This window comes from Diabrotica virgifera, chromosome 4, assembly GCF_917563875.1.
Source record: "Diabrotica virgifera virgifera chromosome 4, PGI_DIABVI_V3a".
Lineage (NCBI taxonomy): Eukaryota > Metazoa > Arthropoda > Insecta > Coleoptera > Chrysomelidae > Diabrotica > Diabrotica virgifera.
In genome coordinates, this window is record NC_065446.1 from 62,494,953 (window position 1) to 62,982,539 (window position 487,587).

At 32.8% G+C, this 487,587-nt stretch overlaps 1 protein-coding gene across 1 annotated transcript; it reads left to right on the plus strand.

Annotated features, from left to right (window-relative positions):
* Window positions 1-8,202: 8,202 nt before the first annotated feature.
* On the plus strand, window positions 8,203-480,933 carry LOC114338059 (neuroligin-1-like). The gene is made up of 9 exons (XM_050649228.1): window positions 8,203-8,233; window positions 10,584-10,805; window positions 68,646-68,820; window positions 137,251-137,737; window positions 149,399-149,684; window positions 377,206-377,352; window positions 451,439-451,585; window positions 477,613-477,796; window positions 480,067-480,933. The coding sequence occupies exons 1-9, from the start codon at window positions 8,203-8,205 to the stop codon at window positions 480,344-480,346; spliced, it is 1,959 nt and encodes a 652-aa protein (XP_050505185.1). The 3' UTR covers window positions 480,347-480,933.
* Window positions 480,934-487,587: the final 6,654 nt, after the last annotated feature.

The window sequence follows — 487,587 nt, forward strand, 5'->3', positions numbered from 1 at the left end:
GAGAACTGCCCTTCTCTGTGGATAGTAAATTACATAAGACGACAAAATAAAATAGCTTCAGAATAATATTAGGTTTCTTTGGGCTATTTTTATTACGATTTCTGGAGTGGAAGTCGAAACGTCAAATAAACTTGAGTTCAAGCTAAAATTGTCGCTTATTCCTCAATAAAATAGTAAGTTGGATGAGATCCATCCATCCAATGACACTACAGCCCAAATCGAGCCTTCAATAAGCTTCTCCAATCATTTCGATTTACCGCTGTTCTTTTCCATGAACGGGTTCCCAGGAAGTTCCTGGCATCCTCATCGACTTCGCCTTCCCATCTCTTTTTAGGTCTTCCAACAGGTCTTCTTCCCTGCATTCTTGCATTCAGAAATTTTCTGGGGATTCTATTCTCATGCATGCGGACGACGTGCCCTGCCCAAAAGGGATGAATTGGATGAGACGCCAAAAGAAAATAGCTTCAGAGCAGGATTAGGTTTCTTTGGGCAATTTTTTATAACTATTTCTGAAGGGGAATTCTAAATGTCAAATAAACTTTAGTTCAAGCTAAAATTATCGCTTATTCCTCAATAAAATAGTAAATTGCATAAGACGTCAAACAAACTTAATTTCAAGCTAAAATTGTCGCTTATTCCTGAATAAAATAGTAAATTACATAAGATGCCAAAAGAAAATAGCTTCAGAACAATATTAGGTTTCTTTGGGCTGTGACCTTTAATTCCCCTTTTGCTTGTCTTAATTAGGTCTTTTCGTTTGGGAATAATTTAGGAAATTAACGTATTAATTAGCTAATTAATTTTCGCTGGTCCGGCTTATAAAATATTTTGTTCGCCAAGTGTTTTATAACAATCCCAATTAAGCCAGGTGGCCAAAAACCGTAAAATATTGGAACAGTAGAAAAAACAAATAATGGTTCTAACTGTAAGCTTAATGAAATTAAGTTATATTATTTCTTATTTTAATGTTAAGATGAATTTAATTATCATACCGATTAATTATTTCTTCTTTGATTTAATACTATTATTTAAACATTTTTTATTGGGTTTGAATTGCTTGATCAATTTAGCCACAATAAAGAATACTGCTTGCTATAATGTTAAATATAATATAATATTATACAGCGACGAGTGCGCTAATAACCAGAAAAAGCACGCAAAAGACCGAAAACAACCGAAAATATAATACGTTGTGAAATAAAAAGAGATGAAACTAGTAGACATATGAAATTATCAGTAGTAGTTACACGAGAGCTCTAAAATTATCGATTTGTATCCCCAGTGACACTTTGACGACGGGAAATTATCAAAAATTATCAGTAGTAATTGCACAAGAGCTCTAAAATTCTATATTAATTTTAGAGATCGAGTGCAATTTGTTGCGATTATTTCATGAATAAAACTGTTCAAAACCAAAATTTTATTGTAATTTATTTATGTAAGTACAAAATTAGTACAATTAAACACACAGTTGTTATAAATATTTCACGGTTGAATGTCATCAGTAGTCATCACTTTTATAATTTTTAAAACATTAATTGTCATTAATGTCACTGAATGTATTTTTTCGTAGCAACGAAGGGCATCTGACGTTATAATACTTGACGACGGGAAATTATCAAAAATTATCAATTTAATTTAGATTTCTGTAGCTTTCTATTGGTCAGAAACTCCTATGAATGAAATAATCGCTGTAATTTTTATTTCTGTATCGTTTCTATTGGTCAGAATCTCTATGAATGAAATAATCAATAGGAAGCTATAAATTTACATTACAGTGGAACTTGCTTATAGCGTCATTGAAGGGTCCAGTAAAAAACTGACGCTATATCAGAGTGACGTTATACAAGAGGTAGAAAAAAATAAGATTTTAACGAGGCAAAATTAATAAGAAATAAAACCTATTATGTATATAAAACTTACATTTTATGAAAAAGTTCTCTAATGCTGAAAAAAGTCAATTATTTTCTTCTGCACAACCCTTTCCGAAAAAAAATGTTTGCAAACCGGAAACCCATTGCACTTTATCCTTCATAAAATAAAAAAAAATGACAACCGTCTTTAAATTTTTATGACGCTATAGATGAGTTTTACCTAATTTTTAGCCGATAAAACCGGGTTTTTAATAATGTTATTGAATAGGTTTTGGCCGGCCCTATTAAAAATTGACGTTACAACCGAGATGACGTAACTACCGAGGCCGTAATATCCAAGTTCCACTGTATATTGATAGTTTCTCACCTTTAGACGTATCGGAGTGAAACTGTCACAGGAGAATTTTATAAAATTCTTCTGTCACAGTGGCGGTTGCCAAACTCCTATGATACGTCTAAATGTGGGAAATTATCAATAGTAATTACACAAGAGCCCTAAAATTAGATACCAATTTGTACTCCAATGACAATTTTACAGTTTTACTTTCTCGAGGAGCAAAATTATGTCAAATTGTTACGAGGGCAAAACAAATCGGAAATTTTTAAGAGCTCCAGTGTAATACGGTAAGATTATTCCATTAATAAAACTGTCTTTTTAAATCATTTTAATTATTATTTTATTGATAACTTCGCCTGAATATTTGCTAAACCTGTTCATGGTGTTCTCCTTGACAAGTATTAAAACATTAATTGTCATTAATGCCACTGAATCATTATTTTTGCGTAGAGCATCTGACGTAATACTTGACAACGGGAAATTTAAAAAAAATTATCAGTAGTAATTGCACAAGAGCTCTAAAATTATTGAATTTTTCCCGAGTGACGCTTTGACAGTTTTAATTTCACGAACCGAAGGCGAGTGAAATTATATCAAAGTGTCACGAGGGCAAAAATTCTATATTAATTTTAGAGATCGAGTGCAATTTGTTGCGATTATTTCATGAATAAAACTGTTCAAAACCAAAATTTTATTGTAATTTATTTATTTAAGTATAAATGAGTACAATTAAACACACAGTTATTGTAAATATTTGACGGTTGAAAGTCATCACTTCTATAATTTTTGAACATTAATTGTCATTAATGTCACTGAATGTATTTTTTCACAGCAACGAAGGGCATCTGACGTAATATACGTGACGACGAGAAATTATCAAAAATTATCAGTTTAATTTGTATGTATGTAGCTTTCTATTGGTCAGAATCTCCTATGAATGAAATAATCAACATTAATATCACAAGAAAGTGAGAATACATTGAAAATAATGCGACAATTTTTTGAAAACTTGTTGCCTGTCAATACACACAAGAGCTCGCAGCGCTCGAGTGACTATTGTCGAATGGAGACAAGTTTGAGAAACAAATTTGAGCATTATTTTCGTATTTATTCTTACTATCGTGTGATATTCGAAAGAATATTTTTTATTACTAACATACAAAATTCAAGTCTTTGTAAATAAACATTCAGTGACATTCATCACAATTAATGTTTTTCAGCTTGCCAAAGTAAACAGCACAATTTAGAAAATATTCAGACGAAGATCTCAATAAAATATTATTTAAAATTATTTTTAAATACCAGTATAAGTGATAATAATGTGATTGAACAGAATTAAACACGTGATGAAAAATCTTACTACACATTTGGAAATTAGAGACATTACAAAATAATCGCTGAATTTTTTATTTTTGTAGGTTTCTATTTCATAATCTTTGTGAATGAAATAATTAATATATATAGCGACTGTTTTACAGCATCATAGGCCGTTTATCGCAATTCGAACGCCATTGGTTTCTGTTTTGCCATGAATCTATTTCTATATTTCTTCTGTTCATGGCTATATTGATCCCTTTTTCCCAAGACTTTTTTGGTCTTCCTTTTTTCCTTCTTCTTTTTGGGATCCACCTCCAGGTTTTAATTGGTAATCTCTTATCATTCATTCTTCTCATGTGTCCGTACCAGAATAGTTGTTTTCTCTCTATCGTATCCGTTAATGTTGTTTCCACCTTCATCATTTCTTTTATTCTATCGGTTCTAACATGATCGTGTAATGTTAATCTACAGCATCTTGGCCAAAAATTGTTCTCTACTGCGTTTATTCGGTTCTGCATTTTCTTATTTATTGTCCAGATTTCTGAGCCATATGTAACTGTACTTTCAATAAGTCTAGGTCTTCGCCTGTGCAGCCTATTGTCATATATTCTGTTTTGTTTGTATTTATTTCCAGACCCCAATCTTCATACTCCTCTATCAGTTTTCGAACCATATAAACAGCGTCCTCTGTATCCTCCGCTAGAACCACCTGATCGTCAGCAAATAACAAAGTAGTCAGATTACCCTCTTCTATTTGTACTCCCATTTCTTAAATTTTCTGAACCATTTCTTCAGAGCCGTGTTTATATAGATTTTGAAGAGGGTAGGGCACAGGCAGCATCCCTGTCTTAGACCCTTGTTAACCTGAAAGTATTCTGAGTGTCCATCTCTCGTTTTTATATAACTACTGTTTCCTTGGTAAAAACTTTTTACCGCATTAATGTACTGTGGGTGTACATTGTTCTCTATAAGAGATTTCCAAATTCTATTTACCAGTACACTGTCATAGGCTTTCCTTAAATCTATAAATACTAGATGTAGCTGACTTCCATATGCTAGTGATTTTTCAATTAATTGTTTTATACAAAACAGGTTATCAATACACGATCTTTCTGCTCGAAAACCACTCTGCTCCTCCCAGTCCTCATATTGACTTTCTATTCTATCTCGTAGTATTCTGCCGTACAGTCTACCTGCGGAAGCTATAACACTGAGTCCTCTGTAGTTTGTGCAGTCATGTTTATTCCCTTTCTTGTGTATGGAGCTTATGCTTGCAGTTTTCCATTCGGATGGTATCTTATCTCCATTCAGGCATTTATTAAATATTTTCGTCAAGTTTTCCAATACTACATCCGGGGAAAATTTAAAGAGTTCCACAGGTATACCTCCGGGCCCAGGAGCTTTATTGTTTTTCATTTTCGATAATGCTTGTTTGATTTCCTTTAGTGTAAATGGATCACAGTTATTCTGAGTCATTTGGAAGTCGTAATTAACATTCTTAAATTTCTCTCTTTTCTCAGTTAGTAAGTCTGCATAATAGTTTTTCCACGTTTCTTGTCCAATTGGGTCTATCGTTACTTTTTCGTTTCTATTAGTTTTGAGGGTTCTTACAGTTTTCCAGGCTTCTCTAGATTTTGAGCTCCCTAATAATCTGTCAATCTCATGGCATTTTCTGTCCCAGAATTCGTTTTTAGTTTTCGCTACTTGCTTCTTGACCATATAGCAGTACCTTTTGTAAATTTGTCGGTCTTCTAGATCTTGTGAGGTTAGCCATTTAATATAAAGTTCTTTCTTTTGTTTTATAAGATCCTCTAGTTCCTCGTTCCACCAGTAGTTTTTCCGTGTTTCTACTAATGATTTTTCTCCTACAGCCTCATTTGCCGCTTCGTGTAGATACGTTTTAAGAGTGTTATACATTTCTTCAGGCGATCCTGTAGGTTCGTTTTTCATTTTTTCGGCTAGTCTTATTCTATACAAGAAGACTGTGGAGTCATTGTAAAAACTATCTAGGTTATATGAAATAATTAAACTTTTGTAAAAAAATAACTTTTTATTACACCATGTTTTTATTATTTATAGGACACAATATAAAAATTGTAATAAAACAATTATTTTTCAAATCAAAATGTCAATTTTAAAAACAAAAATTTTTTCCGATACCGGGATTCGAATCCGAGCCTTTTTGGTGAAAGCCAGGTATCCTAGTCACTAGACCAATATTTGATTTCATATATTGAGAAATATTTGACGTATAAGTTAGATCTAAATGTCATTATATTATTTATATTTAAAATGGATTAAAATAAAAAATGAAACTCAATGCATCTATACAAAAGCTATTAAATATTGCATTTAATTAAGTTCTGGGCTCTTCTAAAAATTTTAAGTGTCTACGTAATCCGGAAGTATATTTAGAATGGATTACAAAATTCCCCGGACGCGTATTTACGTTTCCGTGTTCATTTCAAGACCGGGTAGTTTTGAAATCGGCACGTAAACGGCGGAGCATATCTGCTTTCAAACACGTGTGCATTTCAAGACGTTTAATTTTGAAATGCGCACTGGTTTCTAAAAGAATTTCGTGCCTAAAATTATTACAAATACGTGTCAAGTTGTAACATTATTTTATTTTATTTGAACTGTTTATCACAAATAGCTCCTATCTGCAGAATAACAAATTATCATTCATTGGATCTGTGGAAATAAAACAATTTTGTTACCAAAGTTACCTTCTTTTTTTCTTTATAATTTTTCAAAAAACGCAAAGTAGTGCCAAAATATCTTGTCAAAATAAACTATTACGATACGTATACATTTTGTAGTAATGCACAACAATATAGGTACTAAAAGTGTCATGTATATTAACCCTTAACTGGTCCGGTACTGTAGCAGTAGCGTAACTGGTCCGGCGTCGTCTGCGAAACTACTGTCTTTAAGAAAGCCAAACAACATTCAAAAATAATTTTTTTATATAAATAAATGTTACAAACATACCTTGATATGTTTATATAAAAGTGAACGTATTAAATTTGGGCGTTATTTGGGTTAAGAAAAAATATTAAAATAAAACTGAAATCCGCACAAATATTTGTGAAAAAGTACATAGTTTTGTAAAGTAAATAAAAAAAATATAAAAAACAACATGAAAAACAAAATGTATTGCTGGGATAGATGCTAAAACTGCACACTAAACAAAAAACTAGGTAAAATAAAAATCGATCAAAAATGTTTGTTTCCAGCATCAGTCAAACTTTACCTATTTTATATGCAATTTTTACATAGGTAGTGGTTTTGTACATCCCAAACAAACAGGCTTTTTGCAACGCAAGCACAGGTATTTTGTCATCCTGCGCTTTCTACAAGGACATAAACTGCAAATCTTGCGTTTTTCTAAAATAAGAACATCCTCTTGTTCTTCTTGAACTCCAAGTATGAACACAAAAAAGTGACACCAACGGTCCGGCGTCGTCTGAGAAACTACTCTCAACCTAACTGTTGCGATAACTTTTTAGGAACTGAGAGAAACTTGTCTCAAATACACCCACTTGTCAAGCTCCAATAGTTTTAGGATTAGATAGAACGACTTGCCTGTGGGCGGTGCCAATTTCCAATAAAAAATAATCAAAATTATTGAATCGTCTGTCAGACGACGCCGGACCAGTTAAGGGTTAAAAACATATTTTAGTTACAGCTAAACAATTATTGTTCAGCAAACATATTTTTAGCTATTTTTAAAGCTATTTTTAAAGAAGCAATATCAGAGGAAGAGCGGGGTATATAAATAAACGGAAAATTCTTGAAAAACATAAGATTCGCAGACTACACCGCTATTTTTGCAGACAGTTTAGAAGCACTGCAACGAGTAGTACCCAAAATGGATTACATGAAGTCAGTATAAAATATGGACTACGAATGAACGTTAAGAAAACCAAGTTCATGATTAATTCTAAGCAACATACAATAGGAAGGCTAGATATCGAGGGAAAACAAGTAGAAATAGTGAATAACTACAAATATCTGGGAACCTGGGTAACAGAAAACAACGACCAAGGAAGAAAAATCAGGACTCGAATCGAAATTGCAAGAAAAGCATTTATAAAGATGAAAAAAATGTTTTTTAATCGAGACCTTTCTCTGGAGCTGAAAATAAGAGCCGTAACATGCTACCTGTTCTCGACTTTTTTGTATGGAATGGAAAGATGGATACTGAAAGTAGACAACATAAAGAAGTTGGAAGCATTTGAGATATGGTGCAATAGAAGGATTTTGAAAATACCATGGATCGAACGAGTTACGAATGCACCTTAAATAATTTACTTAAACTTAAATACACAACACGACCCTCAAAGCTAAGTTGATAAACAACACGTGCAACGAATAATAGACCTATTAGTTCTATGCAATTGTTTGTAGAATTCCAACGCCACATGTTTCGGTACAAACCCGTGCACATTTCGGGGGTTGGCGCTTTCAAATCAACACCTTTTTGGAACTAGATATTATGTATCACCGTTTTGGTGTCCGTTTCAAAACCGCAATGTCTTGAAATGGACACGCAAACGGAAATACGCTCCCCGGACATAGTGACAAAGACCAAGCCAAAGTAGGTACATAGTCTCATGGAATCCATTATCTTTAAACGCAAATAACTTGAAAACTACTTAGTTTTTCGCAATGAGACAAAAGGATGATATTAAGGTAAAAAGTAACAAGTAATCAAAAAACATGCTAAAATGATTATCACGACAGTGGCGTAGATTGTGAGGGGAAAAGGGGGCGAAAATGAAGTATATATCCCTACAGCACGCCTCTGGTAACAGCGCAAAACTATCTGTTAAGACTAGTTAAAGTACACTAAAATGTGTAAACTCTGTGTCAAGTTTGAACAAAAAATATTAAAAGGTGCTTGAACCATGCGCGAAAATAATTTTAGAATATTTGTAATAAAACACTATGTATCTCGGTAATGAGAAATATTTTATTTGAGTGTTTTGGGCTAAATCCTCGTATTTTGTGCTGGGGTTTCTCCAGTTACGATATGAACAATTTTTAATGAAACACCCTGTTTATTAATAATATAGGTGTGCAAAGTCCGCAGATAGTGTGCTACTTTTTCTATAAACAAAATGGTGCCCCCACATCTTGTTTTTTTCAATTATTGCTCTATAACTCCAAAGATTTTAATTTACACCAAAAACACTCAAATTCACCGTAATTAAATTCTGCATAGAGACAGGTTTTTCCCGATTTACTTCGACGAAAATTTTCTTCAGAAAACGTGGGTTTTTCCAAATAAATCTTTAATTTTCAACTAAAATTTTCTGTAATCAATAATTAAATAACTTGGTGACATAAAGCCATTTTGGTATAGATTATATTTCCAGAAGCCGATGGAAATGAAAGGAACAGTTTAGCAACAATTAAATTGTTATTTAACAATTCACGGTCGCTATAATCACTGTAATGCTTATCATAGAAAAGAATAACTATGATTTTTGTATACAAAGTCATTATGCCTATCTAATGTACTTTACAGACTTGAAATTGGACCAATTTAGCGGCCTCAGGAATATTTTAAAATTATAAACAATTTGTTGGCTTATAAACAAATACAATATCTCGACAACTGTTAAATTAAGTTAAATTATGAAAACGCTATTGAAAGTAAGGCGACAGGACGGTTCTTTTAAAAGAAAAGACGTTTAGTTGCGATGAGTGGTTCCTGAGATACAACCCGTCAAAGTTCACGAACATGTACGGATGTACGGAGAAGATATAAACAATAGGATGGTAATTTTCGAACCGTCGGTTTTGCATACCTACATTAGAAATATATAGAATTTATAATATTCGATTACAGCAATAAAATTGCTGCTAAATAACTTTTTCCAAAAATGGCCTATTCTCCGATAATCTGCCCAGACTATTACACCAGATTATACAGTGCGTCCATAAAGTAACGCATGAATTCTATTTCGTAAACCGACGACTTTAAGGAAAAATCCCGAAACAGGTCGATTTTTATTTTTAAATTACGATTTTTTGGAATATATGTCATACTAGTGACGTCATCCGTCTACGCGTGATGACGTAATCGATGATTTTTTTAAATGAGAATAGGGGTCATGTGATAGCTTATTTGAAAGGGTATTGAATTATCTATTCACGTATGTAAATATTAACATAATTATTTATGCAGGGAGTTAAAAAAATATTTTTAATTAAAAAAATTGAGACAAAAAGAAGAATGTATGTAATTTATTTAATTCGAAATGCATTTTACTACTGTCAGAAAACAGAAAAAAATTTTATTTGACAAATAAACATTGATTTTCGCTTAAACGAAATGTTCAAACTGGCAAGAGACAGGTGGGTGGAAGCTTTAACATTGAATTTAAGCGAAAAACAATATTTATTTGTCAAACAAACATTTTTTTCCTGTTTTCTGACAACATTAAAACGTATTTTGAATTAGATAAATTACATACATTCTTCTTTTTTTCTCAATTATTTTAATTAAAAATTTTTTTTTAACTCTTTGTACAAATAATTATGTTAATGTTTATATTATGGAATATAGAATTGAATACTCTTTCAAATGAGCTATCACATGACCCATATTCTCGTTTAAACAAATCATCGATTACGTCACCACGTCCAGATGGATGGCGTCAGTAGTATGATATAAATGCCAAAAAATAGGAAATTAAAAATAAAAATCGACCTGTGTCGGGATTTTTCCTTAAAGTCGTCGGTTTACGAAATAATGAATTTATGCGTTACTTTATGGACGCACTGTACTAACACTTAATTATTCAAAATGTATTTTAATAAGTTATTGAAATATTTAAAATATTTATGTATATCGTCTTTTACACTTAGTTTTAATTTATGAAAAAATGAATAAAAGTTAAATCTGAAGGATTTATTTAGAATTTTAAAGAGAGAAGGTTCATCATATACCCCTGTTTCTCAATAAAATTACACGACCTTACAAAAAATAAACGCATGTGTATGCCAATAATAAAATATTTAACCTTCCATCTCTATTCCAGGATTTCTTCGTACACGTCCTTTTACGAATCCCGCTCAGCCAGCGGACAAAAGTTGGGACGCTTCCGGGGACAACTTGGGGATCAAGGACATCGCAGCAGCTCTGCACTGGATTAAGTTGAACATAGGGGCATTCGGGGGTGACCCCAGCAGGATAACTCTCGTGGGCCACGATACCGGTGCAGCTCTCGTTAATTTGCTCTTCGTCTCACCCTCCTCAAAAGGTACGTGCTATATGAATATTGTCTAACACCATATTAGTCCAGGACGCATCTGTTTTGAGATGGACGTTGAGAGGTGACTCATATGTTTTGCAGAAATTGCTTGGAATTAACTCATAAAATAAAAAAGAATGTGTGTGTACTTTGTACGCACGTAAGAAGCTATACTTCTATTATAATATAATTTCAGCGAAATAAATATACCTACTTAACAGTTACAATAAAAAAATTAACAATAATTACCAAAAATGAACCAAAGCTTAACAATGCCAAATATTAAAAAAATATATGAATCGTCCGGGATTTGAACCCGCAATCTCGCGATTTTTTTATCTCTGGTTCAATGCTCTACCAACAAGGCCATCAAGCCGCATGCTAGTTACCTTTCAGATATACGTAATTATACATCACGGTGCCAAGTGAAATATAAAAATAGATATTTTATTATTTTACGCCCAAGGAAGACAAATCCAAAGACACAAAATTATAATAAAAAACCTTTTAAACCACCTTTTTCAAATGGCGCAAGTTGTATTATTAATACTAATGTTAATAAATGAAATATAAATATTTGGACGTTTCACAATTTGACAATTCACTTTTAACTACAGTGCCTTAAAAATTTTAAAGCACTAGTGCCTTAAAGTAGCATTTTTAGCGCTCCTATGGAGTCCTAAAAATTGCATTTTTAACACGTTTGTAGAAAAATATATTTAAAAATACTAATATATTCTTTCCACACCTTTTCTGGACTGATACATATATAAATTAAAACATTTTGAAGTATAACTTCAAAAATATAATATGAAAACTATTTAAAAAGGCAGTATAACTATTAACCCGCCGTTACACGCGTCTTCTATTGTGACGTGGTTGCACGCGTAGGAGCGTCGCCCTCACCTACATAAATTCGACTTATTTCGAGAAAGAATGAATGTCAACATGTATAAATATAAAATGGATTGTACTCACATATTATAGAAAGTCTCGTAAACCATTTTTTTTATTAATTCAACAAAACAAAAGTAAAAATAATATAGATCAAAAGCAAGTTTTCTTAATTTTCAATTTCAGCAAGCCACTGAAAAAATTAACGTTCTTTACGCGAATTCATTTTACTAAAAATACAAATTAAAATTAACAACTGTTCTGAAGCTATTTCTTTGTGGCATTTATGTAATTAACTATTAATATTTTGTATTTTGATAACGACGTCCGAGGTGGAATTCGAAACGTCAATAAAATCAATTTTTCAAGTTAAATTGTGGCTTATTTCCCAATTAGAATAGGTAATTTAAAAATGGGTTCTTAACCAGTGGCGCACGTAGAATTTTCCTCTGGGGGGAGGGGGTTTGCTTGGGCACCGAAAGTTTTTTGTATTATTTGTGAAAGACAAGTTACACTTTCCTACCTTCTTTTATATATATTTCTATATGCTCTGGGTGGGATTTTAACCCCCAAACCCCCCTCGGTGTGCCACTGTTCCTAACCTAATCCAAACAATAATATTTTAATTAAACCTACCTAAATTTTAAATAAAAACCTAAAAGTTTCTTTGAGATAACAGAAACGTGATTTCACCGTGACTGCACGCGCAGTGAGGAATTCCCTCACTTGAAGAGGGATGTCTCTTCTTTCAACTATCACACAGCACACTGACCGCCTGAAATATTCTATAACTTTTTCATACCCTCTCATGAACCATGCTAAAGGCATTCCTGGGTGCTTAAGGTTATCGTATTAGTTTACACAATTTCATTGCTTATAAACAAATATGGTGAGGGATTCCTTCATAGCGCGTGTAATGGCGGGTTAACTAACCTTTGTTGTTTCTCTTCCCACAAATTTTAAAACGCAACAACCATACATAACCAAACCGTCAACCGTCCAAACCACAGCTGCGCTACAGCTGCCATATTGGATAATTTTTGACATGTCATTGGAACGTCCAATCAGAACAAAGTTATAATGCGCATGCGCCGGGATCGTAGGTTTTAACATATAAAAATTCACCCTCATATCGCGCGTAAAGAAGTATAACTTCAATAATTTAGTTATTCTCCCACTTAGAAAGATCCGGAACATTGTTTAAATAATCAATATATCAAAAAATAAAGGAAAAATCGATTTTTTTATTGGTTTTTCGATTATAACTTTCAAAGTATTCACTTCCGAGAAAAGTTGAACTAACATAAAAGTTTCGTAATTAAATTTCCTACAACATAGAATTGGATAGAATTGTCACCCTTGTTGCAAAATAGCAATAGTTGCGAAAAATAAACATAAAAAAAAAACAAGTAGTCGCAATTTACGTTTTTCGCCCATTTATTCTACACTTAGGACCTTCATATTTTACACAAAAAAAGCTTTATGATATAGATAGTCAAACAATACTGTAAATTTGATTAAGATATGTTCAAAATATTTTTTGCAATCCATCTTTCGCAAAAAAAATTCAATTTTTCAAAATGTTGCAGGAATGAAAATAAAGTAAATAGCAAGTAGACATTTTTTACATATAGAAGAATATTGTACCGTTCATTTGCAATTTGCAAAATTAAAATCGGTTAACTGCCATGGCGCCAGGAATTTTTTTAAACAAAACATTAATTTTTGGTGCTACGCGCAGGACAGCAGTATTCGATTCACACAAGTTGATTTCCACCAAAATTTCTTCCAATCTTTATCTAATACATTATTTTCTTACTCGATGTTTTGTTGTATTTTAATATTTTATTTCCACAAAAATCAAATTAATTTGATTATTGTTTGTGAAATATTGTTTAAACAATTGCATATGTTTAAAAATAATAAACTTTTATTCCATAAGTTAAAATATATGAACAAAGAAAGTTTTTGCCAAAAAAAGTGTTATTTCAAAAAACACAGTATGTGTTTTTATTTTGCAATAAACAAATTTATTTATATCGAAATGTACTAAAAATTAAAATCTATTAATCATTATCAAAGGTCATTGGAATGTCCAATCAGAGCAAACTATCCGCTGTCCTGCACGTAGCACCAAAAATTAATTATTATTTAAAAAAATTCCTGACGCCGTAGTGGCTAACCGATTTTGATTTTGCAAATTGCAAATGAAAGGTACATTATGGTTCTATATGTAAGAAAAAATTCAACTTGCTGTTTGCTTTATTGTCAGTCCTGCAACATTTTGAAAAAATTAGTTTTTTTGCGAAAGCTGGATTGCAAAATTTATTTTGCAAAATCTTTTTAACCGATCTTAATGAAATTCACAGTATTGTTTTATTATGTCATAATTATGTTCTGGGTAAAACATGAAGGTCCTAAGTGTAGCATAAATGGTTGAAAAATGTAAAACGCGAATACTTGTTTTTTATGTTTTTCGCAATTATTGCTATTTAGCAACAAGGGTGACAATTTTTAAAATATTTAACTAATCCTATATTGTAGAACATTTAATTTCGTAACTTTTATGTCAGTGCATTTCTCGGAAATTAATACTTTTAAAGTTATAATCAAAAACGAAGAAAAAAATTGAATTTTTCCTTCATTTTCTGACATTTTGATTAGTTAAACAATGTTCCGGACTTTTTTGAATGGAAGGATAACTCAAATAATATTATATGAGTCATTTTCAAGCAACTTCTGCAAACAAATATGAGTCACCTCTTAATGTCCAAATGTACTAATATTTTTACAGATGCGCCCTGGTCTACCCTATTCCACGAACATACGTCTGTTGTGGATTATCTCGACAACGAATATTTTACTGTGCAAATTATGAAGAACGAAAGTAAATTGCAAAATACATTGTTGTTTATTGGAACAATTATTAGAGCCATTTACTTTCGCACTTCTTATGTTGCACACTAAAATATGCGTTGTCGCGATAATCCAAGACAGTCGTATATTCGAGGAATAGCCCATATCTTAAATATTTTGAAACGAGATATGTTACATCGAAACAAAAAGAGTATAGTTCCTATGTTCAATAATACTATTGACTTTGTCCTGACTACAGTTATTAGAGGATCCGATGTAAGGTCTGTTTAATGGATAAAAATTATTAGATATATAATTTAGTATGTTAAAAATTATAAACAAGGAGTATCTGATATAATTTTATCTTGCCTATAATTAATTAATAATTAAAAAATAACTTTTTTTATAAATTAAAAAACATTCGGCCCGTGCATAGTCTTATCCCATTGCCTGCTTCAATTGGGTCAGTTAGTTATTCATTTACTTTTACTTTTATTCTGTTGTTCTGGTAGATATTTTCGATGGTTTTAAGTATTCGTAGAGGAACCTCTCTTTAATTTGATAACGTCCTTTAATTTGATCCTGTTAAATGCCTTCTTAAAGTCCACGAAACATAAGTATGCCAGTTTGTTGTATTCTAAGGATTTTTCTTGAACCTGCCTCATTATAAATATAGCGTCGGTGCATGATATTCCCGACCTAAAACCTTGTTCATCTGCTAATTTTATAATTTTATTCAGTTTGTTTGTTATCACTTTGGTCATTAATTTTACTATTGTGTTTAATAAATTCCTATGTAATTCTCCGGGTCCAATTTTTCTCCTTTTTTTGAAGGGAGGTATTAGGATTGAGAGATTAATTGTTTCTGGAAATCTTCCGGGGAGAAGATCAAGAGGACGATCACCAACTAGATGGTCCGACAAATAGAGAACTCAACTGGAAACTCATTCTTTAAAGCTCTTAGAGCAGCTGAAGATAGCGACCAATGGAGAAACATTGTTAGGAATATTGGAAGGACTCACGATCCTCAGTAATGGGGAAACGACAAGAGAGAGAGAGAGAGAGAGAGAGAGAGAGAGAGAGAGAGAGAGAGAGAGAGAGAGAGAGAGAGAGAGAGAGATTAGGCTGCTTGATATCTATTCTTGTGGTATTCTGTTTTCTTCTATTATTTTTTGGATTAATTTTAATAGTTTTTGGAGAAGAAATGAAAGGGAAAATTTACAAAACAGTTATCAGACCAATAATGACATATGTGACAGAAACACGACCTGACACAGAGAGTACAAAAAGAATGCTAGAAAGATCAGAGATGAAAACCTTTCGATAAATCGATGGTATGACACAATGGGACAGAGCTAGAAGCACGACGGAAATATACGAAGATGCAAGGTGAAGATAACTAATAACTGAATAAGAAACAGAAGAGTAAAATGGAACGACCACATAAGCCGAATGACAACAAATTTATTAGTAAAGACGGCAGGAGACGGTTCTCCAATAGAAAAAAAATTTGCACATTTTTAAATTAATTTCCTCTATTTAGTGTCAGTTTTGTCTTATTGATTCATTATCGTAGCTAAATCAACCAAACATCGAAGGTATTATATTAATACCCCAGTTCAGTTACTAACAGGTTTTAGGACAAGAGTAGTACACTTCAGTCGAAATCAAAGTCTGTTAATATGGGTTAAATTGAGTAATCTCCTTTTTTACCTCCAATAGTTATTCTTCATTACAGCTACTCCATAAGAGATTTTCCCCTGAAATAATTCCTTAACCAAAGATACTTTGTATACGTATTTTACGGTTCGTTGTGTGTCTGCTTAGGCGAAAATTTATGATATTGTCTGTTTTTGATTGCCCTGAAAAGAAATAGTGCACCAAAGACTATCTTTTCGAGGACACAATTTTATGGGGCGATATATTCGAAACTTGGAGCGTATCGCAATAAATATTTTATTCGTGTGATGATATAAAATTACAGATACGGACTAACAATACCTCTTTTCGAAAAATAATTAAATCAAAATTATTGAACACAGTGTTTTTAAATAGCATGTATAAATTTCTGTGGTAAGAGAAGGGGGACGGTGGAATATTTCATGAATTAAACATCAGATCGAAAAACTGAAAGACACGTGTTTAATATTTTTTTAAAATCTACCGAATGACACTAAATATCACCTCCTGGTTCTACGAATAAATAAATAGCTGTATTCAGTACCATGAAAATTAATTTGCAGACTTCTAATATTTATATACTTTTCCGGGATTAACTCGACCTGTGTGTAATTTGGTATAAAAACAAACAATAAAAAACCAAAGTGATGTAAATCCAAAAATACTAAAACGTACCTCAACCTAGCACAATAAACGGGCACATTTTAGAACAGGTCAAGAGATTTAAGTACTTGGGATGTTAAATCGATAACACCCAAGATACGATTTCATCTAGAAATAAGATCTAGAATAAAACAGACCAGACAATCTTTAAAATCAAGAAATTGCTTTGTGATCCTCGCATAAAACTCCAAATTTGACTACGCTTATCAAGCTGCTAGGTCTGCTTGACTTTTCTCTATGTAGTTGAGACATGGACCCTTAAAACATCAACAACTGTAAGTAAATTTAAGGCCTTTAAAATGAGAAATCTACCGAAGAATCCTCAAAATTTCATGAACATAGCATACCTCAAACGAGGAAGTGCTGCACATAAAAGGCAAGGAAAGAGAAGTTTTCAATACAGTGAAAATTAGAAAAACATCATACCTAGCCCACATACTGAGAAATAATAAGTACCAATATGCTCAACTAATAGTGAAAGGATAGATCGAGAGAAAGAGGACTAGGAAGAAAAAGACTATCGTGGCTACACTTAAAAAAATTTAGTTCGTAATAATGATTAACAGTGATTATTGAATAGTATTTCGTTGTAACAACAATTAAATTTTTTAAAATATGAAGTTTTCGAGCCTAATAGCATTATTAATAATATTTAGAAAATATTAAAATATTACTAAAAGATTTTTAAACCGAAAACTTATTGGTCACAAAAAACTTACAATTCACGACCCCGTCTGTTCAGCTGGTAAATTCCAACAGAAAATGGACCTAGTTACTCGAAGGAGTAAAGACCAATATAAAAATAAAATAAAAATTTTATTTTTAATTCAGTTGCAATGCGAAGGCAAAACAATCTTACTTTTCAATTATTAGAATACGGAGCGCAGTCTAGTCCCTTGAATCGCGATTTTCGGCTCTTATTGGAGCCTCATCGGAAAGAACGTGGGCTTGTTCTCCATACTGGAAATTGAAAAGTAAGATTGTTTTGCCTTCGCATTGCAACTGAATTAAAAATAAAAATTTTATTTTATTTAATTTTTTGTTTCAACGAACTGTTAGACTTTGACGAATGTATTTGGTTATTGTCACAATGATTGAATAATAATTGTGAAAATAACTGGGGTACATTAATCAATAACACTCAATTTATTCAGCCAATAACTTAGTTTCGTATAATTAATAAATAATGTTAATTCTGGCAGCAACTCATTTTCTTGATTTACTTGATGACAAGCAATTACCTTGGTTTATCGTGACAACGTACAGATTTCATTAAAACAATGTACAAATGTTGTTAATATAGAGTAATATATGATTATTGTGTAGATGTAAACTGATTGTTGTGACAACGAATGCATTAATCAATCTACTACTGCGTTTAATAACCACAATCAATGCGTTGGTGGTGACAATAAACGTAGTTGTTGAGACAATAAATGTTTTGCTTGACCATTTGAAACGTTTCCAAGTGTAGTCCGTAGTAGAGGAAGTTTTCGTGTGTCTATTATCGTGAAATTTCGGTCGAATTATTTTTAAATTTTTTTCGAATCCTGAGAAAACTAATTAATATTTTTGAAAATCTAAACACACAATAAAATATTACAGTATTATCGAGGATCTGAAGTCCCTGAGAACTTCTATAATGATTATTTTAATAAGTCACAGGGGTGAAAAAGAGAAAATTTAGTATGATTTTTAATTTCAAATATACCATCCAAAGAAACCTTTTGTTTATTCTAAGGGACTTTCAGCCCCCGGTAATAATATAATATTTTATTCTGCGTATAAATTTTTCAAAAATACTTATTAGTTTTCTCAGGATTCCAAAAAAATGAATGCGTTTAAAAAAAATTCGATCGAAATTTTGCACCTGCGCTCTCAAAAAGGATTAAAGTGATATACATTTTTGGAATCACCATTACAAACGCTTTTAAATGAGCTATCACATGATGTACTTTCCCTTTTAAAAAAATCAAAGTTATGCCTGTCACCTGAAGAGGGATCGTGTAAAGTTCGAAACATTGATGTTATAATATACTTTGATTATTTTAAAAATCGACCTTTCCGAGCGTTTTGCTAATGTGCTAAAAATAAATAAGTTAATAAGGGGGGGGGGAGTGTAACACTTATTCCAGCGCACTGTATAAGTGAAATCATAATATGATTTCTCATATTATGAGAAATCACACAGTGTAAAGTCCATTAGGTTTAGGACAAAAAAGGGGGATTTAAAAAATTATTATTAATCAATTTTGTACATTGGGCTAATGCATTCAGTAATTATTAATATAAAATACGTTCATAGTAGGAATGAACGAGACTGATTGTAAGCATGAATTGAATTGCTTGTAAGAATAAACGGAAATAATTGTAGAAATAAACGAAATACGTTATGAGAAATAACACTGTTATTGACACAACGAATAGTCTTCGTCGGTCAATTAACGACGTTGTTGTTTCAATGAATAGTGTTCGTTGACTCAATGAACAGAGTTCGTAATGAAAATAAAGTGATATTATGGTATACATAATGAATGTTCATCCATTCAATAAACGTAATACATTGGCTCAACTAACGAAAATAATGAATTGATGAACATCGCGTTGTTGTTCCAATAAATCCAAGAATTGGACAAATTTTAAGTATTGCGTTTGTTGTCTGAATTAACATTTTTATTGATATTACGTAACTTTTTCGTTGAGTGTAAGAAACATCCGACAATGAACAGGGCTAAATTTTAAATAGCTAATAAGAACTGCTCAATTATAAAGAAGAGCTTGTACTTATTGTAGTAGCCAACCTCCATTAAGGAGAGGGCACTTTAAGAAGAAGAGAAATAAAAACAAGCGTTTTTATATTTAGCGTTTAGCGTGATCGGAATTAGAATCGGAAGTCGATCTTCTTCTTTAAGTGTTATCTCCGCGGCGGAGGTCGGCAATCATCATAGCTATTCGTGTTTTAGAGACGGCTGCTCTGAAAAGTTCATTTGATGTACATCCGTACCACTCTCTCAGGTTGCGCAGCCACGATATTCTGCGTCTCCCTATGCTTTTTTTTTCCTTAAATCGTTCCCTGCATAATCAATTGGGACAAGTTGTATCTCTCTCCACGTGTAATATGTCCGAGATATTCCAATTTTCTTGTTTTGATGGTATTTAGGATTTCCATTTCTTTATTCATCTTTCTCAGTACCTCTTTGTTTGTGGCGTGTTCTGTCCACGATATTTTCAGAATTCTTCTGTACACCCACAGCTCGAATGATTCTAGTTTTTTCATTGATGCAGCATTCAAGGTCCAAGCTTCCATTCTACAAAACAAATTCGAGAAAACGTAGCACCTAGCCATCCTAACTCTTATCTTCAACTTCAAATCTCTTGTGCGTGCAGAGCACTTTTCTCATTTTGTTAAAATTGGCTCTACCCTTGTCTATTCTGATTTTGATTTCCTGTAAGTAATCTCCTGTGGAGTTGATGATTGTTCCAAGGTATGCATATTGGTCGACTCGTTCGATATTGGATCCGTTTATGAAGAGATTTTCGATATTTCTTTGAGTTTTCGATATTCTAATAAACTTTGTCTTCTTGACGTTCATTGTTAGCCCGTATTCTTGTCCAAACTCTGCTATTCTGGTTACCAGCCTCTGAAGTTCCCCAATATTTTCAACTAAGATGACTGTGTCATCCGCATATTTAATGTTGTTAGTGGGAACTCCATTTACCTTTATTCCAGCTGTTTGACCCTCAAGAGCTTTTTTCAAGATCTCTTCCGAGTAGGCATTAAAACGAATTGGCGACAACACGCATCACTGTCTTACTCCCCGTCTAATTTCAATTTGCTCTGACAGCTGGTCGTTAACACGTACTTTAGCTCATTTGCTTATAGTATAAATTCGATATAATCCTGAGGTCATTGTAGTCCAGCTTCTTTGATTCCAGGACATGCATTAATTGTTCATGTCGTATTTTGTCGAATGCTTTATGATAGTCAATAAAACACGCATATATATCTTGATTGACATCCAGGCACCTTTGTATAAGCGTGCTAAGTGAAAAAAGGGCTTCACGAGTTCCCATGCCATTGCGAAACCCAAATTGCATATCATTAATGTCTATGTCCAGATTATGATATATTCGGTTATGGATGACTTTCAGTAGCAACTTTAGCACATGGGACATCAAATGGGAAGTCTATACTTGAACTCTTTTTGTAACTTTGAGTCGATTAAGATACGATTTCACACAGTTTGAGTCACTTTGCCAAACTTCCGGTCATAAATTCTTAACGGGAAATTATATCAAAACCGGAAATAAAATTTCCAGCTCGACTTTTCAACAAAAGATGATTGATATATCACATGTTCTATTTCTGTGATCATAATGTGGCACTTACGGTTACACCTTTTTAGTACTAGTACTTCCTATTGCAACTGTGGAACCGGAAGTCCCAGGTTACATTTCTCACCTTTAGTACCATCCTTGAATTATAATATCTCACTGGATGCCTCATATTTGTCATGCTATCATTTCTAATAACGTAGGAGTTATATACGCATACAGACAGGTGGATGCATAGAGAAGCATGAAACCTAATAGACCAGGGTAATAAGCTAGAAATAGACCATGTTCGGGACACTCAAAGATCCAGGTAGCTGACTACTGTTTTAGTTATTGTATACCTATAGGAGGAAAACCTACCTGTTTTCTGCCTAGAGTTCACGTCCGTTTTTTAATTATTAACAATTTAGTGCAAAAATCGCAATTTTTTCGATTGTTTGCACCCCATTCAAAAGATAAATATTTGAGATAAAATTACAAAATTTAATTTTTTAGAACATTAACAAACCTTCGAAATGCCGATTTTTGAAAGTTAAAAAGTTGATTTGTTGCTACCCAAACTGCAAAATAAGTGAAAATGGTTATTTGTTAATAACTTTTACCAAAACTACCTTAGAACTTTAGTGTTTCACCCAAAGTTGGGTACTGAGGTACTTAAGAAACCCTCAAAATTTGAGACCGATCCATTAATTAGTTTAAGAGTTATTCTAATTGTTTATCCTAGAGGCCTTTATTTTGCAATAACATAAGACAGAAAATAATGAAGATAGGGCAATTCTGAGTATGCCAAATGAAAGTAGAAAACTGATACTATCAAAATGTACTAAAACACTATAAAAAGATTATCTAATATAGTCAAAAATCTTAATGTCAAATTTGTGAAATTTTGTAGTTTAAAAATATTTAGCATAACTTTAAAAATATTGTCTGTAGAAAAAGTCATTTTACATATTAGAAAAGCTGGTATTTTACACGAATTTTTAAAAATGCAGTTTAATTGGTGACTAGTCGTGGTAAGTGAAGGGGGAGCTGGGAGCCGACAAATGCACGAGTTTAAAAACTATAAAAAGCAACTTAAAACTACTATTATTTTCTATATCTCGGGATCTACTTAACATATTTTGATCGTTCTTTTTTTAATATGTATGTAATTTTTCTGTACATTACAAATATGCAATTTGTCTAGACATTTATTAAGTAATAAAGAGTCGAATTTGTTTAAACAATTTTTGAAAAAATAATATTTCCCAAGAACCCATGATTTTAATCATGCTATCCCTATTAATCATAGAAAAAGTTAAGGTATACTTTAATAAATAAATTATGTTCAACAAATAATTATCTAATGAAAATCATTTATTTATTAAAGTGTATTTTAACTTTTTCTGTGATCATTAATGATACTATGATTAAAAAAATAGATTTTTGTAAGAAATATATTTTTTCAAGAATTGTTTAAACAAATTAGACTATTTATTAATTAATAAATTTATCAACAAATTGTATATTTGTAATGTACGTAAAAATTGCATACCAATTAAAAAAGAAAGATCAAAATCCATTGAGTTGATCCGGAGATACAGCAAATTATATTCGATTGAAATTGCTTTTTCGGTATTTTAACTCGCTGGATTTGTAGATTCCCCCTAGTAATCGTTTGCACTACATTTTCGAAAAATCGTAGAGGGTGCTGTGATGATATAATGTTTGTGCAAATTTTTTAAGTAATAATACAAATCCCATTCTTTAAAATGGCATTAATGAGATTCCTTATGTCCAGGAACCGAAGCTTTTCACCCCTCAATTTTTACAGAATGGATCGATTTGCTTGAAAATTTGAGAGTAAGTAGTGGATGTTCCAAGGATCAAAATCTATATGATGCCGAAAGGCGCTTTTATTATGGGGGTGATTGCCACCCCATCTCGGGAGTGGAAATTTTTTATTATATTTTGACAGCAAAAGTTGATAAAAACATTAATTCTAAGCAAAAAATGTTGTATACATTTTTTTCATAAAACTAATAGTTTTCGATTTACTCGCTATCAAAAATGTTAGTTTTATATGGAAAAAATCAATGTTCTTCTATAGTATACTCATTTACTATTCACTCAATTTTTGTCGCAGAAAATAATTTTTCACACCAAGTTCTTAAGAATTAAATAACCTACAATTTCATATTTAAACATTTTTTCTTATCTTTGATGCTAATCTTTCTATTCTGAAGAAAATGGCATTTTTTACAAAACTACAAAAATTCTTTATTCGATTTTAACTTCAGCTTTTTAAAAACTAATCATTTTAAGCCAGTCAAACTTCTAGTATCTATTAATAATACACAAATAAAGAAGAATGAATAAGGCCAACGACTAAAAACACCGCTAACTTACATTATTATGCTTACAATTAAATTTCTCCTTTTGTTTTTCTCAAAAAAATATGTTGATTTTTAACCGAAACTTTTTTATTTTGTATCTTAGAAAGTTTGGTATAAAATGATTTTGTAGGTTTTTACCAGATCTACAAGCCTATTAATATTAAATCGTACTTAAATTTTTAGTCACAAAAAGAGGTGACTTTGAAAGGGTTGGTAAAGGTGGATTTTGCATGCTATTACAAGTTTTAATTGTCAATAGCTCACTTAATTTTTATCGTAGAAAAATTTTTTTCATACCAAATTCTTGGGAATTAAATTAGCTACAATTTAATATTTAAACATTTTTTCACATCTCTGATGCTAATCTTTCTATTCAGAAGAAAATGCCATTTTTTCCAAACTACAAAAATTCGTTAATCGCTGTTAACTTCATTTTTTTAAAAACGAATCATTCTAAGTCGGTCAAACTTCTCGACCCTATTAATAATACATAAATAAATAAGACCAAATAAGGTCAATGACTTGTTTTAATTAGGGTGGTAATTAGAGGGTTGCTTCCGACCACTTTTGCGCTGAAAAAATAGGGACTGACATTCTTTTCATTATAAGTCACTTAATTTTTGAGCTAGAGAATTCTTTTTATTTCTAGAGATAGATATTTTTAAATTCTTTAAATTAGTTTTAACAGGTTATTCTCGAAAAATGCATATTTTCCCGTCTTTTGACTTTTAAACTACAATATTTAACATTTGACAAAGGAGAGCTAACATATAATAAAGTATATCTTGATTACTGTTGGTCTTAAAGAAAATTAAAAAACACGATTTTGTTTATTTTTTCAAATGGTACATTTTTGTTAAGTAAGGTTGTTTTGATAAAACGAAAACTTTTGGAGTTATTAGCAGAAAAATGATTAAAAACATTGATTTTTCGATATAATACTAACACTTTCGATAGCGCATAAATCGAAAACTATTAATTTTATCAAAAAAATGTATAGAACATTTTTTGCTTAGAATGAACTTTTTACCAACTTTTGCGGTCAAAATATAATAAAAAATTTCCACCCCCAACAGGGGGTGCCAACCACCCCCATGGTAAAAGCGCCTTTTGGCATCATATAGATTTTGATCCTTGGACTATCCACTACTTATTTTCAAATGTTCAAGCAAATCGATCCATTCTGTAAAAATTGCGAGGTTTTGTCCTATTTCAAGCTTCATTACTTATTAATTATTAATTATTAATTATTATAAACAAATTAGCTGTGCATTAAAAAAACATATGGCTAACTTTGTCCCAAATGAGCCCAGGCTAATTTTTTTTATTCGGAAATTCGTGTTAAAATACTATCTTTTCGAATATATAAAAATATTGTTTCTACGGACAACATTTTTAAAGTTATTCTAAATGTTTATAAACTACAAAATTTCACAAATTTGGTATTAGGATTTTTGACTATATTAGATAATCTTTTTATCGTTTTTTAGTACATTTTGATGCTATCACTCTTCTACTTTTATTTGGCATACTCAGAATTGCACTATCTTCATTATTTTCTGTCTTATCTTATTACAAAATAAAAGTCTCTGGGATAAACAAAATAGAATTACTCTTAAACTAATTAATGGATCGGTCTCAAATTTTGCTGGTTTATTAAATACCACAATGTCCAACTTTGGATGAAATATTAAAGTTCTAAGGTTGTTTTAGTAAAAGTTATTAACAAATAACGATTTTCATTTATTTTGCAGTTTGTGTAGCAACAAATTAACTTTCTAACTTTCAAAAATTGGCATTTTGAAGGTTTTTCAATGTTCTAAAAAACTGAATTTTCTAATTTTATGTCAACTGTTTAGTTTTTGAATGAAGTGCAAAAAATCAAAAAAATCGCGATTTTTGCACTTAATTGTTAATAATTAAAAAACGGACGCGAACTCTAAGCAGGAAACAGGTAGGTTTTCTTCCTATAGGTCTACAATAACTAAAAAAAATATTCAGCTACCTGGATCTTTGAGTGTCCCGAGAAAATCCTTATTACCCTGGACTATAAGGTATATATCTAGGGTTACCATACGTCCGGATTTCGTCCGAAGAGTCCGGATTAGAAAGACATGTCCGGTTTGGCGTCCGGATATGAGAAATGTCCGGATTTTTTTCTTTACTTAAAAAATGGAAAATACTAGGCCCAATGGTGGGAAATTTCATTCTGCGCAGCACCTTAGGTCTAAAGTATGTTAAAACATAGGTGGATATGTATTTTAAACTGGCAGAGATTTTCGATATTAGTTGCATAACAACAAAGTCAAATTCACATTTTACATTTTCTACAACCCCTTGGACTACCCTGTCCGGATTTGGCCCTAATAAATTATGGTAATACTATATAAATTGGTTTTCGTCTTGCTAAGAAGTGTCGAATAATGTTTTGCTTGTACTATTTCGGCGACTTCAAAACAGTACCTCTAATTGTAATTCTAAAACCGGAAATTTGAGGTTAAATTCCTTACTTGTAATGCCATCTGTGGGTTATAAGCCCTCACTCGACGCCCCATTTTCAATATATCCTATTAGTCCATTCATTAACGGTAAAATATTGCAAAACCTTTAAATTTTAAAGAACTGCTTGGATTGACATGAAATTTGGCATACACACAACTAACAAGTCAAAGAAAAAAAGTGATATTGTGCCGATACGTGCTTTTGCCCTGGGGGTGGTTTTCACCCCCTCTTGGGGGTTAAAAAATATTCGTCCAAACAAAGTCAGGAAATGGGTAAACTGGCTAATTTAAAGTAACTTTTGTTCTATAGAGTTTTTTCACTAAGTCAATACTTTTCGAGTTATTTCGCAGTGAATATGTTCATTTTTTCAACAAAATAACCACGCTTTTAGACGGTTTTTCGCAAATAACTCAAATTGTAAGTATTTTGTCGATAAAGCATTCTTAGCAAAAATATAGCCTATAAAAAATTTAAAAAAATAGTGAATATATTACGTTTTTTTATTTAGTAGAAGCAGAGTTATAGCTAATGAAATAAAGGTTCATATTCGTCAAATTCCAAGTGGAATATTTTAACGTGAAATAACCACAAATGAAGCACATTTCGGGGAAAACTCATTTAAACTTATTTAAAGTGTGTAAAAAAAGCTTCATTTTTGTTTTATAAAAAAAATTTCTAGCATCAAAATTAAACAAGTTACGCTCAAAATAAATTTAGTCCCTTTTGGTTTTGGTAAAAAAATCGAGAAAATCACCCCCTAATTAGTATCTTAAATGAACTTAATCGTAACGACTTCACAAGTTTCTTGACTCGTGTATATATTGTTTATATGATCTGTAAGTTTCATCGGTTCAAAGTCCTTATTATTGAAACAGCTGTAGTTAAAAGAGGTTGAACGAGTCACTGATCACGAATGTATGCAAATTTAGAAACACCAAATCTTGATCAATTTTTGTCTAACAGAAAAACAAAAAAATACATGATATTCAGAAAAGCAAATCTAACTTTTTTTGTATTTCGAGACTTTTGGTATCTCTAACAATTTTTAAGTTATTTTGAAAAAAAACATATTTTTCAAAATTTAAATTTTTAAAAATTTTATTTTGAAACCAAATTTTTTCAAAAATAAACACTTTGAATCGATGAAACTTACAGATCAACACAACATAAGTAAAATAATTTATGGAGCGGCAACGATTAATTTCATTTAAGTTGCTAATTAGGGGGTGGTCTTCCCGATTTTTTTTTGCAAAAACAAAAGGGACCAACTTTATTTTGAGCGTAACTTGCTTAAATTTAATGCTAGGAACTTTTCGTAAAAACAGAAATAAAGCTTTTTTTAAACACTTTAAAAAAGTTAAAATGAGTTTTCCCCAAAAAGTGCTTAATTTTTTGGATATTTCACGTCGAATTATTCTATTTGAAATTTGGTGAATATGAATCTATATTTCATTGGCTATAACTCTGCTTCTACGAGATCCAGAGACCTAACGCGTACACCATTTTTTTTTTACTTTTTTATAGGCTATATTTTTGCTAAGAACGGTTTTTTCGACAAAATACTTACTTTTTGAGTTATTTGCGAAAAACCATCTAAAAATGTGGTTATTTTGTTGAAAAATGAACATATTCACTCGCAAATAACTCGAAAAGTATTGACTTGGCGAAAAAGCTCTATAGAACAAAAGTTACTTAAAATTAGTCAGTTTACCCATTTCCGGAGTTGTTTTGGACATATATTTTTTCACCCCCAAGAGGGGGTGAAAGTCACCCCCAGGGCAAAAGCACACGTCGGCACAATATCACTTTTTTTCTTTGACATATAAGCTATGCGTATGCCAAATTTCATGTCAATCCAAGCGGTTCTTTAAAATTTAGAGCAAAAACTGTGAAAGAATGGACTATATTTGTTCTCGCCTTGTTAAAGCGCATCGAATATTATATTATAATATAATATCTATTATAATAAACTTACGTGCGTAGAAATCGGCCAACCTAAAAATTTGGTCATTTTGAAGTCTCGTATTTCCTAAACTTGTTGGCCGATTTAAGTGATTTTTTTAATATGTTATAGCCATATTCTTCAGCAATATCGCTGTAATAATATTATTGCTATACAGGTAAGTGTTATTTTATACCGGGTGTAACAATGATAGTGTGTTTTTTTCTCAAAGTTCGGAACACCCTGTGGAATATTCTAGCGTATATAAAATATTGAAATTAAAACTCAACTGTAGCATTAGACTTTCTTAACATTTTACTTTTTGATTCATTCGCTTAAGTTGGACAATAAAAAAGTTAGGTAGTTTAACAACTAGCAACGTTCTTCATCAATACAGGGTGTTTCAAAATAAGTGCGACAAACTTTAAGGGGAAATTCTGCATGAGAAATAATGACCGTTTCATTTATAAACAAACATATGTCCGCAAATGCTTCGTTTTCGATATACGGGATGTTGATTTTTTTTTACAAACTGACGATTTATTTATTGCTCTAAAACTGGTTGAGATATGCAAATGAAATTTGGTGGGTTTTAAGAGGTAGTTATTGCCCATATTTGACATACAATTGAGAATTTTATATTCACCATTGGCGTGCATACGGGTCATATTACCCGTATTCACGCCAATGGTGAAGATAAAATTCTTAACTGTATGCCAAAAATGCGCAATAATTACCTCTTAAAACCTACCCAATTTCATTTGTATATCTCATGCGGTTTTAGAACAATACATAAATCGTCAGATTGTACTAAAAAATTGAACATCCCGTATTTCTGAAACGAAGCATATGCGAACATATGATTATAAACCTAACGGTCATTATTTTTTCATGCAGAATTACCCCTTAAAGTTTGTCGCACTTATTTAGAAACACCCTGTATTGATGAAGAATGTTGCTAGTTGTTAAAATACCTAACTTTTTTATTATCAAACATAAGCGAATGAATCAAAAAGCAGAATGTTAAGAAAGCCTAATGCTACAGTCGAGTTTTAATTTCAGTATTTTATATATGCTAGAATATTCCACAGGGTGTTCAGAACTTTGAGGAAAAAACACACTATCATTGTTACACCCGGTATAAAATAACACTTACCTTTTTAAAAAAAATATTATTACAGCGATATTGCTGAAGAATAAGGCTATACCATATTAAAAAAATCACTTAAATCGGCCAACAGGTTTAGGAAATACCAGACTTCAAAATTGACCAAATTTTTAGGTGGGCCGATTTCTATGCACGTAAGTTTATATCGTCTAAGATACGATATAAGGTCGATTTGCACCGATCTATTTAATGGATAAAAATTATTGGATATATAATTTTAGTCCTGTCGCCAGGGGGTACAACGGCTTCCTTAATTCAGATGGACTTACCCGAGTTTTTTTTATATATTTTGACCCGTAGAATACGAATTTTTTGGGTAACAATTGATCCGGATGTCGATAAGATTGTTATAGACAAAGAACTTGAGGAATTACATAACAGCGATTTCCAGCAAAACAAAACATCTTTTTGTATTTTTTGGGTCATTTTAAGCAAAAAATATTCCTACAAGTTTTTTCGTAGAATGCATAGTTTTCGAGATAACCGCGGTTAAACTTTCAAAAAATCGAAAAATTGCAATTTTTGAACCCGAAAAACTTGATTAAAAAATAAAGTAGCAATTTTACTTACCGCATTTGAAAGTTTAAGTCAAATTATATCGGTTTTGATTATTTGCATTGCTAAAATTTCATTTTTTTATTGTTAAACAAAGCTATAAACACATAGCGTTTCCCGTGTCTAATACATGCGTTTTGACGCATGCTACGTAGAAATTGCCTCGCTTGCACTTGTAGCTACTCTACCTACTCGTTCCATTTTAAATGAGAAATCATTGAAAACATCACTCACGCACTAGGTGTGTATAGCTTTGTTTAACAATAAAATAATAAATTTTTAGCAATGCAAATAATCAAAACCGATATAATTTGACTTAAACTTTCAAATGCGGTAAGCAGAATGGCTACTTTATTTTTTAATCAAAAGTTGTTCGGGTTCAAAAATTGCAATTTTTCGATTTTTTGAAAGTTCAACCGCGGTTATCTCGAAAACTATGCATCCTACGAAAAAACTTGTCAGAACATTTTTTGCCTAGAATGACCCAAAAAATACAAAAAGATGTTTTGTTTTGCGAGAAATCACTGTTACGTAATTCCTCAAGTTCTTTGTCTATAACAATCTTATCGACATCCGGACCAACTGTTACCCAAAAAATTCGTATTCTGCGAGTCAAAATATATAAAAAAGACTTGGGTAAGTCCATCTGAATTAAGGAGGCCGTTGTACCCCCCCCCCCCCTGGCGACATTACTATTTAGCATGTTAACAATTAAAACAAACAAGGGTTGCCCGATCTAATCTTGTTCTAACTATACCCGGGCAGATATTATTTCAGATTTTTTAGGACATTCTAACCAAAAAAGTTCTTTTGTAATTTTTCTCTAAAGTTGTTCATTTTCTAGTTATAAACAACTTAAAACTGAAAAAAGAACGAAAGATAATTTTCAAGGCTCAAAAACATACGTATAAGATATCATTTTTGAAATTACGAAGTACCTAAATTCAAGTTCAAACCTTGTTCTATCAGTTTTTGATAAGTCTTTTAGACTTATTTCGTTCTGAATTATTGCTTTTTAGTTGTTAATGCCCGTCTCCTCATGAAACCTCCTTAAGAAACCTTTCTCATTAACAATTAAAAAAATATATTTTAGAATAAAACATGGCTAAATTACTTATCGAGGCCTGATAGAAAAAGGTTTGAGTTTGAATTTGTGTACTTGATGATTATAAAAATGATATTTTTTACTTCTGTTTTTAGGCCTTGAAAATTGTCACCTTTCGTTGTTTTTTCAGTTCTAAATTGTTTTTATCTCGAAAAGGATCAACTTTAGAGAAAAATTAGAAAAGACTTTTTTGCTTAGAATGATCCAAATAATCAAGTATAATATCTGCCCGAGTCGGTTACATATATCCAATAATTATTGTTATCCATTAAACAGATCGGTGCAAATCTACCTTATATTGGATCCTCTAGTATCATACCGCTTGTACTATTTAGCAGACTTTAAAACAGTACTTCCGGTTGAAACTCTAAAACCGGAAGTCGGGTCAAATTTTTCATATTTAATACCTTTCTTGGGTTATAAGTTTCATTCGACACCTCATTTGTCATTCTATCTGGTCCAATGACGGAGGAGGTGTGTTTAACACATTAACCGCTACATTAAAATCTTTTGTTTTTGCCTTCAGGTTCCACGTTCAGAATCTCAATGTTAATGTGAATTATTTTAGCTCACAGCTCCTGGGCCAACAAGGCGTGAGTTAAATACAACTCACGCGGCGTTCAATGTGTTAAAGATGGACAGACAGATATGGATAATTCAACGTTTTCACATTTTTCCAAAAGGGGTGAAAATAAAATTAAAAAATTACGTATTTTTTTATTCGTCCCGATATTTAATATTTTCCAAATAAAATTATTTTTTCTTCCTCCTTAAAACACACTTTTTGTAGATAGGACATATTGCCTGCTCCCCGTCGATACGCTAATTGGGAAATGAAATTTGTCAATAAAAAAAGTCGGCACCACTGCAAAGTCAGTGCTGAAAGTAAAAAGAAATTTCCGCTTGCATCTTAGGATTTAACCAACCACCGTTTTCGTTTGAACTATATCCAAGCTATACGCAAAGTTTCGTCATAAATTTTTTCACATCATCAACTTTTTAACGATTAGCTCTTGAAATCTTTTCTGTTCGGTGTCGGCTGAAGAGGGGATATTAGAATTGCGGGACCGGGAGAGGTCGTAAACATAGGGGATTTAAGGAAATCGACCCTAAACTTTCTTTTGAAAATTTTATGGAGTTTGAAGTGCTTGGTTGTGAGTTATTGATGTCGACTTGTACCTTAATGTCGGTGTGATAATTTATTTTGTATCTACTACGACTTTCCAAAGTTTTCCTTAATGGCTTTGCCGAATCACATCGGATAAGAGGATTAGTTTTGACTTTTTGCTTTATCTCCCTCTTATTTAGCTATTTTCCTAGGTCTTACTTAGCTAATTTAAAAACACCATATTATTGCAAAAAATTATTAATTTTAAAGTTTATGTATTTAATGAAACATACAGTATGATGCAAATCTATAGAGTAAACCCCTTATTTCAGAAGCAGACGACTTTAGAAAATTTTAAAACACGTCAATTTTAATTTTTGAGTGACCAATTTTTGGCCATTCAAATGGATTTTGAATATCGATTGCTATACATGTATGTGTTGGACATTACGTCAAGATAATAATAGTAATGTCGTATGGCATTTTGCCGGGGAGATCCTTTCGGATTTTTCCGGCGCAATTTACATATTTAACCCTGTTTCAGATAACTAGTGTCGATGTACACTAGCCCAGGGGGACCGACGGCTTAACGTGTTCTCCGAGGCACGGTGAAACGGCTCGTATCATTTTTAGAGATGAAAAATTGATTGTCGTTGGCAGGGCTCGAACCCGCGTGCTCTGGCGTTTGAGGCCAGTAATTAGGCCGTTGAGCTACGGCTGTTCACTAGACATAATTTACAACGTCATAGTTGAGGAACCGAAGCTTTTCACCTCGCAATTTTTACAGAATGAGTCGATTTGCTTGCAAATTTGAGAATAAATAGTGGATAGTCGAAGGATCAAAATCTATATGATGCCGAAAGGGACTTTGGGAGTGGTTGCCACCCCATCTCGGGGGTAGAAACTTTTTATTATATTTTGACCGCAAAAGTTGATAAACACATCTGTCTAAGCAAAAACATTCTATAAATTTTTGTAATAAAATTAATAGTTTTAGATTTATTCGCAATCGAAAGTGTTAGTTTTATATCTAAAAAATCAATGTTTTTCGATAGTATACTCATTTACGATTCACTCAATTTTTGCCGTAGAAAAAATTTCTTTAAACCATGTTCTTGGGAATTAAATAGCCTAGAATTTCATATTTAAACATTTTTTCGTATCTCTGATGCCAACCTTTCTATTCTGAAGAGAATGGCATTTTTTGCCAAATTACAAAAATTCGTTATTCGCTTAATACTCCAGTTATTTAAAAACTAATCATTCTAAGCCAGTCAAGCTTCTAGAATCTATTAATAGTACATAAATAAAGAAGAATGAATAAGGTCAATGAATCAAAACACCGCTAACTTACATTATTATGCTTCTAATTGGATTTCTCCTTTTTTTTAATATATATTGATTTTTTAACCGTAACTTTTTTATTTTTAATCTTAGAAAGTTTGGTAAAAAAGAAATTTGTAGGTTTTACCAGATCTATAAGGCTGTTAGTATTAAATCCTTTTAAAGTCCTTAGTCACAAAAAGAGGGACTTTAACGGGGTTGGTAAAGGTGGTTTTTGCATGTTATTACAAGCTTTAATTGCCAATAGCTCACTCAATTTTTGCCGTAGAAAAAGATTTTGTAAACCAAATTCTTAGAAATTAAATAAGCTATAATTTCGTGTTAAATATTTTTTCGTATCTTTGATGCTAATCTTTCTATTCTGAACAAAATTCCATTTTTTACCAAACTACAAAAACTCCTTATTTGCTTTTAACTCCATTTTTTTTAAACTAATCATTGAAAGTCGATCAAACTTCTAGAACCTATTAATAATACATAAATAAAGAAGACTAAATCAGGTCAATCACTAATTTTAATGAGTGTGGTGATTAGGAGGTTATTTCCAATCACTTTTGCTTAAAAAAAATAGCGACGGGCATTCTTTTCATTATAAGTCACTTAATTTTTGAGCTAGAGATTTTTCTTTTTATTTCTTGAAATAGATATTTTTAAATGCTTTAAATTAGTTTGAACAAGTTATCCTCGAAAAATGCTTAGTTTTCCAGTCTTTTGACTTTGAAACTACAATATTTAGCATTTCACGAAGAAGAACTAACATTTAATAAAATATAACTCAATTATTATTGGTCCCAAAGAAAATTAAAAAAACGATTTTATTTATTTTTTCAAAAGGTACATTTTTTTTAAGTAAAGGTGTTTTGATAAAACGAAAACTTTGTGAGTTATTCGCAAAAAACTGATTGAAAACATTGATTTTTTTCGATATAAAACTAGCACTTTCGATAGTGAATAAATCGAAAACTATTAATTTTATCAAAAAAATGTATAGAACATTTTTTGCTTAGAATGAATATTTTATCAACTTTTGCGGTCAAAATATAATTTTCACCCCCGGGATGGGGTGGCAACCACCTCCATGGTAAGTAAAAGCGCCTTTCGGCATTATATAGATTTTGATGCTTGGACTATACACTACTTATTCTCAAATTTTCAATCAAATCGATCCATTCTGTAAAAATTGCGAGGTTTTGTCCTATTTTAAGCTTCATTACTTGTACTATCAAGAGGGTTGGCGTAATGACGTCACCTTATTTGAATGGTCTCGTTACCACCTTTGGAACGATGCACTTATTTGAACATTTATTTTTACAAGGTGAACCAAAACTGTTTATGATAGTTACTGGTCATGAAATAACCATTTTATGGTTTATGAGATTTGAAAGGTCGAGAAGAAACGCGAAAAAAGTGTGTAGGGGGAAGAAAATGGAGCATATGCATAAAAAACCTACACGAGATTAAAGAGCATTATATTAATAAAACTGTAAGAAACTTCCATCAGAAGGCGAAAAGGAACAGTGACTATTGTACAAGAAAGCAGAATTACTACACGAGTAAGGAAGGGCACCTAATATAAGATAACCAGGGGCAGCTAGGTAGATGGCAGGAGCAACTCTAGAGAGCTGCTTAATGAAGAACTGGATGGAAGTGGTGAGGGGCAAGAGAAAAATATGTTCAAATTTCTGAAAATATGATCAGACCAGTAAAAATGACCTTAATGAAGACCGACAATAGAGTAAGAAGTTAAAAGGGGATTAAAGCAGATAGATCCGCAGTCCACAGTTCTCTTCAATTTCTTGTTGGAGGAAATTTTTATAGAGGGTGTAATACGAACGAAAGGCTACATACAGGCATACTCTATGACAACAGGAGCCAGAAAGGTAAAAACTGAAATGGAACTGCTGAGGATTTTCAAACTCTTTAAAGCGAACGCTAATCACTATGGGAAATGAGTATAATGAGGAAAAAACAAAGTACATATATGGAAATGGGGCATACCAAAAACAAAGGCACACAACTAAAGGCTGCCACAAACAACGAGAGCAAAAAGTCTTGCTTTAAAAAGGTGACGGAGTTTGAGTATCTAGGAGTAACTCTACCAAGTAAAGAGGAAGAAAGGAGGCTGTCGGAGCTCTACACAAAATCCTAAGAGCAAAAAGCGTCTCTAGAGAGGCAAAATTGAGACTATACCGAACAATGATCTAACACACAGACTTTTACGGAAGTGCACATTTACTCATCTTTTCTTTATCGGAACGGAAAGGTTATTATATTTGTAATAAATAGTAAGATGTTCGATATCGGTAATTTGAGGAAAGTTGCAAAAACTTTTTGACATGCCTCTTATATGATTGATAAAGTTTGATATCTGATGGTTGTATCTTAGGTTTTAGACCATGCAGAACTTTTTATGAGAATTGCTTTTTTGTAAATTTAATAATAAATAAAGTTTCCTAGTTTAGAGTCCCATGCGATATTTTAAGGACCTTATTAAGTTTCTGAACAAAATCCTCAAAAGAGATAACATTAACAAACCCAAGTCAATGAAATTGCCCAATAGGAAGTATACGGACACAGAGAAGGAGGCTGTAGAGCATCTTTTAAGTGTTCACTTTTCAGGGTCGACGCAATTGACTGCTAATAACAATCATCAAGCAAACAATAGCCCAACCAAAAGGGACTGGCTGATCTCTGACGAGATCTTTGGTTCTCACAAGGTCAGATGGGCTATTGAAACTTTTGAACCTTATAAAACTGCGGGACCGGATGGTATATTTCCTAAGCTTCTCCAGGAGGATCTGGAAATAATCATGGGTCCCCTGATCACAATATTTAGAGCTAGCCATGCTCTGGGATACATTCCCAAAGCTTGGAGAAGGGCAAGGGTGGCGTTTATTCTCAAACCAGGAAAAACAGATTACACCTTAGCAAAATCCTACAGGTCTATAAGTCTGACCTCATTCATGTTAAAAACCGTGGAAAAAATCTTGAATGAACACATCAAGAAAAACAATTTAAATGAAAATCCACTGCACCAACGGCAATGGGCGTATTAGGCAGGGAAATCAGGTGAAGCCGCCCTGCACAATCTAGTGTCGGAACTCGAAAGGCAGTCTGCATCAGAAAGAAGTCGCCCTTGCTGCATTTTTAGATATAGAAGGTTCATTTGATAATACCTCAATCGAGTCTATACAAAGCGCACTGGTGAGGAAGAAAATCAACAACATAACATGCAAGTGGATTATTCAGATGCTTCAGAGCAGAATAATATCCACAGATACGCATGAAGATACCATAAATCTGAGGGCAACTAAGGGATGCCCTCATGGCGGTGTATTGTCACCGTCATTATGGAACATAGTTGTCGATGATCTGATTCATGGGCTAAGCGCCCAAGGAATCTGGGTCCAGGGTTTCGCAGATGATATCGTAATAGTAACTAGGGGAAAATTTCCCAGAACTGTTGCGTATCAGATGCGATATGCCCTTCACTACATAGAGAACTGGTGTCTGAAAGAGAACCTCTCCGTGAACCCTTCTAAAACTAAACTGGTAGCCTTTACAAATAAGAGGAAGCTTACTGGACTGAGTGAGCTAAAATTATTTGGAGAGGTACTGGAAAGAACCAATGAGGTGAAATATCTAGGGGTAACCCTGGATTCGAAACTCAATTGGAATACTCATATTACCAATATAACCAATAGGGCTAAGCGACTCTTCTGGAACTGCAGACGAGTTGTAGGTAAAACCTGGGGATTGAAACCAAAGGTGATATATTGGTTGTATACATCAGTGATACGACCGACAGTTACTTATGGGTCAGTACTCTGGTGGAGAAAGACGGCTTTGCAATCTTGTGTGACCACTCTCACCACCCTACAAAGACAAGCGCTTATAAATATAACAGGAGCCTTGAATAGTACAGGAACGGCTTCATTAGAGGCTATTACAGGTCTCCCTCCGCTGGAATTGTATATTTCGGCGGTAGCCTTTATGACCATCCTGAGGCTCAAAGCAAACAATACTTGGAGGCCAAATTATGTATTGAATAGCCACACAAACATTACTGGGACTATACGTGAGGAATACATCTTTATGATGAACTTAGGTATGATGACACCAGAACTAATCTTCACTGAGAAGATTAACACAATTATACCATCTAGAGAACAAAAAGTCCCAAACATTAATGGAGACTTAATATGGTTCACTTATGGATCTAAAACTGCCCATGGTACTGGATCAGGAGTCTTTGGGCAAACATGTAACTATAATAAATATTACAGCCTAGGTCAACATACAACGGTGTTCCAGGCTGAAGTTTTTGCTTTGGTGGCCTGCATTGATGAAATCATTGATGAGGACCCTAAAGCTAAGAGAATCAACATTTACACAGATAGCCAATCGGCTATTCTGGCTGTAAAGAACCCTCTCACCAAATCAAAACTGGTGAGAAACTGCAAAGATCTCCTCAATAACCGGGCAAAAGACAATAAAGTGTCTTTAATATGGGTGCCGGGTCATGAAGCGGTGCATGGGAACGAACGAGCAGATATGTTCGCGAAACAAGTCTCGAGAAAAACTTTTGAAGGCCCAGAACCTTTCTGTGGCATCACTAAAGATGCTATGAAAACCGAGGTTCAGAAATGGCTGATAAAGAATTATCAAAATAAATGGAGAACCACTCAAGGGCAAATCCAGACTAAAAAAATAATCAAGAACATTGATAAAAAACTCTCGAACAGTTTGATGAACCTCAATAAACGAGAGATCAAAACGTTCACTGAAATGGTGACTGGACATTGTCGTTTAAGGAATCACCTATACAAACTAGGTAAGGTGAATGAACCATGGTGCAGAAAGTGCGAAATGGAAGAAGAAACTGCCATACACATACTATGCTATTGCAGTGTGCTAGGTGATGTAAGGCAGAACTTCACTGGTCAAATGAGGTTTGAACCAGAAGAGATCCTAAAACTACCAATAAGAAAACTGTTGGCCTTCGTTGAGGCCACAGGACTTATTAAAGTTTAAGGAGAAGAACAGGGTTTGGTACAAAGGTCTTATGACCAAGTGCCAGAGACTAACGAGTCTCGCCTGAGTTAAGAAGAAGAAGAAGAAGGAGTTTCTGACTGATTGCTGAATAATAATTTCCCATCTTTATCTAATGCAGTTTTCAGCTCCGCCACTGTCGCTGGTACTGGATTACGGACCCGAACCTTGCGTTTGAGCTCATCCCATATGTGTTCAATGGGATTCATGTCCGGACCCAGTGGAGGCCAATACATTTTTGTTACATTGGTGTTGGCCAGGTAATCGTTCGTAACGCGCGCTGTGTGACATCGAGCGTTATCATGCATTAGCATGAATAGTCCAAGGAATGAATCTTAAAATAGGACAAAACCTCGCAATTTTTACAGAATGGATCGATTTGCTTGAAAATTTGAGAATAAATAGTGGATAGCCCAAGGATCAAAATCTATATCATGCCAAAAAGCGCTTTTACCATGGGGGTGGTTGCCACCCCATCTTGAGGGTGGAAATTTTTATTATATTTTGACGGCAAAAGTTGGTAAAACATTCATTATAAGCAAAAAACGTTCTATAAATTTTTTTGATAAAATTAATAGTTTTCGATTTATTGTCTATCGAAAGTGTTAGTTTTATATCGGACAAATCAATGTTTTTAATCAGTTTTCTGCTAATAACTCAAAAAGTTTTTGTTTTATCAAAACAACTTTACTTAATAAAAATGTACCTTTTGAAAAAATAAACAAAACCGTTTTTTTTTTATTTTCTTTAAGACTAATAGTAATCGAGCTATATTTTATTATATTTTGGCTCTTCTTCGTCAAATGCTAAATATTGTAGTTTCAAAGTCAAATGACGGGAAAACTATGCATTCTTTTGAAGATAACTTGTGTAAACTATTTTAAAGTATTTAAAAATATGTATCTCCAGAAATGAATAAAAATCTCTAGCTAAAACAATTAAGTGACTTATAATGAAAAGAATGTCAGTCTCTATATTTTTTCAGCAAAAAACTGATCGTAAGCAACCACCTAATTAAAATTTGTCATTGGCCTGATTAGGTTTTCTTGTTTTATGTATTGTTAATAGGTTCTAGAAGTTTGATCGGCTCGGATTGAATGATTAGTTTAAAAAAATGGAGTTAAAAGCCAATAACGAGTTTTTGTAGTTTGGTAAAAAATGCCCTTTCTTTCAGAATAGAAACATTAGCATCAGAGATACGAAAACATATTTATTAATGAAATTTTAGCTTATTTAATTTCCAAGAACTGGTTTTGCCAAAATTTTTTGGCAAAAATTGAGTGAGCTATTGTCAATTAAAACTTGTAATATCATGCAAAAACCACCTTTACCATCCCTTTCAATGCCACCTCTTTTTGTGACTAAGAATTTTAAAAGGATTTAATATTATTAGCATTATAGATCTTATAAAAACCAACAAAATTCTTTTTAACAAATTTTCTAGGATAAAAAATAAAAAAGTTACGGTTAAAAAATCAAAATATTTTTTTGAAAAAAAAGTAAAAATCAAATTGGAAGCATAATGATATAAGTTAGCGGTGTTTTTAGTCATTGGACCTATTTATTCTTCTTTATTTATCTATTATTAATAGATTCTAGAAGTTTGACTGGCTTAGAATGATTAGTTTTTACAACACTGAAGTTTATATCGAACAACGAATGTTTGCAATTTGGCAAAAAATGCCATTTTCTTCAGAGTAGAAAGATTAGCGTCAGAGATACGAAAAAATGTTTAAAATAAAATTGTAGCTAATTTAATTCCCAACAACTTGGTTTGATTAAATTTTTTCTACAGCAAACATTGAGTTAATCGTAAATGAGTATACCATCGAAAAACATTGATTTTTTTAGATATAAACTAACACTTTCGATAGCGAATAAATCAAAAACTATTAATTTTATCAAAAAATGTATAGAACACTTTTGCTTAGAATGAAAGTTTTTATTAACTTTTGCGGTCAAAATATAATAAAAAATTTCCACCCCCGAGATGGGGTGGCAACCACCCCCATGGTAAAAGCGCCTGTCGGCATCATGTAGATTTTGATCCATGGATTATCCACTACTTATTCTTAAATTTTCAAGCAAATTGATCCATTCTGTAAAAATTGCGAGGTGAAAAGCTTTGGTTCCTGGACTAGAAGCCGTCGCCTATGTAACCGTCGCGCGGCGTAAGTAACAACATGGTCTTGGAAAATACCCGAAATATAACGATCTTCTGTCAAACCCCGTCCGCGTCCACCACCGGGCACGACCACAAGCTCTATTTTTTCTTATAAAGATATACAGCGTGTCTACTTGAGTTGGAAACATATGGGAAACTTTTTTATTATTAATTTTACGAAAAAAAGTTATTTTTTATAAAAAGTTCTGCATGCCCCAAAACCTAAGATTCAATTATCAGATATCAAATTTTCTCAATATTATACGAGGTATGTCAAAAAATATGAATTTCGGCTAAGGGTAAAGTCCCTTTATTTCTCTCAATATCGAAAATTCTTATGATAAAAAGTTTTTTGGAATTAAAAACTAAGATGAAATATGCAATTACATGCTTCTTATTGAAAAAAAAAATATTTTTCTCAAATTTATGGATACCCAACATCGTTTTTAATTATTACAAATATCATAACTCGTTATTATTCATTTTACGAAAAAAGTTATTCTTCATAAAAAACTTTGCATGGTCTAAAATCTAAGACACAACCATGATATATCAACTTTTATTAATTTTATACGAGGTGTGTCAAAAAATATGAAATTCGTCAATATTATAGCACCTTTCTATTTCACAGTATTTCAATTAGAAGGATGTAATTGCATATTGACACATAGTTTTTAATTGTAAACAACTTTTTTAATAACCGTTTTCAATATTGTGAAAAATAAAGGTACTTACTCTTGAGTGAAATTCATATTTTTTGACATAACTCGTATAAAATTAATAAAATGTCACATCTGTTGGTTGAATCTTCGGTCTTAGGACATACAGAGATTTTTATAAAGAATACCTTTTTTTCGTAAAAGTAATAATAAAAGAGTTATCGTATGTGTAATGAATAAAAACGAAGTTAGTATCAATAAATTTGAGAAAAATTTGGAAAATATTTTTTTCCAATTAGAAGCATGTAATTACATATTTGAGCTTGGTTTTTATTTCCAAACAACTTTTCATAATCAGAATTTTCGATATTGAGAGAAATAAAGGTACTTTACCCTTAGCCGAAATTCATATTTTTTGACATAACTCGTATAATTTGAGAAAATTTGATATCTGATAATTGAATCTTAGGTTTTGGGGCATGCAGAACTTTTTATAAAGAATAACTTTTTTCGTAAAATTAATAATAAAAAAGTTTCCCATATGTTTCCAACTCAAGTAGACACGCTGTAGGTGAAATTTCTTAATTATTTTAGGCACGCTGGGACCCTATAACTTAAATAGTAGAACCTAAAAGAAAACGTTTGAACACTGTGCCGTCACTTTTCAGTGGCACATGCGTCGACAGTGGCGCATCAAACTTTCCACTTATGGACGGGAAAAATAAATTAAAAGTTAACAGAACTTACTAACAGAATTAAATTTTTTATATTTTTTTAAGTTCTATGTGATTAACACATAGGATTCATCGTGATTTTAACCCACCACCCCCTTCCCCCTCCATCAAAAACTTCATTTTTCGTTTTTATTTTTTTTTTTGGTGGGATGCAATCAATTTTAAAATTTCAAAAAATTCACACGCATAGTTGAGGCTTTTATAAAACATGCCTATTTTTTATAGACGCATAGGTAGAGTGTACATAACCTCAAAAAATTAAAAGAATTTTTTTTTTTTTTTTCGAAAAAGCGTATAACTTTTTTTGAGGAATAGCTGCCGATCTAATTTTTTCTTAATCTTGTGTGTTTTATCAAACACTATATTTTAAATTTTTTTCAGATTTTTCCGTAAGTCTCCCCACCTTCAAAAATCCGAAAAACGGTTTTTTGGGGGATTTTCCCTATTTTATAGACTTCATAATATATCAAATCAATTTTGTTTTTATAGGTTATATGTAACTTGAAGTAACTGAGTTCTTTAGAATATTTAAAAATCAGAAAAACACGTTCAAACCCCCCAAAACCCCCTTAAAAAACAGTTTTTGGGATTTTTGAAGGTGACCAACGTTACAGAAAAATCTGAAAAAAATTAGAAATATAGTGTTTGATAAAATACACAAGACTAAGAAAAAATTAGATCTGCAGCTATCCCCAAAAAAAAGTTATATACTTTTTTTCAAAAAAAAATTTTTTTAATTTTTTTGAGCTTATGTACACTCAACCTACAGGTCTATAAAAAATAGACGTGTTTTATAAAACCCTTAACTATGCGTGTAAATTTTTTGAAATTTTAAAATTGATTGCATCCCACCAAAAAAAAATAAAATCGAAAAATAAAGTTTTTGATGGTGGGGGCAGGGAGAAGGGGGTGGTGGGTTAAAATTACGATGATTCTTATGTCTTAATCACATAAAACTTAAAAAAATGAAAAAAATTAAATTCTGGTAATTAGGGAGGGAATTTTTTAATTTATGTATCCCGTCCATAAGTGGAAAGTTTGATGCGCCACTGTAGACGCATGTGCCACTGAAAAGTGACGGCACAGTGTTCAAACGTTTTTTTTTTAGGTTCTACTATTTAAGTTATAGGGTCCCGTAGTGCCTAAAATGATTAAGAATTTTCACCTATAGCGGCTCTTAGTCTAATACCACCCCAAACCATAAACGAAACACCCCCATAGCTTACTGTTTTGACACTCCAGCACTGGGTAAATGGCTCTCCGGGCCTTCGATAGACGCGTCGTCTTCTTTCATTCCTCTACAAGCACATTCCACTTTCATCGGAGAATAAAACTCTGCTCCACTGGTCAAGGTCCCAAATTACGTGTTCTCGCGCAAACTAAAGCCGAGCTTGTTTTTGACGTGCGTTAAATTTGGGCCATGTGTTACCTTATCTGACAGTAAAAGTGGCAGCCATAAGTCTTCACTTAACTATCCACTGAGCTACGGTGATACCTCGACATTCCTCAATAGTTGTTGAAGCTGAACTTCTATCGCGTGCCGATTCCGCAAGGCAAAATTAATCGACTATCCCCCTCTGTCATCACACGTCGCTGACCCGAACCTGGTCGTCGACTGTAGCTACCGGTCTCTTGGTATCGACAGTATGCTCTTGAGCCTGCAGATTGCGTCATAAGGAGGCGACGGGCGACAGTCCTCTGTCTATAACCCTCTCGTAATTATTCAATTACGTGAGCCGTCTTCACTAGTGAAGTATCCATTTGTAAAATATTCACTTGCTCCACTTCGAAGTACACATACAGATTAACGTTTGAAAAGTGACTGAGACGACCACCGGAAAATGCATTAAGATCGACATTGCGTAGAGCATTCCTGTTAAAATGTTTGATGCATTCTTTAAGTCATACAGAAATAGGCAACTTTTAAAACACGTTGCCAATTTGCACAAAACAATCATTTTTTGGAAGCTCTATAATAGACAATGTTTTTTTTGCATTAGTTGTTTTAATTCAAAGAACGAAACATGAAATAATTACTAATAGTCTAAGAGCTGGGAGCGGATTTTGTGCGTGATAAGTAATATGGAAAAACTATACGGGGATATGTTGAATTAGTTGTGTACATGACTTTCACCAACGGCCGGAAACCAGAGTTGGAGCCGAGGGTAGTTATAAGGGGTCAAAGTCGCGGATTTTATTATTTTTTTTATGACGCTCATGATGGAGATAGTGCACCAAAATTTGGAAATAAGTAGGCTATGACGTACCTAAATAAAATCTATAGGGGCTCAACGCTGCGTGGCCGACAAAGGGGCGAGGGTAGGGGTGAATATAAAAAATATAACGGGTTTTTTGCGACGTTCGTGATTGAGATAGTGCACCAAAATTTGGGTATAAGTAGACCATGACATAAATAATTAAAATCCCCAGAGCCGGAAACCAGAGTGGGGAAGGATGGTTCAAGGAAGGGGTCAAACTTCCGTTTTTTATTATTTTTTTTGTGACGCCCATGATCGAGATAGCGCGCCAAAATTTGGGAATAAGTAGGTCATGACGTAACTAAGTAAAATCTCCAGGAGTGGAACGCTGCGTGGTCGGCAAATGGGTGGGGCAGGGGTGAATATAAAAAAATGTAAGGGGTTTTTTGCGACGTTCGTGATTGAGATAGTACACCAAAATTTGGAAATAAGTAGACCATGACATAACTAAGTAATATCACCAGAGGCGGAAACCAGAGTGGCGGACGAGGGTAGTTATAAGGGGTAAATTTGCGGTTTTTATTATTTTTATTTGTTGCGCCCATGATGGAGATAGTGCACCAAAATTTAGGAGTAAGTAGGTTACGACGTAACTAAGTAAAATCTTCAGGGCGGAATGCTGCTTGGGGTACAACGGGGTGGTTGGCAGGGGTGAGTATAAAAATATATGGGGGTTTTTTGCCGTTCGTGATCGAGATAGTGCACCAAAATTTGGGAATAAGTAGATTATGACATTACTAAGTAAAATCTCCAGGGGCGGAACGCTGCGTGGGGGACAAATATTGTGCCGGGTCACAAAAAAAATTATACACACTGCGACTTTGACCCCTTAAAACTACCCTCATCCCCAACTCTGGTTTCCGGCTCTGTGGATTTTACTTAGCTAAGTGATGGTCTACTTATTCCCAAATTTTGGTGCACTATCTCAATCTAGCACGTTGCAAAAAACCCCTTATATTTTTTATATTCACACCTACCCCCACCCTTTTATCGGCCACGCAGCGTTCCACCCCTGGAGGTTGTACTTAGTTACCTCACGATCTACTTATTCCCAAATTTTGGTGCACTATCTCGATCATAAGCATCACAAAAAAAATAATAAAAACGGCGATTTTGACCCCATATAACTACCCTCATGCCCAACTCTGGTTTCCGGCTCTGAGGATTTTACTTAGTTATGTCATGGTCTACTTATTCCCAAATTTTGGTGCACTCTGTCAATCACGAACGTCGAAAAAGACCCCTTATATTTTTTGTATTCACCCCTGCCCCACCCCTTTGTCGGCCACGCAGAGTGCCACCCCTGGAGATTTTACTTAGTTACGTCATGAAATACTTATTCCCAAATTTTGGTGCACTCTCTCGATCATGAGCGTCAGAAAAAAAATAATAAAAACGGCGAATTTGACCCCTTATAACTACCCTCATCCCCAAGTCTGGTTTCCGGCTCTGGGGATTTTACATAGTAATGTCATGATCTACTTATTCCCAAATTTTGGTCTTCTATCTCAATCACGAACGTCGCAAAAACCCTTTATATTTTTTAAATTCACCCCTACTCCTACCCCTTTGTCGGCCACGCAGCCTTCCGCCCCTAGAGATTTTACTTAATTACGTCATGACCTACTTATTCCCAAATTTTGGTGCACTATTTCGATCATAAGCGTCATAAAAAAAATAATAAAATCCGCGACTTTGACCCCTTATAACTACCCTTGGCCCCAACTCTGGTTTCCGGCCGTTGGTGAAAGTCATGTACCCAACTAATTCAACATATCCCCGTATAGTTTTTCCATATTACTTATCACGCACAAAATCCGCTTCTATCTCTCCGACTATAAGCATAAAGATTTATTCTTTCCAGCTGTGTTTAAAAAAAATTACTAACAAAATGGTAATAAATATGTGGGTTTTCAAATGACTGATCTACTTTTTGTGGTTTCAATATTTCCAATATATTTTGGAAATATTACAAATAATAATTTTCGCGATCAATTGGAGACCAATAATATCATGAAAAGTAAATAGAAAATAAAATTAGTTTTGTATAAATTATGATTCCAATATTTATTTAAATTTAACAAATTAACATACAGAGAATAGAATATTGTTAATATAAAATGCTGTAATTTGTTCATTGCTTTGTAAACCATTGTATTTTAATTCATAATGTATGTGGTATATGAAATTAATAATTTGATAACAGTTCGTTTAAAGCATATGAAATATTAACAGAATAAAACTTTATAATTATTTATAGCGCAAAACACGGAGTGATTAAATTTGGTACTACTTTATTATTTAAAGAGAAAACCTATGTAACAAATATTTAGATTTTATTATAAAAGTAACTAGCAGTGTCTCTTGGGCTTTAGATGCAACACATGAATAATAAAATTATAAAATGAAATAAAAATGTATACCATTTTTATTCAGTTGCAATGCTAGGCAAAACTGTCATATTTTTCACTTAGAACAGAGAGCGCAAACCAGCACTTTAAATCGACGATTTTCGAATCTATTTGGAGTTATCATCAGAGAGGCGTAGGTTTGCTGCTCTCTGCCCCAAGCCAAGCCAAGCCAAGACAGGATATGAAACAATACATGGGGGATTAGGCTTTGGACCTAGAAATGAAGCTGGAGATGACATGCTAGAATTAGCAACAGCATTGGATATGGCGATTGTTAACACATTCTTTAAAAAGAGAGAAACTCAACTTATTACCTACAAAAGTGGACAACATCAATCCCAAATAGACTACTTCATGATAAGGAGAGAAGACATACGTGAATGCAAGGACTGCAAGGTAATAGTTAGTGAGACAGTAAGCCAACAACATAAGCTGCTTGTTCTGGACATCGAAGTAAAAAGCGAAACTAAACAAAAATATCGGAGAGGACCACAAAAAATCAAGTGGTGGATGCTAAAAGATGAGAAGGAAGGTCTATTCAGGGAAAGAATAGTAGAAAAAATATGTTGGAACATGAAAGGAAGCCCTAACACAATTTGGAGAAAAATGGCCAATATTATTAGAGAGACGGCTATTTAAACACTTGGGAAAACGTCAGGAAAGAAGTTTGAGGATAAAGAGACTTGTTGGTGGTCAAATTAAGTACAAGGAAAAATAAAAGAGAAGAGAAAATTATATAAAAAGTGGCAAGAAACCAGATCGGACATAGATCTTCAAAACTATATGGTCGCCAAAAAGGAAGCGAAAGTAGCAGTAGCAAAAGCTAAAGCAGAAGCGTATTCAAACCAATACGATCAACTTGATACCAGGGAAGGCGAAACGAAGATATATAAAATAGCCAAACAGAGAGCAAAGAAAGCAAAAGATTTTAATCAGATTAGATGTATCCGAGATGAAAATAATAAAATACTAGTTCACGAAAGGGATGTCAAAAAGAGATGGAGAAAGTACTTAGACAGCTTATTAAATGAAGAATTTGACAGACAGCCTGTAGAGTCAACGGAGAGAGTAGCAGCAATGGTCACCAAAATAACCAACGAGGAAGTGGCTCAAGCCCTTCAAAAAATAAAGAAAGGAAAAGCGGTAGGACCAGATGATATTCCTGGGGAAGTATGGAGAGCATTGGGAGAGACAGGAACAAGGTGGCTAGCAGGTCTATTTAATAGAATTATGGTAGTTGAACAAATGCCAGACGAATGGAGAAGCAGTATACTGGTACCTGTTTATAAAAACAAGGGAGATATACAACAATGTACAAACTACAGGGCTATAAAACTGCTTAGCCACACCATGAAAATATGGGAAAGAGTAATTGATAGACGGATACGTGAAGAGACCGAAATATCCGAGAATCAATTTGGCTTTATGCAGGGTAGATCAACAACAGATGCAATTTTCATTATAAGGCAGTTGATGGAAAAATACAGGAGTAAAGAAACAAACGCTCATATGGTATTCATTGATCTTGAGAAAGCATATGATAGAGTACCTCGAGAGATTCTGTGGTGGGCACTCAATAAGAAAGGAGTCCCTGGTGAATATGTAAAGATTGTGAGGGATATGTATGAGGGAGTAACGACTAGTGTTAGGACAGGTATGGGAGAGACTGATAAATTTCATGTGAAAGTAGGATTGCACCAAGGCTCTGTGCTTAGTCCGTCTTTATTCTCATTAATATTGGACCAGATAACAGCGAAATTATAGGGAAACATTCCATGGTGCTTAATGTATGCTGATGATGTCGTGTTAGTAGGAAATAGCGAAAGAGACTTAGAACAAAAACTGGAACAGTGGAGACAAGCTCTGGAGGAAAAAGGTTTCAAACTTAGTAGGACAAAAACAGAGTATTTGGAATGTTCATTTAAAGATGGAGCTACTACAAATAAAACGGTATCTTTGGATGGTGAAATGATTGTAAAAAGCAGTAGTTTTAAGTACTTAGGATCGCTATTACAGAGTAATGGAGAAATATATGGAGATGCATGCAGTAGAATTAGGGCAGGATGGATGAAGTGGAAAGAAGCGAGTGGTGTGTTGTGTGACAAAAAAATTCCAATGAAGCTGAAGGGAAAATTCTATAAAACAGCCATAAGACCAGCTATGATGTACGGAACTGAATGTTGGGCAGTGAAAAAGAAAGAGGAACAGCGAATGCATGTGGCGGAAATGAGAATGCTTAGATGGATGAGTGGAGTGACAAAGAAGGATAAAATTAGAAATGAGTATATTAGGGGAAGTCTAGGTGTGGCACCAATTGATGCCAAAATGAGAGAGCATAGGTTAAGATGGTTTGGTCATGTTCAACGTCGAGAAGTTAACCACCCAATACGAAGAATAGCTGAAGTGCAGATTCCTGGAAGGAGTAGGAGAGGAAGACCAAAGGAGACCTGGGGGAGACGATAAGGCAGGACATGTTGGTAAAGGGGATTAACATTGATATGGCCCAAGATAGAATTGTGTGGAGAAATGCAATTAGGTAAGCCGACCCCGCATAGGGATAAGGCAAAGAGAATGATGATGATGATCAGATTTCAAGAATGTCGCGAATAGGGCTTTTCATTCACAGTCATTTGTTTCGAGCTTCTGTCATGTGTCACATAATATTAATATATCTATGTCATACGTTATTGGTATATGATACAAAATACCAAATACAAACCAGAGACGTACGACGTAGATATATTAATATTATGTGACACATGACAGAAGCTCGAAACAAATGACAATCGATGAAAAGCCCTATCACTGCATGACATTTTAGTTCAATCTGACAGTTGTCAGAACATATTTATATTTATCTTTATATAAATATTTGTACAAATATTTGCCAAAATATTACTATTTAAAATATTTTTATGAAATAATAAATAAATATAGAATACAATTTTCACTATACCATGTGCAAATATACCAATGACATAAAATATTTATGTTTACGTCGTTGACAAATTTCTAACCTAGAATTACAGTAATTGGAATTTTATCCGTTAACATGATATTTAACATGAAAGTACTGTCACGATAGATTACTTTTGTTTTAAATTATTTTGTTCTAAAATTTTTTACAATTACGGGTAGTTTTCACCCTTAAAAAACCAAAAGCGTAAAACGGATTCATATAGAAAATGAACTAGAGGGTGTAATAAGCCCAATCTCAAATTTTTGTACAAATCGATGCTGGACGAAAAAATTGCGACGTTTTGCCATTTTTTCAGTTTCGTTTCCTCGACTAACTATGTTCATGCACAGTAAGGATTAATTAATTATCAGATTTAGATATCTTCCAAGACTATCAACAGGATTGAGCTATATAAGAAAAACAATACTAATTATAATAATAATTAAAGACTGTAGTTATATTTGGTTGTAAATTTGACGTTTTTATTAGGGTCATTACTTTTGTTGTAGACGCAATATTTTAAGCAAAGTTAATGTTTTGCTTTTACAATTCTATTAAGTAGACGTTGAATTATATCTGGACCAAAAGCAATAACTAGCCAATAATTAGCTAAGAAAGCAGCAATAAATGGAGAAGAAATGTATAACAATTATATTCCGTATACAGATATAATCAGTGTAATAAAAAAGAATGTTATGACTCCATGGCAACATTACTACAGTTTGTCTACAACCGGTTTAAACTATAAAAAATGTAGATCTATATTACCCGCTAAGATATGGTTCTGTAGTCAGTCCAAAAGGCACTTCATTAAGACCATAAATAGAATAAGAGCCATCCATGCTCTTACACCTTCCTACCTGCATAGAATGGGTTTAATAGAGTTGCCAAATTGCATATGTAGAGAGCTTGGCAGTCTAGATCACATCATCTTAGAATGTAACCAGAAAGAGGATAGTACATCACATTATGTAGATTTATGTAAAAATAAATGTTTACTTCCAATAAATATAATAATATTTCATAAGAATATAGAAACTTTATAATGTTTATGTGAACACACGAAGAGATGTAAATTTAAATTATAACCTGTCAACAAATATTAGGCTTTAGTATTCTGCCAAAAACCTTTGTTTTTTACCTAATATTTTCTTACCCCCTAACCGTAGCTTAATTTTGTTACGTCTACTATAAAAATGTCCTGACGGGCCCCTGGTCGAGAAGTTATGTTAGTTTTCTTCCATGTTTCCCTAAAATTTTCCTGCTTTAGTTTTAGTATAAAAATATTTATATATATATATATATATATATATATATATATATATATATATATATATATATATATATATATATATATATATATATATATATATATATATATAAAATGAATAATTTTGGGGAATGCAGTCAATGTGTTTTGGGCTGATTAGAAGTGAAACACTTTGAACTTTTATCGAGCTTTCGGACAATTTATTTCCTTTATCAAGACAATCTAAAAATACAAATGTTTAAATTTAGATGAAAACTAGAAAAATAAAAACTTACTGCTCGTGGTTTACAAAATAACTACAACTTCTAAGCTCATTCAATCCGCAGTAGATACCCTCATTAAGAAAACAAGCTCTATAGGCTTATCATTATCATATACAAAATCAAAAATAATAAAATTTAGTAGACGACCACCATCTCCATCTCCTAGTATTACGATTGACAAAGCTTATCTTCCCTCTGTCAGAGAATGTAAAATACTCGGTTTAACGTTTGACTCACGACTTACCTGGAAGCAACATATATTAGAAATAAAAGGTGAAGCTCACAAAAGACTAAATATTATCAAAACTCTTTCACACTATCAATGGGGTGCAGATGAAAATTCTCTTCTGAAGATATATAGATCTGTTATTCGTTCCAAACTGGATTATGGTTCTTACATATACATCTCTGCTCCTAAAACATATCTTAACCTCCTAAATTCAATACATAACACAGCTCTCCAAGAAAAATTGGAAGTAAATCCTGCTTGATTGAGCTCGAAAATGCAACGGACAAAGAAGAAATTATGAAAAATAAAGGCAAATTGAGAGACATAAAGGGAAAAGAAATATATATTAATGACGACATGGACAAAAATGAACGGATGATACAGGGTAAAATCAGAACGAAGGCAAAAGAGGCTAAATTGGAAGGAAAACACGTCAAGGTAGGATTTCAAAAAATAAAAATAAATGAGGAGGTATGGACATGGAATAAACATCAGCAACAACTCTTAAAAATAGAAAACCAAAACAGAAACCAAAAAAACTAAACGACGTAAATGAAACGGTAGCAACAACGGCAATGGACAAGGAGACGATTGGGATTAAAAACAAGAAAATGAAAACTAATTTGGGAACATGGAACGTAAGAGGCACTTATGAAACGGGAAAACTTAAAGAATTAATTAGAGAAATAAAAAGATATGAAATAGATATATTAGCTTTACAAGAAACAAAACAATTAGACACAGAAATAGTAGAAATAGATGATATAGTATTTTTTAAAAGTGGGGGGAATAACAGATTGCTAGGAACAGGCTTTATCATACAGAAAAGATGGAAAACCAGAGTGATGAATTTCAAGCCGATATCAGATAGAATGTGCACAATCAGGTTAAAAGGGAATCAACGAAACATAAGCATAATAAATGTACATGCACCAATAGAAGACGCCACCGAAGAAGACAAAGATGCATACTATGAGCAACTAGAGAGAGAATATGACAGATTACCAGCATTTGATATCAAAATAGTAATGGGAGACTGCAATGCTAAAGTGGGAAAAGAGGATATATATGAAAATATAACAGGAAAATACAGTAAACACGATGTATCAAATGATAATGGTCAACAAATTATAGGTTTTGCCACAGAAAGACAAATGGTAATAAAAAGCACATACCAACGCAGAAAAGATATACATAAAGGAACGTGGATTTCCCCTGACAAAATAATATAATATAATAAATATAAAAAGTATGAGATGAGCGGAATGTGACTCAGATCACTTTTTGGTAAGAGCAGCCTATAGAATAAATGCTAATATAAAGAAAGACAATCAAAGGGACAAAGAAATCAAAAAACAATTCAACACAGCAATACTAAAAGATAATATGACACAGAAGAAGTACGAACAACAAATAACCAGCAGACTAAACGAAGAACCAGAAACACTAGACCCGGAAGAAAAGTGGGAAAGCATAAAAGAAGCAGTTTTAAACACCAGTAAAGAAATATTAATTAAAGGTAATAGAAAACAAAAAGCAAAAGAATGGTATGATGAGGAATGTCAAAAAATAGCAGAAGAAATTAGAAAAATAAGAATAAAAAACTTAAGAAATAATAGTGACATTAGCACACAAGAATATAGAGAATTGAAGAGAATTATGAAGAGAACATGCAGAAATAAAAAAAGAAAATACAACGAAGAAAAACTCAAAGTGATAGAGGAAAAATTCCAAAAAAAGGAAATAAGATCCTTTTACCAGGAAACAAGAAAAATGGAAAGGGGATATCAGAAACATAACCCATATATGAAAAATGAGGAAGGAATATTAATAAATGAACCCGGGGAAATAATGAGAAATTGGCAAACTTATTTTACACAACTTTTAAACAAAAACGAAGAAGAAAGGGGAACAATCCAGGAAATTGAAGATGACCATATAGTAATAGAAACACCTACGAGGGAAGAAATAGAAAATGAAATAAGAGGGCTAAAAAACAATAAAAGCCCAGGAATAACGGAAATATCGGCGGAAATGATAAAGGCAGGAGGAAAAAGACTACACAAGGAGATACATAGCCTGATAAAAAGTATATGGGAAACAGAAAGAATGCCAGGAGAATGGACCAGGGCAAGGATATGCCCCATACATAAAAAAGGTGATAAAATGAGATGTGAAAATTATAGAGGTATCGCGTTGCTAGAAGTCGTGTACAAAATATTGACAAACATCTTAAGAAAAAAGCTGAATCAATACACGGAAAAGATATTGGGCGAATATCAGGCAGGATTCAGAAGTAATAGGTCGACGACAGACCAAATATTTGCGTTAAAAGAAATCCAAACTACGTGCTACGAACATAAAATAGCAGTATACGTCCTGTTCGTCGACTTTAAACAGGCCTATGATACGGTAAAGCGGCAACAGATGTACGCACTAATGAAAGAAATGGGCATACCAAGTAAAATCGTCAGGATGGTAAAGATGACTATGGATAACTCCACAAACGAAATAGCATGGAAGGGACATAAATCAAATAATTTTGAAACAAAGGAAGGATTAAGACAAGGAGACCCACTATCAACGACTCTTTTTAATGTAATACTGGAAGGAATAATCAGGAAAAGTAAAATAAGCACACAGGAAACGATTTTTAAAAATGGCTACCAATGTATTGCATTCGCAGATGATCTAACATTATTATCGACAAGTAAGAAAGAGCTAACAAAATTAATGAGCAATATAATAAAACAAGCCAAACCTTTTGGTCTTCTCATAAATAAGGAAAAGACAAAATACATGATAATGGGAGAAACAGATAAAGAAAATGAAGACAATTTCACATTGGAGATAGAAGGAGAAAATGTATGCGCATTTAAAAGAGTTTCAGAATTTACATACCTGGGTGTAAAAGTAGATGAAAAGGGACATGGGGAAGGGGAAATAAAAGCAAGAATAGCAAAAGCAAACAAAAAGTATGGAGCATTGCGTCCATTAATGAAATCCAAAGATGTGTCAAGAAAAACAAAAATAAGAATCTACAAAACAGTTATCAGACCTACAGCTACATATGCATGTGAAACATGGGTGCTTAAAAAATCTGAAATAGACCTTTTAGAAAGATGAGAGAGGAAAATACAACGAGCAATATATGGAGGCGTGAAAATAGACGGTCAATGGAGAAGAAGAAATAATAAAGAACTTGAAGAACTATATAATGAACCAAAAATAACGACGGCAATCAAAGCACAGAGAATCAGATACTTAGGACACATAGAAAGAATGGGAAAGGCGAGAATGCCAAAAATGGTTCTATTACGTAAGCCAATACAAAAAAGAAGAATAGGAAGACCAAGAAGGAGATGGAAGGACAGCGTATATGAAGACTTAAAACAAAGTAATATTGTAAACTAGAAAGAAAAAGCTTTGGACAGAAAACAATGGAAGGAAGTGGTGAAGAAATGTATGGAAAGACTATAATGTTAAGTGTAGTATTAAGTGTTTTATACAAACAAATGTAATATTGTATATATTATAGTAGTATAGGATATAGCATTATATATAAATATGTAATAGTAATTGTAAGGAAAAATTAAATCTTTCAGCCCTAGGCCTTCACGGCCTGTTGAGCTTAATAAATAAATAAATATATCTTCCCTCTGTCAGAGAATGTAAAATACTCGGTTTAACGTTTGACTCACGACTTACCTGGAAGCAACATATATTAGAAATAAAAGGTGAAGCTCACAAAAGACTAAATATTATCAAAACTCTTTCACACTATCAATGGGGTGCAGATGAAAATTCTCTTCTGAAGATATATAGATCTGTTATTCATTCCAAACTGGATTATGGTTCTTACATATACATCTCTGCTCCTAAAACATATCTTAACCTCCTAAATTCAATACATAACACAGCTCTCCGCATTTGTATAGGAGCTTTCCGATCTAGTCCCGTAGAGAACTTATATTGTGAAGCAAATGAAAGCCCTCTTTGGATTAGACGGGAGCAGCTGCTGCTATCTTACGCAGTATCTGTTTCTTCTAATCCCTCTAACCCAGTATATCCTCTTTTTGTATCATCCGCGAATAAACTGCATGACCACTCTAAATTACCTTCGATAAAACCCGTCCCACTAATTTTGGCGCAGTTACTTGATGACATTTCTCTATCACAAATAATTCCACTTCTCCCAACCCCTTATCCTCCTTGGTCTATAGTCATTCCTCATATTAACACATCACTCTCAAGATACGATAAATTTACAACTCCGAGGGAACTCATTAGGAACAGTTTTAAAGAAATAATCTCTACAAAGAAATACGACTTAGTTCTGTATACTGACGCTTCAAAAAATGATACAGGGGTAGGCTGTTCTGTTACAACGTCACATAATCTTATCGCGGCATCCCTTATCCCCCCTTTTTGTAGCGTTCATACTGGCGAATTATTCAGCATACTTCAAGCTATCAAAAACATTTCTCTATCAAATAAGCAAGTTGCTATATGCACAGACTCTCTAGCCTCAATCCAGTCTATCCAAAACATATTCACTGATCATCCTATCGTCCAAAAGATCCATGACCATTACCAACGTATCCTTTCCCAAAATATAACAGTTACTCTGATCTGGCTACCATCTCATATTGGGATAGAAGGTAATGAGCTTGCAGACCACCATGCCAAGATTGCCTCAACATCATCTGTTATCGCCGATAACATCCACATTAGCAAGGATTTAAAAGCTTACATTAAAAGAAGAACAAGAGTCCGATGGCAACAACACTGGGACACCAACTGCTCAGCTTTACATCAAATTCAACCGCTAATCGATAGTCCTCCTATTTTTGGACCTACAAGTTTGTCTAGAAGAGATCTTGTCGTGGCAAGACGACTCCGTATCGGGCATACAAAATTAACACATGGTTACCTAATGTCATCCAGCAACCGACCTAATTGTGAAAGCTGTCAATTACAACTGACAGTGAATCATATTCTCACCGAATGCATCCAATATTCTGCCAGAAGACTATTTTTTCACCTCAAAGACAATATACGAGTCATACTAAATAATGCGGATCAAATCAAGTGCGCCATAAAATTTCTAAAAGACATTCAGTTGTATTATAAAATATAATTTTCATTGTACCATATTTTTTTGCATTGTGTAACATATTATTTATTGTAATATTGTTGTAACCGTTCTTGTGCAAGTGGCCTTAGTAGCCGAGCACATTAATTAAAAAAAAAAAAAAAAAAAAAAAAAAAAAAAAAAAATAACTAACATACTTATAAAAAACATAAAAATTCTTTCTAAAAAATATAAATTGTAAACGTAAATTAATTTTGAAATATGTCAAAAGGACATTAATCAAATGTAGTTAGACTACTTTAATAACTCGATAGATTGGGAAAGAAGTAAGTTAACAGTGTATAAAATAATGATATAAAGATGTAAGATAATATAATAGATATAAGATAATATATATATATATATATATATATAAAAACATGAGATGTAGATCCTTGAAACACACTCAGTGATCAAAAGATCCAAGGTTAATGGTTTGACGACCACTCGTATATATATATATATATATATATATATATATATATATATATATATATATATATATATATATATATATATATATATATATATATATATATATATATTTATGCACAGATATCAAAGTGAGGTCCTGACATTACGCGCACTTAGTGAGGACCGGTAGAAAACGTAGACATAATCGTTTCAACTCTTCATAGTGACCTTGACAAGTAAATAGCAATTAAAAAATGACGAGTATACACAAAAAAAATTACGTATGTGTGCCCCGTATGGTTCAAGTATATTGCCACCCAAGTGAGGCCATTATACGCAGCTATTAAAGTGAGACTGTATATACTTTTTCGTTATGCGCACAAAATGAGGACAACTTTACGTGTATATTTCCTTACAGCTCATCAAGTGAGGACCATACAGTGTTGTCGATAAATATGAGATTAATCGTTTCTACTGCCTTTTTCTGTATAACACAGTAAGAATTATTATTGTTTCGATGTTTCAGTCACTTGTAGTTATAAGAAGGATGTGGACTCTTTGTTCTTGCTCGTACTGTTTGTTAATTTTATAACATTTTAGTACCTCAGCATTAAATCACGGTAGCCTTATCGGAGACTAGCGTTAATAAAGAAATAGTTTTATATTTTTTAATAATTTACGTTAAAGATGGATAGGAAAGCAAGAATTTTGAAAATAGCGTTAGTTGAGAACAATAATAATCAAAATGGAGGATACAGTGATAGTTCAGTTATGTGAAATTTATATTGAACTTAATATATAAATATAAAAGCCCGACTTTTGATCTAAGGGGAACACAGTTTTTACGGTACATACATATCTGTCATTTGTCAACCCCCTCCCTTCCATTTCCCACACCCCTTATTTTTAAATAGGGAAGAGGGGCGTGTGCTAGCTCATTTGAAAGGATATTCAATTCTCTATCCAGTATTATTAACATTGACATAATTATCTATACATAGTGTATTTTAGTATAGGTACTGTTGCCCCTGTCGATTTTCATTTTGAAATGACAATTTTCCAACCTTAATTTTAGTATACAAGATGATTTACTTAATTTAATTAAACTTAATGTACCTTTTTTACTGACTTAATTTTACAGTTATTCCACTAGATGGCAAATACAGTGAATATGTGCATATGTTTTATTTCGAATAATCATTTTAAAATAGTTTTAGTTTTCTATTTTCTCTGAAAATTGTTGCAAGCTTCTTGTTCTTATACTTAAAATCATGTCACTACAAATTTATACGAGACTGCATATTAAGAGTATAGAAAGTATTATAATATATGACATACATGCTTTTTTCCATTTATTGAAGATATTTCACCTTATCCTGAAACAATGCAATGTGACCAAGTGTCCTCAACTAAAAAAATATATCCCATTATTTTGATATTAAATGTATAGTTTGTACTATAAACCGTATTGAAATAGATTGCAACATGTGTGTGTGGTTGGGATATTGACTGCGAAACCTAAGGCTTCATTCGCCTAATCATATTTACCTTTGATTCTTATAACAATAAATAAAATTGATTAACATTTTATATCAATATTATTAGTGTTTTTAAACAATATCAGTATGATCTATCAGTATGATAAAGTCAAGATAAACAATACTATAACAGAAAGCTTTGAGGTCAAACAAGGACTGCGACAGGGTGATCCATTATCGTCTATAATGTTTAGCATATTACTAGAAAAGGTTATACAGGAAGCAAACATTAATAGAACAGGTCTGATCTACAACAAAAAACATCAGTGCTTGGCATTCGCAGACGATTTGGTAATCTTGGCTAGGAGCAAAATAGAACTTATAGAAACACTCATGAAACTCGAGGAGAGGGCAGCAACCAAAGGATTGTATATAAATGAAGCAAAAACAAAGTATATGGAATGGACAAATAAGCAATTCGTTCGGGGGCAATACATAACAATGACAACAGCGAAGGGAACACAGTATAAATTCGAAGAAGTTGAGAGATTTGAGTACTTAGGAACTGTCTTCACAAGATATCCTAACTGTGAAGAAAAAATACAAAAGAGAATTATGTCGGGCAACCGCGCTATATTTGCTTTTAATGGGTTGTTAAGAAGTAAACATATATCACGAAGAGCAAAACTAAGAACTTACAAGGCCGTAATAAGGCCGATAGTAACGTATGCTTCTGAAACATGGGTCACAACAAAAAAACATCAAGAGTTGTTATTAGTTTGGGAGAGGAAAATACTGCGCAAAATCTTCGGTGGGAAAAACTTAAATGGACAATGGGTAAGAAGAACAAATAAGGAACTAACTGAGCTCTATCAAGATCCTAACATACTAGCAGTAATTAAGGCGCAAAGACTTAGATGGTTGGGCCATGTGCAGAGGATGATTCCATCTAGAATTCCCAGAATGGTACTATCTAGTGCATTGGCAGGGAAAAGACGAAGAGGAAGACCGAGATCACGATGGAGTAATGGAGTTAGAGAAGATATGAGAAGAATTAACTTAAGGAACTGGGAAACAAAAGCGACTGACAAAAGGGAGTGGAAAAGAATAGTACATCAAGCCATGGGCCTACTAGGCTCGTAGTGCTTACATATTATAATATCAGTTTTCTAATATTATCCAGTTCCATATCCAGTTCCGAATCCAGTGGTTATATTTCTTCCGTATTGTTTAGTTTCGCTTCCAGTGATTGTATTTTTTTTCTTGTTTTTTTTTGTAAATATTTATTTATTATTTTATTACTATATTTTTTTATTGTGCTCATAATAGATTGCAACATTGTCTACAGACATGAATGCAGTAACAATAAATAAAAAAATCGGAGATCCACACCCCGGATTTGAAATCGAAACCTCTGCTTTACGAATCCGAGATCCGAGGTCTACCCACTAGGTCACTAGGCTATCGCTCTTAGACAATATTTTTTCCTGAAACGGGGAACTTTTAAAGCCGGGTCTAGACTATGTAACAAAACATGCTAATAACAAAGTTGTACAACAAATTTGTTGTACAACTTTGTTATGTAACTTGTTATAATATAGCATGAGTATCCAGACTATATAACAAAAAACAAAACAACAACATGCGCATAAATTTTGCAGCATTTTAGATGGATAGCTGGTAGGTTAGGTAGTATATAAAATTGCGTCATATAAGTATGGAGGATCTCTTCATAGCAACAGCAGCTTGTGTAATATTGTGGAGGCGACACCGGCGTGTTAAATTAATATTTTGGATGTGTCCTTCATTAGCAGCTCGAGCAAAATATAGGTAGTGGTACAGCTCTTTTAGCTGATCTGGAAAGAGATAACATAGACCCATCGACAGGAGACATTAAATGTGATGGCAGTTTTAAAAACTTCTTAAGAATAGAAAGTTCTGATTTTGAATTTCTTATAAATGAAATCGGCCATAAAATAGGCAGGAAAGACATTTCGAGATGCAATTCCAGTAAGAGAAAGATTAACAGTTATATTATTAGCAAAGTATATTTTTTAACCTTTTTACTCATTGTTTCAGAGAGGAAGTATAACATTTCTGTAAAATTTAATTCCTCAGTATTATCGTCTTCACCTGTTCATGATTGAGTGTCACTGTCTGTTTGAATTGGTGTAGCTGGAGAAGTAGCGGATGTAGGTGTAGTAGACGGAATAGAAAGGCTCAGATATATTGTATGATTGAGTGCCTGTTTGAGTAGCTGATGAAGCAGTCTGCATCTGTGTAGCGAATGAAGTGAATGTTACAGGTTTTATGTCTGAACACTCTGCTCTGTAGAGAATAGTATTTATGTCAAATTTAGAGTTGATTTGCATCGATTTGCTGTTAAGGTTCCGCGTACTGCTTTTCTTTTGTTGGCTTGAGTTATAGGCGTACGTGCATTAGTTTTAACTACAGTTTCTATATCTATTTTCACTTCTATTTCAGTCTATTCATCGTGTTTTTTATTTGTTTTTTAAATCAATAAATGTAGCTCATCCCATAGCAGTCCCATAATACTCGTTACTTACGAAATAGCTCAATTAAATGAGTAGTCAGTTCTTTCGACAATTTCATCGCGTAAATAACCCTACGTGAACAGAGCAAAGAAAAATCTAGCACAATCACTCCAGAATGAACAAGCCGATATGACTCCAACGGTTGCTGCTCGCGTAGGTACTATGCCAGAGAAATGTTTCAATAACATGTTTTTAGGTGTAGATCAGTCGCGGTGCGGTTTTATAACTTTCTTTGATGTTTACCGACATCTGTTGGATAACATAAAACATGCTATATAACCAGAAAAATGTTATACAACACTGTGTTTTAAAACTTGTTTATTTAAAATTTTGTAACAAGTTACAAAACTTTGTTATTTAACATGTTTTGTTACATAGTCTGGACCCGGCTTAACGGTAACTTCTTATAGGTAATACACTACAATTTCTGAATATTTTTTCTGAAATCTATCGAATGGTACCAAACACGACCCCCACGGAGGTGGGGGGGGGGGGGTTACTTTAAATTCTTAAATAGGAACCCCTATTTTTTTATTACAGATTTGGATTCTTTGCGTAAAAATAAGCAATTTTATTCGAAACATTTTTTCTAATTATGGATAGGTGGCGCTATAATCGGAGAAAACGGGTGTTGGAAATGGAAAATTAAATTAAAATATGGAAAGTCCCCACTAAAATGGAAAATTTTACTTAACTTTTTTGGTTTTAGAACCTAATAATCACAACCCAATAGGTCCCCTAAGCGCTCGAGTGACTGCACATTTAGCATACTTTGCTCCCCTACTATATGTATTATAAATAATATGCGAAGTAATTATTAACCCAAACAACCATAATTCAACTTTTATTTACTAATAAAGAACTGGACGAAAGTGTCACATCAGCTTTTATGAAACACATGGATATTTACATAAAAAGGTAAGTGATCTGCTTGAAATCGATATTCCCAAAATCATCTAAAAATTGTTTATACTTGAGTACTTTGAGACTCTTGTATGAAATGTGAATACCGAAATACGATTAGGAATCTCCATTATGTAATTTTTAAATAATACATAATTCTTAGGAAATGAAAGGTATTATACAAACGTGTTAAAAAATACTACCTACTGAAATTTTTTGATGGCAATAAATGATGAATTGGTTTATCGAATTTATTTTTAAGGTGATACAGTAGCGATCAACAGGTAGCCAAAACGCGTTCCAAGATTGAGGCTGTAATTTTGAATATTTTTTCGAGATATTTGGCACACGTATTTGTAATATAATAAAGAATGGCGGTACAGAGCCCAATTTGAAAAATATATTAATATGTGGAAATTACTCTGTAAATAAATACAATATTAAAAAAACGAGTCTGTACCGCCATTAAGAAGAACAAAAAAATACACTTTCTTCAAATAAACTTTTTTATCAGATGCCTAGATTTTGTGTCATTTTGGAACTACTAATGAAATAAAAAATTTTAGTAGTTCCAAAATGACACAAAATCTAGGCATCGGATAAAAAAGTTTATTTGAAGAAAATGTATTTTTTTGTTCTTCTTAGTGGCGGTACAGGCTCGTTTTTTTAATATTGTATTTAATTACAGAGTAATTTCCACATATTAATATATTTTTTAAATTGGGCTCTGTACCGCCATTCTTTATTATATTACGAATACGTGTCCCACATATCTCGAAAAAATATTCAAAATTACAGCCGCAATCTTGGAACGCGTTTTCGCTACCTGTTGATCGCTACTGTTTCCTCTTAAGTAAAATATGTCATTTGGATATTTTTTTAAACTCGATAGATCCTAGGGACATGTCGGTAGATCGGTAGGATCATCACTTTTGGGAGTTTTGGGAATATCCCAATTGACAACGCAATATACACCGACGCCGTCTACAACGAGCGACGAATCAGAGATGCCAGATTGGGGTACTTTCGCCCATTTTTAGGGTAATTTGAAAGCACATGGGAAAATTTTTATAGGTTGAATTGGTTGGGGAATTTTTCGGGAGGAAAATTGAGCAAACTGAATTGCAATATAAATGTATGTAACATATAACATTATATTAACATTATAACCTATCGAGTATTTGCTTCTGATTAAAAAAACCGAAAAATGGTTTTTGGAACAACTGCTTTTTTTGACCAGTTATAACCGTCAGGTTAAACCGTAAGTAAAAAACCGGTATAACCGAAAACCGGTTTTTTGTTCAACAACCGCCATCCCTACCTTGGTTGTTACAAATACAGTTCGCTGGAATAAGTTTTACCCCCCTTATTAACTTATTTATTTTTAGCACATAAGAAAAACGCTCGGATAGGTCGATTTTTAAAATAATCATAGTATATTATAGCGTCAATGTTTCGAACTTTACGCGATCCCTCTTCTTCAGGTGACAGGCACAACTTTGATTTTTTTAAATAGGAAAGTAAGTACATCATGTGACACCTCATTTAAAGGCTTTTTTCTACAACCGTGTTAAAAATGCAATTTTTAGAACTCCATACGTGCGTTAAAAATGCTACTTTAAGGCAGGGCCGGATTTAGGGTTCTGTGCGCCCCTGGCAAAATAAAATTTGGCGCCCCTTCATATAAGAATATACAAATTTACTGCAAATATAAAAAAATGGGAAAAAATCAAAATTTTACCATAAAGAACTATGTAAAAATATATTTATTTAAAAAATAGTGGTTTTAGGGTTCTGAGCGCCCCTGGCAAAATAAAATTTGGCGCCCCTTCATATAAGAATATACAAATTTACTGCAAATATAAAAAATAGGAAAAAATCAAAATTTTACCATAAAGAACTATGTAAAAATATATTTATTTAAAAAATAGTAGGATAGTTATTACTTATAACTTATCCAACATAGGGCATAGCATAGCGAGCACATTTTAAGTTCAAGCGACGAAGAAGCGAGGTAAAAGATAAATGCACATTATCAACAACCAGTAAAAAATGTGTATAAATAACTATTTAGATGGAAAATAAGCCACAATTAAATTGAAAAAAATAATTTTATTATCGTTTCGACGCCCAAATCGGGTGTCGTTGTCAAAATACAAAATACTACTAAATTAAACAAAAATGTTGTTGCTTAGCAAAAAATTCGTCTAATAATTTATTTAATCTGACTCATTTATATCAGTTAATGTGTATAAATCTTCTACAAGACCAAAAAACATGTTGATTGTGCGCAAGATATAGCTGCATCCCCAATAACTAAATTGAGGGAGTGGCATCCACTTAGCATAAAATAGCATGCGGATATTCTTTGCAAACGCGAGCTTGTACATCTTTATTTTTTCTCTTCCTTTTAGAGCCGTTGTGATATCCTTGGCCTTACAATCATCTATGCAAATTCAAATAAAATCATTCATTATTTTTTTTTATTATCTCATGAGCTTTTTATTATCTCTATGACTCGATACCTATAGAACCAAGCTATGGTTTTAGGTATCGAGTTACTAGGACAAACAATATGCTGCATACTAAAATTAAACCCGGTACTGTGGGATAAGAACATCAGTATAAAAACAAAAAGAAGAATATAATATAACACCATGACAAAAAGTATTCTGAATAATGGGTGTGAAAATTGAATAAAAAATACGAAAACCAAATGCAAAATAAGAGCAACAGAGATCGAATACCTAAGTAGAAGCTGTAGAAGGGATAGAATAAATAACATAGAGATTAAGAAAATAATGGTAATGAATTCAAGGGATAATAGACAACATAGGACAAAAGAGATTAACCTGGTACGGATATGGCAGAAGAGCAGACCAAAATCGTTGATAAACAGAATAACAGATTGGAGCCCGATAGGAAGAAGGAAGAGAGACAGACCCCGAAAATCTTTTAGAGATAAAATGGACGAAGCAATATTAGAAAAGAAACCTGCAGGACTGGAAAAACAGAAAGAACTGAAAATAACGGTCAAGTGAAATAATACAGGAAAAACTATGGAAATCCAGGGTGGTCAAGAAAAAACAGGATGTTTCTAAATAAATGCGACAAACTTTAACAGTTAATTCTATATGAAAAAATAATGACAGTTTGCTCTATAAGCGTATGTCAGCAAATACTTCGTTTCCGAGATATGGGGTGTTGACATTTTTCTTACAAACTGACGATTTCTTTATTGTTCTAAAACCGGTTCAGATATGCAAATGAAATTTTATGTGTTTTAAGAGGTAATTATTGCGCATTTTTTGACATAAAATTAATAATTTTATATCTACTGTTGAAATGGTGTGAATTTTTTTAAACAAAAACATAGTATGCCACTGAGATATTTCAAATAACAAATCATTTTGGAATTACTCGTTCAATTTATGATATATACAAAAATATATTATTCCTTTTTTTCATACGTCGTTCGTGCCGTTTTTATGCAAAAAGTGAAACAACTTAACGCGTACAAAGTATTCGAAATAAATTTCTATATATTCATATTATGAAAAAGAACTTGTCAATTCTAATTCATATAGATATACCTGGTTTGTTTTTTTTATTTCAAATTACACACCCACGGACACACGACAATGTTGATAAAGCAAAGTTTACAGAACAGGAAGACAAAACTATTTAACCATTGAGGCTATAATGACAAGCAGCAGTATAATAATATCACTGACTATTCATAAATTTGTTGATACTTCGTAAATCTGATCTTCGTGTATTTTAAGTATGTATGTATAACATTGTAATACCATAAAAGTGATAGGTATTACCTGACAAATGACCTTTAAAAGCCATAACAATTTTTAGGTTGCATTATTTTTATTAGATAATTTTTGTGAGCTAGAAATAATTTTCTTATTGTTACAATTATTTAATATTAATTGTCTTAGGAGTAATATTAGCCCAAAGATAATCTATAAAGTCCAAAAAAATAGTGAATGTAAAAAATATTATATTTTTTTTGTTTAGCTAATGCCTCGACAACTAATGGCCATTGGCATGGTAGGTACGGTAATTTTGAACAGTTAGGTACCTAGTGTCATGTGTAAGTAGTGTGTGTGTTGAGTAAGTGGCTTGTCACTTTGCAATGTCGTCGTCATTGTCTTTGCAAAGAGACGCTAATTGTATCCGAACGTCTGCGGTCCCTCCGGTAAGAACCGATCCCACGAGGACAGAAACTATATTCATTTATTAATTTATAATAAATGAAAAATTTCCGACCCCGGTGAGATTCGAACCCACAACCTTTCGGATTTTTTCGATCCAAAGGCAGGCGCTCTTACCACTGAGCCACGGAGGGGGGTAAATATTATATTTATATATCAGCGTCTCTCAAAATTTGGCGCCCCCAAATTCTGGCGCCCCGGGCGGTCGCCCGGCTCGCCCGCCCCTTTATCCGGGCTGCTTTAAAGCACTAGTGCTTTAAAAATTTTATGGCACTGCAATTCGTATTGATCATATAGGCAATTTTGATGTAATGTCAAAAAAATATAAAAATGGAATGTCAGTCAAGTTCAAGTAAAAGTTTTTGTAGATATTGTCCTGTAATTACGTTTGTAGAAAAAATATTGCATGATATGCGCGTTAAAAAGTGCATTTTTAAGGCACTCATGTGAATTGCAGAACTCGCTGTCGCTCATTCTGCAAACTTTCACATGCGTGCCTTAAACGTGTACTTTTAACACTTATATCATAAATAACTATTGAAATACTGATTACAAAAATGTATAGTATTTTAAGCCTTTCTGAGAGCATATGCGCAAAAATTTCGCTCGAATTATTTTTAAATGCGTTCATTTTTTGACGTCATTGTCTTTGCAAAGAGACGCTAATTGTATCCGAACGTCTGCGGTCCCTCCGGTAAGAACCGATCCCACGAGGACAGAAACTATATTCATTTATTAATTTATAATAAATGAAAAATTTCCGACCCTGGTGAGATTCGAACCCACAACCTTTCGGATTTTTTCGATCCAAAGGCAGGCGCTCTTACCACTGAGCCACGGAGGGGGGTAAATATTATATTTATATATCAGCGTCTGTCAAAATTTGGCGCCCCCAAATTCTGGCGCCCCGGGCGGTCGCCCGGCTCGCCCGCCCCTTTATCCGGGCTGCTTTAAGGCACTAGTGCTTTAAAATTTTTATGGCACTGCAATTCGTATTGATCGTATAGGCAATTTTGATGTAATGTCAAAAAAATATAAAAATGGAATGTCAGTCAAGTTCAAGTAAAAGTTTTTGTAGATATTGTCCTGTAATTACGTTTGTAGAAAAAATATTGCATGATATGCGCGTTAAAAAGTGCATTTTTAAGGCACTCATGTGAATTGCAGAACTCGCTGTCGCTCATTCTGCAAACTTTCACATGCGTGCCTTAAACCTGTACTTTTAACACTTATATCATAAATAACTATTGAAATACTGATTACAAAAATGTATAGTATTTTAAGCCTTTCTGAGAGCATATGCGCAAAAATTTCGCTCGAATTATTTTTAAATGCGTTCATTTTTTCGAATACTGAGAAAACCTTAAGTATTTTTAAAAAATTTAAACGCAGAAAGAAATATTATTGTATTATCCATGGTCGAAAGTCCTTGAGAACTTCTATAATATTTATTTTAATAAGTCACACGGGTGAAAAAAAATAGTCTTATTTTTAATTTTAAATATATATTACAAAAGAAACTTTTTGTTCATTATAAGGGACTTTCTGCCCTCGGGAATAATGTAGTCTTCTATTTTGCGTTTAAATTTTTTAAAAATACCTATTAGTTATCTCAGGAATCGAAAAAAATAAATGCGTTTAAAAAGAACTCGACCGAAATTTTGCGCCTACGCTCTCAAAAAGGATTAAAGTATTAAACATTTTTGTACTGTTTGAATTTATGCGACGATTGACGATCCACTGTTTTAAAGATTGGTTGAACAGATGTTGCCAGTTGTATGGTCCTCACTATGTGTATCGTAAGTTATTCAACAGGGTATAGAATATACATGGTTAGAAAATATACGCCAAAGTCAGCGCCTCTATGCGGAAAATCTCTGAACTAAAAATTGATGTGGACCATACAAAGTGAGGTCCCACTTTTTTTTGGAAAAAAACAGTGTTTGCTATCAGTACATGTCTACGAAAAAGTCTTACATTGATTGACTAAGTGAGGTCCGTATACTGGACCTCACTTTGTACAGGACCTCACTTCAACCGCAGTTTCTTTTGATATGTGCCTCACTTCATACGCTGGGAGTAAATATATATATATATATATATATATATATATATATATATATATATATATATATATATATATATATATATATATATATATAAAACAAGGTTGAAATATTGGGGTAGCAGCAATCTCAAAGAAAACTCTTTATAATAATTCCAAGCTTTCGATAATGTTTATTATCATCTTCAGGAAACTACAAATATAAATATACAGTATTTAACAATTAGTCTAACTAAAATCAATAAATTGCTGCTACCCCAATATTTCAACCTTGTTTCCTAACTGTTCAGCAAAGATTATATACCTGTTATATATATATATATATATATATATATATATATATATATATATATATATATATATATATATATATAAATAAATAATAAAAAAATATAATTAATTTAACTTGTGAAGTTGCGTTAAAACATTAACTGCACAGCACCGACCAAAATCAAACGGTGTAAATCCGGACCAGTAAGATAAAAGGCGGCCAATATGCATCCCATACATCACATCAGTCAGACATTAATCTTAATTTCTGTTTTCAGGACTTTTCAGAAGAGTGGTGCTTTTAAGCGGAACTGCGCTTAGTCCGTGGGCAACCGTCCGAAACGCCGAAAGTTTGAGAACCAGTGTCGGAAAACAGACTGGCTGCCTGCCCATGGAGTCTGGATCGCAGCATCCAGAAGATAATCAGGATATCGCGGGATGTCTTAGATCGAGGTGAGGCAATTCCTAAAGTTATCTAATAATGATTTCGGAAGTTCACTTAAATATTTTATTAAATTAAGTAAACAATTTAAATATAATATATAAGATGTACACAGGGTTTATATATCAATAATACAGGGTGGGTCAAAACGCAAGTTACATTATTTTCTCAGTAATTTTAAATGGAACACCCTGTATTTTATATCACTATCGAAAAGTACCATTACCGTACTTTAATCTGTATACAACATTCCCTATGTCTAAATTTATTAGTTTTCGTGATATTTTCATTTTTCCATTGACCAGTAGCGTGGCCACCCAGATTACCAGAATTTAATAAACTGGGCCGATTTAATTTAATTTTTTTAAAAATGTTGTATTTTGTGTTCATATTTTTATTTGTAAAATTTTTTACTGATAAATTATTTTTCGTTCTTTATTTGTTACATTGTTACATTTACATACAAAAGTAGTTTTTAGTTGTTTTCACAAAATGTTGTATTTTGTGTTTGTGTTTTTTGTTTTGGAAAATTTATAACTAATAAATTATATTTCTTTCTTTGTTTGCTACAATGTTATATTTATTACCATATTGATAATCAGTAATCGTAATTTGTCAGTTTTAGACAATTCAGTCATGGCTTATTTAAAGTTTGGAAAGATTTAGACCCGTAATTAATAATTTGCTCTGAAAAATGAAAGTATTTCAAAAACTAATAAATTTAGACACAGGGAATGATATATAAAAATTAAAGTACGGTAATGGTAATTTTTGGATAGTGATACAAACAGAAAAAAGCCACTCGACGGATACGGACGTCGCGCGTCGTTTGAACACACAAAATATTCCTAGCCAACCGAGATAAAACGGGGAAAACAACTACTATATGATTTCCACCATAATAAAATATTTGTGTCTGGTTCAGGTCTTGGAGATTGCAAGTAGTTTTCAATTTTCTTTTCAAAAACGTCGATATTATCTGATGATTTTAAAAATAAAATATTAAAATTATTTATTGACTTATTGGGTTCATCCTCCTTATCTCTCCCACTAATGGAGAGCTACGCGCTTGTGCGTGTTATAACTTTTATAATATTTTAACTGTATAATAGGCCTTATGCAGCACTCACGTTGAGATTTCTTTTTTTTTTTTTCTCGATATCGATACTCTCAATAATATCAAAGCAAGCGTATCGACAATACAAAAGTATTGTATTGCTTTGATATAATGAGTATGGTATCGACATTAATATTGCTAAGGTATGTATTGTATCGGTATCGTATTGATTTTCGATACGATATCGATACAATATTGATATTTTTATCGAATATCGTGAAGCTCTAATCCGAATTTCAACGAACAACATCGATCTAGTACCGAACTGAGAGTGAAAGAAATACTCCAGACCCCTTTTGAGCATATGGAAGCCTACCCTCATCCTGTGGTAGAGGCAGTTGTGTAATATTGCAAAAAACACATCTCCTGGCCCAGACGGCATTCACAGAATATGTCTCAAAAAACTTCCAGAGGGTATCATCCCGATAATTACAAAAATAAATTTTTTTCTCGATATCGATACTCTCAATAATATCAAAGCAAGCGTATCGACAATACAAAAGTATTGTATTGCTTTGCTATAATGAGTATGGTATCGACATTAATATTGCTAAGGTATGTATTGTATCGGTATCGTATTGTTTTTCGATACGATATCGATACAATATTGATATTTTTATCGAATATCGTGAAGCTCTAATCCGAATTTCAACGAACAACATCGATCTAGTACCGAACTGAGAGTGAAAGAAATACTCCAGACCTCTTTTCAGCATATGGAAGCCTACCCTCATCCTGTGGTAGAGGCAGTTGTGTAATATTGCAAAAAACACATCTCCTGGCCCAGATGGCATTCACAGAAAAGGTCTCAAAAAACTTCCAGAGGGTATCATCCCGATAATTACCAAAATAATCAATGCTTGTCTCGAGTTGAACTAATTTCCATCTTCATGGAAGATAGCCAACATAATCTCGATCCCTAAACCAGGGAAACCCCTCACCAGCACGGATTCCTATAGACAAATATCTCTACCAAATATAGGTAAAGTCTACGAGAAGATCCTCAAGGAGAGACTCGTAGAATTGCTATAAACAAATCACATCATCCCAACCTCTCAATTTGGATTCAGAGCTGAACATTCCATACACAATGCATTAGTGGAAGCAACCACGTTTATCTGCCAATCTATTATTGAGCGTCAGAGATACGTAATAGGCATCTTTCTAGACGTCCAGAAGGCCTTCGAGCAGGTCTGACATTCAGGCCTGATTGAAAGACTTTACTTTGTTTAAATGCCAACTACCCTCATAAAAATCATACATTGCTATCTCTTTAATCTGACAATTCGCGTCAAGGTTCTAACCAAGTATCCACACCATTCACTCCATAAGCTGGAGTTCCATAAGGTTCCATCTTAGTTCAAATATTATATACAGTCTACAATAGTGACATTCCCCACCTTATAAATAGGTCGTATGATTTGTCGATACCCATAAAAGTCAGATTACTACGATGTTATAACTTTCCTATACTGTTGTTCGGAGTTAAGTCGTGGACTCTCACAGACGCCACCTGCAAGGAGATTGAGGCTTTTGAGATGTGGCTTTATCGTCGAATCCTGAAGATATCTTATACCGACCACATTACTAATGAGGGTGTTTTGCTGAGAATGCAAAAAGAAAAAGAGCTGTTAATCAAAATAAAAACAGCCAAAATCGAATACCTCGGTCACATCATAAGGAACAGTGAAAGATATGGACTGCTGCAACTGGTCTTACAGGGAAAAGTAGAGGGAAAGCGAGGACCAAGAAGGCGAAGAATTTCGTGGCTGAAAAATCTACGTACGTGGTTCAACACAACCACTACAAATCTTTTCAGAGCAGCAGTGTGCAAAGTACAGATTGCCATGATGGTCGCCAACATCCGAAACGGATAGGCACTACAAGAAGAAGAAGAAGAATAAATAGGGTTGAGTCTATCGTACTATATGGCAATGATGCCGCGCTCCTTTCCGCAGACAATGGGTATGGAACGCTGAAACATTCGTCTATATTCGGTAAAGCCGAAAATCAATTAAAATTGTAAAATGGTGTAACAAGTTGAGGGTTACACTTAGCCCTTTAAAAATACAAACGATTTTCGTCAGATATTCTAATAACACTCGAAGAAAGGATTTGAAGCTAACTCTCCTCGGAGAGAGATTCGAATACATCATCATCAACCCGTACTCGTCCACTGCTGGACATAGGTCTCCCTCAGCTCTTTCCATCTTTCTCTGTTTTGTGCGGCTTGCATCCAGTTGCTGACAATACGCTTCAGATCGTCAGCCCATCTGGTTGGTGGTCGTCCTCTGCTCCGTAGTGCTTCTTCTCGTGGCCTCCACTCGACAATACGTTTTGTCCATCGGTTGTCTGACAATCTGGCGACGTGTCCTGCCCAATTCCACTTAAGCGACGCGATTTTTTCGACTGCGTCCGTTGTTTTTGTTCTACGACGTACTTCTTCGTTTGGGATTCAGTCCCTCAAGCAGACACCCAGCATCTGGCGCTCTATAGCCCTCTATGCCAATCTTGTTCACTACCTTTTTTGTGAGTGTTAATGTTTCCGCTCCATAAGTGAGTACAGGCAATACACACTGGAAAGATTTTCCTTTTCAGTCATATAGGTAAGTCCGATTTAGAGATTCTAATTAGATCGAATTAAATCAAATTATTAATAGACCACCTACTCGTTGGACTGACCATCTCAAGAAAATGTCTAGAAATTGGATGCAAAGTGCTCAAAATAGAGCACAATGGACAAAAATGAGGGAGGCCTATATCCAGCAGTGGACGCAAAGGGCTGGAAGATGATGATGATGATGATGATTAATAGAAAAATAGATTACTTTGGCCATCGGTGTTGGTTCACCCACTCGCTAATCTTTCCACCGTAGAGGAGAGAATTCATTATCTCAGAAAAATATATGTACTACGTATGATACGCAGCTTTAACACCAGAGGTGAAGAGACCCTAAAAACCCTTTCTCATCGCCTAGGTCACATATTCACCAGGCGTCCTAGAAATAAAGTTCCCTTCCCTCCAGCCAATCTTCTTCATTTGGTCGGTAAGGAGCTTTCCGATTCCTACCTAAGATATCACAGCTGATACTCTAAGCTGAATGCCAAAAGCGCTGATTAAGAGCCGGTCACATGATTACTGGTAACATCAGAGATACCTGTCCCTTGCGGTTGGTTGTACAAGATTCTTTTACCTAACACCCTTCTCTTAGCTTCTTACCTAATCCACCGTCAAGCCCTAACTCCACTGACAGTTTTGCTACTTCATCTAGCAACTACTCTTGCTCCTCCCCATTTAACGCTCCCGCAAAAAAGGGAACACGCCTACCCTGAAGAGGTGAAAGCCTAAACGAGGTTTCATGACATGTAATTAATTCATTCCCCTATTCACCACGACTTGTACCGCAATCTAAGCCACGATGATATGGTAATAGAGATATTAAAGGTAGAAATTAAATCGGCACTAAAAATACAGCAAAAATGGTAAAGCAGTAGGTCCAGACCAAAACCTAGTAGAAATGCATAAATGATGAAACCTTAGACATTATCGTAGACTTGTTTAACACAGTGTACAAAACAGGAAACATACCAAAACAATGGTTACTCTCCACCTTTTGTGCTATCCCTAAAAATACAAACGCGAAAGATTGCAGTGAATAAAGAACAAAATAATTAACAAGTCACATTCTTAAATTATTATTTATAGAAAATAATACATGGTCGTATAAAGAAAAAACTGGAAGAAGGAATAGATGATAGTTAGATTAGGTTTAGAAACGGACTAGGAACCAGAGAGCCGTTATTTGCTTTTAATGTGTTAGCCTAAAGATACATGGACATGAATGTGGATGTGCATGTTTTTACGTTGATTTTGAGAAAGAATTTAATAAAGTAAAACATGAAAAATTAGTCCAAACTCTAAAGACAAGAAATAAAGAAAAAAGAGACTTACGAATATATAACAAACATCTACTGTAATCAAAGAGCCAAATTGTAATAGATAACGAACCCAGTCCAGAAATTGAAATCAGGATAGGAGTTAGGCAGGGAGGTATTACGTCTTCATTACTCTTTAATGCATATAGTGAAGACATTTTTAAAGAAGCATTACTGTCTCAAAGTGAAGGAATAATAATTAACGGAAGATCTATTAACAACATAAGATTTTCAGATGACACCGTGATTATGGCAAGCTCTACTGAACAACTCAAATTACTCTTAAACAAAACAAACAGTTTCTTTGAAGAACATGGACTAAAAATGAATATAAAAAAGAATAAATACATGATAATAACTAAAAAAACAAACATACAAACAAGCATACATTTGGGAAATGTACCGATAGAAAGGGTTATAAATACAAATACCGGGGAACCTGGATTTCAGAGAAAAATGATCAAACAACAGAAATAAAGGCCAGGATAGAAGTAGCAAGAAATGCGTTTGTAAAAATGAAAGCAATTCTCTGCAATTAAGACCTTAGATTAGAACTGAGAGTAAGATCTTTGCGATGCTATGTGTTTTCGATACTGCAATATGGACTTAAAAGCTGAACATTGAAGCAAGAACACATAAATAAGCTACAGTCATTTGAAATGTGGTGTTATAGAAGAATGCTTAGAATAGCATGGACACAGAAGAAAATGGACACGGAAGTATTGCGAGAAATGGGCACAAAATGCGAAATAATAAACACAATAAAAATAAGAAATGAATGAAATAAATTTCGACACGATTCAAGTTCTCTGTTTACCCAGGTAAAACCATACCAACAGGCACCGCTAGGAAAACATTCCGCTTTGCAGTTCAGAGAGTTCAGAGAGTATGGCGTTAGTAAATTAAATAAGAAAATTTACGGTTTCATTTTGATTAAAATCTGTCTTCCTCCATCCCCCGATAGTACTATTTCTAGGTCTACCTGTTGTCAAGGAGGCTCTGAGGAAGACAGATTTTTACCATTACGACCGTAGTTTCTCGATATAAAATAAAACAATTTATACAAGTTATTATTTACACAAAGTTACAATATCTGGGACACTTAATGAGGGGACAGCGATATGAAATTCAAAGACTGATAGTACAGGAAAAGATAAGAGGTGGAAGGAGTATAGGAAGGAGAGTGTCATAGTTGAAAATTTTAAGGGACTGGTTTAAATGCAGTTCTATAGAGCAGCGGTAGATAGAGTTAAGATAGTGATGATGATATCCAACCTCCGATTAGCATACGGCACTTAAAGAAGAAGAAGAAGAAGCCACGAAGAACCTCGAAATCATGAAACGTTTAATAAACCACAACATGAAAGAGACCCTCAAGAATTGGAAATGAATATTCCGCAGGAAGATTGAGGAAACACTAAACTAGAGCTGGTATCAGATTATGATGAATACATATGTTTTTTTTTGTTGAAGAATAAAAGTGATTGATGTAATTTTTTTATTGTAGTTTAAAAAATTCGCTTATAGTCTGGGCTGATTACCGGAGAATAGGCCATTTTTGGGAAAAGTTATTTACCAGCAATTTTATTGCTGAAATCGAATTATAAGATCCTATATATTAATAATATAGGTATGCAAAGTCCTCAGATAGTGTGCTACTTTTTTTGTAAACAAAATGGCGCCCGAGAATCGTGTTTTTTTCAATTATTGCTCTAGAACTCCGAAGATTTTAACTTTACAACAAAAACACTCAAATAAAAATTCACCGTAATTAAATTCTGCACAGAGACGTGTTTTTCCCGATCTGTTCCGACGAAAATTTTCCTCGAAAAATGCGGGTTTTCCCAACAAAATCTTTAATATTCAAATAAAGTTTTAGGTAAGTAATTATTTACCAATAATTAAATAATTTAGTGACTTAAAAGCCTTGTTGGTTTAGATTATAGTTCCAGAAGCTGGTGAAAATTAAACGAATATTTTAGCAACAATTCAATTGTTAATTAATAATTTACGGTCGCAATAATAACCAAAATAATTATGATACACTGATCAAACTTTAAAATCTTATAAAGATGAGATGCCTATTTAAGATTTTGTTGACAAAATATAATTTTTTTATTTTTTTGCATAATCTTTAAATGTTTAACAAAAATAGTTATAAACAAATTAACGTTTCTCCGAAAGTTTTTATTATATTATAATTTTAAAAAATAGCTAAAATGCGCATTTCAAATATCTTGAAATTGAATGCTTTAAAACTTTTTTGCAACCATTTGCAAAAAAGTTATGAAACAGCAAAGTTAACATGCGATTACTACGGTGTTAATAATTTTTTTAAATTCTTTCAAAGCGTAGAAGTGAGTTTAAAGTACAAGCTAATTATTTATAAAACAATATCGATTATCAGCTTAATGGTTATATTTTAATTAAAGATTATAAATATATTTTTTTGTAATTTACACCCGCGAAAGTAGAATAATACAGTACCGTAGCTACCCGCCCACATACACAACTCGCGCGAGTTTAAGCGTGTCAGTCGCTTCGAGTGAACATTTTATCTCCGGCTCTGTATCAATCCTACTTTCGCGCTAAAAATTACAAGAAATTTTTTTTTTAATCTTTGATTAAAATATAACCATTGCACTAATTTTTGACATTCTTTGTGAGTAATTAAATTGTACCATAGACTCACTTTTAAGCTTTGAAACAATTAAAACAAATTATAAACAATGGAGATATCGTATATTTATTTTGCTGTTTCCTAACTTCTTTGCAAATGGTTGGAAAATTTTTTTAAAGCATTCATTTTCAAGACCTATGAAATACGCATTTCAAGTATTTTTTAAAATTAGAATAAAACAATTTCTAAGAAATGTTAATTTGTTTATAACAATTTTTTTAAACATTTAAAGATTATGCAAAAAAATGAAAAATTTATATTTTGTCGACAAAATATTAAATAGGCATCACACCTTTATAATCTTTCTAAGTTTGATCAATGTCTCATGATTATTTTGGTTGTTATTGCGACTGTAAATTGTTAATTACCAATTGAATTGTTGCTAAAATATTCGTTTCATTTTAACCGGCTCCTGAATTTATAATCTATACCAAGAAAGCTTTTATTTCACCAAGCTATATAATTATTGATAAATAATTAGTGGCCCAAAAAATTTATTTGAAAATTCTAGATTTTGTTGGGAAAACCCACATTTTCCGAGGAAAATTTTCGTCGGAGCAAATCGGGAAAAACATGCCTCTATGTAGAATTAAATTGGGGTGAATTTTTATTTGAGTATTTTTGGTGTAAAGTTAAAATCTTCGGAGTTATAGAGCAATAATTGAAAAAAATACGATTTGTCGGCGCCATTTTGTTTATAAAAAAAGTAGCACACTATCTGCGGACTTTGCATACCTATATTCTTAATATATAGGATCTTATAATTCGATTCCAGCAATAAAATTGCTGGTAAATAACTTTTCCATGAATTTTGCTAATTAACTTAGAGTATTAAGTTTAAAAAGTACTTCAGTGGAAAAGAGAAACAAGTGCAAAATTTAAAAAATTAATGAAAAATAAGTCCGTAAGTGATTAACTCGCTGTATAATTTATTATGAAAAAGCACCTTTTATTTCATTTTTCTCAACTAAACCATTTTATTACTTATACCCCTTAGCTTCTAATCCCCCCATTTGATATAAATTGATTAATTATACACCTTTACAAGTTAACTTCGATGTACATTATTGCAGATGGGATCCTAATCCGGAAGACCGCGGGGAAGGGTTTTAACAGATGTTATAGATTTTTGGAACTAATTACTTTAAATGATTGATTGTCTTTTAAACTGAATCCAAATAGTAACCACTCTGCAGTTTATTTAAATATTATCTCTACTTTTTTTTGCAAATTTGGAAAATCCGGGAACTAAATAAAACGACTTCTTCTTCATGCACCATGTCTTTTCAGAACGTTGGTTACCATCATAGCTATCTTAATTTTATTCACTGCCACCTTAAATAGCATTCTTATATCAATAACATACCCATCTCGCAAGTTCTTCGACCATGAGGTTCTTCCTCGTCCTGGACTGCGTTTACCTGCTATTTCCCATGCATAATATTGTGTATCCCTGTCAACCACATTATTCAACATAGCACTAGAAGGAACAGTCAAGGCCAGCAAAATTAAAGAAACTATAGCCCACTCCTCAACACAAATAGTTGCATATGCAGATGATTTAGTTCTTATGGGAAGAGACAAGGAAAGATTAAAAGAAGCAGTAACAATCCTGGCAAAAGAAGCACGGAAAAGAGGTCTAGAAATTAACGAAAGAAAAACAAATTATCTACTCTGCTCTAGAAGAGAAGATAAGAGGATGAGAGAAATCAAAATAGAAAACTACACATTTGAAAGAGTCCAACAATTTAAATATTTGGGAGTAATAGTGAATGGCCAAAACAAGAGAAGTGAAGAAGTAACGGAACGAATACTAACAGGCAACAAAACATACTGGAGATATCATAGGCTTATGAAAGACAAAAACTTATCCAGAAATAAAAAACTGAAAATATACAGAGTTGTAATCAGACCAGTAGTTACGTACGCAGCTGAGACAATGTACCTCACGGAAAAAGATGAAGAAAAATTGAGAATATTCGAAAGGAAAATCCTCAGACGCATCATGGGCCCGATAAGAATGGACAACGGAGAAATGAGAAGAAGAATGAACCATGAACTAAGAGACATAATAAAGGGAGAAGATATAGTTAGATTTATTAAATCACAGAGGCTGAGATGGCTGGGACACATAGAAAGAAGGAAAAACGACCGACTGATTAAGAAGATCACCAGATGGAAACCGGCAACTGAAAGACCAAGAGGAAGACCCAGAGAGAGATGGGAGGACTAGGTCATGAGAGATATCAAAATTCTGGAAGTGAGAAACTGGAGGGAACTATGCACATATCGAAATGAGTGGAAGAAAATAGTAACGAAAGCCAAGTCATACAACAAACTTTGACAACATACAAGTGGAATGCGGAGTGATTCACTGCAATAAGCGAATCTGAGAGCTCTAAGTAAGAGCGACAAACATTCCACCTGGAATGAAAAGTCCTGATAATGATGATGAATATTGTGTAGCACTCTATTTATATATTATAAATTTATAAAACGACACTCCTACCGATTGGTTAATTTTTCAGTCATTTATTGAAAATAAAATCAGTATCGATTTGTCTCTAAATGATTCAGATAATTATCAACTAGAACTAACACAACATTATTTGAAAGTTATATATTCAAGAACATATATGTATCAAAATTACAAAATTAAATTAGTTATAAGAGAAAAAATAATACCCATTATTTGTATTATCAAAATATTGTAAAAAAGACTAAACGCATCTTCAAATTTAAACAAAAAATAGTTGGATAACGATGTTGCTAATGTCTTGTCTTACCAAGACTTTTGAATAAATAAATTAAGTGTCGACTATTATATTTTATTGAAAGCAATTCTCTCCTACTAACTAGACAGTATGGATTTCATAGAGGTCATAATGCCGTAGATGCATTAACCCATATGGTTATAATTTCCAATGGAATAGTCATCAACTAAAGAAAACTTAATGGATGGTAATCAGCAAAAAAAAATATAGATAATATTTTGGCAGATATTAGAACAAACTGAAGACATGGTGCACAGAGTACAAGCTTACAAGTAGGCTGCTGGGTAAATGAAAAATGGGACTTATCACAGGAAATATAATGCAGAATAGAGCGATCGAAAACATCATTTAGGAAAATGCAAAAGGCACTAACCAATAGTGAGCTAAAAATTACGCTAAGAATATGTTTATTACGCTGCTATGTGTTCAGCATTTTGTTGTATGGGACGGAAGCTTGGACCTTCACGGAAACAATGTGCAAGAGGATTGAGGCTTTTGGAATGTGGACTGACCGCAGAATATTGAGGATATCGTGGATGAACAGAGTAACAAATTAAGCGGTAATGCAGCTGCTCAACAAAGAAAGAGAAATACTGAATACCATAAAAAGAAGGAAACTAGAGTACTTTGCCCACGTGATGAGAAATCGGAAATATGAAATACTCAGTGGCGTAGCTGACACGCCCGCAGGGCCCGCAAGGCGGGGGGCCCCGACGTTAGGAGGGGCCCCTTAAAGCCTTTAAGCTTAATACTTCTACTATCTTTAAATTGGGGACCAAAACATATTTTCCTAATAAGCATCAAAATAGGGAATTTGGAAGGAAATAATGAAGCGGGTAATTGACGTAACTCTTACTAATACTTTCGTGGACATGTTGGTAGTTTAGATGAAAGTGAATCCCAAAAAGGTAATTTTTGTCGGTGGTTCTTTTACTAAATATGATCCTGTTTTAGCTAAATTAATCGATAAAAACAATAACTTAAAAAAACAAATTACTTGGGCCCCCAAATACAAAACGAAGTTATAAATTTGCTGGCTCAAGAAACTGAAAACAAATTGATTATTAAAAAAAAACTGTTTTTATTCAATAATTCTTGATACCACTCAAGATATTTCGAAACACGATCAGCTTAATTTTATTTTCTGCTTCTAACGCAGAAGTTGTTGAAAGTTATTTTGGATTTATTTGCATGTTAGACTAAAGTGCAGAAGGTCTTGTAAATGAAATTTTAAAGTTTATACAATCAAAGTACCTTTCCGAACACAACCTGAACCTAGTGTTGAATGATGCCGTTGCTGGTGTACAGGAGTTGGTTTTTTAGGATATAATTAAAAGATTATGTTTTTTTAATGCAAGTATGAAAAGATAGGATGTACTATTATGACTTTGGATCCATCGCGTTTGCCAACACTTAAAAAGTTATGTGAAACCCTGTGATCATCCAGATATGATGCTGTTATGGCTTTGCGTCGAGCTTTCCGACAAGTAATGAAATCTTTAACGAAAATTTCATTGCTATCTAAAAAGCGATGAAAAATTATAAGTTAATGCATATGAGCATTTGAGCATATGAATAATTTTGAATTTGTCGTTAACATTACTATTTAATCTAAAATTCTTAACTTTATTAATCTAACATCAATACTTTTGCAATCTAAAACGGCAGAGTTACCGGTCGCCCTACAACTTTTTGAAAAACTCTTGATAATCTTCTAGAAATAAGAAATTCGTTTTCCGAAACTTTAGCAAAAGCAGCAGGAATGGCAGAATAGTGGGGTATTATACCGGAATTTAAAAATAAACGGATAAAAGGTATAAAACAATTTTACGATGATCTCAGCTGCGACGAAAAAATAACATTTTGCAAAAAAAGTTTTGTAGTTAATGTTTTCAATGTAAATTAAATATAATGTTGCAACAACTTACTAATAGGTTTGTCGGATTAAGATACATGTATAATAGGTTTTTATGCCGATTCCAAAAAAATCTATTAGCACTAACTTATGAAGACTTATTAAAGAAATGCCAAACATTGTCATTTACACATATTTTAGTAATTATACTCTTATTAGTTGTCGTTATATTTATAATACGGGGGCCCACAAAAATTGTTGCGGGAGGGCCCCGCAATCTTCAGCTACGCCACTGGAAATACTACATTTAATTATCCAAGGAAAGATATAGGGAAAGCACGGCCCAGTACGCAGAAAAACTTCCTGGCTTAGGAACTTCTGCCAGTGGTATGAAGTGAGCAGCACGGCTTATTCTGCCTTTTGATTCCATTACAGCTGTTGGATCATCCTCATATCTGTTTCATCGACAGCAATCTCTATTAACACTTCTAGATATTATCACATCATGTCTTACTTTGTCAAAAACTTTGTGATATTATCGATTAAGTAAATAAAGACATCCCTCCTCTGCTCATAGCATTTTTGCACCAATAACTGTATGCAATAAAGTGCCTCTTGTGTTCCTAGACCCTTTTTGAAACCAAACTGAGTGTATCCCGTTCTCTCTTCGGGCGTAATGCAATTAATCCGACTTGCAATAAAATTCTTCCGGTTGAGTTAAACCTTCGGATTAGGTAAATAATGCTTCAATTTATGACCATGAAATTCGTCCGCCTTCGATTGTAACGAAATTCGTCTGAAATAGAGTCGAACCCGCTAATTGGAATAGCCTTCGTGCCAGGCAAAAATATTCTTATAACCGGGATATTCTAATAACCGATCATTGGTGGCTAGTCGAAATAAGTGTACCGAATATACGTAATAATGGTATTTACATAATATGCCAATTTATATATGATAATAATACATGGATTTAGGTCTTTTGATGTCAATTATACAGTAGTGTAACTACTACTTATCTATGTATTAAATACCAAATTACATTATATATCATGTACGTGAATGAATACAGTAATTAATATGAAAAGTAATTAAAATATTTGCAATATGTAGATATGTAAATTTTTTCGTATTAAAATGCAAATAATAAAATTACTTATTTTTTTGAGAAATCATCGGTAATTACAGCTTTATTGTTGTTAATCCTTGTGGTCATCCTTAATCCATTGGTTGAATCGAAGTTGTATTGAGAAGAAATGAATTGTTCAACCTCACACTGGGTTAATAAAATCTTTTCTTTTCGAATTTAACAAAGTCATGATTCACTTCTTGCAAACAAGTAGGTACTATTTGGGTGAATTCTAAATAAACTGCTTCTAACAATTTATAACAGTGTTGTAACAGTAAAAAGTGTTTGGTAATATGTCTGTATAATAGAACTTTGTAGACAAATAAAAATTACTTTATGACCCATGACTTTGTCGGCTAAAGATTGAATTGGTACTCGTACCAAAGTAATAAATATTTATTACCTACTTATTAAGAAACCCTAATAATATAAACCAGCACTACAGGTGTTATACAGGCCCTTGACGACAGACCATAATACGGAACATAATTTAAATTTTTAGTAAATTGTACAAAAGTTTATTGGATGACGTAAAAAATATTCTATTAAGAGGTATTGTGTAATTAGAATATATTCCAATAAACGAATAAATTTATTAAGGAGTAAATGAAAACGTTTCGGGACCTGGAATTTATATTCCATAAACCGGGATATTCCTATATCAGGGATTCTAATAAGCGGGTTCGATTGTAATATAAAGTAATAAAAATTCGGAGAAATTTCATGAAATATATAGTACAGACATTATAAAAAATAGTAACATTTTATTATACACACATAAATATATTATACAGATGTCGAATGGGTTGCATATGTGAGTTCATTTTAAATGAACTAAAAGAAAGACGTACTCACAAACATTTATTTCACTTAGACGACCACTTTCAATCTCTACAATATACAGATCATCTTCAGGTCAGCGTTACTAGTGATTAAATGCTACAATTAAAGAAAACTAGTGTTAGAACAGGGTCTGATTATACTAAAAGATGATAATAAGAAAGCCGAAATTTTGAAAAGTATGTAAATATGACATTTTAGAACAACAAACAAATACAAACCCATGCACACCCATGAGCAAACAAGTACTCATAAGCCCGCATACGCATGTAAATGTATGAGATTTATAACTATTTGTTGAAATTTGATCTACTTGCATGATGTTACAAGGGATGATTTGTAAGAAGAACATATTTGTATAGGTTTGGTTCTATCCAAACGATGTCTTTGTCACAACTAATATACATAACATTAAAACTAAATTAATAGTTTCTCCGTTAAAAATTAAAAATAAATTAAAACTTAATTCCGTTACACTTTACAATTTTAAAATTCTAATTTTAATTTAACAACTTCTCTGATTATAAATCACAAACAAAATACCCTACAAATAACTGTTGGTTTTATTTCTTTTTTTTTCTTTTCTTTTCTTTTCTTTTCTTTTCTTTTCTTTTCTTTTCTTTTCTTTTCTTTTCTTTTCTTTTCTTTTCTTTTCTTTTCTTTTCTGTTCTTTTCTTTTCTTTTCTTTTCTTTTCTTTTCTTTTCTTTTCTTTTCTTTTCTTTTCTTTTCTTTTCTTTTCTTTTCTTTTCTTTTCTTTTCTTTTCTTTTCTTTTCTTTTCTTTTCTTTTCTTTTCTTTTTTTTTCTTTTCTTTTCTTTTGTTCTTTTACTTCATTTAAATATATTATAATTATAAACATAGAAATACATAAATTATATACATCTACACTTTATATGTATCTATGTGCTAATGTAACAAATTCTTGTCTGGTTTTTCTACCGGCATTATATTTTAAATATACTTGTTTCTGTATATCTTCTTCTTCATGTACCATGTCCTTTCAGAGCGTTGGTTACCATCATAGATATCTTAATGTTAACGCAACACCAATCTCGCAAGTTCGTCAAACATGAGCAGGGGCGGTTTCTCCATTTGTTCACTTGTGCAGTGAACACCCAATCTTTCATTAAAATACATATTTTTAAAAATCTCATAAATATCATTAAAATATTTTTCTTAAATCTCATAAATATCATAGTATCGTTAAAATATAACTGTATTTATTAATCACATAATTTGTTTGCACAAAACCGCTACGCTAGATGCACGTGGTAAGTGCAGAATTCAAATTGAGCCCAGCCACTATACAGTAAGCCTATAGAAGAACGAGAGCTCTTAAATCCGTGAACCAGGGATTCTCATATCTTAAAACATTGACCATTTGTGCACTGCACACAGAGACCGGGGCGAAGCGTTTTGATTCACAATTTGGCATTTTCTGTTGTGGGATTTTATTAAATACAATATTGTGTGTGTGTGTTCACAAAGAGAGGATGGCATTAAATAAACTTTTTGCCACAGATATTTGAAAGTTGAAGATTGAAATACAATATTGGTAGGTAGTTTTTTTAGGATGGTGGAGCCTTATTCAGTGAAGTTTATAAAAGAAAATGCAAATATTTTTAAAAATCGACTTCTTATAAAAAAAAAGAATGGACTAACTTGGCCGGAGATAAACTTGGTACAAGAATGTGGAATAAGAAACAAAAAGTTTAAACATTGTTTTAAAGTTGAACAATATAGAAAAACTTAGTGATTATGTGGGTGTGATAAACTACATTCTTTATTTTGTTTTCCATGTTTAGTATTTTCAAAGAATAAAACTATAATTTCAATCTCGGTCTTTGGATGCCGTTAAAATAAACGGATTTTTAAACAGTTTTGACAAAGCCATTTCATTATTCGTAACTTCTGCCTCCACCTTCACCACCGAAGAAGCGCCATCATTCAGTAGGTATCATATTCTGCACAAAACAAAAAAAGTGTGTGACATCCTGACTAATCGGGTCAAAGATAGGTTTCATTTTACAGAACATCTTTTCGCATGCGGCGCGTATTCTCCGTTCGTATAATTACATTCTTTAATTGAACACCCTCCTTAAATTACCACGAGCCGCCACTGAACATGAGGTTCTTCTTCGTCCTGGACTGCGTTTGCCTGCTATTTTTCCTTGCATAATATTTTGCAGCAACCTACAGGGTGATTGATTAGTGGGGTAAAGCTCCGTATATCCGCTATAGCAATAGATAGCGATGAAAGTTAATAAAAAAATTGTAGCCAATTTTGAGCTTCACATTACAAAATTAGTTAAAATATTACAGGGTGTTCGATAACATAGTGGCAGACCAAACTTATGTTTTTTTTTTAATGGAGCACCCTCTATTTTATTTTATTTTCGAAATCCTGTTAAACTTTTCATCACAAAAATGTAAAGGTTTGGTATGTTATACAGGGTATTTTCAAAGTTATAACCAATTTTATATGAAAATCGTAGTAAGTTTAACTCCCTGTATACGTATACATAAAAATGAGCACAACGGCAATGGTTTATTGATGTATTTTTTTATTTATTTTCAATAATTTTGTCGCTGAGAACTCACGGGCAGGAAGGTGTTTTGTCAGTAGGAAACGTGGCATTGCTATGACGTTTTATCAGTTAAAAATAATCTAGTGAAAAAGTCATTACAATAAATTGTGGTATATATCTCTCTCGTTCCATCCCTCCTTGTGGAGTATTGGGCGCTTATGCGTTTCTTGGCCAAAAGTGTAAGATTGCTGTCTGGCCGGGACAGCGCATCTTCTTTTGTTTTTATTCTCTGGATAAATTGTGAACTAATTCCCTCCACTCTCTTCTATCTTTTGCTCTCTTTTTGACTTCGCCTTATCTTAGTCCAATTTTTTCGTGTTCTCTTGTTGTTGTTCTTTTCCAGCTGTTGTCTGGTCTGCCCCTCTTTCTTTTCCCCTCTGATTGGTATTCAAGTGCTTGTCTTGCTATGCTGCTTTGGTCTTTCCTTAAAGTTTGGCCGATCCATTTCCATTTTTTTCCTTGACTGTAGTAGATACGTTAGTTTACTTTGTCCTTTCCCATAGTTCTGTGTTAGTTATTTTGTTTGGCCAGTATATTTTCAGGATTTTTCTTAGAGATTTGTTTACAAATGTTTGTAGTTTTTTAGTTGTATTTTCGACCTGTTTCCATGTTTCTGCTCCATAGAGCAGTATACTTTTAATGCAACTGTTAAAGATTTTAATTTTTCTGGTCTCCGATATTTCGTTTGTTTGCCAAATTCTATTTAAAGCGTTGAATGCGTGTTGCGCCTTTGTTATTCTCGTCTGTATATCCTTTTTACACCCCCCGCTCCTTTCCATGACAGATCCCAGATTATTATTAAGACAGTAGAACCTCTTCTACTTCTTTACCGTTTATCATTATTTTATTATTTGGATGGTTATTATTTTTTAGAAGTTTAGTTTTGTCTGTGTTTATTCGAAGTCCGATCGTGTCGGAGTACTGTGCCAAAATTGTGGTATAATACTACATAAAATATATTTAAGTTAAACATGCCACCAGCAAAATTTCAAGTCTCAAGAGCCACCAACTAACATGATTGGTAAAAACAGTTTATTTTTAAACTGTTGTACCTAATTTAAAATAATACACTTGATAAACTAAGGAGCCCGTTCGTGCACGGGCTGAAAACCCATATTTACGTATGATAATCCTATTAAGCTAAGTTTCATGGTTTTGCTATTGTTTCATTCTCTTGCTATTAGTTAAGGAATTATCCCTATGTTAAGTCGGATGTTCTATGAGACCCTTTTGTTAGATAATACCTGAATTCACGAAAACGATTGAGGTCATGACAGCCGTAAGCCGAATTTTCCATCATTATCCAAACCCGACTATTTTTGTAAAAGATTTATTAGGGTTACTATTAATGAAATTGATTGGGGTCTCCTGTACAAAAAGGAAATAATCCATTGGAATTAATAATAAGTTTTGCTTATTATCGTAAAGATGATAAGTCGTTTTACAGAGTTGAACAGTTTCAATTAATTTTTCACTTATATGTGATTCAATAAATTCACATTTATTGAATTTAATATGATTAATGGATTTAATACTTAGTTACAATATAATTGCTTAAACCTCTAAAAATGTATAAGAACATACATAGTTGAATTTATAAAAGGTAGTTTTACCAGACTTGTTTGGCCGGTTTCACCAACGACAAATAGTAGTTTATTCGATGAATAAAGTTGTTTAACCAATAAACTGAGACATCTACGTTTGACTAACGTCAAATAACATTTTATTTATTTATTTATCAAATAAGTATTTACTCTTCGAATAAATTGACAAGGTAATCTCGCTTTAGATATCTATAACCAAGAAAATTTGTCAGTTTAACTTTAAATTATCAAAATTGTATTGAAATACAATAAAAATATAATCGAATAATAAATTTTATTCGACGAACAACTATTCATTGATTTATTTCTAATTGGTGAAACCGGCCCATACGGATTATCTATGAACATATAAACTTAATGTAGCTCTTGGTGATTGATTATTTTACTGGCTATCACAAGATGTAGCTTAATTATCTGGATATGTGCAAATATTCATTGCGTTCTCATCATTCATCTTTTACTTTCGTTAGTATTTGAATCACATATTTCAGAAACCCCACAAGTACGCCGAACATAATTTTTCGTGGTGAACAAAAAACTGATTTTCAATCAACTACTGTTATTTATTACAATAGTAATGAGATGTTTGTGTACACATGAGTGTTTAATAATAATTTTCTTCATTTTGAATATTAATTTTTTCTTTTTTGACAATTTTACAAAGAGATTTTGTCGCTGTACTTACGGGGTTTCTGAATTACAGGCTAAACTTAAAAGTATTACTTGCAAAAAAAGTAAGACGTTAATTGAGTTACGTACGTTAAATATGTCGTAAATACAAAATTAGTCAAGAACGTCATGTGGGTCATCTTTGTCTACTACTGGCCATTCAAAAATCTCCTCGTAGAAGCTCTGAATATTAATGTCGTCTGTTAAGTAGGATTTTAACTTCTGTAGATCTCTCATTTTTTTTTTCACATTAATTGCTATACACCCATATGGATATGCTGCAGTCTTTGGGAGAATAGATTTTGAGTTGGTCTTACTTAACTGATATTCAAACTGAACAGCTGAGTCAATAAAATCACGTGCTGCAACATAACCAGGTTTTCTTGAATCATGCGTAAAGTGTATGAAGGATGTAAGAGCAAAAGTTTTTTTTTCATTTCTCTAGTAACTCCACGACCATACGAGTCAACTGACAGACAATTTTGCTTATAGTACTTGGGCCACCATGACTTATAGTCTATTATCGTATAAGAATGCACTACATACATTAATAGAAAATTTTTGTCTGTGACTGGCATTCTCTATTAACTCCACGTAGTCAATTACAGTGTAAATCCTATCTGTTTTCTTCATTTTTCGTTTGACTACAGCAAAATATCTATCACCTGGAAGAAAAGTTTTACCTCAAATGAGGAAATATTGATTAATTGTCTCAAAACGTCCTGTAGATATCAGGGTGGCACATATTGTATGGATTTTATTCTGTCCTGCACATCCGTCCGAAAATATGTGCAAGTGTCGTATAGGGGAAAGGAGGGTAAGATGGAAGGATAGGGCAAGATGGAAATTACCTATAAAACCCGAACTGCGCAATGAAGCGCCCGGATCCACACTCACACAGATGCAGGCGAACCTCTTCCATTTACAAACGACGGCTCAATCAGTTCAGGTCAGCTAATGAGTGTACAGGCGTCCTTCTTATTTTCGCAGTTAAATATTACGCAATTATTGAATTTTTGTGATACGATTATTTAAACAAGGTGTACAATATTATTATTATGCATTTATACAAAGTATCTATTAGGTACAGGTTATCTGAATTGATATTTAAATAAGAAAAATAATAAAGCATTTTTTAAATATTGATATTATTATTGGAAAGGGGCATATGGGCAAGATGGAAAATTGCAACTTAGGGCAAGTTGGAAGATAATAGTTGGGCAAAAATAAAAGCAAGGAAATAGGATCCTGCGAGAATAAAAGAAAAGGTAAAGGAAAAGGGACAAAAACAGAAAATGTTAAAAATATTGTACAACATTTAGAACAGTCTTCACAAAATGATGTGTTCGTGTATGTGGTGAACGTTATGTGGAACCGCCCACAGAGGACTGGGTACAATGTCCTGTATGTCATGGTTGGGCACATGAATTGTGTACCGACACAGAAGATGGCAGTTTTATGTGTGTAAACTGTAAAATGTAGTGCTTTCCTCTACATTCCATCTTGCCCGAACAAGCTTTCCATCCTGCCCTGAGGGTAAGGGCAAGATGGAATTTTTGACATTATTTTTTAATTACTCATAAAAAAAATTCTACTTACTATTAATAATATTTAATGGCTGACTTTTGTAACTGTATAAGGTCTCTTTCAAGAATGATTAAAATGAAAGTTTTGTGTTACGTTATTTTATTTTTTTACACATCATAAAGTTAAGCCTTCCATCTTGCCCTCCCTTCCCCTAGTCTCAGGCAGAACAGAATCTATATTCTGCATTATAAATGAACATACATCATTACAACATTTTTTGCATAGCCTTCATGATTTACGTAAAACATTGCAATGTCCGTGTGAAGATCATGTTAATAGTCAGTTGATGGAGATTAAAAACCTCTTGAACTGGAATATTGGAAAGCAATAAATTTTGGAAAACACTAATAAGAAATTTAGTATTTCCAAGGAGTCTTGCCACTGCGCACAATTCACGTTTTACACCGCGTAGTACAGAAACCCCTTAAATACGGTGCTTACGGGATTTCTGCATTACACGGTTAAATACAGTATTGTCTAAATAGGCTAAATTAATAGTCGAACAACGGCGGGGTTTCTGAAATATGTGATTCATTTAACATTTACATGAATTTATTTTTTATTGCATTTTTACGGTATGTTTGTGGTGTAATGAGAGAAATTATTAGGAGTTTCATACGTGTTACAAACATTAAAAAGCAATAAATAATATCAAATATAATTAATACTTAACTGGGTCCATATTATCTATTGCGTATTGTTTAATATCCAGTATTTTTGCATAATCATTTTATAAATGTTAAGTGTGCTTATCCATGGCACGAGTGCAGAGTAAGTAAACTTATGTGTGACACTTCTACATTTAATTACAGAACTGAATTTTAAGACTTGAAAAAACTGGTTTGTCCGTTCATTAAAGATGTTATATTCTCCCTTGGCTGCTGAATATTGAAAAGGACCTCACTTTCCACACAGATTTTGGTACTCCTTACAGCCAGGATGTGATTTCTTTTTAATCTGTACACTTAAGTAATCACAATATCTACTTAACAAAGACCGCATCAAAGCCATGTGAAGTAATAGCGGTGGTAAGTAAGTTTATTTTCAATGTTCAGCAGCTAAGACAGAATAAAACATCTCTATCGAACGAAAACCCAGTTTATTCTGATTCTTAAAACTCAGTATTTGAATTAAATGTAGAAGTGTCACGTATGACATGAGTTTGCTTACTCTGCACTCGTGTATTGAATTAGGTCACTTTACATTTACAAAATAATAGACAACTACTTGATATTTTAAACAATCTAATCTTATAAAAGCCTAATGCAACAAGACACGCAGTCTGTCGGGGACATTTGTCGATATAATATACAGGCTGTCCAGAAACTCTACCGACAAACGAATACAGGAGATTCCACAGATAATTTTAAGACAATTTAACCCAATTCACTTAGTCCGAAAATGCTTCCTAAGGGAGCTAGAGCTATTTGAAGATGGCGTCTGGTAATTAGTTTTTCTTAAATACTTCCGGAACGCTTCTATTTAGAAAACCAAAAATTGGTATGCGTATTTATCTTCCAGAGATAAATCGATTTCATCCATTGCAAATTTCTAGTACCGGTCATAGGCGTCCGTTTTGGGTAGGGCAACGATTACTTTATCGCATAACTTTGTTGTCTTTAACTTTTAACTACACGCGCTGGCGTACTTTGTACGCCAGATATAAGAATTCTACTGGAAATATATTTAAAAATTTAATTTTTGACCTTGCTTATTTTTCTAACCTATCACTGAAATGTGCTTTACAATTTGGTTTTAGTTTCGTTATAATCGGCGTTCTAGAAAGATCGTAATTTACATTTTATTATTTGTTGTTTCCGGTGGTGGACAATATACCCCAGGATTATATTACTATAAGTCGTAATATAAGTACATATTTTAATTGTTTTTTAGTCATTATGGCAAAAAATATATTTTTCTTTGTAAACAATACTTTTTCTCCTGTAAAAAATCACATTTAAAAAAATTTTTTATTAGTAATTTTATTTATCATGGAATCCAGTTATTCCATGATTCCAGTTATAAATCCCAATTGGCTTACTGAAAAGGAACTCCAAGTATTCACTGATGCCGAATAAGGTTTATAACAAACAACTAAGTGTATTTTTTCAAAAAAAAATTAAACAAATCCGCTGTTTTTAAGTGTATTTCCTTGTGGCGTACAAAGTACGCCACGCGTGTAGTTATGTTATAACTTGATATGCGGGTAGTTAAAGGTTAACTTTTAAGCATTTTTGACTCTGGATTATTAAATTGTGAGGTATTCTTGTACTAAAAGGTACTCTTGTTTTAAGTCGATGGGATACACCCTTTTCTAGAAAAATTGATTTGAAAATTTTTCGTTTTTTTAATTTGAGAAAAAAATTTTCAAAAAAAACTATTTAGAAAAACGAAAACTTGTACGTTTAATTATATTACATAGATAAATCGATTTCATTAATTGCGAATTTCTACTATCGGCCATATGCGTCGGTTTTGGGTAGGTCAACGGTTATTTGATCGCATAACTTTTTGCCTTTAATTTTTAAGCATTTTTGACACTAGATTATTAAATTATGATGTATTCTAGTAGTAAAAGTTCCTCTTGCTTCAAGTTGGTAAAATACACCGTTTTTTTTCAAAATTTTTTAAATTTTGTTTTAAATTCAAGAAACGAAAAATTTTAAAAATCGATTTTTCTAGAAAACGGTGTGTCCTACCGACTTAAATCAAGAGTACCTTTTAGTACTAGCATTGTTTATATAGGGAGATAGTTGGTCAACCCAATAGGTAAATATGTTTGATTCAAATTGAGACAGTCACCAGATGTCCCCACAATTTCTGTCAGGGTCGCAACGTCAAAATACATGGACACCAAGTTGGATACGATCCTATTCTTAATACCCCAACTCGCATACATATTAAGAAAAATAAATATAAAGAAGAGTATATTTAGAAATTGAATTAATGATGTCGTGCTACTATACATTATATTATATATAATAGCATAACATCATTAATTCAATTTCAAAATATATTCATCCATATAACATATTTATTTTTTTAATCTATATGCGAGTTGGGGTGTTATGAATAGGATCGTATCCAACTTGGTGTCTATTCATTTTGACGTTGCGACCCTGACAGAAATTGTGGGGACATCCGGTAAGTGTCTCAATTTGAATCAAACAAATTTTCCTATTGGGCTGACAAACTATCCCTATATACACAATGGTACTAGAATACCTCACAATTTAATAATCCAAAGTGAAAGATGCTTAAAATGTAAAGAAAAAAAAGTTATGCGATAAAATAACCGTTACCCTACCCAAGACGGACGCCTATGACGGGTACTATAAATTCGCAATGGATTAAATCGATTTATCTCTGGAAGATAAATATGCGTACAAATTTTTGTTTTTCTAACTAGAAGCGTTCTGGAGGTATTTTAGAAAAACTAGTTACAAGACGCCATTTTCAAAGAGCTCTAGCTCCCTTAGGAAGCATTTTCGGACTGGGTGAATTTGGTTAAATTGTCTTAAAATTACCTGAGCAATCTCCTGTCTTCGTTTGTCGGTAGAGTTTCTGGACACCCTGTATAAACATTAAATGACGTTTAAAAAAAATTACGTTTAGTAAACGTCATTTAATGACGTTTAGTAAACGTCATTTAATGACGTTTACTAAACGTCATTTTTTATATTTCTTATAACAGCGTCAGCATAAGCGATTTAGCTAATTTCGATTTTGAAATCACAATCTGTTTCTGGACTTTAGATACGCATATGATATATAATTGAAAAAAATTTACCTTGTGAGATAGGCTGCACTTTAATATAAAAAGCAGTCTTTCTAAGTGGTGTAAGGTTAAGATGTAAAAGAAAAAATATGAAAAAGAAATTTTTAAGAAACGCTTTTCTTTAGTTACAAGTGACAAATTAAGAATATTATAAAAAATTAACTGAAAAGCATAAAATAAAAAAAAAATCAAATCCAAAGAATTATTCGAAAAAAACTGTTAGACAGATTAAATATACAAAAATCTCACACATTCGTTAAAAAATTACAAAAATCTAACACTCTCGTCGCGTCTTCATCGAATAAACGGTTTTCGCCCCACGCTATCTTTAACGAATGTGTTAGATTTTTTCAATTTTTTAACGAATGTGTGATTTCTATATGTGATTAAAGTTTTATAGAGTATCATTTTTTCTTATAATTATCGCAATAGCTCTTAAGGAAATTAAACGAGAACTCCAAAAGTCAAAAAATGGTAAAAAAAAAATAAAAACCTAATTTGTTGCCCCTCAACTCCCAACAAAGTAGTCTTTAGGTCAAGTTGTTATAGTGTATGATCTCCACGGTAGTTGATTCCTCTCCTACATCTGTTAGGCAAACTCACGATCAGATGGTCAATGTCTTGCTGCAGCATTCTGTTCTACTCCATTGAAAGGCTCTCAAACAATTACTATCTTGTATTGAACGCAATATATGCGTCTGCCCAATATGACACATACATGCTCAATTGGGTTTAAATCTGGCGATTGTGCAGTCTATGGTAAAATCTCAATTTCATTATCTTCGAGGAATGTTTCTCACGAAAGTGACAGTATGTGAACGCACGTTGTCGTACATCAATTGAAATTGTGGACCAGTTTGTTACGCAAGAGGTACAACAATAAGTTCGAGAATAATATCATGGTAGTCTGTTGCATTTAGAAAACGTTCCAAACAAACGAGGTTGATTCTCCCACCAAGAGTGATGCCACTCCATAATATTATACTGTCACCTTTATGTCTAGGAACCATCTGCACGGTTCCCCAATCTTTAACCCTTTAACACTCTCTGGTAGCTTTATATACCATAAGCTATTACGGCTTAATTTGTCATCAGGGTTGCGGTGAAAACAATTTTTATAGTCGAAGTCGATACACTGAATGCTTGCTGGCAGGTGTGAATATCGAAAACCTGTATGCGGCGTGGCCACCACGTGCTTTTCACAAAACTGGTATGATAAGCTACCAGTGCCCCTTTCTGCAACAGCCTATGTAAAAAATCGTTCAATTTTATTTTTGTTATTTGCACAAGTGTCATTTTTGGAATAAACTACTTGGACAAAAATTGAAGGTAAGTGTCAAGTGTTCCTTTTTCATTATTTTTAACTAGCAGATAATTCTTTAAAAGCACTGGCATAGTCATTGCAATAATAAATATGTTTTATGAGAATTGTAACCCCAAAATTCATTGTTTTTACTTATCCCGGCATACAAATAATTTTTATTTTCTCATTTTGAAACTTATGCCTGTTATTAAACAATATTGTGGCAACAAATTTCTGTAAAAATCTGATTGTTTGACATTAGCGATAGGAAAATATAAATAGGAAAATATAAATAAGAGGTTATTTTTTCACATACTAAACCAAAAAATCTCGAGATCGTAGTTTACGCCCAATATTAAAATTTTTACGGATATATTAAAGAAAAGTTTAGTATTTATTTGCTAGACAAGGTTCTATAAGACTTTAAATTATTTATTAGACCTATTTGTCATTGCAATTTTTCCAGTACATGATTTAGATTTGGTTAGATTTTTCCAGTACATTACTCCTACGTTTTTTAGATGTCTAGAAACCGACCGCTTACAGAAGCTGAACACTCCAGCATATAGTAGACCATCTAAGTGATGAAGAGTATTGTCTTTCCGAATTTGATGGCGATGAGGATGCGGACGACAATTTCCCTAAGACAAGCTCAATTTCCAGAACTCTCCAGACTACTAGTATCGACAGCCATCCGACATGCTCCAGTACTTCAGTACAGCACTTGAAAAGGGTGCGCCAATGTACTCTTACAAGAAAGACAAATAATTCTAGCGGAAACGAAGATTTTGGTAATTCGGATCAAGATCCTCACTTTGATCCAGATGACGGATTTGGTTTCAAGCACAACAAGCTGGCTAGGTTATTTCCTAAAAACATTTTTTCTGATGAAGACGACGAGGATGAACAACTGTTAACATTATCTCAAGCAACAAATTCTACCTTTTAGACGCAGCATAGTAAACAGCTATATTTTATATAAGGAGACTCTGAAAAAAGAAACTCAAGTGCTAAGCCTATGACTGCATTACAGTTCCGCAGTGAACTAGCTGATAATTTGATTAGCACTTTTACTTTCAGAAAAAGTCTGCACCACCATCAAACACAACTTTGAATGCTGGTTCACACTTACCCACCAAAGGAACTTATAGGCGGTGTGCCCTTTGTGCTTCATCTAAAAAGAAACAAACGAGCAGCAATTTGATTTGTCATGTTTGTAACGTTGCTCTATGAAAAGACTGTTTTGCACCCTACCATAGTAGATAGAAAGTTATTAGATAATAAATTTAAAATATTACTGTATTTAAGTTTTTTACATTTTCAAAATAAAGTATTTTTTTATAAATTTTTGTATTGTTTTTACTGGTCGTTGTATATACCATTGTCCACTAAGTATAAGTTGTTTGTCAAAATGCACACTGGTAGCTATATCTACCACCCTTTCCAGCCATTCTGGCACAGGAAAAAAATTTTTAAACATTTTTTGTCTTACTAACGATGCATAATGAACTACTTTTACTATTCAAAAATATAGTTTTACAAAAACAATAGTTCTGCCCGTTAAAGGGCATTGCCAGATCGTCTTCAAATTCTTGTCCGACTTATGTCTGATGGAAATCCGAATCCGGACTCATCTGTGAACAAATTAGAGACCCACTCAAGTCTAACTCAAGTGTTCTTGTGCTCACTGAAGTCGATGAGCGCGATTTCCTCTGGATAACACAGGCACTCTGACAGGTCTTCGAGCATTTAACCCTACCCCATGCAGTCTATTTCTAATGCTTTTGCCACATACAAACACCTGATGTGTCTCTTGCAGTCTCATTTGTAATTGTGATGCTGTTACAGTGAGATCTCGCAAAGCCTGCAACCTTATAAAATGGTCTTCCATCTTGTTGGTTATCCTTGTGTATGGCGTTCAGCAACATCACCAGTTTCTTGAATCCTTAAGTAAAAATGATTAATGACACTTCTGTTCGTGTGCAGGACCTCAGCAACGTCTCTTTGACTTCTGCCAGCTTGAGGCATCCAGATAACACACCACTGCGTTTCGCGATTTAAATGATATCTCTCCATTATTGGCAATTTCAAGACGAAATAAAAATCCAATGGACATTGGAAATCAAGTACCAATAAAGAAATATTAGTTTTTATCTTATAGACAAAAAACGCATGTTATAGAATTTTTGTTACATTTTTTATAGCCATTCTTATCAGCATTACCGTTCAAGTTGGTACAATAATCTACAAAACAATAAAAAAGACTAAAGACATAAATTAATTTTTTTAATTGCAGCTAACATTAATTTAAAACTATTAATATACGCACTATTAATATACCAAACTTATATGGAATCATCTGATATTTCTTATTATTTCGTGCGAATTAAAAAAAGGGACACACTAACTCAAACAATATTTATTTTAAAGCAATTTACTAATAACAATTACATAACAATTAAATAGAACAATAAGGTATTTAAAAACGAATTAAAACTAGTTGTTTTAAAGTCAATGGCATAAAAAATTTCAATGCAAAACGAATAATGTTTAAATTGTTTTTATTTATTTATTTTTTTTTCATAGTCTGTGTTATTACCTCTAGTTCTTATGCAAGCTTAAGTTTGCGTGAGCACGCTCCTAATCAAATTGTCAACATTTTTTTGTGGTAGGCTGCTCCATTCTTCAAGAGCAGCTTGTACTAGCCGTGCGGTGTTTTGTGGATTATCCCGTCGAGCTGTAATTTTTCCTTTAAGCATGTCCCACAAATACTCTATAGGGTTAAGTTCGGGTGAGCAAACAGACCACTCCAAACAAGAGATACCTTCTGCTTCAATGATGTCTCTAGTCAATCTAATGGTATGTGGAGGACCGTTATCAGGCATGAAAATTAAATTTTCCCCTGTTTCGCCTTTCCAGAGCCTAACTACAGGTTATCAACATATCTGTGAGCAGTTAAAGTTCTTTTACGGATCAGAATTCCTCTCCAGAACTTACACTTCCCCTTTTATATTTGCGAATGGATCTGAGAGTTTTGTTCTCGCTTGTCTTCCTTGACCTCTAAGTACACGATTTCGTGGGTCATCTGATTTTACACAAATCCTGACTTTTTCTGAAAATAGCACATTTTGTCAATTCCCAATGTTCCAGTTTTCATGGTGAAGACACCAATTTAGGCGATCAATCTTGTGCTTCCTGGATAACTTGGGAACCCATAACTGTCTCCTGCTGTATACTTCTTGGCACGAGCTATTATTCTTATCGTTTCAACTGAAACAGTTACACCTGTATCTTCCAAAATCTGTTTATGGAGCTGCAGGTGCGACATGGTTCGGCGTCTTTCAGCTGAGTGGGCAATTAAATGATCGTGGCGAGCCGTTATTACTTTTTGGTGACTTTTCCTTGCTTTATTTTTGAGCTTTCCTAGTTTCTGTTACCTAGCATAGGTTTTGGACAGAACGCCCTGTGTTATGCTTATCTCTGCAGCTATGTCCCTTTGAGAACATTACTTGCTCCACAAGACCAATAATCTTTCCCCGTTGTAAGTTATACATTGAGCACGTAAAGGTTGGAATAAATTCATTTTCTCGAGAATCGATAATTTTGGAAAAAAATCCCGAAACAGGTCGATTTTTATTTTTAAATTACGACTTTTTAACATGTCGTCACCCGTTCGGGTGTGATGACGTCATCGATGATTTTTTAAATGAGAAAAGAGATCGTGTCATAGCTCATTTGAAATGTAATTCAATTCTCTATTTAATAATATAAACATTAACATAATTATTTGTACAGGGTGTCCAAAAAAATTTTTTTAATTAAATTTATTGACATAAAAAGAAGAATCTGTGCAATTTATTTAATTCAAAATACATTTTACTGCTATCATAAAATAGGAAAAAATTATTATTTGACAAATAAATATTGTTTTTTGTAAATTCAGTATTAAAGCAGCCACCCACCTGCCTCTTGACAATTTGAGCATTTAATTTAAGCGAAAAGCAATATTTTTTTTAAATAAACATTTTTTTCTGTTTTCTGAGAGCAACGAAATGTATATTGAATTAAATAAATTACACAGATTCTTCTTTTTTGTCAATAAATTAATTAAAAAAAAAATTTAGGCACCCTGTATCAGTAATTATGTTAATGTTTATATTACTGAATCAAGAACTGAATTACCTTTCAAATGAGCTATTACACGACCCCTATTCTCATTTAAAGAAAATCATCGATGACGTCATTACGCCCAAATGGGCGACGTCATTAGTATGATATATATGCCAAAAAGTCGTAATTTAAAAATAAAAATTGACCTGTTTCGGGATTTTTTTCCAAAATCGTCCATTCTCGAGAAAATGAATTTATTCCAACCTTTACGTGCTCAATGTATATATCCCCGCATGAGGCATATTTTCGTTTTTTGATGCAAAAGTTAGTTTATTTATTTTCTTTCAATTTACCACTCAAACAAATAACCAATACCGTATCGAGCTGTCCTATCTGATTGTCTTATCGATTTGTTTATTTTCAATAATAGTTCAGAGAAATAAGGAAAAAAATAGCCTGTTGGTGACACAACCCCCTCCAGGCCGAAACCGAATTTTTTGAGTAGTATGGACATCTATAATAATAACCATGTTTCCTGCAGCCGATTTTGATGATATACATAGTTATAAACAATTGAAGATCAAAAAACGCTAAATTTTCGCTTTTTTCGTTTATTACCAAATGGCTAAGCATTTTAAACAAATTTGGAAGTAAGAAACTCATAAACCATATAAAAAACTTCAATATGGCTTCCTCTGAATATGTCTATCCTTATTGGTTGCTTAGAAAATTGCAAAATAATTCATAAATTTTGAGTTTTTATAAATATTCATAACTTATGTAAAAATGAACTTAGAATCTTCTTGTTACACAGAATGCTGGGACTTCTGGTGTTTAAATTATACACTAAATTTTATAACAATTGGTCAAACAGTTTAAAAGTTATTTAATTGATTTATCCCAAATTAATTTTTTTTTGTAACACTATAAGTCAGAAAATGATGAAGTAACAGTAATACTTTGAATAGATTATGAAAGAAGAAGATTTATACTAATAACTTAATTAAAAAAGAATGACAAAATATAATTCTAAGTATCGCAAAATTATTTTGCAAGAACATGTCGATTTTTTGCTTACAAACAATTAGAATAACTTTTTAACCATTACCCGTAGAAAAATTATTTTTTCACATTTAGAAAGACTGAATTTTTATACAAATTTAAAAAAGAAAAAAATGTCCTAGGACAATTAGGAACGAAGTTGCCGCCCCCCATTTTTTAATTCACAGCAGCTTTTTTTATAACAATTACGAAATTAAATCAGTCACATTTGAAAGATCATACTTCAGAGTTTTAATGTACCAAATATAAAAAATATATACTTTCAAACAAATCGTCCACAAAGCTTCAAAATGTGACCCTTAAAATCGGCCGGCCTCGAAACTTGGGAGATCGATGAGAAGGGGGAAGGAAATGTTAGCTGTATACTGTATCTCTTGTTCTCGCCTATGAATTTCGACGTTTCTTTTTTTAATTTGTATTTACTTTTTGGGTACAGTACGAGTATGCATTATTTAAATAAATTTATTGTTATATACACCATCAAATTTGTTTAAAAAATTTTTTTTCAATTTTTTTTAATAATATTTGAAGTAATTTTAATCACAAAATATACATATTTATGAATAATATAATAATACATAGTTTTTTATTAAACTTAGTAATAATTTAAAGTATGAAAAAACAAATTATCCCATTCGATTGTTTCTAAAAATAGTATTGGTCTATGGAAATCAGAAAATCTCAAATAAACTAGGTTTTATTTTTTTAGTAAACATGCTATTAGATGAATGAAAAACTGAAGTTACAGAACCACCAAAAAGGAGATAAACGTAATTGATTGGGGTTGGAAATTAAGCTAAGAACCGTTAGTGCCGATCCGATCAACAGATCTTCTTTATATCAGATATTTTATTAAAATAAACTATCTGCTCTTGCAAAACTGGTTGCACCGAGTACTTGTTAGTACAGAGATATAAATATTTTATAGACTTCGATTATCAAAACCTCAATCTTTCTCTATTATCTATTTTGGAGTTTCTTTTTTAATCTGTATGTACTCTTTGCGTACGTTACGGATAGGTTTTTTGTTAATAAAGTGGTTATTTAATTAACTATGTAAATTGTGTAAACAATTTTTGGAAATTCTTTTACGATATTTTTAGGATGATTTCGTTGGCAATTTATAGGAGTGGATCATATGCACTTGACTTTACAAAAACTTATAATAAATGGGTAACTGATAATTGTTACGTTTTTCATAAAAATACAAGTATTCCTAGATAAACCTCCCGTAATTTTATTTTAATAGTCTTGCTATCATACCAAAATGTATGAAATATCTTAATTTTTGTTTTTTTGCAATCTTAAAATTATAACTTTCAATGGTGTAAGATATAGTCCTGACGCCAGGGGGGGTACAACGGCCTCGTTAATTCAGATGGACTTACTCAAGTTTTTTTTATGTATTTTGACCCGTAGAACACGAATTTTTTGGGTAACAGTTGATCCGGATGTCGATAAGATTGTTATAGACCAAGAACTTGAGGAATCAAATAACAGCGATTTTTGGCAAAACAAAACACTATTTTGTATTTTTTGGGCCATTTTAAGTAAAAAATATTTCTACAAGTTTTTTCGTAGGATGCACAGTTTTCGAGATAAACGCGGTTGAACTTTAAAAAAATCGAAAAATTGCAATTTTTGAACCCGAATAACTTTTGATTAAAAAATAAAATAGCAAGTCTGCTTACCGCATTTAAAAGTTTAAGTCAAATTATATCGGTTTTGATTATTTCCATTGGTAAAAATTTATTTTTTTATTGTTTAACAAAGCTATAAACACGTAGGGTTTCCCGTGCTTTTACATGTGTTTTAACGCATGTAACGTAGAAATAGTCTTGATTGCACTAGTACCTATTCTACCTACTCGTTCGATTTTAAATGAGAAATCATAGAAACATCACTCACGCACTAGTTGTTTGTAGCTTTGTTTAACAATAACACAATAAATCTTTAGCAATGCAAATAATCAAAACCGACATAATTTGACTTGAACTTTCAAAGGCGCTAAGCAGAATTGCTATTTTATTTTTTAATCAAAAGTTATTCGGGTTTAAAAATTGCAGTTTTTCGATTTTTTGAAAGTTCAACCGCGTTTATCTCGAAAACTGTGCATCCTACTAAAAAACTTGTAGAAATATTTTTTGCTTAAAATGACCCAAAAAATACAAAATATTGTTTTGTTTTGCCAAAAATCGCTGTTATTTGATTCCTCAAGTTCTTGGTCTATAACAATCTTATCGACATCCGGATCAACTGTTACCCAAAAAATTCGTGTTCTACGGGTCAAAATACATAAAAAAAACTTGGGTAAGTCCATCTGAATTAACGAGGCCGTTGTACCCCCCCTGGCGACAGGACTAATACAGTTATTACAATATTGTAGAAAATTTTTGAAAACAATTTTGTTCTTTTTATCCTCTCTCTAATTTTGTTACATTTCATGTTTCGTTTATCTAGTAGCATGTTTATCAAGAAATAAAACCTAGTTTATTTGAGATTTTTTATTTTCAATTTAATATTATAAGCCAATTTTAGATTTAGGAATAATTGAATAGGATTAGTAATATAAAAATTACAGGGTGTAACAAAAATACAGGTCATAAATTTAATCGCATATTTTGGGACCAAAAATAGTTCGACTGAACCTAACTTACCTTAGTATAAATATGCACATATAAAAAGTTACAGCCCTTTGAATTTACAAAATGAAAATCGATTTTGTCCAATATACAAGAAGAGATTTTTTATTGAAAATAGACATGTGGTATTTTTATGGCAGGAGCATCTTACAAAAAAATTATAGGTAAAATTTTGACACCCCATAAAAATTTTACGAGGGTTTTGTTCCTTTAAACCCCCCCAAACTTTTGTGTTCGTTTCAATTAAATTATTAATGTGGTACTATTAGTTAAACACAATGTTTTAAAACTTTTTTGCCTCTCAGTACTTTTTCGAAAAGTCAGTTTTTATTGAGATATTTTAAATATTCGTCAAATCCACCACATATTTGTATAATATGGTTAAGTACGATTATGAAGACTTGGTAATCGTATGAAAATTTATTATTTATAATTAAAATTTTAAGGCATATTTTGAACCATATTAAAAAAGAAGCCACATCTTGATGAAAGGTGCCTTATCGAAAAAATACTAAGAGACAAATAAGTTTTAGAAACATTGGGTTTAACTAATGGTACCGCAGTAATAGTTCAATTGGAACGTACACAAACATTTGGGGGGTGTAAAGGAACAAACCCCCATTAAATTTTTATGTAAACATATTAAAAAAGAAGCCGCAACTCGATAAAAACTGCCTTATCGAAAAAATACTAAGTGGCAAAAAAGTTTTAAAAACAGTGAGTTTAACTAATGGTACCACAATAATAATTTAATTGGGTTGTACACAAAATTTTGGGGGATTTAAGGGAACAAAACCCCCATAAAATTTTTATGGGATGCAAAAATTTCACTATAATTTTTCTTTAAGATATTCCTGTCATAAGAATGATACATGTCCATTTTCAATAAAAAATCTCTAATAGTTTTCGATATATTGGAAAAAATCGATTTTCATTTTGTAACTTCAAAGGGCTATAACTTTTTTTATGTGCACATTTGTATTAAGGTAAGTTAGGACCAATCGATCTATTTTTGGTCCCGGAATATGTGATTTAATTTATGACCTGTATTTTTGTTACGCCCTGTATAACTAATATGTACGTTGTACAATAAAAGTTACATCAAATATTATTAAAAAAATTAAAAAAAAAATTGTTTAAACAAATTTGATCGTGTATATAACAACTAGTTTATTTAAATAACGCATATTCGTAATGTACGTAAAAAGTACATAAAAATTAAAAAAAGAAACAACGAAATAAATAATCGAAAACCAGAGATACAGTTAACAGCTCCTTCCCCCCTCTCATCGCTATCCCAAGTTTCAACGCCGGCCGATTTTAAGGGCCATATTTTTAAGCTTTGTGGACGATTTCCTTGAAAGGAAATCTTTTGTATACTTGGTACGTTAATACTTTGAGGTATGTTCTTTCAAATGCGGCTTATTTTATTTCTTAATTGTTATAAACAAAGCTGCCGTGAATTAAAAAAAGAAGGGGGCTAACTTTGTCCCTAATTGTCGTAGGACAATTGTTTTTCTTTCTAAATGTGTATAAAAATTTAGTCTTTCTAAATATGGAAAAATAATTTTTCTACGGGTAACGGTTAAAAAGTTATTCTTATTGTTTATAAGCAAAAAATCGACATGTTTTGCAAAATAATTTTACACTATTTAAAATTATTTTTTGTCATTTTTTTTAATTAAGTTAATAGCATAAATCTTCTTCTTTCATAAACTGTCCGAAGTGTTACTATAACCTCATCGTTTTCTGACTTATAGTGTTGCAAAAAAAATTAATTTGGGATAAACAAATTAAATAAATTTTAAACTATTTGACCAATTGCTTTGAAATTTAGAATATAATTTAAGCACCAGAAGTCTCAGCATTCCGTGTAATAAGACAGTTCCAGCTTAATTTTTACATGTTATGAACATTTATAAAATCTCAAAATGTATGACTTATCTTGCAATTTTCTAAGCAACAAATAAGGATAGACATATACAGCCAACGCCAATTTGAAGTTTTTTATATGGTTTATCAGTTTCTTACTCTCAAATTTGTTTAAAATGCTTCACTTTTTAGTAATACACGAAAAAAGCGAAAATTTAGCGTTTTTTGATCTTCATTTGTTTATAGCTATGTATATCATCAAAATCGGCTGCAGATAGGTTATTAATATAGATGTCTATACTACTCAAAAAATTTGGTTTAGGCCTGGAGGGGGATGTGTCACGAGAAAATCTTATTTCTCTGGACTATAAAATCGTTTATTCTTCGCAACAATAAAAAGTTTTTTCAAAAAAATTAATATTTCTTTGAAATACATGGTGATTCAATATAAGTTTGGTTGTGTAAGTCTCCCTTAGATTATTTTGATGTTTGTATTTAAACGAAGTTGCTCATATCAAACTTTTATATACCATAGTATAAAGCAAAATTCCGACTATTCAACTTTATTTACACATTTCCATTCTAATCGGCATGGTCGTTAGCGTTTGTAACGAAACTCACGAATATTATTTACTAATTAAATCAAAAACTTTTAGCGAATATGGTTAAACAAAGGCAAACATATCCGAACAAGATATTAGAAACACAGAATGTACGTATCGGTTGTCTGGATTGCATCGCATATTCATGATGGATCAAAATATATGCCATAAATCTACAATATCTGGGTCCATTTACTGCTACACAGGGATGTAGTCAAATCACTGAATAATTTGTAAGGTCTAGAAATAAATTAGAGCCTAATACACGACCAGAATTTAATTAATTGGTCCATGCAATAAATAAAATGATTCGAGTAATAAATGAAATGAAAAAGTAATAGGTAGGCGGCAGCAACCCCTAATGATGACCGACCACAAAATCAACTTTAACGCGAGTGACCAATTTTGGTCATTATTTATGTTTTCGAGGTCGCTGAATCCGAATATGGAGCTTATTTTTTTCTAGAGTTGGTAGAACATGTTCAAAAATCAAATTTTATGCAAAAAATCAATTTTGATGATTTTTCAAATTTACCTCTCTGTATCTTTGGTCACTGTAAATATTTCCTTTTGAAAATTTTACTGTTTCATCTTTAAAGTATTAAGATAACAATGGGATGTGTCCAGAATATTTAGACAAATTAAAAGAGGAGGTGTTAATTTTTAAACAATTGGTCGTCAGATTTCGTTAGTTTCATGTTTACTTAAAAAAGTTGAGTTTGGAAAATTTTAAGGATCTACCTTTCTGAAGACAATAGGATATGTTTCAATATGTCTGTCTTATTATAATAAAAATTATGAATTTGTTTAAAGTAAAAGGTGCAGATTCCTGAATTTCAAAGTTTAATCGCAAAAGTTAAGTGACAAAATTTGAAATATAACTTTTTAATCAAGTTTATGTTAAAATATAGAGTACAGAGAACAAAATGTTTTATAGAAACAAAATGGTGCAACTTTTAATTTTAAGAAAAACGTAATTTCATCTTTTTTTATTTTTAGTGTAAAATTTGCCATTTTGACAATGTTACCCCATCTAAAATTCAAAATAAACCTCATTTTAGTTTTCGGAACCATAAAATCATAAAGTGTTATCAAAATTAGCCATCCACCACACCTCGGTCAGTATCTGGAGAAATAAGCGAAATAAGCACATAGCTTCCATTTCTACGTCTAATGTGACCAAACCATTGCAGCTTGTATTTTTTATATCTTTTTGATTGGATTTTTCCCATATAAAGTCGGTCCTGATCCTGTTCCTTCCAGTTTTACCCAGAATCCATCTTCTTATCCTGACTCTTTTTTATAGACCACACATAACTGCAGTACAGCAATGCAGGTCTCACCACAGACTTATTATTATTATTATTATTATTATTATACATAAGCAAGGGCAGAGGGACAAGTCCCTATTATGCCCAAAAACAAAGAAATTACATAACTAACCTACTAGTAGATACAATATAAAACAAAAGAAAAAGATATAATTTTTGTTTACATAAAAAAAAAATAAAATAGTTCAGCTATAATAAGAAACGGTCAAGTCTGTTTTTAAACGTGTTAGTAGAGGGGGCCGTGACAATGTTATCACTAAGGTTATTCCAACTCTCGAACACTCTATTTGGTAGGAAGTTCTGCCTTGATCTCGTAGAAAAGTTCTCTTTTTTAAGTTTGAACTGGTGACCTCTGAGGCGTTCATCTTGGTTTATAGTAAACATTTCGTCGAGATTTCCGAAACTGAATTTTAATATTTTAAAAGTGGTTATTAAGTCTCCACGTTGTCGACGAAGTTCGAAGGAAGTTAGATTGGCCATACTAAGTCTCTCTGCATAGGAGGGTCTTCTCAGTCCCAATGGAATTCGAGTTGCTTTTCTTTGGACGTTTTCCAACAATGTTTTGTCTCGAACCAAATCAGGATGCCACGTTGGACCAGCGTATTCAAGAATCGGTCTTACGTAAATAGTGTAAAGTTTACAGAATGACTGCATTGAAACTCTCGAAAAACACCTCCGAATAAGATATAGTCTGGAGTTCGCACGTTTACAAATAGAAGTAATGTGGTCGGACCACGTTAGACTGCTGTTTACGATAACACCAAGGTCGTTATACGAGAACACTGAATCTAATGGTCGCCCGTTAACAAAATACGGCACAAGTGGGTTATTTTTACCAATTCTAAGCACTACACATTTTTCCGCGTTTAAGGGTAGTAACCATTGGGAACACCAAGTAAAGATAGAGTCCAAGTCCCTTTGGAGGGTTAACTGGTTTGTCATAGGATTGGCATATATTTTTGTGTCATCAGCATAGAACGATATTTTACTGGAAACATAATAAGGAACATCGCTGGTATAAACCGTAAAAAGCAGAGGTCCGAGGACAGAACCCTGAGGCACTCCACTTTCCACTAACCTGTCCTGTGAGAAAGATTCGCCAACTCTAACTTTGTAATGTCGATCTGTCAGGAAATCATCTATCCAACTAAGTAAAGTACCGCGAACTCCGAAATGTTCTAGCTTATGTAGAAGTCTGCGCTTTGGGACACGGTCAAAGGCTTTAGAGAAGTCTAGATAAACAACGTCGACCGGCTGCGAACTGTTAAGGGATAGCGTCCAGTCGTTAACACAATGTAGGAGATTGGTTAGAGTAGAGCGGCCAGACACAAATCCATGTTGTTGTGTTGGAATGACATGTTCCTGGAGAAGGAATTTAGTCATCTCCTCAGAAATAATGGCTTCCATGACCTTACCAACTACTGACAGCAAGCTAATCGGACGATAATTGTTGGGATCGAGTTTGTTGCCTTTTTTAAAAATAGGGGTGACGGATGCTAATTTCCAACTAGGGGGTAAGGAATTCTGGATAAAAGAAGTCTGCATAATTAACGTTAAAGGTATTGCAAGCGTGTCTGCGCATATTTTTAACATTTTTGGTGTTAAACCATCTAAACCAGGTGAAGCGACTGTGCGAAGTTTCATTAAATGTTGTTTGACATGATCCACTGTAAATTCGACTTGCTCTAAGGATGCGCCGACACGGTTACACCTAATAGGAGGTAGATTGCCATCATTCGATTCTTTAGTAAAAACCTGTGAAAATGCTAAGGAGAGAGTTTCGGAAGAATCTGTGTCAGAAGAGCATAAAGTCTGATTAGGTTTTTGTAGTAAAGGTATGGACACTTTAGATGTCAATGAGGATCTTATGTATTTGTAAACTTTTTTAATGTTACCGCTTTCAATAACACTTGTTTCAAAATTACGTCTTAAAGTTTTTAGAAATGTTTGTAAATTATTTGAAAATCTGCGGTGGTTTTGAAAATCGCTGTAAAGCCCGGTCTGTTTAAATTTCCGCCAGAGATGTCGTTTGTGATTAATTTTTTCTGTTGCCGTTTGATTAATCCACGGTTTAAGATTGTTTTTATAAGTCTTACGGATGGTAGTATTTTTAGAAATTATATTGTGGACGGTATCGAGAAATGCAGTCCACATTGATGAAGGGTCGTTTAAGTCAGCAAAAAACAAATTCCAGTTGATTTGAGAGAATTCAGCATCGACTTCAGAAAAATCTGTTGTGGTGTATGTTACAATATTATTTTTGCGGGGTAGAATTTGATTGAATTGGATGTGAGCCGTTATAACTGCATGATCTGACTTTCCTATAGGAGAGCTGATTTCGAGAGATGAAATCAGCTGTTCGTCGTTAATAAGCACCAGATCTAAAGTAGATGGTTGGTTATTAGTTCTAAATCTGGTAGGTTCTGTAATGAGCTGTATTAAGTTCGAATTAACTACAAAACTTTTAAATAAATTATGAGAGTTTTCGGTGTCAGATAACGAAGTTATTGGCCAGGTGATCTCCGGAAAATTAAAATCTCCAGTAATAATGAGATTATCGAGAGATGATAGTTCTTCAAGTTTAGTAAACATAATATTATCGTGTGCAAGTACTGTAAGAGGTGGACGGTATATACAGACTAAATTAAGGCAAAATGGATTTTTAGTAATAGACACGTGAATAGCATCTATTCCAGGAATATCTAATGGGTTAATGTTAATTTTGAAAGTTGTGGTAATAATATTAGATAAATAAATGCATACACCACCACCGACACGATTTTCTCTGTCTTTACGATAAATTGTATATCCATTGATGTTAACAGAAGAATCAGGAATTGAGGGTTTAAGCCAGGATTCAGCAATACAAATAATGTGTGGCTGAAGAAGTTGCACTGTGCATACAAATTCATCAAATTTTGCAGAAAGTGAATCTAAATTCGTATATAGAAATAGCCAATCATTAAATCTATCGGTAGAAAAATTATGAACGAAATTTCGTGATTCTGGGAGTGCCATTAATGTATTTAATTGTTAAGTCATGTTCACCGTTATTTTTGCGAATTTCTAGTTCATTTCGGAGTTCTTTTAAGCGTGTTTGTTGGATGGGCGTCTTATCGTCAATTATTGAGAATTTTTCCGTGGCTTTGTTTTCCAAAAGTTTTGCTTTATTTCTCAAAATGTCTTTAACGTGGTATTCCGAACTCATTACCACCTTTATCATTCGGGGAAAACGTTGGTTCGCTTTGCCGACTCTGTAGAAAGTGATTTGCTTTTCCTGACAGCCAACAGTTTCCAAGACAAGGTGAATCTTATTTGCGTCGTCATCTTTTCTGCGTTGTGCATCCCCAGAGGAAGATTCTGGAACGCCTCTGATTAGAATATTCTTCGCACGTGTCATGCGATCTACAGCTTCGTTTGCAATATTATCCGTGAATTCGGTAGACTTAAACAAGTCAATTTGGCTGAGCTTATTATTTAACTCAGTTATTTTACTTTCAAAATCATTAATTTTCGTACGAATTTCCATTTTAAAGTCCAGCAAAAGATCTTTTATTTCCGAAAAATTAGAGATATTTGAGCTGCAAGAATTACATAGGATACTTATCCCACGAATTTTCTGTCGAGTAACGCGATCGTCGGAAGAAAGATCCGTGCATGTGATATGTATTTGTCGCTTACAACCATCGCACTGAAGTTTACGGTCAGCTGTTGCTATGTTTTTGGAGCAGTTAGAACAAACTGAGGTAGAAGGCATGATCGGGTTTTTTACTGGTATGTAATTAGTATAGTTTGTTTTATTATTAATAAATTGTGAAATGGTACTCACAGTTGTTTATGTTCACTGTAATTGCACTTTTTTTACACAAAATTTTTTACAACCACTAATGACTATTGGTATATGGAAACTGGTATGCAAAATTTCTTTGCGAAATTATTGTTATTTACAGCGTAATCTTGAAAATTACTAGGAGCACAAAAATGTACGTGTGTCGTTAATCTACTAGCGATAGACTGTGAAATATTGTTTGTATACTTGTATATTGTTTCTTCGTAGTTTTTCTCCAAGAAATTTTATGTCCCCAACTATTAGTTCTGTATAGTTAGACCCAAACCCAGACATCCAAAGTGAAAGTTATACCTGCAAATTCGTAGTTTGTTAGGTTTTTCGTCAATATTTCTAAAACTAAGCGGTTTAGCATGAACAACATTCTGCACAAAATTGTTCTACATTAAATTTGAAATAAAAAAGGCCCTATGCATAACCCTTCTAAAATGAACGGTTCCAAAGTTACGGAGGTAGTATAGTATAATTGGTCCAAAAAAAAGCCTAACCCAGACATCCAAAGTAAAAGTTTTCCTTCAACACCAAATTGTTCTATATTGTCCACATATTGTTCAGTAAAAAGTTACACCATTTTGAGCGTCCAGTTCGGGGGGGAGAAGGGGGAGAATTCGGTAAATTAGTCTCTTCCAATATGTCTTTGCTCTCCTCTACTAACACGATATCATCAGCAAAGAGCATTGACCAAGGTGTATCCTCCCTTACTTCATCTGTCAGTACATCCATAACAAGAACAAACAGGTAAGCAGATAGAAACTCAGTGAAGAACCGTGACTGGAGAACTTTCGGTCAATCCTGGCTCATTCCCTGGTAGTGGTCATTTCCTGGCTCCCTCATACATATTCATACAGACATATCCTTCATGAGCCTTACATACTTCTCAGGAACCCATTTCTCTCTCATCCATCTCCATAGCTCTTATCTAAGAATTGTGTCTTTTGCATTCTCAAGCTATATAAATACCAACTGTAGCTCTCTCTTATTCTCGCCGTATTTCTCTATCAACTGCCTTAATGCAAAAAGGCATCTGTTGTCCTCCTTCCTGGAATAAACCCAAACTGGTCTTCACCTATAGATATATCTCTCCTTAACCTTCGCTATACAGTTATCTCCCAAATTTTTCATTGTGTGAGACTTTATCCACATCCATTGGGCATCCTTCCTTTCTCATATATCCCACTCATCATTTACCCCAAAATATCAACCCCCTCCTCTCCAAGAGCCTTCAAAACCTCCACAGTTACTCCATAAAGTCTTATTATTCATTCTCTCTCCCCTCTCTCCTCTGGTGTTCTTAGTTTAGCATATTTCTAATTTATTCATACCATATTTGCTTTATTTCAACAGGTTCTTAACACTCTTCCATCCACAATCTAAAATCTGCCCTACATGAGTTAAGTCCTTTGACGAGATAGTAATCGGATATGGTGTACAAATAGTAACATGTTTCGATTGTGTCTGATATCCTACAACAGCATCTTACGTTATATTTAATTTTGTCTCATATTTTTAAGTAGCTTCAACGGTAATGAACTGTACAAAATACACTGACAGTAGCATCCTTCATAAGTGTCTTCTTTTTTAAGTGCCATCTCCGCTACGGAGGTCGGCAATCATCATAGATATTCGAACTTTGGAGACGGCTGCTCTGAAAAGTTCGTTTGATGTACATCCGTATCATTCTCTTAGGTTGCTCAGCCACGATATATTCTGCGTCTCCCTATGCTTCTTTTTCCTTTAATATTTCCCTGAATAATGAGTTGGAGCAAGTTTTACCTCTCTCCACGTGTAATATGTCCGAGATATTCCAATATTCTGGTCTTGATTGTATTTAAGACTTCCATCTCTTTATTCATCTTTCTAAGAACCTCTTTGTTTGTGACGTGTTCTATCCATGATATTTTTAGAATTCTTCTATATACCCACATCTCGAATGATTCCAGTTTTTTCATTGACGCCGTATTCAAGATCCAAGCTTTCATTCCATAAAAGAGAGTCGAGAAAACGTATCACCTAGCCAACCTTACTCTTAGCTCTAACTTTAGATCTCTTTTGCAGAGCACTTTTCTCATTTTTTAAAAATTCGCTCTAGCCTTTTATATTCTAATTTTAATCTCCTGGAAGTAATCATTTGTGGAGTTGATCATTGTTCCAAGATATGCATATTGGTCTACTCGTTCGACGTTGGTTCCGTTTATGAGGAGATTCTCGTTATTTCTTTGCGTTTTAGATATTCTCATAAATTTTGTCTTCTTGATGTTCATTGTTAGACCGTATTCTTGGCTATATGTCGCTATTCTGCTAACTAGTCTCTGAAGATCTTTAATATTTTTGGCTAAGACGACAGTGTCATCTGCATATCTAATGCTGTTAATGGGAACTCCGTTCACCTTTATTTTAGCTGTTTTACCCTCAAGAGCTTGTTTTAGGATCTCTTCCAAGTAGGCATTAAAGAGAGCTGGCGACAATACGCATCCCTCTCTCACCCCACGTCTAATTTCAATTTCCTCTGACAACTGTTCGTTAACACGTACTTTTGCTCGCTGCTTATAGTATAAATTAGATATGATCCTGAGGTCATTGTAGTCTATCTTCTTTAATTTCAGAACATTCATTAATTGTTAATGTCGTACTTTATCGAAAGCTTTATTATAGTCAATAAAACAGACATACATTGATTGACGTCTAGGCACCTGTGTATTAGGATATTAAGTGAGAAAACAGATTCACGCGTTCCTAGGCCTTTGCGAAACCCAAATTGGTTATCGTTAATATCTCTATGTCCAATTTATGATATATTCGGTTATGAATGACTTTCAGTAGCAACGTCAGCACATGGGACATCAAGCTGATGTTGCGGTAATCGGCGCATTCCCTTGCGTTTTTCTTTTTGGAGATACAAACAAAGATCGACGTTAACCATTCTTTGGGTAATACGCCTGAGCTTTAAATTTGGTTCAAAAGTATAACTAGAACATCAATGTGCTGTTCATCCATAATTTGTATTAATTTGGTAGGAAGCATGTCAGGCCCAGGGCTTTTCCGTTCTTCATTGTTTTTAAGACGTGTGCTATTCCTTCTTTTGTGATATCTGGACCTATTTCTTCTGAAGTAAGTTCTATGTTTTCCAGGTCTCCTCTTTCATCATCGAACAGTTCATCTATGTATTCTGCCCAGCGTTGTACTTACTCATTGGTCTGTGTTATAGTAATCTCGTGTCTATCCAGAAGTGCACCAGTGAGATTTTGTTTTCTTAGCCCTGCTATTTCGAAGTATAATTAAGTTTATTATCGTACTGCCAATACTAGAATAGGTATATTTCATTATCGTTTAATAGGATATATGTGTATACCACCACTGATTTATTCAAATACATGTTGAAATTAGAAACATAGTACGTATATAAAACATGGTTCGAATTTCAGCGGGATGTAGGAATACGGAACGTGCAGTTGATATTATATTTGTTGGACCCTACAGACATACACAGCGCCGTACTATTACGTGATGTTTTAGTCGCTAGTTGATAATCCATCAGCTATCAATATTCATGAGAAGATTGAGATAAAGAGAGCTTGAGAGATTATAAACTTGCCGGCATATTAGAGATTATACTATTATAATCAGCAATCAAAAGTACGTGTTACCGAACAGCTGTCAGAGGAAATTGAAATCGGACGTGGGGTGAGACTGGATGCGTATTGTCGCCAATTCTTTTAATGCCTACTCAAAATAAATCCTAAAAACAGCTGGAATATCGGTAAATGGAGACCCCATTAACAAAAATAGATCTGCGGATGATGCTGTCACCTTAGCCGAAAATATTGAAGATCTTCTGTGGCTGGTGACCAGAAGTGACCAAAAGCGAAGTATGGAGAAGGATACGGTCTAACAATGAACGTTAAGAAGACAAAATTTATGAGAATTTCGAAAACTCCAAGAAACAACGAGAATATTTTTTATAAACAACACTAATGTCGAACGAGTAGACCAATATGCATATCCTGGAACAATGATCAATTCCACAAAGAATTACTTCCAGGAAATCAAAATCAGAATACAGAAGGCTAGAGCAAATTTTAACAAAATGAGATGAGTACTCTACACAAAAGATTTGAGCTTTGAGCTAAGAGTTACTTTGACTAGGTGCTACATTTTGTCGACTTTGTATTATGGAAGGGAGACTTGGACCTTGAGTTCGACATCAAACTGGAAGTGGAATTAAAAACTGGAATCGTTCGAGCTGTGGGTGTATAGACCTATTCGGAAAATATCATGGATAAAACACGTCACAAACAAAGTGGTTCTAAGAAAGACAAATTACGAAATTAGAATCTTAAATTAGAATAATAAATAAAACTTAAATTGGAATATCTCGGACATATTACACGGAGAAATAGATACAAATTGCTCCAGTAATTGATTATTTAGGGTAATATTCACGGAAAAAGAAGCAAAGGGGGACGTAAAATATCGGGCTGCCCATCAAGTCAAGTCAAGTCAAATTTATTGATCACATGCGACATTATACAAAGTACATGTATGAGACAAGTCAAAGTTACAGACATACATCATAAAAGTATATAAATTAATAAATACGATAAAACATACTTAAAAGTTATTTTTAGAATATGGCTCTAGCTCACAAATGTATTGATGTACACAGCTCCTAAAGTTTGGCTGATGTAAATTCATTCATACATCTATTGGTAATTTGTTAAAGAAACTTATGTCTGCATAATGTGTGCTACCTTCCAACAAAACAGAACGATGTTGTGGATGCATAAAATGTTTGTCTCTGAGTCTTGTTGAATAAACATGGTTAAATTGAAATTTATTAAATTCATAATATTTTGCAATGTAAATACATTATACACGAAAATATATACAGACCAGGAATTGTAAGAATATTGTTTTGTCTAAAGTTGCCTCTACAAAAATCTCTAAATTTCATTTTATACATTATCCTAATAGCTCTTTTTTGAAGTACGAATATCTGCTATAATTCAGAGGTACCACCCCAGACTTCAATGCCATATTTGGCTATTGAGTAAAAATGGGCAAAGTATACTGTTTTTAATATTGATGTATTAAAGAGACGTGAAAGAATTCTCAATGCATAACATGCGCTACTTAATCTGGATTTCAAATTAGGAATGTGGTTTGACCATTTACAATTACTGTCTAAAAGGACCCCCAGCAACTTCGTGCAGTCTGTTTTATCTATTGCTGCTTGTATAGTAACTTGATGGTTTAATACATTATTTGACGTGAAAATTATATACTTTGATTTCTCTTCATTCAAAACTAGTTTGTTGGATAAGAACTAACTGTTGATGGTGGATAGTATCTGTGTAGTTTTATTTTGCAAATTTTGATCAGATGTTCCTATGACTAGAATGTTGGTATCATCCGCATTACTGATGATGTTAACCCCAGTCAGTGAATTAGTTACCAAAACTATATCCTTAATAAATACTACAAAAAGTAGAGGACCCAATACACTACCCTGAGGGACACCATAACAGATATTCAATGTGTTTGATTCGTTTCGCATCCTGAGCATATTGAGAGAAGGGTAAAGATGTTCATCAAAATGACCGTTTCAGGACAGTTGCCTTTAACGTCCGAATAGCTACAATGATTGCCGACCTCCGTCGCGGAGATGGCACTTGAAGAATAAGATACTAATAATATCATTCAATGCAGAATTCTTTATTAAACAGAATCCTTTACAAAAATCGATTTTGCACAAAATGTCGTTTGGAACACTATACGGGCCTCAACTCTTTTAATAACTAACAATAAAACACTGAAAACCTTTTTTTAATACTTCCACAAAATTTATTACAAATTCATGCCATGACAGCTGTTTCCGTAGAGGGCCTTTCTCAAGTGATTTGTTTTTACTGTGTATTTACATTTTATACTTTTTAACTGAATAGGTTGAGGAAGGTGAGGTGTTTGTCTCGAGTTGGTCATTGAGAATTATATCCTTATTTTTTAATTTAATAATTTCCATGGATTTTAATAAGGATAGCTTAAGATATTTATTTTAAATATGGCTAATTTAAAATTAGTCATTAAGGGAATGATTATGATCTAAAAGGTGAAGTACATAGGCGTAACCAGGGGGGGTTTTGGGGGTTGTAACCCCCCCCATTGGGATGTACTTTGAGCTCTATACGCTTAAGACCATAGCCCTCAGAGACCTTCCAGTAGTTGTAACCCCCCCCTTTCAGCTAGTTGTAACCCCCCCCCTTTAGGATCATCCTGGTTACGCCTATGGTGAAGTACGTACGTAGCATCTGTTTTTCTATTATTAAAAGCCTTTATGTGGTCTGCTATATCTTTGTTAAACGTTCTACCAATTTGACCAATGTTTTTTGACTGATCACCACATGTCTTGTAAGTTTATATACACCACTGTATAAGTGCTTTTTCTGCTGGCTTTTGTTGTTCTTAAGATATTTGCTTCAGTTGTTTGTTCTGAAAGCTGGTGTTATTCCTTTTATTTATGTGTGTTTAAGCAAACACATAAAAAGTTTTGATTCGACTGTGTCATCCTTTACTCACTTTACTTGACATTCTTTCTAAGTATGATTAAGTTTATTGTCGTACTGGCAATACTAGAATATATTTGATTATCGTATAATAGGATATGTGTGTATACCACCACTGATGTATTCAAATACATGTTGAAATTAGAAACATAGTACGTACATAAATTTCGAATTTCAGCGGGATGTATATGGAACGTGCAGTTGATATATTTATTGGACCCCACAGGCATACACAGCGCCGTACTATTACGTGATGTTTTTAGTCGCTAGTTGATAATCCCTCAGATATCAATATTCGTGAGAAGATTGAGATGAAGAGAGCTTGGGAGATTAGAAACTTGCGGTGTATTATGGATTAATATTACTTTGATACAAATTTACCAGGTAGACATAGTTAAATGCGAAACACTCAGAATTTTGGAAGTAATACTGTAACTTTATTAATACATGACATATTATCGGGACAAAGAGAAATTTGAATCGATTTTAATTAGTATATATGTACGTTAAATGAGTTTGGGTTCCATTTTAATTTATAATAATTCTTATATAAGTTCTTCCAATCTAAGTTTTCCCATGCATGAAATTATTCATAAATTACTTTATCTACTGTAAGTCATTTAATCATTTATTATGAATAATCTAACAATAAAACACTGAAAAGGTTTGTTTTCTATACTTCCACAAAATTTATTACAACTAAGTGACTACAGCTGTTTCGGCAGAGTGCCTTTCTCAAGTGATACAGTTTACAATGTGTTTGCCTTTTTAAGTCTTTAACTGAAGAGGTTGAGGAGTGGGGAGCTGTTTGTCTCGAGTTGGTCATTCAGAATCATATCTGTATTTTTCAGTTTATTAATTTCCATAGATTCTAAAAAAGATAGCTTAAGGCCTTTATTTTGAATATGCAGACTTTGAAACTCTGAGAAAGGCACTCTGCCGAAACAGCTGTAGTCACTTAGTTGTAATAAATTTTGTGGAAGTATAGAAAACAAACGTTTTCAGTGTTTTATTGTTAGATAAAATGAACTTCCATCAAGTAACGGTCGAATCCATCAATTATTATACTTATATAAGTTTTTAGTTTGTGAAAACTGTCATTATAGATAGCAGTGCGTGAAAGGTTTAAAGTGTGTGTAAAGTAACAATATATTTTAAATGGGATTTACTTTTTCTTACTGCTTTTGACACACTTTCACCTAATCAAATATCCTTAATTTTCGCGTTGTCATTTAGATGACATAATGAGCAATATATTACATCAAAAATTTTGACAGTTTTGTGGTTTGAAAGAAATTAGAATTTTTAAATGTCAAAGTTCTAAAAATCGTATAATAGAAATGAATTGCAGTAACAAAGAGTTGCAGTTTTTTATTTGTTTATCGTAGATAATAGTTATTTATGAAACAGTTCGTGAAATATGCTTTTTGCGAACGCACGCGATGTTTAGAGCACGAGCGACAATGGAGATAGTGCTATACGTCGCGTAAGCTTGCAAAAAGTACTTCACGCACAGTTTCATACAATATTTTATCTACGATGAACAAATAAAACCTGTAGCTCTTCGTCACTGGAATTTATTTCTATTGTACAATTTTTAGAACTTTGACATTTAAAAATTCTAACTTCTTTCAAACCACAAAACTGTCAAAACTTTTGTTGTGATTATTGCTCATTATGTCATCACCATGACAACACGAAAGTTAAGGATATTTGATTATATGAAAGTGTGTCAAAAACAGTGCGAAAAATAAGTCCCATTCAAAATACATTTTTACTTTACGCACACTTTAAACATTTCACGCATTGCTATCTATGCATAATGACAGTTTTCACAAACTAAAAACTTATACATAATATGACATATTGTAGAAAAAATATTGTATGAAACTGTGCGTGAAGTACTTTTTGCGAACTTACGCGATGTATAGCACTCGCTCCGCTGTCGCTCATGCTCTGAACATCGAATGCGTTCGCAAAAAGCATACTTCACGAACTGTTTCGTAAATAACTATTTTATAATAGGTCTCTTAATTAATCTGCTTTTCCATAGAAATCACAATAAGCTAAACAAGGATAAACAATATAGAATGTCGCTGATATCAGAGAACAACGACCACAGTTTGGTTACAGTTAAAGGTAAAAAAAAGAAAAGATTTTATACCTAGTGTTGGTTTTATACCTAATTTATTATTTGAGTTAAATTTAGATTCTAGAATTTTAAATACACCAGTGTTTTTTGTGGATAATAAGGTTTTTGTTTATTATTTTGTTGTTGTGATACTTTATAATATGGGCGTCACAGTGACATACATTTTTCTTTCTCAAATTGAATATAAAGTACCGTCTGTAAGATGTTTATTTTTACAATATCTCTTGGCAAAATATTAAATTTTCATACATTGAGCAAAAAGTTGTACTAAATCTTTTAATTTAGCATCTAGGTACAAAAATGTAAAAAATGCCTCAACCAGCCCCGGTCTCCCCTAAGGTTTCATTTCTCTGTGGTCGTTGTTCTCTCACTGCTGATATCTTGATTACCTTAAATGTTAACGTTTCTGATTTTAAGTGACAGTGACATTAGCACATTTTGTCGTGCTTGGTTTATTTGCATTTTTTTTGGTTGCTTTTATACATCAATAAAGTTTTATATATTTATTAATAAAGTTTACTTGTTTTCATATTTATAAAAAAAAATGTGAAAAAAAATTTTAGGAAACGCTTTTCTTTAGTTACGAGTTACTAAAATTAATAATATAAAAAAATCAACTAAACAGCAAAAAAAGCCAAATTATTGGGCAATAGCCACTCGAGCCCTGCGGGCTCTCGTGTCTATTGCCAGACAACAAATTTTCGAAAACGTGTCGCATTATTTTCAATTTCTTCTCACTCTCTTGGAATATTATACCCGATAATTTTTGATAATATCCCGTCGTCAAGTATATTACGTCAGAAGCCCTTCGTTGCTACGAAAAATACATTCAGTGACATTAATGACAATATTATTGTTTTAAAAGTTATAAAAGTTATGACTTTCAACCGTCAAATATTTATAACAACTGTGTGTTTAATTATTTTACTAATTTGTACTTACATAAATGAATTGCAATATAATTTGGGTTTTAAACAGTTTTATTCATGAAATAATCGCAGCAAATTGCACTCGATTTCTAAAATTATTATCGAATTTTTGTCCTCGTGACACTTTGACATAATTTCACTCTCCTTCGGGTCGTGAAATTAAAACTGTCAAAATGTTACTCGGGAAAAATTCGATAATTTTAGAGCTCTTGTACAATTACTACTGATAATATTTCAGTTGAATAAAGGAAAAGTTGCAATTCTGACTGTTGGCTCCCCAGACAAAGATGAGTATTACTAATAGCACTTTTCAACGCTTCTCAGTTTGTTTCAAGCTTCTGTCATATGTCGTATAATCCGTGTATATTAATATTATACAAATGAGAATCGTTGAAGAGAAGTCATATAGGACCAAATCTGGAGAATACGTTTGAATGAACAGCAGTTTGTAGCCCAATTCGACCAATTTGGCTATGTCGATGGTGAAGGAGTGAGTCGGAGCGTTGTCATGGTGGAAAAATATTGTTTTCTTCCCCAATTGGGGCTGTTTTCCTGGAATTTGGAGTTGAATTGGGCCAATAATGTGGCATAGTTAAGCCCCGTGATCGTTTTGACCTTTTCCATAAAGTGTGAGATCATAGATCACACCTTGTGGATTCAACAAAATGGTAGCCATCACCTTTCCGACCGATTGGACAGTTTTCGCCCTCTTTGGAGACCGTTCGCGGGATGACGTCCACTGTATCGACTATGTTTTGGTCTCTTGACGTAGAAACGAACGTAGAAACTCATTTGGATTACGCATCGTTTATTATTCGGAGTTAAAAAATGCGGCAGCCATCGCGTCGACAACTTTTTTAGGTTCAAAAAATTTCATTAATGATATAACCAACGAGATCTTTTGAAATGCCTACTGTCTTAGCTATCCCACACACCTTCAGTCGGCAGTCTGCCAATACGGTATCGTGGATTTCTTTCACGTTATCCTTAGGTGTAGCCGTTTTTAGGGCGCCTGGGAGTGACTTATAAAAAACCAACTTGCCACCACGTTGAAACTCGTTAAACCAACTTTGACAGCTTCCATCGAAGGAGAAGAGTCATCGTTTATAGCATTCAAGCGCTTTTTGATTTCCCTTCCAAAAACCAGAGTCGGATCACCGACTGATATTGCTCTTTTTTCATTTTTCTAAAATCCCCAAATACTCCCGCTTACACATGCGGTCAAAACAAAACAACGAGTCCGATTTGGATGATGTTTTGAAATAGACCGTCTTCAAGAATGTATTACACGATGCTAGATTTCTCTTGCGATAGCGGCGCCATCGGGAGGAGAGGTTAAGTACTTATCGGATCACCGATGTTTTTATACATTATATTTATTCATATCTTCCTGTAAATAAAATGTGAAAGTCGTTAATTATAAATCTTCTAATTCCCAATCTGCTATGTTTTCATTCTTCCATTATATATGTTTTTACATAATATATAATAAAATAGTTTGTTTAAAATCAAAATGTTTTTATAAACTATTTTTGATATTAAAGAATTTAAACAACTAAATTTATCCATCTTCGATCAGACATATTTGGAAACTAGTAAAAGCACAGAATTTATACAACGTTCGTTAGATTTTTTAATAAGATGGATATTTGGTTGGTTTCTGCAAATGAAATGAACTCTATATAACATATGATGCCATCAGAAGGGGAATATGAATACCTACGTTTAATCTAGAACCCGCTAGTTCCTCCCCTTCGCCTTAAGTATGTATCTTACTACATACATGTGTCACGATAAAAAGCAAGAAGACTGTATTAAGCTAAAGTAGTAAAAGTATAAAACAGAGTAAAAGTCTGTAAGTAAAAGTAAAATAAAACAGAGAACAGCATGTATACATTTAATTCTAAATAATAAATATCTACAAATTTAAATATGACCAAACGAGACAAAAACCTTTATCTAAGGTTGAGAATAACATACAAAGTGACAAAATCTTTAAACAATAAAAAAACAAATGTATTCGCAGAATGACTTTTTTCAAGTTGTGAATTTTTTTTTAATGTTGTAATATTTACAATATGTCCTTAACTAAGAACAATAGGTAAATTCTTTGACAAAAATTGAAACTTTGACCTGTAGATGGAGATCCAGTGATCACTCTCTTTACCTACATTAAATAAAACAAGTTAAAAAGTTAAGTTATCACAGATTATTCGAATCTTCTTGCTAGGTCCACTACTTTGAATCTCTTCAGGCGTCGTACATCATTGTGGTCATCAGTGAAGTTGCTGGCTAACTCGTTTGGATGAGATTTTAGTCTCTTGGAATATTTTTTGTAATATTCTGTTATTACTATTTTTATGGATGGCACATTGAGGTCTTGCTCTATCACATAGTTTGGCACGTACCAAGGGGCATTCAGCATTGATCAAAGGACTTTGTTCTGGAATCTCTGCAGTATTTCTAGGTTAGTTTGACTGGCTGTCCCCCAAATTTGGATAACATAGGTCCACACTGGTTTTAATATAGATTTATATTACGACCGATGATCCAGTACATTTCTCGGAATTTTATTCCTAGTTGTTTTCTTTTTGTAAAAATGTGCTTTTGCCAACTTCATCTCCTATCAAGATCGATTCCTAGGTACTTGACAGTATCGGTTTGTGGGAGTTGCGTTTCATTGAGAGTTACATATGGACATGTTTGTCTTTTCATGGTGAAGGTTACATGGATGGGTTTACTCTCATTCGCCTTTATCTTCCATGATTTAAGCCATCTTTGTATATTATTAAGGTCTTTCGGAAGGATTCTGGATGCTGTATTTGGATCATGGTGAGAGGCTAGTACAGCAGTGTCATCAACAAAAGTTGCACACGTTGTTCTGTTACTTGTAATTAGGTCAGCAGTGTAGAGCAAGTACAATATCGGTCTTAAGACACTTCCTTGTGGTACTCCGACTTTTATTGGTCTTAGGCTTGTGTATTCATTATCCTGCTTGACTAGGAAATGTCGGTTGGAAATATAGCTTTTTAGGATTTGATAAAAAGGATGGGGAAGGTTTTTCTTTAGTTTAAAGAGCATACCAGCATGCCATACCTTGTCGAAGGCCTGACCAATGTCCAAGAATGCAGCAGAACAATACCTTTTATTTTCTAGATCACTTCTGATATGTTTTACCAGTCTATGTAGCTGTTCTATCGTTCCGTGTTGTGTTCTGAACTCAAATTGGTGTTGGGGAATTAGTTTCTTTTCTTCTGAAGTTGTGAATAAAGTAACCATAAACCACACTTACGAACCCCAATTAATACGAAATACATATTAGAGATATTTTTATCGAAAGAACCCTTAACGACGAGTGTACTTTACGAGATTTGGCACGTACAAAGAATTCGTCAAAGTTTACATCTTATTATAAGAATAGCGGTACACAACATGCAGTAAAATACAAAAGAATGAATTTATATTATAAATTTTCTTCTTTAGGTACCGTCTCCTCTAAGGAGGTTGGAAATCATCACAGCTATTTTCACTTTTGAGTCATTTGAGTCAGTTTTATTATAAATACGTACTAATAAATGCAATTCAAACGTAAAATCCGAAATAAACTATTAGTCCAGAAAGCCACTGCGCATCCGCTAGGAAAAATATTCTAATTCGTATTTTATGCACAATCTTACTCAAAAAGGACCCCTTTTAACAAATTTGCATGTTGCCAGGACCAAAAGTTGGTCAAAAATTTTTTAAACGTTTTTTTTTTTTGTTTTTTTCCTAAAATTATTTTTTTTGCATGGAACAAATTTTTTTTAGATTTTTTGGATCATTCCAAACAGAAAAGCTTTTTAGTGACTTTTCTATAAAGTTGATAGTTTTTGACATATGAGCGATTAAAAATTGAAAAATTGCGAAATCGGCCATTTTTAACCCTCAAAAACTATGTGAAAAACTGAAAATTTGAATGGCTTTTTGGACTATATATACATTCCTATACATTTAATTAATGTTGAAACTAACACAATTCACTTAAATCTTCACCAAATGCGCTCAATAATAATTGTAGTTATATTAATACAATCACTAATATACCCAATTAAATATAAGCACTGTAAAGTTTATAATAATTGTGAAACTAATCTAAAATGTTTTATAGGTCTGGATCCCGCGTATGAAAAAAAAGTTGATTAATAGCAAGCTGAAAATTTGTTTATAGCTTAAGAGTGTCTAATCTGATAAACTTTGATATATGGGAACACTGGAACAGGGGCAGTTTTAATTGTGGAACAAGTTAAAAATTTGGAACGGTCACACCACGAAAACGGCACATTTATTTTTTCCGACAGAACAGACTTAAACTATGCGAACAAAGATTAAACTCTCATGCAAAAATCAGACTGCTATTTATCACCTGTCATAATTCCTGTCATTTGACATATTCTACATGTTCCACTCATTAAAACGCCCATTTGGTGATAAATAGCAGTCTGATTTTTGCATGAGGGTTTAATCTCTGTTCGAAGAGTTTAAGTCTGTTCTGTCGGACAAAATAAATGTGCCGTTTTCGTGGTGTGACCGTTCCAAAATTTTAACCTGTTCCACAATTAAAACTGCCCCTGTTCCAGTGTTCCCATATATCAAAGATTATCCGACTAGACACCCTTAAGCTATTAACAAATTTTCAGCTTGCTATTATTCAACTTTTTTTCATACGCGGGATCCAGACCTGTTACCGATTGAAAAGTTCCAAACGCGACACAAGATTAAATAGTTCAAAACGAAAGATATAAATTCACAAAAAATATATGTATCAATTTCATACAGGTGAAGGGTACGTGATACATAACAGCAACAATGTGATTTGGCAACAAATAATTCTTCTTCTTGTAGTTCCTTCTCCTATCGGAGGTTGGCTATTATCACAGCTATCCGTACCTTATTGGCGGCTGCTCTGAAAAGATCTACTGAGCTGCAACTATACCACTCTCTTAAGTTTCTCAGCCAGGAAATTCTTCCTCTACCTATAGATCTTTTACCCTTTATTTTGCCTTGCATTATGAGCCTTAATATCTCATATTTCGCACCTCTGGTAATGTGGCCTAAATATTCTAGCTTTCTTGTTTTGATGTTCTTTATCACCTCGCAATCTTTTTGCAGCCTTCTTAACATATCTGCATTTGTAACTCGTTGGATCCATGGTATTTTCAAAATACTTCTATAGCACCACATCTCAAAGGCTGCTAACTTCCAATTTCCAAATTCAACAAATAATTAAGTGTACTCAAACCTTAAATCCCCTCGTGGGTTGTGGACGGTAGACTTGGCTACCACAAAAAAAGAAACGTCCGTTTTGCAACAGACCAGGAACAAGAGTGTTTTTGTCTATTGTCTAAAAGGCAGTTGGTAAAAGGTTAAATAATTGTTTTTCGAGTATGACGCGATGCGTGGGTGTATAACTATCCAAAGTTCTCCAATTTCAACTAAAGACATTTGTTGCATTATTGTTCATTGTTCGACAACATTCTATCAACTATCAGTCTATTGTTCGATATCGGTTAGGTTTTGGGAAGCGAAATACTGGTTATAGCCCGATCAAGGAACACAAAACTTTACAAAAACCTCAAAAAAATTAAAGGAAGGATGAAAATTTGGGAATAGGTATTTGAAATTGTCTATTATTATATAAGAAAAAGTTTACAATTCTAAACCGTCTCCATTTTACAAAAATAGGGAAATAAGGGTTGGTTTTTGATTAAAAGTGCTGTATTTTAAAAATAATGAAATAATAAAGGGATTCTAGTTTCAACCTTCGTACCGTTAACACGTATCGAATACGAGCTAGATAGTTATTAAAAAGTAATTAGCAGAAAATTTATCGCTCATTAAGTATATATAAATAAAAGTTTATTTATATACAAGTTAAGTTTTTGTGAAAGTGGTAAATACAAGTAAGTGATATACGGAATATTGACTACTTTTCACGTAATTATTTGAAACAATAAAAAATATTTTTATTGTATTTTAATATACAATTGTATATACTAGGAACATTTTAAACACATTTTCAATTTTATTTGCGGTCTATACTTACAAGAACTGGAGTCGGTTACCAATAGGGGGACAGGGCCGCACTCACTTTTGCGGGTGATACCTGTTCTTCTAAAATGATCTCCACCGAAACAAGCATGGATCAACAATCTCAACACAACATAAATTCACCGAAAAGCTACTCACAGGTGACAAATCAATTCAAATTCCCTTCAAGAGACCAGGCACTAGTCTTCAGTGCAATCGAAAATACTCCACTTCATGACTACCTAATCCCTCTTGGTAACATTATTCAACCTAAAAACATCATTTTCGCCTCCCGCCTTTCCAACAACCGGGTTTGCATGTACCTCGCGAATAAAAATATCCTAGATCAGTTTTTAGATAACTATGGCCAAATCACTATCCGAGGAGAACTTTTAAAGGCTAGACGACTCATAACACCAGCCGAACGAATTGTCATGTCAAATGTATCCCCGACCATCCCACACCATGTTCTTGAAAAAGAACTGCTAAAAATCGGTTTACATCTTGTATCTCCCATAACATTTTTAAAAATCGGCGCAAATCTTCCCGAGTATAGCCATATTCTAAGCTTTCGACGGCAAGTATATGTTAGCCCTCATAATTTAACCATCCCAAGCGCCATAACAATAACATTCGAAAACACAAACCAAACAATATTCTTTTCTCAAGATGGAAACGTCTGTTTCAAATGCAAAAATCCGGGACATAGGGCAGCAGCCTGTACCGAACCTACAAATATATCTACGACGCAACAAACTTCACTAAGCTCTACAGCTTCAAATACTACAACTGCAGCTGACTCGGCTGCACAAACAACAACAGCATCGACTCCTACGCCCACCCTCACCAGTACGACTAACCAACCTGAAACGTCCCAATCTAAACAAGCTCCAACTACATCATCACATCAAAGTACCTTTTCAGAACATACTGAGCCCAAATTACCAAACGTAAATACAGAAGTAACTGAAAACAAAGACACTCATTTAAAACGCTCTATCAGTGAAGTCGCTTCTCCAGAATCCGACAATACACTTCAAGAAAACCCATTTACAGTACCAAAATCTACAGCATCTCGAAAGAAGACAAAGACATCTAAACTTGAAGAAACGCATTCGAATGTATCCATTTGCTCCATGATACATCCTGCCAAAACCTTCATTGATAATCACGAACCACCATTTCCGCTGAACAGTGATCAATTAGTCTGCCTCCTAGAAAACATAGCTGGCTTATCGAACCCCATAATCCCAATCAATGACTTCACTTCTGATTTTAGAGGTCTAAGTGACATGTTAAAGGAAATCCGTCCCTACTTAAAAGAAAGGTCGATAAAAACAAGGCTGACTAACTTGAATAAAAAAATACTTGCTCACCTTGGAGAGGTGGGCTCCGGTATAGAAAGTGATGCATCACAGTCATCATAGATCAGCAGCTGGTTTCTATCCATTGTTATATTCCATATTTTATATTCTTTTTTTACATTCAACTCAATAATACACTGGAATATTGATGGATTCTTCCATCGTCTAGCTATGCTACAGATTATCATTGCCGAAAACTGTCCAGATATAATCTGTCTGCAAGAGACCAATTTAAAACCCCAACAAAAATACAGTCCCAAACACTACACATGTTTCCGTAAGGACAGGATGCTTTTTAACCATGCTAGTGGCGGTGTTATTACATTAGTAAAAAAATCCCTCGACGCAGATTTATTTCCCGTAGTAAGCAATTTAGAAGCGATAGTCATGAAAATTGAATCTTCCATGTCCTTCTACATATGTAATATCTACATTCCTCCCAATTCACAGGTAAATTACACAGATTTGCTACACCTTATAGACCAAATTCCAAAACCACGTATAGTCGTAGGTGACTTTAATGGACATAATATAATATGGGGATCTTCTAACACAAGTTCGATGGGAAGAACAATAGAAAACTTATTATATAACTTGGATTTAAATTGTCTTAATGATGGAACGCCTACTAGGTTCAACTCAGCATCGGGAGAATCCTCAGCAATTGACTTAAGTCTCTGTGATCCAATTTTAACTCCATCCTTATCTTGGGAAGTGCTGTCGTTCACCTATGGCAGCGACCACCACCCCATAAAAATCTGCAATACTAATACTCTACCGGAAATACAAGACACATTTGTTCCAAAATGGAAAACCGAGAAGGCTGATTGGGTGAGTTTCTCAACATATATTGATAATTCCATAGAAAGCTGTGAAATTAACTACTGCGATATCGATAAAACAATCACCAATTTTAATGACTTAATACTAAAAAGTGCCGAACTTTATATTCCAAAAACAAAAAAATATATACAATCATCATCCAGTACCATGGTGGAATAAAGATTGCGAAGAAGCAATGCGACAAAGTAAAAAAGCTCTAAATAGGTTTAAACGACACAAAACCCAAGAAAACAAAATTGAATTCAAGCGCCTAAAAGCCAGAGCCCAAATGGTTATAAAATAATCAAAAAAAGCCTCATGGTCAAAATACGTCTCTGAAATAAACAGTTCTACTCCAATGAGTGAAGTTTGGAAAAGAGTAAAGAAAATCTCCGGTTTGAAGTATTCCTCATCAATTAACACTCTTAAAATTAATAATACTATAGTCTCTACCTCACAAGGCATTGCTGAAACCCTTGCTTCCACCTTTGAACAACATTCCTCTAGCGAAAACTACAACAGTAACTTTAGAGACTACAAACAAGACAAAGAACGCACTATCTTGTCTCTAGAAGAATCCTACGAAAACCCCCTATCTAAACCTCTTACTATCATGGAACTGAATAGCTCCTTACAGGACATGAAAAACTCAAGTCCAGGACCCGACAATATCCCTGTTCTCTTTCTTAAGCAACTGTCAATATTGGCAAAACAACATCTTTTGCTAATTTTCAATCAAATCTGGCAACGTCGGCAATTTCCGTCTACATGGTCAAAGGCTACAATTCTACCGTTTTTAAAATCCAGAAAACCTCGACTTGACCCAGAAGCATACAGGCCCATCTCTCTAACATGTGGCATGGCTAAATTAATGGAAAAAATAGTCAACGCCCGGCTTATGTGGACACTGGAAAACACTCATTTTTTCTTACCAGAGCAAAACGGCTTCAGACGTAACCGGTCAGCAGTCGACAATATTGTAGACCTACAAAGTGATGTCCAAGAAGCATTAGCAATGAATCAAATGTGCATAGCTATTTTCTTCGATCTAAAGAAAGCCTTCAATACGTGTTGGAGATACAGCATCATCGAAAAACTGCACGCATCCAATATTCGAGGACACTGCTTAGCCTATATCGAAAATTTCTTAAAAAACTTCTCCTTCCAAGTAAGAGTCAACAACGTTTATTCAGATTTTCATACTGCAGAAAATGGTACTCCACAAGGCTCAGTACTCAGTCCTACCCTATTCCTAGTTGCCATAAACAACATATTAAATAAATTACCTAAACCTCTCAAAGCTCGCCTCTATGCAGACGATTTAGTGGTGTACATTAAAGGAGCACAAAAAGACTCTTTGTGCCGAATAATACAGTCATTTTTAACTCGGCTAGAAGAATGGACAGCAAGTACAGGATTCGAATTCTCCGTTACAAAGACAACTGGGATGCTGTTTTCGAAAAAATCACCCGTTGCTCCAGTCCTTTATCTTCACAACAGCGTCATTCCCTTCGAAAACTCTGTGAAATTCCTCGGTATGTGGTTAGATCAAAAACTTTCCTGGAAAAAGCACATACAACACTTGGCGCTAACATGCAACAAAAGACTCAACTTGCTTAAAACCGTATCAAATCGTTTCTGGGGGTCCGACTTTTCTACGCTGCTGCTTCTGTACAAAACACTAATTAGATCCAAAATCGATTACGGTTCAATTGTTTATGCCTCCGCAACTAAGACTACCTTAAAACCACTAGATACAATCCACAATGCCGCACTTCGGATCGTTCTCGGAGCTTTTCACACTTCACCAATAGAAAGCATATATTCCGAAACTGGAGAACCATCATTGCAGTATAGGCGGACAATTTTAACACTTTCACATGCTTCTTCCGTAGCTGCCAATAAGGATCATCCACTATTTGAAAATACCTTTTCCAAAAATAATCACGACTTTTTCTCCAATAGACCTCGTACCGGAAAACCTTATTACATGCGAATAAGATCAATTTTAAATGAACTCGATGCAACAATTCCAGACGTGTTTCACTGTAACATCCAATATCCCACTCCATGGTTAATAGACATCCCAAATTGCAACACCTCTTTACTAGAGTTCTCCAAAAAATACACTAACACCTTACTTATAAAAAACAAACTGAACGAGATTCTTGAACGAGACTACCTAAACTGCACAAACATCTTCACCGATGCCTCTAAGTCCGTTGAAGGTATTGGTTGTGCATTTGTAACTCCAACGTCTACTTTTCAATTTAAACTACCGCCTAGTTCAAGCGTTTTCACCGCTGAACTATTTGCTTTAAAACATGCAAACCTTTCAAATATTTCAAAGCCTCTGTTTCTCACCGACTCGCTCAGCTCTCTTCTCGCAATCCAGCATCTGTATCCTGAAAGTCCTTTAGAGAAACTAATAAAAATTGAGCTACAAATTGCCCAAGAGAACAACACAACTCCGAAATTTATATGGATCCCATCACATATAGGGATTATGGGCAATGAAGAGGCAGACAGAAGTTCTCGTAATGCAGCAACAAGTGCGATGTCCGAATTAGTGCGCGAGTGTGTATCTAAAGATCTCAAAACGTTTTTTAAACAAAAAGTGATCGGTCAGTGGCAACGCGAATGGTTTCTATCGCAATCTAAACTAAAATCGGTAAAACCAGATACACGACAGTGGAAAACAAGTATTAGTTCGAGGTTTATTCAAACGGTTCTAACGCGCCTACGTATAGGGCACACCAAGATTACACACTCATATTTACTCTCGGCCAGTGAACGTCCCATGTGTGACCTATGTGCTACGCCTCTTACCGTCACCCATCTGTTAATCGAGTGTCCAAAATATCAACGTGAACGTTCAATGAACAATCTACCAAACACTCTACTAGCTTTATTAGGAGAAAACTGTCCAGTAAAAGACTTACTCAACTATCTAATATCTATCAATATCTTGTATCAAATCTAGTTATTTTTTTTTACTTGTTAAAATAATTGTTAACCTTTGTTTATCAAGTAATGCCGCTAATAACCTGTTGGTGGATGCGGTAATTTTCTTTAATAAAAAAAAATGAAATAATAAAAAAATGTAACAGTGAAAAATAAAATAGTCATCAGAGTGATTTAACCTTAAAGATTGATCTTAAAATTTTTTTTTAGATCTCGATTATTTTATGAGATATAGCCTATTTTTAATAAGGGTTGAAAATCAAAAATTTTTAAAACGGTCTTATTCGGTTTCCAAAAATTTTCAAAAAAAATTTACGGCTTGTGGAAAAATTTTGGAATTTTTTTTTGAATTTTTGGAAAAAGATCTGAAAACTTTGGGTTTTCTTGTAAGTATGTACTTACCTGAACGAATTACATGCCAGTGCACGTATCCTATATTATTTTCTTTTTGAATTAAGTTAATAATTTGAAAAACTATAATTTTAAAGTACATACTTGTATTTTTAAGTTAATTATTTCAATATACACCTATAAAATGAAAATATATCAAAATTTGTCAAAAAAAATTTCTTTTACTAAATATTTATTAGGTTTTCTAAAGTTCATTTAAAAATTAATTTAACTTAATTAAAAATAAATGTACTCTATTAAGAGGCTACATCAGCGCGTCGATATTTTTTTTTCGATAGTTCTCCGAACTTTCAACAGTGCGGCAACAGTGTGTCGGCAGTACTACAGTGTCAGTGACACTATACACTATACTATCAGAAAAAAGGCACAGTAATGTGATAACAATAATTATTATACTCATAGGCGCGCTAAATGTTGCCATGTCAGTCAAGTTCGATTTCTTGTTATAGATAATCGTTTTTTAGTAATTCCATTGTGACACAAAATCTAGACATGGGATAAAAAAGTTTATTTGAAGAAACTGTATTTTTTTGTTCTTCTTAATGCGGCACAGACTCGTTTTTTATATTTAATTTAATTTTAGAGTAATTTCTACATACTAACATGTTTCTTATATTGGGCTCTGTGCCACAATTCTTTACTATATTGCGAATATGTGTGCCAGATATCTCGACAGAATATTCAAAATTAAAGTTGCAATCTTGGAACGCGTTTTTCGCGCGCTGATGTTGCCTCCTAAGTTATAAAGGATCAAATGAGTATGAAGTACTAAAATGATAAAAGGTGCAATGAAAAATCGTTTATTGTATATCGAACTGGATCGTCACTGTTTACATTTAATTAATTAATCTAAATTATTCAAAGTTTATTTTCATCTTCGTCTGATGTAAAATTTGTGTCGGAATCAACTTCATTTATAATAGAATCAACTGTAAAATCATAATTTTGGGTCTCTTGGCAGCTACCATCTAAACTATTATCATCTTAATCATCAGAAACTATAATGTCTTCCTTTTTATGATTTGTACAATTACCAGTTTGACAACTTCCGCATGCAGCATGAAAACGTTTTTCCTTTTTTTTAATACATATTTTTGTCTACATTCTAATTTCATCACAGTCCAAAAGCATTTTGGTCTATCATATTTTCTTTCTAAACTTACACTTTTTAATGTTTCAATTCCACGTTTGACAATTACAGTTTTTTCGTTCACATTCTAAATGTTTTTCACAAATAAAACAAGAATTATTATTTGTTTAACTGTTCGCACTCATTGTAAATATTTACACAATTATTTTATAACAAACAGATCACTTTTATTGATAATAAGTTCAATTCAAAATACTTTGACAGCCGAAAACGATAACAAAACATTGCAGCGTGAACATTGCTCCAATTTTTTAGGTTATGTTCGTCTACTGTGTTTAGGAAGAGCGCCGTTTTCTCTTTTAAGCAACTTTTTCACCTGTGTTTACGTGCCCCATATATTTTTATCTTTGCAATAGGCCTGTTGTATATATATGTAATATTTTACTCAAGCCTTTTTTAATATGTTCCCATATTTTCATTTAAAAAAAGGCTTTCAGACAAGAATGGCAACGATTTTATTAAAACATGACATTTTTTTGTAGTTGTTTATAATAAGTGAGCCTTATTTAAAAAGTATTCTATACATAAGAAAAATAGATACCGCTTTCGAAAGAGTACATTTTCAAGTACCTACAAGCATATTTTTAAAGTTTTTTATGAATTTGAAGATATTATTGACTGAAATCTTGAAAATTGACTTAAAATAAAAATCAAAAAAATATCCATTTTTTATCGCCATACAAATTTTTATCCTTTAAAGTAACATTGTGCAATTTTAAATCCAAATGTTAATTAGCCATCTTAAAACGTAAATCTAAAAGGAATTTTAATTTAAATGATTATGTAAATTTTTGTGACAAAAAATATGTGTTGCTCTCAAAACTTTTATTAGTATATTTTAAAACATATTTTTCCAAATTAAGTAATTAGTAATTCACAATGAAAATATATTAACGTTAAAATTGATATTTTTCTAAAGGTATTGTGTTTTTTTTCGTACATTTTATTGTTTGATAAATGCCCCAAATTATCGATTTAAAAGTTGGTTAATTTTAAAATGTGTCATTTTTGTTGCGCGCGCAATTCAAATAAGCGCCCCTGTTAAGTACTATAAAAAGGGCTATAGGTTAGAAACGAATCAAGATGCAAACAAAGTTTTTAGTCAAAATGTTAGGATAAAAGTACCTTGATGATTTCTAAATAAAATGTTTTGTTATTATTGCCTTATTTTCCGAAATACAGCACTTTTAATGAAAAACCAACCCTTATTTCCCTATTTTTGTAAAATGGAGGGGGTGTATAATTGTAAACTTTTTTTTATAAAATAATAGACAATTTCAACTACCTGTTCCCAAATTTTCATCCTTCCTTTATTTTTTTTGAGCTCAGATTGTTCTTTGATCGGGCTATTAACTAGAGTCGGAAAAATGAAAGAATACCCATGAACGATCATATCAAGCACTTATTTTGGATTTGCTGCCTTTTTCTATAAATAACAAACGAGAGAGATAGATTATTAAGTGTTGTCTACAAAGCAAAAACTTTATCCAAGACATACGCAGTTACATATTTATAATTGACAGAGTGAGACGGCGATAAAATTGTTCAACGTAGTTATATTAATTTAGTAGAAAATTTAAACTCACATTTGACTATTTCTGTACTTCTAACGTCATTCTTAGTAAAACATTCAACATGAGTAGAGATAATGATTGTATAAACTACTATTCGAGTAATAGTGCTGGTAAACTTTAATCTGACTGATTCGATTTCTGTCACTTTGACAGTGAAACTGGGTTAGGTTCGGTAGAGTTTATAAATTTTAATAATCAGTCGTATTTACTTGAATAAGTTCAGTTCTTTTAAGAGCTATTTTGATATATTGTATTTTTGGTTTGGTAAGTATTTATTTAATTAAAATACGTCAATAAAATTTGTAAGTATTCATCTGTCAATATGGTTGACTTCTGTCTATGAGTTAGCCTAACGTGTACATATTACTCTGACTTTTCAATCATAGTGTAAGAAATTACAAATTAGTATATTTTTACGAATGTACATTTATTTGCAGATAATGTCTGGAAAATGATCTGGCACATAATGATCTGAATTCATTAAGTTTATTTTTATTTTAGTCACTTAATTCAGCTGAGATAAACGACATTTTTTAAATTCCTGTTACTATTTATAGGTCTGGATCCCGCGTATGAAAAAAAAGTTGATTAATAGCAAGCTGAAAATTTGTTAATAGCTTAAGGGTGTCTAGTCGAATAAACTTTGATATATGGGAACACTGAAACAGGGGTAGTTTTAATTGTGGAACAGGTTAAAAATTTGGAACGGCCACAGCACGAAAACGGCACATTTATTTTGTCCGACAGAACAGACTTAAACTCTCCGAACAGAGATTAAACTCTTATGAAAAACTCAGACTGCTATTTAATACCTGTCATAATTCCTGTCATTTGACATATTCTACATGTTCCACTCATTAAAACGCCCATTTGGTGATAAATAGCAGTCTGATTTTTGCATGAGAGTTTAATCTCTGTTCGAAGAGTTTAAGTCTGTTCTGTCGGACAAAATAAATGTGCCGTTTTCGTGCTGTGACCGTTCCAAATTTTTAACCTGTTCCACAATTAAAACTACCCCTGTTCCAGTGTTCACACATATCAAAGTTTATTCGACTAGACACCCTTAAGCTATTAACAAATTTTCAGCTTGCTATTAATCAACTTTTTTTTCATACGCGGGATCCAGACCTATTACGTCTACTGACAACTTTAGCATGGAGAAATTCATAGGTACTATAGTTGCTTACTCATTATCTTTGTATTATTACTCTATATAAACTAATTAATTACGGTAGTAATAGTAACATTTATCACCAATAAATATATATTATCAGAAAAATAATAACATTACAAAAATTTTTTGACATATTCTTACGTAGCGAAAAACCGTGCGGTGGGGTAGTAGTCACGTAGTTTAGACTTTGTTTTGACTAGAAATTTTTGATTGGATTCGTATGCATATCATCGATGACGCATGGGTATTCTTTCATTTTCCGACTGTATAAGAGGGAAAACAAAACTAATAATAAGTATGTTGACATTTCAACAATATTACATTTACTATTAGTCCAGAAAGCTACTGCGCATCCGCTAGGAAAAATATTCTAATTCGGATTTTTTGCACAATCTTACTCAAAAAGGACCCCTTTTAACATATTTGCATGTTGCCAGGACCAAAAGTTGGTCAAAAATTTTTTAAACGTTTTTTTTTGTTTTTTTCCTAAAATTATTTTTTTTGCATGGATCAAAATTTTTTTAGGTTTTTTGGATCATTCCAAATAGAAAAGGTCTTTAGTGACTTTTCTCTAAAGTTGTTAGTTTTTGACATATAAGCGATTAAAAATTGCAAAATTGCGAAATCGGCCATTTTAACCCTCAAAAACTATGTGAAAAACTGAAAATTTGAATATTGCCAAGGTAAGTAGACATTCTTTAAACATGTATTGATGAAATCCCAAAGAGTTTTTTGCAATATAGTATCAAAAACCCCTTTGTTTTTTAATTTCCAATCAAGCGTGCGCGACACTATTTCCACCTTTGCGTGTGTATACAGTATGGTGCAAATGAAAGGAATAAATTCGTTATTTCGTAAACCGGTAACTTTAAGGAAAAATCCCAAAATAGGTCGGTTTTTATTTTTAAGTTTTGATATTGTGGTATATATAGTATACTAGTGACGTCATCCATCTGGACGCGATGACGTAATCGATGATATTTTTAAATGAGAATACGGGTCGTGTGCTGGCTCATTTGAAAGGTTCGTCAATTCTCTATTCAGTGATATTAACATGTACATAATTGTTTATACAGGGTGTCCAAAATTTTTTTATTAAATTAAATCATTTGGCGAATAGACAAAAAAATTAAATTATTGGACACCCTGCATAAATAATTATGTAAATGTTTACATTACTGAATAGAGAATTGAATAATCTTTCAAATGAGCTAGCACACGACCCCTATTCTCATTTAAAAAAATAATCGATTACGTCATCACGCCGAGATGGATGACGTCACTAGTATACCATATATGTCACAATATCATAACTTAAAAATAAAAATCGACCTCTTTCGGGATTTTTCCATATAGTAGCCGGTTTACGAAATAACGAATTTATTCCTTTCATTTGCACCATACTGCATACACATGCAATGGTGGAAAATAGTGTCGCGCACGCTTGATTGGCAATTAAAAACAAAGGGGTTTCTGATATTGTATTGCAAAAAACTCTTCGGGATTTCATCAATCGATGTTTAAAGAATATCTACCTACCTTGGCAACATTCAAATTTTCAGTTTTTCACATAGTTTTTGTGGGTTAAAAATGGCCGATTTCGCAATTTTTCAATTTTTAATTGCTTATATATGTCAAAAACTATCAACTTTAGAGAAAAGTCACTAAAGACCTTTTCTGTTTGGAATGATCCAAAAAACCTAAAAAAAATTTGATCCATGAAAAAGAAATAATTTTAGGAAAAAAACAAAAAAAAACGTTTAAAAAATTTTTGACCAACTTTTGGTCCTGGCAACATGCAAATTTGTTAAAAGGGGTCCTTTTTGAGTAAGATTGTACAAAAAATCCGAGTTAGAATACTTTTCCTAGCGGATGCGCAGTGGCTTTCTGGACTATATCAATTTTTGATATTATTATCTGTTCTCTTATACTATACATTTTTATTGCAGACCTTTGCAAGTTCTCCTCGACGTAGAACTCGAAAAGGTGCGTTTCATGCCCCGCATAGCTCCTTCATTACCTGTAGATGCCGAAGCTAGTGATCCAGCATACGCTATGGAACACGCCAGTGAAAACTTTATTACGTGTGAGGTGATGCTAGGTACAACGACAACCGAGAGTTATAGTGATTTTAGTGCTAGCGACATTCAATATGGTTTCGAAGAGGATCAACGAAATAGAGTGTTACGGACTTATATTCGAAACGCGTACGTTTACCATTTAAACGAGATATTCTCGGCTGTGAAAAACGAATACACGGATTGGGACAAACCTATCCAACACCCGATAAATATTCGGGATTCCACGATGGAAGCACTGAGTGACGGACATACTGTGTCTCCGTTAGTGCGTGTCGCGTATCTCCATGCGAGAAGAGGTGCTAAGACTTATTTTTTTCATTTCGGTTATCAGACCAAGGACAGCGACTATCCTCAAGTAAGTTCTTAAAAATTACATTTTTATAAAAAAGAACTTTTTATTATAAAACGTTTTCATTATTTGTAGGACCCAATATAAAATTATAAACTTATATAAATCAAAGAAAATATTTAAAATGGTATGTATAAAATTTATACAGAGTGGGCCAAATAAAAGGAGCCACCCCGATATTTGGCAGTATTTATTAGATTTTAAGAAAATAAAAAAACAGGTCAATTTTTGATCTAAGGGGGACACATTTTTACGATACAAACATCTGTCATTTGTCAACTCCCTCCCTTCCACTTCCCCCACCCCTTATTTTTAAATAGGGAATAGGGGTCGTGTGCTAGCTCATTTGAAAGGTTATTTAATTCTCTATTCAGTAATATCAACATCGACTTAAAAATGTATACAGGGTGTCCAAGAAAAATTATTTTCAATTAAATTAATTGACACAAAAAGAAGAATGTATGTAATTTATTTTACTCAGAACACATTCTACTGCTGACATAAAATAGAAAAAAATGTTTTTTGATAAATAGACACTGCTTTTTGCTTAATTTTAATGTTCAAGCTTCCACCCATCTGCCTCTTGGTAGGTTGAATATTAAATTTAAGCAACAAACAGTGTTTATTTATTAAATAAACATTGTTTTCTGTTTTTTATCAGCAGTAGAATGTATTCTGAGTTAAATAAATTACATACATTCTTCTTTTTGTGTCAATTAATTTAATTTAAAATAATTTTTCTTGGACACCCTGTATAAATTTTTATGTCAATGTTAATATTACTGAATAGAGAATTGAATAACCTTTCAAATGAGCTAGCACCCGACCCCTATTCCCTATTTAAAAATAAGAGGTGGGGGAAGTGGAAGGGAGGGAGTTGACAAATGACAGATGTTTGTACCGTAAAAATGTGTCCCCCTTAGATCAAAAATTGACCTGTTTTTTTATTTTCTTAAAATCTAATAAATACTGCCAAATATCGGGGTGGCTCCTTTTATTTGGCCCACTCTGTATAATAATTAACTTATAAAATATGAATTCTTAGTAGGTATATTAAATTTAATTAAAAGACTAAGCTTTCACTCTAATGGCATATAAATAGGGTTACCATACGTCCGGATTTCGTCCGGAGAGTCCGGATTTGAAAGACATGTCCGGATTGGCGTCCGGATATGAGAAATGTCTGGATTTTTTCTTTACTAAAAAAAAATGGAAAATACTAGGCCCAACGGTGGGAAATTTCATTCTGAGCAGCACCTTACGTCTAAAGTATGTTAAAACATAGGTGTATATGTATTTTAAACTGGCAGAGATTTTCGATGTTAGTTGCATATTATTGTAGTGAAACAGCTGTACTTTTAATTGTGCCATATGCATTTCGCATATATGTACAATGTAGAGGTAGCAACACAGTCAAATTCACATTTTACATTTTCTACAACCCCTTGGACTACCCCTGTGCGGATTTGGCCTTAATAAATTATGGTAACCCTACATATAAAACAATGTAATCTTACTCTACATCCCACCAGACTGAAAACAATGGAAACCTTCTCTGGTTATACCTCCGAGCCTTCTACAATTTGCAAGCCATACGGATGCTGAGGCTAAGGAAGATGAGGGAATTTTACAATTTATAATTCGCGTCCCATCTGCTCAGCGCGGTAAAGTTCCAACGAGAATGGTTCCCTTCGTACTCCAATCAGAGTAAACATGTAAATCAAAGATGAATAACCATTTTCAATTTTGTTGCAAAACGAAAATACAGCCGCATCATATTCTAGTTCAATCAGAGAGTGCAGCAAGCACCTCTACCGGTTTCGAAACTTATTAGTTTCTCATCAGGAGGCACATATGCTGTTCTCTCTGAGTCAACCAAAAACAAACACCGGCGTGCAGTCACGGATTGCAAAGAACGAAATGACATAGATGCCCTAGTGGCAACTGCTAGCAAAATACTAATTTTTCACTCTAATGGCATATAAAACAACGTAGTGTTACTCTACATCCCACCAGACTGAAAACAATGGGAACCTTCTCTGGTTACACCTCCGAGGCTTCTACTGTCATTTACTGAGAAAGTCATTTCATTAGTCACATTTTTTTAAAAAATTTGAAATTAAAAAAATCGATTTATCCATTTAAAAACAGGCAAATATTGCATTGTTAGCTAGTTCTGAGCTATTCTGAAAATTTCAGGTACTTACTGTACCTGAATTACAAAAAATTAAAATTTCCCTGTATTACAAAATTTGCGAATATAGTGACATAGTTACAAAGACCAAGCCAAGTATATAAAAACGTTTTAAAATCATTTTAGTTAATACAACGTTAAAGAATTTTATGTTGTTTTAGCAGGTACAGATAATCAAAATGTTTTTGGAAAGTAAATGCCAAACAGAAAGCAGTCGTACAATATTCAAACAGGCTTTTTAAGATAAAGACTGTTGAAGTGAAAATCAATGGTGAACTGATCAATATTCTTAAATATTCTGAGGACACTGTTCTTTTTTGTAATAGTATCCAGGGCCCTTACCAATATAACCAATAGGGCTAAGCGACTCTTCTGGAACTGCAGACGAGTTGTAGGTAAAACCTGGGGATTGAAACCAAAGGTGATATGTTGGTTGTACACATCAGTGATACGACCGACAGTTACTTATGGGTCAGTACTCTGGTGGAGAAAGACGGCTTTGCAATCTTGTGTGACCACTCTCACCACCCTACAAAGACAAGTGCTTCTAGATATAACAGGAGCCTTGAATAGTACAGGAACGGCTTCATTAGAGACTATCACAGGTCTCCCTCCGCTGGAATTGTATATTTCGGCGGTAGCCTTTATGACCATCCTGAGGCTCAAAGCAAACAATACTTGGAGGTCAAATTATGTATTGAATAGACACACAAACATTACTGGGACTATACTTGAGAAATCCATCTTTATGATGAACTTAGATATGATGACACCAGAACTAATCTTCACTGAGAAGATTAACACAATTATACCATCTAGAGAACAAAAAGTCCCAAACATTAATGGAGGCTTAATATGGTTCACTGATGGATCTAAAACTGCCCATGGTACTGGATCAGGAGTCTTTGGGCAAACATGTAACTATAATAAATCTTACAACCTAGTTCAATATACAACGGTTTTCCAGGCTGAAGTTTTTGCTTTGGTGGCCTGCATTGATGAAATCATTGATGAGGACCCTAAAGCTAAGAGAATCAACATTTACACAGATAGACAATCGGCTATTCTGGCTGTAAGGAACCCTCTCACCAAATCAAAACCTGTGAGAAACTGCAAAGATCTCCTCAATAACCTGGCAAAAGACAATAAAGTGTCTTTAATATGGGTGCCGGGTCATGAGAGGGGTGCATGGGAACGAACGAGCAGATATGTTAGCGAAACAAGGCTCGAGAAAAACTTTTGAAGGCCCAGAACCTTTCTGTGGCATCACTAAAGATGCTATGAAAAACGAGGTTCAGAAATGGCTGATAAATAATCATCAAAATAAATTTAGAACCACTCAAGGGAAAATCCAGACTAAAAAAATAATCAAGAATATTGATAAAAAACTCTCGAACAGTTTGATGAACCTCAATAAACGAGAGATCAAAACGGTCACTGAAATGGTGACTGGACATTGCCGTTTAAGAAATCACCTATACAAACTAGGTAAGGTGAATGAACCATGGTGCAGAAAGTGCGAAATGGAAGAAGAAACTGCCATACACATACTACGCCATTGCAGTGCGCTAGGTGATGTAAGGCAGAACTACACTGGTCAAATGAGGTGTGAGCCAGAAGAGATCCTAAAACAACCAATAAGAAAACTGTTGGCCTTCGTTGAGGTCACAGGACTTATTAAAGTTTAAGGAGAAGAACATGGTTTGGTACAAAGGTCTTATGACCAAGTGCCAGAGACTAACGAGTCTCGCCTGAGTTAAGAAGAATAAAAAGGGCCCTTAAGAGTTATTGGATGTCGTAAACACGACAGGAAGAGGATTTACTCTAAAAATTAATGCTTCTAAGACAAACTTTATAAAAATTGGTGGCCAACCTCATGACAATGCTTCCCTGTAGATATGTTAATAACACATTGAGAGAGTAACTCACTTTAAATAACTGGGATGCTACATGACAGACCAACTAGAACTAGACCCAATTAAAGAGATTAAATGCTGAATTGAAGCAGCTCAGAATACCTCTTCGTTACTCGGTCCATCCACGATATGTTAAGTCGTTATCATCAACAGTCGCATCACAGCTTTTCATGAGTCAAAGCGCTCTTCAGAACAATCCTCCATTCACCTTTGTCTCTGACAACTTTTCTCCATGCTCTAAGTCCAATAGATTTTAAGTCGTCCTCTAAGTTGTCTTGATACCTAAGTCTCGATCTTCCTGTGGTTCTTTCCATTAGAGACGGCACGTGCAGAAGAAGAAATCCATTACATAATTATAGAACACACTATTCACCTAGTCACCTAGAACCCCTATTGCTCATTTTAAAACCTGTCGATTTAAAACTTTTTTAATGTATAGGTACATATCTATATCTATAACTTCTTCTAGATCTTTAATGTCTAATTCTTTAATGTCTAGTCGAACAAACTTTGATGTATGGGAACACTGTATATATAAAAATATTTATAAAATACGTTATATATATATATAGATAATATATAATATATCTGGTATATATTTAATATCTGGTTTTGGTAACACTTTAGAAAAAGTCACGCGTCGCCACTGATCTTAGGTATTTGTTTTTCCAAATTGTGTCGTTTAGGCATCCCACCGTTCTATTGGCTTTAATTATTTGGTCTTTTACCTCTTCTTCGATATTGTTGTCGGCTGATAGATTAATTCCCAGGTATTTGAAAGTCATTACTTGTTGTATAATTTGATTGTCTAACTCCAATTTGCATCTTATAGGTTCTTTGGCTATTACTAAGCTTTTTGTTTTTTGGGCTGATATTTTCATATTCATGTCTTTTGCGTTAATGTTGAATTCGTGCAGTAATCTTTGTAGGTCGTCTTCGCACTCTGCTGCTAACACGGTGTTATCGGCGTAGAGTATTTTGATCTCTTTATCGCCCATTTTGTGCCCTCTTTTTTTCTTCACTTGTTTTATTATTGCATCCAACATTATGTTAAACAGTAGAGGGCTTAGTGAATCTCCTTGCCTGATTCCTGTGTTTGTTTCTATGGGTTTTGTTATTATTCCATTGATTGAAATTAAATATCAAGAAGACAAAAACACGATTAATAGGTAGAATTAATTCCCCAAACGCAAAGATGTATGTCGCTGGAGAAGAAATCGAACAAGTTAGGCAGTTTAAATACTTGGGTTTGGACCATGAGATTGAAATAAAGAGCAGAGTAGAACAAGCCAGATATACTTTTTTTGAGGCTTCGTAAATTTCTGACTGATGGCAAGTTGGATTTCAACGTGAGATACAAGATGCTAAAGTTTAGCCGGTTCTCTTGTACGGTATGGAAGTTAAAGCACAATCCATTAGCAAACTTGAAGTCTTTGAAATGTGGTGCCTGCGCTGAATGCTTAGAATATCATGGACGGAGAGTCCGAAATGAGGAAGTATTAAGAATAGCGGCCTTCCAGAATAGGGAACTCTTCAATTATGTAAAAAAATAGACTGCGTACTTAGGGCAACTATTACGAGGAGAACGATACTTTTCAGCAACTAACTAGTTTTGATGGGGAATAAGCCACAATTTTACTAAAAAAATTATTTTATTAACGTTTCGAAGCCCAAATCGGGTGTCGTTGTCAAAATACAAAAAATATTAATGAATTAAACAAAAATGTTGCTTAGTAAAAAAATTCTTCTAATAATTTATTTAATCTGACTCATTTATATCGGCAATTCAGACATATAGGTATTATATAGTCCGTCCTCTATAACTTTTCCCATGCGGTACGATTAATTTTCAATCAAATTAAGTCAAAACATAAATTGAAACGAACGTCGATGTGTATATACATTTTGTATACTGTATACTATATATACTGCCCTCCTAAGCCGAAAGGGCGTATCTCAAAACACTCCCAAAAACAACAAAGTTTCTGATAGACTACAAATTACTAATAAACAAACTAATGTTAACAAGTCTAAACAAAAAACGAGATTACGATATAACAAATAAATACTATAGTACCTAAAATAAAATATTTCTACTATAATAAAAGGTAAAAATCGTTTATCTTGCTTTTTGTGTTCACAAAATCTGTTAATATTTGTATGTCAAATATTTATATTATTTATACTAACATTTTTTAACATTTTAATAGCTTTTAACTTTTTTTATTATTTTTATTTAACTATTGAAATCAAATTCAATTTACTAAAAAAATATGGATGCATTTATTCAAGAATATGAAGTAGTTGATAAAAAATCATGCATACTAGAATCAATGACAAACTTTAATACTTTAATTAATAATTTATTACAACCTCTTAATATTATGCATCTGAATATAAGAAGTTGTCAAAAAAATTTTGATGCTTTTGTAATTTTTCTATGTGAATGTAAAACAGATTTCGATTTTATAATTTTAACGGAAACTTTTAAACTAAATGATTTGGATTTATTTCAAATTGAAGGTTATACATTAATATACAATTCAGGTACATTTAACAAAAACGATGGAGTAATAATTTATATAAAAAAGTATATTAACCATAAATACAAAATAGTAGATATAACAGTAACAAAACTAATTGAATTAGAAATTTTACTTAACAACAAGAAGATAATTTTATCAGCTCTATACAGGTCACCAAATACTTGTCCAATAACATTTAATAATAATTTAATGAATTACTTAAATAATATCAATAAATCCGATATTCATATTTTTGTAGGTGATATAAACATTAATCTTTTAGAGTATAATGAAGAATTCGTAGAAGTCTATAAAAGTATCATGAGTGAGTATGGATTTATATAATATATAAACGAATATACACGTCCCGCAAGTAAAACTTGTCTGGATCATTTATTTGTCAAATATTCTTTAAATTTGGAGAATAATATTAAATCTTATATTTTTAGATACCATGATATTACTGATCATTCACCTATAGCACTCAGTATTAATAATTTTAACAACACAAATTTAAATGTCATGCAATCAAAAATGTTTAAATAATTTATCAATTACGAAAAACTAAAATTAGATTTAGAACAAGAAAATTGGTTTTTAGTTTACTCTGAAAGAGATGTCAATAAGAGCATGGAATGTTTCATTACAAAACTACAAAATTATATAAACTTAAATACCAAGAAAATAAAAATTAAACACAAAGAAAGATACAAAAAAACCATGGATAACACCATCGTTACTTAAATTAATAAATGATAAAAATAATTTATACAAATCATTAAAAACTCATCCCGATGATAAAAATTTACAGAACAGGTACAAAGTAAGTAAAAATAATTTATCAAAACGTATTCAACAAGCAGAAAAAACTTATGCAGAAGGGTTAATAAATACTAACAAAAATATGTTTAAAAATTTATGGAGATGCGTAAATAAACTATGTGGAAAAACCGTTTCAAAAACAAACATAAAACTAATAAAAACACAAAATAATGAAGTACTAACTAACAAAACAGACATATCAAATGAATTTGTTGACTACTATACCGATTTAGGAAAACGATATGCAGAAATGATCTCTGAACCAACTGAATTTCAAGCAAACATATTGGAAATAGATAATAGTATTATGTACTTGTCTCCAACAACTGAAAATGAAGTTGAAGAAGTTATAAAATCTTTAAAAAATAAAAAGTCACCAGGGCACGATAATATTAGATCTGAAACTTTAAAAGAAATAACAAAACAGATTTCAAATCCCTTAACATACATAATAAATTCATGTCTTAATTTAGGCATTTTTCCAGATATATTAAAAATTGGAACTATTAACATATTAAAAATATAAACATATTGTCAAAATTATAGACCTATAACTCTAATCTCAAATATAGGCAAAATATTCGAAAAAATAATTAAAATAAGACTAACACATTTTTTAAAAAAAATTAATATACTATCTGAATGTCAATATGGGTTTCAAGAGGGTAAATCAACCGAAGATGCAATCTGTGCTCTAACAGCTAACATCTACAAAGCTCTTGATAATGCAAAACCATCTCTTTGTATATTTATATATTTAGCAAAAGCATTTGATACAGTTTCACATAAAATACTGCTAAATAAACTTCAAAATTATGGTATAAGAGGACTTGCATATAACATCCTAGAAAGTTATCTGCTAAATAGACAACAACATGTTTCTATAGATGGAGAAATCAGTAAAGGAAGAATTATATCTTACGGAGTACCACAGGGAACAGTCTTGGGACCAATTCTCTTCAATATTTATATCAATGATCTATTCAGACTGAATGTAACAGGTAAAATAATAAGTTTTGCAGATGACACAGCTATTTTCTATGATGCAAATACATGGAATAATTTAAAACAAAAATCTGAAACAGATTTTTCTACAATTCAGAAATGGTTTCAGTTTAATAAACTTACCTTAAATATAGAAAAAAAAATATATACCATTTACATCATATGTTAATAACCTCCCAAACCTTGGCTCATTAAAAATTGATGCAAAAAATGAAATTCCACATACATACGAGATTAAATATCTAGGTATAATATTATTGATAAACATTTACGATGGAACATCCAAGCAAATAATATAGTAAATAAATTAAGAGGACTCTTATCAAGATTTAAAGTTTTAAAACAATTTTTAGGAATAACTCATTTGCGAATTCTTTATTATGCACTTATACAATCTCAACTCACATATGGTCTTTTAGGATGGGGTGGAATACGCAATAATTACTTACATTCTATAAATATTATTCAGAAATGGCTAATTAGAATTATATACGGGAAAAATTTAAGATATTCTAGTGAGCTGTTATATAACGAAAGTAAATTTTTAAATGTACGTAAATTATTGTGTTATAAAGCCCTTATACACATACATGAAAAAAAGATAATATTAAATTTTAACAGTCATGCCCACCAAACTAGATATAGAAAACATAATACAATTCTACCAAAATGTAATAAATCCATCCTTCAAAGATATGTTGGTTACATAGGGCCCAAATTATACAATTTGCTACCGGATAATTTAAAACAATTTAAAAATTATAAAAAACATAGATATAAATATGAAATTAAACAATGGATTGGGAACAAATCAACAAAATTCTGCGAAGAAATTATCAATGGACAATAATTGTAATAAATAAACTTAAATAAGACATAAAAAATTGTATCGAAAATAAAAATTGTATCTAAATAGATTTTTATTATCAACTGCGACGTTTCTTGAATTATTGATGGCCACATTTATATCACAAATTATATTAAAATTATTATATTTTTATTTTTTCTTGATTAATATTAGAGTTTTTAGTATTTTTATAAATTTTCATATAACTCTATACATTTATACATTTGTTAAATATTTTTTGTGTTTGTTTATATTTGTAAATTAGTACCTATATTATATTTTTAAGTCTCACGCACAAGGGGTGCTACTTTTGTATGTATATTAGTAATATATATATACAGGGTAGCTCAACTTCAGTGAGTTATTTATGTTTATTTAGGTAGTACTCATTATGCTTTTTATTTTTTTTGTAAATCTTTATTGTTATTCCTAAATAAACATTATTATTATTATATTATATATTATTATAAAAACATTAGGGCAGTAAATGAGGGTATTTGGCTCCGAATTCCATCCTACTACATCGACGTATTTGATATTTTCACAGTTAGTAGGGAATATCCCAAGAAACAAAGTCTACCCTATGCCGATGTGCGCTTTTATCTTGGGGGTGGTTCCCACCCCTTCTCGTGAGTGAAAAATGTTTTGGTTAAAATAGCCGCGGAAGAGTCTAGAGAACCTAATTTTAAGCAAAAACTGTTCTATAATTATTTTTTGAAAACTCAATATTTTTGAGTTATTCGTGGTTGAAAATTGGCCCTTTTTATGGAAAAATTACACCTTTTCGGACGGTTTTTTCGAATACCTTAAAAACTATGCATCTAACAAAAAAAACTATATAAAATATTTCTGTAGGTTATAAAAAACAAGGGATTTGTTCCTTCATAAATCTTCTAGTTAAAATACAAAGAGGGGTATGGTAGGTAAGAAGAGTTTGTTTTTTTTTGCTGCATGCTCAAATATGTTTATTCAACTTAGAATAACACAGAAACTGTCGATTTTAGGTGTATAATGATACTACTTATAGGTGAACTTTTGTAGGGTTTGAAAAGGCCATTAAAATGAGCAATACTAAATGTCGATCACATCCAATCTAAGCGAGATATTCTGCAAAAAAGTTGATGACTACTGTATTTTAAGAAGAAATGAGAAGTATATTTAACCCCTCATCCATCAGAACTTAAATACATCGTTTTACTTTTACAATACTTTTTATTATAGTGTTATTTCTATGTTCAAAAGGTTGGACTGGATTAAAATGAACGGTTTTTGAAAAAAATAAGATTAAATTATAGAGCGCATTTTTAAATTTTCTTAAAAATCTTCCTTTTCCTCCATGTAACTCGAAAAAGATAAGAGATACGAAATAAAAATACCACACAAAAATGTAGGGCTTTTTCAGATATAAATTTCCTTTTTATTTTTCATTATTCTATCTCTTATCATTTGCAAGTTACATGGAGAAAAAGAAAGATTTTTAAGAAAATTTAAAAATGCGCTCTATAACTTAATCTTATTTTTTCAAAAAACATTCATTTTAAACCCGTCCAACTTTTTAAACATAGAAATAACAGTATAATAAAAGGTATTGTGGAAGGAAAACGATGCATTTACATTTTTATGGATGGGGGTTAAAATTACTTCCCATTTTTTCTTAAAATACATTAGTTAGCAATTTTGTTTGCTAAGTTCGCTTAGTTTTAACGTAATGGACCTCTAGTATATATCATTTTAAAGGTCTTTTCAAACACTACAAAAGTTATTGGTAGCATTATACACCTTAAGTTGATCGTTTCTCTGTTATTTCAAGTTGAATACACCAATTTGAGAATGTTCCAAAAAACAAACTATTTTCACCTACCATATCTCTTTTTGTGTTATAGCTAGAAGATTTATGAAGTCAAGTGTTTCTTTGTTCTTTTATAACGTACAAAAATGTTTAATCTAGTTTTTTTAGTTAGATGCACAGTTTTTAAGGTATTCGCAAAAAACCGTTCGAAAAGGTATTATGTTTCAATGAAAATGGACAATAACTTTCAACCACGAATATCTCAAAAAAATGTAGAACAGTTTTTGCTTAGAATTAGGTTCTCTAGCGAATTCCTTTGTAATTTTAAACAAAAATTGGAACCACCCCCAAGATAAAAGCACAAATCGGCATAGGTTAGACTTTGAATTAGGACATAAGTAGAGGCTAGGCCCAAAATTTCATTAAAATCCATGCAGTAGGATAGAATTCGGAGGTAATATCCTATTCTTGCTCCCATTGACTGGCGTACATATTTACACCATATTAAACTTAAATTGTAAGTAATGACAGTATTTTTAAGTTCTGCCTCATTTTCTTTTATTTTGCAGCGTCTGGGTAGCATACGAGGTGAAGACCTCGTCTATATATTGGGCTTACCAATGGTCGGTGGTATGCCCCACTTCCCTCAGAACTTTAGTAGACAGGACTTTGGTGTTGCGGAAGCTATGCTTAACTTCATAAGCAATTTCGTTAAAAGTGGTGATCCTAATTCTCCGTCGCAAGGTAGTAAAGACACTGTTCCACCGGATTATGGAACTACACGGGAGAAAACGCGATATAAAGGACTTGTGTGGGATCCTTACGAAATAGGGACGCAATTTTATCTTAGTGTCAGTAAGTATATTCTTTACTTTTTAAAATGTTTTTAAGAAATTTATTATTAGTGCTCAATGAAATACAGTGATGAGTACACTAATAACCGGCAAAATAACGGAAAAGACGGAAAACACAATACGTTGTGCAATAAAAAGAGATTAAACTAGTAGAGGTAGGAAAGTATCAATAGAAACCTATAAATTTTCCACCATCATATGAGGCAAGCAACATTACTCTTTTATTTTAATTTTATATTTATATGTTTTTCTTCAGCTAGACATTTCTTTTCTTTCCGTTTACAAACTATGATGTTGACAGTAAAATATATTTCTCTTATTTCGTTTTAAACTAAATTTAACTTTTTCATACCATCTATGATGTTATAGATTCAACCATGAGTTATACTTCCATCAACCTAATGATTTATAAATTCTTTCTGTAATAGAGAGTTGCATATTTAGAATTTTATACTATATTCTAATAGTAAAATAATTTAAATTGCATTTTAAGACACTTATTAACAACCATCACAGTATAACTGAAATCTAAATTCAAAACCAAACTCATTTTAAGGTCACAACCAAAAATTGACTACTTTGACATATCATGTCATGTCACTTTTGACAAAGACATTTTTATTTCCTACATCTCAGTTGGTCTGTGTCCACTGAAGTTTTTGTTTTCATCACTAGGTGTGGAATCTGCAAACAGACGTCGAAGGTAAACATTTATGAGAGTGCTGGGTTCCTGAGCTAAAACCTCATCAGTGTCACGTCAACCAGTTTGGCCTTAAGTCGGACATCCCTGCCCTCCGTAACTCCGATGTGGCTGGGACCAGCTAAACCCCGCCCCTCTCATACTAGGGCATCAGGGTGGAATCGCCTGTTTGTTAGAGCATAACTTCTCCGGGTGGAATCGCCCGTTAGAACATAACTTCTCCCCGATATCCTTCTTTTGCCTGATTCTCAGTCGCTCGGCGTCACGTATCAGCGTCCGTCTCTCGCACTCATCCGACCACCACTTTCTTTAATCCTATTCTGTCAACCTCTTATTCTTCCTATTTCTGCGGGCCCAGTTGTGCGTCGGCGATAACTGCTAGAACTGCGTCTAGCTCCCGCTCTTCCTTCTTTTTTATCGACAGAACCTTTCTCACATAGTTGTGGATGTTGTCCCACCATCGCTCATCCATCACCATCTTCTCTACCATCTCTCTCACAGACTCAAACACGCTTTCTAGCTCATTCCTTTCCCTTGCTTATCTGACACATTCCAAAAGGGTATGTGACACACTGTCCGACGCCCCACAATACAGGCAATTGTCCGATTCCGTCTTTTTGAATCAGTGTAAGTAGCTATACTACGGTAGCTATACTACGGAAGCTACCATGTCCTGTGAGCACTTGCGTCAGATAATAGTCTAGGCGCCTGTGTCCGCAGATTCGGTATCAGTGACTTCGTCCACTGTGCCACATGCTCCGCCACATTCCACTCGGCCTGCCACATCTCAATATATGTGGCCCTCTCCTCGCTTCTAACGTTCTCCCCTTGTAGTTCCCTATTTCTCTGCTGGAACATTCTATCTCTCTCACTCACCAACACAAGTAAGGGGACACAGCCGGTAAACACCCACAGGGCAGCAGCAGACACAGTCCTGTAAGCACTTGCCACCCGAGCAGACTGTTCTGTCTGCGCGTATCAAAAGCCTCTTTTATGCCTGTATTTCCATAGCTGCACTCCAGACTGGTGCCGCGTAGAGGATGACAGATTGAACAACACCATGTAGAACCCTCCTCCTTTCGGATTTAGTTCCCCCATATCAGTCAGTATCCTCCCCAGCGCAGCCGTTCTTTCCGCTGCCTTACGAGTCACCTCCCGGACGTGCTCTCCCCAACTACCGTTCGTATGTAAGATTACTCCCAAGTACTTGTCGTACCTCTTAGGAGTGATCCGCACGCCCGCACAATCAAACACCATTCCATCTCTCTTTCTCGGGCCTTTAAAGATTACCGCCTCCGTCTTCTCCTACCACGAGACTCAAACCATGGTCATTCATCCAGTCCTTAATCAGCCCACTTCCGTGCTGTACCCGAAACAGAAGTTTCTCCCTATCCCGTGCTGCTACTAGCACCGCGAGATCATCCGTGAACGCGAAGGGGGTTACCCCCTCTCCAAATATGTTCATTGAACTGGAAAAACCACGCGATCTATTCGAGCAGGGAACCATATTGCACTTTAAGAACTAATAGTATAAAATCCAATAACATTGACTTGGAGTCGCCATACTTTATAAAATTATATTATGTAAACCATATATTTCCATATTACCACTTTCATAGTGTGCTAGTTTCATTTACTCATCAGAATGTAACTATTTGCCACATGCTTTTTTTTTACTAACAGTCACAATGTTAGCCTTTTGCTTTCAATATAACGCAGAAATACTTCATTCTAGGCACTGAAGATGATCTGAATCAATCGAAAACGATTTGTAATTCATTTGGACGCTATTTTAAAAAGTTTTAATAATAATTTTATACCAAGATACAAATCGAACTTTTTTACTTCTGAATTAGTTTTTAACTATGGTATACGGCCAGCTACTGGGATTTTCTCATTTATTTTGTATAAATTTACATTATTGTGATAGCTTCACACCTTTACGGTCGGTTTCACAAAGTAAAGTTAACTTGTGGTTAAGAGATAACCAAAGATTACCCCAAAATATGCATTTTAGTCTCAGGTCAACGATGAAGTATGGTTAACTCACAGAATTTTTAACCAGAGGTTGGAGTGGGTTACCCTTCTGGGTATACCCAGAAGGGTAACAATTATTATGAAACTGAAACGCATATTTTGGGGTAATATCTGGTTATCTCTTAACCACAAGTTAACTTTACTTTGTGAAACCGGCCTTTAGACGTATCGGAGTCAAACTGTCACAGTAAGTGGCAGTTGCCAAACTCCTCCCGTACGTCTAAAGGTGGGAAACTATCAAAATAATGTAGATATATCATCAATTTCCCACCATCAATATCTATCAATTTCCCACCTCTACTAGTTTCATCTCTTTTTATTTCACAACGTATTAGGTGTTTAATTTTTGCGTAATTTTGCCGGTTATTAGCTCGCTTATCACTGTATATAAAACTAATTTCAGTTATATAGAACAAGTACAAAATAACATTTCGACTGAAGTAAAGATAATAAAGGATAATATTGCATATACATATACTCATATACATATATACAATGCACTAATATTTTGTTGTTTCATGCAAACAAACCGTAGAACCCATTAAAACAGTAAAGATGTGCATGACCAATTTTAGTTTTAATATTGTCTAGTTTTGTTGGATATATAGCAAATAAAAAGTAAATTTAAATGTACAATACGAATGTAAATACAAGAACAGGAAGGTATTGCTATTTCAGCAATAATTGTTAAGCGTTTATTGTTTTTTTAATTGTAGGTTTATATAATATTTTTCTATCATCTAAAAATATTACTAAACATGTTTCTATTAGTTGGTTATAAGCAGCTCTTAAATATGTTCTCATAAAAAGCAATTCCATATTATTACGGCGTTTCGACCTCTTTTGGTCTCATCAGGTACGGGTTGTTGTGTGCATGCTCAAGCTCGAATACCAACAAAACGTATTTAAAAATTTTCTCACCTAAGTGGCAATAACGTCTGAAATAGATCTAAACCACAAAAAAGTTTTCTGTAACACGTAAATTTTCCTATATTTCGTGTAGTGCAAAGGACACAAAACGATAATTAATAAATTGTTTTCGTTCATGACCACCAGAGTAGATGGCAACTCTGCACGCTTGTCTCTTGGATGAAAACATATCTGGAGACGTGCTAACACAAAAAAAAGTTATTCTTCGTAAAAAGTTCAGCACGTTCTAAATCCCAAATATGCAATAATCAGATATCATATTTTATTACTCTTATACGAGGTATGTCAAAAAATGTTAACTTCGCTCTAGATTAAAGTAGCTTTATATTTTCGCAATATCGAAAATTGTTATTATGAAAATTGTATAAATATGAAAATTCTTCTGTTCCGGTAAAAAATTATAAGAAAATTTTCACAAAACACAATTCATTAAAAATCTAATGAACATTGAAGAGTTCATAACCTTTCACTTAATTAATATGTTCTAACATGTAGCAATGCATTTAAGTTTCAAGGGTGTAACAATAGATTAGAGGTAGGGAAATACCTTGAAAATCGTTTTAATGGAGGAGTTATACATCGCGTTTCTGAAATTTTTTTGGCCTCCTTGGTCTCCGGATTTGACGCCATTTCTTCGATTTTTTCTTGTGGAATTACCTCCACATGATGTATCTTCAAAGGCCATTTACAGCTGTTACTCATTTTGAAAGAGTCGTTAGAGAATGTGTTAGATCTGATCAGCTCTGATTAGAAGGGTATTGAAAAATTTTCGTGACAGAACAATTATTAGAATGATCCTTAAAATTACCAATAATTGTTGAGCTATCAAAATACCTACGTAGTAAAGATTGTTGGTGCGATTAAAAATTAAGCCCAAATTAAAGCAGTTAGGTATAGGGAATTAGGGAATGCTTTAGAAATAAAAAATTATTATAAAATATCGTTTCAATACAAAATTAAAATACAGGGTGTTCGATGTAAGAAAACTCAGAAAATACTCATTCCTAGTTTTGACCTACCCTTTATACTAAAATTCAAAATTTAGCTATACTAATAATTTTTAACAATATTAGACTTTATTAAAAATCATTTGAACATAAATACAGTTTCTGATCTCAAACTACTACAATTCTACAGGGTGTGAAATTTGCTACGAAATAAATTAAAAAACGTAATTATCTTTTAAACCACCCTGTATAACATTACTAAACCTTATATTTTAAGAAAGGATATATCGAAGCGGATCCAAAAATGTAAAAATATACAGGCGTCCTATTTAAAAAACCGAAGTTATAAGCAACTTCCGGTATAACCGGAAGTAGGAAATAGATGAAAATATTTTCATTAAATACATCACTCTTCAAAACCCTTTTATTCCGATTTTCATGATTCTGTTGCCTTTAATTCTCGAGATATTTCTAGTAGGCCGTTTATCTGCCTCACCCTATATACATATATATACACCTCACCCTATACACCCTATATACCATTTTAGTGTACAATAATACATTGATATATGTTATTGTACTTGTTATCAAATTAGCTAATAGAATATGTAATTCTGATTGTTAATAAATGCTTACAAAAAAAAAAAAACCCTATATACATTAATGGTTCATTTATTTCTCTGATTTAATACGAAAATATTTACTAACAACGTCGAAACAAGTGATAATTACTGTCAAAATAATTTTTACAAATTAGAAAACTCATGCATAATATGGTATTTTGTAGTTTCGTGCTGGATAAAGTTCTGATAAGCGGTAACACAATGAAAATGTCACGAAGTTTGCTACTAAATATGGAGCGTCAACATATTTTCCAGAAACAAGAATTACGTGACATAACTTCTGAATTAAATAAAAGCTCATACAGTGTCTGACATTCGCACCAGAGAAAAGTTTAAATGGGAAGATTAAAAACGTCGGTTTTACTAAGCAAATAAATCACAGATAATAAAAAAGCAGACAAATGATTTTTTTTATTTAGTTTATTGTCTCTCCACTACAAGGTTGTTGATACTGGGCCAATTTTATAAATATTATACTACAAATTGAGGCCATGAGAGCTAGAGTGGTCTAACTGATTTTAACATTACTTTACATAATCAAAGAAAATGATCAGAAGCTAACAATGTCCGATTGTTTTAGTAGTTTTATGCTGACCATTTACTAAAACAATCGGACATTCGTAAGACCTCGTATATAGTATTTGATTTGTTTTTGTTCTTACTCGATACACTATGTAGGAATATGTTGAATGGTTAATGATTTACTACAATTTTCACAAACAGGTGGTTTCTTCGACGCAAAGAAATGTCCATGTACTCCAGGGAAATAAGGCAAAAATATACCATGTTCGGGACACTTGAGCAGCCAGGTTGCAAATGGGTTTTTTGGGTACTACATACCTAATACATTATACATACAAAAATGCCCGTCACAGTTCGGACGAGAAATTTAGTTATTAACAAATAAGTGTCAAAAATGGCAGTTTTCTTGTTTAAATAGCTACGGGTAAAAATAGGGTAATTAAATATCTTATTTATACTGTTATCCTTTTAGTAGATGAGCCAAGCTTTAAAATGGCAGTTTTTGGATTTCCGTTCGATCATTTATTGCTTCAAAAATTGCAAAATAAATCTAAAATTTCGAAAATAAAAAAATTTCTTTAACTTTTGTGAAAATGACCTTAAGACTTTCATATTGCACAAAAAGTTGAGACAAGCAGTCTATATAATGCACAAAAAATTTTATGCGATTCGTCAATTATTTTAAATTTTATTCAATTTTTTTATCCCAATGAGCTTTTTCTTCGCAATATTGTTGTTAAGAAAATAGTAATGTAATAGCAATTCTGTGAAAACCATATGAAAGAAGAAAGTCATGTTTTCAAAGTATTTTAAAAAAATCATTAAAAAGTCATTTTTATCATTCCAAAAACATTTTAGTAAGTGGGGTCATTTTTAGTTCATAAACAATTTGAATAACTTTGTTAATATTGACAGTGGATTAAAACTACTTTGGAATTTAAAAAGCTGGTATTTTTATACGAATTTTCGAAAAAACACTATTTGCCTAAGTTAATTACAGTCAAAGTTAGCCACTTTTTTTATTTAATTGACAGCTACTTTGTTTAAAAAAATTAAGCAACCAAATTAGCGCCATTTCGAAGCTGAAGGTATATAGTTTATGTGTAAAAGTTTGAGTAAACTTTAAACTTCAACAGAGTTGTTAATAAAGCTTTAAAGATAACGTTCTAATGAAATCTATTTGTGGTCGGTGGAAATGAATATTAAAAACCGTTCAAAAAATGAAACTGATTCTTCAAACATATGCTGCGATTAATATCTCCAGAGCTTGTTGTTGGTTTTTGATCATAATTTTTTTAAATTATATGTACTCGTAGTCTTGTAGAGTACGTTATTTACGTAAATCCCCACCTAACATTTCAAAATGTTAGGGGGAGTTCCCCTTATCACTCAGGGATATGAAAAATAGATTACGACCGATTCTTAGACCTACCGAATATACATATATAATTTCATAAAAATCGGTCAAGCGGTCTCGGAGAAGTATGAAAACTAACACTGTTACAGGAGAATTTTATAGATGTAAATATATAGATGGGTATTAACAAATAGAAGTTGGTGATGGAAAAGTGTAAATTAAGGGTTTTATGTATTTTTTAAGCCTACATCGTATAAAATTAAGATAGGCAATTTTGTCCAAAAAAATTAAAAAAAATGTCAGGGGGTCAACCCCCCTTATAACTTATGGATATGAAAAATAGATTAAAACCTATTCTCAGTCCCATAGGATATACTTGTAAAATTTCATAAAAATCGGCCAAGCCGTTTCGTAGTAGTATGGTAACTAACACTGTTACAGGAGAATTTAATGTATCTTGAAGTAACTGTGAATTAAATAATAAAAGTGGCTAACTTTGACCGTAACTAACATAGGCGAAAAGTTTTTTTTGAAAATTTGTGTAAAAATACCAGCTCTTGAAATTCCAAGGTAAATTTACTCTACAGTCAATATTAACAAAGCTATTCAAATTGTTTTCAAGTCAAAAATGACTCTACTTTAGTCAAATGTTTTCGTAGTGACAAAAATTACTTTTTAATGATTTTCTTCAATAATTTGAAAACAAGATTATTGTTCTTTCATGTGGTTTTCACAAAATTTCTATATAATTATTATTTTCTGAACAATAACGTTACAAAAAAAAAGCTCTTTGGGATAAACAAATTGAATAAAATTTAAACTAATTGACAAATCGTCTTAAAATTTTTTTGTGCAGTATATGGACTCTTTGACTCAACTTTTTGTGAAATATAAAAGTCGTAAGGTCACTTTCGCGAAAGTTATATCAAATTTTTTATTTTCGAAATTTTAGTTTTATTTTGCAATTTTCGAAGCAAAAAATGATCGGAACAAAATTAAAAACTGCCGTTTTAAACATTGGCTCATCTACTAAATGAAGAATACTTACTATAAATAAGATATTTAATTATCCTATTTTTACCTGTAGCGATTTAAACGGAAAAACTGCCATTTTTGACCCTTATTTGTTAATAACTAAAATTCTCGTCCGAACTGTGACGGGCATTTTTGTATGTATAATGTATTAGGTATATAGTACCCAAAAAACCCATTTGCAACCTGGCTGCTCAAGTGTCCCGACAAAAACCTTATTTCCCTGGAGTTATGTGTCAACCGCTTGTGACCAATTCTTAGCTTGCGAATGATTAATTTGTCTCATCTACTAAGTTAGGTAGGTAGTAGAAAGGTTTCGACAGTAGGTTGTATTTGGTGTAGTTTCAAGGTTGATTTCTTCATTAGTTTTGCCAAAACTTTTTGATTTGGGATCTGAAAAGTGGTTTTAGATCTGATGCTGGTTGAACCGATTTGATGTCTGATTTGGTTGTAATTGCTTCCTTTGTAGCAGTACCAACAGTCTCAAGGAGTCCACATTAATGTTATCTTTGTTCCAGAAAAACTGACACGATATGTTGCTTCATGTGTGACGTGGTCTAATGGATGTTCAGAATATATATGTTCAGAATATATTTATGTTTCAATATTATTTATTTTGTTTCGTTTTTCATAATATTACACATATATTTTATTTGTATATATTTTACTGTGTACATTATTCCCATTTTTTGTTAAGTACTGGAGGTTTTGGAGTACCGTAGTATTTCGTCTATCCATGATATTTTAGCATAGAAGTTCACAAGTCAAACGTTTTTTATTTCTTTGCTATTTTCTCAAGGGGGCAATATATTATAAGGTTCTATATTCTATACTCTACTCTATATAACAGGGGTGGCCAAACTGTGGCTCTCGAGCCACATGTGGCTCTTTGAAGGATTATTTGTGGCTCTCAAATAATGTCCCTGAATTACTTTTAATTTTTGTGTTTCAAAATATGGCAACAAATATAAAAGACTAAGCGTAACATCAGGTCTTGGACAAGGAGACAAATTATCACTGTTTCTATTCAGTTTGGCCTTAGAATATCTAATAAGTAAAATGTCATCTGAGCTGACAGGAGGATTTGCGAATCGAGGATCAAAACTATTGTTGGCCTTTGCTGATGATATAGGTGCAGTCGATCATTCTACAAGAGACGTGAGAGAGGTGTTTTCACAACTCGAGGAAGAAACAGGTAGTCTGGGCCTTCGAATAAATGAAGAGAGCACGAAAGACATGCTAGTAACCCAAAATCTAAGACCAAGAGATAGGCAGAACAAAACTATTAATGACCAGAACTTCGAAGTAGTAAAAGAGTTTAAATATCTAGGAACGGTAATCACAGATGACAGTCACATTGTAAAAAGAGGTCTTAGCAAGGATAGCTGCGTGGAATAGATCATTATACTCCCTATCATCATTACTAAGATTTAAGCTTAGAATGCGACCATTGATAACGCTTAACGCCATAGTTTCAAAAGTTATGCATTACCCCTCGTATTCACGATGTTTACGCTTTTATAAAGCCATATCTTTATCACATATTTAATGGGCCTTTTTTATAAAAAATATACCATTTTTGGTTTTTTATTTTATTGGATTACCCATTTAATTGACCTGGTTTTGCCAAGGTGTAAACATTTGAAAAGTTTATTGTGGTGAAATTTTTGAAAACGTGATTAAAAATGAATCGTACTTTAATACCTGAGTTGGACCGTATAAGAATTATCGATTTAGTTAAAGAAGGCCATTCACAGTGGTTCGTGGAGGAAAGAGTGGTGTTTCTCAGAGTGTCTCACGGATATGTCTCACGGATATGCAATAGGTTCCTGGAGACAAACTCGATACGGAATAGAGCTCGGTCTGGTAGACCCCGAGTTACCAATGATCGACAGAATAGATATATCAGAATTTCCATCCGTAGAAATTCTTCGATGTCTGTACCTACCCTCCAAAGAGAATTCAGGCATGCTACAGGTGTCAGAGTATCGTTGTCTACAATAACAAGAAGAATTTTAGACTCAGGTTTGAGGAGTCGTCGACCAATAAGACCAATAAGGGTTCCTCAGCTACAACCTAGCCATGTTTTGGACCGCCTCCAGTGGGCTCAAGAACACATAGAGCTCCCCCAACTGTTTTGGAATTTTGTCCTTTTTTCAGGCGAGACCAGAATCTGTTTAAATAGTGATAACCCGCGAATTTGTGTGTGGCGAGAGCCAACAAGAGCTGCACAACTAGCCACACACGAATCCGCCGGTTATCACTATTTAAGCAGATTCTGGTCTCGTCTAAAAAAAGCGCAAATTTCCAAAATTGTTGGGGGAGCTGTATGTGTTCTTGAGCCCACTGGAGGCGGTCCAAAACATGTCTAGGTTGTAGCTGAGGAATTCTTATTGGTCGACGAGTCCTCAAACCTGAGTCTAAAATTTTTCTTCTTATTGTAGCCAACGATACTTTGACTAATGTAGCTTGCCTGAATTCTCTTTGGAGGGCTGGTACAGACACAGAAGAATTTCTACAGATGGAAATTCTGATATATCTGTTCTGTCGATCATTGGTAACTCGGAGTCTGCCAGACCGAGCTCTATTCCTTATCGAGTTTGTCTCCAGGAACCTATTCCATATCCGTGAGACATCACTCTGAGAAACACCCACTTTTTCCGCCACGAACCGCTGTGAATAGCCTTCTTCAACTAAATCGATAATAATTCCTATACGGTCCAACTCAGAAATTAAACTACGATTCATTTTTAATCACGTTTTCGAAAATTTCACCAGAATAAACTTTTCAAATGTTTACACCTTGGCAAAACCAGGTCAATTAAATTGGTAATCAAATAAAATAAAAAACCAAAGATGGTCTATTTTTTATAAAAAAAGGTCCATTAAACATGTGATAAAGATGCGGATTTATAAAAGCGTAAACATCGTGAATTCGAGGGGTGATGCATAACTTTTGAAACTATGTGTACATACAAGTTCATACATTTAATTTTTAAAAAACTTTGAGAAAACTCCTGATACAAGAATAAAAAACCGCTAAACGTGGTAAAATTGAATGGCGTATACAATATTCCAGCTACAAAAGATCTGATATGAATATTGCGTGGCGCAAAAATGTATTTTCATTTTGATGGAAAATAAAATTATTATAAAATAAAAATGTATACCATTTTTATTCAGTTGCAATGAGAAGGCAAAACAATCTTACTTTTCAACTAGAATACGGAGCGCAGTCCAGTCCTCTGAATCGCAATTTTCGGCTCTTATTGGAGCCTCATCGGAGAGAACGTAGGCACTGTTCTCCATACCCTAATTAACCACCACCGAGAGCTTTTCCCACCCATTGCAACCGAAGTGAAGGTATTAGGTGACTAGCGTCATCTGGCAATTGAAAGATGAAGTAGTTTTCAATCCTAATAGCAAAATTAATAATATTGAAAATATTAAAAACATTACTAAAAGATTTTTAAATTGAAAGTATTTTAGTTTTGAAAAATTAAAATTATTATAGTTTTGAAAGATTTTTCGATAGTATATAAATATTTGCTAAATGTGCAGTAAAACGCGCCACAAAAGAGTACCTTTGATAATGTTTGCAGTTTGAGACTCTTACGTAATATTTATCATTATATCAGATCTTTTGTAGCTGGAATATTGTATGCGCCACTCATTTTTACCGCACTTAGCGGTTTTTTATTCCTGCATTTTATACACAGGGACTGCTATCACTAGATTTTTGTTATAACATAGAAGTTTGTTGAGAAGTTGAGGTGTTTTTGAAACTAAATTAACAATTATATGATACTGCAATCTCCAGTTAACTTGGCGACAGCGAATACGCACAACGTCACAGAGACTGATGATCATCCCCTAAGCCACTCTGCAATTTTGGGTTTGTGCGTATCGCCAAGTTAACTGGCGATGACTATACATAGTATAGTAAATGCAAAAATTCTAATTCTACTTCATATATCTGCCGCGTGTTAAAATAGTAATCCAAACTATTAGTGTGTCACTTGCATTTTATTCGACAAATGTATAGTCGATGAAGAAAACCTTTTATTTTCTCTTGTCGCAGAATTGTTGTCCTTGCACAATTTCCTGAATCCAATCCTGTTTTCTCTACGCAAAGATTTTGTAGAACTACGCTATTTGGGCACTAAACACAAAACGATTTTAATATCAGGAGACAGTAGTTACGGCAGAGTGAAAGAGAGTGGATTCAGGCTTAATGTAACGAAAATATATGGGTGTCCTCAGTTACAAAAACAACCGCAATCCGATTTACGATAAATGGAAAATTGTTGGGATGTGAGCACATTACTCATTCTGAAAAATGTTTCAAGTATATTTTGAGAACATTGAGAACATGAAAACAGATATATTAAGTGCTTTCAAATCAGCAATTTCGTCGGAAATATGGAAGCTTTGAAGCCAGTAAGATTTAACATTATTTGCTAAAACAAGGAATAACAATAATTTTACATGGAAAGAAATAAATATCAATTGTATGGAATAATGTTTAAATTTTGAGACTTACTAGAGACTAAATATTTGATGAGAATTAGTTCTTTTAGACACAGCTGATTCTGTAATATCGACTTTTGTAATTACTATGTAATAATGTTATAATTATAATGTAATAATTTCTTTTTTTGCATTTTTCGATGTCATACGTATAATTATGACTGAAGTCAACTAGCCACCTATAAGAACTAGCTTTATCTCGACTACCTCACAACGTAATTTTATTTCCATCTCTTTCGTTATTTTGCTGATTCTTAGCGCATTCATCACTGTATACACTGTATCCACGAGGAAAATTTTTTTCTGTAGTTGGCTTTATACTATATATTACAGAAAATAAGTAAAATCCTTTAATAAAGGTATATTTATTAAAATTCCCTAAAAAGGGCTACATCACAGAACTAGCTTTCGATCGGATGACCGATCATCATCAGTGATGACACGATGCTGTCTGCTGTCATGCTAACCACCAAAATACAGAAATATACGGGTAAAAACCCTTTAAAATTGATTCGTCATGGAAACAAAGATTATATTTGTGAACTTGAACATGGATGCAAAAAATATCCCATGTATTCTGCTCGAGGTACCATTTGAGCCCAAATTGAGATGTTGAATAGATGATGGCAACTGCCAGTTTAGTTAGATAGATCAGACTAGTTGCGCTCTATAGAAACCGAAAATCTAGAGCAATTTAAATTTTATTCAACTATGGATGCTTTAGTAAATAAGTTTGCCGAACAAAAGACCAGAAAATTCAATTTTTAAATTATTTGGGTAACATATTATTGGCTTGCAGGAGCATTTGTGTTTGTTATATTTGTATACTTTATAATTATATTTAATACATATTTTGTTCAACATATTGTTTTTGCTTCTTTTTTAGCATTATTCCATCAGTCATTATCAGTCGTAAAAAAGGGCTCCGCGACAAACTTTGATACGGGGCCCCTGTGGGGCTAGCTACGCCACTGGTAAATCTGTATTCAATTGCATTATTTTGCCTTTGATACCAATCTCCATCGTTAATTTTAATCGTTGTTTAAAATTGTCGTTCTTTAAACTTTTCGACTGTTCCCGTATTATGACTGTTGTGGCTATTTAAATACAACTATGGCAAAAAATTAACACGGCTTTGCAGAAATCTTTAAAAAAGAGAAATATCGTTGTTTCTCCTTATTTCTATCAGCTTTTTATTGAAAGCTTTAATTAAAGTCTGTAATATCAAATGTATTAAAATCGTTAAGAAACGCTCAAATATTTGATTCAGCAAAACTATTTCAAAGTAAAATGAGAATAATTATTAGACAAAGGGTTATAAAGTGTACTTTTGTAACTCAGGAATGAGTAGTTAATTTCAAACCAAAATTAAATTAGAAGGACATTTTATAGACTTTTAAACAGGATTAATAAAATTAAAACAAAACGAACCAAATTATTGATGCTGCTCCTAAAGTCCTTCTCCTGAGCATTTTTCAGTGCATCACAAATGATAGAAAAAAGGTAAGTCCGTGATAATACACATTTATAACATTTATTCTAACATATTTTAGTTAAATCTGACAGTTGTCACATTTTATTTGCAATTTGGCATAAATCAATTGTGTTTATTGCATTTATGAAATGGTATTTTCTTTGATTTGTATAGTCTTATAAATTTTACAGATTATATTCGTAGATATATTATATAATTCGTAAATAATTTTTTTCGATTATAGCGCTATCTATCGACAACTAGAATAAATGTTATAAATGTCTCTAATAACACAACTTGCCTTTTTTCTGTCACATACAATTTAATGCGTTAGAAAGAAACCGAAAAACTGTGATTCACTGAAAGATGCTCATTAGAAAAAGTTTACTAAAAAATATACTTTAAATTTAGTGTTACAAATTAAACGGTTCAAAAGAGCAAACTCAAAGAAGCAGCCCTCATCCTACTGAATGAAGAAAAATGTTTAGCGAATACATCAGCAGAATGCATCAGACTTAAGTTGCCAATACTTAGGCGGCACACATAGTGGAAGCGGGTTCCTGCTTACGGGCAAACCGCGCGGTTCTCGCGCGCGTGTATGGTAACACAGTGAAGACGGATAAAAGCGAGAGAGATCGTTCAAATTTGGCAGTTGCGTCTACTACTTGTAGCAAAATGTCGTCTTCCGATGACGATATAATTGCTTTAGATTCTGTTTTGACTAACTGAAAAGAAAGAGAGTTGATGTACATCCTATTAATCGAGAAAGATTAATTTATGGAGAATATCATCATCTATTTCAAAAATTAAAAGATAATAAACGATTCTTCTAGTATATGAGAATGACTCAAGAGACTTTTAAATATATTTTGGAGAAAGTGGAGTATAGTGAAAAACAATATTAAACGCTCAACTTACAGTCAACCAACAGAATATCGAAAGAGTTGAGCAATATACATATCTGGGTACGAATTTAAATAGCCTATGGGACTACTCAAGAGAAATTAAACAGCGAATAATAAAAGCGAAAGCAGCATATGTTAGAATGAGACCCATTTTCAACAGTCGAGACATATCATTAAAAACAAAATACCGTCTGTTGAAATGCTACATATTCACAGTTCTGCTCTACGCAATGGAAGCGTGGACACTAACGGTTGCATCTATGAATCGGCTCGAAGCTTTCGAAATGTGGTGTTATAGGCGCATCTTACGTATATCCTGGGTTGACCGAATTACTAATGTGGAATTCCTGAGTAGAATGGGGAAAGAGTGTGAAATTCTCATAACCATTTAAACAAAAAGATTAGAATATCTAGGACATGTAATGAGAAATCAAGAACGTTACGGCCATCTCCAACTGATTCTCCAAGGGAAGGTTAATGGTAAAAGAGGACCGGGAAGAAGACGCATTTCCTGGCTTCAAAATTTACGACAGTGGTATAACACCACTACCACTGAACTGTTCCGCGCTGCAGTAAACAAAGTCAAGATAGCCATGATGATCGCCAACATCCGGAACGGATAGGCACTTTAAGAAGGAGAAGAAGTATCGTTTAATTAAAAACTGGTGTAATTTACATAAGCAGGCTATCCTTCCGGAAGAAAGGCTTGTTATAACATTGAGGTAAGTAGTTTTGTTGTAAATTTAATTTTCAAGTACTTATTTAGTTAATAGTTAATACTGGAATGATTTTAGAAATACCTAAGTCACACAAAATTGCGGTTTCAATAAGATTGACTTTATTACTTTTGTTTATTATAATGTACAATTTATAAAATTAATCCATGGAGAACTATTAATTCTTATTATAAAAGAGGGAAAAAACTAAATTCTCATTCTAGTAAAAGCGGTCAGGCGGGTTCAAGCGGTTGGCCCGCGCGGACCTGCTTTTACTATGTTCGTATACATTTAAAGACGTGCATTCATTTTGAAAACGTTTAAAAGCGGGTCCGCGCGGTTTAACCGTAAGTGGAAACCGCCTTCACTGTGTGCGCCGACTTAAATAAGAAATCAACAACAAAATCACACCAGTAATCTCTCTCTTCAATCCTGACCCCCCGAAGGGAGTGTAGTGGTCGACGTGATGTCGTATATTGCCCGTCTCCAAAGATCTCTGTCTCTGGTCATTTCTTTTAACTCATGCATAGGTCTTTTGCATATTCCTGTAATTTGATCGATCCATCTTGTTGGGGATCTTCCTCGCGATCTTCGGCCTTCCACCTTTCCTTGTATAATGAGTCTTTCCATGTTTTCTGTATTTGCAGCAGAATGCATCAGACTTAGGTTGCCAATACTTAAAGAAGAAGTCAACAACAAAATCACACCAATATAGAACACAGGGAAATGTAAAGTACATATCACCATCATACACAAGACATATGCAACACACAATACATAAAACTAACTTATCCCAAAAAACTCATTATTACGATCACATAATAAATATATACAGAGAGGGGCTAAATTATGGAATAAATTAATTTTCTCTAAAATGGACGATGTTTGAGATAAATCCCGAAACAGGTCGATGTTTTTTTAAAGTTATAATTTTTTGACATATATATCATATTAGTGACGTCATCCATCTGGGCGTGATGACGTCGATGATTTTTTTTAATGGAAATAGGGGTCGTGTGGTATTTCATTTGAAAGGTTGTTCAATTTAATATTTAGTAATACATACATACATACATAATCTATTGCCTCTTTTACCATTAGGTGTCGAGGATTCCTCCTTTATATAATACTCTCTGCAAATTTACGCCACTTCTTCCTATCTGCTGCTAAAGCTTTTGCTTCTTGCCACGATGTTCCTCTTTTCTTAAGTATTTCGTTTACACTAGTGTTCCAGCTTTTCCTTGGTCTGCCCCTCGTGCTTTTACCCACTGTTTTGGCCTCCCATGGCCATATTTAGTAATATAAACATTAATATCATTATTTATACAGGGTGGTCAAAAAAATGACTTTTGAATTGAATTAATTGACGCAAAAAGAAGAATGTATATAATTTATTTAACTCAAAATACCTTTTACTGCTGTCAGAAAATAGAAAAAAAATATTTATTGCACAAATAAACATTGATTTTCGCTTAAATTAAATTTCAAACAGACTCCCACCTTCAGTTCGTTTTCAGTCGTCGATGTGACCAGTTGTGTTTTGTTTGGTTGTCATCACGACCGACTTACTCAAATTTGTTTAAGTGTTTTTGTTATTGATTTGGAGTATTGTGTAACTAAACTCGTTGTAAGTGTTACCAGATTTGTTTGACCATTCGACATTTTGTTTACTTTTTTTAATTTCAACGACCCAATTAAATATTGCTTAACCTTGACCACCATGATCTACAATTGTGATATTTGCTTGATTGAATTTTCCGAAAACGACAAATATAAGATACGTTGCCATGGGGACTGTAGACGATATTTTTGTCTCAAGTGTTCTCGTCTCAATAAAACCACCTCAAAAACTCTACTAGATCCAAAAAATACCCATTTAAAATATTTCTGTACATTATGTGATTCACCTAGCCTCAGATGTTTAAATGAAAAAGTAACAAATTTAACAAAAAATCAAATACCACAAGAGAACTTTGACGCCTTACTTCAAGTTACTAAAAAACTCACAGATAATTTGCCTGTATTTATAGAGACATATGATTTATTAGCAAAAAATGACGGCAAATTAGACTATCTTACAAAAAAATTGACGAGATTCATAAATGAAATAACTTGTTAAATCCTGAATATTTTTAAAATCCATAAGGCAGATGGAACAAGATATTTTCAATATATCGTCAGTTTTTTTCGGCTGTTCAAATGACACGATTAAGGTACAAGTCCAAGATACAAATTCATCTGAGATAAAGTTGGGATTAGAGAGGCTCTCTTCACACATCAGTGAAATATCTAATCAAATGTGTAATATTTCCAACAAACTACCTACTATACCAACGAAGAAAGAGGTATCGAAGAAAAACATAGTATATGCCACTTCAAGTACCCAAACTGAAGACACCCAGCATTTCGAAACCAGTACAGTCAAAAAAACAAAAATTGCAGAAGATAAATGTCACTTTGTCGTCATTAGCAACTTAACCCCAATATACACACCTATACAAGTAGTTCATTACATTAAAGAGAAGCTAGGTATCAAGGAATTTATAAGATGTTACACCCTCCTTAAAGATGTCAACTCAGATACTGGCTCCTCATTCAAAATAGGTATTAAATCTAAAACATCTATTGACTTATTATTTAATAAAGAAATTTGGCCACCGGGTGTAAACGTTAAGTGGTCTACAGAATCCTTATACTCCGAACCAACGACTTCATCTGAGACAAATATAAATCGGAAGAACATCAGAAGCACGGTTAACTTGGAAAATCCAATTACCATTCCAAGTAACAACAAGAATGAAGTTGATACCACAAATATACTGACAGACAAGCAGGCCATTGCAATTTGCAAATCTAAACATCCTTTCCGTTCTCATATTAATTTCATTAAGAAGGATACTTTAGAACCATCGATAAATCTGGATCCTTTGACCCCACCAAGAGTTAGATTGACCAATAACTCGAATAGTCGATATCTTTTAGCCAGATTAAGGGAACCAGATATCTTGAAGGCCATTAAACTTCATCTTGCTTTTCTACACCACCAACCTGCATCAGTATTTTATGATGGGTATACCAACACAAGTGTTAAACTGTTTCTGGCTTCCGAAGGACTTCCGACTAAGAGCGAAGATCTAAGAAAAATTCTTCTAGAATTCAACGATGCTTATGGAATTGGTGCAGATGAGGTAGACGCTGATCTTGCTGTTTTTAGGTCTTTTCTCACTTCGGAAAGAAGCTCACCTGCAAAAATCAAAGGAATGTCACCGAAATTATTATTCCACTAGCTCTCCAAGACGAAATTTTTAAATAATACGACGTGTTCTGAGGAACTAGAAACCTCAAATAATTTTAGTGATGACAACTTTAGTATGGTTCCGATTAATATTCGTCCTATAAGAAATAAAATTGACGAATTATTTTTGTTTCTAGAGGAATTAGGATTTCCCCAAATAGTTGCTGTTACAGAACACTGGCTTGAAGTCAACGAGCCTTTTTTTGTAGAGAAATATACCACAATTGCTAGGTATGATCGTCCAAACTCAGCTCATGGAGGCACCCTAATTCTTTCTGCAAACAATGATTTTTTTCTGATAACAAAATATGACTTTTTGTTGAATGAAGCCTTTTTTGAATTGTCCTTAGTTTTTAATAAAAATCTTAATCTTTACATTATTTGCATCTATAGATCACCTGACTTTTCCGTGGAACTATTTTTTCAGAACCTGCTAAATTTGTTAGATGACTTGCCTCACAAAAGTAGAAAAATTCTATGCCGAGACTTCAACATCAATTATGCTGCTGCTTGTGCTACCCAAATGTTCTTGGTCAACATATTTGAATCATATGCTCTCTCAATTCACGGTAATTCTCCTACAAGGATTACAAAAACTACATCTACCATAATTGATTATATTGTCTCCGATTTCTCACCCATTGATGTCTGCTCTACAGTTATTAATACGGAACTATATATACGAAATTTAACATCTTCAGCAAACCCTCCTCGAAAACCCGACGTTTAGGTAGGATTTTTTCCGCTCGGAATTTTCATAAATTCCAAAATTTATGTTTAACTTTTGACTGGCATTTTCCTTCTACGGACGTAGACTAAAATTTCAGTGATTTTTTGGAGAAGCTTGTCTGTATCTTCAATAAGGCATTTCCTTTAATTACGATTAAGCCAAAACGTCGCAAACCCTGGACTACCAAAGGTATCCGCATATCAGCCAAAAATATGCGTTCACTACTATGTATCAAGAAATTTACTACCAATGTATGTGTCACTCAATATATCACCAATTACAGAGTCACATACCTAAAACTCATTAAATCAGCTAAAAAAGCCTACTATCAAAATCGTCTGGGAAGCTCCAAAAGTGTTGCAAAAGAAACTTGGTCCATAATAAACGATCTTCGAAATAAAACCCACGCAGCTCAAACATTTGCCCTTCCAAACCCTGAAAATCTAAACGAATACTTCATTAACGTGAGTAAAAATATAACATCAACTATTCAGTCTCAACAAGATCTCATCTCTTATCTCCCTGATTCAGAAATGGTCTCGAATTCATTCTTTATAAGACCAATCTATAAATCTGAATTGATCCAAACGATCAATAGTATCAAAAACAAATCATCTTGTAGTACTATCCATAAAAATCTTCTCAAATCTCACAGATAATGTGTTAGAACTCCTCGTGTCACTAATTAATGATTCCTTTGAAAACGGTAAATTTCCAGAGTGCCTAAAAACAGCTATTATTATTCCTCTTCATAAAGGTGGCGAAAAATCGAATGCCTGCAACTATAGACCTATTGCCCTACTACCGGTACTCTCCAAAATTATTGAGAGGCTCGTAAAAACCCGACTTATGTCCTTTCTCTTTGATAACAATATTTTATCACAAAATCAGTTCGGCTTCTTGACTAATAAATGTACAACTGATGCCATGTTTTCTGTACTTCACGAGGTTTACCAAGCACTAAACAATAATCTTTATACTGCCACTGTTTTCTGTGACTATTCCAAAGCGTTTGATTGTGTAGATCACAACATTTTGATTAAAAAACTTAATTTCTATGGAATTCGAGGTATTTCTTTGAATTGGTTCAAATCTTACTTAGATAATAGGAAACAACTGGTTAGAGCAAATGATACAGACTCTAGTCTCAAAAACATTGTATGTGGAGTACCACAAGGTTCAGTATTGGGTCCCCTACTTTTCCTTATCTTTATAAATGACATCACTAATTTAAAAATCGATGGAAAAATTTTTCTTTTTGCTGATGATACCAGTATCACTTGGAGCAACTCAACTATTGCAACTCTTCATGCATCTATAACTTCTGATCTTCTTACGATAAAAACCTGGTCTGACTCTAATTTACTCTCCTTTAACGTGGATAAAACGGTAGCATTATCATATAGGTGCTCTTCAACCCCTGCTTGTGAATAGCAGCCAGATCTCTACCGTTGATTCTGTAAAATTTCTTGGTATTCTTTTAGACAGCAACCTCAAATGGTCCCTTCATATCGATTTGTTAAGTAAGAAACTCGCCTCAGCCTGCTATGCCATAAGATCTATTTCGAAGGGACTCAATTTAGCATCTTCTAAAATAACATATTTTTCTTTATTCGAGTCTCATCTTCGATATGGTCTTCCTTTTTGGGGGTCTAGTACAGCTGCCCAATTTGATGTTATTTTCAAATTACAATAAAGAGCAATAAGATATCTGTTTGGCCTCAGAAGAACAACCCATTGCAGAAGTTACTTTAAAGATCACGAAATTTTAACCCTTCCATCTTTGTATATTTTAGAAACTGTTTGCTTAATTCGTAAACACATGCATGTCTTTCCAGCAAGGCCTCATCATGACTACTCCACCAGAAATTCAACTTTTGATGTCTATTTACCGATCCCGTCTTCTAAGTTAGTAAAGAAATCTATACTATATTCCGCAAAAAAAACTAGACAACCATCTCCCTTTACAACTCAAATCTGCAACATCCTTTCTCAAGTTCCGTAAAATGACAAAAGCTCATTTATCTAAAAGACCATATTATTCAGTAGAAGAGTTTCTTAATGACTAACTAAGAAATCACAGTAATGTACAAGTAACTAAAGTGTATTTATCTATATTTGGGTGTCACATACAGCAGCTTAAACTTATTAGTTCCTTTTTTGTGTTTTATTATATTATGTTGTATGTTAAATTTTGCAATTTATAGTAATTTTGCAATATATTGGTTTTTCTTTTACTTCACTTTTTTAACTTGTTTATATTTTTTTTATTGACGATTTATCTAATTTTATAAAATTGTATTTGTTATTGTTATGTATATCTTTTCCGTGACTCTATGTTAAGCTTTGTCCATAAAATTGTATAATTTTCAGTGACAATAAAGCATATTTCTATTCTATTCTATTCTATACCTGCCTACCTACCTCTTGGTAGTTTGAACAATTAATTTAAACGAAAGGCAACGTTAATTTTGCAAATAAACATTTTTTCTATTGTCTGACAGCAGTAAAATGTATTTTGAGTTAAATAAATTACATAAATTCTTCTTTTTGCGTCAATTAAATTAATTCAAAAAAAAATTTTTTGGTCACCCTGTATAAATAATGATGTTAATGATTATATTACTGAATAGAGAATTGGAACCTCAACAATAGCAACAATATGGTGGTCGTGGTTGCACACACCTTACTAACGAATTATTGTTTTTAATATCTTTTGACAACGGTTTCTAAAGTGGAAATTGAAACGTTAAGTATTTTAGGTGTGAAAATATGTAATTGTCAGTAGTAATTGCACGAGAGCTCTAAAATTACCGATTTGTTTCCCGAGTGACACTTTGACAGTTTAAATTTCACGGCCCGAAGGGGAGTGAAATATTGAGGGTGGACAACTGGAGGAAAGCAGCCAGAGACAGAGATACTTGGAGGCAGATGCTGTGGGAGGCCAGTGGCTGTACCGCCATAGAGAGAGAGAGAGAGAGAGAGAGAGAGAGAGAGAGAGAGAGAGAGAAAGAGAGAGAGAGAGAGAGAGACATAGCTGTACCGCCATAGAGAGAGAGAGAGCGAGAGAGAGAGAGAGCGAGAGAGAGAGAGAGAGAGCGAGAGAGAGCGAGAGAGAGCGAGAGAGATCGAGAGAGAGAGAGAGAGAGAGAGAGAGAGAGATGAAGAAACCGGTACGTATTTGGGAAAACATACTAATTTTCACTTACAATCGGCCAGTAGGATTATGAAACGAAATTATAATTAGGGTAGTTGGTAAATGTGCTAAATTTTGATTATAAAATAAGAAGGAAATCTAGAGAATCATCTTGAAATAAAAATCTCTATTCCAAACTTAAAAGCATTAGAATCGAAAAATTCAATCTACTTGTAGAAATAAAATACCTCATGTTCTCCTGGTTTCGAAGTTCATTTTACCAGTATTGGCGGATTTAATAGAAGATGTAAATTGAGAAAATATTATTTTTACAAAACTCCATACGCTTAAACGCCTTCTTTTGTAAACGTTATATGTTTCAGCATAAATTTTTAGTATTAAACCTGATGGTAAGGTAAATATTCAGCTGCTATGTTTTACTTTGTACCTTTATATTTTGTGAACGTTAATAAATATTTTTCTGTAACACTGGTGAACTTCGCTAACTCTAACGTTTATAATGAATTTGAGTAATATTTGCGATAAAATCTAGTTTATCGTGTCATTATTATATCCTAGACACTTAATCGATAGTTTTAATTAAATAATGGATCGCTTAAACAAAAAACCTGGAATGTTTGCTCGAAGTAAAAGCAAAAGCAAATCCTTCGAATTAAAGGATAGAAGAAAAAGTATTTGCCTCGTTTCTAATGAATAATGATTTGCTATTGCTTGATAATAAATTCTACGTTTTTTGGACCGTTTGCTACCTTTTTTAACAAGACCAGATAAAAATAACTATGATTTTTTTTTTATATGACGGACCTATGGAGTAGCTTCGAGCTTAAAGTAGAGACGCATCAAGTCAAACTAGTTTGATTTTACTCAACAAACTTGACTTGACCTGAAAACCAAACTTTTTTTGTAAAAGATTTTGGCTTGACTTCAATTTCTTTAGGTTTGTCTTGAAATCAAACTGCTTCAAACAGTTTGAAGTTAGAATATCATATTGCACAACGTGTTTATTTCCAATTCTAAATTAAAGCCTTTTGTTTGGACTTATTTGGATAGGTCTGAACCTGTACACTGTTACTCAGCAAATTAGTTATAGTTCATATTTAGAAGTATAAGCTTGGCTTGTCTGTTACGTTCGTTTTGAAGTGTGTCCTTTCTGCGATAATGTCTGAACCTAAACCTTTTTCGGCTTAGAATACGTACCACGACAAATTGAGTCTGATTTTGAAGGTATTCCCACTGCAAAAATTAAGAGAAAAAAATCTGTAGACGAAACAGAATTAATTAAGAAAAAGAAATATACTGACTTACTTGATGTTGGGGCAGGCGATTGCAAAAAAATTAAAATTGCAAAGTGTGTATTATGCAAAAATAAAGAACAGCGTTATAAAATTACTAGTAGTAGTATAGTATAGTTGATCCAAAAGATGGCATAACCCAGACATCCAAAGTGAAAGTTATCCTTTAACACCAACTTGTTCTATATGGTCCACATAATGTCCAGAAAAAAGTCACACCATTTTGAGCGTCGGGTTTGGGGGGGAGAGGGGGCAGAAATCGGTAAATTCGTAGTTTTTTATGTTTTTCGCCAATATTTCTAAAACTATGCGGTTTAGCATGAACAACCCTCTATACAAAATTGTTCTACATTAAATTTGAAATAAAAAAGGTTCGATGCATAATTTTTCTAAAATGAATGGTTCCAAAGTTACGGAGGTAGTATAATATAACTGGTCCAAAAAAAGGCCTAACCCAAAAATCCAAAGTAAAAGTTTTCCTCCAACACCAAAATGTTCTATATGGTCCACATATTGTTCAGTAAAAAGTTACACCATTTTGAGCGTCCGGTTTGGGAGGGAGATGGGAGAGAAGCCGGTAAATTAGTAGTTTTTTTAAGTTTTTGGTCAATATTTCTAAAACTATGCTTTAGTGTAAATAATGTTATATACAAAAATGTTCTACATGGAATTAAAAACAAAAAATGTTCTATACATAATTGTTATAAAATCAACGGTTCCAGAGTTACGGTGGGTGAAAAGTCGAGGTTTTCGATACTTTTTATATTTTTTGGGCAATATTTATGATATAACTATACCAAAAACCCAGACATCCAAAGTGAAAGTTCTCCTCCAACACCAAATTGTTCTATATGGTCCTCATAATGTTCAGAAAAAAGTCACACCATTTTGAGCGTCGGGTTTGGGTAGGAGAGGGGGGGGAGAAATCGGTAAATATAAAAAGTATCGAAAACCTCCACTTTTCACCCTCCGTAACTCTGGAACCGTTGATTTTATAACAATTATGTATAGAACCTTTTTGTTTTAAATTTTACGTAGAACATTTTTCTATAGAACATTCCTTACGCTAAAGCATAGTTTTAGAAATATTGACGAAAAACTTAAAAAAACTACTAATTTACCGATTTCTCCCCCATCTCCCCCCCAAACCGGACGCTCAAAATGGTGTCACTTTTTACTGAACAATATGTGGACCATATAGAACAATTTGGTGTTGAAGGAAAACTTTTACTTTGGATGTCTGGGTTAGGCCTTTTTTTTGACCAATTATACTATACTACCTCCGTAACCTTGGAACCGTTCATTTTAGAAGGATTATGCATGGGCCTTTTTTATTTCAAATTTAATGTAGAACAATTTTGTGTAGAAGGTTGTTCATGCTAAACCGCTTAGTTTTAGAAATATTGACGAAAAACGTAAAAAACTACGAATTTGCAGATTTCTCCCCCCTCTCCCCCCAAAGCCGACGCTTAAAATGGTGTGACTTTTTTCTGAACATTATGTGGACCATATAGAACAATTTGGTGTTGGAGGATAACTTTCACTTTGGATGTCTGGGTTTGGGTCTAACTATACCATACTATAGTGGAACTAGTTCTTGAAAATGACATCTGATGTAAAGTCACAAAAAATTCGCTGAACCTATTCTGTCAAAATATTTATATTTTGTTAAGTATATAGATAGTTTTGCTTGTTTTTGATTGAGAGGGTTGCACAATCGGTGGACAGCTATTTCCACCATTTCAGGCTTTATCAACAGCGCTAGCATGCACTCCTCTGAATCTAAAAACAGCTCAACCATCAATTTAAGGGGAACTTAAAAATCATTAAATTTCCCATTGGGACGCGATACAGCGACATCTCTTAACAAATTGAAGAGTCTCAAATGCAGAATTCACCACTTAATAAAATTAAAATGGCAAATAGTTATTTAAATCTGAGACTCTTCGTGTTGAAAGTTCTTTCTGGTACATCCTTAATCTGCGACTTTTACAATTTATAAGACCGCAGACGACGAATATAGAAAACAAAAAGAACTCCTTGCAATCACATTCTGTTTTCATTCGTCTAGGAAAAGGACAGAAGAGGAACTTTCTAGTACTTAAATCTGGGTAAAGATAGAAAAGTAAATAGATGGTTTTGCTTGTTTTTGATTTAGAAGGTTGCACAATCGCTGGACAGCTGTTTCCACCATGATATTTGAAGTTCCCCTTAAATTGATCGTTGAGCTGTTTTTCGATTCAGAGGAGTGCATGCTAGCGCTGTTGAGGAAGTGTGACGTTCCATCACTTATCTAAGCAATTATTAATGGGAACACCTTATTTAATTATGGTTAAAATTATTTTTCTTGTAATTAAAACAAGCCGCTCGCACAAAATCCTCTGGATGACGTCATACCTAGGTGCTGTGGCATCACTGATAGATTTTTGAAGTTGGTATTGACGCCGGTCGCCAGCTGTCATCAAGTCGATCGGAGCAACGAAGGTCATTGTTCTCTGCGAAGTGCCAAGTAGGGCGGTGTAAGCTCTTACAATAAGTGATTGAGAAAATTATATTTTAGCCGCATGGTTCAATTATTACTGTATTGCCAGTTATTTTATTAAGTTTGTGTATGAATCAAAGTGACGAAATATGATGAAACTGTAAGAAGAAGGATTTTGCACCGGTATGTTTTTTATGTGTACTAGTTTTTCATTATGGCGTCCTAGTTTTGGCCATTGTAATATTATTTTCATTATGGATTGAATTTAAATCAAGTCATCGATTGGCTTTTATGTAGAATATTGCAGTGTCTATAATGTATCCAGAAAATATCTCTAAGAATATACTTAATATGTGGTTATGTTCATCAAAATTTTCCAGTTCTGAAAACCTATTGAAAATTATGTCATTACTTCCTGAAACTTATTAAATTTTACTTTATAGGCTTCATAATTCTTTTCCCATATCTAGTATGTTCATATATTTTCACAGTACCGATTTCTTTATACAATACATATACAACTTCTGTTGAAAAAAAAAACATATTATTTGTTAAAATAACAAAAATATCGCATTCTACATTTAAATTGTAAGTTTTCTTGTCTATTCTAATCAAGGCCATATGTGTTAAAACTCTTATCACAACCTATGGTTAAAATGTCAAGGTAGATAGGTTTTTTGGGGTCAATGAAAGGTCGAGTTTTTGTAGTCTTCTCTTCTAAAAACCTTTCCTCGTCAACTTCTCTCTTTCACTTCTTTTTATAACAGGTTTTATTGGAAATAAACTGGGAATGTTTTTGGTTTTAGCCCTTCGGGAGAAATCTCAAACGACGTATGAACTTATAAAGACCCAACAACATCACGGGTAGGCACTTCCAGGGTTCAATCGACAAGGGAGAGGTCTGGAGGATATACAGCCTCCCATTTGATCTTCTTTATTTTGGTTCTTCTTCCTGCAACCCTCATAGGGGCAGTTTCAGTAACGGTTGGACCGTTACACCACATTGGTGTTAGCTGCGTACCCCGGACTTGGGTATTAGACATCAAGGAACATTGGAACTTGTGAAAAGGGGTTTGTTTTGGGGACATTTATTCGTAACGGTTAAAGACATACTGTTTTTTTTTTTAATTTTTCAGGACATTTAGCATACTTATACTTTCATAATTTAATTATACATATATTTTTTCTTTCCTCCAAAAACATAAGTATATTGTAATTTATCATAGCCATACCTAAAGTTGATAGTGTTCCCCAAATTTACATAATTCCTTGGTAGAAGTTCGAGCTCGAATATTCTTCCCACATATATGTTCTTTACCCTTGGTTTGTATTAATTTTAGATTTGTTCCCATGTAAATTAAATATATAATTGTCTCAATTCTCTAACTTTAAAATCATTTAACTTGCTTTCATAATTTTTCAATTTTTATTAGTTTTTTTGCAAATATTATTTAACTTTAACGTATCAATCATTTCCTTTTTATATTAACTTTGAATTAATCCCTAGTACCTAGCCCCTCAGGAAGGTACTAGTTTTACTTGTTATTATTATTCAGAACCACTAGTCATAAAAGGGTTTTTGTATCCAGTACTACGTTGGTTCATTTAGGGACTTGTTACCCGTCAACTCATTGAGAGTTGTATAAAAATATTATTTATATTAGGTATTTTTATTATTATTATTATCAGGTAGTATTCAATTAGGCTGTACGTATTTTATTCATACTATTATTTGGTGAAGGGTTGTCATTTAACCTAGATGTAAGGTGAGGGTATGCTTCCTAGGAAAGCTACTCTAATAATAATTTAATAGGTAATTATATTTATATCACTATAGGTAATTATTTCTCATTGTCATTTTAGAGTTACATAGTTTCACTTGTCATAACTTAGAGGTTGTCAATAATCTAGATAGTTATATATAATAAATATTTATTTGTTTTGTATACCAATAATTTTTTTCCCATTTTTGAATTTAATAATTTAATATATAGAATATTTTACAGCAGTGTAAGATACCTGGAAGTTTGGTCCATCCCAACTTCTGGCGCCCATAATTCAGTCTATTTTATTTATCTTCTATATTCTTCTATTTTTATTATATTTATTTAATTTATTTTCTGAACATATATTTTTATCTTAAGATTTCCCTTTTCTAGTCATCATCTCTCTTTAAGTTGAGCTACTGTTCTTCGACAGGCATGCAAACGAGCCGTATCCATCCTTGAGTGTCAAGTTATTCTCCTGCATCTCTTGCTAGCCAACTCTATTCAGTTTGCCTCTGTCTCTCCATACTTCCATTATCAGTTCATCACCCTTCCTTCATTCATTTCATCTTATCATTTTAGTTCAACAAATACTACTGCAAAGTAGTAATTTTGTTACAGAAGCCTGAAATGGTACTTTTTGGTAAGGATTTGTTGGGAGATCGTGCATGAATGGTGTCACGTAAAGTTGTTTTCTTATTCAGTATTTTTGACATTTCATCCTAGAAAGACTTAACTCGGCAGAACATCTAGAATTTATTTTAACTGTATTACGAAAATAGGCGTTCAATGGGGAATGTGTTTCGTGCGCTTAGAGCAAAAAAAATGTTTTCCGATGAGACCCGTTTTTGCCTTATTGAGGATATGAATAAACAAAATGCCCATATTTGGGTTGACGAGCAACACAAAGAGGTTCAAGAGTTGCCAATACATTAAGAAAACACTGTTTGGTGTGGTTTATGGGCCGGTGTCATCGTCGGTCCATGTCTTGGATCGGTCAGAATGTTACTGTGAATGGAGACCATTATCGCACCATGGTAGGAGACTATTTGGTACCAGAAATTAAAGTTCGTAGTTTAAGTACCATTTGGTTCCAAAAATATAGCGCCAACTGCCATACATCCCGTGAAAGCATGGCTTTACTGAGAAAACGGTTCGGTGAGCAATTTATTTCACGCTTCGGACCAGTGACTTGGCCGCCTACATCCTGTGACATCACACGTCTAGTCGTTTTCCTCTGGGGCTACCTCAAGTCCGAAGTCTACATGAATAAACTGGCTACGATTGAGGCATTGGAGGCCAGTATTACTCAAGTAACTTGTCAAATACCAATCGAAAAGCTCGAACGCGTCATCGAGAATTAGACCTTCAGAATGGACCGTTTTAACCGCAGTCATGGTCAACATTTGAAAGAAATTATGTTTAAGAATTAAGTGTAAAGAATGGTTCCTTTCTATGACAATGCAAATTTTCAAATAAAATTCATTTTTTTCATTGTTTTTTCTTTTTTAAAAAGTACCACTAAATGAATCACCCTTTACTAAAATTAGACATGCCACAAAAAAAATTGTCAGAACCTCGTTATACAACATTCTTTTCTTTAAATTAGGACTACTGAATGCAAGTGTGGTTTTTTTTTAATATCTTTCACCAAAAATCAATTCTCGAAGACAGGTATCTAAACTCTTCTTCACATATTTATCACAAACACGAAAAGTGGAAAAACATTATTAGTATAGTATAGTTGATCCAAAAGATGGCATAACCCAGAGATTCAAAGTGAAAGTTATCCTTCAACACCAAATTGTTCCATATGGTCCACACAATGTCCAGAAAAAAGTAACACCATTTTGAGCGTCTTGTTGGGGGGGGGAGAGGGGGAGAAATCGGTAAATTCGTAGTTTTTTAAGTTTTTCGCCAATATTTCTAAAACTATGCGGTTTAGCATGAACAACCTTCTATACAAAATTGTTCTACATTAAATTTTAAATAAAAAAGGCCCTATACATAATCTTTCTAAAATGATTGGTTCCAAAGTTACGGAGGTAGTATATTATAACTGGTCCAAAAAAAGGCCTAACCCAAACATTTAAAGTAAAAGTTTTCCTCCAACACCAAAATGTTCTATATGGTCCACATATTGTTCAGTAAAAACTTACACCATTTTGAGCGTCCGGTTTGGGAGAGAGATGGGAGAGAAGCCGGTAAATTAGTAGTTTTTTAAGTTTTTCGTCAATATTTCTAAAATTATGCTTTAGCGTAAACAATGTTATATACAAAAATGTTCTACATGTAATATAAAACAAAAAATGTTTTATACATAATTGTTATAAAATCAACGGTTCCAGAGTTACGGAGGGTGAAAAGTCGAGGTTTTCGATACTTTTTATAATTTTTGGGCAATATTTATGATATAACTATACCAAAATCCCAGACATCCAAAGTGAAAGTTCCCCTCCAACACCAAATTGTTCTATATGGTCCTCATAATGTTCAGAAAAAAGTCACACCATTTTGAGCGTCGGGTTTGGGGTGGAGAGGGGGGGGAGAAATCGGTAAATATAAAAAGTATCGTTAACCTCCACTTTTCACCCTCCGTAACTCTGGAACCGTTGATTTTATAACAATTATGTATAGAACCTTTTTTGTTTTAAATTTTATGTAGAACATTTTTCAATAGAACATTTTTTACGATAAAGCATTGTTTTAGAAATATTGACGAAAAACTTAAAAAAACTACTAATTTACCGACTTCTCCCCCATCTCTCCCCCCCCCCCCCAAACCGGACGCTCAAAATGGTGTAACTTTTTGCTGAACAATATGTGGACCATATAGAACAATTTGGTGTTGAAGGAAAACTTTTACTTTTAATGTCTGGGTTAGGCCTTTTTTTGGACCAATTATACTATACTACCTCCGTAACTTTGGAACCGTTCATTTTAGAAGGGTTATGCATAGGACCTTTTTTATTTAAAATTTAATGTAGAACAATTTTGTATAGAAGGTTGTTCATGCTAAACCGCTTAGTTTTAGAAATATTGACGAAAAACTTAAAAAACTACGAATTTACCGATTTCTCCCCCCTCTCCCCCCCAAACCCGACGCTCAAAATGGTGTGACTTTTTTTTGAACATTATGTGGACTATATAGAACAATTTGGTGTTGGAGGATAACTTTCACTTTGGATGTCTGTGTTTGGGTCTAACTATACCATACTATATCCTTACAAGCTTTTATACAAAACATATTTTAGATATTGTTCCAGATATTGTAGAGTCGATCCCACCAAATTAAACTGTTTGTTTCAAATTCAAAATGGAAGCCCCACTTTGCCTTAATTGTAAGGAACTAATATTGTAAAAAACTATTTTCTTTCGTATTTTATGAAAACCTTTGTTGAATGTCTGTTTAAAAATTAATAAGTAAAAAATATAAATTGAGAAAATATTTTCTCTACGCTTAAACGCCTTCCTTTGTAATCGGTATACGGAGTCTGCTTAAGGCTAAACTTTTACCAGGAAATTTGCAAACCATCTAAAGAACGGTGAACGTTTTAGTATTAAACCTGATGTTAGAGTAAATGTTCTATCTGAGACGTTTAAATATTACGTATAGAATTGTCACTACTAAACTAATAGCAAAAAAAGCAAAACGAAGAGTAATAATGTGTGCATGTGTCCATCGAATGTCCACTAGATTTTTTTTCTATTCGAAATAGATTGAAAAAAAATATTGGGATGGCCGGTAAATGAACTCGGATTGCCCGTTGCCAGATCAAATTAGCGTCGTAACCACTACAACTACATAAACCATTTAGGAAATAATCGTTAATTGGATTATACTTTTTGTAGATTAATAACTTCTAAACGGCTTGACCGATTTTGTTCACTAAGCATGAGTTTGAAACGTATTGACAAGTAGTATCTTATGCTTTTAAGGTCAAGTATGAAAACTGAAGCTATTACAGGAATTATTGAGCTTGAAAAACCGTTTTTCCCATAAGAAATAGATTTGATCATATTTATGAAGCCTACATATAACTTAAAAATTAAAATTTTCCCGGATATAAGGTATACACCGTTAGATTCGTCTAGAGTCCTTCTATAAACTCTCAGTTATTGGCGTAATTCGTAGGATGAAATTTTGAGTAATTGTCGAAAAACCAAAATTTTCAAAGTTTAGTTTTTCAGTTTTTCGGCTATACTGAGCCGTGTGTATGTCTGATCCTGACAGCTTAGACACCATTTGAAAGCATAACTCAACGCTATTGATTTGGTGTATTTACTGTTCTTCTGTCTCTTCTTGAACCGTGCTGGTCCTATAGCTGGCTTATGGGTAGTCAAAACTCACAAACTACACTGGTTCTGAATCGACCCTCACCCTCTCTTCAAACACAGAAAAAAAAATTCCGATCGGTTTAACTTTTCTACACACATACATACATACATACATACATACATACATACATACATACATACATACATACATACATACATACATACATACATACATACATACATACATACATATTCACAAACATTTTCCCTTTTTTAAATAAAAATTGACTCATAATTCTGAGCTCGGTAACTTTTGAACGGTATAACCGATTTTCAAAATTAGACATGCGTTAAAAGATAATGATCGCTTCTATTAGAAGCCGTAAAGGTCGGAGTTAAATTTTCGAGGTTTTTGGGAGTTTTGGGGACGAGAACGAAAAACAGACCCTAAATAGGAAGGGCCGTAAAATCCACACCCTTGGACCAAAATGAATGGTTGACATACGAATGGGTGAGTCTTTTCCTGAACTTTAAGATGGGAGCTTGACCAAGTTTCAATTCAGTCAGATTTAGAAAATCGAAAATTTCGTGTATATATAGTGTCGCGTGTAGGGGGTGTAGGTGTGTGCCACTGGCGAGAACTGCCGTTCTCTGGTAATGCGACGATAGCTAACAATAATAATCCACGTATTAAATTAAATACACTGAAAAGATCTCCCAGTACAGCAATCTAAAAAAATTCCCTCAGTTACCTCTGTAAAATATCTGGGCATGCACTTGGACAGGGGATTAACCTGGAGAACCCATATATGGAAAAAACGGAAACAACTGGGCATAAAATTTAGTAAGCATTATTGGCTTCTAGGGCGTAAGTCTAAGCTCACGACAAGAAATAAACTGCAAATCAGTCTGGGCATAATATGGTCTGCAGCTATGGGGAACAGCATCCAAGTCGAATGTATCCATAAATGAGAGATTCCAGCCCAAGTTCAGTAACCGATGCTCCGTGGTTTGTTACTAACAGGGATATTTACAATGATCTGGAAACGAAAATCGTCAGTGAAGTGATAGTGGAGTTAAGTGCAAAATACATCGTACGTCTTGAAAGTACCACGTACCATCGTACCACGCAAATGTGCTTGCAATTAATTTGTTAGACAACAGTCAGGAAACAAAACGGGTAAAGAGACAGACACCATTAAATTTACCGCACAGACATTAATATTGTTACAGTAGCTAAGTTAATATATGTAATATAGTAATTTAATATTATCTCTATAGAGATGTGTGGCGCTGGTCACAATCTCTTCATGTCATTATTTCTCAGATAAAATGTGCCTATTGTTATATGTTATAACAGATTGCCTAATAAACATAAAAAAATCAATCTAAAGGTACGTATAGATTTGCACGCCGCGCACTTTGCGCCGTGTATACGCCGTGCGTTCTTGGCGCCGACAGAAGTTGTATCGTGTGCGCACCGTTTGTGTGCCACTTGAAAACACGTACTAACGCGTACTAATCTTACGAACCCGCTACGAACGCGTACCGCACGCGTACCTTAGGAATTCAAATACGAAGACAATGGAGAATGCAAAGTACCCAAACAATACTTACTACACTTTCTGCTACTGGAGAGTCATTCAGAAGAACCACCTATAGCCGAGGAAACGAAACTGAAAAATGGCCAAACCTTGCAATTTTTTCGTCCAGCATCGATTTGTACAAAAATTTGGGATTAGGCTCATTTCACCCTCTAGTTCATTTTCTATATTGAGCCGTTGTACGCTTATGGTTTTTTAAGGGTGAAAACTACCCCTAAAAAAACTACTTGTAAAAAATTATAAAATAACATTTTAAACTTTAATATTGTCAATATTTGGTTCTTATTAGTTACATAATGATTGTTTTATGCTTTAAGATATACTATTATAATATTTCAACCCTTAAAACCACCCTTTTTGGAGCTATATAGAAAAAATTACTTATCCTAAAAGAATAATGTCGGCTTGCATCGATTTACATAAAAATTTGGGATTAGGATCATCTCACCCTGTACTTCATATTCTATAACATGCTTAAGGGCGTCGATTATTTTTAGGGGTGTACACTACCCCTTATTTTCAAATATTATATAAAAACATTGTAAACTTTAATATGGGTAAAGTTTTGTTGTGATTTTCTAAAAATAATGATTGTTTTATGCTTTAGGATATAATATTATAATATTTCAACCCTTAAAAACAACCCTTAAGAACATTACAATTTTTATAAGTATTGTAGATAATTTAATAGTTCTATATAGAAAAAAAGTAGAATTAAAAAATTACAAAAACATTTATTTATACAAAAATACGAATTTACGAATATATAGAAGTACAAATACAAATGGTTTTTAAGTCATCTTCCAGTATACGAACCAGTTCTGTAGTAATATAAATGCATTAATAAATGCTCCATAAGCGGACTATTCGAATATTTCGAAAAAAAAATTGATTTATAAAAATAGCTCTTTCATTTCTGGCGATAGAAAGTTTTTTCAAAAATGATCTTGTAGGATTTGTGAAGACCTATAAGACTGTGTAAATTAAATTCCGTTAGATCCCTTAGTTTTTAATTGGAGTGGGTTTAAAGGGCTCGAATAATGGGGTGTTTGCTCGTAAATAGAGGTTTTAAACAGCTATATCTCGCTAACTCTTCACTGTAATGAAAAAATATGTGCAATAGAATTTTAATTATTAAAAAAGCTACAATTCAGTAATCCATCATTTTTTCCTATCTCCAGTATTTTCGGAGATATTTTGAAGTAAATGGTGAAAAATGCGAAATTGCAAAAAATCTCTTTTCCTTTAAACTCCAATTTTTCCAAAAGTAAGCCTTTTAAATAAATCAATCTTCTTGGGTGTATTGACAATACAAATATACAAGGAATTGCAGAAATGTGAAGACTAATTTTTAATTAGGAGGGTAGTAAGGGGGTTATTTTCACTGATTTTTTCGTAGAGAAAAGCAGGTACCGACGTTTTTTGATCATAAGTCCCTCTATTTTCATGTTAAAAATTTTTTATTATTATTCTTTGAAAGGTTTAATTTTATACTTGAAAATAAAAATACTTTAAGTTTTCCTCGAAAAATGCAAAGTTTTCCTCTCATTTGGCTTTGAATATTTCAAATTATGCATTTGACGAGAAAAGCTAACTTTAACATGCCGTATCTCGGTTTGTATTGGTACCAAAGATATTATAGAAAAAGAATTAATTTGTGTTACTAAAAGTTACAATTTTGTTATCTACAGGTTTTTTGATTAAATGCATATTTTTCGAGGTATTCTCAAATAACCCTCTAAAAAAGTCGATTTTTTCGACGAAAAACTGTTACTTTCAAACGCGAATAACTCGAAAAATATTAGTTTTTCGAAGAAAATGTAAAAAACATTTTTTTTTAGAATTATTTATTACATCGATTTAGATGGTTAAAATGTAATAAAAAATTCCCACCCCCCGAGATGGGGTGGCAACCACCCCCAAGGTTTTAGCGTACAGCGGCATGATACAGAAAATGATCCTTGGACTATTCCCTACCTTCTGTGAAAATTTTAAGTCAATCCATGCTGGACGAAAAAATTGAGAGCCAAAATGCTTCATTTCCCCGAGTACTAGAAAACATCAAAAAGCTGAGTCTGAATGAACATATCTATGACCATTCAGAAAGCTGTACTACTGTCGACGGCCAGATGTGTACGAAAGTTTTTGGGAGATGCTTCAGCATACCAAGTCACCTATGGCTTAATAACATGGAAAGAGTTCCACCAGAGCTCAATCCTTTTTATACTGTAGGTACCTGGGGAGACTGAATTTTCCGCTTAGAGAGAATTAGACCGTATGGTCACATTTGGATGTTTATTTGAATGTGAATTTAGCCATAAGGCTCACACTTCATCTAACCGGAAAATTCATTTACCCCGGATACAAACGGTATCAAAAGGATTGTGTTAGTAGAGAGAATAACACAGGTCAACAAAGAAAAATTTGGAGTCTGATATTTGGTAAATATTTTCTGTTTGTACACAACGAAAATCAAACTTTATAAATAATAAATAAAGTTTGCTTTTGTACCTTCAGTTAATGAAAAATAAATATAGGGTGTCTTGCCAGATTTTTTTAAGAACCGTTGCGTTTAAGATGCCAGAGAATGGTGAGAGGGGACTGTGAGTGTGAAGCAGGAAGTTGCAGACTGATATGGTAGTGTACGCGTGAATATTGCAAAGGAATAACGTACTTTATGTGTAGCCATGCCTAAAAATGTCCTCCAAAATGTGTAAAAATTATACTATTTTGCTGTGGTATTTGTGGCAAATTCACTAAAGCGGGGGCCAAAAAGTTTTGTTTGGTAACTCTACAAGAAAGGCTATAGCGGGATAAGATGGTAAAATCTGCACTCGGCTGGATTCTTAGTTGGGGTTGGGCAATCGAAAGTACATAATCCAAAAACCCCCTAACCAAATTTTTAGCTCTATATGTGACCCCAGGTGTCCCCTATCGAAAAAAATGTGTTTTTCCGAAAAACATTTTTTTGGAGCGATCTTTTGCTTTAAAAAATGTGAAAAAAAATTTGAATGTACATTATTATACCCTAAATCCCACTGATTTTTTTCAGATTTTTTGGATCAAAATTGACGCCAGAAAAAAATTTTGAAGTTTTCAAAAAATTTTTAGGTTATGTAGGTAATTTTTGGCTAGCTCCGACAAAATTTTTTTTAGTTTTTTTTTTTCCGTTCTTTTGAATGGCAGGGATAGTTTTGCCATTTTCTCGCCGGAAATTACTCAAAATTCAAAAAAACCCATTTTTTTGGTTACCCCCCTCATATTTTTAGTGTTTACTGAGCGATCTTATCTTTAAAAAATCTGAAAAAAATTATGAACATACGTTGATGCCCAAAAATATACTATTTTTTTTTCAAATTTTTTGGATCAAAATTGAAAAATTTTGAATTTTTCAAAAAATTTTTAGGTTATGTAGGTAATTTTTGGCGAGCGCCGACATAATTTTTTTTAGTGTATTTTTTTCCGTTCCTTTGAATGGCTGGGATAGTTTTGCCATTTTCTCGCCTGAAATTGCTCAAAATTCGAAAAAACTCATTTTTTAGTTCCCCCCTCATATTTTTAGTGTTTACTGACCGATCTTTCCTTTAAAAAATCTGAAAAAAATTATGAACATACATTGATGCCCAAAAATATACTGTTTTTTTTTCAGATTTTTTGGATCAAAATTGAAAAAATTTGAATTTTTCAAAAAATTTTTAGGTTATGTAGGTAATTTTTGGCTAGGTCCGACATAATTTTTTTTAGTGTATATTTTTCCGTTCTTTTGAATGGCTGGGATAGTTTTGCCATTTTCTCGCCGGAAATTGCTCAAAATTCGAAAAAAACCCATTTTTTTGGTTCCCCCCTCATATTTTTAGTGTTTACTGAGCGATCTGTTCTTTAAAAAATCTGAAAAAAAATTATGAACATACATTGATGGCCAAAAAGATACTGTTTTTTTTATCAGATTTTTTGGATCAAAATTGAGGCTAGAAAAAATGATTGAATTTCTCAAAAAAATTTTAGGTTATGTAGGTAATTTTTGGCTACCTCCGACATAATTTTTTTTAGTGTATTTGTTTCCGTTCTTTTGAATGGCAGGGATAGTTTGGCCATTTTCTCGCCGGAAATTGCTCAAAATTCGAAAAAACCCATTTTTTGGTTCCCCCCTCATATTTTTAGTGTTTACTGACCGATCTTTCCTTTAAAAAATCTGAAAAAAAATTATGAACATACATTGATGCCCAAAAACATACTTTTTTTCAGATTTTTTGGATCAAAATTGAGGCCAGAAAAAATTATTGAATTTTTCCAAAAAATTTTTAGGGTATGTAGGTAATTTTTGGCTAGCTCCGATATAATTTTTTTTAGTGTATTTTTTTTCCTTCTTTTGAATGGCTTGGATAGTTTTGCCATTTTCTCGCTGGAAATTGCTCAAAATTCGAAAAAACCCATTTTTTGGTTTTCCCCCCTCATATGTTTATTGTTTACTGAGCGATATTTTCTTAAAATAATCTGAAAAAAATTATGAACATACATTGTTATGCCCAAAAATATACTGATTTTTTTTAGATTTTTTGGATTAAAATTTTACTCAGGGAAATTTTTTGAATTTAAAAAAAAAAATCGTTTATGTAAGCCATTTTTGACAGACTTCGAAATAATTTGTGTATTTTTTTTTTCGTTTTTTTGAATCACTGGGTTAGATTTGCCATTTTCTCTCCGGGACTTCCTCACAATTCGAAAAGAGCCATTTCTTTGTGTCCCCCTATGTGTACACATAAACTCAATTGCATGTCAATAAATAACGATTTTCCGTTATTTTGAATAGCGTGATCAGGTTTTTTGAGAAGAGAAGGTAGCCATTTTGAGAAGAGAATATGCATAAAATACGACAACTCCCTTTGTTGATATTTTTCCTATGTTTTTAGTAGACAACCTTAACCCTTAACTATAGGTACATGGCTACCTTAATTACATTATGTATAGATCAATTCATAGATATTTCTTCGTCTTAGTTGTGTTTTCCGATTTCTCAATTGAAATTACCATATTAATATTACCTTTTGCGTATTTATTAATTAAGTTAAGGTAATTGAAAGTTAATTTTTTGATACGCTAGAGTACCTACTTTAAAAAATATATCAATATTAAAAATATTTAAATATATATAGACATTATTAATGTTATTAATAAGTAATTATAAGTAATTAATAAGTAATAAGTAATTATTAAAAACGTTTTCACAGCATGAAATATGCCATACAGTTATAGGCAAACGTTTATTTTCAACTTTATTTGATTTATTAATTTTAATTTTCAAAGGTGTAAAGTAAATAAAATTATTCGTTAAAAGTTACATTTTTAATAAGCAATCACGTTTGCACCATAATCAAGTTATTTCCATAAATGTAGCTTACTAAATAAGTATGTGAATATCTACATATTTATATTTTCAATCCATGATATACATAGATAGAATAATAATACAATAATACTATAGGTAAGCATAAGCCTATTCGTGCTCGATTTTCAACGTGCTGCGCACTGTGCCGGCGAGAAAATGGCAAAACTATCCCAGCCATTCAAAAGAACGGAAAAATATACACTAAAAAAATTATGTCGGCGCTCGCCAAAAATTACCTACATAACCTAAAAATTTTTTGAAAAATTCAAAATTTTTCAATTTTGATCCAAAAAATCTGAAAAAAAAATAGTATATTTTTGGGCATCAATGTATGTTCATAATTTTTTTAAGATTTTTTAAAGAAAAGATCGCTCAGTAAACACTAAAAATATGAGGGGGGTAACCAAAAAAATGGGTTTTTTCGAATTTTGAGTAATTTCCGGCGAGAAAATGGTATCTCTGCCATTCAAAAGAACGGAAAAAATACACTAAAAAAATTATGTCGGAGGTAGCCAAAAATTACCTACATAACCTAAAAATTTTTTGAGAAATTCAATAATTTTTTCTAGCCTCAATTTTGATCCAAAAAGTCTGATAAAAAAAAACAGTATGTTTTTGGCCATCAATGTATGTTCAAAATTTTTTTTCAGATTTTTTAAAGAACAGATCGCTCAGTAAACACTAAAAATATGAGGGGGGGAACCAAAAAAATGGGTTTTTTCGAATTTAGAGCAATTTCCGGCGAGAAAATGGCAAAACTATCCCAGCCATTCAAAAGAACGGAAAAATATACACTAAAAAAAATTATGTCGGACCTAGCCAAAAATTACCTACATAACCTAAAAAATTTTTGAAAAATTCAAAATTTTTCAATTTTGATCCAAAAAATCTGAAAAAAAAACCAGTATATTTTTGGGCATCAATGTATGTTCATAATTTTTTCAGATTTTTTAAAGGAAAGATCGGTCAGTAAACACTAAAAATATGCGGGGGTAACCAAAAAATGGGTTTTTTCGAATTTTGAGCAATTTCCGGCGAGAAAATGGCAAAACTATCCCAGCCATTCAAAAGAACGGAAAAAAATACACTAAAAAAAATTATGTCGGCGCTCGCCAAAAATTACCTACATAACCTAAAATTTTTTTGAAAAATTCAAAATTTTTCAATTTTGATACAAAAAATCTAAAAAAAAATAGTATATTTTTGGGCCTCAATGTATGTTCATAATTTTTTTCAGATTTTTTAAAGAAAAGATCGCTCAGTAAACACTGAAAATATGAGGGGCGTAACCAAAAAAATGGGTTTTTTCGAATTTTGAGTAATTTCCGGCGAGAAAATGGCAAAACTATCCCTGCCATTCAAAAGAACGGATAAAAATACACTAAAAAAAATTTTGTCGGAGCTAGCCAAAAATTACCTACATAACCTAAAAATTTTTTGAAAATTCCAAAAATTTTTCTGGCGTCAATTTTGATCCAAAAAATCTGAAAAAAATCAGTGGGATTTAGGGTATAATAATGTATATTCACAATTTTTTTCACATTTGTTAAGGCAAAAGATCGCTCCAAAAAAATGTTTTTCGAAAAAACACATTTTTTCGATAGGGGACACCTGGGGTCACATAGGGAGCTAAAAATTTGGTTAGGGGGTTTTTGAATTATGTACTTTCGATTGCCCAACCCCAACTAAGAATCCAGCCGAGTGCAGATTTTACCATCTTATCCCGCTATAGCCTTTAAAACAGTTCTTCTTCACAATGGAAATATATTTCCCTCTCTTCCTCTGACTCATTCTGTAATCCTCAAAGAAAATTTACGAGAGCGTTAAAATGGTGGTTTAAGTATTAACATATGAAGAGTAGGGAGCAGGGGGCTAGTTGTAGCAATTTTCATAAAATCAAATGTATCTTGACAGCTGTTTTCCCAGTTATCACTAATTAAATACTAAACGCTAGTTTAACTCTTTCTGAATAAAATTGAACTGAAGAAAAGTTAAAGAGACTGTTATATTTTAACCAACTAGCATTTTACCAAAAAAATTGCATTGTTACAACTTACCCCGCGCTTGGGGCTAGTTGTGACATCTATTGGGGCAGGTTGTAACATTACGAAAATTCGAATTTTTTAGAATATTTCGAAGAAAATAATACCGTTGGTCCTGTTGAAAGATGTTGCTCGACTTAATAAGGTGGCTTCTGGTGTTCTTAAATATAAATGTAGATTTCTACGCATAAAATTTTGGACTCAATCTGGACCAACTTTATAATTTTGATACCAATGAGAAGGAAGTTGTTTAGCACTGAGTTTCAGAGCATATTGGTAAGGCAGTTTTCGCATCTTCATGGGAATTAGTCCAAAATATACTTCGGTGCACTTCAGAATATACGAAGCCATTTTACTTTCTTCTTCGGCTGTAAAAACTATTCCTGGTTTAGTACAGCCCACTTGTAGACTCTTAATGTTTTTCTTTTTTTCCATATCGTTATAAAGATATATGACGCAGCCCGTGCTGTTTTACTTGCATGCTTTATGCTACATTGATTATCTAAAATTTCCGCTCGTAGACTTCACTTCCTGGTTTTGAGTTGCCCTTTCTGATTTTCTTTTATGTTGTCTCGTTCTGGACTATTAATAAACTAAATAATACGATTTTATATTGTAGATCATAAATTTAGTAAGATTCAGCGCAATTTGTAACATGTTACAACAAGCCCCAACGTTTTGTTACAACATACCCCGTAGCACACTGTTGTATATTTATTAAAATAACTGTAAAAATAGCTTGCTAATCGTAAAATCGCTAAGCAACATCAAAGTATAACTAAATTTAGAAAAGAAATGAACACCGAAAGATTCATTTCCGTTTAAAACAATAGCGATAACCAAAATTTTATGAGAGTCAAATTTTAAATTACCTCATCCAAATGAAGCACGTGCACAAAACTACTGTTTGCAACTATCGCAGGACGGCTAGCTAGACGGTGTCATTTGCAGGGCGATAAGAAAATAAGATTGAGTCAGCTGAATTAGTTAAAAACGGTCAAATAACCTATGAAAAGCCTTGTTACTTCTTACCCCTGTTACAACAAGCCCCTTGTTCCCCTACATCTGGTTAGTGATTTCAAAACTTCAGGCGATTTCAAAATGGTTGGTTTTATGGTACGAATGCATGGCAGATACACTAAATATCCATATACCCTGTGCTTATGGGATGGTAGAGCCGATGTACTTCAGTACCATCAGCACGCATGGACTCATCGGAGCGAGTTTCAAATGTGAAGCCCCATCATGCTTTCATGTCTACATTGCACATAAAATTAAGTCTCATGAAGCAGTTCGTATGGGCTCTTCGTCAAGATTCTGAGGACTTTCAATTTTTAAAACAATTTTTTCGAAACTGACAGAGGCTGACAATTACAAAGAGCTTATTTATAATATGCTTGACAGCTTCAAAGTCATGGGATGCGGGATATCTCTTAAAGTACAAATGCCACATGCTCACTTGGATCAATTTAAAGACAATTTCAGTGCATATTATGTGCAGCAAGTGGAACGCTTTTACCAAGATGTAATAAACTTCATTGATTTGGAGAATAACTGTATAACAAGAATAATGCTAGTCCAGGCGGGATATGTTGGAAAGCAGACCATAACGGCCATTTTTGAATGTCTGAAATGGGTCGAAATCTACGTAATTAAAAACCAGAATACCGCCACTTTTGCAGATGTGTTGATCAAAGAGTACATCAGTCGATTTACAGTGCCTCTGGAGTTTCATATTGGCCAAGATCTATGTCATGATCTATTTCATGGAATCTGTCATAGACTAGGCATGGAAAAGACAATAACTCCAACCTATTGCCCGCAATAACATGGAATGGTAGAGCGGATTATTCGTAGGCAAGTATTTGCTGAAGATGGTGTTCAATCACCAGCGAGACTGGGATCAGTACCTTCCGTTCTTCGTAATGACCTGTGGATCCGCTGTTGATGAATTAACGGGCCAAATACCAGCAAAAGTTCTGTTTGGATGCGATTGGGTAACTGATCGGCTGCATTTTGCAAAAGTCGACCTCTTTGACTATTCTAGCATAAAAATAACAATTATAAATTAGGAAGTTTCAATATTGGTATTTCTGCTCCAGTGGATGCAGAAAGAATAAAATTAAACTTAAAAGCAAATTTAAATTAACTTGAGATTGTTTCCCATTCTCTAGAATAAAAAACAAGAACTATATTTCCGCACGATGAAAGCAAACTGAAAGAGTTATTGCTTCGCAATGGACAAGTTCGGACTTGTTTCGATTTAACTCATTAAAAATTGATGGTTCACTTTGCCAAACAGTAAATATTTATATCTGTGTTTTTGTGTTTTTAAGTCTGCCAACTTTCGCACTTTGGACTCCAACGTGTGCTCTCTCAATTAAATGAATGCATCCCATAAATCTTGGTAGGTAAGTTGGTCATGATAAGGGCCAGTGAGTAGTCACCGGAACGTGCGAACAGATCTTTCTTCTCTTTAGTGGTAACACGATGTGTCCATGAATTCCTCAAACGTGATTTCAGGTAATTATCGAACTGTGTTTACTTTCATTTCTTCATCTACGTCGTGGCCTTGTCGAACGGTGCCAGCGCTTATGGTGTACCTACTATCATTGAATTTCCTCTAGGTATCTTGATTATTCGGTAGATAACGTTGTTAATTTTCTCCGTCACAAGGTACAGATCTCCCTAGAACTGTTGGAACTTGGGAGAATAACCCTTTCGCTTCTTTGTATTACAGAGCCAAACTTTGTCATTCTTAAAATATCTCATTTCGGCTTGGGTATAGTACCGTTTATTCATTCGGTAGCTACTAATCTGAAGATGGGAATAGACCAACTCGTGTATGTCGTACATTCTTCTTTGCAATTGATTCACATAATCTTCACAGGCTACATCTTCTCCAGATCGACATCCAAACTCTAGATCACAGGGTAATCGCATCTCGCATACAATTAGAACTTTTGCTGGTGTTTGGCTCGTTAATTCATCAACAGCGGATCCATAGGCCATTACGAAGAACGGAAGGTACTGATCCGAGTCTCCTGGTGATTGAACACCATCTTCAGCAAATACTTGCCGACGAATAATCCGCTCTACCATTCCATCTTATTTCGGGTAATAGGCTGGAGTTATTGTCTTTTCCATGCCTAGTCTATGACAGATTCCATGAAATAGATCACTCTCAAAGTTCCTTCCTTGGCCACTATGGATCTCCAGAGACACTCCAAATCTCTTTGTACTCTTTGATAAACACATCTGCAAAGTGGCGGCATTCTGGTTTGGAATTACGTAGATTTCAACCGATTTTGGCCATTCATCAATGGCCGTTATGGTCTGCTCTTCGACATATTCCGCCGGGACTAGCATTATTCTTGTTACCTACATTCTTAAATAAGGTTATTTATTTTATTAAATGCCACGTTACCACTTATTTTTATATTACTTGTTTAATGAAGCATAAAAATTAATTGTGCAACTGATCGGCTGCATTTTGCAAAAATCGACCTCTTTGACTATTCTAGCATAATAAAAACAATTATAAATTTGAAAGTTTCAATATTGGGATTTCTGCTCCAGTGGATGCAGAAAGAATAAAATAGAACTTAAAAGCAAATTTAAATTAACTTGAGATTGTTTCCCATTCTCTAGAGTAAAAAACAAGAACTATATTTCCGCACGAGGAAAGCTAAATGAAAGAGTTATTGCTTCTCAATGGACAAGTTCGGACTTGTTTCGACTTAACTCGTTGAAAATTGATGGTGCACTTTGCCAAACACTAATATTTATGTCTGTGTTGTTGTATTTTAAAGTATGCCAGTAGCTAAAAGCGTTTATAAAGAAGTTTGGATACGATTTTGCTCCGGAAGATGGAGCGGCTTTAAAAGTTTAAATTTTTAAAATAAAAAAGGGGTATAGTATGGTATTTTTTTATTTGGATATTTGTTTTAAGGGGGTAGGCACAAAATCTTGGTCGAATGCTATTTAAATGCATTCATTTTTTTCGAAACCTGAGAAAACTAATAGTTTTGAAAAATTTAAACGCAAAATAAAAGACTACGATATTACCGAGGGCCGAAAGACTCTTGGAATAAAAAAAAAGTTTCTTTTAAATTAAGTATTTCAAATTAAAAATCGCACTAAAATTTCTCTTTTTTTTTCACCCCTTTAACTTATTAAAACTAACATTATAGAAGTTTTCAGGGGCTTTCATCCCTCGGTAATAATGCAATATTTCGTTTTGCGTTTAAATTTTTCAAAAATACTTATTAGTTTTCTCAGGATTCGAACAAATTGAATGCATTTAAATAGTATTGAAACAAGATTTTGCGCCTGTCCCCTTAATACAATAAGTGTTTACTTTTACGCGTAACATAACGATACATTTTTATTAAAGTAACTAAGTGACATTTTTGGCAATCATGTTTTTCCATTAAACTAACGCAATTATTGTTTAGAAAGTACTGCCAAAGTGTAGTAAGCCTATACATAATATTATGTTTAAAAAGTAATTCTAGGCTTACTACACTTTGGCAGCACCTTCTAAACAATAATTGCGTTAGTTTAATGAAAAAACCTTATTTTTGCCAAAAATGTCACTTACGTTACTTTGACCAAAATGTATCGATAATATGAAAGTTTTTGATCTGTTTTTTCCACTTTCTTATTCTGTTAATGCGTCACTTTGTACAGTATTACGTAATAATAGATGAGTAACATGATGAGACATAAGATCTCATAGTTCGGCAATGCTTATTACAACTCAAAGTTTTATTTCCGAAGAAATAAACTTTTACGCCTTCGTGGTCTCTATTACCTACTTCCAAACCATACGAATGTTGGATGAAAGGGGAGATGTAAAATGTGCATCTCACAAGTCTATTCAACGTGGAAAAATTCCAACGAAAAGTAGGTCTCGATACTCAGATACTGGTAAAACTAATATAAAATAGTATCAGTCTCTAATCAATAGCATTAGTCTATATGAAAGGTATTTGAACTATTGGTAATAATTTATAGTCTAAATAACTAAAAAAAGTTGTTGTATCATTTGCTCTAATTTTCTTTATCGATCGTTATAAGGACGGTATCGTTTGCATATCTTAGGTGGTTTAGCTCAGTTTATGTTGAAGCATTTTTACATGTCTGCTCTGATGGTAACAGGGATAGAACTAAATACTTAGATACTGGGGGGTCGAAATGGGCTAAGGTAGAAGGAGCAGGCACATAAAGCCTCATTGCGAACGGCAGCTTGGGTTTTGTTCGGTGGCGGGTCGTGGAATCGTTAGGGGGATGAGAGGGTTTAAAGAAGACTAACACCAAATAAACAAAGGATACTTACAAAGACTGGAGGACTTTCCTACTATTTAAAGAAATTTGGACGCCATTTGAAAAATCCTCCGATACACATATTTGGTACTTACTGGATACGTTACAGTACTTATGGATACCAAATGGGGAGACATTCATCTTAGATTCCTCTGTTGGGTTTAATCAGGCTACTTTATCATCAATATTGGCTTCTATGCCATTTCTTTTTCTCTACTCTAAAATTTATTTCACTTGTATTAGACATCTGGTTAATAATTTTCCAAAAAAGAGTTACACAAAATAAAATAGGTACTTTTTCAAAAACATTTATTTCAAACCTTTAGACCTTATTTTTACTTTGAGAATAAACATGTTCTCAAACAGGAAATGAATAATAAAAATAATTATATGATTTTACAAATACAAAAATTCTTAACCTTATTTTTAGCAGTGTATCTCTAAACAAAAATATGCTGTCAAATGTCACTGCCATTTTATTTACTTTACATAAAACTTTCCATATTGAAAACAAACTATTAAAATATTTAAAATCGTTACCAACTTTAATATCCACTTGGAATTTAATCAAAAACAATAATATTTCATACCTTTTTAAATGTCACACTTCGCACTTAACCAAAAATTTTCCATCCTAGACGGAGGAGGCATTCAATTCATAACGAAACAGGAAACAGGGCCAGGTTGAGACCAAATGACATCTCATCGGGGAATCAGGACTTCATACGGGAACAATACCATAACATCATAAAAACAGGGACAGCTACACAAAAGACAGGAACCCTCACTTCTCTACCGGCGTAACTGCGTCATAAAACTCAATACTGTATACTCGATTTTCACCGTAAATATCCAACATAATGGATTGAAAATTTCTACCAGTATTCATAATATTTACAGGACAAGCTGCAAATCCTTTACTTTAGTTTAACTTAACGACAACAGCCAATTTTAAGCCGGTAGGTGCGTTTCTTTGTGAGATCTACGGGAACCGGTGTTTACCTTTCAAACATGCTTTTAGAACTACCTGTTTCTTCGTCACCTCTCACGCGCGTCAAGCCGATCACTCTCTCGGCTGAATACATTAACCAATCGGCGGAGACAAACTAAAGGATCTTCAAATTCTAGGCCAATAGTAACAAAAGATACTTCGCGCTCAAAAGAAGGGAAATATGCGTAGAATTTTTCAAGGACTTTTTAAGGAATCTTTCTAGAATAACAAATGTTTACACAAATAAAGAGGAAATTTCCTAAGTTTTTCAATGTTGCTAAATATTTTGAAATATTTCCAACAGGAGCGGCTTAGGAAATTTTAATGATATATAAACTCACAAAATAAATTAGAAAAATAGATATTTTTCTGGGGATAGGATATAAAATTAATGAATTCTATTAACGAAACATTGTAGCGGAAATTTGTAATGCTACAATGTTGATTCCATATTCCTCACACTGCAGTTTCTTGAAAATGAGTTCCAGTGCTTGATCGAAGAGTTTTTGCAAAATCGGATCTTCTATCTTGAGTTTTGGCAAAATCATAACACCTCTTCGTATAGATATGGGTACTTCTTCTTTTCGGCTGCCTTCACAACTCAGGATGAATCTTCGCCGCATCTACTGTGGCCTTCCATCTGCTACGCCCTTGCGCTTCCATTTCACATTGTTGTATTCCAATTTTGGACAATAGTACATTGAATCATGGTTTTTCCTCTAAATTTTAAAGAACCCCTTGGATTGACATGAAATTTGGGCTAGATATAAGTAACATGTCAAAGAAGACAAGTGATATTGTGCTGATGTGTGTTTGTACCCTGGGGGTGAAAAAATATACGTTCAAATTAAGTCCGGAAATGGATAAACTGACCATTTCTGAGTAACTTTTGTTCTATAGTATTTTTAGTGAAAGTTAATACTTTTCAAGTTATTTGCGAGTAAATTCGATATTTATCGATATTTATTCGGTATTTGTGAGTTCATTTTTCAACAAAAAAATACGTTTTTAGGCGGTTTTTTTATAAATAACTCAAAAAGTAAGTATTTTATCGAAAAAGAAACGTTCTTATCAAAAATATAGCTTCTAAAAAAGTGAAAAAATGTTAAATGTATATGTAAGCTTTCTATACACAGCAGAAGCAAAGTTTTAGCTAACGAAAAATGGGTTCATATCCGTCAAATGTCAAAGCGAATATTTCGACGTGAAGTAACAAAGAAATGATGCACTTTTTGGGGAAAACTCATTTTAACTTTATTAAAGTGTTTAAAATAATATTTTCTTATTTTTCAAAAAAGTTTCTAGCAACAAAAGAAAGCAAGGTACGCTCAAAATAAAGTTGGTCCCTTTTTATTTGGTCAAAATAAGTCGGGAAAATCACCCCCTAATTAGCATCTTAGATCATATTAATCGTTACCGTTTCACAGGTTACTTTCGTATATATTATTTATGATGTGTAAGTTTAATCGGTTCAGAGGACTTACAGTTCACAGTAACCTGTAGCTCTAGCGCGGTTAGGTTTTGTTAATGCAAAACTATAAAAATTTTAATTTTAATCAAAAATTATACCTTAAAATAAAATAAATCGTTGCCTTGATACAACAACTGGATAACTCGAAATTAGTAGTTTTGAGATAAACGGGTTTAAAGATTTTAAAGATATTTGTGCTGCTACCATGATGTTGGTAAATACGGAATTCACTCTGCAGCTCTAAAATGCTGTTCCTTAACTTTTTGGCTACTGACCTATTTAGGAATACGGAAATTTGTTTTCCAGTATGGAAAATACCATAAAAAATTAAAGTTATCAACTTTTAGCACTACCATAATGTTAACATTTGGTAATGTCGCATATCGTGCCAAGTTGCATCTAAGTGAACTTTTTAACAAAACTAATATTTTAAGCATTATTTTGGTCAAAATTAGCCCTCTGCCATGGGGGTTTCCAGATCTGCTAACAATTCTCGAATTTTTGCATTAACATGAACTGAATAAGCAGATAGAAATTACGTGGTAAGCTCAATAGTTTCAGAAAAACACGTGCTACAACTAGATAATTAGAGTTAGCTAGTTGTAGCATTCAGTGTATGTCGTATTCACGATTATTTCGATTAAACAATAGCTTGATACATATCTTGTCAAGTTTTAGCACTACATATTAGGGGCATTTGAGTTTTATCCACCGTCGTCAATCATAAATAAATACTTAACTCATTTGGAGCGAGTTATTAAGTTTTTACACAATATGGAGGCAAATAAAATCCATCTTGTTAATTGGGTATCTCAAAAACGTCAATTTTGGAGTTATCAAGTTATAGTACTAAGGCGACGAAATTATTTTTGTCGGACAAAAAAGAGGGCGCGATCGTAGAGTCCGATATCCTCAAGGTGTCACTCTTTGATTGTTATTACAAATGAGTTTTGTTATTACAAAACTCTAATTTTTTAATTGAAAGTACTTATACTTAATTAATAAAGATTGTCGATCTCTTGTCCGACAAATTTACAGCCTCGTTTCGTTAGTCCGACAACGTAAATATGTTAACGACGCGGGACGCGGAAACGAATTCAAATTTTTTAAAAATGGGTAAACTCGCTCAAACGAAGCAGTTAAAATCATGTTTAAGAATTGTGTAATAATTTTCCAAAAAGGATGATGTTCTACTATTATTTTTTTAATTTGGTTTTGAAGCAATTTTTTTTTTAATTTTCAATTTTGAAAAAAATGCTTTTTTTTCAAAATAAATTAAAATTTTTTGGTGGTACCGAAAATCTCAGAGAGTAAAAAACTGTAGGTTTTGCTTTTCTGAATATTTTGGATTTTTTGTTTTTCTGTAAGGCAAAAATTGGTTAAGATATGACTGTTTAAAATTTGCATACACTCATGATTATTGACTAGTTCAAGCCCTTTCAACTGCAGCCCTTTTAAAAATAAGCACTTTGAACCGATGAAACTTACAGATCATATAAATAATACATACACGAGTAAAGCAACTTGTGAAGTGGTAACGGTTAATTTCATTTTGGATGCTAATTAGAGAGTGATTTTTACGATTTTTTTACCAAAAAAAATAGGCACCAACTTTATTTTGACCGTAACTTCCTTATTTTCAATGCTAGGAACTTTTTTGAAAAACAAAAATAAAGATTTTTTAAACACTTTAAAACAGGTGAAATGAGTTTTCTCTAATAAGCGCTTCATTTTTTTGGTCATATCACGTTGAAATATTCGATTTGGAATTTGACGAGTATGAACCTATTTTTCATTAGTTACAACTCTTCTTTTACTGGGTCTAGGGATCTCATACATACAAATTTTTTCACTTTTTTATAGGCTACATTTTTGCTAACAATGCTAACAATGTTTTTCGATTAAATACTTATTTTTTGAGTTATTTGCAAAAAACCGTCTAAAACGTGTTTTTTTTGTTGAAAAATGAACATATTTACTCGCAAATAACTCAAGTATTAACTTAGTGAAAAATGCTATAGAGCAAAAGTTGCTTAGAATTAGTCAGTTTATCCATTTCCGTACTTATTTTGAATGCATATTTTATCACCACAGAGAAGGGGTGAAACTCACCCCCATGGCAAAATCACACATCGTCACACTATCACTTTTCTTCTTTTATGTTACCTATGTGTATGCCAAACATGTCAATCTAAGCGGTTCTTTAAAATTTATAGGTTTTGAAATATTTTACCGTCAGCGAACAGACTACAAATCGACTTCAACATCATCCTTCCATCTTTTTGTTGGACGACCTACTGGTCTTCTACCGTCTGGTCTCTCAAAAAATATGGGTACGGTGAGTGTATTTGTTTGAAATTTGATCTTTGTTGACCTGTTTGGTATTAGTGTTTATAGATGTCCACAAAGCGTTGGATGTTATCCCAGATTCTTCTTTAAGTACCATCTCCGTGACGGAGGTCGGCAATCATCATAGCTATTTGGACTTTGGAGATGGCTGCTCTGAAAAGTTCATTTGATGTACATCCGTACCATTCTCTCAGGTTGCGCAGCCACGATATTCTGCGTCTCCCTATGCTTCTCTTTCCTTGAATATTTCCCTGCATAATCAATTGGAGCAAGCTGTATCTCTCTACGTGTAATATGTCCGAGATATTCCAATTTTCTTGTTTTGATGGTATTTAGGATTTCCATTTCTTTATTCATCTTTCTCAGAACCTCTTTTTTTGTGACGTGTTCTGTCCACGATATTTTCAGAATTTTTCTGTACACCCACAGCTCGAATGATTTTAGTTTTTTCATTGATGCAGCATTCAAGGTACAAGCTTCCATTCCATAAAACAAAGTCAACAATTGGCGACAACACTCATCTCTATCTCACTCCACGTCTGATTTCAATTTCATATGACAGCTGGTCGTTAACACGTACTTTTGATCGTTGTTTGATTTTCTAAATACCTTTGTTCCTAAAAATCTTAAATAATTAGTAGTTGTCGGTGTACCACTGCCCTATTAGATGGCATAATTAGCATTTCTATACTTTAATTCATTTACTCATACTTTTATAAAAACTTGGCAGTGGACTATAAATAATCCCCTTGAATACCTTCAACACCATCCCAAAATGGAAAGGCACGATATCATTCATGTGTCAAATTAGCAAAATCTAAAAGAAAAAAGTCCAATAAGTGGGCAAAAACAACCATAGTTTATTCAAAATGCAAGTATGTATGTGGTAAGCACAGCAAGAAGTCAAAAATGTTTCTGTATCCTACGATGATGCCAATTCCACTGAAGCCGAAGACTCCGGGTAAATTATAAATTCGTATCTTTTAACTGTTCCATTAACGTCTAGGAATAATTTAAAAGTGTTATTTTTAAACTAGTTTAAATAAAGAAGCACGTTTTTGATTAATTTATGTGTGGACATGTATTAACCCTCCTTGGTCCTCGCTGGTTCTACTAAAATGTTGCTCCTGCGAGGGTTAAGGACGTATTTAAGAACGGCAACATACCAAATAATCTGAAGCTAAAATCTCAATCGAACACCTACGAAACAGAACCAGAGTTACAGGTGTTATAGAGACAGATTAAGGATTGAAATGGAAAGTCCTGGCCACGTGGCAAAGATGAAGGATGAGAGGTGGATATGAAAGTTCACCTAATAAAGCCAACTGAACGTTAGCATTTAACATTGTACCGTTGATGTTGCTTACTCAATTTTTAATATTCAGTCTATTTTTCCCTGGATAATAATTGAAATGTATGGCACTTATAGTGTCCTAATATTATTATGGGGCCTATATGTTTAAGATTTTTTGTTTAATTGTGCTCACAATTTCTTTCTCTTTCCAATTTTGTGTAGCACTTCTATGCTTTCTGGATATAAATTGACTCTGAATTCTGAGATTTTCTTAAATATATTCTGCCATTCTCCAAAATTCTTCAATTTTCTCGAGTTATAGGCCAAATTAAATAGACTTTTACTTAAAATGGTTAGTTGCATATTTCTGTATGTGTTCCAAGCACTATATGTTTTAACCGCATAAACCCCTATAGTCCACACATTTGGTAGTTTTACTTGGAAAGTTTTCCGGGAGTTTTAAAAATTGGTAATTTTATGGATTTAGGTATGCTCTTGTTCAATTTTAACTTTGCTACCTCGTATCTCCGATGCTCGCGTCGCCATATTGAAAAAATGGTGCCTAATAACGGTTTTTTAGGAATGTCTCCTTTCTGACTCATTTTACGAAAAACACATTTATGTATAAAGTTAAACTGGAAAAAAATTTCCTACAATGTATGTATTTATAATTTTTTTCATAAAATCAATCGTTTTTGGCGTACGAGCACCGCAAATTTTATTTTAATAGACGTTTTGAAAAAAAAACTCAATTCCACACCACCTGGAGATAGGGGTCGACATGACAAGAATTTTTGTCCTGACAACAACTTCTTGTCTTTTCTTGAGAAAAATTCAAGAAATTTAAAAAAATCTTGTCTTGACCTTTTCTTGATATCTTATGTCTTGTCTTGACTCAAGAAATTTCAAGATCTTGAAATTTCTTGATTGCCCGATCCGGTGTTTCCCCGGCGAACTTTTTATTGCGTTGCGTGCTGACACGGCCTCGACTGTCACTGGGGGGGAGTCCCCGAACTGCATTTGTTTCCTGACTAACGAAAAATTGATGTGTACTTGCATGCTTAAAATAAGCATTTTGTATGGTTCGCACATAACTATTCTAAAATTAGATGTCCAGGATTTCATAAAAATTATTGAACCAAATCGAAACAGTTAGACATCGAAAAGGATTTTGATTATTTGGAGGATGAGATCGAAGTATAAAATGATAGAAATGATACTGCTCTATATTTCAATTCTTCTGTAAGTAAAATTAAATACCTCTTCAAAAAAGATCAAACACTCAGGGCAAATGCAACTTAAACTTAACAGTGCTTGCGAGGACATAAATTATTGTAAGATGACTAGTAAGAGGCCAAAATTAGATGTGCCTACAAAATGGCATTCGACTTTCGAGATCCTAACATGGGGTTTAAGCGTAAAAATGCTTTAACTACATTTTGCGACATCGAAAATCTAAATAGTTGCAAAATATTAGATAAAGAATGGGTTCTGATTTGTAAATTTTGTCAGTATCTGAGAAGCTTTAAAACACTTTCTTCAATACTCGAAGGGAAAAAATATTGCACACTTCCATTGGTGGCAATTGGGGTAAACTTACTTTTAGACAAACTGGAAATATTTTCAATCTGCGAGAGATAAAATAAAATAAAGTGTTCAATAAATTAAAATATATTATGGTATGTTAAAATAATGTTATCTTTTTCACTAATAAATACGATTTGAGTTTTCATTCTTAGTCAAGATATTTCAAGATTTCTTGTTTTCTTGACAAGAAATCTTAGTATTGACATAAAACTTCTTGTCTTGTCTTGAAATCTAAAATTATTTCTTGTATTGATCTTGTCTTGAAATCAAGACAAGATCAATACAAGAAGTAATTTTCAAGAAAGAAATTTTCAAGAAGTTGGAGACCCCTACCTGGAGATAGAGAAAGCAACGCGTTTTCTATTGTAGTTTCCCCTGTAGGCCTAATCCACATAATATGATGCATTTTTTATTAATTTAGAAATTTAGCGTAATTTCCTTCGTTTTGCTGTACCTGATGAACCAGGTGTTACGACTTCGTCCTGAGCATCGATCGAGACACCGCAGACCGAAATTTCGTCCGCAAATCAGCTGTGTCGTGGCAAATCAGTCTATCCATCTAAGAGTCTATCTATGTGCAAATTTTGTATGACGTGCTGCAATTTGTTGAGGACTACCTGGTCATGTCTTTGAGCTGGGAGTGGTAGTAAAGTAGAAGTAACATATCGACACATGCAACGAAGAATATTGTAACTCACTTTTGGTTGAACTGAGATAATCGCGGTTGAAAATTTTTCGCCAAAGAGATCGCTCTAAAAAATGACGATATCTTTGGAAGAAATACGCCTTACAACCTGAAATTTCTGGTATATTGTATGTAAAGGGTTTTAAAGGGTTTCACAGTTCAAACGTAACAAAAAACACATTTTTTTGCTAAATTTTGTTGACCTACTATAGTTTTCGTCGAAACAATTAAGAAAAAAACATACTTTCTCTATACTTAGTAACAGTAAATGACGTTATCTTTGGAAGAAATACGTCTTACAAATTTAAATTTCTGTTATATTATATATTAAAGGGTTTTAAGGTATTTCATAGATCAAACACAACAAAAAATAGGTTTTTGCTAAATTTTGTAGACTTACTATCGTTTTCGTCGAAACAGTTAACGAAAAAATACTTATTCTAGACTAGATTTACTACTAACAGATTTATTGAAGCAAAGCAGTACTATTTAAAAAATTATAATAAAACACATTTCTATAGTTAATAGGAATAACTAAAATTAGAGTCTTACTAGAGAAAACTATAGTAAGTCAAACAGTTTGGATCTAAAATCTGCAATACCTTCCGCTGTTTCTTGCAACGAAGACTACAGTAACTCAACTTACTATGGTTTTCGCCTGCAGGAGTGTGGGTCAGTAAGCTTACTATATACATGCAAATATGCTTTACTGGTTGCCTTAAAATTCATACCTGATTTACCATACTTTTCTACCAAATAAAGCTTAAAAAGAAAAATAATACCATAATAGTAAGTCAAATGTAACGTTTTTTGAGTTACTATAGTCTTTGTTGCATGGGTCGATATGGTTTGATAATTTTTAGTTTTGCATGTGTTTGGCTCCAAATGCAAGCATTATTCTGGTCAGATTTTATTAATGGTTTTTAGTCTGAAAATGGTATGTTTTGCATTGAATTGTATGCTAATAAAACTTATTTCAGTCCATCTTATACTAAAAATTTCAGCACAATTTGTTGTACCTTGCATATCATATAAAATTGTTTATAAAGTTTTCGATAAAAACTAAAAGAAAAGAAATTTATTTTCCAATTAGAATTTAAATTTTATCTATTGCCGGATCTAACAAAGATAAACAATAACACCTTTTTAAACAACCAACGAACAAACTGATTTACATTGAATCTAACTCGAAAAGTAAACGTAAAGATACAATTCCATTTCCATACTAATGAGGAAAACAAAAATATGCAGAAAGCAACGAAACTTCTTTCTAACAAACGAAAAACAACTTCAGCAATCAGTTGGCGGAAGTTTTTTCATAAAATTCCACTCAAGCGACTCGATTTGTCCATTAAAAGTTGGACAATTAATTTCAGATACTTCGTATATTTTTTTTCTAATAGAACGGTGGCGGAACATTCCAACGTAGGAAATTAAATGTTTACAGCGGGATTTCGTAATCCATTACAAAAAGAAACAATTTTATGTTTATGAGTTGATAAAGTAGAATGCCAGTATTATGGACATTTTCTATTATTTAAAACAACTAACTGGTAGAGGTGCCTCTAATATTTACTATAATCGCAGCATCACCTTTCAAAGGATTAACCAAACGTTTGACTACATGAGCAGTAGCATGACTACATGAGCGCAGTATACAGGGTGTCCAGAAACTCTACCGACAAACGAAGACAGGAAATTTCTCATATAATTTTAGGACATTTTAACCCAATTCATCTAGTCCGAAAATGCTTCATAAGGGAGCTAGAGCTCTTTGAAGGTGGCGTCTTGTAATCAGTTTTTATTAAATATCTCCAGAACGCTTCTATTTAGAAAAAAAAATTTTTACGCATATTTACCTTCCAGAGATAAATCTATTTCATCTATTGCGAATTTATACCTTTCATAGGCGTCCGTTTTATAGCTTTGGTGAGAAACAATTAGCTTTAAAATTGTTAGAAATAAATATTTTTAACATAACAATTAAATAAAAATATAATAAAACAAAGACCTTAGCTTAGAACTGAGAGCAAGAGCTTTGAGATGCTACGTGTTCTCGATACTACAATATGGACTTGAAAGCTGGACATTAAAGCTTCTTCTTCTTTGAGTGCCTCTCCTATCGGAGATTGGATATCATTAGGGCGATTCTAATTTTATTTACTGCTGTTTTGAACAATTCGTTAGTGGTACAGCCAAACCACTCTCTCAAATTTCTCATCCAGGACATTCTTCTACGGCCTGGATTTCTTCGTCCTTGGATTTTTCCTTGCATTATATTTTGTAGGAATGTGTACTTTTGTCCTCTCATCAGGTGGCCTAAGTATTCAAGTTTTCTCTTTTTTATACTCCGTAGAACTTCTGGCTCGTTATTTATTCTGCGTATTACTTCTTCATTTGTAATTTTATCCACCCAACTTATTCGTAGTATACGGCGGTAGCACCACATCTCAAAGCTTTCAAGATTTTTAATATTCCTCTGTTTAAGAGTCCATGACTCCACACCGTAGAGCAAAGTACTGAATACATAGCATTTTAACATTCTAGTTCGTAGATGAATACTAATATCACGATTACAAAATAATTTTTTCATTTTTATAAAAGTAGACCTGGCAATTTCAATACGTCTTTTTATCTCGTGATTTTGGTCACCTGTTTCATTGATAAGGGTTCCCAAGTATTTGTATTCGTTTACTTTTTCAAGTTGGGTACCGTTTATTGTGATACTAGTGTCATTTATTGGATTCTTACTGAAGGTCATATATTTGGTTTTTTTTTGACGTTCATCCTTATGCCGTAGTTATTACATATCTCATTCATAGTTTCAACTAAATGTTGTAGATCTTCCGCTGTTCTTGCCATTATCACAGTATCGTCAGCATATCGAATGTTATTGATAACTTCTCCATTGACTATTATCCCTTCGTTTGCATATGAGAGAGCTTCTTGGCATATTTGTTCGCTGTAGATATTAAATAAGAGCGGTGACAATATACAACCCTGTCGTACTCCTCTACGTATTTCTATTTCGTCCGATGTTTGTTCTTCTATTTTTATATTAGCTCGCTGATTCCAGTACAGATTTAATATTATTTGTATGTCTCTGGTGTCAATGTTCTTACTCTCCAGGATTTCTTTGAGTTTACTGTGGCGTACTTTGTCAAAGGCCTTTTCAAAGTCTACAAAGCAGGCGTGTACCTCTTGGTTAACATCTACATGGACATTAAAGCAAGAACACATAAATAAGCTACAGTCATTTGAAATGTGGTGTTACAGAAGAATGCTTAGAATAGCATGGACACAGAGGAAAACGAACACGGAAGTACTGCAAGAAATGGGTAAAGAATGCGAAATAATAAACACAATAAAAATAAGAAAGTTACAATATCTGGGACACGTAATGAGGGGACCGCGATATGAAATGCTAAGACTGATAATACAGGGAAAGATAAGAGGCGGAAGGAGTATAGGAAGAAGGAGAGTGTCATGGTTAAAGAATTTAAGGGACTGGTTTGGATGCAGTTCTATAGAACTCTTTAGAGCAGCGGTGGATAGAGTAAGGATAGTGATGATGATATCCAACCTCCGATTAGGAGACGGCACTTGAAGAAGAAGAAGATAATAAAACAGAAATTTTATTTAAATTCAAATGTGTATTTAAATCTATATTGTGAGATTTTTGTTCTACGCGCGACTACTTACGTTACAGAAGTGAGCGCGACTGCTCCCGGGTTAAATACGTCAATACCCTCGTTCAATTCAGGATGTTTTTGGAGTACTTCTACTGGATTTCATTTTTCTTTGGTTAAAGAGTGCACATGTTGTATCACAGCCACTGAAGGCATGCAAAAATAAAATATGACCTGGAGCTGTTTTATCTATGATACTCTCAGTGAAATATATTTGTTGGGAAATTTGTCCTTTTCCTGGTTTTAGAAATTACACGTTTGATCGTCTATAAAAATAATTTGAAGATCTTTATCATTGCTGACCACTATTACGTTATCGAATTCTGGTGTAACATTTATTGAGGTATTGATGATTAGCGCATCCGCATCTTCCGTGGCTTGTGAGAACATGAAATTTTCTTTCTTCAAATTTTGTCTTCAACATTCTAATGAGGCGGTTCTTGTTCACACCATTCCCCCTCCCCATTCCAATCATTGTCTCGTGTGTCTACTGAAGCAGCTACTTATGATCGTCGGGACCAGTCCGCGTATTATTTAATACTACTACTACTACTGTTGCTACATCTTCAGGATATCCGTCGAATACGATTATGGCATTGGATTTATATTTCGATCGAACGTGCGTGATGTACCTAGTTACTGCAAATGATGAAAATGGTTCACCGCAGTGACTCGGTGTAATAAGGCGGCAACAGTAGAATATTTTAGAAAAATATACGAAAAACACGTGGTGGTGTAGATAATAGTATATTGTACAAGAGAGAAAAAAGACATATTTCTCACGAGCGCAGAAGTTTGTTGGCACGAGCCGAGGCACGAGGCGAGTGCCGCAAATCAAGCGAGAGAGAAATATGTCATTTTCTCTCATGTTGTACACTGTACTTTGTCTATGGATCCGTTTTTGTCAAGAGTTAAAACTTCAAAATTAAATAATTTAGGTGCTTTTAGGTATATTATATGCCTAAATTGAAATAAAATACATACAGAGAGAGTCTGTAAAGTGGAATAAATTCAATATCTCAAATACTAATTGTTTTTTTGGAAAATGCTCAGACCCGTCGATTAGTATTTCAAATTGTCCTTTTTGACATTCAATAATAATGTATACAGGGTGTCCCAATTTAGAGATATGACGTCATCGTCGATTTTCTTAAATGGCAACACTGTCATTTTGATAGCTAATTTGATAGGGTTTGTAAAGTTATACATAACTGCAAAATATCAAATTTTTATTCTCTACCATTTACAAGATAATAGAAAATAACAAAGTTATATCTGTAATTTGGAATATATTCAATAATTAAAATACTAACTGTTTTTTTGAAAAATGCTCAGACCCGTCGATTAGTATATCAAATTGTCCTTTTTGACATATAATAATAATGTATACAGGGTGTCCCAATTTAGAGATATGACGTCATTGTTGATTTTCTTAAATGGCAACACTGTCATTTTGATAGCTATTTTGATAGGGTGTGTAAAGTTATACACAACTGCAAAATTTCAAATTTGTATTCTTTACCATTTAGATGATAATAAAAAATAACAAAGTTATGAAAAAGAAGTAATCAACTAATAATTGAATTTAATTATTTCAATAAATTAAGCAAAAACTCATAATGTTGCCCTCAATTATTGTCAAATTGTCAATGGGCAACGTTATGAGCATTTGCTTAATTGAAATAAATAAATTCAATTATTATTTGATTACTTCTTGTTCTTCATAACTTTGTTATTTTTTATTATCTTGCAAATGGTAGGGAATAAAATTTTGAAATTTTTCAGATGTGTATAACTTTACACACGCTATCAAAATAGCTATCAAAATGATAGTGTTGCCATTTAAGAAAATCAACGATGACGTCATATCTCTAAATTGGGACACCCTGTATACATTATTATTATATGTCAAAAATGACAATTTGATATACTAATCGACGGGTCTGAGCATTTTTCAAAAAAACAGTTAGTATTTTAATTATTGAATATATTCCAAATTACAGATATAACTTTGTTATTTTCTATTATCTTGTAAATGGTAGAGAATAAAAATTTGATATTTTGCAGTTATGTATAACTTTACAAACCCTATCAAATTAGCTATCAAAGTGACAGTGTTGCCATTTAAGAAAATCGACGATGACGTCATATCTCTAAATTGGGACACCCTGTATACATTTTTATTGAATGTCAAAAAGGACAATTTGAAATACTAATCGACGGGTCTGAGCATTTTTCAAAAAAACAATTAGTATTTGAGATATTGAATTTATTCCACTTTACAGACTCTCTCTGTATATACACATAGGTATTTAATATCCTTAATATTTATATACTTTATTTATTTAACATTATAATTCACAGTTGAACATTCTTATAAAAGGTAATTTTTGATAAGTTTTGACAAGTGTCAACACATTTTGTTTGACAAAAATAATTGTGTTTGTATTGTGTATGTTACCATGGAAATGGCGATCATATGTATGTAAACCGGCGGTGAACCCGTGAAAAAAAATATTTCTCACTGCAATGGCCGACTTTTCTCACTGCCTGAGAAATTGTTCGTTTTGAATATACGTAAGTAGTGAGAGAAGTTGCACATTGTTTAGCATCCATAGAAAAACTATATTTTGTCACGCTGGTACGCGAGTAATCTTGTTTTTACAGAAAAAATTATAAATACATAAATTGTAGCTAATTTTTTCTAGTTCAATTTTATACATAAATCTTTTTTTTATAAAATGCGTGGGAACGGATATATTCCCAAAAAACTGTTATTAGACGCGATTTTTCAATATGGCGGCGAGAGCGGCGGAGATACGAGGTAGCAAATTTTAAACTGAAAAGCGCATACCGAATTCCATAAAACTACCAATTTTCAAATCATCTCCCGGAAAACTTTACAGGTAACCCCTTTTTTTGACACTTGAAATAACTATTATACCCCATTCCACGAATATACGACCCTCTTGGATTATCGCGACAACGAATATTTTACTGTGCAAAATATAAAGAACTAAAGTAAATTGCAAATTATATTGTTGTTTATTGGAGTAATTATTAGAGCAAAATACTTTTGTACTTCTTATGTTGCATACTAAAATATTCGTTGTCGCGATAATCCAAAACAGTCGTGGAATACACCATATGTTCAAATTTAGTTGTACATAGTTTGAATAAAACATTTATTGAGACGCTTGGACGTTTATAGGCATTTTTTACCTTTTTATTTTTTCTTTTTATATAGACGGAGATTTCAATAAAGGTACAATATACAGAGTGTTATATTTAAAAAACCAAAGTCGCTAATAATAATATAATAGTATATTATTCAACGAGCATGTAATGATGGCTATTACTCACGATGATGAAGTTTGCGACACGAGCTGTAGGCGAGTGTCGTAATTCATCAGAGTGAGTAATAGCCATTACATGCGAGTAGAATACTATACTTTTTCTACGACCTTTTTATTTTAATTAGTAAAAAATTTAATTATCAACTACTCGAGATTTAAATTATAATAATTTACAAGAATACTTAAATGCTATTTACCCCTAGTACGTGGATGAATAATTGGTTGCCTACTATTACCAAATTATTATTCATTGTAAAAATACATCTAGAAATAGTCAATATAAGTTCTATTCGTTTCCGAAAAATTATAAGCTTAAATTTGTACCTACTGTCAATTAATAAATCTAATAAATAGGAAATGGCTGTTGTCGGTGGACGTATTTCAATAGGTATAATATATATTTACATTTAACTATATATAATATAATAATATAACTATACATAATATGTTATAACATATTTAACACAATATAACTTAAAAAATAAACACAATATTAGTTATAAATTCCAATTAACATAAACAAAATGAACTAATGTCACTGTCACTAAAATAAATGATAAACGTCAAAATTTGTAAACAAAATATAAAGGTAAAAAATATACTGAAATTGTTACAGTTAAAATTCTTTTAAAAATTTTTCGAAGTTAATTATTGATATAAATTACAATAATTATTGTATTAAATAAACAACTTTAAGTAATTTTATTTGCAGTTTATATACGATTAATATTAAAAGTGGCATGCGTCACTTGAATCTAACTTCAGCCCGTGAGTAATGACCCGTGAGTAACTTCAGCCCGTGAGTAATGAACTATTACTCACGGGTACAGTAATGGGTGCTATTATCTATGAAAAAATAGCGAATAATAAGCATGTTATTAAACGGTCGTAGAAAATAATAATTTATTAAACAATAATAGGTACAATGTTTTTAGATATTTAGAGCTAAAGTGAATAAATTAAACCGAAGTTCTCCGAGAGGTGTGGATACACCTGTTTCGATAAATAGGATATAAAATAATAAATAATAACATATTAACGTAAATAACATAAATAACATAAATAGCAACATAATACAATATAATATAATACAATAAATAGGTAGGTAGGTTTTTTTTAATTGTAAATACACAGTTATGTTTTAGTAAATATGATACGTAGAATAAATATTATAATGAAAACAATAAAATAAATACATAGTTTAACAATAAAGCACGAATAATTAATTTTTTTTAAACAATTATGTATGGCTCAATTAGTTAGTAATATTTTTGAAGAATGGTGTATATACGCATGTTTTATTAAATATGATAAAAATAATAAACAAAATAAATCAGTTTAAAACAATATAAAACTTGAAATATAGGTATAAAAATTGGTAGTGACTCTACAGTTTTATTTATTTTTTTGTTTTTTAATATATGTAAATTTAAGCTACTATAATGATGTCACAAAAATTTCTTGTTTGTTCTATCAGAAATGATTTTAATTTCTTTTTAAATAGAAGAACATTCTTAGTATTTTTGATATCACTGGGGATATGATTATATATTTTTGGGGCTAGAAATAGAAAACTTCTTTGACAGAAGGACTTTGTCTTCGGAATCTTATAAAGGTGTTTGCCTCTTGTATCTTGCTCATGTGATGGTAAATTGTTGTCTGTTTTCATGGTGTGATATTTTAAAGACACACAAAGAAAGTATAACTGTTTCAAGTCAAATATATTACTATCCTTATATAATGATATAGGAAAGATATATCAAATATATAAAGCCGCTAATGATATAGGAAAAATGGTAAATCTGGCAACGTTACGAATATTAAATTTCAATTTTTTATATTGCAGAATTAGTTGATGTTTTATAACTGTTTTTATAAAATTCTGACCATCCATTTAAGAGATGATTAGGCGTTTCCACATATTTGGTCCACTCTGTACACCACTCGCATTAAATTGTCATTATGATGCTCATATTCTATACGCTCATGTTTTATCGGTAATACTCACATCATAATGACTATCATTTAATGCTCGTTGCATAATATAGTATAAAAATAGAGAGTATTATAGTATACTTATATTTTAAAATTACTTTTGTATCACAAATTTTGAACAACTATTACTTCCGAACCAGTGGGGCTGTCGAAAGCAATTTCAAAAATAGGAAAAATTATGAAGGTATACTTCTTCCCCTGACACATGTTATAACTCCATTTTATCGTATAAATAGGATCATCAAATTTTAGTTTGCCGTCGTAATACGAGCACTTTATCCCGCAAAAGTCCAAGACGCTCATAATAGTGCCGTATATGAGATCCCTGCCCAACCAACTTTCCATATTATTACTTAGGTTATTTAGTATAGGCGCTTATATTAATTTATGAGTCATGAAATGTACAGTCAGTGTGTTATTTTAGAGATTAGTCTGGGCAGATTATCGGAGAATAGGCCATTTTTGGGAAAAGTTATTTACCAGCAATTTTATTGCTGGAATCGAGTCTTATGACTATACGTATTAATAATATACAGGGTGTAACAAAAATACAGGTCATAAATTAAATCACATATTCTGGGACCACCAAAAATAGTTCGATTGAACCTAACTTACTTTAGTCCAAATGAGCATACAAAAAAAGTTATAGCCCTTTGAAGTTAAAAGATAAAAATCGATTTTTTCCAATATATCGAAAACTATTAGAGATTTGTTAATGAAAATGGACACGTGGCATTCTTATAGCAGGAGCATTTTAAAACTAAATTATAGTTAAATTTGTGCACCCCATAAAAAATTTATGGGGTTTTGTTCCCTTAAACCCCCCCCCCAAACTTTTTTGTACGTTCCAATTAAATTATTGTTGTGGTACCATTAGTTAAACAGGATGTTTCTAAAACTTTTTTGCCTCTTAGTACTTTTTGGAAAAGCTAGTTTTTATCGAGACATTTTGAATATTTGTCAAATCCACCACATATGTGTGTACTGTTACGTACGATTGTAGAGACCTGGTAATAATATGAAATTTTTTTTATTAATTACAGTTTGAGGTATATTTTGAACCATATTAGAAAATAAGCCACATCTCGATAAAAGGTGCCTCATCGGAAAAATACTAAGAGGCAAAAAAGTTTTAAAAACATCCTGTTTAACTAGTGGTACCGCAATAATAGTTTAATTGAAACGTACACAAACATTTTGGGGGTTTAAAGGCACAGAGCCCCCATAAAATTTTTATGTAAACATATTTAAAAAGAAGCCGCATCTCGATTAAAACTGGTTTTTTGAAAAAATATTAAGAGGCAAAAAAGTTTTAAAAACATTGTGTTTAACTTAATTTAAGTGGAACGTACAAAAAAGTTTGGGGTGTTTAAGGGAACAAAACCCCCATAAAATTTTTATGGGGTGCACAAATTTAACTATAATTTATTTTTAAAATGTTCCTGCCATAATAATACCACGTGTCCATTTTCATTAAAAAATCTGTAATAGTTCTCGATATATCGGAAAAAATCGATTTTTATCGTGTAATTTCAAAGGGCTGTAACTTTTTTTGTGTGCGTATTTGTACTTTTGTATTTGTATTTTTGTTACACCCTGTAGGCATGCAAATTCCGCAGATAGTGTGCTACCTTTTTTGCTCTATATCTCCAAAGATTTTACCTTTACACCAAAAACACCCAAATAAAAATTCACCCTAATTAAATTCTGCATAGAGACATGTTTTCCCGATTTATACATAATGGATTTATACGGCTGTCGCCGCCTCTCCATGCCCAGCTTCCAATTTTTTCTATCGTAACACATATCTTCATCTAATTGCCTCGAATCCATTGCCCCCTGAATATTGTCGCTCCAGCTTCTCCGTGGTCGTCCTCTTTTTCTTCTCTCCGGTGGGACCCACTCTAATATTTTTCTCGGCCAGCGAGTCTCATTCATTCTTTTAACGTGACCGAACCATGGCAGCTGTCTCTTTTCAATATCGTCTATTATAGTTTTTTCCACTTTCATAATATTTTCTCTAATTGTTTCATTTCTTATATGTTCTAATCTCGAAACCTGACAACTTCTCCTCAAAAAGTCGATTTCTGTACTAACTAGCTTCTTTTTATTTCTTGCACTTATGTCCCAAACTTCTGCACCGTAGATTGTAGCGCTCTTCATTATACTTTCATATATTCTTCTCTTTGTTTCCTTCCTGATATCTTTGTCCCATAAAATTGAATTGAGGGATCTAGTGATGCTTCTACCTTTATTGATCCTATGTTGTATTTCTTCTTCACTATTTCCTCGTTTGTTAAATATAGCTCCCAAATATTTGCATTGTTTACTATGAGTCTACCTTTATTGATCCTATGTTGTATTTCATCTTCACTGTTTCCTTGTTTGTTAAATATAGCTCCCAAATATTTGCATTGTCTCATAACAACAATATGGCCTTGTTCCAATGGTAGGTTTTCAATGTCTTCATTTTCCACTATGAAGTATTCTGACTTGTCCATATTTATTACTAATCCTGCTTGTTGGTAATGTTCATTTAGCTTCCGTATCATATAGCTTAAATCATCTCATCCTGATCTTGGGCTATAACAACTTGGTCGTCCGCAAAGTATAATGTAAAAAGGGAGTCGTGTCCCACTTTCAGTCCCACCGGCTTTACTGCTTTTGTCCACCTCTGTAAGGATTGGTCAAGGTATATTTTAAAGAGAGTGGGAGATAGACAACATCCCGATTTACTTCGACAAAAAGATTCATTACATATAATATACTATATTTTAATAATAAGAGATAGTGATAATAAAAGAATACTTACGATACCGTGGACCGACCGAGTCACAAATGACGACGTCCTTAGAAGAATGAAGATGAATCTAAAGGTACGGACCACCATCGAATTTTCGAAAGTTACACTACTTCGGCCACAATATACGAAGTGAATCCAGATTATGCCGTCCTACAAGCTAACCTGCAAGGAAAAATATTTGGCAAACGAGGTCTAGGGAGAAGATCGTTCTGGGTAAAGAACCTCAGAACCTGGTTTAACACAACATCTGTGCAGCTTTTCCGCGCTGCAGCAGATAAGATAAAGACCTTCATGATGATCGCCATCATTCGTTACGGATAGGTACATCAAGAAGAAGACAATATCGTAGAAAGTACTGCTACCTACAGTTTAAAACTTTGGATAATAAATGAAGGACGATAAGGAAATCTGCGGAAATGGTTATGTATTATCTAGAAGAAAAGAAAAGATGGTTCAGATTTGATTACAGTACAGAGCCTCTACTATGTGCTTATACATATTTTGAAATAACCGTTTACTCATCGGAGCACCTGGGTAGAGACACTGAACTAAAATCAAATCCATTCATCCGTTCTGGGTAACAAAGATGCTACTAGCACCATCTATGAATCAAAAGTCTAATAAGTCAGGATATAAAATTCGAAATTATTTATCCTCTGAGCTTTTTAAGTTGGAAGAATAAAGCATACAGAGTGACGAAATACTCGACAAGAGAAATCTAAATTGCATTTCACGTCCTGTTATTCTCCGTGATAATAATTTTAGCGAGCTATTTCCTTTAATATCCACCAAAGGTGAATAAAGTATAAACTAGAAGAAAAGAAAAGATGGTTGAGATTTGATTACAGTACAGAGCCTCTACTATGTGCTTATACGTATTTCGGAATAACCGTTTCCTCATCAGAGCACCTGGGTAGAGGCACTGAACTGAAATCAAATCCTTTCATCCTTAACGGGTAGTTATCAGTAGTAATTGCACAAGAGCTCTGAAATTATTGAATTTTTCCCGAGTGACACTTTGACAGTTTTAATTTCACGAGCCGAAGGCGAGTGAAATTATGTCAAAGTGTCACGAGAGCAAAAATTCTATATTAATTTCAGAGGTCGAGTGCAATTTGTTGCAATTATTTCATGAATAAAACTGTTCAAAACCAAAATTTTATCTATATACTAATAGAACAGTATGGTTAAAAGATCATAGAAATATACTACACGGACCAAGAGTTGTAAATCAAGGTCTGCCACAGGGTTCAGTATTAAGTCCAACATTATTCAACTTATATTCTGCTAGTATTCATAGTTTGTTTGACGAAAATATTAAATGTTTACAATATGCAGATGATATCTGTATACACTCCACCCAAAAAAACCTACGACGACTGTCTACGATCATTGAGGCATATAGTTGAAATTATTATACAATGGACAAATGAAAATAATATGACAATGTCCACAGAAAAATCCAATATTATGTTTTTCACAAGGCATAGGTTGCGCGCACCGGGAAACGCTACCTCGAGTGGGCGTACTATACCAGTGGTGAATCAGTATAAGTATCTAGTGATAGTACTAGATAATAAACTTCTGTGGACTAAACATATTCAATACATCAAAGGTAAGTGTGAAAAAAAAATAAATATACTAAGGTGTATTACCAACAGAAAATGGGGTGCAGATCCCAAAACAGCTTTATTGTTCTACAATGCTTGTATTCGGTCAGTCGTGGACTATGGGTGTTGGATATATGGATCAGCAAGCAACGCGAACTTAAAAATTTTAGATCGGATACAATACAGATGCTTGAGAATATATTTAAGTGCAATGGTATCCACTCCAATAAACGTTATGCTAGCAGAGTATAATGAAATCCCATTAAATTTACGTAGACAATTTTTAGCTCAAAAATACTGCATAAAGCTAAGAAACACTGAGTCAGACCTTTTAACAAATCTGGCTTTATTAAACATGGAAAACTTAACTAGTAAATATTGGAGAATAAAAAATTCACCACCACTAACAGATGCATTCATTGAAACCAGGAATTATACAGATTTACACAACAGTAAATTATTACCAATTTATAAATTTCCGTATAAAACTTTGATAAAAAAACCCAGAATCATAATTCCTAAATATACAGAATCAAATCATTTAAATGATATTTTAGTAAAATCTATACTGAGCGACTTTGTGGATTACACAGTAATTTATACAGACGGTTCTAAAAATCAAACAGGAGTAGGATGTGCTATGTATGTACAAAATACCCATCAACATAATAATTACAAATTATCTAGTATTAATAGTATTTTTACAGCTGAGATTATAGCCATCGAAAAAGCTCTAGAATGGATCAAAGAGAATAATATTGAAAAAGCTGTGATAATAACAGACTCCAGATCTGCAATATATGCAATTGAAAATACTGATTTTAGTTCATACAAATCAAAAATTTTATGTAATATAAAAAATAATTTGTCTAAAGTGGAAGTAGTATTTATATGGGCAAAAGGGCATGCCGGTATACTGGGTAATGAGAAAGTGGATGAGTTGGCCAAAGATGCAATAAAAAAAGGTGAGATACTAACTCACATCTTATCGACAGATGCAATAAATGACGTCAAAGTTAGAATAAATAAAATATGGAAAAAAGAATGGAAAAATATTACAAGCATGTCAAAAAATTTATATTTTTCTTTACATCAAGAACTTCCTCCGCCACCTGAATACATATTTAAATATAACCTGCCAAAGCAAGATATTTCTACTATCGTCAGATTAAAAACTCGACACGGGAAATATGAGGCACATCTGCACAAATTAGGAATAATTAATTCATCAGTATGTTTTTGTGATAATGTTTCGATTAGAGATTTAAACCATATTTTCTTGGAATGCAAAATTAACGAGAGATATATAAATCAATTATATTACAATTTACGACAAACACAAGTTCATTTTCCAATTAGTATAGAATATCTGCTAAGTTGTCATAAAATGGAAATATTTAAATTACTCATAAACTACTTGAAAGAAACAAATATAATCATTTAAGTGAAATACGTATAAATATAACAAAACTAATAAATTGAGGTAAAAATAAAATAAAAATCTGTGGCTAACGGACTCGTATCCAAGCCATTTTTTCACTCACACACACACACACACACACACACACACACACACACACACACACACACACACACACACACACACACACACACACACACACACACACACACACACACACACACACACACACACACACACACACACACACACACACACACACACACACACACACACACACACACACACACACACACACACACACACACACACACACACACACACACACACACACACACACACACACACACACACACACACACACACACACACACACACACACACACACACACACACACACACACACACACACACACACACACACACACACACACACACACACACACACACACACACACACACACACACACACACACACACACACACACACACACACACACACACACACACACACACACACACACACACACACACACACACACACACACACACACACACACACACACACACACACACACACACACACACACACACACACACACACACACACACACACACACACACACACACACACACACACACACACACACACACACACACACACACACACACACACACACACACACACACACACACACACACACACACACACACACACACACACACACACACACACACACACACACACACACACACACACACACACACACACACACACACACACACACACACACACACACACACACACACACACACACACACACACACACACACACACACACACACACACACACACACACAAAATTTTATTGTAATTTATTTATGTAAGTACCATTAAACACACAGTTTTTATAAATATTTGACGATTGAAAGTCATCACTTTTATAATTTTTAAAACATTATTTGTCATTAATGTCACTGAATGTATTTTTTCGTAGCAACGAAGGGCATCTGACGTAATATACTTAACGACGGGAGATTATCAAAAATTATCGATTTTATTCAGATTTCTGTAGCTTTCTATTGGTCAGAATCTCCTATGAATGAAATAATCAAAATAATTACCAAAGGTGCTACTAGCACCATCAGTATTAGACTTTTGATTCATAAATGGTGCCAGTAGCATTTTTGGTAATTATTTTGATAATTACCCGGATGGGATGAAAGGATTTGATTTCAGTTCAGTGCCTCTACCCAAGTGCTCCGTTGAGGAAACCGTTGTTCCGAAATACGTATAAGCACATAGTAGAGGCTCTGTACTGTAATCAAAGCTGAGCCATCTTTTCTTTTCTTCTAGTTTATACTTTATTCACCTTTGGTGGATATTAAAGAAAACAATTCGCTAAAATTATTATCACAGTGAATGACAGGACGTGAAATGCAATTTAGATTTCCCTTGTCGAGTATTTCGCCAATCTGTTATGCTTTATTTTTTCAACTTAAAAAGCTCAGAGGATAAAAAATGCCGAATTTTATTTCCTGACTTATTAGACTTTTGGTTGTGTATTATGTTTCATTACAAACTTTCTTTTGGTAAAGTTGAAATTGTTATTTTGACTTGTTGATTATTCCATTCATAGATATTCTGACCAATAGAAAGCTACAAGAATAAAAATTACAGCGATTATTTCATTCATAGGAGATTCTGTCAATTCATCTCATAAAACCAAAGCAATAGTAATCAGTAAAGGAACAATCAGATGTAAAATAGAAATTGATGGTATCAGTATTGAACAAGATATGGAAATAAAATACCTTGTAATTACATTGTCAAGTTACGGAGACCTGGACAAAGAAGTGAGAAATCAAGTACAAGGAGCAAATAGACTAGCAGGAAGTCTTAATAACACCATATGGCGAAACCGACATATTAACATTTAGATGAAGTCGAGAATTTATAAAGCCAGAGCAAGACCAATAATAACATATGCATCAGAAACAAGACCCGATACAGCCACAACACAAAGACTAATGGAAACGGCAGAGATGAAAGTACTGAGAAGAATTACAGGAAATACACTGAGAGATCTAAAGAGGAGTGAAGATATCAGAAGACAATGTAACGTACAGTGTATAAACGAATGGACACTAAATAGAAAAAGGGAATGGAACAACCACATAACCAGAATGGGGGAAACACGTGTAGTCAAAATAGCAAGAGATAAATCACCAATCGGTAGAAGAAGTATCGGCCGACCGCGCAAAGGATGGAGTGACAACCTTCCATAGAGGTATCAATGCGCCAATGAAAAAGCAGAATTGCTTATAAAGAAGAAGAAGAAGAAGAAGAAGAAGAAGAAGAAGAAGAAGAAGAAGAAGAAGAAGAAGAAGAAGAAGAATAAGAAGAAGAAGAAAAAGAAGAGATTCTGACCAATAGAGAGCTACAGAAATAAAAAGTACAGCAAAGATTACACTCACCCACTTGTCTACTCGACAATTATCGCTTGCTTACGGCGATTATTTCATTCACAGGAGATTCTGACCAATAGAAAGCTACAGAAATCTGAATTAAATGGATAATTTTTGATAATTGCCCGTCGTTAAGTATATTACGTCAGATGCCCTTCGTTGCTACGAAAAAATACATTCAGTGACATTAATGACAATTAATGTTTTAAAAATTATAAAAGTGATGACTTTCAATCGTCAAATATTTATAAAAACTTGGTGTTTAATTGTACTAATTTTTACTTACATAAATAAATTACAATAAAATTTTGGTTTTGAACAGTTTTATTCATGAAATAATCGCAACAAACTGCACTCGAACTCTAAAATTAATATAGAATTTTTGCCCTCGTAACACTTTGACCTAACTTCACTCGCCTTTGGCTCGTGAAATTAAAACTGTCAAAGTGTCACTCGGGAAAAATTCAATAATTTTAGAGCTCTTGTGCAATTACTACTGATTATTTCATTCTAGTAGATTCTGACCAATAGAAAGCTACAGAAATCTGAATAAAATCGATAATTTTTGATAATCTCCCGTCGTTAAGTATATTACGTCAGATGCCCTTCGTTGCTACGAAAAAATACATTCAGTGACATTAATGACAATTAATGTTTTAAAAATTATAAAAGTGATGACTTTCAATCGTCAAATATTTATAAAAACTGTGTGTTTAATGGTACTTACATAAATAAATTACAATAAAATTTTGGTTTTGAACAGTTTTATTCATGAAATAATCGCAACAAATTGCACCTGACCTCTGAAATTTATATAGAATTTTTGCTCTCGTGACACTTTGATATAATTTCACTCGCCTTCGGCTCGTGAAATTAAAACTGTCAAAGTGTCACTCTGGAAAAATTCAATAATTTCAGAGCTCTTGTGCAATTACTACTGATAATTGCATAGTAGAAATTGAAAATTACACTGTAATATTTTTAATTGTTGAATTCGACAACCACATACTAATAACAGCTTTGTTTCTTTAATATGTCAGTTTGGCATTTCATATATTTGCAAACATTTTTCTATAAAAATGTCTCTGTAGGCACTGGCACTGAATCTGTAGAGTCAATTAAAAACTATTAATAAAACTGAGACAAAAAAATACAATCAATAACAAACAGTACGTTTGGTGTCAATTTACGGAAATAATGTAAACAATTATTATAACTGTGTCTTTAATAATTATTAGTTTTTTAAGATTGAGTTTTGTTGTATAAATTGATGTTGTATAAATTGTCTAGAAAATTATTAGTTCTTAATTTAATAGTTTCACTTTCTTTGAGTAATTTTCTCCCTAAATTACACTCGTGTATCAAAATCATCAGATAATTTAGCTTTCAACCTTGCCTTTTAAAAACTACTCTCATTCATTTTCACATTCTGGCGAAAGATCCCTCCTTCTTTCGCCAAAGAGTCGGGCCCTTTCGCCAAAATATGAAAATGAACTTTAGAAAATACGCTTTCCAGCAAAATTATAAATAATTTTGATGCACTTGTCTAATTACCCCCGATTATTTCATTCATAGGAGATTCTGACCAATAGATCTGATTTCTGACAGAAATCTAAATTAAATCGATAATTTTTGATAATTTCCCGTCGTCAAGTATATTACGTCAGATGCCCTTCGTTGCTACAAAAAAATACATTCAGTGACGTTAATGACAATTAATGTTTTAAAAATTATAAAAGTGATGACTTTCAACCGTCAAATATTTATAAAAACTGTGTGTTTAATTGTACTAATTTGTAATTACATAAATAAATTACAATAAAATTTTGGTTTTGAACAGTTTTATTCATGAAATAATCGCAACAAATTGCACTCGATCTCTAAAATTAATATAGAATTTTTGCCCTTGTGACACTTTGACATAATTTCACTCGCCTTCAAAGTGACACTCTGGAAAAATTCAATAATTTTAGAGCTCTTGTGCAATTACTACTGATAATTTTTGATAATATCCCGTCGTCAAGTATTACGTCATATGCCCTTCGTTACTACGCAAAAATGAACATTCAGTGACATTAATGACAATTAATGTTTTACAACTTGTCACAGAGAACACAATGAAACAGGTTTAGCAAATGTTCAGATGAAGATATCAATAAAATATTAGTTATTATCATTTAAAAAGACAGTTTTATTCATGGAATAATCTCAGCGAATTACACTTGATCTCTAAAGTTATTATCGACTTGTTGCCCTCGTGACACTTTGACAACTTTGAAAACTGTCAAAATGTCACTCGGGATTCAAATTGATAATTTTAGAGCTCTCGTGTAATTACTACTGATAATTTCCCGTCGTCGAATATTACGTCAGATGCCCTTCGTTCTTTAGAAAAATGAACATTCCGTGACATTAATGACCATAATTAATGTTTAACAGCTTATCAACGAGAACACCAGGAACAGATTTAGCAAATATTCAGGCGAAGATATCAATAAAATATTAGTTAAAATGATTTAAAAACAGTTTAATTAATGAAATAATCTTATCTAATTACACTCGAAACCTTAAAAATTATCAATTTGTTTTGCCCTCGTGACACTTTTACATAATTTCACTCCCCTTTTAGGTCAACTGTCAAAGTGACACTCGGGATACAAATCGATAATTTTAGAGCTCTCCTGTAATTACTGCTGATAATTTAATGATATTGTATCGGGGATACTATAGAAATTAACGATTCGCACACCCTATTCAGTAATATTCAATCTATTAGCATTAGTTGACGTAAAATGCCTGTTAAAACCCAAGTTAAGCAATATTGCTAATTTACAAGTTTTAGTTTATGTCAAAGGCAAGTTTAATATCTGGGTCATAAATTATATTAAGATAATATAATAAGAAGAATATAAATTTATGGCTTTACCAAGGAAATTACTTTTTCATTACGCAATGTTAATCCTGGTCCTTTTTTTAGTCTTTCACTGGCCAACGACAGGATTTAAATTGAAAATTTATTTGACAACATAAAATATTCGATTTATTACAGATTACTACTACAGATTATTTCCGAACCGGAAATCGAAGCATTAAAAAAACTAAATTTCAAAGTAAAATTGTGGCTTGTTTCCAACTAAAATCGTAAATTGCAAGAAGATGTCACAAGAAAATGGCTTCAAAACGATATTTTTTGACAGTGTATATCACTTGATCCTTGGCGTTGATTCCTATAATAAATATGTATAATTGTACAAGAATAAAAAACCGCAAAACGCCGTAAAAATGAGTGGAATTCAGTCAAAATTCAGTTTTTCTAAAGGACTTTAAAAGGCAAAAAATATGCAGGTTGTTCCATTTGATATAAGAAAAATTATTAGATTTCCATAAAAACGGAAGATCTCACAATAATGTATATACCACCTCAATTTCCGAGAGAGATGAGGCATTCCATGCATAAAACTCACTCTGTAGATATATTATTAAATTTAAAGGTAGTTTTTTGGTGTTGCATTAATAGATTTACATTAAAATATGCAGATATTTCTGATAGAAGAATCATCCGTCTTCTTAGCCCTCCTCATAATTCTCCCACATAATATCCATAAAATAAATTACCCAAATCTCCATTCCAGCTCTCCTACCAAACGCTAGCGCCAACGCAAAGGAGATATTCCTATTTTTCGTTTTAAAGCAGTAAACCATCCAAAGTTACACGATTTAGACTGCTCCTCGGAAAGTGGCTGCTTGATGCAGTCGCCTCTTAGATAAATTGGAGTTTCCCTTGTTTCTTAGATTTAGATCGCTCCTCCCATAGCTTGTTTCACATCTTACCAGCTTTTACATGCTAACTGCCTGATTATTATTTTATCTCCAGTAAGAAGTTGCCAACGCCGGCTTTTACCAAAAATCGATACTCCCTTATTTGTCCTACTTCAGCTAGTTTTCTTAACTTCACCGTTTTTCGGACAAACTTTCGAATAATTAATGATGTTACAGGAAACTTCTTGGTGGAAGTTATGTTAGAAATAAACATTGAGATGAAAAGTTTTTTGTTTGTATTTAAAAAGGAAAAGTTAGTTAGGTACCTAATATCTTTTGGATTTTTGGTCAAATGATTTTTGTCTTTTTAGTCTAAGAGCTAGTGAACCCTCCGACTAACGGTCGTCCTGTAAGGCTAGAAATTTTTCTAGTGATAACTCATAGCACACCAAGGCTAAAAACCATAACCTGGCAGGCCTCAGTGGTGCACGTGTATCTACCAGGTGAATCGAAAAGTGCAAATTTGGGGGATAAAATAAACTTTCTCCTGTAAGGTTTAAATTTAAGTATGTGTTTGAGTAAGTCATTCAGAAGAAATGTGTACAATGACAGGCGATTCTGAAGAGCATAAGACCTTGCCAGGCGAGGGGAAAGATTAGGGGTTTTTCCTAAAATTATTCTTTTGGCATCGAACAAATTTTTTTTAGGTTTTTTGAATCATTCCAAACAGAAAACGTCTTTAGTGATTTTTCTCTTAAATTAATAGTTTTTGTTATATAAGCGATTGAAAATTTTGAAAATTGCGGAGTCGGCCATTTTTAACCCTAAATCGGACATTTATCTAAAAATTTCAGTATTGCCAAGATACGTAGATATTCTTTAAACATTAATTGATGAAATCCCGAAGAGTTTTTTGCAATAAAATATCGAAAACCCCTTTGTTTTTTTACTTGCTTATCAAGCAGGTGCGACACTGTAGTATAAGTGAGGACGTTTGAGTTTGCATAAATTCATTATCTCGAGAATGGGCAAATTTCAAGAGAAATCCTCAGACAGGTCGATTTTTATTTTTAAATTAGGACTTTTTGGCATATATATAACACTAGTGACGTCATCCATCTGAGCGTGATGACGTAATCGATGATTTTTTTAAATGAGAGTAGGGGTTGTGTGATAGCTCATTTGAAAGGTTATTGAATTTTCTTTTCAATAATATAAACATTAACATAATTATTTATACAGGGTGTACAAAAAATTTTTTTTATTAAATTAACTTTGATTAAATTTGACAAACACAAGAAAAAATTTTTGTGCAGCCTGTATAAATAATTATGTTAATGTTTATATTACTGAATAGAGAATTAAATAACCTTTCAAATGAGCTATCACACAACCCCTACTCTTATTTAAAAAAATCATCGATTACGTCATCACGCCCAGAAGGATGACGTCACTAGTATTATATATATGCCAAAAAGTCCTAATTCAAAAATAAAAATCGACCTGGCTCAGGATTTCTCTTGAAATTTGAACATTCTCGAGATAATGAATTTATGCAAACTCAAACGTCCTCACTTATACTACAGTGTCGCACACGCTTGATTAGCAATTAAAAAAACAAAGAAGTTTTCGATATTTTATTGCAAAAATCTCTTCGGGATTTCATCAATCAATGTTTAAAGAATATCTACGTACCTTAGCCATATTGAAATTTTTAGATAAATGTCCGATTTAGGGTTAAAAATGGCCGATTTCTCAATTTTCAAAATTTTCAATCGCTCATATAACAAAAACTATTAACTTAAGAGAAAAATCACTAAAGACGTTTTCTGTTTGAAATGATTCAAAAAACCTAAAAAAAATTTGTTCGATGCAAGAAGAATAATTTTAGGAAAAACCCCTAATTTTTCCCCTCGCCTGGCAAGGTCATATGCTCTTCATAATCGCCTGTCATTGTACACATTTCTTCTAAATGACTTACTCAAACACATACTTATATTTAAACTTTACAGGAGAAAGGTTATTTTACCCCCTAAATTTGCACTTTTCGATTCACCTGGTAGATACACGTGCACCACTGAGGCCTGCCAGGTCATGGTTTTTAGCCTTGCTGTGCTATGAATTATCACTAGACAAATTTCTAGCCTTACAGGACGACCGTTAGTCGGAGGGTTCACTAGCTCTTAGACTATTTAGAGAAGTGAATACTTTTTATCGTTCGGTATGGAATTTTGGCGGGTGTAAAGTCGTATTGGACGTCATTCAAAATCGTGATGCGAGAGCATTATTGAAACTTGTGACGCGAGAGCGTCATTAAAACTTAAAAGTTTTTTGTTTGTATTTAAAAAGGAAAAGTTAGTTGTAGGTACCTAATATCTTTTGGATTTGGTCAAATAATTTTTGTCTTTTAGAGAAGTGACTGCTTTTTATCGTTAGGTATGGAATTTTGGCGGGTGTAAAGTCGTATTGGACGTAATTCAAAATCGTGATGCGAGAGCGTTATTGAAACTTGTGACGCGAGAGCGTCATTAAAACTTAAAAGATTTTTGTTTGTATTTAAAAAGGAAAATTTAGTTGTAGGTACCTAATATCTTTTGGATTTGGTCAATTGATTTTTGTCTTTTAGAGAAGTGAATACTTTTTATCGTTCGGTATGGAATTTTGGCGGGTGTAAAATCGTATTGGACGTCATTCAAAATCGTGATGCGAGAGCGTTATTAAAACTCGTGACGCGAGAGTTTAACTTGCGGTATAAATATCATAACATACGTGTCTATACACTTATTTAAATTGAATAAAATAATTATATTATTTATTTATTATTTGGATTTAAACAAATTTTATTATAAAATCAATGGGAAAATGCCAGTAGCTGGCTGTATACCATAATTAAAAATCATACAGAACAAATAAAAACTTCGTTTGTACAATGGTATAAAAAGTTTATTGAAAAACTATTAAAAAGTCATCCAAAAGGATTCCAAAACGTTTTAGATCTAGAACAGATCATCTTCAGTGCCTAGAACGAAATATTTCCACGTTAGAATGAATGCGAAAGGTTAAAATTATGACTAGTAAAAGAAAAATGTGGATAATACTTACGTTGTGCTTAGTAGATGAAACTAGCAACCTTATAAAATAGGTGACATCGAGAAATATGATTTACATGTTGATAATCTTATGTTAGTAGCGACTCTAAGTCGATGTTAAAAGATAAATTTGTTAAAAGTTCTCAAAGGGCAACATGATTCACTGCTCGATAAAAACGTGTGGTTCTTGCCAGTTCAATGGACACAGACCAACAAGAGTATAGGAGATGACAATATATTTAGCAGACAGAAGTGACATGACAAGACAGGTAGTCAATTTTTGGTTATGAATTTAAAAATAGTGTAGTTTATGAATTTAAATTATTAGTTAAGCTAAATGGATGTTAATAACTGTATTAAAGTGGAATTTAAATTATAATAAATTAGATTCTATTGTAAAAGTCTAAAAGGCGACTCTCTGTTACAGAAAGAACTATTATTATTGTTATGTTAATAAAAGTGTTATTCATAGTAAAGTCAATGACGTCATTGATGACAGTTTAAAAAAGAAGACGAGAGTTTAATTTAGTTTGAAATAAAAAGAGAAATGAAAAATAATTAAATGTAAAAAACTTATAGACGGAAAAAATATAAGATACAAATTAATGTTGTAAAAGATGAAAAGAGTAATGTTGGTTGCCTAATATTATGGTTGTAATGGTTAACAAAAAAAAAAGAGAAAATTTATAAAATTAGCTGATTATTTGAATTAGTGAACTAATACTGTGAAATCTATACGATGGTACTGGAGTGAACAAACTGAAATGGGTGAAATATATATTACTGTAAAAGTTTTTTAACAGAGAGAGAGAGAGGTTTAGCAAAAGCAAGTTAAAACAAGTAGTGGTGGTTGCCTGATATGGTAATGTTGAAAAAAATATAATTTTAATTAAATTACTGAAAGGATAGTAGATATTATGTCTGTACTGAAAATGATCTACAAGATGATAACATGCCAGATTAACTAAAATTATGATTTGAAAGAATGTAGACAAAGAGGGAATAGCATTAATGTTAATATCAGAAATTTAAATTGAAATGTGTGTCAGACAATTGTAAATTAGCTGTTAGTAGTCGTATAATTGAATAGATGAAAATTAATGAGTTATAACATACCAGGCAAACAGACAAAATATGTATTGTGTGAAAGTACATTAAAATGATAGCTAAATAATCAAGGTTGAAAGTTAAGGGTTATTGTCAATATAAAGCAAAAAATTTCTTTCATTTCCAATCCTCCTTCCTACATCTTCCCAATCACATAGTTATATTGCCATTCCGTATGTCTCTGACTTTTCAGGTCCCCTTATATGTCTTGCTCTAGTTGTTCTTCTCCTTTTTCAATTCCATTCATTAAAAAAATTTTTCCTCGACAACACATCAATTTGTTTACTCCATTACTAACTATAAAATTCAAATTCTCAGTTTGCTAATTCAGACAAGTAGTTTATCTAGATTTTTTTTCATATTAGCAATAACCCTCAACTTTCAACCTTGATTATTTAGCTATTATTTTAATGCACTTTCACACAATAGATATTTTGTCTGTTTGCCTGCTATGTTATAATAGGGCTTGGGCCCACATATACGAATATTATTTATGACCACACCGTTGAAACTTTTTGTACTTGTTATTTGAGTGGAGTCGGACAAATTTGGAGCTTGGCGCATTATGGTAGTGGGGCGTTTGTCTGTCAAGCGGTGACGAATTTGTCAATTTTATGCAAGAAAAAAATTTATAACCACATTGGTCATTTTATTTTAATCAATGGTTTCTATCATATAAACAGCGAAAACAATTTTGTCGGACAAAAATATTTGGGCATATAACGCGTCGGACACGCGAAAGATGTCAAATTTATGAAAAAAATAAATTTATTACCACATGGATAATTTTAACGGTATCTACCATAAAACCCTTTTACAATAATGTGGTAACCTTGTCGGACAATTTTCACGGGATATATGCGCAGTCGGACGCGCCGAAGATGTCAATTTTCTGAATTTTTTTTATTTACAACCATTTTTCCGACAACACTAGTAGGTTATAAGCAATTATATTCTTAATCAAAAAATCAAAGTGTCGGACAAAAATATTGGGGCAAATCGACAGTCGGACAAAAAATTTAATTTTTATTAGTAAACTATACTTTCAAACTATGCTGGGTTCGTGCATCCCTTATCTTTACAACCATTTTTCCGACAAAAATAGTAGGTTACAAGTAATTATATTCTTAAACAAAAAATGTAATTGTCTGACAAAAATGTTGGGGCAAACGAACAGAAAACTTAATTCTTTTAGGCTATCGACGAGGAGGTATTACCAAAAAAAAAATTAAAACAGTGTTTCTCGGTTACTTTTGAATCGATTTAGCTGAAAATTGGTACACCCACTAAGTAAAACATTTAAAAGGGTATGACGTAGATCTGAACCCAAAATTTTCCGACAAGGAAAATCTAGATCTGATAATTTGTGTACATACTCCTTAAACAACGAAAAACATCGTTCTGTATTTTTTTCTCGAATTAAAAAAAAAATCCGACACATGTACCAGGATATAAGTAGTTATATTCCAAATCAAAAATCTAAGTCTCCGACAAAAATATTGGGGCAAATCCAAAGTCGGAAAAAAAATTTAATTTTTATTAATAAACTATACTTTTAAACTATGCTGGGTTCGTGTATCCCTTATCTTTACAACCATTTTTCCGATAAAAGTAGTAACTTACAAGTAATTATATTCTTAAACAAAAAATGTATTTGTCTGACAAAAATGTTGGGGCAAACGAACAGAAAACTTAATTCTTTTAGGCTATCGACGAGGAGGTATTATCAAAAAAAAATTTTAAAACAGTTTTTCTCGGTTATTTTTGAATCGAGTTAGCTGAAAATTGGTACAAACACTAAGTAAAACATTTAAAAGGGTATGACGTGGAGCTATACCCAAAAATTTTCCCAAAAAATTTTCCGACAGGAGGGAAAATTTTAGAAAAATTGTGATCTGATAATATGTGTACATACTCCACGAACAACGACAAACATCGTTGTGTAGTTTTTTTTCTCGAATTAAAAAAATTCCAACACATATATCAGGTTATAAGTAGTTGTATTCCAAATCAAAAAATCTAAGTGTCCGACAAAATATTGGGGCAAATCCAAAGTCGGACAAAAAATTAAATTTTTATTGATAAACCCTACTTTTAAACTATGCTGGGTTCGTGTATCCCTTATCTTTACAACCATTTTTCCGACAAAAGTAGTAACTTACAAGTAATTATATTCTTAAACAAAAAATGCAATTGTCTGACAAAAATGTGGGGGCAAACGAACAGAAAACTTAATTCTTTTAGGCTATCGACGATGAGGTATTATCAGAAAAAAATTTTAAAACAGTTTTTCTCTTTTATTTTTAAATTGATTTAGCTGAAAATTGGTACACACACTAAATAAAACATTTAAAAGGGTATGAGGTAGATCTGTACCCAAAATTTTTCCAAAAAATTTTCCGACAAGAGGGAAAATTTTAGAAAAATTGTGATCTGATACTCCTTGACTGCTTACATACTCCTTGAACAACGACAAACATCGTTCTGTAGTTTTTTTCTCTCCAATTAAAAAAAAAATCCGACTCAAGTATCAGGTTATAAGTAGTTATATTCTAAATTAAAAAATCTAAGTGTCCGACAAAAATATTGGGGCAAATCCAAAGTCGGACAAAAAATTTAATTTTTATTAATAAACTAAACTTTTAAACTATGCTGGCTTCGTGCATCCCTTATCTTTAAAACCATTTTTCCGACAAAGGCAGTAAGTTACAAGTAATTATATTCTTAAACAAAAAATGTAATTGTCTGACAAAAATGTTGGGGCAAACGAACAGAAAACTTAATTCGTTTAGGCTATCGACGAGGAGGTATTATCAAAAAAAGTTTTAAAACAGTGTTTCTCGGTTACTTTTGAATCGATTTAGCTAAAAATTGGTACATACGCTAAGTACAACATTTAAAAGGGCATGACGGAGAGTTGCACACAAAATTTTCCAAAAAGATTTTCCGACAAAAGGGAAAATTTCGGAAAATTTTTCTAAAATTTTGGAATGTTCTCTACGTTACGTCCTTATAAATATTATAAGGAGTATTTCTACAAATTTTCAGTTTGGTCTATGTAGATCTAACCGAGGAAAATTGTTTATAGTTCGCTTTGGTCTCCTTGATGCTTATTATTTTTTTATATCCCAGAGAACGGCTGTTCCCGTACATGCGACACTATATTATTCAAGAAATTTTCTTGACAGACAAACGCCTCACTGCCATAATGCGCCAAGCTCCAAATTTGTCCGACTCCACCCAAATAACAAGTACAAAAAGTTTCAACGATGTGGTTATAAATAATAATTATATATGTGGGCCTAAGACCTAATACGTTTCAAACTCATATTTAGTGATCAAAGTCGGTCATACCGATTAGAAGGTATCTAGTTCCAAAAGTGTAATCCATTTAACTATTATCGTCGAAATGGTTTATGTAGTTGTAGTGGTTCCGACGCTAAATTTAGATAGAGATATTTAAAAATAGAGCAATCCGAGTTCATTTACCGGCCATTAAAATAATTTTTTATTCTATTTCGAATAGAAAAAAAAAACTCTAGTGTACATTCGATGGACACTAGATCATTTGAGAGATAATCATAGAAAGGCGACCATTTATCTTAACGTGGAATCGAGAAACAATACATTCAATTTCATACATTTAATTTATATACAGGTAAAATTTGGTAAAGAATGGGCCATAGCTTAACCTCAGGTTCCTGATGTAAAAATAGGCCGATTTAAGCTAACTTACCTTAGTACAAAGTTTATAATAACCGAGATACGGGGTGTCAAATTTAAACTTTTTTTTTATTTATTATTGAATATTTCCTGACAGGTATGAGATAACAACATGAAATTTGGTATGTGGGGGTTTTTTGGGTCGAGAAAACTAAATTCCCTACCAAAAATTATACATTGCCCAGAGGGCGCCACATACGCCTTTCAGCACTAATTTATTACGTTCAATTTTTTTATCCCTCACTCTGTATAATTTTGACATTAAAATTTTTATTCTCCTATTAGTTTTACTTAAAAAAGGTATACTTTTTCATCTCCCTAAACTCAACCGTTTTCGAGATAAACGCATTTTAAATCTGCGATACACCATCATTTTTAGCATAATATCATTGTAGTTACACCCGAAAAATAACTTAATACCATAATAATTGTGCCAGTTCTCAAATTTATGTCATTGCATCGCAAATTCCATTTGAAGAAATTTGCGATACATTTTTGGATAATTTTATGGTTTTAAGTTATTTTTCGGGAGTAACTACAATGATATTATGCTAAAAATGATGGTGTATCGCAGAATTAAAATGCGTTTATCTCGAAAACGGTTGAGTTTAGGGAGATGAAGGAATTATACCTTTTTTAAGTGAAACTACTAGGAAAGTAAAAATTTTATTGTCAAAATTATACAGAGTGAGGGATAAAAAAAATTAAACGTAATAAATGAGTGCTGAAAGGCGTATGTGGCGCCCTCTGGGCAATGCATAATTTTTGGTAGGGAATTTAGTTTTCTCGACCCAAAAAACCCCCACATACCAAATTTCATGTTATTATCTCATACCTGTCAAGAAATATTCAATAATAAATAAAAAAAAAATTTAACTTTGACACCCTGTATCTCGGTTATTATAAACTTTGTACTAAGGTAAGTTAGCTTATATCGGCCTATTTTAACCTCAGGAACCTGAGGTTAAGCTATGGCCCATTCTTTACCAAACACCCTGTATGTATAAAAATTACTTTTTTTTAAATTGTACCAAAACGCCCCATTATTTTTGTCCTACAAGTGATCCAATATGCATTACACATGTAAAAAAGCAGTTCAAAATAAAAATAACATCTGTGGTAATAAATAAAAAATTTTCAGGAAATTGACATTTTCGGCGCGTCCGACTGCGCATATGCCCCGTGAAAATTGTCCGACAAGGTTACCACATTATTGTAAAAAGTTTTTATGGTAGATTCCGTTAAAATTAGCCATGTGGTAATAAATTTATTATTTTCATAAATTTGACATCTTTAGCGTGTCCGACGCGTCATATGCCCCAATATTTTTGTCCGACAAAATTGTTTTCGCTGTTTATATGATAAAAACCATTGATTAAAATAAAATGACCAATGTGGTTATAAATTTTTTTCTTGCATAAAATTGACAACTTCGTGACCTCTTGACAGACAAACGCCCCACTGCCATGATGCGCTAAGCTCCAAATTTGTCCGACTCCACCCAAATAACAAGTACAAAAAGTTTCAACGGTGTGGTCATAAATAATAATTTCATATGGGGGCCTAAGAACTATAACTCATTAATTTTCATCTATTCCGTTCCACGACTACTAACAGCTCATTTACAATTGTCTGACACACATTTAAATTTAAATTTCTGATATTAATATCAGAATCGACCTCCGAAGCACATGGGTGCCCAGGGTTACTGGTAAGGTACGTCATCTAGAGTTTCGAGGGTTTGTCTTTGGCACTTAATTGATGCAAACAGATTACTCGAGATTACTAATATTGTGGAGCAGCAATGACAGAACAATCACATATCATTTAATTACTATCCATTAAATAGATCGATGAAGGTCGTTATATCGGATCTTATACTTATACGAAATACTGCGAAATGCGATTCTCGATATGATTTCCGGTACTCAAATACAAGAGTAATCATAGTAATTAAAGTATGCTACTAATACCAGTACAACATATGTACTGAGAAATGCGATTGTCGATATGATTTCCGGTACTCAAATACAAAAGTAATCAAAGTAAAGAATACTTTAAATCAGCGGTTCTCGACCTTTTTGTGTCATGTACCACCAAATACTTTTTATTATTTTTGGTACTACCTAACTGAAATACATATCTAACTAGGTGATCTAATTAACTATAATAGTGGTGCTGATTTTGGCTGTTTTTGCGTTTTGTGTACCACCTCAAAAAATGAAATGTACCACCAGAGGTACATGTACCACAGATTGAGAACCGCTGCTTTAAATCATTACTTTATACAACAGTAAGGATTTGTAACGAATACTCGAAAGTAACTACAATCAATATCATTACTGGCCTCTTCTCCTGTAGGGAATGGAAGTATGGACGCTAACTGCCTGATTAATATTTCATATCCAGTAAGAAGTTGTCAACGCGTGCCTTTACTAAAAATCAATACTCCTTTATTTGTCCTACTTCAGTTAGTTTTCTTAACTTAACTAATAAACAAACGCTTTTTCTCCTTTAGGGCAAGTTTTAAACAAAAACAGTGACATGTACACGTGTATTCGCATAAGACAGGCAAACAAGACATCCTGGTTTTATTAGCGATAAACTAATGAGTGTGGAACCTGCCTCTTGTCCTTTAAGTGCCATCTCCGCGGCGGAGGTCGGCAATCATCATAGCTATTCGTATTTTAGAGATGGCTGCTCTGAAAAGTTCATTGGATGTACCTCCGTACCACTCTCTAAGGTTGCGCAGCCACGATATTCTGCGTCTCCCTATGCTTCTCTCTCCTTGAATCTTTCCCTGCATAATCAATTGGAGCAAGCTGTATCTCTCTCCTCGTGTAATATATCCGAGATATTCCAATTTTCTTGTTTTGATGGTATTTAGGATTTCCATTTCTTTATTCATCCTTCTCAGAACCTCTTTGTTTTTAACGTGTTCTGTCCACGATATTTTCAGAATTCTTCTGTACACCCACAGCTCGAATGATTCTAGTTTTTTCATTGATGCAGCATTCAAGGTCCAAGCTTCCATTCCATAAAACAGAGTCGAGAAAACGTAGCACCTAGCCAACCTAACTCTTAGATCCAACTTAAAATCTCTTGTGCAGAGCACTTTCCTCATTTTGTTAAAATTTGCTCTAGCCTTTTCTATCCTGATTTTGATTTCCTGTAAGTAATCTCCTGTGGAGTTGATCATTGTTCCAAGGTATGCATATTGATCGATTCGTTCGATATTGGATCCGTTTATGATGAGATTTTCGTTATTTCTTTGAGTTTTCGATATTCTTATAAACTTTGTCTTCTTGACATTCATTGTTAGCCCGTATTCTTCTCCAAACTTTGCTATTCTGGTCACCAGCCTCTGAAGATCCCCAATATTTTCAGCTAAGACGACAGTGTCATCCGCATATCTAATGTTGTTAATGGGAACTCCATTTACCTTTATTCCAGCTCTTTCACCCTCAAGAGCTTTTTTCAAGATCTCTTCTGAGTAGGCATTAAAAAGAACCGGCGACAACACGCATCCCTGTCTCACTCCACGTCTGATTTCAATTTCCTCTGACAGCTGATCGTTAACACGTCCTTTTGCTCGTTGCTTATAGTATAATTTCGATATAATCCTGAGGTCATTGTAGTCCAGCTTCTTTGATTCCAGGACATGCATTAATTGTTCATGTCGTACTTTGTCGAATGCTTTATTATAGTCAATAAAACAAGCATATATATCTTGATTGACATCCAGGCACCTTTGTATAATTATGTTAAGTGAAAAAAGAGCTTCACGAGTTCCCAGGTCTTTGCGAAACCCAAATTGCGTATCATTAGTGTCTATGTCTAGTTTATGATATATTCGGTTATGGATGACTTTCAGTAGCAACTTTAGCACATGGGACATCAAACTAATGGTGCGGTAGTCACCGCATTCTCTTGCGTTTTTCTTTTTAGCGAGGCAAATAAAGATCGACGTCAACCATTCTTTGGGTAATGTGCCTGAGCTATAAATTTTGTTCAAGAGTACCACTAAAACATCAATATGCTGCTCATCTATAATTTTTAAAAGGTCGATAGGAAGCATGTCAGGTCCTGGGCTTTTTCTGTTCTTCATTGTTTTTAACGCATGTATTATTTCTTCCGTTGTAATATATAGACCTATTTCTCCTGAAGTAAGTTCTATGTCTTCCAGGTACCCTCTTTCATCATCGAACAGTTCAGCGATGTATTCTGCCCAACGTTGTACTTTCTCATCGGTCTCTGTTATAGCGACCCCGTGTCTATCCATAAGTGCACCAATTAGATTTTGCTTTCTTAGTCCAGCCATTTCTTTGACTTTCTTATGTAGGTTAAATAGATCGTATCCTTTTTGGAGATCCTCGATCTCTTTGCATTTCTCTTCAAAGTGTTTTTCTTTTGCCTGCTTTATCATCTTCCTTATCTCGTGGTTAATCTCCCTGTATTTATTGTCATTTTTGTTCTTATATTGTCTCCGTTATTCCATCATATTCAGTATCTCGTCATTCATCCATTCCTCTTTTCTCCTTGTGGAAGTCTTTAGTATATCTTTACAAGGTTCTAGTATGCAATGTTTTAGTTGCTCCCAGTGCTCGTCAATGTCATTGGTGTCTATGTTCAGATCTCTACAGTTCTTATGCAGTTCGTGTTAAAGACATTATTTTACGTTGAGTTCTTTAAGCATGCTTATGTCTATTGTAGCTGTTCTCTGATTTCTTTTAATATTTTTAAGTGTGAGTGTAATTATGGCGATAAGTGGGTTGTGGTCTGAGGCCACGTCTGCTCCGGGATATGCTTTTACGGCTTTAACAGCATTACGGTATCTTTCGTTTATTTGAACGTAAGTTTGGAAGCCTTGAGTGTCTTCTTCTTCTGGATCCGAGTTTGGTTTCTATTTTACCTTGTATTTTCAGTTGGAGTATATGATATTTATCATGTTTCATAAACCTGCCTACGTGACTATAATCCATGGCGCGAATAAAATAACAGTTATATTGATAAGCGTTTTTATATACTTGATTTAGTTATAGTTTGTATATACTTAATTACTTCTCCTAATTCATTTGAACCACTCCTATAATACAGTCCTAATAACTTACATCAGGTAACAAAAAAAATTCGTTGACCTTCCGTGTTTGATTTTGTATTCAGATGCAATGTATTTTGTAATTTATCTGCTATATCACAGTGAATTATTGTAAAATAACAGAGAAAGACTAACTTATCCCGATCAATACTCGTGTAGATATAATATACATAAAGGAGTTATTTACGTTTTAGTCCTGCACGAGTTTGCACTAAATGTTTGCATAAACTTTTATCTGCAACACTATATTTACACTGTAAAATACAAACAGATATCTCCATTTATTTTCGATAGGTATACAATCGATTTTCTAAATAACTATAGCGGTATGGAATTTATATGGAAAAATACGCGTTTATTAAATCAATATTTCATTTATTTCTTCTTCTTCTTCATGTACCTTGTCCGTTGCGGACGTTGACTATTATCATAGCAATTTTAATTTTGTTTGCGGCGTTACTGAATAACTCGATTGATGTTAGTCCAAGCCCTTCCAAACGTAAGTTTGGAAGCCATGAGTATCTTCTTCTTCTGGATTCGAGTTTGCTTTCTATTTTACCTTGTATTTTCAGTTGGAGTATATGATATTTATCATGTTTCATAATATGACCGAAGTATTCAAGTTTCCGTTTCTTAATTGTGAAAGAGATTTCTTTTTGTTTCCCCATTCGGCGCAATACATCTACGTCGGTGGTGTGAGTCGTCCAGGATATTTTGGGGATACGTCGATACACCCACATTTCAAATGCCTCCAGCTTCGTCATTAATATTTCCCTTAGTGTCCATGTCTATGTGCGATACAGCAAAACTGGAATTTTTCTGGTATTTTTAGTGGGAGAGATATGTCGGAACGGATGAATATATTTCTCATGTTGTTAAATGTTGCTCTGGACTTTTCAATTCTAGATCGCATTGCGGTCGTTTGATTCCATTTTGAGTTGACGACTGTTCCAAAGTATATATACGAGTCAACGTGTTCAATTAATTGGTTGTTTATTTTCAATTGTCTGGCAGGTTTTTGAGTTTTGCTGAGCAGCATCCATTTTGTTTTATTTATGTTGAGGTTAAGTCCTCTTTCTTCACTCGCTCTTTGTATTCTGTCCATAATATACTTCATCGATACTACTGGCAAGTTCGACTGTATCATCCGCTTATTGGATGTTATTTGTCAATTCTCCATTGATTTTTATGCCTTCGTTTGCTTCATCCAGTGCTGTTTTAAAAATTTGTCCGGAATAAATATTAAACAGAAGAAGGGAAGGGAACACATCCCTGTCGCACACCTTTTCTGATATCAATGCTGTCTGTGGACGCATTGCTGACTTTTACCCTAGCTGTCTGATTCCAGTAGAGACTTGCTACAATTCATTTAACTATATCAATTTTACCAAAACCAAACAGTTGGCTGATTTTTATTTCTATTAATTGTACCATTGCACATGGCCACCCATACCCATGTGAATAATTTAGGCTGACCAAACAATATCAAAATCTAGATATTTATGTACCGTCTACTCCAATTGATTGTCCAGAGGGAAATTGGCAGTAAGCGAGAGCCAGACAGGAGAAGATACTCGTGGCTCCAAAATCTGCGGATGTGGTTCGGGCTCACATTAGTCGAAATATGCAGAAATGCCGTAAGCAAAATTTGAATTGCCATGCTAATAGCCAACGCAACGTTCGCAACGGACAGGGCACTTGAAGAAAAAGAAAAAGAAGTTATTTATGGCAGTATATGACACAGGAGCACGACTTGTCAGCCTTTGTGTTTTAAATTAGAAACATAATCATACTGCACATTCAATTTTTTTAAATCATCAAGTACGGATATCTGAGTACAACCAAAACCCAAAGGCTAACAAACGTCTCCTCAATGTTTTCTGCTCAAGTAGTAAGTGTACAATGGTGACACCTACTGCAATGGCTTGAACGAAAACAATTTATGTAACATATATATGAGAGTGGTCACTTTCCAAAATACTGCCTACTACCAATATTCATTCCACTTCCCAAAAAACCAACGCTAGGAAATATGAAAAACATAGATCAATTAGTTTGATGAGCCATGTACTTAAACTACTCATTACTCTTATTTACTGGCGCATATACACCAAATTAGAAGAACGCGTAAGTGAAGTTAAATTTGGATTCAGAGCAGGACTCGGAACTAGAGAAGCGCTGTTCAGTTTACAAGTTCTAATACAGAGAGCCAGGGATGTCAAGTGATTTGTATGCATGTGTCATTGATTTCGAGAAGGCATCTGACAAAGTGCCATATGGGAAACAAATCGATATCCTAAAAACATCAGGACTCGATGTTAAGGATATAAGACTGATCTCAACTTTATATCTCCAACAAAGAGCAACAGTGCGATTGGAAAATGTACTGTCTGAGATTTTCACAGTCGAAAAACGAATAAGACAGGATTGCATACTGTCGCTAGCATTATTTGACTTATACGCTGAAAACATCTTTAGATGGACGAACCAGAAGATGGCATTGCAGTAAATAGCCAACTAATAAACAATATTAGGTATGTAAACGATGCAGTATTGCTCGAAGATAGTATGGAGGGGCTACGAAGGATGAAGGTTGATATTGTAGAAACTACCACAGCTGTTTATCAGTTATAATGATTTTTAATTAGATGGTTTGAGTTAGAGCATGAGACATGTCAGTTCAAATAAAACACTAGATAACTATAGAGATATGTAATGTCAACATAAATGTAAGTCCCTTTTAACATACAAATATTAGTTTTGATTTCAACAGTTTATAAGATCAAAATTAATTAACTTAACCAGAACAAGCTGTTTCCTTCACATTAATAAAATAACTTATTTTGTCCCTTTTTAGACCTATTTAACCCAACCTAAATTGTACCTTGTTTCTTCTTGTTTGTCTCCCATTAAAAAAAATAAAATCTGTTACCGTCTTTTTCCTTCACTAATACATAACTACAACTGCCATCTTCTATAAATTTTAAATGTTGAATATTATGTAAAATGTCAAATTTGTTCAATGTCAAATGTACTCCTATTATGACTTTTTCAAAGCCCCAGAATTGATAAATACGTACAATTATTTTACTGCCGGAACACCCAAGTAAAACCAAAAAAACCAATAAAAATAACGGATCTACGAAAAAAGGTCGCCAACAATTGGTCGAGCGAAAAAATGTCGCGCACATTTGAGCGCGTATCAAAAGGTCGCCGGCGAAAAAACAGCGCCGACGAAATAAGGTCGCGTGCAATTGATCGCGCGAAAAAAGATCACGTCAGAAAATATGTTTTCATTTGCATACTTTAACTTTCCTTCACACTTAATCCAGGCTTAGGTCAGATTTAGATGATGCAATAGAACTAAAGGATTGCTGTTAAATAATGACCCAAACAGTTAAATATTTTCTTATTAGTCATTTTAACCTATTGGTAAAAAATATTTCGTCAACCCAATATTGACTTCTAAATGACTTTAGTTTTATTTTCCACTTTAAATAATAGGAAAATAATTGGAAGTAAATAATCCTATTTGAAATTGATCATGTAAAATGTTCGACCAATTTAATGGTCGAATTAAGGTAATTTTAACTGTAAATGTTGTAGGGAAAGTACCTAGAGGTATTATTTCACGACTTGGCAGTGTCGCAAAATTTACCCTTGGTTATTTAAGAGTAAGTTTTAATATAAGCTTAATATATTTTACAGGGTATATACTACATATAGATAGGGTAGGTTAAGGGCTACCATCTTTATTAAAATAAAATTTCCCAAATAAAATAATGATATTGTGGTTAAAAATTATATAACAGGCACAATTTCATTAATACATTGTCACTGGTGAGTACTTATTGAAGATATCATAGTTAAAGAATACATTTATATTAATAACAGATTTGCATACTTTAACTTTCCTTCACACTTTATCCAGGCTTAGGACTGGCAGTTAGTAACTGGCGTGTTTAAAAGTTTTTTTAATTTTAATTTTTTTATTTTTTTCTAATTTTTATTTTTTATTTTTTTTTATTTTTATTTTTTTGTGTTTTTTTAATTTTTATTTTTTTTTTTTGTTTTTTTAATTTTTTTTTAATTGTTTTTTAGTTTTTTATACTTGCAGTTGAAAATTTTGGGCAATTCCTCTTAAGTATTCTAGATTTGGCCGGTTCCCGTATTGCAAACAAATCGTTTTTATTCGCCGCGCTGTATCTTTATAAATTTTTTTTTGAGGTTGTTGGTTTCCAGCTATGTATTGCTCCACTTTTAATCGATTTAAACTCTCTTCTTTCTTTAGCCCCGTAATAAACTTCCATAGATTTGGGTGTGCTGCATTTAATATCGAGGAGAAGCTGTTGTGCCAACCTTCGACAGCATTATTAGTACGCGGTAGATCTTCCTCTATAAATTCGAAGCAATTCCAAAGATTCCTTGGAAACATTGGCGGTCTTCTTTGTTGTCGTCGATCCAATCTGCCTATCCATACATCCTCAAAGTAGTTTATTAAAGGTGTTAATAAATTTTCATTTTGAGTGTAAAACTCGCTGTCCAGTAGCTCTCCGAATGTTGCAACAACATCTACTTCAGGTACGAAAGCTAGGGCTGCCAATTGTCGCAGATGTAGAGCAAAATTCGCGTCTTCTGTATAAACTTGTTGCAGTCCTGTACCTTGCATGTTTCTCCACAAACATTGTGTGAAATGAAAGAAACATCCACGGATTCTGACTTCAGGAAACTCTTGTTGTAAAGCATTAATTGCTGCTTTTTCATAATCCACCATTATTGTTGTAGGACGTAAACCTGGTCGTAACGTTTTTAATTCATGGAAGAGTCGAGTGTATGTTGCCTGAGTTTTATTAGGAAGTAGAGCAAAAACAGTTGGAATAACGTTGCTATACTGTACGCCATGTATTGTATACAGCTGACCAAACAATAGAGGAGTACATGTGAATGTTCCATCGGCATACCAGTGTTCACAGCTCGCCATCAAAGTTAAATTTCTTTCAGTGGAAAATATTAAAATTCTCTGTTCGTTTGGACCACTGTCAAATAAAAGAAACGGTTCGCCGTTATTGTTTCTGGTGTATTCTTCCGGAATAATAAGCTCTGTTAAGCTTCTTGGATTTGCCGGAATAGCTTCCACTCTTTGGCGTGTGTTCTGAATAGTTCGCTTTAGGGATGAAATAGAAGGTAGCTGCCCAGTTGCACCCACAGACACTTCTTGTGAAACGGTAGCTATGATTCCTTGTGTTGTTAGTTCAACTTGATGAGCCAGTTCTTTCATTCTGTTACAAGCCTTTTTTGCTTCTAATATTGACGCATCGGCAACGTGGTTGTGACTTGTACTTTTCACTTCTTCATCTCCCACTGTGTGAACTCTCCCGGTACATTTATGCTTATTGTACTGAGCGCACTTCCAAATTGTCTTTTGATCAATCGTTTTTTCCTTTCTATGGATATATCCATTATACACCAACATATTGGCACCTTTTTGACTCTTTACGTAAGTTAAGACCATCTTGACAAATCGACAAGCTAATGAATAATGAGATATACGATATTTTTCCCATCTTCTTATACATCCAAAATACATTAAAAAGTAATAAAAGTACGTTTCACGAATATGGAATAATAATTACCACATTAGTGAATAACGCACAATTAGACAAAGAACTTTTGTACAATATTTATTTTAGCATTTCCAATAATGTCTTATCGTAATGACTTCATGGAATTCCTAATAAATACCTACACAATAAGGTGCCCTTATCTAAACTACTTATTCTTCACTAATCTGCATAACGACTTTCTACTAAGAACCAATTATGCTAATTACCGGTCTCTGAAAATACCAAAAATAGGTAAACTGGTACCTGGTATTCGTTTGTATGTAATATATACTGTAAATAGAACTATTATTACTGTACATTTTTAACGATATCCGATTAGGAAGAGCAAACACTTTTAAACACGCCAGTTTTTTGCTGACAGTCCTAAGCCTGTAAAAAGTGTGAAGGAAAGTACCTTTCTGAATTTAGATCCATATATTAAAATTATTCACGTAGAACAAAAAAAATACTTTCTTCATGTTAAAAATTGTTCAATTTTCAAGTATATTCACTTGAATAACCTGAAAATACCATATGAAATAATTTCCCATTCTCCTATATTTCCCATCTTCCTACACATCCAAAATACATTAAAAAGTATTTAGATATACGTTATTTTTCCCATCTTCTTATACATCCAAAATACATTAAAAAGTAATTAGATGGAATTCCAAGACTAATCGGCTCATAATGCATAAAGTTAAAGTATGCAAATAGAATTTCTTTAGAACCTTTTTGAAAACCAATTGAATGGTTTTAATAATGTAAAACATGACGCGATCTTTTTTCGCGCGATCAATTGCACGCGACCTTATTTCGTCGGCGCTGTTTTTTCGCCGGCGACCTTTTGATACGCGCTCACATGTGCGCGACATTTTTTCGCTCGACCAATTGTTGGCGACCTTTTTTCGCGACACCAAAAATAACTGAACTAACACCTCTCAGCCTGGCCATTAATACATTAAATTAATATTTGAGGGGTTTCCCAAAAATTCTTATTGTACCCCAAATTTCCAGCATACCAACAGAAACCTCAACAGAAGAACTCCCAGCACATCCCATCAAAGGATTGAAAAACTACCATTTCCAATTTAATACTGGGAATTCAAATCGCCGGCCAGGCTTCAAAAGTGCTTTCATAAATATATCTTTATTGAAAAGGAATGAACGTCGTTGTATTGCTAATAAGGCGTTCAAAAACAAAAAAAAAACTCTCACTTCTCACGCAGTGAGAAATGTTTCGTTTTGAATGTATGTACGTATTGAGAGAAGTTTCACATTGTATAGCATACATAGAAAATAGTATATTGTACAACAAGTGAGAAAAAAGACATATTTCTCACGAGCTCAAAAGTTTGTTGGCACGAGCCCAGGCATGAGGCGAGTGTTGCAAATCAAGCGAGGGAGAATTATGTGATTTTCTTCTGTGTTGTACACTTTACTTTTTCTATCGATGCAGTTTTGTCAAGAGTTCAAACTTCAAAATTAAATAATTTAGGTGCCTTTGGGTATATTATATGCATAAATTGAAATAAAATATATAATACATGTAGGTATTTTATATTCTTAAAATTTATGTACTTACGTTATTTATTTAAAATTCTAATTAACAGTTATTTTCGAACAGTTTTGAAAGATAATTTCTGGTAAGTTTTGATTCAACACATTTTATTTGACAACATTAATTGTGTTTGTATTGTGCATGTTACCATGGAAAATGCGCTCGTATATGTAAAACCGTAGGAGAACCCGTGAGAAAAATATTTCTCATTGCAATGGCCGACTTTTCTCACTGCATGAGAAATTGTTCGTTTTGAATGTATGTAAGTAGTGAGAGAAGTTGCACATTATATAGCGTCCATAGAAAAATACTATTTTCCAAACTGTTGACTGCCTATAATTGTAATTGTATATAATTTTTCGTTAGTAGCTTCATTTTGACGAGACGCCCAACTTTTTTCCTTACAACAATTTCCGTATGTGGTAGATAACAAAGATAGCAGGGATAGTTAGTCGGTTAAGATGAAAAACAGGCCCGACCTTGCATGCCGACCTGCCCCAAATTTTTTTATCTAATCTTTAGGGAGGGTCAATGGCAGTGTAAATTTAATATCTCAACTGAATTCCGCCGTTGCATTAGCCGTCATTTTGATTTTAAACGGGAGCCGTTTTTGCTCAATATCTCCGCCATTTTCAACTTCTCGACAACAAGTATGAGAACTACAATTTTTTTGTGCGGTTAATATTTTCAGAGTTATGGGGGAAAATAATGTCTTTTTTCTCACTTGTTGCACAATATACTAGCTATTGTTGTTTTAGCTCCTATGTCCTGAAAGAATTTTGTAGTTAATTTTAAACTCAGGTAAATGAAATAAAATGTTTAATATCGTAAAAAATTAATGAAACATCTTTTTACCAAATAATTGTGATATACTTTAATAAAGCTCGTATTATATTAACCTAATAAAATATGAAGTTGTATTATATTAGTTTAATAAAATATGAAATATTAATATGCTATATAATGAAAATAAACTAAAAAAAAAAAAAAAAAAAAAATTGAACACCCGGGTTTAAACTGGGTACCTTTCGATCTGTAGTCGAATGCTCTACCACTAAGCTATAACCGCTGTTGACTAACGTTCTTTACAACGGGATCTAAATGTCATTCCATTATTTGCATTTAAAATGGCTTAAAATTCAAAATAAGACTCAATGCATCCTTGTAAAAGTTGTTGAATATTACATTATTATCGAGTTCTGAGCTACTCTGAAAATTTCAGATATCTAGCTAGTTGAAACGTATGTTTAAAGTCAATTAAAAATTTCCCGGACAGTGACAAAGAGACAGACAAAGAGCAAGTGAAGTATATAAAAACGTTTTAGTTATGGGCAGTCAACAGTTTTCAAAATAATATTATCCTAAAATAGCATTTTCCATAGAAATTTATATTTCATATGCGTTTTAAATAGATTGATATGTATATCGAACAAATATTGAACAAATTTTAGTTACGATTGTTATAAAGAGAAATACAATAACCAACGTATTTTTGTAAATTTGCATTTTTAACCGTATGCTTAAATATTGTACGCTATTAGGCTACTTCGCCGATTTTTCACTGTCAAGAAAATACATTCCGTAATTCTAAAAACCAAGAGAAAAGTAAATTATGCATCGGCCAATGGTTGCTGTTTATACCGAAATCGTATTTTACGCTTTAGAATACTAGTTTTTCCACATTTAAAAAAGGAGAGATATGAGCTTGGGAAATGTTCGCTAAATGTTTCAAAGCAGAACTATTTATCTTTGCTTGAGTTAAGTTTTTGTTGAATAAATTGATGTTTTTCACCATAAACCGCACTACAGAAATTTGTGAGCCTGCCAGGTCTGTATTATCTCGTCTAGATAAATATTTGATTTTAATGGATTACAGCCAACTTTTAGGTGTGAAAATTAAATTGTTTCTTCATAGACCAGAGAAATTTTCAACACTAATATCGCCAGAGAGTGAGAATAAATAGAATATAATGCGAGAATTTTTTGAAAACTTGTTGTCTGTCAATAGACACAATAGAGCCAGCAGGGCTCGAGTGACTATTGCCGAATGGAAACAAGTTTGAGAAACAAATTGGAGCATTATTTTCTCATTTATTCTTACTATTGTGTGATATTCGGCAGATTATTTATTTAATACTTACATACAAAATTCAGCTCTTTGTAAATAAACATTCAGTAACATTTATCACAATTAATGTTGTTCAACTTGTCAAAGTGAACAGCATGAGCTGGTTTAGCAAAGATGTCAATAAAATATTAGTTAAAATTATTTAAAAATACAGTTTTTTCATGAAATAGTCTTGCCTAATTACACTCGAGCGCTTAAAATTGCCGATTTTTATTATCCTCGTGACAGTTTGACATTATATGCAGAAGGAACTTAAAGTTTATTCTGGTTAATTTTCGTAAATGTGACAGTTGTCAAAACTAAAAAACTCGTTGTAACAAAATACTTAAAAATGATTCAGAGTGTAATAATGTATAAGTAGATTATTCCCAGTGTAATCTGCAGTATTAGTAAGATGAAAAATCTTATGGTAGGGGAGCCCAAGAGGGGATTTTTGCAGTTACTCGAGCGCGTCAAATTATCACATGGGGAGATACCTTGTACCCTGTAAGTGTACCTCTACCATATATTGGCTCTTAATACAGAGGTGTTCGTTAAGGGGGGTCCGAAAAACAAATCTATCCTTCGAAAAACTCAAAGTCGTCAGATTTAAATAGGGTAAGTTAAGTACATGCAAGAGAGTATATATTTCAAAAATCTGACGATTTCAGCGGGGCGTATGGAAATGGGCGACTCACAAATTTTCAAAAAAAAAGCGAATATTTCGTGAAATGAACGTCAGATCGAAAAACTAAAAAAATCGTGTTTAATATTTTTCAAAACTCTATTGAATGATACCAAACACGCCCCCACGAAGAGGGGTAAGGGTGAATTTAAAATTTTAAATACGAACCGCAAAATACACGTATTTAATATTTCTAAAAAATCTATCGAATGGCACCAAACACCCCCCCCCCCGGAACTGGGGTGGGGGTGACTTTAAAATCTTTAATATAAGTCCCCAAATTTTATTGCAGATTTGGATTATTTACGTAAAAATAAGTAACTTTTATTTGAGACATTTTATCGAATTATGGATAGATGGCGCTCTAATCGGAGAAAACGATTGTTGGAAATAGAAAATTAAATTAAAAAATAGAAAGTCCCCCACTTTATGGAAAACTTAACTTATTCGGTTTTGGCATCTACTTTTCACAACCCAATAGGTCCCCATAACGCTCGAGTAACTGCAAATTTAGCATACTTTTATCCCCTACTATTACTACATGATTGGAAATTAAAATCATTAAAAAATAATTAGAATAAAAGCCTGTTTCATGAAACTCTTTGATACAGGTATTTAACAACTAATTTGTATAAATTTGATGATAACAATATGTAACGTAGACGTCAAATACACTCATCTAAAGAACAGCTCCTGAAAATTAATATTTAAATAGTGAAATAATATATTTTGGGCTTGTAAAACTCGATCTATTACATCCTTAATAGTTTTTTATTCCCAGTGACCAAGAAAAACCTAGAAGTTAATTGTATTTGAATCTATTTTACCCCATTTGGGGTTTCCGTTTGGAGACGTCAATTGGAAGCGACAAAGTGTTCAATTATTAAAAACTTTAAAATTTAATATGGACTATGCAGGGAGACCTCCAGATAAACCTCCAGATATTAACAGAATGGATCAAGATGATAATATAGAGAAAAGTGACATCAATATAAATAACACATGGGACGGTAAATCAAAAAATAAAGAAGAAACTGTAAGTAATAAATCTGATAATTATACAGACAATATAAGAGAATATTTCCTATATCAGAGCAGTGACGTTGGACCTTTTCATGTATATATAGAAAATAATACTCCGAACTTTAAAGGTCAGCTTAATGCTATCAAAATTGGCGACATTATACTCTCTAATTTTTCGAATTTAGATAACAAAATTACTAGTATTGATTCAATAGGAAAGAATACAATTAGAATTAAATTTAAAGATTATCAATCAGCCAATTTTTTAATCAATCAAAAAGCTTGCTAATTGTTTACAAACAACAATTTAGATGTTTACGTTCCGAAGTTTATACTCCATAGACAGGGTATAATTAGGGACATAGATATAGAATTTTCAGAAGAATATATCAAAAATAAAATTAAACAATATGATATGCACTGTAAGTTCGAAGTAGTTTCGGTTAGAAGAATAAATAGAAAGGTAGAGAAACATATCGAAGATAAAACAATAATAGACAAAGTTCCAACAAAATCATGTATCGTTAATTTTAAAGCACAAACTCTTCCTAAATATATCACAATTAATAAAGTGATTAAAGACGTCGAACCTTATGTTCAAAAAGTTCTATTATGTTTCTCTTGCCTTCGTTTTGAACACCTTGGATTTAATTGTAAAGCACGTCCCAGGTGCAGCAAATGTCATGATTTCCATAATACAAAAGATTGTACAGTAAATGAATATACTCCAACTTGTTTCAGCTGTCAAGGTAATCATTTGACTACACACCTAAGTTCATGTCCTGAATTTTCTAGACAGAAACAAATTAAGAATACGATGTCATCATTAAATCTAAATTTCTTTGATGCATGTAAACAAATTCCGAAAGTTTCATATGCCAATATTGCTGCCAGAAATAGTAGTTCTTCCTTGCCAACCAATTCTAATCAGATTGAGCAATCTTATCAAGTAATTCCAAATCAATCAGCTTCATCCGCAAAGAAATCTCCTTACAAATGTTCTTCAGCAGTAATAACCCAGAAAAAATAAATTTTAAGCGACACCGGCCAAGTTCTCCCAATCCTTTGGAAGCAGCTAGAAAAGAAATACTTTCTCAAGAAAATATTCCTAGACAAAAAGGTGGTATTTACAATACGTCTAAATATACAGAGCACACAAATACAACAAACTTGCAAACACAATGAGTACCATCACAATTAAATAATGTAATTTTAGAATTGGTTCTTAATATAATTAGTTCATTAAAACTCACTGAAAATTTAGACAAATCAAAAACAGAGATTATACAACAAATTAATAAATACTTAAGTACGGCAGCGATCTCACAAGAAGACTTACTATTTCAAACATCATGTCAGATACAACTAACCCTATAAACTTTTTACAATGGAACTGTCGCTCAGCAGTTTCTAATAAACCAAATTTAGAAGCCTTACTTATTCAAAAAAATGTATATGTGGCCATGTTATCAGAAACATGGTTTAAACCAGAAAAATTTTATAACTTCTCAGGATATAATTGTTTTAGATCTGATCGCCCTGATGGGTACGGAGGCACAGCAATTTTAATTAAAAATAAAATAATTACAGAAGAGATAAATTTATTGGATAATTATAATTTTACTTATAATTGCATAGCTGTTAAACTTTTGTGTATCAAGAAACCTATACAATATCCGTATATAAAGAACCAGGTATTGGAGTAACGGTTGAAGAATGGGTCAATTTTTTTCAACACATTCCTTCTCCATTCATCATTGGTGGAGACTTCAACGCTCACAACATGGCATGGGGTTGCGAAAATAATGATACTCACGGTAAAGTTTTATTAGAGGCGATAGAACAATGTAATCTATTATACTTAAATGATGGTTCTCCAACTCTTGCACTAACTTCCAGCCCATCAGAAATCGATATAACAATATGTACGCAGGACATTGTATCTAAATTAACTTGGTCTGTTATTCAAGATCCACATGGTTCTGATCTTCTACCCTTGATCATCGCCTTGGAAAACTCGGAACAAGCAATACAACCTGGTGACAATACACACAAAAGATGGAATTTACATAAAGCAGATTGGAATTTGTATTCATCGAACTTTTATTCGGGAAAACAACCACAAACTTATAAAGAACTAGTTACCGAAATAAACCGATGCGCAACCATTTCAATTCCAAAATCATACCACAATAACAAATATCCTACAAACAAGCTACCAAAACCATGGTGGGATAATAACTGCGAATCAGCTGCAAATAACCGCAAAACAGCATATAGACGTTATAAAATAAATCCTAATCTTCACAATATAATTCAATACAAAAAATTAAGTGCCTTAGCAAAGAAAACTTTTAAAATTAGAAAAAAACAAACTTGGATAAATTACTGCGAAAGCTTAAACTCCAACACTCCAATCAGCGACGTCTGGAAGAAAGTAAATCGCTACAAAAACCGAAAGTAGCCCAATGAACTTCCGATAAACACCGAAGCTGCATGGATAGAAGAGTTCCATTTCAAGATTTCACCTCCTTGGGTTCCAAGTCAAATAAATGAAGCTACAGTTACCGTACCCAGAGAAAACTTCAATCTAGGACTGTATATCATATTCTATGCTATATTTTCTACCTGCAGAATACAAACTATTATTACTACAAATTTTTAACACTATATGGCAAAACAAAAATTTAATTCCCAAAGCATGGAAGGACTATATTGTATTACCTATAAAAAAAACCAGGAAAGCCAGATAACAAAGTTGAATCTTACAGACCTATATCTTTAAGTTCCTGTATACTAAAAACTCTAGAGAGATTAATCAAAAATCGGCTTGAATACTAGCTTGAGTCCGAAGATATCCTTCCCAAATCTCAGTACGGCTTTCGAAAATCCAGGTCTACACAAGATGCTCTCACTTCCCTAGTCTCTTCTTTACAGGTCAATTTTACAAATCAGGCGTCGACAGCTGCAGCATTTATAGATGTAACTTCAGCGTTTGATAACATCAATTTAGATATAGGTCTGGATCCCGCGTATGAAAAAAAAGTTGATTAATAGCAACCTGAAAATTTGTTAATTGCTTATGGGTGTCTAGTCGGATAAACTTTGATATATGGGAACACTGGAACAGGGGCAGTTTTAATTGTGGAACAGATTAAAAATTTGGAACGGTCAGACCACGAAAACGGCACATTTATTTTGTCCGACAGAATAGACTTAAACTCTCCGAACAGAGATTAAACTCTCATGCAAAAATCAGACTGCTTTTTCACCTGTCATAATTCCTGTCATTTGACATATTCTACATGTTCCACTCATTAAAACGCCCATTTGGTGATAAATAGCAGTCTGATTTTTGCATGAGAGTTTAATCTCTGTTCGGAGAGTTTAAGTCTGTTCTGTCGGACAAAATATATGTGCCGTTTTCGTGGTCTGACCGTTCCAAATTTTTAACTTGTTTCACAATTAAAACTGCCCCTGGTCCAGTGTTGCCATATATCAAAGTTTGTCCGACTAGATACCCTTAAGCTATTAACAAATTTTCAGCTTGCTATTAATCACCTTTTTTTTCATGCCCGGGATCCAGACCTAATATTCTTTATAAAAAATTAGTAGATCTTGGAATGCCAGTTAAAATTTCAAATTTCATTGTATGCTTGTACAAGAATAGATGGACTTACTTAAAAATAAACGAGAACCTTTTACCACCAAGGTTAACGATTATAGGTATACCACAGGATAGTATTTTAAGTCCACTTCTCTTTTCATTGTACAATATAGATTTAGAACACATAGTACCTCCACACTCTAATATTTTACAATTTGCAGATGATGTTGTGTTGTACACCTCCCATTCTTCTCTAGACATTTGTAGACGTCAACTTGAATTTACATTAGATTGTGTAAAAAATGATTACCATTCTCTAGGTTTATCCATATCAACGACAAAGACTGAAATTTGTTTTTTCTCCAAAAAACGCCAAATTCCTCAAGGCACCTTCAAATTAGGTACAATAGAATTTCCAACAAAAAATTGTGTTAAATATCTTGGGATGTATTTGGATCGTAAATTGTTATGGAAGGATCAAATTCATTATATTATAAAGAAATAAGAAAATTCTATGAATATCCTTAGAGCTTTTTGTAGAACCGGTTGGGGAGCTGACCCGAATATTGCATTGCTATTCTATCGCTCAATGTTTCGACCAATTTTCGACTATAGTTGTCATTTATATGGGTCTGCGTCTACAGGATATCTTAATAAAGTTGAAATCCAAAGGAATAAATGTTTGAGACTCTGTCTCGGTTACTTAAAATCTACTCCTATTACTATTATTGAGATTGGAGCTAAGGAACCACCACTTACTCTACGTAGACAGTTTTGTACAGATAAGTTTGTAGCTAGAGCTATCTCAAAAAACGTCAGCTACTTAAGGACTATTCGTAACTTGAATATATTAGATTTAAGCCACAAATATTGGTGTACTAAAAAAACCCCCATATACGTTGAAAGCTATAGGAAATTGACAATGTATGAACACCAAATGTACAAAAGTAAAATACCTCCAATTTACACTAAACCTCCTGAAACTCTCTTTTCCAAGGTAATACAAACAAATTACATGGATTCCAACCTTCTAGGCAGTATTATCAACAAAATAATTAAAGACAGGTGGCCTATGTTTCAATGTATTTTTACTGACGGCTCCAAAATTCAAAATAAAACCGGAAGTGCAATATATCACTGGAATTCTGAATACAAAGGAGCATACCGATTGCCTAATGAAGCTTCAATATATACTGCCGAATTATCAGCTTTATTACTTGCGTTAAAATATATAGCCTCTGTTGGTATGGACAATTATATCATTTTCACCGATTGTAGAAGTATTGTGGACAAACTCACTTTTATCCAATCGACAAAAAATCTAAACCACATTGAGAAAGAAATTAAGAGTCTATATTATGATATTACTTCCTCGGGCAGTTCAATTATTATTTGTTGGGTTAGAGGACATTTTGGAATATTTGGAAATGAAGAAGTCGACAAATTAGCTAAATCTGCAGCTTTAACCAAACGAAACATAAACAACATACTTCTACCAGTAACCGATAGAGATAATATCAGTAAAAACCATTGCAAACAAAATTGGCAACGTGTATATAATCAAAGTACAACGGGAATACATTTTAGAAGTTGCCAACCACTAATTCCCAATGAGAGATGGTTTAAACAAGAATCAAATAGGCTATTTATAAAAACAATAAACAGAATGAGGTCAAATCACGCACTAACTCCAGCATACAAACACAGCATAGGTATCAGTGATAACCCATATTGCGCCTGTGGTGGAATGGAAGATCTACAGCACCTCATATTGGAGTGTGGACAGTACAAACAAAATATTAAAGTAATGTATGAAAAGTTAATTGATCTCAATTGTCCTTTACCTGTCAATTTAAACGAAATTCTTTTTCCAAAAAATAAGCAGACGTTACAATGTCTTTACGAATATGTAACGTCCTGTAAATTTAAATTTTAAATAGGCTTAGATAATAAAATTAAAAATTGTAAAAATATCACACAAAATTGAAAAATGTATCCATTGATATATTATAACACCCTGTAAATTTAGATAATAAGTAGGCTTAGATATTTACTTAAAATTGTTATTGTAATACCATACAAAAAAAACAAATAGTCTGGCTAATTGGCTACGTCAAAGCCATTAATAAAAAAAAAACAATATGTAATAAATAAAATTTGCAAAATATTAAACGTCATTTTTTATGTATAAACAAACAATATATTTATAAACATTCTAGGATCGCTATTTGATTTTAAATATTTTAGATAATCGAAACAATTTTATTGAAAAAGTATACAATATCCATTAAAGTGGAAGTTATTTTTGTTAATTTGTTGCTTAATTATTATTGCAAACATAGCTTCAAAAGTTGTTGAAAATTATTAATTCAGTCCATTTGTTGTACATAGGCCTCCTCCAGATATTTCTATCTTCTTCTGGTCTGTCCCTCTTCTAGCCAGTTAGTCACAATTCTTTTGAGATCGTCGCACAGTGTTCAAAATTGGTCAAAACGTGATCGAAACTAAAATGTATTTCAACTGTAAAAGTGATCTGGCTGAAAAGTTGGAATATTTAAGGTAATATACTGTATAACGAGTACAGTCCGTCTAATTTACTTACCGTTGCACGTCATTGTCTACGCCAGAGATCTAAGTTGACATAGTTGCCAAAGTATAAAATAATCCTGAATCCATTCTAACTCAAATAGATTACATAATTATTGTAAACGTGCATTATACAATCAGTATAGCTGATAATCATCCGTTAAAGTAAATAATAAAAACAATAGATATAATAAAACAAACCCTTATAGTAAATACTATACACAAATATGAAGTGTCATCACCGCAACTGTCAAATAAATGTTACCAATTTATTCTAAAATGCCACCTTCGTTCGATTACAGTTTCAGTGTGTTCCGAACAAATATACTTCATAAAAACGCTTTATAATGACACCTTCGTTCGATTACAGTTTCAGTGTGTTCCGAACAAATATACTTCATAAAAACACTTTATACACATTAAATGAAACATATTATTGTGTATTTCTTTAGGTTAACATTAATAGAAATCTTCAAATATTATTTCTACGCGTATATAATAAAATATGTCTAGTGGCTGCTATTCCAGTGTACTCGGCAAAATGATTCTAAAAAAACACACCCACCGCCTAAACATTTCGTGTTGGTATCATGTGACGTCACAGGCTATGACGCGGATGACGTGCAACGGTAAGTAAATTAGACGAAGTATATACAGTGATGAGCGCGCTAATAACCGGCAAAATAGCGCAAAGGATGGAATACATAATACATTACGAAACAAAAAGAGATGAAACTAGTGGAGGTGGAAATGATCGTTTTAAACGTATAAATTGTATAAATTAACATTACATTACATAGTTTCTCACCTTTAGACGTCTGTGACAGGAGTATTTTATAAAATTCTGCTGTCACAGTGACAGTTGTCATACTCCTCTCATAGTCTTAAGGTGGGAAACTATGTAATGTAATGTTAATTTATACGTTTATAACGATCATTTCCATATCCACTAGTTTCATCCCTTTTTGTTTCGCAATGTATTATATTTTCCATCTTTTGCATTATTTTGCCGGTTATTAGCAAAATATGGAAAACTTAATACATTGCGAAACAAAAAGAGATGAAACTAGTGAAGGTGGAGCTTGTCGTTATAAACGTATAAATTAACATAACACAACGTATAAATTAACATAAATTACATTACATAGCTCCCCACCTTTAGACGTATCAGAGGAGTATGACAATTGTCACTGTCACAGTATTGTGCCCGTTGTTAGCGCGCTCATCACTGTATAATGGGGCCGTTCTTTTTTTAAATTTTCATCCCTTCATTAGGGGGTGAATTACTTAAAAGATATCGTTATATACTCGTATACAATATATGTCCCACTAAGTTGGAACCCTATATGGCCAACTGTTTTATTATGAATTTTACGAAAAAGAATTATTTTTCATAAAAAGTTCTGCATGTTCTAAAATCTAAAATACAATCATCAGGTATTAAATTTTATCAATAGTATACGAGGCACGTCAAAATATATGAATTTCGCTCAAGAGTAAAGTAGCTTTATATTTAACAATATCGAAAATTGTCAATAAGGAAAGGTATTTGTAATTAAAAATTATGTTATAATATGCAATTATGTTTTTGTAATTGAAAAAAAAATCAAAATTGTTCTCAAATTACGGATACCCAACATAATTTTTTTTTATGATAACTCCGTTATTATTAATTTTACGAAAAATAGTTATGCTTTATAAAAAGTTCTGCATGATCTCAAAACTAAGATGCAATGATAAAATACCAAATTTTATCAATTTTACACGAGGTATGTCAAAAATATGAGTTTAGCTCAAGAGTAAAGTTCCTTTATTTTTCAAAATATTGAAAATTGTTATTGTAAGAAGTTGTCCAGAATTAAAAACTATGTTCTAATATGTAAATACATACTTCTAATTAAAATATTCTGAACAGGTACTTTACTCTTGAGCGAAATCCATATTTTTTTACATACTTACCTCGTATAAAGTTGATAAAATATCACTACATATTTTGTAGACCATGCTAAACTTTTTGGAAAGAAGAAGGAATGAGAGAAGAAAATGCATTGAAAAAATGGGAACGGAAGATTTTCGGTTTTGTAAAAGTGGGAGAGAACGAATGGAGAAGACGGACGAATGCGGAAGTTAAAGAACTGTTTATGAAGCCAGTAATCAGTCATATGGTAAAAACTAGAAGACTTCGCTGGCTGGGACATGTGGAAAGGATGTCAAGGGACCGATGGGCGAAAAGTATATTGTTAAGAGGTGAGGGAAGAAGAAGGAGGGGTCGACCGCGGAAAAAGGTCGACGCAGAATGAAAGATTACATTATTACCGAGGGCCGAAACTTAGAATAAACAAAAAGTATCTTTCGAATAAGATATTTTAAATTAAAAATCACACTAAATTTTCTCTTTTTTTTTTCACCCCTGTAACTTATTAAAATAAACATTATACAAGAAGTTTTCATAGACTTTCGGCCCCCGGTAGTAACGTAATCTTTCATTCTGCGTTTAACTTTTTCGAAAATACTTATTAGTTTTCTCAAGAATCGAAAAAATGAATGCATTCAAAAAGCATTTTTTTATTGTTTACTAATAATATTCCTGTCTACACGGGGGACCTGAGTGCGTAACCTATTTTCTGCCCCAACTTTTTTTTATTTCTTATCTGTTTGTTCGTCAAAAATGAAATGGGATATACTAAGTAAAGTAAAAGTTTGCTCGATCCTGTTCTGTAGTGTGTGCAAACGTTTATTTTGGATTTGCTTGAGTAGCTCTTATTTAAGGAACGGATGTTTGAACTATGGAAACATATTAGATTGAGCGGAAAGATATGTCTACGAAAATATAAAAATATTGTTGTATTTCGAGACATAAAAATGAACGTTTATTTTCTTTCCACTTCTGTTTTCGTACTTTAAATGTTGGTCAAAAATAAATTTAAAAACTTGTCTTGCTATAATTTACTGTTATAGATAAACAAAAAAATGTTATTTTTAAATGTTAGATATACATAGTAGGCTATTGATTATGTTAAAAATAATAAAGCTAAAAGGGACTGCAACGTTAAAAAGGTTTTATTGTTTCATGTGATCAATGGATCTCTAAATATGAAAAAACCGCGGAATGCTACCATTTAAAGGGGTGCGTTTTTGAGAAAGGGGTGAATTAGTCCCTAGGCACAGGGTGCATTAGAGTGAGTTCTATGCACTTTTTGGTACAAACACGACTACAGAAAAATTGTTCCAGGTTAAATTTACTATCGATATATCACCATTTAAAGTAAAAAATATTTTTTTTGGAAAAATATATTAAAAAAAAGCAAGAAAAAATAACGAAAAAAGCAATTTTGTTTTTAAACCCATAACTTTTTTCCACAAGGATATAGGTATAGGCATTGTTTTACAGAAAAAAAGCTTCCGTCCTTTCTCTTTAAAACGACGCCGACGCGACGTTTGGTAGAAGTCGCTAGGATTTACAGTTTCCGAAATATGATTTTTCAAATTTAGCCGCTCACAGCATTTTTTGGGCCCTTTTCCCCATTGTTTCGCAAACATTGTTCTGTAACTTTTTTCTACGCATTTCTAGGTATATGCGGTGGTACATTTAGTAGAAGATAAGTCAATTGTCTTTAAAATGGTGTATTTTATATGGTTTACGTCCACTTTTAAGCAAGTTATGGTTTTTAAAAATGTTATACTTTTAATAATTTTTGATATACTTTACGATTTGGGCGAGCAATCACAGGCGTTTGAAACGAATACTGGGCTGCGACAGGGAGATGCGCTGGCGTGTCTCCTCTTCAACATAGCTCTGGAAAAGGCGGTCAGAGATGCCCGAATAGACAACAGAGCAAATATTTTTAATAAATCATCCCAAATTTTGGCATATGCCGATGACGTGGACCTAGTTTCCCGCACAACACGCAAACTAGAAGAAATGTATACCACCTTCTCAAATGCCTCAAAAAATATGGGCCTGACAGTAAACGAGGATAAAACTAAGATGATGGCATCAACACCCAAAAACAGAGTCAGAAACATCGGTCACCAATTCTCTGTTGATAACTCTACCTTTGAAGTGATGGACAAATTCACATACTTAGGCTCCCTGATCACCAAGGAGAACGCCATGACGGAAGAAATCAAGCGAAGGATAATCCTAGCGAACAAATGCTATTTTGGACTGAGTAGACATATGAGAAGCAGAAACTTAAGCCAAAAAACAAAAATAACCATATACAAAACCCTTATACAACCAGTGCTGACATATGGATCGGAGACATGGACCATCTCCAAGGCAGATGAAAATCTTCTGCTTATATTTGAACGAAGGATCCTGAGAGGCATATTCGGTGGCATCTGTGAAAACGGTATTTGGAGGAGGAGGTACAACTACGAGGTATACCACAGATATAAACATATATTTGGTGGTAAAGACGTAGTATCTCTTATAAGAATAGGACGACTAAGATATGCAGGACATCTAGCAAGATCACATAATAACAACCCTCCTAGAAGAATCCTTATGTCACAACCTGTGGGAAGTAGAAATAGGGGTAGGCCAAAACTTAGATGGAAGGATGGTGTAGATGAGGATGGGAGAAAAATAGGCGCAGCAAACTGGCAACGGTTGGCAATGGATAGAACTGACTGGCGTAATAGACTTGCGAAGGTCGAGGCTCTTTCATAGGGCTGTAGCACCACTGATGATGATGATACTTTACGATTATTTTTCAAATTCCTCATGATAACCTTTTTTCTTGTACATTTAGTTATATACATTGTGCAATAAAAAAATAAAGCTTGTTTTCTTTACTTTAAAATGGTGTATTGTAAAAAATTCAAGGACTATTTCTAAACAAGATGTTCGTAGGATATCCAAGACTATCCGTAATTTGAGAAAAATTTTGAATATTTGGATTTTTTTTTCAATTAGAAGAATATACATATTAAAACATAATTTTTTATTATAAATAACTTTTCTTTATAACACTTTTTTATATTGTGAAATATAAAGGTACTTTACTTTTGAGCCAAATTCATATTTTTTACCATACCTCGTATACTATTGATAAAATTTTATATCTGAGGATTGCATCTTATGTTTTAGACTATGCAGAGCATTTTATAAAGACTAATTTTTTTTATAAATTTAATAACAAAAAAGTTGTCCATATGGCTCCAACTTAGTGGGACATTTGCCTTTGTGTATGTCACATTTTGAAAAAGCATATCCTGTTTAAAAATAGATACGATTTTTTTACAATACACCATTTTAAAGCAAAGAAAATAAGCTTTCTTTTTTATTACAGAATGTGTACTGTATACATATACCTACATGTACAAGAAAAAAGGTTATAAAGAAAAATAATCGTAAAAAATATCAAAATCAATAAAAGTATAAAATTTTGAAAAACCATAACTTACTAAAAAATTGTCGTACTACCTTATACAATAGACCATTTTAATACACCAATGCTTGCTTTCCGGACATTTATACAAAATAAAAATAATTGATAACAATCTTTGTGATATTTTGCAATGAAAAGGCAGACTTAGATCTTATATTTTTTAATTGTAAGAAGTACACACATCAGCCCGATATTCTTATAAAAAAATTAAGAAGTTTTAACGTTTACGGTCCCTACAATGTTATGTACCTTTTGGCACCGAGTGATAAACGTATATTTGAGTATATTTTGTGTTTCCTATATCACTCTAAAATTAAGTTATAGAATGACTAGATTAGGCTTGTAACCTTAAATGTCTTTCCTTTTGATTGCCTCTATGCCTGCCTTACCGCGTGGGGTGGGTATATAGGTGATAAATAATTATTAAAAAATGCTAAGGAAAACCCTTGGATGAGAAAAGTGTGACCCTTTTCCTTATCCAAAATGTTTATTAAGAATAATTTTAAAAAATCACTTTAAAAAAATATTTATTATATTCTTAACAAAAAGGTCGGTCAGGCTTAGATAATCTTAACTTAGATAACTAATTAGATAAGTTAGATAAGATATATTATGTTCATGTATGTAATACTTACTTTGTTTCTGGCCGCATGGTCTAATCCTAAAACCAATAAGACAAAACCATTTTAAAGGTACTAAAACTATTTCAAATAGAATTTAGAACTTATGATGTTATAGGGCTTACATAAACTTGTTTCCGAAAGCTTAATATGTAACTGTAATCGGGAAGTGTCGAGCTAATTTTCAGAAATGTTATTGGGGAAATAAGCTTTAAACCGATATTCTGTAATTCTTTAGCTAATACTTGAGGAGGAATTGTCGGGCAGACATTAGAAAATATTAGTATTTCTGCTGGAGAGACAAGTCTTCGTGCTGTTATAACTTCGCCGAGTAGTTTTATAGAGCCATGTCGTGTCATGAAATTATCTACTATGGTTTTGTTTGCCAAATACATGCAGATTCTATTATGAAATGATCTAGATGAAAAAAAAATATTTTTTGGGTTAATGATTGTCCCAGACGAATAAGATAATCCTGCAGTTTAGCATTATCGAGTACACTAAATCCAATTGCTTGATCCTTACGTGGAAATGATTGTTGTGATGCGGCTGATGCGTAACTGTTAGTGATGTTTGAACTTAAGTTTAATTGATTGGTTAGATCGGAAGGTGTATTTTCATAATTCAAATTCATTTTATGCTGTGTGGTGGCAAAAACTTTACTCCAACTCTAGTGAGTAAGAGATTAGCCATGAGGTTGGTAGCTAACCTCACAATAGTTATTTTCCTAACAGGTGCAGAAAGTCATACTTTTCCGCACGCGACTGCAGTTTGCCGAAAGACGCGAAGCGGGAGTTCGGCAAGCAGTCGAGTGCGGAAAAGAGACTTTCTGCAAGCGTTAGTAACAATATTTTTTCTAGGAGTCTTTAAAAAATGACCATATCTTAATCAATTAATTTAACTAATATGAAAATACATACACAAATTAATTCTTTGACAAGGTTGTCAAAACCAAAGTTTCACCATAATTGGTTAGCATGACGACGACCTTGGTTTCCATGGCGACGATTCAAAACCACTGTTATTGTCTACTGATTTGACTTTCGAATTCTCGCATTAATTTCATTAAAACATGAACACAATAAATATGTTTGAAATAAATTAGTAAATAATATCTAAATATTAGTCTATTGCATGTATTATAATTACTTTGAGGCCAGATTAACATATCTAAATTAACACGCGTGCGGAAAAGTGAAACGCGTGCGGAAAAGTAACACGCGTGCGAAAAAGTAAAACTTTCTAAACTAAAATGCGTGCGCAAAGGTAGAAATTTTTGCAGGCTCGTAGAAAAAATTATTATACGATGGTGTTTATTTATTATTTGGTGTTTTCTTTTCACACTAAATTAAATAATAATTATGTATAGATGACTTACATTAGTATCTAGTAGATAAACACTTTTGTTCCAAAAACTATTTAATAGTACTACTTGTTTTTAGTAAAAACTAGGAGCACAAAATCAAGACCAAACCATATCTTGCCAGGGTGGGTCTCCTACAGTAATTACATATTGTAATCACTTATGCCCGGTTGCACCAACAGATCTTACGCTTAAGTCGAGAATATCATCAGAATTAATATAATATAATTATAATACATTAAAATAAGAATACCATAATATAATAATAGATATAATTGATAATAAGGTAAGAATCTAAAATTATGGTGCAACGTAAGTGATACTCAAGGAGACCCTATCTATAAGTAGAGCTTAGCTAAGCTGGAGCTTAAGATCTGTTGGTGCAACCAGGCATTATCTTTTATTATTGGGTATCTATGATTTCAGTGACAATAATTTCTGTGTTAAACAAAAATTATACAGAAAATTCCACACCTGTAATTTTGAACCAATCAAAATACGTTATTTTGACAGATCACCATGGCAACGGAGGTATTTTATCGGAAATTTTTTGCTCGTGGGGTACCCAACAGCGAATTATAGTGGAAATTTTTTGACGTTTACAATAACAGAACATTTTTGACAGACTGGTTTTTATTTGTTTACATAATTTAGTTTTGATTCATTTTCTATCACTTGTAGTTACTCAAAACTTATGTAAAATTGAAGAATATACTATTTTCTATCTTGAAATGGTATTCCCATGCAACTACAATGAGTAGAAATTACGAATTTGAAAGCCTAAATAATTGCTGACAAAGCTATGGCGCGCTATTAATCTGTTCATGCAGCTTTGGATTTTCAAATGCAAATTTGGTGTGGAATTTTCTTACCGAATACCACGCGAAGTCAAATTAATATCCGGAAATTTTTTTTGATCATGAATATTTTTAGAAAATTTCCCTCGTCTGCGACTCGGGAAATTTTCAAAATATTCATGATCTCAAAAAAATTTCCGGAAATAATTTGACATCTAGTGGTATTACTAGTGAATATTAGTAGGCCAGAAAATGAAGCATTTTGGCTCTCAGTTTTTTCGTCCCGCATGGATTTACTTCAAATTTTCACAGAAGGTAGGGAACAGCCCAAGGATCATTTTCTATATCATGTCGCTGTACGCTAGAACCTTGGGAGTGGTTGCGGCCCCATCTCGGGTGTGGGAATTTTTCTTTACATTTTAACCATGGTAATCGATGTAAAATGTTATTCTAAGAAAATAATATTCTTTACGTTTTCTTCGTAAAACTAATATTTTTTGAGTTATTCGCAGTTGAAAGTAACAGTTTTTAGACGAAAAAATCGACTTTTTTAGAGGGTTTTTTAAGATTACCTAAAAATATGCATTTAATTAAAAAACTGTAGATACCAAAATTGTATGTTTTAGAAACACAAACACAATCCTTTATTTATGATTTTTCTACGACTAATGTTTACCGAGATACGGCAACTTAAATGTTAGCTTTTTTCGTCAAATGCATAACTTGAAATATTCAAAGCCAAATAACGGGAAAACTTTGCATTTTTCGAGAAAAACTTACAAAATCTTTTTTCAAGCTTACAACTAGAGGTTTTAAAAATAAATAAACAAAAGGTTTATAATTAGTATAAAAATTGAGCGACTTAAGATCAAAATAAGGTCGGTATGTACTCTTTCCCTAACTACCCTTCTATCTAATACTGATCTTTACCCTTCTGTAATTTTTTTAATATATGTAGTATCAATACACTCAAGCATTTCAACGTATTTAAAAGACCGAATTTTAGAAAAATTAGAGTTTAAAGATAAATTGATTTTTGCAATTTCGTAGTTTTTTATTACGCAACTTTTTTATTATTAAAAAATTATAAAATATCTCCGAAAATACTGGAGGTACGAAAAAAATTATGAAGTACTAAATTGTCGCTTTTTTGCTTTTTTAATAACTAAAATTTCCTTTTACATAGGTTTTCTTTACAGTAAATATTTAACGAGGTATAGCTGTTTAAAACCTCTATTTACAAGCAAACACCCCTTATTCAAGCCCTTTAAACTCACGCCACTTAAAAACAATTCAGTCTTGCGGAATTTAATTTACAATTTAATTTACATAGCCTTATAATAGCTCTTTAAAAAACCCTAAAACGCTACAAAATCATTTATGAAAAAACCTTTTTTCACCAAAATTGAAGGAGCTATGTTTATAAAACGAATTTTTTTTAGAAAAATTCGATTAGCCCGATAGGTAGTGTAATAGAGCATTTTCAATGTATATGATACCACAGACCCTGACATAGATCTCGATGAAGATGACTAAAAAATTATTTGTATTTGTAAATTCATATTTTTGTGTAAATGAAAAATGTTTTTGTACGTAGGTAATTCTACTATTTTTTCTGTATAGATTTATTAAATTACTTGTAAAAATTGCAGCCATTATTTAACCAATCGAACCTAAATTTTACCCATAATAAAGTTTACAATGTTTTTATATAATTTTTGACAATAAGGGGTAGTTTACACCCCTAAAGATAATCAACGCCCTTAAGAATAATATAGAATTATAGAACATGAAGTACAGGGTGAGATGACCCTAATCTCAAATTTTTATGCAAATCGATGCAAGCCGAAATCATTATTTTAGCATAAATAAATTTTTTATATATAGCTCCAATAAGGGTGGTTTTAAGGGTTGAAATATTATGATATTATATCCTAAAGCATAAAACAATCATTATTTAACTAATAAAAACCAAATGTTACCATTGACCATATAAAGTTAAAAAAATTATTTTATAATTTTTTACAATTAGGGGTATTTTTCACCCTTAAAACACCAAAAGCGTACACCGGCTCAACATAGAAAATGAACTAGAGGGTGAAATGAGCCTAATCCCAAATTTTTGTACAAATCGATGCTGGACGAAAAAATTGCGAGGTTTTGCCATTTTTTCAGCTTCATTTCCTGACCTATAGTAAAAAGTGACAATTATAAAATCGTAATATTAAAAGTCACTGTATCTGTATACTCTAAGACACCATAATTAAAAAAACGGTTTGACCATATACTATACTCTAATATGCTAATCTAACAATTCAATGATATCTACAATAAAATACACATTTTTTAGTGTGAAGTTTTTTAATATCCAATTTTCACATTTCAAATGTTGTATTTTTCGTTTTTAAACATTTTTAATTCAACACATTTTTCCACAGCATAATATTCATTGGTGTATTATGCATCAATCGTTTATATTTCAGATGTTCGTCAATCTGATGGAAACTCATTATCCTACGTCGAAATGATAAATGAAGTGAAAGACTTCCCAAACGAAATTTTTCATACCACGCCTCTGCTTACATCCATTCTGCTTGATTAATGGCGTTTCTTGAGATTTCTCGACGTTTTTGTTTTCTCGTAAAGCCGATTAACTTGTTACGTCATTAAGTTGAACGAGCTTAGAATTGTCACCAAGCAAAGACCCCCTCTGAACTAGGATAATGGCTGAAATCAGCGATATCAACTGAGACTATACTTACGTATTCCCCGTGTTACAGACACGGTACAAGTATGCACACTGTCATTAACTAATAGCAGTAAAGATAAAGACAGAAACACTAAAGAAACTCGATTGATCTTTGTTTATCTTATAAATAGTATCACCTGATGATATATTTACAAGTTTTTTTATTTTAAACAATAAGTCCTGTCGCCAGGAGGGGTACAACGGCCTCCTTTATTCAGATGGACTTACCCAAGTTTTTGAATGTATTTTGTAATTTCTCGCAAATCAAAACATTTTTTTGTATTTTTTTGGATAATTCTAAGCAAAAAATGTTCTTACAAGTTTTTCGTAGGATGCATAGTTTTCGAAATAAACGCGGTTAAACTTTCAAAAAATCGAAAAATTGCAATTTTTTATCCCGAATAACTTTTGATTAAAAAATAAAATAGCAATTCTGTTCAGCGCATTTGAAAGTTCAAGGCAAATTTTATCGGTTTGGATTATTTGCATTGCTAAAAATTTATTTTTTATTGTTAAAAAAACTATAAACACATATTGTTTCCAATGCCCAATACATGCGTTTTAATGCATTCTACGTAGAAATAGATTCACTTGCACTGTTTACCTACTCTACAAACTCGTTCGATTTTAAATGGGAGATCATTGAAAACATCACTCAAGCACTATGTGTTTATAGCTTTGTTCAAAAATAAAAAAATAAGTTTTTAGCAATAGACCAGGAAGGATCTGTTTTTAGGTGGATGTGAGAGGTGGCATTCGGATTTTTGCGGACAAAGTTAGGTGATAGCTTCGTTAATAATAATTGACTTATGCAACTTCTCAAATATGCCCGGAACATTAATAAAAAAAATAAAATATTTAAAAATTTACAGAAATTTTTTTTTCTATTTTCTTTGCTTATAACTTTAAAACGATTCATTTTGGAACAAAGTCGTATATGAATAAACCAGAGATAATTAAATTTTCTATCAGATACGATTGGTTAAAAATGTCTTAATTTAACACCCTTGCTGCAAAATAGCAATAAATATAAAATAAGGGGGCAAAACAACCCTGTCCTTATTTTTTAATGTTTTTCCATCACTTAGGTTACACAATATTTAACTTGCAGAAGCTTTTTAAGCAAATATTTATATGTGGTATACTATTAACCACACTTAATACAAAATATGTTTTACGTCTAATTCTGAATAAAAATGTTATTAACCTCATTCAAAGCCACTGACCATAAGTAAACATCAAACATTACTTGGCCGTGAAAAATTCGTGCTGTTGCAATGTTTTCATGTGTATAAAACATTGACGAAAATCCGTAAGACATTGCAGAGTCAGGAAAATATGCAAGAGTGCATATGCATATGCATTTGCATATTTTTGTATTTTCTTTTGAATTTTGCATATACTAGTATATTTAAAAATATAGTGCATATAATAAGTTTTCAAAACGAATTTATTTGTTGATTCATGGTTCAAATACCTGAGTACCTGATATTTCCAAAATATTTAATATGTATTCTTCTTATCTACAGTCGTAAAAATGAAAGAATACCCATGGACGAACATATAAAACACGCTGTATTTTCCTGTCACCGTGTCACACAAAAAATTGGCCAGCGCAAGTACATGTAATACAGTTGAATCCGCGAATCTTCACCCGTGCGTCATCATTTAAAGCATACGAAATAAGTCGATGATAAGTCGAAAATTGAAATTTACTAAACGCAACAGCAAGTCACTTACTGTCAGTTGCTGTTGCGTTTAGTAAATTTCAATTTCCGACTTATCATCGACTTATTTCGTATGTTTTAAATGATGACGCACGGGTAAAGATTCGCGGACTCAACTGTAATTATTGTTACATGTACTTGCACTGGACAATTTTCTTTGTGACACGGTGACAGGAAAATACAGCGTGTTTTATATGTTCGTTCATGGGTATTCTTTCATTTTTCCTACTGTAGGTTCTTACAATCAACTAATCGGAAATCAAGTGAGCAAGAGATATTTAACCATGATTTATGCGAAGCATGGTTAAGCTCGAATATACCTTTGTCCTAATTATCAAACGAAAATTTGCGCATGTGTCTTGGAAAATACTGCAAATGGAATATTCCAAGTGAAAGAAGCTTAAGAAGAAACGAGGTCGATTCTGTATATTCTGCGCTACTGAGTAAAATAAAATAAGACATAGGAGACAATTGTTTTTATGAATGTGTGGATGAAACAATTATTGATTCTTCTGGACGTTATATCGTACATTTATTAATCGGATCTCTTAAAAATGAACAAGTTTGTAAATCGCATTTAATTGTTTCCAAACGGTTGGATAAAACCAACGCACTAACAGTTATTGTACAAGATTTTTGCAAGACAGTTTAGCAATTTTTTTTCTTTCTTTAGCTGTTTCCAACAAAAAATGTTGCTGTTTCTTTCAGATGCTTCACCTTACATGGTCAAAGTAGTAAACAATTTGAAAAAATTTTATCCACCTTTACATACAACTTGCCTATAATAGCACATTGTTTAAATAGGGTCACATAAGAAATTAGAAATAAACTTCCTCTTGTTAATAATTTAATTTTAAATATGAAAAAATATTTCTTAAGGCACCTATAAGAACTCAGTTGCATAGAGAACATTTGCAAAATCTTCCTTTTCCACCAAGACCTATTATTAGATGGGGAACTTGGTTAGAGGCTGCAATGTTTTTTGCAGAACATTTTGCTGAATTGAAGCCAATAATAATAGAATTAGCTGAAGATTTTTCCAAACCAATGACACTTTCCAAATAATTGCTGAAAAAGAAAATAGTACCGCAACAACTTCTATATCTATATGTATAAAATCAAACTATGATTTTGTGCCAATTTGCATCCTTTAGCTACAGGATACAAGTTTATATATAATTGAAGTAGATAAAGTAATAAAAAAATTTGAACTATCTTGCAAAATTGTTGAGTGTCAAATTGGCAAAAACATTTTAAAAAAATTTAATTATTCAGTCATTGATAAAAATACTGGTTTCATATTTCTATCTAAGCTTGCAAATGTTTTCAGGTGTGGGAGCACGCCAAATAGAATTCTATTTTAGTGACGTCACGTTGCCTAGCAACCGTCGATTCTCCCATTATGATATTCTATTTTGTGACGTCACTAAAATAGAATTCTATTTGGCGTGCTCCCGCACCAGGAAACACTAAACCGAACTTTTCTATATACAAACATAATATTATGTATACAGATAGCATAACTTGTTGTTAGAAAATTTTGAAAAACATATCCCATATTGTTTTTTAAATAAATAATAATGTAAATATATTTATCTAATTAAATTAATTGCTTAAAAGGTCTGTTTTATTTTATAATATCAAGCTTACAGCTAATATTTTACAATGTTGTTCTGAAGCTATTTTCTTGTGGCATTTTTGTAATCAACACATCGGATGTTGTTGTCAAATAGTTTGTAAAGTTATTATATTTAAACAGTTTATGAAGTGGACATTTTGTTTAAATAAATGCATATACATATACATGCATATTTAACACAAATAATATATACATGCATATTTTACATAAATAAATGCATACAGTTGAGTCCGCGAATCTTTACCCGTGCGTCATCATTTAAAGCATACGAAATAAGTCGATGATAACTCGGAAATTGAAATTTACTAAAGGCAACAGCAAGTCACTTACTGTCACTTGCTTTTGCGTTTAGTAAATTTCAATTTACGACTTATCATCGACTTATTTCGTATGCTTTAAATGATGACGCACGGTAAAGATTCGCGGACTCAACTGTATGCATGCATATTTGTCAGAAATAATATGCATACATATGCGCATATATCTTACTTTTCAGCCTGCATGTATGTCGAAATGTTGTTAGATAAATCAGTGCTTTCAGTTGCTTAAAATTGTGGTTCCCCATCGTTTTATATGACAAATATAATGTTGTTAAACCAAAGACGTTGACTATGAATTTATTAAACTAAGTACCAAAAGGCACTTTAAATACCAACTTCTGTATTTACCACATAATATGCAATTCAACTTAAAAAATGTGATCAATAGAAATAAACAGTTGACATCGAAAATTTATCAACTGTGTAGCACTCAGTTCTTAAATTACAGGAGAGAATCCAGTTTCTCAGAATAGAATATTTGTGATTTTTTGTTTTATTTACTCCTGGACTTAAATAAAACAAAATAAAAATATACCTACTACATTATCGGATATTCTTGTGAAGTCTGTTTTTAAGATTTTAATCTCGTTAAATTACCTCTGGAGTGAAGTCCGATGCTCAAAAGATAATTAAAAATTTAAACAGAAATAAAAGAGAAGTAGAAGTGTTTATCGTCCCTTCTTTCCTTAAGGGTATTTACCTCACCAACTTCCATTTTATATATCTGTTGTTTTGGTAACAGTGCCTAAAGGAGTAATAATAATAATTTTAAGAACCGCCATCATTAATCAAGCGAAATGGATGAAAACAGGGGCGTGGTGTATAGGGATAAGGATAAGGTGAAAAATTTTCCCTTGAGAGTGTTAGAACTCCATTTATCATTTGGAGCTAAGATACCGGGCTTGAATACAGATTATGTCCTGTGACAAAAAGTAATTGTTTTACACATTTTTTAGGTAAATAAGAGGTAGAAGATTATGGAAACGGAAACGCTTGATGTCGAGGATTTTCAGCTTTAGGTGTCAAAAGTGATAAATACGTTGGGATTTACTCTTAAAGAGGTGACACGAAATATCTCGCGTGGCTTTCTTAGAAATTTTATCGATATACTTTTTGTAGAAAAATATATCCTTATGGAAATTGTTTTATAAACTATATAGTCGAGGAAATGAAGCATTTTGGCTCGCAATTTTTTCGTCCAGCATGGATTTACTTGAAATTTTCACAGAAGGTAGAAAATAGTGCAAGGATCATTTTCTATATCATGCCGCTGTACGCTGGGGGTGGTTGGCACCTCATCTCGGGGTTGGGAATTTTTTTATTACATTTTTAGCATGTAGATCGATGTAAAATGTAATTCTAAGAAAAAAATGTTTTCTAAATTTTCTTCGTAAAACTGATACTTTTCGAGTTATTCGCGCTTGAAAGTAACAGTTTTTCGTCGAAAAGATCGAGGGTTTTTGAGAAAAGCTCGAAAAATATGCATTTGATCAAAAAAAACTGTGAACAACAAAATTGTATCTTTTAGTAACACAAACTAAATTCTTTTTCTATAATATCTTAAGACCAATACACACCGAGATACAACATATTACAGGTTAGCTTTTCTCGTCAAATGCATAATTTGAAATATTCAAAGCCAAATAACGGGAAAACTTTGCTATTTTCGAGGAAAGCTTTAATTATCTTTTTCAAGCATACAATTAAGCGTTTCAAAGAATAATAATAAAAAATTTCTAACATGAAAATAAAGCGATTTATAATCAAAAAAAGGTCGATACCTGCTTTTCTCTACGAAAGAATCAGTGAAAATAACCCCCTAACTACCCTCCTAATTAAAAATTGGACTTTAACTTGCTGTAATTCCTTGTATATGTATATTGTCAATACACCCAAGAAACTTGACCCATTTAAAAGGCCTAAGTTTAGAAGAATTGGAGTTTAAAAAAACTGATTTTTTACAATTTCGTATTTTTCACCTTTTAATTCCAATGTCTCCGAAAATGTTGGAGATAAGAAAAAACCGATAAACTACTAAATTGTAGCTTTTTTATTAACTAAAATTATATTTTATTATTATTGATCTTCTTGAGTTGGGATCGATTTCATGTAATCGAATGAACTATCTTTTAGTAAAGTCGTCCCAGGAACGCAACTCATAAATATTGGCGATATCACTTTAAAATCTTCTACTTTCTTCTTCTTCTCGTTGTCCTTATGCCCTATAAGAGCGTAGGACTTGAATCTTCTACTTTAAAATGTATAGTATACGTCTGAATTGCCAATATAAATGAATCAGATTAAATAAATTATTAAAAGAATCTTTTTACTTAGCAACAACATTATTGTTTAATTTAGTAGTATTTTGTATTTTGACAACTGCACCTAATTTGGGCCTCGAAACGTTGTGGCTTTTTTCCCATCTAAATTGTTAATCATAAAAATGCCACAAGGAAATAGCTTCAGAACAACATTAAAATTATATTGTGCACAGATTTTCATTACAGTGAATAGTTAGCAAGATATATCTGTTTAAAACCTCTATTTACGAGCAAACACCCTCTTATCTGAGTCCTTTAAACCAACCCCAATTATAAAGTAAGGTATCTAACGGAATTTAATTTACACAGTCTTATAGTTCTTCAAAAATCCTACAAAATCATTTTTGACAAAAATTTTTATCGCCAAAAATGAAGAAGCTATGTTTATAAAACGAATTTTGTTTTTCGAAATATTCGAATAGTCCGTTTATGGAACATTTTCGACAGGCGCGTAGATAGGTTTTTTTTCTAGGGGGGGTACTTAGTATCTTATTTTAAGTGCCGAGAGCAATTTTTTGCGCCAGGTACCACTTAAAAGACAATGTAATAAAAATTGGTTTTTAAGCGAATAAGATTGATTTTTTTTTTGATGAGGGAAGTGTATCATTAATTTCTCCTACATCTTTTAGTATTTTATTGCTTCTATTAGAATGCTTCTTAGGGGGGGGGGTACTGTCCTTCAGTACCCCCCCCCCCTTATCTACGCTGGTGATTTTCAATGCATGTATAATACTACAGAACTGGTTCGTATACTGTAAGATGACTTAAAAATTATTTGTATTTGTAATTCTACATATTTGTAAATTCGAATTTTTGTTTAAATAAATGTTTTTGTAATTCTTTAATTCTACTTTTTTTCCATATTAAAATTTACAATGTTTTTATATAATTTTTGACAATAAGGGGTAGTTTACACCCCTAAAAATAATCGACGCCCTTGAGCATGTTGTAGCAGATGAAGTACAGGGTGAGATGATCCTAATCCCAAATTTTTATGTAAATCGATGCAAGCCGAAATTATTCTTTTAGGATAAGTAATTTTTATATATAGCTCCAACAAGGGTGGTTTTAAGGGTTGAAATATTATGATTATGTGCAGATTTATTGCCATTTATTTTGACTCTAGATTTGCTGCCATTTACCTTAACTCACCATAGTTTTAACCATTCTTCTAGATCATTTAAGTATTCTTCTCTTCTTCTTTTGGTATAGACATGACCCTGTCTGTTTTTAATTGTGCCTCCAGTAGGTTATCGTTCCATCGTTTTAGGGACTTCCTAATTGTTTTTCCTAGAAGCCGTCTGTTATTAACCGGTCGTACTGCAGAACAGACGGATTCCAGGAAAAAACCGGGTCTTCCCACTGATCGTCTTCCTACTGTGGAATCGTCTCTCGCCGTTTATACTAGGGATGGGAAAAACCTACCGGTTTAAACTTAAAACCGGTTTTTTTACTTCGCAATAACCGGTTTTATCGTTTGTTTTTTTGTTTAACCGGTTTTTTCTTTTTAAAGTAAAAACCGGTTATTAGGTTTTTACGATGATTAGGATTAGGTTAGGTATTATTTTGGATTCCAATCATAATTATTATTCTCAAGTAATTATTCCAAACAAAACCATAATTAAAATTTTTATTTTATTTTATAAATAGAGAAGCAAAATGAAAGTTCAATCTCAAATCAGCCAGAAACAATTATTAAGTTTTATTATAATGTTTCCTTGAAAAGGTATTTGTAATCATAATATTTACATAAGAAGTGATCTGGTTGAATTAGACGCAAACATCATCTATTTTTCACACTTAACTCTTGACATTGAAAGTGGGTGAATAACTTTTTCTGATTACCAAAAATAATGCTCTGACTATGAATATCGAATTACTGATTACGAATACGAATCTCCAAGAATTTCCCTATGTTTTCAAAACGATATACCCATACAGGAAGTATTAAATGAGTTAAAATGTACCTATTCTACAAATATACAAACGTGTTAAAAGTAATACATTATGATAATTTTTTTTGATGGTAGTAAAAATAAAAGATAAATTGCATTATCCAGCTTATAGGTCTAGATCCCGCGTATGAAAAAAAAAGTTGATTAATAGCAAGCTGAAAATTTTTTAATAGCTTAAGGGTGTCTAGTCGGACAAACTTTGATATATGGGAACACTGAAACAGGGGCAGTTTTAATTGTGGAACAGGTTAAAAATTTGGAACGGTCAGACCACGAAAACGGCACATTTATTTTGTCCGACAGCCTTAAACTCTCCGAACAGAGATTAAACTCTCATGCAAAAATCAGACTGCTATTTATCACCAAATGGGCGTTTTAATGATGTGGAACATGTAGAATATGTCAAATGACAGGAATTATGACAGGTGATAAATAGCAGTCTGATTTTTGCATGAGAGTTTAATCTCTGTTCGGAGAGTTTAAGTCTATTCTGTCGGACAAAATAAATGTGCCGTTTTCGTTGTCTGACCGTTCCAAATTTTTAACCTCTTCCACAATTAAAACTGCCCTGTTCCAGTGTTCCCATATATCAAAGTTTATCGGACTAGACACCCTTAAGCTATTAACAAATTTTCAGCTTGCCATTAATCAACTTTTTTTTCATAAGCGGGATCCAGACCTTTTATTTTTAAGTAAAATATTTATGTTGATATTATTTTTTTAAATCCCATTTCAAAGAGTCTGGGATAATAATAATAGTAAAATAATAAATAAATATATTAATTAATAGAATAAAATGGTTTTATTAAAAATTGTGTTTTGTTTATATTGATATTGGTGTTCTTTCGATAGTACTAACTTTGATCATATTGCTATCGAATCGAATGGAGTATCGCAAACTAAAGTGCATTGTAAATGTAACTTTGTAACCTATTGGATTAAAAAAACCAAAAAACCGGTTTTTCCAAAAACCGGTTGTTTTGGCCGGCTATAACCGCCAGGTTAAACCGTAAGCAAAAAAAACCGGTATAACCGAAAACCGGTGTTGTGTCAAAAACCGACATCCCTAGTTTATACTGCTCTATTTGTTGTTATTCGGCCTATATGATTTTTCCATTCTACTCTTTTATTTCTTACCCAGTCTTTAACGTTCCTCATAGAAGAGAAGTAAAATATGTCGTCATGAAACGAAAACAAGAGGTATATTATATTTAAATTTGTTCAGATTTGTTCAGTACCATAAACAATCTTACTCATTCTTATTAGAAATCATCAGAGATTGTATACAGTGTGGAAGGCACTTATGGAATAAAATTATTTCTGCCTTTGTTTCAAAAAATCATAAAAAATGCTGAGACCCGTCGATTTTTAAATAAAGATGTGCACTTTCTAAACATAAATTTAAATTTACAGGGTGATTCATGCAAGTCCAGCAGAGTCTATAAGCTTTATTTTTAATAGAGCACCCTCTATATTTTTATATTTTTAAATGCTGCTTGACCACCTTATTTCAACGAACTATATCATATATCATATTAATACAGGCTAAAATTTTGAAATTTTAAAGTACGGAAACCACTTATGGAATAAAATTGCTTGTGTCTTATTTTAGAAAATTATAAAACATGCTGGGACACGTCTACTTTTAAATTCAAAAGGGCGGTTTACAAACATAAATTTAAATATACAGGGTGATTCAAGCTAGTACATCATAGTCCATGATCTTTAGTTTTAATGGATCACCCTGTATATTTTTATTTTCTTAGAAGCTACTTTACAACCTCATCGCAAAAAAGTGTATTATGCAGGGTCCATTATGAATAATACAAAGTGAAAATTTGAAATTATTTATAAATTTCGTCAGGACCTTAAATACAAAACCCAATAGATTTACACTTTTAGTTTAGAAAGTGTATGTCTTTATTTAGCTAATTTAAAAATAATACCATTATTTAAAGTATGATAAATTATTAATTTTAAAATTTTATGTAGGTTTTTAATACACTAAGCACCAAAATTAACGCACCACCTTAAAAATGGGACATTTTTGATGTCTGGTATTTCCTAAACCTGCTGTCCGATTTGAGTGATTTTTTTAGTATATTATAGCTTTGTTTTTCAGAAATATCTGTAATATTATTGCTAAAGAGTTAAGTGTCATTGTATACCGGGTGTAACAATGATAGTGTGTTTTTTCCTCAAAGTTTGGAAAACCCTGTGGAAAATTCTAGCGTATATAAAATATTGAAATTAAAACTGAACTGGAGCCTTAGGCTTTCTTAACATTTTGCTTTTTGACTCATTCACTTATGTTGGACAATAAAAAAGTTAGGTACTTTAACTACTAGCAATGTTATTCATCAATACAGGGTGTTTCTAAATAAGTGCGACAAAGTTTAAGGGGTAATTCTGCATGAAAAAATAATGACCGTTTGCTTTATAAACATATGTCCGCAAATGCTTTGTTGCCGAGATACGGGATGTTGAATTTTTTCTTACAAACTGACGATTTATTTATTACTTTAAAACTGGTTAAGATATGCATATGAAATTTGGTAGGTTTTAAGAGGTAATTATTGCGCATTTTTTAACATACAACTTAGAATTTGATATTCACCATTGGCGTGTATACGGGTATAAACATTTTATAAACATCCCGTATGCACGCCAATGGTAAATATAAAATTCTTGATTGTATGTCAAAAATGCGCAATAACTGCCTCTTAAAAACTACCAAATTTCATTTGCATATCTCAACCGGTTTTAGAACAATAAATAAATCGTTAGTTTGCAAGAAAAAAATCAGCATCCCGTATCTCGGAAACAAAGCATTTGCGGACATATGTTTATGAAGCAAACAGTCATTATTTTTTCATACAGAATTACCCCTTAAACTTTGTCGCACTTATTTAGAAACACCATGTATTGATAAATAACATTGCTAGTTGTTAAAGTACCTAACTTGTTTACTGTCCCACATACGCGAATGAGTCAAAAAGCAAAATGTTAAGAAAGCCCAAGGCTATAGTTAAGTTTTAATTTCAATATTTTATATACGCTAGAATTTTCCACAGGGTGTTCCAAACTTTGAGGAAAAACACACTATCATTGTTACACCTGGTACACAATGACACTTACCTTTTCAGCAATAGTATTATTACGTGGATATTCTTGAAGAATAAAGCTATATTATACTAAAAAAATCACTCAAATCGGACAACAGGTTTAGAAAATACCAGACATCAAAAATGTCCCATTTTTAAGGGGGTGCATTAATTTTGGTGCTTAGTGTATCTTGACGAAAATTATATATAATTTTAAAATTTCACCTTGTATTATTCATAATAGGTCTTACATAATACACTTTTTTGATGTGAAGTTGTTTAGCAGATTCTAAAAATATGAAATATACAGGGTGTTTCATTAAAATTTAAGATCATGGACTATGCTACACTTGTCACCTATGCGAGAGTTACCCTGTATATTCAAATTTATGTCTAAACAGTGCATATTTGAATTTAAAAGTTCACATATCTTAGCGTTTTTCATAATTTTCTAAAATAAGGACACAAACAATTTTATTCCATAAGTGGTTTCCACACACTATAATTTCAAAATTTCACCCTGTATTATTCATAATATACCATAGATGATGTACAGCTGTTCCTAAAAAAACTGATACGACTCTTAAAACATATTTTGTAGAAAATTGCGCAGTGTATTTTGAAGGATAAATACTTATTATTTACATACTGTCACTGTCACTGCCAAATCTTAAAATTTAATATATTGTTGAGTTATGTCGTTTGTTTTAAATCTTAATAATTATAAAAATAATAACAACAACCCTATTTTATGTAAAAACTATAATTTATATACTCTTTATAAAATACAGGATTTCAAAATAATATCAATATTTAGACCTTAATAATTTTACAATTTATGAATTAACATACGTAATCAGTTGTTTGTTTGTTTATTTTATTATTTGTCTGTCATAATAAATATAAGTTGCGTTCGTGGGTACCCTGGTCAATTTGTCACCGACAATTCCTAACCTCACCTAATATAAATAATACCGTAAATAGATAAATATCAAGGTATATTTACTTTTAAATAATATTAATAAGTAATTATTAAATTATACTAGGTAAATATACCTTGTATATTTATGTATTAATGGAATTATTTAGATTATTTTAAAGTGCGCATGCGATTTGCTGACAATTTGTCGCCGACAGGTACCCGCGAACGCACCTATAATATAATGTCAGATCAATCAAATACACTGCTCAAAGTGATCAAATCTTACTAAGAGTCGTATCAGTTTTTTTTAGGAACCAGCTGTACTTCAATGAAATCAGGAATCAGGTTGTTAAGCAGCTTTTAAAAATATAAAAATATATAGGATATTCCATTAAAAATAAAGCTTATGGACTATGCTAGACTTGCGTGAATCACCCTGTACAATCAAATTTAGGTTTAAAGCGTATGTTACTATTTAAAAGTGGACGGGTCTTAGCGTTTTTTCAAATTCTTTAAAACAAGGACAGAAATAATTTTATTCCATAAGTGCCTTCCACCTTATATATGGATATCTCTGAACAAACTAAACTAAACCACGCCTACTAGTATCGAATCACGACTAACAAATAGATATGGATGCCGTAGCGACATATGCTGAAAGCACTTTAAAGTTTTATTTCCGGAGAAATAAACTTTTAATGAGACCTTTTTTCTGGTTAGGCCTTCATGGTTTCTGCTATAGTCGAACCCGCTAATTAGAATACCGGTTATAGGAATATCCCGATTTATACATATATAATCGGTTTAAAACGTTCTCCAACGTCTTTCGATGCCCAATCTCCATACATCTCTATCTTCCCAAAGGTTTTCGTCCAAACCTCTCTCTTGGATCTCTCTGTCTATTCCTTCTCTCCAGCTCTTTCTGGGCTGCCTCTTTTACTCTTTCCATGTGGTGACCAATCTAGAATCTGTTTGGGCAGACGGTGTTCTGGCATTTTCTGCACATGTCCATACCACTTTAGTTGTTGTACTTTTATATATTCGACAATCGTATGTGTGACTCCCAGAATCTCTCGTATACGTTCGTTATTAATTCTTTCGAGTTTTGATTTTTCTGCGGCACGTCTCCAGTAGTCCATCTCCGTGGCTTGTAGTGTTCTTTCAGTAGTTGTCTTTAACTGCCACAAGTCACTTCCATACATTATTATGCTCTTTATAATAGTGTTGTATATTCGATGTTTATTTATTTTTTAATATGTTGATCCCAAATAATACTATTTAGTTGAGATATGGTCCTTCTACTTTGAATGTTTCGTTTTTTTATAGCCTGATCTGATTTGCCGTCCTCCGTGATTTCTACTCCTAAATAAGAATATTTATTTTTGTACTTAATGTGTTGTCCGTCGTTTAAAACTAGATTATGTTCGTTGCCATCGGTGTTCATGTACAGTGTTTTATCTATGTTAACATCTAATCCCTATTTTTTGTATTCTTCGATTAATTTTCAAGTCATGTGTTCCAGATCCAGCAATCACAATTTGATCATCTGCAAAACATGGGGTGTACAGGTTGTTATTATTTAATTCTAGACCCATGCCACTGCACTTCCGCTTCCAAAGTTTTAATGCTTGTTCCAGATATATTTTGAAAAGTGTCGGCGCCAGGCAGCATCCCTGCTTCAGTCCTTTGTCTACTGCAAAACCTTTGGAAACATTCGTTTCTATTTTAACTTTGGCGTTGGCGTTATCATATACTTTTTCCACTGCTGTTACGAGATTTGAGTTGATGTTCGTTTGTCTTAGAGTGTTCCATAACTCATTTTGGGGGATGCTATCGTAGGCCTTTTTTAGATCAACAAACAAAAAGTGGACTTCTTGATCTACGGCAGCCTTTTTTTCTATAAGGTAAGTGATACAAAAATGGTGGTCTATGTTCGATCTACCAGCTCTAAAACCCGCCTGTTCTTCTGCCTCCATATCAGTGTATTCTCTTTCTATTCTATTTTTGATCATTTTCCCATAGATTTTACTAATGGTACCAGTAACTGCTATTCCACGGTAATTGTCGCAATTTCGTTTGTTTCCTTTTTTATGTAAAGTTGAAATGGTAGAAGTTTTAAATTCGGCTGGAACCTCTACTTTGTTTATGCAGTTTTAGAATCGTATTGTAAGGCGCTCCTATAGTTTTTTAGTTTTTCAGTTCTACATTTTATTAGTTCTGAAGGTATGTTGCCAGGTCCGGGTGCTTTTTTGTTTTTGAGTGAAGTACATATATCCTTTACTTCCTTTTTCGTGATTCTTATAGGAGATGCTTCAACGCGTATGTTTTGGTTATTTTCCTTTATTTTGAATTCCATTCGATCTTCTTGTAACAGTTTACTGAAGTACATGTACCATTTTTCTAACGAAATTGGTGAGTTAAATCTTTTTTCTTGTCGTTGGTCCTAAGAGATTTAATAAGTTTCCAGCTTTCTGTACTTCTAGTTCCTACGTATTTATTCTTATGGTTCCTCTGGTTGTACGTATTTATTTTTTTTGACAGTTTAGATCCCAGTATTCATTTTTTTTGTCTTATCATTTGTCTCACCTTACCTTGATGGTTTTTGTAATTAGACCAATTGGTATCTATTTTTGCACTAAAATATTGTTCATACTTTTGTTTCTTTTGTTTTATCGCTGTGTCTATTTCGTCATCCCACCAGTATGGAGTATTTTCGTTTTTCTTTTTGTAATACCCAGCGGTTTCTTTTGGTTTATCCCGGTTTAAGGAATAGAACTTTGAGGGCCCGTAACATTTTTACCAGCTACCAATGATCGGTTATTAGAATCTCCCGTTATAGGAATACTTTTGTTTGGCACGCAGGCTATTCCAATAAGCGGGTTCGACTGTACTCGCAAACCATACGAATGTTCGAAAATTAAAGGGGAGATCTAAAATTTATATCTCACCATCCGTCTATCCAACGTGGCAGTTAAAAGTAGAAGTGTTTATCGTCCCTTCTTTTCCTTAAGGGTATTTACCGCACCAACTTCCCTTTTATATATCCATTGTTTTGGTAACAGTGCCTAACGGAGTAATAATAATAATTTTAAGAACCGCCATCATTAATCAAGCGAAGTGAATGAAAGCAGGGGCGTGGTTCATATGGATAAGGATAAGGTGAAAAAATTTCCCCTTAGAGCTCCCATACACATCCAGATCAAAATTATTTAACTTAATATATATATATATATATATATATATATATATATATATATATATATATATATATATATATATATATATATATATAAGATTATGGTATTCTTGACTGTATATTCAAATATCAAGCAGTGATTCTTGAGGATGCAGTCTATTTTGGCCCACAAGACAAAGAAAACTCTTTGACTTACTGTCAAGCTTTCGAATTTATTTTAATTCTTTTTCAAGACATCTGTTGACAAAAATATACAATTATAAAAATTATGTAGGTATAATTTTTATAATTGTATATTTTTGTCAACGGATGTCTTGAAAAAGAATTAAAATAAATTCGAAAGCTTGACAGTAAGTCAAAGAGTTTTCTTTGTCTTGTGGGCCAAAATAGACTGCATCCTCAAGAATCACTGCTTGATATATATATATATATATATATATATATATATATATATATATATATATATATATATATATATATATATATATATATATATATATATATATCTGCAAATAAAGAAGTCTCTGTATACTCATCCGAGAAAAATACCAAATAAACATTACCAATGCAGATGTTGAAATGTTAAAAACGAGTAAACTGTCAAATTCACTTAAAGTGACAAATGTGCTCAATTTTATACTACCAGCGGCTACAGCCTCGAAGAATACAGAAAAATGATTAATACTTTTTAATGGCGCACTTTCCTTGGAGCATTAATTTCCAGGATGAGATTAATACAATTTAAGTTGTCACCGCAAGTGAAGCGGACAAAAAGTCCCGGTATAATTATTGAATAAGCGGTTTATGCTAAATGGTTTTCTTTAAATAAATTGTCCTTCCGACAAATTCTTAATCTAATTTTGGCTTTATGTCTCGTCTTTATTAGGTACATATAGCGAATATGAATAATTGGATTCTTAAGGTTCGAGTGCAGATTGATTTTAATAAACATACATACAACCAAACTTATGTGGAATTCAGAGCCGGATTTAAGCCTGTGGGGGCCCCTGGGCAGAATTATTGGTGTGGGGGCCCTACGTCCTAGTCCAGGGCGGATCTGTTTTGAGATGGACGTTGAGAGGTGACTCAAATTTTTTTGCAGAAGTTGCTTGAAAATAAATCAAATAATAATATTTGAGTTATCCTCCCTCTCAAAAAGGTCCGGAACATTGTTTAAATAATCAAAATGTCAAGAATTGAAGGAAAAATTCGATTTTTTTCTTCGTTTTTTGATTATAACTTTAAAAGTATTCATTTCCGAGAAAAGTTGTACTGACATAAAAGTTGCGTAATTCAATTTACTACAATATAGAATTGGTTAAAAATTTAAAAAATAGTTACCCTAGTTGCAAAATAGCAATAATTGCGAAAAAACCATACAAAAACAAGTATTCGCATTTTACGTTTTTCAACCATCTATACTACACTTAGGACCTTCATATTTTACCCAGAAAAACTTTATGATACAATAAAACAATACTGTAAATTTTATTAAGATTGGTTCAATAGATTTTGCAAAATAAATTTTGCAATACAGCTTTCGCAAAAAAAATTCATTTTTTCAAAATGTTACAGGACTGAAAATAAAGCATATAGCAAGTTGAATTTTGTTTTGCTTATAGAAGTGTACTGTACCTTTCATTTGCAATTTTCAAAATTAAAATCGATTAATTACCACGGCGTCAGAAAATTTTTGAAATAAACAATAATTTTTGGTGCTACGCGCAGGACAGCGGTGTTCGCTTCACACAGGTTGATTTCCACCAAAATTTCTTCCAATCTTCATCTAATATATTATTTTCTTACTCTATATTTTGTTGTATTTTAATTTTTTAATTCCACAAAAATCAAACTAATTTTATTATTGTTTGTGAAATATTGTTTAAACAATTGCATATGTTTAAAAATAATAAACTTTTATTATTTAAGTTAAAATATATGAACAAAGAAAGTTTTTGCTAATAAAAGTGTTATTTCAAAGGATAGAGTATGTGTTTTTATTTTGCAATAAACAAATTTATTTATTTATATCGAAATGTCATAAAAATTAAAATGGATCCATCATTATCAAAGGTCATTGGAATGCCCAATCAGAGCAACCTATCCGCTGTCCTGCGCGTAGCACCAATAATTAATGTTTATTTAAAAAAATTCCTGAGGCCGTGGTGTTAAAAGATTTTAATTTTACAAAATTGCAAATGAAAGGTTCTGTACACTTCTATATGCAAAAAATTTTTCAACTTGCTATCTGCTTTATTTTCAGTCCTGTAACATTTTGAAAAAATGAATTTTTTTTACGAAAGCTGGATTGCAAAATTTATTTTGCAAAATCTATTGAACCCATCTTAATGAAATTTACAGTATTGTTTTACTGTATCATAAAATTTTTCAGGGTGAAATATGAAGGTCCTAAGTGTAGCATAAATGGTTGAAAAACGTAAAATGCGAATACTTGTTTTTGTATGTTTTTTTCACAATTATTGCTATTTTGCAACAAGGGTGACTATTTCTTAAATTTTTAACCAATTCTATATTTAAAACGCAAATTTATTTATTAATGCAAACGGAAATTTAATTACGCAACTTTTATGTCAGTACAACTTTTCTCGGAAATGAACACTTTTAAAGTTATAATCAAAAAACCAAGAAAAAAATCGATTTTTTCCTTAATTTTTTGACATTTTGATTATTTAAACAATGTTCCGGGCCTTTTTGAGAGGGAGGATAACTCAAATATTATTATTTGATTTATTTTCAAGCAATTTGTGCAAAAAAATTTGAGTCACCTCTCAACGTCCAAATGTACTAATATTTTTACAGATGCGTCCTGGTCTATCCTACCATTAAAAAATATTGATCTACTTTTATAAATATAATTTTTAATAATAAAATATATAAGAGCTGTAACTTGTTCCTGTAAAATATTAAAAATAATAGTCAGACGTATGGTTAAAGTCCGGGAACTTTTCGAGATATTTTAATTGAAAATTTCTTTTTTATGTGGGACATAAGTTGCATTTAGACATCGTGGCCAATGCTCATTGTAGAGAGATGCGTCAAACACTCGTGGCCCATCATAGACCGAAGTCGATTTTTAATTAACTTAAATTTTAAAAATGATCTTTACCACTGCAGTTAGTTAGCATCAGAACTAAATATTAACAAAGTGTCACCTCAACATTTGGAAAAGCATCATTCATATTCTTTTTTTTTTAGCAGTTGGTACATTTGAAATTCTTTGCTTATATTTGATAAGCTGATTTCCTCTTTAAATGAATTGAAGAATCTTAAAAACTGTACCAGATGGACACATAAGTTTTCATCTAAATCATCGCTATAAATGTTGGTAAGCTTTAGTGAGTGAGCTTCAATTTCATTCAGAGTTAAATTTTCCAATTTTCCAAAATGATGTAAAAATCCAAAAATGGAATGGATGGAATCATATGCAGAAAGCCTCTGACTTAGACGTAATCTATAATAGCGATAAAATTTTGAGTTCGAAACTTCCCGATGTTCTCATATCTTTCGAAATTGTCACGTCTTGACTGTAAAATTTGTATAATTGATCTAAGTGCTGCCACTCCTGAATTAAGGTTAATATTTGGATCTTGAAGAATACGACTTGTGCTGTTTTTCCTCCCTGATATCCTCTCTGTTTCCAGTAAATTTCCACACATTCGATTATAGGTACAACAAACCATTTGAAATGAGTTTTAAATTGTTGCTCATAGTCTTCCGAAATTTTGGATAATGCTCCTTTAATCTGATTATTATAACCTTTAACTAGTTCTTTTGAGGCATTGCCACCATGACCATCTATTAATATTTGCTCTTTTAGGAACAATAATATTTTTGGCACGGTCTGTATTGCTGTCGCTTTAAGACGCAGCTTTTAAACATTCTGTTAAGTTGTATCTATGTATATGTAGAGGAAGTGAAAAATACATTAGGCTAGTTCTTCTAAGAAATTAAAAAATGCGGTGCTATGTTAATGCATGATAACACTCAGTTGCAGCTTTTGAAACTAAATTTAGAGAGTGGGCGACACAAGGAATCCACAACTCTAAGATATTAAGGTACGTATCCATACGTGGGTGCTCCGTGCTCGGTGTAGCAGATCCACATAGTGGATACTTCGTTGATCGCCAACCAGTGATTTAACCGGTTTGCTGTTTATATGTAGGGGAGCGCATGCCGTAATTATTTAAGCAGCTACACCGAGCACGGAGCACCCACGTATGGATATGTACCTTTTGTTCTATAATTTCAGTCTGAACACCATTTTATTTTTCACTGACAACTGATGCATTAACGTAGGACGGTCTCCTGCAGTTTTTCAGATCGATATCATGTTCTTGCAAAAATCTTCTTCTTCTTGACTGGCTTTACAACTCGGGATGAGTCTTCGCCGCATCCACTATGGCCCTCCATCGTCTGCGATCTTGCGCTTCGATTTGCCATTGTTGTACCCCAATCCTAGATAGATCGGTTTCAACATCATCCTTCCATCTTTTTCTGGGACGGCCCACTGATCTACTACCGTCTGGTCTCTCGAAGAACACTGTCTTTAGCACTCTGTCTTCCTCTGATCTTACTACATGACCTGCCCATCTTATCCGATTAGCTTTTATATGTCTGACGATATTTTCAGTACCATATAGCGTCACCAATTCAGCATTGCGGCGCCTTCTCCACTCTCCTGTCAATTCATCTCTTTGAGGACCAAATATCATTCTGAGGACTTTCCTTTCAAATATCAGCAATTTATTTCTCGCTGATGTAGAGTCCATGTTTCACTCCCATATGTAGCAACTGGGCGAATAATTGACACATACAGTCTTAATTTAGATTGTCTTTTCAGCAGCTTAGATCTTAATAATGATGATAGGGAGTATAATGCTCTATTTCCCGCAGCTATTCTTGCTGAGACCTCTTTTTCTATGTGATTGTCCTCTGTGATTACTGCTCCCAGATATTTAAACTCTTTTACTACTTCAAAGTTGTGGTCATTAATAGTTACGTTCTGCCTAACTCTTGGTCTTGGATTTTTGGTCGCCAGCATATATTTCGTCTTCTCTTCATTTATTCGAAGGTCCAGGTTACCTGTTTCTTCCTCGAGCTGTGAAAACACCTCTCTTACGTCTCTTGTAGAATGAGCGACTGTATCTAGATCATCGGCAAAGGCCAACAATAGTTTTGATCCTCGATTTTCGAATCCCCCTGTTAGTTCAGACGATATTTTACTTATTGCGTATTCTAAAGCCAAATTGAATAGCAATGGTGATAAAGGGTCTCCTTGTCTAAGCCCTGATGTTATACTAAATGGCATCGATGTTCTGTTTCCTATCGTTTCCTGTGCATATGAGTCTGCCACGTACATTTGAGTGAGCTGCACTAATTTTCTTGGTATTCCCATTTCTAGCATTGCTAGCCATAGTCTGCTTCTTTTTATCGAGTCATATGCTTACTGGAAATCTACGAAGATTTGGTGTACATCTCGGTTGAATTCCCAGTTTTTTTCTAATATTTGTCGGATGGTAAATATTTGATCTATTGTTGACCTTCCACTTCGAAAGCCGCATTGGTAGTCGCCTAGAATATCTTCCGAATACGGAGTGAGTCTCTTTAGTAAGATATTTGATAGAATCTTATACGCTGTACTAATAAGCGATATGCCTCTGTAGTTTCGGAATTGCGCTTTATGTCCCTTCTTAGGTATGGGTATTACAACGCTTCCATTCCATTCTCTAGGCATTTTCTGCTGTTGCCATACTCTGAGAATAATGTCATACAATTTTTGATGTAAAACGTTTCCTCCTTTTTTTATCAATTCTCCATTTATACCATCATTTCCTGGTGCTTTGTGATCTTTAAGAGATGCTATTGTATTCTTTACTTCTTGGAGTGTTGGTGGTGGTATTTCCACATCTGCAGAATGAAATGCATCTTGCAAAAACGTCATTAGATAATTAAATATATCTTCTGCTTTATGACGGCGATTTGGCAAAAATATGGTAAACCTATCAACAGGAGTGAAACCTTCTATGTAACGAAATATCACAGTTAATTGATTTGATGAACTGAATAATATTTTGACTTCTTAATCCTTGAAACTACTTCATTTAATACGTTTTGACCCATCAGATGTACAATTTACTCACATATGGTTGATGAAAGATAGTTGACATGTCCGCTTCCAGGATTTGAATATTTATTAAAATATGGTGCTTCAAAAATTGATCATATTCAGCTAATACCTGGAGTATTTTCAAATAATTTTCATTTTGTGATGAACTCGACAACTCCTTTTCGCTGCGAAATGCTAAATCTCGTTCACAAATAAACTTTATAACACTAAAATTAGTCTTTGAGTTACCATTTTCCAATAATTCTTTATTTCTTCGGCCTGTTTTGCTACTTCAGTATCAATACGCCCAATTTTTTTGTGGGCTTTAGACATTTCGTGATCCATAAGCCTACTATCTACATCTGCATGTTTCCTATCACAAAATTCTCTTCTCATCACTTGATAAGAATTTACAAACGAAGCAATACACTCACCCGGTGGAAGGTCAAAAACATAACCATGAACAATGTAATATTATCACTCCTACGCTCCTCCATTTTATACTTGTCATACATTGTTCCTGTATCTCCTGCCAATATCTGTTTAAATAAACCTCTTATGTTTGGAACTCTGTGGGGGCCCCCGAAATGTGGGGGCCCCGGGCAGCTGCCCAGCCTGCCCTCCCTTAAATCCGGCCCTGTGTGGAATCACCTAATATTTCTTATTATTTCGTGCAAATTTAAAAAAATGAACACACGAAGTCAAAAGTCAAACAATATATATTTTAAAGCAATTTAATAACGAATACATAACAATTAAATAAAACAATAAAGTATTTAACAAACAAATTGAAATTAGTTGTTTTAAAGTCAATAGAATAAATAATTTCAATTTAAAACGAATAATGTTAAAATTGTTTTTATTTATTTTTTTTTTGTAGTCAGTGTTATCACCTCTAGTCCTTATGCAAGCTTCAGTTTGTGTGGGCACGCTCTTAATCAAATTATGAACATTTTGTTGTGGTAGGTTGCTATATTCTTCAAGAGCAGCTTGTACTCGCCGTGCGGTGTTTTGTGGATTATCACGGCGAGCTCTAATTTTTCTTTTAAGCAAATCCCACAAATACTAAATAGGGTTAAGCTCGGGTGAGCAAGCAGGCCACTCCAAACAACGGATACCTTCTGCTTCAATGATGTCTCTAGTCATTCTTATGGTATGTGGAGGTCCATTATCATGCATGAAAATTAAATTTTCTCCTGTTGCACCTTTCCAGAGTCTAACTACAGGTTATCAACATATCTGTGAGCAGTTAAAGTTAATTGTATGAAAATTAAAGGAGTTTTTTTACACATCACAATTCCTCTCCAGAATATTACACTTCCTGTAGTAAATTTCCTCGACCTCTAAGTACACCATTTCGCGGGTCATCTGATTTTACACAAATCCTGACATTTTATGAAAATAGCACATTTTGCCAATTCCCAATGTTCCAGTTTTGGTGGTGAAGACACCAATTTAGGCGATCAATATTGTGCTGCCTGGATAACTCGGGAACCCATAACTGCCTCCTGCTGTATACTTCTTGGCACGAACTCTTCTTCTTATCGTTTCAACTAAAAGAGTTACACCTGTAGCTTCCAAAAGCTGCCTTTGGAGCTGCATGTGAGAAATGGTTGGGTGTCTTCCATCTGAATGGACAATTAAACTATCGTGGCGAGCTGTTATTATTTTTTGACGAATTTCCCTTGCTTTATTTTTGAGCTTTTCTAGTCCTGTTACCTAGCATAGGTTTTGTACAGAATTCCCTGTGTTACGTCTAGCTCTACGGCTATGTCCCTCTGAGAACATTACTTGCTCCACAAGACCAATAGTCTTTCCCCGCTGTAAGTTGTATAACCTCATATGACGCATATTTTCGTTTTTGGACACAAAAGTTAGTTTATTTATTTTCGTTCCATTTGCAACTCAAGCAAATAACCCAGTGCTTCCCAAACTGTGCGCCGCGGCGCCCTGGGGCGCCGTGGCTCGACTACAGGGGTGCCGCGAAAGTTTTCTTCCAATATTAGACATAATTACCTTCAAGTATTAAACATTAAACTAAAGTTGTTATGACAACTTTTTAACTTTTAAAATATACCTATATAAAAATGTTTCCCATGATAAACGAGTTCAGTTATTAGTCATTTTATTTGATGTCGACAATATATCCTCGATATTTTAAATTCCACGAAACAATTCTCTTACTACTGTAAATTGACTTCGGACCGACAGGCCATAAATCACTGCCGGTCGGCAAATACAATCGTCTCTTTGCACGTGCACATTTTAAAACTATGAATTTTTACTTATCTAAATTTTAGTTAGTTGAATTTGTAGTTTCATACTGTTCGCATCGTTTCATTTATCAGTGTGAATATAAACAGGGTTCTTTCAGCTATTTGTGTACAAAAGTTGCTGTAAAAATTAAAAAGTTTTTGAATTTAAATAAACAAGGTGGTTCTAAAAATAAAGTGGATGCACCACAAACTAGTGGTAGAGTCGTGAAGAAACGAAAATACCGTAAATATGATGACAGCTATTTGGATTTTGGCTTTACATCAACAAACGTCAATGATGAAGAGAGACCACAATGTGTATTGTGCCTGAAACTTTTGGCTCCGGAATGCATGCTTCCAAGTAAGTTAAAACGCCACTTGGAAGCCAATCATCCAAACTTTGCTGACAAACCTCGTAGCTTTTTTACCAGGAAGTTAAATGATCTGAAGCAACAAAAAGGTAACTTTTCCAAGCATTTGTCGATACCTAAAAATGCTTTGCTGGTATCATACAAGGTTGCGTATAAAGTTGCAAAGTGTAAAAAGCCCCACACAATCGCAGAACAATTAATTCTACCGGCTGCTGTAGATTTGGTAAACATTATGATCGGAGAATCTGCGGGAAAACTTCTTTCAGCGGTGCCTTTATCTAACAACACCATCAGTCGCAGAATTCAGCGTATGGCGGAGGATCTTAATGATCAAATAATTGAAAAAATAAAAGAAAGTGAATTTGCGTTACAGTTGGATGAGGCAACAGATTCTAGTAAAGATGCACACTTGATTTGTTACATAAGGTTCTTGGATGATAATATCATTGTGGAGGATCTTCTGTTTTGTAAAAAAATCACTGCAAGTACAAAGGCGCAAGACTTGTTCGAGATCCTGAATACATTTGTGGTTGAAAACAATTTGGAGTGGACAAAGTGCGTTGGTGTTTGCACTGATGCTGGTCGTTCAATATCTGGCCGTTATGGAGGATTACAGGCGCTTGTTCGAAACAAAGCTCCGGATTCAGTATGGACCTATTGCATCATTCATAGAGAAGCGCTTGCATCAAAGAATCTGAGTCCTTCACTAAATTTGGTCTTAGAACGTATGGTAACTGTGGTAAATTATATAAAAACTAGGCCGGTGAAAGCAAGGTTTTTCAAAAAAATGTGTGAGGATATGGGTGCAGAACACACGTCTCTGTTATACTACTGCCACTCACGATGGCTCTCTCGTGGTAATGTTTTGTCTCGTACGTTCCAATTACGGCAAGAAATGTACATTTTTCTTGAAGAAGAAAAACACCCGTATGCCAAGTACTTTGTAGAAACGGATTTTTTGATTCAACTAGCATACTTATGTGATATCTTTGAAAAGTTAAATGCGTTGAATCTCTCCCTGCAAGGCCGCAACACGCACATTTTAAAATTGGCGGAGAAGATTTCAGCTTTCAGAAAAAAATTAGAAGTATGGAAGAGAAAAATTAATGATAATAATATCAATGATTGTTGTCCCTTGTTGCAGGAGTTTATTATCTCCAATGAAGTTAATATCACTTATCACTTATCAGAGCTTATCAAATGGTTCGAAAAATACTTTCAAGCTGATAATATCGACCAGTTTGCATGGATTCAAGATCCATTTAGAGAGGAAGCTCCTTCTGAATTTACTTCTTTAGAAGAAGAAAATCTCGTTGATTTCGCTTGCGACAATACGTTGAAGACAAAGTTTGGCTGCACGGAACTAACTGATTTTTGGATATCAGTAAAATATGAATATCCGCTGCTGAGTGGTAAAGCTCTGCGCATCTTAATTCCATTTGCAACATTCTATTTGTGCGAAGCTGGGTTTTCGGCGGTCGCTGTAATAAAAAGTAAATACCGTGCGAAAATGAACGTGGAACAAGAAATGAGGGTAGCTGTGTCCAGTTTGATTTCGAGATTTGAAAAGTTGTGTAATGAACAAGAACAACCTCATTTATTCCATTAATTACTGTAATTATTTTTTCAATAAATTGTTTGTGAATTTAAAGTATGTTTCATTATTATTAAATTAACCTAACCATATCAACTGCAACAGAAACCGTATTAACTACAGTTAAAGTTAGACGTTAAATCAATATTTTGACTCAGGGCGCCGCGGCAAAATTCTAGTTTATTAAGTGCGCCGCGAACTAAAAAACTTTGGGAACCACTGAAATAACCTATACCGTACCGAGCTGTACTATCTGATTGTCTTATAGATTTCATAAGGAAAAATGTTCCTGTAGCTGGCTGTATACCATTAATTACAAAAATTTAAGAAAAAGATCTTCTGTGAAAAGGTATATTAGTTTGAAAACCCCAATAAAGCACTACATTAAAATACAGAACGTTTTCGCTCTAAAGAGAGCATCATTAGTGTTCTAAGCAAGCTCTACATGCTAATAATATGCCAATGTAAGACCATTGGTCGGCATTTTAAGGGTTTTAACCCATATTTATTTTTGGTGGCTTAGCATGTAGAGCTTGCTTAGAACACTGATGATGCTCTCTTTAGAGCGAAAACGTTCTGTATTTTAATGTAGCCATTTATTGGGGTTTTTAAAATAATATACCTTTTACACAGAAGATCTTTTTCTTCAATTTTCTTATAGATTTGTTTACTTTCAATAAAAACCTTTATTCTTGGCAACAATAATAAGTTTTTTTAAAAGAAATAAATATTACTTTGAAATACATACATGGTTATTCCATATTAGTTTGGTTGTGTGTATTTATATAGGTACGATGTTTGTTATAATTACAACTAGTTTTCATACAAAAATTACTCGTCATTCATTATAAAGGTTTTTCATTCCTGTGTAACGTTTGCTACTACCTAGAGCTCTCTGATTCGCTTAGTGCGGCAAATCACTTCTCATTATTCTTGTGTATTGTCAAAGTTTGTTGTCTGACTTTGCTTTCGTTACAATTGTCTTTCACTTATTTCGATATGTGTATAGTTCGCTCCAGTTTCTCACTTTCAGGATTTTGATGTACCTCACGACTTGGTCCTCCCATCTCTCTCTGGGTCTTCTCTTTCGTCTTTGTTTCTGGCTTCCATCTGGTGGCCTTCTTAATCAGTAGGTAATTACTGAAGAAAATGACTACGGTTTATCTCAATAGTTCAATTAATTGTTTAATAAACTTGAATGGAATTTATAGCTTTATTAAAAACCTTAATGTCCGACTGGTATATTATTTGACAAATAATGACATGATTTCGAAGTCAGTTAAGTATGATATAATGCCCTAGGACGTTATTTTGAAAAATAACGCCCTAAGGTATTAAATTTAAATAACTAGTTAAATATTGTCAAGTTGGCAAATAATAACCTAAGTAAAACTATGGTTACCACAATTGCGTTATAGTCTAAGAGCTAGTGAACCCTCCGACTAACGGTCGTCCTGTAAGGCTAGAAATTTGTCTAGTGATAATTCATAGCACACCAAGGCTAAAAACCATAACCTGGCAGGCATCAGCCGTACACGTGTATATACCAGGTGAATCGAAAAGTGCAAATTTAGGGGGTAAAATAAACTTTCTCCTGTAAAGTTTAAATTTAAGTATGTGTTTGAGTAAGTCATTTAAAAGAAATGTGTACAATGACAGGCGATTCTGAAGAGCATAAGGCCTTGCCAGGCGAGGGGAAAGTTTATTGGTTTTTCCTAAAATTATCTATTTTGGATCGAACAAAGTTTTTTAGGTTTTTGAATCATTCCAAAGAGAAAAGGTCTTTAGTGATTTTTTTCTTAAGTTAATAGTTTTTGTTATATAAGCGATTAAAGATTTTGAAAATTGCGATATCGGCTATTTTTAACCCTAAATCGGACATTTAACTAAAAATTTCAATGTTGCCAAGGTAGGTAGATATTCTTTAAACATTGATTGATGAAATCTCGAAGAGTTTGTTGCAATAAAATATCGAAAACCCCTTTGTTTTTTAATTGCTAATCAAGCGGGAGCGACACTGTAGTATAAATGAGGACGTTTGAGTTTGCATAAATTCATTATCTCTAGAATGGGCAAATTTGAAGAGAAGAGAGAAATCCTCAGACAGGTCGATTTTTATTTTTAAATTAGGACTTTTTGGCATATATATAATACTAGTGACGTCATCCATCTGGGCGTGATGACGTAATCGATGATTTTTTTAAATGAGAGTAGGAGTTGTGTGATTGCTCATTTGAAAGGTTATTTAATTCTCTATTCAGTAATATAAACCTTAACATAATTATCTATACAGGGTGTACACACAGTTTTTTTCTTGCTTTTGTCTTAATTAATTTAATAAAAAAAAATTTTTTGTACACCCTGTATAAATAATTATGTTAATGTCTATATTACCGAATAGGAAATTAAATAACCTTTCAAATGAGCTATCAAACAACCCCTACTTTCATTTAAAAATATCATCGATTACGTCATCACGCCTAGACGGATGACGTCACTAGTATTATATATATGTCAAAAAGTCCTAATTTAAGAATAAAAATCGACCTCTCTGAAGATTTTTCTTTAAATTTGCCCTTTCTCGAGATAATGAATTTATGCAAACTCAAACGTCCTCACTTATACTACAGTGTCGCGCCCGCTTGATTAGCAATTAAAAAACAAAGGGGTTTTCGATATTGTATTGCAAAAAAACTCTTCGGGATTTCATCAATAAATGTTTAAAGAATATCTATCTACCTTGGCAACATTGAAATTATTAGTTCAATGTCCGATTTAGGGTTAAAAATGGCCGATTTCGCAATTTTCAAAATTTTTAATCGCTTATATAACAAAAACTATTAACTTAAGAGAAAAATCACCAAAGACCTTTCCTGTTTGGAATGGTTCAAAAAACCTAAAAAAAACTTTGTTCGAGGCAAAAATAATCTTTCCCCTCGCCTGGCAAGGTCTTATGCTCTTCAGAATCGCCTGTCATTGTACGCGTTTCTTCTAAATGACTTACTTAAACACATACTTAAATTTAAACTTTACAGGAGAAAGTTTATTTTACCCCCTAAATTTCCACTTTTCGATTCACCTGGTAGATACACGTGCACGACTGATGCCTGCCAGGTCATGGTTTTTAGCCTTGGTGTGCTATGAATTATTATCACTAGAAAAATTTCTAGCCTTACAGGACGACCGTTAGTCGGAGGGTTCACTAGCTCTTAGACTATTACGACTATTGCTGGTAAATGTACTTATCTAAAAACTAATTAGTTTAAAATCCATTCAAATTTTTTGCATATAAAGAACAATTTAGTCAGACATTAAACGTTGAAGGCACCACGGGTATTATAGATAATAACGCTTTCGGTCAACATATCCCTCGGGCCAAAGGCCCTCGGTATATACACAATTGACTTCAAGCCTTATAATACCCTTGGTACCTTAATAACTATAACATACTGAACTGTCACCACTTAAGTGTATAACTTCCAAAATACTTGTTTTTTTAACAATCACGTAAAACAAAAAATATATAGGTACGCCCTATACAAAAAAAAACCGAGCATTACAGCAAATATCCAATGGTGAAGTCAACTCAACAGACTACGGCTGTCATACAAAATTTACAGATGGATAATTCTCAAAGGACCCTCATCCGATTTGCCACAACTGTCGTTTACCAATTTCAGTGCAACATAATATAATGATAGACTGTCCAGTGTGCTCAACAGCAAGATCGATAGCGAAAATACAACACAATCTGGAATAAGCTTTTCAAGAAGCCATTAGTAAAACACTAATCTTTCCCAGAAATTGTAAAGTGTATAACAAACTATAAGATTTCACAAAATATTTTTGTATTTCTGAAAACTAAATGTTAATGTGTTGAATGTGTAAGAACCTTTTGTCTAAAATAAAAATATACCACCCCGCTAATAACCCTAGAGTTGATGCTATTAAAAAAAGATTGTGTTTCTTTGTATTTTTATTTTATATATTTATTTGCGTTTGATACTTATTTTCCTTGTTATAATTTACGTTAGGTGAAGTATTCCTTCAAGTTTGAAGACTTAAAGAGACAAGAAAATATGCACTTTAGAAAATATGCACCAATAAAATTCTTCTGACCAAGTGATATCTTTTCGTGATCGTCAAATTTTGTACAAGATGAGAAATATTAATTATCTGTACTGATATGATTTGTGGCTCCACTGTCAGAATATCATCTCCCAGCTTCAATAAAATAATTGCTAGATAACGCCCTTAAAACAACAGACAAAAAATCAGTATCATTACTTTTATTTTTACTTAAATTCTAAACAGATTTTTTCAATGGACACTCTCTCGCCCAATGGCCTAATTTCTTGCATTTATGACATGGAAACTTTTCTTTTGCACGATGTACATTTTTCTTTGACTTCGTAATAATTGTACTTTGGGCTCTGTTTGTATCTTCTGTCAGGCTACTGCGTGCAACAGACGCAAAAGATTATATGGCACTTTGGTCACGTAATTTAATGGCACACAATTTCTCAATCAATAAATTTACAGTTTAATTCTTTGATTTTATCGTGTCCCACAAATCTTCGAAATTATCAAAGTCCTTACCCAAAGTTGATAAGATCTGACCATTTAACATTCTTTTAGATAAAACATTTTTCACCATGCTTCTCCAATCCATCATTCAAATCTACAAACAATTTCTGCAACTTCTCAACATGTGTACTAATATCTTCTTTTTTGTCACGTTGGACTCTAAAAAATGCTTTATGTAGCATGTTTAACTGTTGCGTAAAACTACGTTAAAATAGCATACGTAATTTTTCCCATATTTCATTAGCGTGAGTACCTACATGTCAACACGAGCTCGGCAACAGTTTTTCCTAGCGTACCTGCTAAAAAACTTGCAGCTTTCGTGCATCGTGTTTTAACCATTATTTATCCTTCCCTATTTTCACTCAATTTTAATTTACTCTAACCTCGGGACACTTACACATAAGTGCATACGCCCATCTACAGGACCCTCAAATTTGTCTACTTGAATTTTACAATCGATATTGCTGATCGCCATATTTTTTTCACCGACCATAACAATGTAACGTTACAAACGTCACATATTTGGTAGTTTATTTTTAAATAATAATTTTATTTTATTTCCTTTAATAGTTCATTAATAATTATCCTCTGTATTTGTTTTAATTTGTTTTCTTCGTTGAAAACTTGTGTGGCGCCCTCTTTCGTTATCCTCTATTTCCTATCTCTTTTTTCATCATCTAACATCTAAGTCATACTGAACATACTTTATGTTCCCTTACTCTCTAGGGATCTGTCTTTCATTACGAACATGCGTATCCCACCTTTCTACAGTTCACGCTGTCATTTCGATGACAGTAACAATTCTCAAAATGGTGGTAGTAAAATTATAAAAGCCAATGAAACTTGAAAATAAAACATTTTTATTCATCAGATCACTTTCTTCTCTTGGGGTAATTAAATTCATTATGCTATTATATGATATTCATTATTCACAGCTCAACATTCACAGTTTTTATAATCATTTTTTTTTCGTATCTAACCTAACCTCAACTCTCCACACGTCCTGATATTTTAATTTTAAATATTTCATTTCACCTATTAAAATGCACGTAGTGAACAAGTATTTTTAACTAGTAATAATTTATTAATAATTCCATTTAATTTACCCCTTGCCATCTTCTGGTTTTTGAATACTTTTTTTGCAAGGTAGTTTTCCTTCTTGATGTCAAACTGATACACATTTTTTCTTCTAGTTTTTGGCATAAAAATCTACTTTTCTCCTGTCGGGAGCATGAAGCCCCCTATAACATAAAAATTCGAATTTTTGCCAGATATGAGGTATACACCGTTAGACGCGTCTAGAGTTCTCCTACAAAGGCGCAGTTATTCGCGCAATTTGTAAGTTGAAATTTTGAGGAATTGTCGAAAAACCAAAATTTTCAAAGTTTAGTTTTATAGTTTTTTGGCTATACTGATCCGTGTGTATGTCTGATCCTAACCGCTTAGTCACCATTTGAAAGCTTGACTCAACACTATTGAATTGGTATATTTGAGGTTTTTCTCTCTCTCCTTGAATCTAAGATACTTAATACCCACAAAAAATATGCCGTTTGGCAATTACCCAGTCCTATAGCTGGTTTATGGGTGGTCGAAAGTAACAAACTACACCGGTTCTGAATCGGCCCTTGTAACGGTTCGATACGTTACGGAATCATTTTTGAACTCTTTAATTGTTGTATAATTTGTTTTCTGTTGATTTCTTTTAAACCTAATTTTCTCGTAAAGGACTACTTACGTGACGTCATACTTCGGCGTCTACGGAACATACTTGTTGAATCGTTCCTTGCCGTTTAATTCGTGTTCCGTGGTAATTTGACGTTCTCCTCTTTGAAGGAGAGAATAATGATCGGCACTTGGCTGCTGGCTGTCGAATAGGTTAGACAAAAATGGCGGGTTGATTTCCATCTAAATTATTTTTATTCAACTAAGTTTAACTAAAATGAAAAGTTACCACTAATGGTTGTCTGGAGTAGAGAGACATGTGTGTGACACAACTCCTCTTGGAGCCTGAATAGGAATTATCCGGTGAGGGTTCTTTTTTATAATAATTTTTTGTTAGCCTTGGGATGTTTTTTTTTTGTTATGGAATATTAGAAATACTAGTTTTATTGTTAAATTTCCTTAGTGAACCCATTAAGTGGAGTATGTAGATTATTTTGATTTTATTTAATATTCATTCAAGGGAAATTATAGGTATATTAATGTGTTTTTGGTTTTACATAACCAAATATTTTTGAAGTCCTCAAATTAATATTGAAAATAATTATCATTACTTCGCTGTAGGTTTTAAACCGATTGAACATCCAAAATCTATCAATTGTCAAATAACTATATTTGCCTGGTTCCATCATTGAGGTACATAATATGTATCTAGGTGGCTATTATTCTATTAATATAATTTTCCGCAAATCGCCAGGAAATTTTGACATTCCTGTCAAAATTTCTTGAAGAAAAAGTCAGGACTTCCTTACTGTAAGGAAATGTCATTTCCTTACTGTAAGGAAATGATATTTCCGTACAGTTGTTAGTGTTCTACATAAATGATAGAAAACACAAAATTCAACCTCAATACGTTTCCATAGTAACCCAAGTAATTTTATTAGGAATTTCAAAGCACCATTTATTTGGAAAAAAAATTATCGCGTTTTTTTAAATCAATCAATATCTGTCGAATTTTAAACGATTTGCGGAAAAATAGTATGTTTACCTCGTAGGAAAAGCCACATTCCTGGACTCTGTGTTGCTAAGTCTCGGCTTGCGCCTCGACTTAGCAATCTTCACAGTCGTCCAGGAATGTTAAGCTTTTCCTACCCGGTAAACAATGTACTATTTCTCTCAGATAAATCATATTCTATATTTCAATTTCAAATTCAATGTCATTATTTGTTCATATCTTCACACCCAAAATAGTTCAAGGTTACCTGAGATTATTTTTGGTTCCATTTAATGGTCGCTTTTTCTATAATATTTCTTCTAAAAAGTTTCCTCATTATTTCTTCTTTTGGTTTATATGAGAAATAAAACGAAGGATATGTTTATAGCCATTTAAGAAGAAATATGTGAAGTCGTAGCCCTTTGAACATCTATAGACGTCCTATGACAGCCACAGCCAAGCCATCTGGGAATATGTCGAGTTGGGAACCAGCTATTTGAGTTGGGAAGAAGCGTTCCAGCTTCATTTTCGTCTTGGCACCTGGGCCTACAGGAGGCATGGGGTGGCACGATCCTGATGCTCAATTTCGGGGATGCAACCGCAACCTCTTTAGGAGGCGTTTGGGTTTGTTTGGGAACATTTAAATTTGTGACTATTTTGTGACTTTTGTAACTATGAAGTTCATATCACAGACTATGGTTAATGCATTTTTTTTATTAATTATTTGTCTTAAGATTTAGCTCGCATTTATTTGGTTTTTAATATAGGTCCATATAAGTTGATAAGTTCCCAAACTCATGTATAATTTTGCGGTATTGTACGTTGAGCTCGGCGTATTTGCCAAAAGGGTGTTACTTATTGTATTTTGTTGTTAATTTGGTCGATTTCACTTTTTTATATAAATTTAGGTTGTATTATTTTTCTCATGATCATCTTTCAGTGCGTTACAGTTTTTCTATTTCTTTCTCACGCATTAAATTGTATGTGACAGAAAAAAAGGCACGTCCGTGATTACAGACATTTACAACATTTATTCTAGTTATTCTAGTTGTCAATAGATGGCGCCATAATAAAAAAAAATATTTTTTTTAATTAGATAATAATATTACAAATATAAACTGTATAATTTATAAGACTATACAAATCAAAGAAAATACCATTTTATAAATGCAAGAAACACATTTCATTTGTTTTTATTCCAAATTGAAAATAAAATGTGGCAACTGTCAGATTTAACTAAAATGTCATGTTAGAATAAATGTCATAAATGTGTATTATCACGGACTTACCCTTTTTCCTATCGTTTGTTACGCACTGAAAAATGCTCATGAAAAGGACAATAATATTATTTTCGTACTTCCGGGCCTAAAGTGACAACTTCACTCCCTTGTGACAGGTACTAAAGTGTCACATTTAATCCCTCCGGGATTAAATATTGACGAAACTCCCGGAACGATTAAATCACAAACAAACGAATTTAAGGGATATTTTATTGAAAAATATAATTAATTAGAATGGTAATTAACGTTAATATTCAAATTAATATTGTGACAGTTCGTCATATTGACCAGTCTTTCCTGTTATACCAATAATTATCAATAACAATGTTTCTTTACAATGACACTAGTAATGACAATGTTTCTAAATTATAACTGTCACAACGCAATGGTACTATGGTAACTTATTTTAAAGACAGTTTATTAAATGAGTTGAAGAGAGAAAAAACTGATTGAAATTATTGAAATAATTAATAAAATCATACCGGAAGTACGAAAAGTATCGTATATACCTTGCGACTGAAGTACATTTAATCCTTCAGGTAAATTATGGCCCTCCCTGCGGTCGGGCCATAAACTTTACCTTCAGGATTAAATGTACTACTTCAGTCCCGCGGTATATAATGTACTATTGCTTGTTTCCCAAATATTTTGTCGTTTAATTAATTTCATTTGCTCGGTCAATTTAAATCATTTGTATATTATATTTTTCCCTTCAATTTCATTCATGAATTTTGCTTAATTCATTTAGTATTTTTCTCTTTGTCAGGCTGGTGCCCATTTATTTATATTATTAGTCATATTTTTCAGGTTTTAATTGTAGCTGTATGTAGCAAGCGTACAATAACCATTTGGTAGTTTCATGTGAGTTGTACCCTATGTATAAATAAGAGGTATATAGTTTTGTACATACATATAACAGGACTGTTGTTATATTGTTTATCCTGTAAAAACATTAATTTTGTCATTTTAGAGTCACATAATTCAATTTGGTTACTCAGAGGTTGTGCAAATCTAGGTAGTTATTTTTAATGAATATTTACTTATTTTGTATATCATTTATTTTTGTTATTCCCTTATGTTCACACTTACTGATTTATTATATTTAATATTTGACAGCAGTGTCAAATACCTGGGAGAGTGATCGAAGATCATTTTCATGGCGCCCATGATTTATTAGTTTTATTAAATTCGTTCTTCTTGAGCAATTATTCTCCTTTATTAATTTTCAAAACATTATTCATAGATCAGTATTTAACTTCTCTAGTCACCATCATTATCTACTTTGAGCTACTGTTCTTCGACAGGCATGCAAATGAGCCGTATCCATCCTTGAGTGTCAAGTTGTCGTTCTCTTGCATCTCTCGCTAGCCAACTCCATTCATTTTGCTTATGTCTCTCCATACTTCTATTATCAGTACATCTATTTCTACATCTTATCATTTACCACATAATACTACCATCAAAGTAGTATTTCATTACTTCAGCCTCTCCAACGAGAAGCTCTCGTCATTTTTGTTTCATTAGCTAACATCTAAATATCTTTCTCTTTTCTTACTTCTGTTGGAGTTTATCACTCTCTTTACATTCACTTCAACAGAAGTTCTTCTTTCTTGTTACACCCTGACCCCTCTTAAAACACAGAAAAAAAATTCAGATCGGTGTAACTTTTCCACAAACATACACACTTCCAAACATTTTCTCCTTTTTAAATAGAAATTGAAGAAAATTTCTGAGCTCGGTAACTTTTGAATGGTACAACTGATTTTCAAAATTAAACATTAGTTGGAAAGGTAATGATCAGTACTATCAGAAGCCGTAAAGGTCGGACTTAAATTTTCGAAACCGATCCTAAATGGGAAGGGCCGTAAAATACACACCCTTGGACCAAAATGGATGGTTGACATATGGATGGGCGAGTCTTTTCTTATACTTTAAGACGGGATATGGCCCAATTTTCAATTCAGTCAGATTTAGAAAATCTAAAATTTCGTGTATGTACGGGGGTGTACGGGGGTTGTGTGCCACGGGCGAGAACTGCCGTTCTCTGTGATAGTCCTAATAATTAAATTTCCCTGAGTCTTTACATGTAGGATATGATAACAATTTTTATGTTATTTGTATATTGTATTTTCTGTATGTGTTTTGCATTGTATGTGTGTAAGCCTCCTCCTTCAAAATCCTAATTATGAATTCATAATGGATTATTAATGGCGCTGCTTTCTGGTGAGCACTATTTAACAATCATTGATTTATATTATTTAAACTGATTGTCGCTGAACCGGTGAGCATCTGTTCCACATCCATTAGTTAAAGAGTAATTACATCCAATGATAATGAGATGTGATGAGCATCTTAAATAACTAAGCGAGGATAATCAGGTTAACGAGGTTAACACATTAAGAAATGCCAAGTTAAAGCTAAAGTATCAGGAATATTCACTATTTCAAAGAGAGGCGTACTTTCTAGATTCTAGAACATATCGTTTCAGCAGAAGCAATTAAAAGAGATCAAGAGAAGATTGCAGTTTATTAAAGATTGGCCTAAATCAGAAAATAAAAAGGAAATTAGAAGTGTTCTTGGACTTTGTTCATATTACCGAAAATGTATTAAAGATGTTGCCGCATCGCTAAGCCCTTTATTGACTCATTAAAAACAACATTAAATTTGACTGGACACTAGGGTGGGTCACTTGTATATGGGAAAAAAAATGTGTGCAATATTGTTTTGTAATACTTATAAAAGAGTGCTAAATGTAATGCTAATTTGACAGTGAAAAATTTATTTTAATTGAAAATTATCTTCTGCCTCCGGATTGACCTTGAAATATCAGAATTATGTGGAAAATCATTCATTTATCGTAAACGCGTAAAAAAAATATGTGAAAGTTAGACGGATAGTACAACATTTTTTTCTCTCACTTTTTTATTAGTACACTGTTTTTCCCGATTTTTTGAATATTGAACGTCGCTCCGGAGGCAGATAATGATATCCAATTGTTTCCAAATTTTATAGAAGATTATAAAACAACAGGTAACATCATTTTATCACTATTAGAACTGACAAATAAAAAAATATTTTTTTGACCCACCCTACTGGACACCGAATTGTCAAAATGCCTTCGTAGATGTAAAAACTACTTACAGCAGCACCTATTCTAGTGTGCCCACGAGACTGTTGTAAATTTCTGCTGGATTGTAACTCATCACAGCATGATATTGGCGCCGTATTATCATAAGAACAGGAAGTCGAAGATAAAGTTATTGCATATTTTAGTTAAACAATATAGGGGGTGCATATAGATTTTCACTTCGGAAAAAATCAAACAAGATAGAACTTTTTGTAATTTCATTAAGAAATGTTTAATAAACAACATATCAAAAAGTTCTACTCGAGAAGTGGGTGCTTCAGTTTTTATTAAACAAATGAACTACGAAATTAGATGTTGTTTTAAATAACTCCGAAAATATAAATTTTAGAAAAAAACTGACTTGACCATTGAAAAATTCAGAAAATTTTACCAAAAAAAAAACCTTCTATAAAGAATTTTCTAAAATTAAATCCTGTATCTTCTATAATTTTTTATTTATAACGCTAAAGTCACCCTTCTCACAAACATTGGCGCACTGTAAACTAGCGTACGGCGAAGTGCACGGTTGAATTATTTTAATGTAATTCTTTAACTAATGAATCAAATGAAATTTTTCAAATTGAACATGAAAGAAGAGTAATTAAGCTATCTTATGGTTATAATAAAAAGAAATAAAATTTATGGGCATATGTACGGTGTGGGAAAAAAGTGAGCCTTAAATGAATTGTGTTTAAAAATGATTTAAAAATGTGTAACTAATACAATTTTTCTTATAAAACTCTCAATTTTGCATAACTTACCTTTTAAGCATCATACTAAATGATGTGTCGTTCAAAAGAAATCTCAAAAATTTAATTCAAATGATATGACGTCTCAAAAATTGTAATTTTTGAAATCTTCGTAGTTTTATAGAATTACCACCATTTTAAGACGGTATTACTCATGTTTCAACAGATCTGTTAGAGATTTATAAGAGCTTTGTTAAAGCTTAGGATATAATCTTTAAAATGCATTAAATTATTTGACTATAGAAATAAAATAAACTATTTCTTTTTGAGAAAATTAAGAAAGATAACAAAAATGTAATACAAAAACCGAAAATTACCAGCTAAAAAAATGTTTATACAAAGTGATCAAAACTTTTTTCTGTAAAACTTACCTAAAATACATTTAATAATAAGCTTCAATAATAATAAATGTTCAGCAAAAAAAATTTTTTGTAGCTCTTATACAGTATGTCTGCGTAACTTGGAACCTATTAATAACTTTTTTATTATCAGTTTTACGAAAAAAAGTTATTCCTTATAAAATACTCTGCATCGTATATACTCTAAGATGAAATCATCAAATATCAAATATAATTAATTTTATAAGAGTTATGTCAAAAAATATGAATTTCACTCAAGAGTAAAGTACCTTTACATTTCACAATATCTAAAATTGTTATTAAGAAAAGTTGTTTGGAATTAAAAAAATTGTTTTAGTGTTCAATTAAATCCTTCTAATTAAAATATTATGAATAATAAAGGCACTTAACTCTTAAGAAAAATTAATATTTTTTACATACCTCATATAAAATTAAAAAATTTTGATATCTGATGGTTGTATCTTAGATTGCAGACCAGGTAGAGCATTTTATGAAGAATAACTTTTTTTCGTAAAAGTGATAATAAAATAGTTATCATAATTGTAATTTGAGAAAATATTTAAAAAAAAATTTTCGATTAGAATGATGTAATTGTATATTTAAACATATTTTTTTAATTTCAAACAACTTTTCATAATAGCATTTTTTAATATTCTGGAAAATAGAGGTACTTTACTCTTTAACGAAATTTATATTTTTGACATAACTCGTATAAAATTAATAAAATTTGATATCTGATGGTTGAGTTTTAGATTTTTGACTATACATAGTATTTTATGAAGAATAAATTTTTTTCGCAGAATTGACAATAAAAAAGTTTTCCATGTGGTTCCTAACTACGCAGACATACTGTATAAGAGCTTCTGTATAAGTATTTTCAAATTGCAATGCCATATTCGGATTCAGCATAATCAAAAACAAAATAGAAACATATTTGATCAAAGTAAAATAATGAATTTAATGATATTTTTAAAATTATTTATACAAAATAATTGTTATTGTTTAAACAATTAATAAACAATTAGCAGCCAAATCTGCGAATAGAACCTTTTACTTTAACATGTATATAAACTAATAAAAACAGTTTTAGAAAAATATAACCTTGTTTGAATTTTTCCGAAACAATGCATGTTTTCGTTCTAATTGCACTCCCCTAATAGGAAAAGCATTATTGTCTAACCAGAAAAGACCTCCTAAATATTATTAAAGCCCTAGAACAATTTCATATTTTCCTTTATGACATAAATTTAATAATTAGAACTGATTACAGCGCTTTGCCACGGCTAATGAATTTTAAAAAGGCAGAGGGACAATAATTTTGCCACTCACTGTATTTATTTGCTTGTTTATTTATTGTCCTAATAATTTAATTTCCCTGAATATTTACATGTAAGATATAATAGTAATGTTTATGTTATTTATATAAACTGCTCGTCAAAACTTAGGGTTATAGAAAATTCTGCTGAATTTTTATAGTAGATTTTTTCGTGGAGAGATTAACGGATTCCGCTAATTTTTTTTATTATTTTAGACCTTTCTTTAGTATTTACACAGTTATGCAAAGGTTTACTCAAACTTTTTTTTTGTACTTATACCGGGTGGAAGAAAAGAAACGCTTTTCTTATGTTAAGTTTGAGACGCCCTGTAGGGAGGACGGGGTACAAATGAGAGTATATATCGAAATCGTATTGTAGTTTTATGTTTTGTGAACATTTTGTTTTTGACGGTTTTGTAGAAAAATAGATGGTTTTGTAATTTAACATGTGTTTTAACCGAAACAAAAGTTTGAGACACCTTGTAGGGAGAAAAAGGCACAAAGGTGAGTATACTTCGATATTTTGTTGTGGTCTCATATTTTGTGGATATTTTACTTTTACAATTTCTCTGATATCTTTAATAACAAAGAAACTGGACGATATTACTCTTTAATATGTGTTTTAACTGACGACGTGCGTCACATCACATACAGTAGGAAAAATGGAAAGAATACCCATGAACGAACATATAAAACACGCTGTATTTTCCTGTCACCGTGTAACACAAAAAATTGGCCAGCGCAAGTACATGTAATAATTATTGTTACATGTACTTGCACTGGACAATTTTCTTTGTGACACGGTGACAGGAAAATACAGCGTGTTTTATATGTTCGTTCATGGGTATTCTTTCATTTTTCCGACTGTATATGAAATATAGAAAAATATATTAAAGAGTAATACCTTCTAGTTTTTTTGTTATTAAAGATATCAGAGAAATTAAAAAAATAAAATATTCAAAAAATATGAGACTACAACATAATATCGGGGTATACTCACTTTTGTGTCTTTTTCTCCCTACAAGGTGTCTCAAAGTTTTGTTTCGGTTAAAACACATGTTAAATTAAAAAACCGTCTATTTTTTGTTTCTAAAGATATCAGGGACACTCAAACAACAGCATGTTCACAAAACATAAGACATACAATAATATTCTGATGTATACTCACATTTGTACCTCGTTCTCCCTACAGTGTGTCTCAAACTTAACACAAGACAAACATATTTTTGTCTTCCCCCCGTGTAAGTACAAAAAATAAGTTTGAATAAACCTTTGCACAACTGTGTAAATACTAAAGAAAAGGTTAAAATAAAAAAAATAGCGGATTCCGTTAATCTGTTTGCGAAAAAATCAACTATGGAAATTAGCATAATTTTCTATATCCCCAACTTTTGACGAGCAGTTTATTCTATATTCTGTATGTGTTGTGCATTGTATGTTTGTGTGTGGAAAATCTCGTCCTTCAAAATCCTAATTATGAATTCATAATGGATTATTAATGGTGCTGCTTTCTGGTAAGCACTATTTAACAATCATTGATTTATATTATTTAAACTGATTGTCGCTGAACCGGTGAGTATCTGTTCCACATGCGTTAATTAAAGAGTAATTACATCCAATAACAATGAGATGTGATGAGCATCTTAAAAAATTAAGCGAGGTTAATCAGGTTAACGAGGTTAACACATTAAGAAATGCCAAGTTAAAGCTAAAGTATCAGGAATGTTCACTATTTCAAAGAGAGGCGTACTGTCTAGACTGGAACATATCGTTTCAGCAGAAGGAATTAAAACTAATCAAGAGAAGATTGCAGTTATTAAAGATTGGCCTAAATCAGGAAATAAAAAGGAAATTAGAAGTTTTCTTGGACTCTGTTCATATTACCGAAAACGTATTAAAGATGAGGCCGCATCGCTAAGCCCTTTATTGACTAACTAAAAACAACATTAAATTTGACTGGACACCGAATTGTCAAAATGCCTTCGTAGATGTAAAAAAAATACTTATAGCAGCACCTATCCTAGTGTACCCACGAGACGATTGTGCTGGATTGTAACGCATCACAACATGATATTGGCGCCGTATTATCATAAGAACAAGAAGGCGAAGAAGAAGTTATTGCATATTTTAGTTAAACAATAGGAAAAGCATTATTGCCTAATCAGAAAAGAGCTCCTAGATATTATTAAAGCCCTAAAACAATTTCATATTTTCCTTTATGACAGAAATTTTATAATTAGAACTAGTCCAAGTAATGAAGCTAAATAAGGTTACAAAACCTCGCAATTTTTACAGAATGGATCGATTTGCTTGAAAATTTGAGAATAAGTAGTGGATAGCCCAAGAATCAAAATCTATATGATGCCGAAAGGCGCTTTTACCATGGGGGTGGTTGCCACCCCATCCCAGGGGGTGAAATTTTTTATTCTACTTTGACCGCAAAAATTGGTAAAAAGATTAATTCTAAGCATAAAATGTTCTATACATTTTTTTGATAAAATTAATAGTTTTCGATTTATTCGCTATCGAAAATGTTTGTTTTATATCGAAAAAATCAATGTTTTAATAAGTTTTCTACTAATAACTCCAAAAGTTTTCGTTTTATCAAAAACACTTTACTTAACAAAAATGAACCTTTTGAAAAAATAAACAAAACTGTTTTTTTTATTTTCTTTAAGACCAACAGTAATCGAGCTATACTTTATTATATGTTAGCTCTTCTTCGTCAAATGCTAAATATTGTAGTTTCAAAGTCAAAAGACTGGAAAACTATGCAATTTTAGATGATAACTTGTTCAAAGTAATTTAAAGTATTTAAAAATATCTATCTCCAGAAATAAAAAAAAGAATCTAGCTCAAAAATTAAGTGACTTATAATGAAAAGAATGTCAGTCCCTATTTTTTTCAGCGAAAAAGTGATCGTAAGCAACCCCCTAATCACTATCCTAATTAAAATTAGTCATTGACCTTATTTGGTCTTTTTTATTTATGTATTATTAATAGGTTCTACAGGTTTAACCGGCTTAGAGTGATTAGTTTAAAAAAAAAGAATGTGTGTGTACTTTGTACGCACGTAAGAAGTTATAGTTCTATTATATGATTTCTTAAAAATAAATATACTTTAAACAGTTTGTTTTAATTTTTTTTAAACACCAAACTAATTTTGTGCTTACCGCTTTCAAAAAAATAAAAAAAGTAGGTATAGGATTGCTTCGGATTCGAACTCAAGACCTCTCGATCTCTAGCCGAATGCTATACCAAATGCGCTACGAAGGCTGTGTATGTATCGGTTCGGACGTACCTAATGACAATTCACGGTAACAAATAGGTGAAGTATAATAAATATACAATAAAATGTTTTAATAATACTCATCTTACTCCTGAGGAAAAATAATCCAAAGACACAAAAATTATAATAAATAATACATTTACTAAAAACACTAATATATTCTTTTCATACCTTTTCTTGCACTGATATATTTATACATAACTGGAAAGATTTACCAACTAAACGCCATACTGTCTGTGTGCGCATGCGCGCAGTAATATGAAATTTTACTCTCAATCGCGCCTAAAGAAGTATAACTTCAAAAATATAGTTAAAACCGAATAACGAATTGTTGTAGTTTGGAAAAAATAGTATTTTCTTCAGAGTAGAAAGATTAGTGTCAGAGATACGAAAAAATGTTTAAATTTGAAATTGTAGCTTATTTAATTTCAAAGAATCTGGTTTGCAAAAATTTTTTTACGGCAAAAATTGAGTGAGCTATTGACAATTAAAACTTGTAATAACATGAAAAAACCACCTTTACCAACTCTTTCAAAGTTACCTCTTTTTACGATTAAGGATTTTAAAAAGATTTAATATTAATAGGCTTATAGATCTTGTAAAAACCTATAGAATTCTTTTTTAACGAACTTTCTAAGATAAAAAATAAAAAGTTACGGTTAAAAAATCAATATATTTATTTGAAAAAAAAAGGACAAATCCAATTTGAAGCATAATAATGTAAGTTGCCGGTGTTTTTAGTCATTGGCCTTATTCATTCTCCTCTATTTATGTATTAATAATAGATTCTAGAAGTTGACTGGTTTAGAAGTTTTTAAACAACTGGAGTTAAAAGAGAATAAGGAGTTTTTGTAGTTTGGTAAAAAATGCAAATTTCTTCAGAATAGAAAGATTAGCATTCAGAGATACAGAAAAATGTTCAAGTTTGAAATTTTTAGTTATTTAATCCCCAAGAATTTGGTTTGAAAAAAATTTTTCTACGGCAAAAATTTAGTGAATCTTAAATGAGTATATCGAAAAACATTGATTTTTTTCGATATAAAACTAACACTTTCGATAGCGAATAAAACGAAAACTATTAATTTGATCAAAAATATAGAACATTTTTTGCTTAGAATGAATATTTTTATCAATTTTTGCCGTAAAAAAATTAAAAAATTCTTCCCCCGAGATGGTGTGGCAACCATCGGCATCATATAGATTTTGATCCTTGGACTATCCACTAGTTATTCTCAAATTTTTAAGCAAATCGATCCATTCTGTAAAAATTGCGAGGTGAAAAGCTTCGGCTTTAGGAGTAAACTGATCACAGCGCTTTGCCATGGCTAGTGAATTTTAAAAAGCCAGAAAGACAATAATTTTGCCACTCACTGTATTTATTTGCTTGTTTATTTATTGTCCTAATAATTTAATTTCCCTGAATGTTTACATGTAAGATATAATAGTAATGTTTATGTTATTTATATATTCTATATCCTGTATGTGTTTTGCATTGTATGTGTGTGTGGAAAATCTCGTCCTTCAAAATCCTAATTATGAATTCATAATGGATTATTAATGGCGCTGCTTTCTGGTGAGCACTATTTAACAATCATTGATTTAAATGATTTAAACTGATTGTCGCTGAACCGGTGAGCATCTGTTCCACATCCATCAATTAAAGAGTAATTACATCCAATAGTAATGGAGTAAAAATGTTGCTCGTTGCGGAATCGGCTCTAGCATCAGCGTTGGACGAACGCGCGACGTGCGATTAATCCAAACTGACGTGTTCTTTTTAGAAGATATGTTTGGCATTTAATTGCTTTTGATGGCCAAAAGAGAACAAAGAATGATAAGCCATTGGAGGAATGCCCCAAATTCCTCTCCACTAACGTTTTAGCGATAATTGTCGAGGTTACATTCCTGCATGTTTTTGTTTTCAGGTCAGGACTGGATGAACTAATACATTATTTGCTATATGCATAGAAAGTTAAAAACTCCGATTTGGGGCAGTTTTTAAACATAATTTGTAAACGTCTTTCAATTTTTAACATTTTAAGTGTAACAAAAATAAGAAAACTTCTGTTGGAGTGAAAGTAAAAAGAAAGATATAGGTACTCCAACAGAAGTAAGGAAAAAAAAAGAAAAGACTAGGTAACTAAATAGTTGTGGCTGAAAAGAAGAGAATGTGGGGTGTGTAAAGAAAAGGGTGAAGTGGCTTCTACGTTGAGAAGCCGCAATAGGAAAAATACTACTAAAGTGCAGTAGTACTGAAGAAAGGGGAATTAGAAGGGATAGAAGTAGAAGTGGGAAGAGACAGAGGCAAACTGAATAGAGTTGGCTAGCAAGAGATGCAAGAAAACCACTTGACACTCAAGGATGGATACGGCTCGTTTGCATGCCTGTCGAAGAACAGTAGCTCTATGTAGATAGTAATGATGACTAAAAGGTGAAATAATAAAATAAGAATAAGGTACTGAAAAGGAATAAGATGAATAATTGCTAAAGACGAACAAGATAAATAAATCTAACAAATCATGGGCGCCATGAAAATGATCTTCGATCATTTTCCCAGGTATCTTATACTGCTGTCAAATATTAAATATATTAAACCTGTAATAATGAACATAAAGGAGTAATAAAATAATTGATATACAAAATAAGTAAATATTTATTAAAATAACTACTAGATCTTGGACAATCTCTGAGTTACACAAAGTGCATATCATGTGACTCTAAAATGACATAAGTTATACAAAAAGTTATATTTGAGATAATAATAATGTTACCTGTTACAAAACTTAAAGGTATAAGTACCTCTTACTAATATATAGGGTACAAAATTACATAAGTCTTCTACCAAATGGTTATAGTACGCCTGCTACGTACAACTAAATGAAATTGACAAAGATGAAAATACTATAAATAAATAGGCCCAAGCCTCACTAAGGGAAAATACAATAATGAATAAATAAAGTTAAATATACAATTGACTAAAGTAGAAATGAAGTTGAGATAAATACCGACGATGACCTAAATTAACCGAACAAATGGAATAAAGCGAATAACAGTAAAATATTTGGGAAACAAGCTAGTAATATTAAAAAATAAATTTACCCGAATTACATAAACCAATAATAAAGTATTAAAAACCTAATTTTCTCTAGGCTTATTCCTGTGCACAAGAAGTTACCGTAGATACAAAGTTTGGGAACCAAATACCATAGTATACAAATATGTCATATAAAAACAAAGGTACGCTAAATCTGAAAAAAATAATTAATAAACATAATGTATCAAATAAATGTCTGATATATAAAAACCATAGTTACTTAAAACACAACACTAAATGTTCCCAAACGACTCCTAAAGAGGTTGCTGCTGCATCCTCAGAAATGAGCATCAAGATGATGCGGTCCCATGCCCTCCGTAGGCCCAGGTGGCAGGACGAAAAGGAGCTGGAATGCTCCCAAAAAGCTTGTTCCCAAAAATGACTTACTCCCAATGTTGACTTGACTGTGGCTGTGGTGGTTTCCCTAGGTGGTCAAAGAAGGGGCTATGACTTCATCTTATGGTTTCTCCCAAATGGCTAAAAACATTCCCAGTTTTATTTCCCATTTTAGACATTAGCAAAAAGTAAAGGGAAGAAGAAATAATTGAGGAAACTTTTTAGAAGCATTAACATAGAAAAACCGATCATTAAAATGGAACAAAAACTAATCTCAGGTAACCTTGAACTATTTTGAGTGTGAAAACATGAACAAATAATGATGAATGTGAAATTTGAATATGATTTATCTGAGGGAATATCTGTAAAAATATATAGAATTTATAAAAATATTGGATGTTCAATAAATTTAAAACCTACAGAGAAATGATAATTATTTCCAATATTAATTGAGAATTGCATATGTTTGGTTATGTCTAACCAAAAAATATATTAATATATAATTTTCCTTCAATGAATATTCAATAATCGAAATAATCTACATAAAATCCAAATAATGAGTTGACTAAGAAATTTAACAATGAACCTAATATATCAAATGTTCCATCACAAAAAAAACCAGGCTATATAAAAAATTATTATGAAAAACTAAATATTTTACCGGGTTGATTCTTATCCAGATTCCATGAGGTGTTAAGTTACACATATGTTTCCATACTCCAGGCTCCAGATAGCTTTTCACTTGGAAATTAACAAAAATGATTTAAATAGTTGAAATTATCAACCCGCCATTGGTATAACCGATTCGAACCAGAGCTCACAGTCAAGTAAAGAGCATTACTCTCTCATTCAGCGAGGAAGACGTCAAACTCTCACGGAACACGAATTAAATGACAAGGAACGGTTCAACTATGTTCCGTACAGTGTGACGTCACATGAGAAGTCCTTTACGAGAAATTAAAGAATTTAAATGGGAGGTCAAAAAAAATAATTTTAAAAATAATTAAAGCGCTAAAAATGATATTATAACGGGTGGACCGTTACATACGGTCAGAAATATTTTACAGCGTAATGTTTTATAAACATTTTGCTTTTAGGTTCATTCGCGTACATTGTACCATAAAAAAGTTAGGTAATTTAACAACTAGCCATGTTTTTCATCAATACAGGGTCTTTTTAAATAAGTATGGCAACCTTTAAAGGGTAATTCTGCATGAAAAAATAATGACAGTTTGCTTTATAAACGGTTTGTCCGCAAATGCTTCGTTTCTGAGATAGGGGGTGTTGACATTTTTCTTACAAACTGATGATTTATTTATTGCTTTAAAACCGGTTAAGATATGCAAATGAAATTTGGTGGGTTTTAAGACGTAGTTATTGCACATTTTTTGACATACAATTAAGAATTTAATATTCACCATTGGCGCGCATACGGGTAATATGACAGCTCATATTACCCGTATGCGCGCCAATGGTGAATATTAAATTCTAACTTGTATGTCAAAAGTTGTATAATAACTTCGTCTTAAAACTCACCAAATTTCATTTGCATATCTCAAGCGGTTTTAAAGCAATAAATAAATCGTCAGTTTATAAGAAAAATTTCAACACCCTCTATCTTAGAAATTAAGCATTTGCGGACATAGGTTTATAAAGCAAACTGTCATTATTTTTTCATGTAGAATAACTCCATAAAGTTTGCCATGCTTATTTAAAAACATACTGTTTTGATAAAAGACATAGCTAACTGTTAAAGTACCCAACTTTTTAACGGTCCAACATAAGCGAATGACTCAAAAAACAGAATGTTGAGAAAACATGAGGCTATATTTGGGTTTAAATTTGAGTATTTTGTAAATGTTAGCATACAAATGAATACTTTGTTAATGTGAGTAAAAATATAACATCAACTATTGTGTCACAACAAGATCCCATTTCCTATCTCCCTAATTCAGGAAAGGTCTCGAATTCATTCTTTATAAGACCGGTTGATAAATCTGAACTGATTCAGACAATCAATAATATCAAAAGCAAATCTTCCTGTAGTACCGATGGACTATCCATAAAAATTTTCTCAAATCTCCCAGACAGTGTGTTGGGAGTCCTTATCTCTCTAATTAATGATTCTTTTGAGAAAGGTAAATTTCCAGAGTGCCTAAAGACGGCCATCATTATTCCTCTTCATAAGGGTGGTGAAAAATCAAATGCCTGCAATTATAGACCTATTGCATTACTACCGGTACTCTCCAAAATTATTGAGAGACTCATAAAAGCCCGACTTATATCCTTTCTCGTTGATAATAATATTTTATCACAAAATCAGTTCGGCTTTTTAAATAATAAATGTACCACAGATGCCATGTTTTCTGTACTGCATGAGGTTTATCAAGCATTAAACAATAATCTGCACACTGCCACTGTTTTTTGTGATTATGCCAAAGCTTTTGATTGTGTGAATCACGATATTTTGATAAAAAAACTAGATTTCTACGGAATTCGAGGTATTTCTTCTAACTGGTTTCAATCTTACTTGGATAATAGGAAACAACTGGTTAGAGCAAATAATACAGACTCTAGTCTCAAAAATGTTGTATGTGGGGTACCACAAGGTTCAGTATTGGGTCCTCTACTTTTCCTTATCTTTATTAATGACATTACTAGCTTAAAAATCGATGGAAAAGTTTTTCTTTTTGCTGATGATACCAGTATCACTTGGAGCAACTCAAATATCGCAACTCTTCATGCTACTATAACTTCTGATCTACTTACAATAAAATCTTGGTCCGATTCAAATTTACTCTCTTTTAACGTAGATAAAACAGTAGCATTGTCCTATAAAGGAGCTCTTCAACCCTTACCTCTTCATAACAGCCAGATCAGTATCGTTGATTCTGTAAAGTTTCTTGGTATTTTTTTAGATAGCAATCTGAAATGGTCCCTTCATATTGATGTGTTAAGCAAGAAACTATCCTCAGCTTGCTTTGCAATAAGATCTGTTTCGAAGGAAATGGATTTAGCCTCTTCCAAAATAACATATTTTTCTTTGTTCGAGTCACATCTTCGATATGGTCTCCCTTTTTGGGGTTCTGGTACGGCTGCCCAAACTGATGTTATTTTTAAATTACAAAAAAGAGCAATAAGATATCTGTTTGGCCTCAGAAGAACAACACATTGCAGAAGCTACTTCAAAGATCACAGGATTCTAACACTACCTTCTTTATATATTTTAGAAACTGTTTGCTTAAGTCGTAAACATCTACATGTCTTTCCAGCAAGACCTAGACATGACTATTCCACCAGAAATTCTACCTTTGACATCTATTTACCGATCCCGTCCAGTGAGTTAGTAAAGAAATCTATATTATATTCTGCAAAAAAACTTTACAACCATCTCCCTCTACAACTTAAATCTGCAACATCTTTCCCCAAGTTCCGTAAAATGACTAAAGCCTATTTATCTGAAAGACCATATTATTCAACAGCAGAGTTTCTTAACCAATAACTAAGAAAGTACAGTATTCTTATTTATAAGTATAATCTTAATCTATATTTGAGTGTCATATGCAGCAGCTTAACTTAACTTAATAAATTTCTTAAGGTAGAATATGCAATTTGCAAATTTTTTTTTTTTAAATTTTGCAATAGATTGTTACTGTTTTTTTTTGTTCCTCTTTATTATTCTTATTTATATAGACGATTTATATCATTTTAGTAAATTGTATTTGTTATTTGTTATTGTTCTTATTTATGATTCTTGTAAGCTTTGTCTATAAAATTGTTACATTTTTCATGACAATAAAGCATATTTCTATTCTATACTCCACAGGGCGATGCGAAGTTTGAGAAAAAACACAGTTTCATTGGTACACCCGGTATACAATGCAAATTTACATGTTTAGCAACAATATTATTGAAACGATATTGTTGAAGAATAAGGCTATAACATATTAAAAAATCACTCAAATCGGACAACAGGTTTAGAAATTGCGAGACATCAAAAATTACCCATTTTTAAGGTGTCCGGTTAATTTTGCACCCGAGTGTAATAAAAAATATTAACACCCAGATCAATTTAAATTGCACTTTTAAACCAATTTTTAAAAACTTTATTACAACATCACCTCGCCGGAGTCCCAGCTCGACTGTATAGGTTTTTCTGCACTGAGTCTATATTCATTCATAGTTTTATATTTCTTTACAACATTTGTATCATCCATAACACATACATGTTAGCCAAGCTTATTTGAGGTTAATTGTTTTACAGCTGGCCTTAATTAAAACTTATATACTTATCCTTTATTGAAATTTAAATATTTCATTGACATTATATACACTAAGCGCCAAAATTAACGCACCACCTTAAAAATGGGACATTTTTAATGTCTGATATTTCCTAAACCTGTTGTCCGATTTTAGTGATTTTTTTAATATCTTATAGCCTTATTCTTCAAGAATATCGATGTAATAATATTATTGCTAAACAGATAAGTGTCATTTTATACCGGGCGTAACAATGATAGTGTGTTTTTTCTTCAAAGTTTGGAACACCCTGTGGAATATTATAGCGTATATAAAATATTGAAATTAAAACAAAACTATAACCTTAAGCTATCTTAACATTTTTATTTTTGATTCATTCGCTTATGTTGGATAATAAAAAAGTTAGGTACTTTAACAACTAGCAACATTTTTCATCAATACAGGGTGTTTCTAAATAAGTGCGACAAACTTTAAGGGGTAATTCTCCATGAAAAATAATGACCGTTTGCTTTATAAACATATGTCTACAAATGCTTCGTTTCCGAGATACGGGATGTTGAATTTTTTCGTACAAACTGACGATTTATTTATTGCTCTAAAACCGGTTGAGATATGCAAATGAAATTTGGTAGGTTTTAAGAGGTAGTTATTGGTTATTTTTTGGCATAAAATTAAGAATTTTATATTCACCATTGGCGTGCATACGGGTAATATGACCGGGTAATATGACCCGTATGCACGCCAATGGTGAATATAAAATTCTTAATTGTACGTCAAAAAATGTACAATTACTACCTCTTAAAACCCACTAAATTTCATTTGCATATCTCAAACAGTTTTAGAGCAATAAATAAATCGTCAGTTTGTAAGAAAAAAATGAACATCCCGTATCTCGGAAACGAAGCATTTGCGGACACATGTTTATAAAGTAAACGGCCATTATTTTTTCATGTAGAATTAACCCTTAAAGTTTGTCGCACTTATTTAGAAACACCCTGTATTGATGAAAAACGTTGCTAGTTGTTAAAGTAAATAAATTTTTTATTATCCATCATAAGTGAATGAATTAAAAAGCAAAATGTTAATATAGCTTAAGGTTACAGTTAAGTTTTAATTTCATTATTTTATATACGCTAGAATATTCCACAGGGTGTTCCAAACTTTGAGGAAAAAACACACTATCATTGATACACCCGGTATACAATAACACTTATCTTTTTAGCAACAATATTAGTACACGGATATTTCTGAAGAATGAAGCTATAAAATATTTAAAAAATCACTAAAATCGGACAACAGGTTTAGGAAATATCAGACATTAAAAATGTCCCATTTTTAAGGTGGTGCGTTAATTTTGGCGCTTAGTGTATTTACATGGCCCTTGCTGTTTTCATTTGGTCTTAGATAATTCTTGACACTTCAATTTTCTATTCCGATCATTGACTTCAAGTTTGACTTAACAGTGGTATAATATTTCATATTTAATTAGGTTTTTTAAATCTAAAATTCTACTCCGTCCATTTCAATAAGTCAATTTCATTTTTCTTTCAACATTTAATCCTAATTAGTACTAGAGAGTATGCAACCAACCACTCTTTAGGTGTTGACCAGTACCACATCCCACATCCAATGTACATATATGTCCACAAACATTGTCGCCAACCAATATCTTAGCTCACCTCTGACAGGTTTGAATGTAGGAACTGGCTTACACATTTAACTACAAATAAATAAGTTAACAATAATTTTAATAACTTCTCATTTCACCTTTTGCCCTACTGCTACTGTTTTGTCGTGCTTGAGGTCTTTGATCGGTAATACACTGTAGGTTTGTTTGAATGTGCAGTTCACTGTGTAGTGACTGTACATATTACACGGTCACAGTCTCACCAAGTTGTCATCTGTCAGACATCACTGGATAATTTCCGTCAAATAAGTAATACTTCATTCTGCTTCTATCTTGCAAAAATGTAGAACCTTACCAGGCACTCAAATTTATCTGTTTTGTCCTTTGTTAAGTGTGTAGTTATATGTTAATTTAAGTTGCCTCCAAATTATTTCATATTAGACGACATTCGAGGATAATACCTTCTTTTTATTGACGAAGTAAGTAAGAAACGTTATTGTACTTTTTTATCACATCATCTTCGATTTTTTGTCGAAGTTTCTAACTTTTTCTTCCTTTACAATGGCGTTTTCTTAACTTATTTCAGATGCCCCTAAAGATGCTCTAGATAGCGAAAGTATACTTGGGCAAGATTAAATAAATTCAGTGCTCGATATCTGCCTTTGCCTTTGTAAAATTAAAAAAATATTTATTAAAGGACAACATCAACAATTTACTACAACAATAAAATGTAAAACTACCATAACTTTTAATCTCGAGCACCTAAAGCTTTGCTTTAGGTTTTAAAATTTAGGGCTTTTATCTATTTTAATAATTCTTTTTTTTTACCACTTTATAAATAGGCTCAATGTCTGTTTTACTTCGGTTTTTGGCCTCAATTGTCGTTGTCTGACCATCTTTTCCTCGGTCATCCCAATGATGTTCTTCCATTTGGCGATTTGTCTATTGCTATCCGTACTATTCTATTTTCTGTCATTCTTTCTATGTGTTGATTCCATTCTATTTTTCTACTTTTGGTCCATATGTTTATTTCTTCTATACCACATCTCGCTGGACACGTTGCAGAATGAAGGACGGAAGATGGACTCGCAAACTAGTTGAATGGAGACCAAGAGCCGATAAACGTAGCAGAGGAAGACCACCAATACGATGGCAAGGCGACTTACGAAAGACAACAAAAAACTGGATGCAGAAAGCACAAGCTAGGACACTTTGGACACAAACAGGGGAGGCCTATGTTCAGCAGTGGATTGAGAGAGGCTGATGATGATGATGACATCTCGCTCGTATTTCCTCACTTCTTACTCTGTCTTCCAGAGTTTGGTTTCTTATTTTTCGTAAGACTTTCCTTTCTGCTGTTTTCAGCAGTCTTTGTGTCTTCGTCTTTGTGTCTGTTTTAATAATTTAATAACTTAAATTAATTTTAATAATTATATGAATTAAAATATTGCAGAATAATGAAAGAGATGAGAGAAATCATTAATGAAAACATGTGTTGGCTTAATTATGCAGCAAAAATCTTGATTTTTAGGCGGTCAAAAAAATAGTCCAAGGATTGGGAGAAGAAATCCAATAAGTAGATATTTTTGTATACATATGGATCTACCTTAACCTAAATTTTTATAATATTTAATAGTAGGCAACCGTACTATATATTTAAAAAGGGGCAAATAGTACGATTTTCGAAAAAATTACTATGTATTTTTCTAAACAGCTCTATCTTCTAATAGTCTGGGCAGATTATCGGAGAATGGGCCATTTTTGGGAAAAGTTATTTACCAGCAATTTTATTGCTGAAATCGAATCTTACGATTGTATATATTAATAATATAGGTATGCAAAGTCCGCAGATAGTGTGCTATTTTTTTATTAACAAAATGGCGCCCGAAAATCGTATTTTTTCAATTTTTGTCCTATAACTCCAAAAGATTTTAATTTTACACCAAAAACACCCAAATAAAAATTCACCGTAATTAAATTCTTCATAGAGACGTGTTTTTCCTGATTTACTTCGACGAAAATTTCAAAAAACAAAATCTTTAATTTTTAACTAAAATTTTAGATAAGTATTTGTTTATCAGTAATTAAATAACTTGGTAATATATAAGCTCTTTTCGTATAGATTATAATTCCAGTAACCGATTGATATTGAATGAACAGTTTAGCAACAATTGAATTGTTAATTAAAAATGTACGGTCACTACAATACCACAATAATTATGATACATAAGAATAACTATGATGTTTGTATAACTAGATACTGTACCTATCTAATATACTTTACAGAATTTAAAGTGGACTATTGAAGCGGCCTCAGGAATATTTTAAAATTATAAACAATTTTTTGGGTTATAAACAAATAGAATATCTCGGGAAATATTAAATTAAATTAAATCGTAAAAACGGTATTAAAAAAACGGCAGGACGCTTCTTCCAAAATAAAAAACGTTTTAATTCTGATAAGTGGTTCCTGAGATACAATCGGTCAAAGTTGACCGACATTTACGGCAAAAGATATAAACAATGAGATCATAATTTTCTAACCATCCCCTTTTATTTTTATACTCTTTCTCCACACCAATTTTCATATCTTTAGAATACTCATAACAAATATAATAAAGACTATTGATCTTATGAGTGAAAAATGCCGAAAATAGCAAAATTCCAATAAAAAAAAATTTTTTTTTCTCTGATTCTGGCTTTGGTTTAAAACTAGAACCTTTAGCCACGTAATTGTATAACTTATCACTAAGTCAGGGGAGTAATGTGTAGTGTGTGTGTTGAGTAAATGTCTTGTTACTTTGCAAAGTCGACTAATCAAAAATTAGGTGGGAGAAAATGTTATCTCAAAGTTCAAAATCGGTATACGTTAAAAAAAATGCATTTATCGGCTTCCCATGGAGCAGTTTTCTTCATTCTTTTTTTTTGTTCCCAAGTAACTCGAGTAGAGCCATCTAACTAACGCATTATTAAGTGTCAAAGTTGCTTTTGTTTTGTTATAATAAAATAATTTTTTTATTATAACAAAATTTTTTAATTTGTTTAAATAAAGATTTTTTTAAATATTTATACAGCTTTCAAATGAGAATATTTGTGTTTTTAACGTTAAAAGGTACACATGTAGTAAGTTTATCTAAAAAAAAAAAAAAGTTTACCACTGGAAAAAATATGTAGTTTTCTTTCCCTATAAATAAATTAATTTATTATAACACAACAAAAGCAACTATGACACTTAATAATGCGTTAGTTAGATGGCTCTACTCGAGTTACTTGGGAACAAAAAAAGAATGAAGAAAACTGCTCCCTGGGAAGCCGATAAAATGCATTTTTTTAACGTATACCGATTTTGAACTTTGAGATAACATTTTCTCCCACCTAATTTTTGATTGGAATTCTGCTATTTTTGGCAATTTTCACTCGTAATATCGATAGTTTTTATTATAATATTTGTTATGAGTATTTTAAAGATATGAAAATTGGTGTGGAGAAGTGGTGTGGTTAGAAAATTATGATCCCATTGTTTATATCTTTGCCGTAAATGCCGGTCAACTTTGACCGATTGTATCTCAGGAACCACTTATCAGAATTAAAACGTTTTTTTATTTTGGAAGAAGCGTCTTGCCGCTTTTTTCTAATACCGTTTTTACGATTTAATTTAATAATTCCCGAGATATTCTATTTGTTTATAAGCCAAAAAATTGTTTATAATTTTAAAATATTCCTGAGGCCGCTTCAATAGTCCACTTTAAATTCTGTAAAGTATATTAGATAGGTACAGTATCTATTTATACAAATATCATAGTTATTCTTATGTATCATAATTATTGTGGTTATTGTAGTGACTGTAAATTTTTAATTAACAATTCAATTGTTGCTAAACTGTTCATTCAATTTCAATCGGTTTCTGGAATTATAATCTATACGAAAAGATCTTATATATTACCAAGTTATTTAATTACTGATAAACAAATACTTATATAAAATTTTAGTTGAAAATTAAAGATTTTGTTTTTTGAAATTTTCGTCGAAATAAATCAGGAAAAACAGGTCTCTATGAAGAATTTAATTACGGTTAATTTTTATTTGGGTGTTTTTGGTGTAAAATTAAAATCTTTTGGAGTTATAGAGCAAAAATTGAAAAAATACGATTTTCGGGCGCCATTTTGTTTATAAAAAAAATAGCACACTATCTGCGGCCTTTGCATACCTATATTATTAATATATACAATCGAAAGATTCGATTTCAGCAATAAAATGGCTGGTAAATAACTTTTCCCAAAAATGGCCCATTCTCCGATAATCTGCCCAGACTATTAGAAGATAGAGCTGTTTAGAAAAATACATAGTCATTTTTTCGAAAATCGTACTATTTGCCCTTTTTTAAAGATATAGTACGGTTGCCTACTATTAAATCTTATAAAGATTTAGGTTAAGGTAGATCCATATGTATACAAAAATATCTACTTATTGGATTTCTTCTCCCAATCTTTGGACTATTTTTTTGACCGCCTAAAAATTAAGATTTTTCCTGCATAATTAAGCCAATACATGTTTTCATTAATGATTTCTCTCATCTCTTTCATTATTCTGCAATATTTTAATTCATATAATTATTAAAATTAATTTAAGTTATCAAATTATTAAAACAGAACACAAAGACGAAGACACAAAGACTGCTGAAAACGGCAGAAATGAAATCTTACGAAAAATAAGAAACCAAACTCTGGAAGACAGAGTAAGAAGTGAGGAAATACGAGCGAGATGTCATCATCATCATCAGCCTCTCTCAATCCACTGCTGGACATAGGCCTCCCCTGTTTGTGTCCAAAGTGTTCTATCTTGTGCTTTCTGCATCCATTTCTTTGTTTCCTTCCTCTGCTACGTTTATCGGCTCTTGGTCTCCATTCAACTAGTTTGCGAGTCCATCTTCCGTCCTTCATTCTGCAACGTGTCCAGCGAGATGTGGTATAGAAGAAATAAACATGTGGACCAAAAGAAGAAAAATAGAATGGAATCAACACATAGAAAGAATGACAGAAAATAGACATATATCATATATAGACATATATCATATATAATAGACATAGATATATATCATACTAGTAACGTCACCCATCTGGGCGTGATGACGTCATCGATGATTTTTTTAAATGAGAATAGGGGTCGTGTGATAGCTCATTTTGAAAGGTAATTCAATTTTCTATTCAATAATATAAACATTAACATAATTATTTATACAGCGAGTCCACGACCCCTATCCTTGTTTAAAAAAATCATCGATGACGTCATCACGCCCAGATGGGTGACGTCACTAGTATGATATATATGCCAAAAAGTCGTAAATTAAAAATAAAAATTGACCTGTTTCGGGATTTATTTCCAAAATTGCCCATTCATGAAAAAAATGAATTTATTCCAACCTTTACGTGCTCACTGTATAAATACAAACGTATAGACTAACAAAAAAGTTTTAGAGAAATATAAGCTTGTTTGAATTATTCCAAAACAATGCATGTTTTGTGCTATATTGATTCCCCTATGTATAAAGGCTATTTTTCCAAATGACATAAAAGCTAATTTTCGTACGTATATTCGTAATTACAATTTTTTAACACTTTAGGTTAGAACTTTCAAAAAAAGCGCTCGTTGATTAAACATTTATTGTAACTCAAAGGGAGGCCTTTTCGTTTTTTCATTATTCTAAAATCACGTTCTATTTCCCAATAGTCCATATAACGCAGCCGTCGTTTCAAAAAAAGTATGCAAAACTACGCGACCCAGTTTTCCAGAATTCGACACTTTTTCACATAATTTTAGCATTTTTATCCCCGGTCCTGCATTCTTGCGCTCTATATTACCTCTCTATTTTTACTTTTTCGCTTCACATTTCCACTCGATCGGTTCGTTGTCCACATGAAAATAACGGATTATTTGCCAGAGTTCATTTAAAAGATGTGCCAGTGTGCTGCTGAGTATTTGAAACTTTTAGCTGCTATTTTAAAATTTGAGCAACACTTTTAGAGTTGAAATAGGTATCCTGACACAACTGAATGGGACTGCAATTGTTTTATGTCAAAGTCAGTTTATAAAAATCGGGATCGTTTGGGTTTTTCAATCACGCTAAAACATCAGATATTAAGTTCATGCGGAGACAGCTTTGCTGTTCGAAAAATTAAAAATTCTACCAGAACATTTTATAAAGTTGTTTTCCGGCACATTGCAATACAGTGTATTTCAAACAAATGTTTTAGCATTGCAATTTTACAGTTCAATACGTAACATTTGTATGCACGTGAACAAACTTTTCAACATTTTATACAAAAGAATACTTTGTAATTTTCGGGGTCATAATAAAGGAACAATTTTAATGGAAAAGTGCTATAGAAATAATTAAAGGAATTTTTACAATATTGTACGTTACTTTCTTTGACTTGGTTGGAAAGGTTCTAAACCGACTAGGGATGATGTCCCTATTACTGTTGGATTCGATCAGAAAAGGAACACATGCCAGGATATAGCATCCAAAGTCCAAAGAATGGATTATATGCGCCGCACGCATTCCTAACCAGTCGTCTACGAACTAAAACCACGAGGTTTTACAATTCGGACAAGGCATACCCGGAGGAGTTTAAAAAGGTGAATGAAACAGTGCGCAGTCTGAAAATTTGAGAGAGAAACTATAAAACGTTACCTAAAAGTGATGAGGACTAATTTAAATAACATGCAAAGACAGCTTTCCTAGTTTTCTTCATCTTCTTCTTCTTCTTCTTTATGTTTTTCCTCTTTATAAGCAATTCTGCTTGTTAATTGACGGATTCATACCTCTATGACAGGTTGTCGCTCCATCTTTTACTCAGTTGGCCGATAATTCTTCTACCGACTGGTGATTTATCTCTTGTTAGTTTGACCACACGTGTCTCCCCCATTCTGCTTATGTGGTTATTCCAGTGGCGTAGCGTAGTGGGGGTGGCAGGGGCGGCCCGCCCCGGCCGGCACTTTTTAGAGGGCGGCAAAATTTAATAATAAAAATATTTTGTAAATATTTGAACTATTTTATATTTTTATCGCAACTACAAATTCGAACCGATTGAAAGGAGCAGGGAATCTTTAAAATCAAAAGGAGAGACAAGACGGCTTACTAAGGAATGGTTTTACCGTACATTGATTAACACCGAAAAAGTTTTACGTACTTGGATGGCTTATTCTCCATCTAAAGCATCATTATTTTGCTTTTGTTGTCGTTTATTTGAGAACGTAAATACACCGAATGGATCTAAATTTTGCTCAACTGATGGATTTTACTTGGTGGAAATTAAATCCTAAGGTTTCAAGTCACGAATCAAGTGCACTACACATCCAAAATTATTGCAAATGGAAGGAGTTGGAGAGCAGACTTCAAAAAAGACAGACTATTGACAAAAAAGGGCAGGACATAGTGGTAAAAGAAATAAAGAAATGGCAGGAAATTCTTATTAAGAATGTTTGATATTATAAGATTTCTTGCCAAACAAAATTTGGCTTTACGTGGACATATAGAAAAGGACACCAGTACTAATAGAGGAAACTTTTTAGAATTGGTTAATTTAATTGCAAAATACGATCCCGTACTTCGTGAATATCTAGTAAGGTCTAAAATGTGTAGCAAAATTTCAATCCTTATATGTCACCACAAATACAAAACGAATTTATTGCCATTTTGGGAAATAATGTTCGCCAACATATCATCGGACAAATAAAAAAGGCTAAGTATTATTCAATTCACTTATATTCGATAGCACTCCAGATCTTTCTCATAAATATCAAATAAGTCAGGTGTTAAGACACGTAGTAACTGAAAATCAGGAAGTAAAAGTAATGGAATATTTCATAGATTTCAGTGAAACTAAAGATAAAACTGCTGAAGGAATTTCAAACATGATTTCGGACAAGATTCAAGCTGATGGCCTATATATAAGCAACTGTAGAGGCTAAGCATATGATAATGCTGACGTTATGGCTGGAAAGTATTCAGAAGTTCAGCAAAGAATTCAAGAAATAAACCCTAAAGCTAAATTCGTACCTTGCTCAAATCAATCGTTAAACCTAGTTTGTTTACACGCTGCCTCAGTTGAGGTGGATTCAGTAACTTTTTTCGGCACTTTAGAATGTTGCTATTATTTTTTCCTCATCGACACATCGTTCGGAAGCGGAAGTTCTGATAGCAGCTACAGGCAAAAGCTTCTTAAAAAGTGTTCAAGATACGAGGTGGAGTGCAAGAAACAATGCGGTAAATGTGACATGGCATGATTACAACAAAGAAATTCTCGTCACTTTGAAAAAACTGACAGTGGCAGTGAAAGCTTAAACACTAAGACAGAGATGCAGGTGCTTTACTAGTTTCGATGCAGTCATTTTGCTTTCTTTGTTTTTTGGGCCTGTGGCAACCGGTGCTACATAAAGTGAATGATGCACAAAAATATTTACAAACAAGGGGACTTGACATAAGATTGTGCACTCAGAAAGTAAATGCTTTGCAGATAATATTGACAGAGAATTAATAGACGTCATTGTAAAACTTATGGTAGGGGAGCAAAGTATGCTAAATTTGCAGTCACTCGAGCGTTATGGGGACCTATTGGGTTGTGTTTATTAGGTCCTAAAAATAAGTAAAATTTTCCATTTTAGTGGGGACTTAAAATTCGAAAAAATGTCTTGAATAAAAGTTGCTTATTTTTACGTAAAGAATCCAAATCTGCAATAAAAATTTGGGGGTCTCACTTAAGATTTTAAAGTAACCCCCCACCCCACCTCCGTGGGGACTAGTGTTTGGTACCATTCGATAGATTTTTCAAAAACATTTTGAAAGTGTATTTTGCAGTTTTTCGGTCTGATGTTCATTTTGCGAAATATCAAGGGGTTAGTATTTAAAATTTTAAATTTACCCCCACCCCTCCCAGTGGGTGGTCATGTTTAGTACCATTCGATAGATTTTTGAAAAATATTGAAGACGTATTTTTTAGTTTTTCGATCTGATGTTCATTTCGCGAAATATTCGCTTTCTTTTTGAGAAATTTTTGACTCACCCATCTCCTTACGCCCCGCTCAAATCGCCAGATTTTTGAAATATACATTCTTTTGCATGCACTTACCTTATCTTAATCTGACAATTTCGAGTATTTTTAAGGATAGATTTTTTTTCGGACCCCCCTTAACGAACTTCCCTGTGTTAAGAGCCAATATATGATAGAGGTACATCTGCAGGGTACCAGGTTTCTCCCCATATGATAATGTGACGCGCTCGAGTAACTGCAAAAATCCCCGCTTGGGCTCCCCTACCATTAGATAAACTTTTTTATTTAAAATCTAACCTGTATAATGCAAAATAATGATGACTGTCCTCACCGAAAAGTTCTCTATAATTAATAATTAATGTATGTAATGTATAGTATATATTAAATTAAAATACCTAAATAAGACGGCGGCAAAATTGTCGTCCGCCCCGGGCAGCCGACACTCACGCTACGCCACTGGGTTATTCCATTCTTTTTTTCTATTTAGTGTCCATTCGTTTATACACTGTACGTTACATTGTCTTCTAATGTTTTCACTCCTCTTTCGATCTCTCAGCGAATTTCCTGTAATTCTTCTCCGTACTCTCATTTCTGCGTTCATCAATTAGCGTTTCTAGTAGTCTTTGTGTTGTGGCTCTGTGGGGTCTTGTTTCTGATGTATATGTCAAAATTGCTCATTTATAAATTCTTAGCTTCATCTCAGTGTTAATATATCTAGCACAGTGGGGATAGCATTTGACCTTGCATTAGAAGCTGCCCCAAATTTTATTTTTCTAATCTTTAGGGAGGGTCAATATTAGTATAAATTTAAAATCTCGACTGAATTCCACCCTTGCGTTAGCCGCCATCTTGATTTTAAACGAGAACCGTTTTTGCTCAATATCTCCGCCATTTTCAATTTTTTGACAAAAAGTGTAAAAACTGAAATTGTTGAAAATGCGATTTTCCATAATTTTATTTATTATAATTTTTTTCATGCGGTCGATATTTTCCGAGTTATGAGGGGAAAACTGTGACAGTTGTAGCATAATTATTGAATTATTGAATTATCTCGTTTATTATTAGTTTTACAACAAATATTTACCTATACAAAAATGAAGAGAAATAAATTTTGTACAATTTTGATGCCGTTCATTTTTTTGATAAAATCAATATTTAAGGTAGTACGTATGTGGTGAAGGTGCGAGCGTAAGACCTGATTGATTTTGTACCAATTGTTTTTGTTCAGTATCTCCACCATTTTCAACTTTTCGACAAAAAGTGTAAGAACTGAAATTGTTGCAATTACGATTTACTACAATTTTTCGAGAAAACCAGTGGCGGGTCTACAAGGGGGGTGAATGGGAAAATTCCCCCAACAGGGTCCAAAATTTAAAAAAAAAATTGTTGGATATATTAGCTGACATAAAACTTAAAATATCGACAGACAAATTCAACCAATAAAACCCGCTAGTTAATAAAATTAAGTGAACTTAATGTCTATAATGTCTTTTTATGTCTTTTATATACTTAGTTTGGTTGATGTTTCATTGGAAGTTTCAAAAATTGTATAAAATATAATTCTCTTTATTTTTGTTTATGTACAATTATGTCGTAAAGTTAATAATAAATGAGACAATTCAATAATTATGCTTCCCCTCCGCTTCCATTAGTTTCCCCCTTAACTCGTAGAATATTGTTCTATAAAAAAATTGTGCCAAAGAAATTGTAGGAAATTGCATTTCCAACAATTTTCTTTCCCACTATTTATGTCGAAAAGTTGAAAATGGCGGAGATATTAAGCAACAACAGTTCTCATTTAAAATCAATATGGCGGCTAATGCAACCGCGGAATTCAGTCGAGATTTTAAATTTACACTACTATTGATCTCTCCTAAAGGATATAATTATAAAATTTGGGGCAGCTCGGATACAAAATTCAATTCAATAATTATGCTCCCCCCACCACTTTTTATTATTTTCCCATGTAACTCGGAAAATATCAACCGCATGAAAAAAATTGTTAAAAAGAAATTGTAGGAAATTATATTTTGAACTATTTTAGTTGAAAATGGCGTAGATATTGAACAAAAACAATTGCTATAAAATCAATCCGGTCTTACGCTCGCGCCATTACCGCATACGTACTACCTTAAATATTAATTTTAGCAAAAAAATGAAAGAGATCAAAATTGTGTAAAGTTTAATTCTCTTCATTTTTGTACAGATACATATTTGTTGTAAAACTAATAATAAACGAGATAATTCAATAATTCAATAATTATGCTCCAACTGTCACTATTTTCCCCTCATAACTCAGAAAATATCGACCGCACGAAAAAAATTATAATAAATGAAATTATAGAAAATCGTATTTTCAACAATTTCAGTTTTTACACTTTTTGTCAAAAAATTGAAAATGGCGGAGATAGTGAGCAAAAACGGTTCTCGTTTAAAATCAAGATGGCGGCTAACGCAACGGTGGAATTCAGTCGAGATTTTAAATTTATACTAATATTGACCCTCCCTAAAGATTAGAAAAATAAAATTTGGGGCAGCTCCTAATGCAAGGTTAGGCCTGTTATTCGTCTAACCCGACTGGACTAATCAGTTTCACCATATAGTGTTGTTAAGACATCCTGACAGTTTATTTGCTTTTTGTACTTGATTTCTCACTTCTTTGTCCAGGTCTCCGTAGCTTGACGATGTAATTCCAAGGTATTTTATTCCATTACTTATTCAATATTGATACCATCAATTCCTATTTTATATCTGATTGGTTCTTTACTAATTACTATTGTTTTAGTTTTGTATGAAATTGCCATATTGAATTCTTTTACTTTTATGTTAAATTTATGGACTAATATCTGCAGACTATTTCATCTTGGGCTATCAATATTACGTCGTCTGCGTAACAGAGTATTTATTACTTCTTTGTTTCCAATTTGGTATCCTCTTCCTTTGTTAACTCTTTTGATTATTTCATCCATGAATAAATTGAAGAGCATAGGACTCAATGAGTCTCCCTGTCTTATTCCGCTGCCTATGCCTATAGGTTCTGTAATTTGTCCATCTATTCTGACTTCCATTTTGTTGTTTTGGTAGATGATTTTAATGGTTTTTATAATATCTAGGGGGACGTCTGAATTACATATACTGAAGATGGATTACATCTTTGAGTCTTACTCTGTAAAATGTTTTCATTGAGCCAATCAGACATAGAAGTGCTGTTCTATTAAACTCTAGTTATTTCAGAGACAGTATTGTAAAGAAACAAAATTATGGAATGATAAATAGTGCAGGTGTGTGGGGTCTAACAAGGGAGAATGTAAAAATAACAGACGAGCTGCACGAAGTCATAAAAAGATCGTACGTAATATAATTATAGATCTGGCTGTAAAGGTGCGGTCTATTCCGTCGCGTCGTGCGACCGAAGTGTAAAGCCCTGGTTTCCTCGAAAGCAGTACCGGAAAATTGCCACCGCAATATTGCGGCGAATGGCGTCGTAGAAAACTGTACCACGCAAAATAATAGCAGCGGTTTTCAAGGATGCGTTGGAAGCCACCGCAACGCAATATGTCGCTGCCGGCATATGGAATGAGGTAGCCAGTGCGGCGAGGAACATTAAATTGTGGTGGTGAAGTGTGGTGATTCGTTTCTTTTATATTGTAATAACTGTTAAAATAGGTATATACGTTTTATCTTATAAAGCTAGCGTTATTTAAATGTGTTTTCTAGCATAAATTAATAATGTGTTTATATTATACAAAGTGGGCCAAAGAAAACAGTCCACTCCAACAGTCCCAGAATAGATAATTAAATAACTTTTCAAATGAGCTACCACATGACCCCTATTCCCTATTTTAAAATAAGGGGTGGGGAAGTGGATGGTAGGGGGTTGACAAATGACAGATGTATGTACCGTAAAAATGTGTCCCCCTTAAATCAAAAATCGGCATGTTTCGTCATTTCCTTAAAACCTAATAAATACTGCCAAATATCGAGGTGGACGGTTTTCTTTGGCCGACCCTGTTTATTTTGTGTTTGATTTAGTCAACAGTAATGGAAATATGTACCTTAAAAACAGGCATAATTTTTGCTCAGGAGTCAACGGATTTGGAACACGGTTTGTTAGTATTGCACAAAGATCGCCTTTTATACAGTGCGTCCATAAAGTAACGCATAAATTCATTATTTCGTAAACCGATGACTTTAAGGAAAAATCCCGAAACAGGTCGATTTTTATTTTTAATTTCCGATTTTTTGGCATATATATCATACTAGTTACGTCATCCATCTGGGCGTGATGACGTAATCGATGATTTTTTTAAATGAGAATAGGGGTCATGTTATAGCTCATTTGAAAGGGTATTCAATTCTCTATTCAATAATGTAAACATTAACATAATTATTTATACAGGGTGTTTACCAACACATTTTTTAATTAAAATAATTTAGACAAAAAGAAGAATGTATGTAATTTATTTAATTTAAAATGCGTTTTATTACTGTTAGAAAACAGAAAAAAAAATTATTTGAGAAATAAACATTGATTTTCGCTTAAACGAAATCTTTAAACTGGCAAGAGGCAAGAGGCAGGTGGGTGGCAGCTTTAATATTGAATTTAAGCGAAAAACAATATTTATTTGTCAAATAAACATTTTTTCCTCTTTTCTAACAACATTAACACTTATTTGGACTTAGATAAATTATATACGATCTTCTTTTTGTCTCAATTATTTTAATTAAAATAATGTTTTTTTTTGACACTTTGTATATATATAATTATGTTAATGTTTATATTAGGGAATAGAGAATTGAATGCCCTTTCAAATGAGCTATCACATGACCCCTATTCTGATTTAAAAAAATCATCGATTATGTCATCAAGCCCAGATGGATGACGTCACTAGTATGATATATATGCCAAAAAATCAGAAATTAAAAATAAAAATCGACCTGTTTCGGGATTTTTCTTTAAAGTCGCCGGTTTATGAAATAATGAATTTATGCGTTACTTTATGGACGCACTGTATATCCTAAGACGTAATCAAATAAGCCCGGCGTCAAACGAAATTATTCTCTGAACTTATTTTCATTAGTATGAAGATGGCGACAAATCAAAATTTGGTATGCACTCTCTTAAGTTATATTTTTAGAAAGGCCGGATTCACTCCTTCTTTTAATCTTTTCTCTGATTCCTCACCATCTAGCACTACTAAAAGAGCAACATCGAGTTCGTCCATGGTCGCTCGTTCTCACCGCAAAACAGTACTGACGACGCTTTCTAAGTTTACACATTTCATTGTCGTAATGAAGAACCTTGAATTTTTAACCGCAATCTGACGTCATTCATCGCAATATTGCGGTCCCAATTTGTCGGTACCGCTTTCGAGGAAAACAGGGCTTTAGGGGCATTAACCCCTTCGTGCCGGACCGTCATTCGGCAAGTCGGCTCCCATATACGGATTCGAGCACTTACCGAGCGGCTTCGCGCGGTCCGTTAAAATACAGTATCACACTAAAACTAACTAAATTTAATGTAATAATAACACTAATTTTAGAAAAACAAATTTTTTTAATTAAATTTATTATTCTACGTAGTATGTAAGTTAAATTAAATTTTATCCATAAAACCATTAAATTTTATCCATTTTAAACAAAAATTGTTAAAAAAGATAAACAAGATAATTTTTTGCTTGATATCGTCCCAGTCTCCTAATCTGGTAAATTCCATTAAAATTATTTTGCAAGGGATAGTAAGGTAAGTTGTAAACAGCAGCACAGTAACTTCACCTCCCACATAATCCCATCAGTCAAACATCCAAACAACCTTATCACCAATCAAATTTACTAAATCTAATCTCCCTCTGGACATCACCCACTTTTGGACGTGATTTCCCACTTTTAGATTTGAATAAGGTAATTCGGACGGAACAAGAATAAGATGCAGATGGTGGCACCGCCGTATATGGCGAACGAAAACTCATGACGCACCCGTGTGCATCACCGTACTGAGCGGACAGTCGATCATGATGCACACGGGTGCATCAACGAACTGATGGGGTTTACCGCACTGTATGTGAACTGTTACCTCATTCACCCTGTTCCTATCTCGCTCTTTCTAGTGTCCCCTATTTCTTTATTATTTGCGTGATTTGTTAGACATTAAATTGTTTTCACTTCACATGTCCACTCGATCGGTTCGTTGTCCACATTAAAATAACAGATTATTTTGCCAGAGTTCATTTAAAAGATGTGCCAGTGTGCTGCTGAGTATTTGAAGCTTTTAGCTGCTATTTTAAAATTTGAACAACACTTTTAGAGTTAAGTAGGTATCCTGATAAAATTGAACTGGACTGCAATTGTTTTATGTCAAAGGCAGTTTATAAAAATCGGGATCATTTGGGTTTTTTAATCACGCTAAAACATCAATCAGATTTTAGGTTAATGCGGAGACAGCTTTGCTGCTATCGGAAAATTAAAAATTCTACCAGAACCTTTTATAAAGTTGCTTTTCGTTACAATGCAATTCAGTGTAATTCAAACGAATGTTTTAGCATTGCAATTTTACACTTCAATGCGTAACATTTGTATGCACGTAACAATATAAAACGTTACCTAAAAGTGATAAGGACTAATTAAGATAAGGACTAATTAAGATAACATGCAGAGACGGTTTTCCTCTTTTTCTTAACGTAACGCATCTTTTTGACATATACGCTTGCGCATTAATGGTTGAACTCCCGTATCTCGATGCATATTACCTAAAGTAACGCTCTGATACGTACGTTCAGACTAGTGGTGTTGATTATAGTTACTTTCGAGTATTCGTTACAAATCATTACTTTTGTATAAAGTAATCATTTACAGTATTCGTTACTTTGATTACTATGATTTCTTTTGTTACTTTTGTATTTGAGTACCGGTAATCATATTGAGAATCGTATTTCTCAGTAGGTAGGTATTTTGTATAAAGTAATCATTTACACTTTTACAGTATTCGTTACTTTGATTACTATTATTACTTTTGTTACTTTTGTATTTGAGTACCGGTAATCATATCGAGAATCGTATTTCTCGGTAGGTAGGTATTTTGTATAAAGTAATCATTTACAGTATTTGTTACTTTGATTACTATTATTACTTTTGTTACTTTTGCATTTGAGTACCGGTAATCATATCGAGAATCGTATTTCTCAGTAGGTAGGTATTTTGTATAGGTATTCCGACATAACAACGACCTTCACAAAGTAATCAAAGTAGATACAACAGTCGTTACTCGCTCTGTTACGATTGGTACAAAGTAATCAGAGTAATCAAAGTAATCAAAGTAGATAAATAGTCGTTACTCACTCTGATACGATTGGTACGAAGTAACGAAGTAATCAGAGTAATCAAAGTAGATATATAGTCGTTACTCGTTTTGATACGATTGGTACGAAGTACTCAGAGTAATCAAAGTAGATACAATAGTCATTACTCGCTCTAATACGGTTAGTATGAAGTAACGAAGTAATCAAAGTAATCAAAGTAGATACAATAGTCGTTACTAGCTCTGATACGATTGGTACGAAGTAACGAAGTAATCAGAGTAATCAAAGTAATCAGAGTAATCAAAGTAATCAAAGTAGATACAATAGTCGTTACCAGCTCTGATGCGATTTGTACGAAGTAACGAAGTAATCAGAGTAATCAAAGTAACGATTTGCCTCTCTGTATAGTAATCTTTACTTTCGGTATTCGTATAAGTAACGAGTACTTTGTAATGAATAGTTACTTTTTCAACATCACTAGTTCAGACGCATCCCTATCGAGACAAAAGTTACCGAATGCACAAGCGGATCTTACCCGATTACGGCGATTACCTACCAAAATCAACATTTCATCAGAGTATCAGAGGATTGCCCGTGTATAAACATTTAAGGTTATATTCATTTAGTCTATTTGAGTAAAATTATTCTGTTTGTTATTGGAAATTGGAACTTTATAATTTAGAATTTGATTGTTTTTTAAGTTGTCTATTAATAAAGCAAATAAGCAAAACAAACAAATCTTGTATTTAAGAAATACAGTGATCACCACAATAACTAGATAAACAAATGCCCTAATTTCAGTAAAAATTTAAAATAAATATGAACAAACTATTTACATTATACTGGAATTTTGATGTAGGTAGGTACTAGGTACCTAGGTATGTAGGTATAAACAAAAATAAAAAATTTAAAACTAAGGAATAATATTTTTATATTTAAATAGAAGCAATTAAAACCATACAGTTTCATCATTCACCTTTACCTTTTTTATTTATACAGAGTTGGCCAAATAAAAGTGTCCACCCCGATATTTGGCAGTATTTATTAGATTTTAAGAAAATAAAAAAACAGGTCAATTTTTGTCTAAGGGGGACACATTTTTGAGGTACAAACATCTGTCATTTTTTTCCCCCACCCCTTATTTTTAAATAAAGAATAGGTGTGGTGTGCTGGCTCATTTAAAAGGTTATTCAATTCTCTATTCAGTAGTATCAACATCGACTTAAAAATGTATACAGGGTGTCCAAGAAAAAATATTTTGAACTAAATTAATTGACACAAAAAAGAAGAATGTATGTAATTTATTTAACTCAGAACACAATCTACTGCTGACATAAAACAGAAAAAAATTGCTTTTTGATAAGTAGACAATGCTTTTCGCTTAATTTCAATGTTCAAGCTTCCACCTATCTGCCTCTTGGTAGATTGAATATTGAATTTAAGCAACAAACAGTATTTACTTATCAAATAAACAATTTTTTCTGTTTTCTGTCAACAGCAGAATGTATTCTGACTTAAATAAATTACATACTTTCTTCTTTTTGTGTCAATTAATTTAATTTAAAATAATTTTTCTTGGGCACCCTGTATAAATCTGATATTGAAGGATGTTAAAAATATTTCCAGATTAACACCTGGCATCACATGACATCAACCATATGCATCAACCATATATATGGTTGATGTCATGTGATGCCAGGGGTTAATCTGGAAATATTTTTAACATCCTTCAATATCAGATAACATAATGTAACCCCAACTGTTTAAAATCAATTTAAGGGTTTTTACCCGTACATTTTGGTGGCTTAAAGCATGTAAACCTGTTATAACGCTGATGATGGAATATTGATTCCGAAAACGTTTTGTGATACAACCCTTTTTAGGGATTTTAATTACATATACCTTTTATAAAATAAGGTGGTTTTTTTTTGTGATTTATGGTATAGAGCCAGTACAGGAATTTTCCTTGTGATATTTTTAAAAATATAAAGGTTTGTTATATTACACAGGGTATTTACAAAGTTATAACCAATTTTAAATAAAAATCGTAACAAGTTCAACTCCCTGTATAAATAAAAACAAGAATAAAAAACCGCTAAACGCCGTAAAAATGAGTGGCGCATAAAATATTCCAGCTACAAAAGATCTGATATGAATCTTACGTGGCGCGAAAATGGATTTTCATTTGATGCAAAACAAAATTCTAGTTTTATTTTAAAAGATTTTTCCATAATATTTGCTAAATTTGAAGTAAACGCGCCACAAAAGAGTAACTTTGATACAGTTTGAATTTTGAAACTCTTTTGTGGCGCGTTTACTTCAAATTTAGCAAATATTATGGAAAAATCTTTTTAAATAAAACTAGAATTTTGTTTTGCATCAAATGAAAATCCATTTTCGCGCCACGTAACATTCATATCAGATCTTTTGTAGCTGGAATATTTTATGCGCCACTCATTTTTACGGCGTTTAGCGGTTTTTTATTCTTGTATCAGGAGTTTTTCAAAGTTACTTATAAATTCAATGTATGAAGTTGAATGCAATGTTCCTCTATTACACGTCAAGCTTTATAAATGGTCACTTTGTTACATTATCTCCCAAATCATCTAGTGTCCATCGAATGTACACTAGATTTTTTTCTATTCGAAATAGATTGAAAAAAAATATATATTGAGATGGCCGGTAAATGAAGTCGGATTGCCCGTTGCCAGATCAAATTTAGCGTCGTAACCACTACAACTCATAAACCATTTGGGGAATAATCGTTAATTGGATTATACTTTTGTATCTTAATAACTTCTCTAAACGGCTTAACCGATTTTGATCAGTAAACATGAGTTTGAAACGTATTAACCAGTAGTATCTGATGGATCTAAGGTCAAGTATGATAACTGAAGCTATTAGGTACAGGAATTATTTAGCTTTCGAAACCGTTTTTCCCACAGAAAATAGATTTTATCACATTTATGAAGCCTATAACCTAAAAATTTGAATTTTCCCGGATATGAGGTATACATCGTTAGATTCGTCTTGAGTCCTTATACAAACGCTAAGTTATTGGCACAATTCGTACATTGAAATGTTGAGTAATTGTCGAAAAACCAAAATTTTCAAAGTTTAGTTTTTCAGTTTTTCGGCTATACTGAGCCGTGTGTATGTCTGATCCTGACGGCTTCGACACCATTTGAAAGCTTAAGTCAACACTATTGATTTGATATATTTGCGGTTCTCATACCTCTTCTTGATCCGAATATATATACCCCCAAAAAATATGCCGTTTTGTACCTACAAAGTCCTATAGCTGGCTTATGGGTGGTCAAAAGTCACAAACTACACCGGTTCTAAATCGGCCCTGACCCCCTCTTTAAATACAGAGAAAAAATATCAAATCGGTTTAACTTTCAAACACACATACATACATATCCACAAACATTTTCCCTTTTTTAAATAAAAATTGAGTCACATTTCTAAGCTCTATAACTTTTGAATGGTATAACCGATTTTCAAAATTAGACATGCGTTGGAAAGGTAATGATCAGTTCTATTAGAAACCGCAAAGGTTGGACTTAAATTTTCGAAGTTTTTGGGAGTTTTGGGGACCAGAACGAAAAACAGACCCTAAATAAGAAGGGCCGTAAAATCGACACCCTTGGGCCAAAATGGATGGTTGACATATGAATGGGTGAGTCTTTTTCTGAACTTGAAGATGGGAGTTGGCACAATTTTCAATTCAGTCAGATTTAGAAAATTGAAAATTTCGTGTATATAATAGTGTCGCGTGTAGGGGGGTGTATTTCTGCGCCACTGGCGAGAACTGCCGTTATCTGGTAATCTTTCCGATATAAAACTAACAGCTTCGATAACTAATAAATCGAAAACTATTAATTTTATCAAAAAAATGTATAATGAACATTTTTTGTTTATAATTAATATTTGTACCAGCATTTACGGTCAAAATATAAAAAAAAAATTCCACCCTCGAGATGAGGTGGCAACTACCCCCTTGGTAAAAGCGTCTTTCGGCATCATATAGATTTTGATCCTTGAACTATCCACTACTTATTGTCAAATTTTTAAACAAATCTATCCATTCTGTAAAAATTGCGAAGAGAAAAATTTCAGTTCCTGGACTAATTATACCTTTGGAGCTCTATAATTTCTGAACGGCTTACCTGATGTTGATCACTAAACATGAATTTGAAACGTATTGACAAGTAGTATCTGATGCATCCAAGATCAAGTATGATAACTGAACGTATTACAGGAATTATTGAGCTTGAAAAACCGTTTTTCCCATAAGAAATAGATTTGATCATACTTATGAACCCTATAACTTAATAATTCGAATTTTCCGAGATATAAGGTATACACCGTTAGACGCGTCCTGAGTCCTTCTACAAACGCTCAGTTATTGGCGCAATTCGTAGGTTGAAATTTTGAGTAATTGTCGAAAAACCAAAATTTTCAAAGTTTAATTTATCAGTTTTTTGGCTATGGCGAGCAGTGCGTATGTCTGAGCTTGATCGCTTAAGGGCGATTTGAAAGCTTAACTCAACCCTATTAATTTGGTGTATTTGCGGTTTTCCTGTCTTTTCTTGAACCTAAGATATATACGCCCAAAAAATATGCTATTTTGTATCTACTTAGTCCTCTAGCTAACTTAAGGGTAGTCAGAAGTCAAAAATTAGACCGGTTCTGAATCGGCCCTCACACCCTCTTGAAACACAGAAAAAAAAATTCAGATCGGTTTAACTTTTCCACATACATACATACATATCCACAAACATTTTCCATTTTTTAAATAAAAATTGAGTCATATTTCTGAGCTCGATAACTTTTGGATGGTACAACCGATTATCAAAATTAAACATGCGTTGGAAAGGTAATGATCTATGCTATCAGAAGCCGTAAAGGTCGGGCTTAAATTTTTGAAATTTTTGGGAGTTTTGGGGACGAAAACGAAAAACAGGCTTTAAATGAGAAGGGCCGTAAATTCCACACCCTTGGACCAAAATGGAGAAGTGACATATGGATGGACGAGTCTTTTCGTAAAGTTTAAGATGGAATGTGGCCCAATTTTCCATTCAGTCAGGTTTAGAGAATCGAAAATTTCGTGTATATATAGTGTCGCTTGTAGGGGTGTTGTGCGCCACTGGTGAGAACTGCCGTTCTCTGTGGATAAGCACAACAGCAATGGCTTATTAATGCTATATTTTATTTATTGTCCAAATTTTCAAGAATTATTGACATTGCTAATTTTCTTTATATCTAATACAGGGTGAGTCAAAATGCAAGTGCATTATTTTCTCAGTAATGTTAAATGGAACATCCCGTATTTTATATCATTATTGAAAAGTAACATTACCATAATTTAATTTTTATATAACATTCCCTATGTCCAAATTTAATAGTTTTCGAGATATTTTCATTTTTCGGGGCAAATTATTTTAGGTGTCTAAATTTATCTAAATTTTAAGTAAGCCATGACTGAATTGTAACAATGTAGCAAATAAAAAAATAAAAATAATTTATTAGTAATACATTTTACAAAAAAAACAACCACAACATGCAACATTTTTGAAACAATTAAAAACTACTTTTTTATGTACACATTTTTGCACGCCTAAAAACGATCATTGAATGAGCTACATACTCTACGAAGCATCTGTAAATTAACACATCAAAATACACTTTGTATTCTATTTTTCATCTCATCCCTTGTTGTTGCAGGTATTTTATAAACTTCATTATTAACGTAACCCCAAAAAAGTCAGTCCAGTTTATTAAATTCTGGTGATATGGGTGACCACGCTATTGGTCCATTGAAAATCTCGAAAACTAATAAATTTAGACATTGTCTGACATTAGAATGTTGTCTAAAAATTAAAGTACGGTAATGGTACTTTTCAATAGTGATATAAAATACAGGGTGTTCCATTTAAAATTACTGAGAAAATAATGTAATTTCGTTTTGACTCTGACCCTGTATTTGATATAAAGAAAATTAGAAATATCAATCATTCTTAAAAATTTTGACAACACGTAAAAAAATATGGCATTAATAAAGCATTGCTGTTTGGCTTATTTTTATTTATACAGGGAGTTTCATCTTCCAATAATACCAGCACTAATCTCTTTTATCCTGATTGTTATAGACCCATAAGCTTTACATGTGCAATGGGCAAGTTGCTAGAAAAAATATCAGCGCCAGACTGATTTGCCATCTATAAAATTCAAATTTACTTATAAACGAACAAAATGGTTTTTTACAAAACCGATCTGGAATTGACAATATATTAGACCTGGAAAGTGATATTCAAAAATCCATTGCAACAAACCAACGTTGTATCATGGCATTTTTTGACTGTATTCAATATTCGTGGAAATTACCGAAATTGCCTCCTTCATTTAAATAAGAACTTTCTTCTATATAATAATATATAAATAGATTGTTTCGTGTAAGAAATAAAAATTACTATTTCAAAAAAAAAATGGAAGAAAGTTGTCCAAAGTTTTTTACAAAAACTCGAAAAGTGGTCTCGAGATTCAGGTTTTCAATTCTCGCTTTCAGAAACCGTAGGTATGGTGTTCTCTAAATAAATTTAAAAATATTCCCATTCGAAAAATTTTTAACACATCGGTATTTTTCAACTCGTGTTAGACAAGGCGGAAACGGCGGGTTCGTTGGGAAAAATATTCCCATGAGATATTTTTGCATAATCACATTCGTGAGACATCCCAGAATAAGGTTCAAGAAGTCGCCCACGAGAAAAGTGGGCCAATTTTTTTTACAATTTTTTTTTAATCAATTTGCAAAAATCAGTATTTTTGGCTAATTTTTTTTTAGGTTTTTTGGACCATTCTGGACAAAAAAGGTCTCTTATAATTTTTCTCTAAAGTTGATTTTTTTCGAGTTATAAGCAAGTTAAAATTTGAAAAACGCGAAAATGGCCATTTTTAAGACTTAATAACTCGGTCAAAAATTATTATTTTGAAAGTCAGAAAATGACTAAATCAAAGTTTAAAGTCGCTGTTACGTGATCCTGAAGAAATCTGTGTCATTAATTTACTACTAAGCTGTTATTTTTAATTAATAACAATGAGTGGTTGTATCGTATTGACGCTGCTGTAAATGTGAGTGCGAGTAAGATGCACAATTGGACTGCTGGAATAGCTTCTATCTCGCACTCAGCATTTACAGCCCCGCACACGTGCATGGCGCTTATTATTATTACTTAAAAATAACAGCTTAGTAATAAAAGAATGACAAAAATTTCTTCAGGATCTTGTAGGGGGGGCTTTAAACTTTGATTTAGTCATATATTGACTTTCATAATAATAACTTTTAACCGAGTTATTAAGCCTTGAAAATCTTCATTTTTCGTTTATTTCAATTTTAAATTGCTTATAAGTCGAAAACGATCAACTTTAGACAAAAATTATAAGAGACCTTTTTTGTCCAGAATGATCCAAAAAATTAAAGATAAAATTGTTCGGGCCAAAAATATTGATTCTTGCAATTTGATTAAAAAAAATTGTTAAAAAAAATTGGCCCACTTTTCACTTGGGCGACTTCTTGAACCTTATTCTGGGATGTCTCACGAATGTGATTATGCAAAAAAATCTCATGGGAATATTTTTCCCTTCGAACCCGCCGTTTTCGCCTTGTCTATGTATGATATTCTTAGTTATATGGTTTGATAGGCAGCTTGCTTAGAAACAAGACATTAGGCAATTAGTATTGACAGGTAATAAGAGACTTGATCTAATGGGAACTTTGCTAAATATATACTAGGGCTATTATTGTTCTGCTTTGATAACAATCAATACAACTTTAATAATTGATTATAAATCAATAGCTTAGGCCTCTGCATCCCCTATATTGTTGGCTAAATATTTTATTTCTTTCGTTTATAAGGTGACAGGCCTGGATCGCGTACAAAAAAATAGTTGATTAATAGCAAGCTGAAAATTAATTAATAGCTGAACGGTGACTCGTCGGACAAACTTTGATGTATAAGAACACTGGAACAGGGGAAGCTTTAATAATAATTGTGGAACATGTTAAAAATTTGGAACGTCAGGCTACCAAAACGTCCCATGTATTTTGTCGGACAGAACTTCCATTTGATTTGTTACCATTTCATTAAACTCTCATGCAAAAATCAGACTGGTATTTATTACCAACTGGGCATTTTAATAAGTCCGACACGTAGAACATGTCAAATGACAGGAATTATGACAGGTGATAAATAGCGGTCTGATTTTTGCATGAGAGTTTAATGAAAGGGTAACAAAACAATTGGAAGTTCTGTCCTACAAAATACACATGGCGTTTTCGTAGACTGATGTTCCAGAATTTTTAACCTGCTCCACAATTAAAGCTTCCTCTGTTTCAGTGTTCCCGTACATTAAAGTTTGTCCAACTAGACACCGCTAAGCTATTAACGAATAAATTTTCAGCTTGCTATTAATCAACTTTTTTTAGTACGCGGGATCCAGGTCTATAATGTTATACAATAAATACATTTAAATAGTCAAATAATCAGAGGATAAGTTTAGCAGATGAATAACAGAGTTTTCATAACGAATGGAAGCGTATGAGGCTCCATTTATAACTAATAGAATTTCATAGCGTAATGAAAGATCGTGTACGGATACAATATTCGTCATAAAGCAAATTACTGAGAAATCACTAGAGAATAATAGACCAGCATGTCTATGTCTGAATGGCTTGAAGAAAGCATTTGACAGAGTAGGATTCAAAGATATAGTCCATCTTCTATATAATAGAGAAGTTACCCTAGATATCATAAACACCCCAGCTAGCAAGATAACGTTACATTAACGTTAAATTTAGGTTTTTTTGTATTGTTACGTAACATCTATCAAAAAATGACGTTACTGACACGAAATTTTAATACGTTTATCATACATATGAATTTATTCGTTTCTGAAACGTGGCTCTTTGGTAGGTTTTAATGCGTATGAATTTATTCGTCTCTAACACGTGGCTTTTTGGTAGGTACAGACACGTATTATACGTATAAGATCTCGTTTGAGATTGCAGCGCCATCGCGTATTTATTTCGAACCTTTCATTAATACCTAACCTTACATTTCCGTCATTAAAATCGTGTTTGTTTTTATGGAGTTATGTCAAAAAAAATCGAATTATTATTGTTGTGTGCCTCAATGTGATTCTTGGATAAAGCGTACCTAATAATAATTTATCGTTTCATTCTTTCCCTAAATAGAATAAACAAAATAGAATTCTATTCAATGACAGTTTAGTTGAAAAACGAAATGTATGGAATTATCTTCTAAAAATGGGGAAGCAGCCTAGTCCTTATATGAAAGTGTGCAGTTTACGAATGAAGATTACTTCAAGGGTATGTTTATGTATTGTAATATAAAGTAGCTATTAATAATTTTGTCTCTTTCTCTCACATAAAAGTCAAATGTATAATAAATGTTTATTTCAAATATTTAATAAATGTGTCAGCATCATATGTATGTGGTTTTATTTACACAATAATTTTAAGTCCTATTTATAAATATCATTTATACCGAAAATTCTCCTAAAAAGTGTGACGTTAAAAAGGTTACGTAAAAATAACGTAAAATTGTTACGTAACATCGCTGTGACTTTTATACGTATATTTTAGGTAAAATTTGACGTAACTTTTGACGTAACTTCTCCCAAAATGTTGACGTTTGTTTGACGTTATATATACGAACACTGTTAGCTGGGACTTTTGAAAATATCTACCAAACAACACAATTGAAGCCAGAATAGATGAGAAACTTACAAAACCTATAGGCATAGTCAGAGGAATAAGACTGGGGAACTCATTCAGCCTTAAACTCTTTAATTGAATCGTGGATGAATCATCAAAAGCATCAACAAAAGAAAAGAAGTCAGAATGGGAAACAAAGAAGTAAAAACACTTTCTGTTTGGTAGACGACGCAGTACTGATAGCTAAAGATGAAGATAGTCTGCAAAGATTAGTCCACAGTTTTAACACAAGAGCAAAAAAAATTAATATGACAATTTTATGCCAGAAAACTAAAACAATAGTAATCAGTTAAGAAGAAATGGACGGCATCAGTATTGCAAAAATAATGAAAATAAAACACATTTGAGTTACACTATCCAGCTACGGAGACCTGAACAAAGAAGTTATAAAATCAATTACAAAACGCAAATAGACTGGCACTATATGTCGAAACAGACATATTAACACTGAAATGAAGTCAAGAATTTATAAAGCTAATGTAAGACTGATAATGACATATGCATCAGAAACAAGACCCGATACAGCCACAACACAAAGACTACTAGGTATACTAAATTTACAATCAAGATGCGCTAGAAATCAACAAACCAAAACACGTTAAATGCTACTAGGAGAACTCCCGAATTATAATTTACAATGTATATATGTTACCGTTAAAACCCGATTTCAGTTAAAACCCGAATTTACTAGGAAAAACTAGTTTTAACTATGTGCTTTAGACCAGGGGTTCTCAATCTGTGGTACATGTACCACTGGTGGTACATTTCATTAGGTGCGGTGGTACACAAAACGCAAAACCACTGCCAAAATTCAGCATATTTGTAATTAATTAGATTATCTACCTCCATAGATACTTCAGTTAGGTGGTACCAAAAATAATTATAGGAATTTTGGTGGTACATGGCGCAAAAACATTGAAAACCACTGCTTTAGACAATTCTAGTTTTAACTAGTCAAAACTAGATTTTACTGCTAAATTCAGTTAAAACTAGAAATCCCGAATGGATTTCATTTAGAGTAGTTTATATGCGATCCTCTTGTGATTGCATAATCGATCAAATCTACCTGACAGGCGACTATTCATTTCTGAGTGCAATATAGGTTTTGACACAAGACCTCCTCTTCGCTCTATTTTTACTCTTCTTCCCTTGGCAGCTTTCACACATTGGTATAAAAGGATTGATCATATCAATTATTGTTATATATTTGCCTATTTTCTGGCGGTTTTAGTCTTCCACCTATCCCGATCACCATGAACAATAGCAACGTGGGTGGGCTGCTTCAATTATGGCAAAAATGTCTTCGGCAGGTAGATACATAATATTTGAAAGATGGGATAAATTTTAGAAGCTAACGTTTTTATTTGGCCAACTTTAACAATTCTAAATCGGTTTAGTCTTCGATTTTGTAATGGTGTTGTCTGGCAGACAGTTCCGCATCTTGTACTTCGACCATAATTAATTTACTATATGCTTTTGGTCACAACATTGTAGTGACTTTCTTTTTTCTCGGTCTCTTCCATTTGTAAAATCATTTCCAAAACACGTTCTTTTCACGTCCTTGTCTCTTCTCGCCACAATTTTAACTGGTATGTATTCGCTAATAATTCCAGGAAAAACTAGTTTGAACTAATATAAACTACCCTAAATAAAATCCGTTAGGGATTTCCAGTTTTAACTGAATTTAGCAGTCAAATCTAGTTTTGACTAGTTAAAACTAGAATTGTCTAAAGCGCATAGTTAAAACTAGTTTTTCCTAGTAAATTCGGGTTTTAACTGAAATCGGGTTTTAACGGTAACATATACATTTTAAATCCCAAATCATGATTTTCAAAGTATATACATTTTATGATTCGGGAGTGCTCCTAGTAGCATTTAACGTGTCTTGGTTTGTTTATTTCTACTGCATCTTGATTGTAAATTTAGTATAGAAACGGCAGAAATGAGAATACTGAGAAGGTTAAGAGGAAATCGAAATAAAGATCGAAAGAGGAGTGATGGTGTAACGTTACAAACGTCACATCTTTGCTATTTTATTTTTAAATAATTATTTTATTCTATTTTCTTTAATATTTCATTAATTATTCTCTTCTATTGATTTTACCAGTTTTTTCGTTAAAAACTCGTTGGCGCCCTCTTTTATTATCCTCTTGTGGTGAGTTTTTCATACAGCTTTTAATAATAATTTTTGATAACACAGGTCAACGATGAAAAAACTTTTTTGATAAGATTACCTCTATCTTATGTATTTTAGTGTGCTGAGTCCAAAAGCATATTAAAAATGCTGTATCACCCACCATTCCTTCACAATTTAACATCTAAAATGGCATAACTACCTTTGAAACCAAGATTACTACTAAGGAAAAAGAAGCTTGTATTGCATTCAAAAAAGTTGTAATTAAGTTTCTAGGTAATGTGAAAGACCTTAACTACGACCTTATATTATCTAATTTATTAGATAAGTTTTTTAAGATATTAGATAAGATTTAAGATTTGAGATGTCAAATGAGCCTCAAAATCCACCTTTTGCATAACCATCTTGACTTTTTCCCTGAAAATCTGCGTGATGTCAGTGAGGAACAGAACAGGGCGAACGATCCCACGATACCAGGGACATTGGAACACCAATGTGATGGGTGATTACTGTTGGTCACTCCATCGGGAACAACAGAGTGCCTCGCATGGGAGAAAAAGCTACTTCACAAGTTTTACTTAAAAAGGAGGAAGAAACTACAAAAGCATTGACTCCTGAAATAATTGCACAGACCTATACTATTACAAAATAAGAATTAGATAAAAGTTTTTATTCTAATAATGTATCATTTATCATTTAGTAATTTAGTGTATTTCGGTGTTTTCTCTTTTGCAAATTATTATAATTTATAATAAATCAGTATGATATTCTTTTTTAGCGCCAAAAACACATAGGATTCACATAAATTTGTACGAAAAGTTTTATAAAATTTTTTTTGTTGGCCTGTGTAATCACTTTTACGTATCCAACCTAACCTAAAATGTCAAAGCATGTGTTCTGATATTTTAGTTTTAAATATATCTTTTTAATCTACATATATGCAAGTTTAGTGATCAAATTTTAACTAGTAATATTCAATCTTAATTCCATTTAATTATACCTTTGCCAATAACTACTTTTTACGATTATTTGGCAAAGGCTCGTTTTTGGTTTTTCTTCTTGATGATTGATATGTGTCTTTATCTTATAGTTTTTGGAAAGAAATCAACCTTTCCCTCTTCGGGGATCTAAGCCTCACACATCACCGGTGATGCAACTTTAAGGCGAAGAATGAGACCATGACATCCAGACTACAGCACCCAACATCTTCAGCTGCAGGGCCCTAGGGCCGAACATCTGCCCAGGTCTACAAGAATTCAACAGCGGTACCATTCGACATCAAGAAGTTACCATCGAACCAATACCAAACGCTATAAGTATACTCCAGAATTGTTAGTTTTTGGAAAGAATTTGAATATATGTATTTGTTAATGCATTTACTTAGTCATATTTTTTTATATCTTTGTCGAACAATAAACCACGGTGTTCAAGAGAAAATCTAAACAAAAGTTGATCAAACCTCCTATTTTTTTTTGCTGTTATGCTAGCAGTATCCTTTGTAGATCAAAAATACGTCAAAATTAAAATTGGCTACGGGGCACTTTTTTGCGCATGCGTAAAAGAAAATTTTTTCTATTTATTTTTCTGTTTTTTTTTATTTTTCTTTATCTGTATAATCGAATTTTCATTATCATTATCATTATCATTTTCAAAATCGTCGGTCGCTTCAAGCGATGTTTCCAAAAGAATGGTTCATTCTTCACAAAATCTGAGCTACATTCATTGTTTAAAACATTTTTTTATACGGCATAAACATATTTTGGGTAATGAAGTTTTCGGTTTCCTCCTCTACGAGGGGTGGTTTTAGGAGGAAGCCTGGGGGTAGGAGTGGCAAACAGATTTGCATCTTTTTGGGGTCCCAAAATTAATATTCTTAGCAAAAAACAGCTTGTTCATAAGATTTTTAGAGGTCAAATCTGACTTTTAAAGGTCGATTGGACTAATAATACTCTGATAATTGTTTTACATTTTTGCAAAATTTTGGAATGTGTTTAATTCGTAGAACAATTTTAACATTTGTTTTTAATACACATTTCAGTCCTCTACAATTAGTTTCTCACGACTTTTGATTTAAAATAATTAAGAAAGCAGAAATTCAACAGTTTAGAATTACCCATTGTTTCCTATGGCCCGTTTGACTATTCAACACCTGGTATATTTGTGTGTGTATGTGTATGTCTGTTTGTATATGTGTGTATAATAGTTTATAGAGTATATAGGTTTGTATAGTGTGTAATATCATATATATACTCACACATATTAAAATATATGAAAATCTGATTATACAGATTCAGAAAAATAAAAAAAAAAGAAAAATAAATAAAAAAAATTTCTTTTACGCATGCGCAAAAAAGTGTCCATGCGCAAAAAAGCAGATTTTAATTTTGACATGTTTTTGTACTACCAGGGATACTGCTAGCATAACAGTAAAAAAAATAGGGGGTCCCATCAACTTTTATTTAGATTTTTTCTTGAACACCGTGAAACATGATTAGTTAAAAATACTGTTTGGTTTGCTTCCATCCTAACTTTTCAAAGTTCATATTCTAAGATTAGGACAAGACGAACACACACCCTGAGAGACTGAGCTCGGCTGGGGTGAACGATAGCTCTCTTGGATGATTGGAGTAATATTTTCGAATATTATTTCAATTAGCTGGGGTAATTGTAATCACTTTAATGAAACGAAATAGGCGATAGACTACCTCAGCTAATTGAAATAATATTCGAAAATATTACTCCTATCATCCAAGATAGTTATCGTTCACCCCAGCCTAGCTCAGTCTCTCAGGGTGTGTTCGTCTTGTCCTAATCTTAGAATATGAACTCTGAAAATTTAGAATGGAAGCAAACCAAACAGTATTTTTAACTAATCATGTTTATTGTTCATAAAAATATAATAAAAATATGACTTAGTAAACTTCATTAACAAATATATTCAAATTCTTGCCAAAAACTAACAATTCTGGAGTATACTTATGGCGTTTGGTATTGGTTCGATGGTAACTTCTTGATGCCGAATAGTACTGCTGTTGAATTCTTGTAGACCTGGGCAGATGTTCGGCCCTAGGCCCCTGCAGCCGAAGATGTTGGGTGCTGTAGTCTGGATGTCATGGTCTCATTCTTCGCCTTAAAGTTGCATTACCGGTGATGTGTGAGGCTTAGATCTTCGAAGAGGGAAAGGTTGATTTCTTTCCAAAAACTATAAGATAAAGACACATATCAATCATCAAGAAGAAAAACCAAAAACGAGCCTTTGCCAAATAATCGTAAAAACCAGTTATTGGCAAAGGAATAATTAAAAAGATTGAATATTACTAGTTAAAATTTGATTACTAAACGTGCATATACAGTACGTAAATCGTTCAGCTGGACAAGGGAACATACATTGTATATATTTAGATACATAAATACACACATTGTATTATATTGAGATCATTGTGGCAATAGAGCTCTCTCGATGACAATTTGGTTGTTAGCATTAAGGGGCATTAACCTCAAAATTGATAACTCATTTCGACTGACATAAATAAACGTCAAAATATGACAATGTAGTAGCTAAATATTTTTGGCCCAAGGGAATGGGAAATATGTTTAGTTTCGAAATTGGTTTTTAAAATAATAGATAGTATTTTAAAAAGTAAAGTTAAATTATTAACTCAGTAATCATAAACTTTGTTTTTGATCTATTTATGGACAGCCTTGCTTTAACTTGTATGTAAATTAAAAAGATATATTTAAAACTAAAATATCAGAGCACATGCTTTTACATTTGAGTTTGGTTAGATACATAAAAATGATTATAAAAAATTATTTTAAAAAGCTGTATGAAAAACTCACCCCAAGAGGATAATAAAAGAGGGCGCCAAGGAGTTTTTAATGAAAAAAAACTGATAAACTAAATAGAAGGGAATAATTAATGAAATATTAAAGATAATAGAATAAAATAATTGTTTCAAAATTAAATAGCAAAGTTGTGACGTACAATGTATAAACGAGTGGACGCTGAATAGAGAAAAGACTGGAATAACCACATAAACAGAATGGGGAGACACGTGTGGTCAAAATAGCAAGAGATAAATCACCAAACGGTAGAAGAAGTATCGGCCGACGCGACGGCCCAAATAGTGACAACATTCCATAAATATATCCATCCGCCAATGAACAAACAGAATTGCTTATAAAGACAAAGAAAAAGAAGAAGAAGAAGAAACAATCAGCTTTTGTGAAATATTATCAATTTTTTTTTCGGAATTAAACTTTCAATGCCAGTATTTCAAAAGGGGAGAATTCTATGAGAAAATATTTTTAGTTTTAGGGATACACCACTGTTCTTTTGGCTCATTTAATTCAATTATAAGAAGCGAACAATGACAATCATATTTTGGTCCAATTCTTAGGGTTGCTGCTGACAAGATCAAATTTGTCAAAGAATTAGAGAGTGAAGACAAATATATTTTATCTGTCCAAAAACAGAAAAGAGTTGTCAGGAGACTATTGTCGACAATAAAAATGTATAATTTAAAGTAAATTAAGTCAGAAGTCAAAGTTATTTTTATTTATTATTATTATTATTAAACGCTTTTATTTAGTGCAATCGTTTGCGTCAAATCTTTAGACGTTAATTTGACTGCCTTTTCTTCAATGGAAATAAATGAAAATTTGCAGACATACGGATTCGCGGGAACAATACACGAATAGTCGATCAAAATTTTTTTTATGTTTATGAATTGTTTAAATAAAAAAACAATTTTAATGGAAAATGCTTAAATTCTCTTGTTTTTTACAATGTAGAAACTTGAAACGTTTACAGATTGTAGCTAATTATATGAACTATACATAATTTCACTTTTTACGTTATTTGTTTACGTTATGCTTTATATATAAACAATAAAGTTTCAAATTTATCCAGTTTCTGTCCTATTTCTATCCAGTTTTCAGCGAAAAAAAGTTATGGCACCGCAGAGGGACGAATGCTGCCCTTAGTATTGTCGTGGGCTTCGACTGTCCATAAAACGCAAGGTTCGACTGTTGACTACGCTGCGCTGTCGTGAACTTGGGCCCGAAAGTGTTTGCGTAAGGACAGGCTTAAAAGCCTGCATTGAGCCTGCAAAGCTTACGTTTCATTGAGCCAAGTGCGATCATTAAGGTACGTATCCATACAAGGGTGACCCCGCTCGGTGTAGCTGCTCAAATGGATACAGCATGCGCTCCCTTACATATAAACTGCAAACCGGTTGAAACGAAGAGTGTAAGCCCCAAGCGGCGATCACCTACCTATCCACTAATAGTTTAAGAGCTAGAGCCGAAAAATCATCGTCATAAGTAATATGGAGTTTGCATGTGAAATGTGTCTATTGTATATTGATAATTATGACCCCTTTCAGGCTGACACCTCAGTGGATACAGAAAGTAGCAATAAGGGATGAAAGGGGAAAGTTGGTGTAGTCTTCTTAAGGTTTTCACCTCCTATTTTGTTAAACCTTCATCGATTTGCATGAAAATTAGAGACTAGTTAGAACATACCTCAGGAAATAAAAATGATTTGGTGCCAACTTGCACTTTTACCCTGGGGGTGGATGCCATCCATTCTCGTGGGTGAAAACGATTTTATTAAAAATAACCCCACAAATCGATAGAGGGACAAATTATAAGTAAAATTTGTTATATCATGTTATTAAAATAAATCAATACTTTTTGAGTTCTTAAAGATCAAAGATTTGTCTGTTTAAGAGCACATGCGTGAAGTTACGAATGATAAAAAGAACATATTAACTAATTGTATGTTACTAAAATATTATTTTTATATTATTTCGATATTATAAATTTAGCAATGTAGTCAAATTGTACCCATTATTGGACACCCCCAGTTTCTGGACATGTTCAGTTTATAATGAAAAAAAAAATTCAATTAAATATCGAAATAATATAAAAATAATATTTTACTAACATACAATTATTAATAATTAACATATTCTTTTTATCATCCGTAACTTCACGCATATGCTCTTAAATAGACAAATCTTTGATCTTTAATAATTCAAAAAGTATTGATTTATTTTAATAACATGATATAACAAATCTTACTTAAAATTTGTCCCTCTATCGATTTGTGGGGTTATTTTTAATAAAATAGTTTTCACTCGCGGGAAGGGGTGGTATTCACCACCAGGGTAAAAGTGCAAGTGGCACCAAATCAGTTTTGTTTTTTGAGGTATGCTTTAACTAGTCACCAGTTTTCATGCAAATCGATGGAGGTTTAACAAAATAGGAGGTTAAAACCTTTAATGACGGCACTAACTTTTCCCTTTCATCCCTTATTGCTACTTCCTGTATCCACTGAGGTGTCAGCCTAAAACAGGTCATAATTATCAATATACAATGGATATATTTCACAGGAAAAACTCCATATTACTTATGACGATGATTTTTCGGCTCTAGCTCTCCGTCTATAAGTGGAACTACTACACCGAGCGAGGTTTACCCTTGTATGCAAACCTTTAGACGGCTTGCGCATCGAAGAATTGCATTGCGAGAAATTAACAGCGTCTACACCGTGCAATAGTAAAATATTACAAGAGATTGAAATACTGCGAAAACTGTAATAGTCGTAAATAATGATTTTGATTTAAGAAATGTATGAAGAAATTACAGAAAATGTACAATGTATGTATTAAAAGTTAAAATAAATGCAAAAAAGGTATCTGTCATATACCTACATCCTTTTTTAAAAATGAAGATATATTTTAATGCTTTTATTTAGTTATGAGTGACTAAAAATTAAAATACAAAAAAATCAACTAAAAAGCAAAAAATAAAAAAATCAAACTCGACGGATTATTCGAAAAAAACGTTCGTTAAAAAAATGAAAAATCTAACACATTCCTCAAAGAAAAACGTGGCGCGTCTTCATCGAATAAACGATTTTCGCCCACGCTTTTCTTTAACGAATGTGTGAGATTTTTTAATTTTTTTAACGAACGTTTTTTTAGAATAATCCGTCGAGTTTGATTTTTTTTATTTTTTTGTTATATGCTACTTGCCTCCAACATTACGTTAGACAGTAGAGGGCTTAGTGAATCTCCTTGCCTGATTCCTGAGTTTGCTTCTAATGGTTCTGGTATTATTTCATTGACTTTCATTTCTATTTTATTTCTTACATATATGTTTTCTATCAGCTTTATGATATCCAGTGGTAAATTTTTATCATATAGTAGAATTGTATTTTATTAAACGCTCTCTCTAGGTCTATGAAAGAGAAAAAGGCTGGATTGTTATATTGTAATGATTTCTCCCCTATTTGCCTGATCACAAAAACTGCATCGTTACAAGATCTTCCACTTTTTAATCCTTATTGTTCATCCGATATATTTATGCACGCCATTATCTTCCCCATTAATATTTTTATTGTGAGTTTCAGTAAAGTGCTCAGTAAATTTATCCCTCTATAGTTACTGGGGTTTGCCATATCAGCTTTCTTAAATAACGAGTGGTTTCATTTTCAGTGGTTCTCAGGTAACTAAAGGGTGACAAATCAATTGGAAGTGCTTTTCGACAAAATACATGGGACGTTTTCGTAGTCTAACGTTCCAAATTTTTAACCATTTCCACAATTAAAACTTCCCCTGTTCCAGTGTTCCCATACATCAAAATTTGACGAGACACCGTTAACCTATTAGCAAATTTTCAGCTTGCTATTAATCAATTATTTTGGTAGGAATCCAGGCTTATTTTCGATTTTTCATATTTTTTAAAGCGTTCGTTATATCTCTCTCTTTAATTTCTGTTTGCTCATCCGATTCTAATCCTGGTGTTTCCAGTTTTTCGTGATAAGCTGTTTGATGCAGGTTGTTTAGGTAAGTTGTATATGTATTTGTATTAATATTTTTTACTTCTATTAATTCCTTAATATTGCAACGTGTCTCATTGATTAAGAATTTTACATTTTATTTTATTTAGTTTTTATTATACTGTTATTTTAATCTATTTCTACTAAAACATAATTAATTTATATAATAAATATTTATTACAAATTCATATTTCCCAACTTATTCTATAGAGTGAGCCCATAGCGTTGGAATAAAGTAAATTTTTCATGAATGGGCATTTTTGGAAATAAATCCTGAATTAAGTCGATTTTTATTTTTAAATTACGATTTTTCGGTATGTACATCATACTAGTGACGTCATCCATCTGGGCGTGATGACGTAATCAATGATTTTTTTTAAATGAGAATAGGGGTGGTGTGATAGCTCATTTGAAAGGTTATTCAATTCTCTATTTAGTAATATAAACATTAATATAATTATTTTTAGGTACAGGGTATCCAAAAAATTTTTTTTGATTAAAAATTAATTGAGACAAAAAAATGAATGTTTGTAATTTATTTAATTCAAAATAACATTTTACAGCAGCCAGAAAACTTGCTTTTCGCTTAAATTAAATGTTTAAACTGCCAAGAAGCAGGTGGGCGGCAACTTTAGCATTGAATTTAGGCGTAGAACAGTATTTTTTATTTGTCAAATAAACATCTTTTCCCTGTTTTCTGGCAGCAGTAAAATGTATTTTGAATTAAATAAATTAAATACATTCTCCTTTTTGTCTCAATTAATATTCTTTTCAAAAAAAGTTTTTGGACATCCTATATAAATAATTATGTTATTGTTTATTATTACTAAATAGAGAATTTATTAAACTTTCAAATAAGCTATCACACAACCCCATTCCCATGTAAAAAAATCACTGATTACGTCATCACGCCCAGATGGATGACGTCATTATTATGATATTATGCAAAAAAAATCATAATTTAAAAATAAAAATTGACCTGTTTCGGGATTTATTTCCAAAATTGCCCATTCACCAAAAAATGAATTTATTTCAACTTTTACGTGCTCACTGTATTATACTTGTGACTTTTGACAACTTACAAAACAGGTTCGACAAATTAGATTTTAGTATTTCACCAGAAAAATTAGCTGTGATGTGTCTCACCAGACGTAGATATCGATTGACCAGTAATTGCCAATTAGGTAAATATGTTATCCCCATATAGAATATGACGGATCTGTTTTGAGGTGGATGTGAGAGGTGGCATTCGGATTTTTGCATATAAAGTTAGGTGACAATTTCAATAATTATAATTGACTTATTCTCCTTCTGAAATATGCCCGGAACATTAATAAAAAATTAAAGTAATTAAAAATTTCGAAAAACATTGAATGTTTTCTATTTTCTTTGGGAAATAAAATAAAGATAATTAAATTTTGTGTTATATGTATACGACTGGTTAAAAATGTCTTAAATTATTATCTTTTCTGTAAAATAGCAATAAATACAAAATAAGGCGGCCAAATAAGCCTATTTTTGTTCAATGTTTTTCAGCCACTTTGGTTGCATTTAGAACCTTCGTAATTCGCTTAAATAATTCTTGTAAAATACTTCAACTGTCCACCTTCTTTCTTTAAAATCCACCTAATAGATTTTGCATAATAATTTTGCAATCTAAATGTTTTTAAAAACGTTCAAATTTTTTGAAAACTTTCTGAACAAAAAGTAGACCATTTAAAAGTTGGCTAATTTTTTTACATATAAACAGGCTCTCTACCTATCTACGAACTATCTACAAACTTCACGAACTTCCCGATGAGTTCCACGAAATTTTAGAAAACACTCCCCTACTATATCGCAGATAACCAAACTGCATCCCAAAAGCTGAATCCAAGAGCCGTTCCACTAGTGATAGTTACCTTCGCTGCTTAGCGGGTATCTAATGCAGAGATTAGCAAAATACAGAACATAGCATTTCTTCTCGCTCGCTCCAGCTAGCCCAGCACTTAGCAAAAATCACCGTCTAAACCCACACTTCTCAACAACACGCTTCTCCCTTTGGAAACAAAAGGTGTGTTCCACACACTCCCGCAAAAAAAAAGGGAGTTCCAGTACCCTGAAGAGGCTTAAGCCTAAACGGGGATTAAATAACATGTCTTGATTGATGGACTATCTAATACACCTTACAGAATTAAAATCGGATTATTTAGGTAGCCTCAGCAATGTTTTAAAGTGATAAACAATTTTTGGCTTATAAACAAATTAGTGCTGTCGCCAGGAGGGGATGCAACGGCCTCCTGTATTTAGATGGACTTACCCAAGTTTTTTATGTATTTTGATCCGTAGAACACGAATTTTTTGGGTAACAGTTGATCTAGATGTCGATAAGATTGTTATAAATAAAGAATTCGAGGAATTACATAACAGCGATTTTTCGCAAAATAAAACATTTTCTTGTATTTCTTGGGTAATTCTAAGCAAAAAATGTTCTTACAAGTTTTTTCGTAGGATGCATAGTTTTCGAGATAAACGCGGTTGAACTTTTAAAAAATCGAAAAATTGCAATTTGAACCCGAATAACTTTTGATTAAAAAATAAAAAAGCAATTCTGCGGACAGCATTTGAAAGTTTAAGTCAAATTATACTGGTTTTGATTGTTTTCATTGCTAAAAATTTATTTTTTTATTTTTAAACAAAGCTATTTGTTGATAAGCCAAAAAATTTTTTATAATTTTAAAACATTGCTGAGGCCCCTTAACCAGCCAGTGGTTTGAACACGGTTTTAGAAACTTGCGCACAACTTTTTTTCTGGGAAATTATACGCACTGTAGTTCCTTCTGGCTAGTCTCCTAACTATCCTCCCTCGACAATCTAATAGACTCGTCCGCTCAAATAGTGACTCAGTTTACTTAGTTTAGTATCACCATATTGTTGAGTCAGTGCGCTTCATGTGAGAGATTCTCTCATCAAGCGACCACCGGCGTCACCAACTGTGTATAAAATTAATTTTATTTTCCCCCTTAAAACCTAAAATAATATCCTATAGATGTAATAAAAGGCGCCGTGGATGTGGTCGATGATATGAAAATCCTATATTCTGTTTTACGGGTTAATAGTTGTAGATGGTCACTTACCATATATTTTTCAATGTTAAATATTGGCGGCATAAATAGTCACATTTTATATAAAGATAATAATAATAAAACAGAAAAACGTCGTGTCTTTTTAAAGCAAATGGCTTTATCGTTGATGAAACTTCATCTTTTTTGTAAAATTTTGTAAAGAAAGGCAAAAGTTGGATATGTGAGAGAAAATCTCACGGGCAACCACTCGCGTAACAACCTACCTAGCGACCAATGCCGGGTTAAATAATCCGATTTTAATTGTGTAAAGTGTATTAGATAGGTAGAGCGCCTCTTTCTATGTAAAAAAATTAGCCAACTTCTAAACGGTCTACTTTTTGTTTAGAATGTTTCTAAGAAAATTTGAACTTTTTTAAATAAATTTAGATTGCAAATTTATTATGCAAAATCTATTAGGTCGATTTTAATGAAATTTGGTAGATTGTTTAAGTATGTTATAAGAATTTTCTAAGCGAATTACTAAGGTTTTAAGTGCCACCAAAGTGGGTAAAAAATATTAAATAACAACAAGCTTATTTTGCCCCTTATTTTGTATTTATTGCTAAATTGCAGAAAGGGTAATACTTTAACATATTTTTAACCAGTCGTATATCATACAAAATTCAATTATCTTTATTTTATTTTTTTACGAATTTGTTCCAAAACGAATCGTTTTAAAGTTATAAGCAAAGAAAATAGAAAAAAATCGATGTTTTTCGAAATTTTTAAATATTTTTTTTATTAATGTTTCGGGAATATTTGAGACGGAGCATAAGTCAATTATTATTATTGAAGTTATCACCTAACTTTACCTGCAAAAATCCGAATGCCACCTCTCAAATCCAAAAATAGACGTTTTTTCACAGATTGATCAGTCCTGGTCTAATATAAACTATTCACAAATTCACATTAAGATGTCGAGCAAAGATGTTAAAAGAGAATTAATTGTCTGCGTCTCCTCTAGCAAAGGGCATCGGCAATTTCTTATGTAAAAGTGGTTTCAGCTAAATTGGCTGAAACTTTGCAGAGAGGTAGCTTTGGTCATACGGGTCACTGCTCCAAGACTCAGAAATCATTTATTCTAAGTTACATAAGTTCAAAGTGTCGGTTTTAGTTCCTTTAAATAATACATATTTGTATAATTTAAAAAAAATGTAAAATAATGACAGTTCATTTAACACGGGAGCAGTCGCGCCGTTAGAAAATATGTAACATTTTATCCGTGATAACTTGATGAAAAATTTTGCAACATAACTTTCCACTCGTAAGTGCCTCGAGGAAGATTGTAGTAGTGCGTGGGATTTTTTTAATAATTTTAATTTTTTTTTAAATTTTTTTTGTGGAATTTATGGCTTTGGTGAGAACCAATTAGCTTTAAAATTGTTAGAAATAAATATTTTTAACATAAGCAAATAAACATATTATAAAATAGAAATTTGTTTTAAATTCGTATTGTTAGATTTTTCTCACTGCGCGACTGTCAACGTGACAGAAGTGAGCGCGACTTCTCCAGTGCTAATAATGACTTATGTACAGGGTGTTGCAAGTTTTCCTACAAACTGACGATTTATTTATTTCTCTGAAGTGGGTTTCAATAGGTATCTAGTTATTGCTTGTTTTTTAACCATAAAATTAAGAGTTTTATCGTCATTATCAGAATTTAACTTAATTTTGGAAATAAAACATGATTTTAAATATATAAAAGGTACAGAAAAACTCGTTCCCAGTCCTGTATTGAAGTGAAACTGACATCGTCATCGTCCTGTGTTGAAGTTCGAAATTGCCAACAGACAAATAAACTGTATGGCCTTAGAGACTTATGGAATAGATATGGGGTACAGAATCTAAACAAGTGAAGACTAAAATTGAGGAATAAATATTGGACAGAATATTTATACAGGGTGATTCATTAGAGGGGTAAGGTAAAGCCCAATAGATCCGCTATAGTAATAGATAGCAATAAGAGTTAATAACAAAAATTGTAGCCAACTTTGAGCTTCACATTACAAAATTAGTTAGAATGTTACAGGTTGTTCGATAACACAGTGGTAGACCCATTTTTTTTTTAATTGGAACAGCCTATATTTTATTTTAAATTCGAAATTCTGTTAACTTCTCCATCACAAAAATAGAAAGGTTTGTTATATTATACAGGGTATTTACAAAGTGATAACCAATTTTGAATGAAAATAGTAACAGGTTCAACTCCCTGTATAAATAAAAATAAGCACAACAGCAATGGTTTATTAATGCCATATTACTTAATTTATTGTCAAATTTTTCAAGAATTATTGACATTGTTAATTTTCTTTATATCTAGTACAGGGTGAGTCATAACGTAAGTACATTATTTTCTCAGTAATGTTAAGTAGAACACTCTGTATTTTATATCATTATTGAAAAGTAACATTACTGTACATTTCTACCGTACATTTTTATATAAAATTCCCTATGGCCAAATTTAATAGTTTTCGAGATATTTTCATTTTTCGGGGCAAATTATGTTAGGTGTCTAAATTTATCTAAATTTTAAGTAAGCCATGACTGAATTGTAACAATGTAGCAAATAAAGGAATAAAAATAATTTATTAGTAATACATTTTACAAAAAAAAAAACAACCACAACATGCAACATTTTTGGAACAATTAAATACTTTTTTATGTATATGTAACAAATAAAGAAAGAAAATTAATAATAAATTTTACAAAAAATACACAAACACAAAGTACAACATTTTGTGAAGAAAATTAAACAATACTTTTGTATGTAAATGTAACAATGTAACAAATAAAGAACGAAAAATAATTTACTAGTAATACATTTTGCAAAAAAACATGTTTGAAAAAATTAGAAGCTACTTTTAATAAAATATTTTTAATATTTAATTACATAAGGTGTTCAAAATTAGCTCCTAACACATTTATGCACGCTTAAAAACGATCATTGAATGAGCTACTTACTCTACGAAGCATTTGTAAATTAACAAATGGAAATACACTTTGTATTCTATTTTTCATCTCATCCCTTGTTGTTGCAGGTATTTTATAAACTTCATTATTAACGTAACCCAAAAAAAATCAGTCCAGTTTATTAAATTCTGGTGATTTGGGTGACCACGCTACTGGTCCATTGAAAAATGAAAATATCTCGAAAACTAATAAATTTAGACATAGGGAATGTGTCTAAAAATTAAAGTACGGTAATGGTACTTTTCAATAGTGATATAAAATACAGGGTGTTATATTTAAAATTACTGAGAAAATAATGTACTTGCGTTTTGACTCACCCTGTATTTGATATAAAGAAAATTAGAAATATGAATCATTCTTAAAAATTTTGACAATACGTAAAAAAAATATGGCATTAATAAAGCATTGCTGTTTTGCTTATTTTTATTTATACAGGGAGTTGAAATTGTTACGATTTTCATATCAAATTGCTTATAACTTTGTAAATACCCTGTATAACATAACAAACCTTTATATTTTTGTGATGGATGATTAACAGGATTTCGAATAAAAAATAAAATATAGGGTGTTCCATTCAAAAAAACCTAAGTTTGGTCTGCCACTGTGTTATCGAACACCCTGTAACATTCTTACTAATTTTGTAATGTGAAGCTCAAAGGTGGCTAAAATTTTTGTTTTTAACTTTTATTGCTATCTATTACTATACCGGATCTATTGAGCTTTACCCCACTAACCAATCACCCTGTAGATGTAGATGATCCCAAACCCTTTTTTCAGTGCGTCATTAATTTTGACGTCATATAGAATTTTAAGAATGTCGCAAATCATTACATGACATTTTAGTTAAATCTGACACTGACAGTTGTCAGAATATTTAATTTTATATAAACAATATTCATACAAATAATTGCCAGAACATTAATATTTAAAATATTTTATTGTAAAATTAAATTAATATAAAATCAAATTTCACAATACAATGTCCGAATATACCAATGATATAAAATATTTATATTTACGTCGCTGAAAAATACTAACCTAAAAATTACAATTGTCATTTTACCATATGATTTGTGAAAATACGATCACAATCGATTACTTTTGTGTCAAATTATCGTTATTCGCATCATTTATTCGACCCACTAGTGGGTCGCTGGCGGATTTCAGGTGGGTCGCGGCGTGGCTCTTACAGTAGCTGAATAACGGACATATATATCATTATGGATGAAGGATGGGTCGCGAATAGGAAAAAACATCAGAAGGTGGGTTGCCAGACATAAAAGTTTGGGAACCACTGATTTCGAGTATTGTAATTGCCAACCAATTATACATATTTAAGTATAGGTCGTTTTAATATGCAAAGATCCGTCCAGGAATACATAATTTTCAAAGTTCAATGTTAGTCCGTTCTTTAAGGGTAAAATATTGCAAAACCTCTAAATTTTAAAGAACCGCTTGGATTGACATGAAATTTGGCATACACATAGCTAACAAGTCAAAGAAAAAAAGTGATATTGTGCCGATATGTGTTTTTGCCCTGGGGTGGTTTTCACCCCCTCATGTGGGTGAAAAAATATTCGTCCAAAGAAAGTCAGGAAATAAATAAACAGGCTCATTTTAAGTAACTTTTGTTCTATAGAGTTTTTTCACTAAGTCAATACTTTTCGAGTTATTTGGCAGTGAATATGTACATTTTTTTCAACAAAATAACCACGCTTTTAGACGGTTTTTCGCAAATAACTCAAATAGTAAGTATTTTGTCGGAAAAACATTCTCAGCAAAAATATAGCCTGTAAAATTTAAAAAAAAAATGGTATATATATGACGTCTCTACACCTAGTAGAAGCAGAGTCGTAGCTAATGAAATATAGGTTCATATTCGTCAAATTCCAAATGGAATACTTTAACGTGAAATAACCAAAAATGAAGCACATTTTGGGGAAAACTCATTACAACTTATTTAAAGTGTTTTAAAAAAGCTTCATTTTTGTTTGATAAAAAAAATTCTAGCATCAAAATTAAACAAGTCACGCTCAAAACAAAGTTAGTCCCTTTTGGTTTTGGTAAAAAAATCGAGAAAATCACCCCCTAATTAGTATCTTAAATGAACTTAATCGTTACGACTTCACAAGTTTCTTGACTCGTGTATATATTGTTTATATTATGATCTGTAAGTTTCATCGGTTCAATGTCCTTATTACTGAAAGGGCTGTAGTTAAAAGGGGTTGAACGAGTAACTGATCACGAATGTATGCAAATTTAGAAACACCAAATCTTAATCAATTTTTGTCTAACAGAAAAACAAAAAATACATGATATTCAGAAAAACAAATCTGACTTTTTTTGATTTTCGAGATTTTTAGTATCTCTAACAATTTTTAGGTTATTTTTAAAAAAAGCATATTTTTCAAAATTTAAATTTTTAAAAATTTTATTTTGAAACCAATTTTTTTCAAAAATAAGTACTTTAAATCGATGAAACTTACAGATCATATAAACACACATAAGTAAAATAATTTGTGGAGCGATAATGATTAATTTCATTTAATTTGCTATTTAGGGGGTGGTCTTCCCGATTTTTTTTTGCAAAAACAAAAGGGACCAACTTTATTTATTTTCACTTCGAGTTGATGTGTGCTAGCGAGTAGACGTGCTTTGCCCGTGCTCCCAACAATTTAACAGTGAAATCAGTTGAAGTCATATTAGTATTACAGTTTGGTCATTTGTAATCATCGAATTTAATTTCTATATAAAATGGTTGTAACTAGAGAAATGAAAGAAGAAATTGAAAAAGCAGTTCAAGCAGCAGTAATTAGTGCTTTCAAATCTGAATCATTTTTAAAAATTATTACTACAAATGTGACCGAGGCAACCATAACAACGATAAATGAGCTTGAAAAAACTGTAAACAGCTTAAGTGATAAGATAAAAATAATGGAAAGTGAACATCAAAATTCTATAAAGCAGGTTAACCAAGAGTTATCGAATATGATAACGGATAATCATAATTTGAAAGGAAAAATTAATATATTGGATCAAGCAAATAGAAAATTTAATCTCAGAATCTTTAATTTAAAAGAAAAATCAAATGAGAAGGTAGAAGATGAAATTATTAAGCTTTTAAAATCTAAAATAAATATCGATATAACTAATTATATTGAAGTATGCTACAGGGTTGGACAAAAACAACAGAATAAGGATAGAGGAATTTTCCTCAAGTTAACAACGTATGAAATGAAAAAGAGAATTTATGCAGAAAAAAAATTATTTAAGGGTACCGGCATCGTTGTTAGAGAAGATCTAAGTGCTACGAACATGCAATTATTAAACCAGGCAATAAATAAAGTGGGCGCAAAAAACGTTTGGACTATGGATGGGAAAATATACATACAAAAAGATAATAAAATTATTAGTTTAAAAGACTGTACTCATCTGGAAAAAGTATTTACGTAGTAATTGTTGTTGAGTTTGTTATGATGTTTCACTAGAAGTTATTTAATTTATGTTAAAGAGTAATATTTGTTTTAGGTTTTCAGTTACAATATAATATATTATGAATAATTAAGGCTTCATGTCTAAATTCATTATAGGTTGGCCGAGCTGGAGGTAATTAAGCATGCCATCAAAACAAATTCTATGATTGAATTCCTTAATCTACTAGATAACAATTTAACAATTGATACAAATATTATTAGTAATATGGAACAGTTTGTTGGTGAGAGAGACACGGACAATCTATCAGGTATGGGTATTGTTCATTTTAATATTCGTGGGCTCAGAAAACATCTTGATGAATTAAACATATATGTAGCTACTATGGAAAAATATTTTGATTTAATTGTTCTCTCTGAAACGAGAAATCTTTTTGAGGTAAGCAATTACAATATTCCTGGATATAATCTGTTTTATAATGATTCTAAAAAAAATATATGTGATGGTGTTGCCATCTACATAAAAAATTCAATTAATGCAGACGTTAAAGTAATATCAATAAATGATAACAAATTTCTTAGAGTTACATATTTATTAAATTCTACTTATTCTAAGTATTCATTTGGTGTAACAGCTTCATACCGATCACCTTCTAGTAAAATTGATACTTATATTAATGATTTAGAATCATATTTCTCGCAAATTCAAATGATGGATATTGAAATACATCTAGGTGATATCAATATTGACTTACAAAATCAAAACTCTCCCGAAACAGTTATATATTTAAATATGCTAAATATGTTTGGCTATACTTCTTATATTAATAAACCTACAAGAGTAACTAAAAAATCAAGTACTACGTTAGACCATATATTTATTAGACAGAAGAGCGCAATACAAAATTCGTTTAGAATTGATACTGTAATTTTTACTACTGATATGACAGATCATTATACACCGTTTGTATATTTTAATACTGAAAATGATAAACCGCTGTCCAATTTAAACGATACCGCCCAGATAATAGATTATAAACAATTAAACGTAAAATTGTCCGGTGAATCATGGAATGACTTATATTCAAGTAATACAACGCAAATTGTTTATGATAAGTTTATAAATAAGTTAAATAATTTCATCATAAACTCAACAAAAACTATAAAAAGAAAAAATAAAGAACAATGTAAAAAAATTAAACCCTGGATTAGTTCTGGTTTAATAGTGTCTATTAAAACTAGAGACAATCTAAAGCGAAAACTATTAAAAAACTACTCTATTGAACTAGACAAAGAATATAAAACTTATCGAAATCACTTAAGTAATCTAATTAAAAAGACAAAAAATGATTTTTATAAAGCTAAAATTAATGGAACAAACGGTGACTATAAAAAAATGTGGTCTATTATAAATGAAATTTCAGGTTGCAAAAGTAAACAAAACAATCAACTTGAAAATATTCCGTTGATTAATACACAAGGAACTCAAATAACTAATAATATTGAGAAATCAAATATGTTTAACAATTATTTTACAAGTATTGGGCAAAAAATGGCTGATAGTATTACAAAAACTACATTACCACCGGGTTTTGAAAGAGACTTAGAATTACAATCATCAATTTTTTTGGAACCTGTCAATATAAACGAAATTATTTTACTAATATCTAATTTAAAAAATAATAGTGCGCCAGGACCAGGCGGAATTACTTCGAAATTAGTTAAAAATATTCATGTGCACATTGCTTCTCCATTAGTTCATATAATTAATCTCTGTTATACAACAGGAAAAATCCCAACACAATGGAAAGAATCACTTGTAACACCTGTTTTCAAAGCCGGTAATCAAAAACAAGTCGACAATTACCGTCCTATATCAGTCATTAATAGTTTTTCGAAAATTTTTGAACAATCTCTCAAAAAGAGACTAATTACATTCTTTGATAAATATAAAATTATAACCGAAAGGCAATTCGGATTTGTGAAAAAAGCTAACACAGAGAAAGCTATAATCGATCTTGTTGATCAAACAGTACAATGTCTAGAAGAATCAAATAAATGTCTAGCAATTTTTCTGGATCTCGCTAAAGCTTTTGATACTATATCACATGAGATTCTTCTAAACAAATTATATAAAAATGGGGTAAGAGGTATAGCTTTAAATCTTATTAGTAATTATTTATCTCAAAGAACACGAGCTACTTTTACCAAAATGAAAACAGTTTTATGCGGAAGAGAGCTAAGTTTAAATCTTAAAATTCGCCTCATGAGATGTTACGTGCTGTCAGTTCTTTTCTATGGAATGGAAGCTTGGACACTGAAAAAGATCGATACAAGGAAAATAGAAGCATTCGAGATGTGGATGTACCGCAGGATACTGAGAATATCGTGGACAGAGAGAGTGACAAACATGGAAGTGTTGCGAAGGATGCAGAAAGAAAAAGAACTTGCGCTTACTATTAAAAAGCGCAAACTGCAATACTTGGGACATATAATGAGGGGACAAAAGTACCAGCTACTACAATTAATCATTCAGGGAAAAATAATAGGTAAAAGATCCATTGGCAGAAGAAAACATTCATGGTTGAAGAATTTAAGAGATTGGTACAAGTGCAGCAGCTGCCAATTATTTAGATCTACGGTATCAAAAATACGCATAGCCTTGATGATAGCCAAACTTCGGAACGAGGACGGCACCTGAAGAAGAAGAAAGAACACAAAAAGTTAAAATAGGTAATTGTATTAGCTCAACTAAAGAGATTACTGTTGGGGTACCCCAAGGAACAGTACTAGGTCCGATTCTATTTATACTGTACATTAATAGTATAACCGAAATTCATGGGTTTTCAGGGCGAATTTTATGCTATGCTGATGACACAGTCTTAGTATTTAAAGATTCAACATGGGACCGCGTATGTAAAACAGCTGAATCTGGCATAAGTTATGGCTTAACCACAATCTGCTCAGTCTGAATATAAAAAAAACTAAATTTATTACTTTTTCTCCCACTATGTCTGATCAGCCAACTAATATTAGTTTAAAAATTCATAGTTCAGATTGCAACAGTGTGCAGGCATGTCCATGTCCCTCTTTAGAAAAAACTAAATCTATTAAATATTTAGGAGTTATAATTGATCAGCATCTGAGATGGCGTGAGCATGTGGCACACGTTGCAAAAAGAATTAGATCCTTAATGCCTAAATTTTACTTATTAAGAGACATTCTCTCAAAAAAAACCTTGAGTATCCTATATAACTCTTGGATTGAATCTATAATACGATATTGTATTGTTGTTTGGGGTGGTACATTTAGTAATACCTTACATATTTTAAAGATAGCTCAAAATACACTTCTTAAAATAATATTTCAAAAAAGTAAACTTTTTTCCACATCACTTTTATATAAAGAGCTAAAACAAATGAGTGTCCGATCTATTTATATACAGCAATCATTAATTTGGGTATTTTCCAATTCAAGTAAGTTAAAAATAAATCAACATCAAAAGTATACAAGGGCAACTCAACAACTTTTGTTTAAAGTACCATTTTTCAGCAAGACAATTACAAAACGATCACTATTTTATTATGGTCCAACTCTAATTAATTTATTGCCAAAAAATATAAAAACAATAATAAATTATAAACAGTTCAAAAGAACCATAAAAAATATGATATTAACTAAAACAATTGAATTCAACATTTTCTAAAAATTAATTTTCTAGCCAAACTGTCTTCTAGTAAATATAGTTGCGCCATGCCGATTAGGTCTTCTCTCCTCTCACTTTCAATTGTATTTGTCAATCATAGAGTATGTAAATTATACCAGCCACAAGTACTTACTGTTTAAAATTGTACAATTAGATTGTACACCTTCAGGGATTAAGGTTACAATACAGGTATTAAGTTGCCTAGTGTGCTTTTTCCCTGAAGTGGGTGCATTATATTAAATATAATATTATTGTTAATTACAATGTACAAAATTCTTCTTTGGAAATAAATTGAATTGAATTTTGAGCGTAACTTGCTTAAATTTAATGCTAGAAACTTTTTGTAAAAACAGAAATAAAGCTTTTTTTAAACAATTTAAAAAAGTTAAAATGGGTTCTCCCCAAAAAGTGCTTAATTTTTTGGATATTTCACGTCGAAATATTCTATTTGAAATTTGGTAAATATGAATCTATTTTTCATTGGCTATAACTCTGGTTCTACGAGATCCAGAGACCTAACGCGTACACCATTTTTTTTACTTTTTTATAGGCTATATTTTTGCTAAAAGCATTTTTTTCGACAAAATACTTACTTTTTGAGTTATTTGCGAAAACCCATCTAAAAATGTGGTTATTTTGTTGAAAAATGAACATATTCACTCGCAAATAACTCGAAAAGTGTTGACTTGACGAAAAAGCTCTATAGAACAAAAGTTACTTAAAATTAGTCAGTTTACCCATTTCCGGACTTATTTTGGACATATATTTTTTCACCCCCAAGAGGGGGTGAAAGTCACCCCCAGGGCAAAAGCACACATCGGCACAATATCACTTTTCTTCTTTGACATATAAGCTATACGTGTGCCAAATTCCATGTCAATCCAAGCGGTTCTTTAAAATTTAGAGCAAAAACCGTGAAAGAATGGACTAATGTGTAATAATCACAGAGGTACGTTTTTTTCTGTCCCTTCCTACTGTAATGCGTTCGAGAGAATTCAATAATCGGTGACGCACTTAAAAAAGGATCTGGAATCATCTATAGTATACAGAAGTGTTGAGCGCCACCTGTTTTTAGAATAAAAATATTAAAATAAAACAGGAAATTAACAAATGAATAACATCAGAAGAAATTTGAAAAAAATGAGTATTTAAAGAACAATAAGAAACATGTAAAATTAACAATGTTACACAAAAACTAATTAAGAGGCTACAGTAGCGATCAACAGGTAGCAACAAAGGCGGTCCAAAATTGCGGCTGTAATTTTGAATATTTTGTCGAGAAATTTTTGCACACATATTCGTAATATAATAAATAATGGCGGTACAGAGCCCAATTTGAGAAATATATTAGTATGTAGAAATTACTCGGTAATTAAATACAATATTAAAAAACGAGCCTGTACCGCCATTAAAACGAACAAAAAAATACACTTTCTTCAAATAAACTTTTTTATTCCATGCCTAGATTTTGTGTCATTTTGACCTACTAAAATTTTTTATTTCTAAAAAGAAATCGAACATATTATAGGTAACTAATAACTGATTAGGCAACATAGAGAAATTGTCACTGTCATTTTGACAAACCTGCGTCAGATTTTCTCTTATCTGTTCTGTTATCTTTATCAATATCAGTTCAGTGCAGTAGTTTTCATTCATTTTAAGAATTCGTTATTGTTGTTTCATAGGAAAGTAGTGTTTATTTATAGTTAATTTATTATATTTTTGTGTAATAGAACTAAGTTTTTGGTATATGTGAAAAAATAGATTATTGTTAATTGTGAGTTTTAGTTATATGTATAAGTAATTGATGAATTCGACCGTTACTTGATGGAAGTTCATTTTATCTCACAATAAAACACTGAAAACTTTTGTTTTCTATGCTTCCACAAAATTTATTATTTACAACTATGTGACTACAGCTGTTTCGGCAGAGTGCCTTTCTCAAGTGATATAATTTACAATGTGTTTGCTTTTTTTAAGTCCCTAACTGAAGAGGTTGAGGAGTGGGGAGCTGTTTGTCTCGAGTTGGTCATTCAGAATTGTATCTGTATTTTTCAGTTTATTAATTTCCATTGATTCTAAAAAAGATAGCTTAAGGCCTTTATTTTGGATATGCAGAATTTGAAACTCTTCATTGAAAGAATTATTATGATGTAGAAGGTGAAGTGCGTATGTAGAAGTGTCTGTTTTTCTATTGTTGAAAACCCTTTTGTGTTCTGCTATCCGTTTGTCAAAAGTTCTGCCAGTTTGACCGATATACGTTTTCGGACAGTCACCACAAGTCAGTTTGTACACACCACTCTGTAGTTGCTTTCTCTTTCGGCTTTTATTGTTCTTAATATATTTGCTTAAGTTGTTGTTAGTTCTGAAAGCTGGCATTATTCCATTCTTTTTTATGTATCTGGCTATTTTTGTTGTTATCTTGCCAGTATATGTGAGAGAGCAGAAGGTACTGGGTTCTTTCTGTGGTGGTGGATACACTAATTTCAGGGCTTTCTTATGGAGTTTTTGATTTAAAATTTTGTTAACTGTTTGTTCGTTATAGCCGTTGTTTACTGCTATTTGTTTAATGATGTTATGGAATTATTCTGTTCTGTTTTTATTGTATGCTTTACAGGAACTAACAGACAACTTGACCAATTTCTATCATACATTAATTCACTTCATCGTAATATTGAGTTTACAATACAATAGATATGTATAAGTATATTTTACGTAAAAATATTTCGAATTCCAATGCGAGTATATAAAGTTAAATTGCCTTTGGCGCTCTCATCATCCTCATCATTCTCTTTGCCTTATCCCTATGCGGGGTCGGCTTCCCTAATTGCATTTCTCCACACAACTCTATCTTGGGTCGTAGCAATGTTAATCCCCTTTACCAACATGTCCTGCCTTATCGTCTCCCCCCATGTCTTCTTTGGTCTTCCTCTCCTACTCCTTCCAGGAATCTGCACTTCAGCTATTCTTCGTATTGGGTGATTAACGTTTCGACGTTGAACATGACCAAACCATCTTAACCTATGCTCTCTCATTTTGGCATCAATTGGTGCCACACCTAGACTTCCCCTAATATACTCATTTCTAATTGTATCCTTCTTTGTCACTCCACTCATCCATCTAAGCATTCTCATTTCCGCCATATGCATTCGTTGTTCCTCTTTCTTTTTCACTGCCCAACATTCAGTTCCGTGCATCATAGCCGGTCTTATGGCTGTTTTATAGAATTTTCCCTTCAGCTTCATTGGAATTTTTCTGTCACACAACACCCCACTCGCTTCTTTCCACTTCATCCATCCAGCCCTAATTCTACTGCATGCATCTCCATCTATTTCTCCATTACTCTGTAATACCGATCCTAGGTACTTAAAACTATTGCTTTTCACAATCATTTCACCATCCAAAGATACCATTTTATTTGTAGTAACTCCATCTTTAAATGAACATTCCAAATACTCTGTTTTTGTCCTACTAAGTTTTAAACCTTTTTCCTCCAGAGCTTGTCACCACTGTTCCAGTTTTTGTTCTAAGTCTCTTTCACTATTTCCTATTAACACTACATCACCAGCATACATTAGGCACCATGGAATACTACCCTGTAGTTTCGCAGTTATCTGGTCCAAAACTAATGAGAATAAATAAGGACTAAGCACCGAGCCTTGGTGCAATCCTACTTTCACCTGAAATTTATCAGTCTCTCCCACACCTGTCCTAACACTAGTCGTTACTCCCTCATACATATCTCTCACAATCTTTACATATTCACCAGGGACTCCTTTCTTATTGAGTGCCCACCACAGAATCTCTCGAGGAACTCTATCATATGCTTTCTCAAGATCAATGAATACCATATGAGCGTTGGTCTCTTTATTCCTGTATTTTTCCATCAGTTGCCTTACAATGAAAATTGCATCTGTTGTTGATCTGCCCTGCATAAAGCCCTGCCTTTGGCGCTCTATAAACTAAATAAAATAAGACGGCTCCTGTTTCGCTTCACAACGAAATGATTATGTATTAAATATTATTATTTCGTGCAAATACCTATGTTAACATAAAATTTTCACCCATTTTGGTTTATTTTTATAAAAATTTATTTACTAAATAATATCAAAATTGTTTTCTATTACTTCCATTTAGTGAGCCTATGAGTTAATGTCACATTCAAGTTATGTCAAACAATTACGAAGCACTGTTGCCAAAGTTTTGCAGACCTTACGAAAAAATGTATGATACTATCTCCCGAAGTTATTTTGATGACGCGCTACTACTCTTAATATTATAATTATAGTATTTTTACTACAAAAGCGATATTACGTAGGTCAAAATTTTTGACCTAAGAGAACTGGCAAAACATTGGAATGTGACTTTTTATTATAAACATGGCAATAATGAAAAGTCACATTCTAATGTTTTGACAGTTCTCTTACGTCAAAAATTTTGACCTACGTAATATCGCTTTTGTAGTAAAAATACTATAGTGTAAATTTTCACTGATTTAGCCCGATCAGGGAACACAAAATTTTACTAAAACCTCCAAAAAAATAAAGGAATGATGAAAATTTGGGAATGGGTAGTTGAGATTGTCTATTATTATATAAGAAAAAGTTTACAACTCTACATCCCCTCCATTTTACAAAAATTGGGAAATACGGGGTGAAAAATATTTTCTCGGGAGTGAAAAAATATACGTTCAAAATAGGCCCGGAATTGGATAAAATGACTAATTCTAAGCAACTTTTGTTCTATAGAGTTTTTTCACCAAGTCAATACTTTTCGAGTTATTTGCTAGTGAATGTGTTCATTTTTAACAAAAAAAAACATGTTTTTGGACGGTTTTTCGCAGATAACTTAAAAAGTAAATAATAATTAATATTCTTTATAATAATATATTATATTAATATAAATAATAATATTATTCTATTAATAATAATAATACTAATATAAGTAAATAATAATAATAATAATAAATAATTCTAGCGAAAATAATATTTTTCTACGAGCGTGCAAAAATGTCTACTTTCGCGCACGTATTTTAGTTTAGAAAGTTTTACTTTTCCGCACGCGTGTTACTTTTCCGCACACGTGTTACTTTTCTGCACGCAGTTTTTATTTTTCCGCACGCGTGTTAATTTAGATATGTTAATATGGCCTTAAAGTAATTATAATAGATGCAATAAACTAATATTTAGATATTATTTACTAATTTATTTCAAATATATCTTATTGTGTTCCTGTTTTAATGAAATTAACGCGACAATTCGATGAAATAAAATTATGTTGACATAATATTCGAAAGTCAAATCGGTAGACAATAACAGTCGTTTTGAATCATCGTCATGGAAACCAAGATCGTCGTCATGCTAACTAATTATATTGAAAGTTTGGTTTTGACAACCTTGTCAAAGAATTAATTTGTGTATGTATTTTCATATTAATTAAATTAATTTATTAAGATTTGGTAATTTTTTAAAGACTCTTAGAAAAAATATTGTTCCTAACTCTTGCAGAAAGTCTCTTTTCCGCACTCGACTGCTTGCCGAACTCCCGCTTCGCGTCGTTCGGCAAACTACATTCGCGTGCGGAAAAGAATGACTTTCTGCACTTGTTAGGAAAATAACTATTTTAGTGAAAATATGGCTTATAAAAAATTGAAAAAAGTGGTGTACGCGTCAGGTCTGCAGACAGTAGAAGCAGAGTTGTAGCTAATGAAAAGTAGGTTCTTCTTCGTCAAATTCCAAATCGAATATTTCAATGTGAAATAACCAAGAAACAGAGCGCTTTTCGGGGAAAATTCATTATAACTTTTTAAAGTGTTTAAAAAAAGGTTTATTTTTGTTTTTTAAAAAAACTTCTAGCATTAAAGATAAGTGAGTTACGCTCAAAATATTGTTGGCGTCTTTTATTTTTTGGTACAAAAATCGCGGAAATCACACCCTAATTTGCTTCCCAAATAAAATTATTAGTTACGGCTTCACAAGTTACTTTAGTTATGTATTATTTATATTATCTATAAGCTTCATTGTAGGGATGGCGGTTTTTGACAAACCACCGGTTTTCGGTTATACCGGTTTTTTTGCTTACGGTTTAACCTGGCGGTTATAACCGGCCAAAAAAACCGGTTTTTGGAAAAACCGGTTTTCGGTTTTTTAATCCAATAGGTTACAAAGTTACATTTACAATACACTTTAGTTTTCGATACTCCATTAAACTCGATATCAATATGATCAAAATTAGTACTATCGAAAGTCGAAAGAACATGTATTACTTTTAATATGTTTTTATATTTGTAGGATAGGTACATTTTAAATCATTTAATACTTCCTGTATGAGTATATCGTCTTAAAAACGTAGCGAAATTCTTGGAGATTCATATTCGTAATCAGTAATTCGATATTCATAGTCAGAGCATTATTTTTGGTAATCAGAAAAAGTCATTCACCCACTTTCAATGTCAAGAGTTAAGTGTGAAAAATAGATGATGTTTGCGTCTAATTCAACCAGATCACTTCTTATGTAAATATTATGATTACAAATACCTTTTCAAGAAAATATAATAAAACTTAATAATTGTTTCTGGCTGATGTGAGATTGCACTTTCAGTTTGCTGCTGTATTTTATAAAATAAAATAAAATTTGAATTATGGTTTTGTTTTAAATAATTACTTGAAAATAATAATTATGATTGGGATCCAGAATAATACCTAACCTAATCCTAATCACCGTAAAAACCTAATAACCGGTTTTTACTTTAAAAAGAAAAATCCGGTTATAACCGGGAGAAAAAACAACCAGTAAAACCGGTTATTGCGAAGTAAAAAAACCGGTTTTAGGTTTAAACCGGTAGGTTTTTCCCATCCCTACTTCATTGGTTCAAAGTGTCCATTGTTGAAAAAAAAATCGGTTTAAATTAAAACATTTTTTTTTAATTTAAAAAAAATTGAATTTTTCATGGAATTAACTTAAAAATTATTAGTAATACCAAAAATCTTAAAGTGTAATAAAATGTATGTTTTGCTTTTCTGAATATTTTTTCTTTTTTGTTTTCTTGTTAGAAAAAAATTGGTTATGATATGGCTGTTCAAAATTTGCCTAAACTCGTGATTAGTTACTCGTTCAAGCCATTTTAACTACAGCTTTTTCAAAAATAAGCACCTTGAACCGATAAAATTTATAGATCATATAAACAATGCATAAGTAAAATAACTTGTGAAGCGGTAACGATTAATTTTATTTGGAAAGCTAATTGGGGGGTGATTTTCGCGATTTTTTTACCAAAAAATAAAAGGGACCAACAATATTTTGAGCGTAACTCACTTACTTTTAACGTTACAAGTATTTTTAAAAAACAAAAATAATTTTTTTAAACACTTTAAAAAAGGTGAAATGAATTTTCCCCGAAAAGTGCTCCGTTTTTGGGTTATTTCACATTGAAATATTCGATTTGGAATTTGATGAAGAAGAACCTAGTTTTCATTAGAAACAACTCTACTTCTACTGGGTCTATAGACCTCAGGCATACACCATTTTTTTTTTCAGTTTTTTATAAGCTATATTTTTGCTAAAAATATTTTTTTCGATGAAATACCAACTTTTTGAGTTATTTCCGAAAACCGTCCAAAAACATGTTTTTTTTTTTGTTAAAAATGATCATATTCACTTGCAAATAACTCGAAAATATTGACTTAGGGAAAAAACTGTATAGTACAAAAGTTGCTTAGAATTAGTCATTTTATCCAAATCCGGACTTATTTTGAATGTATATTTTTCACCTTCGAGAGGGGGTATACTCCTCCATTTATGAAAAATGTAGGGGATGTAGAATTGTAAACTTTTTCTTATATAATAATAGACAATTTCAACTACCTATTCCCAAATTGTCATCCTTCCTTTATTTTTTTTGGGGTCAGATTGTTCTTTGATCGGGCTAATTGTAAATGTAACAATTCTTTCATCTTTCTTGGACAAATCGATATTTGATGCTAGTATTAATTTTGCAAGAAACAAGAAAATAGTTACTCAATAAATAAATCAATATAAAGACACTAAAATATGCAAGAATTTTTAATGGTTTAATATTTTTTGATAAATCGATCTCCTCTGTTTTTTGATAAATGTGACTTTCGAACATGTTCCGAAATGAATATACTAAATATGAAGTTCGTTTAAATTTTTTGCATTTTTATACAACTAAAGTTTAAAACTTTATTTTAAGCATGCAAAAACAGATACTAACATCCAGTTTTCATTTCCAGCTTCCAAACCAAAGATGAAAAGCCACTATCGAGGCCACAAGATGGCGGTTTGGCTAAACCTCATTCCACAACTTCATCAGCCAGGCGACGATGACGTCTCGATGAGGCACCACCATTTTCACGAGCGAGAGCCGCATTATTATGCAGGTTAGTCTTAGTCGAATAAAATTAGAATTAGACAGAACGTTATCGGTCCTTTTCACTGCGCGTAATCTACTTCTGATAAGTTGAAAACTTCTTGAACCTTTTATCCGCTCGTAGAAAGTGCGTTATCAAATTTGGCAAAACATGAAATGTGATTATAGAAATTATTCTCTCAGTCTGCTATTTTATCGGGATGTTGTCAAATCGGAAGTGTAATTTTGTCGGAAATGGGCGATTTTGGGGACAAATACTGAAACTTATGATTTTACAGGGTGGCCGGAAAATCCCTTCACAGTAATTAATTTTTATTGTTATATTACACCGGGAAAAGAATAATAACACAATTTTGTTTGTTTGTTTGAGTTAATAAATTTTATTATTTATTTATTTATCTAAAATATCGGTATACACACCTCCATTGTCGCAACACAACTTAATACGAGTAGGGGAGTGCATATAGATTTTCACTTCGAAAAAAATCAAACAAGATAGAACTTTTTGTAATTTCATTAAGAAATGTTTAATAAACAACATATCAAAAAGTTCTACTCGAGAAGTGGATGCTTCATTTTTTATTAAACAAATAACCTAAGAAGTTTGATGTTTTTTTAAATAACTCCGAAAATATAAATTTTAGAAGAAAACTGACTTGACCATTGAAAAATTCAGAAAATTTTACAAAAAAACCTTATATAAAAAATTTTCTAAAATGAAATCTGTATCTTCTATAATTTTTTATTTATAACGCTAAAGTCACCCTTCTCACAAACATTGGCGCAGTGTAAACTAGCGTACGGTGAAGTGCACGGTTGAGTTATTTTAATGTAGTTCTTTAACTAATCGATCAAATGAAATTTTACAAACTGAACCTAAAAGAAGAATAATTACGCTATCTTATGGTTAAAACGAAAAAAATAAAATGTATGGGCATAAGTACGGTGGGGGCGGAAATTGAGCCTTACATGAATTTTGTTTAAAAATTATTTAAAAATGTGTAACTAATACAATTTTTCTTATAAAACCCTCAATTTTGTACAACTTGCCTTTCAAGCATCGTACTAAATGATGTTTCATTCAAAAAAATCTCAAAAATTTAATTCAAATGATATGACGTCATAAAAAATGTAATTTTTGAAATCTTCGTAGTTTTATAGAATTGCCAACATTTAAAAAGGTATTACTCAAGCTTGAACAGATCTATTAGTTTTATGAGTGCTTTTTAAAGCTTAGGATGTAATCTTTAAAATGCACTAAATTATTTTACTTTAGAAATGAAATATACTATTTCTTTTTGAGAAAATTAAGGTAGATAACAAAAATGTAATAAAAACCGAAAATTACCAACCAAAAAAATGTTTATATAAAGTGATCAAAACTTTTTTTCTGTAAAACTTGCCTAAAATACATTTAATAATAAACTTCAACAATAATAAATGTTCAGCAAAAAAAAAATTTTTTAGTTCTTATACAATATGTCTGCGTAACTTGACGGAACCTATTGATAACTTTTTTATTATCAGTTTTACGAAAAACGAAAAAAAGTTGGAAAGAAATCCTTTGTAAAAGGTATAAAAATTTTTTTATTAAAAATCCCTTAAAAGGGCTACTTCACAACAAAACGTTTTGGATTTTTATAAAAAATCATCATCAGTGTTCGATAAACTGGATGCTAGCTGAGCCACAAAAGAAAAATATTTGGGTAAAAACCCTTTACATAAAATATAGATGCATTAAAAGTGCATACTTCAGTAAAAAGGCCTGTGATGGTCACATGGCAAACAGGATAATGCCCTAAGGTAAGGTATACAGGTTTCCCAACACGTGGGATCCAAATTGAGTTGATCACATTTCAATGACTTAATGGCAGGAGTACAATGTAATCATTAACTTTAAAGAGATGGATTTTGAATGTTCTTTTATAACTGTTGCTTGTATAATTGCAAATTATTAATTCAGTTAATAAATATGATAATATTTTTACTAATTATGTATTCAGTGATTTTAGTAATCTATATACTGTACAACAAAAACTAACACTCAATCGAGAAAAGAGGAAAAGTGTTAAAGTGATTTTTTAATAGTATATTGTTACTATGGAACGTTTACAATTTTGAACAATTTTAACAACAAAATACTTGGATCACGGAATATATCCCGGTCAATTTTCCGCTTGGATCGTCCATAAATAACAAACTATTAACTTTTTAATAAGTTCGCGTCTGAAATCAGTTATTTATCAAATACATTATCAATATTATTTAATCAACAACTCAAAATATTCCCGATGCCATATCAAATATTCAAAATGGTCACTGTCTTTTCATCATATTCTATTTGACTCGGTGCGTTGTATGACAAAGATAGCGAATGTTTGATTTGGAGAATATCACCACGGACATGATGTCCATTTTTTTCAAATCCTGAAAAAAGTAATAAATATTTTTAAAAAATTTAATCGTAGAATGAAAGACTAAATTATTATCGAGGGCTGGAAGTCCCTTAGAATAAATAAAAAGTTTCTTTTGAACGAGATATTTCAAATTAAAAATCACACTACATTTTCTCTTAGATTTTTACCCCTGTAACTTCTTAAAATAAACATTACATAAGTTTTCAAGGACTTTTGGCCCTCTGTAAGAACGTAATCTTTTATTCTGCGTTTAAATTTTTCAAAAATACTTATTAGTTTTTTCAAGTATGTCATGTAATTTAATTTAAAGTACATTTCACTGTTGTCAGAAAGCGGAACAAAAACAAAACAAAACAGTACAAATTCCTGCATATGCAGACGATGTAGCTATTGTTAGTAGGAGTAATCAAAGATTAATGGAAACGTTAAGGGGATGGGTACGAATTTTCGGCTTCAATGCTATTTAAATGGTATTCATTTTTTTCGAATCTTGAGAAAACTAATAAGTATTTTTGAAAAATTTGGACTCAGAATGAAAGATAACGTTCTTACCGAGGGCCAAAAGTCCCTGAAAATGTCTATATTGTTTATTTCAAGTCACAGGGGTGCAAATCTAAGAGAAAATGTAGTGTGATTTTTAATTTTAAATGTCTTATTCAGAAAAAACTTTTTATTTATTCTAAGTGACTTTTCGCCCTCGATAATAATGTAGTCTTTCATTCTGAGTTTAAAGTTCTTAAAAATATTTATTAGTTTTTTCAGGATTCGAGAAAAATGGACACCATGTCCGTGGTGATGTTTTACACATCGAACATTCGCTATCTTATCGAGTCGAACACAATATGACAAACAGTGACAAATAGTGACAACAGGTGACAACACAGTGACAATTTTAAATATTTGACATGGCATCGGGAATATCTTTAGTTGTTGATTAAATAGTATTGATAGTGTGTTTGATAAATAATTGATTTAAAACGTGAACTTAATAAAAATTATTTCTTGTTTATTATTTATGGAAGATCCAAGCAGAGAATACACCAGGATATATTTAATAATCCAAGTATTCTGTTGTTAAATGTTCAAAATTGTAAGTGTTTCCTAGTAACAATATATTATTAAAAAATCACTTTATCACGTTTCCTCTTTTCTCGATTGAGTATTAGATTTTGTTGTACAGTAGATAAATTATTACAGTCACTGAATACAAAGTTAGTGAAAAAATTATCATATTAATTAACTGAATTAATAATTAAGGCAATTAATTATACAAGTAACAGTTATCCAAGGACATTCAAAAGCCATCTCTTTAAAGTTAATTGTCAAGTAAAGTTTACATATTGATACCAGTGAGAACTTTACAAAACTCCTTCTCAGAGGCATCTTTCAGTGCGTCACAGTTTTTTGATTTCTTTCTAACGCACACCGCGAGAAAAAAATTCTTGACATAAAGAAACTTTATATTTAAGAAAGATCGACTTGGCATATTGCCCAAGAAATATATCTTTGTATGTAATATATAATTTTCTAAAATATTTCAAATAAATTTAACTATAGCCAAAGAAATACATCTTAAACATGATTGAACTATCACATTCTGGCAAACTTCAAACCCATTTATCAGAAAGAAGTTACACTTGATGTTAATTTATTTTATGAATCATAAGAATTTATTTCCTTGACATTACAAAACTATTCTTTCTGAGCAATATTATTTCTTAGTAAAGAATATTATTATATTATGATTAATAATTAATGTATTTAATGTTAAAAAATATATTTCGCAGATATAATCGTATATTTGGAATTAAGTTAATATTTCTTGAAAATAAAGTGATATTACATACGGCGAAATAAATCATTGTGTTAAGGTAAAATCATTATTTATTAATAATAACAAGTTATAAAACGTTATTATTACATACAAACATTTTCTCCACTCTTAAATCACTGGCTTCTACACAACAATAAAAGGATGGAGAGGCAAATTCAATTTCCTCAATTTTTCCTTCTTTTGTTAATAGCACATTGTATATCAGCAATTCACTAAAACAAAATCGTTATGTAGAAAGAGTAAACTTATTTTAATAAAATTATTTTTATAAAGATATAGATATTTATTTTGACAAACTTAGGAAATACAAGAAAAAACAAATACACGGCCCCACATAAGAACTATTAATACTAATAATAATCAATCATATTTAGTTCAAACATGGCATTATTTAACCTACACATCTTTGTTTATTTTTTTCTGTTTGTTAATAAAATATTAATTATTTATCTGTATAATATTAAGTCACACAATAAACATTGTTTAGCAGAAACAAGAGGGAAAATACAACCAATGTAAAACATTGAAGCAGACATAATATGGATTTTCCTTTATTTTTATAATCTAAAAGAGACAGTATACCTAATCATTAAGAAATTTTATTACGGGAAAGTATTATTACTTTATATCTTAAGTCATTTAATACGTATTGACTAATTCACAGTTTTCGGCAATAAAATTAACGATTTCGACCATTAAAATATATCTTTTAGGCTAACTGATTTCTTTATCACAAATAAATGAACAGAAAACATTATCAGCGTTGCACCCGCCATGTTTGATATAGCGTTGTATTGTATATTTTTATAGAAGACGATACATTCAAGAAACCTATTTAGACAATGCGAAAACGGCGGGTCCGTTGGAAAAAATATTCCCATGAGATTTTTTTGCATAATCACATTCGTCAGACATCCCAGAATAAGGTTCAAGAAGTCGCCCACGAGAAAAGTGGTTAAATTTTTTTAACTTTTTTTTTAATCAAATTGCAAAATTTTGGCTCGGACAAATTTTTTTTAGGTTTTTTTGGATCATTCTGGACAAAAAAGTTCTCCTATCATTTTTCTCTAAAGTTGATGTTTTTCGAGTTATAAGCAATTTAAAATTTGAAAAACGCGAAAATGAGCCTTTTTAAGACTTAATAACTCGGTTAAAAATTATTATTATTAAAGTTAGAAAGTGACTATATCAAAATCTAAAGCCTCCGCTACATGATCCTGAAGAAATCTGTGTTATAAATTTATTACTAAGCTGTTATTTTTAATTAATAACAATGGGCGGTTAGATCGTATTAACGCGGCTGTAAATGTGAGTGCAAGTAAGATGCACAATTGGACTGCCGGAATGGCATCTCTCTCGCACTCAGCATTTACGGCCGTCTAACACGTGCATGGCGCTCATTATTATTACTTAAAAATAACAGGTTAGTAATAAAATAATGATAAAAATTTCTTCAGGATCTTGTAGGGGGGGCATTAACCTTTGATTTAGTCACTTTCTGACTTTCATAATAATAACTTTTAACCAAGTGACCTTGAAAATTGCCATTTTCGCGTTTTTCAGATTTTAAATTGCTTATAACTCGAAAACGATCAACTTTAGAGAAAAAATATAACAGACCTTTTTTGTCCAGAATGGTCCAAAAAACCTAAAAAAAATTTCCGGGCCAAAAATATGGATTTTTGCAATTTGATTAAAAAGAATTGTTAAAAAAAATTTGGACCACTTTTCGCGTGGGCGACTTCTTGAGGGATGGGAATATTTTTCCCAACGAACCCGCCGTTTTCGTTTTGTCTATATCGTGATATAGTCAAATTGGAAATGATTGGGAAATTTTTAACATTAGGTTTTGTAGTTTATTAGGTTTCATTTTACATAGGGGGACGGCAATTTTGTTGTCTTAAATCTGTGACTTGTTTTCAACTAACTTTTGTCGCGTGAATCCAAAAATTAGATACTTTAATTAAAACTATGTAAAATATAGGATACCCTCAAAAGTAATACAAATTGTGCATGTAAAGGAAAATAAAGTGAAAATTCATCAAATATAATGTTTACAAAACACTTCTTTCTGTAAATTAAATTGTATTTGTAAAATAATTGTGTAGCAAACGGAAATTACATATTAAAACAAAAATAGATTTAAAACATATAGATTTTTCTGAAGTGTTTAATCTGAAGACAGTCTCGCTTGATGTTCCAACGCCGTCATATATATATTATGTATATGTATATAATATATCCATCCACCTTGATAATATGGTGCCTTCGTGAACTTTAAATTATGGTGGAGTCGCTCACCCTGCTCATCAGTGACTGCACCAAAATTTTCCGGAAAATGAGCAAGTTAGCTATGTAAAAAACTTAAAAAACAGTTTGATACTTATATTGCAACCTAGCAGTTTGAAGCTCTGTAAGAGTTGCTGAACAATCTCAGCATAATTATGTGCTCGTGTATTTCCTAGAAACCTTTTAACAATGTTTTTGAAAGCCAGCCGAGCATTCTTTTCAATTTCTGACATTGTTCCAATGTTCACCCGACATATTGACATTAGCAATCTGACATCTGACATTTTTCCAAGCTGCCATATCTATTTGCAGCTATTATTTTTTTAATGTCATGCTAGGTAATGCTGAAATGAGATACTTAAAACAGTCTCCCTCAATTGACAAAATTTTAACGAATTGTTGAGACAAAATTTTATGTGCAGAGGTGGAAATATAATGTTCTTTCTATCAACAAGTGGTTAATGTACAATATTTGGATTGCCAGACATATTTTTTGCCAGGGATCAATATTAGGGCCTATTCTGTTTTTGTTGTACGTATCTGATTTAACGTGCGGATGGCAGTCAAAATCAGTTTCATATGCCGACGATTTAAAGTTATATTACTGTCCCGATATTGTTAATACTCTTCAGAGTGACCTTAATCAGCTATCAGAATGGAGCATGAAATGGGCTATTCCGTTAAATTCGCGTAAGTGTTGTGTTGTTCAATGTGGATATAATAATCCACATATAACATATTTTTTGGATGGAGTTCCTCTGAAATCGGTACAGGAAGTTAATGATTTGGGCGTTACGGTCAACCAAACGTTAAGTTGGTCTACTCAAACAGCAAAAGTAGTCGGTAAAGCTAACTCTGCTTTATACCTCATATCAAAAGCTTTTCCTAGAATGTCTCCAGACTTGTTTTTGAAACTCTATAAAAGTTATGTCAGACCTCACCTGGAATTTGCGGTATCTGTTTGGTCACCTCATTTACAAAGAGATATTAATTTATTAGAAGGAGTACAACGAAGACCTACTAAGCTACCTTTTAATTATGCAAGATTAAGCTATGAAACTCGATTAAGAAAGCTTAAGTTGTCTCCATTGACTCATAGAAGAGAGAGAGGTGATTTAATATCTACTTACAGAATTCTTAGGGGAGAATTTTGGGGAACATCGAATTTTTTTAATATCAGCGAAGATGCTAGACTGCGAGGTCATCACTATAAATTGAAAAAGGAACCTTTTAAAACTACTGTAAGGCAAAACTTTTTGGTAAATCGTGTTTTTGATAAATGGAACAGTTTAAGTGATGACATCGTAGGGGCTATTAGCTTAAATAGTTTCAAAAACAGGTTTGATGAGAACTAACTGGACATTGTATGTGTAATGTTAGCAATTTTTGTTAAAATAGTTGTTGTAAAATATAAGGATATATTTTATGTTTTTTTTATGAGAAAAAAATTTGTAATTTTTAGGTATACTTACTTTCTAATTTTTGTTTTTTTTTAATTTGCTATTGTTGTAACAACTTTTATGAAAACCAATTCTTTTGAATATTTACTTTAATTTAATTTTTATTTTGTAAGAATTTGTTTTATGTTATATTATTTAGTTTAAGACCTACAATTATTTTTGTACTTTGAGCCATATAAGCTCTGCTTTGGCTCGATATTATTGTATAATAATAATAATAATAATAATATTTTCCACTCAAATAAAATTAATTGGATCTAAACTAAATAAATTTCAATTTTTGAGAAGAACACTCAAAAATAATAGTCACTGACACATGAGGCTGTATATTGAATGAATGTGAAGCACCACATAATGCCACATAATGCTCAAGGTACCGGAAAAAGTAACAAGAAACCAAATAGACTATATTTGAATAAACCTACGCTTCAAAAATCAACGCTTCAGAAACTGCATTAAGGGTGTCAAAACTGATCCCGGAGCTGACATGACATTATATTATAATACTCTAATAGATGAACAACCTACGAAACCTATTGATGTAGGCAATCGAATAAAACAGGGGGAGTCACTAAACCCTATGCTATTCAATCTAATCATGGACGAAGGCATAAAGAGCGTCAATAAAAGAAAAAGATAGCTTTCAAACTTCACAAACCTTTACACACAACAAAGATGCATATTCTAGATGATTCATATAAAGGAGATCAGAATTGTATCAATAAAACCAATTTAACAGACATCTCCAATATACACACACCGGCAAAATTAGCCGAACACCTTAAAAATGGGACATGTTTGATGTTTTTAATTTACTAAACCAGCGGTCCGATTTGAGTGATTCTTTTAGTATGTTCTTATTAGCCTTATTAGTATTAGCCTTATTATTTAAGAATATTGTTGTAATAATATTGTTGCTAGACAGGTAAATATCATTTTATACCGGGTGTACAAATCATACTGTGTTTTTTTCTTAAATTTTGGAATACCCTGTGGAATATTCTAGCATATGCAAAATATTAAAATTAAAACTCGATTGCAGACTTAGGTGTTCTTAACATTTTCCTTTTTGATTCATTTACTTATGCTGGTTAGTTAAAAAGTTATGTGCGTTAACAACTATTCATGTTTTTCATCAATAAATCCTCATAGTAGTGGAGGAAAGTATGCTATATTTGCAGTTACTCGAGCGTTATGGGGACCTATTGGATTGTGAAGAGTATGTGCTAAAACCAAAGTTTTTCATAAAGTGGGGGGACTTTTCATTTTTTAATTTAATTTTTCATTTGAAACAATCGTTTTTTTATTATAGCGTGTTTTTTCGAAAAATCCATATTATCTATCCATAATTCAAAAAAATGTGTGGAATAAAATTTGCTTATTTTTACGTAAACAATCCAAATCTGCAATAAAAATTGGGGGCTCATATTTAAGATTTTAAATTAAATCCCCCACCCCACCTCCGTGGAGTCTCGTGTTTGGTACCATTCGATAGATTTTTCAAAAATATTGAATACGTGTATTTTGCAGTTTTTCGATCTGATGTTCATTTCGCAAAATAATTTAATTGCTCTGCGTTTGACGTTAAAACCCCCCTCGAAGCTAGTTCAGCTGAAATCCACGTGAGGTCGTCATTGTGACATCCCTTAGTAATTTGTTTATTTAATGCATCTATTGAATTACTTTAGGCTTGTTTATTAAACTAAGCAGATAATGATGGTAGGGGCACCCAAGCGGGTATTTTTCAGTTACTCGAGCGCGTCAGATTATTACATGGGGAGAAACCTTGTACCCTGTAAATGTACCTATACCATATATTGGTTCTTAACAATCTTAATTGGTCGACTCTTCGCTATGCAGTTGAGACATGGACCCTTAAAACTTCAACCGTAAATAAGCTGAAGGCCTTTGAAATGTGGATCTACTCCACAAAAAGTGCTGCATAGAATAGACAAGGTAAGAGAACTTTTCAACACAGTGAAAGTTAGAAAAACATGATACCTAGGCCATATACTAAGAAATAATAAGTACCAATATGCTCAACTTATAGTGAAAGGAAAGATCGAGGGAAGGAGAGGACTAGAAAGAAAAAGACTATCGTGGCTCAGAAACATCCGACAATGTTAACGTGGTTAAGACAGTAGCATTATCCTATAAAAGTGCCCTTCAACCCCTGCTTGTTAATAACAGCCAGATCTCTACCGTTGATTCTGTAAAATTTCTTGGTATTTTTTTAGACAGCAACCTCAAATGGTCCCTTCATATCGATTTGTTAAGTAAGAAACTCGCCTCAGCCTGCTATGCTATTAGATCTGTTTCGAAAGAACTAATTTAGCATCTTCTAAACTAACATATTTTTCCTTGTTCGAGTCTCATCTTCGACATGGTCTTCCTTTTTGGGGTTCTAGTACAGCTGCCCAATTAGATGTTATTTTTAAATTACAAAAAAGAGCAATAAGGTACCTATTTGGCCTCATAAGAGCAACACATTGCAGAAGTTACTTCAAAGATCACGGCATTTTAACCCTTACATCTTTATATATTTTAGAAACTGTTTGCTTAATTCGTAAACACATGCATGTATTTCCAGCAAGGCCTCGTCATGACTTCTCCACCAGAAATTCAAATTTTGATGTCTATTTACCGATCCCGTCTTCTGAGTTAGTAAAGAAATCTATATTATAATTCGCAAAAAAAACTATACAACCATCTTCCTTTACAACTCAAATCTGCAACATCTTTCCCCAAGTTCCGTAAAATGACAAAAGCTCATCTATCTAAAAGACCATATTATTCAGTAGAAGAGTTTCTTAATGACTAACTAAGAAATTACAGTAATGTACAAGTAACCAAACTTATCTATATTTGGGTGTCACATGCAGCAGCTTAAACTTATTAGTTCCTATGTCTGTAAATAGTTTACTTTGTTGTATGTTCACTTTGCAATTTCTATAAATTGTTGCAATATATCGATTTTGTTCTTTTTTTTTTCTTTACTTTATTAACTTATATTTTGTATTTACAGTTGAGTCCGCGAGTCTTTACCCGTGCGTCATTAATACCTGGCGAGATAAAACACATACTTTTTATCTAGCATCATTCTCTTCCACGCATGAATCTAATGGCAAACCAGCTGCTGCATGTTATTAAGTAAAAACACATGTTACTTTTATGAATAATTTAGACTCAGTGCATTGAAAAGAGATAGATACAAAGAAAGACGACTGGGGATATTTTCACATATTTTAAATACAATTTCTGACGTTTTGGTTTGTTTACCTTTGGGGCTGTCAGTTTGTTGAATTTTTTGCTGTTATTTTGTCAAATTTTTGCATTTTGAAGTTTTTTATAATATACAAACAGTTGTTTTCGCAACTAATTTTATATTGGAGTTAGAAATTTTGTGATAAATAAGTTTATGTTATTTTACAATAAATTTTGACAACGTACAAGAAATGCTCGTGTTTAATGCACCGCCAAAGTGAATATAATAACAAAAAGAGAATATGGTATTGAATTTTTTTATAGATTGTTTATTTATTTATTAATCAATAATATTAAAATAATTTATTAAGCTACTTCGAATGTAGCTGTAATTATGCACCAAAATTTTAAAGCAAAACTTAAATTTGACATTCTATTTATTTGATATCGTCAAATTTTATACGATAACCCGTGATCGGAATAATACCCACTTTCTGTCACTTGCTATTGCGTTTAGTAAATTTCCGACTTATTTCGTATGCTTTAAATGATGACGCACGGGTAAAGACTCGCGGACTCAACTGTATGTATATTTTTTTATATTGACGATTTATCAAATTTCAGAAAATTGTATTTGTTATTGTTATTGTTAGATATTATTTATTTATTTTTTCTGACTTTAATTAAGCTTTGTCCATAAAATTTGTATAATTTTCAGTGACAATAAAGCATATTTCTATTCTATTCTATAATGGACAGGGCTAAATTTTAAACAGCTAATAAGAACAGCTGAAGACAGGGAAGAGTTTGCAATTGTAGTAGCCAACCTCCATTGCGGAGACGGCACTTTACGAAGAAGAAAGTTCTTAACACCGGCGAATTCATTAAGTAGGGACCGAAAAAAAATCTATTCTTAGAAAAACTCGAAATCTTCTGCTTAAGATAAGGTAAGTTAAGTGAATTCAAAACATTGTAAATTTCAAAAATCTGACGATTTGAGCGGGGCGTAAGAAAATGGGTGAGTCACAAAATTTCCCAAAAAAAACCCAATATTTCGAGGAATAAATGTCAGATCGAAAAACTAAAAAATACGTGTTCAATATTTTTCAAAAATCTATCGAATAATACTAAACACGACACCTCACGGAGAGGGGGGGGTAAATAAAAATTTTAAATACGAACCCTGCGATATGTCTCGAAATGAACATTAGATCCTAAAACTGCAAAATACACGTATTCAATATTTTTAAAAAATCTATCGAATGGCACCAAATACGACCCCCCACGGAAGTGGGGTGGGGGTTACTTTAAAATCTTAAATAGGAGCCCCCAATTTTATTGCAGATTTGGATTCTTGACGTAAAAATATTTTTTCCAATTATGGATAGATGGCGCTATAATCGGAAAAAACGATTGATGGAAATGGAAAATTAAATTAAAAGATGGAGAGTCCCACACTTTATGGAAAACTTAACTTAATTTTTTTTTGGTTGTAGAACTCACTCATCACAATCCAATAGGTCCTCATAACGCTTGAGTAACTGCTACTTTCCTCCCCTAATATGAGGATTTATTCATGAAAGACATGGCTAGTTGTTACAGCACATAACTTTTTATTTTTCAACATGAGCAAATGAATCAAAAAAGAAAATGTTAAGAAAGCCTGAGGCTATAATTGAGTTTTAATTTCAATATTTTATATATGCTAGAATATTCCACAGGGTGTTGCAAACTTTGAGGAAAAAACACAGTATGATTGTTACACCCGGTATAAAATGACATTTACCTGTCTAGCAACAATATTATTATATTGATATTCTTAAATAATAACGCTATAACGTACTAATAGAATCACTCAAATCGGACCACAAGTTTAGGAAATTTGAGACATTAAACATGTCCCATTTTTAAGGTGTTCGGCTAATTTTGCTGGTGTGTGTATATCACAACTTTGCCAATAAATTAAATTATTTGTAAATGCACCATTGACAGATATTTTAAATACGACTCATGAATTAGTAGGGTCGTCTGCAGTTTCTCAACTGTCATCAATACTCCTAACTTCACGCGTAACTTTGATACGAGAATTATAAAAAATATGCATTGAAATCCAGATCCCGTAATTTTTTGAGCATTATAAGGTGAGTACAAAGACATACATAATTTTTTTGTAATTAGATCTTCAATTTACCGTGCACTTCTTGTATACTTTACCGATAAGGTAGAGTCGTGTTGAGAAACTCCAGCCCAGCGTGCCCGAATTAGTCGTAGTTTCAAGTGTCTACCATATGGAATAAATGCACCAACGACGGATGCAACAGAAGATGAAGTAGAAACATTCTACCAACAAATTGAAGATGCACTGAAAATGACAAAGACCAGGGAAATCACGGTAGTTACGGGCAATTTTAATGCAAAAGTCGGCAAGGGAGGTGCTGGAACAATAATGGGAGATCAGGGAGTAGGGAAACTTAACGATAGAGGTGATCGTCTAACACAATTCTGCCAAGAACAAAATCTAATAATCACAAACACGTTCTTTAAATTACCTTTGAGACGGTTATATATGGTTTTTTCACAAGCATTTTTCAGTGCGTCACAAATGATAGAAAAAAAGGTTAGTCCGTGATAAATACACATTTATGACATTTATTCTAACATGACATTTTAGTTAAATCTGACAGTTGTCACATTTTGTTTGCAATTTGGTATAAAAACAAATCAATTCTGTTTATTGTATTTATGGTATTTTCTTTGATTTGTATAGTCTTATAAATTGTACAGATTAAATTTTTTTTATATAGAATAATATAATATTATTTAATATTATATTATTAGGGCGTCATCTATTGACAACTGTATTAAATGTTATAAATGTCACACGAAATGTAATCAGCGACGTATTTTGTTTTCTGTCACATACAATTTAATGCGTTAGAAAGAAATCGAAAAATTGTGACGCACTGATAAATGCTCATGAAAAGAACCATACATGGCGCTCACCAGCAGATAAACCGGAAAAAGTGGTAAGAAACCAAATCGATTATATACTGATTAAAGAGAGATATCGTAGCACCATCAAATCCGTTAAAACATATCCAGGAGCAGATGTCACATCAGACCATAACCCACTAATCGCTAATGTCACGCTTAAGCTTAAACGTATTAGAAAACCCCAAAGAACTCCAAATATAAATGTTAGCAAACTGAAATAAGTTGATATAAAAAACAAACTTCAACAGAAAATATACGAAAACTTTGATAAATTAGATACTAACAAGTACGAGGTAAACCATCAATGAGAAACACTAAAAAAGTGCCTACTTGTTCCATGCAAAGAGATATTAAAAGAACCGATAAGAAAGAGAGACAACTGGATGACCGACGAGATACTCGGCATGATGGACCAACGAAGACAAGCCAAGGACAAAGACAATCACAATTACAAAATAATTAACAATGAAATCAGAAAAAAGATAAGAGAGACAAAACAAACTTACTATGAGGAAAAATGTAAAGAGATTGAAGATCTTCAGAACAAATACGATCTATTCAACCTGCATAAAAAGGTTAAAGAAATAGCAGGGCTGCAAAAAGGAAACCACAACACAACTCTTTTAGACAAAAATGGAAACACTATTATAACGACTGACGAAAAGCTAAAATGATGGAAAGAATATATGGAAGAGCTTTTCGACGACGAAAGAGGAAACCTACAAGACATATCTTTCGAAAACAGGGAAACAAGTGTAGAAATTACAAAGGAAGAAATATTGTATGCACTAAAAAACACCAGTAACGTAAGAAGCCCGGGGCCAGATCAACTGCCTATTGATATTCTTAAAATAATAGAAAATGAGTACATAGATGTCCTCTTAAAGCTCTTTAATGAAATTTATCAGTCGGGTGACATACCCAATGAATGGTTGACCTCAACATTTATTTATCTCCCAAAAAAGAAAAATGCTAGAGAATGCACCGACCACCGTACCATAAGCCTGATGTCTCACACACTTAAAATGTTTTTAAAAATCATTCATAAACGCATTTACCAAACACTTGATATGGATATTGGAGAAACGCAATTTGGATTTCTTAAAGGCGTAGGTACCCGTGAAACTCTCTTTGCATTCAACGTACTAATCCAGAGAAGCTTGGACGTGAACCAGGATATGTACGTCTGTTTCATAGATTACAACAAGGCTTTCGATAAAGTCCGCCACAAACAGCTAATGGACGTCTTCAAAGCAAAACAATTACAATACAATGACCTTCGAATTATAACAAATCTATATTATAAACAGCAAGCACACATACGCATTAACGAACACACATCAGAAGAGCTCGAATTTAAAAGAGGAGTGCGACAGGGGTGTGTGTGTGTATTGTCACCACTACTATTCAATGCATATTCTGAAGAAATTATGAAAAGAGCTCTTGAGGGAGATACAGCAGGACTAAAGGTAAATGGAACGCTAATTAACAACATTATATATGCGGACGATACTATCATAATAGCAGACAACCTTAAAGACCTCCAAAAGCTAATGAACAAGATAGTTGAGTATGGAGAAGAATATGGATTATCAATAAACATCAAGAAAACTAAATTTATGAGGATATTAAAAACCCAAAATAATGATGAAAGCCTGACAATTAAGGTGGTACAGTAGCGATCAACAGGTAGCCAAAACGCGTTCCAAGATTGCGGCTGTAATTTTGAATATTTTTTCAAGATATTTGGCACACGTATTCGTAATATAATAAAGAATGGCGGTACAGAGCCCAATTTGAAAAATATATTAATATGTGGAAATTACTCTGTAATTAAATACAATATTAAAAAAACGAGCCTGTACCGCCATTGAGAAGAACAAAAAGTACACTTTCTTCAAATAAACTTTTTTATCCGATGCCTAGATTTTGTGTCATTTTGGAACTACTAATGAAATAAAAAATTTTAGTAGTTCCAAAATGACACAAAATCTAGGCATCGGATAAAAAAGTTTATTTAAAGAAAGTGTATTTTTTTGTTCTTCTTAATGGCGGTACAGGCTCGTTTTTTAATATTGTATTTAATTACAGAGTAATTTTCACATATTAATAAATTTTTCAAATTGGGCTCTGTACCGCCATTCTTTATTATATTACGAATACGTGTGCCAAATATCTCGAAAAAATATTCAAAATTACAGCCGCAATCTTGGAACGCGTTTCGGCTACCTGTTGATCGCTACTGTTTCCTCTTAAAGGTAAAACCTTAGAACAAGTAGAAAATTACAACTACCTTGGCACAATAATTAATCACACAAACGATTACTCCAAAGAAATCAAAGTTCGAATAGAGAAAGCAAGAACAAACTTCAATAATGAGAAAGGTACTTTGTGCAAGAGAACTGAAATTAGACTTAAGAGTTAGGCTGGCAAGGTGTTACATTTTCTCGACTCTGCTTTACGGGATAGAAGCATGGACTCTTAACGCATCGACTACTAAAAAGTTGGAAGCATTTGAACTGTGGGTGTATAGAAGAATCCTGAAAATATCATGGACCGAGCATATAACAAACAACGAAGTTATGAGAGGAGTCAACAAAAGGCTGGAAATATTGGAAACCATCAAGACACGAAAGCTGCAGTACCTGGGGCATTTTATGCGTAATGAGAGATACAACATACTTTAGTTGATTATACAGGGAAAAATCCAGGGCAAGAGAAGTGTAGGAAGGAGACGAATCTCGTGGTTGCGTAACTTGAGCGAATGGTACGGATGCACATCAACCGAACTATTTAGAGCTGCAGCATCTATGATCAGAATAGCCATGATGATTGCCAACCTTTGTCGCGTAGATGGCACGTGAAGAAGAAGACCATATGGAATCAGTGTTAAATGTCACGTTTACATTCCATCGCAAACAAGCAAACAGTGCAGATATGAATATAAATTGTAATAAGTAATTTTATTTATTTAAAGTGCTTATTGAGAATGGCGAAGATAGCCGAAACGCTTATGCAATAATAAAGTGTTTTTTTATAGCAGACCAAACCAGGAATTAAAAAAGTTTCTATTTAAAAATTCACGGTTAGCAAATAACAGACGATATTTATAGTACCTACATATTAATTTATTCTTAAATTGAAGTTGTTTAATAACAGAAAAAGTTCTCAATGCCAACTGTGTAATTAAAATACATACAAGTTTAGATTACATATTATTGTGGATCAATCTATCAATCAAAGATAGAATAAAAATTTTAATTTTTTAATATAACGCGGGCACATAAATTTGATCCACCCTGTACATTGATTTGTAACTGTTTATTATAAGTAGTTTTTAAGAAGTGATTTATCGTTAGTAAGTTTTTTCCCTGAAAAATAAAACATTAGGAAAGAAAGTGATATGAATAGACCATAATTGTTCAGGGTATTTGGAGATTATAACGGTGTTTTGTTATGCATGCCACAGTAATTAGTTCTTAGGAAATTGAGGTAAAGAAAGTTTGGAATTTTAAATATGTTTGTTTAATGATAGGAATATTTAGATAATTATAATTTCCGAAAAGTCATAAGTTTGAGTAGGAATATTTTTGAAAGAATGACTGTTTGTTTTCGAATGTAAAGAGAGGAAGGTGGGGAGATAAATGTTTCTGATTGGCTAGGCACTTTGGAATGGGGAAAGTTTTGTTTGAATGTGAGATAGTTTTGGAAAGAGGAACTCATTATGTTATTGGCATCGCTGAAGAGCAGTCAACGTTTTCGTGGATAGTTAGATAGCAAGTACCAGTGGGTGTTTTTTGATAGTGGAGAATAGAGCTGAAAAGTGGAACGAGAGACAGATCAAATTGAGACGAAATACCTCTTTGAATCTGTATTATTGTGAGAAGGAGAGGAGATAATTTTTGGAGTTTGTGTTTTGTTGGAGAATTGGTGCTGGTATGCTGATAGATTTGAAGCATGAGAACGGAGAGGGCTTTGATGGGTAGCCTAACATAGTCAACGAGGGAGAGCTGTTTTGGGTCAAGAGAAGACATCAGAGTGAGTGAAGCAAAAGGTCAGTCAATTTATGTGAAAGATATTTTTATGTTCGGAAACTAAAATTTTGAGTAAAAACACATGAATTAAGATTCCAATATTTCAAAAAGTAAATAGGAAGTATAGGTAATTTTGCGAATACCTAAATTTGTTTGTTTAGCTTGTTTTATCAAAGTCATCGGGAACAAACCGATAAATTGTTTTTTTTTTTAACTAGAATAAATTTAAATGGTAAAAATTTCATTCGGACAGCTGTGTCCACAGGTTTTAAAATTTGATCGATTTTTAGAGTATTGATTTTGATAATAAAATTCTGTATGCTTATTTTATATTTCTATTTAATTCCTTTTTCTAATATTTTTTCCGATTAGACCCAACTAAGAGATACTGAAACCACGAGAGAAGATAAGTATAACATAAAATAATTTAGATTTTTTTTTTGTATTATAAAAAGGCACCCTGAGATTTTTTCTTAATTTTTTTGTATGATTTGCGACAATTGGATGATTGATTAAATAATTAGTTGGAGTAATCAAATAAAGATTAATTGATATTAAAGTAATAAAAAGTAAATCATAACAATATATATGTGTGTTATTAAACCAACGGTCAAAATATGGTTACAGAAAGCTAATTATAAGTGTTCTTTTCAAAAACTGTTTTAAAACACTAAAAAAAAACTTTTATTATACTCAGTTTGAAAATTATTGATATCACAGTTTTTAAGACGCAGTTCATTTGTATTGTGTATTGCATTGTACTCGAAGTCAGAAACTTCATAACGTCTCGGCAAGCTCTCACGCTGTGTCATTCTTCTGCACTATAATGCTTGGTTTCGTGTTGTCAAAGTAGTGAAAGACAATCTATGTCTTGAAAGAAATGTAGGATATTTGAGCATCCACCATGTAGGCCCGATTGATGTCCTTGCAATTTTCACATCTTTGGCCACTGAAAAATGCGTTAAAAGGTACTCGTTTTTGTCACTAAAAGAATTCTTTAAGCAGATTATACATTGGTTGGTGAATCAATGGAATATGTGCCTTAATGGTAGTGATAATAATTATTTGTAAATATTATATTTACCAATCATTTTTTTCTGGGCCAAAGATGGGGTTTAATTAAAACAGCCTCGTATCTTCTTTTAAAAAATTTGCGTTTCGAAAATTCTAAACTTTTTTGAAGTTATACTTATTTAGGCGCGATTGAGAGTAAAATTTCCTAATTCTGCGCGCATGCGCACACAGACAGTATGGCGTTTAGTTGCTGGATCTATCAAGTTATATATAAATATATCAGTGAAAGAAAAGGTATGAAAAGAATATATTAGTGTTTTTAGTAAATGTATTATTTATTATAATTTTTGTGTCTTTAGATTTGTCTTCCTCGAGAATAAGATATTTTATATTAATAGTAAGTATATTATTTAAAATATTTTTGTATTAAATTTGTCAGTATGTATGAGAAATCTTGTAACCTGTCAAGAAAAAGAGAGTTAGCGCAGTGGAAGAGCGTGTGATCGGAGATCAAGAGGTCCCGGGTTCAAATCCCGGACGATTCATATTTTTTTTTATATTTTTGGTATCGTTTTAATAAAAAAAATTTTAAAAGTGGTAGGTAAAGAAAGTTAGTTTAATATTTAAATAAAATTCAAATAACCTGTTAGTATATTAATTTCGTTGAAATCATAAATATAGTAGAAGTATAAGTTCTTACGTGCGTACAAAGTACACACACATTCTTTTTATATATATATATATATATATATATATATATATATATATATATATATATATATATATACAGTAGTTTTGTTCATAAATAAAAGATAGGGCATACTAAAATATCTAGCAAGAATGTTGACAAAACAAACATAGTCGCAAATTTTGATTCATTTTATATCGGATTATATCCATAGTTTTGCAACCAATTGAAATAAGTAGCATGTTCGTTTAATTTTCACTTCAACAGGATTTGAAATAGTTCACAATTGCAAAATAAAACTAGAGTGTACTAATGACTCTGCAAAGCTACCCAGACGTATACAGGTTCAGGGGCGGCGAAGTTCGTAGGATATTATTTGTTAAGAGGCTATATCGCGTCATCAAAACGAAAACCCCTTCCAAGATTGCAGCTTTAATTTTGAATATTTTTTTGAAATATTTGGCGCATATATTCGTAATATTTTAAAGAATGGCGGTACAGAGCCCGTTTTCAGAAATATGTTGAAATGTGGAAATTACTCTATAATTGAATAGAATATTACAAAAACGAGCCTGTACCGCCATTAAGAAGAACACAATAATACACTTTCTTCAAATAAACTTTTTTATCCCATGCCTAGACTTTGGGTCGCATTGGAACTACTAAGATTGATTATCTATAACAAGAAATCGAAAACATTATAACTAATAACTGATTAGGCAACATAATATGTAAATAGTCACTGTCAAATCTGATCAGATTCGCTTTTGAATTCTCATCCCTTAGTTGCCTGTCACCTCTTGTAACATAATGACCTAATGTTACCTATTGACCTACTTACCACGTGTGGGAGTCATATGTTGCCCTAGGGCCGTAGCTATAGGAATTTTGTCCATCCTTTGGATTTTGCCATGTTGGCATTTTTACAAGACTTTTAGTCTGTTTTTGAAAGGCTTTAACCTTTGTATTTTTTGGTTGGCTCACCATGTTATTGTAACACTGATGATGCTCTTCTTACAGAGCGAAAACGTTTTGTTTTTACGTTTGTAGCCATATAGGGGCTTTTTAAACTAATATACCTTTTACCAAGCCAAAATTTTTTTATTAAATTTTACTTGGAAAGTTAATGGTTGATCCTTTCCAAATTCTACGCCACTGGCGGAATTGCTATTTTAGTGCAATTTTTGGATTCTCCAATACTGTCTATATAAATCATGTACTCTTAATTCGTAACGATAAAGTCATTAGTTTTCTAGATAATATTTGAAATTAAAAACGAAGTGGCATAATCAATGAACTGTTAACACGGATGGAATGGCCCCGTCCCATTCAAATAGTGAAGCGAGATTGCGGCCAACATACAAGTGAGAGGTCCTAGAGAGAGACAGAGCATGCCAGGTAAAGTTTCCTACAACTACTACCAGAGTTTCCAGATGTGATTTTATAAATTCCCCACTTAGAAACTGAAATTCTCTCAAATTAAGCTCAAATCCCCCAAATTAAAATGCTTTCCGCATTTTAATAAATTAGTAGTCAAATGTAGAGAACAGTAAACCAAAATCATACTACTTATCAACAGAGAGCCCTGGAAATAATTCATAGGTCCTATCTTCTTCGATTATTATGAAAGTATAATATACAGTTCTATGTACATTCGCAAATTTAATTTCCCATGACCCCTTATAATTTTCCATAACTCTCTCCCCAAAAAATCCCCTAACCATTTCTGCTTAGAAAAATTCCCATAGATGCTTTTAAATTACTCCAAAATTGTAGGAATATATCCCAATCTGGCAACCCTGACTACCAGTATCAATTTGTTTGTTTACGAAAGATGGCGATTATCTTCCCTCTTTCCCTGGCTGTTGCTCTCTCGTCCTGGCCGCATTCAATTTACTTCATGCCCATTCGATCCGTGATGACAGTTCATTGGGCATAATAGATTAATCAAAATAACTGTACCACTTCATTTTTAATTTCAAATATTTTGAAAACTAACGACTTATCGTTACGAATGAAGAGTATATTATTTACATAGAAAGTATTGTAGAATTGAATTATCTTTCCCCCGTCGTACGCCACTGGTAGTAGCCAGAAACGTTTGTTTATCATAATCATAATTTAGTAAAGTGTACAGTACCTACACTTGCGGCCTAGTATGACAAGGATGTCAAATGGTTTTTAGTAACTACAATGAAACGCAAAATTTAATTTTGCATTGTAGATTTAAAATGCGTTTATCTCGAAAACGGTTGAGTTTAGTATGATGAATGTATTATACCTTTCTTAAGTAGAAATGATAGGGTAATAAAGGTATTGACATCAAAATTATGTAGAGTGGGGGATAAAAAAATTGAACGTATTAAATGAGCGCTGAAAGACGTATGTGGCGCCCTCTGAGTAATATATAATTTTTGGTGGAAAATGTAGGTTTCTTGTCCCAAAAAAAACGCACTTACCAAATTTCCTGTTAGTTATCCCATACCTGTCAGGAAATATTCAAAAATAAATAAAATAAAAGTTTAACTTTGACACCCTGTATTTCGGTTATTATCAACTTTCGTACTTAGGTAAGTTAGCTTAAATCGAACAATTTTAACCTCAAAAATCTACTGTTAAGCTATGGCTCATTCTTTACCAAACACCCTCCCTTTTATACTAATTAAAATAAAAAAAAAATCGTAGAAAAATATAGTATTATATTCGCATCTAGGCGAGTATCATAATCCATGATAGTAAGTAATAGCAATCATTGCATGCACGTTGAATAATATACTGTTATTAATTCTACCATAGTTTTGTTGGTATTTACCTATATCCCTTTTAATTTAATTACTATTCCCTGATATACGCTTATGTGAGTATTACAGAACGACTATCAGTAAGCCCTAACAGAAGCCTTGCTAAAAGTATTTGTTTACTTTCTGTAAAACCAGAAGGAACTATATAGCGAAGTTTGGTAATTACTTTGTGCCGACAAGCTTGAAATTTATTGGAAAACTTTCACATACATATGGTCGAAGTTTTTCAAGACAGTTGCATTAACGTTTAACATGTTCCTAAAAAGGACACATACATTTCAGATACGAGGCTTGTTTTTGTCTTCTTTGAGAAGACGCATTAGAATAGTTTTCGTTCTTTATCGACAGCTTTTAACTGTGGAAACAGAAAGTTAAAAAAAAATCGGAAAGAAACATTACCACTAATCTATTACAACTAACAATTTGCATATAAAATAAAATTATTTTGATCAAAATTATGTATTAAATTAATTTTTTTAGAATAAGCTGCTTTGAAGACACATTCCTAAACAGGTCGATTTTATTCTAAAGCGGAATATCGAGATACATCATCTCTTTATAGATTTTAAACAAGCATATGACTCAATAATTAGAAAGGAATTATATAGTCCAATGCAAAAGTTAAATGTGGTCAAAAAAATAATCAGATTAGTAAAACTATATGCCTAATCAACACCAAAGCAAAAGTAAGAATCCAAAACCAACTGTCCGATGAATTTAACATTAATCAAGGTATAACACAAGGAGATGCGCTATCCACAACACTTATTAACTTTTCGTTGTACCAAGTTATCAGATAGAGAAGGTGCAATATTTACAAAGGTCAACCAAGTTGAAGCCTACGCAGGTGATATAGACATAATCAGCTGAAGAAGAACTAGAAAAGATTTATTTATATTTTAACGAAGCCGCCCATACTATGGGTTTAGAAGTTAATGTCTCAAAGACAAAGTACAGTGGAACCTCAATAAGTTGGATTAATCGGGACCGCGGCCCATCCGGGTTATCGAGAATCCAGGTTTCGCCGGAGAATATGGGAAAAATTAATAAAACGAGGTATACTTACTAGGTCTGGATCCCGCGTATGAAAAAAGTTGATTAATAGCAAGTTGAAAATTTGTTAATAGCTTAAGGGTGTCTAGTCGAACAAACTTTGATATGTAGGAACAAAGGAACAGGGGAAGTTTTAATTGTGGAACAGGTTAAAAATTTGGAACGGTCAGACCACGAAAACGTCACATGTATTTTGTCCGACAGAACTTGCAATTGATTTGTTTCCCTTTCATTAAACTCTCATGCAGAAATCAGGCTGCTATTTATCACCAAATGGGAATTATAATGAGTGGAACACGTAGAATATGTTAAATGACAGGAATTATGACAGGTGATAAATAGCAGTCTAATTTTTGCATGAGAGTTTAATGAAAGGGTAACAAATGAATTGGAAGTTCTGTCGGACAAAATACATGTGACGTTTTCGTGGTCTGACCTTTCCAAATTTTTAACCTGTTCCACAATTAAAACTTCCCCTGTTCCAGTGTTCCCATATATCAAACTTTGTCCGGCTAGACACCCTTAAGCTATTAACAAATTTTCAGCTTGCTATTAATCAACTTTTTTCTTCATACGCGGGATCCAGATCTAAAAGGGTTGTTGCACTTTTTCAGGTTTATTGAATTCAATACAAACGATACAAACAGTCAGGTTAGGAGAGATGAGATCTGCCATCGGCCCCGGCCTTGACGTATATGTGACTGACTTCACAACTTACAGAGTTGCCGGATTGAGCCGATAGTACATCTCCCTCTATACAAAAACATTTTCATGAAACTAAATAATCTTTCAAATAAGCTGGCCGTCGAGATATTCTTTTCGGACGGGACGAATCCTGTTCCATATCAGAACAGTTATTTTGTGTATTTGGAACTGTTAGCGCATTATCGTTATCACTACACAACTCACTGTTTCCCGCACAATACTTCTGACTCGCACAATCTTACCACCTACCTTCTTTACAATTAAAATAAGAACCAAAAGTGGGCAGAGGCAGTGCTGGAGTAAATTCAGGTTCAATGTAGTATGGTGCTGGAATGAGGTTACGACGATTTCGTCTGTAATTTCCTGACTTGGTTTTTATTATATAAGGTCTTGGTTCATTTAAAATGGACGAAATTGTACTGTACAACCTCAAATTAATTACCCAAAAACTGTCTCCTATAGATAAATCTAACAAAGTCCTGGTCCTTTGTCTTTTATTAAATTGGGAGGCTGATTTTTCTTTCGCTCTATTTTCTCTTTCTACCACCGAATCGGTATTAACAGGATTATTTAACAGTTCTGGAATGACGGGTAAGGGAGATCTCAATTTACGATACATTAATAGTTCGGAAGGCGAAAATCCACATTCAAGGAGTGTGGTACGGTGAGCTAACGAAGCTGGACTAAGATCTTCATTTTTCTTAAGGAGATTTTTCGCTATTTTAACTGCAGCAACTATACATCCATTGGATTGAGGGAAAGAAGGACTGCTAGTTATATGTTTGAAATCATATTGAGAAGCAAATATTCTAAATTGAGTACTGAATTTAGGCCCATTATCCGAACGCACTATCTCCAAAATCCCATACCGACTAAAAAGTTCTTTAAGTTTGGATATGATTACCAATTCAGTCATAGTGGTTAATTTAAATATCTCAAAGAAACGGGAATAATAGTCAGTAACCATTAAGTACCAACAGTTATGTTTAAAAAGCTCCAAAGAGACTTTCTGCCATGGACGCTCAGGAAAAGGATCTTTTATATGGGGCTCTACCGGATTTGTTCTCTGTTTTATGCATATAGGACAATTTCTGACTAAATTTTCGATCTGATTAGATAGACCCAACCACCATATTGAAGCTTTTGCTCCCGCTCTACATTTTACAATCCCTAAATGACCTTGGTGGAGATATTCTAAACACCGAAATTGTAGGCTTCTAGGGATAAATAATCGGGAATTTCTCAATAATAGATTATCGCTAAAAGACAACTCCAACCTATAATTATAATAAGTGTTTAAGCATTCGTCTATTTTATTTGGTTCAGGCCAACCCGATGTACATACAATTTTTTTTTAATTTTAAACAACTGGGATCTTTTTTCTGTTCTTTCTTAATGTCTTCAATAAAATACGGCTTTACTTGAACCGAACTAACTATAAGATATACATGAGCTTCCACTTCGCTTGCTAATTCATCTTCAATTGGGTCACTGCTATTCTCATCAAACCGACGTGAAAGAGCATCCGCTACAACCAGTTCTTTGCCTGGGGTATAATGAGCCTCATAATCATATCTCATCAATCTAATTCTAAGTCTTTGCAAGCGAGGTGTGAACTCATCGATGGATTTTGATTTTAGTACTTGGACCAACGGTTTGTGGTCAGTTTCTAAAACAATCGGTATCCCAGTGATATATTCTTGAAACTTATCAGCAGCCCATGTTAGAGCTAGGGCTTCCCGCTCTATTTGGGCATATCTTTTTTCAGGAGAAGAAAGCAAACGAGAAGCATAGGCAACAATTTCCTTTTTACCCTCATTAAACTGAATCAAACATGCTCCCAATCCAAATGATGAGGCATCCGCTGAAGCTGTTATCTCTTTGGTAGGGTAAAAGTAAGCTAAACAAGGACTTTTTTGTAGTAATTCCTTAACTCTTACAAAGGCTTGTTTCTGTGGACTGTCCCAGATAAATGTGACACTCTTTTTCATTAATGATGTAAGGGGCTCTAGGATTTCAGAGCGATTATCAGAGCTTGTATTCTGGATAATACTTCATCCAAAATTTGTTGTGTTCTTCTAGTGTTATAGCATGGATTAAGATATCATCTATGTGACTAATTACACCGTCCAAATCAGCTAATATTTTGTTTAATAATATAGAAAAATATTCGGGGGCACACGTGATACCGAATGGAACTCGAGTGAATAGATACCTACCGAAGGGAGTTATGAATGTGGTAAGGGGTTGAGACTATGGGTCTAAACGAATCTGAAGTATCAAGTTTTGAGAAATATTTACTATCTTTTATTCTGGCTAAAATGCTTTCAACTTTGTTTATAGGAAAATATGAACGAAGAACGGATTTGTTTTTAAGGGGTATAATCCACACAGACTCGAACTTTTTGGCCTTTTTGGACCACAAAAATGGGACTGACCCACTCTGTAGGTTACTCAACAGGTCCAATTATTTTTAGATTTAATAATCTATCAATTTCTTCTTTTAACGGTTGGAGTAATGGAATAGGAACGGTTCTAGGGACCGATTGTTCATAGGGTTTAATGTTGTCTTTTAATTTAATTTCCATTTCTGTTTTTCATGTTAAATTTCCTATACCTAAATGTCATTAAATCATCTTGGAGGAGACTACTAACTCAGTGAGCTTTATTAGTGGACTGTTTAGCATAGGGTGAATTTAAAATAGAATAAAAAAAAATAACAGTAAAAAAAACCAGACCTTAAAGTAAATTGTAATAACAATATTTCCTACCTTGTCATTTCTCGTTGCACAAGCTGGAGCAGGCCTGCTATTTTTCGTACTGCTATTGCTGAGTAGTATAAAGTATAAATCACTCGCGAGGACTATATTGAGTTTCTATACACTTTTCGGAATGATTGTAAGTGACTGTTAACCAAGAGAGTTGGTTGGCGAATTGTCTTTTTAAAATGAGGCGAGTAGGCAGGTAATTACATACAAAAAACTTTAAGGTTTTTACTTGAAAATAATGATAAAAATTAATACATACTCACTGAATTAGGTATTGGCCTACTCGTATATACGGGGTGTCCCATAATATTGAAAAGAAAATGAATTAAAATATTCTTTACAAAAACAAGAAAATTAAAAATTGTTATTCCTACTTATGTGGACGAACCACAACCGCCCACCACAATACGCAGTATTGTTACGGCTCAAAAGGCAAAGGACATAATTTTACTATAGAGCGTTTATATATACCACTATTAGTTTTCACTGTGGCCACTCTAACTATACCATCAGATCCAGGATGAACCTCAATTATACGGCCCAAAGGCCATGGTAGCGGGGGAATATTATTTTGGCGGATTACCACTAAGGTACCTAGTTGGACGTTTGGAGACGGAGAATTCCATTTAGCCCTTTGATGAAGAGTTTGAGACTTTCGAAGTTTGGAAGCTCTTATAAGAAAAGGGCCCGCAAAATCAACTCCAACATTACTGAAAGGTTTTAGTTGAGATATTCGAGCTAGCGGTAGATTTCCCATTAACGGAACTGGGGACAAAGGATTCACCTTAAAACATTTAACACATTTAGACAGTACTCTACGAATGGCTCGTTTGGAAGATATAATCCAAAAACGCTGAGAGATTAGGTATTGAACAGTTTGAAGCCCGGCGTGTAGATATTGCAGATGAGTAGATTCAATAATCATATCAGTTAATTTACAACTGTTAGGAAGTAATGCCGGAAATTTGCGATCATACGAAATGGGCGCATTAGCTAGGCGACTACCTACACGTAGAATTCCCTTTGCATCGATAAAAGGTGAAAGCTTTCTTAAATTTTTTGGAAGCAGCTGTTTATCTTGGATAAAATTTATTAAAGTATTAAAAAAGATCTGCTGTGTTCGTTTAACAAAAACCAGTAAGGAGTTATGTTGCTCCAATAAACTTAAACAACCTATTTCCAGATTACCATATCGGTTTTTGGTTACATAATGGAAAAAACGAATAATGTAACACAAACATCGAACACACCTATTTAAAGACGAATGACGATCCAATAAAATATCTAAAAAATTATTGGGAATTTCAGCAATCAATGCGACAGTCCGCACTTCCAAATTTACATTAGTAGACTCCTTTGAATCAAGTTCAAAGAACGTTAGCGGATCAGATTGTAAGAAGGTTGGCCCCGCCCACCATTTGGAACAGTTAATTAACTCAGAGGGTAAGCAACCCCCTGAACCAATGTCAGCAGGATTTTCTTCAGAAGGAACATAGTGCCAACATGAAGAAGTTACTCGTTCCTGCACATAAGCTACTCTATTGCTCACAAAAGTTTTCCACTGATGAGGGGAAGATTGTAACCAACGTAATGTAACAGCAGAATCAGAATAACAGTATATTTCCTTGATTTCTACTTTATCTTTAATAACAGAAGAAACAAAGGAGACTAGTCGAGCCACTAAAACCGCAGCAGACAATTCTAATCTGGGAATAGTAAGTCCCTTATTAATGGGTGCGACCTTAGATTTAGCTATAACAAAAGAAACAAAAGGTTGGCCTGAAGGTGATAAGCATCGAAAGTACAAGACAGCGCAGTAACCTTTCTCGCTAGCGTCACCAAAACAGTGAACTTCTAAGCGTAAAATATCGTCAATTAATAAACGACGAGGTAAATTTAATTTACTCAAATATGCTACATCATCAATGTATTTTTTCCACAAACGGATAATTTCTTTTGATGGAGCATCATCCCAACCAATCTTTTGAGTCCATATTCTTTGAATAAGGTGTTTAATTAGAAATGTTATTGGAGATAAAAATCCAAGAGGATCAAATATTTTTGCTAAATTGGACAAAAGATGACGTTTTGTACAAGAAGAGTCTAAAACTTGAACTTTAAAAGCAAATGTATCCGAAGAAGCGTCCCATTCCAACCCTAATACTTTAAGTGTTTTGGACGAAATATCATCATTAAATGTAAGAGGTTTTATTGCTAAATCTGATACAGCTAATCCTTTCAATAAATCGGGTACATTACTGGACCATTTTTTCAACTCAAAACCTCCTTTGGCAAGTAAGGCAATAAGTTCGTCTCTTAGTGCTAAGGCATTTTCGAAACTAGGACAGGAAGAAACGATATCATCAACGTAGGTTCCAGTTTTAAGTGCCTCGGCTGCTAGAGGAAACGAATCCCCGTCATCATTAGCCAACTGATGTAGACATCTAATAGCAAGATAAGGAGAACAAGAGAGACCATAAACAACTCTGTTGATACGAAGATCTCGAACAGGTTCAGAATTATTAGAACGCCAAAGTACTCTTTGATAATCTGTTTGAGTAGGATTAATTAAAATTTGCCTATACATTTTAGAAATATCGGCCGTAATTACATAAACATGCAATCGAAAATTAATCAAAATTGTACAGATGTCAGTCTGAAGCTTAGGACCAGTGAATAATTTGTCATTGAGTGAGGGTTGATTTGGAAGATGCCCGGAACCATTAAAAACGACCCTTAATTTACTTGTTAGACTTTCAGGTCTTAAAACACAATGATGCGATAAATAGTAAACATAAGGTGAATCGAAGTTATTCAATGGGACAGGTTCCATGTGACCGAGCTCAACAAATTCCTTCATAAAGGTGCGGTATTGGTCATAAAGTTCAGGAGATTTTTGAAGCCTTCTTTCTAATGAATAAAACCTACTAAGAGCAAGTGATCTAATATTAGGAAAGACAGGATTTTCTTCCTTAAAAGGTAGATCTACTACAAAGCGTCCTGAATGTTCACGCGTATAAGTATTCATAAACATATTTTCCACTTTAGCGTCATCAGGAGCTAAGCAAAAAACTTCAGGGACTGCTTCTAATTCCCAGAATTTCTTTATTTGCTGATCCAAAGAAACCGTATCTTCAACTTGGCAAAATAAAGACGTAAGAGTAGGTGCCTTTGAAATATTTACTTTTCCCATAAGCACATAGCCAAATATAGTATTAATTGCATCAGGTTCATCTTGATTGCCGTAAATACGTCCATCCAAAAGAATTGTAGAGAATACATCAGCTCCTAAAAGAATGTCTATGGATCCTCTACGAAAGAAGTTATCATCTGCTAACTTTAAATTAGCAATATGGGGCCAAGTATTAACTTCTAAATTACATAAAGGCTGATCCTCACATATTTTTGTCAAGACTAACGCATCGGTTGTCAAAATAGGAGAAGATTTACGTACTGGTTTAAAAGAAATGGTAACCCCACCTAAATTAGTGTTCGACTGCATAGAACCTAATCCTTGGATGTTAGCTGAAGTTTTCATGGGACGTAAACCTAAACGCCTAAGGGTCTTTTGACAGATGAAGGACGTCATGCTTCCCGAATCTAACAGACACCTAACAGGTTGGTAGTTACCGTGACAATCAAGCACCTCAATACATGCAGTGGAAAGCAAAGTACTTTTATCAGCGGAAGAAAAACACACAGAAACGGATGATCCAGTCGTTGAATTTAAAGTGGATGCCGCCGAATCTTGAACATTCTCTTCTTTCTTAGAAGAGGAGAAGCAAAGGAGTGTATGATGTTTTTTATGGCACGAGTGACAAGTCCATGTAGATTTGCATAGGCTAGAACGATGTGATCCAAGACAGTTAATACACATCTTGTTCTTTTTTATTAATTGAAATCGATCTACAGGAGATTTTGCCAAAAAAACGGAGCATTTATAAATGGCATGGGTATCATTAGTTTTACAGATAGAACATTTTGGTTCGGGTTCTGTTTGAGCAAGCAATGATGTAGATTTGGAAGAATTAGGTTTTTTAGAAAAGTTAGATTTTGGTTTAGTGTGAAAATCAATATTATCTAAAGCGAGACAACTTTGATTTAAAAAATCAATCAGTTTTTTATAGCTTGGGATGGTTGAATTATTATGAAAAAGCTCAAAACGTGTTACTAAAGAAACAGTTAATCGTTTTAAAATCATTTGAACAAGTATAAAATCCCAATGTACTGTGGGTAGTCCTAGCTTATTTAGAGATGCCACATTTTTCGAAAATGTATCTAACAACTTGCGTAGTTCTTTTGGATCTTCTGAAGTCAGTTGTGGTGAACTTTCAAGGTTATTCCATAAACTGGCAGCGATTACCCTAACATTATTAAACCTTTCACAAAGCAGATCATAGGCAATTGGATAATTGTTTGCTGTGATGTCAATATGATCCACAGCATCGCGCGCTGCACCCTTTAAACACGATAGTAACAAATTAAATTTGTCAATTGGTTGTAAGTAAGTAAGAGTATGAACGCGAGCATCAAACTGATCTATAAAACTTCTAAATTCAGTTATTTTTCCACTGAAAGATGGCAATTCCGGTTTCGGTAAATTAAAATAATTTATAGGTAAAGGATTTTGAGACTGTGAAGTTGATGTAGTTTGCTGACTTGATGTTGAAGATTTTCTAAAGGCTTGCACGTATGTTAATTTAATTTTATAATATAATTTGTCAAAATTACTACGGCAATCATCTTCGACTTTAAATAGCGCGTCCTCATTATCTTGCTCAGAAACTAACATAATTATTTTATTATGAAGATCATAAAAATTGTCACGAATTTTTTCCAATCCTTCATACATAACTTCCAAAACCGGGTAAAAATTCTTATCGTCAGCAGCTACCTTTAAAGCAACAGCATGAATTTCAGTCATTTGTAGCACTTCAACTTGTCTTAAAGATTGATATTTTTTAATTTTATCTGCCATTTTGTAAATTTAAATGTAGAATTAATAAATTTAGAAAAATATGAAATTAGCGTTAGGAAATAAAATAGGTTCACCACACGAAAATTAATAAAATACAACCGAACTTTGTGCTAATAAAATAGAAAACTATGTCCTCTGCTATTTGAATATTTATAGACAAAAAATAATTATAAAACATAAACCCTTTAAATAAAAATTACTGTGTAAAATAAACACACAGTTTCATCTATAATAGAGTCAACCTGTATAATAATTATTATAACAAAATTTGTCTATTGGCCGACGTTGACAATTTAATAATAATTACTTTTACATTAATGTGCTCCTTTTTTACTTAAAAAACAACATTAACTGAGGTATAGGTACCACTAACGATCGGCACAAACAAAAAACCAATTTACTAATTGATACGTGATTTTAATTTGGTAAAGAATATTTTATCGCCTTATGTTAAAGAATAACAAAAAAATAAAGTCAAAGGAAATGCGGTTAAATAACCTGAATTTGATTCTGATCTTTGTAAATTAGCAAAGTATGACAATAAAATCAAACAATTCAGGTTTAAAAGAAACTTTCCCCGACTATATTACCCTCTTAGAAAAATGAAAAATGCAAGAAAAAAATATAGAAAATGGATCTATCAGGCTCGTAACGGATCAATAAATCATCTTGGAGGAGACTACTAACTCAGTGAGCTTTATTAGTGGACTGTTTAGCATAGGGTGAATTTAAAATAGAATAAAAAAAAATAACAGTAAAAAAAACCAGACCTTAAAGTAAATTGTAATAACAATATTTCCTACCTTGTCATTTCTCGTTGCACAAGCTGGAGCAGGCCTGCTATTTTTCGTACTGCTATTGCTGAGTAGTATAAAGTATAAATCACTCGCGAGGACTATATTGAGTTTCTATACACTTTTCGGAATGATTGTAAGTGACTGTTAACCAAGAGAGTTGGTTGGCGAATTGTCTTTTTAAAATGAGGCGAGTAGGCAGGTAATTACATACAAAAAACTTTAAGGTTTTTACTTGAAAATAATGATAAAAATTAATACATACTCACTGAATTAGGTATTGGCCTACTCGTATATACGGGGTGTCCCATAATATTGAAAAGAAAATGAATTAAAATATTCTTTACAAAAACAAGAAAATTAAAAATTGTTATTCCTACTTATGTGGACGAACCAGTCATAATTTCGGAGTTATTGCAAAATTTATTTTAAAAAAAAATTAATCAAATTGTACAAATCAATTTTTTCGTTCAGGTAGACAATATTTTAGGTTTTTTGCATCATTGCGAACAAAAAAGGTCTTTTGTAATTTTTCTCTAAAGTTAATCATTTTCGAGTTACAAACAATTTTAAACTGAAAAAAAAAACGAAAGATGACGATTTTCTATGTTTAAAAACACAAGTAAAAAATACAATTTTCGAAAATATGAAGTACCTAAATTCAAGCTCAAACCTTTTTCTATCAGCTCCCTATATAATACAGTTATTGGCACGTTTTATTCTAAAATATTGTTTTTGAATTGTTAATGAAGCACATATGAGAAGCACTGACATCTAACAAACGATATTTTAAAATTAAACAAGCCCAAATGAGGTATCGGTGGCTGATAAAATAAAGTTTTAACTTGAATTTAGGCAATTCGTGGTTTCAAAAATAATATTTTTAAGGTACTTGTGTTTTTAAACCTTGAAAATCGTCATTTTTCGTTTTTTTTTTTTTTTTGTTTTAAATTGTTTATAACTCGAAAACGATTAACTTTAGAGAAAAATTACAAAAGACCTTTTTTGTTCCCAATGATCCAAAGAATCTAAAATAATGTCTACTGGACCGAAAAAACTGATTTTTATAATTTGTTTAAACATTTTTTTTTAAATAAATTTTGCAATAACTCCGAAATTATGGAATTTAGTTATAGGGTATATATATGAAAAATAGTCAGTATTTCTTAAGGTCTTCAAAACGCAAAAAATATATAGGGTGTTCCATTGGAAATAAGAAAATTCGTTAGATTTCCAGAAAAACGCAGTATCTGACAACAATGTAATTACCACTATAATATCGGCGGTACTGGAAAACCCTTCCATACCAAAACCTATGAAAATCCTGCAAGCCGTTTTCGAGACAATTGAGGGTTTCCATACATAAAACTCGCTCTGTATAATTTTAACTATTTATAATGGGAAATAAGCCACAATATTATTAAAAAATGATTTTTATTAACGTTTCGACGCCCAAATCGGGTGCCGTTGTGAAAATACAAAATACTACTAACGTAAACAAAAATGTTGTTGCTTAGTAAAAAAATTCTTCTAATAATTTATTTAATTTGACTCATTTATAAATTGGCAATACCATTTTAAAGTCTTCTACTTTAAAATGTATCATATGTATCTGAATTGCCGATATAAATGAGTCAAATTAAATAAATTATTAGAAGAATTTTTTTACTAAGCAACAACATTTTTGTTTATGTTAGTAGTATTTTGTATTTTGACAACGGCACCCGATTTGGGCGTCGAAACGTTAATAAAAATCATTTTTTAATAATATTGTGGCTTATTTCCCATTATAAATAGTTAAAATTGTAAAAATGCCACAAGAAAATAGCTTCAGAACAACATCACTCTGTATACTGTATAACCACCATCAAATCTCGAAAATTACAATATTTCGGACACATTATGCGAAATAAATCCACATGTGCCCAGATAAAAAATTTGGAAAGTGAGGTCCAGAAAGAAGAAGAACATCCTAGTTAAAGAACTTCAGAACCTGGTTGAATACAACATATGTGCAGTTTTTCCACGCTGCTTCAGATAAGATAAAGATTGCCATGATGATCGCCAACATTCGTCATGGATTTGGCATATCAAGAAGAAGAGACTTGTTAAAATTTCTTGTTTATTATTACCTTCTTTTATATTTATTTGTTCAATTTTTTTTTAAGAAAATTATTTATATATATATATATATATATATATATATATATATATATATTGTTATATTTCTATTTGATATAAAAATTAAAATTTGATAATTATAAACAAAATTCACTTTAATATAAAATATTTTTAATTTTCTCAACCTCGGGCATATAAATTTAGAACAACCTGTATACAACAAATTGTTATATTTAATTTTAAGAAGTGATTAGAATAAGCGTACGAAACTCGGAACAATGTGCTTAGATAAACAAAGTGAATGACGCGTACCATTATCGTTCTTCTCGGAAGGTCGATCATTAGCCTATGCTAAATAAAACTCAGTGAAATAGATGATAGTTCATTATCGTTTTTCGCGGAAGGTTTCGATCATTAGCCTATGCTAAATAAGACTCATTTGAAAGAGAGAATAGGTCATTAAAATTTGTAAATAGTTAGAAAGTATTTTAGAATGGGAATTAAATATTTTCTTTTGAAATCCATTAAGCATATTTAGAAAGATTAAAAATTGGTTTTGAGGAATATTACGAATGAGAGTTGGTGGTGGAAGATTGATTTGTGAATCTGGAAGGGATATTTAGAAAGTAGGGGAATGGATGACAAAGTGAGAGCAGAATGTTTTGAGCTGTCGAGAAGTGAAGTCGAGTAGTAGACGGTAGTGTACGGAGAGTGAGAAAGCCGGTGTAGTTCCGTGAGTGTGGAGTATCTATCGTGGAACGAGAAGTAGGCCAGGTCGAGAGTAAAAGAACCTCCTTGAGCCAAGAGTGTCCCGGTAGCTGATAGCAGTTTCGAGAAAGGTAGAACACAGCATCACGACAGACGCAGGAACGAGAGCTATTCGAGCTAGTTTTTCAAAGGAGAACATTACTGGAAGCCAGGACGAGGTTTGATCGCAGCCAAGGATAGCAGGAAACGGGTCTTGTGTGAGGACATTTTCAGTTCACCAGGAAAAGGTCAGTCTCATTTGTTTGGACATGAATGTATGGGTTTTTCGTATTAAATTCCACATAAAAAATTGAATAACATAAGCAATAATATCAGAAAAGCTTCATCAAACTTAAATAGAGTTGTTCCTAATAACTCCTAATAGTTAAATGTTAATAAAAACCTTCAATTGAAAACCAAAAGGAAATAAGATTCCCATTTGTAAATGTTATGTTTAAGAATAATAAGAAATAGCACATATTAAGCATTGATTGCCTTTTAAATAAAATAAAAAATATTTTAATTATAATTGTAACCCATATGTGTATTTTTTTTTTACTCTTTTCTTTTCTATCCCGATTAGGAACCATTAAGAAATATTTAGAAGCCACGGAAGTAAGTAATTAATTTATAATTCGCCCTGAGATTGAAAACATATTGATATGTGATCTGGTTAATTAATTAGATTAGTATTAATACATTGATTAAATTAAGTGACATAAGAATATTATCTCATATCAATAATCAAGATCACATCAACTGGCGCCCAACGTGGGGCATTGTAAAGTATTTCTAGTGGCAAATTTGAAGGATAGAAAGAGTAAAGCCGGTATTTGAAAATTTATATGCCTGTGGTAAAAAGTGAGATACTTACATTTGACAACATAAAATTTTAGATCTCTTTAGGTACAAATTTTACATAACTGATTTAATATTTTATTTTTACGATATTTACATTTGATATATTTATTGACAATTTATAATATTTGGGTGAGAAAAAGTCGTCTTGGTAACATACTAGTAAAATTTCATATTTGGAGGGGATAGTACTTTTTGAAAACAAATGTCTGTGACAAGAAGCCAAAGCAAAGACAACAAAAAACAAAAAGAACAGTCAGACCAAGAAGAGATTTTAGACACGACAATCATGGCATCAGAACAGCAAGAATTATCAGGAATAGATAAACTATTACAACTGATGCAACTCCAGTCACAAAAACTGGATGACAATCAACGAAAAGTGGATCGAAAAATGGATGAAACACAACAAAAATTGTATCAAAAAATGGATGAAACACAACAAAAAGTGGATCAAAAAATGGATGAAACACAACAAAAATTGGATCAAAAAATGGATGAAACACAACAAAAAATGAAACAAGCAATAGAACAGAACAACAAGAAAATGGAGGAACGCATAGGAAAGTACGAAAAGGAAGTAAAAGGATGTTTGACAATGATCAAGAACGATATGGGACAACAAGAGACAGAGATTAAAGAAATCAAAAGCAAAATAAAGGAAATAACGAATTGCCAGAAAAAGGAAATAGAAAATTTGGAAAATAAGTTGGAAAATGCTATTCAAGTAGACAGAGAAGAAGTGGAAAAAAGAATCACAGAAATAGAAAAACAAGTCACCGAAAACCGGACGCAACAAAATGTAGGAGAAAGAAGAGAAATGGTTATACATAGCACAGATGACGTGAAGATAAGGTTTGGCGGGGATGTAAGAAGATTACACCCAGTGCCGTTCATAAATAGCCTGAAAAAGAAAATACAACACATCGGAAATTTCGAAACAGCAAAAGAAACTATCAGAAACCATCTCAAATATGAAGCAAGCCTATGGTTCGATAGTAAAGAAGAAGAATTCGGCAATTGGCAACAATTTGAACAAAAATTTTTGAATTATTTCTGGGGAAAAGTCCAACAATTGGAAATTAACAAGGAATTGCAAAATGGGAAATACAATGATAGGATGGGTGTATCAGAAAGGACATATGCTTTGCAAATTTACAATAATGCAAAACATTTACAATATAATTACTCATCGGAACAATTAGTCGAACTGATTGCAAGACATTTCGAGGAGACGCTGGAAGACCATATCACATTGCAAAATTACAAAGACATAGATAGTTTATGCCAATTCCTACAAATAAGAGAATCACGTCTAAGAGAAAGAAAATCAAGAAGGTCGCGAGAAGATTACAGGCCCCGAGAAACACAAGATTACAGAGATAGAAATCAAAATAGGAGGGACTATACAAGACGAGATTTTAATCCCAGAAGGGAAAACGAAAATAGAGACAACGGAAGAGGAAATTATGAACAAAGAAATAGGCAATGGAATGAGGACAGAAATCGAGAATACCAGAATAGAAACACCACACGCTCAAATCAAGAAAACAGAAATAATGGTAGACAAAATGAACAGGGATATCGAGAAAACCGAAACAGATCCGACAGACCAAGAGAAAATAGAAGAGAAGTAAATAATACCCAGACAGATGAATATGACGGAGAGAGACATTATGACGAAAATATAAACAACGATGAGCAACCGGCGTCTTTTCACGACGGCGCTCACTAAAAACCAAAAATCAAACAGGAATCTTTTGTCACCCCAAGGAGTTTATTAAATTGGCAGGAAACAACGAAAAGAAAAATGGAGTTAATTTAAAATTTGTGGATGGATTTATCAACGAGAAACCAATTAAAATTATGATAGACACTGGATCTGAAATAACATTGGTCAACAGAAAACTAATAGAAGAAGTTAACTTAACAAATTTAATTTATAAAATACCTAGGGTAAATTTAGTGGGCGCAAACAAACGGACATTGGCAACTATAAATGAAGGCATACGAGTAATGGTACGACTGGGCAAGAATATGTATGCACTACAATGTGTAATAATGCCAAACATGTCACATGACATGATAGTAGGAGTGGACGAATTGGCAGAAAAACATGTAGTGATAGATTTTAAAAATAATACGATGAAACTAACAGAAGAAAAAGAAAAAGAACAGGACAAGGAACATGAGAAACAAAATACGGACGAATCAGGAAAAGAACAAACAGTGGAAATGAATTTGGCAGCGAAGCAAGGACAAAGAAGAAAAAGGAGAAAAGGTCAGAAAAAGATAAAAGAAAATGAAACCTGTGGCTCCTCAAAAGAAGAGTTGAGCCCAGAAGAAGAAAATTTGAGAGTATCAGAAACAAAGGAAACCTGGGATTCCTCAAAAGAAGAGACGGGCTCAGGAGAAGAAGAAATAAAGCTAAAAAATGAAAGTGAAAAGAATATGATTGAAACAGTGGTATTTGAAGAGGAGGTATATGCAAACGAGGATGCAGAATGCACGGTAAACATGTGTGAAGAATCTGAGAAAAAAGACAGAAAATTGATATGTGGAGAAGGGAAAGAAAAAGAATTGCGGTTGATGTTAAGAAACTACGAAAATTTGATCAATGAGGAAAACAGAGTGGCTAAAAAGTACGAACATTCATTTGAGGTGAAAAACTTGGGAAATTTTCGATCAAAGACTTACCCGATTCCATACAAGTATCGACAAGAGGTGAAAGAAGAAATAAATAAAATGTTGGAAGATCAAATCATCGAAAGATGTGATTCACCGTATGTTAACCCGATTGTGATAGTAAAGAAAAGCAGTGGAGAATTGAGATTATGTTTAGATGCCAGGAATATCAACCAGCACACTGTATCACAATATGAATCACCTCTAAACATCGAGGCCATTTTTGGAAGAATCACCGGGTCACACATATTTTCGAAAATTGACTTAAAACACAGTTTTTGGTTGATACCGTTAGCTGAAAAGTGTAGAAACTACACCGCTTTTTCTTTTGATGGTATTGTCTACCGGTTTAAGGTAGTGCCGTTTGGATTGCAGAGTGCTTGTGCTGCACTCGTCCGAGCTCTACATACCATTTTGAATCGCCACGAAGATTTCATAGTTCATTATATCGATGATTTATTAATTTTTTCACAAGATACTCAGAGTCATCTGAAACACATAGAAATAATTCTGGAAGAATTGGACACAGCGGGATTGAAATTAAACATTGAAAAATGTCAATTTTTTCAAAAAGAAGTCATTTATTTGGGTTTTCAATTGGACACCAAAACAGTAAGATTATCCGAAGACAGAGTCAAGCTCATAGATGAATACCCAAGACCAACGAATTTGAAAACATTGAGAGGTTTTCTTGGCACGATTAATTATTTTAAAAAACTCATTCCCGATTTGAGCCAAAAGGAAATCCCTCTGATAAAGTTGCTTAAAAAAGGAATAAAATGGAATTGGAAAGAAGAACAGGAGGAAGCTTTCGAAACATTAAAACGAGAATTCGCAAAAGGAACGAAAATATACCACCCCATTTACAATTTACCTTTTATACTCCGAACTGATGCGTCCATACAAAAATTTGCAGGAGTTCTGTCTCAAATACAAAACGACCAAGAAGTGCCGATATGTTTTATATCGCGAGTGACTAAAACACATGAGAGAAAATATAGTGTTACAGAATTGGAGTTTGCCAGTGTACTATATTGCGTAAACAAATTGAGGTTTTACTTATTGGGAGCAAAATTCACAATCGAAACAGACCATGCAGCTTTAGTACATATCATGAAGAATAGATTAGTAAATAATAGAATACATAGAGGCATTCTATTATTACAGGAGTATGATTTTGAGTTCCGATATATAAAAGGAAAAGACAACATAATAGCCGACGCTCTAACACGGGATGAGGACACGGGAAAAAAGGAAACAATTACTCTACAGGTGGGACTAAATAGATTAATACAAGAAGAAGGGATATATTCGTTAAATGAGATAAGGACAAACCAAGAAGACCTAGAGGAAAGAGAGAAAAGAAGAGCGGAAGTAGAAAATGACATATATTTTAAGAGAATAGACGGAAAGGAACTATATTTAGTGACACAGACATTGGCCGAAAAGATAATAAAGAAATTACATGAGGACAATGGGCATATCGGTAGCAGAAAAGTTTGGCTCGTTTTTAGGGAAAATTACATCAGCCGACAGGATTACCGCATTGCAAAGGAAATTACCCAGAAGTGCGATGTATGTCAAAAATATAAGAGTCGGAATTTCAAAAACGAAAATGTTGCCAAAAATATTGAAGCCCGAAACAAACTAGACATTGTAGCAATAGATATGTTAAGCGATCTAATTATGACCACTAAAAGGAACAAACATATTCTGGTAATGGTGGATGTGTTTTCAAAATACGTAAAATTATATAGTTGCCGCACCACAAAGGGGGAGGAAATATTAAGAAAAATCGACAATTTTATAGCCATAGTAGGAACACCAAAAAAGATCCTACTGGACAATGCAACGTATTTCCGAAATGATCGTTTCAAGGGACAACCTCGAGAACGAGGAATAGAGACAAATTTTGTCAGCATCAGGCATCCACAGAGTAATCCTTCGGAACGATTCATACAGGAAGTGACGAAATTTCTTCGCATTGCAACAGATGGTCAACATCGCCACTGGGACAGGAAAATGGCGGAAATAGAAAGGTATCTAAATACAATTCCGAGCACAGTAACAAAAGAGACCCCAGAATACATCATGAAGGGTGTATTGCCGATAAGGCCATGGGAAGACCAAGAGCCAAAAGAATATCAACAGGTGATTGAAACCGTACAGAGAAGATTACGGCGAAGCAACGAAAAATATATCCAAAGACAGGAACAAAATAGAAAAAGAAGACCAGTGACTTTCCAAAAGGGTGAAAAAGTACTCGTGAGGGCATTACGAGTATCAAATCTTCCTGGGGGCATTTGCGCAAAGTTGATGCCTGTTTTCGAAGGCCCGTACATCGTGAATAATGAAAATGGGATAAATAGTTATGAGTTGAGGCACAGGAACTCGGAAAAGATCCGAGGAATTTATAATATTCACGATGTATACAAATATCACGAATAAAAGACAGAATTACATGAAGTAGCTAGTAAGTTAGGATATAAGACGTAGATTAAAGTAAGGAAATATACAGGGAGTTGGTTTTGCCTCGAGAAAATTTATTTAAAAATGCAGATAAATTTTATCGAATACAAGGCGGGGATTTGTTATATTTCTATTTGATATAAAAATTAAAATTTGATAATTATAAACAAAATTCACTTTAATATAAAATATTTTTAATTTTCTCAACCTCGGGCATATAAATTTAGAACAACCTGTATACAACAAATTGTTATATTTAATTTTAAGAAGTGATTAGAATAAGCGTACGAAACTCGGAACAATGTGCTTAGATAAACAAAGTGAATGACGCGTACCATTATCGTTCTTCTCGGAAGGTCGATCATTAGCCTATGCTAAATAAAACTCAGTGAAATAGATGATAGTTCATTATCGTTTTTCGCGGAAGGTTTCGATCATTAGCCTATGCTAAATAAGACTCATTTGAAAGAGAGAATAGGTCATTAAAATTTGTAAATAGTTAGAAAGTATTTTAGAATGGGAATTAAATATTTTCTTTTGAAATCCATTAAGCATATTTAGAAAGATTAAAAATTGGTTTTGAGGAATATTACGAATGAGAGTTGGTGGTGGAAGATTGATTTGTGAATCTGGAAGGGATATTTAGAAAGTAGGGGAATGGATGACAAAGTGAGAGCAGAATGTTTTGAGCTGTCGAGAAGTGAAGTCGAGTAGTAGACGGTAGTGTACGGAGAGTGAGAAAGCCGGTGTAGTTCCGTGAGTGTGGAGTATCTATCGTGGAACGAGAAGTAGGCCAGGTCGAGAGTAAAAGAACCTCCTTGAGCCAAGAGTGTCCCGGTAGCTGATAGCAGTTTCGAGAAAGGTAGAACACAGCATCACGACAGACGCAGGAACGAGAGCTATTCGAGCTAGTTTTTCAAAGGAGAACATTACTGGAAGCCAGGACGAGGTTTGATCGCAGCCAAGGATAGCAGGAAACGGGTCTTGTGTGAGGACATTTTCAGTTCACCAGGAAAAGGTCAGTCTCATTTGTTTGGACATGAATGTATGGGTTTTTCGTATTAAATTCCACATAAAAAATTGAATAACATAAGCAATAATATCAGAAAAGCTTCATCAAACTTAAATAGAGTTGTTCCTAATAACTCCTAATAGTTAAATGTTAATAAAAACCTTCAATTGAAAACCAAAAGGAAATAAGATTCCCATTTGTAAATGTTAATTTTAAATTTTAATTATAATTGTAACACATATGTGTATTTTTTTTTTACTCTTTTCTTTTCTATCCCGATTAGGAACCATTAAGAAATATTTAGAAGCCACGGAAGTAAGTAATTAATTTATAATTCGCCCTGAGATTGAAAACATATTGATATGTGATCTGGTTAATTAATTAGATTAGTATTAATACATTGATTAAATTAAGTGACATATAAGAATATTATCTCATATCAATAATCAAGATCACATCAATATATATATATATATATATATATATATATATATATATATATATATATATAATAGCACTAAAGGCCTTAGAGGCCCATGGCTTGAAAAGTTTGTTCGTTCTTCATTTTTACTTTTCTTTAGGTACCTAGATCTTCTCTGGCTTGGTATGTGATTTTTCTCCATTCCTTCCTGTTATTCATTTTTCTTCTCTGACCTTCTAACCCCATTTTTTCCATATCTTTTTCGACCTCTTGCTTCCATCTATTTTTCGGTCTTCCTTTTCTCTTTTTTGAGGCTATTGTAACAAAAATGAACTTCTGTTGGAGTGATATACTCCAACAGAAGTAATGAAAAAGATGTTTACTACTTATCACTCAATAGTTGTGTCTATATTGAAAATAGAAATGAAGGAGCTTCAGCGTTGAAGCCGAAGTAAGAAAAAATAAAAAATACTACTAAAGTGCAGTAGTACTGAAGAAAGGGGAATTAGAAGGGATAGAAGTAGAAGTGGGAAGAGACAGAGGCAAACTGAATAGAGTTGGCTAGCTATAGATGCAAGAGAGCAACTTGACACTCAAGGATGGATACGGCTCGTTTGCATGCCTGTCGAAGAACAGTAGCTCTATATAGATAGTAATGATGACTAAAAGATGAAATAATAAAATAAGAATAATGTACTGAAAATGAATGGAGATGAATAATGACTAAAAACGAACAAAATAAATAAAACTAACTAATCATGGGCGCCATGAAAATGATCTTCGATCATTTTCCCAGGTATCTTATACTGCTGTCAAATATTAAATATATCAAACCTGTAATAACAAACATAAAGGAATAATAAAATTCATGATATACAAAATAAATAAATATTTATTAAAATAACTACTAGATTTTTAACAATCTCTGAGTTAGACAAGCATATATCATGTAACTCTAAAATGACATAAGTTATACAAGAAGCTATATATATTTTAAAGATAACAACAATAATGTTATCTGTTACAAACTTAAATACCTCTTACATATATATAGGGTACAACTCACATGAGTCTTCTACCAAATGGTTATAGTACGCCTGCTACGTACAACTAAAGGAAACTGACAAAGATGAAAATACTACAAATAAATAGGCCCAAGCCTCACTAAGGGAAAATACAGTAATGAATAAATAAAGTTAAATATACAATTGACTAAAGTAGAAATGAAGTTGAGATAAATACCGACGATGACCTAAATTAACCGAACAAATGGAATAAAGCGAATAACAGTAAAATATTTGGGAAACAAGCTAGTAATATTAAAAAATAAATTTACCCGAATTACATAAACCAATATCAAAGCAATAATAAAGTATTAAAAACCTAATTTTCTCTAGGCTTATTCCTGTGCACAAGAAGTTACCGTAGATACAAAGTTTGGGAACCAAATAATCTAATATACAAATATGTCAAAAAAAACCAGAGGTAACCTAAATCTGGAAAAAAAAACAGTGTATTTAACAGATAGTCTGAAATATAAAAAAAACCAATAGTTACTACAACACCTCACTAAATGTTCCCAAACGAGGTTGCGGTTGCATCCTAGAAAATGATGCACCAGGATGGTGCGACCCCATGACTCCTGTAGGCCCAGGTGCCAAGACGAAAATTGAGCTGGAACGCTCCCATAGCTTGTTCCAAAAAATACGTATTCCCTGGCGACTTATGGTTGGAGATTGGCCTCACGGTGTTTCGAGGTGTTTTAAGTTCTCACATGGGTGGCTACAAAAACATAACTCCCGTTTATTTCAATTTCCTAAGTATACAATAAATCAAAGAAAAGGAAGAAAAACTAGGAAAGTGTTTTTTTTTAATAGATAGTAATAAAAAAACACACAAAAAGAGACCTCTTAATTACTGAAGTACTTGACCTTGACAAAGTTTATGTGAGTTCTCATTACAGACATGTGGATTTGGAATAAATATGATTTCTTTAAAGTAATTATTATAGGGTACTTATAAATGATATTAGAAGTTACTTTAGTATAACCAAAAAAAATTAAAACTATTAGAATTTTCTCTGGATGAATATTATCTATAGATATGGGACTAATTAAAAGATATTACTTATAGATAATAGAATAATTAAAAGAACAATTCACTCATTAAATTTACACATCGCACACATCAGAAAGAATATATATTTTGTCACCTGGAACAAGAGTGACAACAGGTGGTTATAAAAACTATTTATAAAAAACCGATATTGCTATTTACCGTGTGATACGATGATGTTGTGCAGAAATCCCATTGGATTAATTACTTATTCCTTCCACAAATAAGTTTTTGGTGATCCAAACTCCAAAATTCACATATTGGAGGTCTAACCTCTAAATTTGAGCTACTATTTGCACACGCCACCCATCCATGCTCGTTGAATCTCCAACCACAAGTGCCACGTGCCACGGAACTTCTCCCTCACCTTCCAAGAGGAGCATCTCAAACGACCACAGAACATGAATTAAATGTCACGGAACGATTCTACAATTGTTCCGCAGACGTCGACGTGTGACGTCACATAAGTGGTCCTTTACGAGAAAGTTACAGAAATTAATTGGGAGGTCAAGAGAAAATAATTATAAAAATAATTAAAGAGCTAAAATTATATTATAACGGGTGGACCGTTACAATCCCCTTCTACTCGGGAAAAAAAAATTTATCAAAGAAATTTTTTTTTTAACCTCAAAATATAACAAATAAAATTTACACTAGTCTAACAATCCACGTTGATTCGCAAGATTACTTCTAAATATAAACTAATGATCAAGGAAAAATAAATATATGACTCAAATTCATACTAAAATGTTACTATGTTACTCTCTGCTACCAAATATTGACATAATATTGCTTAAAAGTCAAAACAGAACTAAATATTGCACTAAAGTTCATAATAATGCTAAGTGTCGAATTGGGCACCAAACCAAAATTGAACTATCCATGGACATCAGATTTATAAAGGATATATCCAAGGACGGAACAACCAGGAAAAGGTGTGAGCCAATTCGAACCATATCACAAGTAAATATATCAAAGTGAATAAAAAAACAGTAACTAAAATAAGTAAAGAATTGAACACTTTATCCAAAACTGAACTAACAATGGACCCCAGATTCATAATAGTATATCCAGAGAAGAACAATCAGGAAGATTTATGGAACAATTCTCACTAATGTCAAATAATACCAATAATAAACATACCAAAGGAATCCAAAACTCAATAACCAAAATAAATGTGGAATCGGACACTTAATCCAAAGTCGGACTATCAGTGGACACCAGATTCATAAAAGGCATATCCAAAGTAGAACGACCAGGCAAATTTATGGACCAATTCACACCAATACTAAACCACATAAACAGATCAGGTCTACGTACACCCACATCCCGTGATACGAACCTATCCAACCAAATACACAAAATAAATGAAGAATCGGACACTTATCCAGAATCGGACTATCAATGGACACCAGATTTATATAAGAGTATATCCAAAGAAGAACGATCAGGCAAATTTATGGACCAATTCTTACTAATACTAAATAAACTAAATTATTGGATCCAATGGTAACTAATACTGCACAAAATAAATAAATTAGGTCTACATACACCCTCATCCGGTAATATGAACCTATCCAAACTAAGTAATCAAAATAAGTCAGAATAAATATTGCTAACAGACTAAGTAACAGAGATGTAACCTAACTAAATCAAAAGTAAGATAAATACCTAAAGTGTATTGACTAAAATATTATAGAAACTACATAAACTTAATTCGTGCTGGTATTCGCGAACTATAGCATGTTGCTACAACAGATGTATGAGAATAACCAGACTCAGATAAAGTACTTATAACGTAAGAATAAGTAAGAAAGAAAAAAGAATAAATAGTGGACTTACAAGTTCTATGGCACTATGATGAATAATAGGAGAAAGAAATATGTGATAAGTGATAGGAAAAAAAAATTGACGAGAACGGGCAACCAATTTTAATTAAAACTGCAGATTCATGCGTTCTCACATAGGTACATAGAATTATTCAGGAAATATTCTAGAATCTGAATAACAAAACTAATGAATAAGGAAAGAAGTGGGAATATACTCTGATGAACAACTCATTTGTCTAAACACTCCAAATACTGACTTAACAAACCTACTGCGTATAGGGATAGTCAACAACAAACATACCATGAAGTACGAGATAAAATATAAACTAAATACTTCCTTATCAAATTGTAAATATGTAACTGGAATAATTGGACTAATTAGACAAGAATAGTTAGGACATGCTGCAGGCATTTCCTGACCAGAAATATTATGATAGATAAACATCTGTCTACTCTGCAATGAAAGACATAGATTGCGAAATCGGATAGCAATGGCGCCTTGCTGAACTTCGAACCCACATATTCACCAACTTTGAGCATCAACAGACTAAGTAGTTTCTAAGAAGAAATATGAAAGACTCAAGAATTCATACATACTTACATCAAAATTCCAAACTAATTCCAGAATCATACTGTGTAGGATAGAAGGATATAAATTATTAAAAACTGTTTAAGATATTGGAGACAAATAATGTTAATAGAGTAACCCAATAACAAATTAAAAACCACATCTTTCCAATATGGCAAATTCAATAACAAGATTTAAAAATAATAAAAAAATTAGTAAGTAATCAAATATTCAAAATGATATAACCTGAGATATGGTAGTGTAACATAGTTCCATCATAATATCCATATTAACCAAGAGTAGGTACTTGTATGAGTTCACCTATCCAAATATGTAAATATACAGGGTGTCCCGAAAAGATTGGTCATAAATTATACCGCACATTCTAGGGTCAAAAATAGTTCGATTGAACCTAACTTACCTTATTACAAATGTGCTCGTAAAAAAAGTTACAGCCCTTTGAAGTTACAAAACGAAAATCGATTTTTTTTCAATATATCGAAAACTATTAGAGATTTTTTATTGAAAATGGATATTAGGCATTCTTATTGCAGGATCATCTTAAGACAAAATTATAGTAAAATTTGTCCACCCCATAAAAATTTTATGGGGGTTTTGTTCCCTTAAACCCCCCCAAACTTTTGTGAACGTTCCAATTAATTCATTATTGTGGTACCATTAGTTAAACACAACGTTTCTAAAACTTTTTTGCCTCTTGGTATTTTTTAGATAAGCCAGTTTTTATCGGGATGCGGCTTCTTTTTTAATATGTTTACATAAAAATTTTATGGGGGTTTTGTTCTTTAAACCCCTCAAATGTTTGTGTACGTTCCAATTAAACTATTATTGTGGTACCATTAGGTAAACACAGTGTTTTTAAAACTTTTTTGCCTCTTAGTCTTAATTTGATAAGTCACCTTTTATCGAGATGTGGCTTCTTTTTCAAAATATACCTAATAATGTAAATTATAAATAAATTTTCAGATTATTAACAGATCTCAAAATCGTACTTAACCATATACACATATGTGGTGGATTCGAAAAATATTCAAAATATCTCGATAAATACTGGCTTATCGAAAAAGTACTAAGGGGCAAAAAAGTTTTAAAAATATAGTGTTTACCTAATGGTGCAACAATAATAATTTATTTGGAACGTAAACAAAAGTTTGGGGGGTTTAAGGGAACAAAACCCCCATAAAATTTTTATGGGGTGCACAAATTTTACTTTAATTTTTTTTTTAAGACGTTGCTACTATAAGAATGCCACATGTCCATTTTAAATAAAAAATCTCTAAGAGTTTTCGATATATGAAAAAAAATCGATTTTCAGTTTGTAAATTCAAAGGGCTGTAACTTTTTTTGTGTGCACTATTGTATATAGGTAAGTGAGGTTCATTCAATCTATTTTTGACCCCAGAATCTGTGGTATAATTTATGACCAATCTTTTCGGGACACCCTGTATAATACTCAACAACCCTTCTAACTTAGGGGTTAGGTGTGCAAAAACTAGACAAAAATACAAGTGAAGTTCTTATTAATTGTATAATCCTACTGACAGGATCAGCAATTAATAATATTGACTCATATTAATAATTAAAATGCACCATACCTAATACCAAAAAAAAATAAACTCATACATAAAGTACTACATAATAATTAAATTAATAAGTAATAAATAAAAGTCATCAAAACTAAGCCAAAGATGAAATCAAGCAATGTATGTAGGTACCTGCATTATCAGATGGAAAAAAAATTAGACTAAAATTTCTAACCATACTAAAGATTGAGCTAAGCTAAAGACAAACAGAAGAAGAGATTAGCTTGAACAACACTGTTAAGGTAATCTTCTTCTGAAGATTGTTAGTTGATAACTTAATAGAAAAATAGTATCAATGTTTCCTAACTAATAAAGAATTTATATTTAATTCTCAACCTAAAGTATCTGATTTCTATGAGCATTATATTATGGTACCCACATTGATATAATATTATTATCAACAATAATAAAACTAGAAACTGAGATGGATAATGGAACTACTTTACTATACAATAATTATAATTGTTATGTTTAACACTACCAATTAAAGAAAAATAATTTGGATGACCATCTGTAATCATCCGAACCATGCGAATTCAACGTATCATGTGTAGAAGCTAATGTTGTGGACTGATTGTGCTTTGTGGTGTGTGCCTGTCTTACCAAACAACCCAAATATCAAAAATAACAAATATAAAATATAATCTAAAGTTTGTAAGACAAAGATACATATGGAGAAAATATTAGCGACACACCAACAAATCAAAATGCCAGCAAAATATATAAATAATCAAATCAATAAAGTAAATAAAATACCTAAATACTGAAAATAATTTCTAGTTAGGTGTAAAATATAACCACACTAGAAAAAAAAATATATGCATTTAGTCAGTAATTAATTGTACGTGCAAACATACTACCATTGGTAGAAGGACTAAAAATCCATAATAATAGAACATAATGTCAGTCATGTATACTCATTCTAAATACACAAATAAGTTTCCAATAAAAATACAAAATTCAAACTAAAATATGAGCTGTACCACTAAAACTAAAAATGAGGTATCGAAATCAACTAATCAAAACCAAAAGAAGCATAAGTCTACCTGTTTAGTATTCGTAAAGTTTTAGAGACCAAAAATAAATCAGAAGTAACATGTATACAAAGATATCAAAAAGTTAATAAAACAGAAAATTCCAATAAAAGAAAATTGAACTAAAAGAACTGCTGTCTTAGAACCAAAAAACGGTTGGCACCACGCATTGGGCAGCCAGTGTAACAAAAATAAGAAAACTTCTGTTGGAGTGAAAGTAAAAAGAAAGATATAGGTACTCCAACAGAAGTAAGGAAAAAAAAAGAAAAGACTCATGGGACATAGATGTAGAGAGGTGGGAAGAGACAGAGGCAAACTGAATAGAGTTGGCTAGCTATAGATGCAAGAGAGCAACTTGACACTCAAGGATGGATACGGCTCGTTTGCATGCCTGTCGAAGAACAGTAGCTCTATATAGATAGTAATGATGACTAAAAGATGAAATAATAAAATAAGAATAATGTACTGAAAATGAATGGAGATGAATAATGACTAAAAACGAACAAAATAAATAAAACTAACTAATCATGGGCGCCATGAAAATGATCTTCGATCATTTTCCCAGGTATCTTATACTGCTGTCAAATATTAAATATATCAAACCTGTAATAACAAACATAAAGGAATAATAAAATTCATGATATACAAAATAAATAAATATTTATTAAAATAGCTACTTGATTTTTAACAATCTCTGAGTTAGACAAGCATATATCATGTAACTCTAAAATGACATAAGTTATACAAGAAGCTATATATATTTTAAAGATAACAACAATAATGTTATCTGTTACAAACTTAAATACCTCTTACATATATATAGGGTACAACTCACATGAGTCTTCTACCAAATGGTTATAGTACGCCTGCTACGTACAACTAAAGGAAACTGACAAAGATGAAAATACTACAAATAAATAGGCCCAAGCCTCACTAAGGGAAAATACAGTAATGAATAAATAAAGTTAAATATACAATTGACTAAAGTAGAAATGAAGTTGAGATAAATACCGACGATGACCTAAATTAACCGAACAAATGGAATAAAGCGAATAACAGTAAAATATTTGGGAAACAAGCTAGTAATATTAAAAAATAAATTTACCTGAATTACATAAACCAATATCAAAGCAATAATAAAGTATTAAAAACCTAATTTTCTCTAGGCTTATTCCTGTGCACAAGAAGTTACCGTAGATACAAAGTTTGGGAACCAAATAATCTAATATACAAATATGTCAAAAAAAAACAGAGGTAACCTAAATCTGGAAAAAAAACAGTGTATTTAACAGATAGTCTGAAATATAAAAAAACCAATAGTTACTACAACACCTCACTAAATGTTCCCAAACGAGGTTGCGGTTGCATCCTAGAAAATGATGCACCAGGATGGTGCGACCCCATGACTCCTGTAGGCCCAGGTGCCAAGACGAAAATTGAGCTGGAACGCTCCCATAGCTTGTTCCCAAAAAGACGTATTCCCTGGCGACTTATGGTTGGAGATTGGCCTCACGGTGTTTCGAGGTGTTTTAAGTTCTCACATGGGTGGCTACAAAAACATAACTCCCGTTTATTTCAATTTCCCAAGTATACAATAAATCAAAGAAAAGGAAGAAAAACTAGGAAAGTGTTTTTTTTTAATAGATAGTAATAAAAAAACACACAAAAAGAGACCTCTTAATTACTGAAGTACTTGACCTTGACAAAGTTTATGTGAGTTCTCATTACAGACATGTGGATTTGGAATAAATATGATTTCTTTAAAGTAATTATTATAGGGTACTTATAAATGATATTAGAAGTTACTTTAGTATAACCAAAAAAAATTAAAACTATTAGAATTTTCTCTGGATGAATATTATCTATAGATATGGGACTAATTAAAAGATATTACTTATAGATAATAGAATAATTAAAAGAACAATTCACTCATTAAATTTACACATCGCACACATCAGAAAGAATATATATTTTGTCACCTGGAACAAGAGTGACAACAGGTGGTTATAAAAACTATTTATAAAAAACAGATATTGCTATTTACCGTGTGATACGATGATGTTGTGCAGAAATCCCATTGGATTAATTACTTATTCCTTCCACAAATAAGTTTTTGGTGATCCAAACTCCAAAATTCACATATTGGAGGTCTAACCTCTAAATTTGAGCTACTATTTGCACACGCCACCCATCCATGCTCGCTGAATCTCCAACCACAAGTGCCACGTGCCACGGAACTTCTCCCTCACCTTCCAAGAGGAGCATCTCAAACGACCACAGAACATGAATTAAATGTCACGGAACGATTCTACAATTGTTCCGCAGACGTCGACGTGTGACGTCACATAAGTGGTCCTTTACGAGAAAGTTACAGAAATTAATTGGGAGGTCAAGAGAAAATAATTATAAAAAATAATTAAAGGGCTAAAATTATATTATAACGGGTGGACCGTTACACTATGTTGTAGTTTAGTACCCTTTTTGGAGTCCTCGCGTTCGACATTTTTTCTATGTGACCTCGCCATCTAAGTCTCTGTGCCTTTATCACTCCTATTATATTAGGTTGATTGTATAATTCCTTTAACTCATTATTTGATCTTCTTAACCATAAACCGTCCCTTATTATTCCTCCATATATCTTCCTCAGGATTTTCCGTTCCCAGATCTCCAATAAACTTTGTTCATTTTTTGTCATTGTCCATGTCTCACTGCAGTATGTTACTATTGGTTGGATAGTTGTTTTGTATAAGTGTATTTTTGCCTTTCTTGATAAAAACTTGCTTTTCAACATTCCATTAAGCGCATGTACACTTTTGTTGCCTGCCATTATTCGAGCTTGTATTTCTTCTTTAATATTCGGTTTACTTGATATTATTGCTCCTAGGTATGTAAATCTTTCTACCATTTCGAATTCGTATGATGTTCCTTCTTCTACTTCTACTTTAAGCTTTTGTCCATTCCTGAACTGACCATCTGTCCATTCCATACATTTTGTTTTAGTTTCATTTATGTGGAGTCCCATTTTCTTCGCTGCTTTTACTATTATCTGTACTATTTCCTGTAGCTCTTTTGTTCCTCTTGCAAGCAACACCACATCATCCGCAAATGCCAAAACTTGGTGTCGTTTTTGATATAGGAGTGCTTCTCTATTGATTTTTGCTTCTCGCATTATTTTTTCTAGGCATAAGTTAAAGAGTAATGATGACAAAGGATCGCCCTGCCTTACTCCTTCGTTTACTATAAATGTGTCTGATGATTGGTTGTTTATTTTGACTCTATTTTCTGTATTTTCTAACGTAATATGTATCATGTTGCGTAACTTTCTGCTAACTCCCAATTCCTCAAGCGCTTTTTTTAAATTCTTCCTCTTTATTCTATCGTACGCTTGCTGGAAATCGATGAATAGCGCTATCGTTGGTAGGTTGTGTTCATAGCTTTCTGCTTGTAATTCTCTGATTACGAATATTTGGTCCGGTGTGCTTCTTCCTCGTCTAAATCCGCACTGATATTCACCTATTATATTTTCAGCTTCTTTTTCAAGTTTATCTTTTATGGATTTTGATAAGATTTTATATATGGTATTTAGTAATGCTGCTCCTCTGTAATTGCTACATTCTGTTTTGTCTCCTTTTTTGTGTAATGGGCAAATAATTGCTTCCTTCCAATCTTTTGGTATCCGTTCTATTCTCCATATCTCTTTTATGATCTTGTATATCCACTCATGTAGCAATTTTCCACCATATTTCATCATCTCTGCTGTTATATTATCGCTTCCAGGACATTTGTTATTCTTCAAATCTTTTATGATTTCCTCGATTTGTTCTTTGCTGGGTGAATTATCTTCTATGTCTTCTAAGTTTTCATTTCCTTCTTCTGCTGCCATGTATTCTCTTTGGTTTGACTTATTCTTGCCATTTGATAACTCGTCAAAATACTCTTTCCATCTCTCTACTATTTCTGCTTCACCGCTTATATTATTCCCCGCTTTGTTTTTAACGAATATTGGTTTTTGTTGGTATCCTCTTTTCTCATTTCTGGCACCTTGATACAGGTTTTTTATTTCTTTATTTCTGTAGTTCTCTTCTATTTCTTTAAGCTTATTTTCTACGTGTTTTCTTTTCTTTTATCTCAGCAATCTCTTTACTTTATTTCTTTGCTCTATATATTTATTCTTGGTCTCTGTCGTTTCTTTCATTATCATTTCCATCCTTAATAATTTTCTTAGTTCTATTTCGTTTTGGCATTCTATGTCGAACCACTCCTTTCTCTTTTTATTCTCCTGTTTATTACACTCTTTTGCTGCTTTGTTCATTACTTGCTTTATGATGTCCCAGTTATTTTCTGTTCGTTCTTCTATTTGTATCTTTTTTAGTTCTCTTTCCATTGTTTCCCCATACGTTTCTTGCTCTTTCTTTGTTGCTAATCGAATTATCGAATTGGTTTATTTATATATTTCTTTACCTTTATTTTGTTTTTGTTTTCTGGTATCAGTTGTTTCATTTTGATGCCCACCATGTAATGATCGGAGTCGGCATCTGGTCCTCTATATGTTCTTATCTTCTTTATACATTGCTGTTCTTCTGTTTCAATCAGCACGTGATCTATTTGGTTTTTATTCTTTCTATCTGGCGATATCCATGTTTCCATATGTATTTCTTTTCTTTCAAAATATGTGCTCATTATGATCATATTTTTTTTTCATTTTTCAAATCATTTTTTAATAATATTGTGGCTTATTTCCCATTATAAATAGTTAAAATTGTAAAAATGCCACAAGAAAATAGCATCAGAACAACATCACTCTGTATACTGTATAACCACCATCAAATCTCGAAAATTACAATATTTCGGACACATTATGCGAAATAAATCCACATGTGCGCAGATAAAAAATTTGGAAAGTGAGGTCCAGAAAGAAGAAGAACATCCTAGTTAAAGAACTTCAGAACCTGGTTGAATACAACATATGTGCAGTTTTTCCGCGCTGCTTCAAATAAGATAAAGATTGCCGTGATGATCGCCAACATTCGTCATGGATTTGGCATATCGAGAAGAAGGGACTTGTTAAAATTTCTTGTTTATTATTACCTTCTTTTATATTTATTTGTTCAATTTTTTTTTAATAAAATTATTTACTTTATTTATAATTTCCTTTAATAATTATTATATTATATACTTATTTTGTATTTTTTTTTTTTTTTTGAATAAGTATGAATGTGTATAGGAAATGTCAAACATAAAGGAAATTAAAAAGAAATGGTTTAAAAATGCGTAGGTACCTTTCTGCATTACTTAGGATGAACAAGACATTATGGGATTAAGTCAACTTCAACAGAATATTTCTTGTTAATGGCTCTATATACTATTTGTGTAATACCATTACTACAGTAAATAGGAAAATAGACCCAATTTTTTTGTATTTAAAAACCCATTTTTAAACCCAAGTAGTTTTGTATTTAAAAATCCATTAAATTGATAACCTTCCTAATGTGATAAATTTAATCCAATTTCTATGTCTACTCTCTGTCGGCGGCTATAATTTCGAAAGTCATTCTTAGATTTGATGAGTAATACAGTAGCAATTTTTTTTTTATTTTCAACGAAAACTTTTCAACGAAAACTTTTTGTTTATAAATTCGCAAAATCTGTGCGTTAGTGCGTTGCCGCTCCTGCAATACTTAGAGCAGATTTATCGATGGATGATTATGTACTTTTGTCTTCTGAATCCAAATCTGAAAACGGCATTTCGATATCTCTAATTGTCTTCGAGATAATCGACCTCAAAGTCTAAAATGTGACGTCACAATCCTTTTATTTTCTGCCGACACACTAAACGTCAGCTGAAACCGTTGCTAGCAAGTGGGCTAGTTTTTTAATCTAAATTTGTTAAGCAAAGCATAGGTTATTTACATTTGAGTTTGACACTTCGTGAATATCAAATTAAATTTTAAATTAAGTATTAATAAAATATCAATGACATTTGATAGTGAATTTAATTATTATATAAAATAAATAAGATGTTCAAACATACGATTTGAGTATATTTTGAAAGCAATAATTTATTAACAACTTTAAAAAGGTTTATACGAGTATACGGCCTCTCCTTTAATGGGAGTGCCTAATGATAAATGGACTGTTCGATTTGTTATGAAATGAAAATTGTTATTATAGTCGGTTCGCTAAACTCAGACACAACTGGCTAGTGATTTAGTAGGTTTTTTGTTTTTTGGCAAAATAACTAATTATTTAGTAATTATTAACTATTTAGTAATTACTGACTAAAATCACTAGCCAATAATTGTGTCTGAGTTTAGCTAACCGACTATATGAAATGTTGTTTGAAATAAAAAATTATGGTCTGATATGTGCAATTACATCCTTCTAATGGAACAAAATATTTGAAGATTTTTCTTAAATTATGGATACCAACAACATTTTCACTTATAACTCTTTTATTTTTAATTTGACGAAGAACAGTTATTCTTCATAAAAAGCTTTTCATGGTCTAAGATTTATGATGCAATTATCATATATCAAATTTTATACGAGGTATATGAAAAATGTGAATTTCGATCAAGAGTAAAGTACCTTTATAGTTCACAACATTTAAATTAGACTGATATAATTGCACATTAAAACATAATTTTTAATTCTAAACAACTTTTCATAATAGCAATTTTCCATAATACACTAAGCATCAAAATTAACGCACCACCTTAAAAATGGAACATTTTGATGTCTCGTATTTCCTAAACCTGTTGTCCGATTTAAGTGATTGTTTTAGTACCTATATTATAGCTATATTCTTCAAAAATATTGGTGTAATAATATTATTACTAAACAGGTAAGTGTCATTGTATACCCGATGTAACAATGATAGTGTGTTTTTTCCTCAAAATTTGGAACACCCTGTGCAATATTCTAGAGTATATAAAATATTGAAATTAAAACTCAACTGTAACCTTAAGCTTTCTTAACATTTTTCTTTTCGATTCATTTTGTTTATGTGGGATAATAAAAAAGTTAGGTACTTTAACAACTAGCCATGTTATTCATCAATACAGGGTGTTTCTAAATAAGTGCGACAAACTTTAAGGGGTAATTCTGCATGAAAAAATAATGACCGTTTGCTTTATAAACATATGTCCGCAAATGCTTCGTTTCCGAGATACGGGATGTTGAAGTTTTTCTTACAAACTGACGATTTATTTATTGCTCTAAAACCGGTTGAGATATGCAAATAAAATTTAGCATGTTTTAAGAGGTAGTTATTGCGCATGTTCTGACATACAATTAAGAATTTTATATTCACCATTGGCGTGCAAACGGGTCATGTTACCCTCTCATATTACCCGTATGCACGCCAATGGTAAATATAAAATTCTTAATTGTATGATAAAAAATGCGCTATAACTACGTCTTAAAACCTACCAAATTTCATTGGCATTTCTCAACCAGTTTTAGAGCAATAAATAAATTGTCAGTTTGTAAGAAAAAATTCAACATCCCGTATCTCGGAAACGAAGCATTTGCGGACATATGTTTATAAAGCAAACGGTCATTATTTTTTCATGCAGAATTACTCCTTAAAGTTTCTCGCACTTATTTCGAAACACTTTGTATTGATGAAGAACGTTGCTAGTTGTTAAAGTACCAAACTTTTTTATTATCCAACATAGGCGAATGAATTAAAAAGCAAAATGTTAAGAAAGCCTATGGCTACAGTTTAGTTTTAATTTTAATATTTTATATACGCCAGAATATTTCACAGGTTGTTCCAAACTTTGAGGAAAAAACACACTATCATTGTTACACCCGGTATACAATGACACTTATCTGTTTAGCAACAATATTATTACATCGATATTTTGAAGAATAAACCTATGGCATATGAAAAAAATCACTAAAATCGGAAAAGAGGTTTAGGAAATACAAGACATCAAAAATATCCCATTTTTAAGGTGGTGCGTTAATTTTGATGCTTAGTGTATTATGAATTAAAATACGTAAATAAACAAAGTTTTCGTTATGATAATGATCGGATTTTCAGCTTGTTTTAAATGTATTTTAAAATTTATTTTATTACTTATTTATTTTTATATTTTAACCAAACAATTTAGTGAACATCCTGTCAATATCTTTGTTTTTATTAGGTTTCAAAATTCTACACAGTAAAAACTATAATCCACCTGCCAATTCACTTTTTTGCTACTTCAATATGAGAAACGAAATCAGGGCTAAATTTTTAATGTCACAATATCTCCGTCGTTTTACTGACGCAATACGTTTTCTTGTTGTGGTTGCACAGAAGGTAAACAAAAATAAAATGAGAAATGCCTTCTGCCGAAATACAAAGTCTGAGTAAAATGAAGGAAATCCAGGTAGACAGAAAAATCAAGATTAAGCATAGGATATGAATAACTGAGCGTTCAGTATTTTGACATTGTTAGATGAGGAAAAATGAGCTTATTTTTTATATTTGTTCGTATGAATGGTTGGAAATATATAGCAAGGTATAACAGATGCAATCTGGGCTTATACTTGGATTATTTTTATTTGAAGTAAATGATGATTGTATTTGAAAAAAGTTGTCCATTGAATCTAGATAATTTTTTTTTATTAATAAAATTGTAACGATCAACTCTCAGAAAATTGAAATACTATTGTAAAATAATATTTCAATCAACTATGATAATTATCGTTTATGCTAGCCTAACTCAATCTCTCTAGGTTGTGAGTACGTATTGTCTTAATCAAAAATGAACTGAAATCATATTTGTTTTTCGTTAAAGACATAATAAAATATGACTAAATTCAATGCAGTCTTGTCGGAAGCTAGCAGTTAAAGATCATACTTATTGGAGTTTGTATCTGTCGGTAGCTTGTTGGTATCTTGGCTGCTGGTTGATTGCAGGCCTAGGAACCCACAGGCTAGGCCCACATGGAACGTTTTCGTAGTCTGACGTTCCAAATTTTTAACCTGTTTCACAATTAAAACTTCCCCTGTTCCAGTGTTCCCATACATCAAACTTTGTCCGACTAGACACCGTTAAGCTATTAACAAATTTTCAACTGCTTTTAATCAACTTTTTTTGGTATGCGGAATCCAGGTCTATAATGTATATTAGACACTAAGAATCATTGAAAGGTTTCCTTGCGATTCTTTTAGAAATATCCAAAAACTATAGCAGGTGGCAAGGAATAAAAATGAGTTATTGGTAATAATTAACAGTTAAATTAAGTACAGTAAGTCACATTACAGTAAATTAAATTCAGTCTTTGACATCACAAATTCCTGCAATCTATTACAGTAGGTATTTGTTTTTTAACGAACTTTTATAAGATGATATTATCTGCAATATTTTAAAAAGTCAATTAAAGCACTGTACAAATTTGATCAACTAAGTAAAAAATTATGTAACCTAATTATTTAAAAAACGATACAGCCTAATCATGATTAGAGAAAAAATTCAAGCACCTTAATTTAAGAGAGAAAAGCAGTAAATGATTAGCTAGCTTAAAAAAGTCATGCATGCACCCTAACCAAGAATTTTAAAAAATACCATATCTATACGCCTGTCTGACATCCCTTAAAAACTGAGACTGGAAATGTTGCCGTGGTATTCCTCGCATTTTCTTCATGATGCAGGATGCAGGTCTTTTCATCTAACTACGACCGCTCGATCCCCTATGTGTGCGCTCCTTAGATTAATGAAAACCCCAAGATATAAATCATCATCGTTCAGATATCGTTCATTGCGCAGCGTGCCACATTCTTATTTATCCCTACCTAGCGATTCCACCAATTAGAGTCGACATTAGCTTCGTATCGTGACGAAATCCGCCTATAATGTTCTAAGCTCCAAATTCCAATGCCGCTTTGTTTACATTGGACACAAGGGTGGTATTATGCCAGATTGTTTGTAATTGTAAAAAGTACCGAGTTACCTATTTTAGCATTGCATTGCTTTGTTTATTTTTTTTTAATATATGCTCAAGATGTCGTAGTCTGTTAGTTGTTGATTCTAAATATGTTTTATATTAATGCAATGTAATATAACTTAAAAAAAATATTACAAAAATATATACAAAATAAATACAAAAAAACTTTTTGGGGTTAATTAGATCCATGGGGGGTTATAACAATAATCCAACTGCTAAACAGTTTAAGGCAGCTTAAATTATTATTATTATATTTATTATATATACTTATTCCTTACAGGACACGGATCGTTTAGTAGAGCATACCTTGAGAGGATAGGCAAGATAATAGATGATAGTTGCGTAGATTGCAGAGTAAGCTACACAGCAGAACATTGCGTGTTCGAATGCAGAAAGTTTAATGACGAAAGAGCGGAGCTACATGCAAAAGTAGGCATCTTAGGAGTAAACAATTTTATGGCCATAGTGACAAGAGGGGAAAGGGAGTTTAAAGAAGTGATAGAGGCTGTGACAAAAATCATTAAAAGAAAAGAGATTATAGAAAGAGAGAGACAACAGGGGTAAACAAAAGCAATATAAGCAACAGAGAGAAGGAAAAGAGTAGAGAAAGGGAGGCTGCGCGCGAGAGAACGGTCTGGAAAGTCGTGCCACGCGCGTAAGCCGAGAGTGGGTTTAGTTGGTAGGCATGGTAACACGGATGCATCCGGAGGCAAGGCCCCCAGAGGAGGAACTGCGTTCGGATGTACTCCGTTTACTTTGAATCCAACACACGCCAGGTACGATTCGCCAGGTACGGTCTTTAGAAGATTCCCACTCCCACACAAAAAAAAGGCAGCTTTTAAAAAAATGGCAGCTTAAAACTGGCAGCTGGCTTAAAAATGGCAGCTTTAAGGCAGCTTAAAACATTTAGAACTAAGGAACAGTTTTAGAGGAAATTGTATTCCTTTAAAACTGATGACAGTTATGGCTCCTGAAAAAATAATTAATAAGTCTTGTGGCAGAGAACGAATTGTTGAAGACAAATCTGTTGATGATAACGATGACATATCCAATACAAATTTTATATCACTTCAATTAAGGAACTTATCATTTTCACATTACAATAGAGAAGTTATTATATACATTTCAGGATATGTCGTTTATAAAATATCGAGAATTTTGAAATGTGAAGATTGTGTAAACGCATTTATACGAGACCGAGCAGACTTGTTGACATCATTCATCAACCAAAGAGATACATTAAATTTAACTTATCCATCCAAAGATGTTGTTATTATTTGCTCTACTGCCGAAAAAGTGCTACAGTGTCACATAAACGTTAACAAACGTATTAATGTTAATATTGTTAATATCCAAATATTAAAAGAATTAACAGAACAATTATTATTTAAGAACTTATACAACCATGTCAAACATTATTCCTTCTTAGAGTCCCATTATTCCAATTTATTAAAATTAATCATTTTCACCTACATTAATGTCCGAATTCATTATTATAATAAAACAATTATACATACTAGTAAAAGTAAAAGAATTAGTCATAATAAAATGACATTATTTTTTGGACAATGAAAATATTTTTTAATTTTTGATCATTGATTATTTTTATTGCAAAACTTTATGTCATAAATATACGGTAAACAAAGTATATTTCAAACCTGTGCATATCCTACATTAAAATATTAATTTTAAATTTAAGATACCTTCTTGTTTTTTGTGATTAGTCAATACGCTTAGTGTAATTAGTTAAATAAGTGTATATTAATTTGTGTTATATTCGAAACTAATTCAATAAATATTATTAATTATTCTGAATCCAACTCTGTTTCATTTATGTAGAAGCTCCCCACCCCAGCGATTCTGTTTAGCAACAAGGCAACATTCGCACAGCTATCTAAATAGGTTCGTGTTACATCTCGGGCTTCTTAAATCTATGGTGCGCTCCTGATGCAGAATATATTTAGTGCCTTTGGTGGTTCACTGTCCGATGTTCTAATCCCAGTCGATGTCGACTGAGGTTTGTCTAAGTAGGACATTCATCAGAATGGATAACGGAACCTACTATAAATTCCCTTTGGATAATAGGGACTAAAGTCGCCCTTCTTTCCACTCGACGAAAAAATAGCGGCAGTCTTCTCCATTTTTCAACTCAAACAACCAAGGGCCGTCGATCAAGAGTTCTCTTCCGGTTCTGCAGAACCATCTCCTTCCAGCATGCTTTCTCGGTTGTAGTTTCGATGACCAGAGAATTTTGCCTCATCGACTTGAATGGGGCTCTCGTTTGTTCTTATCAGCGGATCTCTTCTCGATACGATTGCTGTAGATTAATTGCCCTGACGTGTCTACGTGGCATCTCTTACCACACCTAACTGGCCTCGTTCGGTGTTGTAATAAGTTTTGTGGCCTCAACAAAGGCCATTAATTTTCTTATTGGTAGTTTTAGGATCTCTTCTGGTTCAAGCCTCAGTTGACCAGTGAATTCCTGCCTCACATCTCTTGACACTTTGTAATAGCATATGATGCGTATGGCAGTATCTTCTTCCATTTCTCACTTTTTGCACCATTATTCAATCACCTTACCTAGTTTTTATAGGTGGTTTCTTAAACGGCATTGTCCAGTCACCATTTCAGTGACTGTTTTGATCTCTCATTTATTGAGGTTAATTAAATTAAAAAAAATTAAAGAAAAAAAAATCTTCTGTGTAAAAGGTATATTTATTTGAAAACCCCAATAAAGGGCTACATTAAAAAACACAACGTTTTCGCTCTAAAGAGAGCATCATCAATGTTCTAAGACTAAAATAAGTATAACCATAATTAGTGAAGACAAAAGTAAGAAATTTAAAGGTTGACAAAGATAAAAAATTAGGTTTTACTCACAAGCTCTACATGCTATGCCACCAAAAATACATGGGTTAAAACCCTTAAAATGTCGACCAAAAATCTTACATTGACATGTTGTATATTAAATCCTGGCGATGGATGAAATTTAGAGAGATACCTAATTTTTTATCTTGGTCAACCTTTAAATTTTTTAAAAAATCATACAGAAGTAAAAAACTTCATTCGTACAATGGTATAAAAAGTATATTAAAAACTATTAAAAGTCATCCAAAAGGATTTGAAAAACGTTTTCGATCTAGATCAGATCATCTTCAGATCACGATCATCTAGATCGAAAACGTTTTGCAAATCCTTTTGGATGACTTTTAATAGTTTTTAATAAACTTTTTATACCATTGTACAAATGAAGTTTTTTACTTCTGTATGATTTTTTAATTATGGTATACAGCCAGCTACTGGGTATTTTCCCATTGATTTTGTTAAATTTTTTACTTTTGTAAAAATGTATAAACATTCTCAATTTCTACTCTGGTTAAAGCGGAGAGTGCAGGAAGAGTCTATACCGGTTTCGGAGATCTTTTTCCCCTCATCAGTAAACCCATATCCTCTTCTCTCCGCTTTAACCATTTACCATAGCTTAGGGCCTTCCCGAATTGCAAAGAAAGAAATGTCACGGATGAACTAGGGCCATCTACCGGAAAACAAACTAAGTTATCAATCGAAGCAGCGCAGAAAACGACAATAAATATCGCCTCCGTACCACCAGATTGACAACAGGTGGAATACTTTCTTTGGTTACACCTCCTGAGACTTTTACAATTTATAAGTCATACAGGTGCCGAGAAAATTAAGATGAGAGAATTTTAAATAATTCACAGCTCATCTACTCAGCATGGTAAAGCTCCAACAAGAAAGATTCCTTAATACTCAAAAGAGTAAATGAATTAAAAATGTATAAACATTCTCAATTTCTTTGCAAAACGAAAATGCAGCAGCTGCATAATACTCTGGTTAAAGCGGAGAGTGCAGGAAGAGTCTATACCGGTTTCGGAGATCTTTTTCCCCTCATCAGTAAACCCATATCCTCTTCTCTCCGCTTTAACCATTTACCATAGCTTAGGGCCTTCCCGAATTGCAAAGAAAGAAATGTCACGGATGAACTAGGGCCATCTACCGGAAAACAAACTAAGTTATCAATCGAAGCAGCGCAGAAAACGACAATAAATATCGCCTCCGTACCACCAGATTGACAACAGGTGGAATACTTTCTTTGGTTACACCTCCTGAGACTTTTACAATTTATAAGTCATAACCAGATTATTATGCAGCTGCTGCATTTTCGTTTTGCAAAGAAATTGAGAATGTTTATACATTTTTAATTCATTTACTCTTTTGAGTATTAAGGAATCTTTCTTGTTGGAGCTTTACCATGCTGAGTAGATGAGCTGTGAATTATTTAAAATTCTCTCATCTTAATTTTCTCGGCACCTGTATGACTTATAAATTGTAAAAGTCTCAGGAGGTGTAACCAAAGAAAGTATTCCACCTGTTGTCAATCTGGTGGTACGGAGGCGATATTTATTGTCGTTTTCTGCGCTGCTTCGATTGATAACTTAGTTTGTTTTTTTACTTTTGTCTTTACTAATTATGGTTATAGGGGAGCAGGGGGCTAGTTGTAACAATTTTCATAAAATCAAATATATCTTGACAGATATTTTCTCAATTATCACTAATTAAACACTAATAGACTAAGAGCCGCTATAGGTGAAATTTCTGAATCATTTTAGGCACGATGGGACCCTATAACTTAAATAGTAGAACCTAAAAGAAAAGGTTTGAACACCACTGTGCCGTCACTTTTCAGTGGCACATGCGTCGACAGTGGCGCATCAAACTTTCCACTTATGGACGGGATAAATAAAATAACAGTTACCCTCCCCTACTAACAGAATTCAATTTTTTTTATTTTTTTAAGTTCTATGTGATTAACACATAAGATTCAGCATAATTTTAACCCACCACCCCCTTCCCCCTGCTCCCCCATCAAAAACTTCATTTTTCGTTTTTATTTTTTTTTGCTGAGATGCAATCAACTTTAAAATTTCAAAAAATTCACACGTATAGCTGAGTTTTTTATAAAATATGTCAATTTTTATAAACCCCTAGGTAGAGTGTACATTACCTCAAAAAAATTAAAAAAAATTTTTTTTCAAAAAAGCGTATAATTTTTTTTTTGAGGAATAGCTGCAGGTCTAATTTTTTCTTAATCTTGTGTATTTTATCAAACACTATATTTGTAAATTTTTTTAGATTTTTCTGTAACGCCAATCACCTTCAAAAATCCAAAAAACTGTTTTTTAAGGGGGTTTGGGGGGGTTTTCCCTATTTTATAGACTTCATAATATATCAAATCAATTTCGATTATATAGGTTTTATGTAACTTAAACTAACTGAGTTCTTTAGAATATTTAAAAATGAGAGAAACGCGTTCAAGCCCCCAAAACCCCCTTAAAAAACAGTTTTTTTGGATTTTTGAAGGTGACCGGCGTTACAGAAAAATCTAAAAAATATATAAAAATATAGTGTTTGATAAAATACACAAGATTAAGAAAAAATTAGATCTGCAAATGTTATATACTTTTTTCCAAAAAAAATTTTTTTAAATTTTTTGAAGTTATGTACACTTAACCTACAGGTCTATAAAAAATAGACGTGTTTTATAAAAGCCTTAACTATGCGTGTGAATTTTTTGAAATTTTAAAATTGATTGCATCCCACCAAAAAAAATAAAATTGAAAAATAAAGTTTTTGATGGGGGGCAGGGGGAAGGGGGTGGTGGGTTAAAATTACGCTGAATATTATGTGTTAATCACATATAACTTAAAAAAATTAAAAAAATTGAATTCTGTTATTAAGGGAGGGTAACTTTTAATTTATTTATCCCGTCCATAAGTGGAAAGTTTGATGCGCCACTGTCGACGCATGTGCCACTGAAAAGTGACGGCACAGTGTTCAAACCTTTTCTTTTAGGTTCTACTATTTAAGTTGTAGGGTCCCATCGTGCCTAAAATGATTAAGGAATTTCACCTATAGCGGCTCAGTCTATAAACGCTAGTTTAATTCTTTCTGAATATAATTGAACTGAAGAAAAGTTAAAAAGACTGGTATTTTTTAATCAACTAGCGTTTTACCAAAAAAAGTGCATTGTTACAACTTACCCCGCGCTTGGGGCTAGTTGTAACATCTATTGGGGCAGATTGTAACTTTACGAAAATTCGAATTTTTTGGAATATTTCGAAGAAAATACCAACGTTGGTCCTGTTGAAAGATGTTGCTCGACTTCATAACGTAGCTTCCGGTGTTCTTAAATATAAATTTAGATTTCTACGCATAAAATTTTTGAACCAATCTGGACCAACTGTATAATTTTGATACCACGAAGAAGGAAGTTGCTTAGCACTGAATTTCACAGCACATTCGTAAGGCATTTTTCGCATCTTCATGGGAATTAGTCCAAATTATATTTCGGGGCACTTCAGAATATACAAAACCATTTTACTTTCTAACGGCCGGTTTCACAAAGTAAAGTTAACTTGTGGTTAAGAGATAACCAGAGGTTCCCCCATTATAATATATTGTGGTGACCTCTGGTTATCTCTTAACTTGACTTTGCGAAACCGGCCGTTATTCGGCTGTAAAAACTATCTCTGGTTTAGTAAAGCCCACTTGTTAGACTCTTAATGTTTTTCTTTTTTTTATATCGGTATAAAGATACATGACACAGTCCGTGCTGTTTCACTTGCTTGCTTTATGCTATATTGATTATCTAAAATTTCCGCTGCAGCTAGCTCGTAGACTTCACTTTCTGGCTTTAAGTTGCCCTTTCTGATTTTCTGTTTCTGTTGTCTCATTCTGGACTATTACTAAACTAAATAATACGTTTTTATATTGAGTTAGATCATAAATTTAGTAATATTCAGCTCAATTTGCAACATGTTACAACAAGCCCCAATGTTTTGTTACAACATACCCCGTAGCACACTTTTGTATATTTATTAAAATAACTGTAAAAATATCTTGCTAATCGTAAAATCGTTAAATAACATCAAAGTATAACTAAATTTAGAAAAGAAATGAATACCGAAAGTTTCATTTCCGTTTAAAACAATAGCGATAACCAAAATTTTATGAGAGTCAAATTTTAAATTTCCCCATCCAAATGAAGCACGTGCACAAACCTACTATTTGCAACTATCGGAGGATGGCTGGCTAGACGGTGTCATTTGCAGGGCCATAAGAGAATAAGATTGAGTCAGCTAAATTAGTTAAAAAGGTTTAAATAACCTATGAAAAAGCCGTGTTACTACTTACCCTGTTACAACAAGCCCCTTGTTCCCCTACTTATTTTAGGCTTAGAACAATGATGATGCTCTCTTTAGAGCGAAAACGTTCTGTTTTTTAATGTAGCCCTTTATTGGGGTTTTCAAATAAATATACCTTTTACATAGAAGATTTTTTTCTTCAATTTTTGTAATTAATGGTATACAGCCATCTACAGGAAATTTTTTCCTTATGGAGTTTATCAAATTGTTCGAGACTTTTTTTATCAATATTCTTAATCACTTTTTTAGTCTGGATTTGCCCTTGAGTTGCTCTCCAATTATTTCATGTTTTCTTATGCGCCCTTTCTGAACCTCGTGTTTCGTAGCATCTTTAGTGATGCCACAGAAAACACATCTGCCAACACAGTGGCGTGCGATTTTTTTTTCGAAAGGGGAAGCGATTCAATAAGGATATAAAAATATTTTCTTAAGGGTCGAGGGTCGAGCAACTTTCCACCTGATAACACTCTGATGCGCAGGGGCTCTCTATCACCAAAGTACTTAATTATGTGAGACGTCCTGCGTACAAGGACTCACACACTAAATCCGTGACGCGTGAATGCGTGAGGCACTCTATTCCCGCTATTTCTAGTGACTAGTGACCTATCATTGATCTATATTGCTAGCTCGGGCCTTGAGTCCTCGCGCCGGGCTTGATTTTCTAAAGAAGAATCATATTAAAAAAAATATACTCCGAGGCATTTTCCACAACACACAACTTTCACTAAAATGACACTTATTTATACTCGAGGTCTATTCTCCTATCAACTTCTGATAATTGTTGAATGCAGTCTTTTTTAATGGATAATAGGGCTAACTTTCAAAGTCTGTCTTCGCTTGTTGAATTTCTTTTAAACTCTTAATTTGAAACTTTTAATGCATCTTAATACTGCAAAACTTCGTTCAACTGATGCACTTGTGGCTGGAATAGTTAGTATTACTAATTCACACAACTTGACCACTTCACACAGCGACTTGTTTAAACCAGTAGTTATAAAGAAATCCCAGATTTCTGGGTATTTCTTTATCATTCATGTCAGTTGTTTCATAAATGATACTTAACTGAGAATGCAAAGCTGGGATATCAAAAAATTTTCATTATTTAATCGTAATGACATAAATTCCTCTGTGGAAAATTTTGATGAATTATAATTAGAAATATTAAGATTATATATAATTCTACAAATTTTAAATCGTTAAAATTTTGAAAGCTATAATTCATTTGTTGTAGAATATTTTCAAAAGGTCTCTTTGTTTCCTCTGTTTTCTCCGTCTCTCTGTCTCCGAAATTATCAATCTTCATTATTTTTCTTTCATGTTCAAACCCCATATGTTTAGTTTTATCCCAAATATTTTTAAACTGCTCTCGTTTTTTTAATTATCGTATTAATAAAGTCATCAATTTGTCTTATACAAAATACAATATCATTTGATTTCTGTAAAATGTCAAATAAAAGATCAGTAGAAGGAAATATCTCTGCAAAAAATTTAAATCGAAATATTCTTTAAGCGAATGTATATAATACCTAAGCACCCCTTAGCAGCAGTAACAGTCGGAGCATCTCACCTTCGGGAAGGCGATACGACGAGCGCTTCCATGGCATACCAAAATTCGCGCGACTAGTGGCTGCGGTCATTGAACCCTGACCAATTTTAAAAGGGACAACTGCATGACAAGCGGCGATTTTGAGATGCGCTTCTGCCAGGAGTGCACCAAATAGTTGAATTGTGTGCATATTGAGTTAGTTCGTACGCGATTAATTTTTAATATTTTTCAATGCCTATTGGCTAGGTAATATGTAGATTATTTGGATTAGGGAAGAAATTTTATTATTAAATATTAATTAATAATATACTTTCTTATATCGACGAATAAATAGGAAAGCGCCGCTTCCCCCGCTTCCATGGACCGCACGCCTTTGTGCCAACATGTCTCCTCGTTCATTCCCATGCACCCCTTCGTGACCCAACACCCATATTAAAGACACTTTCTTATCTTTTGTCAGGTTGTTGACGAGATCTTTGCAGTTCTTCACCAGTTTTGATTTCGTGAGTGGGTTCTGTACTGTCAGAATTGTGACCGTGCAAGTTCTGAAGAGCGAGACCTGGTTTCATAGCTCAGCAATATTTGTAGCACTTTTAATTATATTGACCAATTATATTAGTCCTGGTTACTGGATAATTGTCAAGGTCATAGCCCAAAAAGGAATAAGAAGAAAAAGTAAGATTGAGGTTATATTATTAAAAGGTAAACATTGTATGGAAATTAAATTTTCTCTTTGTATTAATTTGTACTTAGCAGTTGGAAACGAATGGAACTTAAATTGACCATTTTTTTGTTGTATTTTTACAATTTATAACACAGCATTTGCGAAATCCCATTTTCTTCAATGAAAGTAGGTAGCAAATATGTAAATATGACAATATGAATTAAAGAAAGTTGCAAGTTTTTTCCGCTACTCGTTTCTCGTATCCCCTCCAAGTACTTTCACACAGCGAATAACCGCTTGGCTCTCTGTGTAAATGTTTTATGACCCAGTTTATAGATGGCATATAGAGCAAAGGCGTAAAAAGTTATACCTAGTAGTAGTCTAAGTACTCGTAAAATAGCACAAGTTTAAAGTGGAAGGGAGAACTTATGGCACAAAGAACAAAAATCGGAAAGTTCCGGGAAAATAAATTAATTAAATTTTAAAAATTTTCTCGCTATTTTACCAGTTTATATTTGTTTTTCATGTTTATATAATTATTGTCCGACTGGTATATTATTTGACAAATAATGACATGATTTTGAAGTCAATTAAATATGATATAATGCCCTAGGGCGTTATTTTGAAAAATAACGCCCTAGGGTATTAAATTTAAATACCTAGTTAAATACTGTCAAGTTGACAAATAACAACCTAAGTAAAACTAAGGTTAACGCACAATTACGTTACGGCTACTGCTGGTAAATGTACTTATTTGAAAACTAATTAATTCAAAATTCATTCAATTTTTTTGCATATAAAGAATAATTTAGTCGGACATTAATCGTTGAAGGCACCACGGGTATTATAGGTAATAACGCTTTCGGTCAACGTATATCCCTCGGGCCAAAGGCCCTTGGTATATACACCATTGACCTCAAGCGATATTATCCTTATAATAAATACCCTTGGTACCTTAATAACTATTGTTGATGTATATCACATGCTGATTCTCCATTAATAATATCACTTGCTTTTTCCCGATTTATTATAAGAGCTTGGCAACACTGTCAAATACCAACATGTATTTCTATATAGATTAATTTGAGGCCATCTTCAATCTTCATGTTGCATATTATGGATGATATGTATATAGGGTGAGGCAGATAAAGGGCCTATTAGAAATATCTCGAGAACTAAAGGTAAGAGAATCATGAAACTCGTAATGCAGAGGTTTGGGGTATGAACTATTTAATGAAAATATTTTGGTCTCTTTGCTACTTCCGGTTATACCGGAAGTTGATTGTAACTTCGTTTTTTCAAATAGGACACCCTGTATATTTTTACATTTTTCGATTCTGCTCGATGTCTTCTTTCTTAAAATATGAGGTTTTGTAATATTATACAGGGTAGTTTAAAAGATAATTACGGTTTTTTATAAATTTTGTAGCAAACTTCACACCCTGTAGAATTGTACTGATTTGATATCAAAAACTCCATTTATGTTCTAGTGATTTTTAATATAGTCTATTATTATTAAAAAATATTCATATAGCGAAATGTTTAAGTTTAGTATACAGGGTTGGTCGAAACTCGGAATGAGTATTATCTGAGTTTTCTTAAATGGAACACCCTGTATTTTAGTATTGTAGTGAAATGATATTTTATAGTACTTTTTTATTTTTTAAGCATTCCCTATACCTAACTGCTTTAATTTGTAAGGTATTCGTAGTTCTTTAAGCCAAACAATAATTTCAACAAAAATTACGTGAAAGTTTATTAGGTTTGCCGTGAAAAATATTCAATCATAAATAATTTTTTGAAAATAAGTACACGTTAATCTAGAATGATCCTTAATTTATTAATATTGGATGAGATACCAAAATGCCTACGTTGTTAAGATTGTTGCTGTGTTTAATATTAATAAAAATTAAAAACATACAATATTCTATCTAGTTGGCTATGGCTTTGACACTAAACTTAATTAAATATTAGATATTATATTATTTTTATAGTTCCAGTTGCTTTATTACCACTACTAATATAAATTTTTGTAATGGGGAACTGATTAGTAAAGTTTTTGTTCTAGGAGAGTAAGTATAACAAAAATGTACTACTAGCAATAAGAATTTATCATCTGCAACTCCCTGATAGACGACAGCCAAGAAGAAAAACTTTCCAAAGTTTAGAAAAGAAACTTTTTAAAGTTTACTAGAAAAGTTTCGACGTACTAGACACTTAGATTACGAGAACGTTCATACTAATATGCAGATTCTCAGTGACACTAACATTTAATTCATTTTAATCATTTAAAATAATTTTTCTTCAAACAGATTTCTTGTAACCTAAATTTCAAGTTCGTTGAAACCGCTCTAGTAAATTTTGAAAAGTTTGTCTTTTTGGTTGTCATCTATCATGGAATTGCTGGTGATAAACTCTTATTGCTAGTAGCACATTTTTATTTGTTATACTCTCCTAAAAAAAATATCTGAATCAGTTCCTCATTAGAAAAATTCATATTAGCAATGGTAGCAAAGCTACTGGAACTTCAAAAATTGTAGAATATTTAAGCAAATCATAATATGTGTAAGCATATTTAGTGTCAGTCATAGCCAACTAGACAGAATATTATATGTTTTTATTAATATTAAACACACCAACAATCTTAACTACGTAGGTTAATAGGTATTAATAAATTATGGGTAAGTCGAGATTAATATGTGTTTACTTTCGACAAATTATTCGTGATTGAATATTTTCACGGCAAACCTAATAAAAATTAAAGTAATTTTTGTTGCAATTAATTTTAGGCTTAAATAACCACGAATAACTTACAAAATAAATCAGTTAGGTATAGAGAATGCTTGAGAAATAAAGAAGTACTATAAAATATCATTTCATTACAATACTAAAATACAGGGCGTTCCATTTAAGAAAACTCAGATAATACTCATTCCGTATTTCGACCAACCCTGTATACTAAAATTAAACATTTCGCTATATTAATAATTTTTCATAATAATAGACTATATTAAAAATCACTTGAACATAAATGGAGTTTTTGATATCAAATTAGTACAATTCTACAGGGTGTGAAGTTTTCTACAAAATTTATAAAAAACCGTAATTATCTTTTAAACTACCCTGTATAATATTACAAAACCTCATATTTTAAGAAAGAAGACATTGATCAGAATCCAAAAATGTAAAAATATACAGGGTATCCCATTTGAAAAAACGAAGTTACAATCAACTTCCGGTATAACCGGAATTAGCAAAGAGACCAAATTATTTTCATTAAATAATTCATACCTCAAAACCCCTGTATTCCAATTTTCATGATTCTCGTACATTTAGTTCTCGAGATATTTCTAATAGGCCCTTTATCTGCCTCACCCTGTATTGCTTCCCATCATAAATTCTACTCTACTTAATTAAGCAGAAAATAATGTACTTTTATTTTTTATTAAATTAAATTTATAAAAAATATCTTAATTTATGGGGGTAGAAGCAAAATCTTGGTCCAATGGTATTTAAATTCATTCCCTTTTTTTTCGAATCCTGAGAAAAATAATAAATATTCTTGAAAATTTTAAACGCAGAATGAAAGACTACATTATTACCGAGGGCCGAAAGTCCCTTAGAATAAACAAAAAGTTTCGTTTGAATGAAGTATTTGAAATTAAAAATGGCACTAAATTTTTTCTTTTGCTTTTTTACCCCTGTAACTTATTAAAATAAACAGTATAGATGTTTTCAGGGACTTTCTGTCCTCGGCAATAACGTAATAATATGTATTTCATTCTGCTTTTAAATTTTTTAAAAATACCTATTAGTTTTCTCAGGATTCGAAAAAAATGAATGCATTTAAATAGCATTGGACCAAGATTTTTGCGTCTACTCCCTTAACGATTAGTACAAAACTTGATAAATAAAAAACATAATATAAAAATATTCATCTCTCCATAATTATATTATGTAAATAAAGTAAATAAGGTTCAACGCTTTTTGTGTAATATAAACGTAAAACGCGATTATCAGATTTTTCGCATCGCCTTTTATTAGTGCCCTATTTGCGACTATCTCAAGCATCTCTTAATTCAAGCGGAAATTCCGCTAAAAATTTATCTCCGGGTAATAAATGAACAAAAAACAAGCCCATAAATCTGCCGAACAATGGTATTATACACGTGTAGTTTGTCCGCTTGCATTTTGATCAGATTTAGACATCTGTTGTTTATTACAGGAGCAGTGAGAGTGGAATCGTTTACGAGATTGCCGCCACCCTTGCACCCCGCATCCATGACGGATTCGCATGCCGCCTCCAGCGGCGAAGGCACGGAATGCATTCCAAACACGACATCTGATGAAGACCTTCAGGTTGACAAAGTCGGTGAGTAGGTATTTACTCTGTAGATTAAAGGTTAACTACAAAGAAGCGGTGTCCGAATTGGATGCCTTGATTTATCGCTTTATTACAAAGGATTTGATATACCTGCCTTATATCGATACCCAAATATCCATCTACATAGAATATTAATTTATTGCAGGTCAATTTTGTTTGTAATATGACTAATTTATTAAAACTATCCATGATGCTATTAATACAACACAAATATTGATTCTTGATAATTTAATGTAAAATGTAATTCTCTGTTTTTAAATGGAACACCCTGTGCATTAAAACATTTTTGAATATATTTTTTTCAAATATGAAGTCTTTATACAGATAGCACAGTAATGTAATAATATCCTCCTATCCTCTCGATCGAAACTCGAATGTTTCCGATCGAATTTATCACTGTTTTAAAACTGTGTAGTGTACACTGCGTTGCCAAATATATTATGATAATTATCGTTTTATACGATAATTTTAATGTTGTCATAAATTTTTTTTATTAGAAATAACCCGCATCAACCATAAAAGGTTAATAGCGGTGGTACAATTACCATACATATTAAATTGATATAAACTATGAAGTAGAGTTTTAAAAAGTTGGTTTTAAATTGTTCATAACGTAGCACTCATATTTGGTTATATAATTTAGTTTCCTTTAAAAACCTAATGATTTTGTCGCACTCCGCACTGTCTAACGCACACTTTATGTCACTTGGTAGTCTAGAAGTTTGTCTTTCCAGATGATATAATGGACAGTCTATAACAAAGTGACTTACAGTTATATTGGTGTCACAGGCGTAGTACATTCTAGGAGGTTCCTTCCTTAGTAGGTGTGCGTGCGTCAGTCTGGTATGCCCTATTCGGATACGATGTAGTACAACCTGGTCCCTTCGCTTTACTAAATTTGGTGTTTTCGCAGATAGATCTAGGTTTACTTGTCGCAATTTATTGTTTGGTAAGAGTTGCCATCTTTGTAACCATAAGTTCTTTGTGTACTCATTGATGCATTTTTTCATATCTGTGTGAGGAATTTGGTTAGTTCTATATTCGGATCTCTCCATTTTACAAGCTTCTTTGGCAATTTGATCAGCAATTTTATTTCCTGGTATCCCCACATGGGATGGTATCCACACAATAGTACTTGTTTATGGTTATTTTGTAGAGCCACAAGGTCTTTTTTAATTTGTTGTAGGAACGGATGATTCGGATATATTTTCTGAATGCCCTGAACTGCACTTAAGGAATCGGTGAATATTACTACCATGTCTTCAGGTCGATTAAGAGTTTGTTGCACTGCCTTGGATATTGTAAAAAGTTCGGCGGAATATATTGAGTAGTCCTTAGGTAGTGAAAACTTGCGCACAGAATCATCTGTGACAATGGCAGATCCCACTGTTTCAAATTCAGGGGTTTTTGATGCATCGGTGTAAACTAGTTGACAGGTTTGACATTTATTTTTAATATGGTAGAAGTATTGGAGAAAAAGAGATGAAGGGGTGCTGTCCTTAGTATAAGTGGACAGATCTGTATTACAATACGGAATTTGTATAGTCCAAGGGGGAGTATAATCAAAACTGGTATGCATAATACTCGGAAATGTGAAGTTGCAAATTCTTTTGCTAAATGATGGTCGAAGATTAGGATTTTGATTGTAATTAGAATGGTAATGTGTGGAAAAGACATAGGGGTAGCAGGGGCGTCATTTAATAGGGAGCAGGGGGGCATTTGCCCCCCCTGACCCTGAAAATTACTGAAATTTACAAAAAATAGATCAATTTTGTATTATGTTTGCATATAAATGTATTGTATATATAATGCTTGCCCCCCCCCTAGCAAAATTTCAAATGACGCTTCTGAGGGGTAGGCTGGGTTGTTTGGATTAGTTGATAGCTTGCTTGCGTATTGTAAACTTAGACGTAATCTTCTAATCGAAAGTGGCGATTTTTCATATCTTTAAAATAATCATAACATATATTATTATAATAAAAACTATCGATATTACGAGTGAAAATTGCCAAAAATAGCAAAATTTCAATCAAAAATGAGGTAGGAGAAAATGTAATCTCAAAGTTCAAAATCGGTATACGTTAAAAAAAATGCATTTTCTCGGCGTCCCATGGAGCAATTTTCTTCATTCTTTTTTTGTTCCCAAGTAACTCGAGTAGAGCCATCTAACTAACGTATTATTAAATGTCAAAGTTGCTTTTGTTTTGTTATAATAAATTTATTTATTTATTATAACAAAATTTTTAATTTGTTTAAATAAAGATTGTTTAAATAATTATACTGCTTTCAAATGAGAATATTTGTCTTTTTAACGTTAAAAGGTACACTTGTAGTCAGTTTATCTAAAAAAGTCTACAACTGGAAAAAATATGTAGTTTTCTTTATTTAAAATATATTAATCTATTGTAACAAAACAAAAGCAAATTTGACATTTAGTAATGCGTTAGTTAGATGGCTCTACTCGAGTTACTTGGGAACAAAAAAAGAATGAAGAAAATTGCTCCACGGGAAGCTGAGAAAATGCATTTTTTTAACGTATACCGATTTTGAACTTTGAGATTACATTTTCCCCAACCTGATTTTTGATTAGAATTTTGCTATTTTTGGCAATTTTCACTCGTAATTTCGATAGTTTTTATTATAATAATGTATGTTATGATTACTTTAAAGATATGAAAATTGGTGTGAAGAAGAAGGATAAAAACAAAAAGGTGATGGTTTAAAAATTATGATCGTATTGCTTATATCTTTGCCGTAAATGCCGGTCAACTTTGACCGGTTGTATCTCAGGAAAAACTCATCACAATTAAACGATTTTTCTTTTAAAAGAAGCGTCCTGCCGCTTTTTCCCAATACCGTTTTCATGATTTAATTTAATTTAATATTTTTCGTGATATTCTATGTGTTTATAAGCCAAAAAATTGTTTATAAATTTAAAATATTCCTGAGGCCGCTTAAATAGACCAATTTCAATTCTGTAATGTAAATTCGATAGGTGCAGTTTCTTTTTATACAAAAATCATAGTTATTCTTATACATCATTTTTATTGTGGTTATTATAGCGACCATAAATTTTTAATTTACAATTCAATTGTTGCTAAACTGCTCATTCAGTTTCCATTGGCTTCTGGAATTACAATCTATACGAAAAGATCTTTTATATTACCAAGTTGTTTAATTATTGATAAACAATTACTTATCTAAAATTTTTGTTAAAAATTAAAGATTTTGTTGGAAAAACCCGCAGTTTTAGGGGAAAATTTTCGTCGAAGTAAATCGGGAAAAACACGTCCCTATATTGAGTTTAATTACAGTGAATTTTCATTTGGGTGTTTTTGGTGTAAAGTTAAAATTTTTGGAGTTAAAAATTGAAAAAAACACGATTTTCGGGCGCCATTTTGTTTATAAAAAAAGTAGCACACTGACTGCGGACTTTGAATACCTGTATTATTAATATATAGAATCATGAGATTCGATTCCAGTAATAATATTTCTGTAAATAACTTTTCCTTGTATTTTGCTAATTAGCCCAGAGTATAAATAATTATTAAAAAAAACAACGGTCTATATTGAAATGAGGCCAGATTTCTCACCAAAATTTTAAAACAATATTTAAACTTCAATTTAGGCACTTAGCAACCTCAAAAATTGTAATTTACATTATGAATTTGTAAGCCTAGGAAATGCGTATTTACGCATTTTTCAGTTTAACACCACTTGTAACTCGAAAACTATCAACTTTATAGAAAAATGAGACGATACCTTTTTTGTTTAGAATGATCCAAAAAACCTAAAATAGCTATTTATTATATAAGTTTTAAAAGTACACGTTTAAGGCACGCATGTAAAGTTTGCAGAATTAGCGAAAGCGAGTTCTGCAATTCACATGAGTGCCTTAAAAATGTACTTTTTAACATGCATATCATACAATATTTTTCTACAAACGTAATTACAGAACAATATCTACAAAAGCTTTTACTTGAACTTGACTGACATTCCAATTTTATATTTTTTGACATTACATCAAAATTGCATATACGGTCTATACGAACTGCAGTGCCTTAAAAAATTTTTAAAGCACTAGTGCCTTAAAGTAGCATTTTTAACGCTCGTATGGAGTGCTAAAAATTGCATTTTTAACACAGTTGTAGAAAAACATATTTACCTAACCAGAGCTAAAAAATGTGATTACTTGTTTCATAACGTGGACTATACATTCAATTTAATTAAATCTTAAAATTGTCATAACTTTGATTTCGTAAACGCTAGGGACTTCTGTTAGAGCTTAGATTGAAGGAGTTTTTTTCTACTTTCATAATTCATGATGTATTAAAGGGTTAAATAGCCCCTGCTCTAGCGAGGTAGTTTAACAGGTTAAGGTGTATTAGCTCACGAAGGTATCAAAATTCTCGATTTTTTAGAGGTTCAGATGAAGGATTTAAAAGCAAATAGCGAAAGAACCAATGTGTGCTTCCAATCATGACTTACGGCGCTGAAACATTATCGTTAACCCAGGCCACAGCAACGAAACTTAGAGTGGCCCAAAGAAGAATGGAACGGTCACTACTTGGACTGACTCTCAGAGACAGGGTCAGAAACGAAGAAATCAGAAGAAGGACAGGCGTCACAGATGTCATAGAGCGAGTAGCATGGCTGAAGTGGAATTGGGCGGACCATGTAGCCAGAATGAAGGACGGGAGGTGGACCCAAAAAATTACAGTGTGGAGACCAAGAGAAGACAGAAGAAGTGGAGGTAGACCACCTACACGATGGATAGACGACCTCAAAAGGATTGATGGGAATTGGTTGCAGAAAGCCCAAGACCGACAAAATTGGAAGAAATTGGTGGAGGCCTATGTTCAATTTTGGATGCAGAAGGCTGGATGATGATGATGGTGACCGAAAGAAATTACTTTGACAGCTTATAATATATGTTAAGAATTACCTTCAAAAAAATTTTTGTGCAATTCGAAGTTAGCAGAAAAAAGTTCCACCTCTTTGAAAATTCGAAAAACAGAGTTTTTGTAAAAAGGGCACTTTTCAAACGACCGTAGCTTGAAAAGTTGTGACGCACGAAAAAAACATTATAAAACAAAATTGTAGATGTTAGATGTTAGATGTTAGATGTCTTTCGAGTCGCTACTAACTAAATATAGCTATGTTACTTGAAAGCTGTTTTATAGCTGTTTGAATATGGTCTTTTTTGGTAAAAAGTGGGTCTAGTTTAATTATTGTTCCACTGTTAATTCTAACAAAGCAATTCCACAAGCCGAAAGCGTTAAATACCTTGGTATGCACCTGGACAAAACTTTGACATGGAGAACACATATATGGAAAAAGCGCGAACAATTAAATTTAAAATTTCGTAAACATTATTGGATACTGGGCAGAACATCGAAGTTGTCTATACGGAACAAACTGTTGGTATACAATACAATACTTAAACCGGTCTGGACCTATGGGATCCAGCTATGGGGTACAGCAGCAAAGTCCAACATATCCAACATATCTAATGGAAAGATTGCAATCCAAAGTGTTACGCTCTATAACAGACGCTCCATGGTTCGTGTCAAACAAAGACATTTATTGTGATCTAGAAGTACCTACGATCAGTGAAGTGCATAAATCAACAAACTCACAGACTAGAACGTAAAAATCCGCTGGACCTTATTTATAATTAAGTTTTATAACTCACCGTAATTGGGTTTATGTTTTAGATATATGTATTGTTTGTAAACGTAAAATGTATGTTCGTATGTAGCATATTATCGGAATGTCATATTTGTTCCATACTAGAGGTCCATTCATTGGACTGACCTCTCTAACGTCCTTTTTTTTCAATCCGCAAAGACGCTTATTGTTAGAATTTTTTATAACTAACAGTAAATCAACGTTTCAAAAAAAGTTTAATTGTTACCAAAATGGCGCCTTGAAGTTTGACAAGAGTTAAAAAATTTCAAGTTAAAAGTAGACCTTAGTAGCTAAAATACGACGTTTTCAAAATCGTTTTCTGTGAAGAGGGATCCGAGAAAAAAATTCTTCAAAAAGCGTTAAAAATGGCTATTTTTTTGGTCTTTTAGGCTCACAAAATGGCCGCCTAAGATCAAAAAAATATGAAAAAATTCAAAAAGCCATTTTTATTGTAGTACAATAACATACTAAAATTTGGAGCAAATCGGTAAACCTCCCCACAAAAGTATGGAAAAAGTAAAAATATTGCTCATTTATTTTCCTTTAAATCCTCCAAGTCTCAACAAGCACTGCAAGTCTCAACAACAACCCTAGAACCAGATATTCTAAGGTCTGAAGTAGATGAAGCCATAAAACACCTTAAAAGAAATAAATCACCTGGTTGCGATGACATCACGGCAGAACTTTTACAGAACATGGGTGAACATGGTCTCCAATTAATGTGGAGACTGTGCAATCATGTATGGAGAATCGGCAAATGGCCCAGTGATTGGTGTACCACACTATTTACTCCCATTCATAAGAAAGGCGTAACCACAAAATGTAGTAACTACCGAACCATCTCACTAATTTCACACACAAGTAAAATTCTGTTGAGAATCATCAAGTGTCGCATGCAGACATACCTGTATAGACATATACCACAAGAATAGGCAGGCTTCGTGAAGGGTAAAGGCACAAGGGAGCAAATTCTTAATATGCGACAACTCATTGAGAAAGCACGAGAATTCAAAATTCCGATGATCATCTGCTTTCTGGATTATCAGAAGGCATTTGACTGTGTAGACTGGACAGTTTTGTGGAAAGTTCTACATGAGATGGGGGTTCCTGATCATCTGTCAGCTCTGGTGAAAAGCCTATATGAGAACAGTGAAACCAGAATAAGAATTGAAAACCATAAGTCCGATCCTTTTAAAATAGGTAGAGGAGTCCGAAAAGGATGTATTCTATCTCCTAGTCTTTTTAATTTCTATGGGGAATATATAATGAGAAAAGCACTCGACAAATGGAATGGCGGTATTTCTATCGCAGGAAAGAAGATCTCAAATCTCAGATATGCAGATGATACAACATTAATAACTGCATCCGAAGAAGAAATGTCCAGCCTGCTGCAGCTAGTGGAAGCCGAAAGCAATAGATGTGATCTCAAGATCAATAAACAAAAAACAAAAATTATGATAGTAGATTATTCAAATTCACTTCAGACAACAGGAGCCTTAGACCAGTTTGAAGTGGTTAACGAGTTCAATTATCTAGGATCCTACATCAGTAATACAGGATCTTGTGAAACAGAAATACGTAGGAGAATAGGCATGGCCAAAAACGCCATGAGTCGATTATCGAAAATCTGGAAAGATCGCTCCTTGTTGAAGAACACCAAAATAAGATTAGTACGTGCCTTAATTTTTCCCATATTTAATTACGGATCCGAAACATGGACAATGAAATCGGACGACATAAAAAGGATTGACGCCTTTGAAATGTGGTGCTGGAGAAGAACGCTTCGGGTCTCATGGACGGAACACAGAATAAAACACTCAATCCTCCGAGAGCTTAATATTCAGACTCGACTTTCCTCTATTTGCCTCTCCACCGTCCTAAAATTTTTCGGTCATATTCCAAGAAGAAGTGATGATACTCTTAAGAGACTTATAATTTCGGGAAACGTTGAAGGGCGCAGAAGTAGAGGTCGCTCACCTACTCGATGGACGGATTAAGTACAGAAAGCCAGTGGAAAAACATTCTCTGAATCCATGAGGAAGCTCAGGACAGAAGCCGATGGAAAGAGATAGTTGCTCGTATTATAGGGAATCATGACACTCAGCAATGAGGAAACGACTGAGGAGGAGGAGGAAATCCTCCAAACAGGTTCTATCATATTATATACATCTATAAAACAGAGTGGTTGAATGTTTTGGGAACAGATAGAAGAGTCTTGGCGAGATGACTGGAGAGATGAAAGTCCTTACCTATTACCGGCAACTTTACAGGAGTATATTTCACACAGGAACATAAACACAGTTCATCAGCATTTAAAGTAATTTAACAATTAAATCCCTAAAACTGGATATCCTTCGTTTAAACAGATTTTAGTAGTTTTCAGTTTATGTGCATTTTAAAATTGCTAAAGTGGTATAAACGTTACCGCATATGTAACCCCAGTCGTAAACTAGCTTAAAGTTGTCACATAAAATAACGAGTTTTTATTACAACATTAAAATTCTGCATCGGCAATCTTTATTAGTGTCATTCAGGCTGCTTTTTATTATTATTAAAGCTTTTGTATTTATTTAGTGAGAATTAAGTTTTCGTGATGAAGGGTTTTTAATAATTTAAATTTAGTAAAATTCTTTACAGTCCATTCACTCACGGTTTTTGCTGTAGATTTTAAAGAATCGCTTGGATTGACATGAAATTTGACATACACATAGCTAACATGAAAAAGGAAAAAAGTGATATTTTGTTGATGTGTGCTTTTGCCCTGAGGGTGGGTATCACCCTTCTCGGGGGTGAAAAAACATACGTTCAAAATAAGTCCGGAAATGGATAATCTGACCAATGCTAAGCAACTTTCGTTCTATAGAATTTTTTCAGTTTTCAGTCAATAACTTTTCGAGTTATTTGCCAGTGAACATGTTCATTTTTCAACAAAAGAAAAACACGTTTTTAGACGTTTTTTCGCAAATAACTTAAAAAGTAAGAATTTAATCGGAAAAATGTACCCAGCAAAAATATAGCATATAAAAAAGTAAAAAAAAATGGTGTATGTATGAAGTCTGTAGACTCATAGAGGCAGATTTGTAGCTAATGAAAACTAGGTTCTTACTCGTCAAATTCCAAATCGAATATTTCAACGTGAAATAACCAAAAATGAAATACTTTTTGGGGAAAACTTACATTTTTAAAGTATTTAAAAAAAACTTTATTTTTGTTTTTAAAAAAATTTCTAGTATCAAAAGCAAGGTACGGTCAGGTCCGTATGTCTTGTGGAAGCCTATCTTCAACTGACGAGGAGGCCCTCAGGACTCTCTTGAACGCTCACTTTCCGAAGGGTTTGGACGACGATACTGCCCTAGCCGCGGCTAGGCTCCCGCGAATGGGGGAGTTCCGGATAGCGAAGGAAGTAGTATCGTACACGAAGGTGTGCTCGGCTGTTAGGGGTTTTGCTCCCTTCAAGTCACCAGGTAAGGACGGAATTATACCGGCTCTGCTTCAGCACGGTTTGGAACTTATTGCTCCCACACTGGTCAGGATATTTAAGGCCTGTCTTGCCATAGGGTACATTCCTTTTACCCTGGAGGAGGACTAGAGTCGTATGTATTCCTAAACCGGGTGAAACTGATTTTACCCTTGCTAAATCGTTCCGGCCAATCAGTCTTTCATCCTTTCTTCTAAAGGCTCTAGAGATACTAGTTGATCAGTTCATACGTGATGGAGCACTTACGAGCAACCCTTTGCATGCACGTCAATATGCCTACCAGGCTGGGAAGTCTTCTGAGACGGCCCTACATCACCTTGTCAGCAGGGTGGAGCGGGTCCTAGATCGGATGCAATACAGCTTGGGTATCTTTATGGATATTGAGGGCACCTTTAGCTGCGTTACTTTTGATTCCATGTGTGATGATGCAGAAAAGCATGCGGTTGGCCGAAACTTGGTCAGATGGATACGGCCCCTGCTTTCTCAGAGGCAGATAGCTGCCTACCGGAACGATTGTTGCGTTCAGGTGTCATCATCTCGTGGTTGCCCTCAGGGAGGAGCTCTATCCCCCCTGCTGTGGTGCCTGGTGGTTGACGACGTTCCTCAGCGACTATCCATACAAGGTAGGTATGCACAAGCCTCCGCTGATGAGGTATTTTTACTGATTGAGGGGCTCTTCCCGGGGACAGTGCACGAGGTCGCTCGGGTGGCTCTCGGGCTCGTTGAAGAATGGTGTCCGGGGCAGTCACTCAGGGTTAATCCTGAGAAGACTGCTGTGGTTCCGTTTATTCGGAAAAATGTAGGAGTGATCCTGGATTCTAAACTGACATGGAAGGAAAATCTGGACGCTAAGTTGAAGAAGACCGCTGCAGCTTACTGAGCATGCAGAAGAGCTTTCGGAGTCAAGTGGGGTCTGCAGCCGAAAATTCTACATTGGATATACCAATCCATGATAAAGCCTATACTAAAGTATGCGGCAATCGTGGGGTGGCCCCGGGCTAGACTGTCTTCAGTCACGGTCCAGTTGGCTCATCTAGAACGGTTGGCATGCGTTGGAATCTCATGAGCTATGAGGACCACTCCCACAGCAGCTCTTGAGGTTCTGATGGATTTACCTCCTCTACATCTCATTGTAGAGCACGAAGCCATTATGGCAGCCTATCGTCTCAACTGCTCTGGATACTGGCTGGGAACGAATGGGCGGATGAGCCATTGTGACATTTGGAGACGGGCTATCGAGTGTTGTCCTGTGCTTTCTATGGTACAGGACAGCATGTCCCCTCAATTTGAGTTCTCATCCTCCTTCTTGGTTTACTTTCCTGACCGGGATGAATGGGTAGAACGAGAACCTACACTAATCTGTCGGAGTGGGCTCACCTGGTTCACAGATGGGTCTAGAACAGACGAGCGGGCAGGAGCTGGAGTGTATGGTGGTGGAGTCAGATTTTTAAGTCTAGCCAGTCTCTGGGCTCTCATGCATCAGTCTTTCAGGCCGAGATCTTTGCGATCCTGGTATGTGCTCAAGAGATTACAGACAGGGCTTGCTCAGGCAGGACCATCTCTATCTGTTCTGACAGCCATGTAGCGTTAAGGGCTTTGGAAGCGCCCAAGATCAGCTTTAAGCCGGTTCTTGAGTGCAAGAGAGCTCTGGATGGTGTTGCTATAATCAACAGGGTTAGGTTGGCATGGGTACCGGGACACACAGGTGTGGAAGGTAACGAACGGTCTGACGCCCTGGCAACACGAGGCTCATCTTCCCTGCCTGTGGGACCCGAGCCTGTGTTTGGAGTGCCCTTCAGTACTGGTCGGGGTAGTCTCAAGGAGCTTCTTCTGCCCCCACATAGTCGGGCCATCCAAAAGTCTTACAGCCCAACTGCTTCTTCTGGTTCGTAGAAGGTGCTCCCTGGTGGTCAGTATGCTCACCGGCCACTGTAGGCTCCGGCGGCATCTTCATCTGTTTGGACTAGCGGATGGCTCACAATGCCGTCTATGTAATTAGGAGGAGGAAACCTACTCACATGTCCTTTGAGAATGCCCGGCATTGGCCTAACTGAGGTGGCAGATCCTGAGATCAGCATCTATGCAGCCGAGCCAGGTGAGGGAGTTGTATTTTAAGAGACTTGTGGCTTTCTGTGAGGCCATAAGTTTTCTGGGGGACTAGCATGGGAGCTCGGTGCAGCCTGGGCCCCATAAACGCCGAAGACCAGATTCTTATGGACCTGGTCCGTAAGATAGGGGTGATAAACTGGACCTGTTGTAGGAGGTCTAAGTGTCTGAAGGGCTCACAAGTGGGCCCTACCCCGATGTACCATAACCATAACGATAAGCAAGGTACGCTCAAAATAAAGTTTGTCCCTTTTTTTTATCAAAAAACAATCGTGAAAAAAATCATCCCTTAATTAGCATCTCAAATAAAATTAATCGTTACCGCTTTACAAGTTATACGCCTGGATCCCGCGCAGGGCCGGATTTAAGGGAGGGCAGGCTGGGCAGCTGCCCGGGGCCCCCACATTCCGGGGGCCCCCACAAAATCCCAAACATAAAAAAGTCAGCACATTATTCACATAAAATAATTTTTGTTTTATACAAACATAATTATGTATATCAAAAATAATTTCTTATTTATCGTTACCTTGAGTTGGCACTACGCCACTGAGTATAATAACATTGATCAAAACATTGCTTACTCCACATTTACAAAGTTTGAACTTAAATTTGAGCCAAACTTGCCTCCTACGCCTACAATAATTTATTTGTCTTCTAAATCATATTCTACATCATGCATATTTTTTAAATACCCTTTTTGAATGGATTGCATAATACTCAGAACATAATCAAGTGGAATTTAGTCTTTTTTGTTGAGTCATAATTTGATTACGAGTTTGACCTTAAATTATCCCGTTGACAAAAATTGTGGCATAAGCAAATCTGAAAATCTGGCAGTAAACCACTCATTTGTTTTGTGACTTTGTGCTACTTGCAGAAAGAATAATAATTGTCAGCTGTAATACTATTTACGATAATCTAGTAAAACAGCAATATTACTCACCACTCACCTGTTTGTATTATTTCGTACTGTTACCCCTGTTGAAAAAGGTAAGTTTTTACTTTATTTTTGTGTTAGCCAAGTTTCCTATCTAGTATTTGGAGGGTTGGGGACTTTTAAAATATAAAAATGTAAATAAAGTAATGCTACTCATACAAACATGGTCAGGCCAGGCCGGAAAATATTTAAGTTGTACATTGGATTGTTAACTGTTAAATAATTGGGATACAAGTTTAAATGCTAATTTCTAAAATCATTCAAAAGGTGCGTATTAAATAAAATTGTGCTGTGTGCTCTCATTGTCACTGGTACCTATAATAGTCCATTGACTCACGGTTTTTTCTGAAAATCTTAAAGAACCGCTTGAATTGACATGAAATTTGGCGTACACATAAATAATCACATGTCAAAGAAGAAAAGTGAATTTTGCCGATTTGTGCTTTGCCCTGGAGGTGAGTTTCACCCCTCCTCGGGTGTGAAAAAATACGTTCAAAATAAGTCCGGAAATGGATAAACTGACGAATTCTAAGCAACTTTTGTTCTATAGCATTTTTTCACTAAGTTAATACTTATGTAGTGTTATTATTTTAGTTATTCATTATCATGAGTAGTTCGACAATCATTGTCGGTCCTGGCTTGTTCTAGGATTTTCCGCCATTCTGTTTTGTTCCTTGCTTTGTTTTTTCAGTTGGTAATCTTAAGTGTTTTCAGATCTTGTTCCACTTGTTCCATGTATCTAAGTTTGGGTCTTCCCTTTGACCTTCTCCCTACTGGTGTCTGCCTCATTATATGTTTTGGTGTTTCAGTCTTCAACATCCGTTCAACATGGCCCATCCAGTGCAGACGTCTGATCTTTATGGATGTTATGACGTCGGGTTCGTTGTATGCAAAGTAAGGGGGTTGTTTCTCTAGTATCCGTTTGATGCAGTATAATTCCATCATATATAGTGGATCTCTGTTTTTTTTTAACTTTTCTCTGAAGAAGTCTGTTATTATTTCAGTTATTTGCAGTAAATTTGCGAGTAAATATGTTCATTTTTCAACAAAAAAAACACGTTTTTAGACGGTTTTTTGCAAATGACTATGAAAGTAAGTATTTTATCGAAAAAATATTCTAATCAAAAATATAAGTGTAGCTTATGAATAAGTGAAAAAAATGGTGTATGTATGAATTTTAGAGAGCAAGTCCAGCCTTGCTGTCTCTAACTACAGTGGAGGGTGATCATTCTCAAAACTTAAGTTAATTAAAAATCGCCTTCGGTCTATGATGGGCCAAGAGCGTTTTATTTCTCTATAATGAGCATTAAACACGATGTCTTAAAGGAACTAAATAGATATTTCAGACATAATTAAGGAATTTTTAATTCAAAAATCTAAAAAATACCCAGACTTTAACCATACATTTTACAATATTTATTTTTAATATTTTACGGTAACAAGTTACACCTCTTGTATTTTTTATTACATATTTAAAAATATATTTATAAATGTAGATCAACGTTCTTTTTAATTTTTAAAAGGGAAACTCTACTTGGCTGTATACCATAGTTATAACAATAATTTTTTAATGGTAGGAGGTAGGGTCCCACACCAAATCTGCCCAGTGGCCCCCACACCAATTCTGCCCAGGGGCCCCCACTGCCTTAAATCCGGCTCTGATCCCGCGTACCAAAAAATGTATTACTAGCAAGCTAAAAATTTGTTAATAGCTTAACGGTGTTTGATCGGACAAACTTTGATGTACGGGAACACTGGAACAGGGGAAGATTTAATTGTGGAACAGGTTACAGGTTTAGAATGTCAGACTACGAAAACGTCCTATGTATTTTGTCGGAGAGAACTTCTAATTGATCTGTTACCATTTCAATTCATTAAACTGTCGGTCAAAAATCAGACTGCTATTTACCACAAATATACTTCTTGTCATTTAACATGTTCTACGTGTCGGACTTATTAAAATACCCAACATATTTGTCGGACAAATATTTTTTATATATTATATAAAGATTGCTATTGAATAAACTTAAAAACAACCTGCTAGTTTTCAAAATCATAAACTTGTCAGGATGACACGTTCCACAATTAAAATCACGTTCCACAATTAAAACTTCCCCTGTTCCAGTGTTCCCATACATCAAAGTTTGTCCGACTAGACACCGTTAAGCTCTTAACAAATTTCAGCTTGCTATTAATCAACTTTTATTTGGTACGCGGGATGCTTCTTTTGAAAATAACTTAAATATTATTAATAATAATAATATGTAAGCACTACGAGCCTAGTAGGCCCATGGCTTGATGTACTATTCTTTTCCACTCCCTTTTGTCAGTCGCTTTTCTTTCCCAGTTCCTTACGTTAATTCTTCTCATATCTTCTCTAACTCCATTACTCCATCGTGACCTCGGTCTTCCTCTTCGTCTTTTCCCTGCCAATGCACTAGATAGTACCATTCTGGGAATTCTAGATGGAATCATCCTCTGCACATGGCCCAACCATCTAAGTCTTTGCGCCTTAATTACTGCTAATATGTTAGGATCTTGATAGAGCTCAGTTAGTTCCTTATTTGTTCTTCTTACCCATTGTCCATTCAAGTTTTTCCCACCGAAGAGTTTGCGCAGTATTTTCCTCTCCCAAACTAATAACAACTCTTGATGTTTTTTTGTTGTTACCCATGTTTCAGAAGCATACGTTACTATCGGCCTTATTACGGTCTTGTAAGTTCTTAGTTTTGCTCTTCGTGATATATTTTTACTTCTTAACAACCCATTAAGAGCAAATATAGCGCGGTTGCCCGACATAATTCTCTTTTGTATTTCTTCTTCACAGTTAGGATCTCTTGTGAAGACAGTTCCTAAGTACTCAAATCTCTCAACTTCTTCGAATTTATACTGTGTTCCCTTCGCTGTTGTCATTGTTATGTATTGCCCCCGAACGAATTGCTAATTTGTCCATTCCATATACTTTGTTTTTGCTTCATTTATATACAATCCTTTGGTTGCTGCCCTCTCCTCGAGTTTCATGACTGTTTCGATAAGTTCTATTTTGCTCCTAGCCAAGATTACCAAATCGTCTGCGAATGCCAAGCACTGATGTTTTTGTGGTAGATCAGACCTGTTCTATTAATGCTTGCTTCCTGTATAACCTTTTCTAGTAATATGCTAAACATTATAGACGATAATGGATCACCCTGCCGCACTCCTTGTTTGACCTCAAAGCTTTCTGTTATAGTATTGTTTATCTTGACTTTATTCATTGTTCTTTGGAGAGTTAATTTTATAATTCTAATAAGCTTTGGAGAAACGTCCATGTCTTGCAATGCTGTGAATAACTCGCTTCTTTTCACTCGATCGAAAGCCTGTTTAAAGTCAATGAAAAGAACCATGGTGTCTTTATTATATTCGTAACTTTCAGCCTGAATTTCTCGTAGTGTGAAGACCTGATCCACAGTACTTCTGCCTTTTCTGAACCCACTTTGATATTCTCCTATGCTTTAAATATTATTAGAAATACCAAAAATCACAAACAGTAAAAAATGTAGGTTTTGCTTTTGTAAATATTTTGGAGTTTTTGTTTTTCTGTAAGCCTAAAACAAGTTAAAATATGGCTGTTCTAAATTTGCATACACTCCTGATTAGTGACCCCGTCAAGCTCTTTCAATTGCAGCCCTTTAAAAATAAGCACGTTGAACCGATGAAACTTACAGATCATACAGACAATACATAAGAACGTAAAATAACTTGCGAAGTGGTATCGATTAGTTTCATTTGGGATGCTAATTAGGAGTGATTTTCATGATTTTTTTTACCAAAAAAAGGGACCAACTTTATTTTGAGAGTAACTTGCTTAATTTTGATACTAGACACTTCAAAAAAGTTGTGTTAAGTTTACCCCAAAAGTGTTTCATTTTTTGGTTATTTCACGTTGAAATATTTGATTTGGAATTTCTGCCTCTACTGGGTCTACAGACTTCAATCACAAACCTTTTTCTTTTCACTTTTTATGTGCTATATTTTTTCTGGAATGTAATTTTCGATAAAATTCTTACTTTTTAAGTTATTTGCGAAAAACCGTCTGAAAACGTGTTATTTTTTGAAAAATGAGCATATTTACTCGAAAATCTATAGAAACTCTATAGAACGAAGGTTGCTTAGAATTAGACAGTTTATCCATTTCCTGACTTATTTTAAACGTATGGTTTTTCTACCCACCCCACACATCGGCACAATATCACTTTCTTGCTTTGACATGTTTAGCCTATCTGTATGCCTTTCATGTCAATCCAAGCGGTATTTTACCGTGAGTTAATGGACTATTACGTATAAGAGGTAAATTTTATTTAAAAATCCCTTAAAGGGTTACATAACAGAACAATTTCGAACTGAAAAGTTCATCGTCAGTGCTGTTAACAGGTTTTTAACATGCTTGTGCCACCAAGATACATTGGTGAAAACTCTTTAAATGTTGTACCTGCAATTATTATAGAAAATTTACATTTATGTTAAATTGAATGTGATGTTTAAAATAATCCTAGAGATCCTAGTGGGTTGCTTGTCCAGAGGGTAGATCCTCACATTACGGACTCTTAATCAAATATATAATAAAATTTATTTATTCAATTTTGAAAAAATATTTAAAGTTTTAAAATACAGAAAACATAGTATGAAGCTTCGCGTTAGTCTACAGTACCGCCTACTGTAAAACTTTTTTTTAAAAGGAAGGATTTTAAGCTCGATAAACTTTACGCAACCTCTTGTACAAACGATCTCAACTGAAACTATGCTTTGAATATCAACTACCGCAACATGTGTCACGTCAAAATTATAGTGTGATAACTACTAAACGCTCTGGGTAACATATTTCGAATACCTCGTTCCATCACGAGCGCCAAAGCAACAGAAACAAAAAACTGCTAAAGAAAATGATCGATATATTTTGCAACTCGAATAGTTGTCAAGTGTGGGAACATATTAGTTCGAAAGAGAGTGTAAAGTGTAAGACGGAAACTGCGAAACTTCGAGGATATACGAACACAAAAAAGGAGGAAACGAACTTCGGAAAAATGTGTCTCAAGATATTCAATATTATCAATCACGTATATATGGAAACCGAGCCCGGAGATTGATTTTTCGCATGAAAAGTTGCTCAAGGTGTCGATATCGTAACTAAGTTTTTTTTGTTTTTGAACTTTTACCGCGGTTGGTTTTTATGAAAAGTTGTTTATGTCTAAAAATATTGATAGCAGATGAGAGAGAAACTTAGTAATACCTTAGCGAGTAAGAAACTTAAAATCTTTATATGTTTCGAAGCGAATCTATATGTTTCCTAATATTTAGGCCAGTAAACAAGAAAAACAGCTAAAAAAATCTTATACAGGTTTTTAAAGGTGCTAAAAGGCAATATTTTATATACATTTTAGAGAAAAATGGTTCAAAAAAAAGTTGAAGAGCTTAAAAAATTCTTTAATTTGCGAGTCACTAAATTAGGAGATATAAAAAATTGATTGAGATAGTTGCAAAAAATTGTTAGATTTTGTAATTAAGAAAAAAATATTTTATGTCATGCGCTTGTAAGTAAGCTCCCTGAAAAGATGGTGAAAAACAAAATATACAAATAAAAAAATAGAATATTCTATGACCAATAGACACCAAGATAACATTTTTGTTTGAAATCATAATATGTCCATTGTTTATTAACAGAGCTTAAAATTTAACAGATTATATAATAAGTAGTAATAGTCTAAGAGCTAGTGAACCCTCCGACTACCGGTCACCTGTAAAGCTAGAAATTTGTACAGTGATAATTCATAGCACACCAAGGCTAAAAACCATGACCTGGCAGGCATTAGCCCTGCACGTGTATCTACCAGGTGAATCGAAAAGTGCATAATTTAGGGGAAAAATAAACTTTCTCCTGTAAAGTTTAAATTTAAGTATGTATTTGAGTAAGTCATTTAGAAGAAATGTGTACAATGACAGGCGATTCTGAACAGCAAAGACCTTGCCAGGCGAGAGGAAAGATTAGGGGTTTTTCCTAAAATTATTTTTTTTGAATCGAACAAAGTTTTTTTAGGTTTTCTGAATCATTCCAAACAGAAAACGTTTTTAGTGACTTTTCTCTTAGGTTAATAGTTTTTGTTATATAAGCGATTAAAAATTTTGAAATCGGCCATTTTTAACCCTAAATCGGACATTTAACTAAAAATTTCAATGTTGCCAAGGTAGCTAGATATTCTTTAAACATTGATTGATGAAAACCCGAAGAGTTTTTTGCAATACAATATCGAAAACCCCTTTGTTTTTTAATTTCTAATCAAGCGGGCGCGACACTGTAGTATAAGCGTTGTATAAGTGAGGACGTTTGAGTTTGCATAAATTCATTATCTCGAGAATGGGCAAATATGAAGAGAAATCCTCAGACAGGTCGATTTTTATTCTTAAATTAGGACTTTTTGGCATATATATAATACTAGTGACGTCATCCATCTGGGCGGGATGACATAATCGATGATTTTTTTAAATGAGAGTAGGGATTGTGTGATAGCTCATTTGAAAGGTTATTAAATTTTCTATTCAGTAATATAAACATTAACATAATTATTTATACAGGGTGTACAAAAAATTGTTTTAATTAAATTAATTTAGACAAGGTTCCTCTCGCCTGGCAAGGTCTTATGCTGTTCAGAATCGCCTGTCATTGTACACATTTCCTCTAAATGACTTACTCAAACACTTAAATTTAAACTTTACAGGAGAAAGTTTATTTTTCCCCTAAATTATGCACTTTTCGATTCACATGGTAGATACACGTGCACGGCTAACGCCTACCAGGTCATGGTTTTTAGCCTTGGTGTGCTATGAATTATCACTATACAAATTTCTAGCCTTAGAGGAAAACCGTTAGTCGGAGGGTTCACTATCTCTTAGACTATAAAAAGGTGTACTATGTTAAAGTAATGGAACTCGTAAAGTACCGCCTGTCCTATCTCCGTTTTCTTAAGAATGGAAAATTAAATTGAAGCCCGCGGAAAAAATAAATATTTAACCTTAATTACAAGATGCCCTCTCCTCCCTGATTCTGTTATTTTTGAATTTTCTCCTCTCTTCTTAGGAATTAATTCCTACCCAATCCGTTTCTTTTTTCTACCCGCCAGATTTTGTTATTCTATCTAAATTGACAAAAATCCATGTCCTTCAAACATATTAGCTTCGCTCTGTCTTTCAAAAATTTTCCGTGAATTTCTTACAAATTATAAAGTTTGGAAAATACCTCAAACAACTGACCGTTCTGGGAAATTTATGGGTAAAAACCATTACTGTCTGTTTATTTAGCAATCAAATTATAAATTTCCAATCTGCCTGCAAAGTCAGGTATTATATTATCTACTTATTTAGAACATAGACAAAAAATCTTCTTATTTACCGTCAGCTGGTTTGCATATATATTCCTGGTCAAAGGCCTCTCCATGAGTTCACCACTCTTTTCTGTTTTATGCTATTTGGTGCCAGTTTCTCCTCACTTGTGCTTTGATGTCTAGCCACCAGCTTTTTATTCCTCTATGTGCTCGTGTGGTCTCAAATGTACAACATACAATAGGTAGCGGGTTCGTATCCCTCTATGTTTCCTATAGGGGATAGATCTTCTCTAGGATTTAACGTCCCTGCCTACGCGAGCTGCTGGTTGTTCCTCCACTTCCTACTTAGAAGAAACCAGGGAGTCAATTCTCGAGAATGATCGTTCCCTGAGCGTACACGCTCACGAACGGATGAAATTGAACGTATAGTTCCCGCAATGTTAATTCTCGAGGATATTTTTAACTACTCGCTCCGATGAACGTATTCGCTCATTTTAACAGATCTATAGATTTGGCATCGTGGTAAATATTATTGAAAAGTTTGTGTTCCATGTGATAAAACTGTTTCGGTGTTTATTTAAAACCTGATTTGTCACATTCATTCACCAATATTGAAATATATTACATTATGAAAATGGAAAATGATTTCAGTTTAATAATTAGTAAAAGTCAGTAAATTTTCAATTTATTTCTTGAATTGTGAAAATAATTCATAATAATATAACAGTACTAATTAAATCTTATTCTACTAATTCAGGGTCAATTCTCAGTCCATACCTTGTGGTATATTATAAATAAATTCTGACCTAATAGGTAAAACGACCTTGATCTTCAAAAAAGATTTCGTGGCACATTTTGGTAGTTGTAGTGATTCCAAATAAGTTCATCATATGTAGCGCCTGGATAACGTGTATTTACATTCATTATCTTAAAATTACTACATATATCTAAAAATAACTTATTTACTGTACAAATCAATTTTTGAAAGAATGTAAAATTACCAGGAATCTAACCTAAATCTATCATAAAAATGTCTTTCGCGGCCGTCTTCCACTAAAATTTCAGTTTCCCTCACAACACTCATCATATTTTCTAATATCAAATCTTCCACATTCATTTGCCCAAAATCTTATTTACAACAAAAAACAGAGTTGAGGTTAAGAAGAACACCGTTACTATTATCGAATGTATGATGAAGACCACTCGTTGTCGAACGATCACTTTGAGCGATGATTTCGAACGAATCGTTCAAGATTCATTCCTCCAGAATTGCATTTTTTAGAAACGTTCGCTCATTACGTCACGAACGTATACGTTCAGCGAACGATCGTTCTCGAGAATTGACTCCCAGGCCCAAGCCCCAGTTTTATCTTACCCAAAACTCAAATCGCTTCCCTTTATCGCCCCAACACTCGCCAACCCGTTTTGCCAGCATTGCGATTTATGACCAAGGGTCGATTTCTCATATCGAGTTCAACTCCAGTTTAACCTGAACTTTTAGTGAACGTCAGTTTAAAGTCAAAATCGTCTTTCTCAATTCACGTTCAACCGATGGCAGTTTAAACTACGTTCAGCTTGAACGCTGATATTCGGTCGTTCAGAACCCCGTTCAGATGATTTTAAGGATTCCGCATGCGTTGTATTATTGCAACTTGACGTGAAACGTTGTCATAATACAAATATAACCTATTATATTATATTAAACATAACGATAAACGATAACATTATATTTGTTTTTATTATATTTATTTAAACATTAGAATGACTGTTTGACTACAAATACTTAAATTTAACTTCATTCAGAAACAGCATAAAAAAGGTCATAGAAAATGGCGATAGTTTTTTACCTTTTGCCATCTATTGGCATTTCTCGAAAGCTGTAGAACGTGAACTGACAATGAGAATTGCATTTCCAAACAAAACCGATATTCAAGGATGAACCTCAGTAAATTGAACCATAGATTCGCAGGTATGAGAAATCGACCCTAATACATACTAAATCATTTTTCAAACAACTGGTCTGGCAACATATTTATATTGCTAGTTCCAATCCCAGACACCATAAATACGATTACTAATTAGAACATTCCTTCACAAAAGTCTTTGTCTCAAATACCAGACACACTGCACATTATTTTTTTCTCAGAATCACTAATTTATTATAGTGTAAGCTACCTATCTAATTCTACAGTAAAAATTTGGTTTTGTAATTTTCATTTAATATTTTTGAAGAATATATCGATATTAAAGTACCTACTGGAGTCATGAATGTGATTAGAAATTCAGTTTTCCGTGTAGGAGTCTAATTAAAAAAAAGAAATCATTACTATTAGCTTTATTGTCGACAATATTTAAAATTTTTTTAATTTTGTTTTATTTAATTCTAAAAAAATGTATCAACATTTTCTTCTTTTCCTTTGATTTATAAATGATGGTTAGTAATGCTCTCAGTAGGTAATTTTGATCTCATCAGAAAACTATAGGATTAACATTCTTTTTGAAAACATTTATTTAGTGTCACTTTTTACTGCCGTTTTAGCCAGAAGGTTACACGAACTTTACTTTTTACTGCCGTTTGTGTTCGATATTTGTGATCTCATATCAATATTGAAACAAGTGTTATTGACAGTGGTAATATGAAAAAAGTCTACAAATACATAAGGTCCTCATTGACGTCTAAAGTTTCCATTCCTCTACTTCAAAAACCTAATCAGACTTTATGCTCTTCTGACAAAGATTCTTCTGAAACTCTATCTTTAGCATTTTCACAGGTTTTTACTAAAGAATCGAATGATGGTAATCTACCTCCTATTAGGTGTAATCGTGTCGGTGCATCTTTACGGCAAGTCGAATTTACAGTGGATCATGTCAAACAACACTTAATAAAACTTCGCACATCCGCTTCACCTGGTTTAGATGGTTTAACACCAAAACTATTAAAAATATGCGCAGACACACTTGCAATACCTTTAACGTTAATTATTCAGACTTCTTTTATCCAGAATTCCTTACCCCCTAATTGGAAATTAGCATCGGTCACTCCTATTTTTAAAAAAGGCAACAAACTCGATCCCAACAATTATCGTCCGATTAGCTTACTACCAGTAGTTAGCAAAGTCATGGAAGCCATTATTTCCGAGGAGATGACTAAATTCCTTCTCCAAGAAAATGTTATTCCAACACAACAACATGGATTTGTTTCTGGTCGCTCTACTCTAACCAATCTCCTACATTGTGTTAACGACTGGACGTCATCTATTAACAGTTCACAGCCGGTCGACGTTGTTTATCTAGATTTCTCTAAAGCCTTTGACCGTGTTCCTAAGCGCAGACTTCTACATAAGCTAGAACATTTCGGAGTTCGCGGTACTTTATTATGCTGGATTGATGATTTCCTGACAGATCGAAATTACAAAGTTAGAGTTGGCGAATCTTTCTCACAGGACAGGTTAGTGGAAAGTGGAGTGTCGCAGGGTTCTGTCCTTGGACCTCTGCTTTTTACGGTTTATACCAGCGATGTTCCTTCCTATGTTTCAAGTAAAATATCGTTATATGCTGATGACACAAAAATATATGCCAATCCTATCACAAACCAGTTAGCCCTCCAAAGAGACTTGGACTCTATTTTTACTTGGTGTTCCCAGTGGTTACTACCCTTAAACACGGAAAAATGTGTAGTGCTTAGAATTGGTAAAAACAATCCACTTGTGCCGTACTTCGTTAACGGACAACCATTAGATTCAGTGTTCTCGTATAACGACCTCGGTGTTATCGTAAACAGCAGCCTAACGTGGTCCGACCATATTCAGTCTATTTGTAAACGTGCGAACTCCAGACTATATCTTATTCGGGGGTGTTTTTCGAAAGCTTCAATGCAGTCATTCTGTAAACTTTACACTATTTACATAAGACCGATTCTTGAATATGCTGGCCCAACGTGGTATCCTGATTTGGTTCGAGACAAAATTTTGTTGGAAAACGTCCAAAGAAAAGCCACTCGAATTCCATTGGGACTGAGAAGACCTTCCTATGAAGAAAGGCTCAGTATGGCCCACCTAACTTCTTTTGGACATCGCCGACAACGTGGCGACTTAATAACCACATTTAAAATATTAAAATTTAATTTCGGAAATCTCGACGAAATTTTTACAATCAATCAAGATGAACGCCTTAGAGGTCACCAGTTTAAACTGAAAAAAGAGAACTTTTGTACGAGACCAAGACAGAATTTTTTAACAAATAGAGTTTTCGATATTTGGAATAACCTGGATGATAACATTGTCTCAGCCCCCTCTACCAACACATTTACAAACAGACTTGACAGTTTTCTATTATAGTTGAAACATTTTTTTTATGTAAACTCAAATTGTATCTTTTTTTTTGTTGTTGTTGTTTTTTTTATATTGTATTTACTAGTAGGTTACTTATGTAATTTATTTGTTTTTGGGCATAATAGGGACTTGTCCCTCTGCCCTTGTTTATGTATAATAATAAAATAATAATAATAATATATTTTTTTTTTAATTTGGGTTTTTTATTTCCCATTGTCTTCTATGAATCTAAATGAAGTACAAAATTAAGATATGAAGCACGGAGTACCCTGAGAGATATAATTTATAAACATTTCTATTTTTTGTCAAATTGGAAGTACAGTAAAACCTCGATAAAACGGACCTCTATTTAACGGACTTCGGATATAACGGACAAAAAATCAGATCGAATGTAAAAAAAATTTGAATGCAAAAAAATATGAAAAATCGAATTCTAATAGAAGGAAAAACTTTCTTTATTCTAATAGATGGATCGCATGGATTGACTACTATAATTGTTGTTAAATCTCGTAAACCTAGTATTGCCAAAGATATAATCATCAAAGGGCATCATCTGCCCGTTTCATATTAATTATTATAGCTCTAATAGGGCATGGTTCACCAGAGATATTTTCAAAAATTAGTTTTTGAAGGATTTGTACCTGCAGTGAGAAAATTTCAAGAGAAGAAACTGGTAATATCGCCTAAAGAGGTGAAATGTTTATTGATTTTAGACAAAGCTCCTGCAAATTCTCCTGAAAGTATTCTAAATTCAGAAGAGGGCAACTTTAATTGTATGTTTTGCCAAAAAATACATTGCTTATTCAACCCATTTATCAGTGAATAATTTTGTCAACCAAATGAGTATATTGCAGAAAGTTTTTAAATGAAGTAGAAAAGTAAAAAAGTAGCGAACAAAACTTTATTCCTTTTTTAACTTACAGATTTGTACACTCTATCTAAATACAGTACCTACATAATTTAAAAAAAAATATTTTTTGATTGATTTTAAACCTATTTTTATACAACGGACTTTCGGCTTTAACGGACATCCCGTCCCCCAATTAGTCCATTATATCGAGGTTTTACTGTACAGTAAATTGGAAATACAGAAATTAAAGTATCTCACTTAAAAATCTAGCAGAATTCATATTTTTTAAGACGGTTTATTTATTTGATTTATATTCAGTAGTAATTACACGAGAGCTCTAAAATCATCGATTTATATCCCGAGTGACATTTTGACAGTTTTACGAGGTGTCAAAGTGTCACGAGGGCAATAAAATCGATAATTTTTAAGAGTTCGAGTGTAATTTGATAAGATTATTTCATGAATGAAACTGTTTTTTCGAGTGTAATTTGATAAGATTATTTCATGAATAAATCTGTTTTTTAAATCATTTTAACTAATATTTGATTGATATCTTCGCCTGAACATTTGTTAAACATGTTCCTGTTGTTCTCTTTGACAAGTTGTAAAACATGAATTATCATTAATATCACTGAATGTTCAATTTTTCGTAGCAAGGGAGGGCTTTTGACATAATACTTGACGACGGAAATTATCAAAAATTATCAGTAGTAATTGCACAAGAGCTCTAAAATTATCGAATTTTTCCCGAGTGACACTTTGACAATTTTAATTTCACGACCCGAAGGGGAGAGAAATTATGTCAAAGTGGCACGAGGGAAACAATTCGATAATAATTTTAGAGATCGAGTGCAATTTGCTGCGATTATTTCATGAAAAAAACTGTTCAAAACCAAAATTTTATTGTAATTTTTTTATGTAAGTACAAATTACTACAGTTAAACACACAGTTGTTATAAATATTTGACGGTTGAAAATCACCACTTTTATAACTTTTAAAGCAGTACTTGTCATTAATGTCACTGAATGTATTTTTTCATAGCAACGAAGGGCATCTGACGTAATATACTTGACGACGGGATATTATCAAAAATTATCACTTTAATTTTTATTTCTGTAGCTTTTTTCTATTGGTCAGAATCTCCTATGAATGAAATAATCGCTGTTATTTTTATTTCTGTAGCTTTCTATTTGTCAGCATCATGATGAATGAAATAATCAGTGTAATAATATTACTTTATTAGCTTTAACTTTATTTTCTTTTTTGTAGATGATCTAGACGACGATAACGAGGAATTTCTTCAACGATTAGCCACACGTCATTACTATAGTTACACAGCTGCACTAGGCGTTACAGTTGGTGTAGGATGTCTCCTATTGGTGCTCAATATGCTCATTTTTGCAGGCATTTATTATCAACGAGAAAGGGATCGCCGTCGACATTCCCAATCTAGGTAAGTTTTCTTTCTTTGGTTGCACGACCAAAGTACATATTTGTTTTTTTATAGCAATTTTTGTCATACAGTCTTTTGTATATTTTCTTATTTAGCATATCTGCTTGATCATAAATTTGTAAAAACACTTGTGCAATCAGGAGCCTATGTTTTATAATTTCAAAATTGTTAAGCAAAGATATGGAATCAAAGTAAGTTTTAATCAAAAGTTCAGTTGAATCATGTAAAATTAAGGAATGATTTATTTGACTCAAGAGTGAGTTAAGTGCAGTAATGTGCTATTATAGAATACATTTGTAAAGACTGACTTTTAGTGTAATTATTTTCTTTAAAAATAATTTTAACCCCTTTAAAATTGACCTTGTGTTTAGATGAAATAGCACGTTGTGCTAAGATGCAAGAATATTTTGATAAGTAAATATTACTGCGGTGTGAAGGTAATCTACCCTTGAGTAACTGCCCGGTCTGCACTATGTAACAAGTGTTACTGTCTCCAGAAAGAATTTGGTAAACACCATTATTTGTTCAAGAGGAGACAAATAATTACAGCGGCTCAATAGAAAGAAGACCAGGTCCCACGTTGGGCGCCAGAAATTATAACAATAATTATTCCTACGTGGACAAAAAGTGATTTTAGGTGGAAATACGCCAATCGTACACAAGAATAATAAGAAGGTCTTGTTGCTCATTTTTGGCAACATCTTTGGGGGGTATAAATACGAATACCAAATAGATAACAGTTTGACCAAAAAAAAAATCAAGAAACACTGAATGCTACGAAACTGCAAAATGGTTACCAACAAACCTTAACCAGATATTTATAAAGGACTTAAATTCGTCATAAAACACATCAGATCATTACATAAGCAAAACTGTTAAGAGGAAACAGTAGCGATCAACAGGTAGCGAAAACGCGTTCCAAGATTGCGGCTGTAATTTTGAATATTTTTTCGAGATATTTGGCACACTTATTCGTAATATAATAAAGAATGGCGGTACAGAGCCCAATTTAAAAAAGATTTTAATATGTGGAAATTACTCTGTAATTAAATACAATATTAAAAAACGAGCCTGTACCGCCATTAAGAAGAACAAAAAATACACTTTCTTCAAATAAACTTGTTTATCCGATGGCTAGATTTTGTGTCATTTTGGAACTACTAATGAAATAAAAAATTTTAGTAGTTCCAAAATGACACAAAATCTAGGCATCGGATAAAAAAGTTTATTTGAAGAAAGTGTATTTTTTTGTTCTTCTTAATGGCGGTACAGGCTCGTTTTTTAATATTGTATTTAATTACAGAGTAATTTCCACATACTGATATATTTTTCAAATTTGGCTCTGTACCGCCATTCTTTATTATATTACGAATACGTGTGCCAAATATCTCGAAAAATATTCAAAATTACAGCCGCAATCTTGGAACGCGTTTTTGCTACCTGTTGATCGCTACTGTATCACCTTAAACTGAACATGCTTACAAATATAATACAAAAAAAAATTATATCGCCAAGAAAATAAAATTATCAAGAAATACTTATGTTTATCAAAAAGGCATTTATTTCTTAGTATAAAAAAGGGCATATACTGAACAATAATCTAATGTCTTAAAAAATTCAGATATAAGGAGTATGGGCAAGAATTTGTCAACCGAAAAATCTTTATATTTCATAGGTAATGCTTTCAATACCTAAACGACCTTTAGCGTCGTCAAAAAAGAAACAATTGAGTAGTAGTAGGTGAAGACATGGTGAGAGCGGCTACTGAAAACAGCCTGCCGGTGGGACTCGAGAAAGATAAAATATTTCTATACTTTATGATCAAACAACAAAAAAAATTAGACTACTCACAAAATGCGAGTTCTCGCCACAAAACTATATTTAAAAGATTAATTACTTAACACCCCCAGTCATCGCTTAATAAAACTAAAATTGAATAAAATCTTGGCGTCTAAGTATTTTATACCCTAAAACTAGACAACTTATAAATTGTTAGTATAAACATTTTTAATAGGTACTTCGAGAAATAAAGGTCTATGTTTATAATGCACGATTAGATATACAGCAAAAATTGCGACTAAATTAATTATATAGGAAACTCAATATACGACGTATCTTACGTACACAATCAAAATTTGCAGGCAGTTATTACTAGAAAAATAAAAACGCTACAAATATCTGTATGTGTGTATGTAATTTTTTTAAAAAAACTTTGAAAGTAATATTGACTTGCATTTGTAGCTATAATACCTAACTGTGATATTTTTCAGGTCTCGACAAAATCGCTCAAATTCAACTCCTTCCTCAGAGACAATCCCAATGTCCCAAAGGCCATCAACTCCCGGCAGTTCAGCACGACAGTCTCCTCTGCTCACTCGAAAAGAAAAAGGTTGTAGCTCCTACCCACCCTCATACACAGTGGTACCAAACAGCCTTAATTGTCCTACATTGCAGAAAAAAGATAAACCTCCACCACCCGTTCGCACATCAAGTAACCCTCCAGGTGGCACGGTTAAAAAAAGGGTACAAATTCAAGAAATATCAGTATAGCATGAAGGAAGGGGTGCGTCAACGCTTCCAAGATCTCGAAAGCCCGATGTCACCCCTGATTCAGAATATGATTGTGATTTAGTTTCTGTACAGTTATAACAAGACAAAGATAATGAACTTTGTGTTATTGTTTTAATGTAAACAAAATACTCAGAAATGTTTTGTATATACCTAGTCAACTAGTCAGTACTAAATATGTAACTGGTAAATTTGTATGAGAAGGACACTTTGAGCAATTCTGGAGGTGTAAAATTAACAGTGCGGTGTTGCCGATCTCACCAATGTTTCCTAGTTGTAACGGCACAATAGTAATCTCATGTTTTTTCCTAATAATCATTCGACATATTTTTTAAATATACCAGAAATGTTTTGAGGGAACTTTTTCTTTCTAAATTGGAACAAAAAGTAATTTTGAGTATTGTAAAAAATTCTATTATATTTATGATGGTCTTTTTTAAACATTGCTAAGGTTTTGAGGTATACAAAATTAGTTTTTTGTGGCACTTTTATTTGTTTTTCACATCTGCAGATGAGGTCTTCCTATATATTTTTTATTTCCAACGGGTTTCAATTCGGGAGACCACTAAAATTCGGGAAAAAAACTAATAAATAAACTTTTCTTATCTTTTTATGGATTTATTTAGTAGTATTATGTATAACCAGGCCCGGACTGGGCCGCCGGCCCACCGGCCCTCGGGCCGGTGCGCCTTTTGCCTTGGTTAGTATCTATCCATTAAAAAAATTAAACGCTGAAAAATTTTTTTTTAAACTTTACACAAAAATGATGCAGCTATCATTCCCCTAAAAAATGCTTTTACTTGCTTCAGATTTCGCCGTTTGGCACTGAAGGCGCACGAGAAACCTACATGATAAAGCCAGTGGGTACAAAAAAATACCAGATATCAGATAATCAAATAGCTTAGATACGATACGCGGCGTCCTCTGAAGACCATTTTTACTATTCAGGCGCCTTTCGTAGGTTCAATATCCACTGTTTCTATTGTAATAAATAGCTTAGATGCGACGCGCGGCGCCCTCGAAAACTATGTTTGTGATTCGGGCGCCTTTCGTGAGTATCAATTTCCGATATTTCTATTATAAAAATAGCTTACATAGATGCAACGAGCTGCGCCGTTGAAGACCATTTTTACGATTGGTGCACCTTTCGTGGGTATCAATTTCCACTGTTTATCAATAACAGATATTTATACCTATGGAAGGCGCCCAAATCGAAAAATGATCTACGAGGGCGCTGCGCGTCGCATCTAAGCTATTTGATTATCTGATAACTGATACAAAGGGTGTTACATTCTACAATTTTACTAAAATATACAGGTGTGGTTTTCATTGCTCCAAAACTACATTATACATGCAGGATTGCTGTGTCCCAAACTCCTAAATAATGAAGCCAGTGGGTACAATAAAACAAAACTTGTATTAGGTATCAAATAGTCAAATAGCTCAGATGCTACGCGCAGCGCCCTTAAAGACCATTCTACGATTCAGGCGTCTTTCGTAGGGTAAATATCCATTGTTTCTATTAAAGTAGCTTAGATGCGACGCGCGACGAACTCGAAGACTATTTTTATGAATCGGGCGCCTTTCGTGGGTATCAATTTCCGCTGTTTCTATTATAAAAAATAGCTTAGATGCAACGAGCGGCGCCCTTGAAGACCATTTTTACGATTATGGCACCTTTCGAGGTATCAATTTCCGCTGTTTATCAAATAACGGATATTTATACGCTAATGCACTACGCGTCGCATCTAAGCTATTTGGTTATCTGATACCTGATCTCTCGATCAACTCCTTCACATCCTCGCATATCGGACCAATCAAGCCAAGGGCATCCACAAAAGCTTCCTGAATTGGAAATCTTTTTAGATCGCTACCTTTATCTTTCCGTTTCTTCCTTTTTCTCGTTAGTTCAAAACTCACATACTTATGTAAGCTGAGCGATTGTTCTTCCAAACCAGTCCAGCTTATGACACTGTTTAGAAGTGATGTTGAAACCAGCGAGAGGTCCAGAAAGAATTCACTATTACTTCTTACGAACGTAGGTGGCTTACCGTCATTTACCACGGTAAGCCCCATGGCGTGGATCCATTCTGATAGGTATTCCGTTCTCGAAGCGGGAAGTTTGGTGAAACATAACAATTGTACGCCAGCCGGTCTACAACTTATGCCTTAACATACCTATTAACATTCTTAACAGAGTGTCTGGTGATTCCAATACCTCGGTTCACCACGTATACGGTCACGTCAGATCTCCTATTTTTAACGATTCTCTGTCGAAAGACCAAATGTCATACCTTCCCTTCGTGCGAGTGCCTCTGCAACGTCGTGAGCGGCCCTCGCCATTCCCACATTTATTTAAAGGAACTGCGTATTAAATGGTTTTTATCTTTCTAACTTCCTTACCCATACGCTGTCTGATTCCTGGTCCTAGGTGTTTTCACTAACCCTTTTCTCATAATTTGTGGCAGGGTGTCTCTTGAGGCCCCGCTTTTCCAGGATCAGTTTTTTACACTCCGGGCACTGTAAGCTGTCGGTACTGCGACCGGATTCTTTAAAAGTGAGGGAAAAAGTCGTCTCACTACTGCACTTTCGTGACTGGTGCCCTCTCCTTACCACATCTGTAGTAGGAGTCCTCCCTATTTTCTCTCTTGCAGTCCGTTTTACTATGCCTGAACTGCAGGCATCTAAAGAACCCCTGGACACGCAGTCTCTCTCGTATCTTGCAAGAGTTCCAGCCAATAGGTATATGTTCTCTTTCCAGTGCCTTCTTGGCTGCGATAAATGTCAGTCCAACCGTGACCTTTGTGTTCTCTATTTTCCCTTATACAGACGAGTTTGACGTCGTCAGGCTCCCTGCTGCCGGTATACCTCCGAACTTGTCTCAGGATTTCTACCTTGGGACTCCTCCGTCTATATCAAATATGTACACCTGGACCTGATAGTCCCGGACAACCTCTACTGCGTTTTCCTCCGTGCGGGCCACGCTAGTCTTCTTCAGGCGCTCGGTCTGTTCTTTCCCTGTCACTTTGAGGACGAGGTCCCCTCTTATGCAATCTTTAGTACTTTTAACGCTAATCCCTTCTTCCTCGTGTCTACGCTACCCTTGATTTGCTTGAGCAACTCGGCGTAGGATTTTCTGCCTCCCTTCACGATCTCCTTCTACGCCTCCACTCTCCTTTCCCCGAGTTTATACTATTCCAGCGTGAGGTGGAGGTCCACACCCATAAAGGTGAGTTCCAGGAGGTTCCCCCACTACTCTTAGGTATGCGTCTCTGGTCTCCAGTGTCTCCATGTCTTCCCTCAATTTATAAGTAATTGCCAGTAGTCTCTCATTCCCGTCTATTTCCGTCACCCTTGTATCTACGGGGGACCATGAAAATAGTCTGACGGTTTCCTAGGTTCTCTTTCTTCTGACTCTTCCTTGTAATTGTAGTCATAGTATTAAGTTGGAGGTACTCCACCTCTCCTGGTGCGTTTGCACCTCCTGCACATATTCCCAGTTCATGTTTTTCCCTTATCAGTTCGTGAAACCTTTCTTCCTCACCGAAAAGTCCATGTTCCATGACCACTAATGAGTCGCCTGCAAGTTTATTCCCTCTTCCCGGTTTAGCGACCTTATAGTGGTCCTCTTCCAATTCGACTTTATAATGTCCTTTATTTTTTCAAAGCCCCTTTCCCCTGAGTTCAGGACCGTTGCGATCATTTTTATCTCTCCTTCACTAAGATTTTCGGGGAAGAACTCGTCGAAATCCATCTGTGTGGACACTCGTACAGTCTCCCTAGTCGTTTTATTCCTCACCGGTTTTCTACACTATTCTATTTTGTTTCTTAATGCTGCCGAGGGCGACTTGTCTGAAAGTAATCTCCATGTCTTCAGTGACTCTCTTAAGGTTTTGTACCTCATTCTTGACCTCGATCTTAATGTTTGTATGGTCTGACATTAGTTTTACTAAATTATTTGTAACGCTGGTTTCTCCATTGCTCCTACCATGGCCGTTATGTCCGAGCTCTCCTCCTTCTCTCTAAGTCTCTAGGTGTTTTCTCCCCAAGTGAGGAGCTCCTTTGCAAGGTTGTCTCCTCTGGAAGATCCGTCTTGATCAGGTCGCTACCCCTGACTGGAGATCTTCCAACAGATCTTCTTCCAAAGATCATAGTCTCCTCCTTCCTCTTTTCCTCTTCGCTGAGTCTTTCCCTTTGTTCCTTTTACTACAATGAACACCTTATCATCTCATTCATAGCTTGTTGCAGCTGCACCATCACTGGTGACTCGCTCTATTATCCCTTCGTTTTGTTGTTTTCCTTTTTCCTGCATGATTAAATACTTATCCATATAGTTCCTACGAGTAGGGGCGAATTATACTGTCTGGCGAGGCAGTGCGCCCTTGCCAATGCTAAGGCTTGAATTACAAAGGAGTTTCACCAGTTTTCCGAGGGCTCCGTTTGCGACCGTCTGACGTTAGGCCATTCATCACTTCGGTACGGATCGCCTGACACCGTGTGTGGTTGCGGATTTTTTATCGAGGTTTACTCTTATGCTATCTGGAATTTAGTAAATAATTTGAAAAAATTTAAAAGGTGACTTCTATTGAACACAAATCATCATGATTTCTGTTAAATGTTTTTGAACCAATAGATTCTTTTGTAGTAGCAAGTGAAAATTACTCACACTTTTCGAAAATTGTTTTTTGAATCTTCAAAGAGTATCAAAGAGTGTAGCAGAGTAATACGGATACTGGGAAACTGAAGCTATATTTTTGTGTAATGTTAATATAAATAGTAAATTATTTTATGGACTTAAATTAAAATTAGTAATATTGATTTACTTTACACGCATTAGGATTTCAAAAAGTTTGATGTCAAAGCTTAAGAGGGAGGTCTGGGGCCATTGTTTAGATATTAGGTTGGCGCCTTTTTTAGAATTTGGGCTGGCGCCTTTTTTATAATTTGGGTTGGCGCCTTTTTTATGAGCCAGTCCGGCCCTGTGTATAACGTACCAAAAAAGATTGGACTACTAAGATTGGTGTAGTAGATTTTGGGAAAAACGTCACAAAGTTTTGAGATTTCGTGAAAAATGCATGTTAAAGTATTTTTACTGTAATTTTATTGATTAAAGTGGTATATTTATTTTTTAAATCAGCGATTTCTGGTACGTAATAAGTGCCGTTATTGTACAGTAAAAGCTGTACATGATCGTTCAAAGCTATTTTTTTTTTCATAATTCTGCCCTATTTTGAGGTCTCGCTGCTGCTTCTATTAGCTTGAGCAATACGAGCTTCGTCGACATTTTAGCTCCATAGAATGCTATCCAGGAGGCTATCTCTGAGACGTCCTTTCCACAAAATTTATTTTTTGCAGCAATGTTCAAAATTAAATACTTCGATTAATTTTTAAATGGCCACCACAACCAGGAATTTTTTTCCTATTTTCAAAACAATTTTCGATAAATTTTGATAATCATAATCATAATAACACGTGCTCCCTTAGCCGTTCTGAATAAATTGAGAGTTACAGGTGCTCCCCTTATAAGTTTTAGAAAGCGACTGTCGAGTTGCAGATGCACAGGTGAGGGGTCGGGCGCCGTGTTTACACAAACAAGTTTTAGCTAGCAAGTAGTTTCTGTTCTAAATACACCTATAAATTCGTTTCTATTTCGAATTTCTTAATAAAGTTTTAGGCATGTTTTTACATATAAAAACAAAAATCGGTTTTTTAAAAATTTAGAAAGCAATAGTCCCCTTAACCAAAAAATTACGAAATATCGTATTTAGATCATGATTTATGGCTTCGATACCAATTCGTGATACGAAATCTGAATGTCCATTTATATGCAGTAAATTTTTTTATGTATAATCAACTTATTTATTATCTTTATTTACCTAACTAACCTAGACATTTCGGTTCAGTTTTAAAAAAGCATCAAAGTTTTTAGAGTAATATATATCTGAATGGTTTGAAAATATTTCATTTTAGAATGTAGGAGAATATTATCATTACTCAATATTGAGTTCATTTTTCGCTCTTGGTATTTCTACTTTATTTATTATATTTGCTTTATCATGGAATAAATACTAGGTACACAGAAAATGTAATGTCAGCTTAGATATATGTGTTTTGCAAGCAAGTTATGGAGCATTACTTCATTTCTCTTGCACATCCTCATACAAACATCCTTAATTTTATTGTAATGATTTTTGTTTTAAATCATGAAATATCGACATTAGTTCATTTAGCCCACTATATTTTTTGAGTACCATTTAAATTTAAGTCTTATTTTAAATTATACTATAACCTGTTTTAAACCTAGAAGGAGTAATTCAAATTTACCGCCGTAATGCTTGTTTGTAATTGGTACAACCTCAAGCAAGTTTACTCCAATGGTATGAAATTTTGACACTATTAACATTAACGTAATTTTGACACTATTGGCATTTCATGGGTTACTTAAGATATATCGGCGATTTTTTGTGTTTTCTGCGTTACTCCTTTAATTTTTAGATTTTTAGTCTGGTTTTATATAAAGAACAGTTGTTTTTAAAACTCTTTAGTGATTAGCGACGTATCAGTATAATATAATATTTATGGATTACCATTGAAGGCCGACATGATCAACCAAAAAAGAAGATGTGGTTGGTGATTTGTCCTAGTGATATTATTGGGTGTGCATCTGTCTTTTGAGTTGACTCCTCCTGGTTTAAAAACAGGTTATAGTACGTTCTTGTGTTTTTGTTGCTTATATACCCACAACAAAATAATTTATGCTATGTTCCTGCTGGCATAAAATGTATTTTGTGAGGTTTGTTCCAACACAACGAAGAACCGTCATGTAACGATCTGATTACTATAAAATAATACGCTCGATGCATTCTATGTCTGTATATCATGCGTTCCATGCTATTGCGCAGGAGGGTGATCGTTGCATGGACGGTTTCTCTTTGTGTTGGAACACACCTGTGGTGGGAGAGCTGATTAGTTGAAAAACTGGGCGATTATTATTTAAATAGTGTAACATTGGCAACACCGCGCTGTCAATTTGATAAACTCGGAACATTTCATAATATCGTGGACTTGGTGGAAAAACTCTCTAAGCCAAAATTTGGTAAGAATGGAATCACTAGTTAAGAAAATTTATGATTTAAATAAAAAAAAACACAACATTGAATTGAAATTATTAATTATAGTTATTATATTCAGTATAATCTATATAATCTATCTAAACGCATTAA

Bases quoted from the DNA above. Each gene is read 5' to 3' on its own strand.
- LOC114338059 (XM_050649228.1), top strand. From the start codon at position 8,203: ATGAGACAAAAGGATGATATTAAGGTAAAAA. The intron at 10,806-68,645 runs GTACGTGCTATA...TTCTGTTTTCAG, and splicing joins CGTCTCACCCTCCTCAAAAG to GACTTTTCAGAAGAGTGGTG. The intron at 137,738-149,398 runs GTAAGTTCTTAA...TTTATTTTGCAG, and splicing joins AGGACAGCGACTATCCTCAA to CGTCTGGGTAGCATACGAGG.